The sequence below is a fragment of the Prorops nasuta genome, unplaced genomic scaffold, assembly GCF_024137725.1.
Source record: "Prorops nasuta isolate Cenicafe-Biocafe unplaced genomic scaffold, Cenicafe_Pnas_1.2 PNAS00012, whole genome shotgun sequence".
NCBI classification, from domain to species: Eukaryota; Metazoa; Arthropoda; class Insecta; order Hymenoptera; family Bethylidae; genus Prorops; species Prorops nasuta.
Window position 1 is genome coordinate 2,961,811 of NW_027116809.1, and position 576,716 is coordinate 3,538,526.

Below are 576,716 nucleotides of genomic sequence, written 5' to 3' on the forward strand. Positions count from 1 at the left end.
ACCAAGAACTATCTATACAATTTACCCTTTTCAGACATCTTTTTTTACATACGAGGAAATCCATCTGCGGTGCAAATAAGCCACCCGGGAGTTTCTCTTTTTTTATGACTATCTACGAAAACCCATCCTGCGATGCAAACATCCTGCTATCGCCAACTTTGTTTTTGGGAAAAATCTTCCTGTGACGTAAAAGAAGTACTTCCCGTCCAGAAAAAATATCCTTAGCCTTCCCTACTCGGTGTACCAAAAATTTCCTCAGCAAAGGAACAACATTCGCTAAACTGAAGATCTGATTGGTCCACAGGGTGGACGATGGACCCCTTCATTTTCTTCTCAAGGAGGGATAATTCATTAAAAGCCCTCGTTAGCCATTAGGCAATGTCTTTTTGTCTGTTTCGTCTTTGATCTTGTTTTTTAAGTTTTTGCTCTAAGCATATCAGCGAAAATCGATAATTATTTTAAATTAATTTCTTCATTTACTGATTTCTTTGGTGAAGTTTAGTGTAATTGTGTGAAAACATTTCTAAAAATAGTAAAAGTGATAAATAAAGCAAAATATAAGCTTTAAATTAAACTACATCATTCAACTACCATCTTCATTCCAATTACGTTTAGTGACACAGACGGTATCTCGAATATACAAATCATCAATAATAAAAATCTCTTTGTAATCCAAAGAAATACGGTTTATGGTTTAATCCCCAGATTAAAACCAGCTGTAGCGGTAAAGCAAAGTATCGTAAAACCGTCCTTTGTTCGAATTAAATAAGTGTTCGATTAGTGGATTATCAATAACATCTGTGAAATACATTTGAAGCATATATCAGTAAAATAGGGGTAAGTTTGTTACATAAAATCTCTCTTCGTCGCTTCTACTAACATTCTTTAATTTTTAAATTTGTAACAATTTCGTTGATATTTCTTTAAAGTATTTTGATAATGGAAGCTGAGCAAGAATTTTCAGTAAATGCCCTGTCTGAAATCAGGGGTCAAACGTATTGAAAGATTTGGGAAACGGATCCTGCTTTGAAAGATTGGCTTCAGCCTCACGCTTCCAACAAGAAAGCATTATGCTCTATGTGCGAATCTTCCATTTCGGCGCACTATCATACATTACGAAAACACACTCGAAGTAAGAAACATTTGGATTTGATGAGGCGTATAAGTAGCACAAATAGTTTGGACACCGTGGAAACTGCTTTAGAAATTCAAAAAAAAGTAACAAGAATTGAATTAATTTTGACAGGATTCTTTGCAGAACATAACATAGCGTATCGTATAGTAGATCATCTAATACCTCTATTAAAACATTGTTTTCAGGATGTAGATGTTTGCAAAATGTTACGTTTGGGAAGAACAAAATTAACCGCGATGACAGGTGTAATAGCATCTTCGTATAATAATAAATTATGTATTACTTTACAAAAACGCAAATTCAGTATAATGACAGACGAAAGTACAGACGTCTCCAATGTTAAAGTAATTTGCATTATTGTTAGATTTTTCGATGCAGAAATACAACGTATTCGTTGCGCCTTATGGGATTTAATTGAAATTTATAGAGATGAAGATAGCAATGAAACAGCAGAAAATTTATATAACAATATTATTAATTCATTCACTGTTTGCAACATTCCTTTAGAAAATATAACCGGATTTGGTTGAGATGGATGCAATAGTATGATGGGTTCACATAATTCAGTAGCGTCTAGATTTAGAAATGATTGTCCTAATATTACTATTTTGAAGTGCATATGTCATACTGCACATTGATGTGCGAATTATGCTTGTAAAACATTACCACGTGAATGTGAAGATTTAGGGCGCAATATTTATAATTTTTTTAAACTTAGTAGTAAGCGGCAACACCAATTTAAGGAATTTCACATTTTGTTGGATGCTGAAGTGCATAAAATGTTATATAGTGCTCAAACGCGATGGCTTTCATTAAAAGCAGTTGTAGATCGAATTTTAGAGCAATGGGAGCCTCTTCAAATGTATTTCACACAGTTGTGGGAAGAACAGCATTTACCAGCAGCAGATATAATTTACTCATCCATAACTCATCCATTCGTGAAATGTTATTATTTGTTCTTAAAATGGGTATTACCAAAATTTACAAAATTTAATTGACTATTTCAGTCTGAAAAAGTTATTATTCCATTACTTTACAATCAAGCAGCAGCATTATTTAAAGATATTCTAATTTGTTATATGGACAATAGCTATGTTCTCAGCACGAATGTGAAGGACATAGATCCTGATAACGAGCTTCCTTTTCTACCAATAAATGAAATTTATTTAGGTTTAAAGGTTAATACCGAATTGCAGAAACCCGAGATAATACAACAAGCGGAACATGTACAGAATTTTCGTCTGAATACGTTTAATTTTTTAAAAGAAGCAAGCAAAGAGTTATAAAAACGTTTTGATTTTAATGATTTACGTTTGAGAGATTTGGAATGTTTTATTCCTCACAAATCTATTGATCCCCAATTTCATGTAACGGTACCAACATTAACTTCTATTTTTGAAATGTTTCCTCGTAATTTAGATTCTTCCTGTTTCACCAGGCAATCAGTAGATGATGAATGGCGTCTACTACCTTTCGCACAGCTACCACTCGACATTACAAATGAAAAGTTAATAGATGTTTTTTGGGTTAAATTATTAAATTATGATGATATTATGGACCTACAAAAGTACACGAATTTATCTCAATTTGTTTTAAACTTGCTTTGCTTACCTCATTCAAACGCTGAGTGCGAACGACTTTTTAGTAAAGTTAATTTAACGAAAACGAAAAACAGGAACAAAATGAAGACAACTACATTAAAAAATAATTTGACTGCGTGGGAATGTGTTAAGAATAGTGGTACTTGTAAATTATTTGAACCATACGCAGATATGATAGATCATTGCAATCAAAGCATGTACATTTTAATACATCAAATACAGATAATGAAAATGAAGGTGTTTCCGATGAAGATTCAGAATACTTTATGCTGATGTAACGCCCGTTTCTCAAAATTGCGTAATTTACTGATATTTCAATTATTATCTTAAATTTAAAAAGAATATATAAATTTGTAACTTAATCTATAGTTTTTATTTGAATCTTCGATATTTGAAAATTCTTTAAATTTGTAAAAAAGTTATATGCTTTTAAATAAATAATGTTTATTCTTACAATGTTTTTCTTCATCTCATTTTCATTGCATAAAAATAATATTTTATTTATAAATATATAAAAACAAATAGCTAGATTTCATACAAAAATTATTAATATTATGAAGCACTGTTGAAAATTTAATCAAGATCGGTTGAATAATTTTTAAATGAGAGCTTATGTTACTTCCTAAACTTTGAAAAACTATACATCATATTATTATTTTATTGAGTTTCTGTTATATGCATCATCATATTAATGACGAAAATAGCAGCTAATACAGCCAACGAAGCTAGCCAAGACGCCAAAGACCGATCCTGTTAAAATGGAATTTCAGCTTATCAAAGTCTTAACAAAGATAAATTTTTCTCGATTGAAACTTCCATAAAAGACATTACTCTTCATCCTAAGTAATTAATAATATGATTTTATGTGTACTCAGTTAATTGGCATACGATTTTCGGCACAAATCATCAGTTTTGCAGGTACGGTAATCGAAATCTTTTAATTTGCAAGTGACTTTTCATGATTGGTCAACGTCCTTCCAAATTGACCAATCATATTTAGTCATTCATTCTCGAACGCATCTTAGGTATACTTCCAGTTGAAACTACAGTTTGTAGTCTAGACACTTGCTATACCACGTAGAGTAGTATATTTTGTTCTCGTCACTTACTATGCAGCGTAGTGTAATTCAAAATGGCGGACTTGGCAACGCTGTCCCAGACCCCAAGTGAGTTACCCTGTCCCTTAATAAGTACACCCTGTCCCCAAGTGAGTTACCCTGGTTCCATATAAGTACTCACAGACACCAAGTGAGTTACCCTAGTCCTTTATAAGTACTCCCTGACCCCAAGTGAGTTATCCTAGCCCGTTTATATGTACGCTCTGACCGTAAGTGAGTTATCCTAGCCGCTTTATATGTACTCCCAGACCCCAAGTGAGTTACCCTGTCCCTTAATAAGTACACCCTGGCCCCAAGTAAGTTACCCTGGTCCCATATAAGTACTCACAGACACCAAGTGAGTTACCCTAGTCCCATAGAAGTACTCCCTGACCCCAAGTGAGTTACCCTAGCCCCTATATAAGTATTCCCTGTCCCCAAGTGAGTTATCCTAGCCCCTTTATATGTACTCTCTGACCGCAAGTGAGTTACCCTAGTCCCATAGATGTACTCCCTGACCCCAAGTGAGTTACCATATCACCTTTATAAGTACAACACTGACCCCAAGTGAGTTATCCTAGCCCCTTTATATGTACTCCCAGACCCCAAGTGAGTTACCCAGTCCCTAATAATTACTCCCTGACCCCAAGTGAGTTACCCTAGCCCTTAATAAGTACTCCCTGGCCCCAAGTGAGTTACCCTGTTCCCATATAAGTACTCACAGACCCAAAGTGAGTTATCCTAACCCCTTTATATGTACTCTCTGACCGCAAGTGAGTTATCCTAGCCGCTTAATATGTACTCCCAGACCCCAAGTGAGTTACCCAGTCCCTAATAATTACTCCCTGACCCCAAGTGAGTTACCCTAGCCCTTAATAAGTACACCCTGGCCCCAAGTGAGTTACCCTGTTCCCATATAAGTACTCACAGACACCAAGTGAGTTACCCTAGTCCCATAGAAGTACTCCCTGACCCCAAGTGAGTTACACTAGCCCCTATATAAGTATTCCCTGATCCCAAGTAATTTATCAAAGCCCCTTTATATGTACTCTCTGACCGCAAGTGAGTTACCCTAGTCCCATAGATGTACTCCATGACCCCATGTGAGTTACCATAGCCCCTTTATAAGTACTCCCTGACCCCAAGTGAGTTATCCTAGCCCCTTTATATGTACTCTGACCGCAAGTGTGTTATCCTAGCCGCTTTATATGTACTCCCAGACCACAAGTGAGTTACCCTAGTCCCATAGAAGTACTCCCTGACTACAAGTGAGTTACCTTAGCCCCTTTATAAGTACTTCCTGACCCCAAGTGAGTTACCCTAGTCCCATATAAGTACTCCCAGACCCCAAGTGAGTTACCCTAGTCCCATAGAAGTACTCTCAGACCCCAAATGAGTTACCCTAGTCCCATAGAAGTACTCCCTGACCCCAAGTGATTTACCATAGCCCCTAAATAAGTACTCCCTGACCCCAAGTGAGTTATCCTAGCCCCTTTATATGTACTCTCTGACCGCAAGTGAGTTACCCTAGTCCCAAATAAGTACTCCCTGACCCCAACTGATTTACCCTAGTCCCATATAAGTGCTCCAAGGTCCCAAGTGAGTTACCCTAGTCCCATAGAAGTACTCCCTGACTACAAGTGAGTTACCATAAACCCTTTATAAGTACTCCCTGACCACAAGTGAGTTACTCTAGTCCCTTATAACTACTCCCTGATCCAAAGTGAGTTACCCTAGCCCGTTTATAAGTAATCCCTGACCCTGAGTGGGTTACCCTAGTCCCATATAAGTACTCCCAGACCACAACTGGGTTACCCTAGTCCCATATAAGTACTCCCAGACCCCAAGTGAGTTACCCTAGTCCCATAGAAGTACTCCCTGACCCCAAGTGAGTTACCCTAGCCCCTATATAAGTACTCCCTGACCCCAAGTAAGTTATCAAAGCCCCTTTATATGTACTCTCTGACCGCAAGTGAGTTACCCTAGTCCCATAGATGTACTCCATGACCACAACTGAGTTACCATAGCCTCTATATAATTACTCTCTAATCCCAATTGAGTTATCCTAGCCCCTTCATATGTACTTTCTGACCGCAAGTGAGTTACCCTAGTCCCATATAAGTACTCCCAGACCCCAAGTGAGTTACCCTAGTCCCATAGAAGTACTCTCAGACCCCAAGTGAGTTACCCTAGTCCCATAGAAGTACTCCCTGACCCCAAGTGAGTTACCCTAGCCCCTATATAAGTACTCCCTGACCCCAAGTAAGTTATCAAAGCCCCTTTATATGTACTCTCTGACCGCAAGTGAGTTACCCTAGTCCCATAGATGTACTCCATGACCACAACTGAGTTACCATAGCCTCTATATAATAACTCTCTAATCCCAATTGAGTTATCCTAGCCCCTTCATATGTACTTTCTGACAGCAAGTGAGTTACCCACTCCCTTATAAGTACTCCCTGACCCCAAGTGAGTTACCCTAGCACTTAATAAGTACTCCCTGACCCCAAGTGAGTTACTCTAGCCCCTTTATAAGTACTCCCTGACCCCAAGTGAGTTATCCTAGCCCCTTTATATGTACTTTCAGACCCCAAGTGAGTTACCCTAGTCCCTTATAACTACTCCCTGACCCTAAGTGATTTATCCTAGTCCCATAGAAGTACTCCCTGACCCCAAGTGAGTTACCCTAGCCTCTATATAATTACTCCCTATTCCCAATTGAGTTATCCTAGCCCCTTTATATGTACTTCCAGACCCCAAGAGAGTTACCCTAGTCCCTTATAAATACTCCCTGACCCCAAGTGAGTTATCCTAGCCCCTATATATGTACTTCCAGACCCCAAGTGAGTTACCCTAGTCCCTTATAACTACTCCCTGACCCTAAGTGATTTACCCTAGTCCCATAGAAGTACTCCCTGACCCCAAGTGAGTTACCCTAGCCTCTATATAATTACTCCCTATTCCCAATTGAGTTATCCTAGCCCGTCATATGAACTCTCTGACCGCAAGTGAGTTACCCTAGTCCCATAGAAGTACTCCCTGACCTCAAGTGAGTTACCCTAGTCCCATAGAAGTACTTCCTGACCCTAAGTGAGTTACCATAGCACTTAATAAGTACACCCTGGCCCCAAGTGAGTTACCATAGTCCCATATAAGTACTCCCAGACCAAAGTGAATTACCCTAGTCCCATAGAAGTACTCCCTGACCCCAAGTGAGTTACTCTAGCCCCTTTATAAGTACTCCCTGACCCCAAGTGAGTTATCCTAGCCCCTTTATATGTACTTTCAGACCCCAAGTGAGTTACCCTAGTCCCTTATAACTACTCCCTGACCCTAAGTGATTTATCCTAGTCCCATAGAAGTACTCCCTGACCCCAAGTGAGTTACCCTAGCCTCTATATAATTACTCCCTATTCCCAATTGAGTTATCCTAGCCCCTTTATATGTACTTCCAGATCCCAAGTGAGTTACCCTAGTCCCTTATAACTACTCCCTGACCCCAAGTGAGTTATCCTAGCCCCTTTATATGTACTACCAGACCCCAAGTGAGTTACCCTAGTCCCTTTTAAATACTCCCTGACCCTAAGTGGGTTACCCTAGTCCCATATAAGTACTCCCAGACCCCAAGTGAGTTACCCTAGTCCCATATAAGTACTCCCAGACCACAACTGGGTTACCCTATTCCCATAGAAGTACTCCCTGACCCCAAGTGAGGTATCCTTGCCCCTTTATATGTACTCCCTGACCCCTAGTTAGTTACCATAGCCCCTTTATAAGTACTCCCAGATCCCAAGTGAGTTACCCTAGTCCCTTGTAAATACTCCCTGACCCCAAGTGAGTTATCCTAGTACCATAAAAGTACACCCTGACCCCAAGTGAGTTACCCTAGTTCCACAGAAGTACTCCCTGAACCCAAGTGAGTAATGCTAGCCCCTTTATATGTACTCTCTGACCGCAAGTGAGTTACCCAATCCCATAGAAGTACTCCCTGACCCCAAGTGAGTTATCCTAGTACCATAAAAGTACACCCTGACCCCAAGTGGGTTACCCTAGTTCCATAGAAGTACTCCCTCAACCCAAGTGAGTTATGCTAGCCCCTTTATATGTACTCTCTGACCGCAAGTGAGTTACCCTAGTTCCATAGAAGTACTCCCTGACCCCAAGTGAGTTACCATAGCCCCTTTATAAGTACTCACTGACCCCAAGTGAGTTATCCAAGCCCCTTTATGTGTACTCTCTGACAGCAAGTGAGTTACCCTAGTCCCATAAAAGTACACCCTGACCCCAACTGATTTACCCTAGCCCCATATAAGTGCTCCAAGAACCCAAGTGAGTTACCCTAGTCCCATAGAAGTACACCCTGACCCCAAGTGAGTTACCATCGCCCCTTTATATGTACTCCCAGACCCCAAGTGAGTTACCCCAGTCCCTTATAACTACTCCCGGACCCCATGTGAGTTACCCTGGTCCCATATAAGTACTCCCAGACACCTAGTGAGTTAGCATAGTCCAATATAAGTACTCCCTGACCCGTAGTGCGTTACCCTAGCCCCTAAATAAGTACTCCCTTACCCCAAGCGAGTTATCCTAGCCCCTTTAAATGTACTCTCTGACAGCAAGTGAGTTACCCTAGTCCCATATAAGTACTCCCTATCCTCAACTGATTTACCCTAGCCCAATATATGTGCTCCAAGTACCCAAGTGAGTTACCCTAGTCCCATAGAAGTACTCCCTGACCCCAAGTGAGTTACCATATCACCTTTATAAGTACTCCCTGACCCCAAGTGAGTTACCCTAGCCCTTAATAAGTACACCCTGGCCCCAAGTGAGTTACCCTAGTCCCATAAAAGTACTCCTTGACCCAAAGTAAGTTACCCTAGCCCCTTTATATGTTCCCTGTCCCCAAATGAGATACCCTAGTCCCATAGAAGTACTCCCTGACACCAAGTGAGTTACCACAGCCCCTATATAAGTACTCCCTGACTCCATGTGAGTTACCCTAGTCCCATATAAGTACTCCCAGAACCCAAGTGAGTAACCCTAGTCCTATAGAAGTACTCCCTGACCCCAAGTGAGTTACCCTAGCCCCTAAATAAGTAGTCCCTGACCCCAAGTGAGTTACCCTAGTCCCATAGAAGTAATCCCTGACCTCAAGTTAGTTATCCTAGCCCCTTTGTATGTACTCTCTGACCGCAAGTGAGTTACCCTAGTCCCATAGAAGTACTACCTGACTCCAAGTGACTTACTCTAGTCCCTTATAACTACTCCTTGACCCAAAGTGAGTTACCCTAGCCCTTTTATAAGTACTCCCTGACCCCAAGTGTGTTATCCCAGCCCCTTTATATGTACTCTCTGACCGCAAGTGATTTACCCTAGTCCCATAGAAGTAATCCCTGACCCCAAGTGAGTTACCATAGCCCATTTATAAGTAATCCCTGACCCCAAGTGAGTTACCCTAGCCCTTAATAAGTACTCCCAGACCCCAAGTGAGTTACCCTAGTCCCATAGAAGTACTCCCTGACCCCAAGTGAGTTACCATTGCCCCTATATAAGTACTCCCTGACCCCAAGTGAGTTATCCTAGCCCCTGTATATGTACCCTCTGACCGCAAGTGAGTTACCCTAGTCCCATAGAAGTACTCCCTGACCCCAAGTGAGTTACCATTGCCCCTATATAAGTACTCCCTGACCCCAAGTGAGTTATCCTAGCCCCTGTATATGTACCCTCTGACCGCCAGTGAGTTACCCTAGTCCCATACAAGTACTCCCTGACCCCAAGTGAGTTACCCTAGCCCCTTTATAAGTAGTCCCTGACCCCAAGTGAGTTACCCTAGTCCCATAAAAGTACTCCCTGACCCCAAGTGAGTTACCCTAGTCCCATAGAAGTAATCCCTGACCCCAAGTAAGTTATCCTTTCCCCTTTATATGTACTCTCTGACCGCAAGTGAGATACCCTAGTGCCATAGAAGTAATCCCTGACCCCAAGTGAGTTATCATAGCCCCTTGATAAGTACTCCCTGACCCCAAGTGAGTTACCCTAGTCCCATAAAAGTACTCCTTGACCAAAAGTAAGTTACCCTAGCCCCTTTATATGTTCCCTGACCACAAATGAGATACCCTAGTCCCATATAAGTATTCCCAGACCCCAAGTGAGTTACCCTAGTCCCATAGAAGTACTCCCTGGCCCCAAGTGAATTACCATAGCTCCTATATAAGTACTTCCTGACCCTAAGTGAGTTATCCTAGCCCCTTTATATGTACTCCCAGAATCCAAGTGAGTTACCCTAGTCCCTTATAACTACTCCCTGACCCAAAGTGAGTTACCCTAGCCCCTTTATATGTTCCCTGACCACAAATGAGATACCCTAGTCCCATTTAAGTATTCCCAGACCCCAAGTGAGTTACCCTAGTCCCATAGAAGTACTCCCTGGCCCCAAGTGATTTACCATAGCTCCTATATAAGTACTTCCTGACCCTAAGTGAGTTATCCTAGCCCCTTTATATGTACTCCCAGAATCCAAGTGAGTTACCCTAGTCCCTTATAACTACTCCCTGACCCAAAGTGAGTTACCCTAGCCCCTTTATATGTTCCCTGACCACAAATGAGATACCCTAGTCCCATATAAGTACTCCCAGACCACAAGTGAGTAACCCTAGTCCCATAAAAGTACTCCCTGACCCCAAGTGAGTTACCCTAGTCCCATATAAGTACTCCCAGAACCCATGTCAGTAACCCTAGTCCCATAGAAGTACTCCCTGACCCCAAGTGAGTTACCCTAGCCCCTATATAAGTAGTCCCTGACCCCAAGTGAGTTACCCTAGTCCCAAAAAACTACTCCCTGGCCCCAAGTGAGTTACCCTAGTCCCATAGAAGTAATCCCTGACCCCAAGTAAGTTATCCTTGCCCCTTTATATGTACTCTCTGGCCGCAAGTGAGTTACCCTAGTCCCTTATAAGTACTCCCTGACCCCAAGTGAGTTACCCTAGCCCCTTAATAAGTACACCCTGTCCCCAAGTGAGTTACCCTAGCTCCTATATAAATACTCCCTGACCTCAAGTGTGTTATCCCAGCCCCTTTATATGTACTCTCTGACCGCAAGTGATTTACCCTAGTCCCATAGAAGTACTACCTGACCCCAAGTGAGTTACCATATCACTTTTATAAGCACTCCCTGACCCCAAGTGTGTTATCCTAGCACCTTTATATGTACTCTCTGACCGCAAGTGAGATACCCTAGTGCCATAGAAGTAATCCCTGACCCCAAGTGAGTTATCATAGCCCCTTTATAAGTACTCCCTGACCCCAAGTGAGTTACCCTAGCCCTTAATAAGTACACCCTGGCCCCAAGTGAGTTACCCTAGTCCCATAAAAGTACTCCTTGACCAAAAGTAAGTGTTCGAGATTGGGAGGAGCAGAAAATGTTGCGAAGTAGATTCCGCATTTCTCTGTTATATCTCCCATCTCTATTGCGCTCACAATAGACGGCTAGACCGACAGCGTCTAGTCGCTCTATCTGTCTCTCTCTCCGCGGCGCGCTTGCGCGTCTTCTGGCCCTGGCGCGTCGCGGCCGCGAAGCGACACTACTTGCGCGCTTGGCCACTAGGTGGCCAGCGCCCGCGGCAGCTCTCTCGCTGGCAAGATTAGTGTCGCGTAATTATATAGATGGGTCCTTGATAAGGACCCATCGCACCCTCGCATTGCTCGACAGCTGTGTAAGCAGCAGCAACCGCAGCAACGAAGCAGCCTTTTTCGCCTCAACGGCACCTCAGCAGCTTTTGACGCCTCATCGGCAGCGCCTCCACGGGCAACAAAGAGCGCCTCCACTGGCGAACTCATTGGGAGCATACTTTGGTAAGTATCACCCACCACCCACTGCCTACCAAGAGGGGACTACCCCTCTGCGGCACATTCCTCCCTCCTTAAGGGAGATTTCTCCGGGGACTGCCCGGGAGAAATTCAACCCTCTCCTTCCCCTCCACACTGCCTCCGAGGACTACCTCGGACCCAGTGTTCCGACCCCCAAGTCCAGGGCTCTCGACGAGTCGGGTAGTGGGAGGGGTAGAATTCACCCTAGGGGTGGGGTGGCTCGGAGCCACTAGAGCTCTTGGAGAAGGCGGCCGAAGGGCAAGGGGACTTCCCCTTCCCTAAAACCACTTCTCCAAATTCGCTTCCTCCCGGGGCTGGGGATTTTACTAGGGAATACCCTAGGGAAATTGTCCAGTCCGGGAGCTTATAAGTCCGCGCTCCTTTCTGGGGAATTCTAGTCTCTGGGGTTCTTGGGAAACTTCGTCTACCGAAATTCCCTAGAATTTGACGACGACAAATTCCCTAGGAAGACGAACATTTTTAACTTAGCGGTTCCTTTGTAAAAATATTGTAAACTTTTGTATATATTTATTTATTAAATAAAAAACTCTTTTACCACATAACCTGGCTTTGAATACTTTATTTTAGAATAAGGCCTTCCTTTCTGACCACAGGTTCGGAGCCAACTTGAGACACTGTTTCGCACAGTAAGTTACCCTAGCCCCTTTATATGTTCCCTGACCACAAATGAGATACCCTAGTCCCATATAAGTATTCCCAGACCCCAAGTGAGTTACCCTAGTCCCATAGAAGTACTCCCTGACCCCAAGTGATTTACCATAGCCCCTATATAAGTACTTCCTGACCCTAAGTGAGTTATCCTAGCCCCTTTATATGTACTCCCAGAATCCAAGTGAGTTACCCTAGTCCCTTATAACTACTCCCTGACCCAAAGTGAGTTACCCTAGTCCCTTTATAAGTACTCCCTGACCATAAGTGGGTTACGCTAGTCCCATATAAGTACTCCCAGACCACAAGTGAGTAACCCTAGTCCCATAAAAGTAATCCCTGACCCCAAGTGAGTTACCCTAGTCCCATAGAAGTAATCCCTGACCCCAACTTAGTTACCATAGCCCCTTTATAAGTACTCCCTGACCCCAAGTGAGTTTCACTAGCCCTTAATAAGTACACCCTGGCCCCAAGTGAGTTACCCTAGTCCCATAAAAGTACTCCTTGACCCAAAGTAAGTTACCCTAGCCCCTTTATATGTTCCCTGTCCCCAAATGAGATACCCTAGTCCCATATAAGTACTCCCAGAACCCAAGTGAGTAACCCTAGTCCTATAGAAGTACTCCCTGACCCCAAGTGTGTTATCCCAGCCCCTTTATATGTACCCTCTGACCGCAAGTGATTTACCCTAGTCCCATAGAAGTAATCCCTGACCGCAAGTGAGTTACCATAGCCCATTTATAAGTAATCCCTGACCCCAAGTGAGTTACCCTAGCCCTTAATAAGTACTCCCAGACCCCAAGTGAGTTACCATTGCCCCTATATAAGTACTCCCTGACCCCAAGTGATTTATCCTAGCCCCTGTATATGTACCCTCTGACCGCAAGTGAGTTACCCTAGTCCCATAGAAGTACTCCCTGACCCCAAGTGAGTTACCCTAGCCCCTATATAAGTAGTCCCTGACCCCAAGTGAGTTACCCTAGTCCCATAAAAGTACTCCCTGACCCCAAGTGAGTTACCCTAGTCCCATAGAAGTAATCCCTGACCCCAAGTAAGTTATCCTTTCCCCTTATATGTACTCTCTGACCGCAAGTGAGATACCCTAGTGCCATAGAAGTAATCCCTGACCCCAAGTGAGTTACCATTGCCCCTTTATATGTACTCTCTGGCCGCAAGTGAGTTACCCTAGTCCCTTATAAGTACTCCCTGACCCCAAGTGAGTTACCCTAGCCCCTTAATAAGTACACCCTGTCCCCAAGTGAGTTACCCTAGCTCCTATATAAATCCTCCCTGACCTCAAGTGTGTTATCCCAGCCCCTTTATATGTACTCTCTGACCGCAAGTGATTTACCCTAGTCCCATAGAAGTAATCCCTGACCCCAAGTGAGTTACCATATCACCTTTATAAGTACTCCCTGACCCCAAGTGAGTTATCCTAGCCCCTTTATTTGTACCCTCTGGCCGCAAGTGAGTTACCCTAGTCCCTTATAAGTACTCCCTGACCCCAACTGAGTTACCCTAACCCCTTAATAAGTACACCCTGACCCCAAGTGAGTTACCCTAGCCCTTAATAAGTACTCCCTGACCCCAAGTGAGTTACCCTAGTCCCATAGAAGTAATCCCTGACCCCAAGTGAGTTATCATATTCCCTTAATAAGTACTCCCAGACCCCAAGTGAGTTACCCTAGTCCCATAGAAGTACTCCCTGACCCCAAGTGAGTTACCATTGCCCCTTTATATGTACTCTCTGGCCGCAAGTGAGATACCCTAGTGCCATAGAAGTAATCCCTGACCCCAAGTGAGTTATCATATTCCCTTAATAAGTACTCCCAGACCCCAAGTGAGTTACCCTAGTCCCATAGAAGTACTCCCTGACCCCAAGTGAGTTACCATTGCCCCTTTATATGTACTCTCTGGCCGCAAGTGAGTTACCCTAGTCCCTTATAAGTACTCCCTGACCCCAAGTGAGTTACCCTAACCCCTTAATAAGTACACCCTGTCCCTAAGTGAGTTACCCTAGCCCCTATATAAATACTCCCTGACCCAAAGTGAGTTACCCTAGCCCCTAAATAAGTAGTCCCTGACCCCAAATGAGTTACCCTAGTCCCATAAAAGTACTCCCTGACCCCAAGTGAGTTACCCTAGCCCCATAGAAATAATCCCTGACCCCAAGTAAGTTATCCTTGCCCCTTTATATGTACTCTCTGGCCGCAAGTGAGTTACCCTAGTCCCTTATAAGTACTCCCTGACCCCAACTGAGTTACCCTAGCCCCTTAATAAGTACACCCTGTCCCCAAATGAGTTACCCTAGCCCCTATATAAATACTCCCTGACCCCAAGTTAGTTATCCTAGCCCCTTTATATCTACTCTCTGACCGCAAGTAAGTTACCCTAGTCCCATAGAAGTACTCCCTGACCCCAAGTGAGTTACCATTGCCCCTATATAAGTACTCCCTGACCCCAAGTGATTTATCCTAGCCCCTGTATATGTACCCTCTGACCGCAAGTGAGTTACCCTAGTCCCATAGAAGTACTCCCTGACCCCAAGTGAGTTACCCTAGCCCCTATATAAGTAGTCCCTGACCCCAAGTGAGTTACCCTAGTCCCATAAAAGTACTCCCTGACCCCAAGTGAGTTACCCTAGTCCCATAGAAGTAATCCCTGACCCCAAGTAAGTTATCCTTTCCCCTTATATGTACTCTCTGACCGCAAGTGAGATACCCTAGTGCCATAGAAGTAATCCCTGACCCCAAGTGAGTTACCATTGCCCCTTTATATGTACTCTCTGGCCGCAAGTGAGTTACCCTAGTCCCTTATAAGTACTCCCTGACCCCAAGTGAGTTACCCTAGCTCCTATATAAATACTCCCTGACCTCAAGTGTGTTATCCCAGCCCCTTTATATGTACTCTCTGACCGCAAGTGATTTACCCTAGTCCCATAGAAGTAATCCCTGACCCCAAGTGAGTTACCATATCACCTTTATAAGTACTCCCTGACCCCAAGTGAGTTATCCTAGCCCCTTTATTTGTACCCTCTGGCCGCAAGTGAGTTACCATAGTCCCTTATAAGTACTCCCTGACCCCAACTGAGTTACCCTAACCCCTTAATAAGTACACCCTGACCCCAAGTGAGTTACCCTAGCCCTTAATAAGTACTCCCTGACCCCAAGTGAGTTACCCTAGTCCCATAGAAGTAATCCCTGACCCCAAGTGAGTTATCATATTCCCTTAATAAGTACTCCCAGACCCCAAGTGAGTTACCCTAGTCCCATAGAAGTACTCCCTGACCCCAAGTGAGTTACCATTGCCCCTTTATATGTACTCTCTGGCCGCAAGTGAGATACCCTAGTGCCATAGAAGTAATCCCTGACCCCAAGTGAGTTATCATATTCCCTTAATAAGTACTCCCAGACCCCAAGTGAGTTACCCTAGTCCCATAGAAGTACTCCCTGACCCCAAGTGAGTTACCATTGCCCCTTTATATGTACTCTCTGGCCGCAAGTGAGTTACCCTAGTCCCTTATAAGTACTCCCTGACCCCAAGTGAGTTACCCTAACCCCTTAATAAGTACACCCTGTCCCTAAGTGAGTTACCCTAGCCCCTATATAAATACTCCCTGACCCAAAGTGAGTTACCCTAGCCCCTAAATAAGTAGTCCCTGACCCCAAATGAGTTACCCTAGTCCCATAAAAGTACTCCCTGACCCCAAGTGAGTTACCCTAGCCCCATAGAAATAATCCCTGACCCCAAGTAAGTTATCCTTGCCCCTTTATATGTACTCTCTGGCCGCAAGTGAGTTACCCTAGTCCCTTATAAGTACTCCCTGACCCCAACTGAGTTACCCTAGCCCCTTAATAAGTACACCCTGTCCCCAAATGAGTTACCCTAGCCCCTATATAAATACTCCCTGACCCCAAGTTAGTTATCCTAGCCCCTTTATATCTACTCTCTGACCGCAAGTAAGTTACCCTAGTCCCATAGAAGTACTACCTGACCCCAAGTGAGTTACCATATCACCTTTATAAGTACTCCCTGACCCCAAGTGTGTTATCCTAGCACCTTATAACTATTCCCTGACCCAAAGTGAGTTACCCTAGCCCCTTTATATGTTCCCTGACCACAAATGAGATACCCTAGTCCCATATAAGTACTCCCAGACCACAAGTGAGTAACCGTAGTCCCATAAAAGTTCTCCCTGACCCCAAGTGAGTTACCATAGCCCATTTATAAGTAATCCCTGACCCCAAGTGAGTTACCCTAGCCCTTAATAAGTACTCCCTGACCCCAAGTGAGTTACCATTGCCCCTTTATATGTACTCTCTGGCCGCAAGTGAGTTACCCTAGTCCCTTATAAGTACTCCCTGACCCCAAGTGAGTTACCCTAGCCCCTTAATAAGTACACCCTGTCCCCAAGTGAGTTACCCTAGCTACTATATAAATACTCCCTGACCTCAAGTGTGTTATCCCAGCCCCTTTATATGTACTCTCTGACCGCAAGTGATTTACCCTAGTCCCATAGAAGTAATCCCTGACCCCAAGTGAGTTACCATATCACCTTTATAAGTACTCCCTGACCCCAAGTGAGTTATCCTAGCCCCTTTATTTGTACCCTCTGGCCGCAAGTGAGTTACCCTAGTCCCTTATAAGTACTCCCTGACCCCAAGTGAGTTACCCTAGCCCCTATATAAGTAGTCCCTGACCCCAAGTGAGTTTCCCTAGTTCCATAGAAGTACTCCCTGACCCCAAGTGAGTTACCCTGGTTCCATATAAGCACTCCCAGACACCAAGTGAGTTAGCCTAGTCCAATATAAGTACTCCTTGACCCAAAGTGAGTTACCCTAGCACCTTTATAAGTACTCCTTGACCCCAAGTGAGTTACCCTAGTCCCAAATAAGTACTCCCTGACCCCAAGTGAGTTACCCTAGTCCCATAGAAGTACTCCCTGACCCCAAGTGAGTTATCCTAGCCCCTTTATATGTACTCTCTGACTGCAAGTGAGTTACCCTAGTTCCATAGAAGTACTCCCAGACCCCAAGTGAGTTACCCTAGTCCCATAGAAGTACTCCCTGACCCCAAGTGAGTTACCATATCACCTTTATAAGTACTCCCTGACCCCAAGTGAGTTACCCTAGCCCTTAATAAGTACACCCTGGCCCCAAGTGAGTTACCCTAGTCCCATAAAAGTACTCCTTGACCCAAAGTAAGTTACCCTAGCCCCTTTATATGTTCCCTGTCCCCAAATGAGATACCCTAGTCCCATATAAGTACTCCCAAACCCCAAGTAAGTTACCCCAGTCCCATAGAAGTACTCCCTGACACCAAGTGAGTTACCACAGCCCCTATATAAGTACTCCCTGACTCCATGTGAGTTACCCTAGTCCCATATAAGTACTCCCAGAACCCAAGTGAGTAACCCTAGTCCTATAGAAGTACTCCCTGACCCCAAGTGAGTTACCCTAGCCCCTAAATAAGTAGTCCCTGACCCCAAGTGAGTTACCCTAGTCCCATAGAAGTAATCCCTGACCTCAAGTTAGTTATCCTAGCCCCTTTGTATGTACTCTCTGACCGCAAGTGAGTTACCCTAGTCCCATAGAAGTACTACCTGACTCCAAGTGACTTACTCTAGTCCCTTATAACTACTCCTTGAACCCAAGTGAGTTACCATAGCCCATTTATAAGTAATCCCTGACCCCAAGTGAGTTACCCTAGCCCTTAATAAGTACTCCCAGACCCCAAGTGAGTTACCCTAGTCCCATAGAAGTACTCCCTGACCCCAAGTGAGTTACCATTGCCCCTATATAAGTACTCCCTGACCCCAAGTGAGTTATCCTAGCCCCTGTATATGTACCCTCTGACCGCAAGTGAGTTACCCTAGTCCCATAGAAGTACTCCCTGACCCCAAGTGAGTTACCATTGCCCCTATATAAGTACTCCCTGACCCCAAGTGAGTTATCCTAGCCCCTGTATATGTACCCTCTGACCGCCAGTGAGTTACCCTAGTCCCATACAAGTACTCCCTGACCCCAAGTGAGTTACCCTAGCCCCTTTATAAGTAGTCCCTGACCCCAAGTGAGTTACCCTAGTCCCATAAAAGTACTCCCTGACCCCAAGTGAGTTACCCTAGTCCCATAGAAGTAATCCCTGACCCCAAGTAAGTTATCCTTTCCCCTTTATATGTACTCTCTGACCGCAAGTGAGATACCCTAGTGCCATAGAAGTAATCCCTGACCCCAAGTGAGTTATCATAGCCCCTTTATAAGTACTCCCTGACCCCAAGTGAGTTACCCTAGTCCCATAAAAGTACTCCTTGACCAAAAGTAAGTTACCCTAGCCCCTTTATATGTTCCCTGACCACAAATGAGATACCCTAGTCCCATATAAGTATTCCCAGACCCCAAGTGAGTTACCCTAGTCCCATAGAAGTACTCCCTGGCCCCAAGTGAATTACCATAGCTCCTATATAAGTACTTCCTGACCCTAAGTGAGTTATCCTAGCCCCTTTATATGTACTCCCAGAATCCAAGTGAGTTACCCTAGTCCCTTATAACTACTCCCTGACCCAAAGTGAGTTACCCTAGCCCCTTTATATGTTCCCTGACCACAAATGAGATACCCTAGTCCCATATAAGTACTCCCAGACCACAAGTGAGTAACCCTAGTCCCATAAAAGTACTCCCTGACCCCAAGTGAGTTACCCTAGTCCCATATAAGTACTCCCAGAACCCATGTCAGTAACCCTAGTCCCATAGAAGTACTCCCTGACCCCAAGTGAGTTACCCTAGCCCCTATATAAGTAGTCCCTGACCCCAAGTGAGTTACCCTAGTCCCAAAAAACTACTCCCTGGCCCCAAGTGAGTTACCCTAGTCCCATAGAAGTAATCCCTGACCCCAAGTAAGTTATCCTTGCCCCTTTATATGTACTCTCTGGCCGCAAGTGAGTTACCCTAGTCCCTTATAAGTACTCCCTGACCCCAAGTGAGTTACCCTAGCCCCTTAATAAGTACACCCTGTCCCCAAGTGAGTTACCCTAGCTCCTATATAAATACTCCCTGACCTCAAGTGTGTTATCCCAGCCCCTTTATATGTACTCTCTGACCGCAAGTGATTTACCCTAGTCCCATAGAAGTACTACCTGACCCCAAGTGAGTTACCATATCACTTTTATAAGCACTCCCTGACCCCAAGTGTGTTATCCTAGCACCTTTATATGTACTCTCTGACCGCAAGTGAGATACCCTAGTGCCATAGAAGTAATCCCTGACCCCAAGTGAGTTATCATAGCCCCTTTATAAGTACTCCCTGACCCCAAGTGAGTTACCCTAGCCCTTAATAAGTACACCCTGGCCCCAAGTGAGTTACCCTAGTCCCATAAAAGTACTCCTTGACCAAAAGTAAGTGTTCGAGATTGGGAGGAGCAGAAAATGTTGCGAAGTAGATTCCGCATTTCTCTGTTATATCTCCCATCTCTATTGCGCTCACAATAGACGGCTAGACCGACAGCGTCTAGTCGCTCTATCTGTCTCTCTCTCCGCGGCGCGCTTGCGCGTCTTCTGGCCCTGGCGCGTCGCGGCCGCGAAGCGACACTACTTGCGCGCTTGGCCACTAGGTGGCCAGCGCCCGCGGCAGCTCTCTCGCTGGCAAGATTAGTGTCGCGTAATTATATAGATGGGTCCTTGATAAGGACCCATCGCACCCTCGCATTGCTCGACAGCTGTGTAAGCAGCAGCAACCGCAGCAACGAAGCAGCCTTTTTCGCCTCAACGGCACCTCAGCAGCTTTTGACGCCTCATCGGCAGCGCCTCCACGGGCAACAAAGAGCGCCTCCACTGGCGAACTCATTGGGAGCATACTTTGGTAAGTATCACCCACCACCCACTGCCTACCAAGAGGGGACTACCCCTCTGCGGCACATTCCTCCCTCCTTAAGGGAGATTTCTCCGGGGACTGCCCGGGAGAAATTCAACCCTCTCCTTCCCCTCCACACTGCCTCCGAGGACTACCTCGGACCCAGTGTTCCGACCCCCAAGTCCAGGGCTCTCGACGAGTCGGGTAGTGGGAGGGGTAGAATTCACCCTAGGGGTGGGGTGGCTCGGAGCCACTAGAGCTCTTGGAGAAGGCGGCCGAAGGGCAAGGGGACTTCCCCTTCCCTAAAACCACTTCTCCAAATTCGCTTCCTCCCGGGGCTGGGGATTTTACTAGGGAATACCCTAGGGAAATTGTCCAGTCCGGGAGCTTATAAGTCCGCGCTCCTTTCTGGGGAATTCTAGTCTCTGGGGTTCTTGGGAAACTTCGTCTACCGAAATTCCCTAGAATTTGACGACGACAAATTCCCTAGGAAGACGATCATTTTTAACTTAGCGGTTCCTTTGTAAAAATATTGTAAACTTTTGTATATATTTATTTATTAAATAAAAAACTCTTTTACCACATAACCTGGCTTTGAATACTTTATTTTAGAATAAGGCCTTCCTTTCTGACCACAGGTTCGGAGCCAACTTGAGACACTGTTTCGCACAGTAAGTTACCCTAGCCCCTTTATATGTTCCCTGACCACAAATGAGATACCCTAGTCCCATATAAGTATTCCCAGACCCCAAGTGAGTTACCCTAGTCCCATAGAAGTACTCCCTGACCCCAAGTGATTTACCATAGCCCCTATATAAGTACTTCCTGACCCTAAGTGAGTTATCCTAGCCCCTTTATATGTACTCCCAGAATCCAAGTGAGTTACCCTAGTCCCTTATAACTACTCCCTGACCCAAAGTGAGTTACCCTAGTCCCTTTATAAGTACTCCCTGACCATAAGTGGGTTACGCTAGTCCCATATAAGTACTCCCAAACCACAAGTGAGTAACCCTAGTCCCATAAAAGTAATCCCTGACCCCAAGTGAGTTACCCTAGTCCCATAGAAGTAATCCCTGACCCCAACTTAGTTACCATAGCCCCTTTATAAGTACTCCCTGACCCCAAGTGAGTTTCACTAGCCCTTAATAAGTACACCCTGGCCCCAAGTGAGTTACCCTAGTCCCATAAAAGTACTCCTTGACCCAAAGTAAGTTACCCTAGCCCCTTTATATGTTCCCTGTCCCCAAATGAGATACCCTAGTCCCATATAAGTACTCCCAGAACCCAAGTGAGTAACCCTAGTCCTATAGAAGTACTCCCTGACCCCAAGTGCGTTATCCCAGCCCCTTTATATGTACTCTCTGACCGCAAGTGATTTACCCTAGTCCCATAGAAGTAATCCCTGACCGCAAGTGAGTTACCATAGCCCATTTATAAGTAATCCCTGACCCCAAGTGAGTTACCCTAGCCCTTAATAAGTACTCCCAGACCCCAAGTGAGTTACCCTAGTCCCATAGAAGTACTCCCTGACCCCAAGTGAGTTACCATTGCCCCTATATAAGTACTCCCTGACCCCAAGTGATTTATCCTAGCCCCTGTATATGTACCCTCTGACCGCAAGTGAGTTACCCTAGTCCCATAGAAGTACTCCCTGACCCCAAGTGAGTTACCCTAGCCCCTATATAAGTAGTCCCTGACCCCAAGTGAGTTACCCTAGTCCCATAAAAGTACTCCCTGACCCCAAGTGAGTTACCCTAGTCCCATAGAAGTAATCCCTGACCCCAAGTAAGTTATCCTTTCCCCTTATATGTACTCTCTGACCGCAAGTGAGATACCCTAGTGCCATAGAAGTAATCCCTGACCCCAAGTGAGTTACCATTGCCCCTTTATATGTACTCTCTGGCCGCAAGTGAGTTACCCTAGTCCCTTATAAGTACTCCCTGACCCCAAGTGAGTTACCCTAGCCCCTTAATAAGTACACCCTGTCCCCAATTGAGTTACCCTAGCTCCTATATAAATACTCCCTGACCTCAAGTGTGTTATCCCAGCCCCTTTATATGTACTCTCGGACCGCAAGTGATTTACCCTAGTCCCATAGAAGTAATCCCTGACCCCAAGTGAGTTACCATATCACCTTTATAAGTACTCCCTGACCCCAAGTGAGTTATCCTAGCCCCTTTATTTGTACCCTCTGGCCGCAAGTGAGTTACCCTAGTCCCTTATAAGTACTCCCTGACCCCAACTGAGTTACCCTAACCCCTTAATAAGTACACCCTGACCCCAAGTGAGTTACCCTAGCCCTTAATAAGTACTCCCTGACCCCAAGTGAGTTACCCTAGTCCCATAGAAGTAATCCCTGACCCCAAGTAAGTTATCCTTTCCCCTTATATGTACTCTCTGACCGCAAGTGAGATACCCTAGTGCCATAGAAGTAATCCCTGACCCCAAGTGAGTTATCATATTCCCTTAATAAGTACTCCCAGACCCCAAGTGAGTTACCCTAGTCCCATAGAAGTACTCCCTGACCCCAAGTGAGTTACCATTGCCCCTTTATATGTACTCTCTGGCCGCAAGTGAGTTACCCTAGTCCCTTATAAGTACTCCCTGACCCCAAGTGAGTTACCCTAACCCCTTAATAAGTACACCCGGTCCCTAAGTGAGTTACCATAGCCCCTATATAAATACTCCCTGACCCAAAGTGAGTTACCCTAGCCCCTAAATAAGTAGTCCCTGACCCCAAATGAGTTACCCTAGTCCCATAAAAGTACTCCCTGACCCCAAGTGAGTTACCCTAGCCCCATAGAAATAATCCCTGACCCCAAGTAAGTTATCCTTGCCCCTTTATATGTACTCTCTGGCCGCAAGTGAGTTACCCTAGTCCCTTATAAGTACTCCCTGACCCCAACTGAGTTACCCTAGCCCCTTAATAAGTACACCCTGTCCCCAAGTGAGTTACCCTAGCCCCTATATAAATACTCCCTGACCCCAAGTTAGTTATCCTAGCCCCTTTATATCTACTCTCTGACCGCAAGTAAGTTACCCTAGTCCCATAGAAGCTACCTGACCCCAAGTGAGTTACCATATCACCTTTATAAGTACTCCCTGACCCCAAGTGTGTTATCCTAGCACCTTATAACTATTCCCTGACCCAAAGTGAGTTACCCTAGCCCCTTTATATGTTCCCTGACCACAAATGAGATACCCTAGTCCCATATAAGTACTCCCAGACCACAAGTGAGTAACCGTAGTCCCATAAAAGTTCTCCCTGACCCCAAGTGAGTTACCATAGCCCATTTATAAGTAATCCCTGACCCCAAGTGAGTTACCCTAGCCCTTAATAAGTACTCCCAGACCCCAAGTGAGTTACCCTAGTCCCATAGAAGTACTCCCTGACCCCAAGTGAGTTACCATTGCCCCTTTATATGTACTCTCTGGCCGCAAGTGAGTTACCCTAGTCCCTTATAAGTACTCCCTGACCCCAAGTGAGTTACCCTAGCCCCTTAATAAGTACACCCTGTCCCCAAGTGAGTTACCCTAGCTACTATATAAATACTCCCTGACCTCAAGTGTGTTATCCCAGCCCCTTTATATGTACTCTCTGACCGCAAGTGATTTACCCTAGTCCCATAGAAGTAATCCCTGACCCCAAGTGAGTTACCATATCACCTTTATAAGTACTCCCTGACCCCAAGTGAGTTATCCTAGCCCCTTTATTTGTACCCACTGGCCGCAAGTGAGTTACCCTAGTCCCTTATAAGTACTCCCTGACCCCAAGTGAGTTACCCTAGCCCCTATATAAGTAGTCCCTGACCCCAAGTGAGTTACCTTAGTCCCATAAAAGTACTCCCTGACCCCAAGTGAGTTACCCTAGTCCCATAGAAGTAATCCCTGACCCCAAGTAAGTTATCCTTTCCCCTTATATGTACTCTCTGACCGCAAGTGAGATACCCTAGTGCCATAGAAGTAATCCCTGACCCCAAGTGAGTTATCATAGCCCCTTAATAAGTACTCCCAGACCCCAAGTGAGTTACCCTAGTCCCATAGAAGTACTCCCTGACCCCAAGTGAGTTACCATTGCCCCTTTATATGTACTCTCTGGCCGCAAGTGAGTTACCCTAGTCCCTTATAAGTACTCCCTGACCCCAAGTGAGTTACCCTAACCCCTTAATAAGTACACCCTGTCCCTAAGTGAGTTACCCTAGCCCCTATATAAATACTCCCTGACCCAAAGTGAGTTACCCTAGCCCCTAAATAAGTAGTCCCTGACCCCAAATGAGTTACCCTAGTCCCATAAAAGTACTCCCTGACCCCAAGTGAGTTACCCTAGCCCCATAGAAATAATCCCTGACCCCAAGTAAGTTATCCTTGCCCCTTTATATGTACTCTCTGGCCGCAAGTGAGTTACCCTAGTCCCTTATAAGTACTCCCTGACCCCAACTGAGTTACCCTAGCTCCTTAATAAGTACACCCTGTCCCCAAGTGAGTTACCCTAGCCCCTATATAAATACTCCCTGACCCCAAGTTAGTTATCCTAGCCCCTTTATATCTACTCTCTGACCGCAAGTAAGTTACCCTAGTCCCATAGAAGTACTACCTGACCCCAAGTGAGTTACCATATCACCTTTATAAGTACTCCCTGACCCCAAGTGTGTTATCCTAGCACCTTATAACTATTCCCTGACCCAAAGTGAGTTACCCTAGCCCCTTTATATGTTCCCTGACCACAAATGAGATACCCTAGTCCCATATAAGTACTCCCAGACCACAAGTGAGTAACCGTAGTCCCATAAAAGTACTCCCTGACCCCAAGTGAGTTACCATAGCCCATTTATAAGTAATCCCTGACCCCAAGTGAGTTACCCTAGCCCTTAATAAGTACTCCCAGACCCCAAGTGAGTTACCCTAGTCCCATAGAAGTACTCCCTGACCCCAAGTGAGTTACCATTGCCCCTTTATATGTACTCTCTGGCCGCAAGTGAGTTACCCTAGTCCCTTATAAGTACTCCCTGACCCCAAGTGAGTTACCCTAGCCCCTTAATAAGTACACCCTGTCCCCAAGTGAGTTACCCTAGCTACTATATAAATACTCCCTGACCTCAAGTGTGTTATCCCAGTCCCTTTATATGTACTCTCTGACCGCAAGTGATTTACCCTAGTCCCATAGAAGTAATCCCTGACCCCAAGTGAGTTACCATATCACCTTTATAAGTACTCCCTGACCCCAAGTGAGTTATCCTAGCCCCTTTATTTGTACCCTCTGGCCGCAAGTGAGTTACCCTAGTCCCTTATAAGTACTCCCTGACCCCAAGTGAGTTACCCTAGCCCCTATATAAGTAGTCCCTGACCCCAAGTGAGTTACCCTAGTCCCATAAAAGTACTCCCTGACCCCAAGTGAGTTACCCTAGTCCCATAGAAGTAATCCCTGACCCCAAGTAAGTTATCCTTTCCCCTTATATGTACTCTCTGACCGCAAGTGAGATACCCTAGTGCCATAGAAGTAATCCCTGACCCCAAGTGAGTTATCATAGCCCCTTAATAAGTACTCCCAGACCCCAAGTGAGTTACCCTAGTCCCATAGAAGTACTCCCTGACACCAAGTGAGTTACCATTGCCCCTTTATATGTACTCTCTGGCCGCAAGTGAGTTACCCTAGTCCCTTATAAGTACTCCCTGACCCCAAGTGAGTTACCCTAACCCCTTAATAAGTACACCCTGTCCCTAAGTGAGTTACCCTAGCCCCTATATAAATACTCCCAGACCCAAAGTGAGTTACCCTAGCCCCTAAATAAGTAGTCCCTGACCCCAAATGAGTTACCCTAGTCCCATAAAAGTACTCCCAGACCCCAAGTGAGTTACCCTAGTCCCATAGAAGTACTCCCTGACACCAAGTGAGTTACCATTGCCCCTTTATATGTACTCTCTGGCCGCAAGTGAGTTACCCTAGTCCCTTATAAGTACTCCCTGACCCCAACTGAGTTACCCTAGCCCCTTAATAAGTACACCCTGTCCCCAAGTGAGTTACCCTAGCTCCTATATAAATACTCCCTGACCCCAAGTTAGTTATCCTAGCCCCTTTATATCTACTCTCTGACCGCAAGTAAGTTACCCTAGTCCCATAGAAGTACTACCTGACCCCAAGTGAGTTACCATATCACCTTTATAAGTACTCCCTGACCCCAAGTGTGTTATCCTAGCACCTTATAACTATTCCCTGATCCAAAGTGAGTTACCCTAGCCCCTTTATATGTTCCCTGACCACAAATGAGATACCCTAGTCCCATATAAGTACTCCCAGACCACAAGTGAGTAACCGTAGTCCCATAAAAGTACTCCCTGACCCCAAGTGAGTTACCCTAGTCCCATATAAGTACTCCCAGAACCCATGTGAGTAACCCCAGTCCCATAGAAGTACTCCCTGACCCCAATTGAGTAACCCTAGCCCCTATATAAGTAGTCCCTGACCCCAAGTAAGTTACCCTAGTCCCATAAAACTACTCCCTGGCCCCAAGTGAGTTACCCTAGTCCCATAGAAGTAATCCCTGACCCAAAGTAAGTTATCCTTGCCCCTTTATATGTACTCTCTGGCCGCAAGTGAGTTACCCTAGTCCCTTATAAGTACTCCCTGACCCCAAGTGAGTTAACCTAGCCCCTTAATAAGTACACCCTGTCCCCAAGTGAGTTACCCTAGCTCCTATATAAATACTCCCTGACCTCAAGTGTGTTATCCCAGCCCCTTTATATGTACTCTCTGACCGCAAGTGATTTACCCTAGTCCCATAGACGTAATCCCTGACCCCAAGTGAGTTACCCTAGCCCCTAAATAAGTAGTCCCTGACCCCAAGTGAGTTAACCTAGTCCCATAGAAGTAATCCCTGACCCCAAGTAAGTTATCCTTGCCCCTTTGTATGTACTCTCTGACCGCAAGTGAGTTACCCTAGTCCCATAGAAGTACTACCTGACACCAAGTGAGTTACTCTAGTCCCTTATAACTACTCCTTGACCCAAAGTGAGTTACCCTAGCCCTTTTATAAGTACTCCCTGACCTCAAGTGTGTTATCCCAGACCCTTTATATGTACTCTCTGACCGCAAGTAAGTTACCCTAGTCCCATAGAAGTACTACCTGACCCCAAGTGAGTTACCATATCACCTTTATAAGTACTCCCTGACCCCAAGTGTGTTATCCTAGCACCTTTATATGTACTCTCTGACCGCAAGTGATTTACCCTAGTCCCATAGAAGTAATCCCTGACCCCAAGTGAGTTACCCTAGCCCCTTAATAAGTACTCCCTGACCCCAAGTGAGTTACCCTAGCCCCTATATAAATACTCCCTGACCCCAAGTTAGTTATCCTAGCCCCTTTATATGTACTCTCTGACCGCAAGTAAGTTACCCTAGTCCCATATAAGTACTACCTGACCCCAAGTGAGTTACCATATCACCTTTATAAGTACTCCCTGACCCCAAGTGTGTTATCCTAGCACCTTTATATGTACTCTCTGACCGCAAGTGAAATACCCTAGTGCCATAGAAGTAATCCCTGACCCCAAGTGAGTTATCATAGCCACTTTATAAGTACTCCCTGACCCCAAGTGAGTAACCCTAGCCCTTAATAAGTACACCCTGGCCCCAAGTGAGTTACCCTAGTCCCATAAAAGTACTCCTTGACAAAAAGTAAGTTACCCTAGCCCCTTTATATGTTCCCTGACCACAAATGAGATACCCTAGTCCCATATAAGTATTCCCAGACCCCAAGTGAGTTACCCTAGTCCCATAGAAGTACTCCCTGACACCAAGTGATTTACCATATCCCCTATATAAGTACTTCCTGACCCTAAGTGAGTTATCCTAGCCCCTTTATATGTACTCCCAGAATCCAAGTGAGTTACCCTAGTCCCTTATAACTACTCCCTGACCCAAATTGAGTTACCCTAGTCCCTTTATAAGTACTCCCTGACCATAAGTGGGTTACGCTAGTCCCATATAAGTACTCCCAGACCACAAGTGAGTAACCCTAGTCCCATAAAAGTACTCCCTGACCCCAAGTGAGTTACCCTAGTCCCATAGAAGTATTCCCTGACCCCAAATTAGTTACCATAGCCCCTTTATAAGTACTCCCTGACCCCAAGTGAGTTACCCTAGTCCCATAAAAGTACTCCTTGACCCAAAGTAAGTTACCCTAGCCCCTTTATAAGTAGTCCCTGACCCCAAATGAGATACCCTATTTCCATATAAGTACTCCCAGACCCCAAGTAAGTTACCCTAGTCCCATAGAAGTAATCCCTGACCCCAAGTGAGTTACCACAGCCCCTATATAAGTACTCTTTGATCCCAAGTGAGTTATCCTAGCCCCTTTATATGTACCCTCTGACCGCAAGTGAGTTACCCTAGTCCCATAGAAGTACTACCTGACCCCAAGTGAGTTTCCTAGCCCCTTTATATGTACTCCCAGAATCCAAGTGAGTTACCCTAGTCCCTTATTACTACTCCCTGACCCAAATTGAGTTACCCTAGTCCCTTTATAAGTACTCCCTGTCCCTAAGTGGGTTACGCTAGTCCCATAGAAGTAATCCCTGACGCCAAGTAAGTTATCCTTGCCCCTTTATATGTACTCTCTGGCCGCAAGTGAGTTACCCTAGCCTTGATATAAATACTCCCTGACCCCAAGTTAGTTATCCTAGCCCCATTATAAGTACTCCCTGACCCCAAGTGAGTTACCCTAGTCCCATATAAGTACTCCCAGAACACAAGTGAGTTACCCTAGTCCCATAGAAGTAATCCCTGACCCCAAGTAAGTTATCCTTGCCCCTTTATATGTACTCTCTGGCCGGAAGTGAGTTACCCTAGTCCCTTATAAGTACTCCCTGACCCCAAGTGAGTTACCCTAGCCACTTAATAAGTACACCATGTCCCCAAGTGAGTTACCCTAGCCCATATATAAATACTCCCTGTCCCCAAGTTAGTTATCCTAGCCCCTTTAAATGTACTCTCTGACCGCAAGTAAGTTACCCTAGTCCCATAGAAGTACTACCTGACCCCAAGTGAGTTACCATATCACCTTTATAAGTACTCCCTGACCCCAAGTGTGTTATCCTAGCACCTTTATATGTACTCTCTGACCGCAAGTGAGTTACCCTAGTCCCATAGAAGTAATTCCTGACCCCAAGTGAGTTACCATAGCCCCTTTATAAGTACACCCTGGCCCCAAGTGAGTTACCCTAGTCGCATAAAAGTACTCCTTGACCCAAAGTAAGTTACCCTAGCCCCTTTATATGTTCCCTGACCCCAAATGAGATACCCTAGTCCCATATAAGTACTCCCAGAACCCAAGTGAGTAACCCTAGTCCTATAGAAGTACTCCCTGACCCCAAGTGAGTTACCCTAGCCCCTAAATAAGTAGTCCCTGACCCCAAGTGAGTTACCCTAGTCCCATAGAAGTAATCCCTGACCCCAAGTAAGTTATCCTTGCCCCATTATATGTACTCTCTGGCCGCAAGTGAGTTACCCTAGCCCCTTAATAAATACACCCTGTCCCCAAGTGAGTTACCCTAGCTCCTATATAAATACTCCCTGAGCCCAAGTTAGTTATCCTAGCCCCTTTATATGTACTCTCTGACCGCAAGTGAGTTACCCTAGTCCCATAGAAGTACTACCTGACCCCAAGTGAGTTACCATATCACCTTTATAAGAACTCCCTGACCCCAAGTGAGTTACCCTAGCCCTTAATAAGTACACCCTGGCCCCAAGTGAGTTACCCTAGTCCCTTAAAGGTACTCCTTGACCCAAAGTAAGTTACCCTAGCCCCTTTATAAGTAGTCCCTGACCCCAAATGAGATACCCTATTTCCATATAAGTACTCCCAAACCCCAAGTAAGTTACCCTAGTCCCATAGATGTAATCCCTGACGCCAAGTGAGTTACCACAGCCCCTATATAAGTACTCTCTGACCCCAAGTGAGTTATCCTAGCCCCTTTATATGTAGTCCCAGAATCCAAGTGAGTTACCCTAGTCCCTTATAACTACTCCCTGACCCAAAGTGAGTTACCCTAGTCCCTTTATAAGTACTCCCTGAACCTAAGTGGGTTACGCTAGTCCCATATAAGTACTCCCAGACCACAAGTGATTAACCCTAGTCCCATAAAGGACTCCTTGACACAAAGTAAGTTACCCTAGCCCCTTTATAAGTAGTCCCTGACCCCAAGAGAGATACCCTAGTCCCATATAAGTTCTCCCAGACCCCAAGTGAGTTACACTAGTCCCATAGAAGTACTCCCTGACCCCAAGTGAGTGACCATAGCCCCTATATAAGTACTCACTGACCCCAAGTGAGTTATCCTAGCCCCTTTATATGTACCCTCTGACCGCAAGTGAGTTACCCTAGTCCCATAGAAGTACTACCTGACCCCAAGTGAGTTTCCTAGCCCCTTTATATGTACTCCCAGAATCCAAGTGAGTTACCCTAGTCCCTTATAACTACTCCCTGACCCAAATTGAGGTACCCTAGTCCCTTTATAAGTACTCCCTGACCCTAAGTGGGTTACGCTAGTCCCATAGAAGTAATCCCTGACGCCAAGTAAGTTATCCTTGCCCCTTTATATGTACTCTCTGGCCGCAAGTGAGTTACCCTAGCCCCTTAAAAAGTACACCCTGTCCCCAAGTGAGTTACCCTAGCCTTTATATAAATACTCCCTGACCCCAAGTTAGTTATCCTAGCCTCTTTATAAGTACTCCCTGACCCCAAGTGAGTTACCCTGGTCCCATATAAGTACTCCCTGAACCTAAGTGGGTTACGCTAGTCCCATATAAGTACTCCCAGACCACAAGTGATTAACCCTAGTCCCATAAAGGACTCCTTGACACAAAGTAAGTTACCCTAGCCCCTTTATAAGTAGTCCCTGACCCCAAGAGAGATACCCTAGTCCCATATAAGTTCTCCCAGACCCCAAGTGAGTTACACTAGTCCCATAGAAGTACTCCCTGACCCCAAGTGAGTGACCATAGCCCCTATATAAGTACTCACTGACCCCAAGTGAGTTATCCTAGCCCCTTTATATGTACCCTCTGACCGCAAGTGAGTTACCCTAGTCCCATAGAAGTACTACCTGACCCCAAGTGAGTTTCCTAGCCCCTTTATATGTACTCCCAGAATCCAAGTGAGTTACCCTAGTCCCTTATAACTACTCCCTGACCCAAATTGAGTTACCCTAGTCCCTTTATAAGTACTCCCTGACCCTAAGTGGGTTACGCTAGTCCCATAGAAGTAATCCCTGACGCCAAGTAAGTTATCCTTGCCCCTTTATATGTACTCTCTGGCCGCAAGTGAGTTACCCTAGCCCCTTAAAAAGTACACCCTGTCCCCAAGTGAGTTACCCTAGCCTTTATATAAATACTCCCTGACCCCAAGTTAGTTATCCTAGCCTCTTTATAAGTACTCCCTGACCCCAAGTGAGTTACCCTGGTCCCATATAAGTACTCCCAGAACCCAAGTGAGTAACCCTAGTCCCATAGAAGTACTCCCTGACCCCAAGTGAGTTACCCTAGCCCCTATATAAGTAGTCCCTGACCCCAAGTGAGTTACCCTAGTCCCATAAAAGTACTCCCTGGCCCCAAGTGAGTTACCCTAGTCCCATAGAAGTAATCCGTGACCCCAAGTAAGTTATCCTTGCCCCTTTATATGTACTCTCTGGCCGCAAGTGAGTTACCCTAGCCCCTTAATAAGTACACCCTGTCCCCAAGTGAGTTACCCTAGCCCATATATAAATACTCCCTGTCCCCAAGTTAGTTATCCTAGCCCCTTTATATGTACTCTCTGACCGCAAGTAAGTTACCCTAGTCCCATAGAAGTACTACCTGACCCCAAGTGAGTTACCATATCACCTTTATAAGTACTCCCTGACCCCAAGTGTGTTATCCTAGCACCTTTATATGTACTCCCTGACCCCAACTGAGTTACCCTAACCCCTTAATAAGTACACCCTGTCCCTAAGTGAGTTACCCTAGCCCCTATATAAATACTCCCTGACCCAAAGTGAGTTACCCTAGCCCCTAAATAAGTAGTCCCTGACCCCAAATGAGTTACCCTAGTCCCATAAAAGTACTCCCTGACCCCAAGTGAGTTACCCTAGCCCCATAGAAGTAATCCCTGACCCCAAGTGAGTTACCCTAGCCCCTTAATAAGTACACCCTGTCCCCAAGTGAGTTACCCTAGCTCCTATATAAATACTCCCTGACCTCATGTGTGTTATCCCAGCCCCTTTATATGTACTCTCTGACCGCAAGTGATTTACCCTAGTCCCATAGAAGTAATCCCTGACCCCAAGTGAGTTACCCTAGCCCCTAAATAAGTAGTCCCTGACCCCAAGTGAGTTAACCTAGTCCCATAGAAGTAATCCCTGACCCCAAGTAAGTTATCCTTGCCCCTTTGTATGTACTCTCTGACCGCAAGTGAGTTACCCTAGTCCCATAGAAGTACTACCTGACACCAAGTGAGTTACTCTAGTCCCTTATAACTACTCCTTGACCCAAAGTGAGTTACCCTAGCCCTTTTATAAGTACTCCCTGACCCCAAGTGTGTTATCCCAGCCCCTTTATATGTACTCTCTGACCGCAAGTAAGTTACCCTAGTCCCATAGAAGTACTACCTGACCCCAAGTGAGTTACCATATCACCTTTATAAGTACTCCCTGACCCCAAGTGTGTTATCCTAGCACCTTTATATGTACTCTCTGACCGCAAGTGATTTACCCTAGTCCCATAGAAGTACTACCTGACACCAAGTGAGTTACTCTAGTCCCTTATAACTACTCCTTGACCCAAAGTGAGTTACCCTAGCCCTTTTATAAGTACTCCCTGACCCCAAGTGTGTTATCCCAGCCCCTTTATATGTACTCTCTGACCGCAAGTAAGTTACCCTAGTCCCATAGAAGTACTACCTGACCCCAAGTGAGTTACCATATCACCTTTATAAGTACTCCCTGACCCCAAGTGTGTTATCCTAGCACCTTTATATGTACTCCCTGACCCCAACTGAGTTACCCTAACCCCTTAATAAGTACACCCTGTCCCTAAGTGAGTTACCCTAGCCCCTATATAAATACTCCCTGACCCAAAGTGAGTTACCCTAGCCCCTAAATAAGTAGTCCCTGACCCCAAATGAGTTACCCTAGTCCCATAAAAGTACTCCCTGACCCCAAGTGAGTTACCCTAGCCCCATAGAAGTACTCCCTGACCCCAAGTGAGTTACCCTAGCCCCTATATAAATACTCCCTGACCCCAAGATAGTTGTCCTAGCCCCTTTATATGTACTCTCTGACCGCAAGTAAGTTACCCTAGTCCCATATAAGTACTACCTGACCCCAAGTGAGTTACCCTAGCTCCTATATAAATACTCCCTGACCTCATGTGTGTTATCCCAGCCCCTTTATATGTACTCTCTGACCGCAAGTGATTTACCCTAGTCCCATAGAAGTAATCCCTGACCCCAACTGAGTTACCCTAGCCCCTTAATAAGTACACCCTGTCCCCAAGTGAGTTACCCTAGCCCCTATATAAATACTCCCTGACCCCAAGTTAGTTATCCTAGCCCCTTTATATCTACTCTCTGACCGCAAGTAAGTTACCCTAGTCCCATAGAAGCTACCTGACCCCAAGTGAGTTACCATATCACCTTTATAAGTACTCCCTGACCCCAAGTGTGTTATCCTAGCACCTTATAACTATTCCCTGACCCAAAGTGAGTTACCCTAGCCCCTTTATATGTTCCCTGACCACAAATGAGATACCCTAGTCCCATATAAGTACTCCCAGACCACAAGTGAGTAACCGTAGTCCCATAAAAGTTCTCCCTGACCCCAAGTGAGTTACCATAGCCCATTTATAAGTAATCCCTGACCCCAAGTGAGTTACCCTAGCCCTTAATAAGTACTCCCAGACCCCAAGTGAGTTACCCTAGTCCCATAGAAGTACTCCCTGACCCCAAGTGAGTTACCATTGCCCCTTTATATGTACTCTCTGGCCGCAAGTGAGTTACCCTAGTCCCTTATAAGTACTCCCTGACCCCAAGTGAGTTACCCTAGCCCCTTAATAAGTACACCCTGTCCCCAAGTGAGTTACCCTAGCTACTATATAAATACTCCCTGACCTCAAGTGTGTTATCCCAGCCCCTTTATATGTACTCTCTGACCGCAAGTGATTTACCCTAGTCCCATAGAAGTAATCCCTGACCCCAAGTGAGTTACCATATCACCTTTATAAGTACTCCCTGACCCCAAGTGAGTTATCCTAGCCCCTTTATTTGTACCCACTGGCCGCAAGTGAGTTACCCTAGTCCCTTATAAGTACTCCCTGACCCCAAGTGAGTTACCCTAGCCCCTATATAAGTAGTCCCTGACCCCAAGTGAGTTACCTTAGTCCCATAAAAGTACTCCCTGACCCCAAGTGAGTTACCCTAGTCCCATAGAAGTAATCCCTGACCCCAAGTAAGTTATCCTTTCCCCTTATATGTACTCTCTGACCGCAAGTGAGATACCCTAGTGCCATAGAAGTAATCCCTGACCCCAAGTGAGTTATCATAGCCCCTTAATAAGTACTCCCAGACCCCAAGTGAGTTACCCTAGTCCCATAGAAGTACTCCCTGACCCCAAGTGAGTTACCATTGCCCCTTTATATGTACTCTCTGGCCGCAAGTGAGTTACCCTAGTCCCTTATAAGTACTCCCTGACCCCAAGTGAGTTACCCTAACCCCTTAATAAGTACACCCTGTCCCTAAGTGAGTTACCCTAGCCCCTATATAAATACTCCCTGACCCAAAGTGAGTTACCCTAGCCCCTAAATAAGTAGTCCCTGACCCCAAATGAGTTACCCTAGTCCCATAAAAGTACTCCCTGACCCCAAGTGAGTTACCCTAGCCCCATAGAAATAATCCCTGACCCCAAGTAAGTTATCCTTGCCCCTTTATATGTACTCTCTGGCCGCAAGTGAGTTACCCTAGTCCCTTATAAGTACTCCCTGACCCCAACTGAGTTACCCTAGCTCCTTAATAAGTACACCCTGTCCCCAAGTGAGTTACCCTAGCCCCTATATAAATACTCCCTGACCCCAAGTTAGTTATCCTAGCCCCTTTATATCTACTCTCTGACCGCAAGTAAGTTACCCTAGTCCCATAGAAGTACTACCTGACCCCAAGTGAGTTACCATATCACCTTTATAAGTACTCCCTGACCCCAAGTGTGTTATCCTAGCACCTTATAACTATTCCCTGACCCAAAGTGAGTTACCCTAGCCCCTTTATATGTTCCCTGACCACAAATGAGATACCCTAGTCCCATATAAGTACTCCCAGACCACAAGTGAGTAACCGTAGTCCCATAAAAGTACTCCCTGACCCCAAGTGAGTTACCATAGCCCATTTATAAGTAATCCCTGACCCCAAGTGAGTTACCCTAGCCCTTAATAAGTACTCCCAGACCCCAAGTGAGTTACCCTAGTCCCATAGAAGTACTCCCTGACCCCAAGTGAGTTACCATTGCCCCTTTATATGTACTCTCTGGCCGCAAGTGAGTTACCCTAGTCCCTTATAAGTACTCCCTGACCCCAAGTGAGTTACCCTAGCCCCTTAATAAGTACACCCTGTCCCCAAGTGAGTTACCCTAGCTACTATATAAATACTCCCTGACCTCAAGTGTGTTATCCCAGTCCCTTTATATGTACTCTCTGACCGCAAGTGATTTACCCTAGTCCCATAGAAGTAATCCCTGACCCCAAGTGAGTTACCATATCACCTTTATAAGTACTCCCTGACCCCAAGTGAGTTATCCTAGCCCCTTTATTTGTACCCTCTGGCCGCAAGTGAGTTACCCTAGTCCCTTATAAGTACTCCCTGACCCCAAGTGAGTTACCCTAGCCCCTATATAAGTAGTCCCTGACCCCAAGTGAGTTACCCTAGTCCCATAAAAGTACTCCCTGACCCCAAGTGAGTTACCCTAGTCCCATAGAAGTAATCCCTGACCCCAAGTAAGTTATCCTTTCCCCTTATATGTACTCTCTGACCGCAAGTGAGATACCCTAGTGCCATAGAAGTAATCCCTGACCCCAAGTGAGTTATCATAGCCCCTTAATAAGTACTCCCAGACCCCAAGTGAGTTACCCTAGTCCCATAGAAGTACTCCCTGACACCAAGTGAGTTACCATTGCCCCTTTATATGTACTCTCTGGCCGCAAGTGAGTTACCCTAGTCCCTTATAAGTACTCCCTGACCCCAAGTGAGTTACCCTAACCCCTTAATAAGTACACCCTGTCCCTAAGTGAGTTACCCTAGCCCCTATATAAATACTCCCAGACCCAAAGTGAGTTACCCTAGCCCCTAAATAAGTAGTCCCTGACCCCAAATGAGTTACCCTAGTCCCATAAAAGTACTCCCAGACCCCAAGTGAGTTACCCTAGTCCCATAGAAGTACTCCCTGACACCAAGTGAGTTACCATTGCCCCTTTATATGTACTCTCTGGCCGCAAGTGAGTTACCCTAGTCCCTTATAAGTACTCCCTGACCCCAACTGAGTTACCCTAGCCCCTTAATAAGTACACCCTGTCCCCAAGTGAGTTACCCTAGCTCCTATATAAATACTCCCTGACCCCAAGTTAGTTATCCTAGCCCCTTTATATCTACTCTCTGACCGCAAGTAAGTTACCCTAGTCCCATAGAAGTACTACCTGACCCCAAGTGAGTTACCATATCACCTTTATAAGTACTCCCTGACCCCAAGTGTGTTATCCTAGCACCTTATAACTATTCCCTGATCCAAAGTGAGTTACCCTAGCCCCTTTATATGTTCCCTGACCACAAATGAGATACCCTAGTCCCATATAAGTACTCCCAGACCACAAGTGAGTAACCGTAGTCCCATAAAAGTACTCCCTGACCCCAAGTGAGTTACCCTAGTCCCATATAAGTACTCCCAGAACCCATGTGAGTAACCCCAGTCCCATAGAAGTACTCCCTGACCCCAATTGAGTAACCCTAGCCCCTATATAAGTAGTCCCTGACCCCAAGTAAGTTACCCTAGTCCCATAAAACTACTCCCTGGCCCCAAGTGAGTTACCCTAGTCCCATAGAAGTAATCCCTGACCCAAAGTAAGTTATCCTTGCCCCTTTATATGTACTCTCTGGCCGCAAGTGAGTTACCCTAGTCCCTTATAAGTACTCCCTGACCCCAAGTGAGTTAACCTAGCCCCTTAATAAGTACACCCTGTCCCCAAGTGAGTTACCCTAGCTCCTATATAAATACTCCCTGACCTCAAGTGTGTTATCCCAGCCCCTTTATATGTACTCTCTGACCGCAAGTGATTTACCCTAGTCCCATAGACGTAATCCCTGACCCCAAGTGAGTTACCCTAGCCCCTAAATAAGTAGTCCCTGACCCCAAGTGAGTTAACCTAGTCCCATAGAAGTAATCCCTGACCCCAAGTAAGTTATCCTTGCCCCTTTGTATGTACTCTCTGACCGCAAGTGAGTTACCCTAGTCCCATAGAAGTACTACCTGACACCAAGTGAGTTACTCTAGTCCCTTATAACTACTCCTTGACCCAAAGTGAGTTACCCTAGCCCTTTTATAAGTACTCCCTGACCTCAAGTGTGTTATCCCAGACCCTTTATATGTACTCTCTGACCGCAAGTAAGTTACCCTAGTCCCATAGAAGTACTACCTGACCCCAAGTGAGTTACCATATCACCTTTATAAGTACTCCCTGACCCCAAGTGTGTTATCCTAGCACCTTTATATGTACTCTCTGACCGCAAGTGATTTACCCTAGTCCCATAGAAGTAATCCCTGACCCCAAGTGAGTTACCCTAGCCCCTTAATAAGTACTCCCTGACCCCAAGTGAGTTACCCTAGCCCCTATATAAATACTCCCTGACCCCAAGTTAGTTATCCTAGCCCCTTTATATGTACTCTCTGACCGCAAGTAAGTTACCCTAGTCCCATATAAGTACTACCTGACCCCAAGTGAGTTACCATATCACCTTTATAAGTACTCCCTGACCCCAAGTGTGTTATCCTAGCACCTTTATATGTACTCTCTGACCGCAAGTGAAATACCCTAGTGCCATAGAAGTAATCCCTGACCCCAAGTGAGTTATCATAGCCACTTTATAAGTACTCCCTGACCCCAAGTGAGTAACCCTAGCCCTTAATAAGTACACCCTGGCCCCAAGTGAGTTACCCTAGTCCCATAAAAGTACTCCTTGACAAAAAGTAAGTTACCCTAGCCCCTTTATATGTTCCCTGACCACAAATGAGATACCCTAGTCCCATATAAGTATTCCCAGACCCCAAGTGAGTTACCCTAGTCCCATAGAAGTACTCCCTGACACCAAGTGATTTACCATATCCCCTATATAAGTACTTCCTGACCCTAAGTGAGTTATCCTAGCCCCTTTATATGTACTCCCAGAATCCAAGTGAGTTACCCTAGTCCCTTATAACTACTCCCTGACCCAAATTGAGTTACCCTAGTCCCTTTATAAGTACTCCCTGACCATAAGTGGGTTACGCTAGTCCCATATAAGTACTCCCAGACCACAAGTGAGTAACCCTAGTCCCATAAAAGTACTCCCTGACCCCAAGTGAGTTACCCTAGTCCCATAGAAGTATTCCCTGACCCCAAATTAGTTACCATAGCCCCTTTATAAGTACTCCCTGACCCCAAGTGAGTTACCCTAGTCCCATAAAAGTACTCCTTGACCCAAAGTAAGTTACCCTAGCCCCTTTATAAGTAGTCCCTGACCCCAAATGAGATACCCTATTTCCATATAAGTACTCCCAGACCCCAAGTAAGTTACCCTAGTCCCATAGAAGTAATCCCTGACCCCAAGTGAGTTACCACAGCCCCTATATAAGTACTCTTTGATCCCAAGTGAGTTATCCTAGCCCCTTTATATGTACCCTCTGACCGCAAGTGAGTTACCCTAGTCCCATAGAAGTACTACCTGACCCCAAGTGAGTTTCCTAGCCCCTTTATATGTACTCCCAGAATCCAAGTGAGTTACCCTAGTCCCTTATTACTACTCCCTGACCCAAATTGAGTTACCCTAGTCCCTTTATAAGTACTCCCTGTCCCTAAGTGGGTTACGCTAGTCCCATAGAAGTAATCCCTGACGCCAAGTAAGTTATCCTTGCCCCTTTATATGTACTCTCTGGCCGCAAGTGAGTTACCCTAGCCTTGATATAAATACTCCCTGACCCCAAGTTAGTTATCCTAGCCCCATTATAAGTACTCCCTGACCCCAAGTGAGTTACCCTAGTCCCATATAAGTACTCCCAGAACACAAGTGAGTTACCCTAGTCCCATAGAAGTAATCCCTGACCCCAAGTAAGTTATCCTTGCCCCTTTATATGTACTCTCTGGCCGGAAGTGAGTTACCCTAGTCCCTTATAAGTACTCCCTGACCCCAAGTGAGTTACCCTAGCCACTTAATAAGTACACCATGTCCCCAAGTGAGTTACCCTAGCCCATATATAAATACTCCCTGTCCCCAAGTTAGTTATCCTAGCCCCTTTAAATGTACTCTCTGACCGCAAGTAAGTTACCCTAGTCCCATAGAAGTACTACCTGACCCCAAGTGAGTTACCATATCACCTTTATAAGTACTCCCTGACCCCAAGTGTGTTATCCTAGCACCTTTATATGTACTCTCTGACCGCAAGTGAGTTACCCTAGTCCCATAGAAGTAATTCCTGACCCCAAGTGAGTTACCATAGCCCCTTTATAAGTACACCCTGGCCCCAAGTGAGTTACCCTAGTCGCATAAAAGTACTCCTTGACCCAAAGTAAGTTACCCTAGCCCCTTTATATGTTCCCTGACCCCAAATGAGATACCCTAGTCCCATATAAGTACTCCCAGAACCCAAGTGAGTAACCCTAGTCCTATAGAAGTACTCCCTGACCCCAAGTGAGTTACCCTAGCCCCTAAATAAGTAGTCCCTGACCCCAAGTGAGTTACCCTAGTCCCATAGAAGTAATCCCTGACCCCAAGTAAGTTATCCTTGCCCCATTATATGTACTCTCTGGCCGCAAGTGAGTTACCCTAGCCCCTTAATAAATACACCCTGTCCCCAAGTGAGTTACCCTAGCTCCTATATAAATACTCCCTGAGCCCAAGTTAGTTATCCTAGCCCCTTTATATGTACTCTCTGACCGCAAGTGAGTTACCCTAGTCCCATAGAAGTACTACCTGACCCCAAGTGAGTTACCATATCACCTTTATAAGAACTCCCTGACCCCAAGTGAGTTACCCTAGCCCTTAATAAGTACACCCTGGCCCCAAGTGAGTTACCCTAGTCCCTTAAAGGTACTCCTTGACCCAAAGTAAGTTACCCTAGCCCCTTTATAAGTAGTCCCTGACCCCAAATGAGATACCCTATTTCCATATAAGTACTCCCAAACCCCAAGTAAGTTACCCTAGTCCCATAGATGTAATCCCTGACGCCAAGTGAGTTACCACAGCCCCTATATAAGTACTCTCTGACCCCAAGTGAGTTATCCTAGCCCCTTTATATGTAGTCCCAGAATCCAAGTGAGTTACCCTAGTCCCTTATAACTACTCCCTGACCCAAAGTGAGTTACCCTAGTCCCTTTATAAGTACTCCCTGAACCTAAGTGGGTTACGCTAGTCCCATATAAGTACTCCCAGACCACAAGTGATTAACCCTAGTCCCATAAAGGACTCCTTGACACAAAGTAAGTTACCCTAGCCCCTTTATAAGTAGTCCCTGACCCCAAGAGAGATACCCTAGTCCCATATAAGTTCTCCCAGACCCCAAGTGAGTTACACTAGTCCCATAGAAGTACTCCCTGACCCCAAGTGAGTGACCATAGCCCCTATATAAGTACTCACTGACCCCAAGTGAGTTATCCTAGCCCCTTTATATGTACCCTCTGACCGCAAGTGAGTTACCCTAGTCCCATAGAAGTACTACCTGACCCCAAGTGAGTTTCCTAGCCCCTTTATATGTACTCCCAGAATCCAAGTGAGTTACCCTAGTCCCTTATAACTACTCCCTGACCCAAATTGAGTTACCCTAGTCCCTTTATAAGTACTCCCTGACCCTAAGTGGGTTACGCTAGTCCCATAGAAGTAATCCCTGACGCCAAGTAAGTTATCCTTGCCCCTTTATATGTACTCTCTGGCCGCAAGTGAGTTACCCTAGCCCCTTAAAAAGTACACCCTGTCCCCAAGTGAGTTACCCTAGCCTTTATATAAATACTCCCTGACCCCAAGTTAGTTATCCTAGCCTCTTTATAAGTACTCCCTGACCCCAAGTGAGTTACCCTGGTCCCATATAAGTACTCCCTGAACCTAAGTGGGTTACGCTAGTCCCATATAAGTACTCCCAGACCACAAGTGATTAACCCTAGTCCCATAAAGGACTCCTTGACACAAAGTAAGTTACCCTAGCCCCTTTATAAGTAGTCCCTGACCCCAAGAGAGATACCCTAGTCCCATATAAGTTCTCCCAGACCCCAAGTGAGTTACACTAGTCCCATAGAAGTACTCCCTGACCCCAAGTGAGTGACCATAGCCCCTATATAAGTACTCACTGACCCCAAGTGAGTTATCCTAGCCCCTTTATATGTACCCTCTGACCGCAAGTGAGTTACCCTAGTCCCATAGAAGTACTACCTGACCCCAAGTGAGTTTCCTAGCCCCTTTATATGTACTCCCAGAATCCAAGTGAGTTACCCTAGTCCCTTATAACTACTCCCTGACCCAAATTGAGTTACCCTAGTCCCTTTATAAGTACTCCCTGACCCTAAGTGGGTTACGCTAGTCCCATAGAAGTAATCCCTGACGCCAAGTAAGTTATCCTTGCCCCTTTATATGTACTCTCTGGCCGCAAGTGAGTTACCCTAGCCCCTTAAAAAGTACACCCTGTCCCCAAGTGAGTTACCCTAGCCTTTATATAAATACTCCCTGACCCCAAGTTAGTTATCCTAGCCTCTTTATAAGTACTCCCTGACCCCAAGTGAGTTACCCTGGTCCCATATAAGTACTCCCAGAACCCAAGTGAGTAACCCTAGTCCCATAGAAGTACTCCCTGACCCCAAGTGAGTTACCCTAGCCCCTATATAAGTAGTCCCTGACCCCAAGTGAGTTACCCTAGTCCCATAAAAGTACTCCCTGGCCCCAAGTGAGTTACCCTAGTCCCATAGAAGTAATCCGTGACCCCAAGTAAGTTATCCTTGCCCCTTTATATGTACTCTCTGGCCGCAAGTGAGTTACCCTAGCCCCTTAATAAGTACACCCTGTCCCCAAGTGAGTTACCCTAGCCCATATATAAATACTCCCTGTCCCCAAGTTAGTTATCCTAGCCCCTTTATATGTACTCTCTGACCGCAAGTAAGTTACCCTAGTCCCATAGAAGTACTACCTGACCCCAAGTGAGTTACCATATCACCTTTATAAGTACTCCCTGACCCCAAGTGTGTTATCCTAGCACCTTTATATGTACTCCCTGACCCCAACTGAGTTACCCTAACCCCTTAATAAGTACACCCTGTCCCTAAGTGAGTTACCCTAGCCCCTATATAAATACTCCCTGACCCAAAGTGAGTTACCCTAGCCCCTAAATAAGTAGTCCCTGACCCCAAATGAGTTACCCTAGTCCCATAAAAGTACTCCCTGACCCCAAGTGAGTTACCCTAGCCCCATAGAAGTAATCCCTGACCCCAAGTGAGTTACCCTAGCCCCTTAATAAGTACACCCTGTCCCCAAGTGAGTTACCCTAGCTCCTATATAAATACTCCCTGACCTCATGTGTGTTATCCCAGCCCCTTTATATGTACTCTCTGACCGCAAGTGATTTACCCTAGTCCCATAGAAGTAATCCCTGACCCCAAGTGAGTTACCCTAGCCCCTAAATAAGTAGTCCCTGACCCCAAGTGAGTTAACCTAGTCCCATAGAAGTAATCCCTGACCCCAAGTAAGTTATCCTTGCCCCTTTGTATGTACTCTCTGACCGCAAGTGAGTTACCCTAGTCCCATAGAAGTACTACCTGACACCAAGTGAGTTACTCTAGTCCCTTATAACTACTCCTTGACCCAAAGTGAGTTACCCTAGCCCTTTTATAAGTACTCCCTGACCCCAAGTGTGTTATCCCAGCCCCTTTATATGTACTCTCTGACCGCAAGTAAGTTACCCTAGTCCCATAGAAGTACTACCTGACCCCAAGTGAGTTACCATATCACCTTTATAAGTACTCCCTGACCCCAAGTGTGTTATCCTAGCACCTTTATATGTACTCTCTGACCGCAAGTGATTTACCCTAGTCCCATAGAAGTACTACCTGACACCAAGTGAGTTACTCTAGTCCCTTATAACTACTCCTTGACCCAAAGTGAGTTACCCTAGCCCTTTTATAAGTACTCCCTGACCCCAAGTGTGTTATCCCAGCCCCTTTATATGTACTCTCTGACCGCAAGTAAGTTACCCTAGTCCCATAGAAGTACTACCTGACCCCAAGTGAGTTACCATATCACCTTTATAAGTACTCCCTGACCCCAAGTGTGTTATCCTAGCACCTTTATATGTACTCCCTGACCCCAACTGAGTTACCCTAACCCCTTAATAAGTACACCCTGTCCCTAAGTGAGTTACCCTAGCCCCTATATAAATACTCCCTGACCCAAAGTGAGTTACCCTAGCCCCTAAATAAGTAGTCCCTGACCCCAAATGAGTTACCCTAGTCCCATAAAAGTACTCCCTGACCCCAAGTGAGTTACCCTAGCCCCATAGAAGTACTCCCTGACCCCAAGTGAGTTACCCTAGCCCCTATATAAATACTCCCTGACCCCAAGATAGTTGTCCTAGCCCCTTTATATGTACTCTCTGACCGCAAGTAAGTTACCCTAGTCCCATATAAGTACTACCTGACCCCAAGTGAGTTACCATATCACCTTTATAAGTACTCCCTGACCCCAAGTGTGTTATCCTAGCACCTTTATATGTACTCTCTGACCGCAAGTGAGATACCCTAGTGCCATAGAAGTAATCCCAGACCCCAAGTGAGTTACCCTAGCCCCTTAATAAATACACCCTGTCCCCAAGTGAGTTACCCTAGCTCCTATATAAATACTCCCTGAGCCCAAGTTAGTTATCCTAGCCCCTTTATATGTACTCTCTGACCGCATGTGAGTTACCCTAGTCCCATAGAAGTACTACCTGACCCCAAGTGAGTTACCATATCACCTTTATAAGAACTCGCTGACCCCAAGTGAGTTACCCTAGCCCTTAATAAGTACACCCTGGCCCCAAGTGAGTTACCCTAGTCCCATAAAGGTACTCCTTGACCCAAAGTAAGTTACCCTAGCCCCTTTATAAGTAGTCCCTGACCCCAAATGAGATACCCTATTTCCATATAAGTACTCCCAAACCCCAAGTAAGTTACCCTAGTCCCATAGATGTAATCCCTGACGCCAAGTGAGTTACCACAGCCCCTATATAAGTACTCTCTGACCCCAAGTGAGTTAACCTAGCCCCTTTATATGTACTCCCAGAATCCAAGTGAGTTACCCTAGTCCCTTATAACTACTCCCTGACCCAAAGTGAGTTACCCTAGTCCCTTTATAAGTACTCCCTGAACCTAAGTGGGTTACGCTAGTCCCATATAAGTACTCCCAGACCACAAGTGATTAACCCTAGTCCCATAAAGGACTCCTTGACCCAAAGTGAGTTATCCTAGCCCCTTTATATGTACCCTCTGACCGCAAGTGAGTTACCCTAGTCCCATAGAAGTAATCCCTGACCCCAAGTGAGTTACCACAGCCCCTATATAAGTACTTCCTGACCCCAAGTGAATTACCCTAGCCCCTTACAAAGTACACCCTGTCCCCAAGTGAGTTACCCTAGTCCCTTATAACTACTCCCTGACCCAAAGTGAGTTACCCTAGTAGCTTTATATGTACTCCCTGACCCCAAGTGAGTTACCCTAGTCCCATATAAGTACTCCCAGAACCCAAGTGAGTAACCCTAGTCCCATAGAAGTACTCCCTGACCCCAAGTGAGTTACCCTAGCCCCTATATAAGTAGTCCCTGACCCCAAGTGAGTTACCCTAGTCCCATAAAAGTACTCCCTGGCCCCAAGTGAGTTACCCTAGTCCCATAGAAGTAATCCGTGACCCCAAGTAAGTTATCCTTGCCCCTTTATATGTACTCTCTGGCCGCAAGTGAGTTACCCTAGCCCCATAGAAGTACTACCTGACCCCAAGTGAGTTACCATATCACCTTTATAAGTACTCCCTGACCCCAAGTGTGTTATCCTAGCACCTTTATATGTACTCTCTGACCGCAAGTGAGTTACCCTAGTCCCATAGAAGTAATCCCTGACCCCAAGTGAGTTACCACAGCCCCTATATAAGTACTTCCTGACCCCAAGTGAATTACCCTAGCCCCTTTATATGTACTCCCAGAATCCAAGTGAATTACCCTACTCACTTATAACTACTCCCTGACCCAAAGTGAGTTACCCTAGTCCCTTTATAAGTACTCCCTGACCATAAGTGGGTTACGCTAGTCCCATATAAGTACTCCCAGACCACAAGTGAGTAACCCTAGTCCCATAGAAGTACTCCCTGAACCCAAGTGAGTTACCCTAACCCCTATATAAGTAGTCCCTGACCTCAAGTGAGTTACCCAAGTGCCATAAAAGTACTCCCTGACCCCAAGTGAGTTACCCTAGTCCCATAGAAGTAATCCCTGACCCCAAGTGAGTTACCATATCACCTTTATAAGTACTCCCTGACCCCAAGTGAGTTATCCTAGCCCCTTTATTTGTACCCTCTGACCCCAAGTGAGTTACCCTAGTTCTATAGAAGTACTCCCTGACCCCAAGTGAGTTACCATATCATCTTTATAAGTACTCTCTGACCCCAAGTGAGTTATCCTAGCCCCTTTACATGTACTCTCTGACCGCAAGTGAGTTACCCTAGCCCCTTTATAAGTACTCCCTGACCCCAAGTGAGTTATCATAGCCCCTTTATATGTACTCCCAGAATCCAAGTGAGTTTCCCTAGTCCCTTATAACTACTCCCTGACCCAAAGTGAGTTACCCTAGTCCATTTATAAGTACTCCCTGACCCTAAGTGGGTTACGCTAGTCGCATAGAAGTAATCCCTGACCCCAAGTAAGTTATCCTTGCCCCTATATATGTACTCTCTGGCCGCAAGTGAGTTACCATAGCCCCTTAATAAGTATACCCTGTCCCCAAGTGTGTTACCCTAGCCCCTATATAAATACTCCCTAACCCAAAGTGAGTTACCCTAGTCCCTTTATAAGTACTCCCTGACCCCAAGTGACTTACCCTAGTCCCATAGAAGTAATCCCTGACCCCAAGTGAGTTACCCTAGCCCCTATATAAGTAGTCCCTGACCCCAAGTGAGTTACCCTAGTCCCATAAAAGTACTCCCTGACCCCAAGTGAGTTACCTTAGTCCCATAGAAGTAATCCCTGACCCCAAGTAAGTTATCCTAGCCCCTTTATATGTACTCTCTGGCCGCAAGTGAGTTACCCTAGTCCTATAGAAGTACTACCTAACCCCAAATGAGTTACCATATCACCTTTATAAGTACTCCCTGACCCCAAGTGTGTTATCCTTGGCCCTTTATATGTACTCTCTGACCGCAAGTGAGTTACCCTAGTCCCATATAAGTACTACTTGACCCAAAGTGAGTTACCCTAGCCCCTTTATAAGTACTCCCTGACCCCAAGTGAGTTACCCTAGTCCCATATAAGTACTCCCAGACCCCAAGTGATTTACCCTAGTCCCTTATAACTACTCCCTGACCCAAAGTGAGTTACCCTAATCCCTTTATAAGTACTCCCTGACCCTAAGTGGATTACGCTAGTCCCATATAAGTACTCCCAGACCACAAGTGAGTAACCCTAGTCCAATAGAAGTACTCCCTGAACCCAAGTGAGATACCCTAGCCCCTATATATGTAGTCCCTGACATCAAGTGAGTTTCCCTAGTCCCATAAAAGTACTCCCTGACCCCAAGTGAGTTACCCTAGTCCCATAGAAGTAATCTCTGACCCCAAGTAAGTTATCCTTGCCCCTTTATATGTACTCTCAGGCCGCAAGTGAGTTAACCTAGTCCCTTATAAGTTCTCCCTGACCACAAGTGAGTTACCCTAGCCCCTTTAATATGTACACCCTGTCCCCAAGTGAGTTACCCTAGCCCCTTTATATGTACTCTCTGACCGCAAGTGAGTTACCCTAGTCCGATATAAGTACTCCTTGACCCAAAGTGAGTTACCCTAGCCCTTTTATAAGTACTCCCTGACCCCAAGTGGGTTACCCTAGTCCCATATAAGTACTCCCAGACGCCAAGTGAGTTAACTTATCACCTTTATAAGTACTCCCTGACCCCAAGTGAGTTACCCTAGCCCTTATATATATGTAGTCCCAGACACCAAGTGAGTTTCCCTAGTCCCATAAAAGTACTCCCTGACCCCAAGTGAGTTACCCTATCCCATAGAAGTAATCCCTGACCCCAAGTGAGTTACCCTAGTCCCATAGAAGTACTCCTTGACCCCAAGTGAGTTACCCTAGCCCCTATATAAATACTCCCTGACCCCAAGTGAGTTATCCTAACCCCTTTATATGTACTCTCTGACCGCAAGTGAGTTACCTTAACCCCTTTATAAGTACTCCCTGACCCCAAGTGAGTTACCCTAGTCCCATAGAAGTAATCCGTGACCCCAAGTAAGTTATCCTTGCCCCTTTATATGTACTCTCTGGCCGCAAGTGAGTTACCCTAGCCCCATAGAAGTACTACCTGACCCCAAGTGAGTTACCATATCACCTTTAAAGGTACTCCCTGACCCCAAGTGTGTTATCCTAGCACCTTTATATGTACTCTCTGACCGCAAGTGAGTTACCCTAGTCCCATAGAAGTAATCCCTGACCCCAAGTGAGTTACCACAGCCCCTATATAAGTACTTCCTGACCCCAAGTGAATTACCCTAGCCCCTTTATATGTACTCCCAGAATCCAAGTGAATTACCCTAGTCCCTTATAACTACTCCCTGACCCAAAGTGAGTTACCCTAGTCCCTTTATAAGTACTCCCTGACCATAAGTGGGTTACGCTAGTCCCATATAAGTACTCCCAGACCACAAGTGAGTAACCCTAGTCCCATAGAAGTACTCCCTGAACCCAAGTGAGTTACCCTAACCCCTATATAAGTAGTCCCTGACCCCAAGTGAGTTACCCTAGTGCCATAAAAGTACTCCCTGACCCCAAGTGAGTTACCCTAGTCCCATAGAAGTAATCCCTGACCGCAAGTGAGTTACCCTAGCCCCTTAATAAGTACTCCCTGACCCCAAGTGAGTTATCATAGCCCCTTTATATGTACTCCCAGAATCCAAGTGAGTTACCCTAGTCCCTTATAACTACTCCCTGACCCAAAGTGAGTTACCCTAGTCCCTTTATAAGTACTCCCTGACCCTAAGTGGGTTACGCTAGTCGCATAGAAGTAATCCCTGACCCCAAGTAAGTTATCCTTGCCCCTTTATATGTACTCTCTGGCCGCAAGTGAGTTACCATAGCCCCTTAATAAGTATACCCTGTCCCCAAGTGAGTTACCCTAGCCCCTATATAAATACTCCCTGACCCAAAGTGAGTTACCCTAGTCCCTTTATAAGTACTCCCTGACCCCAAGTGAGTTACCTTAGTCCCATAGAAGTAATCCCTGACCCCAAGTGAGTTACCATAGCCCCTATGTAAGTACTCCCTGACCCCAAGTGTGTTATCCTTGGCCCTTTATATGTACTCTCTGACCGCAAGTGAGTTACCCTAGTCCCATATAAGCACTCCTTGACCCAAAGTGAGTTACCCTAGCCCCTTTATAAGTACTCCCTGACCCCAAGTGAGTTACGCTAGTCCCATATAGGTACTCCCAGACCCCAATTGAGTTACCTTAGTCCCATAGAAGTACTCCCAGACCACAAGTGAGTAACCCTAGTCCAATAGAAGTACTCCCTGAACCAAAGTGAGTTACCCTAGCCCCTATATATGTAGTCCCTGACATCAAGTGAGTTTCCCTAGTCCCATAAAAGTACTCCCTGACCCCAAGTGAGTTACCCTAGTCCCATAGAAGTAATCCCTGACCCCAAGTAAGTCATCCTTGCCCCTTTATATGTACTCTCTGGCAGCAAGTGAGTTACCCTAGTCCCTTATAAGTTCTCCCTGACCACTAGTGAGTTACCCTAGTCCCATAGAAGTACTACTTGACCCAAAGTGAGTTACTCTAGCCCTTTTATAAGTATTCCCTGACCACAAGTGAGTTACCCTAGTCCCATAGAAGTACTCCTTGACCCCAAGTGAGTTACTCTAGCCCTTATATATATGTAGTCCCTGACACCAAGTGAGTTTCCCTAGTCCCATAAAAGTACTCCCTGACTCCAAGTGAGTTACCCTAGTCCCATAGAAGTAATCCCTGACCCAAAGTGAGTTACCCTAGTCCCATATAAGTACTCCCAGACCCCAAGTGAGTTACCCTAGTCCCATAGAATTACTCCTTGACCCCAAGTGAGTTACCCTAACCCCTATATAAGTACTCCCTGACCCCAAGTGAGTTATCCCAACCCCTTTATATGTACTCTCTGACCGCAAGTGAGTTACCCTAGCCCCTTTATAAGTACTCCCAGACCCCAAGTGAGTTACCATAGCCCCTTTATAAGTACTCCCTGACCCCAAGTGAGTTACCCTAGCCCTTAATAAGTACACCCTGGCCCCAAGTGAGTTACCCTAGTCGCATAAAAGTACTCCTTGACCCAAAGTAAGTTACCCTAGCCCCTTTACATGTTCCCTGACCCCAAATGAGATACCCTAGTCCCATATAAGTACTCCCAGAACCCAAGTGAGTAACCCTAGTCCTATAGAAGTACTCCCTGACCCCAAGTGAGTTACCCTAGCCCCTAAATAAGTAGTCCCAGAACCCAAGTGAGTAACCCTAGTCCTATAGAAGTACTCCCTGACCCCAAGTGAGTTACCCTAGCCCCTAAATAAGTAGTCCCTGACCCTAAGTGGGTTACGCTAGTCCCGTATAAGTACTCCCAGACCACAAGTGATTAACCCTAGTCCCATAAAGGACTCCTTGACCCAAAGTAAGTTACCCTAGCCCCTTTATAAGTAGTCCCTGACCCCAAGAGAGATACCCTAGTCCCATATAAGTACTCCCAGACCCCAAGTGAGTTACCCTAGTCCCATAGAAGTACTCCCTGACCCCAAGTGAGTGACCATAGCCCCTATATAAGTACTCACTGACCCCAAGTGAGTTATCCTAGCCCCTTTATATGTACCCTCTGACCGCAAATGAGTTACCCTAGTCCCATAGAAGTACTACCTGACCCCAAGTGAGTTTCCTAGCCCCTTTATATGTACTCCCAGAATCCAAGTGAGTTACCCTAGTCCCTTATAACTACTCCCTGACCCAAATTGAGTTACCCTAGTCCCTTTATAAGTACTCCCTGACCCTAAGTGGTTTACGCTAGTCCCATATAAGTACTCCCAGACCACAAGTGAGCAACCCTAGTCCAATAGAAGTACTCCCTGACCCCAAGTGAGTTACCCTAGCCCCTATATATGTAGTCCCTAACACCAAGTGAGTTTCCCTAGCCCCTATATATGTAGTCCCTGACACCAAGTGAGTATCCCTAGTCCCATAAAAGTACTCCCTGACCCCAAGTGAGTTACCCTAGTCCCATAGAAGTAATCCCTGACCACAAGTAAGTCATCCTTGCCCCTTTATATGTACTCTCTGGCCGCAAGTGAGTTACCCTAGTCCCTTATAAGTTCTCCCTGACCACTAGTGAGTTACCCTAGTCCCATAGAAGTACTACTTGACCCAAAGTGAGTTACTCTAGCCCTTTTATAAGTATTCCCTGACCACAAGTGAGTTACCCTAGTCCCATAGAAGTACTCCTTGACCCCAAGTGAGTTACTCTAGCCTTTATATATATGTAGTCCCTGACACCAAGTGAGTTTCCCTAGTCCCATAAAAGTACTCCCAGAATCCAAGTGAGTTACCCTAGTCCCTTATAAGTAGTCCCAGACCCCAAGTAAGTTACCCTAGTCCCATAGAAGTAATCCCTGACCCCAAGTGAGTTACCACAGCCCCTATATAAGTACTCTTTGACCCCAAGTGAGTTATCCTAGCCCCTTATTATGTACCCTCTGACCGCAAGTGAGTTACCCTAGTCCCATAGAAGTACTACCTGACCCCAAGTGAGTTTCCTAGCCCCTTTATATGTACTCCCAGAATCCAAGTGAGTTACCCTAGTCCCTTATATCTACTCCCTGACCCAAATTGAGTTACCCTAGTCCCTTTATAAGTACTCCCTGACCCTAAGTGGGTTACGCTAGTCCCATAGAAGTAATCCCTGACGCCAAGTAAGTTATCCTTGCCCCTTTATATGTACTCTCTGGCCGCAAGTGAGTTACCCTTGCCCCTTAAAAAGTACACCCTGTCCCCAAGTGAGTTACCCTAGCCTTGATATAAATACTCCCTGACCCCAAGTTAGTTATCCTAGCCCCATTATAAGTACTCCCTGACCCCAAGTGAGTTACCCTAGTCCCATAGAAGTAATCCCTGACCCCAAGTAAGTTATCCTTGCCCCTTTATATGTACTCTCTGGCCGGAAGTGAGTTACCCTAGTCCCTTATAAGTACTCCCTGACCCCAAGTGAGTTACCCTAGCCCCTTAATAAGTACACCATGTCCCCAAGTGAGTTACCCTAGCCCATATATAAATACTCCCTGTCCCCAAGTTAGTTATCCTAGCCCCTTTATATGTACTCTCTGACCGCAAGTAAGTTACCCTAGTCCCATAGAAGTACTACCTGACCCCATGTGAGTTACCATATCACCTATATAAGTACTCCCTGACCCCAAGTGTGTTATCCTAGCACCTTTATATGTACTCTCTGACCGCAAGTGAGTTACCCTAGTCCCATAGAAGTAATCCCTGACCCCAAGTTAGTTACCATAGCCCCTTTATATGTTCCCTGACCCCAAATGAGATACCCTAGTCCCATATAAGTACTCCCAGAACCCAAGTGAGTAACCCTAGTCCTATAGAAGTACTCCCTGACCCCAAGTGAGTTACCCTAGCCCCTAAATAAGTAATCCCTGACCCCAAGTAAGTTATCCTTGCCCCATTATATGTACTCTCTGGCCGCAAGTGAGTTACCCTAGCCCCTTAATAAATACACCCTGTCCCCAAGTGAGTTACCCTAGCTCCTATATAAATACTCCCTGAGCCCAAGTTAGTTATCCTAGCCCCTTTATATGTACTCTCTGACCGCAAGTGAGTTACCCTAGTCCCATAGAAGTACTACCTGACCCCAAGTGAGTTACCATATCATCTATATAAGAACTCCCTGACCCCAAGTGAGTTACCCTAGCCCTTAATAAGTACACCCTGGCCCCAAGTGAGTTACCCTAGTCCCATAAAGGTACTCCTTGACCCAAAGTAAGTTACCCTAGCCCCTTTATAAGTAGTCCCTGACCCCAAATGAGATACCCTATTTCCATATAAGTACTCCCAAACCCCAAGTAAGTTACCCTAGTCCCATAGATGTAATCCCTGACGCCAAGTGAGTTACCACAGCCCCTATATAAGTACTCTCTGACCCCAAGTGAGTTATCCTAGCCCCTTTATATGTACTCCCAGAATCCAAGTGAGTTACCCTAGTCCCTTATAACTACTCCCTGAACCTAAGTGGGTTACGCTAGTCCCATATAAGTACTCCCAGACCACAAGTGATTAACCCTAGTCCCATAAAGGACTCCTTGACCCAAAGTAAGTTACCCTAGCCCCTTTATAAGTAGTCCCTGACCCCAAGAGAGATGCCCTAATCCCATATAAGTACTCCCAGACCCCAAGTGAGTTACCCTAGCCACTAAATAAGTAGTCCCTGACCCCAAGTGAGTTACCCTAGTCCCATAGAAGTAATCCCTGACCCCAAGTAAGTTACCCTTGCCCCATTATATGTACTCTCTGGCCGCAAGTGAGTTACCCTAGCCCCTTAATAAATACACCCTGTCCCCAAGTGAGTTACCCTAGCTCCTATATAAATACTCCCTGAGCCCAAGTTAGTTATCCTAGCCCCTTTATATGTACTCTCTGACCGCAAGAGAGTTACCCTAGTCCCATAGAAGTACTACCTGACCCCAAGTGAGTTACCATATCACCTTTATAAGAACTCCCTGACCCCAAGTGAGTTTCCCTAGCCCTTAATAAGTACACCCTGGCCCCAAGTGAGTTACCCTAGTCCCATAAAGGTACTCCTTGACCCAAAGTAAGTTACCCTAGACCCTTTATAAGTAGTCCCTGACCCCAAATGAGATACCCTATTTCCATATAAGTACTCCCAAACCCCAAGTAAGTTACCCTAGTCCCAAAGATGTAATCCCTGACGCCAAGTGAGTTACCACAGCCCCTATATAAGTACTCTCTGACCCCAAGTGAGTTATCCTAGCCCCTTTATATGTACTCCCAGAATCCAAGTGAGTTACCCTAGTCCCTTATAACTACTCCCTGACCCAAAGTGAGTTACCCTAGTCCCTTTATAAGTACTCCCTGAACCTAAGTGGGTTACGCTAGTCCCATATAAGTACTCCCTGACCCCAAGTGAGTTATCCTAGTCCCATATAAGTACTCCCAGAACCCAAGTGAGTAACCCTAGTCCCATAGAAGTACTCCCTGACCCCAAGTGAGTTACCCTAGCCCCTATATAAGTAGTCCCTGACCCCAATTGAGTTACCCTAGTCCCATAGAAGTAATCCCTGACCTCAAGTGAGTTACCATAGCCCCTATGTAAGTACTCCCTGACCCCAAGTGTGTTATCCTTGGCCCTTTATATGTACTCTCTGACCGCAAGTGAGTTACCCTAGTCCCATATAAGCACTCCTTGACCCAAAGTGAGTTACCCTAGCCCCTTTATAAGTACTCCCTGACCCCAAGTGAGTTACGCTAGTCCCATATAGGTACTCCCAGACCCCAATTGAGTTACCTTAGTCCCATAGAAGTACTCCCTGACCCCAAGTGAGTTACCCTAGCCTATATATAATTACTCCCTGACGCCAAGTGAGTTATCCTAACCCCTTTATATGCACTCTCTGACCGCAAGTGAGTTACCCTAGTCCAATAGATGTACTCCATGACGCCAAGTGAGTTACCATAGCCCCTTTATAAGTACTTCCTGACCCCAAGCGATTTATCCTAGCCCCTTTATATGTACTCTCTGACCGCAACTGAGTTATCCTAGCTGCTTTATATGTACTCCCAGACCCCAAGTGAGTTACCCTGTCCCTTATAAGTACTCCCTGACCCCAATTGAGTTACCCTAGCCCTTAATAAGTACACCCTGGCCCCAAGTGAGTTACCCTGGTCCCATATAAGTACTCACAGACACCAAGTGAGTTACCCTATCCCTTTAAATGTACTCTCTGACCGCAAGTGAGTTAACCTAGCCCCTTTATAAGTACTCCCTGACCCCGAGTGAGTTATCCTAGCCCCTTTATATGTACTCCCAGAATCCAAGTGAGTTACCCTAGTCCCTTATAACTACTCCCTGACCCAAAGTGAGTTTTCCTAATCCCTTTATAAGTACTCCCTGGCCCTAAGTGGGTTACGCTAGTCCCATATAAGTACTCCCAGACCACAAGTGAGTAAACCTAGTCCCATAGAAGTACACCCTGACCCCAAGTGAGTTACCCTAGCCCCTATATAAGTAGTCCCTGACCCCAAGTGAGTTACCCTAGTCCCATAAAAGTACTCCCTGACCCCAAGTGAGTTAACTTAGTCCCATAGAAGTAATCCCTGACCCCAAGTAAGTTATCCTAGCCCCTTTATATGTACTCTCTGGCCGCAAGTGAGTTACCCTAGTCCCATAGAAGTACTACCTAACCCCAAATGAGTTACCATATCACCTTTATAAGTACTCCCTGACCTCAAGTGTGTTATCCTTGGCCCTTTATATGTACTCTCTGACCGCAAGTGAGTTACCCTAGTCCCATATAAGTACTACTTGACCCAAAGTGAGTTACCCTAGCCCCTTTATAAGTACTCCCTGACCCCATGTGAGTTACCCTAGTCCCATATAAGTACTCCCAGACCCCAAGTGATTTACCCTAGTCCCTTATAACTACTCCCTGACCCAAAGTGAGTTACCCTAATCCCTTTATAAGTACTCCCTGACCCCAAGTGAGTTACCCTAGCCCTTATATATATGTAGTCCCAGATACCAAGTGAGTTTCCCTAGTCCCATAAAAGTACTCCCTGACCCCAAGTGAGTTACCCTATCCCATAGAAGTAATCCCTGACCCCAAGTGAGTTACCCTAGTCCCATAGAAGTACTCCTTGACCCCAAGTGAGTTACCCTAGCCCCTATATAAATACTCCCTGACCCCAAGTGAGTTATCCTAACCCCTTTATATGTACTCTCTGACCGCAAGTGAGTTACCCTAACCCCTTTATAAGTACTCCCTGACCCCAAGTGAGTTATCCTAGCCCCTTTATATGTACTCCCAGAATCCAAGTGAGTTACCCTAGTCCCTTATAACTACTCCCTGACCCAAAGTGAGTTACCCTAGTCACTTTATAAGTACTCCCTGACCCTAAGTGGTTTACGCTAGTCCCATATAAGTACTCCCAGACCACAAGTGAGTAACCCTAGTCCAATAGAAGTACTCCCTGACCCCAAGTGAGTTACCCTAGCCCCTATATATGCAGTCCCTAACACCAAGTGAGTTTCCCTAGCCCCTATATATGTAGTCCCTGACACCAAGTGAGTATCCCTAGTCCCATAAAAGTACTCCCTGACCCCAAGTGAGTTACCCTAGTCCCATAGAAGTAATCCCTGACCCCAAGTAAGTCATCCTTGCCCCTTTATATGTACTCTCTGGCCGCAAGTGAGTTACCCTAGTCCCTTATAAGTTCTCCCTGACCATTAGTGAGTTACCCTAGTCCCATAGAAGTACTACTTGACCCAAAGTGAGTTACTCTAGTCCTTTTATAAGTATTCCCTGACCACAAGTGAGTTACCCTAGTCCCATAGAAGTACTCCTTGACCCCAAGTGAGTTACTCTAGCCCTTATATATATGTAGTCCCTGACACCAAGTGAGTTTCTCTAGTCCCATAAAAGTACTCCCAGAATCCAAGTAAGTTACCCTAGTCCCATAGAAGTAATCCCTGACCCCAAGTGAGTTACCACAGCCCCTATATAAGTACTCTTTGACCCCAAGTGAGTTATCCTAGCCCCTTATTATGTACCCTCTGACCGCAAGTGAGTTACCCTAGTCCCATAGAAGTACTACCTGACCCCAAGTGAGTTTCCTAGCCCCTTTATATGTACTCCCAGAATCCAAGTGAGTTACCCTAGTCCCTTATATCTACTCCCTGACCCAAATTGAGTTACCCTAGTCCCTTTATAAGTACTCCCTGACCCTAAGTGGGTTACGCTAGTCCCATAGAAGTAATCCCTGACGCCAAGTAAGTTATCCTTGCCCCTTTATATGTACTCTCTGGCCGCAAGTGAGTTACCCTTGCCCCTTAAAAAGTACACCCTGTCCCCAAGTGAGTTACCCTAGCCTTGATATAAATACTCCCTGACCCCAAGTTAGTTATCCTAGCCCCATTATAAGTACTCCCTGACCCAAAGTGAGTTACCATAGTCCCATATAAGTACTCCCAGAACCCAAGTGAGTTACCCTAGTCCCATAGAAGTAATCCCTGACCCCAAGTAAGTTATCCTTGCCCCTTTATATGTACTCTCTGGCCGGAAGTGAGTTACCCTAGTCCCTTATAAGTACTCCCTGACCCCAAGTGAGTTACCCTAGCCCCTTAATAAGTACACCATGTCCCCAAGTGAGTTACCCTAGCCCATATATAAATACTCCCTGTCCCCAAGTTAGTTATCCTAGCCCCTTTATATGTACTCTCTGACCGCAAGTAAGTTACCCTAGTCCCATAGAAGTACTACCTGACCCCATGTGAGTTACCATATCACCTTTATAAGTACTCCCTGACCCCAAGTGTGTTATCCTAGCACCTTTATATGTACTCTCTGACCGCAAGTGAGTTACCCTAGTCGCATAAAAGTACTCCTTGACCCAAAGTAAGTTACCCTAGCCCCTTTATATGTTCCCTGACCCCAAATGAGATACCCTAGTCCCATATAAGTACTCCCAGAACCCAAGTGAGTAACCCTAGTCCTATAGAAGTACTCCCTGACCCCAAGTGAGTTACCCTAGCCCCTAAATAAGTAATCACTGACCCCAAGTAAGTTATCCTTGCCCCATTATATGTACTCTCTGGCCGCAAGTGAGTTACCCTAGCCCCTTAATAAATACACCCTGTCCCCAAGTGAGTTACCCTAGCTCCTATATAAATACTCCCTGAGCCCAAGTTAGTTATCCTAGCCCCTTTATATGTACTCTCTGACCGCAAGTGAATTACCCTAGTCCCATAGAAGTACTACCTGACCCCAAGTGAGTTACCATATCATCTTTATAAGAACTCCCTGACCCCAAGTGAGTTACCCTAGCCCTTAATAAGTACACCATGGCCCCAAGTGAGTTACCCTAGTCCCATAAAGGTACTCCTTGACCCAAAGTAAGTTACCCTAGCCCCTTTATAAGTAGTCCCTGACCCCAAATGAGATACCCTATTTCCATATAAGTACTCCCAAACCCCAAGTAAGTTACCCTAGTCCCATAGATGTAATCCCTGACGCCAAGTGAGTTACCACAGCCCCTATATAAGTACTCTCTGACACCAAGTGAGTTATCCTAGCCCCTTTATATGTACTCCCAGAATCCAAGTGAGTTACCCTAGTCCCTTATAACTACTCCCTGAACCTAAGTGGGTTACGCTAGTCCCATATAAGTACTCCCAGACCACAAGTGATTAACCCTAGTCCCATAAAGGACTCCTTGACCCAAAGTAAGTTACCCTAGCCCCTTTATAAGTAGTCCCTGACCCCAAGAGAGATACCCTAGTCCCATATAAGTACTCCCAGACCCCAAGTGAGTTACCCTAGCCCCTAAATAAGTAGTCCCTGACCCCAAGTGAGTTACCCTAGTCCCATAGAAGTAATCCCTGACCCCAAGTAAGTTACCCTTGCCCCATTATATGTACTCTCTGGCCGCAAGTGAGTTACCCTAGCCCCTTAATAAATACACCCTGTCCCGAAGTGAGTTACCCTAGCTCCTATATAAATACTCCCTGAGCCCTAGTTAGTTATCCTAGCCCCTTTATATGTACTCTCTGACCGCAAGTGAGTTACCCTAGTCCCATAGAAGTACTACCTGACCCCAAGTGAGTTACCATATCACCTTTATAAGAACTCCCTGACCCCAAGTGAGTTACCCTAGCCCTTAATAAGTACACCCTGGCCCCAAGTGAGTTACCCTAGTCCCATAAAGGTACTCCTTGACCCAAAGTAAGTTACCCTAGCCCCTTTATAAGTAGTCCCTGACCCCAAATGAGATACCCTATTTCCATATAAGTACTCCCAAACCCCAAGTAAGTTACCCTAGTCCCATAGATGTAATCCCTGACGCCAAGTGAGTTACCACAGCCCCTATATAAGTACTCTCTGACCCCAAGTGAGTTATCCTAGCCCCTTTATATGTACTCCCAGAATCCAAGTGAGTTACCCTAGTCCCTTATAACTACTCCCTGACCCAAAGTGAGTTACCCTAGTCCCTTTATAAGTACTCCCTGAACCTAAGTGGGTTACGCTAGTCCCATATAAGTACTCCCAGACCACAAGTGATTAACCCTAGTCCCATAAAGGACTCCTTGACCCAAAGTAAGTTACCCTAGCCCCTTTATAAGTAGTCCCAGACCCCAAGTGAGTTACCCTAGTCCCATAGAAGTACTCCCTGACCCCAAGTGAGTGACCATAGCCCCTATATAAGTACTCACTGACCCCAAGTGAGTTATCCTAGCCCCTTTATATGTACCCTCTGCCCGCAAGTGAGTTACCCTAGTCCCTTAGAAGTACTACCTGACCCCAAGTGAGTTTCCTAGCCCCTTTATATGTACTCCCAGAATCCAAGTGAGTTACCCTAGTCCCTTATAACTACTCCCTGACCCAAATTGAGTTACCCTAGTCCCTTTATAAGTACTCCCAGACCCCAAGTGAGTTAACTTATCACCTTTATTAGTACTCCCTGACCCCAAGTGAGTTACCCTAGCCCTTATATATATGTAGTCCCAGACACCAAGTGAGTTTCCCTAGTCCCATAAAAGTACTCCCTGACCCCAAGTGAGTTACCCTATCCCATAGAAGTAATCCCTGACCCCAAGTGAGTTACCCTAGCCCCTATATATGTAGTCCCTAACACCAAGTGAGTTTCCCTAGCCCCTATATATGTAGTCCCTGACACCAAGTGAGTATCCCTAGTCCCATAAAAGTACTCCCTGACCCCAAGTGAGTTACCCTAGTCCCATAGAAGTAATCCCTGACCCCAAGTAAGTCATCCTTGCCCCTTTATATGTACTCTCTGGCCGCAAGTGAGTTACCCTAGTCCCTTAAAAGTTCTCCCTGACCACTAGTGAGTTACCCTAGTCCCATAGAAGTACTCCTTGACCCAAAGTGAATTACTCTAGCCCTTTTATAAGTATTCCCTGACCACAAGTGAGTTACCCTAGTCCCATAGAAGTACTCCTTGACCCCAAGTGAGTTACTCTAGCCCTTATATATATGTAGTCCCTGACACCAAGTGAGTTTCCCTAGTCGCATAAAAGTACTCCCTGACTCCAAGTGAGTTACCCTAGTCCCATAGAAGTAATCCCTGACCCAAAGTGAGTTACCCTAGTCCCATATAAGTACTCCCAGACCCCAAGTGAGTTACCCTAGTCCCATAGAATTACTCCTTGACCCCAAGTGAGTTACCCTAACACCTAAATAAGTACTCCCTGACCCCAAGTGAGTTATCCTTACCCCTTTATATGTACTCTCTGACCGCAAGTGAGTTACCCTAGCCCCTTTATAAGTACTCCCAGACCCCAAGTGAGTTATCCTAGCCCCTTTATATATACTCCAAGAATACAAGTGAGTTACCCTAGTCCCTTATAACTACTCCCTGACCCAAAGTGAGTTACCCTAGTCCCTTTATAAGTACTCCCTGACCCTAAGTGGGTTACGCTAGTCCCATATAAGTACTCCCAGATCACAAGTGAGTAACCCTAGTTCCATAGAAGTACTCCCTGACCCCAAGTGAGTTACCATAGCCCCTATGTAAGTAGTCCCTGACCACAAGTGAGTTTCCCTAGTCCCATAAAGGTACTCCCTGACCCCAAGTGAGTTAACCTAGTCCCACAGAAGTAATCCCTGACCCCAAGTAAGTTATGCTTGCCCCTTTACATGTACTCTCTGGCCGCAAGTGAGTTACCCTAGCCCCTTTATAAGTACTCCCTGACCCCAAGTGAGTTATCCTAGCCCCTTTATATGTACTCCCAGAATCCAAGTGAGTTACCCTAGTCCCTTATAACTACTCCCTAACCCAAAGTGAGTTACCCTAATCCCTTTATAAGTACTCCCTGACCCTAAGTGGGTTACGCTAGTCCCATATAAGTACTCCCAGACCACATGTGAGTAACCCTAGTCCCATAGAAGTACTCCCTGACCCCAAGTGAGTTACCCTAGCCCCTATATAAGTAGTCCCTGACCCCAAGTGAGTTACCCTAGTCCCTTTATAAGTACTCCCTGACCCTAAGTGGGTTACGCTAGTCCCATATAAGTACTCCCAGATCACAAGTGAGTAACCCTAGTCCCATAGAAGTACCCCCTGACCCCAAGTGAGTTACCCTAGCCCCTATATAAGTAGTCCCTGACCCCAAGTGAGTTACCCTAGTCCCATAAAAGTACTCCCTGACCCCAAGTAAGTTATCCTTGCCCCATTATATGTACTCTCTGGCCGCAAGTGAGTTACCCTAGTCCCATATAAGTACTCCTTGACCCAAAGTGAGTTACCCTAGCCCCTTTATAAGTACTCCCTGACCCCAAGTGTGTTATCCTTGGCCCTTTATATGTACTCTCTGACCGCAAATGAGTTACCCTAGTCCCATATAAGTACTCCTTGACCCAAAGTGAGTTACCCTAGCCCCTTTATAAGTACTCCCTGACCCCAAGTGAGTTACCCTAGTCCCATATAAGTACTCCCAGACCCCAAGTGAGTTACCCTAGTCCCATAGAAGTACTCCTTGACCCCAAGTGAGTTAACTTATCACCTTTATAAGTACTCCCTGACCCCAAGTGAGTTACCCTAGCCCTTATATATATGTAGTCCCAGACACCAAGTGAGTTTCCCTAGTCCCATATAAGTACTCCCTGACCCCATGTGAGTTACCCTAGTCCCATAGAAGTAATCCCTGACCCCAAGTGAGTTACCCTAGTCCCATAGAAGTACTCCTTGACCCCAAGTGAGTTACCCTAGCCCCTATATAAGTACTCCCTGACCACAAGTGAGTTATCCTAACCCCTTTATATGTACTCTCTGACCGCAAGTGAGTTACCCTAGTCCCATAGAAGTAACCCCTGACCCAACTAAGTTATCCTTGCCCCTTTATATGTACTCTCTGGCCGCAAGTGAGTTACCCTAGTCCCATATAAGTACTCCTTGACCCAAAGTAAGTTACCCTAGCCCTTTTATAAGTACTCCCTGACCCCAAGTGAGTTACCCTAGTCCCATAGAAGTAATCCCTGACCCCAAGTAAGTCATCCTTGCCCCTTTATATGTACTCTCTGGCCGCAAGTGAGTTACCCTAGTCCCTTATAAGTTCTCCCTGACCACTAGTGAGTTACCCTAGTCCCATAGAAGTACTCCTTGACCCAAAGTGAATTACTCTAGCCCTTTTATAAGTATTCCCTGACCACAAGTGAGTTACCCTAGTCCCATAGAAGTACTCCTTGACCCCAAGTGAGTTACTCTAGCCCTTATATATATGTAGTCCCTGACACCAAGTGAGTTTCCCTAGTCGCATAAAAGTACTCCCTGACTCCAAGTGAGTTACCCTAGTCCCATAGAAGTAATCCCTGACCCAAAGTGAGTTACCCTAGTCCCATATAAGTACTCCCAGACCCCAAGTGAGTTACCCTAGTCCCATAGAATTACTCCTTGACCCCAAGTGAGTTACCCTAACACCTAAATAAGTACTCCCTGACCCCAAGTGAGTTATCCTTACCCCTTTATATGTACTCTCTGACCGCAAGTGAGTTACCCTAGCCCCTTTATAAGTACTCCCAGACCCCAAGTGAGTTATCCTAGCCCCTTTATATATACTCCAAGAATACAAGTGAGTTACCCTAGTCCCTTATAACTACTCCCTGACCCAAAGTGAGTTACCCTAGTCCCTTTATAAGTACTCCCTGACCCTAAGTGGGTTACGCTAGTCCCATATAAGTACTCCCAGATCACAAGTGAGTAACCCTAGTTCCATAGAAGTACTCCCTGACCCCAAGTGAGTTACCATAGCCCCTATGTAAGTAGTCCCTGACCACAAGTGAGTTTCCCTAGTCCCATAAAGGTACTCCCTGACCCCAAGTGAGTTAACCTAGTCCCACAGAAGTAATCCCTGACCCCAAGTAAGTTATGCTTGCCCCTTTACATGTACTCTCTGGCCGCAAGTGAGTTACCCTAGCCCCTTTATAAGTACTCCCTGACCCCAAGTGAGTTATCCTAGCCCCTTTATATGTACTCCCAGAATCCAAGTGAGTTACCCTAGTCCCTTATAACTACTCCCTAACCCAAAGTGAGTTACCCTAATCCCTTTATAAGTACTCCCTGACCCTAAGTGGGTTACGCTAGTCCCATATAAGTACTCCCAGACCACATGTGAGTAACCCTAGTCCCATAGAAGTACTCCCTGACCCCAAGTGAGTTACCCTAGCCCCTATATAAGTAGTCCCTGACCCCAAGTGAGTTACCCTAGTCCCTTTATAAGTACTCCCTGACCCTAAGTGGGTTACGCTAGTCCCATATAAGTACTCCCAGATCACAAGTGAGTAACCCTAGTCCCATAGAAGTACCCCCTGACCCCAAGTGAGTTACCCTAGCCCCTATATAAGTAGTCCCTGACCCCAAGTGAGTTACCCTAGTCCCATAAAAGTACTCCCTGACCCCAAGTGTGTTATCCTTGGCCCTTTATATGTACTCTCTGGCCGCAAGTGAGTTACCCTAGTCCCATATAAGTACTCCTTGACCCAAAGTGAGTTACCCTAGCCCTTTTATAAGTACTCCCTGACCCCAAGTGAGTTACCCTAGTCCCATATAAGTACTCCCAGACCCCAAGTGAGTTACCCTAGTCCCATAGAAGTACTCCTTGACCCCAAGTGAGTTAACTTATCACCTTTATAAGTACTCCCTGACCCCAAGTGAGTTACCCTAGCCCTTATATATATGTAGTCCCAGACACCAAGTGAGTTTCCCTAGTCCCATAAAAGTACTCCCTGACCCCAAGTGAGTTACCCTAGTCCCATAGAAGTAATCCCTGACCCCAAGTGAGTAACCCTAGTCCCATAGAAGTACTCCTTGACCCCAAGTGAGTTACCCTAGCCCCTATATAAGTACTCCCTGACCCCAAGTGAGTTATCCTAACCCCTTTATATGTACTCTCTGACCGCAAGTGAGTTACCCTAGTCCCATAGAAGTAACCCCTGACCCCAAGTAAGTTATCCTTGCCCCTTTATATGTACTCTCTGGCCGCAAGTGAGTTACCCTAGTCCCTTATAAGTACTCCCTGACCCCAAGTGAGTTACCCTAGCCCCTTAATAAGTATACCCTGTCCCCAAGTGAGTTACCCTAGCCCCTATATAAATACTCCCTGACCCAAAGTGAGTTACCCTAGTCCCTTTATAAGTACTCCCTGACCCCAAGTGAGTTACCCTAGTCCCATAGAAGTAATCCCTGACCCCAAGTGAGTTACCATAGCCCCTATGTAAGTACTCCCTGACCCCAAGTGAGTTATCCTAACCCCTTTATATGTACTCTCTGGCCGCAAGTGAGTTACCCTAGTCCCTTATATCTACTCCCTGACCCAAATTGAGTTACCCTAGTCCCTTTATAAGTACTCCCTGACCCTAAGTGGGTTACGCTAGTCCCATAGAAGTAATCCCTAACGCCAAGTAAGTTATCCTTGCCCATTTATATGTACTCTCTGGCCGCAAGTGAGTTACCCTAGCCCCTTAAAAAGTACACCCTGTCCCCAAGTGAGTTACCCTAGCCTTGATATAAATACTCCCTGACCCCAAGTTAGTTATCCTAGCCCCATTATAAGTACTCCCTGACCCCAAGTGAGTTACCCTAGTCCCATATAAGTACTCCCAGAACCCAAGTGAGTTACCCTAGTCCCATAGAAGTAATCCCTGACCCCAAGTAAGTTATCCTTGCCCCTTTATATGTACTCTCTGGCCGGAAGTGAGTTACCCTAGTCCCTTATAAGTACTCCCTGACCCCAAGTGAGTTACCCTAGCCCCTTAATAAGTACACCATGTCCCCAAGTGAGTTACCCTAGCCCATATATAAATACTCCCTGTCCCCAAGTTAGTTATCCTAGCCCCTTTATATGTACTCTCTGACCGCAAGTAAGTTACCCTAGTCCCATAGAAGTACTACCTGACCCCAAGTGAGTTACCATATCACCTTTATAAGTACTCCCTGACCCCAAGTGTGTTATCCTAGCACCTTAATAAATACACCCTGTCCCCAATTGAGTTACCCTAGCTCCTATATAAATACTCCCTGAGCCCAAGTTAGTTATCCTAGCCCCTTTATATGTACTCTCTGACCGCAAGTGAGTTACCCTAGTCCCATAGAAGTACTACCTGACCCCAAGTGAGTTACCATATCACCTTTATAAGAACTCCCTGACCCCAAGTGAGTTACCCTAGCCCTTAATAAGTACACCCTGGCCCCAAGTGAGTTACCCTAGTCCCATAAAGGTACTCCTTGACCCAAAGTAAGTTACCCTAGCCCCTTTATAAGTAGTCCCTGACCCCAAATGAGATACCCTATTTCCATATAAGTACTCCCAAACCCCAAGTAAGTTACCCTAGTCCCATAGATGTAATCCCTTACGCCAAGTGAGTTACCACAGCCCCTATATAAGTACTCTCTGACCCCAAGTGAGTTATCCTAGCCCCTTTATATGTACTCCCAGAATCCAAGTGAGTTACCCTAATCCCTTATAACTACTCCCTGACCCAAAGTGAGTTACCCTAGTCCCTTTATAAGTACTCCCTGAACCTAAGTGGGTTACGCTAGTCCCATATAAGTACTCCCAGACCACAAGTGATTAACCCTAGTCCCATAAAGGACTCCTTGACCCAAAGTAAGTTACCCTAGCCCCTTTATAAGTAGTCCCAGACCCCATGTGAGTTACCCTAGTCCCATAGAAGTACTCCCTGACCCCAAGTGAGTGACCATAGCCCCTATATAAGTACTCACTGACCCCAAGTGAGTTATCCTAGCCCCTTTATATGTACCCTCTGCCCGCAAGTGAGTTACCCTAGTCCCTTAGAAGTACTACCTGACCCCAAGTGAGTTACCCTAGCTCCTATATAAATACTCCCTGAGCCCAAGTTAGTTATCCTAGCCCCTTTATATGTACTCTCTGACCGCAAGTGAGTTACCCTAGTCCCATAGAAGTACTACCTGACCCCAAGTGAGTTAACATATCACCTTTATAAGAACTCCCTGACCCCAAGTGAGTTACCCTAGCCCTTAATAAGTACACCCTGGCCCCAAGTGAGTTACCCTAGTCCCATAAAGGTACTCCTTGACCCAAAGTAAGTTACCCTATCCCATAGAAGTAATCCCTGACCCCAAGTGAGTTACCCTAGTCCCATAGAAGTACTCCTTGACCCCAAGTGAGTTACCCTAGCCCCTATATAAATACTCCCTGACCCCAAGTGAGTTATCCTAACCCCTTTATATGTACTCTCTGACCACAAGTGAGTTACCCTAACCCCTTTATAAGTACTCCCTGACCCCAAGTGAGTTATCCTAGCCCCTTTATATGTACTCCCAGAATCCAAGTGAGTTACCCTAGTCCCTTATAACTACTCCCTGACCCAAAGTGAGTTACCCTAGTCCCTTTATAAGTACTCCCTGACCCTAAGTGGGTTACGCTAGTCCCATATAAGTACTCCCAGACCACAAGTGAGTAACCCTAGTCCAATAGAAGTACTCCCTGACCCCAAGTGAGTTACCCTAGCCCCTATATATGTAGTCCCTAACACCAAGTGAGTTTCCCTAGCCCCTATATATGTAGTCCCTGACACCAAGTGAGTATCCCTAGTCCCATCAAAGTACTCCCTGACCCCAAGTGAGTTACCCTAGTCCCATAGAAGTAATCCCTGACCCCAAGTAAGTCATCCTTGCCCCTTTATATGTACTCTCTGGCCGCAAGTGAGTTACCCTAGTCCCTTATAAGTTCTCCCTGACCACTAGTGAGTTACCCTAGTCCCTTATAAGTTCTCCCTGACCACAAGTGAATTACCCTAGCCCCTTTAATATGTACACCCTGTCCCCAAGTGAGTTACCCTAGCCCCTTTATATGTACTCTCTGACCGCAAATGAGTTACCCTAGTCCGATATAAGTACTCCTTGACCCAAAGTGAGTTACCCTAGCCCTTTTATAAGTACTCCCTGACCCCAAGTGAGTTACCCTAGTCCCATATAAGTACTCCCAGACCCCAAGTGAGTTAACTTATCACCTTTATAAGTACTCCCTGACCCCAAGTGAGTTACCCTAGCCCTTATATATATGTAGTCCCAGACACCAAGTGAGTTTCCCTAGTCCCATAAAAGTACTCCCTGACTCCAAGTGAGTTACCCTAGTCCCATAGAAGTAATCCCTGACCCAAAGTGAGTTACCCTAGTCCCATATAAGTACTCCCAGACCCCAAGTGAGTTACCCTAGTCCCATAGAATTACTCCTTGACCCCAAGTGAGTTACCCTAACACCTAAATAAGTACTCCCTGACCCCAAGTGAGTTATCCTAACCCTTTTATATGTACTCTCTGACCGCAAGTGAGTTACCCTAGCCCCTTTATAAGTACTCCCAGACCCCAAGTGAGTTATCCTAGCCCCTTTATATATACTCCAAGAATACAAGTGAGTTACCCTAGTCCCTTATAACTACTCCCTGACCCAAAGTGAGTTACCCTAGTCCCTTTATAAGTACTCCCTGACCCTAAGTGGGTTACGCTAGTCCCATATAAGTACTCCCAGATCACAAGTGAGTAACCCTAGTTCCATAGAAGTACTCCCTGACCCCAAGTGAGTTACCATAGCCCCTATGTAAGTAGTCCCTGACCACAAGTGAGTTTCCCTAGTCCCATAAAGGTACTCCCTGACCCCAAGTGAGTTACCCTAGTCCCACAGAAGTAATCCCTGACCCCAAGTAAGTTATGCTTGCCCCTTTACATGTACTCTCTGACCGCAAGTGAGTTACCCTAGCCCCTTTATAAGTACTCCCTGACCCCAAGTGAGTTATCCTAGCCCCTTTATATGTACTCCCAGAATCCAAGTGAGTTACCCTAGTCCCTTATAACTACTCCCTAACCCAAAGTGAGTTACCCTAATCCCTTTATAAGTACTCCCTGACCCTAAGTGAGTTACCCTAGCCCCTATATAAGTAGTCCCTGACCCCAAGTGAGTTACCCTAGTCCCTTTATAAGTACTCCCTGACCCTAAGTGGGTTACGCTAGTCCCATATAAGTACTCCCAGACCACAAGTGAGTAACCCTAGTCCCATAGAAGTACCCCCTGACCCCAAGTGAGTTACCCTAGCCCCTATATAAGTAGTCCCTGACCCCAAGTGAGTTACCCTAGTCCCATAAAAGTACTCCCTGACCCCAAGTGAGTTACCCTAGTCCCATAGAAGTAATCCCTGACCCCAAGTAAGTTATCCTTGCCCCTTTATATGTACTCTCTGGCCGCAAGTGAGTTACCCTAGTCCCATATAAGTACTCCTTGACCCAAAGTGAGTTACCCTAGCCCCTTTATAAGTACTCCCTGACCCCAAGTGTGTTATCCTTGGCCCTTTATATGTACTCTCTGACCGCAAATGAGTTACCCTAGTCCCATATAAGTACTCCTTGACCCAAAGTGAGTTACCCTAGCCCTTTTATAAGTACTCCCTGACCCCAAGTGAGTTACCCAAGTCCCATATAAGTACTCCCAGACCCCAAGTGAGTTACCCTAGTCCCATAGAAGTACTCCTTGACCCCAAGTGAGTTAACTTATCACCTTTATAAGTACTCCCTGACCCCAAGTGAGTTACCCTAGCCCTTATATATATGTAGTCCCAGACACCAAGTGAGTTTCCCTAGTCCCATATAAGTACTCCCTGACCCCATGTGAGTTACCCTAGTCCCATAGAAGTAATCCCTGACCCCAAGTGAGTTACCCTAGTCCCATAGAAGTACACCTTGACCCCAAGTGAGTTACCCTAGCCCCTATATAAGTACTCCCTGACCACAAGTGAGTTATCCTAACCCCTTTATATGTACTCTCTGACCGCAAGTGAGTTACCCTAGTCCCATAGAAGTAACCCCTGACCCAACTAAGTTATCCTTGCCCCTTTATATGTACTCTCTGGCCGCAAGTGAGTTACCCTAGTCCCATATAAGTACTCCTTGACCCAAAGTGAGTTACCCTAGCCCTTTTATAAGTACTCCCTGACCCCAAGTGAGTTACCCTAGTCCCATATAAGTACTCCCAGACCCCAAGTGAGTTACCCTAGTCCCATAGAAGTACTCCTTGACCCCAAGTGAGTTAACTTATCACCTTTATAACTACTCCCTGACCCCAAGTGAGTTACCCTAGCCCTTATATATATGTAGTCCCAGACACCAAGTGAGTTTCCCTAGTCCCATAAAAGTACTCCCTGACCCCAAGTGAGTTACCCTAGTCCCATAGAAGTAATCCCTGACCCCAAGTGAGTTATCCTAACCCCTTTATATGTACTCTCTGACCGCAAGTGAGTTACCCTAGTCCCATAGAAGTAACCCCTGACCCCAAGTAAGTTATCCTTGCCCCTTTATATGTACTCTCTGGCCGCAAGTGAGTTACCCTAGTCCCTTATAAGTACTCCCTGACCCCAAGTGAGTTACCCTAGCCCCTTAATAAGTATAACCTGTCCCCAAGTGAGTTACCCTAGCCCCTATATAAATACTCCCTGACCCAAAGTGAGTTACCCTAGTCCCTTTATAAGTACTCTCTGACCCCAAGTGAGTTATCCTAGCCCCTTTACATGTACTCTCTGACCGCAAGTGAGTTACCCTAGCCCCTTTATAAGTACTCCCTGACCCCAAGTGAGTTATCATAGCCCCTTTATATGTTCTCCCAGAATCCAAGTGAGTTACCCTAGTCCCTTATAACTACTCCCTGACCCAAAGTGAGTTACCCTAGTCCCTTTATAAGTACTCCCTGATCCTAAGTGAGTTATCCTAGCCCCTTTATATGTACTCCCAGAATCCAAGTGAATTACCCTAGTCCCTTATAACTACTCCCTGACCCAAAGTGAGTTACCCTAGTCCCTTTATAAGTACTCCCTGACCATAAGTGGGTTACGCTAGTCCCATATAAGTACTCCCAGACCACAAGTGAGTAACCGTAGTCCCATAGAAGTACTCCCTGACCCCAAGTGAGTTACCCTAACCCCTATATAAGTAGTCCCTGACCCCAAGTGAGTTACCCTTTTTTTTTTTTTTTTTTTTTTTTTTTTTTTCCGACGCTTTGCGAGGTAGGGGGAAACTTCTTAAAGCCTTACGGCTTGTTAAGTACCTCCGGCGGCCGATGTTTTGGCCAGAGGTTATGTGGGATTCTAACCCACCAAAACCCCCTACCTGCCCCCCTACCCGGTACCAAGCATAGCTTATAACATCAGGTAGGAGGGTATACGCTCTACTCTACGACCGTATGCGGTCATCCCAAGACAAACAAAAACCCCAGACTCTACCCCACCCCAGAGGAGAGAGCAGCAGACTCCTCAACTCGGACTCTACTGTCCTTGGAGGTGAGGACCCTAACCGAGAAGCTGGAAAATGCATTCCAAGCTCTCGGCGTACTCGTAACATGGGACACAAGGGTCTCCACCTCCAACGAGGGCACACCTAAAGCATCACAGAGTCCTGCTCTTTCGCATTCCCACAGGGGACACCACAACAGCGTGTGCTCCGCCGTATCCGCGACCGGATTCGGGGAGCACCAGCAGTCGGGAGTCGCCCTGCGGCCCACCCTCGCGCGATGACTCATGAAACTACCATGCCCCAGGAGCATCTGGGAAACATGGTAGTTCAAGCTTCTACAATTAGCAGCCAGCCAGGACCGGATGTCCGGGATGAGGCGGTGGGTCCACCTACCCCGACCATCCGAGTCCCATGCTGCCTGCCATCTCTCTACTAAATTAGCCCTCGCCAATCTCCGCGCTTCGGCCACGCCAGCCGAGGAGCCACCCGCACGCGACGCATCGTACACCTCCCTGCGCTCCAAAGCTAAAAGATGGGCCGGTGGTATGCCCGAGATTACTAATAGCGCACAGGACGAAGCCGTACGACACGCGCGGGAAACCCTCAGCGCCATGACCCTCTGCGCGGAGATTAGGGACCTCGCAATGGTTGGGCGAGAGGCAGCCTCAGCCCAGCAAGGCGCCCCGTAAAGAAGAATGCTGTGCACTAAATTCGTGTACAACATCCTTCCCGAGACCCCCGACCCACCCACGTTCGGCAATAAATTACTCAACGCCCACCCAGCCTTTTTGGCTTTTCCCACCATGCAATCAATGTGAAACTTGAAGGAAAGACGACGATCCAACCACACACCGAGGTATTTCGCCCGCGGGGAGACGGAAACCGTCTCGCCCCCGACCGAAAACCGCGGAGCCCGATCAGACCGCCTCCTAGAGAAGAAAACAGCCTCCGATTTGGAGACGTTCACCTCCAGGTTCCTCCCCTCAAGCCACAGAACGATACGCGACAAAGCCCTGTTAGCCTTCAACTGCAAGGACCCGACGCTTCCCGCAGACACACACAATGCCGTATCGTCCGCGTAACAAGTCAACGTGCAGCCCTCCGGGAGACTCAACCGCAGCAGACCGTCGAAACAAATGTTCCACAGGAGAGGTCCTAAGACCGATCCCTGCGGAACACCCGCCCCAACGCGCCACTGCCGTCCAGCGCACTCAATGACCCGGTCCCCCAGGTAACTGCGGACTATATCCACAATCACCCCCGGGACCGCGCCATTGGCGGCCAGGGCCTCCAAGATGGCCGCATGCGACACAGAATTGAACGCGTTCTTAATGTCGAGAAGGATTACGGCCACGCGTTTGCTCCGGTACACAGACCCCCGAAGGGCGATCCGAATAAAATTCTGGACAGCCGATACGGCATCCATGGTACTTCTACCAGGACGGAACCCGTATTGACCGTCCGCGAGAGGTGCGACCCCCTCATAAACCTCCGTAAGACGAGCGACAACTACCCTCTCGAACAACTTCCCCACCACCGGTAGGAGAGATATGGGTCTGAAGCCCCCGATCCCTTTCGGGATTAGGACAACCCTCGCCCTCCTCCAGATAGCGGGAAAGTCGCCGAGTTCCAGGCAGCGGTTGAACAACCGGGCAAAATCAGCGGGGCAGCTCATTGCTGCAACCTTAACCACTTCCGGGAGAATGCCATCGACACCAGGGGCCCCCTTTGCAGGGGACCTCCCGGCAGCCATGACAATCTCTGCTTCCGTGATGAGATCAGACTCCAAGATCGGCCTGGTGTTACCGCGAAACACGAATGGAACGCCCCCAGGCCTCACTTGCGACGTCGAGAAAAGACTCTCAATCGCAACCACCGTCTCAGACTCCGTCAGACTAGCAGATGTCTGTCTCTTCAATCTCTTGTAGGCCACCCAGAAGGGGCGACCCCAAGGATCTGCCTCCACTTCATTCACCAGCGCCAACCATGCGGCCCGCTTCCTCTCGCGTATAGCGGAGGAGAAAGCGGTTCTCGCCGTCTTATAGGCTTCGCGCAAGTGAACTTCCGTATTGGCACCCCTCGACCTCGACCACCTCCTGCGGGCAGCATTCGCTGCCTTACGGAGACGGTCGAGGTCCTCACACCACCAATACGCTGCTTTCCAGCGCTTGGCAGTTCCGTGAGCCCTGGGCATAGAAGCGTCGGACGCCCCGACGAGTCTCCGGAGATAACCCTCCGGCGAGACGCCCGAGCCGTCACCGCCGACGTCCGCCCCGGCCCTCCCCCGCCCGGACGGAGGGGAAGCTGAGCTGCTCGAGGCTATTCCCCACGCAAATGCCAATTCGCATAAGAGTGGGTCGAACCTCGAGCGAACCCAGCGCACCCCCCGCTCCGGCGAGGCAGGGCCAGGACCCCCATCCGTGAGAATCCACTGGATGAAGCGGTGATCGCTCAGAGTCTCGTCATCGAGCACCTCCCAAGAGACTACTCTCGAGGCGATCGAAGTGAGTTACCCTAGTGCCATAAAAGTACTCCCTGACCCCAAGTGAGTTACCCTAGTCCCATAGAAGTAATCCCTGACCCCAAGTGAGTTACCATAGCCCCTATGTAAGTACTCCCTGACCCCAAGTGAGTTATCCTAGCCCCTTTATATGTACCCTCTGACCGCAAGTGAGTTACCCTAGTCCCATAGAAGTACTCCCTGACCCCAAGTGAGTTATCCTAGCCCCTTTATTTGTACCCTCTGACCCCAAGTGAGTTACCCTAGTTCTATAGAAGTACTCCCTGACCCCAAGTGAGTTACAATATCATATTTATAAGTACTCTCTGACCCCAAGTGAGTTATCCTAGCCCCTTTACATGTACTCTCTGACCGCAAGTGAGTTACCCTAGCCCCTTTATAAGTACTCCCTGACCCCAAGTGAGTTACCCTAGTCCCATATAAGTACTCCCAGACCCCAAGTGAGTTACCCTAGTCCCATAGAATTACTCCTTGACCCCAATTGAGTTACCCTAGCCCCTATATAAGTACTCCCTGACCCTAATTGGGTTACGTTAGTCCCATATAAGTACTCCCAGACCACAAGTGAGTAACCCTAGTCCAATAGAAGTACTCCCTGACCCCAAGTGAGTTACCCTAGCCCCTATATATGTAGTCCCTAACACCAAGTGAGTTTCCCTAGCCCCTATATATGTAGTCCCTGACACCAAGTGAGTATCCCTAGTCCCATAAAAGTACTCCCTGACCCCAAGTGAGTTACCCTAGTCCCATAGAAGTAATCCCTGACCCCAAGTAAGTCATCCTTGCCCCTTTATATGTACTCTCTGGCCGCAAGTGAGTTACCCTAGTCCCTTATAAGTTCTCCCTAACCTCTAGTGAGTTACTCTAGTCCCATAGAAGTACTCCTTGACTCAAAGTGAGTTACTCTAGCCCTTATATAATTATTCCCTGACCACAAGTGAGTTACCCTAGTCCCATAGAAGTACTCCTTGACCCCAAGTGAGTTACTCTAGCCCTTATATATATGTAGTCCCTGACACCAAGTGAGTTTCCCTAGTCCCATAAAAGTACTCCCTGACTCCAAGTGAGTTACCCTAGTCCCATAGAAGTAATCCCTGACCCAAAGTGAGTTACCCTAGTCCCATATAAGTACTCCCAGACCCCAAGTGAGTTACCCTAGTCCCATAGAATTACTTCTTGACCCCAATTGAGTTACCCTAGCCCCTATATAAGTACTCCCTGACTCCAAGTGAGTTATCCTAACCCCTTTATATGTACTCTCTGACCGCAAGTGAGTTACCCTAGCCCCTTTATAAGTACTCCCAGACCCCAAGTGAGTTATCCTAGCCCCTTTATATATACTCCCAGAATCCAAGTGAGTTACCCTAGTCCCTTATAACTACTCCCTGACCCAAAGTGAGTTACCCTAGTCCCTTTATAAGTACTCCCTGACCCTAAGTGGGTTACGCTAGTCCCATATAAGTACTCCCAGATCACAAGTGAGTAACCCTAGTCCCATAGAAGTACTCCCTGACCCCAAGTGAGTTACCATAGCCCCTATGTAAGTAGTCCCTGACCACAAGTGAGTTTCCCTAGTCCCATAAAAGTACTCCCTGACCCCAAGTGAGTTACCCTAGTCCCATAGAAGTAATCCCTGACCCCAAGTGAGTTACCATAGCCCCTATGTAAGTACTCCCTGACCCCAAGTGAGTTATCCTAGCCCCTTTATATGTACCCTCTGACCGCAAGTGAGTTACCCTAGTCCCATAGAAGTACTCCCTGACCCCAAGTGAGTTATCCTAGCCCCTTTATTTGTACCCTCTGACCCCAAGTGAGTTACCCTAGTTCTATAGAAGTACTCCCTGACCCCAAGTGAGTTACAATATCATCTTTATAAGTACTCTCTGACCCCAAGTGAGTTATCCTAGCCCCTTTACATGTACTCTCTGACCGCAAGTGAGTTACCCTAGCCCCTTTATTAGTACTCCCTGACCCCAAGTGAGTTATCATAGCCCCTTTATATGTACTCCCAGAATCCAAGTGAGTTACCCTAGTCCCTTATAACTACTCCCTGACCCAAAGTGAGTTACCCTAGTCCCTTTATAAGTACTCCCTGACCCTAAGTGGGTTACGCTAGTCGCATAGAAGTAATCCCTGACCCCTAGTAAGTTATCCTTGCCCCTTTATATGTACTCTCTGGCCGCAAGTGAGTTACCATAGCCCCTTAATAAGTATACCCTGTCCCCAAGTGAGTTACCCTAGCCCCTATATAAATACTCCCTGAACCAAAGTGAGTTACCCTAGTCCCTTTATAAGTACTCCCTGACCCCAAGTGAGTTACCCTAGTCCCATAGAAGTAATCCCTGACCCCAAGTGAGTTACCATAGCCCCTATATAAGTACTCCCTGACCCCAAGTGTGTTATCCTTGGCACTTTATATGTACTCTCTGACCGCAAGTGAGTTACCCTAGTCCCATATAAGCAATCCTTGACCCAAAGTGAGTTACCCTAGCCCCTTTATAAGTACTCCCTGACCCCAAGTGAGTTACGCTAGTCCCATATAGGTACTCCCAGACCCCAATTGAGTTACCTTAGTCCCATAGAAGTACTCCCTGACCCCAAGTGAGTTACCCTAGCTTATATATAATTACTCCCTGACGCCAAGTGAGTTATCCTAACCCCTTTATATGCACTCTCTGACCGCAAGTGAGTTACCCTAGTCCCATAGATGTACTCCATGACGCCAAGTGAGTTACCATAGCCCCTTTATAAGTACTCCCTGACCCCAAGCGATTTATCCTAGCCCCTTTATATGTACTCTCTGACCGCAACTGAGTTATCCTAGCTGCTTTATATGTACTCCCAGACCCCAAGTGAGTTACCCTGTCCCTTATAAGTACTCCCTGACCCCAATTGAGTTACCCTAGCCCTTAATAAGTACACCCTGGCCCCAAGTGAGTTACCCTGGTCCCATATAAGTACTCACAGACACCAAGTGAGTTACCCTAGCCCTTTATATGTACTCTCTGACCGCAAGTGAGTTAACCTAGCACCATTATAAGTATTCCCTGACCCCAAGTGAGTTATCCTAGCCCCTTTATATGTACTACCAGAATCCAAGTGAGTTACCCTAGTCCCTTATAACTACTCCCTGACCCAAAGTGAGTTTCCCTAATCCCTTTATAAGTACTCCCTAACCCTTAGTGGGTTACGCTAGTCCCATATAAGTACTCCCAGACCACAAGTGAGTAACCCTAGTCCCATAGAAGTACCCCCTGACCCCAAGTGAGTTACCCTAGCCCCTATATAAGTAGTCCCTGACCCCAAGTGAGTTACCCTAGTCCCATAAAAGTACTCCCTGACCCCAAGTAAGTTATCCTAGCCCCTTTATATGTACTCTCTGGCCGCAAGTGAGTTACCCTAGTCCCATATAAGTACTCCCAGACCCCAAGTGATTTACCCTAGTCCCTTATAACTACTCCCTGACACAAAGTGAGTTACCCTAATCCCTTTATAAGTACTCCCTGACCCTAAGTGGATTACGCTAGTCCCATATAAGTACTCCCAGACCACAAGTGAGTAACCCTAGTCCAATAGATGTACTTCCTGAACCCAAGTGAGTTACCCTAGCCCCTATATATGTAGTCCCTGACATCAAGTGAGTTTCCCTAGTCCCTTATAAGTTCTCCCTGACCACAAGTGAGTTACCCTAGCCCCTTTAATATGTACACCCTGTCCCCAAGTGAGTTACCCTAGCCCCTTTATATGTACTCTCTGACCGCAAGTGAGTTACCCTAGTCCGATATAAGTACTCCTTGACCCAAAGTGAGTTACCCTAGCCCTTTTATAAGTACTCCCTGACCCCAAGTGAGTTACCCTAGTCCCATATAAGTACTCCCAGATCCCAAGTGAGTTAACTTATCACCTTTATAAGTACTCCCTGACCCCAAGTGAGTTACCCTAGCCCTTATATATATGTAGTCCCAGACACCAAGTGACTTACCCTATCCCATAGAAGTAATCCCTGACCCCAAGTGAGTTACCCTAGTCCCATAGAAGTACTCTTTGATCCCAAGTGAGTTACCCTAGCCCCTATATAAATACTCCCTGACCCCAAGTGAGTTATCCTAACCCCTTTATATGTACTCTCTGACCGCAAGTGAGTTACCCTAACCCCTTTATAAGTACTCCCTGACCCCAAGTGAGTTATCCTAGCCCCTTTATATGTACTCCCAGAATCCAAGTGAATTACCCTAGTCCCTTATAACTACTCCCTGACCCAAAGTGAGTTACCCTAGTCCCTTTATAAGTACTCCCTGACCCCAAGTGAGTTACCCTGGCCCCTATATATGTAGTCCCTAACACCAAGTGAGTTTCCCTAGCCCCTATATATGTAGTCCCTGACACCAAGTGAGTATCCCTAGTCCCATAAAAGTACTCCCTGACCACAAGTGAGTTACCCTAGTCCCATAGAAGTAATCCCTGACCCCAAGTAAGTCATCCTTGCCCCTTTATATGTACTCTCTGGCCGCAAGTGAGTTACCCTAGTCCCTTATAAGTTCTCCCTGACCTCTAGTGAGTTACCCTAGTACCATAGAAGTACTCCTTGACCCAAAGTGAGTTACTCTAGCCCTTATATATATGTAGTCCCTGACACCAAGTGAGTTTCCCTAGTCCCATAAAAGTACTCCCTGACTCCAAGTGAGTTACCCTAGTCCCAGAGAAGTAATCCCTGACCCAAAGTGAGTTACCCTAGTCCCATATAAGTACTCCCAGACTCCAAGTGAGTTACCCTAGTCCCATAGAATTACTCCTTGACCCCAATTGAGTTACCCTACCCCCTATATAAGTACTCCCTGACCCTAAGTGGGTTACGCTAGTCCCATATAAGTACTCCCAGACCACAAGTGAGTAACCCTAGTCCAATAGAAGTACTCCCTGACTCCAAGTGAGTTACCCTAGCCCCTATATATGTAGTCCCTAACACCAAGTGAGTTTCCCTAGCCCCTATATATGTAGTCCCTGACACCAAGTGAGTATCCCTAGTCCCATAAAAGTACTCCCTGACCCCAAGTGAGTTACCCTAGTCCCATAGAAGTAATCCCTGACCCCAAGTAAGTCATCCTTGCCCCTTTATATGTACTCTCTGGCCGCAAGTGAGTTACCCTAGTCCCTTATAAGTTCTCCCTAACCTCTAGTGAGTTACTCTAGTCCCATAGAAGTACTCCTTGACTCAAAGTGAGTTACTCTAGCCCTTATATAAGTATTCCCTGACCACAAGTGAGTTACCCTAGTCCCATAGAAGTACTCCTTGACCCCAAGTGAGTTACTCTAGCCCTTATATATATGTAGTCCCTGACACCAAGTGAGTTTCCCTAGTCCCATAAAAGTACTCCCTGACTCCAAGTGAGTTACCCTAGTCCCATAGAAGTAATCCCTGACCCAAAGTGAGTTACCCTAGTCCCATATAAGTACTCCCAGACCCCAAGTGAGTTACCCTAGTCCCATAGAATTACTCCTTGACCCCAATTGAGTTACCCTAGCCCCTATATAAGTACTCCCTGACTCCAAGTGAGTTATCCTAACCCCTTTATATGTACTCTCTGACCGCAAGTGAGTTACCCTAGCCCCTTTATAAGTACTCCCAGACCCCAAGTGAGTTATCCTAGCCCCTTTATATATACTCCCAGAATCCAAGTGAGTTACCCTAGTCCCTTATAACTACTCCCTGACCCAAAGTGAGTTACCCTAGTCCCTTTATAAGTACTCCCTGACCCTAAGTGGGTTACGCTAGTCCCATATAAGTACTCCCAGATCACAAGTGAGTAACCCTAGTCCCATAGAAGTACTCCCTGACCCCAAGTGAGTTACCATAGCCCCTATGTAAGTAGTCCCTGACCACAAGTGAGTTTCCCTAGTCCCATAAAGGTACTCCCTGACCCCAAGTGAGTTACCCTAGTCCCATAGAAGTAATCCCTGACCCCAAGTAAGTTATGCTTGCCCCTTTACATGTACTCTCTGGCCGCAAGTGAGTTACCCTAGTCCCTTGTAAGTACACCCTGACCCCAAGTGAGTTACCCTAGCCCCTATATAAATACTCCCTGACCCCAAGTTAGTTATCCTAGCCCCTTTATATGTACTCTCTAACCGCAAGTGAGTTACCCTAGTCCCATAGAAGTACTACCTGACCCCAAGTGAGTTACCATATCACCTTTATAAGTACTCCCTGACCCCAAGTGTGTTATTCTTGGCCCTTTATATGTACTCTCTGACCGCAAGTGAGTTACCCTAGTCCCATATAAGTACTCCTTGACCCAAAGTGAGTTACCCTAGCCCTTTTATAAGTACTCCCTGACCCCAAGTGAGTTACCCTAGTCCCATATAAGTACTCCCAGACCCCAAGTGAGTTACCCTAGTCCCATAGAAGTACTCCTTGACCCCAAGTGAGTTAACTTATCACCTTTATAAGTACTCCCTGACCCCAAGTGAGTTACCCTAGCCCTTATATATATGTAGTCCCAGACACCAAGTGACTTTCCCTAGTCCCATATAAGTACTCCCTGACCCCAAGTGAGTTACCCTAGTCCCATAGAAGTAATCCCTGACCCCAAGTGAGTTACCCTAGTCCCATAGAAGTACTCCTTGACCCCAAGTGAGTTACCCTAGCCCCTATATAAGTACTCCCTGACCCCAAGTGAGTTATCCTAACCCCTTTATATGTACTCTCTGACCGCAAGTGAGTTACCCTAGTCCCATAGAAGTAACCTCTGACCCCAAGTAAGTTATCCTTGCCCCTTTATATGAACTCTCTGGGCGCAAGTGAGTTACCCTAGTCCCATATAAGTACTCCTTGACCCAAAGTGAGTTACCCTAGCCCTTTTATAAGTACTCCCTGACCCCAAGTGAGTTACCCTAGTCCCATAGAAGTAATCCCTGACCCCAAGTGAGTTACCCTAGTCCCATAGAAGTACTTCTTGACCCCAAGTGAGTTACCCTTGCCCCTATATAAGTACTCCCTGACCCCAAGTGAGTTATCCTAACCCCTTTATATGTACTCTCTGACCGCAAGTGAGTTACCCTAGTCCCATAGAAGTAACCCCTGACCCCAAGTAAGTTATCCTTGCCCCTTTATATGTACTCTCTGGCCGCAATTGAGTTACCCTAACCCCTTTATAAGTACTCCCTGACCCCAAGTGAGTTATCCTAGCCCCTTTATATGTACTCCCAGAATCCAAGTGAGTTACCCTAGTCCCTTATAACTACTCCCTGACCCAAAGTGAGTTACCCTAGTCCCTTTATAAGTACTCCCTGACCCCAAGTGAGTTACCCTAGCCCCTATATATGTAGTCCCTAACACCAAGTGAGTTTCCCTAGCCCCTATATATGTAGTCCCTGACACCAAGTGAGTATCCCTAGTCCCATAAAAGTACTCCCTGACCCCAAGTGAGTTACCCTAGTCCCATAGAAGTAATCCCTGACACCAAGTAAGTCATCCTTGCCCCTTTATATGTACTCTCTGGCCGCAAGTGAGTTACCCTAGTCCCTTATAAGTTCTCCCTGACCTCTAGTGAGTTACCCTAGTCCCATAGAAGTACTCCTTGACCCAAAGTGAGTTACTCTAGCCCTTATATAAGTATTCCCTGACCACAAGTGAGTTACCCTAGTCCCATAGAAGTACCCCTTGACCCCAAGTGAGTTACTCTAGTCCTTATATATATGTAGTCCCTGACACCAAGTGAGTTTCCCTAGTCCCATAAAAGTACTCCCTGACTCCAAGTGAGTTACCCTAGTCCCATAGAAGTAATCCCTGACCCAAAGTGAGTTACCCTAGTCCCATATAAGTACTCCCAGACCCCAAGTGAGTTACCCTAGTCCCATAGAATTACTCCTTGACCCCAATTGAGTTACCCTAGCCCCTATATAAGTACTCCCTGACCCCAAGTGAGTTATCCTAACCCCTTTATATGTACTCTCTGACCGCAAGTGAGTTACCCTAGCCCCTTTATAAGTACTCCCAGACCCCAAGTGAGTTATCCTAGCCCCTTTATATATACTCCCAGAATCCAAGTGAGTTACCCTAGTCCCTTATAACTACTCCCTGACCCAAAGTGAGTTACCCTAGTCCCTTTATTAGTACTCCCTGACCCTAAGTGGGTTACGCTAGTCCCATATAAGTACTCCCAGATCACAAGTGAGTAACCCTAGTCCCATAGAAGTACTCCCTGACCCCAAGTGAGTTACCATAGCCCCTATGTAAGTAGTCCCTGACCACAAGTGAGTTACCCTAGCCCCTATATAAATACTCCCTGACCCCAAGTTAGTTATCCTAGCCCCTTTATATGTACTCTCTGACCGCAAGTGAGTTACCCTAGTCCCATAGAAGTACTACCTGACCCCAAGTGAGTTACCATATCACCTTTATAAGTACTCCCTGACCCCAAGTGTGTTATTCTTGGCCCTTTATATGTACTCTCTGACCGCAAGTGAGTTACCCTAGTCCCTTATAAGTACTCCTTGACCCAAAGTGAGTTACCCTAGCCCCTTTATAAGTACTCCCTGACCCCAAGTGTGTTATCCTTGGCCCTTTATATGTACTCTCTGACCGCAAATGAGTTACCCTAGTCCCATATAAGTACTCCTTGACCCAAAGTGAGTTACCCTAGCCCTTTTATAAGTACTCCCTGACCCCAAGTGAGTTACCCTAGTCCCATATAAGTACTCCCAGACCCCAAGTGAGTTACCCTAGTCCCATAGAAGTACTCCTTGACCCCAAGTGAGTTACCCTAGCCCTTATATATATGTAGTCCCAGACACCAAGTGACTTTCCCTAGTCCCATATAAGTACTCCCTGACCCCAAGTGAGTTACCCTAGTCCCATAGAAGTAATCCCTGACCCCAAGTGAGTTACCCTAGTCCCATAGAAGTACTCCTTGACCCCAAGTGAGTTACCCTAGCCCCTATATAAGTACTCCCTGACCCCAAGCGAGTTATCCTAACCCCTTTATATGTACTCTCTGACCGCAAGTGAGTTACCCTAGTCCCATAGAAGTAACCCCTGACCCCAAGTAAGTTATCCTTGCCCCTTTATATGAACTCTCTGGGCGCAAGTGAGTTACCCTAGTCCCATATAAGTACTCCTTGACCCAAAGTGAGTTACCCTAGCCCTTTTATAAGTACTCCCTGACCCCAAGTGAGAAACCCTAGTCCCATAAAAGTACTCCCTGACCGCAAGTGAGTTACCCTAGTCCCATAGAAGTAATCCCTGACCCCAAGTGAGTTACCCTAGTCCCATAGAAGTACTCCCTGACCCCAAGTGAGTTATCCTAACCCCTTTATATGTACTCTCTGACCGCAAGTGAGTTACCCTAGTCCCATAGAAGTAATCCCTGACCCTAAGTGAGTTATCCTAGCCCCTTTATTTGTACCTTCTGACCCCAAGTGAGTTACCCTAGTTCCATAGAAGTACTCCCTGACCCCAAGTGAGTTACCATATCATCTTTATAAGTACTCTCTGACCCCAAGTGAGTTATCCTAGCCCCTTTACATGTACTCTCTGACCGCAAGTGAGTTACCCTAGCCCCTTTATAAGTACTCCCTGACCCCAAGTGAGTTACCCTAGTCCCATAGAAGTAATCCCTGACCCCAAGTGAGTTACCATAGCCCCTATGTAAGTACTCCCTGACCCCAAGTGAGTTATCCTAGCCCCTTTATATGTACCCTCTGACCCCAAGTGAGTTACCCTAGTCCCATAGAAGTACTCCCTGACCCTAAGTGAGTTATCCTAGCCCCTTTATTTGTACCTTCTGACCCCAAGTGAGTTACCCTAGTTCCATAGAAGTACTCCCTGACCCCAAGTGAGTTACCATATCATCTTTATAAGTACTCTCTGACCCCAAGTGAGTTATCCTAGCCCCTTTACATGTACTCTCTGACCGCAAGTGAGTTACCCTAGCCCCTTTATAAGTACTCCCTGACCCCAAGTGAGTTATCCTAGCCCCTTTATATGTACTCCCAGAATCTAAGTGAGTTACCCTAGTCCCTTATAACTACTCCCTGACCCAAAGTGAGTTACCCTAGTCCCTTTATAAGTACTCCCTGACCCCAAGTGAGTTACCCTGGCCCCTATATATGTAGTCCCTAACACCAAGTGAGTTACCCTAGTGCCATAAAAGTACTCCCTGACCCCAAGTGAGTTACCCTAGTCCCATAGAAGTAATCCCTGACCCCAAGTGAGTTACCATAGCCCCTATGTAAGTACTCCCTGACCCCAAGTGAGTTATCCTAGCCCCTTTATATGTACCCTCTGACCGCAAGTGAGTTACCCTAGTCCCATAGAAGTACTCCCTGACCCCAAGTGAGTTATCCTAGCCCCTTTATTTGTACCCTCAGACCCCAAGTGAGTTACCCTAGTTCTATAGAAGTACTCCCTGACCCCAAGTGAGTTACAATATCATCTTTATAAGTACTCTCTGACCCCAAGTGAGTTATCCTAGCCCCTTTACATGTACTCTCTGACCGCAAGTGAGTTACCCTAGCCCCTTTATAAGTACTCCCTGACCCCAAGTGAGTTACCCTAGTCCCATATAAGTACTCCCAGACCCCAAGTGAGTTACCCTAGTCCCATAGAATTACTCCTTGACCCCAATTGAGTTACCCTAGCCCCTATATAAGTACTCCCTGACCCTAAGTGGGTTACGCTAGTCCCATATAAGTACTCCCAGACCACAAGTGAGTAACCCTAGTCCAATAGAAGTACTCCCTGACCCCAAGTGAGTTACCCTAGCCCCTATATATGTAGTCCCTAACACCAAGTGAGTTTCCCTAGCCCCTATATATGTAGTCCCTGACACCAAGTGAGTATCCCTAGTCCCATAAAAGTACTCCCTGACCCCAAGTGAGTTACCCTAGTCCCATAGAAGTAATCCCTGACCCCAAGTAAGTCATCCTTGCCCCTTTATATGTACTCTCTGGCCGCAAGTGAGTTACCCTAGTCCCATAAAAGTACTCCCTGACCCCAAGTGAGTTACCCTAGTCCCATAGAAGTAATCCCTGACCCCAAGTGAGTTACCATAGCCCCTATGTAAGTACTCCCTGACCCCAAGTGAGTTATCCTAGCCCCTTTATATGTACCCTCTGACCGCAAGTGAGTTACCCTAGTCCCATAGAAGTACTCCCTGACCCCAAGTGAGTTATCCTAGCCCCTTTATTTGTACCCTCTGACCCCAAGTGAGTTACCCTAGTTCTATAGAAGTACTCCCTGACCCCAAGTGAGTTACAATATCATCTTTATAAGTACTCTCTGACCCCAAGTGAGTTATCCTAGCCCCTTTACATGTACTCTCTGACCGCAAGTGAGTTACCCTAGCCCCTTTATAAGTACTCCCTGACCCCAAGTGAGTTATCATAGCCCCTTTATATGTACTCCCAGAATCCAAGTGAGTTACCCTAGTCCCTTATAACTACTCCCTGACCCAAAGTGAGTTACCCTAGTCCCTTTATAAGTACTCCCTGACCCTAAGTGGGTTACGCTAGTCGCATAGAAGTAATCCCTGACCCCAAGTAAGTTATCCTTGCCCCTTTATATGTACTCTCTGGCCGCAAGTGAGTTACCATAGCCCCTTAATAAGTATACCCTGTCCCCAAGTGAGTTACCCTAGCCCCTATATAAATACTCCCTGAACCAAAGTGAGTTACCCTAGTCCCTTTATAAGTACTCCCTGACCCCAAGTGAGTTACCCTAGTCCCATAGAAGTAATCCCTGACCCCAAGTAAGTTATCCTTGCCCCTTTATATGTACTCTCTGGCCGGAAGTGAGTTACCCTAGTCCCTTATAAGTACTCCCTGACCCCAAGTGAGTTACCCTAGCCCCTTAATAAGTACACCATGTCCCCAAGTGAGTTACCCTAGCCCATATATAAATACTCCCTGTCCCCAAGTTAGTTATCCTAGCCCCTTTATATGTACTCTCTGACCGCAAGTAAGTTACCCTAGTCCCATAGAAGTACTACCTGACCCCAAGTGAGTTACCATATCACCTTTATAAGTACTCCCTGACCCCAAGTGTGTTATCCTAGCACCTTTATATGTACTCTCTGACCGCAAGTGAGTTACCCTAGTCCCATAGAAGTAATCCCTGACCCCAAGTTAGTTACCATAGCCCCTTTATAAGTACACCCTGGCCCCAAGTGAGTTACCCTAGTCGCATAAAAGTACTCCTTGACCCAAAGTAAGTTACCCTAGCCCCTTTATATGTTCCCTGACCCCAAATGAGATACCCTAGTCCCATATAAGTACTCCCAGAACCCAAGTGAGTAACCCTAGTCCTATAGAAGTACTCCCTGACCCCAAGTGAGTTACCCTAGCCCCTAAATAAGTAGTCCCTGACCCCAAGTGAGTTACCCTAGTCCCATAGAAGTAATCCCTGACCCCAAGTAAGTTATCCTTGCCCCATTATATGTACTCTCTGTCCGCAAGTGAGTTACCCTAGCCCCTTAATAAATACACCCTGTCCCCAATTGAGTTACCCTAGCTCCTATATAAATACTCCCTGAGCCCAAGTTAGTTATCCTAGCCCCTTTATATGTACTCTCTGACCGCAAGTGAGTTACCCTAGTCCCATAGAAGTACTACCTGACCCCAAGTGAGTTACCATATCACCTTTATAAGAACTCCCTGACCCCAAGTGAGTTACCCTAGCCCTTAATAAGTACACCCTGGCCCCAAGTGAGTTACCCTAGTCCCATAAAGGTACTCCTTGACCCAAAGTAAGTTACCCTAGCCCCTTTATAAGTAGTCCCTGACCCCAAATGAGATACCCTATTTCCATATAAGTACTCCCAAACCCCAAGTAAGTTACCCTAGTCCCATAGATGTAATCCCTTACGCCAAGTGAGTTACCACAGCCCCTATATAAGTACTCTCTGACCCCAAGTGAGTTATCCTAGCCCCTTTATATGTACTCCCAGAATCCAAGTGAGTTACCCTAGTCCCTTATAACTACTCCCTGACCCAAAGTGAGTTACCCTAGTCCCTTTATAAGTACTCCCTGAACCTAAGTGGGTTACGCTAGTCCCATATAAGTACTCCCAGACCACAAGTGATTAACCCTAGTCCCATAAAGGACTCCTTGACCCAAAGTAAGTTACCCTAGCCCCTTTATAAGTAGTCCCAGACCCCAAGTGAGTTACCCTAGTCCCATAGAAGTACTCCCTGACCCCAAGTGAGTGACCATAGCCCCTATATAAGTACTCACTGACCCCAAGTGAGTTATCCTAGCCCCTTTATATGTACCCTCTGCCCGCAAGTGAGTTACCCTAGTCCCTTAGAAGTACTACCTGACCCCAAGTGAGTTACCCTAGCTCCTATATAAATACTCCCTGAGCCCAAGTTAGTTATCCTAGCCCCTTTATATGTACTCTCTGACCGCAAGTGAGTTACCCTAGTCCCATAGAAGTACTACCTGACCCCAAGTGAGTTACCATATCACATTTATAAGAACTCCCTGACCCCAAGTGAGTTACCCTAGCCCTTAATAAGTACACCCTGGCCCCAAGTGAGTTACCCTAGTCCCATAAAGGTACTCCTTGACCCAAAGTAAGTTACCCTATCCCATAGAAGTAATCCCTGACCCCAAGTGAGTTACCCTAGTCCCATAGAAGTACTCCTTGACCCCAAGTGAGTTACCCTAGCCCCTATATAAATACTCCCTGACCCCAAGTGAGTTATCCTAACCCCTTTATATGTACTCTCTGACCGCAAGTGAGTTACCCTAACCCCTTTATAAGTACTCCCTGACCCCAAGTGAGTTATCCTAGCCCCTTTATATGTACTCCCAGAATCCAAGTGAGTTACCCTAGTCCCTTATAACTACTCCCTGACCCAAAGTGAGTTACCCTAGTCCCTTTATAAGTACTCCCTGACCCTAAGTGGGTTACGCTAGTCCCATATAAGTACTCCCAGACCACAAGTGAGTAACCCTAGTCCAATAGAAGTACTCCCTGACCCCAAGTGAGTTACCCTAGCCCCTATATATGTAGTCCCTAACACCAAGTGAGTTTCCCTAGCCCCTATATATGTAGTCCCTGACACCAAGTGAGTATCCCTAGTCCCATCAAAGTACTCCCTGACCCCAAGTGAGTTACCCTAGTCCCATAGAAGTAATCCCTGACCCCAAGTAAGTCATCCTTGCCCCTTTATATGTACTCTCTGGCCGCAAGTGAGTTACCCTAGTCCCTTATAAGTTCTCCCTGACCACTAGTGAGTTACCCTAGTCCCTTATAAGTTCTCCCTGACCACAAGTGAATTACCCTAGCCCCTTTAATATGTACACCCTGTCCCCAAGTGAGTTACCCTAGCCCCTTTATATGTACTCTCTGACCGCAAATGAGTTACCCTAGTCCGATATAAGTACTCCTTGACCCAAAGTGAGTTACCCTAGCCCTTTTATAAGTACTCCCTGACCCCAAGTGAGTTACCCTAGTCCCATATAAGTACTCCCAGACCCCAAGTGAGTTAACTTATCACCTTTATAAGTACTCCCTGACCCCAAGTGAGTTACCCTAGCCCTTATATATATGTAGTCCCAGACACCAAGTGAGTTTCCCTAGTCCCATAAAAGTACTCCCTGACTCCAAGTGAGTTACCCTAGTCCCATAGAAGTAATCCCTGACCCAAAGTGAGTTACCCTAGTCCCATATAAGTACTCCCAGACCCCAAGTGAGTTACCCTAGTCCCATAGAATTACTCCTTGACCCCAAGTGAGTTACCCTAACACCTAAATAAGTACTCCCTGACCCCAAGTGAGTTATCCTAACCCCTTTATATGTACTCTCTGACCGCAAGTGAGTTACCCTAGCCCCTTTATAAGTACTCCCAGACCCCAAGTGAGTTATCCTAGCCCCTTTATATATACTCCAAGAATACAAGTGAGTTACCCTAGTCCCTTATAACTACTCCCTGACCCAAAGTGAGTTACCCTAGTCCCTTTATAAGTACTCCCTGACCCTAAGTGGGTTACGCTAGTCCCATATAAGTACTCCCAGATCACAAGTGAGTAACCCTAGTTCCATAGAAGTACTCCCTGACCCCAAGTGAGTTACCATAGCCCCTATGTAAGTAGTCCCTGACCACAAGTGAGTTTCCCTAGTCCCATAAAGGTACTCCCTGACCCCAAGTGAGTTACCCTAGTCCCACAGAAGTAATCCCTGACCCCAAGTAAGTTATGCTTGCCCCTTTACATGTACTCTCTGGCCGCAAGTGAGTTACCCTAGCCCCTTTATAAGTACTCCCTGACCCCAAGTGAGTTATCCTAGCCCCTTTATATGTACTCCCAGAATCCAAGTGAGTTACCCTAGTCCCTTATAACTACTCCCTAACCCAAAGTGAGTTACCCTAATCCCTTTATAAGTACTCCCTGACCCTAAGTGGGTTACGCTAGTCCCATATAAGTACTCCCAGACCACATGTGAGTAACCCTAGTCCCATAGAAGTACTCCCTGACCCCAAGTGAGTTACCCTAGCCCCTATATAAGTAGTCCCTGACCCCAAGTGAGTTACCCTAGTCCCTTTATAAGTACTCCCTGACCCTAAGTGGGTTACGCTAGTCCCATATAAGTACTCCCAGACCACAAGTGAGTAACCCTAGTCCCATAGAAGTACCCCCTGACCCCAAGTGAGTTACCCTAGCCCCTATATAAGTAGTCCCTGACCCCAAGTGAGTTACCCTAGTCCCATAAAAGTACTCCCTGACCCCAAGTGAGTTACCCTAGTCCCATAGAAGTAATCCCTGACCCCAAGTAAGTTATCCTTGCCCCTTTATATGTACTCTCTGGCCGCAAGTGAGTTACCCTAGTCCCATATAAGTACTCCTTGACCCAAAGTGAGTTACCCTAGCCCCTTTATAAGTACTCCCTGACCCCAAGTGTGTTATCCTTGGCCCTTTATATGTACTCTCTGACCGCAAATGAGTTACCCTAGTCCCATATAAGTACTCCTTGACCCAAAGTGAGTTACCCTAGCCCTTTTATAAGTACTCCCTGACCCCAAGTGAGTTACCCTAGTCCCATATAAGTACTCCCAGACCCCAAGTGAGTTACCCTAGTCCCATAGAAGTACTCCTTGACCCCAAGTGAGTTAACTTATCACCTTTATAAGTACTCCCTGACCCCAAGTGAGTTACCCTAGCCCTTATATATATGTAGTCCCAGACACCAAGTGAGTTTCCCTAGTCCCATATAAGTACTCCCTGACCCCATGTGAGTTACCCTAGTCCCATAGAAGTAATCCCTGACCCCAAGTGAGTTACCCTAGTCCCATAGAAGTACACCTTGACCCCAAGTGAGTTACCCTAGCCCCTATATAAGTACTCCCTGACCACAAGTGAGTTATCCTAACCCCTTTATATGTACTCTCTGACCGCAAGTGAGTTACCCTAGTCCCATAGAAGTAACCCCTGACCCAACTAAGTTATCCTTGCCCCTTTATATGTACTCTCTGGCCGCAAGTGAGTTACCCTAGTCCCATATAAGTACTCCTTGACCCAAAGTGAGTTACCCTAGCCCTTTTATAAGTACTCCCTGACCCCAAGTGAGTTACCCTAGTCCCATATAAGTACTCCCAGACCCCAAGTGAGTTACCCTAGTCCCATAGAAGTACTCCTTGACCCCAAGTGAGTTAACTTATCACCTTTATAAGTACTCCCTGACCCCAAGTGAGTTACCCTAGCCCTTATATATATGTAGTCCCAGACACCAAGTGAGTTTCCCTAGTCCCATAAAAGTACTCCCTGACCCCAAGTGAGTTACCCTAGTCCCATAGAAGTAATCCCTGACCCCAAGTGAGTTATCCTAACCCCTTTATATGTACTCTCTGACCGCAAGTGAGTTACCCTAGTCCCATAGAAGTAACCCCTGACCCCAAGTAAGTTATCCTTGCCCCTTTATATGTACTCTCTGGCCGCAAGTGAGTTACCCTAGTCCCTTATAAGTACTCCCTGACCCCAAGTGAGTTACCCTAGCCCCTTAATAAGTATACCCTGTCCCCAAGTGAGTTACCCTAGCCCCTATATAAATACTCCCTGACCCAAAGTGAGTTACCCTAGTCCCTTTATAAGTACTCTCTGACCCCAAGTGAGTTATCCTAGCCCCTTTACATGTACTCTCTGACCGCAAGTGAGTTACCCTAGCCCCTTTATAAGTACTCCCTGACCCCAAGTGAGTTATCATAGCCCCTTTATATGTTCTCCCAGAATCCAAGTGAGTTACCCTAGTCCCTTATAACTACTCCCTGACCCAAAGTGAGTTACCCTAGTCCCTTTATAAGTACTCCCTGATCCTAAGTGAGTTATCCTAGCCCCTTTATATGTACTCCCAGAATCCAAGTGAATTACCCTAGTCCCTTATAACTACTCCCTGACCCATAGTGAGTTACCCTAGTCCCTTTATAAGTACTCCCTGACCATAAGTGGGTTACGCTAGTCCCATATAAGTACTCCCAGACCACAAGTGAGTAACCGTAGTCCCATAGAAGTACTCCCTGACCCCAAGTGAGTTACCCTAACCCCTATATAAGTAGTCCCTGACCCCAAGTGAGTTACCCTAGTGCCATAAAAGTACTCCCTGACCCCAAGTGAGTTACCCTAGTCCCATAGAAGTAATCCCTGACCCCAAGTGAGTTACCATAGCCCCTATGTAAGTACTCCCTGACCCCAAGTGAGTTATCCTAACCCCTTTATATGTACCCTCTGACCGCAAGTGAGTTACCCTAGTCCCATAGAAGTACTCCCTGACCCCAAGTGAGTTATCCTAGCCCCTTTATTTGTACCCTCTGACCCCAAGTGAGTTACCCTAGTTCTATAGAAGTACTCCCTGACCCCAAGTGAGTTACAATATCATCTTTATAAGTACTCTCTGACCCCAAGTGAGTTATCCTAGCCCCTTTACATGTACACTCTGACCGCAAGTGAGTTACCCTAGCCCCTTTATAAGTACTCCCTGACCCCAAGTGAGTTACCCTAGTCCCATATAAGTACTCCCAGACCCCAAGTGAGTTACCCTAGTCCCATAGAATTACTCCTTGACCCCAATTGAGTTACCCTAGCCCCTATATAAGTACTCCCTGACCCTAAGTGGGTTACGCTAGTCCCATATAAGTACTCCCAGACCACAAGTGAGTAACCCTAGTCCAATAGAAGTACTCCCTGACCACAAGTGAGTTACCCTAGCCCCTATATATGTAGTCCCTAACTCCAAGTGAGTTTCCCTAGCCCCTATATATGTAGTCCCTGGCACCAAGTGAGTATCCCTAGTCCCATAAAAGTACTCCCTGACCCCAAGTGAGTTACCCTAGTCCCATAGAAGTAATCCCTGACCCCAAGTAAGTCATCCTTGCCCCTTTATATGTACTCTCTGGCCGCAAGTGAGTTACCCTAGTCCCTTATAAGTTCTCCCTAACCTCTAGTGAGTTACTCTAGTCCCATAGAAGTACTCCTTGACTCAAAGTGAGTTACTCTAGCCCTTATATAAGTATTCCCTGACCACAAGTGAGTTACCCTAGTCCCATAGAAGTACTCCTTGACCCCAAGTGAGTTACTCTAGCCCTTATATATATGTAGTCCCTGACACCAAGTGAGTTTCCCTAGTCCCATAAAAGTACTCCCTGACTCCAAGTGAGTTACCCTAGTCCCATAGAAGTAATCCCTGACCCAAAGTGAGTTACCCTAGTCCCATATAAGTACTCCCAGACCCCAAGTGAGTTACCCTAGTCCCATAGAATTACTCCTTGACCCCAATTGAGTTACCCTAGCCCCTATATAAGTACTCCCTGACTCCAAGTGAGTTATCCTAACCCCTTTATATGTACTCTCTGACCGCAAGTGAGTTACCCTAGCCCCTTTATAAGTACTCCCAGACCCCAAGTGAGTTATCCTAGCCCCTTTATATATACTCCCAGAATCCAAGTGAGTTACCCTAGTCCCTTATAACTACTCCCTGACCCAAAGTGAGTTACCCTAGTCCCTTTATAAGTACTCCCTGACCCTAAGTGGGTTACGCTAGTCCCATATAAGTACTCCCAGATCACAAGTGAGTAACCCTAGTCCCATAGAAGTACTCCCTGACCCCAAGTGAGTTACCATAGCCCCTATGTAAGTAGTCCCTGACCACAAGTGAGTTTCCCTAGTCCCATAAAAGTACTCCCTGACCCCAAGTGAGTTACCCTAGTCCCATAGAAGTAATCCCTGACCCCAAGTGAGTTACCATAGCCCCTATGTAAGTACTCCCTGACCCCAAGTGAGTTATCCTAGCCCTTTTATATGTACCCTCTGACCGCAAGTGAGTTACCCTAGTCCCATAGAAGTACTCCCTGACCCCAAGTGAGTTATCCTAGCCCCTTTATTTGTACCCTCTGACCCCAAGTGAGTTACCCTAGTTCTATAGAAGTACTCCCTGACCCCAAGTGAGTTACAATATCATCTTTATAAGTACTCTCTGACCCCAAGTGAGTTATCCTAGCCCCTTTACATGTACTCTCTGACCGCAAGTGAGTTACCCTAGCCCCTTTATAAGTACTCCCTGACCCCAAGTGAGTTATCATAGCCCCTTTATATGTACTCCCAGAATCCAAGTGATTTACCCTAGTCCCTTATAACTACTCCCTGACCCAAAGTGAGTTACCCTAGTCCCTTTATAAGTACTCCCTGACCCTAAGTGGGTTACGCTAGTCGCATAGAAGTAATCCCTGACCCCAAGTAAGTTATCCTTGCCCCTTTATATGTACTCTCTGGCCGCAAGTGAGTTACCATAGCCCCTTAATAAGTATACCCTGTCCCCAAGTGAGTTACCCTAGCCCCTACATAAATACTCCCTGAACCAAAGTGAGTTACCCTAGTCCCTTTATAAGTACTCCCTGACCCCAAGTGAGTTACCCTAGTCCCATAGAAGTAATCCCTGACCCCAAGTGAGTTACCATAGCCCCTATATAAGTACTCCCTGACCCCAAGTGTGTTATCCTTGGCACTTTATATGTACTCTCTGACCGCAAGTGAGTTACCCTAGTCCCATATAAGCACTCCTTGACCCAAAGTGAGTTACCCTAGCCCCTTTATAAGTACTCCCTGACCCCAAGTGAGTTACGCTAGTCCCATATAGGTACTCCCAGACCCCAATTGAGTTACCTTAGTCCCATAGAAGTACTCCCTGACCCCAAGTGAGTTACCCTAGCTTATATATAATTACTCCCTGACGCCAAGTGAGTTATCCTAACCCCTTTATATGCACTCTCTGACCGCAAGTGAGTTACCCTAGTCCCATAGATGTACTCCATGACGCCAAGTGAGTTACCATAGCCCCTTTATAAGTACTCCCTGACCCCAAGCGATTTATCCTAGCCCCTTTATATGTACTCTCTGACCGCAACTGAGTTATCCTAGCTGCTTTATATGTACTCCCAGACCCCAAGTGAGTTACCCTGTCCCTTATAAGTACTCCCTGACCCCAATTGAGTTACCCTAGCCCTTAATAAGTACACCCTGGCCCCAAGTGAGTTACCCTGGTCCCATATAAGTACTCACAGACACCAAGTGAGTTACCCTAGCCCTTTATATGTACTCTCTGACCGCAAGTGAGTTAACCTAGCACCATTATAAGTATTCCCTGACCCCAAGTGAGTTATCCTAGCCCCTTTATATGTACTACCAGAATCCAAGTGAGTTACCCTAGTCCCTTATAACTACTCCCTGACCCAAAGTGAGTTTCCCTAATCCCTTTATAAGTACTCCCTGACCCTTAGTGGGTTACGCTAGTCCCATATAAGTACTCCCAGACCACAAGTGAGTAACCCTAGTCCCATAGAAGTACCCCCTGACCCCAAGTGAGTTACCCTAGCCCCTATATAAGTAGTCCCTGACCCCAAGTGAGTTACCCTAGTCCCATAAAAGTACTCCCTGACCCCAAGTAAGTTATCCTAGCCCCTTTATATGTACTCTCTGGCCGCAAGTGAGTTACCCTAGTCCCATATAAGTACTCCCAGACCCCAAGTGATTTACCCTAGTCCCTTATAACTACTCCCTGACACAAAGTGAGTTACCCTAATCCCTTTATAAGTACTCCCTGACCCTAAGTGGATTACGCTAGTCCCATATAAGTACTCCCAGACCACAAGTGAGTAACCCTAGTCCAATAGATGTACTTCCTGAACCCAAGTGAGTTACCCTAGCCCCTATATATGTAGTCCCTGACATCAAGTGAGTTTCCCTAGTCCCTTATAAGTTCTCCCTGACCACAAGTGAGTTACCCTAGCCCCTTTAATATGTACACCCTGTCCCCAAGTGAGTTACCCTAGCCCCTTTATATGTACTCTCTGACCGCAAGTGAGTTACCCTAGTCCGATATAAGTACTCCTTGACCCAAAGTGAGTTACCCTAGCCCTTTTATAAGTACTCCCTGACCCCAAGTGAGTTACCCTAGTCCCATATAAGTACTCCCAGATCCCAAGTGAGTTAACTTATCACCTTTATAAGTACTCCCTGACCCCAAGTGAGTTACCCTAGCCCTTATATATATGTAGTCCCAGACACCAAGTGAGTTACCCTATCCCATAGAAGTAATCCCTGACCCCAAGTGAGTTACCCTAGTCCCATAGAAGTACTCTTTGATCCCAAGTGAGTTACCCTAGCCCCTATATAAATACTCCCTGACCCCAAGTGAGTTATCCTAACCCCTTTATCTGTACTCTCTGCCGCAAGTGAGTTACCCTAACCCCTTTATAAGTACACCCTGACCCCAAGTGAGTTATCCTAGCCCCTTTATATGTACTCCCAGAATCCAAGTGAGTTACCCTAGTCCCTTATAACTACTCCCTGACCCAAAGTGAGTTACCCTAGTCCCTTTATAAGTACTCCCTGACCCCAAGTGAGTTACCCTGGCCCCTATATATGTAGTCCCTAACACCAAGTGAGTTTCCCTAGCCCCTATATATGTAGTCCCTGACACCAAGTGAGTATCCCTAGTCCCATAAAAGTACTCCCTGACCACAAGTGAGTTACCCTAGTCCCATAGAAGTAATCCCTGACCCCAAGTAAGTCATCCTTGCCCCTTTATATGTACTCTCTGGCCGCAAGTGAGTTACCCTAGTCCCTTATAAGTTCTCCCTGACCTCTAGTGAGTTACCCTAGTCCCATAGAAGTACTCCTTGACCCAAAGTGAGTTACTCTAGCCCTTATATATATGTAGTCCCTGACACCAAGTGAGTTTCCCTAGTCCCATAAAAGTACTCCCTGACTCCAAGTGAGTTACCCTAGTCCCAGAGAAGTAATCCCTGACCCAAAGTGAGTTACCCTAGTCCCATATAAGTACTCCCAGACTCCAAGTGAGTTACCCTAGTCCCATAGAATTACTCCTTGACCCCAATTGAGTTACCCTAGCCCCTATATAAGTACTCCCTGACCCTAAGTGGGTTACGCTAGTCCCATATAAGTACTCCCAGACCACAAGTGAGTAACCCTAGTCCAATAGAAGTACTCCCTGACCCCAAGTGAGTTACCCTAGCCCCTATATATGTAGTCCCTAACACCAAGTGAGTTTCCCTAGCCCCTATATATGTAGTCCCTGACACCAAGTGAGTATCCCTAGTCCCATAAAAGTACTCCCTGACCCCAAGTGAGTTACCCTAGTCCCATAGAAGTAATCCCTGACCCCAAGTAAGTCATCCTTGCCCCTTTATATGTACTCTCTGGCCGCAAGTGAGTTACCCTAGTCCCTTATAAGTTCTCCCTAACCTCTAGTGAGTTACTCTAGTCCCATAGAAGTACTCCTTGACTCAAAGTGAGTTACTCTAGCCCTTATATAAGTATTCCCTGACCACAAGTGAGTTACCCTAGTCCCATAGAAGTACTCCTTGACCCCAAGTGAGTTACTCTAGCCCTTATATATATGTAGTCCCTGACACCAAGTGAGTTTCCCTAGTCCCATAAAAGTACTCCCTGACTCCAAGTGAGTTACCCTAGTCCCATAGAAGTAATCCCTGACCCAAAGTGAGTTACCCTAGTCCCATATAAGTACTCCCAGACCCCAAGTGAGTTACCCTAGTCCCATAGAATTACTCCTTGACCCCAATTGAGTTACCCTAGCCCCTATATAAGTACTCCCTGACTCCAAGTGAGTTATCCTAACCCCTTTATATGTACTCTCTGACCGCAAGTGAGTTACCCTAGCCCCTTTATAAGTACTCCCAGACCCCAAGTGAGTTATCCTAGCCCCTTTATATATACTCCCAGAATCCAAGTGAGTTACCCTAGTCCCTTATAACTACTCCCTGACCCAAAGTGAGTTACCCTAGTCCCTTTATAAGTACTCCCTGACCCTAAGTGGGTTACGCTAGTCCCATATAAGTACTCCCAGATCACAAGTGAGTAACCCTAGTCCCATAGAAGTACTCCCTGACCCCAAGTGAGTTACCATAGCCCCTATGTAAGTAGTCCCTGACCACAAGTGAGTTTCCCTAGTCCCATAAAGGTACTCCCTGACCCCAAGTGAGTTACCCTAGTCCCATAGAAGTAATCCCTGACCCCAAGTAAGTTATGCTTTCCCCTTTACATGTACTCTCTGGCCGCAAGTGAGTTACCCTAGTCCCTTGTAAGTACACCCTGACCCCAAGTGAGTTACCCTAGCCCCTATATAAATACTCCCTGACCCCAAGTTAGTTATCCTAGCCCCTTTATATGTACTCTCTGACCGCAAGTGAGTTACCCTAGTCCCATAGAAGTACTACCTGACCCCAAGTGAGTTACCATATCACCTTTATAAGTACTCCTTGACCCCAAGTGTGTTATTCTTGGCCCTTTATATGTACTCTCTGACCGCAAGTGAGTTACCCTAGTCCCATATAAGTACTCCTTGACCCAAAGTGAGTTACCCTAGCCCTTTTATAAGTACTCCCTGACCCCAAGTGAGTTACCCTAGTCCCATATAAGTACTCCCAGACCCCAAGTGAGTTACCCTAGTCCCATAGAAGTACTCCTTGACCCCAAGTGAGTTAACTTATCACCTTTATAAGTACTCCCTGACCCCAAGTGAGTTACCCTAGCCCTTATATATATGTAGTCCCAGACACCAAGTGACTTTCCCTAGTCCCATATAAGTACTCCCTGACCCCAAGTGAGTTACCCTAGTCCCATAGAAGTAATCCCTGACCCCAAGTGAGTTACCCTAGTCCCATAGAAGTACTCCTTGACCCCAAGTGAGTTACCCTAGCCCCTATATAAGTACTCCCTGACCCCAAGTGAGTTATCCTAACCCCTTTATATGTACTCTCTGACCGCAAGTGAGTTACCCTAGTCCCATAGAAGTAACCTCTGACCCCAAGTAAGTTATCCTTGCCCCTTTATATGAACTCTCTGGGCGCAAGTGAGTTACCCTAGTCCCATATAAGTACTCCTTGACCCAAAGTGAGTTACCCTAGCCCTTTTATAAGTACTCCCTGACCCCAAGTGAGAAACCCTAGTCCCATAAATGTACTCCCTGACCCCAAGTGAGTTACCCTAGTCCCATAGAAGTAATCCCTGACCCCAAGTGAGTTACCCTAGTCCCATAGAAGTACTTCTTGACCCCAAGTGAGTTACCCTTGCCCCTATATAAGTACTCCCTGACCACAAGTGAGTTACCCTAGTCCCATAGAAGTACCCCTTGACCCCAAATGAGTTACTCTAGTCCTTATATATATGTAGTCCCTGACACCAAGTGAGTATCCCTAGTCCCATAAAAGTACTCCCTGACCCCAAGTGAGTTACCCTAGTCCCATAGAAGTAATCCCTGACCCCAAGTAAGTCATCCTTGCCCCTTTATATGTACTCTCTCGCCGCAAGTGAGTTACCCTAGTCCCTTATAAGTTCTCCCTGACCTCTAGTGAGTTACCCTAGTCCCATAGAAGTACTCCTTGACCCAAAGTGAGTTACTCTAGCCCTTATATAAGTATTCCCTGACCACAAGTGAGTTACCCTAGTCCCATAGAAGTACCCCTTGACCCCAAATGAGTTACTCTAGTCCTTATATATATGTAGTCCCTGACACCAAGTGAGTTTCCCTAGTCCCATAAAAGTACTCCCTGACTCCAAGTGAGTTACCCTAGTCCCATAGAAGTAATCCCTGACCCAAAGTGAGTTACCCTAGTCCCATATAAGTACTCCCAGACCCCAAGTGAGTTACCCTAGTCCCATAGAATTACTCCTTGACCCCAATTGAGTTACCCTAGCCCCTATATAAGTACTCCCTGACCCCAAGTGAGTTATCCTAACCCCTTTATATGTACTCTCTGACCGCAAGTGAGTTACCCTAGCCCCTTTATAAGTACTCCCAGACCCCAAGTGAGTTATCCTAGCCCCTTTATATATACTCCCAGAATCCAAGTGAGTTACCCTAGTCCCTTATAACTACTCCCTGACCCAAAGTGAGTTACCCTAGTCCCTTTATTAGTACTCCCTGACCCTAAGTGGGTTACGCTAGTCCCATATAAGTACTCCCAGATCACAAGTGAGTAACCCTAGTCCCATAGAAGTACTCCCTGACCCCAAGTGAGTTACCATAGCCCCTATGTAAGTAGTCCCTGACCACAAGTGAGTTACCCTAGCCCCTATATAAATACTCCCTGACCCCAAGTTAGTTATCCTAGCCCCTTTATATGTACTCTCTGACCGCAAGTGAGTTACCCTAGTCCCATAGAAGTACTACCTGACCCCAAGTGAGTTACCATATCACCTTTATAAGTACTCCCTGACCCCAAGTGTGTTATTCTTGGCCCTTTATATGTACTCTCTGACCGCAAGTGAGTTACCCTAGTCCCTTATAAGTACTCCTTGACCCAAAGTGAGTTACCCTAGCCCCTTTATAAGTACTCCCTGACCCCAAGTGTGTTATCCTTGGCCCTTTATATGTACTCTCTGACCGCAAATGAGTTACCCTAGTCCCATATAAGTACTCCTTGACCCAAAGTGAGTTACCCTAGCCCTTTTATAAGTACTCCCTGACCCCAAGTGAGTTACCCTAGTCCCATATAAGTACTCCCAGACCCCAAGTGAGTTACCCTAGTCCCATAGAAGTACTCCTTGACCCCAAGTGAGTTACCCTAGCCCTTATATATATGTAGTCCCAGACACCAAGTGACTTTCCCTAGTCCCATATAAGTACTCCCTGACCCCAAGTGAGTTACCCTAGTCCCATAGAAGTAATCCCTGACCCCAAGTGAGTTACCCTAGTCCCATAGAAGTACTCCTTGACCCCAAGTGAGTTACCCTAGCCCCTATATAAGTACTCCCTGACCCCAAGCGAGTTATCCTAACCCCTTTATATGTACTCTCTGACCGCAAGTGAGTTACCCTAGTCCCATAGAAGTAACCCCTGACCCCAAGTAAGTTATCCTTGCCCCTTTATATGAACTCTCTGGGCGCAAGTGAGTTACCCTAGTCCCATATAAGTACTCCTTGACCCAAAGTGAGTTACCCTAGCCCTTTTATAAGTACTCCCTGACCCCAAGTGAGAAACCCTAGTCCCATAAAAGTACTCCCTGACCCCAAGTGAGTTACCCTAGTCCCATAGAAGTAATCCCTGACCCCAAGTGAGTTACCCTAGTCCCATAGAAGTACTCCCTGACCCCAAGTGAGTTATCCTAACCCCTTTATATGTACTCTCTGACCGCAAGTGAGTTACCCTAGTCCCATAGAAGTAATCCCTGACCCTAAGTGAGTTATCCTAGCCCCTTTATTTGTACCTTCTGACCCCAAGTGAGTTACCCTAGTTCCATAGAAGTACTCCCTGACCCCAAGTGAGTTACCATATCATCTTTATAAGTACTCTCTGACCCCAAGTGAGTTATCCTAGCCCCTTTACATGTACTCTCTGACCGCAAGTGAGTTACCCTAGCCCCTTTATAAGTACTCCCTGACCCCAAGTGAGTTACCCTAGTCCCATAGAAGTAATCCCTGACCCCAAGTAAGTTATCATAGCCCCTATGTAAGTACTCCCTGACCCCAAGTGAGTTATCCTAGCCCCTTTATATGTACCCTCTGACCGCAAGTGAGTTACCCTAGTCCCATAGAAGTACTCCCTGACCCTAAGTGAGTTATCCTAGCCCCTTTATTTGTACCTTCTGACCCCAAGTGAGTTACCCTAGTTCCATAGAAGTACTCCCTGACCCCAAGTGAGTTACCATATCATCTTTATAAGTACTCTCTGACCCCAAGTGAGTTATCCTAGCCCCTTTACATGTACTCTCTGACCGCAAGTGAGTTACCCTAGCCCCTTTATAAGTACTCCCTGACCCCAAGTGAGTTATCATAGCCCCTTTATATGTTCTCCCAGAATCCAAGTGAGTTACCCTAGTCCCTTATAACTACTCCCTGACCCAAAGTGAGTTACCCTAGTCCCTTTATAAGTACTCCCTGATCCTAAGTGAGTTATCCTAGCCCCTTTATATGTACTCCCAGAATCCAAGTGAATTACCCTAGTCCCTTATAACTACTCCCTGACCCAAAGTGAGTTACCCTAGTCCCTTTATAAGTACTCCCTGACCATAAGTGGGTTACGCTAGTCCCATATAAGTACTCCCAGACCACAAGTGAGTAACCGTAGTCCCATAGAAGTACTCCCTGACCCCAAGTGAGTTACCCTAACCCCTATATAAGTAGTCCCTGACCCCAAGTGAGTTACCCTAGTGCCATAAAAGTACTCCCTGACCCCAAGTGAGTTACCCTAGTCCCATAGAAGTAATCCCTGACCCCAAGTGAGTTACCCTAGTCCCATAGAATTACTCCTTGACCCCAATTGAGTTACCCTAGCCCCTATATAAGTACTCCCTGACCCTAAGTGGGTTACGCTAGTCCCATATAAGTACTCCCAGACCACAAGTGAGTAACCCTAGTCCAATAGAAGTACTCCCTGACCCCAAGTGAGTTACCCTAGCCCCTATATATGTAGTCCCTAACACCAAGTGAGTTTCCCTAGCCCCTATATATGTAGTCCCTGACACCAAGTGAGTATCCCTAGTCCCATAAAAGTACTCCCTGACCCCAAGTGAGTTACCCTAGTCCCATAGAAGTAATCCCTGACCCCAAGTAAGTCATCCTTGCCCCTTTATATGTACTCTCTGGCCGCAAGTGAGTTACCCTAGTCCCTTATAAGTTCTCCCTAACCTCTAGTGAGTTACTCTAGTCCCATAGAAGTACTCCTTGACTCAAAGTGAGTTACTCTAGCCCTTATATAAGTATTCCCTGACCACAAGTGAGTTACCCTAGTCCCATAGAAGTACTCCTTGACCCCAAGTGAGTTACTCTAGCCCTTATATATATGTAGTCCCTGACACCAAGTGAGTTTCCCTAGTCCCATAAAAGTTCTCCCTGACTCCAAGTGAGTTACCCTAGTCCCATAGAAGTAATCCCTGACCCAAAGTGAGTTACCCTAGTCCCATATAAGTACTCCCAGACCCCAAGTGAGTTACCCTAGTCCCATAGAATTACTCCTTGACCCCAATTGAGTTACCCTAGCCCCTATATAAGTACTCCCTGACTCCAAGTGAGTTATCCTAACCCCTTTATATGTACTCTCTGACCGCAAGTGAGTTACCCTAGCCCCTTTATAAGTACTCCCAGACCCCAAGTGAGTTATCCTAGCCCCTTTATATATACTCCCAGAATCCAAGTGAGTTACCCTAGTCCCTTATAACTACTCCCTGACCCAAAGTGAGTTACCCTAGTCCCTTTATAAGTACTCCCTGACCCTAAGTGGGTTACGCTAGTCCCATATAAGTACTCCCAGATCACAAGTGAGTAACCCTAGTCCCATAGAAGTACTCCCTGACCCCAAGTGAGTTACCATAGCCCCTATGTAAGTAGTCCCTGACCACAAGTGAGTTTCCCTAGTCCCATAAAAGTACTCCCTGACCCCAAGTGAGTTACCCTAGTCCCATAGAAGTAATCCCTGACCCCAAGTTAGTTACCATAGCCCCTATGTAAGTACTCCCTGACCCCAAGTGAGTTATCCTAGCCCCTTTATATGTACCCTCTGACCGCAAGTGAGTTACCCTAGTCCCATAGAAGTACTCCCTGACCCCAAGTGAGTTATCCTAGCCCCTTTATTTGTACCCTCTGACCCCAAGTGAGTTACCCTAGTTCTATAGAAGTACTCCCTGACCCCAAGTGAGTTACAATATCATCTTTATAAGTACTCTCTGACCCCAAGTGAGTTATCCTAGCCCCTTTACATGTACTCTCTGACCGCAAGTGAGTTACCCTAGCCCCTTTATAAGTACTCCCTGACCCCAAGTGAGTTATCATAGCCCCTTTATATGTACTCCCAGAATCCAAGTGAGTTACCCTAGTCCCTTATAACTACTCCCTGACCCAAAGTGAGTTACCCTAGTCCCTTTATAAGTACTCCCTGACCCTAAGTGGGTTACGCTAGTCGCATAGAAGTAATCCCTGACCCCAAGTAAGTTATCCTTGCCCCTTTATATGTACTCTCTGGCCGCAAGTGAGTTACCATAGCCCCTTAATAAGTATACCCTGTCCCCAAGTGAGTTACCCTAGCCCCTATATAAATACTCCCTGAACCAAAGTGAGTTACCCTAGTCCCTTTATAAGTACTCCCTGACCCCAAGTGAGTTACCCAAGTCCCATAGAAGTAATCCCTGACCCCAAGTGAGTTACCATAGCCCCTATATAAGTACTCCCTGACCCCAAGTGTGTTATCCTTGGCACTTTATATGTACTCTCTGACCGCAAGTGAGTTACCCTAGTCCCATATAAGCACTCCTTGACCCAAAGTGAGTTACCCTAGCCCCTTTATAAGTACTCCCTGACCCCAAGTGAGTTACGCTAGTCCCATATAGGTACTCCCAGACCCCAATTGAGTTACCTTAGTCCCATAGAAGTACTCCCTGACCCCAAGTGAGTTACCCTAGCTTATATATAATTACTCCCTGACGCCAAGTGAGTTATCCTAACCCCTTTATATGCACTCTCTGACCGCAAGTGAGTTACCCTAGTCCCATAGAATTACTCCTTGACCCCAATTGAGTTACCCTAGCCCCTATATAAGTACTCCCTGACCCAAAGTGGGTTACGCTAGTCCCATATAAGTACTCCCAGACCACAAGTGAGTAACCCTAGTCCAATAGAAGTACTCCCTGACCCCAAGTGAGTTACCCTAGCCCCTATATATGTAGTCCCTAACACCAAGTGAGTTTCCCTAGCCCCTATATATGTAGTCCCTGACACCAAGTGAGTATCCCTAGTCCCATAAAAGTACTCCCTGACCCCAAGTGAGTTACCCTAGTCCCATAGAAGTAATCCCTGACCCCAAGTAAGTCATCCTTGCCCCTTTATATGTACTCTCTGGCCGCAAGTGAGTTACCCTAGTCCCTTATAAGTTCTCCCTAACCTCTAGTGAGTTACTCTAGTCCCATAGAAGTACTCCTTGACTCAAAGTGAGTTACTCTAGCCCTTATATAAGTATTCCCTGACCACAAGTGAGTTACCCTAGTCCCATAGAAGTACTCCTTGACCCCAAGTGAGTTACTCTAGCCCTTATATATATGTAGTCCCTGACACCAAGTGAGTTTCCCTAGTCCCATAAAAGTACTCCCTGACTCCAAGTGAGTTACCCTAGTCCCATAGAAGTAATCCCTGACCCAAAGTGAGTTACCCTATTCCCAAATAAGTACTCCCAGACCCCAAGTGAGTTACCCTAGTCCCATAGAATTACTCCTTGACCCCAATTGAGTTACCCTAGCCCCTATATAAGTACTCCCTGACTCCAAGTGAGTTATCCTAACCCCTTTATATGTACTCTCTGACCGCAAGTGAGTTACCCTAGCCCCTTTATAAGTACTCCCAGACCCCAAGTGAGTTATCCTAGCCCCTTTATATATACTCCCAGAATCCAAGTGAGTTACCCTAGTCCCTTATAACTACTCCCTGACACAAAGTGAGTTACCCTAATCCCTTTATAAGTACTCCCTGACCCTAAGTGGATTACGCTAGTCCCATATAAGTACTCCCAGACCACAAGTGAGTAACCCTAGTCCAATAGATGTACTTCCTGAACCCAAGTGAGTTACCCTAGCCCCTATATATGTAGTCCCTGACATCAAGTGAGTTTCCCTAGTCCCTTATAAGTTCTCCCTGACCACAAGTGAGTTACCCTAGCCCCTTTAATATGTACACCCTGTCCCCAAGTGAGTTACCCTAGCCCCTTTATATGTACTCTCTGACCGCAAGTGAGTTACCCTAGTCCGATATAAGTACTCCTTGACCCAAAGTGAGTTACCCTAGCCCTTTTATAAGTACTCCCTGACCCCAAGTGAGTTACCCTAGTCCCATATAAGTACTCCCAGATCCCAAGTGAGTTAACTTATCACCTTTATAAGTACTCCCTGACCCCAAGTGAGTTACCCTAGCCCTTATATATATGTAGTCCCAGACACCAAGTGAGTTACCCTATCCCATAGAAGTAATCCCTGACCCCAAGTGAGTTACCCTAGTCCCATAGAAGTACTCTTTGATCCCAAGTGAGTTACCCTAGCCCCTATATAAATACTCCCTGACCCCAAGTGAGTTATCCTAACCCCTTTATATGTACTCTCTGACCGCAAGTGAGTTACCCTAACCCCTTTATAAGTACTCCCTGACCCCAAGTGAGTTATCCTAGCCCCTTTATATGTACTCCCAGAATCCAAGTGAGTTACCCTAGTCCCTTATAACTACTCCCTGACCCAAAGTGAGTTACCCTAGTCCCTTTATAAGTACTCCCTGACCCCAAGTGAGTTACCCTGGCCCCTATATATGTAGTCCCTAACACCAAGTGAGTTTCCCTAGCCCCTATATATGTAGTCCCTGACACCAAGTGAGTATCCCTAGTCCCATAAAAGTACTCCCTGACCCCAAGTGAGTTACCCTAGTCCCATAGAAGTAATCCCTGACCCCAAGTAAGTCATCCTTGCCCCTTTATATGTACTCTCTGGCCGCAAGTGAGTTACCCTAGTCCCTTATAAGTTCTCCCTGACCTCTAGTGAGTTACCCTAGTCCCATAGAAGTACTCCTTGACCCAAAGTGAGTTACTCTAGCCCTTATATATATGTAGTCTCTGACACCAAGTGAGTTTCCCTAGTCCCATAAAAGTACTCCCTGACTCCAAGTGAGTTACCCTAGTCCCAGAGAATTAATCCCTGACCCAAAGTGAGTTACCCTAGTTTCATATAAGTACTCCCAGACTCCAAGTGAGTTACCCTAGTCCCATAGAATTACTCCTTGACCCCAATTGAGTTACCCTAGCCCCTATATAAGTACTCCCTGACCCAAAGTGGGTTACGCTAGTCCCATATAAGTACTCCCAGACCACAAGTGAGTAACCCTAGTCCAATAGAAGTACTCCCTGACCCCAAGTGAGTTACCCTAGCCCCTATATATGTAGTCCCTAACACCAAGTGAGTTTCCCTAGCCCCTATATATGTAGTCCCTGACACCAAGTGAGTATCCCTAGTCCCATAAAAGTACTCCCTGACCCCAAGTGAGTTACCCTAGTCCCATAGAAGTAATCCCTGACCCCAAGTAAGTCATCCTTGCCCCTTTATATGTACTCTCTGGCCGCAAGTGAGTTACCCTAGTCCCTTATAAGTTCTCCCTAACCTCTAGTGAGTTACTCTAGTCCCATAGAAGTACTCCTTGACTCAAAGTGAGTTACTCTAGCCCTTATATAAGTATTCCCTGACCACAAGTGAGTTACCCTAGTCCCATAGAAGTACTCCTTGACCCCAAGTGAGTTACTCTAGCCCTTATATATATGTAGTCCCTGACACCAAGTGAGTTTCCCTAGTCCCATAAAAGTACTCCCTGACTCCAAGTGAGTTACCCTAGTCCCATAGAAGTAATCCCTGACCCAAAGTGAGTTACCCTAGTCCCATATAAGTACTCCCAGACCCCAAGTGAGTTACCCTAGTCCCATAGAATTACTCCTTGACCCCAATTGAGTTACCCTAGCCCCTATATAAGTACTCCCTGACTCCAAGTGAGTTATCCTAACCCCTTTATATGTACTCTCTGACCGCAAGTGAGTTACCCTAGCCCCTTTATAAGTACTCCCAGACCCCAAGTGAGTTATCCTAGCCCCTTTATATATACTCCCAGAATCCAAGTGAGTTACCCTAGTCCCTTATAACTACTCCCTGACCCAAAGTGAGTTACCCTAGTCCCTTTATAAGTACTCCCTGACCCTAAGTGGGTTACGCTAGTCCCATATAAGTACTCCCAGATCACAAGTGTGTAACCCTAGTCCCATAGAAGTACTCCCTGACCCCAAGTGAGTTACCATAGCCCCTATGTAAGTAGTCCCTGACCACAAGTGAGTTTCCCTAGTCCCATAAAGGTACTCCCTGACCCCAAGTGAGTTACCCTAGTCCCATAGAAGTAATCCCTGACCCCAAGTAAGTTATGCTTGCCCCTTTACATGTACTCTCTGGCCGCAAGTGAGTTACCCTAGTCCCTTGTAAGTACACCCTGACCCCAAGTGAGTTACCCTAGCCCCTATATAAATACTCCCTGACCCCAAGTTAGTTATCCTAGCCCCTTTATATGTACTCTCTGACCGCAAGTGAGTTACCCTAGTCCCATAGAAGTACTACCTGACCCCAAGTGAGTTACCATATCACCTTTATAAGTACTCCCTGACCCCAAGTGTGTTATTCTTGGCCCTTTATATGTACTCTCTGACCGCAAGTGAGTTACCCTAGTCCCATATAAGTACTCCTTGACCCAAAGTGAGTTACCCTAGCCCTTTTATAAGTACTCCCTGACCCCAAGTGAGTTACCCTAGTCCCATATAAGTACTCCCAGACCCCAAGTGAGTTACCCTAGTCCCATAGAAGTACTCCTTGACCCCAAGTGAGTTAACTTATCACCTTTATAAGTACTCCCTGACCCCAAGTGAGTTACCCTAGCCCTTATATATATGTAGTCCCAGACACCAAGTGACTTTCCCTAGTCCCATATAAGTACTCCCTGACCCCAAGTGAGTTACCCTAGTGCCATAGAAGTAATCCCTGACCCCAAGTGAGTTACCCTAGTCCCATAGAAGTACTCCTTGACCCCAAGTGAGTTACCCTAGCCCCTATATAAGTACTCCCTGACCCCAAGTGAGTTATCCTAACCCCTTTATATGTACTCTCTGACCGCAAGTGAGTTACCCTAGTCCCATAGAAGTAACCTCTGACCCCAAGTAAGTTATCCTTGCCCCTTTATATGAACTCTCTGGGCGCAAGTGAGTTACCCTAGTCCCATATAAGTACTCCTTGACCCAAAGTGAGTTACCCTAGCCCTTTTATAAGTACTCCCTGACCCCAAGTGAGAAACCCTAGTCCCATAAAAGTACTCCCTGACCCCAAGTGAGTTACCCTAGTCCCATAGAAGTAATCCCTGACCCCAAGTGAGTTACCCTAGTCCCATAGAAGTACTTCTTGACCCCAAGTGAGTTACCCTTGCCCCTATATAAGTACTCCCTGACCCCAAGTGAGTTATCCTAACCCCTTTATATGTACTCTCTGACCGCAAGTGAGTTACCCTAGTCCCATAGAAGTAACCCCTGACCCCAAGTAAGTTATCCTTGCCCCTTTATATGTACTCTCTGGCCGCAAGTGAGTTACCCTAACCCCTTTATAAGTACTCCCTGACCCCAAGTGAGTTATCCTAGCCCCTTTATATGTACTCCCAGAATCCAAGTGAGTTACCCTAGTCCCTTATAACTACTCCCTGACCCAAAGTGAGTTACCCTAGTCCCTTTATAAGTACTCCCTGACCCCAAGTGAGTTACCCTAGCCCCTATATATGTAGTCCCTAACACCAAGTGAGTTTCCCTAGCCCCTATATATGTAGTCCCTGACACCAAGTGAGTATCCCTAGTCCCATAAAAGTACTCCCTGACCCCAAGTGAGTTACCCTAGTCCCATAGAAGTAATCCCTGACCCCAAGTAAGTCATCCTTGCCCCTTTATATGTACTCTCTGGCCGCAAGTGAGTTACCCTAGTCCCTTATAAGTTCTCCCTGACCTCTAGTGAGTTACCCTAATCCCATAGAAGTACTCCTTGACCCAAAGTGAGTTACTCTAGCCCTTATATAAGTATTCCCTGACCACAAGTGAGTTACCCTAGTCCCATAGAAGTACCCCTTGACCCCAAGTGAGTTACTCTAGTCCTTATATATATGTAGTCCCTGACACCAAGTGAGTTTCCCTAGTCCCATAAAAGTACTCCCTGACTCCAAGTGAGTTACCCTAGTCCCATAGAAGTAATCCCTGACCCAAAGTGAGTTACCCTAGTCCCATATAAGTACTCCCAGACCCCAAGTGAGTTACCCTAGTCCCATAGAATTACTCCTTGACCCCAATTGAGTTACCCTAGCCCCTATATAAGTACTCCCTGACCCCAAGTGAGTTACCCTAGCCCCTTTATAAGTACTCCCAGACCCCAAGTGAGTTATCCTAACCCCTTTATATGTACTCTCTGACCGCAAGTGAGTTACCCTAGTCCCATAGAAGTAACCCCTGACCCCAAGTAAGTTATCCTTGCCCCTTTATATGTACTCTCTGGCCGCAAGTGAGTTACCCTAGTCCCATATAAGTACTCCTTGACCCAAAGTGAGTTACCCTAGCCCTTTTATAAGTACTCCCTGACCCCAAGTGAGTTACCCTAGTCCCATAGAAGTAATCCCTGACCCCAAGTGAGTTACCCTAGTCCCATAGAAGTACTCCTTGACCCCAAGTGAGTTACCCTAGTCCCATAGAAGTAATCCCTGACCCCAAGTGAGTTACCCTAGTCCCATAGAAGTACTCCTTGACCCCAAGTGAGTTACCCTAGCCCCTATATAAGTACTCCCTGACCCCAAGTGTGTTATCCTAACCCCTTTATATGTACTCTCTGACCGCAAGTGAGTTACCCTAGTCCCATAGAAGTAACCCCTGACCCCAAGTAAGTTATCCTTGCCCCTTTATATGTACTCTCTGGGCGCAAGTGAGTTACCCTAGTCCCATATAAGTACTCCTTGACCCAAAGTGAGTTACCCTAGCCCTTTTATAAGTACTCCCTGACCCCAAGTAAGAAACCCTAGTCCCATAAAAGTACTCCCTGACCCCAAGTGAGTTACCCTAGTCCCATAGAAGTAATCCCTGACCCCAAGTGAGTTACCCTAGTCCCATAGAAGTACTCCTTGACCCCAAGTGAGTTACCCTATCCCCTATATAAGTACTCCCTGACCCCAAGTGAGTTATCCTAACCCCTTTATATGTACTCTCTGACCGCAAGTGAGTTACCCTAGTCCCATAGAAGTAACCCCTGACCCCAAGTGAGTTACCATAGCCCCTATGTAAGTACTCCCTGACCCCAAGTGAGTTATCCTAGCCCCTTTATATGTACCCTCTGACCGCAAGTGAGTTACCCTAGTCCCATAGAAGTACTCCCTGACCCCAAGTGAGTTACCATATCACCTTTATAAGTACTCCCTGACCCCAAGTGAGTTACCCTAGTCCCATAGAAGTAATCCCTGACCCCAAGTGAGTTACCATAGCCCCTATGTAAGTACTCCCTGACCCCAAGTGTGTTATCCTTGGCCCTTTATATGTACTCTCTGACCGCAAGTGAGTTACCCTAGTCCCATATAAGCACTCCTTGACCCAAAGTGAGTTACCCTAGCCCCTTTATAAGTACTCCCTGACCCCAAGTGAGTTACGCTAGTCCCATATAGGTACTCCCAGACCCCAATTGAGTTACCTTAGTCCCATAGAAGTACTCCCTGACCCCAAGTGAGTTACCCCAGCTTATATATAATTACTCCCTGACGCCAAGTGAGTTATCCTAACCCCTTTATATGCACTCTCTGACCGCAAGTGAGTTACCCTAGTCCCATAGATGTACTCCATGACGCCAAGTGAGTTATCCTAACCCCTTTATATGTACTCTCTGACCGCAAGTGAGTTACCCTAACCCCTTTATAAGTACTCCCTGACCCCAAGTGAGTTATCCTAGCCCCTTTATATGTACTCCCAGAATCCAAGTGAGTTACCCTAGTCCCTTATAACCACTCCCTGACCCAAAGTGAGTTACCCTAGTCCCTTTATAAGTACCCCCTGACCCTAAGTGGGTTACGCTAGTCTCATATAAGTACTCCCAGACCACAAGTGAGTAACCCTAGTCCAATAGAAGTACTCCCTGACCCCAAGTGAGTTACCCTAGCCCCTATATATGTAGTCCCTAACACCAAGTGAGTTTCCCTAGCCCCTATATATGTAGTCCCTGACACCAAGTGAGTATCCCTAGTCCCATAAAAGTACTCCCTGACCCCAAGTGAGTTACCCTGGCCCCTATATATGTAGTCCCTAACACCAAGTGAGTTTCCCTAGCCCCTATATATGTAGTCCCTGACACCAAGTGAGTATCCCTAGTCCCATAAAAGTACTCCCTGACCCCAAGTGAGTTACCCTAGTCCCATAGAAGTAATCCCTGACCCCAAGTAAGTCATCCTTGCCCCTTTATATGTACTCTCTGGCCGCAAGTGAGTTACCCTAGTCCCTTATAAGTTCTCCCTGACCACTAGTGAGTTACCCTAGTCCCATAGAAGTACTCCTTGACCCAAAGTGAGTTACTCTAGCCCTTTTATAAGTATTCCCTGACCACAAGTGAGTTACCCTAGTCCCATAGAAGTACTCCTTGACCCCAAGTGAGTTACTCTAGCCCTTATATATATGTATTCCCTGACAGCAAGTGAGTTTCCCTAGTCCCATAAAAGTACTCCCTGACTCCAAGTGAGTTACCCTAGTCCCATAGAAGTAATCCCTGACCCAAAGTGAGTTACCCTAGTCCCATATAAGTACTCCCAGACCCCAAGTGAGTTACCCTAGTCCCATAGAATTACTCCTTGACCCCAAGTGAGTTACCCTAACCCCTATATAAGTACTCCCTGACCCCAAGTGAGTTATCCTAACCCCTTTATATGTACTCTCTGACCGTAAGTGAGTTACCCTAGCCCCTTTATAAGTACTCCCAGACCCCAAGTGAGTTATCCTAGCCCCTTTATATATACTCCCAGAATACAAGTGAGTTACCCTAGTCCCTTATAACTACTCCCTGACCCAAAGTGAGTTACCCTAGTCCCTTTATAAGTACTCCCAGATCACAAGTGAGTAACCCTAGTTCCATAGAAGTACTCCCTGACCCCAAGTGAGTTACCATAGCCCCTATGTAAGTAGTCCCTGACCACAAGTGAGTTTCCCTAGTCCCATAAAGGTACTCTCTGACCCCAAGTGAGTTACCCTAGTCCCACAGAAGTAATCCCTGACCCCAAGTAAGTTATGCTTGCCCCTTTACATGTACTCTCTGGCCGCAAGTGAGTTACCCTAGTCCCTTGTAAGTACACCCTGACCCCAAGTGAGTTATCATATCACCTTTATAAGTACTCCCTGACCCCAAGTGTGTTATTCTTGGCCCTTTATATGTACTCTCTGACCGCAAGTGAGTTACCCTAGTCCCTTATAAATACTCCTTGACCCAAAGTGAGTTACCCTAGCCCCTTTATAAGTACTCCCTGACCCCAAGTGAGTTATCCTAGCCCCTTTATATATACTCCCAGAATCCAAGTGAGTTACCCTAGTCCCTTATAACTACTCCCTAACCCAAAGTGAGTTACCCTAATCCCTTTATAAGTAATCCCTGACCCTAAGTGGGTTACGCTAGTCCCATATAAGTACTCCCAGACCACATGTGAGTAACCCTAGTCCCATAGAAGTACTCCCTGACCCCAAGTGAGTTACCCTAGCCCCTATATAAGTAGTCCCTGACCCCAAGTGAGTTACCCTAGTCCCTTTGTAAGTACCCCCTGACCCTAAGTGGGTTACGCTAGTCCCATATAAGTATTCCCAGACCACAAGTGAGTAACCCTAGTCCCATAGAAGTACCCCCTGACCCCAAGTGAGTTACCCTAGCCCCTATATAAGTAGTCCCTGACCCCAAGTGAGTTACCCTAGTCCCATAAAAGTACTCCCTAACCCCAAGTGAATTACCCTAGTCCCATAGAAGTAATCCCTGACCCCAAGTAAGTTATCCTTGCCCCTTTATATGTACTCTCTGGCCGCAAGTGAGTTACCCTAACCCCTTTATAAGTACTCCCTGACCCCAAGTGAGTTATCCTAGCCCCTTTATATGTACTCCCAGAATCCAAGTGAGTTACCCTAGTCCCTTATAACTACTCCCTGACCCAAAGTGAGTTACCCTAGTCCCTTTATAAGTACTCCCTGACCCCAAGTGAGTTACCCTAGCCCCTATATATGTAGTCCCTAACACCAAGTGAGTTTCCCTAGCCCCTATATATGTAGTCCCTGACACCAAGTGAGTATCCCTAGTCCCATAAAAGTACTCCCTGACCCCAAGTGAGTTACCCTAGTCCCATAGAAGTAATCCCTGACCCCAAGTAAGTCATCCTTGCCCCTTTATATGTACTCTCTGGCCGCAAGTGAGTTACCCTAGTCCCTTATAAGTTCTCCCTGACCTCTAGTGAGTTACCCTAATCCCATAGAAGTACACCTTGACCCAAAGTGAGTTACTCTAGCCCTTATATAAGTATTCCCTGACCACAAGTGAGTTACCCTAGTCCCATAGAAGTACCCCTTGACCCCAAGTGAGTTACTCTAGTCCTTATATATATGTAGTCCCTGACACCAAGTGAGTTTCCCTAGTCCCATAAAAGTACTCCCTGACTCCAAGTGAGTTACCCTAGTCCCATAGAAGTAATCCCTGACCCAAAGTGAGTTACCCTAGTCCCATATAAGTACTCCCAGACCCCAAGTGAGTTACCCTAGTCCCATAGAATTACTCCTTGACCCCAATTGAGTTACCCTAGCCCCTATATAAGTACTCCCTGACCCCAAGTGAGTTATCCTAACCCCTTTATATGTACTCTCTGACCGTAAGTGAGTTACCCTAGCCCCTTTATAAGTACTCCCAGACCCCAAGTGAGTTATCCTAGCCCCTTTATATATACTCCCAGAATACAAGTGAGTTACCCTAGTCCCTTATAACTACTCCCTGACCCAAAGTGAGTTACCCTAGTCCCTTTATAAGTACTCCCAGATCACAAGTGAGTAACCCTAGTTCCATAGAAGTACTCCCTGACCCCAAGTGAGTTACCATAGCCCCTATGTAAGTAGTCCCTGACCACAAGTGAGTTTCCCTAGTCCCATAAAGGTACTCTCTGACCCCAAGTGAGTTACCCTAGTCCCACAGAAGTAATCCCTGACCCCAAGTAAGTTATGCTTGCCCCTTTACATGTACTCTCTGGCCGCAAGTGAGTTACCCTAGTCCCTTGTAAGTACACCCTGACCCCAAGTGAGTTATCATATCACCTTTATAAGTACTCCCTGACCCCAAGTGTGTTATTCTTGGCCCTTTATATGTACTCTCTGACCGCAAGTGAGTTACCCTAGTCCCTTATAAATACTCCTTGACCCAAAGTGAGTTACCCTAGCCCCTTTATAAGTACTCCCTGACCCCAAGTGAGTTATCCTAGCCCCTTTATATATACTCCCAGAATCCAAGTGAGTTACCCTAGTCCCTTATAACTACTCCCTAACCCAAAGTGAGTTACCCTAATCCCTTTATAAGTAATCCCTGACCCTAAGTGGGTTACGCTAGTCCCATATAAGTACTCCCAGACCACATGTGAGTAACCCTAGTCCCATAGAAGTACTCCCTGACCCCAAGTGAGTTACCCTAGCCCCTATATAAGTAGTCCCTGACCCCAAGTGAGTTACCCTAGTCCCTTTGTAAGTACCCCCTGACCCTAAGTGGGTTACGCTAGTCCCATATAAGTATTCCCAGACCACAAGTGAGTAACCCTAGTCCCATAGAAGTACCCCCTGACCCCAAGTGAGTTACCCTAGCCCCTATATAAGTAGTCCCTGACCCCAAGTGAGTTACCCTAGTCCCATAAAAGTACTCCCTAACCCCAAGTGAATTACCCTAGTCCCATAGAAGTAATCCCTGACCCCAAGTAAGTTATCCTTGCCCCTTTATATGTACTCTCTGGCCGCAAGTGAGTTACCCTAACCCCTTTATAAGTACTCCCTGACCCCAAGTGAGTTATCCTAGCCCCTTTATATGTACTCCCAGAATCCAAGTGAGTTACCCTAGTCCCTTATAACTACTCCCTGACCCAAAGTGAGTTACCCTAGTCCCTTTATAAGTACTCCCTGACCCCAAGTGAGTTACCCTAGCCCCTATATATGTAGTCCCTAACACCAAGTGAGTTTCCCTAGCCCCTATATATGTAGTCCCTGACACCAAGTGAGTATCCCTAGTCCCATAAAAGTACTCCCTGACCCCAAGTGAGTTACCCTAGTCCCATAGAAGTAATCCCTGACCCCAAGTAAGTCATCCTTGCCCCTTTATATGTACTCTCTGGCCGCAAGTGAGTTACCCTAGTCCCTTATAAGTTCTCCCTGACCTCTAGTGAGTTACCCTAATCCCATAGAAGTACACCTTGACCCAAAGTGAGTTACTCTAGCCCTTATATAAGTATTCCCTGACCACAAGTGAGTTACCCTAGTCCCATAGAAGTACCCCTTGACCCCAAGTGAGTTACTCTAGTCCTTATATATATGTAGTCCCTGACACCAAGTGAGTTTCCCTAGTCCCATAAAAGTACTCCCTGACTCCAAGTGAGTTACCCTAGTCCCATAGAAGTAATCCCTGACCCAAAGTGAGTTACCCTAGTCCCATATAAGTACTCCCAGACCCCAAGTGAGTTACCCTAGTCCCATAGAATTACTCCTTGACCCCAATTGAGTTACCCTAGCCCCTATATAAGTACTCCCTGACCCCAAGTGAGTTATCCTAACCCCTTTATATGTACTCTCTGACCGCAAGTGAGTTACCCTAGCCCCTTTATAAGTACTCCCAGACCCCAAGTGAGTTATCCTAGCCCCTTTATATATACTCCCAGAATCCAAGTGAGTTACCCTAGTCCCTTATAACTACTCCCTGACCCAAAGTGAGTTACCCTAGTCCCTTTATTAGTACTCCCTGACCCTAAGTGGGTTACGCTAGTCCCATATAAGTACTCCCAGATCACAAGTGAGTAACCCTAGTCCCATAGAAGTACTACCTGACCCCAAGTGAGTTACCATAGCCCCTATGTAAGTAGTCCCTGACCACAAGTGAGTTACCCTAGCCCCTATATAAATACTCCCTGACCCCAAGTCAGTTATCCTAGCCCCTTTATATGTACTCTCTGACCGCAAGTGAGTTACCCTAGTCCCATAGAAGTACTACCTGACCCCAAGTGAGTTACCATATCACCTTTATAAGTACTCCCTGACCCCAAGTGTGTTATTCTTGGCCCTTTATATGTACTCTCTGACCGCAAGTGAGTTACCCTAGTCCCTTATAAGTACTCCTTGACCCAAAGTGAGTTACCCTAGCCCCTTTATAAGTACTCCCTGACCCCAAGTGTGTTATCCTTGGCCCTTTATATGTACTCTCTGACCGCAAATGAGTTACCCTAGTCCCATATAAGTACTCCTTGACCCAAAGTGAGTTACCCTAGCCCTTTTATAAGTACTCCCTGACCCCAAGTGAGTTACCCTAGTCCCATATAAGTACTCCCAGACCCCAAGTGAGTTACCCTAGTCCCATAGAAGTACTCCTTGACCCCAAGTTAGTTAACTTATCACCTTTATAAGTACTCCCTGACCCCAAGTGAGTTACCCTAGCCCTTATATATATGTAGTCCCAGACACCAAGTGACTTTCCCTAGTCCCATATAAGTACTCCCTGACCCCAAGTGAGTTACCCTAGTCCCATAGAAGTACTCCCTGACCCCAAGTGAGTTACCATAGCCCCTATGTAAGTAGTCCCTGACCACAAGTGAGTTACCCTAGCCCCTATATAAATACTCCCTGACCCCAAGTTAGTTATCCTAGCCCCTTTATATGTACTCTCTGACCGCAAGTGAGTTACCCTAGTCCCATAGAAGTACTACCTGACCCCAAGTGAGTTACCATATCACCTTTATAAGTACTCCCTGACCCCAAGTGTGTTATTCTTGGCCCTTTATATGTACTCTCTGACCGCAAGTGAGTTACCCTAGTCCCTTATAAGTACTCCTTGACCCAAAGTGAGTTACCCTAGCCCCTTTATAAGTACTCCCTGACCCCAAGTGTGTTATCCTTGGCCCTTTATATGTACTCTCTGACCGCAAATGAGTTACCCTAGTCCCATATAAGTACTCCTTGACCCAAAGTGAGTTACCCTAGCCCTTTTATAAGTACTCCCTGACCCCAAGTGAGTTACCCTAGTCCCATATAAGTACTCCCAGACCCCAAGTGAGTTACCCTAGTCCCATAGAAGTACTCCTTGACCCCAAGTGAGTTAACTTATCACCTTCATAAGTACTCCCTGACCCCAAGTGAGTTACCCTAGCCCTTATATATATGTAGTCCCAGACACCAAGTGACTTTCCCTAGTCCATATAAGTACTCCCTGACCCCAAGTGAGTTACCATAGCCCCTATGTAAGTAGTCCCTGACCACAAGTGAGTTTCCCTAGTCCCATAAAAGTACTCCCTGACCCCAAGTGAGTTACCCTAGTCCCATAGAAGTAATCCCTGACCCCAAGTGAGTTACCATAGCCCCTATGTAAGTACTCCCTGACCCCAAGTGAGTTATCCTAGCCCCTTTATATGTACCCTCTGACCGCAAGTGAGTTACCCTAGTCCCATAGAAGTACTCCCTGACCCCAAGTGAGTTATCCTAGCCCCTTTATTTGTACCCTCTGACCCCAAGTGAGTTACCCTAGTTCTATAGAAGTACTCCCTGACCCCAAGTGAGTTACAATATCATCTTTATAAGTACTCTCTGACCCCAAGTGAGTTATCCTAGCCCCTTTACATGTACTCTCTGACCGCAAGTGAGTTACCCTAGCCCCTTTATAAGTACTCCCTGACCCCAAGTGAGTTATCATAGCCCCTTTATATGTACTCCCGGAATCCAAGTGAGTTACCCTAGTCCCTTATAACTACTCCCTGACCCAAAGTGAGTTACCCTAGTCCCTTTATAAGTACTCCCTGACCCTAAGTGGGTTACGCTAGTCGCATAGAAGTAATCCCTGACCCCAAGTAAGTTATCCTTGCCCCTTTATATGTACTCTCTGGCCGCAAGTGAGTTACCATAGCCCCTTAATAAGTATACCCTGTCCCCAAGTGAGTTACCCTAGCCCCTACATAAATACTCCCTGAACCAAAGTGAGTTACCCTAGTCCCTTTATAAGTACTCCCTGACCCCAAGTGAGTTACCCTAGTCCCATAGAAGTAATCCCTGACCCCAAGTGAGTTACCATAGCCCCTATATAAGTACTCCCTGACCCCAAGTGTGTTATCCTTGGCACTTTATATGTACTCTCTGACCGCAAGTGAGTTACCCTAGTCCCATATAAGCACTCCCTGACCCCAAGTGAGTTACGCTAGTCCCATATAGGTACTCCCAGACCCCAATTGAGTTACCTAAGTCCCATAGAAGTACTCCCTGACCCCAAGTGAGTTACCCTAGCTTATATATAATTACTCCCTGACGCCAAGTGAGTTATCCTAACCCCTTTATATGCACTCTCTGACCGCAAGTGAGTTACCCTAGTCCCATAGATGTACTCCATGACGCCAAGTGAGTTACCATAGCCCCTTTATAAGTACTCCCTGACCCCAAGCGATTTATCCTAGCCCCTTTATATGTACTCTCTGACCGCAACTGAGTTATCCTAGCTGCTTTATATGTACTCCCAGACCCCAAGTGAGTTACCCTGTCCCTTATAAGTACTCCCTGACCCCAATTGAGTTACCCTAGCCCTTAATAAGTACACCCTGGCCCCAAGTGAGTTACCCTGGTCCCATATAAGTACTCACAGACACCAAGTGAGTTACCCTAGCCCTTTATATGTACTCTCTGACCGCAAGTGAGTTAACCTAGCACCATTATAAGTATTCCCTGACCCCAAGTGAGTTATCCTAGCCCCTTTATATGTACTACCAGAATCCAAGTGAGTTACCCTAGTCCCTTATAACTACTCCCTGACCCAAAGTGAGTTTCCCTAATCCCTTTATAAGTACTCCCTGACCCTTAGTGGGTTACGCTAGTCCCATATAAGTACTCCCAGACCACAAGTGAGTAACCCTAGTCCCATAGAAGTACCCCCTGACCCCAAGTGAGTTACCCTAGCCCCTATATAAGTAGTCCCTGACCCCAAGTGAGTTACCCTAGTCCCATAAAAGTACTCCCTGACCCCAAGTAAGTTATCCTAGCCCCTTTATATGTACTCTCTGGCCGCAAGTGAGTTACCCTAGTCCCATATAAGTACTCCCAGACCCCAAGTGATTTACCCTAGTCCCTTATAACTACTCCCTGACACAAAGTGAGTTACCCTAATCCCTTTATAAGTACTCCCTGACCCTAAGTGGATTACGCTAGTCCCATATAAGTACTCCCAGACCACAAGTGAGTAACCCTAGTCCAATAGATGTACTTCCTGAACCCAAGTGAGTTACCCTAGCCCCTATATATGTAGTCCCTGACATCAAGTGAGTTTCCCTAGTCCCTTATAAGTTCTCCCTGACCACAAGTGAGTTACCCTAGCCCCTTTAATATGTACACCCTGTCCCCAAGTGAGTTAACCTAGCCCCTTTATATGTACTCTCTGACCGCAAGTGAGTTACCCTAGTCCGATATAAGTACTCCTTGACCCAAAGTGAGTTACCCTAGCCCTTTTATAAGTACTCCCTGACCCCAAGTGAGTTACCCTAGTCCCATATAAGTACTCCCAGATCCCAAGTGAGTTAACTTATCACCTTTATAAGTACTCCCTGACCCCAAGTGAGTTACCCTAGCCCTTATATATATGTAGTCCCAGACACCAAGTGAGTTACCCTATCCCATAGAAGTAATCCCTGACCCCAAGTGAGTTACCCTAGTCCCATAGAAGTACTCTTTGATCCCAAGTGAGTTACCCTAGCCCCTATATAAATACTCCCTGACCCCAAGTGAGTTATCCTAACCCCTTTATATGTACTCTCTGACCGCAAGTGAGTTACCCTAACCCCTTTATAAGTACACCCTGACCCCAAGTGAGTTATCCTAGCCCCTTTATATGTACTCCCAGAATCCAAGTGAGTTACCCTAGTCCCTTATAACTACTCCCTGACCCAAAGTGAGTTACCCTAGTCCCTTTATAAGTACTCCCTGACCCCAAGTGAGTTACCCTGGCCCCTATATATGTAGTCCCTAACACCAAGTGAGTTTCCCTAGCCCCTATATATGTAGTCCCTGACACCAAGTGAGTATCCCTAGTCCCATAAAAGTACTCCCTGACCACAAGTGAGTTACCCTAGTCCCATAGAAGTAATCCCTGACCCCAAGTAAGTCATCCTTGCCCCTTTATATGTACTCTCTGGCCGCAAGTGAGTTACCCTAGTCCCTTATAAGTTCTCCCTGACCTCTAGTGAGTTACCCTAGTCCCATAGAAGTACTCCTTGACCCAAAGTGAGTTACTCTAGCCCTTATATATATGTAGTCCCTGACACCAAGTGAGTTTCCCTAGTCCCATAAAAGTACTCCCTGACTCCAAGTGAGTTACCCTAGTCCCAGAGAAGTAATCCCTGACCCAAAGTGAGTTACCCTAGTCCCATATAAGTACTCCCAGACTCCAAGTGAGTTACCCTAGTCCCATAGAATTACTCCTTGACCCCAATTGAGTTACCCTAGCCCCTATATAAGTACTCCCTGACCCTAAGTGGGTTACGCTAGTCCCATATAAGTACTCCCAGACCACAAGTGAGTAACCCTAGTCCAATAGAAGTACTCCCTGACCCCAAGTGAGTTACCCTAGCCCCTATATATGTAGTCCCTAACACCAAGTGAGTTTCCCTAGCCCCTATATATGTAGTCCCTGACACCAAGTGAGTATCCCTAGTCCCATAAAAGTACTCCCTGACCCCAAGTGAGTTACCCTAGTCCCATAGAAGTAATCCCTGACCCCAAGTAAGTCATCCTTGCCCCTTTATATGTACTCTCTGGCCGCAAGTGAGTTACCCTAGTCCCTTATAAGTTCTCCCTAACCTCTAGTGAGTTACTCTAGTCCCATAGAAGTACTCCTTGACTCAAAGTGAGTTACTCTAGCCCTTATATAAGTATTCCCTGACCACAAGTGAGTTACCCTAGTCCCATAGAAGTACTCCTTGACCCCAAGTGAGTTACTCTAGCCCTTATATATATGTAGTCCCTGACACCAAGTGAGTTTCCCTAGTCCCATAAAAGTACTCCCTGACTCCAAGTGAGTTACCCTAGTCCCATAGAAGTAATCCCTGACCCAAAGTGAGTTACCCTAGTCCCATATAAGTACTCCCAGACCCCAAGTGAGTTACCCTAGTCCCATAGAATTACTCCTTGACCCCAATTGAGTTACCCTAGCCCCTATATAAGTACTCCCTGACTCCAAGTGAGTTATCCTAACCCCTTTATATGTACTCTCTGACCGCAAGTGAGTTACCCTAGCCCCTTTATAAGTACTCCCAGACCCCAAGTGAGTTATCCTAGCCCCTTTATATATACTCCCAGAATCCAAGTGAGTTACCCTAGTCCCTTATAACTACTCCCTGACCCAAAGTGAGTTACCCTAGTCCCTTTATAAGTACTCCCTGACCCTAAGTGGGTTACGCTAGTCCCATATAAGTACTCCCAGATCACAAGTGAGTAACCCTAGTCCCATAGAAGTACTCCCTGACCCCAAGTGAGTTACCATAGCCCCTATGTAAGTAGTCCCTGACCACAAGTGAGTTTCCCTAGTCCCATAAAGGTACTCCCTGACCCCAAGTGAGTTACCCTAGTCCCATAGAAGTAATCCCTGACCCCAAGTAAGTTATGCTTGCCCCTTTACATGTACTCTCTGGCCGCAAGTGAGTTACCCTAGTCCCTTGTAAGTACACCCTGACCCCAAGTGAGTTACCCTAGCCCCTATATAAATACTCCCTGACCCCAAGTTAGTTATCCTAGCCCCTTTATATGTACTCTCTGACCGCAAGTGAGTTACCCTAGTCCCATAGAAGTACTACCTGACCCCAAGTGAGTTACCATATCACCTTTATAAGTACTCCTTGACCCCAAGTGTGTTATTCTTGGCCCTTTATATGTACTCTCTGACCGCAAGTGAGTTACCCTAGTCCCATATAAGTACTCCTTGACCCAAAGTGAGTTACCCTAGCCCTTTTATAAGTACTCCCTGACCCCAAGTGAGTTACCCTAGTCCCATATAAGTACTCCCAGACCCCAAGTGAGTTACCCTAGTCCCATAGAAGTACTCCTTGACCCCAAGTGAGTTAACTTATCACCTTTATAAGTACTCCCTGACCCCAAGTGAGTTACCCTAGCCCTTATATATATGTAGTCCCAGACACCAAGTGACTTTCCCTAGTCCCATATAAGTACTCCCTGACCCCAAGTGAGTTACCCTAGTCCCATAGAAGTAATCCCTGACCCCAAGTGAGTTACCCTAGTCCCATAGAAGTACTCCTTGACCCCAAGTGAGTTACCCTAGCCCCTATATAAGTACTCCCTGACCCCAAGTGAGTTATCCTAACCCCTTTATATGTACTCTCTGACCGCAAGTGAGTTACCCTAGTCCCATAGAAGTAACCTCTGACCCCAAGTAAGTTATCCTTGCCCCTTTATATGAACTCTCTGGGCGCAAGTGAGTTACCCTAGTCCCATATAAGTACTCCTTGACCCAAAGTGAGTTACCCTAGCCCTTTTATAAGTACTCCCTGACCCCAAGTGAGAAACCCTAGTCCCATAAATGTACTCCCTGACCCCAAGTGAGTTACCCTAGTCCCATAGAAGTAATCCCTGACCCCAAGTGAGTTACCCTAGTCCCATAGAAGTACTTCTTGACCCCAAGTGAGTTACCCTTGCCCCTATATAAGTACTCCCTGACCCCAAGTGAGTTATCCTAACCCCTTTATATGTACTCTCTGACCGCAAGTGAGTTACCCTAGTCCCATAGAAGTAACCCCTGACCCCAAGTAAGTTATCCTTGCCCCTTTATATGTACTCTCTGGCCGCAAGTGAGTTACCCTAGCCCTTATATATATGTAGTCCCAGACACCAAGTGACTTTCCCTAGTCCCATATAAGTACTCCCTGACCTCAAGTGAGTTACCCTAGTCCCATAGAAGTAATCCCTGACCCCAAGTGAGTTACCCTAGTCCCATAGAAGTACTCCCTGACCCCAAGTGAGTTATCCTAGCCCCTTTATATGTACTCCCAGAATCCAAGTGAGTTACCCTAGTCCCTTATAACTACTCCCTGACCCAAAGTGAGTTACCCTAGTCCCTTTATAAGTACTCCCTGACCCCAAGTGAGTTACCCTAGCCCCTATATATGTAGTCCCTAACACCAAGTGAGTTTCCCTAGCCCCTATATATGTAGTCCCTGACACCAAGTGAGTATCCCTAGTACCATAAAAGTACTCCCTGACCCCAAGTGAGTTACCCTAGTCCCATAGAAGTAATCCCTGACCCCAAGTAAGTCATCCTTGCCCCTTTATATGTACTCTCTCGCCGCAAGTGAGTTACCCTAGTCCCTTATAAGTTCTCCCTGACCTCTAGTGAGTTACCCTAGTCCCATAGAAGTACTCCTTGACCCAAAGTGAGTTACTCTAGCCCTTATATAAGTATTCCCTGACCACAAGTGAGTTACCCTAGTCCCATAGAAGTACCCCTTGACCCCAAATGAGTTACTCTAGTCCTTATATATATGTAGTCCCTGACACCAAGTGAGTTTCCCTAGTCCCATAAAAGTACTCCCTGACTCCAAGTGAGTTACCCTAGTCCCATAGAAGTAATCCCTGACCCAAAGTGAGTTACCCTAGTCCCATATAAATACTCCCAGACCCCAAGTGAGTTACCCTAGTCCCATAGAATTACTCCTTGACCCCAATTGAGTTACCCTAGCCCCTATATAAGTACTCCCTGACCCCAAGTGAGTTATCCTAACCCCTTTATATGTACTCTCTGACCGCAAGTGAGTTACCCTAGCCCCTTTATAAGTACTCCCAGACCCCAAGTGAGTTATCCTAGCCCCTTTATATATACTCCCAGAATCCAAGTGAGTTACCCTAGTCCCTTATAACTACTCCCTGACCCAAAGTGAGTTACCCTAGTCCCTTTATTAGTACTCCCTGACCCTAAGTGGGTTACGCTAGTCCCATATAAGTACTCCCAGATCACAAGTGAGTAACCCTAGTCCCATAGAAGTGCTCCCTGACCCCAAGTGAGTTACCATAGCCCCTATGTAAGTAGTCCCTGACCACAAGTGAGTTACCCTAGCCCCTATATAAATACTCCCTGACCCCAAGTTAGTTATCCTAGCCCCTTTATATGTACTCTCTGACCGCAAGTGAGTTACCCTAGTCCCATAGAAGTACTACCTGACCCCAAGTGAGTTACCATATCACCTTTATAAGTACTCCCTGACCCCAAGTGTGTTATTCTTGGCCCTTTATATGTACTCTCTGACCGCAAGTGAGTTACCCTAGTCCCTTATAAGTACTCCTTGACCCAAAGTGAGTTACCCTAGCCCCTTTATAAGTACTCCCTGACCCCAAGTGAGTTATCCTAGCCCCTTTATATGTACTCCCAGAATCCAAGTGAGTTACCCTAGTCCCTTATAACTACTCCCTGACCCAAAGTGAGTTACCCTAGTCCCTTTATAAGTACTCCCTGACCCCAAGTGAGTTACCCTAGCCCCTATATATGTAGTCCCTAACACCAAGTGAGTTTCCCTAGCCCCTATATATGTAGTCCCTGACACCAAGTGAGTATCCCTAGTACCATAAAAGTACTCCCTGACCCCAAGTGAGTTACCCTAGTCCCATAGAAGTAATCCCTGACCCCAAGTAAGTCATCCTTGCCCCTTTATATGTACTCTCTCGCCGCAAGTGAGTTACCCTAGTCCCTTATAAGTTCTCCCTGACCTCTAGTGAGTTACCCTAGTCCCATAGAAGTACTCCTTGACCCAAAGTGAGTTACTCTAGCCCTTATATAAGTATTCCCTGACCACAAGTGAGTTACCCTAGTCCCATAGAAGTACCCCTTGACCCCAAATGAGTTACTCTAGTCCTTATATATATGTAGTCCCTGACACCAAGTGAGTTTCCCTAGTCCCATAAAAGTACTCCCTGACTCCAAGTGAGTTACCCTAGTCCCATAGAAGTAATCCCTGACCCAAAGTGAGTTACCCTAGTCCCATATAAGTACTCCCAGACCCCAAGTGAGTTACCCTAGTCCCATAGAATTACTCCTTGACCCCAATTGAGTTACCCTAGCCCCTATATAAGTACTCCCTGACCCCAAGTGAGTTATCCTAACCCCTTTATATGTACTCTCTGACCGCCAGTGAGTTACCCTAGCCCCTTTATAAGTACTCCCAGACCCCAAGTGAGTTATCCTAGCCCCTTTATATATACTCCCAGAATCCAAGTGAGTTACCCTAGTCCCTTATAACTACTCCCTGACCCAAAGTGAGTTACCCTAGTCCCTTTATTAGTACTCCCTGACCCTAAGTGGGTTACGCTAGTCCCATATAAGTACTCCCAGATCACAAGTGAGTAACCCTAGTCCCATAGAAGTACTCCCTGACCCCAAGTTAGTTATCCTAGCCCCTTTATATGTACTCTCTGACCGCAAGTGAGTTACCCTAGTCCCATAGAAGTACTACCTGACCCCAAGTGAGTTACCATATCACCTTTATAAGTACTCCCTGACCCCAAGTGTGTTATTCTTGGCCCTTTATATGTACTCTCTGACCGCAAGTGAGTTACCCTAGTCCCTTATAAGTACTCCTCGACCCAAAGTGAGTTACCCTAGCCCCTTTATAAGTACTCCCTGACCCCAAGTGTGTTATCCTTGGCCCTTTATATGTACTCTCTGACCGCAAATGAGTTACCCTAGTCCCATATAAGTACTCCTTGACCCAAAGTGAGTTACCCTAGCCCTTTTATAAGTACTCCCTGACCCCAAGTGAGTTACCCTAGTCCCATATAAGTACTCCCAGACCCCAAGTGAGTTACCCTAGTCCCATAGAAGTACTCCTTGACCCCAAGTGAGTTACCCTAGCCCTTATATATATGTAGTCCCAGACACCAAGTGACTTTCCCTAGTCCCATATAAGTACTCCCTGACCCCAAGTGAGTTACCCTAGTCCCATAGAAGTAATCCCTGACCCCAAGTGAGTTACCCTAGTCCCATAGAAGTACTCCTTGACCCCAAGTGAGTTACCCTAGCCCCTATATAAGTACTCCCTGACCCCAAGCGAGTTATCCTAACCCCTTTATATGTACTCTCTGACCGCAAGTGAGTTACCCTAGTCCCATAGAAGTAACCCCTGACCCCAAGTAAGTTATCCTTGCCCCTTTATATGAACTCTCTGGGCGCAAGTGAGTTACCCTAGTCCCATATAAGTACTCCTTGACCCAAAGTGAGTTACCCTAGCCCTTTTATAAGTACTCCCTGACCCCAAGTGAGAAACCCTAGTCCCATAAAAGTACTCCCTGACCCCAAGTGAGTTACCCTAGTCCCATAGAAGTAATCCCTGACCCCAAGTGAGTTACCCTAGTCCCATAGAAGTACTCCCTGACCCCAAGTGAGTTATCCTAACCCCTTTATATGTACTCTCTGACCGCAAGTGAGTTACCCTAGTCCCATAGAAGTAATCCCTGACCCTAAGTGAGTTATCCTAGCCCCTTTATTTGTACCTTCTGACCCCAAGTGAGTTACCCTAGTTCCATAGAAGTACTCCCTGACCCCAAGTGAGTTACCATATCATCTTTATAAGTACTCTCTGACCCCAAGTGAGTTATCCTAGCCCCTTTACATGTACTCTCTGACCGCAAGTGAGTTACCCTAGCCCCTTTATAAGTACTCCCTGACCCCAAGTGAGTTACCCTAGTCCCATAGAAGTAATCCCTGACCCCAAGTGAGTTACCATAGCCCCTATGTAAGTACTCCCTGACCCCAAGTGAGTTATCCTAGCCCCTTTATATGTACCCTCTGACCGCAAGTGAGTTACCCTAGTCCCATAGAAGTACTCCCTGACCCTAAGTGAGTTATCCTAGCCCCTTTATTTGTACCTTCTGACCCCAAGTGAGTTACCCTAGTTCCATAGAAGTACTCCCTGACCCCAAGTGAGTTACCATATCATCTTTATAAGTACTCTCTGACCCCAAGTGAGTTATCCTAGCCCCTTTACATGTACTCTCTGACCGCAAGTGAGTTACCCTAGCCCCTTTATAAGTACTCCCTGACCCCAAGTGAGTTATCATAGCCCCTTTATATGTTCTCCCAGAATCCAAGTGAGTTACCCTAGTCCCTTATAACTACTCCCTGACCCAAAGTGAGTTACCCTAGTCCCTTTATAAGTACTCCCTGATCCTAAGTGAGTTATCCTAGCCCCTTTATATGTACTCCCAGAATCCAAGTGAATTACCCTAGTCCCTTATAACTACTCCCTGACCCAAAGTGAGTTACCCTAGTCCCTTTATAAGTACTCCCTGACCATAAGTGGGTTACGCTAGTCCCATATAAGTACTCCCAGACCACAAGTGAGTAACCGTAGTCCCATAGAAGTACTCCCTGACCCCAAGTGAGTTACCCTAACCCCTATATAAGTAGTCCCTGACCCCAAGTGAGTTACCCTAGTGCCATAAAAGTACTCCCTGACCCCAAGTGAGTTACCCTAGTCCCATAGAAGTAATCCCTGACCCCAAGTGAGTTACCATAGCCCCTATGTAGGTACTCCCTGACCCCAAGTGAGTTATCCTAGCCCCTTTATATGTACCCTCTGACCGCAAGTGAGTTACCCTAGTCCCATAGAAGTACTCCCTGACCCCAAGTGAGTTATCCTAGCCCCTTTATTTGTACCCTCTGACCCCAAGTGAGTTACCCTAGTTCTATAGAAGTACTCCCTGACCCCAAGTGAGTTACAATATCATCTTTATAAGTACTCTCTGACCCCAAGTGAGTTATCCTAGCCCCTTTACATGTACTCTCTGACCGCAAGTGAGTTACCCTAGCCCCTTTATAAGTACTCCCTGACCCCAAGTGAGTTACCCTAGTCCCATATAAGTACTCCCAGACCCCAAGTGAGTTACCCTAGTCCCATAGAATTACTCCTTGACCCCAATTGAGTTACCCTAGCTCCTATATAAGTACTCCCTGACCCTAAGTGGGTTACGCTAGTCCCATATAAGTACTCCCAGACCACAAGTGAGTAACCCTAGTCCAATAGAAGTACTCCCTGACCCCAAGTGAGTTACCCTAGCCCCTATATATGTAGTCCCTAACACCAAGTGAGTTTCCCTAGCCCCTATATATGTAGTCCCTGACACCAAGTGAGTATCCCTAGTCCCATAAAAGTACTCCCTGACCCCAAGTGAGTTACCCTAGTCCCATAGAAGTAATCCCTGACCCCAAGTAAGTCATCCTTGCCCCTTTATATGTACTCTCTGGCCGCAAGTGAGTTACCCTAGTCCCTTATAAGTTCTCCCTAACCTCTAGTGAGTTACTCTAGTCCCATAGAAGTACTCCTTGACTCAAAGTGAGTTACTCTAGCCCTTATATAAGTATTCCCTGACCACAAGTGAGTTACCCTAGTCCCATAGAAGTACTCCTTGACCCCAAGTGAGTTACTCTAGCCCTTATATATATGTAGTCCCTGACACCAAGTGAGTTTCCCTAGTCCCATAAAAGTTCTCCCTGACTCCAAGTGAGTTACCCTAGTCCCATAGAAGTAATCCCTGACCCAAAGTGAGTTACCCTAGTCCCATATAAGTACTCCCAGACCCCAAGTGAGTTACCCTAGTCCCATAGAATTACTCCTTGACCCCAATTGAGTTACCCTAGCCCCTATATAAGTACTCCCTGACTCCAAGTGAGTTATCCTAACCCCTTTATATGTACTCTCTGACCGCAAGTGAGTTACCCTAGCCCCTTTATAAGTACTCCCAGACCCCAAGTGAGTTATCCTAGCCCCTTTATATATACTCCCAGAATCCAAGTGAGTTACCCTAGTCCCTTATAACTACTCCCTGACCCAAAGTGAGTTACCCTAGTCCCTTTATAAGTACTCCCTGACCCTAAGTGGGTTACGCTAGTCCCATATAAGTACTCCCAGATCACAAGTGAGTAACCCTAGTCCCATAGAAGTAATCCCTGACCCCAAGTTAGTTACCATAGCCCCTATGTAAGTACTCCCTGACCCCAAGTGAGTTATCCTAGCCCCTTTATATGTACCCTCTGACCGCAAGTGAGTTACCCTAGTCCCATAGAAGTACTCCCTGACCCCAAGTGAGTTATCCTAGCCCCTTTATTTGTACCCTCTGACCCCAAGTGAGTTACCCTAGTTCTATAGAAGTACTCCCTGACCCCAAGTGAGTTACAATATCATCTTTATAAGTACTCTCTGACCCCAAGTGAGTTATCCTAGCCCCTTTACATGTACTCTCTGACCGCAAGTGAGTTACCCTAGCCCCTTTATAAGTACTCCCTGACCCCAAGTGAGTTATCATAGCCCCTTTATATGTACTCCCAGAATCCAAGTGAGTTACCCTAGTCCCTTATAACTACTCCCTGACCCAAAGTGAGTTACCCTAGTCCCTTTATAAGTACTCCCTGACCCTAAGTGGGTTACGCTAGTCGCATAGAAGTAATCCCTGACCCCAAGTAAGTTATCCTTGCCCCTTTATATGTACTCTCTGGCCGCAAGTGAGTTACCATAGCCCCTTAATAAGTATACCCTGTCCCCAAGTGAGTTACCCTAGCCCCTATATAAATACTCCCTGAACCAAAGTGAGTTACCCTAGTCCCTTTATAAGTACTCCCTGACCCCAAGTGAGTTACCCTAGTCCCATAGAAGTAATCCCTGACCCCAAGTGAGTTACCATAGCCCCTATATAAGTACTCCCTGACCCCAAGTGTGTTATCCTTGGCACTTTATATGTACTCTCTGACCGCAAGTGAGTTACCCTAGTCCCATATAAGCACTCCTTGACCCAAAGTGAGTTACCCTAGCCCCTTTATAAGTACTCCCTGACCCCAAGTGAGTTACGCTAGTCCCATATAGGTACTCCCAGACCCCAATTGAGTTACCTTAGTCCCATAGAAGTACTCCCTGACCCCAAGTGAGTTACCCTAGCTTATATATAATTACTCCCTGACGCCAAGTGAGTTATCCTAACCCCTTTATATGCACTCTCTGACCGCAAGTGAGTTACCCTAGTCCCATAGATGTACTCCATGACGCCAAGTGAGTTACCATAGCCCCTTTATAAGTACTCCCTGACCCCAAGCGATTTATCCTAGCCCCTTTATATGTACTCTCTGACCGCAACTGAGTTATCCTAGCTGCTTTATATGTACTCCCAGACCCCAAGTGAGTTACCCTGTCCCTTATAAGTACTCCCTGACCCCAATTGAGTTACCCTAGCCCTTAATAAGTACACCCTGGCCCCAAGTGAGTTACCCTGGTCCCATATAAGTACTCACAGACACCAAGTGAGTTACCCTAGCCCTTTATATGTACTCTCTGACCGCAAGTGAGTTAACCTAGCACCATTATAAGTATTCCCTGACCCCAAGTGAGTTATCCTAGCCCCTTTATATGTACTACCAGAATCCAAGTGAGTTACCCTAGTCCCTTATAACTACTCCCTGACCCAAAGTGAGTTTCCCTAATCCCTTTATAAGTACTCCCTGACCCTTAGTGGGTTACGCTAGTCCCATATAAGTACTCCCAGACCACAAGTGAGTAACCCTAGTCCCATAGAAGTACCCCCTGACCCCAAGTGAGTTACCCTAGCCCCTATATAAGTAGACCCTGACCCCAAGTGAGTTACCCTAGTCCCATAAAAGTACTCCCTGACCCCAAGTAAGTTATCCTAGCCCCTTTATATGTACTCTCTGGCCGCAAGTGAGTTACCCTAGTCCCATATAAGTACTCCCAGACCCCAAGTGATTTACCCTAGTCCCTTATAACTACTCCCTGACACAAAGTGAGTTACCCTAATCCCTTTATAAGTACTCCCTGACCCTAAGTGGATTACGCTAGTCCCATATAAGTACTCCCAGACCACAAGTGAGTAACCCTAGTCCAATAGATGTACTTCCTGAACCCAAGTGAGTTACCCTAGCCCCTATATATGTAGTCCCTGACATCAAGTGAGTTTCCCTAGTCCCTTATAAGTTCTCCCTGACCACAAGTGAGTTACCCTAGCCCCTTTAATATGTACACCCTGTCCCCAAGTGAGTTACCCTAGCCCTTTTATAAGTACTCCCTGACCCCAAGTGAGTTACCCTAGTCCCATATAAGTACTCCCAGATCCCAAGTGAGTTAACTTATCACCTTTATAAGTACTCCCTGACCCCAAGTGAGTTACGCTAGCCCTTATATATATGTAGTCCCAGACACCAAGTGAGTTACCCTATCCCATAGAAGTAATCCCTGACCCCAAGTGAGTTACCCTAGTCCCATAGAAGTACTCTTTGATCCCAAGTGAGTTACCCTAGTCCCAGAGAATTAATCCCTGACCCAAAGTGAGTTACCCTAGTTTCATATAAGTACTCCCAGACTCCAAGTGAGTTACCCTAGTCCCATAGAATTACTCCTTGACCCCAATTGAGTTACCCTAGCCCCTATATAAGTACTCCCTGACCCAAAGTGGGTTACGCTAGTCCCATATAAGTACTCCCAGACCACAAGTGAGTAACCCTAGTCCAATAGAAGTACTCCCTGACCCCAAGTGAGTTACCCTAGCCCCTATATATGTAGTCCCTGACCCCAAGTGAGTTACCCTAGTGCCATAAAAGTACTCCCTGACCCCAAGTGAGTTACCCTAGTCCCATAGAAGTAATCCCTGACCCCAAGTGAGTTACCATAGCCCCTATGTAGGTACTCCCTGACCCCAAGTGAGTTATCCTAGCCCCTTTATATGTACCCTCTGACCGCAAGTGAGTTACCCTAGTCCCATAGAAGTACTCCCTGACCCCAAGTGAGTTATCCTAGCCCCTTTATTTGTACCCTCTGACCCCAAGTGAGTTACCCTAGTTCTATAGAAGTACTCCCTGACCCCAAGTGAGTTACAATATCATCTTTATAAGTACTCTCTGACCCCAAGTGAGTTATCCTAGCCCCTTTACATGTACTCTCTGACCGCAAGTGAGTTACCCTAGCCCCTTTATAAGTACTCCCTGACCCCAAGTGAGTTACCCTAGTCCCATATAAGTACTCCCAGACCCCAAGTGAGTTACCCTAGTCCCATAGAATTACTCCTTGACCCCAATTGAGTTACCCTAGTCCCTTTATAAGTACTCCCTGACCATAAGTGGGTTACGCTAGTCCCATATAAGTACTCCCAGACCACAAGTGAGTAACCGTAGTCCCATAGAAGTACTCCCTGACCCCAAGTGAGTTACCCTAACCCCTATATAAGTAGTCCCTGACCCCAAGTGAGTTACCCTAGTGCCATAAAAGTACTCCCTGACCCCAAGTGAGTTACCCTAGTCCCATAGAAGTAATCCCTGACCCCAAGTGAGTTACCATAGCCCCTATGTAGGTACTCCCTGACCCCAAGTGAGTTATCCTAGCCCCTTTATATGTACCCTCTGACCGCAAGTGAGTTACCCTAGTCCCATAGAAGTACTCCCTGACCCCAAGTGAGTTATCCTAGCCCCTTTATTTGTACCCTCTGACCCCAAGTGAGTTACCCTAGTTCTATAGAAGTACTCCCTGACCCCAAGTGAGTTACAATATCATCTTTATAAGTACTCTCTGACCCCAAGTGAGTTATCCTAGCCCCTTTACATGTACTCTCTGACCGCAAGTGAGTTACCCTAGCCCCTTTATAAGTACTCCCTGACCCCAAGTGAGTTACCCTAGCCCTTTTATAAGTACTCCCTGACCCCAAGTGAGTTACCCTAGTCCCATATAAGTACTCCCAGATCCCAAGTGAGTTAACTTATCACCTTTATAAGTACTCCCTGACCCCAAGTGAGTTACGCTAGCCCTTATATATATGTAGTCCCAGACACCAAGTGAGTTACCCTATCCCATAGAAGTAATCCCTGACCCCAAGTGAGTTACCCTAGTCCCATAGAAGTACTCTTTGATCCCAAGTGAGTTACCCTAGTCCCAGAGAATTAATCCCTGACCCAAAGTGAGTTACCCTAGTTTCATATAAGTACTCCCAGACTCCAAGTGAGTTACCCTAGTCCCATAGAATTACTCCTTGACCCCAATTGAGTTACCCTAGCCCCTATATAAGTACTCCCTGACCCAAAGTGGGTTACGCTAGTCCCATATAAGTACTCCCAGACCACAAGTGAGTAACCCTAGTCCAATAGAAGTACTCCCTGACCCCAAGTGAGTTACCCTAGCCCCTATATATGTAGTCCCTGACCCCAAGTGAGTTACCCTAGTGCCATAAAAGTACTCCCTGACCCCAAGTGAGTTACCCTAGTCCCATAGAAGTAATCCCTGACCCCAAGTGAGTTACCATAGCCCCTATGTAGGTACTCCCTGACCCCAAGTGAGTTATCCTAGCCCCTTTATATGTACCCTCTGACCGCAAGTGAGTTACCCTAGTCCCATAGAAGTACTCCCTGACCCCAAGTGAGTTATCCTAGCCCCTTTATTTGTACCCTCTGACCCCAAGTGAGTTACCCTAGTTCTATAGAAGTACTCCCTGACCCCAAGTGAGTTACAATATCATCTTTATAAGTACTCTCTGACCCCAAGTGAGTTATCCTAGCCCCTTTACATGTACTCTCTGACCGCAAGTGAGTTACCCTAGCCCCTTTATAAGTACTCCCTGACCCCAAGTGAGTTACCCTAGTCCCATATAAGTACTCCCAGACCCCAAGTGAGTTACCCTAGTCCCATAGAATTACTCCTTGACCCCAATTGAGTTACCCTAGTCCCTTTATAAGTACTCCCTGACCATAAGTGGGTTACGCTAGTCCCATATAAGTACTCCCAGACCACAAGTGAGTAACCGTAGTCCCATAGAAGTACTCCCTGACCCCAAGTGAGTTACCCTAACCCCTATATAAGTAGTCCCTGACCCCAAGTGAGTTACCCTAGTGCCATAAAAGTACTCCCTGACCCCAAGTGAGTTACCCTAGTCCCATAGAAGTAATCCCTGACCCCAAGTGAGTTACCATAGCCCCTATGTAGGTACTCCCTGACCCCAAGTGAGTTATCCTAGCCCCTTTATATGTACCCTCTGACCGCAAGTGAGTTACCCTAGTCCCATAGAAGTACTCCCTGACCCCAAGTGAGTTATCCTAGCCCCTTTATTTGTACCCTCTGACCCCAAGTGAGTTACCCTAGTTCTATAGAAGTACTCCCTGACCCCAAGTGAGTTACAATATCATCTTTATAAGTACTCTCTGACCCCAAGTGAGTTATCCTAGCCCCTTTACATGTACTCTCTGACCGCAAGTGAGTTACCCTAGCCCCTTTATAAGTACTCCCTGACCCCAAGTGAGTTACCCTAGTCCCATATAAGTACTCCCAGACCCCAAGTGAGTTACCCTAGTCCCATAGAATTACTCCTTGACCCCAATTGAGTTACCCTAGCCCCTATATAAGTACTCCCTGACCCTAAGTGGGTTACGCTAGTCCCATATAAGTACTCCCAGACCACAAGTGAGTAACCCTAGTCCAATAGAAGTACTCCCTGACCCCAAGTGAGTTACCCTAGCCCCTATATATGTAGTCCCTAACACCAAGTGAGTTTCCCTAGCCCCTATATATGTAGTCCCTGACACCAAGTGAGTATCCCTAGTCCCATAAAAGTACTCCCTGACCCCAAGTGAGTTACCCTAGTCCCATAGAAGTAATCCCTGACCCCAAGTAAGTCATCCTTGCCCCTTTATATGTACTCTCTGGCCGCAAGTGAGTTACCCTAGTCCCTTATAAGTTCTCCCTAACCTCTAGTGAGTTACTCTAGTCCCATAGAAGTACTCCTTGACTCAAAGTGAGTTACTCTAGCCCTTATATAAGTATTCCCTGACCACAAGTGAGTTACCCTAGTCCCATAGAAGTACTCCTTGACCCCAAGTGAGTTACTCTAGCCCTTATATATATGTAGTCCCTGACACCAAGTGAGTTTCCCTAGTCCCATAAAAGTTCTCCCTGACTCCAAGTGAGTTACCCTAGTCCCATAGAAGTAATCCCTGACCCAAAGTGAGTTACCCTAGTCCCATATAAGTACTCCCAGACCCCAAGTGAGTTACCCTAGTCCCATAGAATTACTCCTTGACCCCAATTGAGTTACCCTAGCCCCTATATAAGTACTCCCTGACTCCAAGTGAGTTATCCTAACCCCTTTATATGTACTCTCTGACCGCAAGTGAGTTACCCTAGCCCCTTTATAAGTACTCCCAGACCCCAAGTGAGTTATCCTAGCCCCTTTATATATACTCCCAGAATCCAAGTGAGTTACCCTAGTCCCTTATAACTACTCCCTGACCCAAAGTGAGTTACCCTAGTCCCTTTATAAGTACTCCCTGACCCTAAGTGGGTTACGCTAGTCCCATATAAGTACTCCCAGATCAAAAGTGAGTAACCCTAGTCCCATAGAAGTACTCCCTGACCCCAAGTGAGTTACCATAGCCCCTATGTAAGTAGTCCCTGACCACAAGTGAGTTTCCCTAGTCCCATAAAAGTACTCCCTGACCCCAAGTGAGTTACCCTAGTCCCATAGAAGTAATCCCTGACCCCAAGTTAGTTACCATAGCCCCTATGTAAGTACTCCCTGACCCCAAGTGAGTTATCCTAGCCCCTTTATATGTACCCTCTGACCGCAAGTGAGTTACCCTAGTCCCATAGAAGTACTCCCTGACCCCAAGTGAGTTATCCTAGCCCCTTTATTTGTACCCTCTGACCCCAAGTGAGTTACCCTAGTTCTATAGAAGTACTCCCTGACCCCAAGTGAGTTACAATATCATCTTTATAAGTACTCTCTGACCCCAAGTGAGTTATCCTAGCCCCTTTACATGTACTCTCTGACCGCAAGTGAGTTACCCTAGCCCCTTTATAAGTACTCCCTGACCCCAAGTGAGTTATCATAGCCCCTTTATATGTACTCCCAGAATCCAAGTGAGTTACCCTAGTCCCTTATAACTACTCCCTGACCCAAAGTGAGTTACCCTAGTCCCTTTATAAGTACTCCCTGACCCTAAGTGGGTTACGCTAGTCCCATATAAGTACTCCCAGACCACATGTGAGTAACCCTAGTCCCATAGAAGTACTCCCTGACCCCAAGTGAGTTACCCTAGCCCCTATATAAGTAGTCCCTGACCCCAAGTGAGTTACCCTAGTCCCTTTGTAAGTACCCCCTGACCCTAAGTGGGTTACGCTAGTCCCATATAAGTATTCCCAGACCACAAGTGAGTAACCCTAGTCCCATAGAAGTACCCCCTGACCCCAAGTGAGTTACCCTAGCCCCTATATAAGTAGTCCCTGACCCCAAGTGAGTTACCCTAGTCCCATAAAAGTACTCCCTAACCCCAAGTGAATTACCCTAGTCCCATAGAAGTAATCCCTGACCCCAAGTAAGTTATCCTTGCCCCTTTATATGTACTCTCTGGCCGCAAGTGAGTTACCCTAACCCCTTTATAAGTACTCCCTGACCCCAAGTGAGTTATCCTAGCCCCTTTATATGTACTCCCAGAATCCAAGTGAGTTACCCTAGTCCCTTATAACTACTCCCTGACCCAAAGTGAGTTACCCTAGTCCCTTTATAAGTACTCCCTGACCCCAAGTGAGTTACCCTAGCCCCTATATATGTAGTCCCTAACACCAAGTGAGTTTCCCTAGCCCCTATATATGTAGTCCCTGACACCAAGTGAGTATCCCTAGTCCCATAAAAGTACTCCCTGACCCCAAGTGAGTTACCCTAGTCCCATAGAAGTAATCCCTGACCCCAAGTAAGTCATCCTTGCCCCTTTATATGTACTCTCTGGCCGCAAGTGAGTTACCCTAGTCCCTTATAAGTTCTCCCTGACCTCTAGTGAGTTACCCTAATCCCATAGAAGTACACCTTGACCCAAAGTGAGTTACTCTAGCCCTTATATAAGTATTCCCTGACCACAAGTGAGTTACCCTAGTCCCATAGAAGTACCCCTTGACCCCAAGTGAGTTACTCTAGTCCTTATATATATGTAGTCCCTGACACCAAGTGAGTTTCCCTAGTCCCATAAAAGTACTCCCTGACTCCAAGTGAGTTACCCTAGTCCCATAGAAGTAATCCCTGACCCAAAGTGAGTTACCCTAGTCCCATATAAGTACTCCCAGACCCCAAGTGAGTTACCCTAGTCCCATAGAATTACTCCTTGACCCCAATTGAGTTACCCTAGCCCCTATATAAGTACTCCCTGACCCCAAGTGAGTTATCCTAACCCCTTTATATGTACTCTCTGACCGCAAGTGAGTTACCCTAGCCCCTTTATAAGTACTCCCAGACCCCAAGTGAGTTATCCTAGCCCCTTTATATATACTCCCAGAATCCAAGTGAGTTACCCTAGTCCCTTATAACTACTCCCTGACCCAAAGTGAGTTACCCTAGTCCCTTTATTAGTACTCCCTGACCCTAAGTGGGTTACGCTAGTCCCATATAAGTACTCCCAGATCACAAGTGAGTAACCCTAGTCCCATAGAAGTACTACCTGACCCCAAGTGAGTTACCATAGCCCCTATGTAAGTAGTCCCTGACCACAAGTGAGTTACCCTAGCCCCTATATAAATACTCCCTGACCCCAAGTCAGTTATCCTAGCCCCTTTATATGTACTCTCTGACCGCAAGTGAGTTACCCTAGTCCCATAGAAGTACTACCTGACCCCAAGTGAGTTACCATATCACCTTTATAAGTACTCCCTGACCCCAAGTGTGTTATTCTTGGCCCTTTATATGTACTCTCTGACCGCAAGTGAGTTACCCTAGTCCCTTATAAGTACTCCTTGACCCAAAGTGAGTTACCCTAGCCCCTTTATAAGTACTCCCTGACCCCAAGTGTGTTATCCTTGGCCCTTTATATGTACTCTCTGACCGCAAATGAGTTACCCTAGTCCCATATAAGTACTCCTTGACCCAAAGTGAGTTACCCTAGCCCTTTTATAAGTACTCCCTGACCCCAAGTGAGTTACCCTAGTCCCATATAAGTACTCCCAGACCCCAAGTGAGTTACCCTAGTCCCATAGAAGTACTCCTTGACCCCAAGTGAGTTAACTTATCACCTTTATAAGTACTCCCTGACCCCAAGTGAGTTACCCTAGCCCTTATATATATGTAGTCCCAGACACCAAGTGACTTTCCCTAGTCCCATATAAGTACTCCCTGACCCCAAGTGAGTTACCCTAGTCCCATAGAAGTACTCCCTGACCCCAAGTGAGTTACCATAGCCCCTATGTAAGTAGTCCCTGACCACAAGTGAGTTACCCTAGCCCCTATATAAATACTCCCTGACCCCAAGTTAGTTATCCTAGCCCCTTTATATGTACTCTCTGACCGCAAGTGAGTTACCCTAGTCCCATAGAAGTACTACCTGACCCCAAGTGAGTTACCATATCACCTTTATAAGTACTCCCTGACCCCAAGTGTGTTATTCTTGGCCCTTTATATGTACTCTCTGACCGCAAGTGAGTTACCCTAGTCCCTTATAAGTACTCCTTGACCCAAAGTGAGTTACCCTAGCCCCTTTATAAGTACTCCCTGACCCCAAGTGTGTTATCCTTGGCCCTTTATATGTACTCTCTGACCGCAAATGAGTTACCCTAGTCCCATATAAGTACTCCTTGACCCAAAGTGAGTTACCCTAGCCCTTTTATAAGTACTCCCTGACCCCAAGTGAGTTACCCTAGTCCCATATAAGTACTCCCAGACCCCAAGTGAGTTACCCTAGTCCCATAGAAGTACTCCTTGACCCCAAGTGAGTTAACTTATCACCTTTATAAGTACTCCCTGACCCCAAGTGAGTTACCCTAGCCCTTATATATATGTAGTCCCAGACACCAAGTGACTTTCCCTAGTCCATATAAGTACTCCCTGACCCCAAGTGAGTTACCATAGCCCCTATGTAAGTAGTCCCTGACCACAAGTGAGTTTCCCTAGTCCCATAAAAGTACTCCCTGACCCCAAGTGAGTTACCCTAGTCCCATAGAAGTAATCCCTGACCCCAAGTGAGTTACCATAGCCCCTATGTAAGTACTCCCTGACCCCAAGTGAGTTATCCTAGCCCCTTTATATGTACCCTCTGACCGCAAGTGAGTTACCCTAGTCCCATAGAAGTACTCCCTGACCCCAAGTGAGTTATCCTAGCCCCTTTATTTGTACCCTCTGACCCCAAGTGAGTTACCCTAGTTCTATAGAAGTACTCCCTGACCCCAAGTGAGTTACAATATCATCTTTATAAGTACTCTCTGACCCCAAGTGAGTTATCCTAGCCCCTTTACATGTACTCTCTGACCGCAAGTGAGTTACCCTAGCCCCTTTATAAGTACTCCCTGACCCCAAGTGAGTTATCATAGCCCCTTTATATGTACTCCCGGAATCCAAGTGAGTTACCCTAGTCCCTTATAACTACTCCCTGACCCAAAGTGAGTTACCCTAGTCCCTTTATAAGTACTCCCTGACCCTAAGTGGGTTACGCTAGTCGCATAGAAGTAATCCCTGACCCCAAGTAAGTTATCCTTGCCCCTTTATATGTACTCTCTGGCCGCAAGTGAGTTACCATAGCCCCTTAATAAGTATACCCTGTCCCCTAGTGAGTTACCCTAGCCCCTACATAAATACTCCCTGAACCAAAGTGAGTTACCCTAGTCCCTTTATAAGTACTCCCTGACCCCAAGTGAGTTACCCTAGTCCCATAGAAGTAATCCCTGACCCCAAGTGAGTTACCATAGCCCCTATATAAGTACTCCCTGACCCCAAGTGTGTTATCCTTGGCACTTTATATGTACTCTCTGACCGCAAGTGAGTTACCCTAGTCCCATATAAGCACTCCCTGACCCCAAGTGAGTTACGCTAGTCCCATATAGGTACTCCCAGACCCCAATTGAGTTACCTTAGTCCCATAGAAGTACTCCCTGACCCCAAGTGAGTTACCCTAGCTTATATATAATTACTCCCTGACGCCAAGTGAGTTATCCTAACCCCTTTATATGCACTCTCTGACCGCAAGTGAGTTACCCTAGTCCCATAGATGTACTCCATGACGCCAAGTGAGTTACCATAGCCCCTTTATAAGTACTCCCTGACCCCAAGCGATTTATCCTAGCCCCTTTATATGTACTCTCTGACCGCAACTGAGTTATCCTAGCTGCTTTATATGTACTCCCAGACCCCAAGTGAGTTACCCTGTCCCTTATAAGTACTCCCTGACCCCAATTGAGTTACCCTAGCCCTTAATAAGTACACCCTGGCCCCAAGTGAGTTACCCTGGTCCCATATAAGTACTCACAGACACCAAGTGAGTTACCCTAGCCCTTTATATGTACTCTCTGACCGCAAGTGAGTTAACCTAGCACCATTATAAGTATTCCCTGACCCCAAGTGAGTTATCCTAGCCCCTTTATATGTACTACCAGAATCCAAGTGAGTTACCCTAGTCCCTTATAACTACTCCCTGACCCAAAGTGAGTTTCCCTAATCCCTTTATAAGTACTCCCTGACCCTTAGTGGGTTACGCTAGTCCCATATAAGTACTCCCAGACCACAAGTGAGTAACCCTAGTCCCATAGAAGTACCCCCTGACCCCAAGTGAGTTACCCTAGCCCCTATATAAGTAGTCCCTGACCCCAAGTGAGTTACCCTAGTCCCATAAAAGTACTCCCTGACCCCAAGTAAGTTATCCTAGCCCCTTTATATGTACTCTCTGGCCGCAAGTGAGTTACCCTAGTCCCATATAAGTACTCCCAGACCCCAAGTGATTTACCCTAGTCCCTTATAACTACTCCCTGACACAAAGTGAGTTACCCTAATCCCTTTATAAGTACTCCCTGACCCTAAGTGGATTACGCTAGTCCCATATAAGTACTCCCAGACCACAAGTGAGTAACCCTAGTCCAATAGATGTACTTCCTGAACCCAAGTGAGTTACCCTAGCCCCTATATATGTAGTCCCTGACATCAAGTGAGTTTCCCTAGTCCCTTATAAGTTCTCCCTGACCACAAGTGAGTTACCCTAGCCCCTTTAATATGTACACCCTGTCCCCAAGTGAGTTAACCTAGCCCCTTTATATGTACTCTCTGACCGCAAGTGAGTTACCCTAGTCCGATATAAGTACTCCTTGACCCAAAGTGAGTTACCCTAGCCCTTTTATAAGTACTCCCTGACCCCAAGTGAGTTACCCTAGTCCCATATAAGTACTCCCAGATCCCAAGTGAGTTAACTTATCACCTTTATAAGTACTCCCTGACCCCAAGTGAGTTACCCTAGCCCTTATATATATGTAGTCCCAGACACCAAGTGAGTTACCCTATCCCATAGAAGTAATCCCTGACCCCAAGTGAGTTACCCTAGTCCCATAGAAGTACTCTTTGATCCCAAGTGAGTTACCCTAGCCCCTATATAAATACTCCCTGACCCCAAGTGAGTTATCCTAACCCCTTTATATGTACTCTCTGACCGCAAGTGAGTTACCCTAACCCCTTTATAAGTACACCCTGACCCCAAGTGAGTTATCCTAGCCCCTTTATATGTACTCCCAGAATCCAAGTGAGTTACCCTAGTCCCTTATAACTACTCCCTGACCCAAAGTGAGTTACCCTAGTCCCTTTATAAGTACTCCCTGACCCCAAGTGAGTTACCCTGGCCCCTATATATGTAGTCCCTAACACCAAGTGAGTTTCCCTAGCCCCTATATATGTAGTCCCTGACACCAAGTGAGTATCCCTAGTCCCATAAAAGTACTCCCTGACCACAAGTGAGTTACCCTAGTCCCATAGAAGTAATCCCTGACCCCAAGTAAGTCATCCTTGCCCCTTTATATGTACTCTCTGGCCGCAAGTGAGTTACCCTAGTCCCTTATAAGTTCTCCCTGACCTCTAGTGAGTTACCCTAGTCCCATAGAAGTACTCCTTGACCCAAAGTGAGTTACTCTAGCCCTTATATATATGTAGTCCCTGACACCAAGTGAGTTTCCCTAGTCCCATAAAAGTACTCCCTGACTCCAAGTGAGTTACCCTAGTCCCAGAGAAGTAATCCCTGACCCAAAGTGAGTTACCCTAGTCCCATATAAGTACTCCCAGACTCCAAGTGAGTTACCCTAGTCCCATAGAATTACTCCTTGACCCCAATTGAGTTACCCTAGCCCCTATATAAGTACTCCCTGACCCTAAGTGGGTTACGCTAGTCCCATATAAGTACTCCCAGACCACAAGTGAGTAACCCTAGTCCAATAGAAGTACTCCCTGACCCCAAGTGAGTTACCCTAGCCCCTATATATGTAGTCCCTAACACCAAGTGAGTTTCCCTAGCCCCTATATATGTAGTCCCTGACACCAAGTGAGTATCCCTAGTCCCATAAAAGTACTCCCTGACCCCAAGTGAGTTACCCTAGTCCCATAGAAGTAATCCCTGACCCCAAGTAAGTCATCCTTGCCCCTTTATATGTACTCTCTGGCCGCAAGTGAGTTACCCTAGTCCCTTATAAGTTCTCCCTAACCTCTAGTGAGTTACTCTAGTCCCATAGAAGTACTCCTTGACTCAAAGTGAGTTACTCTAGCCCTTATATAAGTATTCCCTGACCACAAGTGAGTTACCCTAGTCCCATAGAAGTACTCCTTGACCCCAAGTGAGTTACTCTAGCCCTTATATATATGTAGTCCCTGACACCAAGTGAGTTTCCCTAGTCCCATAAAAGTACTCCCTGACTCCAAGTGAGTTACCCTAGTCCCATAGAAGTAATCCCTGACCCAAAGTGAGTTACCCTAGTCCCATATAAGTACTCCCAGACCCCAAGTGAGTTACCCTAGTCCCATAGAATTACTCCTTGACCCCAATTGAGTTACCCTAGCCCCTATATAAGTACTCCCTGACTCCAAGTGAGTTATCCTAACCCCTTTATATGTACTCTCTGACCGCAAGTGAGTTACCCTAGCCCCTTTATAAGTACTCCCAGACCCCAAGTGAGTTATCCTAGCCCCTTTATATATACTCCCAGAATCCAAGTGAGTTACCCTAGTCCCTTATAACTACTCCCTGACCCAAAGTGAGTTACCCTAGTCCCTTTATAAGTACTCCCTGACCCTAAGTGGGTTACGCTAGTCCCATATAAGTACTCCCAGATCACAAGTGAGTAACCCTAGTCCCATAGAAGTACTCCCTGACCCCAAGTGAGTTACCCTAGTCCCATAGAAGTAATCCCTGACCCCAAGTAAGTCATCCTTGCCCCTTTATATGTACTCTCTGGCCGCAAGTGAGTTACCCTAGTCCCTTATAAGTTCTCCCTAACCTCTAGTGAGTTACTCTAGTCCCATAGAAGTACTCCTTGACTCAAAGTGAGTTACTCTAGCCCTTATATAAGTATTCCCTGACCACAAGTGAGTTACCCTAGTCCCATAGAAGTACTCCTTGACCCCAAGTGAGTTACTCTAGCCCTTATATATATGTAGTCCCTGACACCAAGTGAGTTTCCCTAGTCCCATAAAAGTACTCCCTGACTCCAAGTGAGTTACCCTAGTCCCATAGAAGTAATCCCTGACCCAAAGTGAGTTACCCTAGTCCCATATAAGTACTCCCAGACCCCAAGTGAGTTACCCTAGTCCCATATAAGTACTCCTTGACCCAAAGTGAGTTACCCTAGCCCTTTTATAAGTACTCCCTGACCCCAAGTGAGTTACCCTAGTCCCATATAAGTACTCCCAGACCCCAAGTGAGTTACCCTAGTCCCATAGAAGTACTCCTTGACCCCAAGTGAGTTAACTTATCACCTTTATAAGTACTCCCTGACCCCAAGTGAGTTACCCTAGCCCTTATATATATGTAGTCCCAGACACCAAGTGACTTTCCCTAGTCCCATATAAGTACTCCCTGACCCCAAGTGAGTTACCCTAGTCCCATAGAAGTAATCCCTGACCCCAAGTGAGTTACCCTAGTCCCATAGAAGTACTCCTTGACCCCAAGTGAGTTACCCTAGCCCCTATATAAGTACTCCCTGACCCCAAGTGAGTTATCCTAACCCCTTTATATGTACTCTCTGACCGCAAGTGAGTTACCCTAGTCCCATAGAAGTAACCTCTGACCCCAAGTAAGTTATCCTTGCCCCTTTATATGAACTCTCTGGGCGCAAGTGAGTTACCCTAGTCCCATATAAGTACTCCTTGACCCAAAGTGAGTTACCCTAGCCCTTTTATAAGTACTCCCTGACCCCAAGTGAGAAACCCTAGTCCCATAAATGTACTCCCTGACCCCAAGTGAGTTACCCTAGTCCCATAGAAGTAATCCCTGACCCCAAGTGAGTTACCCTAGTCCCATAGAAGTACTTCTTGACCCCAAGTGAGTTACCCTTGCCCCTATATAAGTACTCCCTGACCCCAAGTGAGTTATCCTAACCCCTTTATATGTACTCTCTGACCGCAAGTGAGTTACCCTAGTCCCATAGAAGTAACCCCTGACCCCAAGTAAGTTATCCTTGCCCCTTTATATGTACTCTCTGGCCGCAAGTGAGTTACCCTAGCCCTTATATATATGTAGTCCCAGACACCAAGTGACTTTCCCTAGTCCCATATAAGTACTCCCTGACCCCAAGTGAGTTACCCTAGTCCCATAGAAGTAATCCCTGACCCCAAGTGAGTTACCCTAGTCCCATAGAAGTACTCCCTGACCCCAAGTGAGTTATCCTAGCCCCTTTATATGTACTCCCAGAATCCAAGTGAGTTACCCTAGTCCCTTATAACTACTCCCTGACCCAAAGTGAGTTACCCTAGTCCCTTTATAAGTACTCCCTGACCCCAAGTGAGTTACCCTAGCCCCTATATATGTAGTCCCTAACACCAAGTGAGTTTCCCTAGCCCCTATATATGTAGTCCCTGACACCAAGTGAGTATCCCTAGTACCATAAAAGTACTCCCTGACCCCAAGTGAGTTACCCTAGTCCCATAGAAGTAATCCCTGACCCCAAGTAAGTCATCCTTGCCCCTTTATATGTACTCTCTCGCCGCAAGTGAGTTACCCTAGTCCCTTATAAGTTCTCCCTGACCTCTAGTGAGTTACCCTAGTCCCATAGAAGTACTCCTTGACCCAAAGTGAGTTACTCTAGCCCTTATATAAGTATTCCCTGACCACAAGTGAGTTACCCTAGTCCCATAGAAGTACCCCTTGACCCCAAATGAGTTACTCTAGTCCTTATATATATGTAGTCCCTGACACCAAGTGAGTTTCCCTAGTCCCATAAAAGTACTCCCTGACTCCAAGTGAGTTACCCTAGTCCCATAGAAGTAATCCCTGACCCAAAGTGAGTTACCCTAGTCCCATATAAGTACTCCCAGACCCCAAGTGAGTTACCCTAGTCCCATAGAATTACTCCTTGACCCCAATTGAGTTACCCTAGCCCCTATATAAGTACTCCCTGACCCCAAGTGAGTTATCCTAACCCCTTTATATGTACTCTCTGACCGCAAGTGAGTTACCCTAGCCCCTTTATAAGTACTCCCAGACCCCAAGTGAGTTATCCTAGCCCCTTTATATATACTCCCAGAATCCAAGTGAGTTACCCTAGTCCCTTATAACTACTCCCTGACCCAAAGTGAGTTACCCTAGTCCCTTTATTAGTACTCCCTGACCCTAAGTGGGTTACGCTAGTCCCATATAAGTACTCCCAGATCACAAGTGAGTAACCCTAGTCCCATAGAAGTGCTCCCTGACCCCAAGTGAGTTACCATAGCCCCTATGTAAGTAGTCCCTGACCACAAGTGAGTTACCCTAGCCCCTATATAAATACTCCCTGACCCCAAGTTAGTTATCCTAGCCCCTTTATATGTACTCTCTGACCGCAAGTGAGTTACCCTAGTCCCATAGAAGTACTACCTGACCCCAAGTGAGTTACCATATCACCTTTATAAGTACTCCCTGACCCCAAGTGTGTTATTCTTGGCCCTTTATATGTACTCTCTGACCGCAAGTGAGTTACCCTAGTCCCTTATAAGTACTCCTTGACCCAAAGTGAGTTACCCTAGCCCCTTTATAAGTACTCCCTGACCCCAAGTGAGTTATCCTAGCCCCTTTATATGTACTCCCAGAATCCAAGTGAGTTACCCTAGTCCCTTATAACTACTCCCTGACCCAAAGTGAGTTACCCTAGTCCCTTTATAAGTACTCCCTGACCCCAAGTGAGTTACCCTAGCCCCTATATATGTAGTCCCTAACACCAAGTGAGTTTCCCTAGCCCCTATATATGTAGTCCCTGACACCAAGTGAGTATCCCTAGTACCATAAAAGTACTCCCTGACCCCAAGTGAGTTACCCTAGTCCCATAGAAGTAATCCCTGACCCCAAGTAAGTCATCCTTGCCCCTTTATATGTACTCTCTCGCCGCAAGTGAGTTACCCTAGTCCCTTATAAGTTCTCCCTGACCTCTAGTGAGTTACCCTAGTCCCATAGAAGTACTCCTTGACCCAAAGTGAGTTACTCTAGCCCTTATATAAGTATTCCCTGACCACAAGTGAGTTACCCTAGTCCCATAGAAGTACCCCTTGACCCCAAATGAGTTACTCTAGTCCTTATATATATGTAGTCCCTGACACCAAGTGAGTTTCCCTAGTCCCATAAAAGTACTCCCTGACTCCAAGTGAGTTACCCTAGTCCCATAGAAGTAATCCCTGACCCAAAGTGAGTTACCCTAGTCCCATATAAGTACTCCCAGACCCCAAGTGAGTTACCCTAGTCCCATAGAATTACTCCTTGACCCCAATTGAGTTACCCTAGCCCCTATATAAGTACTCCCTGACCCCAAGTGAGTTATCCTAACCCCTTTATATGTACTCTCTGACCGCAAGTGAGTTACCCTAGCCCCTTTATAAGTACTCCCAGACCCCAAGTGAGTTATCCTAGCCCCTTTATATATACTCCCAGAATCCAAGTGAGTTACCCTAGTCCCTTATAACTACTCCCTGACCCAAAGTGAGTTACCCTAGTCCCTTTATTAGTACTCCCTGACCCTAAGTGGGTTACGCTAGTCCCATATAAGTACTCCCAGATCACAAGTGAGTAACCCTAGTCCCATAGAAGTACTCCCTGACCCCAAGTGAGTTACCATAGCCCCTATGTAAGTAGTCCCTGACCACAAGTGAGTTACCCTAGCCCCTATATAAATACTCCCTGACCCCAAGTTAGTTATCCTAGCCCCTTTATATGTACTCTCTGACCGCAAGTGAGTTACCCTAGTCCCATAGAAGTACTACCTGACCCCAAGTGAGTTACCATATCACCTTTATAAGTACTCCCTGACCCCAAGTGTGTTATTCTTGGCCCTTTATATGTACTCTCTGACCGCAAGTGAGTTACCCTAGTCCCTTATAAGTACTCCTTGACCCAAAGTGAGTTACCCTAGCCCCTTTATAAGTACTCCCTGACCCCAAGTGTGTTATCCTTGGCCCTTTATATGTACTCTCTGACCGCAAATGAGTTACCCTAGTCCCATATAAGTACTCCTTGACCCAAAGTGAGTTACCCTAGCCCTTTTATAAGTACTCCCTGACCCCAAGTGAGTTACCCTAGTCCCATATAAGTACTCCCAGACCCCAAGTGAGTTACCCTAGTCCCATAGAAGTACTCCTTGACCCCAAGTGAGTTACCCTAGCCCTTATATATATGTAGTCCCAGACACCAAGTGACTTTCCCTAGTCCCATATAAGTACTCCCTGACCCCAAGTGAGTTACCCTAGTCCCATAGAAGTAATCCCTGACCCCAAGTGAGTTACCCTAGTCCCATAGAAGTACTCCTTGACCCCAAGTGAGTTACCCTAGCCCCTATATAAGTACTCCCTGACCCCAAGCGAGTTATCCTAACCCCTTTATATGTACTCTCTGACCGCAAGTGAGTTACCCTAGTCCCATAGAAGTAACCCCTGACCCCAAGTAAGTTATCCTTGCCCCTTTATATGAACTCTCTGGGCGCAAGTGAGTTACCCTAGTCCCATATAAGTACTCCTTGACCCAAAGTGAGTTACCCTAGCCCTTTTATAAGTACTCCCTGACCCCAAGTGAGAAACCCTAGTCCCATAAAAGTACTCCCTGACCCCAAGTGAGTTACCCTAGTCCCATAGAAGTAATCCCTGACCCCAAGTGAGTTACCCTAGTCCCATAGAAGTACTCCCTGACCCCAAGTGAGTTATCCTAACCCCTTTATATGTACTCTCTGACCGCAAGTGAGTTACCCTAGTCCCATAGAAGTAATCCCTGACCCTAAGTGAGTTATCCTAGCCCCTTTATTTGTACCTTCTGACCCCAAGTGAGTTACCCTAGTTCCATAGAAGTACTCCCTGACCCCAAGTGAGTTACCATATCATCTTTATAAGTACTCTCTGACCCCAAGTGAGTTATCCTAGCCCCTTTACATGTACTCTCTGACCGCAAGTGAGTTACCCTAGCCCCTTTATAAGTACTCCCTGACCCCAAGTGAGTTACCCTAGTCCCATAGAAGTAATCCCTGACCCCAAGTGAGTTACCATAGCCCCTATGTAAGTACTCCCTGACCCCAAGTGAGTTATCCTAGCCCCTTTATATGTACCCTCTGACCGCAAGTGAGTTACCCTAGTCCCATAGAAGTACTCCCTGACCCTAAGTGAGTTATCCTAGCCCCTTTATTTGTACCTTCTGACCCCAAGTGAGTTACCCTAGTTCCATAGAAGTACTCCCTGACCCCAAGTGAGTTACCATATCATCTTTATAAGTACTCTCTGACCCCAAGTGAGTTAACCTAGCCCCTTTACATGTACTCTCTGACCGCAAGTGAGTTACCCTAGCCCCTTTATAAGTACTCCCTGACCCCAAGTGAGTTATCATAGCCCCTTTATATGTTCTCCCAGAATCCAAGTGAGTTACCCTAGTCCCTTATAACTACTCCCTGACCCAAAGTGAGTTACCCTAGTCCCTTTATAAGTACTCCCTGATCCTAAGTGAGTTATCCTAGCCCCTTTATATGTACTCCCAGAATCCAAGTGAATTACCCTAGTCCCTTATAACTACTCCCTGACCCAAAGTGAGTTACCCTAGTCCCTTTATAAGTACTCCCTGACCATAAGTGGGTTACGCTAGTCCCATATAAGTACTCCCAGACCACAAGTGAGTAACCGTAGTCCCATAGAAGTACTCCCTGACCCCAAGTGAGTTACCCTAACCCCTATATAAGTAGTCCCTGACCCCAAGTGAGTTACCCTAGTGCCATAAAAGTACTCCCTGACCCCAAGTGAGTTACCCTAGTCCCATAGAAGTAATCCCTGACCCCAAGTGAGTTACCATAGCCCCTATGTAGGTACTCCCTGACCCCAAGTGAGTTATCCTAGCCCCTTTATATGTACCCTCTGACCGCAAGTGAGTTACCCTAGTCCCATAGAAGTACTCCCTGACCCCAAGTGAGTTATCCTAGCCCCTTTATTTGTACCCTCTGACCCCAAGTGAGTTACCCTAGTTCTATAGAAGTACTCCCTGACCCCAAGTGAGTTACAATATCATCTTTATAAGTACTCTCTGACCCCAAGTGAGTTATCCTAGCCCCTTTACATGTACTCTCTGACCGCAAGTGAGTTACCCTAGCCCCTTTATAAGTACTCCCTGACCCCAAGTGAGTTACCCTAGTCCCATATAAGTACTCCCAGACCCCAAGTGAGTTACCCTAGTCCCATAGAATTACTCCTTGACCCCAATTGAGTTACCCTAGCCCCTATATAAGTACTCCCTGACCCTAAGTGGGTTACGCTAGTCCCATATAAGTACTCCCAGACCACAAGTGAGTAACCCTAGTCCAATAGAAGTACTCCCTGACCCCAAGTGAGTTACCCTAGCCCCTATATATGTAGTCCCTAACACCAAGTGAGTTTCCCTAGCCCCTATATATGTAGTCCCTGACACCAAGTGAGTATCCCTAGTCCCATAAAAGTACTCCCTGACCCCAAGTGAGTTACCCTAGTCCCATAGAAGTAATCCCTGACCCCAAGTAAGTCATCCTTGCCCCTTTATATGTACTCTCTGGCCGCAAGTGAGTTACCCTAGTCCCTTATAAGTTCTCCCTAACCTCTAGTGAGTTACTCTAGTCCCATAGAAGTACTCCTTGACTCAAAGTGAGTTACTCTAGCCCTTATATAAGTATTCCCTGACCACAAGTGAGTTACCCTAGTCCCATAGAAGTACTCCTTGACCCCAAGTGAGTTACTCTAGCCCTTATATATATGTAGTCCCTGACACCAAGTGAGTTTCCCTAGTCCCATAAAAGTTCTCCCTGACTCCAAGTGAGTTACCCTAGTCCCATAGAAGTAATCCCTGACCCAAAGTGAGTTACCCTAGTCCCATATAAGTACTCCCAGACCCCAAGTGAGTTACCCTAGTCCCATAGAATTACTCCTTGACCCCAATTGAGTTACCCTAGCCCCTATATAAGTACTCCCTGACTCCAAGTGAGTTATCCTAACCCCTTTATATGTACTCTCTGACCGCAAGTGAGTTACCCTAGCCCCTTTATAAGTACTCCCAGACCCCAAGTGAGTTATCCTAGCCCCTTTATATATACTCCCAGAATCCAAGTGAGTTACCCTAGTCCCTTATAACTACTCCCTGACCCAAAGTGAGTTACCCTAGTCCCTTTATAAGTACTCCCTGACCCTAAGTGGGTTACGCTAGTCCCATATAAGTACTCCCAGATCACAAGTGAGTAACCCTAGTCCCATAGAAGTACTCCCTGACCCCAAGTGAGTTACCATAGCCCCTATGTAAGTAGTCCCTGACCACAAGTGAGTTTCCCTAGTCCCATAAAAGTACTCCCTGACCCCAAGTGAGTTACCCTAGTCCCATAGAAGTAATCCCTGACCCCAAGTTAGTTACCATAGCCCCTATGTAAGTACTCCCTGACCCCAAGTGAGTTATCCTAGCCCCTTTATATGTACCCTCTGACCGCAAGTGAGTTACCCTAGTCCCATAGAAGTACTCCCTGACCCCAAGTGAGTTATCCTAGCCCCTTTATTTGTACCCTCTGACCCCAAGTGAGTTACCCTAGTTCTATAGAAGTACTCCCTGACCCCAAGTGAGTTACAATATCATCTTTATAAGTACTCTCTGACCCCAAGTGAGTTATCCTAGCCCCTTTACATGTACTCTCTGACCGCAAGTGAGTTACCCTAGCCCCTTTATAAGTACTCCCTGACCCCAAGTGAGTTATCATAGCCCCTTTATATGTACTCCCAGAATCCAAGTGAGTTACCCTAGTCCCTTATAACTACTCCCTGACCCAAAGTGAGTTACCCTAGTCCCTTTATAAGTACTCCCTGACCCTAAGTGGGTTACGCTAGTCGCATAGAAGTAATCCCTGACCCCAAGTAAGTTATCCTTGCCCCTTTATATGTACTCTCTGGCCGCAAGTGAGTTACCATAGCCCCTTAATAAGTATACCCTGTCCCCAAGTGAGTTACCCTAGCCCCTATATAAATACTCCCTGAACCAAAGTGAGTTACCCTAGTCCCTTTATAAGTACTCCCTGACCCCAAGTGAGTTACCCTAGTCCCATAGAAGTAATCCCTGACCCCAAGTGAGTTACCATAGCCCCTATATAAGTACTCCCTGACCCCAAGTGTGTTATCCTTGGCACTTTATATGTACTCTCTGACCGCAAGTGAGTTACCCTAGTCCCATATAAGCACTCCTTGACCCAAAGTGAGTTACCCTAGCCCCTTTATAAGTACTCCCTGACCCCAAGTGAGTTACGCTAGTCCCATATAGGTACTCCCAGACCCAAATTGAGTTACCTTAGTCCCATAGAAGTACTCCCTGACCCCAAGTGAGTTACCCTAGCTTATATATAATTACTCCCTGACGCCAAGTGAGTTATCCTAACCCCTTTATATGCACTCTCTGACCGCAAGTGAGTTACCCTAGTCCCATAGATGTACTCCATGACGCCAAGTGAGTTACCATAGCCCCTTTATAAGTACTCCCTGACCCCAAGCGATTTATCCTAGCCCCTTTATATGTACTCTCTGACCGCAACTGAGTTATCCTAGCTGCTTTATATGTACTCCCAGACCCCAAGTGAGTTACCCTGTCCCTTATAAGTACTCCCTGACCCCAATTGAGTTACCCTAGCCCTTAATAAGTACACCCTGGCCCCAAGTGAGTTACCCTGGTCCCATATAAGTACTCACAGACACCAAGTGAGTTACCCTAGCCCTTTATATGTACTCTCTGACCGCAAGTGAGTTAACCTAGCACCATTATAAGTATTCCCTGACCCCAAGTGAGTTATCCTAGCCCCTTTATATGTACTACCAGAATCCAAGTGAGTTACCCTAGTCCCTTATAACTACTCCCTGACCCAAAGTGAGTTTCCCTAATCCCTTTATAAGTACTCCCTGACCCTTAGTGGGTTACGCTAGTCCCATATAAGTACTCCCAGACCACAAGTGAGTAACCCTAGTCCCATAGAAGTACCCCCTGACCCCAAGTGAGTTACCCTAGCCCCTATATAAGTAGTCCCTGACCCCAAGTGAGTTACCCTAGTCCCATAAAAGTACTCCCTGACCCCAAGTAAGTTATCCTAGCCCCTTTATATGTACTCTCTGGCCGCAAGTGAGTTACCCTAGTCCCATATAAGTACTCCCAGACCCCAAGTGATTTACCCTAGTCCCTTATAACTACTCCCTGACACAAAGTGAGTTACCCTAATCCCTTTATAAGTACTCCCTGACCCTAAGTGGATTACGCTAGTCCCATATAAGTACTCCCAGACCACAAGTGAGTAACCCTAGTCCAATAGATGTACTTCCTGAACCCAAGTGAGTTACCCTAGCCCCTATATATGTAGTCCCTGACATCAAGTGAGTTTCCCTAGTCCCTTATAAGTTCTCCCTGACCACAAGTGAGTTACCCTAGCCCCTTTAATATGTACACCCTGTCCCCAAGTGAGTTACCCTAGCCCTTTTATAAGTACTCCCTGACCCCAAGTGAGTTACCCTAGTCCCATATAAGTACTCCCAGATCCCAAGTGAGTTAACTTATCACCTTTATAAGTACTCCCTGACCCCAAGTGAGTTACGCTAGCCCTTATATATATGTAGTCCCAGACACCAAGTGAGTTACCCTATCCCATAGAAGTAATCCCTGACCCCAAGTGAGTTACCCTAGTCCCATAGAAGTACTCTTTGATCCCAAGTGAGTTACCCTAGTCCCAGAGAATTAATCCCTGACCCAAAGTGAGTTACCCTAGTTTCATATAAGTACTCCCAGACTCCAAGTGAGTTACCCTAGTCCCATAGAATTACTCCTTGACCCCAATTGAGTTACCCTAGCCCCTATATAAGTACTCCCTGACCCAAAGTGGGTTACGCTAGTCCCATATAAGTACTCCCAGACCACAAGTGAGTAACCCTAGTCCAATAGAAGTACTCCCTGACCCCAAGTGAGTTACCCTAGCCCCTATATATGTAGTCCCTGACCCCAAGTGAGTTACCCTAGTGCCATAAAAGTACTCCCTGACCCCAAGTGAGTTACCCTAGTCCCATAGAAGTAATCCCTGACCCCAAGTGAGTTACCATAGCCCCTATGTAGGTACTCCCTGACCCCAAGTGAGTTATCCTAGCCCCTTTATATGTACCCTCTGACCGCAAGTGAGTTACCCTAGTCCCATAGAAGTACTCCCTGACCCCAAGTGAGTTATCCTAGCCCCTTTATTTGTACCCTCTGACCCCAAGTGAGTTACCCTAGTTCTATAGAAGTACTCCCTGACCCCAAGTGAGTTACAATATCATCTTTATAAGTACTCTCTGACCCCAAGTGAGTTATCCTAGCCCCTTTACATGTACTCTCTGACCGCAAGTGAGTTACCCTAGCCCCTTTATAAGTACTCCCTGACCCCAAGTGAGTTACCCTAGTCCCATATAAGTACTCCCAGACCCCAAGTGAGTTACCCTAGTCCCATAGAATTACTCCTTGACCCCAATTGAGTTACCCTAGTCCCTTTATAAGTACTCCCTGACCATAAGTGGGTTACGCTAGTCCCATATAAGTACTCCCAGACCACAAGTGAGTAACCGTAGTCCCATAGAAGTACTCCCTGACCCCAAGTGAGTTACCCTAACCCCTATATAAGTAGTCCCTGACCCCAAGTGAGTTACCCTAGTGCCATAAAAGTACTCCCTGACCCCAAGTGAGTTACCCTAGTCCCATAGAAGTAATCCCTGACCCCAAGTGAGTTACCATAGCCCCTATGTAGGAACTCCCTGACCCCAAGTGAGTTATCCTAGCCCCTTTATATGTACCCTCTGACCGCAAGTGAGTTACCCTAGTCCCATAGAAGTACTCCCTGACCCCAAGTGAGTTATCCTAGCCCCTTTATTTGTACCCTCTGACCCCAAGTGAGTTACCCTAGTTCTATAGAAGTACTCCCTGACCCCAAGTGAGTTACAATATCATCTTTATAAGTACTCTCTGACCCCAAGTGAGTTATCCTAGCCCCTTTACATGTACTCTCTGACCGCAAGTGAGTTACCCTAGCCCCTTTATAAGTACTCCCTGACCCCAAGTGAGTTACCCTAGCCCTTTTATAAGTACTCCCTGACCCCAAGTGAGTTACCCTAGTCCCATATAAGTACTCCCAGATCCCAAGTGAGTTAACTTATCACCTTTATAAGTACTCCCTGACCCCAAGTGAGTTACGCTAGCCCTTATATATATGTAGTCCCAGACACCAAGTGAGTTACCCTATCCCATAGAAGTAATCCCTGACCCCAAGTGAGTTACCCTAGTCCCATAGAAGTACTCTTTGATCCCAAGTGAGTTACCCTAGTCCCAGAGAATTAATCCCTGACCCAAAGTGAGTTACCCTAGTTTCATATAAGTACTCCCAGACTCCAAGTGAGTTACCCTAGTCCCATAGAATTACTCCTTGACCCCAATTGAGTTACCCTAGCCCCTATATAAGTACTCCCTGACCCAAAGTGGGTTACGCTAGTCCCATATAAGTACTCCCAGACCACAAGTGAGTAACCCTAGTCCAATAGAAGTACTCCCTGACCCCAAGTGAGTTACCCTAGCCCCTATATATGTAGTCCCTGACCCCAAGTGAGTTACCCTAGTGCCATAAAAGTACTCCCTGACCCCAAGTGAGTTACCCTAGTCCCATAGAAGTAATCCCTGACCCCAAGTGAGTTACCATAGCCCCTATGTAGGTACTCCCTGACCCCAAGTGAGTTATCCTAGCCCCTTTATATGTACCCTCTGACCGCAAGTGAGTTACCCTAGTCCCATAGAAGTACTCCCTGACCCCAAGTGAGTTATCCTAGCCCCTTTATTTGTACCCTCTGACCCCAAGTGAGTTACCCTAGTTCTATAGAAGTACTCCCTGACCCCAAGTGAGTTACAATATCATCTTTATAAGTACTCTCTGACCCCAAGTGAGTTATCCTAGCCCCTTTACATGTACTCTCTGACCGCAAGTGAGTTACCCTAGCCCCTTTATAAGTACTCCCTGACCCCAAGTGAGTTACCCTAGTCCCATATAAGTACTCCCAGACCCCAAGTGAGTTACCCTAGTCCCATAGAATTACTCCTTGACCCCAATTGAGTTACCCTAGTCCCTTTATAAGTACTCCCTGACCATAAGTGGGTTACGCTAGTCCCATATAAGTACTCCCAGACCACAAGTGAGTAACCGTAGTCCCATAGAAGTACTCCCTGACCCCAAGTGAGTTACCCTAACCCCTATATAAGTAGTCCCTGACCCCAAGTGAGTTACCCTAGTGCCATAAAAGTACTCCCTGACCCCAAGTGAGTTACCCTAGTCCCATAGAAGTAATCCCTGACCCCAAGTGAGTTACCATAGCCCCTATGTAGGTACTCCCTGACCCCAAGTGAGTTATCCTAGCCCCTTTATATGTACCCTCTGACCGCAAGTGAGTTACCCTAGTCCCATAGAAGTACTCCCTGACCCCAAGTGAGTTATCCTAGCCCCTTTATTTGTACCCTCTGACCCCAAGTGAGTTACCCTAGTTCTATAGAAGTACTCCCTGACCCCAAGTGAGTTACAATATCATCTTTATAAGTACTCTCTGACCCCAAGTGAGTTATCCTAGCCCCTTTACATGTACTCTCTGACCGCAAGTGAGTTACCCTAGCCCCTTTATAAGTACTCCCTGACCCCAAGTGAGTTACCCTAGTCCCATATAAGTACTCCCAGACCCCAAGTGAGTTACCCTAGTCCCATAGAATTACTCCTTGACCCCAATTGAGTTACCCTAGCCCCTATATAAGTACTCCCTGACCCTAAGTGGGTTACGCTAGTCCCATATAAGTACTCCCAGACCACAAGTGAGTAACCCTAGTCCAATAGAAGTACTCCCTGACCCCAAGTGAGTTACCCTAGCCCCTATATATGTAGTCCCTAACACCAAGTGAGTTTCCCTAGCCCCTATATATGTAGTCCCTGACACCAAGTGAGTATCCCTAGTCCCATAAAAGTACTCCCTGACCCCAAGTGAGTTACCCTAGTCCCATAGAAGTAATCCCTGACCCCAAGTAAGTCATCCTTGCCCCTTTATATGTACTCTCTGGCCGCAAGTGAGTTACCCTAGTCCCTTATAAGTTCTCCCTAACCTCTAGTGAGTTACTCTAGTCCCATAGAAGTACTCCTTGACTCAAAGTGAGTTACTCTAGCCCTTATATAAGTATTCCCTGACCACAAGTGAGTTACCCTAGTCCCATAGAAGTACTCCTTGACCCCAAGTGAGTTACTCTAGCCCTTATATATATGTAGTCCCTGACACCAAGTGAGTTTCCCTAGTCCCATAAAAGTTCTCCCTGACTCCAAGTGAGTTACCCTAGTCCCATAGAAGTAATCCCTGACCCAAAGTGAGTTACCCTAGTCCCATATAAGTACTCCCAGACCCCAAGTGAGTTACCCTAGTCCCATAGAATTACTCCTTGACCCCAATTGAGTTACCCTAGCCCCTATATAAGTACTCCCTGACTCCAAGTGAGTTATCCTAACCCCTTTATATGTACTCTCTGACCGCAAGTGAGTTACCCTAGCCCCTTTATAAGTACTCCCAGACCCCAAGTGAGTTATCCTAGCCCCTTTATATATACTCCCAGAATCCAAGTGAGTTACCCTAGTCCCTTATAACTACTCCCTGACCCAAAGTGAGTTACCCTAGTCCCTTTATAAGTACTCCCTGACCCTAAGTGGGTTACGCTAGTCCCATATAAGTACTCCCAGATCACAAGTGAGTAACCCTAGTCCCATAGAAGTACTCCCTGACCCCAAGTGAGTTACCATAGCCCCTATGTAAGTAGTCCCTGACCACAAGTGAGTTTCCCTAGTCCCATAAAAGTACTCCCTGACCCCAAGTGAGTTACCCTAGTCCCATAGAAGTAATCCCTGACCCCAAGTTAGTTACCATAGCCCCTATGTAAGTACTCCCTGACCCCAAGTGAGTTATCCTAGCCCCTTTATATGTACCCTCTGACCGCAAGTGAGTTACCCTAGTCCCATAGAAGTACTCCCTGACCCCAAGTGAGTTATCCTAGCCCCTTTATTTGTACCCTCTGACCCCAAGTGAGTTACCCTAGTTCTATAGAAGTACTCCCTGACCCCAAGTGAGTTACAATATCATCTTTATAAGTACTCTCTGACCCCAAGTGAGTTATCCTAGCCCCTTTACATGTACTCTCTGACCGCAAGTGAGTTACCCTAGCCCCTTTATAAGTACTCCCTGACCCCAAGTGAGTTATCATAGCCCCTTTATATGTACTCCCAGAATCCAAGTGAGTTACCCTAGTCCCTTATAACTACTCCCTGACCCAAAGTGAGTTACCCTAGTCCCTTTATAAGTACTCCCTGACCCTAAGTGGGTTACGCTAGTCGCATAGAAGTAATCCCTGACCCCAAGTAAGTTATCCTTGCCCCTTTATATGTACTCTCTGGCCGCAAGTGAGTTACCATAGCCCCTTAATAAGTATACCCTGTCCCCAAGTGAGTTACCCTAGCCCCTATATAAATACTCCCTGAACCAAAGTGAGTTACCCTAGTCCCTTTATAAGTACTCCCTGACCCCAAGTGAGTTACCCTAGTCCCATAGAAGTAATCCCTGACCCCAAGTGAGTTACCATAGCCCCTATATAAGTACTCCCTGACCCCAAGTGTGTTATCCTTGGCACTTTATATGTACTCTCTGACCGCAAGTGAGTTACCCTAGTCCCATATAAGCACTCCTTGACCCAAAGTGAGTTACCCTAGCCCCTTTATAAGTACTCCCTGACCCCAAGTGAGTTACGCTAGTCCCATATAGGTACTCCCAGACCCCAATTGAGTTACCTTAGTCCCATAGAAGTACTCCCTGACCCCAAGTGAGTTACCCTAGCTTATATATAATTACTCCCTGACGCCAAGTGAGTTATCCTAACCCCTTTATATGCACTCTCTGACCGCAAGTGAGTTACCCTAGTCCCATAGATGTACTCCATGACGCCAAGTGAGTTACCATAGCCCCTTTATAAGTACTCCCTGACCCCAAGCGATTTATCCTAGCCCCTTTATATGTACTCTCTGACCGCAACTGAGTTATCCTAGCTGCTTTATATGTACTCCCAGACCCCAAGTGAGTTACCCTGTCCCTTATAAGTACTCCCTGACCCCAATTGAGTTACCCTAGCCCTTAATAAGTACACCCTGGCCCCAAGTGAGTTACCCTGGTCCCATATAAGTACTCACAGACACCAAGTGAGTTACCCTAGCCCTTTATATGTACTCTCTGACCGCAAGTGAGTTAACCTAGCACCATTATAAGTATTCCCTGACCCCAAGTGAGTTATCCTAGCCCCTTTATATGTACTACCAGAATCCAAGTGAGTTACCCTAGTCCCTTATAACTACTCCCTGACCCAAAGTGAGTTTCCCTAATCCCTTTATAAGTACTCCCTGACCCTTAGTGGGTTACGCTAGTCCCATATAAGTACTCCCAGACCACAAGTGAGTAACCCTAGTCCCATAGAAGTACCCCCTGACCCCAAGTGAGTTACCCTAGCCCCTATATAAGTAGTCCCTGACCCCAAGTGAGTTACCCTAGTCCCATAAAAGTACTCCCTGACCCCAAGTAAGTTATCCTAGCCCCTTTATATGTACTCTCTGGCCGCAAGTGAGTTACCCTAGTCCCATATAAGTACTCCCAGACCCCAAGTGATTTACCCTAGTCCCTTATAACTACTCCCTGACACAAAGTGAGTTACCCTAATCCCTTTATAAGTACTCCCTGACCCTAAGTGGATTACGCTAGTCCCATATAAGTACTCCCAGACCACAAGTGAGTAACCCTAGTCCAATAGATGTACTTCCTGAACCCAAGTGAGTTACCCTAGCCCCTATATATGTAGTCCCTGACATCAAGTGAGTTTCCCTAGTCCCTTTATATGTACTCTCTGACCGCAAGTGAGTTACCCTAGTCCGATATAAGTACTCCTTGACCCAAAGTGAGTTACCCTAGCCCTTTTATAAGTACTCCCTGACCCCAAGTGAGTTACCCTAGTCCCATATAAGTACTCCCAGATCCCAAGTGAGTTAACTTATCACCTTTATAAGTACTCCCTGACCCCAAGTGAGTTACGCTAGCCCTTATATATATGTAGTCCCAGACACCAAGTGAGTTACCCTATCCCATAGAAGTAATCCCTGACCCCAAGTGAGTTACCCTAGTCCCATAGAAGTACTCTTTGATCCCAAGTGAGTTACCCTAGTCCCAGAGAATTAATCCCTGATCCAAAGTGAGTTACCCTAGTTTCATATAAGTACTCCCAGAATCCAAGTGAGTTACCCTAGTCCCATAGAAGTACTCCCTGACCCCAAGTGAGTTACCATAGCCCCTATGTAAGTAGTCCCTGACCACAAGTGAGTTACCCTAGCCCCTATATAAATACTCCCTGACCCCAAGTTAGTTATCCTAGCCCCTTTATATGTACTCTCTGACCGCAAGTGAGTTACCCTAGTCCCATAGAAGTACTACCTGACCCCAAGTGAGTTACCATATCACCTTTATAAGTACTCCCTGACCCCAAGTGTGTTATTCTTGGCCCTTTATATGTACTCTCTGACCGCAAGTGAGTTACCCTAGTCCCTTATAAGTACTCCTTGACCCAAAGTGAGTTACCCTAGCCCCTTTATAAGTACTCCCTGACCCCAAGTGAGTTATCCTAGCCCCTTTATATGTACTCCCAGAATCCAAGTGAGTTACCCTAGTCCCTTATAACTACTCCCTGACCCAAAGTGAGTTACCCTAGTCCCTTTATAAGTACTCCCTGACCCCAAGTGAGTTACCCTAGCCCCTATATATGTAGTCCCTAACACCAAGTGAGTTTCCCTAGCCCCTATATATGTAGTCCCTGACACCAAGTGAGTATCCCTAGTACCATAAAAGTACTCCCTGACCCCAAGTGAGTTACCCTAGTCCCATAGAAGTAATCCCTGACCCCAAGTAAGTCATCCTTGCCCCTTTATATGTACTCTCTCGCCGCAAGTGAGTTACCCTAGTCCCTTATAAGTTCTCCCTGACCTCTAGTGAGTTACCCTAGTCCCATAGAAGTACTCCTTGACCCAAAGTGAGTTACTCTAGCCCTTATATAAGTATTCCCTGACCACAAGTGAGTTACCCTAGTCCCATAGAAGTACCCCTTGACCCCAAATGAGTTACTCTAGTCCTTATATATATGTAGTCCCTGACACCAAGTGAGTTACCCTAGTCCCATAGAATTACTCCTTGACCCCAATTGAGTTACCCTAGCCCCTATATAAGTACTCCCTGACCCCAAGTGAGTTATCCTAACCCCTTTATATGTACTCTCTGACCGCAAGTGAGTTACCCTAGCCCCTTTATAAGTACTCCCAGACCCCAAGTGAGTTATCCTAGCCCCTTTATATATACTCCCAGAATCCAAGTGAGTTACCCTAGTCCCTTATAACTACTCCATGACCCAAAGTGAGTTACCCTAGTCCCTTTATTAGTACTCCCTGACCCTAAGTGGGTTACGCTAGTCCCATATAAGTACTCCCAGATCACAAGTGAGTAACCCTAGTCCCATAGAAGTACTCCCTGACCCCTAGTGAGTTACCATAGCCCCTATGTAAGTAGTCCCTGACCACAAGTGAGTTACCCTAGCCCCTATATAAATACTCCCTGACCCCAAGTTAGTTATCCTAGCCCCTTTATATGTACTCTCTGACCGCAAGTGAGTTACCCTAGTCCCATAGAAGTACTACCTGACCCCAAGTGAGTTACCATATCACCTTTATAAGTACTCCCTGACCCCAAGTGTGTTATTCTTGGCCCTTTATATGTACTCTCTGACCGCAAATGAGTTACCCTAGTCCCATATAAGTACTCCTTGACCCAAAGTGAGTTACCCTAGCCCTTTTATAAGTACTCCCTGACCCCAAGTGAGTTACCCTAGTCCCATATAAGTACTCCCAGACCCCAAGTGAGTTACCCTAGTCCCATAGAAGTACTCCTTGACCCCAAGTGAGTTACCCTAGCCCTTATATATATGTAGTCCCAGACACCAAGTGACTTTCCCTAGTCCCATATAAGTACTCCCTGACCCCAAGTGAGTTACCCTAGTCCCATAGAAGTAATCCCTGACCCCAAGTGAGTTACCCTAGTCCCATAGAAGTACTCCTTGACCCCAAGTGAGTTACCCTAGCCCCTATATAAGTACTCCCTGACCCCAAGCGAGTTATCCTAACCCCTTTATATGTACTCTCTGACCGCAAGTGAGTTACCCTAGTCCCATAGAAGTAACCCCTGACCCCAAGTAAGTTATCCTTGCCCCTTTATATGAACTCTCTGGGCGCAAGTGAGTTACCCTAGTCCCATATAAGTACTCCTTGACCCAAAGTGAGTTACCCTAGCCCTTTTATAAGTACTCCCTGACCCCAAGTGAGAAACCCTAGTCCCATAAAAGTACTCCCTGACCCCAAGTGAGTTACCCTAGTCCCATAGAAGTAATCCCTGACCCCAAGTGAGTTACCCTAGTCCCATAGAAGTACTCCCTGACCCCAAGTGAGTTATCCTAACCCCTTTATATGTACTCTCTGACCGCAAGTGAGTTACCCTAGTCCCATAGAAGTAATCCCTGACCCTAAGTGAGTTATCCTAGCCCCTTTATTTGTACCTTCTGACCCCAAGTGAGTTACCCTAGTTCCATAGAAGTACTCCCTGACCCCAAGTGAGTTACCATATCATCTTTATAAGTACTCTCTGACCCCAAGTGAGTTATCCTAGCCCCTTTACATGTACTCTCTGACCGCAAGTGAGTTACCCTAGCCCCTTTATAAGTACTCCCTGACCCCAAGTGAGTTACCCTAGTCCCATAGAAGTAATCCCTGACCCCAAGTGAGTTACCATAGCCCCTATGTAAGTACTCCCTGACCCCAAGTGAGTTATCCTAGCCCCTTTATATGTACCCTCTGACCGCAAGTGAGTTACCCTAGTCCCATAGAAGTACTCCCTGACCCTAAGTGAGTTATCCTAGCCCCTTTATTTGTACCTTCTGACCCCAAGTGAGTTACCCTAGTTCCATAGAAGTACTCCCTGACCCCAAGTGAGTTACCATATCATCTTTATAAGTACTCTCTGACCCCAAGTGAGTTATCCTAGCCCCTTTACATGTACTCTCTGACCGCAAGTGAGTTACCCTAGCCCCTTTATAAGTACTCCCTGACCCCAAGTGAGTTATCATAGCCCCTTTATATGTTCTCCCAGAATCCAAGTGAGTTACCCTAGTCCCTTATAACTACTCCCTGACCCAAAGTGAGTTACCCTAGTCCCTTTATAAGTACTCCCTGATCCTAAGTGAGTTATCCTAGCCCCTTTATATGTACTCCCAGAATCCAAGTGAATTACCCTAGTCCCTTATAACTACTCCCTGACCCAAAGTGAGTTACCCTAGTCCCTTTATAAGTACTCCCTGACCATAAGTGGGTTACGCTAGTCCCATATAAGTACTCCCAGACCACAAGTGAGTAACCGTAGTCCCATAGAAGTACTCCCTGACCCCAAGTGAGTTACCCTAGTGCCATAAAAGTACTCCCTGACCCCAAGTGAGTTACCCTAGTCCCATAGAAGTAATCCCTGACCCCAAGTGAGTTACCATAGCCCCTATGTAGGTACTCCCTGACCCCAAGTGAGTTATCCTAGCCCCTTTATATGTACCCTCTGACCGCAAGTGAGTTACCCTAGTCCCATAGAAGTACTCCCTGACCCCAAGTGAGTTATCCTAGCCCCTTTATTTGTACCCTCTGACCCCAAGTGAGTTACCCTAGTTCTATAGAAGTACTCCCTGACCCCAAGTGAGTTACAATATCATCTTTATAAGTACTCTCTGACCCCAAGTGAGTTATCCTAGCCCCTTTACATGTACTCTCTGACCGCAAGTGAGTTACCCTAGCCCCTTTATAAGTACTCCCTGACCCCAAGTGAGTTACCCTAGTCCCATATAAGTACTCCCAGACCCCAAGTGAGTTACCCTAGTCCCATAGAATTACTCCTTGACCCCAATTGAGTTACCCTAGCCCCTATATAAGTACTCCCTGACCCTAAGTGGGTTACGCTAGTCCCATATAAGTACTCCCAGACCACAAGTGAGTAACCCTAGTCCAATAGAAGTACTCCCTGACCCCAAGTGAGTTACCCTAGCCCCTATATATGTAGTCCCTAACACCAAGTGAGTTTCCCTAGCCCCTATATATGTAGTCCCTGACACCAAGTGAGTATCCCTAGTCCCATAAAAGTACTCCCTGACCCCAAGTGAGTTACCCTAGTCCCATAGAAGTAATCCCTGACCCCAAGTAAGTCATCCTTGCCCCTTTATATGTACTCTCTGGCCGCAAGTGAGTTACCCTAGTCCCTTATAAGTTCTCCCTAACCTCTAGTGAGTTACTCTAGTCCCATAGAAGTACTCCTTGACTCAAAGTGAGTTACTCTAGCCCTTATATAAGTATTCCCTGACCACAAGTGAGTTACCCTAGTCCCATAGAAGTACTCCTTGACCCCAAGTGAGTTACTCTAGCCCTTATATATATGTAGTCCCTGACACCAAGTGAGTTTCCCTAGTCCCATAAAAGTTCTCCCTGACTCCAAGTGAGTTACCCTAGTCCCATAGAAATAATCCCTGACCCAAAGTGAGTTACCCTAGTCCCATATAAGTACTCCCAGACCCCAAGTGAGTTACCCTAGTCCCATAGAATTACTCCTTGACCCCAATTGAGTTACCCTAGCCCCTATATAAGTACTCCCTGACTCCAAGTGAGTTATCCTAACCCCTTTATATGTACTCTCTGACCGCAAGTGAGTTACCCTAGCCCCTTTATAAGTACTCCCAGACCCCAAGTGAGTTATCCTAGCCCCTTTATATATACTCCCAGAATCCAAGTGAGTTACCCTAGTCCCTTATAACTACTCCCTGACCCAAAGTGAGTTACCCTAGTCCCTTTATAAGTACTCCCTGACCCTAAGTGGGTTACGCTAGTCCCATATAAGTACTCCCAGATCACAAGTGAGTAACCCTAGTCCCATAGAAGTACTCCCTGACCCCAAGTGAGTTACCATAGCCCCTATGTAAGTAGTCCCTGACCACAAGTGAGTTTCCCTAGTCCCATAAAAGTACTCCCTGACCCCAAGTGAGATACCCTAGTCCCATAGAAGTAATCCCTGACCCCAAGTTAGTTACCATAGCCCCTATGTAAGTACTCCCTGACCCCAAGTGAGTTATCCTAGCCCCTTTATATGTACCCTCTGACCGCAAGTGAGTTACCCTAGTCCCATAGAAGTACTCCCTGACCCCAAGTGAGTTATCCTAGCCCCTTTATTTGTACCCTCTGACCCCAAGTGAGTTACCCTAGTTCTATAGAAGTACTCCCTGACCCCAAGTGAGTTACAATATCATCTTTATAAGTACTCTCTGACCCCAAGTGAGTTATCCTAGCCCCTTTACATGTACTCTCTGACCGCAAGTGAGTTACCCTAGCCCCTTTATAAGTACTCCCTGACCCCAAGTGAGTTATCATAGCCCCTTTATATGTACTCCCAGAATCCAAGTGAGTTACCCTAGTCCCTTATAACTACTCCCTGACCCAAAGTGAGTTACCCTAGTCCCTTTATAAGTACTCCCTGACCCTAAGTGGGTTACGCTAGTCGCATAGAAGTAATCCCTGACCCCAAGTAAGTTATCCTTGCCCCTTTATATGTACTCTCTGGCCGCAAGTGAGTTACCATAGCCCCTTAATAAGTATACCCTGTCCCCAAGTGAGTTACCCTAGCCCCTATATAAATACTCCCTGAACCAAAGTGAGTTACCCTAGTCCCTTTATAAGTACTCCCTGACCCCAAGTGAGTTACCCTAGTCCCATAGAAGTAATCCCTGACCCCAAGTGAGTTACCATAGCCCCTATATAAGTACTCCCTGACCCCAAGTGTGTTATCCTTGGCACTTTATATGTACTCTCTGACCGCAAGTGAGTTACCCTAGTCCCATATAAGCACTCCTTGACCCAAAGTGAGTTACCCTAGCCCCTTTATAAGTACTCCCTGACCCCAAGTGAGTTACGCTAGTCCCATATAGGTACTCCCAGACCCCAATTGAGTTACCTTAGTCCCATAGAAGTACTCCCTGACCCCAAGTGAGTTACCCTAGCTTATATATAATTACTCCCTGACGCCAAGTGAGTTATCCTAACCCCTTTATATGCACTCTCTGACCGCAAGTGAGTTACCCTAGTCCCATAGATGTACTCCATGACGCCAAGTGAGTTACCATAGCCCCTTTATAAGTACTCCCTGACCCCAAGCGATTTATCCTAGCCCCTTTATATGTACTCTCTGACCGCAACTGAGTTATCCTAGCTGCTTTATATGTACTCCCAGACCCCAAGTGAGTTACCCTGTCCCTTATAAGTACTCCCTGACCCCAATTGAGTTACCCTAGCCCTTAATAAGTACACCCTGGCCCCAAGTGAGTTACCCTGGTCCCATATAAGTACTCACAGACACCAAGTGAGTTACCCTAGCCCTTTATATGTACTCTCTGACCGCAAGTGAGTTAACCTAGCACCATTATAAGTATTCCCTGACCCCAAGTGAGTTATCCTAGCCCCTTTATATGTACTACCAGAATCCAAGTGAGTTACCCTAGTCCCTTATAACTACTCCCTGACCCAAAGTGAGTTTCCCTAATCCCTTTATAAGTACTCCCTGACCCTTAGTGGGTTACGCTAGTCCCATATAAGTACTCCCAGACCACAAGTGAGTAACCCTAGTCCCATAGAAGTACCCCCTGACCCCAAGTGAGTTACCCTAGCCCCTATATAAGTAGTCCCTGACCCCAAGTGAGTTACCCTAGTCCCATAAAAGTACTCCCTGACCCCAAGTAAGTTATCCTAGCCCCTTTATATGTACTCTCTGGCCGCAAGTGAGTTACCCTAGTCCCATATAAGTACTCCCAGACTCCAAGTGATTTACCCTAGTCCCTTATAACTACTCCCTGACACAAAGTGAGTTACCCTAATCCCTTTATAAGTACTCCCTGACCCTAAGTGGATTACGCTAGTCCCATATAAGTACTCCCAGACCACAAGTGAGTAACCCTAGTCCAATAGATGTACTTCCTGAACCCAAGTGAGTTACCCTAGCCCCTATATATGTAGTCCCTGACATCAAGTGAGTTTCCCTAGTCCCTTATAAGTTCTCCCTGACCACAAGTGAGTTACCCTAGCCCCTTTAATATGTACACCCTGTCCCCAAGTGAGTTACCCTAGCCCCTTTATATGTACTCTCTGACCGCAAGTGAGTTACCCTAGTCCGATATAAGTACTCCTTGACCCAAAGTGAGTTACCCTAGCCCTTTTATAAGTACTCCCTGACCCCAAGTGAGTTACCCTAGTCCCATATAAGTACTCCCAGATCCCAAGTGAGTTAACTTATCACCTTTATAAGTACTCCCTGACCCCAAGTGAGTTACGCTAGCCCTTATATATATGTAGTCCCAGACACCAAGTGAGTTACCCTATCCCATAGAAGTAATCCCTGACCCCAAGTGAGTTACCCTAGTCCCATAGAAGTACTCTTTGATCCCAAGTGAGTTACCCTAGTCCCAGAGAATTAATCCCTGACCCAAAGTGAGTTACCCTAGTTTCATATAAGTACTCCCAGACTCCAAGTGAGTTACCCTAGTCCCATAGAATTACTCCTTGACCCCAATTGAGTTACCCTAGCCCCTATATAAGTACTCCCTGACCCAAAGTGGGTTACGCTAGTCCCATATAAGTACTCCCAGACCACAAGTGAGTAACCCTAGTCCAATAGAAGTACTCCCTGACCCCAAGTGAGTTACCCTAGCCCCTATATATGTAGTCCCTAACACCAAGTGAGTTTCCCTAGCCCCTATATATGTAGTCCCTGACACCAAGTGAGTATCCCTAGTCCCATAAAAGTACTCCCTGACCCCAAGTGAGTTACCCTAGTCCCATAGAAGTAATCCCTGACCCCAAGTAAGTCATCCTTGCCCCTTTATATGTACTCTCTGGCCGCAAGTGAGTTACCCTAGTCCCTTATAAGTTCTCCCTAACCTCTAGTGAGTTACTCTAGTCCCATAGAAGTACTCCTTGACTCAAAGTGAGTTACTCTAGCCCTTATATAAGTATTCCCTGACCACAAGTGAGTTACCCTAGTCCCATAGAAGTACTCCTTGACCCCAAGTGAGTTACTCTAGCCCTTATATATATGTAGTCCCTGACACGAAGTGAGTTTCCCTAGTCCCATAAAAGTACTCCCTGACTCCAAGTGAGTTACCCTAGTCCCATAGAAGTAATCCCTGACCCAAAGTGAGTTACCCTAGTCCCATATAAGTACTCCCAGACCCCAAGTGAGTTACCCTAGTCCCATAGAATTACTCCTTGACCCCAATTGAGTTACCCTAGCCCCTATATAAGTACTCCCTGACTCCAAGTGAGTTATCCTAACCCCTTTATATGTACTCTCTGACCGCAAGTGAGTTACCCTAGCCCCTTTATAAGTACTCCCAGACCCCAAGTGAGTTATCCTAGCCCCTTTATATATACTCCCAGAATCCAAGTGAGTTACCCTAGTCCCTTATAACTACTCCCTGACACAAAGTGAGTTACCCTAATCCCTTTATAAGTACTCCCTGACCCTAAGTGGATTACGCTAGTCCCATATAAGTACTCCCAGACCACAAGTGAGTAACCCTAGTCCAATAGATGTACTTCCTGAACCCAAGTGAGTTACCCTAGCCCCTATATATGTAGTCCCTGACATCAAGTGAGTTTCCCTAGTCCCTTATAAGTTCTCCCTGACCACAAGTGAGTTACCCTAGCCCCTTTAATATGTACACCCTGTCCCCAAGTGAGTTACCCTAGCCCCTTTATATGTACTCTCTGACCGCAAGTGAGTTACCCTAGTCCGATATAAGTACTCCTTGACCCAAAGTGAGTTACCCTAGCCCTTTTATAAGTACTCCCTGACCCCAAGTGAGTTACCCTAGTCCCATATAAGTACTCCCAGACCACAAGTGAGTAACCCTAGTCCAATAGAAGTACTCCCTGACCCCAAGTGAGTTACCCTAGCCCCTATATATGTAGTCCCTAACACCAAGTGAGTTTCCCTAGCCCCTATATATGTAGTCCCTGACACCAAGTGAGTATCCCTAGTCCCATAAAAGTACTCCCTGACCCCAAGTGAGTTACCCTAGTCCCATAGAAGTAATCCCTGACCCCAAGTAAGTCATCCTTGCCCCTTTATATGTACTCTCTGGCCGCAAGTGAGTTACCCTAGTCCCTTATAAGTTCTCCCTAACCTCTAGTGAGTTACTCTAGTCCCATAGAAGTACTCCTTGACTCAAAGTGAGTTACTCTAGCCCTTATATAAGTATTCCCTGACCACAAGTGAGTTACCCTAGTCCCATAGAAGTACTCCTTGACCCCAAGTGAGTTACTCTAGCCCTTATATATATGTAGTCCCTGACACGAAGTGAGTTTCCCTAGTCCCATAAAAGTACTCCCTGACTCCAAGTGAGTTACCCTAGTCCCATAGAAGTAATCCCTGACCCAAAGTGAGTTACCCTAGTCCCATATAAGTACTCCCAGACCCCAAGTGAGTTACCCTAGTCCCATAGAATTACTCCTTGACCCCAATTGAGTTACCCTAGCCCCTATATAAGTACTCCCTGACTCCAAGTGAGTTATCCTAACCCCTTTATATGTACTCTCTGACCGCAAGTGAGTTACCCTAGCCCCTTTATAAGTACTCCCAGACCCCAAGTGAGTTATCCTAGCCCCTTTATATATACTCCCAGAATCCAAGTGAGTTACCCTAGTCCCTTATAACTACTCCCTGACACAAAGTGAGTTACCCTAATCCCTTTATAAGTACTCCCTGACCCTAAGTGGATTACGCTAGTCCCATATAAGTACTCCCAGACCACAAGTGAGTAACCCTAGTCCAATAGATGTACTTCCTGAACCCAAGTGAGTTACCCTAGCCCCTATATATGTAGTCCCTGACATCAAGTGAGTTTCCCTAGTCCCTTATAAGTTCTCCCTGACCACAAGTGAGTTACCCTAGCCCCTTTAATATGTACACCCTGTCCCCAAGTGAGTTACCCTAGCCCCTTTATATGTACTCTCTGACCGCAAGTGAGTTACCCTAGTCCGATATAAGTACTCCTTGACCCAAAGTGAGTTACCCTAGCCCTTTTATAAGTACTCCCTGACCCCAAGTGAGTTACCCTAGTCCCATATAAGTACTCCCAGATCCCAAGTGAGTTAACTTATCACCTTTATAAGTACTCCCTGACCCCAAGTGAGTTACCCTAGCCCTTATATATATGTAGTCCCAGACACCAAGTGAGTTACCCTATCCCATAGAAGTAATCCCTGACCCCAAGTGAGTTACCCTAGTCCCATAGAAGTACTCTTTGATCCCAAGTGAGTTACCCTAGCCCCTATATAAATACTCCCTGACCCCAAGTGAGTTATCCTAACCCCTTTATATGTACTCTCTGACCGCAAGTGAGTTACCCTAACCCCTTTATAAGTACTCCCTGACCCCAAGTGAGTTATCCTAGCCCCTTTATATGTACTCCCAGAATCCAAGTGAGTTACCCTAGTCCCTTATAACTACTCCCTGACCCAAAGTGAGTTACCCTAGTCCCTTTATAAGTACTCCCTGACCCCAAGTGAGTTACCCTGGCCCCTATATATGTAGTCCCTAACACCAAGTGAGTTTCCCTAGCCCCTATATATGTAGTCCCTGACACCAAGTGAGTATCCCTAGTCCCATAAAAGTACTCCCTGACCCCAAGTGAGTTACCCTAGTCCCATAGAAGTAATCCCTGACCCCAAGTAAGTCATCCTTGCCCCTTTATATGTACTCTCTGGCCGCAAGTGAGTTACCCTAGTCCCTTATAAGTTCTCCCTGACCTCTAGTGAGTTACCCTAGTCCCATAGAAGTACTCCTTGACCCAAAGTGAGTTACTCTAGCCCTTATATATATGTAGTCCCTGACACCAAGTGAGTTTCCCTAGTCCCATAAAAGTACTCCCTGACTCCAAGTGAGTTACCCTAGTCCCAGAGAATTAATCCCTGACCCAAAGTGAGTTACCCTAGTTTCATATAAGTACTCCCAGACTCCAAGTGAGTTACCCTAGTCCCATAGAATTACTCCTTGACCCCAATTGAGTTACCCTAGCCCCTATATAAGTACTCCCTGACCCAAAGTGGGTTACGCTAGTCCCATATAAGTACTCCCAGACCACAAGTGAGTAACCCTAGTCCAATAGAAGTACTCCCTGACCCCAAGTGAGTTACCCTAGCCCCTATATATGTAGTCCCTAACACCAAGTGAGTTTCCCAAGCCCCTATATATGTAGTCCCTGACACCAAGTGAGTATCCCTAGTCCCATAAAAGTACTCCCTGACCCCAAGTGAGTTACCCTAGTCCCATAGAAGTAATCCCTGACCCCAAGTAAGTCATCCTTGCCCCTTTATATGTACTCTCTGGCCGCAAGTGAGTTACCCTAGTCCCTTATAAGTTCTCCCTAACCTCTAGTGAGTTACTCTAGTCCCATAGAAGTACTCCTTGACTCAAAGTGAGTTACTCTAGCCCTTATATAAGTATTCCCTGACCACAAGTGAGTTACCCTAGTCCCATAGAAGTACTCCTTGACCCCAAGTGAGTTACTCTAGCCCTTATATATATGTAGTCCCTGACACCAAGTGAGTTTCCCTAGTCCCATAAAAGTACTCCCTGACTCCAAGTGAGTTACCCTAGTCCCATAGAAGTAATCCCTGACCCAAAGTGAGTTACCCTAGTCCCATATAAGTACTCCCAGACCCCAAGTGAGTTACCCTAGTCCCATAGAATTACTCCTTGACCCCAATTGAGTTACCCTAGCCCCTATATAAGTACTCCCTGACTCCAAGTGAGTTATCCTAACCCCTTTATATGTACTCTCTGACCGCAAGTGAGTTACCCTAGCCCCTTTATAAGTACTCCCAGACCCCAAGTGAGTTATCCTAGCCCCTTTATATATACTCCCAGAATCCAAGTGAGTTACCCTAGTCCCTTATAACTACTCCCTGACCCAAAGTGAGTTACCCTAGTCCCTTTATTAGTACTCCCTGACCCTAAGTGGGTTACGCTAGTCCCATATAAGTACTCCCAGATCACAAGTGAGTAACCCTAGTCCCATAGAAGTACTACCTGACCCCAAGTGAGTTACCATAGCCCCTATGTAAGTAGTCCCTGACCACAAGTGAGTTACCCTAGCCCCTATATAAATACTCCCTGACCCCAAGTTAGTTATCCTAGCCCCTTTATATGTACTCTCTGACCGCAAGTGAGTTACCCTAGTCCCATAGAAGTACTACCTGACCCCAAGTGAGTTACCATATCACCTTTATAAGTACTCCCTGACCCCAAGTGTGTTATTCTTGGCCCTTTATATGTACTCTCTGACCGCAAGTGAGTTACCCTGGTCCCTTATAAGTGCTCCTTGACCCAAAGTGAGTTACCCTAGCCCCTTTATAAGTACTCCCTGACCCCAAGTGTGTTATCCTTGGCCCTTTATATGTACTCTCTGACCGCAAATGAGTTACCCTAGTCCCATATAAGTACTCCTTGACCCAAAGTGAGTTACCCTAGCCCTTTTATAAGTACTCCCTGACCCCAAGTGAGTTACCCTAGTCCCATATAAGTACTCTCAGACCCCAAGTGAGTTACCCTAGTCCCATAGAAGTACTCCTTGACCCCAAGTGAGTTAACTTATCACCTTTATAAGTACTCCCTGACCCCAAGTGAGTTACCCTAGCCCTTATATATATGTAGTCCCAGACACCAAGTGACTTTCCCTAGTCCATATAAGTACTCCCTGACCCCAAGTGAGTAACCCTAGTCCCATAGAAGTAATCCCTGACCCCAAGTGAGTTACCCTAGTCCCATAGAAGTACTCCTTGACCCCAAGTGAGTTACCCTAGCCCCTATATAAGTACTCCCTGACCCCAAGCGAGTTATCCTAACCCCTTTATATGTACTCTCTGACCGCAAGTGAGTTACCCTAGTCCCATAGAAGTAACCCCTGACCCCAAGTAAGTTATCCTTGCCCCTTTATATGAACTCTCTGGGCGCAAGTGAGTTACCCTAGTCCCATATAAGTACTCCTTGACCCAAAGTGAGTTACCCTAGCCCTTTTATAAGTACTCCCTGACCCCAAGTGAGAAACCCTAGTCCCATAAAAGTACTCCCTGACCCCAAGTGAGTTACCCTAGTTTCATAGAAGTACTCCTTGACCCCAAGTGAGTTAACTTATCACCTTTATAAGTACTCCCTGACCCCAAGTGAGTTACCCTAGCCCTTATATATATGTAGTCCCAGACACCAAGTGAGTTTCCCTAGTCCCATAAAAGTACTCCCTGACCCCAAGTGAGTTACCCAAGTCCCATAGAAGTAATCCCTGACCCCAAGTGAGTAACCCTAGTCCCATAGAAGTACTCCTTGACCCCAAGTGAGTTACCCTAGCCCCTATATAAGTACTCCCTGACCCCAAGTGAGTTATCCTAACCCCTTTATATGTACTCTCTGACCGCAAGTGAGTTACCCTAGTCCCATAGAAGTAACCCCTGACCCCAAGTAAGTTATCCTTGCCCCTTTATATGTACTCTCTGGCCGCAAGTGAGTTACCCTAGTCCCTTATAACTACTCCCTGACCCAAAGTGAGTTACCCTAGTCCCTTTATAAGTACTCCCTGACCATAAGTGGGTTACGCTAGTCCCATATAAGTACTCCCAGACCACAAGTAAGATTCCCTAGTCCCATAGAAGTACTCCCTGACCCCAAGTGAGTTACCACAGCCCCTATATAAGTACTTCCTGACCCCAAGTGAGTTACCCTAGCCCCTTTATGTGTACTCCCAGAATCCAAGTGAATTACCCTAGTCCCTTATAACTACTCCCTGACCCAAAGTGAGTTACCCTAGTCCCTTTATAAGTACTCCCTGACCATAAGTGGGTTACGCTAGTCCCATATAAGTACTCCCAGACCACAAGTGAGTAACCGTAGTCCCATAGAAGTACTCCCTGACCCCAAGTGAGTTACCCTAACCCCTATATAAGTAGTCCCTGACCCCAAGTGAGTTACCCTAGTCCCATAGAAGTAATTCCTGACCCCAAGTTAGTTACCATAGCCCCTTTATAAGTATTCCCTGACCCCAAGTGAGTTACCCTAGCCCTTAATAAGTACACCCTGGCCCCAAGTGAGTTTCCCTAGTCCCATAAAAGTACTCCTTGACCCAAAGTAAGTTACCCTAGCCCCTTTATATGTTCCCTGACCCCAAATGAGATACCCTAGTCCCATATAAATACTCCCAGACCCCAAGTAAGATTCCCTAGTCCCATAGAAGTACTCCCTGACCCCAAGTGAGTTACCACAGCCCCTATATAAGTACTTCCTGACCCCAAGTGAGTTACCCTAGCCCCTTTATATGTACTCCCAGAATCCAAGTGAATTACCCTAGTCCCTTATAACTACTCCCTGACCCAAAGTGAGTTACCCTAGTCCCTTTATAAGTACTCCCTGACCATAAGTGGGTTACGCTAGTCCCATATAAGTACTCCCAGACCACAAGTGTGTAACCGTAGTCCCATAGAAGTACTCCCTGACCCCAAGTGAGTTACCCTAACCCCTATATAAGTAGTCCCTGACCCCAAGTGAGTTACCCTAGTCCCATAGAAGTAATCCCTGACCCCAAGTGAGTTACCATAGCCCCTATGTAAGTACTCCCTGACCCCAAGTGAGTTATCCTAGCCCCTTTATATGTACCCTCTGACCGCAAGTGAGTTACCCTAGTCCCATAGAAGTACTCCCTGACCCCAAGTGAGTTATCCTAGCCCCTTTATTTGTACCCTCTGACCCCAAGTGAGTTACCCTAGTTCTATAGAAGTACTCCCTGACCCCAAGTGAGTTACAATATCATCTTTATAAGTACTCTCTGACCCCAAGTGAGTTATCCTAGCCCCTTTACATGTACTCTCTGACCGCAAGTGAGTTACCCTAGCCCCTTTATAAGTACTCCCTGACCCCAAGTGAGTTATCATAGCCCCTTTATATGTACTCCCAGAATCCAAGTGAGTTACCCTAGTCCCTTATAACTACTCCCTGACCCAAAGTGAGTTACCCTAGTCCCTTTATAAGTACTCCCTGACCCTAAGTGGGTTACGCTAGTCGCATAGAAGTAATCCCTGACCCCAAGTGAGTTACCATAGCCCCTATGTAAGTACTCCCTGACCCCAAGTGTGTTATCCTTGGCCCTTTATATGTACTCTCTGACCGCAAGTGAGTTACCCTAGTCCCATATAAGCACTCCTTGACCCAAAGTGAGTTACCCTAGCCCCTTTATAAGTACTCCCTGACCCCAAGTGAGTTACGCTAGTCCCATATAGGTACTCCCAGACCCCAATTGAGTTACCTTAGTCCCATAGAAGTACTCCCTGACCCCAAGTGAGTTACCCTAGCTTATATATAATTACCCCCTGACGCCAAGTGAGTTACCCTAGTCCCATAGATGTACTCCATGACGCCAAGTGAGTTACCATAGCCCCTTTTAAGTACTCCCTGACCCCAAGCGATTTATCCTAGCCCCTTTATATGTACTCTCTGACCGCAACTGAGTTATCCTAGCTGCTTTATATGTACTCCCAGACCCCAAGTGAGTTACCCTGTCCCTTATAAGTACTCCCTGACCCCAATTGAGTTACCCTAGCCCTTAATAAGTACACCCTGGCCCCAAGTGAGTTACCCTGGTCCCATAAAAGTACTCACAGACACCAAGTGAGTTACCCTAGCCCTTTATATGTACTCTCTGACCGCAAGTGAGTTACCCTAGTACCATTATAAGTACTCCCTGACCCCAAGTGAGTTACCCTAGCCCCTTTATAAGTACTCCCTGACCCCAAGTGTGTTATCCTTGGCCCTTTATATGTACTCTCTGACCGCAAATGAGTTACCCTAGTCCCATATAAGTACTCCTTGACCCAAAGTGAGTTACCCTAGCCCTTTTATAAGTACTCCCTGACCCCAAGTGAGTTACCCTAGTCCCATATAAGTACTCCCAGACCCCAAGTGAGTTACCCTAGTCCCATAGAAGTACTCCTTGACCCCAAGTGAGTTAACTTATCACCATTATAAGTACTCCCTGACCCCAAGTGAGTTACCCTAGCCCTTATATATATGTAGTCCCAGACACCAAGTGACTTTCCCTAGTCCCATATAAGTACTCCCTGACCCCAAGTGAGTTACCCTAGTCCCATAGAAGTACTCCCTGACCCCAAGTGAGTTACCATAGCCCCTATGTAAGTAGTCCCTGACCACAAGTGAGTTACCCTAGCCCCTATATAAATACTCCCTGACCCCAAGTTAGTTATCCTAGCCCCTTTATATGTACTCTCTGACCGCAAGTGAGTTACCCTAGTCCCATAGAAGTACTACCTGACCCCAAGTGAGTTACCATATCACCTTTATAAGTACTCCCTGACCCCAAGTGTGTTATTCTTGGCCCTTTATATGTACTCTCTGACCGCAAGTGAGTTACCCTAGTCCCTTATAAGTGCTCCTTGACCCAAAGTGAGTTACCCTAGCCCCTTTATAAGTACTCCCTGACCCCAAGTAAGTTATCCTTGCCCCTTTATATGTACTCTCTGGCCGCAAGTGAGTTACCCTAGTCCCATATAAGTACTCCTTGACCCAAAGTGAGTTACCCTAGCCCTTTTATAAGTACTCCCTGACCCCAAGTGAGTTACCCTAGTCCCATAGAAGTAATCCCTGACCCCAAGTGAGTTACCCTAGTCCCATAGAAGTACTCCTTGACCCCAAGTGAGTTACCCTAGTCCCATAGAAGTAATCCCTGACCCCAAGTGAGTTACCCTAGTCCCATAGAAGTACTCCTTGACCCCAAGTGAGTTACCCTAGCCCCTATATAAGTACTCCCTGACCCCAAGTGAGTTATCCTAACCCCTTTATATGTACTCTCTGACCGCAAGTGAGTTACCCTAGTCCCATAGAAGTAACCCCTGACCCCAAGTAAGTTATCCTTGCCCCTTTATATGTACTCTCTGGGCGCAAGTGAGTTACCCTAGTCCCATATAAGTACTCCTTGACCCAAAGTGAGTTACCCTAGCCCTTTTATAAGTACTCCCTGACCCCAAGTGAGAAACCCTAGTCCCATAAAAGTACTCCCTGACCCCAAGTGAGTTACCCTAGTCCCATAGAAGTAATCCCTGACCCCAAGTGAGTTACCCTAGTCCCATAGAAGTACTCCTTGACCCCAAGTGAGTTACCCTATCCCCTATATAAGTACTCCCTGACCCCAAGTGAGTTATCCTAACCCCTTTATATGTACTCTCTGACCGCAAGTGAGTTACCCTAGTCCCATAGAAGTAACCCCTGACCCCAAGTGAGTTACCATAGCCCCTATGTAAGTACTCCCTGACCCCAAGTGAGTTATCCTAGCCCCTTTATATGTACCCTCTGACCGCAAGTGAGTTACCCTAGTCCCATAGAAGTACTCCCTGACCCCAAGTGAGTTACCATATCACCTTTATAAGTACTCCCTGACCCCAAGTTTGTTACCCTAGTCCCATAGAAGTAATCCCTGACCCCAAGTGAGTTACCATAGCCCCTATGTAAGTACTCCCTGACCCCAAGTGTGTTATCCTTGGCCCTTTATATGTACTCTCTGACCGCAAGTGAGTTACCCTAGTCCCATATAAGCACTCCTTGACCCAAAGTGAGTTACCCTAGCCCCTTTATAAGTACTCCCTGACCCCAAGTGAGTTACGCTAGTCCCATATAGGTACTCCCAGACCCCAATTGAGTTACCTTAGTCCCATAGAAGTACTCCCTGACCCCAAGTGAGTTACCCTAGCTTATATATAATTACTCCCTGACGCCAAGTGAGTTATCCTAACCCCTTTATATGCACTCTCTGACCGCAAGTGAGTTACCCTAGTCCCATAGATGTACTCCATGACGCCAAGTGAGTTATCCTAACCCCTTTATATGTACTCTCTGACCGCAAGTGAGTTACCCTAACCCCTTTATAAGTACTCCCTGACCCCAAGTGAGTTATCCTAGCCCCTTTATATGTACTCCCAGAATCCAAGTGAGTTACCCTAGTCCCTTATAACTACTCCCTGACCCAAAGTGAGTTACCCTAGTCCCTTTATAAGTACCCCCTGACCCTAAGTGGGTTACGCTAGTCTCATATAAGTACTCCCAGACCACAAGTGAGTAACCCTAGTCCAATAGAAGTACTCCCTGACCCCAAGTGAGTTACCCTAGCCCCTATATATGTAGTCCCTAACACCAAGTGAGTTTCCCTAGCCCCTATATATGTAGTCCCTGACATCAAGTGAGTATCCCTAGTCCCATAAAAGTACTCCCTGACCCCAAGTGAGTTACCCTAGTCCCATAGAAGTAATCCCTGACCCCAAGTAAGTCATCCTTGCCCCTTTATATGTACTCTCTGGCCGCAAGTGAGTTACCCTAGTCCCTTATAAGTTCTCCCTGACCACTAGTGAGTTACCCTAGTCCCATAGAAGTACTCCTTGACCCAAAGTGAGTTACTCTAGCCCTTTTATAAGTATTCCCTGACCACAAGTGAGTTACCCTAGTCCCATAGAAGTACTCCTTGACCCCAAGTGAGTTACTCTAGCCCTTATATATATGTATTCCCTGACACCAAGTGAGTTTCCCTAGTCCCATAAAAGTACTCCCTGACTCCAAGTGAGTTACCCTAGTCCCATAGAAGTAATCCCTGACCCCAAGTGAGTTACCCTAGTCCCATAGAATTACTCCTTGACCCCAAGTGAGTTACCCTAACCCCTATATAAGTACTCCCTGACCCCAAGTGAGTTATCCTAACCCCTTTATATGTACTCTCTGACCGTAAGTGAGTTACCCTAGCCCCTTTATAAGTACTCCCAGACCCCAAGTGAGTTATCCTAGCCCCTTTATATATACTCCCAGAATACAAGTGAGTTACCCTAGTCCCTTATAACTACTCCCTGACCCAAAGTGAGTTACCCTAGTCCCTTTATAAGTACTGCCAGATCACAAGTGAGTAACCCTAGTTCCATAGAAGTACTCCCTGACCCCAAGTGAGTTACCATAGCCCCTATGTAAGTAGTCCCTGACCACAAGTGAGTTTCCCTAGTCCCATAAAGGTACTCTCTGACCCCAAGTGAGTTACCCTAGTCCCACAGAAGTAATCCCTGACCCCAAGTAAGTTATGCTTGCCCCTTTACATGTACTCTCTGGCCGCAAGTGAGTTACCCTAGTCCCTTGTAAGTACACCCTGACCCCAAGTGAGTTACCATATCACCTTTATAAGTACTCCCTGACCCCAAGTGTGTTATTCTTGGCCCTTTATATGTACTCTCTGACCGCAAGTGAGTTACCCTAGTCCCTTATAAATACTCCTTGACCCAAAGTGAGTTACCCTAGCCCCTTTATAAGTACTCCCTGACCCCAAGTGAGTTATCCTAGCCCCTTTATATATACTCCCAGAATCCAAGTGAGTTACCCTAGTCCCTTATAACTACTCCCTAACCCAAAGTGAGTTACCCTAATCCCTTTATAAGTACTCCCTGACCCTAAGTGGGTTACGCTAGTCCCATATAAGTACTCCCAGACCACATGTGAGTAACCCTAGTCCCATAGAAGTACTCCCTGACCCCAAGTGAGTTACCCTAGCCCCTATATAAGTAGTCCCTGACCCCAAGTGAGTTACCCTAGTCCCTTTATAAGTACTCCCTGACCCTAAGTGGGTTACGCTAGTCCCATATAAGTACTCCCAGACCACATGTGAGTAACCCTAGTCCCATAGAAGTACTCCCTGACCCCAAGTGAGTTACCCTAGCCCCTATATAAGTAGTCCCTGACCCCAAGTGAGTTACCCTAGTCCCTTTGTAAGTACCCCCTGACCCTAAGTGGGTTACGCTAGTCCCATATAAGTATTCCCAGACCACAAGTGAGTAACCCTAGTCCCATAGAAGTACCCCCTGACCCCAAGTGAGTTACCCTAGCCCCTATATAAGTAGTCCCTGACCCCAAGTGAGTTACCCTAGTCCCATAAAAGTACTCCCTAACCCCAAGTGAATTACCCTAGTCCCATAGAAGTAATCCCTGACCCCAAGTAAGTTATCCTTGCCCCTTTATATGTACTCTCTAGCCGCAAGTGAGTTACCCTAGTCCCATATAAGTACTCCTTGACCCAAAGTGAGTTACCCTAGCCCCTTTATAAGTACTCCCTGACCCCAAGTGAGTTACCCTAGTCCCATAGAAGTTATCCCTGACCCCAAGTGAGTTACCCTAGTCCCATAGAAGTACTCCTTGACCCCAAGTGAGTTACCCTAGCCCCTATATAAGTACTCCCTGACCACAAGTGAGTTATCCTAACCCCTTTATATGTACTCTCTGACCGCAAGTGAGTTACCCTAGTCCCATAGAAGTAACCCCTGACCCAAGTAAGTTATCCTTGCCCCTTTATATGTACTCTCTGGCCGCAAGTGAGTTACCCTAGTCCCATATAAGTACTCCTTGACCCAAAGTGAGTTACCCTAGCCCTTTTATAAGTACTCCCTGACTCCAAGTGAGTTACCCTAGTCCCATATAAGTACTCCCAGACCCCAAGTGAGTTACCCTAGTTTCATAGAAGTACTCCTTGACCCCAAGTGAGTTAACTTATCACCTTTATAAGTACTCCCTGACCCCAAGTGAGTTACCCTAGCCCTTATATATATGTAGTCCCAGACACAAGTGAGTTTCCCTAGTCCCATAAAAGTACTCCCTGACCCCAAGTGAGTTACCCAAGTCCCATAGAAGTAATCCCTGACCCCAAGTGAGTAACCCTAGTCCCATAGAAGTACTCCTTGACCCCAAGTGAGTTACCCTAGCCCCTATATAAGTACTCCCTGACCCCAAGTGAGTTATCCTAACCCCTTTATATGTACTCTCTGACCGCAAGTGAGTTACCCTAGTCCCATAGAAGTAACCCCTGACCCCAAGTAAGTTATCCTTGCCCCTTTATATGTACTCTCTGGCCGCAAGTGAGTTACCCTAGTCCCTTATAACTACTCCCTGACCCAAAGTGAGTTACCCTAGTCCCTTTATAAGTACTCCCTGACCATAAGTGGGTTACGCTAGTCCCATATAAGTACTCCCAGACCACAAGTAAGATTCCCTAGTCCCATAGAAGTACTCCCTGACCCCAAGTGAGTTACCACAGCCCCTATATAAGTACTTCCTGACCCCAAGTGAGTTACCCTAGCCCCTTTATGTGTACTCCCAGAATCCAAGTGAATTACCCTAGTCCCTTATAACTACTCCCTGACCCAAAGTGAGTTACCCTAGTCCCTTTATAAGTACTCCCTGACCATAAGTGGGTTACGCTAGTCCCATATAAGTACTCCCAGACCACAAGTGAGTAACCGTAGTCCCATAGAAGTACTCCCTGACCCCAAGTGAGTTACCCTAACCCCTATATAAGTAGTCCCTGACCCCAAGTGAGTTACCCTAGTCCCATAGAAGTAATTCCTGACCCCAAGTTAGTTACCATAGCCCCTTTATAAGTACTCCCTGACCCCAAGTGAGTTACCCTAGCCCTTAATAAGTACACCCTGGCCCCAAGTGAGTTTCCCTAGTCCCATAAAAGTACTCCTTGACCCAAAGTAAGTTACCCTAGCCCCTTTATATGTTCCCTGACCCCAAATGAGATACCCTAGTCCCATATAAATACTCCCAGACCCCAAGTAAGATTCCCTAGTCCCATAGAAGTACTCCCTGACCCCAAGTGAGTTACCACAGCCCCTATATAAGTACTTCCTGACCCCAAGTGAGTTACCCTAGCCCCTTTATATGTACTCCCAGAATCCAAGTGAATTACCCTAGTCCCTTATAACTACTCCCTGACCCAAAGTGAGTTACCCTAGTCCCTTTATAAGTACTCCCTGACCATAAGTGGGTTACGCTAGTCCCATATAAGTACTCCCAGACCACAAGTGTGTAACCGTAGTCCCATAGAAGTACTCCCTGACCCCAAGTGAGTTACCCTAACCCCTATATAAGTAGTCCCTGACCCCAAGTGAGTTACCCTAGTCCCATAGAAGTAATCCCTGACCCCAAGTGAGTTACCATAGCCCCTATGTAAGTACTCCCTGACCCCAAGTGAGTTATCCTAGCCCCTTTATATGTACCCTCTGACCGCAAGTCAGTTACCCTAGTCCCATAGAAGTACTCCCTGACCCCAAGTGAGTTATCCTAGCCCCTTTATTTGTACCCTCTGACCCCAAGTGAGTTACCCTAGTTCTATAGAAGTACTCCCTGACCCCAAGTGAGTTACAATATCATCTTTATAAGTACTCTCTGACCCCAAGTGAGTTATCCTAGCCCCTTTACATGTACTCTCTGACCGCAAGTGAGTTACCCTAGCCCCTTTATAAGTACTCCCTGACCCCAAGTGAGTTATCATAGCCCCTTTATATGTACTCCCAGAATCCAAGTGAGTTACCCTAGTCCCTTATAACTACTCCCTGACCCAAAGTGAGTTACCCTAGTCCCTTTATAAGTACTCCCTGACCCTAAGTGGGTTACGCTAGTCGCATAGAAGTAATCCCTGACCCCAAGTGAGTTACCATAGCCCCTATGTAAGTACTCCCTGACCCCAAGTGTGTTATCCTTGGCCCTTTATATGTACTCTCTGACCGCAAGTGAGTTACCCTAGTCCCATATAAGCACTCCTTGACCCAAAGTGAGTTACCCTAGCCCCTTTATAAGTACTCCCTGACCCCAAGTGAGTTACGCTAGTCCCATATAGGTACTCCCAGACCCCAATTGAGTTACCTTAGTCCCATAGAAGTACTCCCTGACCCCAAGTGAGTTACCCTAGCTTATATATAATTACCCCCTGACGCCAAGTGAGTTACCCTAGTCCCATAGATGTACTCCATGACGCCAAGTGAGTTACCATAGCCCCTTTTAAGTACTCCCTGACCCCAAGCGATTTATCCTAGCCCCTTTATATGTACTCTCTGACCGCAACTGAGTTATCCTAGCTGCTTTATATGTACTCCCAGACCCCAAGTGAGTTACCCTGTCCCTTATAAGTACTCCCTGACCCCAATTGAGTTACCCTAGCCCTTAATAAGTACACCCTGGCCCCAAGTGAGTTACCCTGGTCCCATAAAAGTACTCACAGACACCAAGTGAGTTACCCTAGCCCTTTATATGTACTCTCTGACAGCAAGTGAGTTAACCTAGTACCATTATAAGTACTCCCTGACCCCAAGTGAGTTACCCTAGCCCCTTTAATATGTACACCCTGTCCCCAAGTGAGTTACCCTAGCCCCTCTATATGTACTCTCTGACCGCAAGTGAGTTACCCTAGTCCGATATAAGTACTCCTTGACCCAAAGTGAGTTACCCTAGCCCTTTTATAAGTACTCCCTGACCCCAAGTGAGTTACCCTAGTCCCATATAAGTACTCCCAGACCCCAAGTGAGTTAACTTATCACCTTTATAAGTACTCCCTGACCCCAAGTGAGGTACCCTAGCCCTTATATATATGTAGTCCCAGACACCAAGTGAGTTACCCTATCCCATAGAAGTAATCCCTGACTCCAAGTGAGTTACCCTAGTCCCATAGAAGTACTCCTTGACCCCAAGTGAGTTACCCTATCCCCTATATAAGTACTCCCTGACCCCAAGTGAGTTATCCTAACCCCTTTATATGTACTCTCTGACCGCAAGTGAGTTACCCTAGTCCCATAGAAGTAACCCCTGACCCCAAGTGAGTTACCATAGCCCCTATGTAAGTACTCCCTGACCCCAAGTGAGTTATCCTAGCCCCTTTATATGTACCCTCTGACCGCAAGTGAGTTACCCTAGTCCCATAGAAGTACTCCCTGACCCCAAGTGAGTTACCATATCACCTTTATAAGTACTCCCTGACCCCAAGTGAGTTACCCTAGTCCCATAGAAGTAATCCCTGACCCCAAGTGAGTTACCATAGCCCCTATGTAAGTACGCCCTGACCCCAAGTGTGTTATCCTTGGCCCTTTATATGTACTCTCTGACCGCAAGTGAGTTACCCTAGTCCCATATAAGCACTCCTTGACCCAAAGTGAGTTACCCTAGCCCCTTTATAAGTACTCCCTGACCCCAAGTGAGTTACGCTAGTCCCATATAGGTACTCCCTGACCCCAAGTGAGTTACCCTAGTCCCATATAAGTACTCCCAGACCCCAAGAGAGTTAACTTATCACCTTTATAAGTACTCCCTGACCCCAAGTGAGTTACCCTAGCCCTTATATATATGTAGTCCCAGACACCAAGTGAGTTACCCTAGTCCCATAAAAGTACTCCCTGACCCCAAGTGAGTTACTCTAGTCCCATAGAAGTACTCCTTGACCCCAAGTGAGTTACCCTATCCCCTATATAAGTACTCCCTGACCCCAAGTGAGTTATCCTAACCCCTTTATATGCACTCTCTGACCGCAAGTGAGTTACCCTAGTCCCATAGATGTACTCCATGACGCCAAGTGAGTTATCCTAACCCCTTTATATGTACTCTCTGACCGCAAGTGAGTTACCCTAACCCCTTTATAAGTACTCCCTGACCCCAATTGAGTTATCCTAGCCCCTTTATATGTACTCCCAGAATCCAAGTGAGTTACCCTAGTCCCTTATAACTACTCCCTGACCCAAAGTGAGTTACCCTAGTCCCTTTATAAGTACTCCCTGACCCTAAGTGGGTTACGCTAGTCTCATATAAGTACTCCCAGACCACAAGTGAGTAACCCTAGTCCAATAGAAGTACTCCCTGACCCCAAGTGAGTTACCCTAGCCCCTATATATGTAGTCCCTAACACCAAGTGAGTTTCCCTAGCCCCTATATATGTAGTCCCTGACACCAAGTGAGTATCCCTAGTCCCATAAAAGTACTCCCTGACCCCAAGTGAGTTACCCTAGTCCCATAGAAGTAATCCCTGACCCCAAGTAAGTCATCCTTGCCCCTTTATATGTACTCTCTGGCCGCAAGTGAGTTACCCTAGTCCCTTATAAATACTCCTTGACCCAAAGTGAGTTACCCTAGCCCCTTTATAAGTACTCCCTGACCCCAAGTGAGTTATCCTAGCCCATTTATATATACTCCCAGAATCCAAGTGAGTTACCCTAGTCCCTTATAACTACTCCCTAACCCAAAGTGAGTTACCCTAATCCCTTTATAAGTACTCCCTGACCCTAAGTGGGTTACGCTAGTCCCATATAAGTACTCCCAGACCACATGTGAGTAACCCTAGTCCCATAGAAGTACTCCCTGACCCCAAGTGAGTTACCCTAGCCCCTATATAAGTAGTCCCTGACCCCAAGTGAGTTACCCTAGTCCCTTTATAAGTACTCCCTGACCCTAAGTGGGTTACGCTAGTCCCATATAAGTATTCCCAGACCACAAGTGAGTAACCCTAGTCCCATAGAAGTACCCCCTGACCCCAAGTGAGTTACCCTAGCCCCTATATAAGTAGTCCCTGACCTCAAGTGAGTTACCCTAGTCCCATAAAAGTACTCCCTAACCCCAAATGAATTACCCTAGTCCCATAGAAGTAATCCCTGACCCCAAGTAAGTTATCCTTGCCCCTTTATATGTACTCTCTAGCCGCAAGTGAGTTACCCTAGTCCCATATAAGTACTCCTTGACCCAAAGTGAGTTACCCTAGCCCCTTTATAAGTACTCCCTGACCCCAAGTGTGTTATCCTTGGCCCTTTATATGTACTCTCTGACCGCAAATGAGTTACCCTAGTCCCATATAAGTACTCCTTGACCCAAAGTGAGTTACCCTAGCCCTTGTATAAGTACTCCCTGACCCCAAGTGAGTTACCCTAGTCCCATATAAGTACTCCCAGACCCCAAGTGAGTTACCCTAGTCCCATAGAAGTACTCCTTGACCCCAAGTGAGTTAACTTATCACCTTTATAAGTACTCCCTGACCCCAAGTGAGTTACCCTAGCCCTTATATATATGTAGACCCAGACACCAAGTGAGTTTCCCTAGTCCCATATAAGTACTCCCTGACCCCAAGTGAGTTACCCTAGTCCCATAGAAGTAATCCCTGACCCCAAGTGAGTTACCCTAGTCCCATAGAAGTACTCCTTGACCCCAAGTGAGTTACCCTAGCCCCTATATAAGTACTCCCTGACCACAAGTGAGTTATCCTAACCCCTTTATATGTACTCTCTGACCGCAAGTGAGTTACCCTAGTCCCATAGAAGTAACCCCTGACCCAAGTAAGTTATCCTTGCCCCTTTATATGTACTCTCTGGCCGCAAGTGAGTTACCCTAGTCCCATATAAGTACTCCTTGACCCAAAGTGAGTTACCCTAGCCCTTTTATAAGTACTCCCTGACTCCAAGTGAGTTACCCTAGTCCCATATAAGTACTCCCAGACCCCAAGTGAGTTACCCTAGTCCCATAGAAGTACTCCTTGACCCCAAGTGAGTTAACTTATCACCTTTATAAGTACTCCCTGACCCCAAGTGAGTTACCCTAGCCCTTATATATATGTAGTCCCAGACACCAAGTGAGTTTCCCTAGTCCCATAAAAGTACTCCCTGACCCCAAGTGAGTTACCCAAGTCCCATAGAAGTAATCCCTGACCCCAAGTGAGTAACCCTAGTCCCATATAAGTACTCCTTGACCCCAAGTGAGTTACCCTAGCCCCTATATAAGTACTCCCTGACCCCAAGTGAGTTATCCTAACCCCTTTATATGTACTCTCTGACCGCAAGTGAGTTACCCTAGTCCCATAGAAGTAACCCCTGACCCCAAGTAAGTTATCCTTGCCCCTTTATATGTACTCTCTGGCCGCAAGTGAGTTACCCTAGTCCCTTATAAGTACTCCCTGACCCCAAGTGAGTTACCCTAGCCCCTTAATAAGTATACCCTGTCCCCAAGTGAGTTACCCAAGCCCCTATATAAATACTCCCTGACCCAAAGTGAGTTACCCTAGTCCCTTTATAAGTACTCCCTGACCCCAAGTGAGTTACCCTAGTCCCATAGAAGTAATCCCTGACCCCAAGTGAGTTACCATAGCCCCTATGTAAGTACTCCCTGACCCCAAGTGAGTTATCCTAGCCCCTTTATATGTACCCTCTGACCGCAAGTGAGTTACCCTAGTTCCATAGAAGTACTCCCTGACCCCAAGTGAGTAACCATATCATCTTTATAAGTACTCTCTGACCCCAAGTGAGTTATCCTAGCCCCTTTACATGTACTCTCTGACCGCAAGTGAGTTACCCTAGCCCCTTTATAAGTACTCCCTGACCCCAAGTGAGTTATCATAGCCCCTTTATATGTTCTCCCAGAATCCAAGTGAGTTACCCTAGTCCCTTATAACTACTCCCTGACCCAAAGTGAGTTACCCTAGTCCCTTTATAAGTACTACCTGATCCTAAGTGAGTTATCCTAGCCCCTTTATATGTACTCCCAGAATCCAAGTGAATTACCCTAGTCCCTTATAACTACTCCCTGACCCAAAGTGAGTTACCCTAGTCCCTTTATAAGTACTCCCTGACCATAAGTGGGTTACGCTAGTCCCATATAAGTACTCCCAGACCACAAGTGAGTAACCGTAGTCCCATAGAAGTACTCCCTGACCCCAAGTGAGTTACCCTAACCCCTATATAAGTAGTCCCTGACCCCAAGTGAGTTACCCTAGTCCCATAGAAGTAATTCCTGACCCCAAGTTAGTTACCATAGCCCCTTTATAAGTACTCCCTGACCCCAAGTGAGTTACCCTAGCCCTTAATAAGTACACCCTGGCCCCAAGTGAGTTTCCCTAGTCCCATAAAAGTACTCCTTGACCCAAAGTAAGTTACCCTAGCCCCTTTATATGTTCCCTGACCCCAAATGAGATACCCTAGTCCCATATAAATACTCCCAGACCCCAAGTAAGATTCCCTAGTCCCATAGAAGTACTCCCTGACCCCAAGTGAGTTACCCTAGCCCCTTTATATGTACTCCCAGAATCCAAGTGAATTACCCTAGTCCCTTATAACTACTCCCTGACCCAAAGTGAGTTACCCTAGTCCCTTTATAAGTACTCCCTGACCATAAGTGGGTTACGCTAGTCCCATATAAGTACTCCCAGACCACAAGTGAGTAACCGTAGTCCCATAGAAGTACTCCCTGACCCCAAGTGAGTTACCCTAACCCCTATATAAGTAGTCCCTGACCCCAAGTGAGTTACCCTAGTCCTATAGAAGTAATTCCTGACCCCAAGTTAGTTACCATAGCCCCTTTATAAGTACTCCCTGACCCCAAGTGAGTTACCCTAGCCCTTAATAAGTACACCCTGGCCCCAAGTGAGTTTCCCTAGTCCCATAAAAGTACTCCTTGACCCAAAGTAAGTTACCCTAGCCCCTTTATATGTTCCCTGACCCCAAATGAGATACCCTAGTCCCATATAAATACTCCCAGACCCCAAGTAAGATTCCCTAGTCCCATAGAAGTACTCCCTGACCCCAAGTGAGTTACCACAGCCCCTATATAAGTACTTCCTGACCCCAAGTGAGTTACCCTAGCCCCTTTATATGTACTCCCAGAATCCAAGTGAATTACCCTAGTCCCTTATAACTACTCCCTGACCCAAAGTGAGTTACCCTAGTCCCTTTATAAGTACTCCCTGACCATAAGTGGGTTACGCTAGTCCCATATAAGTACTCCCAGACCACAAGTGTGTAACCGTAGTCCCATAGAAGTACTCCCTGACCCCAAGTGAGTTACCCTAACCCCTATATAAGTAGTCTCTGACCCCAAGTGAGTTACCCTAGTCCCATAGAAGTAATCCCTGACCCCAAGTGAGTTACCATAGCCCCTATGTAAGTACTCCCTGACCCCAAGTGAGTTATCCTAGCCCCTTTATATGTACCCTCTGACCGCAAGTGAGTTACCCTAGTCCCATAGAAGTACTCCCTGACCCCAAGTGAGTTACCATATCACCTTTATAAGTACTCCCTGACCCCAAGTGAGTTATCCTAGCCCCTTTATTTGTACCCTCTGACCCCAAGTGAGTTACCCTAGTTCTATAGAAGTACTCCCTGACCCCAAGTGAGTTACAATATCATCTTTATAAGTACTCTCTGACCCCAAGTGAGTTATCCTAGCCCCTTTACATGTACTCTCTGACCGCAAGTGAGTTACCCTAGCCCCTTTATAAGTACTCCCTGACCCCAAGTGAGTTATCATAGCCCCTTTATATGTACTCCCAGAATCCAAGTGAGTTACCCTAGTCCCTTATAACTACTCCCTGACCCAAAGTGAGTTACCCTAGTCCCTTTATAAGTACTCCCTGACCCTAAGTGGGTTACGCTAGTCGCATAGAAGTAATCCCTGACCCCAAGTGAGTTACCATAGCCCCTATGTAAGTACTCCCTGACCCCAAGTGTGTTATCCTTGGCCCTTTATATGTACTCTCTGACCGCAAGTGAGTTACCCTAGTCCCATATAAGCACTCCTTGACCCAAAGTGAGTTACCCTAGCCCCTTTATAAGTACTCCCTGACCCCAAGTGAGTTACGCTAGTCCCATATAGGTACTCCCAGACCCCAATTGAGTTACCTTAGTCCCATAGAAGTACTCCCTGACCCCAAGTGAGTTACCCTAGCTTATATATAATTACCCCCTGACGCCAAGTGAGTTATCCTAACCCCTTTATATGCACTCTCTGACCGCAAGTGAGTTACCCTATTCCCATAGATGTACTCCATGACGCCAAGTGAGTTACCATAGCCCCTTTATAAGTACTCCCTGACCCCAAGCGATTTATCCTAGCCCCTTTATATGTACTCTCTGACCGCAACTGAGTTATCCTAGCTGCTTTATATGTACTCCCAGACCCCAAGTGAGTTACCCTGTCCCTTATAAGTACTCCCTGACCCCAATTGAGTTACCCTAGCCCTTTATATGTACTCTCTGACCGCAAGTGAGTTAACCTAGCACCATTATAAGTACTCCCTGACCCCAAGTGAGTTATCCTAGCCCCTTTATATGTACTCCCAGAATCCAAGTGAGTAACCCTAGTCCCTTATAACTACTCCCTGACCCTAAGTGGGTTACGCTAGTCCCATATAAGTACTCCCAGACCACAAGTGAGTGACCCTAGTCCAATAGAAGTACTCCCTGACCCCAAGTGAGTTACCCTAGCCCCTATATATATAGTCCCTAACACCAAGTGAGTTTCCCTAGCCCCTATATATGTAGTCCCTGACACCAAGTGAGTATCCCTAGTCCCATAAAAGTACTCCCTGACCCCAAGTGAGTTACCCTAGTCCCATAGAAGTAATCCCTGACCCCAAGTAAGTCATCCTTGCCCCTTTATATGTACTCTCTGGCCGCAAGTGAGTTACCCTAGTCCCTTATAAGTTCTCCCTGACCTCTAGTGAGTTACCCTAGTCCCATAGAAGTACTCCTTGACCCAAAGTGAGTTACTCTAGCCCTTATATATATGTAGTCCCTGACACCAAGTGAGTTTCCCTAGTCCCATAAAAGTACTCCCTGACTCCAAGTGAGTTACCCTAGTCCCAGAGAAGTAATCCCTGACCCCAAGTGAGTTACCATAGCCCCTATGTAAGTACCCTCTGACCGCAAGTGAGTTACCCTAGTCCCATAGAAGTACTCCCTGACCCCAAGTGAGTTACCATATCACCTTTATAAGTACTCCCTGACCCCAAGTGAGTTATCATAGCCCCTTTATATGTACTCCCAGAATCCAAGTGAGTTACCCTAGTCCCTTATAACTACTCCCTGACCCAAAGTGAGTTACCCTAGTCCCTTTATAAGTACTCCCTGACCCTAAGTGGGTTACGCTAGTCGCATAGAAGTAATCCCTGACCCCAAGTGAGTTACCATAGCCCCTATGTAAGTACTCCCTGACCCCAAGTGTGTTATCCTTGGCCCTTTATATGTACTCTCTGACCGCAAGTGAGTTACCCTAGTCCCATATAAGCACTCCTTGACCCAAAGTGAGTTACCCTAGCCCCTTTATAAGTACTCCCTGACCCCAAGTGAGTTACGCTAGTCCCATATAGGTACTCCCAGACCCCAATTGAGTTACCTTAGTCCCATAGAAGTACTCCCTGACCCCAAGTGAGTTACCCTAGCTTATATATAATTACCCCCTGACGCCAAGTGAGTTATCCTAACCCCTTTATATGCACTCTCTGACCGCAAGTGAGTTACCCTAGTCCCATAGATGTACTCCATGACGCCAAGTGAGTTACCATAGCCCCTTTTAAGTACTCCCTGACCCCAAGCGATTTATCCTAGCCCCTTTATATGTACTCTCTGACCGCAACTGAGTTATCCTAGCTGCTTTATATGTACTCCCAGACCCCAAGTGAGTTACCCTGTCCCTTATAAGTACTCCCTGACCTCAATTGAGTTACCCTAGCCCTTAATAAGTACACCCTGGCCCCAAGTGAGTTACCCTGGTCCCATAAAAGTACTCACAGACACCAAGTGAGTTACCCTAGCCCTTTATATGTACTCTCTGACAGCAAGTGAGTTAACCTAGTACCATTATAAGTACTCCCTGACCCCAAGTGAGTTACCCTAGCCCCTTTAATATGTACACCCTGTCCCCAAGTGAGTTACCCTAGCCCCTTTATATGTACTCTCTGACCGCAAGTGAGTTACCCTAGTCCGATATAAGTACTCCTTGACCCAAAGTGAGTTACCCTAGCCCTTTTATAAGTACTCCCTGACCCCAAGTGAGTTACCCTAGTCCCATATAAGTACTCCCAGACCCCAAGTGAGTTAACTTATCACCTTTATAAGTACTCCCTGACCCCAAGTGAGTTACCCTAGCCCTTATATATATGTAGTCCCAGACACCAAGTGAGTTACCCTATCCCATAGAAGTAATCCCTGACTCCAAGTGAGTTACCCTAGTCCCATAGAAGTACTCCTTGATCCCATGTGAGTTACCCTAGCCCCTATATAAATACTCCCTGACCCCAAGTGAGTTATCCTAACCCCTTTATATGTACTCTCTGACCGCAAGTGAGTTACCCTAACCCCTTTATAAGTACTCCCTGACCCCAAGTGAGTTATCCTAGCCCCTTTATATGTACTCCCAGAATCCAAGTGAGTTACCCTAGTCCCTTATAACTACTCCCTGACCCAAAGTGAGTTACCCTAGTCCCTTTATAAGTACTCCCTGACCCTAAGTGGGTTACGCTAGTCCCATATAAGTACTCCCAGACCACAAGTGAGTGACCCTAGTCCAATAGAAGTACTCCCTGACCCCAAGTGAGTTACCCTAGCCCCTATATATGTAGTCCCTAACACCAAGTGAGTTTCCCTAGCCCCTATATATGTAGTCCCTGACACCAAGTGAGTATCCCTAGTCCCATAAAAGTACTCCCTGACCCCAAGTGAGTTACCCTAGTCCCATAGAAGTAATCCCTGACCCCAAGTAAGTCATCCTTGCCCCTTTATATGTACTCTCTGGCCGCAAGTGAGTTACCCTAGTCCCTTATAAGTTCTCCCTGACCTCTAGTGAGTTACCCTAGTCCCATAGAAGTACTCCTTGACCCAAAGTGAGTTACTCTAGCCCTTATATATATGTAGTCCCTGACACCAAGTGAGTTTCCCTAGTCCCATAAAAGTACTCCCTGACTCCAAATGAGTTACCCTAGTCCCAGAGAAGTAATCCCTGACCCCAAGTGAGTTACCATAGCCCCTATGTAATTACTCCCTGACCCCAAGTGAGTTATCCTAGTCCCATAGAAGTACTCCCTGACCCCAAGTGAGTTACCATATCACCTTTATAAGTACTCCCTGACCCCAAGTGAGTTATCCTAGCCCCTTTATTTGTACCCTCTGACCCCAAGTGAGTTACCCTAGTTCTATAGAAGTATTCCCTGACCCCAAGTGAGTTACAATATCATCTTTATAAGTACTCTCTGACCCCAAGTGAGTTATCCTAGCCCCTTTACATGTACTCTCTGACCGCAAGTGAGTTACCCTAGCCCCTTTATAAGTACTCCCTGACCCCAAGTGAGTTATCATAGCCCCTTTATATGTACTCCCAGAATCCAAGTGAGTTACCCTAGTCCCTTATATCTACTCCCTGACCCAAAGTGAGTTACCCTAGTCCCTTTATAAGTACTCCCTGACCCTAAGTGGGTTACGCTAGTCGCATAGAAGTAATCCCTGACCCCAAGTGAGGTACCATAGCCCCTATGTAAGTACTCCCTGACCCCAAGTGTGTTATCCTTGGCCCTTTATATGTACTCTCTGACCGCAAGTGAGTTACCCTAGTCCCATATAAGCACTCCTTGACCCAAAGTGAGTTACCCTAGCCCCTTTATAAGTACTCCCTGACCCCAAGTGAGTTACGCTAGTCCCATATAGGTACTCCCAGACCCCAATTGAGTTACCTTAGTCCCATAGAAGTACTCCCTGACCCCAAGTGAGTTACCCTAGCTTATATATAATTACCCCCTGACGCCAAGTGAGTTATCCTAACCCCTTTATATGCACTCTCTGACCGCAAGTGAGTTACCCTAGTCCCATAGATGTACTCCATGACGCCAAGTGAGTTACCATAGCCCCTTTATAAGTACTCCCTGACCCCAAGCGATTTATCCTAGCCCCTTTATATGTACTCTCTGACCGCAACTGAGTTATCCTAGCTGCTTTATATGTACTCCCAGACCCCAAGTGAGTTACCCTGTCCCTTATAAGTACTCCCTGACCCCAATTGAGTTACCCTAGCCCTTTATATGTACTCTCTGACCGCAAGTGAGTTAACCTAGCACCATTATAAGTACTCCCTGACCCCAAGTGAGTTATCCTAGCCCCTTTATATGTACTCCCAGAATCCAAGTGAGTAACCCTAGTCCCTTATAACTACTCCCTGACCCAAAGTGAGTTACCCTAGTCCCTTTATAAGTACTCCCTGACCCTAAGTGGGTTACGCTAGTCGCATAGAAGTAATCCCTGACCCCAAGTGAGGTACCATAGCCCCTATGTAAGTACTCCCTGACCCCAAGTGTGTTATCCTTGGCCCTTTATATGTACACTCTGACCGCAAGTGAGTTACCCTAGTCCCATATAAGCACTCCTTGACCCAAAGTGAGTTACCCTAGCCCCTTTATAAGTACTCCCTGACCCCAAGTGAGTTACGCTAGTCCCATATAGGTACTCCCAGACCCCAATTGAGTTACCTTAGTCCCATAGAAGTACTCCCTGACCCCAAGTGAGTTACCCTAGCTTATATATAATTACCCCCTGACGCCAAGTGAGTTATCCTAACCCCTTTATATGCACTCTCTGACCGCAAGTGAGTTACCCTAGTCCCATAGATGTACTCCATGACGCCAAGTGAGTTACCATAGCCCCTTTATAAGTACTCCCTGACCCCAAGCGATTTATCCTAGCCCCTTTATATGTACTCTCTGACCGCAACTGAGTTATCCTAGCTGCTTTATATGTACTCCCAGACCCCAAGTGAGTTACCCTGTCCCTTATAAGTACTCCCTGACCCCAATTGAGTTACCCTAGCCCTTTATATGTACTCTCTGACCGCAAGTGAGTTAACCTAGCACCATTATAATTACTCCCTGACCCCAAGTGAGTTATCCTAGCCCCTTTATATGTACTCCCAGAATCCAAGTGAGTAACCCTAGTCCCTTATAACTACTCCCTGACCCAAAGTGAGTTTCCCTAATCCCTTTATAAGTACTCCCTGACCCTTAGTGGGTTACGCTAGTCCCATATAAGTACTCCCAGACCACAAGTGAGTAACCCTAGTCCCATAGAAGTACCCCCTGACCCCAAGTGAGTTACCCTAGCCCCTATATAAGTAGTCCCTGACCCCAAGTGAGTTACCGTAGTCCCATAAAAGTACTCCCTGACCCCAAGTAAGTTATCCTAGCCCCTTTATATGTACTCTCTGACCGCAAGTGAGTTACCCTAGTCCCATATAAGTACTCCCAGACCCCAAGTGATTTACCCTAGTCCCTTATAACTACTCCCTGACCCAAAGTGAGTTTCCCTAATCCCTTTATAAGTACTCCCTGACCCTTAGTGGGTTACGCTAGTCCCATATAAGTACTCCCAGACCACAAGTGAGTAACCCTAGTCCAATAGATGTACTCCCTGAACCCAAGTGAGTTACCCTAGCCCCTATATATGTAGTCCCTGACATCAAGTGAGTTTCCCTAGTCCCTTAAAAGTACTCCCTGACCCCAAGTGAGTTACCCTAGTCCCATAGAAGTAATCTCTGACCCCAAGTAAGTCATCCTTGCCCCTTTATATGTACTCTCTGGCCGCAAGTGAGTTACCCTAGTCCCTTATAAGTTCTCCCTGACCTCTAGTGAGTTACCCTAGTCCCATAGAAGTACTCCTTGACCCAAAGTGAGTTACTCTAGCCCTTATATATATGTAGTCCCTGACACCAAGTGAGTTTCCCTAGTCCCATAAAAGTACTCCCTGACTCCAAGTGAGTTACCCTAGTCCCAGAGAAGTAATCCCTGACCCAAAGTGAGTTACCCTAGTCCCATATAAGTACTCCCAGACTCCAAGTGAGTTACCCTAGTCCCATAGAATTACTCCTTGACCCCAATTGAGTTACCCTAGCCCCTATATAAGTACTCCCTGACCCCAAGTGAGTTATCCTAACACCTTTATATGTACTCTCTGACCGCAAGTGAGTTACCCTATCCCCTTTATAAGTACTCCCAGATCCCAAGTGAGTTATCCTAGCCCCTTTATATATACTCCCAGAATCCAAGTGAGTTACCCTAGTCCCTTATAACTACTCCCTGACCCAAAGTGAGTTACCATAGTCCTTTTATAAGTACTCCCTGACCCTAAGTGGGTTACGCTAGTCCCATATAAGTACTCCCTGACCCCAAGTGAGTTATCCTAACCCCTTTATATGTACTCTCTGACCGCAAGTGAGTTACCCTAACCCCTTTATAAGTACTCCCTGACCCCAAGTGAGTTATCCTAGCCCCTTTATATGTACTCCCAGAATCCAAGTGAGTTACCCTAGTCCCTTATAACTACTCCCTGACCCAAAGTGAGTTACCCTAGTCCCTTTATAAGTACTCCCTGACCCTAAGTGGGTTACGCTAGTCCCATATAAGTACTCCCAGACCACAAGTGAGTAACCCTAGTCCAATAGAAGTACTCCCTGACCCCAAGTGAGTTACCCTAGCCCCTATATATGTAGTCCCTAACACCAAGTGAGTTACCCTAGCCCCTATATATGTAGTCCCTAACACCAAGTGAGTTTCCCTAGCCCCTATATATGTAGTCCCTGACACCAAGTGAGTATCCCTAGTCCCATAAAAGTACTCCCTGACCCCAAGTGAGTTACCCTAGTCCCATAGAAGTAATCCCTGACCCCAAGTAAGTCATCCTCGCCCCTTTATATGTACTCTCTGGCCGCAAGTGAGTTACCCTAGTCCCTTATAAGTTCTCCCTGACCTCTAGTGAGTTACCCTAGTCCCATAGAAGTACTCCTTGACCCAAAGTGAGTTACTCTAGCCCTTATATAAGTATTCCCTGACCACAAGTGAGTTACCCTAGTCCCATAGAAGTACTCCTTGACCCCAAGTGAGTTACTCTAGCCCTTATATATATGTAGTCCCTGACACCAAGTGAGTTTCCCTAGTCCCATAAAAGTACTCCCTGACTCCAAGTGAGTTACCCTAGTCCCATAGAAGTAATCCCTGACCCAAAGTGAGTTACCCTAGTCCCATATAAGTACTCCCAGACCCCAAATGAGTTACCCTAGTCCCATAGAATTACTCCTTGACCCCAATTGAGTTACCCTAGCCCCTATATAAGTACTCCCTGACCCCAAGTGAGTTATCCTAACCCCTTTATATGTACTCTCTGACCGCAAGTGAGTTACCCTAGCCCCTTTATAAGTACTCCCAGACCCCAAGTGAGTTATCCTAGCCCCTTTATATATACTCCCAGAATCCAAGTGAGTTACCCTAGTCCTTTATAACTACTCCCTGACCCAAAGTGAGTTACCCTAGTCCCTTTATAAGTACTCCCTGACCCTAAGTGGTTTACGCTAGTCCCATATAAGTACTCCCAGATCACAAGTGAGTAACCCTAGTCACATAGAAGTACTCCCTGACCCCAAGTGAGTTACCATAGCCCCTATGTAAGTAGTCCCTGACCACAAGTGAGTTTCCCTAGTCCCATAAAGGTACTCCCTGACCCCAAGTGAGTTACCCTAGTCCCATAGAAGTACTACCTGACCTCAAGTGTGTTACCATATCACCTTTATAAGTACTCCCTGACCCCAAGTGTGTTATTCTTGGCCCTTTATATGTACTCTCTGACCGCAAGTGAGTTACCCTAGTCCCTTATAAGTACTCCTTGACCCAAAGTGAGTTACCCTAGCCCCTTTATAAGTACTCCCTGACCCCAAGTGTGTTATCCTTGGCCCTTTATATGTACTCTCTGACCGCAAATGAGTTACCCTAGTCCCATATAAGTACTCCTTGACCCAAAGTGAGTTACCCTAGCCCTTTTATAAGTACTCCCTGACCCCAAGTGAGTTACCCTAGTCCCATATAAGTACTCCCAGACCCCAAGTGAGTTACCCTAGTCCCATAGAAGTACTCCTTGACCCCAAGTGAGTTAACTTATCACCTTTATAAGTACTCCCTGACCCCAAGTGAGTTACCCTAGCCCTTATATATATGTAGTCCCAGACACCAAGTGAGTTTCCCTAGTCCCATATAAGTACTCCCTGACCCCAAGTGAGTTACCCTAGTCCCATAGAAGTAATCCCTGACCCCAAGTGAGTTACCCTAGTCCCATAGAAGTACTCCTTGACCCCAAGTGAGTTACCCTAGCCCCTATATAAGTACTCCCTGACCCCAAGTGAGTTATCCTAACCCCTTTACATGTACTCTCTGACCGCAAGTGAGTTACCCTAGCCCCTTTATAAGTACTCCCTGACCCCAAGTGAGTTATCATAGCCCCTTTATATGTACTCCCAGAATCCAAGTGAGTTACCCTAGTCCCTTATAACTACTCCCTGACCCAAAGTGAGTTACCCTAGTCCCTTTATAAGTAATCCCTGACCCAAAGTGAGTTACCCTAGTCCCATATAAGTACTCCCAGACCCCAAATGAGTTACCCTAGTCCCATAGAATTACTCCTTGACCCCAATTGAGTTACCCTAGCCCCTATATAAGTACTCCCTGACCCCAAGTGAGTTATCCTAACCCCTTTATATGTACTCTCTGACCGCAAGTGAGTTACCCTAGCCCCTTTATAAGTACTCCCAGACCCCAAGTGAATTATCCTAGCCCCTTTATATATACTCCCAGAATCCAAGTGAGTTACCCTAGTCCCTTATAACTACTCCATGACCCAAAGTGAGTTACCCTAGTCCCTTTATAAGTACTCCCTGACCCTAAGTGGGTTACGCTAGTCCCATATAAGTACTCCCAGATCACAAGTGAGTAACCCTAGTCCCATAGAAGTACTCCCTGACCCCAAGTGAGTTACCATAGCCCCTATGTAAGTAGTCCCTGACCACAAGTGAGTTTCCCTAGTCCCATAAAGGTACTCCCTGACCCCAAGTGAGTTACCCTAGTCCCATAGAAGTACTACCTGACCTCAAGTGAGTTACCATATCACCTTTATAAGTACTCCCTGACCCCAAGTGTGTTATTCTTGGCCCTTTATATGTACTCTCTGACCGCAAGTGAGTTACCCTAGTCCCTTATAAGTACTCCTTGACCCAAAGTGAGTTACCCTAGCCCCTTTATAAGTACTCCCTGACCCCAAGTGTGTTATCCTTGGCCCTTTATATGTACTCTCTGACCGCAAATGAGTTACCCTAGTCCCATATAAGTACTCCTTGACCCAAAGTGAGTTACCCTAGCCCTTTTATAAGTACTCCCTGACCCCATGTGAGTTACCCTAGTCCCATATAAGTACTCCCAGACCCCAAGTGAGTTACCCTAGTCCCATAGAAGTACTCTTTGACCCCAAGTGAGTTAACTTATCACCTTTATAAGTACTCCCTGACCCCAAGTGAGTTACCCTAGTCCCATAGAAGTAATCCCTGACCCCAAGTGAGTTACCCTAGTCCCATAGAAGTACTCCTTGACCCCAAGTGAGTTACCCTAGCCCCTATATAAGTACTCCCTGACCCCAAGTGAGTTATCCTAACCCCTTTACATGTACTCTCTGACCGCAAGTGAGTTACCCTAGCCCCTTTATAAGTACTCCCTGACCCCAAGTGAGTTATCATAGCCCCTTTATATGTACTCCCAGAATCCAAGTGAGTTACCCTAGTCCCTTTATAAGTACTCCCTGACCCTAAGTGGGTTACGCTAGTCGCATAGAAGTAATCCCTGACCCCAAGTAAGTTATCCTTGCCCCTTTATATGTACTCTCTGGGCGCAAGTGAGTTACCATAGCCCCTTAATAAGTATACCCTGTCCCCAAGTGAGTTACCCTAGTCCCATAGAAGTAATCCCTGACCCCAAGTGAGTTACCATAGCCCCTATGTAAGTACTCCCTGACCCCAAGTGTGTTATCTTTGGCCCTTTATATGTACTCTCTGACCGCAAGTGAGTTACCCTAGTCCAATATAAGCACTCCTTGACCCAAAGTGAGTTACCCTAGCCCCTTTATAAGTACTCCCTGACCCCAAGTGAGTTACGCTAGTCCCATATAGGTACTCCCAGACCCCAATTGAGTTACCTTAGTCCCATAGAAGTACTCCCTGACCCCAAGTGAGTTACCCTAGCTTATATATAATTACTCCCTGACGCCAAGTGAGTTATCCTAACCCCTTTATATGCACTCTCTGACCGCAAGTGAGTTACCCTAGTCCCATAGATGTACTCCATGACGCCAAGTGTGTTATCCTAACCCCTTTATATGTACTCTCTGACCGCAAGTGAGTTACCCTAACCCCTTTATAAGTACTCCCTGACCCCAAGTGAGTTATCCTAGCCCCTTTATATGTACTCCCAGAATCCAAGTGAGTTACCCTAGTCCCTTATAACTACTCCCTGACCCAAAGTGAGTTACCCTAGTCCCTTTATAAGTACTCCCTGACCCTAAGTGGGTTACGCTAGTCTCATATAAGTACTCCCAGACCACAAGTGAGTAACCCTAGTCCAATAGAAGTACTCCCTGACCCCAAGTGAGTTACCCTAGCCCCTATATATGTAGTCCCTAACACCAAGTGAGTTTCCCTAGCCCCTATATATGTAGTCCCTGACACCAAGTGAGTATCCCTAGTCCCATAAAATTACTCCCTGACCCCAAGTGAGTTACCCTAGTCCCATAGAAGTAATCCCTGACCCCAAGTAAGTCATCCTCGCCCCTTTATATGTACTCTCTGGCCGCAAGTGAGTTACCCTAGTCCCTTATAAGTTCTCCCTGACCACTAGTGAGTTACCCTAGTCCCATAGAAGTACTCCTTGACCCAAAGTGAGTTACTCTAGCCCTTATATAAGTATTCCCTGACCACAAGTGAGTTACCCTAGTCCCATAGAAGTACTCCTTGACCCCAAGTGAGTTACTCTAGCCCTTATATATATGTAGTCCCTGACACCAAGTGAGTTTCCCTAGTCCCATAAAAGTACTCCCTGACTCCAAGTGAGTTACCCTAGTCCCATAGAAGTAATCCCTGACCCAAAGTGAGTTACCCTAGTCCCATATAAGTACTCCCAGACCCCAAATGAGTTACCCTAGTCCCATAGAATTACTCCTTGACCCCAATTGAGTTACCCTAGCCCCTATATAAGTACTCCCTGACCCCAAGTGAGTTATCCTAACCCCTTTATATGTACTCTCTGACCGCAAGTGAGTTACCCTAGCCCCTTTATAAGTACTCCCAGACCCCAAGTGAGTTATCCTAGCCCCTTTATATATACTCCCAGAATCCAAGTGAGTTACCCTAGTCCCTTATAACTACTCCCTGACCCAAAGTGAGTTACCCTAGTCCCTTTATAAGTACTCCCTGACCCTAAGTGGTTTACGCTAGTCCCATATAAGTACTCCCAGATCACAAGTGAGTAACCCTAGTCACATAGAAGTACTCCCTGACCCCAAGTGAGTTACCATAGCCCCTATGTAAGTAGTCCCTGACCACAAGTGAGTTTCCCTAGTCCCATAAAGGTACTCCCTGACCCCAAGTGAGTTACCCTAGTCCCATAGAAGTACTACCTGACCTCAAGTGTGTTACCATATCACCTTTATAAGTACTCCCTGACCCCAAGTGTGTTATTCTTGGCCCTTTATATGTACTCTCTGACCGCAAGTGAGTTACCCTAGTCCCTTATAAGTACTCCTTGACCCAAAGTGAGTTACCCTAGCCCCTTTATAAGTACTCCCTGACCCCAAGTGTGTTATCCTTGGCCCTTTATATGTACTCTCTGACCGCAAATGAGTTACCCTAGTCCCATATAAGTACTCCTTGACCCAAAGTGAGTTACCCTAGCCCTTTTATAAGTACTCCCTGACCCCAAGTGAGTTACCCTAGTCCCATATAAGTACTCCCAGACCCCAAGTGAGTTACCCTAGTCCCATAGAAGTACTCCTTGACCCCAAGTGAGTTAACTTATCACCTTTATAAGTACTCCCTGACCCCAAGTGAGTTACCCTAGCCCTTATATATATGTAGTCCCAGACACCAAGTGAGTTTCCCTAGTCCCATATAAGTACTCCCTGACCCCAAGTGAGTTACCCTAGTCCCATAGAAGTAATCCCTGACCCCAAGTGAGTTACCCTAGTCCCATAGAAGTACTCCTTGACCCCAAGTGAGTTACCCTAGCCCCTATATAAGTACTCCCTGACCCCAAGTGAGTTATCCTAACCCCTTTACATGTACTCTCTGACCGCAAGTGAGTTACCCTAGCCCCTTTATAAGTACTCCCTGACCCCAAGTGAGTTATCATAGCCCCTTTATATGTACTCCCAGAATCCAAGTGAGTTACCCTAGTCCCTTATAACTACTCCCTGACCCAAAGTGAGTTACCCTAGTCCCTTTATAAGTAATCCCTGACCCAAAGTGAGTTACCCTAGTCCCATATAAGTACTCCCAGACCCCAAATGAGTTACCCTAGTCCCATAGAATTACTCCTTGACCCCAATTGAGTTACCCTAGCCCCTATATAAGTACTCCCTGACCCCAAGTGAGTTATCCTAACCCCTTTATATGTACTCTCTGACCGCAAGTGAGTTACCCTAGCCCCTTTATAAGTACTCCCAGACCCCAAGTGAATTATCCTAGCCCCTTTATATATACTCCCAGAATCCAAGTGAGTTACCCTAGTCCCTTATAACTACTCCCTGACCCAAAGTGAGTTACCCTAGTCCCTTTATAAGTACTCCCTGACCCTAAGTGGGTTACGCTAGTCCCATATAAGTACTCCCAGATCACAAGTGAGTAACCCTAGTCCCATAGAAGTACTCCCTGACCCCAAGTGAGTTACCATAGCCCCTATGTAAGTAGTCCCTGACCACAAGTGAGTTTCCCTAGTCCCATAAAGGTACTCCCTGACCCCAAGTGAGTTACCCTAGTCCCATAGAAGTACTACCTGACCTCAAGTGAGTTACCATATCACCTTTATAAGTACTCCCTGACCCCAAGTGTGTTATTCTTGGCCCTTTATATGTACTCTCTGACCGCAAGTGAGTTACCCTAGTCCCTTATAAGTACTCCTTGACCCAAAGTGAGTTACCCTAGCCCCTTTATAAGTACTCCCTGACCCCAAGTGTGTTATCCTTGGCCCTTTATATGTACTCTCTGACCGCAAATGAGTTACCCTAGTCCCATATAAGTACTCCTTGACCCAAAGTGAGTTACCCTAGCCCTTTTATAAGTACTCCCTGACCCCATGTGAGTTACCCTAGTCCCATATAAGTACTCCCAGACCCCAAGTGAGTTACCCTAGTCCCATAGAAGTACTCTTTGACCCCAAGTGAGTTAACTTATCACCTTTATAAGTACTCCCTGACCCCAAGTGAGTTACCCTAGTCCCATAGAAGTAATCCCTGACCCCAAGTGAGTTACCCTAGTCCCATAGAAGTACTCCTTGACCCCAAGTGAGTTACCCTAGCCCCTATATAAGTACTCCCTGACCCCAAGTGAGTTATCCTAACCCCTTTACATGTACTCTCTGACCGCAAGTGAGTTACCCTAGCCCCTTTATAAGTACTCCCTGACCCCAAGTGAGTTATCATAGCCCCTTTATATGTACTCCCAGAATCCAAGTGAGTTACCCTAGTCCCTTATAACTACTCCCTGACCCAAAGTGAGTTACCCTAGTCCCTTTATAAGTACTCCCTGACCCTAAGTGGGTTACGCTAGTCGCATAGAAGTAATCCCTGACCCCAAGTAAGTTATCCTTGCCCCTTTATATGTACTTTCTGGGCGCAAGTGAGTTACCATAGCCCCTTAATAAGTATACCCTGTCCCCAAGTGAGTTACCCTAGTCCCATAGAAGTAATCCCTGACCCCAAGTGAGTTACCATAGCCCCTATGTAAGTACTCCCTGACCCCAAGTGTGTTATCCTTGGCCCTTTATATGTACTCTCTGACCGCAAGTGAGTTACCCTAGTCCCATATAAGCACTCCTTGACCCAAAGTGAGTTACCCTATCCCCTTTATAAGTACTCCCTGACCCCAAGTGAGTTACGCTAGTCCCATATAGGTACTCCCAGACCCCAATTGAGTTACCTTAGTCCCATAGAAGTACTCCCTGACCCCAAGTGAGTTACCCTAGCTTATATATAATTACTCCCTGACGCCAAGTGAGTTATCCTAACCCCTTTATATGCACTCTCTGACCGCAAGTGAGTTACCCTAGTCCCATAGAAGTAATTCCTGACCCCAAGTTAGTTACCATAGCCCCTTTATAAGTACTCCCTGACCCCAAGTGAGTTACCCTAGCCCTTAATAAGTACACCCTGGCCCCAAGTGAGTTTCCCTAGTCCCATAAAAGTACTCCTTGACCCAAAGTAAGTTACCCTAGCCCCTTTATATGTTCCCTGACCCCAAATGAGATACCCTAGTCCCATATAAATACTCCCAGACCCCAAGTAAGTTTCCCTAGTCCCATAGAAGTACTCCCTGACCCCAAGTGAGTTACCACAGCCCCTATATAAGTACTTCCTGACCCCAAGTGAGTTACCCTAGCCCCTTTATATGTACTCCCAGAATCCATGTGAATTACCCTAGTCCCTTATAACTACTCCCTGACCCAAAGTGAGTTACCCTAGTCCCTTTATAAGTACTCCCTGACCATAAGTGGGTTACGCTAGTCCCATATAAGTACTCCCAGACCACAAGTGAGTAACCGTAGTCCCATAGAAGTACTCCCTGACCCCAAGTGAGTTACCCTAACCCCTATATAAGTAGTCCCTGACCCCAAGTGAGTTACCCTAGTGCCATAAAAGTACTCCCTGACCCCAAGTGAGTTACCCTAGTCCCATAGAAGTAATCCCTGACCCCAAGTGAGTTACCATAGCCCCTATGTAAGTACTCCCTGACCCCAAGTGAGTTATCCTAGCCCCTTTATATGTACCCTCTGACCGCAAGTGAGTTACCCTAGTCCCATAGAAGTACTCCCTGACCCCAAGTGAGTTACCATATCACCTTTATAAGTACTCCCTGACCCCAAGTGAGTTATCCTAGCCCCTTTATTTGTACCCTCTGACCCCAAGTGAGTTACCCTAGTTCTATAGAAGTACTCCCTGACCCCAAGTGAGTTACTCTAGCCCTTTTATAAGTATTCCCTGACCCCAAGTGAGTTACGCTAGTCCCATATAGGTACTCCCAGACCCCAATTGAGTTACCTTAGTCCCATAGAAGTACTCCCTGACCCCAAGTGAGTTACCCTAGCTTATATATAATTACTCCCTGACGCCAAGTGAGTTATCCTAACCCCTTTATATGCACTCTCTGACCGCAAGTGAGTTACCCTAGTCCCATAGAAGTATTCCCTGACCCCAAGTGAGTTACCATAGCCCCTATGTAAGTACTCCCTGACCCCAAGTGAGTTATCCTAGCCCCTTTATATGTACCCTCTGACCGCAAGTGAGTTACCCTAGTCCCATAGAAGTACTCCCTGACCCCAAGTGAGTTACCATATCACCTTTATAAGTACTCCCTGACCCCAAGTGAGTTATCCTAGCCCCTTTATTTGTACCCTCTGACCCCAAGTGAGTTACCCTAGTTCTATAGAAGTACTCCTTGACCCAAAGTGAGTTACTCTAGCCCTTTTATAAGTATTCCCTGACCACAAGTGAGTTACCCTAGTCCCATAGAAGTATTCCTTGACCCCAAGTGAGTTACTCTAGCCCTTATATATATGTAGTCCCTGACACCAAGTGAGTTACCCTAGCCCCTTAATAAGTATACCCTGTCCCCAAGTGAGTTACCCTAGCCCCTATATAAATACTCCCTGACCCAAAGTGAGTTACCCTAGTCCCTTTATAAGTACTCCCTGACCCCAAGTGAGTTACCCTAGTCCCATAGAAGTAATCCCTGACCCCAAGTGAGTTACCATAGCCCCTATGTAAGTACTCCCTGACCCCAAGTGAGTTATCCTAGCCCCTTTATATGTACCCTCTGACCGCAAGTGAGTTACCCTAGTCCCATAGAAGTACTCCCTGACCCCAAGCGAGTTATCCTAGCCCCTTTATTTGTACCCTCTGACCCCAAGTGAGTTACCCTAGTTCCATAGAAGTACTCCCTGACCCCAAGTGAGTTACCATATCATCTTTATAAGTACTCTCTGACCCCAAGTGAGTTATCCTAGCCCCTTTACATGTACTCTCTGACCGCAAGTGAGTTACCCTAGCCCCTTTATAAGTACTCCCTGACCCCAAGTGAGTTATCATAGCCCCTTTATATGTTCTCCCAGAATCCAAGTGAGTTACCCTAGTCCCTTATAACTACTCCCTGACCCAAAGTGAGTTACCCTAGTCCCTTTATAAGTACTCCCTGACCATAAGTGGATTACGCTAGTCCCATATAAGTACTCCCAGACCACAAGTGAGTAACCGTAGTCCCATAGAAGTACTCCCTGACCCCAAGTGAGTTACCCTAGTCCCATAGAAGTAATTCCTGACCCCAAGTTAGTTACCATAGCCCCTTTATAAGTACTCCCTGACCCCAAGTGAGTTACCCTAGCCCTTAATAAGTACACCCTGGCCCCAAGTGAGTTTCCCTAGTCCCATAAAAGTACTCCTTGACCCAAAGTAAGTTACCCTAGCCCCTTTATATGTTCCCTGACCCCAAATGAGATACCCTAGTCCCATATAAATACTCCCAGACCCCAAGTAAGTTTCCCTAGTCCCATAGAAGTACTCCCTGACCCCAAGTGAGTTACCACAGCCCCTATATAAGTACTTCCTGACCCCAAGTGAGTTACCCTAGCCCCTTTATAAGTACTCCCAGACTCCAAGTGAGTTACCCTAGACCCATAGAATTACTCCTTGACCCCAATTGAGTTACCCTAGCCCCTATATAAGTACTCCCTGACCCCAAGTGAGTTATCCTAACCCCTTTATATGTACTCTCTGACCGCAAGTGAGTTACCCTATCCCCTTTATAAGTACTCCCAGATCCCAAGTGAGTTATCCTAGCCCCTTTATATATACTCCCAGAATCCAAGTGAGTTACCCTAGTCCCTTATAACTACTCCCTGACCCAAAGTGAGTTACCCTAGTCCCTTTATAAGTACTCCCTGACCCTAAGTGGGTTACGCTAGTCCCATATAAGTACTCCCTAACCCCAAGTGAGTTATCCTAACCCCTTTATATGTACTCTCTGACCGCAAGTGAGTTACCCTAACCCCTTTATAAGTAGTCCCTGACCCCAAGTGAGTTATCCTAGCCCCTTTATATGTACTCCCAGAATCCAAGTGAGTTACCCTAGTCCCTTATAACTACTCCCTGACCCAAAGTGAGTTACCCTAGTCCCTTTATAAGTACTCCCTGACCCTAAGTGGGTTACGCTAGTCCCATATAAGTACTCCCAGACCACAAGTGAGTAACCCTAGTCCAATAGAAGTACTCCCTGACCCCAAGTGAGTTACCCTAGCCCCTATATATGTAGTCCCTAACACCAAGTGAGTTTCCCTAGCCCCTATATATGTAGTCCCTGACACCAAGTGAGTATCCCTAGTCCCATAAAAGTACTCCCTGACCCCAAGTGAGTTACCCTAGTCCCATAGAAGTAATCCCTGACCCCAAGTAAGTCATCCTTGCCCCTTTATATGTACTCTCTGGCCGCAAGTGAGTTACCCTAGTCCCTTATAAGTTCTCCCTGACCTCTAGTGAGTTACCCTAGTCCCATAGAAGTACTCCTTGACCCAAAGTGAGTTACTCTAGCCCTTATATAAGTATTCCCTGACCACAAGTGAGTTACCCTAGTCCCATAGAAGTACTCCTTGACCCCTAGTGAGTTACTCTAGCCCTTATATATATGTAGTCCCTGACACCAAGTGAGTTTCCCTAGTCCCATAAAAGTACTCCCTGACTCCAAGTGAGTTACCCTAGTCCCATAGAAGTAATCCCTGACCCAAAGTGAGTTACCCTAGTCCCATATAAGTACTCCCAGACCCCAAATGAGTTACCCTAGTCCCATAGAATTACTCCTTGACCCCAATTGAGTTACCCTAGCCCCTATATAAGTACTCCCTGACCCCAAGTGAGTTATCCTAACCCCTTTATATGTACTCTCTGACCGCAAGTGAGTTACCCTAGCCCCTTTATAAGTACTCCCAGACCCCAAGTGAGTTATCCTAGCCCCTTTATATATACTCCCAGAATCCAAGTGAGTTACCCTAGTCCCTTATAACTACTCCCTGACCCAAAGTGAGTTACCCTAGTCCCTTTATAAGTACTCCCTGACCCTAAGTGGGTTACGCTAGCCCCATATAAGTACTCCCAGATCACAAGTGAGTAACCCTAGTCACATAGAAGTACTCCCTGACCCCAAGTGAGTTACCATAGCCCCTATGTAAGTAGTCCCTGACCACAAGTGAGTTTCCCTAGTCCCATAAAGGTACTCCCTGACCCCAAGTGAGTTACCCTAGTCCCATAGAAGTACTACCTGACCTCAAGTGAGTTACCATATCACCTTTATAAGTACTCCCTGACCCCAAGTGTGTTATTCTTGGCCCTTTATATGTACTCTCTGACCGCAAGTGAGTTACCCTAGTCCCTTATAAGTACTCCTTGATCCAAAGTGAGTTACCCTAGCCCCTTTATAAGTACTCCCTGACCCCAAGTGTGTTATCCTTGGCCCTTTATATGTACTCTCTGACCGCAAATGAGTTACCCTAGTCCCATATAAGTACTCCTTGACCCAAAGTGAGTTACCCTAGCCCTTTTATAAGTACTCCCTGACCCCAAGTGAGTTACCCTAGTCCCATATAAGTACTCCCAGACCCCAAGTGAGTTACCCTAGTCCCATAGAAGTACTCCTTGACCCCAAGTGAGTTAACTTATCACCTTTATAAGTACTCCCTGACCCCAAGTGAGTTACCCTAGCCCTTATATATATGTAGTCCCAGACACCAAGTGAGTTTCCCTAGTCCCATATAAGTACTCCCTGACCCCAAGTGAGTTACCCTAGTCCCATAGAAGTAATCCCTGACCCCAAGTGAGTTACCCTAGTCCCATAGAAGTACTCCTTGACCCCAAGTGAGTTACCCTAGCCCCTATATAAGTACTCCCTGACCCCAAGTGAGTTATCCTAACCCCTTTACATGTACTCTCTGACCGCAAGTGAGTTACCCTAGCCCCTTTATAAGTACTCCCTGACCCCAAGTGAGTTATCATAGCCCCTTTATATGTACTCCCAGAATCCAAGTGAGTTACCCTAGTCCCTTATAACTACTCCCTGACCCAAAGTGAGTTACCCTAGTCCCTTTATAAGTACTCCCTGACCCTAAGTGGGTTACGCTAGTCCCATATAAGTACTCCCAGATCACAAGTGAGTAACCCTAGTCCCATAGAAGTACTCCCTGACCCCAAGTGAGTTACCATAGCCCCTATGTAAGTAGTCCCTGACCACAAGTGAGTTTCCCTAGTCCCATAAAGGTACTCCCTGACCCCAAGTGAGTTACCCTAGTCCCATAGAAGTACTACCTGACCTCAAGTGAGTTACCCTAGTCCCATAGAAGTACTCCTTGACCCCAAGTGAGTTACCCTAGCCCCTATATAAGTACTCCCTGACCCCAAGTGAGTTATCCTAACCCCTTTACATGTACTCTCTGACCGCAAGTGAGTTACCCTAGCCCCTTTATAAGTACTCCCTGACCCCAAGTGAGTTATCATAGCCCCTTTATATGTACTCCCAGAATCCAAGTGAGTTACCCTAGTCCCTTATAACTACTCCCTGACCCAAAGTGAGTTACCCTAGTCCCTTTATAAGTAATCCCTGACCCAAAGTGAGTTACCCTAGTCCCATATAAGTACTCCCAGACCCCAAATGAGTTACCCTAGTCCCATAGAATTACTCCTTGACCCCAATTGAGTTACCCTAGCCCCTATATAAGTACTCCCTGACCCCAAGTGAGTTATCCTAACCCCTTTATATGTACTCTCTGACCGCAAGTGAGTTACCCTAGCCCCTTTATAAGTATTCCCAGACCCCAAGTGAGTTATCCTAGCCCCTTTATATATACTCCCAGAATCCAAGTGAGTTACCCTAGTCCCTTATAACTACTCCCTGACCCAAAGTGAGTTACCCTAGTCCCTTTATAAGTACTCCCTGACCCTAAGTGGGTTACGCTAGTCCCATATAAGTACTCCCAGATCACAAGTGAGTAACCCTAGTCCCATAGAAGTACTCCCTGACCCCAAGTGAGTTACCATAGCCCCTATGTAAGTAGTCCCTGACCACAAGTGAGTTTCCCTAGTCCCATAAAGGTACTCCCTGACCCCAAGTGAGTTACCCTAGTCCCATAGAAGTACTACCTGACCTCAAGTGAGTTACCATATCACCTTTATAAGTACTCCCTGACCCCAAGTGTGTTATTCTTGGCCCTTTATATGTACTCTCTGACCGCAAGTGAGTTACCCTAGTCCCTTATAAGTACTCCTTGACCCAAAGTGAGTTACCCTAGCCCCTTTATAAGTACTCCCTGACCCCAAGTGTGTTATCCTTGGCCCTTTATATGTACTCTCTGACCGCAAATGAGTTACCCTAGTCCCATGTAAGTACTCCTTGACCCAAAGTGAGTTACCCTAGCCCTTTTATAAGTACTCCCTGACCCCATGTGAGTTACCCTAGTCCCATATAAGTACTCCCAGACCCCAAGTGAGTTACCCTAGTCCCATAGAAGTACTCCTTGACCCCAAGTGAGTTAACTTATCACCTTTATAAGTACTCCCTGACCCCAAGTGAGTTACCCTAGTCCCATAGAAGTAATCCCTGACCCCAAGTGAGTTACCCTAGTCCCATAGAAGTACTCCTTGACCCCAAGTGAGTTACCCTAGCCCCTATATAAGTACTCCCTGACCCCAAGTGAGTTATCCTAACCCCTTTACATATACTCTCTGACCGCAAGTGAGTTACCCTAGCCCCTTTATAAGTACTCCCTGACCCCAAGTGAGTTATCATAGCCCCTTTATATGTACTCCCAGAATCCAAGTGAGTTACCCTAGTCCCTTATAACTACTCCCTGACCCAAAGTGAGTTACCCTAGTCCCTTTATAAGTACTCCCTGACCCTAAGTGGGTTACGCTAGTCTCATATAAGTACTCCCAGACCACAAGTGAGTAACCCTAGTCCAATAGAAGTACTCCCTGACCCCAAGTGAGTTACCCTAGCCCCTATATATGTAGTCCCTAACACCAAGTGAGTTTCCCTAGCCCCTATATATGTAGTCCCTGACACCAAGTGAGTATCCCTAGTCCCATAAAAGTACTCCCTGACCCCAAGTGAGTTACCCTAGTCCCATAGAAGTAATCCCTGACCCCAAGTAAGTCATCCTTGCCCCTTTATATGTACTCTCTGGCCGCAAGTGAGTTACCCTAGTCCCTTATAAGTTCTCCCTGACCACTAGTGAGTTACCCTAGTCCCATAGAAGTACTCCTTGACCCAAAGTGAGTTACTCTAGCCCTTTTATAAGTATTCCCTGACCACAAGTGAGTTACCCTAGTCCCATAGAAGTATTCCTTGACCCCAAGTGAGTTACTCTAGCCCTTATATATATGTAGTCCCTGACACCAAGTGAGTTACCCTAGCCCCTTAATAAGTATACCCTGTCCCCAAGTGAGTTACCCTAGCCCCTATATAAATACTCCCTGACCCAAAGTGAGTTACCCTAGTCCCTTTATAAGTACTCCCTGACCCCAAGTGAGTTACCCTAGTCCCATAGAAGTAATCCCTGACCCCAAGTGAGTTACCATAGCCCCTATGTAAGTACTCCCTGACCCCAAGTGAGTTATCCTAGCCCCTTTATATGTACCCTCTGACCGCAAGTGAGTTACCCTAGTCCCATAGAAGTACTCCCTGACCCCAAGTGAGTTATCCTAGCCCCTTTATTTGTACCCTCTGACCCCAAGTGAGTTACCCTAGTTCCATAGAAGTACTCCCTGACCCCAAGTGAGTTACCATATCATCTTTATAAGTACTCTCTGACCCCAAGTGAGTTATCCTAGCCCCTTTACATGTACTCTCTGACCGCAAGTGAGTTACCCTAGCCCCTTTATAAGTACTCCCTGACCCCAAGTGAGTTATCATAGCCCCTTTATATGTTCTCCCAGAATCCAAGTGAGTTACCCTAGTCCCTTATAACTACTCCCTGACCCAAAGTGAGTTACCCTAGTCCCTTTATAAGTACTCCCTGACCATAAGTGGGTTACGCTAGTCCCATATAAGTACTCCCAGACCACAAGTGAGTAACCGTAGTCCCATAGAAGTACTCCCTGACCCCAAGTGAGTTACCCTAACCCCTATATAAGTAGTCCCTGACCCCAAGTGAGTTACCCTAGTCCCATAGAAGTAATTCCTGACCCCAAGTTAGTTACCATAGCCCCTTTATAAGTACTCCCTGACCCCAAGTGAGTTACCCTAGCCCTTAATAAGTACACCCTGGCCCCAAGTGAGTTTCCCTAGTCCCATAAAAGTACTCCTTGACCCAAAGTAAGTTACCCTAGCCCCTTTATATGTTCCCTGACCCCAAATGAGATACCCTAGTCCCATATAAATACTCCCAGACCCCAAGTAAGTTTCCCTAGTCCCATAGAAGTACTCCCTGACCCCAAGTGAGTTACCACAGCCCCTATATAAGTACTTCCTGACCCCAAGTGAGTTACCCTAGCCCCTTTATATGTACTCCCAGAATCCATGTGAATTACCCTAGTCCCTTATAACTACTCCCTGACCCAAAGTGAGTTACCCTAGTCCCTTTATAAGTACTCCCTGACCATAAGTGGGTTACGCTAGTCCCATATAAGTACTCCCAGACCACAAGTGAGTAACCGTAGTCCCATAGAAGTACTCCCTGACCCCAAGTGAGTTACCCTAACCCCTATATAAGTAGTCCCTGACCCCAAGTGAGTTACCCTAGTGCCATAAAAGTACTCCCTGACCCCAAGTGAGTTACCCTAGTCCCATAGAAGTAATCCCTGACCCCAAGTGAGTTACCATAGCCCCTATGTAAGTACTCCCTGACCCCAAGTGAGTTATCCTAGCCCCTTTATATGTACCCTCTGACCGCAAGTGAGTTACCCTAGTCCCATAGAAGTACTCCCTGACCCCAAGTGAGTTACCATATCACCTTTATAAGTACTCCCTGACCCCAAGTGAGTTATCCTAGCCCCTTTATTTGTACCCTCTGACCCCAAGTGAGTTACCCTAGTTCTATAGAAGTACTCCCTGACCCCAAGTGAGTTACTCTAGCCCTTTTATAAGTATTCCCTGACCACAAGTGAGTTACCCTAGTCCCATAGAAGTATTCCCTGACCCCAAGTGAGTTACCATAGCCCCTATGTAAGTACTCCCTGACCCCAAGTGACTTATCCTAGCCCCTTTATATGTACCCTCTGACCGCAAGTGAGTTACCCTAGTTCCATAGAAGTACTCCCTGACCCCAAGTGAGTTACCATATCACCTTTATAAGTACTCCCTGACCCCAAGTGAGTTATCCTAGCCCCTTTATTTGTACCCTCTGACCCCAAGTGAGTTACCCTAGTTCTATAGAAGTACTCCTTGACCCAAAGTGAGTTACTCTAGCCCTTTTATAAGTATTCCCTGACCACAAGTGAGTTACCCTAGTCCCATAGAAGTATTCCTTGACCCCAAGTGAGTTACTCTAGCCCTTATATATATGTAGTCCCTGACACCAAGTGAGTTACCCTAGCCCCTTAATAAGTATACCCTGTCCCCAAGTGAGTTACCCTAGCCCCTATATAAATACTCCCTGACCCAAAGTGAGTTACCCTAGTCCCTTTATAAGTACTCCCTGACCCCAAGTGAGTTACCCTAGTCCCATAGAAGTAATCCCTGACCCCAAGTGAGTTACCATAGCCCCTATGTAAGTACTCCCTGACCCCAAGTGAGTTATCCTAGCCCCTTTATATGTACCCTCTGACCGCAAGTGAGTTACCCTAGTCCCATAGAAGTACTCCCTGACCCCAAGTGAGTTATCCTAGCCCCTTTATTTGTACCCTCTGACCCCAAGTGAGTTACCCTAGTTCCATAGAAGTACTCCCTGACCCCAAGTGAGTTACCATATCATCTTTATAAGTACTCTCTGACCCCAAGTGAGTTATCCTAGCCCCTTTACATGTACTCTCTGACCGCAAGTGAGTTACCCTAGCCCCTTTATAACTACTCCCTGACCCAAAGTGAGTTACCCTAGTCCCTTTATAAGTACTCCCTGACCATAAGTGGATTACGCTAGTCCCATATAAGTACTCCCAGACCACAAGTGAGTAACCGTAGTCCCATAGAAGTACTCCCTGACCCCAAGTGAGTTACCCTAGTCCCATAGAAGTAATTCCTGACCCCAAGTTAGTTACCATAGCCCCTTTATAAGTACTCCCTGACCCCAAGTGAGTTACCCTAGTCCCATAAAAGTACTCCTTGACCCAAAGTAAGTTACCCTAGCCCCTTTATATGTTCCCTGACCCCAAATGAGATACCCTAGTCCCATATAAATACTCCCAGACCCCAAGTAAGTTTCCCTAGTCCCATAGAAGTACTCCCTGACCCCAAGTGAGTTACCACAGCCCCTATATAAGTACTTCCTGACCCCAAGTGAGTTACCCTAGCCCCTTTATATGTACTCCCAGAATCCATGTGAATTACCCTAGTCCCTTATAACTACTCCCTGACTCCAAGTGAGTTACCCTAGTCCCAGAGAAGTAATCCCTGACCCAAAGTGAGTTACCCTAGTCCCATATAAGTACTCCCAGACTCCAAGTGAGTTACCCTAGACCCATAGAATTACTCCTTGACCCCAATTGAGTTACCCTAGCCCCTATATAAGTACTCCCTGACCCCAAGTGAGTTATCCTAACCCCTTTATATGTACTCTCTGACCGCAAGTGAGTTACCCTATCCCCTTTATAAGTACTCCCAGATCCCAAGTGAGTTATCCTAGCCCCTTTATAACTACTCCCTGACCCAAAGTGAGTTACCCTAGTCCCTTTATAAGTACTCCCTGACCCTAAGTGGGTTACGCTAGTCCCATATAAGTACTCCCTGACCCCAAGTGAGTAACCCTAGTCCAATAGAAGTACTCCCTGACCTCAAGTGAGTTACCCTAGCCCCTATATATGTAGTCCCTAACACCAAGTGAGTTTCCCTAGCCCCTATATATGTAGTCCCTGACACCAAGTGAGTATCCCTAGTCCCATAAAAGTACTCCCTGACCCCAAGTGAGTTACCCTAGTCCCATAGAAGTAATCCCTGACCCCAAGTAAGTCATCCTTGCCCCTTTATATGTACTCTCTGGCCGCAAGTGAGTTACCCTAGTCCCTTATAAGTTCTCCCTGACCTCTAGTGAGTTACCCTAGTCCCATAGAAGTACTCCTTGACCCAAAGCGAGTTACTCTAGCCCTTATATATATGTAGTCCCTGACACCAAGTGAGTTTCCCTAGTCCCATAAAAGTACTCCCTGACTCCAAGTGAGTTACCCTAGTCCCAGAGAAGTAATCCCTGACCCAAAGTGAGTTACCCTAGTCCCATATAAGTACTCCCAGACTCCAAGTGAGTTACCCTAGTCCCATAGAATTACTCCTTGACCCCAATTGAGTTACCCTAGCCCCTACATAAGTACTCCCTGACCCCAAGTGAGTTATCCTAACCCCTTTATATGTACTCTCTGACCGCAAGTGAGTTACCCTAGCCCCTTTATAAGTACTCCCAGACCCCAAGTGAGTTATCCTAGCCCCTTTATATATACTCCCAGAATCCAAGTGAGTTACCCTAGTCCCTTATAACTACTCCCTGACCCAAAGTGAGTTACCCTAGTCCCTTTATAAGTACTCCCTGACCCTAAGTGGGTTACGCTAGTCCCATATAAGTACTCCCAGATCACAAGTGAGTAACCCTAGTCCCATAGAAGTACTCCCTGACCCCAAGTGAGTTACCATAGCCCCTATGTAAGTAGTCCCTGACCACAAGTGAGTTTCCCTAGTCCCATAAAGGTACTCCCTGACCCCAAGTGAGTTACCCTAGTCCCATAGAAGTAATCCCTGACCCCAAGTAATTTATGCTTGCCCCTTTACATGTACTCTCTGACCCCAAGTGAGTTACCCTAGTCCCATATAAGTACTCCCAGACCCCAAGTGAGTTACCCTAGTCCCATAGAAGTACTCCTTGACCCCAAGTGAGTTAACTTATCACCTTTATAAGTACTCCCTGACCCCAAGTGAGTTACCCTAGCCCTTATATATATGTAGTCCCAGACACCAAGTGAGTTTCCCTAGTCCCTAATAAGTACTCCCTGACCCCAAGTGAGTTACCCTAGTCCCATAGAAGTAATCCCTGACCCCAAGTGAGTTACCCTAGTCCCATAGAAGTACTCCTTGACCCCAAGTGAGTTACCCTAGCCCCTATATAAGTACTCCCTGACCCCAAGTGAGTTATCCTAGTCCCATATAAGTACTCCCAGACTCCAAGTGAGTTACCCTAGTCCCATAGAATTACTCCTTGACCCCAAGTGAGTTATCCTAACCCCTTTATATGTACTCTCTGACCGCAAGTGAGTTACCCTAGCCCCTTTATAAGTACTCCCAGACCCCAAGTGAGTTATCCTAGCCCCTTTATATATACTCCCAGAATCCAAGTGAGTTACCCTAGTCCCTTATAACTACTCCCTGACCCAAAGTGAGTTACCCTAGTCCCTTTATAAGTACTCCCTGACCCTAAGTGGGTTACGCTAGTCCCATATAAGTACTCCCAGATCACAAGTGAGTAACCCTAGTCCCATAGAAGTACTCCCTGACCCCAAGTGAGTTACCATAGCCCCTATGTAAGTAGTCCCTGACCACAAGTGAGTTTCCCTAGTCCCATAAAGGTACTCCCTGACCCCAAGTGAGTTACCCTAGTCCCATAGAAGTAATCCCTGACCCCAAGTAAGTTATGCTTGCCCCTTTACATGTACTCTCTGACCCCAAGTGAGTTACCCTAGTCACATATAAGTACTCCCAGACCCCAAGTGAGTTACCCTAGTCCCATAGAAGTACTCCTTGACCCCAAGTGAGTTAACTTATCACCTTTATAAGTACTCCCTGACCCCAAGTGAGTTACCCTAGCCCTTATATATATGTAGTCCCAGACACAAAGTGAGTTTCCCTAGTCCCATATAAGTACTCCCTGACCCCAAGTGAGTTACCCTAGTCCCATAGAAGTAATCCCTGACCCCAAGTGAGTTACCCTAGTCCCATAGAAGTACTCCTTGACCCCAAGTGAGTTACCCTAGCCCCTATATAAGTACTCCCTCACCCCAAGTGAGTTATCCTAACCCCTTTATATGTACTCTCTGACCGCAAGTGAGTTACCCTAGTCCCATAGAAGTAACCCCTGACCCCAAGTAAGTTATCCTTGCCCCTTTATATGTACTCTCTGGGCGCAAGTGAGTTACCCTAGTCCCATATAAGTACTCCTTGACCCAAAGTGAGTTACCCTAGCCCTTTTATAAGTACTCCCTGACCCCAAGTGAAAAACCCTAGTACCATAAATGTACTCCCTGACCCCAAGTGAGTTACCCTAATCCCATAGAAGTAATCCCTGACCCCAAGTGAGTTACCCTAGTCCCATAGAAGTACTCGTTGACCCCAAGTGAGTTACCCTAGCCCCTATATAAGTACTCCCTGACCCCAAGTGAGTTATCCTAACCCCTTTATATGTACTCTCTGACCGCAAGTGAGTTACCCTAGTCCCATAGAAGTAACCCCTGACCCCAAGTAAGTTATCCTTGCCCCTTTATATGTACTCTCTGGCCGCAAGTGAGTTACCCTAGTCCCATATAAGTACTCCTTGACCCAAAGTGAGTTACCCTAGCCCCTTTATAAGTACTCCCTGACCCCAAGTGTGTTATCCTTGACCCTTTATATGTACTCTCTGACTGCAAATGAGTTACCCTAGCCCCTATATAAATACTCCCTGACCCAAAGTGAGTTACCCTAGTCCCTTTATAAGTACTCCCTGACCCCAAGTGAGTTACCCTAGTCCCATAGAAGTAATCCCTGACCCCAAGTGAGTTACCATAGCCCCTATGTAAGTACTCCCTGACCCCAAGTGTGTTATCCTTGGCCCTTTATATGTACTCTCTGACCGCAAGTGAGTTACCCTAGTCCCATATAAGCACTCCTTGACCCAAAGTGAGTTACCCTAGCCCCTTTATAAGTACTCCCTGACCCCAAGTGAGTTACGCTAGTCCCATATAGGTACTCCCAGACCCCAATTGAGTTACCTTAGTCCCATAGAAGTACTCCCTGACCCCAAGTGAGTTACCCTAGCTTATATATAATTACTCCCTGACGCCAAGTGAGTTATCCTAACCCCTTTATATGCACTCTCTGACCGCAAGTGAGTTACCCTAGTCCCATAGATGTACTCCATGATGCCAAGTGAGTTATCCTAACCCCTTTATATGTACTCTCTGACCGCAAGTGAGTTACCCTAACCCCTTTATAAGTACTCCCTGACCCCAAGTGAGTTATCCTAGCCCCTTTATATGTACTCCCAGAATCCAAGTGAGTTACCCTAGTCCCTTATAACTACTCCCTGACCCAAAGTGAGTTACCCTAGTCCCTTTATAAGTACTCCCTGACCCTAAGTGGGTTACACTAGTCTCATATAAGTACTCCCAGACCACAAGTGAGTAACCCTAGTCCAATAGAAGTACTCCCTGACCCCAAGTGAGTTATCCTAGCCCCTATATATGTAGTCCCTAACACCAAGTGAGTTTCCCTAGCCCCTATATATGTAGTCCCTGACACCAAGTGAGTATCCCTAGTCCCATAAAAGTACTCCCTGACCCCAAGTGAGTTACCCTAGTCCCATAGAAGTAATCCCTGACCCCAAGTAAGTCATCCTTGCCCCTTTATATGTACTCTCTGGCCGCAAGTGAGTTACCCTAGTCCCTTATGCGTTCTCCCTGACCACTAGTGAGTTACCCTATTCCCATAGAAGTACTCCTTGACCCAAAGTGAGTTACTCTAGCCCTTTTATAAGTATTCCCTGACCACAAGTGAGTTACCCTAGTCCCATAGAAGTATTCCTTGACCCCAAGTGAGTTACTCTAGCCCTTATATATATGTAGTCCCTGACACCAAGTGAGTTACCCTAGCCCCTTAATAAGTATACCCTGTCCCCAAGTGAGTTACCCTAGCCCCTATATAAATACTCCCTGACCCAAAGTGAGTTACCCTAGTCCCATAGAAGTAATCCCTGACCCCAAGTGAGTTACCCTAGTCCCATAGAAGTACTCCTTGACCCCAAGTGAGTTACCCTAGCCCCTATATAAGTACTCCCTGACCCCAAGTGAGTTATCCTAACCCCTTTATATGTACTCTCTGACCGCAAGTGAGTTACCCTAGTCCCATAAAAGTAACCCCTGACCCCAAGTAAGTTATCCTTGCCCCTTTATATGTACTCTCTGGGCGCAAGTGAGTTACCCTAGTCCCATATAAGTACTCCTTGACCCAAAGTGAGTTACCCTAGCCCTTTTATAAGTACTCCCTGACCCCAAGTGAGAAACCCTAGTCCCATAAAAGTACTCCCTGACCCCAAGTGAGTTAGTCTAATCCCATAGAAGTAATCCCTGACCCCAAGTGAGTTACCCTAGTCCCATAGAAGTACTCCTTGACCCCAAGTGAGTTACCCTAGCCCCTATATAAGTACTCCCTGACCCCAAGTGAGTTATCCTAACCCCTTTATATGTACTCTCTGACCGCAAGTGAGTTACCCTAGCCCCTATATAAGTACTCCCTGACCCCAAGTGAGTTATCCTAACCCCTTTATATGTACTCTCTGGCCGCAAGTGAGTTACCCTAGTCCCATATAAGTACTCCTTGACCCAAAGTGAGTTACCCTAGCCCCTTTATAAGTACTCCCTGACCCCAAGTGTGTTATCCTTGACCCTTTATATGTACTCTCTGACCGCAAATGAGTTACCCTAGTCCCATATAAGTACTCCTTGACCCAAAGTGAGTTACCCTAGCCCTTTTATAAGTACTCCCTGACCCCAAGTGAGTTACCCTAGTCCCATATAAGTACTCCCAGACACCAAGTGAGTTACCCTAGTCCCATAGAAGTACTCCTTGACCCCAAGTGAGTTAACTTATCACCTTTATAAGTACTCCCTGACCCCAAGTGAGTTACCCTAGCCCTTATATATATGTAGTCCCAGACACCAAGTGAGTTTCCCTAGTCCCATATAAGTACTCCCTGACCCCAAGTGAGTTACCCTAGTCCCATAGAAGTAATCCCTGACCCCAAGTGAGTTACCCTAGCCCCTAAATAAGTACTCCCTGACCCCAAGTGAGTAATCCTAACCCCTTTATATGTACTCTCTGACCGCAAGTGAGTTACCCTAGTCCCATAGAAGTAACCCCTGACCCCAAGTAAGTTATCCTTGCCCCTTTATATGTACTCTCTGGCCGCAAGTGAGTTACCCTAGTCCCATATAAGTACTCCTTGACCCAAAGTGAGTTACCCTAGCCCTTTTATAAGTACTCCCTGACCCCAAGTGAGTTATCCTAGTCCCATAAAAGTACTCCCTGACCCCAAGTGAGTTACCCTAGTCCCATAGAAGTAATCCCTGACCCCAAGTGAGTTACCCTAGTCCCATAGAAGTACTCCTTGACCCCAAGTGAGTTACCCTAGCCCCTATATAAGGGGAGCGCCCCACTTGCGCACAAATTTATTTGCCCACATACCCAATTGTGCGCACACCCTTTTGGACACCGCAAGTTTTACTAAACCGATTGCACACATACCCTCTTGCGCGCATACCCATTAGATTACAGACCCAATTGTGCACATACCCATTTATTCACATAACCGTTTGCCCACTTACCCATTTGCCCACATAGCCGTTTGCACACATAGCCGTTTGCACACATACCCAACTACGAACATAACCATTTGCGCACATACCCATTTACACACATAACCGTTTGCCCACAAACCCATTTAAACACATCACAAATTTTAGATTGAGACCCGCCTGCACACAAATTTATTTTTTCGCACATACCCAATTGTGCGCATACCCGTTTGCACACCAGGAGTTTAGTAACCCGATTGCACACAAACCCTCTTGCGCACATACACATTTACACACATAACCGTTTGCCCACATACCTATTTGCGCACATACCCATTTACATACATAACCGTTTGCCCACTTTCCCATTTGAACGCATCGCAAATTTTGAATTGAGACCCGCCTGCACACAAATTTATTTTTTCGCGCATACCCAATTGTGCGCATACGCGTTCGAACACCGGGAGTTTACTAACCCGATTGTACACATACCCTCTGGCGCACATACCCATATAATCACACACCTAATTGCACACATACCCATTTGCGCACATACCCATTTACACTCATAACCGCTTGTCCACATACCCATTTGAACGCATCGCAAATTTTGTATTGAAACCCACTTTCACACAAACCCGTTTGCGCACAGATAATTATATCTTATTATCTAAGAGCATTTATCTTTAATGATATGTTGATCTTTTCAAACGCTTATGTTTCCTTGCTGACCTACCGGGGATTGCACACAACCCATTCGTGCACATACCTATCTGCACACATTCCCACTTACGCACATATCCGTTTACGCAAACACCCGTTTACGCACATACCCGTTTACGTACATACCCGTTTACGCACATACCCGTTTACTCACAGACCCGTTTACTCACAGACCCAATTGCGGACGAAGCAGTTTACACACATATCTATATTATCATAAACCCATTTGAAACATACCCAGTGATGCCAGAATGTAGCCCTCAGCAACGAAAATGAAATTAGTCGTTAGTCAGCAGCACTATCGAGAATTTGAAGGAAAGGGGTACAAACACAGTTATGCCTGGTCAGCATATATAGGTGTTATTTGGACTTCGGGCAACTTCGGCTTTAGAAGAACAGCGACTACCGCTAATCAACACATTTTTATGTGTCATCCGTGTGAAGTGATGCAGCGTTTACCTAAAAACTCTCGAAGGAAATCAAAATCCTTTTCCTAAATTAGTTTTTAATTTTTATAAAATGCTTGTATGTCGCCATTAATTAATTGGATTTGGTAATAACTACAAGAAATGCGTTCTTAATATAACAAATAATGAGTTGAGGTATAATAAAAACTATGTTTCTATATTGACATGCTAACAAATGCATTTTCTTATTTACTATTGCGTCCAATAAGTTAATGGCTATTAAAAAAAAAAATCCCTTGCAATGAAAAAAAATGAAAAAATTTTAAACTCCGTCAAGAATCAAACCCGAGCCCGCCGTGTGACAAAACGGCAACCTTACCGTCTACGCTACATAATATTCTTTTCTACCAATAAAGAAACACGGGTTACTCGACGGCAAGTATATAGAAGCAAGGACGGTATACTCTTTTACAATAAATTTCGCCATTACAATCTAAAAATTATGTCATACATTATTAGAATGCATTAATGCTATCCTGAGATTATTTAGCATCAATTTATCATTTTTCAAATGTTTATGCTAATTATTTTTCTCTGTATTATTTTACCATACATCTCGTATGTCTCAATCTGAAGTTAGTTAAGGACCAATATAAGTCACCAAAGCCGAAGTAAGGACCGTTGTGTAAAGTGGAAAGCAGCATCCCCAACAAAAAAAAAGTAAACCTGAAAAAGGTCAATTTGAGTTGGCAGCTCTGCGAAATAGGTACGCTGCAAGTTCTGCTTGCTGATTACGGCTGACTTGTGTGATTAAGTAGTAAAAGGTTTATTTAAATACAAATTTGACAGGTCAACTGGATGGTTATGTTCAAATCAGTTTCAGATAAGTAAAAATTTATCTTTATGTAAAAAAAGCATTGGAACGCGATGCTTTGTGAATAATATCATTTGTTACAGATACTTTGGTTTAATTTGGTTGGTCCGCGAAGTCAAGATGAAGAGTATATGCAAAGTAAAATTTGTTGGCTAGCAGATTAGGTACTTCTTAGCAAGCACATGATGGCTGGGATGACAAATCGTCAGATTCAAGGATTGCAATGGATATACCAAGAAAGTATATTTACTCTCATCTATTAAGTTACAACCAGTTGAGTGTATCCTCCGCTCTGCTGATCTGCAAAGATGCAGAAACATCAATGTACATATCACATTATTTAGACTCAGGTAATCTTCAAAAATTTGGTGAAAAGAGACTCGGCAAGTGTTTTTGTAAAATGTTTTCTACAGCCTTGACATTTCTTATGATTCAGGTAATATTGGATTATACTATTATGCAGATAATTCATAACTGCAAAAAGGAATGGTAGACACGTCATTGAATACAAGTGAACTCAATGATGATATTGGTACGTTAAATTCTCTCCAAGTGACTTCAAACTAGCAGCAGTGTTAAGAGACACGGCTATTATGATTTTTTATGATGATCCAGCTAACCACCTTTATCAAATTGCAGCCATTCAAAGTGTCCTTTTCCTTTTGGCCTAATGTCAAATTTGTTTCTCTAACATAGGAAACGCAAAAACCGTTTAGCCCTTGCAGCTTGGAATTACAGAATGTAGTCATTTGGTAGTTTTTGCTCCAAAAATTGTCCATGACCCATTATACGCAAAATACGGATGGCAATGTCTCCTATTCATAGGAAGAAGTATGCGTAAAGTGTCTGGGACGTAAAAACAATTGTAAATTTATTTCAGATCCATATTCTCATCATAAAACTGAGTATACCATTGAATTTGAACATCGTCTGAGAATATAACCATTCCATTTCTTAAATTTTCTTTTGTTGATAAATTACCCAATTTCCATTGACCTTTCAGATTGTAAGAATATCAACGATCAATGTCATTCATTATTTACAAAGCTGTCGAACTAGTTTTATTAAATGTAGCAATTCAAGCCAATGACTTATGGGACTTGCAAATGTAATACGTAATAAGATTTTGAGATGTTACTTAAGGACGCTGCACAGTTTACTGCTGCTTTAGGAGCATCAATCAGTATTTGGCACTACTATAGTAACAAAGGTATAGCTCGCTTTGGGAATGTTTTAAATATTAAAATAGATCCATGAATTTATTCATATTCTTTATGACTTCTTTATTAAATATTTCATTTTTTTAGGTAACAATATGTATGTGTTGCGCAAATGAGTGGACTACCAGCACAGCAGTTTTAAGAGGATACAGGAGAAATATAAATTGTTTTGCATGGAATCTTGTGTATCGTCAAACGATGGCAGCAGTATTAGATGATAAAACAATTAAAATATGCTAAATGACTACGATAATTTAATTTAAAAAGAGGTCATTTAGGATATTTGCTATGATAATACCTGGCACCGACGAATACGGAATATAATTACCAAAATGTAACTGTTATACTAGCATAACGAGTCTCATAAAGTTGTGAATGCGGTAAAATAATAATGTGAAATTAAGTTATATACACGAAGAGACTGTTGTACAGGAAATCTCAAGTCTCATGTAGTTTTAACTAATCATATAAATTGAGATTTCTGAACAACAAATATTTTATTCTAAAATCAATATAGGAATATAGATCTTATAGTTTTTCTACATACTTTGAGTCTAATATTTATACTTGGTAAGAAGGATTAAATCAAATTATATAAAGAAATGAGTTTAACAAATTCTTAAAATTTATATGTTTTATTAATGTTTATATACTATATATATATATATGTAGTAGGACTTATATAAGGAAACACGTTAATACTTTTCTAAATGGATATCCCTTAATTTTCTTTGACGTATAGCACGTACAGCGTTACCGGGATTTTTTTTATATTAATCTGGAAAAAAATGAATTTTAATCTATCATAAAATTAGTTTGTAGTGACGAAATTTTGATTGATGCCCCCAAAGCAGCAGTAAATTGCGAAGGGTCCTTAAGTCACATCTCATAATCTTATTACGTGTTACCTTTGCAAGTCCCATAGGTCACTGCCATGAATTGCTACATTTAATAAAACCAGTTCAACAGCTTTGTAAATTATGAATGACATTGATCGTTGATATTCTTACAATCTGAAAGGTCAATGGAAATTGAGTAATTTATCAACAAAAGAAAATTTAAGAAATGGAATGATTATATTCTCAGACGATGCTCAAATTCAATGGTATACTCAGATTTGTGATGAGAATATAGAGCTGAAATGGATTTTCAATCGTTTTTACGTCCCAGACACTTTACGCATACTTCTTCCTAGGAATAGGAGACATTGCCATCCATATTTTGCGTATAATGGGTCATGGACAATTTTTGGAGCAAAAACTACCAAATGACTACGTTCTGTAATTCCAAGCTGCAAGGGCTAAACGGTTTTTGCGTTTCCTATGTTAGAGAAACAAATTTGACATTAGGCCAAAAAGAAAAGGACACTTTGAATGGCTGCAATTTGATAAAGGTGGTTAGCTGGATCAACATCAAAAGTCATAATAGCCGTGTCTCTTAACACTGCTGCTAGTTTGAAGTCACTTGGAGAGAATTTAACGTACCAATATCATCATTGAGTTCACTTGTATTCAATGACGTGTCTACCATTCCTTTTTGCAGTTATGAATTATCTGCATAATAGTATAATCCAATATTACCTGAATCATAAGAAATGTCAAGGCTGTAGAAAACATTTTACAAAAACACTTGCCGAGTCTCTTTTCACCAAATTTTTGAAGATTACCTGAGTCTAAATAATGTGATATGTACATTGATGTTTCTGCATCATTGCAGATCAGCAGAGCGGAGGATACACTCAACTGGTTGTAGCTTAATAGATGAGGGTAAATATACTTTCTTGGTATATCCATTGCAATCCTTAAATCTGACGATTTGTCATCCCAGCCATGATGAGCTTGCTAAGAATTACCTAATCTGCTAGCCAAAACATTTTACTTTGCATTTACTCTTCATATTGACTTTGCGTACCAACCAAATTTAACCAAAGTATCTGTAACAAATGATATTATTCACAAAGCATCGCGTTCCAATGCTTTTGTTAGATAAAGATAAATTTTTACTTATCTGAAACAGATTTAAACATAACCATCCAGTTGACCTGTCAAATTTCTATCTACATAACCCTTTTACTACTCAGGCCCGATTCCACAAGACTTGTTTAAACTGGATTAAGTTAATTATGCTATATTCTATGTGACATAAAATATAGCAAAATTAACTTAATCCAGTTTAAACAAGGCTTGTGGAACCGGGCCTTAATCACACAAGTCAGCCGTAATCAGCAAGCAGAACTTACAGCGTATGTATGTACATACTTACTTCGCAGAGCTGCCAACTCATATTGGCCTTTTTCAGGTTTATTTTGTTTTTGTTGGGAATGCTGCTTTCCACTTTGCAACGACAACGACCCTGAAAAATACGTATACGACGACTCTGCCATCTTACAGTCATAGACTATGGAGCGTAACCGAATTCTCAGCCTAACCCTAACGCAAACTGACAGATGATAATTGAGGATAACGTCAAAAGAAGAGAGAGAGAGAAGCAAACAACAAACATTCAGATATATATGTAATAATTTTATAGAATTTTTAATGAGATGAAAGGAAATATGATTTGTGGAAATTAAACTGTTTACATGTACAAGGTTTCGATGGATTGACTCTCTATCGTTGTGGAAAAGGATGTTATGGATTAATTATTTATGGTACAAAAGAAGAGAAGGATCCTTTTTTTTATAGGTAAAGCCTATCTTTTTAAATACATTAATATATAATTATCAATCAACCAATAACTGATACAAATTTACAGGTACTCCTAGAATTTTATCATCTTACGTATTTGGAATGGTTTAAGCAGGATTTGCTATGGTCACCGTAGCTTAGTACACTGCCAACTTAGCTGCCCTCCTCGCGTTGGAACGTCTAAAGACCAAGTTGACTGGTATCAACTAAGCTAGGGTAAATAAGCACGGTCTCTATCCCTTCAGATCAAGCTTAATCGTGCCACTCTACAGCTCAGGAATACTATGGAAAATTTGATTTGTACTATTGTGAAAGTTTCTGTGGTTGATATGTTCTTCAAGAGACAAGTGGAATTATCAAATATGTATCAAACAATGGAAGCTTACAATGATGCGAAAGATGCAATTCATGACATAAAAATAGGTTAAGTGATTGATTTGCATTAGTATATTCGATGATTGAAAAAAATTCATTGAAGCACTAACCGATTAAGTCTTTTCAGAAAACTAATGGCATTTGTCTGACTTAGTTCTTGTTTGGAATTCAAAGTAGTACAAGATTGTAAATTGATGACGTCTGGTGAACTTTTTCCCTCATGTGGAACTATATTGTATTCCGCTTTTAGACTAAATAAAATAATTTTTATGCTGGGATCTTCGTAATCCTGGAATAGCTTTACATTCTTTTAACGGATGTAAGTCTTATATAAATCAGCGAATAGAATTTTTCATATTAGTTGTTGGTAATGAAATAATATCAGGTAAATTAGCAATGGTATTACTCAACTACTTTGATTTTAATTGTTTAAATAATTATAATAACTATATTTCCAATTTAGGAGGTACTGATGGTATTCCTAATGTTTTACAAATATTTCATTTTATCAACTATGAAGATAAAGTACAAAGTACAAAATGCACTTGTCAAAAAAGACTGCGTAAATGGTATAAGGTTTGAAAAAAACATTACCAATTTTAGTTACCAGTATGGGCCAAAGAATTTCACCTATTCAGCTTGAGAATTAAATATACCTGGAATTACCGTAGCAACAAAGGAGATTATTAATTGAATTAGTTCTGTTTTCTTGTTGTAACAAAATTTATTGCACAATTTTTATTAATATGGTTATAATCACAATTATTTTTCTTTTGTAGCTAAACTTTATATAATATTTTCAATATATACTGTAAGAAAAATTAAAATTCTTAAAAATTATAATTCTGCATAATATATAATAAAATAAAAACTGTTATTTTGCTATCAATTGTTTTAATTTTGATGAACTTCATTCATGAAATCTTACTTTATTGGGCGCTGAAGATTTAAACAAATTATAATCGGCTAATCTAAATGTAGTACAAACTTCGCTATAAGAAATATTATTTTCTCAAATACAACATCATTAGAAAATCTTTATCTTTTAAATCTTACTCTAGACTTGAAAATCCCTTTCTCTTCTCTACTATATAATTACAGAAATGTATTACAAGCGAACACTATCCATTTTCACCAAGGAAACTATTGGTTGACCAACATTGTAGTCTAAATGTGCAGTTTTTTCAATAGTTAATACTTTCTTTTGCACTGTCGAAATATTTCCATTGCTGAAAGTAATGAAATTTATAATATTTTACGAATAACTGACTTTAAAATGTTACCAACTGTTATCGCATTAAATTTATTACTTCTTAATTCGCATCGACTTTCTTTCGGAAGCATACACGTTTTCCTTGATATCATCAACTGTATTTGATTTAAATTTCTTCACTTTATAATGCTGGGCTGTAATTATAAATTTTGAATATTATTAAGCAGTAATATTATTGAAACCAATACTAAAACAACCATGAGGATTATAAAATAATGGCAGCATTTGATTATACTAATATAAACAATTGCTGAAACATTTAAATGGTTTATTCCTCAAGGCAATTGCATTTACGTATGAAACACATAAAGAATAATTTTCACATACATAGATCCATAAATAAATTTGATTTAATGCGTGGCACGTTGTCATTTCTAACTGATGATTTATGTTCGCATTTAACATTTTCTTTAATAACTTTAATTTGGCCATTATTAAAGAATGTCTTAGAATTTTTTAATTTTTTCATTGCCTTCGATCGTGACCTTAATTGCGATTTTTCATTCTTGCATATACGCGGACGCGCGCGATCACATTTATGCTTATTCCAATTAGTCTTCAGTTGACTGCTCTGTATTTTATCCAGAAGTATATCTGCAAAAAGTATTGGATAACAAATTAACAGAAACATTTAAATAGTTAATTGATATAAATAAATCTTTATGAATACTGTAATAAACACATTACCACCATTTATGTTCTCTAACAAATTATACTCTTTGTTATATGTAGGCAGTTGATTGGTTTTTAACCCATCATTACTCTTTTGTACAAGTATAATGTTATTATTATCACGCGATTTACCAACATCTTGTTGATTAAAATTGAAATCCTTCAGCGAATTATTCTTTCTGCTACATGCAGATGGTAGATTGCTAAAAGTAGCTTCTAAACAGTCATCCATTTTTTGTACAGAAATAATATTGTTATTTTCATTTGATGTACAGATAGCTTTTTGATAAAAACTGATGTTTTCTGACAATTCAGATTTATTATTATTTGAAGATAATGGACTGTAATCTTTGTCGATTTTTGTACCAAGCTCATTTATTTGACAATCTTCTCTTTCTGTTATAGAGTCTTCTTTAATATTACCTAGAGTGTGACAGATTTAAAACATATTATATACATATTAAATATTAAATTACACACAAAATTATTTTAAAAAATGTATAAGGTTAAAAGTGGATAAAATTTAAAAAATACAAATGTTTGATTTAATACAGCTTAAGACAATCTTGTAAAATCGAATATTTAAACATAATTAATGAGAATTTAACCTTTTTCGAAGTGATAAACTAAAGGAGTAATTTCATATATACATTAATTAAAGCAACTAATGCAAAGAGTAATAATTCTTACTAATCCATACAATATTCGCCTGATAATTTTACTTTTTTTAATGCATTAGTATTTACTCAAACCCACGCATTTCAACACTATTCAACATTATTTCAACTATATTCTAATATTAAAAATTATAAACTACCAAAGGAAAACAAAGCACTTTTTGAAACCAAATCACTATAAAATTTTTAGGAAGAACTAAAAAAACTGACCCTTAGATATAAGTTTAAATTCGAATTGCTGTTGATTATAAAAGCTATTGAACATCATTAAAAATTGTCTCAAAGGTAAAATTCCTGTTCGCAGCTCTTCCTCTGCTTTCTTAATCAAATTTGATCTTTCTTTGTTCATTCGTCGACGTGGTCTACGTATACATTGCCCTAGCATAAGTCGACTATGATCAATTTCTTCAGACAGGATTAATTTGGTCAATTTATCTGTATAAAGCATATATAAATAGCTGAATACCAGGTATGTAAAAAAATCAATTTAAGAAATGCAAGATAAAAATGTAGTAAAACTCACTTAAAAACGTCCAGAGGTTTGGATGATTCTGGCCCAATTTTAAACCTATTTTACTATTAAAGCTTTCGACAATATTGTTTGTTCTTGTCACGCATCCATGTACGCTTACATTAAGTGCTTTTGAAATCCAAGTTTTTTCTACATATTTTAAGAACCTTGATATTTGTGGATCATCTCCCATTTGATTTGCACTTTCTTTTAAAATATCAAAAGCATTTGGAAACAAATTCGCAGGTACTAAAGGTATAGTCATCACCATAAATAAACAGCTATTATAAGTTTCCTTTACATTTAATTGTTTCCACATTCTTGAAACAGCCTAGAAGAAGCATAAAAGAACAATTTAATGAAAAATCAGAAATTATAATTAAAATCTATTTTTAAAACATTTGTATTACTCACATTATTATAGTGAATCCAGCACCCATGAATCTGTGCGTTCGGAAAGTGATCTCTAGCTGCTTTAATGGCCGCCTTTTCATAATCACACATGATATTTTTTAGATTATTCCGCAAATTTGGTACTAATTCATTAATTTTCATCCACATTGCATTGTAAAGTGTTGCGGTTCTTGATTGGCACAAAACATACACTGTAGCTATTCCCTGTAATAATATATTAAACCGTATATAATACAAAAATGTACTTTTACATAATTGATGGATAATTTAAGTTTATACACATGTGTGCTTAGTATCTTTTTGATTTCGAATATAAAGTAATTACACGAGATCAAAAATTACTACTTTACGTACTAATAATAAAAATTTTGATTTTACCGTATCAAGATATCGTATATGAATTGTATAGAGTTGAGCAATTGCAGGTTTTTTTGGTGTAACCTGAAACGTTAAAAAATACTGAAATTGCTTTAAAGCTATTGCCAATCAAAATTTGGATAAACATTATTTACAGAAAAAGTTCCGTCCATGTATATTTCCTCTGCATTGGATAAAGCATTTAAAAGGGCACCGGTACTGAAGATGAAAGCAAGCTCTCCTATTTCGGATTCAGCACAACCTTTATATACATCTTTGGTAGGTGCATAAGATTGTAATTGCTCACGAAATATCTGAAATGTTTCGGGTAACTTAGGCGTGTGCTTAAGTTTTTCTCGTTGAAGAGGAGACCTGACCTCATTGTAAGACATGTAGATTGCAGCATTTGGATTTTGTCTACATTTCTCGTCGAAAATTTCTTTATTAGATAGTACCGATCCCTTTCTACACTCTTGTTTCATCTCATGTTTCATCTTTAAAATGTCTCCTTTATAAAGTTCGACTGGATGATTGTGTTCTGCAGTTAATACGAGTTTATCATACTTTTCAGAAATTACTCCTCTGCAAAAATCAGTCCGTCTTTTCGTACACCGAAAAATATTCTCGCATCGTTTATCTTTATGATAATAGTATCCATTATACATATACACAAATGTTCCCTCTCTTATTCCCGGCAATGTTATCATGCCTGAATCCATCTTGAATGAGTTTAAAAAGTGTTAAGAAATTTTTATATGTTAATAGGAAGTATTGCAAGGAAAGTCTAAAGCTATATATAAATTTCATAAAAAAAAAGTAAAAAAGCCGTCAATACCGTAAATTTATATTAAACCGAGTTAGTTAAATTTTTGGTTCCTCCAAGGTTATGTAAATAAAATATCGAACGATGATTTTCAATCAATGCTTTTTCGTGTTAATAATATATATATATACATATACATATATAATATAATATATATGTATGTATCATATATAATATTGGGATAAATATAAATTTATAATTTTTATAGTTATAAATTTTAACCACGTTCACTATTATTATAGATAAAGGTGAGAGCGCGAAGACCAGAGGGTTTACCCTTACTATAACCCCTCCAGTACATTAGTAGCTGAGTTTTCATGTAGAATTAAAACGGAGTTAGGTTAGAGTTGTGTTAAAGAAAGTTATAGAAGGCTTCTGATTGGCTACAAATAACTTTAATTAACCCGATTCTAACCCTGTTTTAACTTGCATGGAAACAGCCTGTGACACCGGACCTGTATAAGTAATCGTGAATTCGGAGACCTGCATCGGTGCATACTGAGTGTATCTCTATTTTTTTTTTTTGTTTTTTTGTCTATCTGGGTTCGGGAACAAGTATTCCCATTTGCCCACGTTGGTAGTACTGTGTGTGTGTCTATGCTATAGTAAGTGCATATTTCGTTTGGACAAGGTTGTTAGGAGTTGGGTATAGATCATGTGGGATGTGAGAGACTTTCCTGGTGAATCCTAATCGTATATGATTTCATTGTATTTGAAAAATAACATATATCTCATATCCAGCCTGTAGTATTCTTTACAAAATTCGTCATGGCTTTTAAAATTTCTTGATCCGCAGAAAAACTAAGATGTTGAGCATTGGGAAAACTTTGTTTTTGTATAATACCTTTCCTTGATAATAAGTCTAATAGTTCCTTCCTCTGAGCGTTCTATTTACTGCACCACCAGAAAAAGTGGTTGATATCAAATCTACTGTTATTATTGCATTCACAGATAGACGATGTAATAAGATTTATTTTGTGCATATGGGATGCGCATGCGTGTAGGATGGATTGGATGAACGGAGGGTTGAGAACACAGGGGTTTTTTGAATAATAGAGAGCGAGTAACGGTCGTGAAGAGCAGCTGAAGTAAGGACATTGTAGGAGCAAGCTAAAAAGTAAAAATAAAGAAAAGGTGCTGCACAACTGAGTTTCGAATATCACCAATCGCAACACAAAAACTCCTGATATCTTTCAACAAATTTTAATTCGACTTGTAGTACATACACAGTCGAAAATTGAATCGTATGTGGTTCGGCTAGCTTCTCTCTGTAATTTAACATGGAAAATGATATATTACACTAATATAGTTGATACGATTCAATTTCCCACTGTGTATATATGTATGTATGTACAGCTCGAATAATTAAAATTTGTATTGCAAAAGATGGTTGCTGCCAACATATATCTCCTGTTTGGTTGGCAACAATTAAAATAGCCGCACTGGGTTTGTGAAATCCGACCTTACTAATACAGGTCCGGTGTCACAGGCTGTTTCCATGCAAGTTAAAACAGGGTTAGAATCGGGTTAATTAAAGTTATTTGTAGCCAATCAGAAGCCTTCTATTACTTTCTTTAACACAACTCTAACCTAACTCCGTTTTAATTCTACATGAAAACTCAGCTACTAATGTACTGGAGGGGTTATAGTAAGGGTAAACCCTCTGGTCTTCGCGCTCTCACCTTTATCTATAATAATAGTGAACGTGGTTAAAATTTATAACTATAAAAATTATAAATTTATATTTATCCCAATATTATATATGATACATACATATATATTATAGTATATATGTATATGTATATATATATATTATTAACACGAAAAAGCATTGATTGAAAATCATCGTTCGATATTTTATTTACATAACCTTGGAGGAACCAAAAATTTAACTAACTCGGTTTAATATAAATTTAAGGTATTGACGGCTTTTTTACTTTTTTTTTATGAAATTTATATATAGCTTTAGACTTTCCTTGCAATACTTCCTATTAACATATAAAAATTTCTTAACACTTTTTAAACTCATTCAAGATGGATTCAGGCATGATAACATTGCCGGGAATAAGAGAGGGAACATTTGTGTATATGTATAATGGATATTATTATCATAAAGATAAACGATGCGAGAATATTTTTCGGTGTACGAAAAGACGGACTGATTTTTGCAGAGGAGTGATTTCTGAAAAGTATGATAAACTCGTATTAACTGCAGAACACAATCATCCAGTCGAACTTTATAAAGGAGACATTTTAAAGATGAAACATGAGATGAAACAAGAGTGTAGAAAGGGATCGGTACTATCTAATAAAGAAATTTTCGACGAGAAATGTAGACAAAATCCAAATGCTGCAATCTACATGTCTTACAATGAGGTCAGGTCTCCTCTTCAACGAGAAAAACTTAAGCACACGCCTAAGTTACCCGAAACATTTCAGATATTTCGTGAGCAATTACAATCTTATGCACCTACCAAAGATGTATATAAAGGTTGTGCTGAATCCGAAATAGGAGAGCTTGCTTTCATCTTCAGTACCGGTGCCCTTTTAAATGCTTTATCCAATGCAGAGGAAATATACATGGACGGAACTTTTTCTGTAAATAATGTTTATCCAAATTTTGATTGGCAATAGATTTAAAGCAATTTTAGTATTATTTTACGTTTCAGGTTCTACCAAAAAGACCTGCAATTGCTCAACTCTATACAATTCATATACGATATCTTGATACGGTAAAATCAAAATTTTTATTATTAGTACGTAAAGTAGTAATTTTTGATCTCGTGTAATTACTTTATATTCGAAATCAAAAAGATACTAAGCACACATGTGTATAAACTTAAATCATCCATCAATTGTGTAAAAGTACATTTTTGTATTATATACGGTTTAATATGTTATTACAGGGAATAGCTACAGTGTATGTTTTGTGCCAATCAAGAACCGCAACACTCTACAATGCAATGTGGAAGAGAATTACTGAATTAGTACCACAATTACGGAATAATCTAAAATATATCATGTGTGATTATGAAAAGGCGGCTATTAAAGCAGCTAGTGATCATTTTCCAAATGCGCAACTTCATGGGTGCTGGTTTCACTATAATCAGGTAAAATGTTTATTTATGTTATGTAATGATTTAAGAATTAATTTTAAAAAACACATACGTAACAGTTCAAAAATTCATGTATTGCATTATTTTCTAGGCTGTTATTAAACGCTGGAGAAAGTTAAATCTAACTAAAGCACCACGAGATTTGCTGAACGTAGCGATGACTTTACCTCTACTGCCCGTAGAATTATTTTCGCAAGCTTTTTGCATAATGGATGAAATTGCTCGGTCTATATGTTTTGATCATGTAGATATCCCAATATTTATGACTTACATGCGTTCTGTATGGTTAGCAATTGCTTCGAAAGTCTCAGTCCATGATTGTCCAGCCAGAACAAATAATATAGTAGAAAGCTTTCATACTATAGCTGTTAATAGGTTGGGAAAACATTCAAATTTATGGATATTTTTAGGTAAAAGTTTTTCAGTATATTTTTAATGCATAATGTATACATTACGTACTTTTAACGATTTGTTGTTTTTATAGAAAAATTGTCAAAGTTAATGTTAAACCAAGAGTTTGATCTCGGTCGCTTAAAAGAGGGGTTGAAAGCACGACGAACACGTACTCGCTCTAATAAAGACCGTTTTGATCGGATTGAAAAAGCTCAAAAGGACTTATCTGCTAAAAGGATAACTTTGAAACAGTTTCTGACAATGTTTTCTAGAGTTCATCGAATACAACAATATCAAAATGAATTATTACCTGTAGGTGAGTTTATTCAAAAAACAAGTAAAGTAATAAATTAAAGTATTAAAAATGTTTAATTTAATATATATATTTTAAAAAGAATTAAATTCTAAACAACTTTATCTTTGTTATGGAATAATTGATTTACTTTCTATGCATTTATACAGATGATCAATATAGCGATTTCAGTGTGGATGGTATCTTACTTTCAGAAGCAAAGAGATTCAATAATAGAAGTATGAAAATATTATTAGTATATACCACTTTCTTTATAATTCAATTTAATCTCGATATTTTTCAGTTTCAAACACAAATTATGAAGTACATAATGAGTTATCAAATGAAACATTAATAGAATCTTGTGAGTAAAATTTATAATTTAAATAGAAACATTAAGTGTCTTTAAAAGGATAATGTAACACAATTTATTACTTTAGTACAGACTTCTGTAGAATCATTATCAATACATGGAAACACAGACAGCAGTAATAATCTTGAAAATCTTGAAAATCAAGAGGGACAAAATAGAAGTGAAAATAGCAATAGTCAACAAAATAACAACAATTCAAGATCAATAGACGGTGAGTAATTGTTTTTTTAATTAACTATTATTAATTTAATTTATATTATGTAATTGTTTTAGACAATGCTTATTTCAATGCAACTTCTGAGACAAATGATTTATTTAATTCAGGTATAAAATGTCTTTTAATCTCTAACACTTCTATTTAATATTTATAAATAATATTATATTTGTAGATATCTATGAAATTCCTGAGGATGATTATGGATTTGTAAATGAGTCAATTAATAGTGATGAGTTGCCATTTTATCCAGTGAAAACAAGTTCACCAACTAGCAACATAAGACGTAAAAATGGAGCTTGTTGCGTTTGCTTACTAAAGGATGTTGATTATGTTTTTTTACCTTGTGGTCATATGTGCTGCTGTAAAGATTGTATTGAAGAATTATATAAAAAGGTATGCCCTATGTGCAATAAAAAATTCACATCTTATCATAAAGTCTATACTACTTAATACAGTTTATAATAATAAGTATAAATATTATACTAAAAAAAATTAATTTAAATTCTTTTTACAAATAAAAAAGCTCTATTTTTCGTTACAAAGATTATATATAGAGAAACACAAAATTCTCTTATTTTTCCTACAAATAAATATTATATTTCTACTTTTAAAAGATAAAGATTTTCTAATGATGTTGTATTTGAGAAAATAATATTTCTTATAGCGAAGTTTGTACTACATTTAGATTAGCCGATTATAATTTGTTTAAATCTTCAGCGCCCAATAAAGTAAGATTTCATGAATGAAGTTCATCAAAATTAAAACAATTGATAGCAAAATAACAGTTTTTTATTTTATTATATATTATGCAGAATTATAATTTTTAAGAATTTTAATTTTTCTTACAGTATATATTGAAAATATTATATAAAGTTTAGCTACAAAAGAAAAATAATTGTGATTATAACCATATTAATAAAAATTGTGCAATAAATTTTGTTACAACAAGAAAACAGAACTAATTCAATTAATAATCTCCTTTGTTGCTACGGTAATTCCAGGTATATTTAATTCTCAAGCTGAATAGGTGAAATTCTTTGGTCCATACTGGTAACTAAAATTGGTAATGTTTTTTTCAAACCTTATACCATTTACGCAGTCTTTTTTGACAAGTGCATTTTGTACTTTGTACTTTATCTTCATAGTTGATAAAATGAAATATTTGTAAAACATTAGGAATACCATCAGTACCTCCTAAATTGGAAATATAGTTATTATAATTATTTAAACAATTAAAATCAAAGTAGTTGAGTAATACCATTGCTAATTTACCTGATATTATTTCATTACCAACAACTAATATGAAAAATTCTATTCGCTGATTTATATAAGACTTACATCCGTTAAAAGAATGTAAAGCTATTCCAGGATTACGAAGATCCCAGCATAAAAATTATTTTATTTAGTCTAAAAGCGGAATACAATATAGTTCCACATGAGGGAAAAAGTTCACCAGACGTCATCAATTTACAATCTTGTACTACTTTGAATTCCAAACAAGAACTAAGTCAGACAAATGCCATTAGTTTTCTGAAAAGACTTAATCGGTTAGTGCTTCAATGAATTTTTTTCAATCATCGAATATACTAATGCAAATCAATCACTTAACCTATTTTTATGTCATGAATTGCATCTTTCGCATCATTGTAAGCTTCCATTGTTTGATACATATTTGATAATTCCACTTGTCTCTTGAAGAACATATCAACCACAGAAACTTTCACAATAGTACAAATCAAATTTTCCATAGTATTCCTGAGCTGTAGAGTGGCACGATTAAGCTTGATCTGAAGGGATAGAGACCGTGCTTATTTACCCTAGCTTAGTTGATACCAGTCAACTTGGTCTTTAGACGTTCCAACGCGAGGAGGGCAGCTAAGTTGGCAGTGTACTAAGCTACGGTGACCATAGCAAATCCTGCTTAAACCATTCCAAATACGTAAGATGATAAAATTCTAGGAGTACCTGTAAATTTGTATCAGTTATTGGTTGATTGATAATTATATATTAATGTATTTAAAAAGATAGGCTTTACCTATAAAAAAAAGGATCCTTCTCTTCTTTTGTACCATAAATAATTAATCCATAACATCCTTTTCCACAACGATAGAGAGTCAATCCATCGAAACCTTGTACATGTAAACAGTTTAATTTCCACAAATCATATTTCCTTTCATCTCATTAAAAATTCTATAAAATTATTACATATATATCTGAATGTTTGTTGTTTGCTTCTCTCTCTCTCTTCTTTTGACGTTATCCTCAATTATCATCTGTCAGTTTGCGTTAGGGTTAGGCTGAGAATTCGGTTACGCTCCATAGTCTATGACTGTAAGATGGCAGAGTCGTCGTATACGTATTTTTCAGGGTCGTTGTCGTTGCAAAGTGGAAAGCAGCATTCCCAACAAAAACAAAATAAACCTGAAAAAGGCCAATATGAGTTGGCAGCTCTGCGAAGTAAGTATGTACATACATACGCTGTAAGTTCTGCTTGCTGATTACGGCTGACTTGTGTGATTAAGTCCCGGTTCCACAAGCCTTGTTTAAACTGGATTAAGTTAATTTTGCTATATTTTATGTCACATAGAATATAGCATAATTAACTTAATCCAGTTTAAACAAGTCTTGTGGAATCGGGCCTGAGTAGTAAAAGGGTTATGTAGATAGAAATTTGACAGGTCAACTGGATGGTTATGTTTAAATCTGTTTCAGATAAGTAAAAATTTATCTTTATCTAACAAAAGCATTGGAACGCGATGCTTTGTGAATAATATCATTTGTTACAGATACTTTGGTTAAATTTGGTTGGTACGCAAAGTCAATATGAAGAGTAAATGCAAAGTAAAATGTTTTGGCTAGCAGATTAGGTAATTCTTAGCAAGCTCATCATGGCTGGGATGACAAATCGTCAGATTTAAGGATTGCAATGGATATACCAAGAAAGTATATTTACCCTCATCTATTAAGCTACAACCAGTTGAGTGTATCCTCCGCTCTGCTGATCTGCAATGATGCAGAAACATCAATGTACATATCACATTATTTAGACTCAGGTAATCTTCAAAAATTTGGTGAAAAGAGACTCGGCAAGTGTTTTTGTAAAATGTTTTCTACAGCCTTGACATTTCTTATGATTCAGGTAATATTGGATTATACTATTATGCAGATAATTCATAACTGCAAAAAGGAATGGTAGACACGTCATTGAATACAAGTGAACTCAATGATGATATTGGTACGTTAAATTCTCTCCAAGTGACTTCAAACTAGCAGCAGTGTTAAGAGACACGGCTATTATGACTTTTGATGTTGAACCAGCTAACCACCTTTATCAAATTGCAGCCATTCAAAGTGTCCTTTTCTTTTTGGCCTAATGTCAAATTTGTTTCTCTAACATAGGAAACGCAAAAACCGTTTAGCCCTTGCAGCTTGGAATTACAGAACGTAGTCATTTGGTAGTTTTTGCTCCAAAAATTGTCTATGACCCATTATACGCAAAATATGGATGGCAATGTCTCCTATTCCTAGGAAGAAGTATGCGTAAAGTGTCTGGGACGTAAAAACGATTGAAAATCCATTTCAGCTCTATATTCTCATCACAAATCTGAGTATACCATTGAATTTGAGCATCGTCTGAGAATATAATCATTCCATTTCTTAAATTTTCTTTTGTTGATAAATTACTCAATTTCCATTGACCTTTCAGATTGTAAGAATATCAACGATCAATGTCATTCATAATTTACAAAGCTGTTGAACTGGTTTTATTAAATGTAGCAATTCATGGCAGTGACCTATGGGACTTGCAAAGGTAACACGTAATAAGATTATGAGATGTGACTTAAGGACCCTTCGCAATTTACTGCTGCTTTGGGGGCATCAATCAAAATTTCGTCACTACAAACTAATTTTATGATAGATTAAAATTCATTTTTTTCCAGATTAATATAAAAAAAATCCCGGTAACGCTGTACGTGCTATACGTCAAAGAAAATTAAGGGATATCCATTTAGAAAAGTATTAACGTGTTTCCTTATATAAGTCCTACTACATATATATATATATATATAGTATATAAACATTAATAAAACATATAAATTTTAAGAATTTGTTAAACTCATTTCTTTATATAATTTGATTTAATCCTTCTTACCAAGTATAAATATTAGACTCAAAGTATGTAGAAAAACTATAAGATCTATATTCCTATATTGATTTTAGAATAAAATATTTGTTGTTCAGAAATCTCAATTTATATGATTAGTTAAAACTACATGAGACTTGAGATTTCCTGTACAACAGTCTCTTCGTGTATATAACTTAATTTCACATTATTATTTTACCGCATTCACAACCTTATGAGACTCGTTATGCTAGTATAATAACAGTTACATTTTGGTAATTATATTCCGTATTCGTCGGTGCCAGGTATTATCATAGCAAATATCCTAAATGACCTCTTTTTAAATTAAATTATCGTAGTCATTTAGCATATTTTAATTGTTTTATCATCTAATACTGCTGCCATCGTTTGACGATACACAAGATTCCATGCAAAACAATTTATATTTCTCCTGTATCCTCTTAAAACTGCTGTGCTGGTAGTCCACTCATTTGCGCAACACATACATATTGTTACCTAAAAAAATGAAATATTTAATAAAGAAGTCATAAAGAATATGAATAAATTCATGGATCTATTTTAATATTTAAAACATTCCCAAAGCAAGCTATACCTTTGTTACTATAGTAGTGCCAAATAATGATTGATGCTCCTAAAGCAGCAGTAAACTGTGCAGCGTCCTTAAGTAACATCTCAAAATCTTATTACGTATTACATTTGCAAGTCCCATAAGTCATTGGCTTGAATTGCTACATTTAATAAAACTAGTTCGACAGCTTTGTAAATAATGAATTACATTGATCGTTGATATTCTTACAATCTGAAAGGTCAATGGAAATTGGGTAATTTATCAACAAAAGAAAATTTAAGAAATGGAATGGTTATATTCTCAGACGATGTTCAAATTCAATGGTATACTCAGTTTTATGATGAGAATATGGATCTGAAATAAATTTACAATTGTTTTTACGTCCCAGACACTTTACGCATACTTCTTCCTAGGAATAGGAGACATTGCCATCCGTATTTTGCGTATAATGGGTCATGGACAATTTTTGGAGCAAAAACTACCAAATGACTACATTCTGTAATTCCAAGCTGCAAGGGCTAAACGGTTTTTGCGTTTCCTATGTTAGAGAAACAAATTTGACATTAGGCCAAAAGGAAAAGGACACTTTGAATGGCTGCAATTTGATAAAGGTGGTTAGCTGGATCATCATAAAAAATCATAATAGCCGTGTCTCTTAACACTGCTGCTAGTTTGAAGTCACTTGGAGAGAATTTAACGTACCAATATCATCATTGAGTTCACTTGTATTCAATGACGTGTCTACCATTCCTTTTTGCAGTTATGAATTATCTGCATAATAGTATAATCCAATATTACCTGAATCATAAGAAATGTCAAGGCTGTAGAAAACATTTTACAAAAACACTTGCCGAGTCTCTTTTCACCAAATTTTTGAAGATTACCTGAGTCTAAATAATGTGATATGTACATTGATGTTTCTGCATCTTTGCAGATCAGCAGAGCGGAGGATACACTCAACTGGTTGTAACTTAATAGATGAGAGTAAATATACTTTCTTGGTATATCCATTGCAATCCTTGAATCTGACGATTTGTCATCCCAGCCATCATGTGCTTGCTAAGAAGTACCTAATCTGCTAGCCAACAAATTTTACTTTGCATATACTCTTCATCTTGACTTCGCGGACCAACCAAATTAAACCAAAGTATCTGTAACAAATGATATTATTCACAAAGCATCGCGTTCCAATGCTTTTTTTACATAAAGATAAATTTTTACTTATCTGAAACTGATTTGAACATAACCATCCAGTTGACCTGTCAAATTTGTATTTAAATAAACCTTTTACTACTTAATCACACAAGTCAGCCGTAATCAGCAAGCAGAACTTGCAGCGTACCTATTTCGCAGAGCTGCCAACTCAAATTGACCTTTTTCAGGTTTACTTTTTTTTTGTTGGGGATGCTGCTTTCCACTTTACACAACGGTCCTTACTTCGGCTTTGGTGACTTATATTGGTCCTTAACTAACTTCAGATTGAGACATACGAGATGTATGGTAAAATAATACAGAGAAAAATAATTAGCATAAACATTTGAAAAATGATAAATTGATGCTAAATAATCTCAGGATAGCATTAATGCATTCTAATAATGTATGACATAATTTTTAGATTGTAATGGCGAAATTTATTGTAAAAGAGTATACCGTCCTTGCTTCTATATACTTGCCGTCGAGTAACCCGTGTTTCTTTATTGGTAGAAAAGAATATTATGTAGCGTAGACGGTAAGGTTGCCGTTTTGTCACACGGCGGGCTCGGGTTTGATTCTTGACGGAGTTTAAAATTTTTTCATTTTTTTTCATTGCAAGGGATTTTTTTTTTTAATAGCCATTAACTTATTGGACGCAATAGTAAATAAGAAAATGCATTTGTTAGCATGTCAATATAGAAACATAGTTTTTATTATACCTCAACTCATTATTTGTTATATTAAGAACGCATTTCTTGTAGTTATTACCAAATCCAATTAATTAATGGCGACATACAAGCATTTTATAAAAATTAAAAACTAATTTAGGAAAAGGATTTTGATTTCCTTCGAGAGTTTTTAGGTAAACGCTGCATCACTTCACACGGATGACACATAAAAATGTGTTGATTAGCGGTAGTCGCTGTTCTTCTAAAGCCGAAGTTGCCCGAAGTCCAAATAACACCTATATATGCTGACCAGGCATAACTGTGTTTGTACCCCTTTCCTTCAAATTCTCGATAGTGCTGCTGACTAACGACTAATTTCATTTTCGTTGCTGAGGGCTACATTCTGGCATCACTGGGTATGTTTCAAATGGGTTTATGATAATATAGATATGTGTGTAAACTGCTTCGTCCGCAATTGGGTCTGTGAGTAAACGGGTCTGTGAGTAAACGGGTATGTGCGTAAACGGGTATGTACGTAAACGGGTATGTGCGTAAACGGGTGTTTGCGTAAACGGATATGTGCGTAAGTGGGAATGTGTGCAGATAGGTATGTGCACGAATGGGTTGTGTGCAATCCCCGGTAGGTCAGCAAGGAAACATAAGCGTTTGAAAAGATCAACATATCATTAAAGATAAATGCTCTTAGATAATAAGATATAATTATCTGTGCGCAAACGGGTTTGTGTGAAAGTGGGTTTCAATACAAAATTTGCGATGCGTTCAAATGGGTATGTGGACAAGCGGTTAAGAATGTAAATGGGTATGTGCGCAAATGGGTATGTGTGCAATTAGGTGTGTGATTATATGGGTATGTGCGCCAGAGGGTATGTGTACAATCGGGTTAGTAAACTCCCGGTGTTCGAACGCGTATGCGCACAATTGGGTATGCGCGAAAAAATAAATTTGTGTGCAGGCGGGTCTCAATTCAAAATTTGCGATGCGTTCAAATGGGAAAGTGGGCAAACGGTTATGTATGTAAATGGGTATGTGCGCAAATAGGTATGTGGGCAAACGGTTATGTGTGTAAATGTGTATGTGCGCAAGAGGGTTTGTGTGCAATCGGGTTACTAAACTCCTGGTGTGCAAACGGGTATGCGCACAATTGGGTATGTGCGAAAAAATAAATTTGTGTGCAGGCGGGTCTCAATCTAAAATTTGTGATGTGTTTAAATGGGTTTGTGGGCAAACGGTTATGTGTGTAAATGGGTATGTGCGCAAATGGTTATGTTCGTAGTTGGGTATGTGTGCAAACGGCTATGTGTGCAAACGGCTATGTGGGCAAATGGGTAAGTGGGCAAACGGTTATGTGAATAAATGGGTATGTGCACAATTGGGTCTGTAATCTAATGGGTATGCGCGCAAGAGGGTATGTGTGCAATCGGTTTAGTAAAACTTGCGGTGTCCAAAAGGGTGTGCGCACAATTGGGTATGTGGGCAAATAAATTTGTGCGCAAGTGGGTGCCACTCCTATATAAGTACTCCCTGACCCCAAGTGAGTTATCCTAACCCCTTTATATGTACTCTCTGACCGCAAGTGAGTTACCCTAGTCCCATAGAAGTAACCGCTGACCCCAAGTAAGTTATCCTTGCCCCTTTATAAGTACTCTCTGGCCGCAAGTGAGTTACCCTAGTCCCTTATAAATACTCCCTGACCCCAAGTGAGTTACCCTAGCCCCTTAATAAGTATACCCTGTCCCCAAGTGAGTTACCCTAGCCCCTATATAAATACTCCCTGACCCAAAGTGAGTTACCCTAGTCCCTTTATAAGTACTCCCTGACCCCAAGTGAGTTACCCTAGTCCCATAGAAGTAATCCCTGACCCCAAGTGAGTTACCATAGCCCCTATGTAAGTACTCCCTGACCCCAAGTGTGTTATCCTTGGCCCTTTATATGTAATCTCTGGCCGCAAGTGAGTTACCCTAGTCCCTTATAAGTACTCCCTGACCCCAAGTGAGTTACCCTAGCCCCTTAATAAGTACACCCTGTCCCCAAGTAAGTTACCCTACCCCCTATATAAATACTCTCTGACCCCAAGTTAGTTATCCTAGCCCCTTTATATGTACTCTCTGACCGCAAGTGAGTTACCCTAGTCCCATAGAAGTACTACCTAACCCCAAGTGAGTTACCATATCACCTTTATAAGTCCTCCCTGACCCCAAGTGTGTTATCCTTGGCCCTTTATATGTACTCTCTGACCGCAAGTGAGTTACCCTAGTCCCATATAAGTACTCCTTGACCCAAAGTGAGTTACCCTAGCCCCTTTATAAGTACTCCCTGACCTCAAGTGAGTTACCATAGTCCCATATAAGTACTCCCAGACCCCAAGTGATTTACCCTAGTCCCTTATAACTACACCCTGACCCAAAGTAAGTTACCCTAATCCCTTTATAAGTACTCCCTAACCCTAAGTGGATTACGCTAGTCCCATATAAGTACTCCCAGACCACAAGTGAGTAACCCTAGTCCAATAGAAGTACTCCCTGAACCCAAGTGAGTTACCCTAGCCCCTATATATGTAGTCCCTGACATCAAGTGAGTTTCCCTAGTCCCATAAAAGTACTCCCTGACCCCAAGTGAGTTACCCTAGTCCCATAGAAGTAATCTCTGGCCCCAAGTAAGTTATCCTTGCCCCTTTATATGTACTCTCAGGCCGCAAGTGAGTTAACCTAGTCCCTTATAAGTTCTCCCTGACCACAAGTGAGTTACCCTAGCCCCTTTAATATGTACACCTTGTCCCCAAGTGAGTTACCCTAGCCCCTTTATATGTACTCTCTGACCGCAAGTGAGTTACCCTAGTCCGATATAAGTACTCCTTGACCCAAAGTGAGTTACCCTAGCCCTTTTATAAGTACTCCCTGACCCCAAGTGAGTTACCCTAGCCCTTATATATATGTAGTCCCAGACACCAAGTGAGTTTCCCTAGTCCCATAAAAGTACTCCCTGACCCCAAGTGAGTTACCCTATCCCATAGAAGTAATCCCTGACCCCAAGTGAGTTACACTAGTCCCATAGAAGTACTCCTTGACCCCAAGTGAGTTACACTAGCCCCTATATAAGTACTCCCTGACCCCAAGTGAGTTATCCTAACCCCTTTATATGTACTCTCTGACCGCAAGTGAGTTACCCTAACCCCTTTATAAGTACTCCCTGACCCCAAGTGAGTTATCCTAGCCCCTTTATATGTACTCCCAGAATCCAAGTGAGTTACCCTAGTCCCTTATAACTACTCCCTGACCCAAAGTGAGTTACCCTAGTCCCATATAAGTACTCCTTGACCCCAAGTGAGTTACCCTAGCCCCTATATAAGTACTCCCTGACCCCAAGTGAGTTATCCTAACCCCTTTATATGTACTCTCTGACCGCAAGTGAGTTACCCTAGTCCCATAGAAGTAACCCCTGACCCCAAGTAAGTTATCCTTGCCCCTTTATATGTACTCTCTGGCCGCAAGTGAGTTACCCTAGTCCCTTATAAGTACTCCCTGACCCCAAGTGAGTTACCCTAGCCCCTTAATAAGTATACCCTGTCCCCAAGTGAGTTACCCTAGCCCCTATATAAATACTCCCTGACAAAATGTGAGTTACCCTAGTCCCTTTATAAGTACTCCCTGAGCCCAAGTGAGTTACCCTAGTCCCAAAGAAGTAATCCCTGACCCCAAGTGAGTTACCCTAGCCCCTATATAAGTACTCCCTGACCCCAAGTGAGTTATCCTAACCCCTTTATATGTACTCTCTGACCGGAAGTGAGTTACCCTAGTCCCATAGAAGTAACCCCTGACCCCAAGTAAGTTATCCTTGCCCCTTTATATGTACCCTCTGGGCGCAAGTGAGTTACCCTAGTCCCATATAAGTACTCCTTGACCCAAAGTGAGTTACCCTAGCCCTTTTATAAGTACTCCCTGACCCCAAGTGAGAAACCCTAGTCCCATAAAAGTACTCCCTGACCCCAAGTGAGTTACCCTAGTCCCATAGAAGTAATCCCTGACCCCAAGTGAGTTACCCTAGTCCCATAGAAGTACTCCTTGACCCCAAGTGAGTTACCCTAGCCCCTATATAAGTACTCCCTGACCCCAAGTGAGTTATCCTAACCCCTTTATATGTACTCTCTGACCGCAAGTGAGTTACCCTAGTCCCATAGAAGTAACCCCTGACCCCAAGTAAGTTATCCTTGCCCCTTTATATGTACTCTCTGGCCGCAAGTGAGTTACCCTAGTCCCATATAAGTACTCCTTGACCCAAAGTGAGTTAACCTAGCCCCTTTATAAGTACTCCCTGACCCCAAGTGTGTTATCCTTGGCCCTTTATATGTACTCTCTGACCGCAAATGAGTTACCCTAGTCCCATATAAGTACTCCTTGACCCAAAGTGAGTTACCCTAGCCCTTTTATAAGTACTCCCTGACCCCAAGTGAGTTACCCTAGTCCCATATAAGTACTCCCAGACCCCAAGTGAGTTAACTTATCACCTTTATAAGTATTCCCTGACCCCAAGTGAGTTACCCTAGTCCCATAGAAGTACTCCTTGATCCCAAGTGAGTTACCCTAGCCCCTATATAAATTCTCCCTGACCCCAAGTGAGTTATCCTAACCCCTTTATATGTACTCTCTGACCGCAAGTGAGTTACCCTAACCCCTTTATAAGTACTCCCTGACCCCAAGTGAGTTATCCTAGCCCCTTTATATGTACTCCCAGAATCCAAGTGAGTTACCCTAGTCCCTTATAACTACTCCCTGACCCAAAGTGAGTTACCCTAGTCCCTTTATAAGTACTCCCTGACCCTAAGTGGGTTACGCTAGTCCCATATAAGTACTCCCAGACCACAAGTGAGTAACCCTAGTCCAATAGAAGTACTCCCTGACCCCAAGTGAGTTACCCTAGCCCCTATATATGTAGTCCCTAACACCAAGTGAGTTTCCCTAGCCCCTATATATGTAGTCCCTGACACCAAGTGAGTATCCCTAGTCCCATAAAAGTACTCCCTGACCCCAAGTGAGTTACCCTAGTCCCATAGAAGTAATCCCTGACCCCAAGTAAGTCATCCTTGCCCCTTTAGATGTACTCTCTGGCCGCAAGTGAGTTACCCTAGTCCCATAGAAGTACTCCTAGACCCAAAGTAAGTTACTCTAGCCATTTTATAAGTATTCCCTGACCACAAGTGAGTTACCCTAGTCCCAGAGAAGTACTCCTTGACCCCAAGTGAGTTACTCTAGCCCTTATCTATATGTAGTCCCTGACACCAAGTGAGTTTCCCTAGTCCCATAAAAGTACTCCCTGACCCCAAGTGAGTTACCCTAGTCCCATAGAAGTAATCCCTGACCCAAAGTGAGTTACCCTAGTCCCATATAAGTACTCCCAGACCCCAAGTGAGTTACCCTAGTCCCATAGAATTACTCCTTGACCCCAAGTGATTTACACTAGCCCCTATATAAGTACTCCCTGACCCCAAGTGAGTTATCCTAACCCCTTTATATGTACTCCCTGACCCTAAGTGGGTTACGCTAGTCCCATATAAGTACTCCCAGACCACAAGTGAGTAACCCTAGTCCAATAGAAGTACTCCCTGACCCCAAGTGAGTTACCCTAGCCCCTATATATGTAGTCCCTAACACCAAGTGAGTTTCCCTAGCCCCTATATATGTAGTCCCTGACACCAAGTGAATATCCCTAGTCCCATAAAAGTACTCCCTGACCCCAAGTGAGTTACCCTAGTCCCATAGAAGTAATCCCTGACCCCAAGTAAATCATCCTTGCCCCTTTACATGTACTCTCTGGCCGCAAGTGAGTTACCCTAGTCCCTTGTAAGTACACCCTGACCCCAAGTGAGTTACCCTAGCCCCTATATAAATACTCCCTGACCCCAAGTTAGTTATCCTAGCCCCTTTATATGTACTCTCTGACCGCGAGTGAGTTACCCTAGTCCCATAGAAGTACTACCTGACCCCAAGTGAGTTACCATATCACCTTTATAAGTACTCCCTGACCCCAAGTGTGTTATTCTTGGCCCTTTATATGTACTCTCTGACTGCAAGTGAGTTACCCTAGTCCCTTATAAGTACTCCTTGACCCAAAGTGAGTTATCCTAGCCCCTTTATATGTACTCCCAGAATCCAAGTGAGTTACCCTAGTCCCTTATAACTACTCCCTAACCCAAAGTGAGTTACCCTAATTCCTATATAAGTACTCCCTGACCCCAAGTAAGTTATCCTTGCCCCTTTATATGTACTCTCTGGCCGCAAGTGAGTTACCCTAGTCCCATATAAGTACTCCTTGACCCAAAGTGAGTTACCCTAGCCCCTTTATAAGTACTCCCTGACCCCAAGTGTGTTATCCTTGGCCCTTTATATGTACTCTCTGACCGCAAATGAGTTACCCTAGTCCCATATAAGTACTCCTTGAACCAAAGTGAGTTACCCTAGTCCCATATAAGTACTCCCAGACCCCAAGTGACTTACCCTAGTCCCATAGAAGTACTCCTTGACCCCAAGTGAGTTAACTTATCACCTTTATAAGTACTCCCTGACCCCAAGTGAGTTACCCTAGCCCTTATATATATGTAGTCCCAGACACCAAGTGAGTTTCCCTAGCCCCTATATATGTAGTCCCTGACACCAAGTGAATATCCCTAGTCCCATAAAAGTACTCCCTGACCCCAAGTGAGTTACCCTAGTCCCATAGAAGTAATCCCTGACCCCAAGTAAATCATCCTTGCCCCTTTACATCTACTCTCTGGCCGCAAGTGAGTTACCCTAGTCCCTTGTAAGTACACCCTGACCCCAAGTGAGTTACCCTAGCCCCTATATAAATACTCCCTGACCCCAAGTTAGTTATCCTAGCCCCTTTATATGTACTCTCTGACCGCGAGTGAGTTACCCTAGTCCCATAGAAGTACTACCTGACCCCAAGTGAGTTTCCATATCACCTTTATAAGTACTCCCTGACCCCAAGTGTGTTATTCTTGGCCCTTTATATGTACTCTCTGACTGCAAGTGAGTTACCCTAGTCCCTTATAAGTACTCCTTGACCCAAAGTGAGTTACCCTAGCCCTTTTATAAGTACTCCCTGACCCCAAGTGAGTTATCCTAGCCCCTTTATATGTATTCCCAGAATCCAAGTGAGTTACCCTAGTCCCTTATAACTACTCCCTAACCCAAAGTGAGTTACCCTAATTCCTATATAAGTACTCCCTGACCCCAAGTGAGTTACCCTAGTCCCATAAAAGTACTCCCTGACCCCAAGTAAGTTATCCTTGCCCCTTTATATGTACTCTCTGGCCGCAAGTGAGTTACCCTAGTCCCATATAAGTACTCCTTGACCCAAAGTGAGTTACCCTAGCCCCTTTATAAGTACTCCCTGACCCTAAGTGTGTTATCCTTGGCCCTTTATATGTACTCTCTGACCGCAAATGAGTTACCCTAGTCCCATATAAGTACTCCTTGAACCAAAGTGAGTTACCCTAGTCCCATATAAGTACTCCCAGACCCCAAGTGACTTACCCTAGTCCCATAGAAATACTCCTTGACCCCAAGTGAGTTAACTTATCACCTTTATAAGTACTCCCTGACCCCAAGTGAGTTACCCTAGCCCTTATATATATGTAGTCCCAGACACCAAGTGAGTTTCCCTAGTCCCATATAAGTACTCCCTGACCCCAAGTGAGTTACCCTAGTCCCATAGAAGTAATCCCTGACCCCAAGTGAGTTACCCTAGTCCCATAGAAGTACTCCTTGACCCCAAGTGAGTTACCCTAGCCCCTATATAAGTACTCTCTGACCCCAAGTGAGTTATCCTAACCCCTTTATATGTACTCTCTGAACGCAAGTGAGTTACCCTAGTCCCATAGAAGTACTCCTTGATCCCAAGTGAGTTACCCTAGCCCCTATATAAGTACTCCCTGACCCCAAGTGAGTTATCCTAACCCCTTTATATGTACTCTCTGGCCGCAAGTGAGTTACCCTAGTCCCATATAAGTACTCCTTGACCCAAAGTGAGTTACCCTAGCCCTTTTATAAGTACTCCCTGACCCCAAGTGAGTTACCCTAGTCCCATAGAAGTAATCCCTGACCCCAAGTGAGTTACCCTAGTCCCATAGAAGTACTCCTTGACCCCAAGTGAGTTACCCTAGCCCCTATATAAGTACTCCCTGACCCCAAGTGAGTTATCCTAACCCCTTTATATGTACTCTCTGACCGCAAGTGAGTTACCCTAGTCCCATAGAAGTAACCCCTGACCCCAAGTAAGTTATCCTTGCCCCTTTATATGTACTCTCTGGCCGCAAGTGAGTTACCCTAGTCCCTTATAAGTACTCCCTGACCCCAAATGAGTTACCCTTGCCCCTTAATAAGTATACCCTGTCCCCAAGTGAGTTACCCTAGCCCCTATATAAATACTCCCTGACCCAAAGTGAGTTACCCTAGTCCCTTTATAAGTACTCCCTGACCCCAAGTGAGTTACCCTAGTCCCATAGAAGTAATCCCTGACCCCAAGTGAGTTACCATAGCCCCTATGTAAGTACTCCCTGACCCCAAGTGTGTTATCCTTGGCCCTTTATATGTAATCTCTGGCCGCAAGTGAGTTACCCTAGTCCCTTATAAGTACTCCCTGACCCCAAGTGAGTTACCCTAGCCCCTTAATAAGTACACCCTGTCCCCAAGTAAGTTACCCTAGCCCCTATATAAATACTCTCTGACCCCAAGTTAGTTATCCTAGCCCCTTTATATGTACTCTCTGACCGCAAGTGAGTTACCCTAGTCCCATAGAAGTACTACCTAACCCCAAGTGAGTTACCATATCACCTTTATAAGTCCTCCCTGACCCCAAGTGTGTTATCCTTGGCCCTTTATATGTACTCTCTGACCGCAAGTGAGTTACCCTAGTCCCATATAAGTACTCCTTGACCCAAAGTGAGTTACCCTAGCCCCTTTATAAGTACTCCCTGACCTCAAGTGAGTTACCATAGTCCCATATAAGTACTCCCAGACCCCAAGTGATTTACCCTAGTCCCTTATAACTACACCCTGACCCAAAGTAAGTTACCCTAATCCCTTTATAAGTACTCCCTAACCCTAAGTGGATTACGCTAGTCCCATATAAGTACTCCCAGACCACAATTGAGTAACCCTAGTCCAATAGAAGTACTCCCTGAACCCAAGTGAGTTACCCTAGCCCCTATATATGTAGTCCCTGACATCAAGTGAGTTTCCCTAGCCCCTTTATAAGTACTCCCTGACCCCAAGTGTGTTATCCTTGGCCCTTTATATGTACTCTCTGACCGCAAATGAGTTACCCTAGTCCCATATAAGTACTCCTTGACCCAAAGTGAGTTACCCTAGCCCTTTTATAAGTACTCCCTGACCCCAAGTGAGTTACCCTAGTCCCATATAAGTACTCCCAGACCCCAAGTGAGTTAACTTATCACCTTTATAAGTACTCCCTGACCCCAAGTGAGTTACCCTAGTCCCATAGAAGTACTCCTTGATCCCAAGTGAGTTACCCTAGCCCCTATATAAATTCTCCCTGACCCCAAGTGAGTTATCCTAACCCCTTTATATGTACTCTCTGACCGCAAGTGAGTTACCCTAACCCCTTTATAAGTACTCCCTGACCCCAAGTGAGTTATCCTAGCCCCTTTATATGTACTCCCAGAATCCAAGTGAGTTACCCTAGTCCCTTATAACTACTCCCTGACCCAAAGTGAGTTACCCTAGTCCCTTTATAAGTACTCCCTGACCCTAAGTGGGTTACGCTAGTCCCATATAAGTACTCCCAGACCACAAGTGAGTAACCCTAGTCCAATAGAAGTACTCCCTGACCCCAAGTGAGTTACCCTAGCCCCTATATATGTAGTCCCTAACACCAAGTGAGTTTCCCTAGCCCTTATATATGTAGTCCCTGACACCAAGTGAGTATCCCTAGTCCCATAAAAGTACTCCCTGACCCCAAGTGAGTTACCCTAGTCCCATAGAAGTAATCCCTGACCCCAAGTAAGTCATCCTTGCCCCTTTATATGTACTCTCTGGCCGCAAGTGAGTTACCCTAGTCCCTTATAAGTTCTCCCTGACCACTAGTGAGTTACCCTAGTCCCATAGAAGTACTCCTAGACCCAAAGTAAGTTACTCTAGCCATTTTATAAGTATTCCCTGACCACAAGTGAGTTACCATATCACCTTTATAAGTACTCCCTGACCCCAAGTGTGTTATTCTTGGCCCTTTATATGTACTCTCTGACTGCAAGTGAGTTACCCTAGTCCCTTATAAGTACTCCTTGACCCAAAGTGAGTTACCCTAGCCCCTTTATAAGTACTCCCTGACCCCAAGTGAGTTATCCTAGCCCCTTTATATGTACTCCCAGAATCCAAGTGAGTTACCCTAGTCCCTTATAACTACTCCCTAACCCAATGTGAGTTACCCTAATTCCTATATAAGTACTCCCTGACCCCAAGTGAGTTACCCTAGTCCCATAAAAGTACTCCCTGACCCCAAGTAAGTTATCCTTGCCCCTTTATATGTACTCTCTGGCCGCAAGTGAGTTACCCTAGTCCCATATAAGTACTCCTTGACCCAAAGTGAGTTACCCTAGTCCCATAGAATTACTCCTTGACCCCAAGTGATTTATACTAGCCCCTATATAAGTACTCCCTGACCCCAAGTGAGTTACCCTAGTCCCATAAAAGTACTCCCTGACCCCAAGTAAGTTATCCTTGCCCCTTTATATGTACTCTCTGGCCGCAAGTGAGTTACCCTAGTCCCATATAAGTACTCCCTGACCACAAGTGAGTTACCCTAGTCCCATAGAAGTACTCCTTGACCCCAAGTGAGTTACTCTAGCCTTATCTATATGTAGTCCCTGACACCAAGTGAGTTTCCCTAGTCCCATAAAAGTACTCCCAGACCCCAAGTGAGTTACCCTAGTCCCATAGAATTACTCCTTGACCCCAAGTGATTTATACTAGCCCCTATATAAGTACTCCCTGACCCCAAGTGAGTTATCCTAACCCCTTTATATGTACTCTCTGACCGAAAGTGAGTTACCCTAGCCCCTTTATAAGTACTCCCAGACCCCAAGTGAGTTATCATAGCCCCTTTATATGTACTCCCAGAATCCAAGTGAGTTACCCTAGTCCCTTATAACTACTCCCTGACCCAAAGTGAGTTACCCTAGTCCCTTTATAAGTACTCCCTGACCCTAAGTGGGTTACGCTAGTCCCATATAAGTACTCCCAGACCACAAGTGAGTAACCCTAGTCCAATAGAAGTACTCCCTGACCCCAAGTGAGTTACCCTAGCCCCTATATATGTAGTCCCTAACACCAAGTGAGTTTCCCTAGCCCCTATATATGTAGTCCCTGACAACAAGTGAGTATCCCTAGTCCCATAAAAGTACTCCCTGACCCCAAGTGAGTTACCCTAGTCCCATAGAAGTAATCCCTGACCCCAAGTAAGTCATCCTTGCCCCTTTATATGTACTCTCTGGCCGCAAGTGAGTTACCCTAGTCCCTTATAAGTTCTCCCTGACCACTAGTGAGTTACCCTAGTCCCATAGAAGTACTCCTAGACCCAAAGTAAGTTACTCTAGCCATTTTATAAGTATTCCCTGACCACAAGTGAGTTACCCTAGTCCCATAGAAGTACTCCTTGACCCCAAGTGAGTTACTCTAGCCCTTATCTATATGTAGTCCCTGACACCAAGTGAGTTTCCCTAGTCCCATAAAAGTACTCCCTGACCCCAAGTGAGTTACCCTAGTCCCATAGAAGTAATCCCTGACCCAAAGTGAGTTACCCTAGTCCCATATAAGTACTCCCAGACCCCAAGTGAGTTACCCTAGTCCCATAGAATTACTCCTTGACCCCAAGTGATTTACACTAGCCCCTATATAAGTACTCCCTGACCCCAAGTGAGTTATCCTAACCCCTTTATATGTACTCTCTGACCGAAAGTGAGTTACCCTAGCCCCTTTATAAGTACTCCCAGACCCCAAGTGAGTTATCCTAGCCCCTTTATATATACTCCCAGAATCCAAGTGAGTTACCCTAGTCCCTTATAACTACTCCCTGACCCGAAGTGAGTTACCCTAGTCCCTTTATAAGTACTCCCTGACCCTAAGTGGGTTACGCTAGTCCCATATAAGTACTCCCAGATCACAAGTGAGTAACCCTAGTCCCATAGAAGTACTCCCTGACCCCAAGTGAGTTACCATAGCCCCTATATAAGTAGTCCCTGACCCCAAGTGAGTTACCCTAGTCCCATAAAAGTACTCCCTGACCCCAAGTGAGTTACCCTAGTCCCATAGAAGTAATCCCTGACCCCAAGTAAGTTATGCTTGCCCCTTTACATGTACTCTCTGGCCGCAAGTGAGTTACCCTAGTCCCTTGTAAGTACACCCTGACCCCAAGTGAGTTACCCTAGCCCCTATATAAATACTCCCTGACCCCAAGTTAGTTATCCTAGCCCCTTTATATGTACTCTCTGACCGCAAGTGAGTTACCCTAGTCCGATATAAGTACTCCTTGACCCAAAGTAAGTTACCCTAGCCCTTTTATAAGTACTCCCTGACCCCAAGTGAGTTACCCTAGTCCCATATAAGTACTCCCAGACCCCAAGTGAGTTACCCTAGTCCCTTTATAAGTACTCCCTGACCCCAAGTGTGTTATCCTTGGCCCTTTATATGTACTCTCTGACCGCAAATGAGTTTCCCTAGTCCCATATAAGTACTCCTTGAACCAAAGTGAGTTACCCTAGTCCCATATAAGTACTCCCAGACCCCAAGTGAGTTACCCTAGTCCCATAGAAGTACTCCTTGACCCCAAGTGAGTTACCCTAGCCCTTATATATATGTAGTCCCAGACACCAAGTGAGTTTCCCTAGTCCCATATAAGTACTCCCTGACCCCAAGTGAGTTACCCTAGTCCCATAGAAGTAATCCCTGACCCCAAGTGAGTTACCCTAGTCCCATAGAAGTACTCCTTGACCCCAAGTGAGTTACCCTAGCCCCTATATAAGTACTCCCTGACCCCAAGTGAGTTATCCTAACCCCTTTATATGTACTCTCTGAACGCAAGTGAGTTACCCTAGTCCCATAGAAGTACTCCTTGATCCCAAGTGAGTTACCCTAGCCCCTATATAAGTACTCCCTGACCCCAAGTGAGTTATCCTAACCCCTTTATATGTACTCTCTGACCGCAAGTGAGTTACCCTAGTCCCATAGAAGTAACCCCTGACCCCAAGTAAGTTATCCTTGCCCCTTTATATGTACTCTCTGGCCGCAAGTGAGTTACCCTAGTCCCATATAAGTACTCCTTGACCCAAAGTGAGTTACCCTAGCCCTTTTATAAGTACTCCCTGACCCCAAGTGAGTTACCCTAGTCCCATAAAAGTACTCCCTGACCCCAAGTGAGTTACCCTAGTCCCATAGAAGTAATCCCTGATCCCAAGTGAGTTACCCTAGTCCCATAGAAGTACTCCTTGACCCCAAGTGAGTTACCCTAGCCCCTATATAAGTACTCGCTGACCCCAAGTGAGTTATCCTAACCACTTTATATGTACTCTCTGACCGCAAGTGAGTTACCCTAGTCCCATAGAAGTAACCCCTGACCCCAAGTAAGTTATCCTTGCCCCTTTATATGTACTCTCTGGCCGCAAGTGAGTTACCCTAGTCCCTTATAAGTACTCCCTGACCCCAAGTGAGTTACCCTAGCCCCTTAATAAGTATACCCTGTCCCCAAGTGAGTTACCCTAGCCCCTATATAAATACTCCCTGACCCAAAGTGAGTTACCCTAGTCCCTTTATAAGTACTCCCTGACCCCAAGTGAGTTACCCTAGTCCCATAGAAGTAATCCCTGACCCCAAGTGAGTTACCATAGCCCCTATGTAAGTACTCCCTGACCCCAAGTGTGTTATCCTTGGCCCTTTATATGTAATCTCTGGCCGCAAGTGAGTTACCCTAGTCCCTTATAAGTACTCCCTGACCCCAAGTGAGTTACCCTAGCCCCTTAATAAGTACACCCTGTCCCCAAGTAAGTTACCCTAGCCCCTATATAAATACTCTCTGACCCCAAGTTAGTTATTCTAGCCCCTTTATATGTACTCTCTGACCGCAAGTGAGTTACCCTAGTCCCATAGAAGTACTACCTAACCCCAAGTGAGTTACCATATCACCTTTATAAGTACTCCCTGACCCCAAGTGTGTTATCCTTGGCCCTTTATATGTAATCTCTGACCGCAAGTGAGTTACCCTAGTCCCATATAAGTACTCCTTGACCCAAAGTGAGTTACCCTAGCCCCTTTATAAGTACTCCCTGACCTCAAGTGAGTTACCATAGTCCCATATAAGTACTCCCAGACCCCAAGTGATTTACCCTAGTCCCTTATAACTACTCCCTGACCCAAAGTGAGTTACCCTAATCCCTTTATAAGTACTCCCTAACCCAAAGTGGATTACGCTAGTCCCATATAAGTACTCCCAGACCACAAGTGAGTAACCCTAGTCCAATAGAAGTACTCCCTGAACCCAAGTGAGTTACCCTAGCCCCTATATATGTAGTCCCTGACATCAAGTGAGTTTCCCTAGTCCCATAAAAGTACTCCCTGACCCCAAGTAAGTTATCCTTGCCCCCTTATATGTACTCTCAGGCCGCAAGTGAGTTAACCTAGTCCCTTATAAGTTCTCCCTGACCACAAGTGAGTTACCCTAGCCCCTTTAATATGTACACCCTGTCCCCAAGTGAGTTACCCTAGCCCCTTTATATGTACTCTCTGACCGCAAGTGAGTTACCCTAGTCCGATATAAGTACTCCTTGACCCAAAGTGAGTTACCCTAGCCCTTTTATAAGTACTCCCTGACCCCAAGTGAGTTACCCTAGCCCTTATATATATGTAGTCCCAGACACCAAGTGAGTTTCCCTAGTCCCATAAAAGTACTCCCTGACCCCAAGTGAGTTACCCTATCCCATAGAAGTAATCCCTGACCCCAAGTGAGTTACCCTAGTCCCATAGAAGTACTCCTTGACCCCAAGTGAGTTACCCTAGCCCCTATATAAGTACTCCCTGACCCCAAGTGAGTTATCCTAACCCCTTTATATGTACTCTCTGGCTGCAAGTGAGTTACCCTAGTCCCATATAAGTACTCCTTGACCCAAAGTGAGTTACCCTAGCCCTTTTATAAGTACTCCCTGACCCCAAGTGAGTTACCCTAGTCCCATAAAAGTACTCCCTGACCCCAAGTGAGTTACCCTAGTCCCATAGAAGTACTCCTTGACCCCAAGTGAGTTACCCTAGCCCCTATATAAATACTCGCTGAACCCAAGTGAGTTATCCTAACCACTTTATATGTACTCTCTGACCGCAAGTGAGTTACCCTAGTCCCATAGAAGTAACCCCTGACCCCAAGTAAGTTATCCTTGCCCCTTTATATGTACTCTCTGGCCGCAAGTGAGTTACCCTAGTCCCTTATAAGTACTCCCTGACCCCAAGTGAGTTACCCTAGCCCCTTAATAAGTATACCCTGTCCCCAAGTGAGTTACCCTAGCCCCTATATAAATACTCCCTGACCCAAAGTGAGTTACCCTAGTCCCTTTATAAGTACTCCCTGACCCCAAGTGAGTTACCCTAGTCCCATAGAAGTAATCCCTGACCCCAAGTGAGTTACCATAGCCCCTATGTAAGTACTCCCTGACCCCAAGTGGTTATCCTTGGCCCTTTATATGTAATCTCTGGCCGCAAGTGAGTTACCCTAGTCCCTTATAAGTACTCCCTGATCCCAAGTGAGTTACCCTAGCCCCTTAATAAGTACACCCTGTCCCCAAGTAAGTTACCCTAGCCCCTATATAAATACTCTCTGACCCCAAGTTAGTTATCCTAGCCCCTTTATATGTACTCTCTGACCGCAAGTGAGTTACCCTAGTCCCATAGAAGTACTACCTAACCCCAAGTGAGTTACCATATCACCTTTATAAGTACTCCCTGACCAAAAGTGTTTGTCCTTGGCCCTTTATATGTAATCTCTGACCGCAAGTGAGTTACCCTAGTCCCATATAAGTACTCCTTGACCCAAAGTGAGTTACCCTAGCCCCTTTATAAGTACTCCCTGACCTCAAGTGAGTTACCATAGTCCCATATAAGTACTCCCAGACCCCAAGTGATTTACCCTAGTCCCTAATAACTACTCCCTGACCCAAAGTGAGTTACCCTAATCCCTTTATAAGTACTCCCTAACCCAAAGTGGATTACGCTAGTCCCATATAAGTACTCCCAGACCACAAGTGAGTAACCCTAGTCCAATAGAAGTACTCCCTGAACCCAAGTGAGTTACCCTAGCCCCTATATATGTAGTCCCTGACATCAAGTGAGTTTCCCTAGTCCCATAAAAGTACTCCCCGACCCCAAGTAAGTTATCCTTGCCCCTTTATATGTACTCTCAGGCCGCAAGTGAGTTAACCTAGTCCCTTATAAGTTCTCCCTGACCACAAGTGAGTTACCCTAGCCCCTTTAATATGTACACCCTGTCCCCAAGTGAGTTACCCTAGCCCCTTTATATGTACTCTCTGACCGCAAGTGAGTTACCCTAGTCCGATATAAGTACTCCTTGACCCAAAGTGAGTTACCCTAGCCCTTTTATAAGTACTCCCTGACCCCAAGTGAGTTACCCTAGCCCTTATATATATGTAGTCCCAGACACCAAGTGAGTTTCCCTAGTCTCATAAAAGTACTCCCTGACCCCAAGTGACTTACCCTATCCCATAGAAGTAATCCCTGACCCCAAGTGAGTTACCCTAGTCCCATAGAAGTACTCCTTGACCCCAAGTGAGTTACCCTAGCCCCTATATAAGTACTCCCTGACCCCAAGTGAGTTATCCTAACCCCTTTATATGTACTCTCTGACCGCAAGTGAGTTACCCTAACCCCTTTATAAGTACTCCCTGACCCCAAGTGAGTTATCCTAGCCCCTTTATATGTACTCCCAGAATCCAAGTGAGTTACCCTAGTCCCTTATAACTACTCCCTGACCCAAAGTGAGTTACCCTAGTCCCTTTATAAGTACTCCCTGACCCCAAGTGAGTTACTCTAGCCCTTATCTATATGTAGTCCCTGACACCAAGTGAGTTTCCCTAGTCCCATAAAAGTACTCCCTGACCCCAAGTGAGTTACCCTAGTCCCATAGAAGTAATCCCTGACCCAAAGTGAGTTACCCTAGTCCCATATAAGTACTCCCAGACCCCAAGTGAGTTACCCTAGTCCCATAGAATTACTCCTTGACCCCAAGTGATTTACACTAGCCCCTATATAAGTACTCCCTGACCCCAAGTGAGTTATCCTAACCCCTTTATATGTACTCTCTGACCGCAAGTGAGTTACCCTAGCCCCTTTATAAGTACTCCCAGACCCCAAGTGAGTTATCCTAGCCCCTTTATATATACTCCCAGAATCCAAGTGAGTTACCCTAGTCCCTTATAACTACTCCCTGACCCGAAGTGAGTTACCCTAGTCCCTTTATAAGTACTCCCTGACCCTAAGTGGGATACGCTAGTCCCATATAAGTACTCCCAGATCACAAGTGAGTAACCCTAGTCCCATAGAAGTACTCCCTGACCCCAAGTGAGTTACCATAGCCCCTATGTAAGTAGTCCCTGACCACAAGTGAGTTTCCCTAGTCCCATAAAGGAACTCCCTGACCCCAAGTGAGTTACCCTAGTCCCATAGAAGTAATCCCTGACCCCAAGTAAGTTATGCTTGCCCCTTTACATGTACTCTCTGGCCGCAAGTGAGTTACCCTAGTCCCTTGTAAGTACACCCTGACCCCAAGTGAGTTACCCTAGCCCCTATATAAATACTCCCTGACCCCAAGTTAGTTATCCTAGCCCCTTTATATGTACTCTCTGACCGCAAGTGAGTTACCCTAGTCCGATATAAGTACTCCTTGACCCAAAGTGAGTTACCCTAGCCCTTTTATAAGTACTCCCTGACCCCAAGTGAGTTACCCTAGCCCTTATATATATGTAGTCCCAGACACCAAGTGAGTTTCCCTAGTCCCATAAAAGTACTCCCTGACCCCAAGTGAGTTACCCTAGTCCCATAGAAGTACTCCTTGACCCCAAGTGAGTTACCCTAGCCCCTATATAAGTACTCCCTGACCCCAAGTGAGTTATCCTAACCCCTTTATATGTACTCTCTGACCGCAAGTGAGTTACCCTAGTCCGATATAAGTACTCCTTGACCCAAAGTGAGTTACCCTAGCCCTTTTATAAGTACTCCCTGACCCCAAGTGAGTTACCCTAGCCCTTATATATATGTAGTCCCAGACACCAAGTGAGTTTCCCTAGTCCCATAAAAGTACTCCCTGACCCCAAGTGAGTTACCCTATCCCATAGAAGTAATCCCTGACCCCAAGTGAGTTACCCTAGTCCCATAGAAGTACTCCTTGACCCCAAGTGAGTTACCCTAGCCCCTATATAAGTACTCCCTGACCCCAAGTGAGTTATCCTAACCCCTTTATATGTACTCTCTGACCGCAAGTGAGTTACCCTAACCCCTTTATAAGTACTCCCTGACCCCAAGTGAGTTATCCTAGCCCCTTTATATGAACTCCCAGAATCCAAGTGAGTTACCCTAGTCCCTTATAACTACTCCCTGACCCAAAGTGAGTTACCCTAGTCCCTTTATAAGTATTCCCTGACCCTAAGTGGGTTACGCTAGTCCCATATAAGTACTCCCAGACCACAAGTGAGTAACCCTAGTCCAATAGAAGTACTCCCTGACCCCAAGTGAGTTACCCTAGCCCCTATATATGTAGTCCCTGACACCAAGTGAATATCCCTAGTCCCATAAAAGTACTACCTGACCCCAAGTGAGTTACCCTAGTCCCATAGAAGTAATCCCTGACCCCAAGTAAATCATCCTTGCCCCTTTATATGTACTCTCTGGCCGCAAGTGAGTTACCCTAGTCCCTTTTAAGTTCTCCCTGACCACTAGTGAGTTACCCTAGTCCCATAGAAGTACTCCTAGACCCAAAGTAAGTTACTCTAGCCCTTTTATAAGTATTCCCTGACCACAAGTGAGTTACCCTAGTCCCATAGAAGTACTCCTTGACCCCAAGTGAGTTACTCTAGCCCTTATATATATGTAGTCCCTGACACCAAGTGAGTTTCCCTAGTCCCATAAAAGTACTCCCAGACCCCAAGTGAGTTACCCTAGCCCCATAGAAGTAATCCCTGACCCAAAGTGAGTTACCCTAGTCCCATATAAGTACTCCCAGACCCCAAGTGAGTTACCCTAGTCCCATAGAATTACTCCTTGACCCCAAGTGATTTACACTAGCCACTATATAAGTACTCCCTGACCCCAAGTGAGTTATCCTAACCCCTTTATATGTACTCTCTGACCGCAAGTGAGTTACCCTAGCCCCTTTATAAGTACTCCCAGACCCCAAGTGAGTTATCCTAGCCCCTTTATATATACTCCCAGAATCCAAGTGAGTTACCCTAGTCCCTTATAACTACTCCCTGACCCGAAGTGAGTTACCCTAGTCCCTTTATAAGTACTCCCTGACCCTAAGTGGGTTACGCTAGTCCCATATAAGTACTCCCAGATCACAAGTGAGTAACCCTAGTCCCATAGAAGTACTCCCTGACCCCAAGTGAGTTACCATAGCCCCTATGTAAGTAGTCCCTGACCACAAGTGAGTTTGCCTAGTCCCATAAAGGTACTCCCTGACCCCAAGTGAGTTACCCTAGTCCCATAGAAGTAATCCCTGACCCCAAGTAAGTTATGCTTGCCCCTTTACATGTACTCTCTGGCCGCAAGTGAATTACCCTAGTCCCTTGTAAGTACACCCTGACCCCAAGTGAGTTACCCTAGCCCCTATATAAATACTCCCTGACCCCAAGTTAGTTATCCTAGCCCCTTTATATGTACTCTCTGACCGCAAGTGAGTTACCCTAGTCCCATAGAAGTACTACCTGACCCCAAGTGAGTTACCATATCACCTTTATAAGTACTCCCTGACCCCAAGTGAGTTATCCTAGCCCCTTTATATGTACTCCCAGAATCCAAGTGAGTTACCCTAGTCCCTTATAACTACTCCCTAACCCAAAGTGAGTTACCCTAATTCCTATATAAGTACTCCCTGACTCCAAGTGAGTTACCCTAGTCCCATAAAAGTACTCCCTGACCCCAAGTGAGTTACCCTAGTCCCATAGAAGTAATCCCTGACCCCAAGTAAGTTATCCTTGCCCCTTTATATGTACTCTCTGGCCGCAAGTGAGTTACCCTAGTCCCATATAAGTACTCCTTGACCCAAAGTGAGTTACCCTAGCCCCTTTATAAGTACTCCCTGACCCCAAGTTTGTTATCCTTGGCCCTTTATATGTACTCTCTGACCGCAAATGAGTTACCCTAGTCCCATATAAGTACTCCTTGACCCAAAGTGAGTTACCCTAGCCCTTTTATAAGTACTCCCTGACCCCAAGTGAGTTACCCTAGTCCCATATAAGTACTCCCAGACCCCAAGTGAGTTACCCTAGTCCCATAGATGTACTCCTTGACCCCAAGTGAGTTAACTTATCACCTTTATAAGTACTCCCTGACCCCAAGTGAGTTATCCTAGCCCTTATATATATGTAGTCCCAGACACCAAGTGAGTTTCCCTAGTCCCATAAAAGTTCTCCCTGACCCCAAGTGAGTTACCCTAGTCCCATAGAAGTAATCCCTGACCCCAAGTGAGTTACCCTAGTCCCATAGAAGTACTCCTTGACCCCAAGTGAGTTACCCTAGCCCCTATATAAGTACTCCCTGACACCAAGTGAGTTATCCTAACCCCTTAATAAGTATACCCTGTCCCCAAGTGAGTTACCCTAGTCCCTTTATAAGTACTCCCTGACCCCAAGTGAGTTACCATAGCCCCTATGTAAGTACTCCCTGACCCCAAGTGTGTTATCCTTGGCCCTTTATATGTACTCTCTCACCGCAAGTGAGTTACCCTAGTCCCATATAAGCACTCCTTGACCCAAAGTGAGTTACCCTAGCCCCTTTATAAGTACTCCCTGACCCAAAGTGAGTTACCCTAGTCCCTTTATAAGTACTCCCTGAACCTAAGTGGGTTACGCTAGTCCCATATAAGTACTCCCAGATCACAAGTGAGTAACCCTGGTCCCATAGAAGTACTCCCTGACCCCAAGTGAGTTACCATAGCCCCTATGTAAGTTGTCCCTGACCACAAGTGAGTTTCCCTAGTCCCATAAAGGTACTCCCTGACCCCAAGTGAGTTACCCTAGTCCCATAGAAGTAATCCCTGACCCCAAGTAAGTTATGCTTGCCCCTTTACATGTACTCTCTGGCCGCAAGTGAGTTACCCTAGTCCCTTGTAAGTACACCATGACCCCAAGTGAGTTACCCTAGCCCCTATATAAATACTCCCTTACCCCAAGTTAGTTATCCTAGCCCCTTTATATGTACTCTCTGACCGCAAGTGAGTTACCCTAGTCCCATAGAAGTACTACCTGACCCCAAGTGAGTTACCATATCACCTTTATAAGTACTCCCTGACCCCAAGTGTGTTATTCTTGGCCCTTTATATGTACTCTCTGACCGCAAGTGAGTTACCCTAGTCCCTTATAAGTACTCCTTGACCCAAAGTGAGTTACACTAGCCCCTTTATAAGTACTCCCTGACCCCAAGTGAGTTATCCTAGCCCCTTTATATGTACTCCCAGAATCCAAGTGAGTTACCCTAGTCCCTTATAACTACTCCCTAACCCAAAGTGAGTTACCCTAATCCCTTTATAAGTACTCCCTGACCCTAAGTGGGTTACGCTAGTCCCATATAAGTACTCCCAGACCACAAGTGAGTAACCCTAGTCCCATAGAAGTACTCCCTGACCCCAAGTGAGTTACCCTAGCCCCTATATAAGTAGTCCCTGACCCCAAGGGAGTTACCCTAGTCCCTTTATAAGTACTCCCTGACCCTAAGTGGGTTACGCTAGTCCCATATAAGTACTCCCAGACCACAAGTGAGTAACCCTAGTCCAATAGAAGTACTCCCTGACCCCAAGTGAGTTACCCTAGCCCCTATATATGTAGTCCCTAACACCAAGTGAGTTTCCCTAGCCCCTATATATGTAGTCCCTGACCCCAAGTGAGTTATCCTAACCCCTTTATATGTACTCTCTGACCGCAAGTGAGTACCCTAACCCCTTTATAAGTACTCCCTGACCCCAAGTGAGTTATCCTAGCCCCTTTATATGTACTCCCAGAATCCAAGTGAGTTACCCTAGTCCCTTATAACTACTCCCTGACCCAAAGCGAGTTACCCTAGTCCCTTTATAAGTACTCCCTGACCCTAAGTGGGTTACGCTAGTCCCATATAAGTACTCCCAGACCACAAGTGAGTTACCCTAGTCCCATAGAAGTAATCCCTGACCCCAAGTAAGTCATCCTTGCCCCTTTATATGTACTCTCTGGCCGCAAGTGAGTTACCCTAGTCCCTTATAAGTTCTCCCTGACCACTAGTGAGTTACCCTAGTCCCATAGAAGTACTCCTTGACCCAAAGTGAGTTACTCTAGCCCTTTTATAAGTATTCCCTAACCACAAGTGAGTTACCCTAGTCCCATAGAAGTACTCCATGACCCCAAGTGAGTTACTCTAGCCCTTATATATATGTAGTCCCTGACACCAAGTGAGTTTCCCTAGTCCCATAAAAGTACTCCCTGACCCCAAGTGAGTTACCCTAGTCCCATAGAAGTAATCCCTGACCCAAAGTGAGTTACCCTAGTCCCATATAAGTACTCCCAGACCCCAAGTGAGTTACCCTAGTCCCATAGAATTACTCCTTGACCCCAAGTGATTTACACTAGCCCCTATATAAGTACTCCCTGACCCCAAGTGAGTTATCCTAACCCCTTTATATGTACTCTCTGACCGCAAGTGAGTTACCCTAGCCCCTTTATAAGTACTCCCAGACCCCAAGTGAGTTATCCTAGCCCCTTTATATATACTCCCAGAATCCAAGTGAGTTACCCTAGTCCCTTATAACTACTCCCTGACCCGAAGTGAGTTACCCTAGTCCCTTTATAAGTACTCCCTGACCCTAAGTGGGTTACGCTAGTCCCATATAAGTACTCCCAGATCACAAGTGAGTAACCCTAGTCCCATAGAAGTACTCCCTGACCCCAAGTGAGTTACCATAGCCCCTATGTAAGTAGTCCCTGACCACAAGTGAGTTTGCCTAGTCCCATAAAGGTACTCCCTGACCCCAAGTGAGTTACCCTAGTCCCATAGAAGTAATCCCTGACCCCAAGTAAGTTATGCTTGCCCCTTTACATGTACTCTCTGGCCGCAAGTGAATTACCCTAGTCCCTTGTAAGTACACCCTGACCCCAAGTGAGTTACCCTAGCCCCTATATAAATACTCCCTGACCCCAAGTTAGTTATCCTAGCCCCTTTATATGTACTCTCTGACCGCAAGTGAGTTACCCTAGTCCCATAGAAGTACTACCTGACCCCAAGTGAGTTACCATATCACCTTTATAAGTACTCCCTGACCCCAAGTGAGTTATCCTAGCCCCTTTATATGTACTCCCAGAATCCAAGTGAGTTACCCTAGTCCCTTATAACTACTCCCTAACCCAAAGTGAGTTACCCTAATTCCTATATAAGTACTCCCTGACTCCAAGTGAGTTACCCTAGTCCCATAAAAGTACTCCCTGACCCCAAGTGAGTTACCCTAGTCCCATAGAAGTAATCCCTGACCCCAAGTAAGTTATCCTTGCCCCTTTATATGTACTCTCTGGCCGCAAGTGAGTTACCCTAGTCCCATATAAGTACTCCTTGACCCAAAGTGAGTTACCCTAGCCCCTTTATAAGTACTCCCTGACCCCAAGTTTGTTATCCTTGGCCCTTTATATGTACTCTCTGACCGCAAATGAGTTACCCTAGTCCCATATAAGTACTCCTTGACCCAAAGTGAGTTACCCTAGCCCTTTTATAAGTACTCCCTGACCCCAAGTGAGTTACCCTAGTCCCATATAAGTACTCCCAGACCCCAAGTGAGTTACCCTAGTCCCATAGAAGTACTCCTTGACCCCAAGTGAGTTAACTTATCACCTTTATAAGTACTCCCTGACCCCAAGTGAGTTATCCTAGCCCTTATATATATGTAGTCCCAGACACCAAGTGAGTTTCCCTAGTCCCATAAAAGTTCTCCCTGACCCCAAGTGAGTTACCCTAGTCCCATAGAAGTAATCCCTGACCCCAAGTGAGTTACCCTAGTCCCATAGAAGTACTCCTTGACCCCAAGTGAGTTACCCTAGCCCCTATATAAGTACTCCCTGACCCCAAGTGAGTTATCCTAACCCCTTAATAAGTATACCCTGTCCCCAAGTGAGTTACCCTAGTCCCTTTATAAGTACTCCCTGACCCCAAGTGAGTTACCATAGCCCCTATGTAAGTACTCCCTGACCCCAAGTGTGTTATCCTTGGCCCTTTATATGTACTCTCTCACCGCAAGTGAGTTACCCTAGTCCCATATAAGCACTCCTTGACCCAAAGTGAGTTACCCTAGCCCCTTTATAAGTACTCCCTGACCCAAAGTGAGTTACCCTAGTCCCTTTATAAGTACTCCCTGAACCTAAGTGGGTTACGCTAGTCCCATATAAGTACTCCCAGATCACAAGTGAGTAACCCTGGTCCCATAGAAGTACTCCCTGACCCCAAGTGAGTTACCATAGCCCCTATGTAAGTTGTCCCTGACCACAAGTGAGTTTCCCTAGTCCCATAAAGGTACTCCCTGACCCCAAGTGAGTTACCCTAGTCCCATAGAAGTAATCCCTGACCCCAAGTAAGTTATGCTTGCCCCTTTACATGTACTCTCTGGCCGCAAGTGAGTTACCCTAGTCCCTTGTAAGTACACCATGACCCCAAGTGAGTTACCCTAGCCCCTATATAAATACTCCCTTACCCCAAGTTAGTTATCCTAGCCCCTTTATATGTACTCTCTGACCGCAAGTGAGTTACCCTAGTCCCATAGAAGTACTACCTGACCCCAAGTGAGTTACCATATCACCTTTATAAGTACTCCCTGACCCCAAGTGTGTTATTCTTGGCCCTTTATATGTACTCTCTGACCGCAAGTGAGTTACCCTAGTCCCTTATAAGTACTCCTTGACCCAAAGTGAGTTACACTAGCCCCTTTATAAGTACTCCCTGACCCCAAGTGAGTTATCCTAGCCCCTTTATATGTACTCCCAGAATCCAAGTGAGTTACCCTAGTCCCTTATAACTACTCCCTAACCCAAAGTGAGTTACCCTAATCCCTTTATAAGTACTCCCTGACCCTAAGTGGGTTACGCTAGTCCCATATAAGTACTCCCAGACCACAAGTGAGTAACCCTAGTCCCATAGAAGTACTCCCTGACCCCAAGTGAGTTACCCTAGCCCCTATATAAGTAGTCCCTGACCCCAAGGGAGTTACCCTAGTCCCTTTATAAGTACTCCCTGACCCTAAGTGGGTTACGCTAGTCCCATATAAGTACTCCCAGACCACAAGTGAGTAACCCTAGTCCAATAGAAGTACTCCCTGACCCCAAGTGAGTTACCCTAGCCCCTATATATGTAGTCCCTAACACCAAGTGAGTTTCCCTAGCCCCTATATATGTAGTCCCTGACCCCAAGTGAGTTATCCTAACCCCTTTATATGTACTCTCTGACCGCAAGTGAGTACCCTAACCCCTTTATAAGTACTCCCTGACCCCAAGTGAGTTATCCTAGCCCCTTTATATGTACTCCCAGAATCCAAGTGAGTTACCCTAGTCCCTTATAACTACTCCCTGACCCAAAGCGAGTTACCCTAGTCCCTTTATAAGTACTCCCTGACCCTAAGTGGGTTACGCTAGTCCCATATAAGTACTCCCAGACCACAAGTGAGTTACCCTAGTCCCATAGAAGTAATCCCTGACCCCAAGTAAGTCATCCTTGCCCCTTTATATGTACTCTCTGGCCGCAAGTGAGTTACCCTAGTCCCTTATAAGTTCTCCCTGACCACTAGTGAGTTACCCTAGTCCCATAGAAGTACTCCTTGACCCAAAGTGAGTTACTCTAGCCCTTTTATAAGTATTCCCTAACCACAAGTGAGTTACCCTAGTCCCATAGAAGTACTCCATGACCCCAAGTGAGTTACTCTAGCCCTTATATATATGTAGTCCCTGACACCAAGTGAGTTTCCCTAGTCCCATAAAAGTACTCCCTGACCCCAAGTGAGTTACCCTAGTCCCATAGAAGTAATCCCTGACCCAAAGTGAGTTACCCTAGTCCCATATAAGTACTCCCAGACCCCAAGTGAGTTACCCTAGTCCCATAGAATTACTCCTTGACCCCAAGTGAGTTACCCTAACCCCTATATAAGTACTCCCTGACCCCAAGTGAGTTATCGTAACCCCTTTATATGTACTCTCTGACCGCAAGTGAGTTACCCTAGCCCCTTTATAAGTACTCCCAGACCCCAAGTGAGTTATCCTAGCCCCTTTATATATACTCCCAGGATCCAAGTGAGTTACCCTAGTCCCTTATAACTACTCCCTGACCCAAAGTGAGTTACCCTAGTCCCTTTATAAGTACTCCCTGACCCTAAGTGGGTTACGCTAGTCCCATATAAGTACTCCCAGATCACAAGTGAGTAACCCTAGTCCCATAGAAGTACTCCCTGACCCCAAGTGAGTTACCATAGCCCCTATGTAAGTAGTCCCTGACCACAAGTGAGTTTCCCTAGTCCCATAAAGGTACTCCCTGACCCCAAGTGAGTTACCCTAGTCCCATAGAAGTAATCCCTGACCGCAAGTAAGTTATGCTTGCCCCTTTACATGTACTCTCTGGCCGCAAGTGAGTTACCCTAGTCCCTTGTAAGTACACCATGACCTCAAGTGAGTTACCCTAGCCCCTATATAAATACTCCCTGACCCCAAGTTAGTTATCCTAGCCCCTTTATATGAACTCTCTGACCGCAAGTGAGTTACCCTAGTCCCATAGAAGTACTACCTGACCCCAAGTGAGTTACCATATCACCTTTATAAGTACTCCCTGACCCCAAGTGTGTTATTCTTGTCCCTTTATATGTACTCTCTGACCGCAAGTGAGTTACCCTAGCCCCTATATATGTAGTCCCTGACATCAAGTGAGTTTCCCTAGTCCCATAAAAGTACTCCCTGACCCCAAGTGAGTTACCCTAGTCCCATAGAAGTACTCCCTGACCCCAAGTGAGTTACCCTAGCCCCTATGTAAGTAGTCCCTGACCACAAGTGAGTTTCCCTAGTCCCATAAAAGTACTCCCTGACCCCAAATGTGTTACCCTAGTCCCATAGAAGTAATCCCTGACCCCAAGTGTGTTACCCTAGTCCCATAGAAGTAATCCCTGACCCCAAGTGAGTTACACTAGTCCCATACAAGTACTCCCTGACCCCAAGTGAGTTACCGTAGCCTCTATGTAAGTAGTCCCTGACCACAAGTGAGTTTCCCTAGTCCCATAAAAGTACTCCCTGACCCCAAGTGTGTTACCCTAGTCCCATAGAAGTAATCCCTGACCCCAAGTAAGTTATCCTTGCCCCTTTACATGTACTCTCTGGCCGCAAGTGAGTTACCCTAGTCCCTTATAAGTACTCCTTGACCCCAAGTGAGTTACCCTAGCCCCTATATAAATACTCCATGACCCCAAGTTAGTTATCCTAGCCCCTTTATATGTACTCCCAGAATCCAAGTGAGTTACCCTAGTCCCTTATAACTACTCCCTGACCCAAAGTGAGTTACCCTAGTCCCTTTATAAGTACTCCCTCACCCTAAATGGGTTACGCTAGTCCCATATAAGTACTCCCAGACCACAAGTGAGTAACCCTAGTCGCATAGAAGTACTCCCTGACCCAAAGTGAGTTACCCTAGCCCCTTTATAAGTACTCCCTGACCCCAAGTGTGTTATCCTTGGCCCATTATATGTACTCTCTGACCGCAAGTGAGTTACCCTAGTCCCATATAAGTACTCCTTGACCCAAAGTGAGTTACCCTAGCCCCTTTATAAGTACTCCCTGACCCCAAGTGAGTTACCCTAGCCCCTATATAAGTAGTCCCTGACCACTAGTGAGTTACCCTAGTCCCATAGAAGTACTCCTTGACCCAAAGTGAGTTACTCTAGCCCTTTTATAAGTATTCCCTAACCACAAGTGAGTTACCCTAGTCCCATAGAAGTACTCCATGACCCCAAGTGAGTTACTCTAGCCCTTATATATATGTAGTCCCTGACACCAAGTGAGTTTCCCTAGTCCCATAAAAGTACTCCCTGACCCCAAGTGAGTTACCCTAGTCCCATATAAGTACTCCCAGACCACAAGTGAGTAACCCTAGTCGCATAGATGTACTCCCTGACCCAAAGCGAGTTACCCTAGTCCCTTTATAAGTACTCCCTGACCCTAAGTGGGTTACGCTAGTCCCATATAAGTACTCCCAGACCACAAGTGAGTTACCCTAGTCCCATAGAAGTAATCCCTGACCCCAAGTAAGTCATCCTTGCCCCTTTATATGTACTCCCTGACCACTAGTGAGTTACCCTAGTCCCATAGAAGTACTCCTTGACCCAAAGTGAGTTACTCTAGCCCTTTTATAAGTATTCCCTAACCACAAGTGAGTTACCCTAGTCCCATAGAAGTACTCCATGACCCCAAGTGAGTTACTCTAGCCCTTATATATATGTAGTCCCTGACACCAAGTGAGTTTCCCTAGTCCCATAAAAGTACTCCCTGACCCCAAGTGAGTTACCCTAGTCCCATAGAAGTAATCCCTGACCCAAAGTGAGTTACCCTAGTCCCATATAAGTACTCCCAGACCCCAAGTGAGTTACCCTAGTCCCATAGAATTACTCCTTGACCCCAAGTGAGTTACCCTAGCCCCTATATAAGTACTCCCTGACCCCAAGTGAGTTATCCTAACCCCTTTATATGTACTCTCTGACCGCAAGTGAGTTACCCTAGCCCCTTTATAAGTACTCCCAGACCCCAAGTGAGTTATCCTAGCCCCTTTATATATACTCCCAGGATCCAAGTGAGTTACCCTAGTCCCTTATAACTACTCCCTGACACAAAGTGAGTTACCCTAGTCCCTTTATAAGTACTCCCTGACCCTAAGTGGGTTACGCTAGTCCCATATAAGTACTCCCAGATCACAAGTGAGTAACCCTAGTCCCATAGAAGTACTCCCTGACCCCAAGTGAGTTACCATAGCCCCTATGTAAGTAGTCCCTGACCACAAGTGAGTTTCCCTAGTCCCATAAAGGTACTCCCTGACCCCAAGTGAGTTACCCTAGTCCCATAGAAGTAATCCCTGACCCCAAGTAAGTTATGCTTGCCCCTTTACATGTACTCTCTGGCCGCAAGTGAGTTACCCTAGTCCCTTGTAAGTACACCATGACCTCAAGTGAGTTACCCTAGCCCCTATATAAATACTCCCTGACCCCAAGTTAGTTATCCTAGCCCCTTTATATGAACTCTGACCGCAAGTGAGTTACCCTAGTCCCATAGAAGTACTACCTGACCCCAAGTGAGTTACCATATCACCTTTATAAGTACTCCCTGACCCCAAGTGTGTTATTCTTGTCCCTTTATATGTACTCTCTGACCGCAAGTGAGTTACCCTAGCCCCTATATATGTAGTCCCTGACATCAAGTGAGTTTCCCTAGTCCCATAAAAGTACTCCCTGACCCCAAGTGAGTTACCCTAGTCCCATAGAAGTACTCCCTGACCCCAAGTGAGTTACCCTAGCCCCTATGTAAGTAGTCCCTGACCACAAGTGAGTTTCCCTAGTCCCATAAAAGTACTCCCTGACCCCAAATGTGTTACCCTAGTCCCATAGAAGTAATCCCTGACCCCAAGTGTGTTACCCTAGTCCCATAGAAGTAATCCCTGACCCCAAGTGAGTTACACTAGTCCCATACAAGTACTCCTTGACCCCAAGTGAGTTACCCTAGCCCCTATATAAATACTCCATGACCCCAAGTTAGTTATCCTAGCCCCTTTATATGTACTCCCAGAATCCAAGTGAGTTACCCTAGTCCCTTATAACTACTCCCTGACCCAAAGTGAGTTACCCTAGTCCCTTTATAAGTACTCCCTCACCCTAAATGGGTTACGCTAGTCCCATATAAGTACTCCCAGACCACAAGTGAGTAACCCTAGTCGCATAGAAGTACTCCCTGACCCAAAGTGAGTTACCCTAGCCCCTTTATAAGTACTCCCTGACCCCAAGTGTGTTATCCTTGGCCCATTATATGTACTCTCTGACCGCAAGTGAGTTACCCTAGTCCCATATAAGTACTCCTTGACCCAAAGTGAGTTACCCTAGCCCCTTTATAAGTACTCCCTGACCCCAAGTGAGTTACCCTAGCCCCTATATAAGTAGTCCCTGACCCCAAGTGAGTTACCCTAGTCCCATAAAAGTACTCTCTGACCCCAAGTGAGTTACCCTAGTCCCATAGAAGTGATCCCTGACATCAAGTAAGTTATCCTTGCCCCTTTATATGTACTCTTTGGCCGCAAGTGAGTTACCCTAGTCCCTTATAAGTACTCCCTGACCCCAAGTGAGTTACCCTAGCCCCTATATAAATACTCCCTGACCCCAAGCTAGTTATCCTAGCCCCTTTATATGTACTCTCTGACCGCAAGTGAGTTACCCTAGTCCCTTTATAAGTACACCCTGACCCCAAGTGAGTTATCCTAGCCCCTTTATATGTACTCCCAGAATCCAAGTGAGTTACCCTAGTCCCTTATAACTACTCCCTCACCCAAAGTGAGTTACCCGAATCCCTTTATAAGTACTCCCTGACCCCAAGTGAGTTACCCTAGTCCCATATAAGTACTCCCTGACCCCAAGTGAGTTACCCTAGCCCCTATATAAATACTCCCTGACCCCAAGCTAGTTATCCTAGCCCCTTTATATGTACTCTCTGACCGCAAGTGAGTTACCCTAGTCCCTCTATAAGTACACCCTGACCCCAAGTGAGTTATCCTAGCCCCTTTATATGTACTCCCAGAATCCAAGTGAGTTACCCTAGTCCCTTATAACTACTCCCTCACCCAAAGTGAGTTACCCTAATCCCTTTATAAGTACTCCCTGACCGCAAGTGAGTTACCCTAGCTCCTTTATAAGTACTCCCTGACCCCAAGTGAGTTATCCTAGCCCCTTTATAAGTACTCCCTGACCCTAAGTGGATTAACCTAGTCCCATTTATGTACTCCTTGACCCAAAGAGAGTTATCCTAGCCCCTATATATGTACGCTCTGACCGTAAGTGAGTCATCCTAGCCGCTTTATATGTACTCCCAGACCCCAATTGAGTTACCCCGTCCCTTATAAGTACTCCCTGACCACAAGTGAGTTACCCTAGCCCCTTTATAAGTACTCCCTGACCCCAAGTGAGTTACCTTAGTCCCATATAAGTACTCCCAGACCCCAAGTGAGTTACCCTAGTCCCAAATAAGTACTCCCTGATCCCAAGTGAGTTAACAAAGACCCTATATAAGTACTCCCTGACTACAAGTGAGTTACCCTAGTCCCTTATAACTACTCCCTGACCCATAGTGAGTTACCCTAGTCCCTTTATAAGTACACCTTGGCCCCAAGTGAGTTACCCTGGTCCCATAAAAATACTCACAGACACCAAGTGAGTTACCCTTGTCCTATATAAGTACTCCTTGACCCAAAGTGAGTTACCCTAGCTCCTATATAAGTACTCCCTGACCCCAAGTGAGTTATCCTAGCCCTTAATAAGTACACCTTGGCCCCAAGTGAGTTACCCTGGTCCCATATAAGTACTCACAGACACCAAGTGAGTTACCCTAGTACCATATAAGTACTCCTTGACCCAAAGTGAGTTATCCTAGCCCCTTTATATTTACTCCCAGACCCCAAATGAGTTACCCTAGTCCCTTATAAGTACTCCCTGACCACAAGTGAGTTACACTAGCCCTTAATAAGTACATCCTGACCCCAAGTGAGTTACCATGGCCCAAATAAGTACTCCCTGACCCTAAGTGAGTTACCGTAGTCCCATATAAGTACTCCCTGACTCCAAGTGAGTTACCATAGCCCCTTTATAAGTACTCCCTGACCCCAAGTGAGTAATCCTAGTCCCTTATAACTACTCCCTGACCCCAAGTGAGTTACCCTAGCCCCTTTATAAGTACACCCTGGCCCCAAGTGAGTTACCCTAGTCCCTTATAAGTACTCCTTGACCCCAAGTGAGTTACCCTAGTCCCATAGAAGTAATCCCTGACCCCAAGTAAGTCATCCTTGCCCCTTTATATGTACTCTCTGGCCGCAAGTGAGTTACCCTAGTCCCTTATAAGTTCTCCCTGACCACTAGTGAGTTACCCTAGTCCCATAGAAGTACTCCTTGACCCCAAGTGAGTTACTCTAGCCCTTATATATATGTAGTCCCTGACACCAAGTGAGTTTCCCTAGTCCCATAAAAGTACTCCCTGACCCCAAGTGAGTTACCCTAGTCCCATAGAAGTAATCCCTGACCCAAAGTGAGTTACCCTAGTCCCATATAAGTACTCCCAGACCCCAAGTGAGTTACCCTAGTCCCATAGAATTACTCCTTGACCCCAAGTGAGTTACCCTAGCCCCTATATAAGTACTCCCTGACCCCAAGTGAGTTATCCTAACCCCTTTATATGTACTCTCTGACCGCAAGTGAGTTACCCTAGCCCCTTTATAAGTACTCCCAGACCCCAAGTGAGTTATCCTAGCCCCTTTATATATACTCCCAGAATCCAAGTGAGTTACCCTAGTCCCTTATAACTACTCCCAGACCCAAAGTGAGTTACCCTAGTCCCTTTATAAGTACTCCCTGACCCTAAGTGGGTTACGCTAGTCCCATATAAGTACTCCCAGATCACAAGTGAGTAACCCTAGTCCCATAGAAGTACTCCCTGACCCCAAGTGAGTTACCATAGCCCCTATGTAAGTAGTCCCTGACCACAAGTGAGTTTCCCTAGTCCCATAAAGGTACTCCCTGACCCCAAGTGAGTTACCCTAGTCCCATAGAAGTAATCCCTGACCCCAAGTAAGTTATGCTTGCCCCTTTACATGTAATCTCTGGCCGCAAGTGAGTTACCCTAGTCCCTTGTAAGTACACCATGACCTCAAGTGAGTTACCCTAGCCCCTATATAAATACTCCCTGACCCCAAGTTAGTTATCCTAGCCCCTTTATATGAACTCTCTGACCGCAAGTGAGTTACCCTAGTCCCATAGAAGTACTACCTGACCCCAAGTGAGTTACCATATCACCTTTATAAGTACTCCCTGACCCCAAGTTTGTTATTCTTGGCCCTTTATATGTACTCTCTGACCGCAAGTGAGTTACCCTAGCCCCTATATATGTAGTCCCTGACATCAAGTGAGTTTCCCTAGTTCCATAAAAGTACTCCCTGACCCCAAGTGAGTTACCCTAGTCCCATAGAAGTACTCCCTGACCCCAAGTGAGTTACCCTAGCCCCTATGTAAGTAGTCCCTGACCACAAGTGAGTTTCCCTAGTCCCATAAAAGTACTCCCTGACCCCAAATGTGTTACCCTAGTCCCATAGAAGTAATCCCTGACCCCAAGTGTGTTACCCTAGTCCCATAGAAGTAATCCCTGACCCCAAGTGAGTTACACTAGTCCCATACAAGTACTCCCTGACCCCAAGTGAGTTACCGTAGCCTCTATGTAAGTAGTCCCTGACCACAAGTGAGTTTCCCTAGTCCCATAAAAGTACTCCCTGACCCCAAGTGTGTTACCCTAGTCCCATAGAAGTAATCCCTGACCCCATGTAAGTTATCCTTGCCCCTTTACATGTACTCTCTGGCCGCAAGTGAGTTACCCTAGTCCCTTATAAGTACTCCTTGACCCCAAGTGAGTTACCCTAGCCCCTATATAAATACTCCCTGACCCCAAGTTAGTTATCCTAGCCCCTTTATATGTACTCCCAGAATCCAAGTGAGTTACCCTAGTCCCTTATAACTACTCCCTGACCCAAAGTGAGTTACCCTAGTCCCTTTATAAGTACTCCCTCACCCTAAATGGGTTACGCTAGTCCCATATAAGTACTCCCAGACCACAAGTGAGTAACCCTAGTCGCATAGAAGTACTCCCTGACCCAAAGTGAGTTACCCTAGCCCCTTTATAAGTACTCCCTGACCCCAAGTGTGTTATCCTTGGCCCATTATATGTACTCTCTGACCGCAAGTGAGTTACCCTAGTCCCATATAAGTACTCCTTGACCCAAAGTGAGTTACCCTAGCCCCTTTATAAGTACACCCTGGCCCCAAGTGAGTTACCCTAGTCCCTTATAAGTACTCCTTGACCCCAAGTGAGTTACCCTAGTCCCATAGAAGTAATCCCTGACCCCAAGTAAGTCATCCTTGCCCCTTTATATGTACTCTCTGGCCGCAAGTGAGTTACCCTAGTCCCTTATAAGTTCTCCCTGACCACTAGTGAGTTACCCTAGTCCCATAGAAGTACTCCTTGACCCCAAGTGAGTTACTCTAGCCCTTATATATATGTAGTCCCTGACCCCAAGTGAGTTTCCCTAGTCCCATAAAAGTACTCCCTGACCCCAAGTGAGTTACCCTAGTCCCATAGAAGTAATCCCTGACCCAAAGTGAGTTACCCTAGTCCCATATAAGTACTCCCAGACCCCAAGTGAGTTACCCTAGTCCCATAGAATTACTCCTTGACCCCAAGTGAGTTACCCTAGCCCCTATATAAGTACTCCCTGACCCCAAGTGAGTTATCCTAACCCCTTTATATGTACTCTCTGACCGCAAGTGAGTTACCCTAGCCCCTTTATAAGTACTCCCAGACCCCAAGTGAGTTATCCTAGCCCCTTTATATATACTCCCAGAATCCAAGTGAGTTACCCTAGTCCCTTATAACTACTCCCAGACCCAAAGTGAGTTACCCTAGTCCCTTTATAAGTACTCCCTGACCCTAAGTGGGTTACGCTAGTCCCATATAAGTACTCCCAGATCACAAGTGAGTAACCCTAGTCCCATAGAAGTACTCCCTGACCCCAAGTGAGTTACCATAGCCCCTATGTAAGTAGTCCCTGACCACAAGTGAGTTTCCCTAGTCCCATAAAGGTACTCCCTGACCCCAAGTGAGTTACCCTAGTCCCATAGAAGTAATCCCTGACCCCAAGTAAGTTATGCTTGCCCCTTTACATGTAATCTCTGGCCGCAAGTGAGTTACCCTAGTCCCTTGTAAGTACACCATGACCTCAAGTGAGTTACCCTAGCCCCTATTCAAATACTCCCTGACCCCAAGTTAGTTATCCTAGCCCCTTTATATGAACTCTCTGACCGCAAGTGAGTTACCCTAGTCCCATAGAAGTACTACCTGACCCCAAGTGAGTTACCATATCACCTTTATAAGTACTCCCTGACCCCAAGTTTGTTATTCTTGGCCCTTTATATGTACTCTCTGACCGCAAGTGAGTTACCCTAGCCCCTATATATGTAGTCCCTGACATCAAGTGAGTTTCCCTAGTTCCATAAAAGTACTCCCTGACCCCAAGTGAGTTACCCTAGTCCCATAGAAGTACTCCCTGACCCCAAGTGAGTTACCCTAGCCCCTATGTAAGTAGTCCCTGACCACAAGTGAGTTTCCCTAGTCCCATAAAAGTACTCCCTGACCCCAAATGTGTTACCCTAGTCCCATAGAAGTAATCCCTGACCCCAAGTGTGTTACCCTAGTCCCATAGAAGTAATCCCTGACCCCAAGTGAGTTACACTAGTCCCATACAAGTACTCCCTGACCCCAAGTGAGTTACCGTAGCCTCTATGTAAGTAGTCCCTGACCACAAGTGAGTTTCCCTAGTCCCATAAAAGTACTCCCTGACCCCAAGTGTGTTACCCTAGTCCCATAGAAGTAATCCCTGACCCCATGTAAGTTATCCTTGCCCCTTTACATGTACTCTCTGGCCGCAAGTGAGTTACCCTAGTCCCTTATAAGTACTCCTTGACCCCAAGTGAGTTACCCTAGCCCCTATATAAATACTCCCTGACCCCAAGTTAGTTATCCTAGCCCCTTTATATGTACTCCCAGAATCCAAGTGAGTTACCCTAGTCCCTTATAACTACTCCCTGACCCAAAGTGAGTTACCCTAGTCCCTTTATAAGTACTCCCTCACCCTAAATGGGTTACGCTAGTCCCATATAAGTACTCCCAGACCACAAGTGAGTAACCCTAGTCGCATAGAAGTACTCCCTGACCCAAAGTGAGTTACCCTAGCCCCTTTATAAGTACTCCCTGACCCCAAGTGTGTTATCCTTGGCCCATTATATGTACTCTCTGACCGCAAGTGAGTTACCCTAGTCCCATATAAGTACTCCTTGACCCAAAGTGAGTTACCCTAGCCCCTTTATAAGTACTCCCTGACCCCAAGTGAGTTACCCTAGCCCCTATATAAGTAGTCCCTGACCCCAAGTGAGTTGCCCTAGTCCCATAAAAGTACTCTCTGACCCCAAGTGAGTTACCCTAGTCCCATAGAAGTGATCCCTGACATCAAGTAAGTTATCCTTGCCCCTTTATATGTACTCTTTGGCCGCAAGTGAGTTACCCTAGTCCCTTATAAGTACTCCCTGACCCCAAGTGAGTTACCCTAGCCCCTATATAAATACTCCCTGACCCCAAGCTAGTTATCCTAGCCCCTTTATATGTACTCTCTGACCGCAAGTGAGTTACCCTAGTCCCTTTATAAGTACACCCTGACCCGAAGTGAGTTATCCTAGCCCCTTTATATGTACTCCCAGAATCCAAGTGAGTTACCCTAGTCCCTTATAACTACTCTCTCACCCAAAGTGAGTTACCCTAATCCCTTTATAAGTACTCCCTGACCCTAAGTGGGTTACCCTAGTCCCATTTATGTACTCCTTGACCCAAAGTGAGTTATCCTAGCCCCTATATATGTACGCTCTGACCGTAAGTGAGTTATCCTAGCCGCTTTATATGTACTCCCAGACCCCAAGTGAGTTAGCCCGTCCCTTATAAGTACTCCCTGACCACAAGTGAGTTACCCTAGCCCCTTTATAAGTACTCCCTGACCCCAAGTGAGTTACCTTAGTCCCATATAAGTACTCCCAGACCCCAAGTGAGTTACCCTAGTCCCAAATAAGTACTCCCTGATCCCAAGTGAGTTAACAAAGACCCTATATAAGTACTCCCTGACAACAAGTGAGTTACCCTAGTCCCTTATAACTACTCCCTGACCCATAGTGAGTTACCCTAGTCCCTTTATAAGTACACCTTGGCCCAAAGTGAGTTACCCTGGTCCCATAAAAATACTCACAGACACCAAGTGAGTTACCCTTGTCCCATATAAGTACTCCTTGACCCAAAGTGAGTTACCCTAGCTCCTATATAAGTACTCCCTGACCCCAAGTGAGTTATCCTAGCCCTTAATAAGTACACCTTGGCCCCAAGTGAGTTACCCTGGTCCCATATAAGTACTCACAGACACCAAGTGAGTTACCCTAGTACCATATAAGTACTCCTTGACCCAAAGTGAGTTATCCTAGCCCCTTTATATTTACTCCCAGACCCCAAATGAGTTACCCTAGTCCCTTATAAATACTCCCTGACCACAAGTGAGTTACCCTAGCGCTTAATAAGTACACCCTGACCCCAAGTGAGTTACCATGGCCCAAATAAGTACTCCCTGACCCTAAGTGAGTTACCGTAGTCCCATATAAGTACTCCCTGACTCCAAGTGAGTTACCATAGCCCCTTTATAAGTACTCCCTGACCCCAAGTGAGTAATCCTAGTCCCTTATAACTACTCCCTGACCCCAAGTGAGTTACCCTAGCCCCTTTATAAGTACACCCTGGCCCCAAGTGAGTTACCCTGGTCCCATATAAGTACTCCCAGACACCAAGTGAGTTACCCTAGTCTCATATAAGTACTCCCAAACCCCATGTGAGTTATCCTAGCCCGTTTATATGTACTCCCAGAGTTCAAGTGAGTTACTCAAGTCCCATATAACTACTCCCTGACCCAAAGTGAGTTACCCTAGTCCCATATAAGTACTCCTTGACCCCAAGTGAGTTAACTTATCACCTTTATAAGTACTCCCTGACCCCAAGTGTGTTACCCTAGTCCCATAGAAGTAATCCCTGACCCCAAGTAAGTTATCCTTGCCCCTTTACATGTACTCTCTGGCCGCAAGTGAGTTACCCTAGTCCCTTATAAGTACTCATTGACCCCAAGTGAGTTACCCTAGCCCCTATATAAATACTCCCTGACCCCAAGTTAGTTATCCTAGCCCCTTTATAGGTACTCCCAGAATCCAATTGAGTAACCCTAGTCCCTTATAACTACTCCCTGACCCAAAGTGAGTTACCCTAGTCCCTTTATAAGTACTCCCCCACCCTAAGTGGGTTACGCTAGTCCCATATAAGTACTCCACGACCACAAGTGAGTAACCCTAGTCGCATAGAAGTACTCCCTGACCCAATGTGAGTTACACTAGCCCCTTTATAAGTACTCCCTGACCCCAAGTGTGTTATCCTTGGCCCTTTATATTTACTCTCTGACCGCAAGTGAGTTACTCTAGTCCCATATAAGTACTCCTTGACCCAAAGTGAGTTACCCTAGCCCCTTTATAAGTACTCCCTGACCACAAGTGAGTTCCCCTAGCCCCTATATAAGTAGTCCCTGACCCCAAGTGAGTTACCCTAGTCCCATAAAAGTACTCTCTGACCCCAAGTGAGTTACCCTAGTCCCATAGAAGTAATCCCTGACATCAAGTAAGTTATCCTTGCCCCTTTATATGTACTCTTTGGCCGCAAGTGAGTTACCCTAGTCCCTTATAAGTACTCCCTGACCCCAAGTGAGTTACCCTAGCCCCTATATAAATACTCCCTGACCCCAAGTTAGTTATCCTAGCCCCTTTATATGTACTCTCTTACCGCAAGTGAGTTACCCTAGTCCCTTTATAAGTACACCCTGACCCCAAGTGGGTTATCCTAGCCCCTTTATATGTACTCCCAGAATCCAAGTGAGTTACCCTAGTCCCTTATAACTACTCCCTCACCCAAAGTGAGTTACCCTAATCCCTTTATAAGTACTCCCTGACCCCAAGTGAGTTACCCTAGTCCCATATAAGTACTCCCAGACCCCAAGTGAGTTACCCTAGTCCCATAGAAGTACTCCTTGACCCCAAGTGAGTTACCCTAGCCTCTATATAAGTAATCCCTCACTCCAAGTGAGTTACCCTAGTCCCATAGAAGTAATCCCTGACATTAAGTAAGTTATCCTTGCCCCTTTATATGTACTCTTTGGCCGCAAGTGAGTTACCCTAGTCCCTTATAAGTACTCCCTGACCCCAAGTGAGTTACCCTAGCCCCTATATAAATACTCCCTGACCCCAAGTTAGTTATCCTAGCCCCTTTATATGTACTCTCTTACCGCAAGTGAGTTACCCTAGTCCCTTTATAAGTACACCCTGACCCCAAGTGGGTTATCCTAGCCCCTTTATATGTACTCCCAGAATCCAAGTGAGTTACCCTAGTCCCTTATAACTACTCCCTCACCCAAAGTGAGTTACCCTAATCCCTTTATAAGTACTCCCTGACCCCAAGTGAGTTACCCTAGTCCCATATAAGTACTCCCAGACCCCAAGTGAGTTACCCTAGTCCCATAGAAGTACTCCTTGACCCCAAGTGAGTTACCCTAGCCTCTATATAAGTAATCCCTCACTCCAAGTGAGTTATCCTAACCCCTTTATATGTACTCTCTGACCGCAAGTGAGTTACCCTAGCCCCTTTATAAGTACTCCCTGGCCCCAAGTGAGTTATCCTAGCCCCTTTATAAGTACTCCCTGACCCTAAGTGGGTTACCCTAGTCCCATTTATGTACTCCTTGACCCAAAGAGAGTTATCCTAGCCCCTATATATGTACGCTCTGACCGTAAGTGAGTTATCCTAGCCGCTTTATATGTACTCCCAGATCCCAAGTGAGTTACCCAGTCCCTTATAAGTACTCCCTGACCACAAGTGAGTTACCCTACCCCCTATATAAGTACTCCCTGACCCCAAGTGAGTTACCTTAGTCCCATATAAGTACTCCCAGACCCCAAGTGAGTTACCCTAGTCCCAAATAAGTACTCCCTGATCCCAAGTGAGTTAACAAAGACCCTATATAAGTACTCCCTGACTACAAGTGAGTTACCCTAGTCCCTTATAACTACTCCCTGACCCTAAGTGAGTTACCGTAGTCCCATATAAGGACTCCCTGACTCCAAGTGAGTTACCATAGCCCCTTTATAAGTACTCCCTGACCCCAAGTGAGTAATCCTAGTCCCTTATAACTACTCCCTGACCCCAAGTGAGTTACCCTAGCCCCTTTATAAGTACTCATTGACCCCAAGTGAGTTACCCTAGCCCCTATATAAATACTCCCTGACCCCAAGTTAGTTATCCTAGCCCCTTTATAGGTACTCCCAGAATCCAATTGAGTAACCCTAGTCCCTTATAACTACTCCCTGACCCAAAGTGAGTTACCCTAGTCCCTTTATAAGTACTCCCCCACCCTAAGTGGGTTACGCTAGTCCCATATAAGTACTCCACGACCACAAGTGAGTAACCCTAGTCGCATAGAAGTACTCCCTGACCCAATGTGAGTTACACTAGCCCCTTTATAAGTACTCCCTGACCCCAAGTGTGTTATCCTTGGCCCTTTATATTTACTCTCTGACCGCAAGTGAGTTACTCTAGTCCCATATAAGTACTCCTTGACCCAAAGTGAGTTACCCTAGCCCCTTTATAAGTACTCCCTGACCACAAGTGAGTTCCCCTAGCCCCTATATAAGTAGTCCCTGACCCCAAGTGAGTTACCCTAGTCCCATAAAAGTACTCTCTGACCCCAAGTGAGTTACCCTAGTCCCATAGAAGTAATCCCTGACATCAAGTAAGTTATCCTTGCCCCTTTATATGTACTCTTTGGCCGCAAGTGAGTTACCCTAGTCCCTTATAAGTACTCCCTGACCCCAAGTGAGTTACCCTAGCCCCTATATAAATACTCCCTGACCCCAAGTTAGTTATCCTAGCCCCTTTATATGTACTCTCTTACCGCAAGTGAGTTACCCTAGTCCCTTTATAAGTACACCCTGACCCCAAGTGGGTTATCCTAGCCCCTTTATATGTACTCCCAGAATCCAAGTGAGTTACCCTAGTCCCTTATAACTACTCCCTCACCCAAAGTGAGTTACCCTAATCCCTTTATAAGTACTCCCTGACCCCAAGTGAGTTACCCTAGTCCCATATAAGTACTCCCAGACCCCAAGTGAGTTACCCTAGTCCCATAGAAGTACTCCTTGACCCCAAGTGAGTTACCCTAGCCTCTATATAAGTAATCCCTCACTCCAAGTGAGTTACCCTAGTCCCATAGAAGTAATCCCTGACATTAAGTAAGTTATCCTTGCCCCTTTATATGTACTCTTTGGCCGCAAGTGAGTTACCCTAGTCCCTTATAAGTACTCCCTGACCCCAAGTGAGTTACCCTAGCCCCTATATAAATACTCCCTGACCCCAAGTTAGTTATCCTAGCCCCTTTATATGTACTCTCTTACCGCAAGTGAGTTACCCTAGTCCCTTTATAAGTACACCCTGACCCCAAGTGGGTTATCCTAGCCCCTTTATATGTACTCCCAGAATCCAAGTGAGTTACCCTAGTCCCTTATAACTACTCCCTCACCCAAAGTGAGTTACCCTAATCCCTTTATAAGTACTCCCTGACCCCAAGTGAGTTACCCTAGTCCCATATAAGTACTCCCAGACCCCAAGTGAGTTACCCTAGTCCCATAGAAGTACTCCTTGACCCCAAGTGAGTTACCCTAGCCTCTATATAAGTAATCCCTCACTCCAAGTGAGTTATCCTAACCCCTTTATATGTACTCTCTGACCGCAAGTGAGTTACCCTAGCCCCTTTATAAGTACTCCCTGGCCCCAAGTGAGTTATCCTAGCCCCTTTATAAGTACTCCCTGACCCTAAGTGGGTTACCCTAGTCCCATTTATGTACTCCTTGACCCAAAGAGAGTTATCCTAGCCCCTATATATGTACGCTCTGACCGTAAGTGAGTTATCCTAGCCGCTTTATATGTACTCCCAGATCCCAAGTGAGTTACCCAGTCCCTTATAAGTACTCCCTGACCACAAGTGAGTTACCCTACCCCCTATATAAGTACTCCCTGACCCCAAGTGAGTTACCTTAGTCCCATATAAGTACTCCCAGACCCCAAGTGAGTTACCCTAGTCCCAAATAAGTACTCCCTGATCCCAAGTGAGTTAACAAAGACCCTATATAAGTACTCCCTGACTACAAGTGAGTTACCCTAGTCCCTTATAACTACTCCCTGACCCTAAGTGAGTTACCGTAGTCCCATATAAGGACTCCCTGACTCCAAGTGAGTTACCATAGCCCCTTTATAAGTACTCCCTGACCCCAAGTGAGTAATCCTAGTCCCTTATAACTACTCCCTGACCCCAAGTGAGTTACCCTAGCCCCTTTATAAGTACACCCTGGCCCCAAGTGAGTTACCCTGGTCCCATATAAGTACTCCAAGACACCAAGTGAGTTACCCTAGTCTCATATAAGTACTCCCAAACCCCATGTGAGTTATCCTAGCCCGTTTATATGTACTCCCAGAGTTCAAGTGAGTTACTCAAGTCCCATATAACTACTCCCTGACCCCAAGTGAGTTATCCTAACCCCTTTATATGTACTCTCTGACCGCAAGTGAGTTACCCTAGCCCCTTTATAAGTACTCCCTGGCCCCAAGTGAGTTATCCTAGCCCCTTTATAAGTACTCCCTGACCCTAAGTGGGTTACCCTAGTCCCATTTATGTACTCCTTGACCCAAAGTGAGTTATCCTAGCCCCTATATATGTACGCTCTGACCGTAAGTGAGTTATCCTAGCCGCTTTATATGTACTCCCAGACCATATGAGTTACCCAGTCCCTTATAAGTACTCCCTGACCCCAAGTGAGTTACCCTAGTCCCATAGAAGTACTCCTTGACCCCAAGTGAGTTACCCTAGCCCCTATATAAGTACTCCCTGACCCCAAGTGAGTTATCCTAACCCCTTTATATGTACTCTCTGACCGCAAGTGAGTTACCCTAGTCCCATAGAAGTAACCCCTGACCCCAAGTAAGTTATCCTTGCCCCTTTATATGTACTCTCTGGCCGCAAGTGAGTTACCCTAGTCCCTTATAAGTACTCCTTGACCCCAAGTGAGTTACCCTAGCCCCTATATATGTACTCCCTGACCCCAAGTGAGTTATCCTAACCCCTTTATATGTACTCTCTGACCGCAAGTGAGTTACCCTAGCCCCTTTATAAGTACTCACTGGCCCCAAGTGAGTTATCCTAGCCCCTTTATAAGTACTCCCTGACCCTAAGTGGGTTACCCTAGTCCCATTTATGTACTCCTTGACCCAAAGTGAGTTATCCTAGCCCCTATATATGTACGCTCTGACCGTAAGTGAGTTATCCTAGCCGCTTAATATGTACTCCCAGACCCCAAGTGAGTTACCCCAGTCCCATATAAGTACTCCCTGACTCCAAGTGAGTTACCATAGCCCCTTTATAAGTACTCCCTGACCCCAAGTGAGTAATCCTAGTCCCTTATAACTACTCCCCGACCCCAAGTGAGTTACCCTAGCCCCTTTATAAGTACACCCTGGCCCCAAGTGAGTTACCCTGGTCCCATATAAGTACTCCCAGACACCAAGTGAGTTACCCTAGTCTCATATAAGTACTCCCAAACCCCATGTGAGTTATCCTAGCCCGTTTATATGTACTCCCAGAGTTCAAGTGAGTTACTCAAGTCCCATATAACTACTCCCTGACCCATAGTGAGTTACCCTACCCCTTTTATAAGTACTCCTTGACCCTAAGTGGGTTACCCTAGTCCCATATAAGTACTCCTAGACGCCAAGTGAGATATGCTAGTCCCATAGAAGTACTCCTTGACCCCAAGTGAGTTACCATATCACCTTTATAAGTACTCCCTGACCCCAAGTGTGTTATCCTTGGCCCTTTATATGTACTCTCTGACCGCAAGTGAGTTACCCTAGTCCCATATAAGTACTCCTTGACACAAAGTGAGTTACCCTAGCCCCTTTATAAGTACTCCCAGACCCCAAGTGAGTTATCCTAACCCCTTTATATGTACTCTCTGACCGCAAGTGAGTTACCCTAGTCCCATAGAAGTAACCCCTGACCCCAAGTAAGTTATCCTTGCCCCTTTATATGTACTCTCTGGCCGCAAGTGAGTTACCCTAGTCCCTTATAAGTACTCCTTGACCCCAAGTGAGTTACCCTAGCCCCTATATATGTACTCCCTGACCCCAAGTGAGTTATCCTAACCCCTTTATATGTACTCTCTGACCGCAAGTGAGTTACCCTAGCCCCTTTATAAGTACTCACTGGCCCCAAGTGAGTTATCCTAGCCCCTTTATAAGTACTCCCTGACCCTAAGTGGGTTACCCTAGTCCCATTTATGTACTCCTTGACCCAAAGTGAGTTATCCTAGCCCCTATATATGTACGCTCTGACCGTAAGTGAGTTATCCTAGCCGCTTTATATGTACTCCCAGACCCCAAGTGAGTTACCCCAGTCCCATATAAGTACTCCTTGACCCAAAGTGAGTTACCCTATCCCCTATATAAGTACTCCCTGACCCCAAGTGAGTTACCCTAGTCCCATATAAGTACTCCCTGACCCTAAGTGAGTTACCGTAGTCCCTTATAAGTACTCCCTGACTCCAAGTGAGTTACCATAGCCCCTTTATAAGTACTCCCTGACCCCAAGTGAGTAATCCTAGTCCCTTATAACTACTCCCTGACCCCAAGTGAGTTACCCTAGCCCCTTTATAAGTACACCCTGGCCCCAAGTGAGTTACCCTGGTCCCATATAAGTACTCCCAGACACCAAGTGAGTTACCCTAGTCTCATATAAGTACTCCCAAACCCCATGTGAGTTATCCTAGCCCGTTTATATGTACTCCCAGAGTTCAAGTGAGTTACTCAAGTCCCATATAACTACTCCCTGACCCATAGTGAGTTACCCTACCCCCTTTATAAGTACTCCTTGACCCTAAGTGGGTTACCCTAGTCCCATATAAGTACTCCTAGACCCCAAGTGAGATATGCTAGTCCCATAGAAGTACTCCTTGACCCCAAGTGAGTTACCATATCACCTTTATAAGTACTCCCTGACCCCAAGTGTGTTATCCTTGGCCCTTTATATGTACTCTCTGACCGCAAGTGAGTTACCCTAGTCCCATATAAGTACTCCTTGACACAAAGTGAGTTACCCTAGCCCCTTTATAAGTACTCCCAGACCCCAAGTGAGTTATCCTAACCCCCTTATATGTACTCTCTGACCGCAAGTGAGTTACCCTAACCCCTTTATAAGTACTCCCTGACCCCAAGTGAGTTATCCTAGCCCCTTTATATGTACTCCCAGAATCCAAGTGAGTTACCCTAGTCCCTTATAACTACTCTCTGACCCAAAGTGAGTTACCCTAGTCCCTTTATAAGTACTCCCTGACCCTAAGTGGGTTACGCTAGTCCCATATAAGTACTCCCAGACCACAAGTGAGTAACCCTAGTCCAATAGAAGTACTCCCTGACCCCAAGTGAGTTACCCTAGCCCCTATATATGTAGTCCCTAACACCAAGTGAGTTTCCCTAGTCCCATAAAAGTACTCCCTGACGCCAAGTGAGTTACCCTAACCCCTATATAAGTACTCCCTGACCCCAAGTGAGTTATCCTACCCCCTTTATATGTACTCTCTGACCGCAAGTGAGTTACCCTAACCCCTTTATAAGTACTCCCTGACCCCAAGTGAGTTATCCTAGCCCCTTTATATGTACTCCCAGAATCCAAGTGAGTTACCCTAGTCCCTTATAACTACTCCCTGACCCAAAGTGAGTTACCCTAGTCCCTTTATAAGTACTCCCTGACCCTAAGTGGGTTACGCTAGTCCCATATAAGTACTCCCAGACCACAAGTGAGTAACCCTAGTCCAATAGAAGTACTCCCTGACCCCAAGTGAGTTACCCTAGCCCCTATATATGTAGTCCCTAACACCAATTGAGTTTCCCTAGCCCCTATATATGTAGTCTCTGACACCAAGTGAGTATCCCTAGTCCCATAAAAGTACTCCCTGACCCCAAGTGAGTTACCCTAGTCCCATAGAAGTAATCCCAGACCCCAAGTGAGTTACCCTAGTCTCATAGAAGTACTCCCTGACCCCAAGTGAGTTACCCTAGCCCCTATATATGTAGTCCCTAACACCAAGTGAGTTTCCCTAGTCCCATAAAAGTACTCCCTGACCCCAAGTGAGTTACCCTAACCCCTATATAAGTACTCCCTGACCCCAAGTGAGTTATCCTACCCCCTTTATATGTACTCTCTGACCGGAAGTGAGTTACCCTAGCCCCTTTATAAGTACTCCCAGCCCCCAAGTGAGTTATCCTGGCCCCATTATATATACTCCCAGAATATAAGTGAGTTACCCTAGTCCCTTATAACTACTCCCTGACCCAAAGTGAGTTACCCTAGTCCCTTTATAAGTACTCCCTGACCCTAAGTGGGTTACGCTAGTCCCATATAAGTACTCCCAGATCACAAGTGAGTAACCCTAGTCCCATAGAAGTACTCCCTGACCCCAAGTGAGTTACCATAGCCCCTATGTAAGTAGTCCCTGACCACAAGTGAGTTTCCCTAGTCCCATAAAGGTACTCCCTGACCCCAAGTGAGTTACCCTAGTCCCATAGAAGTAATCCCTGACCCCAAGTAAGTTATGCTTGCCCCTTTACATGTACTCTCTGGCCGCAAGTGAGTTACCCTAGTCCCTTGTAAGTACACCCTGACCCCAAGTGAGTTACCCTAGCCCCTATATAAATACTCCCTGACCCCAAGTTAGTTATCCTAGCCCCTTTATATGTACTCTCTGACCGCAAGTGAGTTACCCTAGTCCCATAGAAGTACTACCTGACCCCAAGTGAGTTACCATATCACCTTTATAAGTACTCCCTGACCCCAAGTGTGTTATTCTTGGCCCTTTATATGTACTCTCTGACCGAAAGTGAGTTACCCTAGCCCCTTATAAGTACTCCTTGACCCAAAGTGAGTTACCCTAGCCCCTTTATAAGTACTCCCTGACCCCAAGTGAGTTATCCTAGCCCCTTTATATGTACTCCCAGAATCCAAGTGAGTTACCCTAGTCCCTTATAACTACTCCCTAACCCAAAGTGAGTTACCCTAATCCCTTTATAAGTACTCCCTGACCCTTCGTGGGTTACGCTAGTCCCATATAAGTACTCCCAGACCACAAGTGAGTAACCCTAGTCCCATAGAAGTACTCCCTGACCCCAAGTGAGTTACCCTAGCCCCTATATAATTAGTCCCTGACCCCAAGTGAGTTACCCTAGTCCCTTTATAAGTACTCCCTGACCCTAAGTGGGTAACGCTAGTCCCATATAAGTACTCCCAGACCACAAGTGAGTAACCCTAGTCCCATAAAAGTACTCCCTGACCCCAAGTGAGTTACCCTAGTCCCATATAAGTACTCCTTGACCCCAAGTGAGTTACCATATCACCTTTATAAGTACTCCCTGACCCCAAGTGTGTTATCCTTGGCCCTTTATATGTACTCTCTGACCGCAAGTGAGTTACCCTAGTCCCATATAAGTACTCCTTGACCCAAAGTGAGTTACCCTAGCCCTTTTATAAGTACTCCCTGACCCCAAGTGAGTTACCCTAGTCCCATATAAGTACTCCCAGACCCCAAGTGAGTTACCCTAGTCCCATAGAAGTACTCCTTGACCCCAAGTGAGTTAACTTATCACCTTTATAAGTACTCCCTGACCCCAAGTGAGTTACCCTAGCCCTTATATATATGTAGTCCCAGACACCAAGTGAGTTTCCCTAGTCCCATAAAAGTACTCCCTGACCCCAAGTGAGTTTCCCTAGTCCCATAGAAGTAATCCCTGACCCCAAGTGAGTTACCCTAGTCCCATAGAAGTACTCCTTGACCCCAAGTGAGTTACCCTAGCCCCTATATAAGTACTCCCTGACCCCAAGTGAGTTATCCTAACCCCTTTATATGTACTCTCTGACCGCAAGTGAGTTACCCTAGTCCCATAGAAGTAACCCCTGACCCCAAGTAAGTTATCCTTGCCCCTTTATATGTACTCTCTGGCCGCAAGTGAGTTACCCTAGCCCCTTAATAAGTACACCCTGTCCCCAAGTGAGTTACCCTAGCCCCTATATAAATACTCCCTGACCCCAAGTTAGTTATCCTAGCCCCTTTATATGTACTCTCTGACCGCAAGTGAGTTACCCTAGTCCCATAGAAGTACTCCCTGACCCCAAGTGAGTTACCCTAGCCCCTATGTAAGTAGTCCCTGACCACAAGTGAGTTTCCCTAGTCCCATAAAAGTACTCCCTGACCCCAAGTGTGTTACCCTAGTCCCATAGAAGTAATCCCTGACCCCAAGTGTGTTACCCTAGTCCCATAGAAGTAATCCCTGACCCCAAGTGAGTTACACTAGTCCCATACAAGTACTCCCTGACCCCAAGTGAGTTACCCTAGCCCCTATGTAAGTAGTCCCTGACCACAAGTGAGTTTCCCTAGTCCCATAAAAGTACTCCCTGACCCCAAGTGTGTTACCCTAGTCCCATAGAAGTAATCCCTGACCCCAAGTAAGTTATCCTTGCCCCTTTACATGTACTCTCTGGCCGCAAGTGAGTTACCCTAGTCCCTTATAAGTACTCCCTGACCCCAAGTGAGTTACCCAAGCCCCTATATAAATACTCCCTGACCCCAAGTTAGTTATCCTAGCCCCCTTATATGTACTCCCAGAATCCAAGTGAGTTACCCTAGTCCCTTATAACTACTCCCTGACCCAAAGTGAGTTACCCTAGTTCCTTTATAAGTACTCCCTCACCCTAAGTGGGTTACGCTAGTCCCATATAAGTACTCCCAGACCACAAGTGAGTAACCCTAGTCGCATAGAAGTACTCCCTGACCCAAAGTGAGTTACCCTAGCCCCTTTATAAGTACTCCCTGACCCCAAGTGTGTTATCCTTGGCCCTTTATATGTACTCTCTGATCGCAAGTGAGTTACCCTAGTCCCATATAAGTACTCCTTGACCCAAAGTGAGTTACCCTAACCCCTTTATAAGTACTCCCTGAACCCAAGTGAGTACCCTATCCCCTATATAAGTAGTCCCTGACCCCAAGTGAGTTACCCTAGTCCCATAAAAGTACTCTCTGACCCCAAGTGAGTTACCCTAGTCCCATAGAAGTAATCCCTGACATCAAGTAAGTTATCCTTGCCCCTTTATATGTACTCTTTGGCCGCAAGTGAGTTACCCTAGTCCCTTATAAGTACTCCCTGACCCCAAGTGAGTTACCCTAGCCCCTATATAAATACTCCCTGACCCCAAGTTAGTTATCCTAGCCCCTTTATATGTACTCTCTGACCGCAAGTGAGTTACCCTAGTCCCTTTATAAGTACACCCTGACCCCAAGTGAGTTATCCTAGCCCCTTTATATGTACTCCCACAATCCAAGTGAGTTACCCTAGTCCCTTATAACTACTCCCTCACCCAAAGTGAGTTACCCTAATCCCTTTATAAGTACTCCCTGACCCCAAGTGAGTTACCCTAGTCCCATATAAGTACTCCCAGACCCCAAGTGAGTTACCCTAGTCCCATAGAAGTACTCCTTGACCCCAAGTGAGTTACCCTAGCCTCTATATAAGTAATCCCTGACCCCAAGTGAGTTATCCTAACCCCTTTATATGTACTCTCTGACCGCAAGTGAGTTACCCTAGCCCCTTTATAAGTACTCCCTGGCCCCAAGTGAGTTATCCTAGCCCCTTTATAAGTACTCCCTGACCCTAAGTGGGTTACCCTAGTCCCATTTATGTACTCCTTGACCCAAAGTGAGTTATCCTAGCCCCTATATATGTACGCTCTGACCGTAAGTGAGTTATCCTAGCCGCTTTATATGTACTCCCAGACCCCAAGTGAGTTACCCTAGTCCCAAATAAGTACTCCCTGATCCCAAGTGAGTTAACAAAGACCCTATATAAGTACTCCCTGACTACAAGTGAGTTACCCTAGCCCTTTTATAAGTACTCCCTGACCCCAAGTGAGTTTCCCTAGTCCCATATAAGTACTCCCAGACCCCAAGTGAGTTACCCTAGTCCCATAGAAGTACTCCTTGACCCCAAGTGAGTTAACTTATCACTTTTATAAGTACTCCCTGACCCCAAGTGAGTTACCCTAGCCCTTATATATATGTAGTCCCAGACACCAAGTGAGTTTCCCTAGTCCCATAAAAGTACTCCCTGACCCCAAGTGAATTACCCTAGTCCCATAGATGTAATCCCTGACCCCAAGTGAGTTACCCTAGTCCCATAGAAATACTCCTTGACCCCAAGTGAGTTACCGTAGCCCCTATATAAGTACTCCCTGACCCCAAGTGAGTTATCCTAACCCCTTTATATGTACTCTCTGACCGCAAGTGAGTTACCCTAGTCCCATAGAAGTAACCCCTGACCCCAAGTAAGTTATCCTTGCCCCTTTATATGTACTCTCTGGCCGCAAGTGAGTTACCCTAGTCCCTTATAAGTACTCCTTGACCCCAAGTGAGTTACCCTAGCCCCTATATAAGTACTCCCTGACCCCAAGTGAGTTATCCTAACCCCTTTATATGTACTCTCTGACCGCAAGTGAGTTACCCTAGCCCCTTTATAAGTACTCACTGGCCCCAAGTGAGTTATCCTAGTCCCTTTATAAGTACTCCCTGACCCTAAGTGGGTTACCCTAGTCCCATTTATGTACTCCTTGACCCAAAGTGAGTTATCCTAGCCCCTATATATGTACGCTCTGACCGTAAGTGAGTTATCCTAGCCGCTTTATATGTACTCCCAGACCCCAAGTGAGTTACCCCAGTCCCATATAAGTACTCCTTGACCCAAAGTGAGTTACCCTATCCCCTATATAAGTACTCCCTGACCCCAAGTGAGTTACCCTAGTCCCATATAAGTACTCCCTGACCCTAAGTGAGTTACCGTAGTCCCATATAAGTACTCCCTGACTCCAAGTGAGTTACCATAGCCCCTTTATTAGTACTCCCTGACCCCAAGTGAGTAATCCTAGTCCCTTATAACTACTCCCTGACCCCAAGTGAGTTACCCTAGCCCCTTTATAAGTACACCCTGGCCCCAAGTGAGTTACCCTGGTCCCATATAAGTACTCCCAGACACCAAGTGAGTTACCCTAGTCTCATATAAGTACTCCCAAACCCCATGTGAGTTATCCTAGCCCGTTTATATGTACTCCCAGAGTTCAAGTGAGTTACTCAAGTCCCATATAACTACTCCCTGACCCATAGTGAGTTACCCTACCCCCTTTATAAGTACTCCTTGACCCTAAGTGGGTTACCCTAGTCCCATATAAGTACTCCTAGACCCCAAGTGAGGTACGCTAGTCCCATAGAAGTACTCCTTGACCCCAAGTGAGTTACCATATCACCTTTATAAGTACTCCCTGACCCCAAGTGTGTTATCCTTGGCCCTTTATATGTACTCTCTGACCGCAAGTGAGTTACCCTAGTCCCATATAAGTACTCCTTGACACAAAGTGAGTTACCCTAGCCCCTTTATAAGTACTCCCAGACCCCAAGTGAGTTATCCTAACCCCCTTATATGTACTCTCTGACCGCAAGTGAGTTACCCTAACCCCTTTATAAGTACTCCCTGACCCCAAGTGAGTTATCCTAGCCCCTTTATATGTACTCCCAGAATCCAAGTGAGTTACCCTAGTCCCTTATAACTACTCTCTGACCCAAAGTGAGTTACCCTAGTCCCTTTATAAGTACTCCCTGACCCTAAGTGGGTAACGCTAGTCCCATATAAGTACTCCCAGACCACAAGTGAATAACCCTAGTCCAATAGAAGTACTCCCTGACCCCAAGTGAGTTACCCTAGCCCCTATATATGTAGTCCCTAACACCAAGTGAGTTTCCCTAGTCCCATAAAAGTACTCCCTGACCCCAAGTGAGTTACCCTAGCCCCTATATAAGTACTCCCTGACCCCAAGTGAGTTATCCTAACCCCTTTATATGTACTCTCTGACCGCAAGTGAGTTACCCTAACCCCTTTATAAGTACTCCCTGACCCCAAGTGAGTTATCCTAGCCCCTTTATATGTACTCCCAGAATCCAAGTGAGTTACCCTAGTCCCTTATAACTACTCCCTGACCCAAAGTGAGTTACCCTAGTCCCTTTATAAGTACTCCCTGACCCTAAGTGGGTTACGCTAGTCCCATATAAGTACTCCCAGACCACAAGTGGGTAACCCTAGTCCAATAGAAGTACTCCCTGACCCCATGTGAGTTACCCTAGCCCCTATATATGTAGTCCCTAACACCAAGTGAGTTTCCCTAGTCCCATAAAAGTACTCCCTGACCCCAAGTGAGTTACCCTAGTCCCATAGAAGTAATCCCAGACCCCAAGTGAGTTACCCTAGTCCCATAGAAGTACTCCTTGACCCAAAGTGAGTTACTCTAGCCCTTTTATAAGTATTCCCTGACCACAAGTGAGTTACCCTAGTCCCATAGAAGTACTCCTTGACCCCAAGTGAGTTACTCTAGCCCTTATATATATGTAGTCCCTGACTCCAAGTGAGTTTCCCTAGTCCCATAAAAGTACTCCCTGACCCCAAGTGAGATACCCTAGTCCCATATAAGTACTCCCAGACCCCAAGTGAGTTACCCTAGTCCCATAGAATTACTCCTTGACCCCAAGTGAGTTACCCTAGCCCCTATATAAGTACTCCCTGACCCCAAGTGAGTTATCCTAACCCCTTTATATGTATTCTCTGACCGGAAGTGAGTTACCCTAGCCCCTTTATAAGTACTCCCAGACCCCAAGTGAGTTATCCTGGCCCCTTTATATATACTCCCAGAATCCAAGTGAGTTACCCTAGTCCCTTATAACTACTCCCTGACACAAAGTGAGTTACCCTAGTCCCTTTATAAGTACTCCCTGACCCTAAGTGGGTTACGCTAGTCCCATATAAGTACTCCCAGATCACAAGTGAGTAACCCTAGTCCCATAGAAGTACTCCCTGACCCCAAGTGAGTTACCATAGCCCCTATGTAAGTAGTCCCTGACCACAAGTGAGTTTCCCTAGTCCCATAAAGGTACTCCCTGACCCCAAGTGAGTTACCCTAGTCCCATAGAAGTAATCCCTGACCCCAAGTAAGTTATGCTTGCCCCTTTACATGTACTCTCTGGCCGCAAGTGAGTTACCCTAGTCCCTTGTAAGTACACCCTGACCCCAAGTGAGTTACCCTAGCCCCTATATAAATACTCCCTGACCCCAAGTTAGTTATCCTAGCCCCTTTATATGTACTCTCTGACCGCAAGTGAGTTACCCTAGTCCCTTATAAGTACTCCTTGACCCAAAGTGAGTTATCCTAGCCCCTTTATAAGTACTCCCTGACCCCAAGTGAGTTATCCTAGCCCCTTTATATGTACTCCCAGAATCCAAGTGAGTTACCCTAGTCCCTTATAACTACTCCCTAACCCAAAGTGAGTTACCCTAGTCCCTTTATAAGTACTCCCTGACCCTTCGTGGGTTACGCTAGTCCCATATAAGTACTCCCAGACCACAAGTGAGTAACCCTAGTCCCATAGAAGTACTCCCTGACCCCAAGTGAGTTACCCTAGCCCCTATATAAGTAGTCCCTGACCCCAAGTGAGTTACCCTAGTCCCTTTATAAGTACTCCCTGACCCTAAGTGGGTAACGCTAGTCCCATATAAGTACTCCCAGACCACAAGTGAGTAACCCTAGTCCCATAGAAGTACCCCCTGACCCCAAGTGAGTTACCCTAGCCCCTATATAAGTAGTCCCTGACCCCAAGTGAGTTACCCTAGTCCCATAAAAGTACTCCCTGACCCCAAGTGAGTTACCCTAGTCCCATATAAGTACTCCTTGACCCAAAGTGAGTTATCCTAGCCCCTTTATAAGTACTCCCTGACCCCAAGTGAATTACCCTAGCCCCTATATAAATACTCCCTGACCCCAAGTTAGTTATCCTAGCCCCTTTATATGTACTCTCTGACCGCAAGTGAGTTACCCTAGTCCCTTTATAAGTACTCACTGACCCCAAGTGAGTTATCCTAGCCCCTTTATATGTACTCCCAGAATCCAAGTGAGTTACCCTAGTCCCTTATAACTACTCCCTGACCCAAAGTGAGTTACCCTAATCCCTTTATAAGTACTCCCTGACCCTAAGTGGATTACGCTAGTCCCATATAAGTACTCCCAGACCATAAGTGAGTAACTCTAGTCCAATGGAAGTACTCCCTGACCCCAAGTGAGTTACCCTAGCCCCTATATATGTAGTCCCTGACACCAAGTGCGTTTCCCTAGCCCCTATATAAGTACTTCCTGACCCCAAGTGAGTTATCCTAGCCCCTTTATATGTACTCCCAGAATCGAAGTGAGTTAACGTAGTCCCTTATAACTACTCCCTGACCCAAAGTGATTTACCCTAGTACTTTTATAATTACTCCCTGACCCTAAGTGGGTTACGCTAGTCCCATATAAGTACTCCCAGACCACAAGTGTGTAACCCTAGTCCCATAGAAGTACTCCCTGACCCCAAGTGAGTTATCCTAGCCCCTTTATATGTACTTCCAGAATCCAAGTGAGTTACCCTAGTCCCTTATAACTACTCCCTGACCCAAAGTGAGTTACCCTAATCCCTTTATATGTACTCTCTGAACGCAAGTGAGTTACCCTAGTCCCATATAAGTACTCCCAGACCCCAAGTGAGTTACCCTAGTCCCATAGAAGTACTCCTTGACCCCAAGTGAGTTACCCTAGCCCCTATATAAGTAATCCCTGACCCCAAGTGAGTTATCCTAACCCCTTTATATGTACTCTCTGACAGCAAGTGAGTTACCCTAGCCCCTTTATAAGTACTCCCTGGCCCCAAGTGAGTTATCCTACCCCCTTTATAAGTACTCCCTGACCCTAAGTGGGTTACCCTAGTCCCATATAAGTACTCCTAGACCCCAAGTGAGATACCCTAGTCCCATAGAAGTACTCCTTGATCCCAAGTGAGTTACCATATCACCTTTATAAGTACTTCCTGACCCCAAGTGAGCTATCCTAGCCCCTTTATATGTACTCTCTGACAGCAAGTGAGTTACCCTAGTCCCTTATAACTACTCCCTGAGCCAAAGTGAGTTACCCTAATCCCTTTATAAGTACTCCCTGACCCTAAGTGGATTACGCTAGTCCCATATAAGTACTCCCAGACCACAAGTGAGTAACCCTAGTCCAATGGAAGTACTCCCTGACCCCAAGTGAGTTACTCTAGCCCCTATATATGTAGTCCCTGACACCAAGTGCGTTTCCCTAGCCCCTATATAAGTACTTCCTGACCCCAAGTGAGTTATCCTAGCCCCTTTATATGTACTCTCAGAATCCAAGTGAGTTACCCTAGTCCCTTATAACTACTCCCTGACCCAAAGTGAGTTACCCTAGTCCCTTTATAAGTACTCCCTGACCCTAAGTGGGTTACGCTAGTCTCATATAAGTACTCCCAGACCACAAGTGAGTAACCCTAGTCCCAAAGAAGTACTCCCTGACCCCAAGTGAGTTACCCTAGTCCCTATATAAGTAGTCCCTGACCCCAAGTGAGTTACACTAGTCCCATAGAAGTAATCCCTGACCCCAAGTAAGTTATCCTTACCCCTTTATATGTACTCTCTGGCCGCAACTGAGTTACCCTAGTCCCTTATAAGTACTCCCTGACCCCAAGTGAGTTACCCTAGCCCCTTAATAAGTACACCCTGTCCCCAAGTTAGTTACCCTAACCCCTTTATATGTACTCTCTGACCGCAAGTGAGTTACCCTAGTCCCTTTATAAGTACTCCCAGACCCCAAGTGAGTTATCCTGGCCCCTTTATATATACTCCCAGAATCCAAGTGAGTTACCCTAGTCCCTTATAACTACTCCCTGACCCAAAGTGAGTTACCCTAGTCCCTTTATAAGTACTCCCTGACCCTAAGTGGGTTACGCTAGTCCCATATAAGTACTCCCAGATCACAAGTGAGTAACCCTAGTCCCATAGAAGTACTCCCTGACCCCAAGTGAGTTACCATAGCCCCTATGTAAGTAGTCCCTGACCACAAGTGAGTTTCCCTAGTCCCATAAAGGTACTCCCTGACCCCAAGTGAGTTACCCTAGTCCCATAGAAGTAATCCCTGACCCCAAGTAAGTTATGCTTGCCCCTTTACATGTACTCTCTGGCCGCAAGTGAGTTACCCTAGTCCCTTGTAAGTACACCCTGACCCCAAGTGAGTTACCCTAGCCCCTATATAAATACTCCCTGACCCCAAGTTAATTATCCTAGCCCCTTTATATGTACTCTCTGACCGCAAGTGAGTTACCCTAGTCCCATAGAAGTACTACCTGACCCCAAGTGAGTTACCATATCACCTTTATAAGTACTCCCTGACCCCAAGTGTGTTATTCTTGGCCCTTTATATGTACTCTCTGACCGCACGTGAGTTACCCTAGCCCCTTATAAGTACTCCTTGACCCAAAGTGAGTTATCCTAGCCCCTTTATAAGTACTCCCTGACCCCAAGTGAGTTATCCTAGCCCATTTATATGTACTCCCAGAATCCAAGTGAGTTATCCTAGCCCCTTTATATGTACTCCTAGAATCGAAGTGAGTTAACGTAGTCCCTTATAACTACTCCCTGACCCAAAGTGATTTACCCTAGTCCTTTTATAATTACTCCCTGACCCTAAGTGGGTTACGCTAGTCCCATATAAGTACTCCCAGACCACAAGTGAGTAACCCTAGTCCCATAGAAGTACTCCCTGACCCCAAGTGAGTTATCCTAGCCCCTTTATATGTACTTCCAGAATCCAAGTGAGTTACCCTAGTCCCTTATAACTACTCCCTGACCCAAAGTGAGTTACCCTAATCCCTTTATATGTACTCTCTGAACGCAAGTGAGTTACCCTAGTCCCATATAAGTACTCCCAGACCCCAAGTGAGTTACCCTAGTCCCATAGAAGTACTCCTTGACCCCAAGTGAGTTACCCTAGCCCCTATATAAGTAATCCCTGACCCCAAGTGAGTTATCCTAACCCCTTTATATGTACTCTCTGACAGCAAGTGAGTTACCCTAGCCCCTTTATAAGTACTCCCTGGCCCCAAGTGAGTTATCCTACCCCCTTTATAAGTACTCCCTGACCCTAAGTGGGTTACCCTAGTCCCATATAAGTACTCCTAGACCCCAAGTGAGATACCCTAGTCCCATAGAAGTACTCCTTGATCCCAAGTGAGTTACCATATCACCTTTATAAGTACTTCCTGACCCCAAGTGAGCTATCCTAGCCCCTTTATATGTACTCTCTGACAGCAAGTGAGTTACCCTAGTCCCTTATAACTACTCCCTGACCCAAAGTGAGTTACCCTAATCCCTTTATAAGTACTCCCTGACCCTTAGTGGATTACGCTAGTCCCATATAAGTACTCCCAGACCACAAGTGAGTAACCCTAGTCCAATGGAAGTACTCCCTGACCCCAAGTGAGTTACTCTAGCCCCTATATATGTAGTCCCTGACACCAAGTGCGTTTCCCTAGCCCCTATATAAGTACTTCCTGACCCCAAGTGAGTTATCCTAGCCCCTTTATATGTACTCTCAGAATCCAAGTGAGTTACCCTAGTCCCTTATAACTACTCCCTGACCCAAAGTGAGTTACCCTAGTCCCTTTATAAGTACTCCCTGCACCCTGTGGGTTACGCTAGTCTCATATAAGTACTCCCAGACCACAAGTGAGTAACCCTAGTCCCAAAGAAGTACTCCCTGACCCCAAGTGAGTTACCCTAGTCCCTATATAAGTAGTCCCTGACCCCAAGTGAGTTACCCTAGTCCCATAAAAGTACTCCCTGACATTAAGTGGGTTACCCTAGTCCCATAGAAGTAATCCCTGACCCCAAGTAAGTTATCCTTACCCCTTTATATGTACTCTCTGGCCGCAACTGAGTTACCCTAGTCCCTTATAAGTACTCCCTGACCCCAAGTGAGTTACCCTAGCCCCTTAATAAGTGCACCCTGTCCCCAAGTTAGTTACCCTAACCCCTTTATATGTACTCTCTGACCGCAAGTGAGTTACCCTAGTCCCATATAAGTACTCCTTGACCCAAAGTGATTTACCCTAGCCCTTTTATAAGTACTCCCTTACCCCAAGTGAGTTACCCTAGTCCCATATAAGTAATCCCAGACACCAAGTGAGTTACCCTAGTCCCATAGAAGTACTCCTTGACCCCAAGTGAGTTACAATATCACCTTTATAAGTACTCCCTGACCCCAAGTGAGTTACCCTAGCCCTTATATATATGTAGTCCCTGACACCAAGTGAGTTACCCTAGTCCCATATAAGTACTCCCAGACCCCAAGTGAGTTACCCTAGTCCCATAGAAGTACTCCTTGACCCCAAGTGAGTTACCCTAGCCCCTATATAATTACTCCCTGACCCAAAGTGAGTTATCCTAACCCCTTTATATGTACTCTCTGACCGCAAGTGAGTTACCCTAGCCCCATTATAAGTACTCCCTGACCCCAAGTGAGTTATCCTAGCCCCTTTATATGTACTCCCAGAATCGAAGTGAGTTAACATAGTCCCTTATAACTACTCCCTGACCCCAAGTGAGTTACCCTAGCCCCTATGTAAGTAGTCCCTGACCACAAGTGAGTTTCCCTAGTCCCATAAAAGTACTCCCTGACCCTAAGTGTGTTACCCTAGTCCCATAGAAGTAATCCCTGACCCCAAGTAAGTTATCCTTGCCCCTTTAATTGTACTCCCTGACCCCAAGTGAGTTACACTAGCCCCTATATAAATACTCCTGACCCCAAGTTAGTTATCCTAGCCCCTTTATATGTACTCTCTGACCGCAAGTGAGTTACCCTAGTCCCTTTATAAGTACTCCCTGACGCCAAGTGAGTTATCCTAGCCCCATTATATGTACTCCCAGAATCCAAGTCGGTTACCCTAGTCCCTTATAACTACTCCCTGACCCAAAGTGAGTTACCCTAATCCCTTTATAAGTACTCCCTGAACCCAAGTGAGTTACCCTAGTCCCATATAAGTACTCCCAGACCCCAAGTGAGTTACCCTAGTCCCATAGAATTACTCCTTGACCCCAAGTGAGTTACCCTAGCCCCTATATAAGTAATCCCTGACCCCAAGTGAGTTATCCTAACCCCTTTATATGTACTCTCTGACCGCAAGTGAGTTACACTAGCCCCTTTATAAGTACTCCCTGGCCCCAAGTGAGTTATCCTAGCCCCTTTATAAGTACTCCCTGACAGCAAGTGAGTTACCCTAGTCCCTTATAACTACTCCCTGACCCAAAGTGAGTTACCCTAATCCCTTTATAAGTACTCCCTGACCCTAAGTGGATTACGCTAGTCCCATATAAGTACTCCCAGACCACAAGTGAGTAACCCTAGTCCAATGGAAGTACTCCCTGACCCCAAGTGAGTTACTCTAGCCCCTATATATGTAGTCCCTGACACCAAGTGCGTTTCCCTAGCCCCTATATAAGTACTTCCTGACCCCAAGTGAGTTATCCTAGCCCCTTTATATGTACTCTCAGAATCCAAGTGAGTTACCCTAGTCCCTTATAACTACTCCCTGACCCAAAGTGAGTTACCCTAGTCCCTTTATAAGTACTCCCTGCACCCTGTGGGTTACGCTAGTCTCATATAAGTACTCCCAGACCACAAGTGAGTAACCCTAGTCCCAAAGAAGTACTCCCTGACCCCAAGTGAGTTACCCTAGTCCCTATATAAGTAGTCCCTGACCCCAAGTGAGTTACCCTAGTCCCATAAAAGTACTCCCTGACACCAAGTGGGTTACCCTAGTCCCATAGAAGTAATCCCTGACCCCAAGTAAGTTATCCTTACCCCTTTATATGTACTCTCTGGCCGCAACTGAGTTACCCTAGTCCCTTATAAGTACTCCCTGACCCCAAGTGAGTTACCCTAGCCCCTTAATAAGTACACCCTGTCCCCAAGTTAGTTACCCTAACCCCTTTATATGTACTCTCTGACCGCAAGTGAGTTACCCTAGTCCCATATAAGTACTCCTTGACCCAAAGTGATTTACCCTAGCCCTTTTATAAGTACTCCCTTACCCCAAGTGAGTTACCCTAGTCCCATATAAGTAATCCCAGACCCCAAGTGACTTACCCTAGTCCCATAGAAGTACTCCTTGACCCCAAGTGAGTTACAATATCACCTTTATAAGTACTCCCTGACCCCAAGTGAGTTACCCTAGCCCTTATATATATGTAGTCCCTGACACCAAGTGAGTTACCCTAGTCCCATATAAGTACTCCCAGACCCCAAGTGAGTTACCCTAGTCCCATAGAAGTACTCCTTGACCCCAAGTGAGTTACCCTAGCCCCTATATAAGTACTCCCTGACCCAAAGTGAGTTATCCTAACCCCTTTATATGTACTCTCTGACCGCAAGTGAGTTACCCTAGCCCCATTATAAGTACTCCCTGACCCCAAGTGAGTTATCCTAGCCCCTTTATATGTACTCCCAGAATCGAAGTGAGTTAACCTAGTCCCTTATAACTACTCCCTGACCCCAAGTGAGTTACCCTAGCCCCTATGTAAGTAGTCCCTGACCACAAGTGAGTTTCCCTAGTCCCATAAAAGTACTCCCTGACCCTAAGTGTGTTACCCTAGTCCCATAGAAGTAATCCCTGACCCCAAGTAAGTTATCCTTGCCCCTTTAATTGTACTCCCTGACCCCAAGTGAGTTGCACTAGCCCCTATATAAATACTCCTGACCCCAAGTTAGTTATCCTAGCCCCTTTATATGTACTCTCTGACCGCAAGTGAGTTACCCTAGTCCCTTTATAAGTACTCCCTGACGCCAAGTGAGTTATCCTAGCCCCATTATATGTACTCCCAGAATCCAAGTCGGTTACCCTAGTCCCTTATAACTACTCCCTGACCCAAAGTGAGTTACCCTAATCCCTTTATAAGTACTCCCTGAACCCAAGTGAGTTACCCTAGTCCCATATAAGTACTCCCAGACCCCAAGTGAGTTACCCTAGTCCCATAGAATTACTCCTTGACCCCAAGTGAGTTACCCTAGCCCCTATATAAGTAATCCCTGACCCCAAGTGAGTTATCCTAACCCCTTTATATGTACTCTCTGACCGCAAGTGAGTTACACTAGCCCCTTTATAAGTACTCCCTGGCCCCAAGTGAGTTATCCTAGCCCCTTTATAAGTACTCCCTGACCCTAAGTGGGTTACCCTAGTCCCATTTATGTACTCCTTGACCCAAAGTGAGTTATCCTAGCCCCTATATATGTATGCTCTGACCGAAAGTGAGTTATCCTAGCCGCTTTATATGTACTCCCAGACCCCAAGTGAGTTACCCAGTCCCTTATAAGTACTCCCTGACCACAAGTGAGTTACCCTAGCCCTTAATAAGTACACCCTGATCCCAAGTGAGTTACCCTGGCCCATATAAGTACTCATAGACACCAAGTGAGTTACCCCAGTCCCATATAAGTACTCCTTGACCCTAAGTGAGTTACCATAGCCCCTTTATAAGTACTCCCTGACCCCAAGTGAGTTACCTTAGTCCCATATAAGTACTCCCAGACCCCAAGTGAGTTACCCTAGTCCCAAATAAGTACTCCCTGATCCCAAGTGAGTTAACAAAGACCCTATATAAGTACTCCCTGACCCCAAGTGAGTTATCCTAGCCCCTTATATGTACTCCCAGACTACAAGTGAGTTACCCTAGTCCCTTATAACTACTCCCTGACCCAAAGTGAGTTACCCTAGTCCCTTTATAAGTACACCTTGGCCCCAAGTGAGTTACCCTGGTCCCATATAAATACTCACAGACACCAAGTGAGTTACCCTTGTCCCATATGAGTACTCCTTGACCCAAAGTGAGTTAGCCTATCCCCTATATAAGTACTCCCTGACCCGAAGTGAGTTACCCTAGTCCCATATAAGTACTCCCTGACCCTAAGTGAGTTACCGTAGTCCCATATAAGTACTCCCTGACTCCAAGTGAGTTACCCTAGTCCCATATAAGTACTCCCTGACCCCAAGTGAGATACCCTAGTCCCATAGAAGTACTCCTTGACCCCAAGTGAGTTACCATATCACTTTTATAAGTACTTCCTGACCCCAAATGAGCTATCCTAGCCCCTTTATATGTACTCTCTGACAGCAAGTGAGTTACCCTAGTCCCTTATAACTACTCGCTGACCCAAAGTGAGTTACCCTAATCCCTTTATAAGTACTCCCTGACCCTAAGTGGATTACGCTAGTCCCATATAAGTACTCCCAGACCACAAGTGAGTAACCCTAGTCCAATGGAAGTACTCCCTGACCCCAAGTGAGTTACCCTAGCCCCTATATATGTAGTCCCTGACAACAAGTGCGTTTCCCTAGCCCCTATATAAGTACTTCCTGACCCCAAGTGAGTTATCCTAGCCCCTTTATATGTACTCCCAGAATCGAAGTGAGTTAACGTAGTCCCTTATAACTACTCCCTGACCCAAAGTGATTTACCCTAGTCCCATTTATGTACTCCTTGACCCAAAGTGAGTTACCCTAGCCCCTATATAAGTAATCCCTGACCCCAAGTGAGTTATCCTAACCCCTTTATATGTACTCTCTGACCGCAAGTGAGTTACTCTAGCCCCTTTATAAGTACTCCCTGGCCCCAAGTGAGTTATCCTAACCCCTTTATATGTACTCTCTGACCGCAAGTGAGTTACCCTAGCCCCTTTATAAGTACTCCCTGGCCCCAAGTGAGTTATCCTATCCCCTTTGTAAGTACTCCCTGACCCTAAGTGGGTTACCCTAGTCCCATATAAGTACTCCTAGACCCCAAGTGAGATACCCTAGTCCCATAGAAGTACTCCTTGACCCCAAGTGAGTTACCATATCACCTTTATAAGTACTTCCTGACCCCAAGTGAGCTATCCTAGCCCCTTTATAAGTACTCCCTGACCCTAAGTGGGTTACCCTAGTCCCATATAAGTACTCCTAGACCCCAAGTGAGATACCCTAGTCCCATAGAAGTACTCCTTGACCCCAAGTGAGTTACCATATCACCTTTATAAGTACTTCCTGACCCCAAATGAGCTATCCTAGCCCCTTTATATGTACTCTCTGACAGCAAGTGAGTTACCCTAGTCCCTTATAACTACTCGCTGACCCAAAGTGAGTTACCCTAATCCCTTTATAAGTACTCCCTGACCCTAAGTGGATTACGCTAGTCCCATATAAGTACTCCCTGACACCAAGTGAGTTACCCTAGCCCCTATATAAATACTCCTTGACCCCAAGTGAGTTACCCTAGCCCCTATATAAGTAATCCCTGACCCCAAGTGAGTTATCCTAACCCCTTTATATGTACTCTCTGACCGCAAGTGAGCTACCCTAGCCCCTTTATAAGTACTCCCTGGCCCCAAGTGAGTTATCCTAGCCCCTTTATAAGTACTCCCTGACCCTAAGTGGGTTACCCTAGTCCCATTTATGTACTCCTTGACCCAAAGTGAGTTATCCTAGCCCCTATATATGTACGCTCTGACCGTAAGTGAGTTATCCTAGCCGCTTTATATGTACTCCCAGACCCCAAGTGAGTTACCCAGTCCCTTATAAGTACTCCCTGACCACAAGTGAGTTACCCTAGCCCTTAATAAGTACACCCTGACCCCAAGTGAGATACCCTGGCCCATATAAGTACTCATAGACACCAAGTGAGTTACCCCATTCCCATATAAGTACTCCTTGACCCTAAGTGAGTTACCATAGCCCCTTTATAAGTACTCCCTGACCCCAAGTGAGTTACCTTAGTCCCATATAAGTACTCCCAGACCCCAAGTGAGTTACCCTAGTCCCAAATAAGTACTCCCTGATCCCAAGTGAGTTAACAAAGACCCTATATAAGTACTCCCTGACCCCAAGTGAGTTATCCTAGCCCCTTTATATGTACTCCCAGAATCGAAGTGAGTTAACCTAGTCCCTTATAACTACTCCCTGACCCAAAGTGAGTTACCCTAGTCCTTTTATAAGTACTCCCTGACCCTAAGTGGGTTACGCTAGTCCCATATAAGTACTCATAGACCACAAGTGAGTAACCCTAGTCCCATAGAAGTACTCCCTGACCCCAAGTGAGTTACCCTAGCCCCTATGTAAGTAGTCCCTGACCACAAGTGAGTTTCCCTAGTCCCATAAAAGTACTCCCTGACCCCAAGTGGGTTACCCTAGTCCCATAGAAGTAATCCCTGACCCCAAGTAAGTTATCCTTGCCCCTTTACATGTACTCTCTGGCCGCAAGTGAGTTACCCTAGTCCCTTATAAGTACTCCCTGACACCAAGAGAGTTACCCTAGCCCCTATATAAATACTCCCTGACCCCAAGTTGGTTATCCTAGCCCCTTTATATGTACTCTCTGACCGCAAGTGAGTTACCCTAGTCTCTTTATAAGTACTCCCTGACCCCAAGTGAGTTATCCTAGCCCCTTTATATGTACTCCCAGAATCCAAGTGAGTTACCCTAGTCCCTTATAACTACTCCCTGACCCAAAGTGAGTTACCCTAATCCCTTTATAAGTACTCTCTGAACGCAAGTGAGTTACCCTAGTCCCATAGAAGTACTCCTTGACCGCAAGTGAGTTACCCTAGCCCCTATATAAGTAATCCCTGACCCCAAGTGAGTTATCCTAACCCCTTTATATGTACTCTCTGACCGCAAGTGAGTTACCCTAGCCCCTTTATAAGTACTCCCTGGCCCCAAGTGAGTTATCCTATCCCCTTTATAAGTACTCCCTGACCCTAAGTGGTTTACCCTAGTCCCATTTATGTACTCCTTGACCCAAAGTGAGTTACCCTAGCCCCTATATAAGTAATCCCTGACCCCAAGTAAGTTATCCTAACCCCTTTATATGTACTCTCTGACCGCAAGTGAGTTACTCTAGCCCCTTTATAAGTACTCCCTGGCCCCAAGTGAGTTATCCTAACCCCTTTATATGTACTCTCTGACCGCAAGTGAGTTACCCTAGCCCCTTTATAAGTACTCCCTGGCCCCAAGTGAGTTATCCTATCCCCTTTATAAGTACTCCCTGACCCTAAGTGGGTTACCCTAGTCCCATATAAGTACTCCTAGACCCCAAGTGAGATACCCTAGTCCCATAGAAGTACTCCTTGACCCCAAGTGAGTTACCATATCACCTTTATAAGTACTTCCTGACCCCAAGTGAGCTATCCTAGCCCCTTTATAAGTACTCCCTGACCCTAAGTGGGTTACCCTAGTCCCATATAAGTACTCCTAGACCCCAAGTGAGATACCCTAGTCCCATAGAAGTACTCCTTGACCCCAAGTGAGTTACCATATCACCTTTATAAGTACTTCCTGACCCCAAATGAGATATCCTAGCCCCTTTATATGTACTCTCTGACAGCAAGTGAGTTACCCTAGTCCCTTATAACTACTCGCTGACCCAAAGTGAGTTACCCTAATCCCTTTATAAGTACTCCCTGACCCTAAGTGGATTACGCTAGTCCCATATAAGTACTCCCTGACACCAAGTGAGTTACCCTAGCCCCTATATAAGTAATCCCTGACCCCAAGTGAGTTATCCTAACCCCTTTATATGTACTCTCTGACCGCAAGTGAGCTACCCTAGCCCCTTTATAAGTACTCCCTGGCCCCAAGTGAGTTATCCTAGCCCCTTTATAAGTACTCCCTGACCCTAAGTGGGTTACCCTAGTCCCATTTATGTACTCCTTGACACAAAGTGAGTTATCCTAGCCCCTATATATGTACGCTCTGACCGTAAGTGAGTTATCCTAGCCGCTTTATATGTACTCCCAGACCCCAAGTGAGTTACCCAGTCCCTTATAAGTACTCCCTGACCACAAGTGAGTTACCCTAGCCCTTAATAAGTACACCCTGACCCCAAGTGAGATACCCTGGCCCATATAAGTACTCATAGACACCAAGTGAGTTACCCCAGTCCCATATAAGTACTCCTTGACCCTAAGTGAGTTACCATAGCCCCTTTATAAGTACTCCCTGACCCCAAGTGAGTTACCTTAGTCCCATATAAGTACTCCCAGACCCCAAGTGAGTTACCCTAGTCCCAAATAAGTACTCCCTGATCCCAAGTGAGTTAACAAAGACCCTATATAAGTACTCCCTGACCCCAAGTGAGTTTCCCTAGTCCCATAAAAGTACTCCCTGACCCCAAGTGGGTTACCCTAGTCCCATAGAAGTAATCCCTGACCCCAAGTAAGTTATCCTTGCCCCTTTACATGTACTCTCTGGCCGCAAGTGAGTAACCCTAGTCCCTTATAAGTACTCCCTGACCCCAAGTGAGTTACCCTAGCCCCTATATAAATACTCCCTGACCCCAAGTTAGTTATCCTAGCCCCTTTATATGTACTCTCTGACCGTAAGTGAGTTACCCTAGTCCCTTTATAAGTACTCCCTGACCCCAAGTGAGTTATCCTAGCCCCTTTATATGTACTCCCAGAATCCAAGTGAGTTACCCTAGTCCCTTATAACTACTCCCTGACCCAAAGTGAGTTACTCTAATCCCTTTATAAGTACTCCCTGAAACCAAGTGAGTTACCCTAGTCCCATATAAGTACTCCCAGACCCCAAGTGAGTTACCCTAGTCCCATAGAAGTACTCCTTGACCCCAAGTGAGTTACCCTAGCCCCTATATAAGTAATCCCTGACCCCAAGTGAGTTATCCTAACCCCTTTATATGTACTCTCTGACCGCAAGTGAGTTACCCTAGCCCCTTTATAAGTACTCCCTGGCCCCAAGTGAGTTACCCAGTCCCTTATAAGTACTCCCTGACCACAAGTGAGTTACCCTAGCCCTTAATAAGTACACCCTGACCCCAAGTGAGTTACCCTGGCCCATATAAGTACTCATAGACACCAAGTGAGTTACCCCAGTCCCATATAAGTACTCCTTGACCCTAAGTGAGTTACCATAGCCCCTTTATAAGTACTCCCTGACCCCAAGTGAGTTACCTTAGTCCCATATAAGTACTCCCAGACCCCAAGTGAGTTACCCTAGTCCCAAATAAGTACTCCCTGATCCCAAGTAAGTTAACAAAGGCCCTATGTAGGTACTCCCTGACCCCAAGTGAGTTATCCTAGCCCCTTTATATGTACTGCCAGACTACAAGTGAGTTACCCTAGTCCCTTATAACTACTCCCTGACCCAAAGTGAGTTACCCTAGTCCCTTTATAAGTACTCCCTGAACCCAAGTGAGTTACCCTAGTCCCATATTAGTACTCCCAGACCCCAAGTGAGTGACCCTAGTCCCATAGAAGTACTCCCTGACCCTAAGTGGGTTATCCTAGTCCCATTTATGTACTCCTTGACCCAAAGTGAGTTATCCTAGCCCCTATATATGTACGCTCTGACCGTAAGTGAGTTATCCTAGCCGCTTTATATGTACTCCCAGACGCCAAGTGAGTTACCCAGTCCCTTATAAGTACTCCCTGACCACAAGTGAGTTACCCTAGCCCTTAATAAGTACACCCTGACCCCAAGTGAGTTACCCTGGCCCATATAAGTACTCATAGACACAAAGTGAGTTACCCCAGTCCCATATAAGTACTCCTTGACCCTAAGTGAGTTACCATAGCCCCTTTATAAGTACTCCCTGACCCCAAGTTAGTTACCTTAGTCCCATATAAGTACTCCCAGACCCCAAGTGAGTTACCCTAGTCCCAAATAAGTACTCCCTGATCCCAAGTGAGTTAACGAAGACCCTATATAAGTACTCCCTGACCCCAAGTGAGTTATCCTAGCCCCTTTATATGTACTTCCAGAATCGAAGTGAGTTAACCTAGTCCCTTATAACTACTCCCTGACCCAAAGTGAGTTACCCTAGTCCTTTTATAAGTACTCCCTGACCCTAAGTGGGTTACGCTAGTCCCATATAAGTACTCCCAGACCACAAGTGAGTAACCCTAGTCCCATAGAAGTACTCCCTGACCCCAAGTGAGTTACCCTAGCCCCTATGTAAGTAGTCCCTGACCACAAGTGAGTTTCCCTAGTCCCATAAAAGTACTCCCTGACCCCAAGTGGGTTACCCTAGTCCCATAGAAGTAATCCCTGACCCCAAGTAAGTTATCCTTGCCCCTTTACATGTACTCTCTGGCCGCAAGTGAGTAACCCTAGTCCCTTATAAGTACTCCCTGACCCCAAGTGAGTTACCCTAGCCCCTATATAAATACTCCCTGACCCCAAGTTAGTTATCCTAGCCCCTTTATATGTACTCTCTGACCGCAAGTGAGTTACCCTAGTCCCTTTATAAGTACTCCCTGACCCCAAGTGAGTTATCCTAGCCCCTTTATATGTACTCCCAGAATCCAAGTGAGTTACCCTAGTCCCTTATAACTACTCCCTGACCCAAAGTGAGTTACCCTAATCCCTTTATAAGTACTCCCTGAAACCAAGTGAGTTACCCTAGTCCCAAATAAGTACTCCCAGACCCCAAGTGAGTTACCCTAGTCCCATAGAAGTACTCCTTGACCCCAAGTGAGTTACCCTAGCCCCTATATAAGTAATCCCTGACCCCAAGTGAGTTATCCTAACCCCTTTATATGTACTCTCTGACCGCAAGTGAGTTACCCTAGCCCCTTTATAAGTACTCCCTGGCCCCAAGTGAGTTACCCAGTCCCTTATAAATACTCCCTGACCACAAGTGAGTTACCCTAGCCCTTAATAAGTACACCCTGACCCCAAATGAGTTACCCTGGCCCATATGAGTACTCATAGACACCAAGTGAGTTACCCCAGTCCCATATAAGTACTCCTTGACCCTAAGTGAGTTACCATAGCCCCTTTATAAGTACTCCCTGACCCCAAGTGAGTTACCTTAGTCCCATATAAGAGTAGAGTAGCTAGGATGGTTCTGGGACCGCGTGGCGAGGGGGTCGGAGTCCCGCGGGGGCAAGGGAAGTAGGGGAATTGCCCCCTCTCCTCGTGCGCGGTTGTGCGCATGCGCATCGTCCTCCCCCGACGTTAAACTCGTAGGGTACACACGTGACCTCCCCCCCTCTAATGTTAAGCAGTGGACGCCTGAGAGAGAGAGAGAGAGAGAGAGAGAGAGAGAGATTCCAGCAGAATAAACTCGTAGGGTACACACGTGGTCCCCCTTACGTTTATCCGTACAAGAGAGAGAGAGCCCCCCATCCCCCTTACGTTAAGCCATACAAGAGAGAGTAGTGCGATGATGCGACCTCCCCCCTCTTACGTTAAGCAGTGTACGTCTAAGAGAGAGAGAGAGAGAGAATACTCGTAGAGAGCGATCCAGTGATCGCTCCCCCATATTTTTTTTTTTTTTTTTTCGTAAGTTAGAAAAAAGGGAATCTTTTTTTTTTTTTTTTTTTTTTAATTATAATTTATTGAAGTATTAAAAAGGTTTTATTTACAATGCTTTTTTTTAGAAATTTTTTTTACATTCAATTGCATGATGTATATATTTATGACAAATGCTACACCACTCTGGTAGTGAACAATTGATGCGTAGGTGACCATATTTTGTACAATTTGTACACCAGTAATGTGGTGTGAGATCTATCTGAGGCTCCATTTGCGTAGCCTCAGTTCTTGTAGCAATGGACTCCGTTTGTGTGGCCATATTTTTCACCTGGGACATATTTGAGAAACATTTTGTTATTTTTTTTTTTCTTTTTTTGATATTGTAATAACTATTTTAACAAAGCAAATATACTTACAAAAATCACAAACTCTTCTTCTTCTTCTTCTTCTTCTTCTTCTTCCTCTTCTTCCACCATCTCCTCTTCTTCCACCATCTCCTCTTCTTCCTCCCTCTCCTCTAAAGCAATGGCTGGTAAAAAATAAAAGAAAAAAATTTTTTTTTCGTAATTCTTCGTTTTGAATAATAATAAAAAAAAAAATTGGTCAAATAGTGGGATTGTTAACAGTTTTCAAATATATGTGTCGTAAAATTCTTTTATGATTCTATTTATTGAAATAAACAATCTGTATGGATGGGTAGGGTTTTTTTTCTTTAAAAGAAATTAAAATAAGTACTTACAGTTCATGTGCATATTATGATGAAGCATTGCTTCATATTCTTCAAAATAACGATTATGAGAATCGTTAATTCTTTTGATGTAATCAGACATCGATTCTGCTTGATTTTTATCCTCCTCCTCCTCTACTAGATTTATTGTCACTAAACAACGTTCACTTTCCATTTCTTTAATTTTCTACTTTACTATCCGCACTGATGAACGTTCGAGGACTGAATGCAGCCTCTGAAGAAATCCCGTCGAGAGAGAGAGAGAGAGAGTCTTTATCGTTTGTTTTCAATATGAAATTACATTAGAAGTCCATTCTTTCTTTCTTAAAGGATACACTATACCCTCCCCGTATATAGAGATATCCATAGATATTTTTCCCTATTGTGTTATACTGTGATAAACCTACAGGTCAATCACAATGGAAATTTATCGCAAATAAAAAAAAAAAAAAAATTACCCCTTCCATTATTTCTTTCTTAATTAAGAAGGATACACTATACCCTCTGAATAATCCCCGTATAGTGATATCCATAGATATTTTTTCCTATTGTGTTATACTGTGATAAACCTATAGATCAATCACAATGGAAATTCATCGCAAGTAAAAAAGAAAAAAATAAACAAAAATTACCCCTTCCAAACATTGCATACGCTTAATATATGACAATATCGTTCATATAAAAAGTCAGTCTGTTAAACGAGAGCTGCATAGTCGTACCACGCGTGCTTAAACTATTAAGAAAAAATAAGTTTGTGTGTGTGTTTGAACGCATTAAAAAGAAACTTGTTTGTTACATAAAAAAGGTAAGGATATTTTTTTTTTTCATTCGATTAGTACATGCATTATTTAATTGAGTTTTTAACTTTAATGAGACTAATCATTTTTTTTTTTTTTTTTTTCATAGAGATAAAAATGAATTTCAATAAAATCAATGAATTGGGAAGCGTCATTCCAAAAAATTTTGTGAAATTAAATAGCTTGACGGAAAATCAAGAGTACGATATTTCCGAAGTGGACAAAATTATGACAAAATATGGAATGAAAATCATTGTAAAGCTGTCAACAACCGATTGGGTATTCTTGCCAGGGAGAATGGCAAAATTGGCGGAAGATACGGAGCAGTTGCAGCACCTACAAAAGGCTGCAGCATCCAATAATTTAATAATGTTATATAAAGGAGGAAAATATCACAACGTGGAATTTAAGTCTAAAGTTTGATAGGTATTTTGTATCAAAAAATAATGAATAAATTTGTTGTTTATTATATATTTATTTAATAAAAATTGTTTTCTTATTTTTTTAACTTACATTTCTAACAATATTCGTAAGAGGATTATATTGTACAATTTTATCGTGTATGATTAAACAATAGGCTGTAGTATTATCCGGAATGATTTCCATACACTCGATCTCGAGTTTAACGTTGACCGTGCCGGTTTTTATGGACTCGTTCTGATGCGAGCAGTCGATGACGAAGAGCGGCCCGTACGTCAAAAAGTCCGTATAGTCGAGCATGGGTCTCCCGAGTTTCTCACCAGCGTAATAGGAGGTGAAAAACTTTACATACATGTCGTAGAGGACGGAGTAGCGGGATTTCGTGAAATCAGTGTCGAGACGATCGTACGGATAGGATTCGGAATTCAGATAGAGTTTGACATCGAGGACTTTGCAATGATTAAATCTCAGCACATCCTCGTGCTGATTACTCTTCTTGTTCGTTCTGAACGCCAGAATGACGTATCGCGGCTTCTCCAATTGCGTGGACGCTTTCACGGACCACGTGTGTCGCTGCGACTTGGGCAGAAGGGGATACTCGTAAAGTTCCCAGGCGCGAAAAGCGAGTGACAGACTCTTGTCCTGCTCGACGATACCGAGAAATTGGAGTTTCGTAATTTCGTTCAGAGTCACATGGGGTATTCTCCATTGCACTCGTAGCAGCTTGATCGACGAATCGGTGATTTTCACCGCCGAGTAAATGGCGTTTGTATCGTCGCGGCGCGAATGAGAACGAGCTCGTGACGCGCGTTAACGACGACTCGCCGATAATCCTCGCAGAATCCCAGCAGCATTTTCAGGGGCACGCAAAAGCTGAAATTCTTAACAGCCGCCTCCTTTTTGAGCCGGTCTCTGGCCGTAGCGACGAACCATCCGGAATGACGTAGACTGGCGCTCTCCTCGGTGCTCAGGGAAACGAGATTCTTCAGAGTGCTGGTAATACCGACGTTTCTGCATCGGTCGATCTCGATACCGTTCAATTCATAACGAATCTCGTCGAAGAGGAAAGCCGCGGAATTGCAGTCGAGCGTAACTGTATCATCGTTGGTGGCGCTCGCGTCACGCGTACCCTCCACCAGCTGGCCCTCGACGTAGAGATAACTCTCGCACGGCAGGAGTATCAAATCTTGCTGCTGTATGGGAATGCGAATCTCGTCGCTGTTCGCCAACGAGGCGTTCGCATACGGATTGTAGGCATGCATCTCCATTTTCGTGATGCGATTGTCGTAGGTCAGCGGTGCGGTGACGTTCAAGGGATCTGCCATTGTTCCACTATGTACTACCTTCGCCCAATCTCTTCACGGTGAATCCCAATGATTGTAAAAATTCGATATTTCTTCTCGTTAGCAGGAAGCTCCTCTTGTCGCGATTTTCACTCCGAGCCGGTGTATTCGACTCCACGTAGGACGAACGACTAGCGAACGTTTCATCCAGTTTCACCGCTTTATAATCCTCGCTACTACTTTTGTAAATTAACATTTCTTAATGTGTAATCTTATGGTAATTTCTTCACGTCCAAAGTCTACGAGACGATCGTCCTGATCGAGGATACGTAACGTGAGACGGTCGATTACTCTGACGATGACCGGTAGATAAATGACGGTTTTCGGTGCCTCCGAGATTTTATAGCCCGGTGGTACGCTGGGAAAGAACTCGTGAATAATGTGTCGTGGTCTACCGTTGGTGTACGCACCACCCGCAATGTTGCACTCGATGCGTAGAATATTTGTTTTCACAATGTCCACGGTATCGTCGGATTCAGCATGGACGTTCGGCTCGATCACGCGATTCGATGAGAAGCCCAGTAGCGAGCCAATGTTATTCGGTTTTCCAAAGTCAATCGAATATTTGCAGAATATTTCACTCTTCAGTGTATTGTTATTCGCTCGTAGAAGAATAACGCTGTCAATGTCGTCTTGAATTTCGTGTCTCGCAGAAATTTGAGACTGCAAATACTCATTTATCGCACTCAATTCGTAACAGCCTCTGGGTATCGTCAGTACCTTATCGTTGTCGTAGTAGAACTTATTATTCGTCTCGTCCACATTGGCTATCGAGTTGTACGTTTGCATGTCCACGAGACCGATCTCGTACCGATCGTCTTGCAGATTGATGGGGGGAAAGAAATCTGAATTTAATACTGATTTACGATCCGATAATGTCACGGTGAAAGACATTTTTTTTTTTTTTTTCAAAGTATCTGTTCTCGCAGGAATTTCACGCACAACTGACCGCAATTGCTTTTATCGTACGATTGATATCGATCATGATTGTAGTAGATTGTAACGTTAGGGCCAAAGTAACGCACACATTCTTTCGGCGGTTTCAAATTTCCGAAGGAATCAAAGTATAGGACGATGTCGTTACGCTTGACGTAGGCTACCCAGTGGGTACCAGGACCGCATTGATCGTCGAGATTCACGATCGCGCACTCGTTGCACCGCGGCCCGTCTAGCGGCAGAGATGTGCGCATAAAGACTCCACGGAAGTATGGTATGCGTCGGCAGATGAGTGCCAATTGTACGTTACTAGTAGGACCTGAATCCGGGAGAGCATCGCCACGACGAAATTTTCCCTCATTCATTTTCTTCCTCGACCGTTTTTTTGTCGTTTTTTTTTTGTTTTTTTTTTTTCCACGGATACCCTCTCCGACGACTCGCTTGTACGGTTTCAGATAAAGACCTCTACCTCTCTCGCGCGACGCTTCCATCGCGCGATTGTGACGTTGCATTTCCCGCAATCCTTCTCTCTCAGCTTTTGCACGGTTTACAGCACTCGCTATACCCGATGCCCCACCTGCAAGTGCTCCGACTGCACCTAGTAGTGGAAGTATAGGTATTATACCACCCCGTTTCCTCGGCACTCGAATTCTTCTCTTCCTCGTAATACCAATTTTTTTTTTCTTGTTGTTCTTTTTTTTAGCCGCTACTGCTTTCTTCATCGCAACAATATTATGTAATCCCAAGCCAAGTTTACGCTTAGCATTCATCGATGCCCATACGGCTGCGGCGACCGCGCGTTCACCCAAGGTCGCGTCTCTTGCGGTAATACGTTCACGCGCTCTCCTCGCTAGCACTTTATCGGCCTGATGACGCTCCGGTAGATCCTCGTTGTGCCAATATGCTAAGTCGTGATCGAGGCAGGCATCGTCCAGCGGATTTATACCACGATCGCCGCGCTCCAATCTTTCGCGAAGTCGAGTGCCGGGCCCGCAATAATTGTAACCGGGCACGTGCAGCTCAAATGGCAATTTTTTCAAGACTTTATTGAAGAACGATCCAGACATTTAAAGCAACTGCTTCTCTTGCTGACAAACGTAACAGTCTTTTATCCGTCTCGGTGGTCCGTCGTGGTGAGTGGTATCAGGTAGATTGTAGTGTTGCAAACAATATTGATATTGCTGCACATCCGAGTCCGCGCGAATGTGCCGAGGTAATCTTTCCCACACACTCGCGATACTGTCTGGAAAGTACTCGAGCAATACGATCTTCGGTATGTGTTCGAGCTGATGATTCGTCAAGTTCTGCAGGGAATCGACGACGACTAGCATGAACGACATCGTAATGGCAACTGACCGAATAGTTCCGTGAATCGCGAAATATAAATGAACGATACGGCTGTTGCCGAAGGTCAATAGCGAGAATGCATTTCGTGAAGCACGTGCCGACTATTCGCGTGACAAATTTGGATGCTCACAATGCTACCGCGCAAATAAGAAAACGTCACGGATCGCTATTACCATCTACGATACGCTGCATAGTTTGCGGTCCGTCGAATTGCGGTAAGACAAAAGTGCTGCTGAGCCTCATAGAGAGTCCGCACGGTGTGAGATTCGAGAACCTGTACGTCTACTCGAAGTCGCTGCAGCAACCGAAGTATCGATATCTGGAGCAGCTTCTGCAGGAAACGGAGGAAATTGGTTACTTTCAATTTTCCAACAATTGCGAGGTTGTGAATGTCGCGGATGCAAAGCCGAATTCCATTTTCATATTCGACGATGTGGCCAACGACAAGCAGGACAATATAAGGGACTACTTTTGCATGGGTAGACTTTCCAACATCGATTGTTTCTACCTCTGTCAGACTTATGCGAAAATACCGAAGCATCTGATACGAGATAACGCAAACTTGCTAATAATATTTAAGCAGGATGGAACTAATCTGAAGCATATTTTCAACGATCATGTCAACAGTGATATGTCGTATGAGAAATTTCTCACATTGTGTTCGACCTGTTGGAGTCGCGATTACGGTTTCTTGGTAATAGACAAGGATAGCACTCTGAGGAACGGCCGTTATCGCAAAGGTTTCAACGAGTACGCCACGATCGAGTGAACAGGCCGGTAAGGTTTCACGATCACGGCCTTGAGTGTCAGTTTGATACTGGAGCGCAGGCTGTTCGGATCGTCAGGTCGGTTAAAACCCGTGTCGGTTCGGGGAAAGCTGTTGTATACAGCATCGCAACAGGTCGGTTAAAAACCGTTCATTTCGGGGGATAGCTGTTTTATACAGCATCGCGATGGATGAAAAATCGCTTCTGAAGAGGATCGCCAAGACGAGCGAGGTCATTCGCGACAAGCATCGTGCCTTGAAATCAGAGAAGGCGATAATGGAGAGCAGTTTGAATGAGACATTCAAGCCGATAGTCGAACCATTGAAGAAACTCGTTTCGCAAACGGAGGATAACACAAATAGTTCATTTGTCAAATACAACGATAAATTGAAGAGGGGAGCCTACTTCACATCGACACCGCATAAACGAGCAAAGAATCTTAGTAGTAGTAATATTAGTGAAACTATTACGAATCCATTGGATTTCATGACCGACGACGACGACGAGTCTTCTATAACCGATCAACCATCGCCCGATTCAAAAAAAAGTTTGCTAGAAAAATTAAATGTTGATGAAAAACAGGAACCAGGCTTGTTTCAACATGTCTTTCAACATATTAAATTACATCCGATCCCTGGCAAGTATATTAAATTACTTCTGACTGATAGGGAGAACTTGATTGATCATGCTTTTGGACCTCGTTATGAAGATGATCAACTGACGCTTGGTAAATGTAAATTTGAAATAAGTCATGAGGGAGATATTATTCTCGATAAGAAGTTATACACCGGTACAAGAGGTACTTATGAACTAATTTTCATGAGAGAACCCAATCGAGCCATTATAGAACCCGACGATTTGGAACGATACAAGAGTATTCTCAATCAAACTAAAGCGCATAAACTGTTAAACGATAGTCTAAAACAAATCAAAGGTAATAGAGGTGCAAAATATACAGAAATTATGAAACCATTGCTATTGGGAAAACCTATTTTACCGCCTTATCGGTTACCATCAACATCACGCGCAAGAAAATCGTCAACTTCTGACGCGTCAACATCGGGCGCAAGTAAACCGTCTAGCGCAAGTAAACCGTCGGGCGCAAGTAAACCGTCAGGCGCAGCATCAACAGCATCGAAAAAAAGGGGTAAAGGACTAATGCGTGTCACCGAGGGACCAATCAACTACGTACATTGGAACGATCCGAATGAATTGATCGAACGTTTGAGACTTTTGATCGCGTCGGTGGCTGCCGGTAATACGAGTCATCACAACGAGATACAGTCGATAATCGAGGAGTTGCGCGAGGAGGATCTCATCGTATAAAGAAAGTTGCACGTTACACTCTTACCTCAGTGTAATATCAACGTCTTTCGGTAGTACGAGGTAAAAAAAAAAAAAATTAAATGTCTGATTCCTGCTGTTGTGAAATTTGCATTTGTTTAACATACATCGTAGAATGTTTACTCTCGACATTACGAGCCATCAAAAAGAGGAATAATAGCGAGGAAAAAGAGACTGATTTTTGAAATACAAAGTAGTGCATTTGAAATGTCGATAAATAAATTTGGAATTGGACTGGATGGTGAGAGTAGGAAACACGAACCCAATTTAGAGCATTTACTGCTTGAATTCAAGCAATATCTGACAATGGCATTGAATACACATAATGAACAATTTGAGAAAAAGATGAACCAAATTTTTCAAACAATTTGCGAAAAATTGGATGATAAAGTGAGTAAAAGAGATCTGGAAAGAGCAATACTTAGCAACACTTTTCATTAGGAATTTCGAAAAAAAAAAAAAAAAAAAAAATTAGCAAAGAAAAGATACAGTTGGTGGAGGAGCTCCACGCACCGGCGAGGATAAATTTTCCACGCAGAAGAGTCATCGTGCGCGGCTTCGACGATCTCTGGCAGGCCGATCTTGTTGATATGCGCAATTACGTCGATGCGGGTCACCAGTACATTCTCACTATAATCGATACCCTCTCGAAATACGCTTGGGCGGTGGCATTGAAGACCAAGAGCGGCGGAGAAGTGACGACGGCAATGACGAGAATCCTACTGAAGAACGGCGGTAGATGTCCGAAAAATTTACAGACCGACAACGGCAAGGAGTTTTACAACAGTGACTTTCGGGCGTTGATGAGGAAACGCGGGATAAATCACTACTCGACCTACAGCGTGATGAAAGCGTCGATAGTCGAGCGCTGGAATCGTACGTTGAAGACGGAAATGTGGAAACGATTTACGCTGAACGGCAATTACAAGTGGCGCGCTATGCTGCAAGAGTTGGTGGATGCGTACAATGCGCGAAAGCATCGTACCACGGGAATGCGTCCCGTGGATGTGAAACCCGAGCATGCAGATAAGCTACTCAAGACAGTATACAGTCACATCAAGGTCGCAGGTCGTGCCAAGTTCAAAGTCGGCGATTTCGTACGAATCAGTAAATACAAGCAGATGTTCGCCAAAGGCTACACGCCAAATTGGACGACCGAAATATTCGAGGTGGCGAAAGTGCAGAGTACCAATCCCGCTACGTATCTCCTCAAGGATTCCAGGGGCACGCAACTGTTGGGTGGATTTTACGAATACGAGCTTTCGAAAACCATCAATCCCGATGTGTATCTGGTGGAGAGAGTATTGCGCAGAAAGGGTGAAAAAGTGTTCGTTAAGTGGCTGGGATTCGACAGTACGCACAATTCCTGGATAAATAAGAGCAATGTTTTATAAAAACTTTTATTAAGATGTATCAAAATATAGAATAAATACATAAATAACTAAATAAAGCGAATAAATAAAAACAATAAATAAATTATAATTTTAGACTATAATGTCCCCAGGGTAGAGTCGCCGCGGTGTCGGGTGTAACGAAACGCTTGTCGTCGTACGGACTGAGGGCGACCTTCCGCTGACTGATCGAGAAAACTCGGTGCAGCTTCGATCTTATTAAATTTTGACTGCGAGACTGTACGGTGAAATTGTTCAAACAATCCTTGTAGTCGTCAAATGTTATATTTCTATCGATAACGTAACCTTTGACACCTTTGGCTTTTTTGGTAATTCTCGCACAGTCCTGCACCTTGAAAGTATACATTTTTGCCCTCAGTCCTACGAACTCGGTCATGATACGACCATTGTTCTCGTCCTTCATCAGACCGGGTATCTTTTTGTTGACGCGTGGCAAGTCATACCGATTATCGTCAGGATAATCGCTGGTGTCGAATCGCGCGAGATCGCGTTTCATGACCGAGTAAACGTCGTCGCACTCGACACTGTATATCAGACTGTCCGTGTCGGTATACATCGCTCTACATTTACCGCCGAATGTAGGAAGCATATAGTCATAGTGAAATTCATACAAGCAAATTTTTGAAATATCTAAAATACTCATTCCCACGTAAATGGGTTTATCAAATTTCGCGGATAATTTCGATAATTGAATCGCGACCAAATTCTCGTTGAAAATCGCGAGACTGTGAAAATTCGGTTTGGAAATCAGGCTTTCCGCCCCGTATCTTCCCTCCCACTTGGTTGCGAGCCTCACGTCAACTCTATTCCTCACGTTCTCCATTGTTTTACCGAAAACCGCGTTGTTCATCAGCTTGAAGAGATTCTTCTCAAATTCATTGGTGGACGCGGTGCGCAAACGCGTGTTCAGCTCGATGTAATCGCGAAGCCAGGTGGACTGCTGAAACTTTAAACCGCGATGTATACGCTTCAGTAAGAGTCCATTACGCATACATTGTTGCAGAGCGCGATAATGTATTACGTAACGGGTCTTATCGTTTAAAGTGGCCAGCAGCTTCTCCTGGCTCGCGCCCGGCGGCTTCTCGCGCACCATGCAGAACGGTAGGTCCGCGTGTTTGTCGTGAAGCTCGCGCGGATACTCCAAATCGACCTCCAAAATATAACCCTCGGAATGATCCGAGGGTATAGCGGAGACATCGAGATTGGCAGCGTCCTCGATCCATTGGAATCCATGGGTGGGCAGCGGCTGACACATTGCCCACCCATACAGATTGTTTACGTCGTAATACATGAGATATTTCGACGGTTCCGCCGGATCGTAGTCCCGCATGTACCGATTGTTGGCCCTCTCGTAACGATGGGAGCACTGACTCAAACCACCGCGTATACCGCGCTCCACGAACAGCGACATATCCACGTCCGTGAAAAGCTCCAGCCTGATTCCCGTATGCTTCAACATTGCGTCCCAGGTGAAGCCCGGTAGCGTATAATAATGGGCTGGATCCAACTCATAATTTAGCATGCAACTATCGCGAAAACTTTCGAAAACATCGGTCAACAATAGGACATCGGTTTTCAGGTACAGGTCACTGTACTCCCCAAGTGTGCGCATGTGGAATTTGGTCCATACCTCTACGGCATGATTGTATGCTTCCTCGCTGATATCGCTGTCGGACAGTCTGTTGTGAAACGACTGCCGCGGTGGTAAAGCCGTCTCTTCCAATCTAGCCGCACTATCTACATAGTCGTAAGGAAAAATACCTTTCCTCGTAAGCAAGTCGAAGTGCTCGACGCTCAATTCCGAAAATTGTGACCTCAAATTTGTCAGCTGAGATTCCGCCAAGTACGAGCTCAATTTGTCCAAACTGGAGGCCATGAATTTGAACGAATCGATAAATCTCAGCCGTATATTATAATTTCGCAGATATTTGGTGAATGAAATGTATTTTTCCTTATGCACAGGCAGCAGATATACCGATCCCTCGTACAAATTAGCGATCGTCTCGAAAATGAAATGTGAATCATAGCCGAAAAATTGTGGAAAATTACTGGAATGACATGCGAATCTTTGAAATTTAAATTACAATTATTGTGAGCCGGTCCTCTGTATCTGCCGGTCAGATGATCGTGATCGCGAATTCGTAGTTGATTCGGAAGAAACGGCTTTTTGCATATATGACAATTGGGGTCATTATAGTGACGCGATCGTTCGCTAATACTAAGATTATGCATGGGCACGACAGTCCCCAGTTTCTCGCTCGCGATGCGCGCAATGACCTCGAGCTCGCGTACGAACCATTCGATGCAGTCGGCACCCCGATGAGCATCGTATTTCGAGAGTGACGCATCGCGAGCACTTTTTAAATAATAGCCTACACTAATAGGTTCATGCTTCTGATAAATATCACTACTGTTCGATTGTTCAACTTTTGATAATATGCACTCCAGATCCGCGTATACGACGAATGGTACTCGTTCCCCATTTTTGATGTTCTTGAAGGAAACCCAGCGATCCTCGGCTTTGCTCGGCAACATCAAGCGGAGGTTATCGTTGAGCTGCGCGCAATCCTGCTCGTGCGACTCGAGCCTCTCCACTGTGCGGAAGTAGTGGAGACATCTAAAAAAAAAAAAAAAATAAATAAAACATATGCAGTTATACAAAAAAATAAAACATATGCAGTTATATTTGTATCATTATTAATACATACCGATCGCATACATAATGAGCATTTTCTCTCTTGGTGAATTGGCTTCGCACCAGTCTCGAGAGATTCCTTATGCACATAAAATGTGCAGCTCCCTGTTCATCGTTGACGAGAAGAAGAAGATTAGCATGCCTCGATCTCTTCTTCTTCGTCACCTGAAGAGGCACAATTTTTGCGTCGCTATTTTGCTCTTCATTCTCCAAGGTGAAGATGTTCACCGACACGTCGTTATCCACCTCGAATTTCGGGATCTGTTTTAGCGTAGTCGGAAAGGTTAGGCTACCGACGTCTAAAACCGTCCGAAAATGTGGATAAGAGGACGTACGATTTGGATGAGCCGTAGGTTTCGCTGGATAGAGTGCCGCCGTCACGGACCACGCGAAACATGCATTATCACTGGTTTCTAAATTTATCAGAGCTTTCCTACTCGTGATAGCGGATGGCAGATTAATTTTACAACCCGCGTGCAACGGGTTAAAACGATTAATGTTAACTATTAAATAATGAATTTTGTGCAAAGTCCATCCACTATCACGCTCTTGAAATTCACTTAATTTTTTCATAATAACGTCTAAAATGTTTTTCCTATACCAATCACTAAAATTATCAGTCTTGTACAATGTAGCATTAGTCGTACTAATGTTTTTATCATCACTCTGGTCCTTAGAGATGAATTGTCCGTTAAATACACAATTAACCTTAACACTATTTGCACTAACAAATACCTTATCTATACGCGTACGCACTAATACTTCCGCGTCTACTAAAAAATCCTTAGGCTCTATATAATTACTATTAACTACCATGCCGCTGCATATTCGACTTCGAAACGCCGAATCAAGCTCCTCCCAGGTAAGTCCTTGTACGTCATTGCTACAACCAGCACCCGATTTAATATAATTCAATTCCCTCTGCGCTCGTAGCAACAGACACTTTATACACGCGATTTCGGCGAAATTCTTTTGACGCGTTCCAACGGGTAAAGCTCGATCCGCGTTGCTCAATCGTCGAATATGCTCGCGACATTCCAGTACCCACGCATCGTACTCATTCGCACTATTAATTGTAAAAAATTTTCTTCGCAATTCCGTCAACATTTTGGTGTTTTTCTTAAATTAATAATTGCGAATGCGTCTCTCGCGAAGAGTAACGCTTATATATATCGAATAGAGAATGGAAGTAGGGGTATCTACACATCCCATTGTTTCGTCTGAGATGCATACTGACATTGATATACATTGTTTTTTTTTTTTTTTTTTTTTTTCAGAAGTCATTTATTCCTTTATATATTGATCATATACAGATTTCATATAGTAGACATTTTGCAGTGAACATATACCATAATGATTCATACACTTGGGTAACGGTGGTTCGAAATTTTTACTCCATCCAAGACAAAATTTACCCCACTCACACTCCTTCGCATTGTATATATTTTCTAAGTTGCAAATTTTTCTCAACCAATCATATTTCTCCCGTCCTTTCACGAAAATCCAATCTTCATCGTACGACGTTACATACTTTCTTATTACATCTTTATGCTTGTAATAAGGTGAATGACCGTCGGTCCAATTGAATCCATGTCGATTAAAATAAAGCCAACTTTAAAAAAGAAAAAAAATTATATACAAAACATTACATTTAAAAAAAAAAATACTTACTCATTCTGTTCTCTCTCGAGATCGCTCAACCAAGCTTCTTGAAATGGTGGTGAAAATACATTGTGATACACTTCATTATCACGCAACACCGCAAATTCTTTAACTATAAAACTCTTGTCGGTCAATACAAAACCTTGAAAATCAACGAATGTCGGTGTCATTATCGTCAGTCGCTCGATGCAATACTGAACGATCTTTTTTTTTTTTTTTTGTTACATTTAAGAAAGTTTAATGTTTTTTTTTTAGGAGGGGATATTTTCTAAGAATTTTTTTCCCATTGTTAGTTTCTTCGGAAAAAAATATCTTCCAGAGATTAAGACTCCTTATCGAATGTATTTTTTTCCCATTGTTAGTTTCTTCGGAAAAAAAAAAAATATCTTCCAGAGATTAAGAAACAATGGACTCCTTATCGAATGTAACTTTATATTTTTAAAAAATCTTTCTCTCTCTACGGAGATATTTCTTCGGAGATGCTTCATTTCAGTTTTTATCTTCGTCGAGAATAGCGCAACAATGCATAGAATAACTCACATAATGGATATAGAAGGTTTCTTAGTTTATAAAAAAGAACTTAAATATAAAGATATAGCTATAATTGATTTAAAAAGTAATCAAATTTCTTACGCATCTTTTCGTTTGCGTGACAGTATGAAAAACCTTAGTGAAAAAGACAAAAAAACTGTGTGGTTTTTGCTAAATATGGTGCATGGTATAAAATACAGTGATACGGGATTCGAGAAATACGAGCAGGAGGATGTGGAAGATTTTATTAGAGGTTGCCTAACGTGCGAGAATCCCGTAGTAGCCTACAAGGGAGGGAACATTGAAAAAAATCTATTGAATAGGATGAATGTGGATAATATTAATTTAGAAGTGTATGGTTGCCCTAAGTTTAAGGATTTAATTGAATTATATGATTTTGAAAAAACACCGTGCAATTTACACGTTCGAGAGAAGAACTTGAACAATGAACGTATCCACTGCCCGTACGAGGAGGTGTCAGTTTTTGCCAAGTGGATACAATCAAAAATGTGACTCTTTAAAATTCATCGGAGGAATAAAGAGGGGAAAACAAGTCCTCGCAGCCTCATTCAATGTTACAACATCGTCGGTGACAGTAAGAAAAAATGAGCTGCGAAAAGTGTAAATTAATCATGATTCAAGAGGATATTGTTCCTCTTTCACCCACTCTTCCCAGAGAATTGACAGAGGAATACGTCAATCGAATTAACGATTTCTTCAATCGTTACTTCGAAGAGTATGAACGGAAACTTCACCATTATTTGCATAAAAACTGTAAGTATTTATTTAATATTTTTATATTTATTATTTGTTTGTATTTTTTTTTCTTCAAAAAATAAAGTGAAGAAAGACGAAGAGACTGAGGAAAAAGATATTGAGTCAAAGGAGACGAAGAAGGAAGAAGATAAAGAGGAGAAAAAAATAGAGGAGGAGGAAAAAGATATTGAGTCGAAGAAGGAAGAAGAAGAAGATAAAGAGGAGAAAAAAATAGAGGAGGAGGAAGAATGTAAGTATTAACTTTATCTTTTTTACCTTTTCATAATTATTACCTGTTTGTATTTTTAAATTAAAGTGAAGAAAGACGAAGAGACCGGGGAAGATATTGAGTCAAAGGAGATGAAGAAGGAAGAAGAAAAAAATAAAGTGAAGAAAGACGAAGAGACTGAGGAAAAAGATATTGAGTCAAAGGAGACGAAGAAGGAAGAAGATAAAGAGGAGAAAAAAATAGAGGAGGAGGAGGAAAAAGATATTGAGTCGAAGCAGACGAAGAAGGAAGAAGAAGATAAAGAGGAGAAAAAAATAGAGGAGGAAGAATGTAAGTATTAACTTTATCTTTTTTACCTTTTCATAATTATTACCTGTTTGTATTTTTAAATTAAAGTGAAGAAAGACGAAGAGAAACAGACCGGGGAAGATATTGAGTCAAAGGAGATGAAGAAGGAAGAGGAGAAAAAAATAGAGGAGGAGGAAAAAGATAATGTGTCAAAGCAGACTAAGAAGGAAGATGAATCACCAAATTTCTTTTTCTTTTATTATTAAATTTTTATAGAATAGTTTAAAAATTATTGTAGAAATATTATTAAAAATATATATTAATTTTATTTAAAAAACTACAACGATTGTTCAACTAGCAAACCCCTGCTCCTCAACCTTGAATTCACGTGAAAAACGTTATCATCCAAAGTATGGACGAGGTAGTAGAAGAGGAGGAGGCTGTTAATAGCTATTGTGAAGTGGAGAAATCTAATACGTATTGATAGAGAAAATAATAATAATTATACATTTCGTATTGAGCTTACATCTCTACCATTCTCAGTCTACCGAGTTTGCTTGACGTGATAGTTTCAACAAGAAAAAAAAAAATGGGTGCAATTAAATTGTACAGATTAACTACTGAACAAAATATTGAACAAAATATTGAAAACATTCAGAATATGGATGAATTTGTGGAGGAAGAAGAAGAAGAAGTAGATTTGGAAGGAGATTGGGGTGAAGTGAATAACAACGCGTTGACCGCGATTGTCAGAATGTTGAGGAAGAAGCTTCAGCGGCAAAAATCAACATCAAATATTGATGATGATGATGATGATGATGATGATGAGGCTAATCTATTAGATTATAGTAGTGAAGTAGAGTGGGAGCCAGAAATTTGGGAGCAATAAATTTCTCCAGAAAATATAATACGGTTCGACGAGGATAATGACGTTCTCCAGCTACTGTCGAATTCATTTACGGAAACCTCCAACAATCGGTAAGAATCGATGAAAAAAAAAAAACTATCAAGTGCTTGGATAAGTAGTATAATTTTTCCTAATTTTTTTTTCTCGTAGATGATACCGCTCCTACTACTGCTACTCTCACTACCACTTCATTTTTATAATATTTTATTATTAAATTCAATTATAACTTTTTTTTATGTATGTTATTAAAAATATATTTATAAATTTTAATTAAAAAAACAAAAAAATATCGTTCATTTCACAACCTTAAAATTCTATTTCTCCTTCTCCTTCTATTATTATTATTATTAACGTTCGTCGTATCAGGTCTCTATTGAAATTCTCTTTGACTGCGTTCCGCTTCTCGGATAGGAGGCTAATATGTTTTGATAAAGAGTTAACTAATATGTATTGATAAAGAAAGGTATCTGACTAACTAAAATGTACGTGCGTAATCGGTCAGTTCATATTTCATTGGGAGATCGTTTTGCATCTGAGCGACTAGTGACGAAAAATCTTGAGATCATTTTAACGCTAGCAACGACAGTGACAATGTTCCGTGCTACATCTAAAAAACGAGACATTTTTAAGGATAATCCTGATTTTGATGCCTTGATTGAAGTGCTTGTGGGGATAATAAGTGAAATAGAGGAACAAATAGAGGAAGAGGACGAAGATTTGTTGAGGAATCCGGAGGATATTCCTGAATTTAGCGCCTTGGTTGAAGAACTTGTGGAGATAATGGGTGAAATGGAGGAAGCAGTGCAAGAGGAAGAAGATTTGATAGTAATTGTTGAAAAACTAGTGGAGCTCAGAAATCGAATACAAGAAGGGCTAGAGCAAGCGGAGCAAGAGCAGGAGGAGGAAGATGAGGAGGAGGAAAACGAAGAACAACATTAATTCAAATATGTTTTTGAAGAGAGAAATTTTGGAGGCTGCGCAATCTGAGACTTTCGTCACGGGGGAACACAAGTTACGAGCCTGAGGTACAACTTACTTCGTCACGGTGGAAGCAAGCAAATACATATATATCATCAGTCAATAATGTATTTCAATAAAGAGGGTTTTTTATGCCGAAAGGCTTTTTCCCTTCAATTTTTTTTTTTTTTTATTTAATTACCTCTCCATCAATCCATAACAATTTCCCTTTTTATTGAATAATAACAAAATGGGAATTATATCGCTCAAATACCTATAAAATTTTTATTAAGAAAAATATTTACATTTTAAAAATTCTTTATCCATAAGGTTTTTTTTTTTTTTTTAAAAAAATAACGGTACTCGCAAGCCAGCAACCATTTTCCAGTTATATTGCCTTGAGAGCCATTTTCACACCAATAGAACCCTTGAACACTGCTCCTAAATCTTTTCAAGTGTTTCAAATACGTCCCAACCACTTCTCTTTAGGTAAGGTCACGTAGGCTCCGCTCTTATTACAGAGCGGATGATAAGTATCTACGACGATGGACTATTCGCCTTAAAAGAAGTCGATCGCGAAACCTAATACGTATTGATAATTGAATATAAACTTCTCTCCGCATTGACAATGAGATGTAAACTTGATCTGAAGTGGAGAGAAGGCTAATATGTATTGTTAAAGATGTATAAACTTCATCTGGAGTATAGAGAGAGAGAGAGAGAGAAAGAGAAAATTTGAACACGTAGAGGAGAGCATTCTTCAAATCAGTCTTCAGTGAACCATCATGAGTTCCACAAGGAAAGTTAGTTTACCGGACAAGAAAGTGACGCTGGAGGATCTAAAACATTCCTCCAAACCAGTGGCAATAGTGAGGCCAATTGTGAGGCAGCAGCAGCAGTCAGTGCGAAGAGGGTATCGCACGATACCCGAACAGCAGCAGCCACTGCGGCGGCCACATTCGCTGCCCATAGCCCTGCGGATGCTGCATGCAGCGGAGCAGCCTGCAGCGGAGCAGTCTGCAGCGGAGCAACCTGCAGTCTCGCGTAGGCTGTAATTAATATTACGTTTACCTAATATGTAGCCTATGTGAGCTGCTAGGTTGTGTGTGTGTGACAGGCAGTCCCCACCAAATCGGTAAGAGTTAATACAAAAAAATAATAATAATAAATATTAATAATAAATATAAATAATTTTTCTTTTTAATTATAGATGCTGTTGCTGTTTTTATTGCGGTACCTATATATATATATATATTTCATATGTATTTCAATAAAGAGGGTTTTTTATGCCGAAAGGCTTTTTCCCTTAAATTTATGTTTTTTTTTCTATTACATTACCTCTCCACCAATCCACTGTATCCCGTACTAGAAATATTGCAAAGAATCAGCTACAGAGGAACAAAGATGGAATCTCTCTCTCTCTCTCTCTCTTAGACGTACACTGCTTAACGTAAGAGGGGGGAGGTCGCATCATCGCACTACTCTCTCTTGTATGGCTTAACGTAAGGGGGATGGGGGGCTCTCTCTCTCTTGTACGGATAAACGTAAGGGGGACCACGTATGTACCCTACGAGTTTATTCTGCTGGAATCTCTCTCTCTCTCTCTCTCTCTCTCTCTCTCTCAGGCGTCCACTGCTTAACATTAGAGGGGGGGAGGTCACGTGTGTACCCTACGAGTTTAACGTCGGGGGAGGACGATGCGCATGCGCACAACCGCGCACGAGGAGAGGGGGCAATTCCCCTACTTCCCTTGCCCCCGCGGGACCCCGACCCCCTCGCCACGCGGTCCCAGAACCATCCTAGCTACTCTACTCCTAGTCCCTTATAACTACTCCCAGACCCCAAGTGAGTTACCCTAGTCCCATAGAAGTACTCCCTGACCCCAAGGGAGTTACCATATCACCTTTATAAGTACTCCCTGACCCCAAGTGAGTTATCCTAGCACCTTTATATGTACTCTCTGACTGCAAGTGAGTTACCCTAGTCCCATAGATGTACTCCCCGACCCCAAGTGAGTTACCATAGCCCCTTTATAAGTACTCCCTGACCCCAAGTGAGTTATCCTAGTCCCTTATAAGTACTCCCTGACCCCTAGTGAGTTACCCTATCCCCTTTATAAGTACTCCCTGACCCCATGTAAGTTATCCTAGCCCCTTTATATGTACTCCCAGAGTCCAAGTGACTTACCCTAGTCACTTATAACTACTCCCCGACCCAAAGTGAGTTATCCTAGTCCATATAAGTACTCCCTGACCCCAAGTGAGTTACCCTAGCCCCTTAATAAGTACACCCTGGCCCCAAGTGAGTTACCCTGGTCACATATAAGTGCTCACAGAAAGCAAGTGAGTTACCGTAGTCCCATATAAGTACTCTCTGACCCCAAGTGAGTTATCCTAGCCCCTTTATATGTACTCTCTGACCGCAAGTGAGTTACCCTAGTCCCTTATAAGAATTCCCTGACCCCAATTGATTTACCCTAGTCCCATATAAGTACTCCCTGACCCCAAGTGAGTTACCCTAGCTCCTTTATATGTACTCCCAGACCCCAAGTGAGTTACCCTAGTCCCATAGAACTACTCCCTGACCCCAAGTGAGTTACCCTAACCCCTATATAATTACTCCCTAACCCCAAGTGAGTTATCCGAGCCCATTATATGTACTCTCTGACCGCAAGTGAGGTACCCTAGTCCCATATAAGTACTCCCTTACCCCAAGTGAGTTACCATAGCCCCTTTATAAGTACTCCCTGACACCAAGTGAGTTATCCTAGCTCCTTTATATGTACTCCCAGACCCCAAGTGAGTTACCCTAGTCCCTTATAACTACTCCCAGACCCAGATGAGTTACCCTAGTCCCATAGAAGTACTCCCTGACCCCAAGTGAGTTACCATATCACCTTTATAAGTACTCCCTGACCCCAAGTGAGTTATCCTAGCACCTTTATATGTACTCTCTGACTGCAAGTGAGTTACCCTAGTCCCATAGATGTACTCCCCGACCCCAAGTGAGTTATTCTAGCCCCTTTATATGTACTCCCAGACCCCAAGTGAGTTACCCTAGTCCCCTATAACTACTCCGAGACCCCAAGTGAGTTACCCTAATCCCATAGAAGTACTCCCTGACACCAAGTGAGTTACCCTAGCCCCTATATTAGTACTCCCTGACCCCAAGTGAGTTACCCTAGTCCCATATAAGTACTCCTTGACCCAAAGTGAGTTACCCTAGCCCCATTATATGTACTCCCAGACCCCAAGTGAGTTACCCTAGTCCCATATAAGTACTCCCTGACCCCAAGTGAGTTACCATATCACCTTTATAAGTACTCCCTGACCCCAAGTGAGTTACCCTAGCCCCTATATAAGTACTCCCTGACCCCAAGTGAGTCATCCTAGCCCCATATAAGTACTCCCTGACCCCAAGTGAGTTACCCTAGCCCCTTTATATGTACTCCCTGACCACAAGTCAGTTACCATATCACCTTTATAAGTACACCCTGACCCCAAGTGAGTTATCCTAGCCCCTTTATATGTACTCTCTTACCGCAAGTGAGTTACCTTAGTCCCATATAAGTACTCCCTGACCCCAAGTGAGTTACCCTAGTCCCATAGAAGTACTCCCAGACCCCAAGTGAGTTACACTAGTCCCATAGAACTACTCCCTGACCCCAAGTGAGTTACCCTAGCCCCTATATAATTACTCCCTAACCCCAAGTGAGTTATCCGAGCCCATTATATGTACTCTCTGACCGCAAGTGAGGTACCCTAGTCCCATATAAGTACTCCCTGACCCCAAGTGAGTTACCATAGCCCCTTTATAAGTACTCCCTGACCCCAAGTGAGTTATCCTAGCCCCTTTATATGTACTCTCTGACCGCAAGTGAGTTACCCTATTCCCATAGAAGTACTCCCTGACCACAAGTCAGTTACCATATCACCTTTATAAGTACACCCTGACCCCAAGTGAGTTATCCTAGCCCCTTTATATGTACTCTCTGACCGCAAGTGAGTTACCTTAGTCCCATATAAGTACTCCCTGACCCCAAGTGATTTACCATAGCCCCTTTATAAGTACTCCCAGACCCCAAGTGAGTTACCCTAGCCCCTTTATAAGTACTCCTTGACCCAAAGTAAGTTACCCTAGCCCCTTTATAAGTACTCCCTGACCCCAAGTGAGATACCCTAGTCCCATATAAGTTCTCCCAGACCCCAAGTGAGTTACCCTAGTCCCTTATAAGTACTCCCTGACCCCAAGTAGTTACCCTATCCCCTTTGTAAGTACTCCCTGACCCCATGTAAGTTATCCTAGCCCCTTTATATGTACTCCCAGAGTCCAAGTGACTTACCCTAGTCCCTTATAACTACTCCCCGACCCAAAGTGAGTTATCCTATTCCATATAAGTACTCTCTGACCCCAAGTGAGTTATCCTTGTCCCTTATAAGTACTCCCTGACCCCAACTGATTTACCCTAGTCCCATATAAGTACTCCTTGACCCCAAGTGAGTTACCATATCCCCTTTATAAGTACTCCCTGACACCAAGTGAGTTATCATGGCCCCTTTATATGTACTCCCAGACCCCAAGTGAGTTATCCTAGCCCCTTTATAAGTACTCCCTGACCCCAAGTGAGATACCCTAGTCCCCTATAAGTACTCCCAGACCCCAAGTGAGTTACCCTAGTCCCATATAAGTACTCCCTGAAACCAAGTGAGTTACCATAACCCCTTTATAATTACTCCCTGACCACTAGTGAGTTATCCGAGCCTAATATATGTACTCTCTGACCGCAAGTGAGGTACCCTAGTCCCATATAAGTACTCCCAGACCCCAAGTGAGTTACCCTAGTCCCATAGAACTACTCCCTGACCCCAAGTGAGTTACCCTAGCCCCTATATAATTACTCCCTAACCCCAAGTGAGTTATCCGAGCCGATTATATGTACTCTCTGACCGCAAGTGAGTTACCCTATTCCCATAGAAGTACTCCCTGACCACAAGTCAGTTACCATATCACCTTTATAAGTACACCCTGACCCCAAGTGAATTACCCTAGCCCTTTATAAGTACTCCCTGACCCCAAGTGAGATACCCTAGTCCCATATAAGTACTCCCAGACCCCAAGTGAGTTACCCTAGTCCCATATAAGTACTCCCTGAACCCAAGTGAGTTATCATAACCCCTTTATAAGTACTCCCTGACCACTAGTGAGTTAGCCTAGCCCCTATATTAGTACTCCCTGACCCCAAGTGAGTTATCCGAGCCCCATTATATGTACTCTCTGACCGCAAGTGACGTACCCTAGTCCCATATAAGTACTCCCAGACCCCAAGTGAGTTACCCTAGTCCCATGGAAGTACTCCCTGACCCCAAGTGAGTTACCATATCACCTTTATAAGTACCCCCTGACCCCAAGTGAGTTATCCTAGCACCTTTATATGTACTCTCTGACTGCAAGTGAGTTACCCTAGTCCCATAGATGTACTCCCCGACCGCAAGTGAGTTACCATATCCCCTTTATAAGTACTCCCTGACCCCAAGTGAGTTATTCTAGCCCCTTTATATGTACTCCCAGACCCCAAGTGAGTTACCCTAGTCCCCTATAACTACTCCGAGACCCCAAGTGAGTTACCCTAGTCCCATAGAAGTACTCCCTGACACCAAGTGAGTTACCCTAGCCCCTATATAAGTACTCCCTGACCCCAAGTGAGTTATCCTAGCCCCATTATATGTACTCCCAGATCCCAAGTGAGTTACCCTAGTCCCATATAAGTACTCCCTGACCCCAAGTGAGTTACCATATCACCTTTATAAGTACTCCCTGGCCGCAAGTGAGTTACCCTAGCCCCTATATAGGTACTCCCTGACCCCAAGTGAGTCATCCTAGCCCCATTATATGTACTCCCTGACCCCAAGTGAGTTACCCTAGCTCCTTTATATGTACTCCCAGACCCCAAGTGAGTTACCCTAGTCCCATAGAACTACTCCCTGACCCCAAGTGAGTTACCCTAGCCCCTATATAATTACTCCCTAACCCCAAGTGAGTTATCCGAGCCCATTATATGTACTCTCTGATCGCAAGTGAGGTACCCTAGTCCCATATAAGTACTCCCTGACCCCAAGTGAGTTACCATAGCCCCTTTATAAGTACTCCCTGACACCAAGTGAGTTATCCTAGCTCCTTTATATGTACTCCCAGACCCCAAGTGAGTTACCCTAGTCCCTTATAATTACTCCCAGACCCAGATGAGTTACCCTAGTCCCATAGAAGTACTCCCTGACCCCAAGTGAGTTACCATATCACCTTTATAAGTACTCCCTGACCCCAAGTGAGTTATCCTAGCACCTTTATATGTACTCTCTGACTGCAAGTGAGTTACCCTAGTCCCATAGATGTACTCCCCGACCCCAAGTGAGTTACCATAGCCCATTTATAAGTACTCCCTGACCCCAAGTGAGTTATTCTAGCCCCTTTATATGTACTCCCAGACCCCAAGTGAGTTACCCTAGTCCCCTATAACTACTCCGAGACCCCAAGTGAGTTACCCTAGTCCCATAGAAGTACTCCCTGACACCAAGTGAGTTACCCTAGCCCCTATATTAGTACTCCCTGACCCCAAGTGAGTTACCCTAGTCCCATATAAGTACTCCTTGACTCAAAGTGAGTTACCCTAGCCCCTATATAAGTACTCCCTGACCCCAAGTGAGTTATCCTAGCCCCATTATATGTACTCCCAGACCTCAAGTGAGTTACCCTAGTCCCATATAAGTACTCCCTGACCCCAAGTGAGTTACCATATCACCTTTATAAGTACTCCCTGACCCCAAGTGAGTTACCCTAGCCCCTATATAAGTACTCCCTGATCCCAAGTGAGTTATCCTAGCACCTTTATATGTACTCTCTGACTGCAAGTGAGTTACCCTAGTCCCATAGATGTACTCCCCGACCCCAAGTGAGTTACCATAGCCCCTTTATAAGTACTCCCTGACCCCAAGTTAGTTATCCTAGCCCCTTTATAAGTACTCCCTGACCCCAAGTGAGATACCCTAGTCCCCTATAAGTACTCCCAGACCCCAAGTGAGTTACCCTAGTCCCATATAAGTACTCCCTGAACCCAAGTGAGTTACCATAACCCCTTTATAAGTACTCCCTGACCACTAGTGAGTTAGCCTAGCCCCTATATTAGTACTCCCTGACCCCAAGTGAGTTACCATATCACCTTTATAAGTACTCCCTGACCCCAAGTGAGTTACCCTAGCCCCTATATAAGTACTCCCTGACCCCAAGTGAGTTATCCTAGCACCTTTATATGTACTCTCTGACTGCAAGTGAGTTACCCTAGTCCCATATAAGTACTCTCTGACCCCAAGTGAGTTATCCTAGCCCCTTTATTTGTACTCTCTGACCGCAAGTGAGTTACCCTAGTCCCTTATAAGTGCTTCAAGAACCCAAGTGAGTTACCCTAGCCCCTATATAATTACTACCTAACCGCAAGTTTGTTATCCGAGCCCATTATATGTACACTCTGGGAAATCGAATCGTTCCAAAATGTAAACACAATTTAAAGGTGCATTAGTTAGCTGGTGGACAAGACTTTTCCACATTGTTCAGCCTACCAGGCTTAGCACCGAGTCCCAAGCAATAAAAAGAGAGGCAATAAACCGACCGAAAATGACTAACCCTTATATACCTGTACTCGAATGATCAATCAAAAATTCTAATTTTAATATTATTAATTAAACATTTTTAAAACTGTTATCAATACATTGCTTTTATTTTTAAGATGAGAATGAGCCCAAACACGAAGCTAATCGGACGATTATTTCTATATTAAATTTATCATGCAGTTCTCAAATTATTTAATTTTAATAAAACTTTTCTTTTGAATCATTTAGATAGGAATTTAAAGTATTTACACATATCTTTAATTACATATATATTTAAATGAAATAAATATTTATTCATCATTTAATAATATTTTTATACATAATTTATTTTTCGCCCTTTCTTAAAGGTTGCAAAAATTCCTATTTTCTTAGACATCGTATTAACTCCGATAACTGTTAATCGATCCTGTGCGAAACAGTGCCTCAAGTTGGCTCCGAACCTGTGGTCAGAAAGGAAGGCCTTATTCTAAAATAAAGTATTCAAAGCCAGGTTATGTGGTAAAAGAGTTTTTATTTAATAAATAAAATATATACAAAAGTTTACAATAATTTTACAAAAGAACCGCTAAGTTAAAAGAATCGACTTCCTAGGGAATTTGTCGTCGTCAAATTCTAGGGAATTTCGGTAAACGAAGTTTCCCAAGAACCCCAGAGACTAGAATTCCCCAGAAAGGAGCGCGGACTTATAAGCTCCCGGACTGGACAATTTCCCTAGGGTATTCCCTAGTAAAATCCCCAGCCCCGGGAGGAAGCGAAGTTGGAGAAGTGGTTTTAGGGAAGGGGAAGTCCCCTTGCCCTTCGGCCGCCTTCTCCAAGAGCTCTAGTGGCTCCGAGCCACCCCAACCCCTAGGGTGAATTCTACCCCTCCCACTACCCGACTCGTCGAGAGCCCTGGACTTGGGGGTCGGAACACTGGGTCCGAGGTAGTCCTCGGAGGCAGTGTGGAGGGGAAGGAGAGGGTTGAATTTCTCCCGGGCAGTCCCCGGAGAAATCTCCCTTAAGGAGGGAGGAATGTGCCGCAGAGGGGTAGTCCCCTCTTGGTAGGCAGTGGGTGGTGGGTGATACTTACCAAAGTATGCTCCCAATGAGTTCGCCGGTGGAGGCGCTCTTGCTGGCCAATAGGAGGCGCTGCCGTTGAGGCGTCAAAAAAAGGAAGAAGCCGTGGAGGCGTAAAGATGCTGCTGTTGCTGCGGTCAAGCAGCTGTCGAGCTAGTTTGGGGTGCGATGGGTCCTTATCAAGGACCCATCTATATAATTCCGCGGCACGAAACTTGCCAGCGAGAGAGCTGCTCGTGGCGCTGGCCACCTAGTGGCCAGGCGCGCAAGCTGTGCCGCGGCCGCGACGCGCCAGGGCCAGTAGACGCGCAAGCGCGCCGCGGTGAGAGATAGAGTGAGATAGAGGTAGCGGCTATACGCTGTTGGTATAGCCGTCCCCTGTGAACGCAATAGAGATAGGGAGATATCGCAGAAAATGTGGAATCTACTTCTCAGCATTTTTGCTCCTCCCGATCTCGAACAAACTCCCCCCGTTGACGCGATGGCGTCAAAACAAGGAAGAAAGAGTGTAATCCGTTTAAAACAATTTTATTTACAAAAAAAAACAAAAAAAAATAAAATAAAAGATATAAAAACAGATAAGGACGAGACGACTATTTTTTCAGCTTCATATGGAGCTTCGCTGAATGAAGCTCCAAGGCCGGCGACCACCGCAGGGTTATTTTGCCCTGCGGGGCCCAGGCCTTCCATCGGCGCAACTTCAGGGCCGTATAGAGGGGCACCTCTATCTCCTGCCCGAATGCCCGGACTCGGATTTTTTGAGCATTGCGCTCGAGCTCCCTGGCGCTGGGATCGTCGAGGACTTTCCCAGACCAGTTCGCCGAGGCAATGCTCTTCTTTGAGGCGATGACGGGCCTCTGCCGTCTCGTCCGCGGTCTTGCTGCGGGGTTTGGAGGTGGTGGCGGTGCCGGCTCCTCATTCGGCCCCGCCGGGAGGACATGGCTGAACAGCCGCCGAAATTCACTTTCCTCCCGGGGGGCATGTAATTCTAGGACGTCGTCCCCCTCGTCCTCATATCCTACGCCCAGTAGGTGGGCCCATGGATAATCCGCCATGCTCAAATATCGCTGCACCAAAAAAGGCAAATGATGAGTACGAAGACTCAGTAAGTATTGTTGGAGTTTTGGAAGAAAAGACATGGCGGAATCATAGGTGTTCCGAAGGTTTGGAACAGGAAACAGGACGACCTGAAGAGTCCCAGGACGCCCGAGAGGGGAGGTGGTAACCTGAAGAGTCCCAGGAAACCCAGAAGGAGAAAGTTAAGCGACCTGAAGAGTCCCAGGAAGCTTGAAAAGGAAAGATGACAACCTGAAGAGTCCCAGGATGCCGGAAAGCAGGGTAAAGATAGACCCTGATACGACCCAAAGCGAGGGTTAAGAAGGGAGTTTACAGAGTTGCGAGAGACTCCGTTGAATCTCTTTTCTCGCGGTTTTAACTATCGCTACGCGAGCTACCCCGTCTACTCCAGGAACTAGTTTGAGAATCCGCCCCAAGGTCCACATGCGCGGGGGATTGTTAGGTACTTTAACAAGAACTAGATCTCCTTCACCAAATTCCGAGTTAGAATTTTGCCATTTCGGCCTATGCTGCAGAGTATGTAAGTATTCGGAAGACCATTTCTTCCAAAATGTCTCGGTGATTCGATTCACGGTTTGCCAACGGTTTAATGATGATTCGCGTAAATCCAAGGTGGAAAGTTCAGGGGGGGAATTTAACGCCCGTCCTGACAAGAAATGCCCCGGAGTGAGTACGTCCAAAGACTCTGGATCATCATGTAACCGCGATATAGGTCGTGAATTTAGGCAGGCCTCAATCTTAGTCAGTAGTGTGGTCATTTCCTCGAAATTAGGCACGAAAACTCCAAGGGAGCGCTTCAGGTGGTGTTTCATACTTTTTACAGCACTTTCCCAAAGACCGCCCCAGTGGGGAGTAGCGACCGGAATGAATTTCCACTCGATTTCACGGATGGACTCGGTGGGTTGAGCGCGGGCGGCTTCTAAGGCACATCGGTAGGCGCGTTTTAGTTCCGCGTCCGCTCCTTGAAAATTAAGGCCGTTGTCTGAGTACATAACGGCGGGTTTTCCACGACGAGAAATGAATCGAGACAGCGCAGCGAGGAAGGCCTCGGTATCCAATCGAGAAACGAGTTCCAAGTGAACAGCACGGGTGGATAGACATACGAACACTGCCACGTAACATTTCATGGATTTTGCGTTACGACCGTGATGCAATTTAACTAAGAAAGGCCCAGCATAGTCTACTCCGGTGTGTTCAAAAGTGAAGCTTCGCGAAACCCTAGCGGCAGGGAGTGATCCCATAAGCTGGTTACCGAGTTTAGCGCGTTCGCGAACACACGTGACGCATTTGTGAACGCATGATTTTACTAGATTTCGCGCATTCACGACCCAAAACTTTTGTCGCAACGTGGACAAAGTTAGTTGGAGCCCCCCGTGAAGTGTATCTAGGTGCGTTTGCCTAATGAGTATGGCCGTTAAGTGGCAATCCGGAAGAATAATGGGGTGTTTCATGTGTTCAGAAATTTCGGCATTCCGAAGCCGCCCCCCTATTCTTAAAATTCCTTGTGAATCAATGACCGGATGTAAGGAAAGAAGCTTTGACCGCGACGGTAAACGTAACCCATGATTCAAGGCTGAGATTTCGCTCGCGAAGTGTGTTCGTTGAACAACCTTTATCAAGGCTTCAATCGAACTGCGAATTTCCGATGCAGACAGGAGGAAGTCCTCCCATTGGCCGGTTTTCCTGGTCCGCTGGACAAATCGAAGAACATAAGCCATAACTCGGACCAGTTTAGACCAAGACGAAAACTGATCAAAAAACCAACACTCAGTTGTGTCGAATTGAGCGGTTAACGCTACCTTCCGACTTTCTTCCGCGGTTTCAAAGACCTGAACGGGATTTGCGGTGTGCTCACGGAGAAAAGCAGGCCCATGCCACCAAAGTGAGTCCTCTGATAACTGTTGAGCACTGGTTCCTCTTGAGCACAAGTCTGCAGGATTCAACTTAGTGGGTACATAATGCCAGCTGGCTTCCGATAAATGCGTTTGGATATATGAAACGCGATTAGCCACAAACGTCTTCCAATGCACAGGTTGCTTTGCTATCCAGGCTAAAGCGACTTGCGAATCCGAATAGCAACGAATCGCATCACAACTCCCGACCAAGCTTCCCTTGACGTGAACCAATAACTTGACTAGAAGGGCAGCTGCGACCAACTCCAGACGAGGGATTGAAGTGGTCTTGATCGGAGCGACCTTTGTTTTGGACATCACTAAATGTACCGAGAGGTTACCGTCCTCATCAGTGAGGCGTTCATAAACGACTGCGCCGTACGCAAGTTCTGAGGCGTCACAAAATCCAATTAATTCGCGTTTTCCAGTAGTAAGTGATTGTCCGGTCCACCGTGGAATCCGTAAAGTCTGTAAGTCTCGGAGATGCTCATAGCACTTGAGCCATTTTGACTGAATAGGCTCAGGAATTTCTTCGTCCCAAGAGAGTTTAAGCAACCAGGTGGATTGCATTAACTGCTTTAGAGTGATGACTATTGGAGAAATCCATCCCAATGGATCGAAGATCTTAGCATTCTCTGATAAGAGGATGCGTTTGGTTAGTACACCAATGTGTGAAGGAGAAACACGGAAGCGGAAGCTATCATCCCCGTGATCCCAATATATGCCCAAGACTTTACTTGATCCAGCAGGATCCTCAAAGAAAGAATGCAGCTCGGTAGGTTCAAGCGGGGAAGACCCCGGTTGATTGAATGCCCATTTGCTTAAGGAGAAGCCCCCTTTTGCCAGTAGAGCGATGAGTTGTTCCCTGACCGAACTAAGTTGCTGTAAGTCATGGGCCCCAAAAAGTATATCGTCTACATAAGTAGAATTTAAAAGCACATCCTGCGCGAGAGGGAAGTTAGCTCCGTCCGTGTAAGCTAATTCGCGCAAAACTCGCGAGGATAGGAACGGTGCCGGTCCAGTACCGTAGGTCACCGTGTTGAGTTCGAAGGCCTGAAGCTTCACCGGAATCAGACTTCCATAAAATGTTCTGATACTTGCGGTCCTCAAAACGCACAAGAATCTGTCGGAACATTTTAACAATGTCAGTGACGCCTACATAACGAAAGGAACGCCAATTCATCAGGATCCGCGTGATGTCCTGTTGGAGTTTGGGTCCAATGAATAGCGTATCATTAAGCGAGACGCCAGTAGAGGTTTTAGAAGATGCGTTGAATACAACGCGAATCTTTGTTTTCTGGTTCTCGGTCTTAAAAACTGCATGATGAGGCAGAAAGACGCGAAAATCAGAGTTCAAAGGAACAGGAGACATATGTCCTAACACTTGATACTCCTGTAAGAATTGAGAATAACTTTCAGCTTGTTCTGGAGAGGTTTCCAATCGCCGAAGTATTCGTTTTAAGGTTTTCTCTGCTACCCGAGAGGAAGAACCTAAGCTGTGCTTCTCGATGTCAGATCGAAAAGGTAAAGCAACGACAAAACGACCTGAAGAGGTGCGTGATACCGTATTCACAAAATGTTGTTCACAGAGGGAGTCCTCTGTGGACATGGGTTTGACTTCCGGAACTTCTTCCAGTTCCCAGAAGTCGCGAAGAGTTTTTTCTACCTCAAAGCAATGATGCACCGTGACACTATGAGAGCGACCAGCCTTGGGTACGACCCCCGAAACGATTCACCCGAAAATAGTCCGCTGAGCAAGCAACGTATGATCAGGAGAATGCATGTACGGGCCTTCCATCAATGCTGCAAGATAGTCTGCACCAATGAGCACATCAATTGGAGCCCTGGTTGAAGCGAAGTTATCAGCCAGATCAATTTCGCTAAGTGCTGGAAAGGACGACGGAGAATAAGTCGGAGGCATATACTGAGTAATCCTGGGTAAGATCAATGCAGTTACGTCCAACGAGACACCGTGTCGTGATAGAGAATGAAGCGTAATCTGTACCTCTGCTCGAACGTTTTGAGCCGAATTCAGAGAGACGCCATGAATGGTCGCGTTGACACGTTTTCGTGATACCCGTAGCTGCTGAGCTAGATTTTCCGAAATAAAGGAAGTTTCGGAGCCTGTGTCAACTAAACCGCGGACTATAATACGAGAACCGTCATGAGCGTCGATTCTGGCAGAGAAAGTGGCCAAAAGCACTGATCGGGTGTCGGAAACACTAAGATGTGTTGTAGTATTCGAGCTAGAGGGTTCTGGCTCGGAAAAGGAGTTGACCGCGGGGGTAGACCCCCGTGCCTTGCTCCCCCCGGTGCCAGATTTGTCAAAATGTAATAAAGTATGATGCATTTTACTACATTTCCTGCATCGTGACGAAGAAGAGCAATTGGAGCAACTATGCCCGGGCCTCAGACAGTTGATGCAAAGATTCTGTGAAAATGCGAACTTTGAACGGGCCTGAGGGGTCAATGCAAGGTAGTCCTTGCACTGATACAAGAAATGGTTACTACCACAGTGAGCGCAACCGGTACTATTCACGCTAGTAGCGTGTGACTTCAAGGATCTCCCCGATTCCTTTTTGGAAGTTTTAGGTTTGTTACCTAATGATTGCAAAGAGTTAATGTGACGCGTTAGAAACTCCGAAAATTGAAGAAAGGTGGGATAATCCTTGCTGCTTCCCAGATACATCTCCCAGGCCAAGCGGAGGGTGTCATCCAGTTTGTTCTTCAGTGAATGTACAATGATGGGATCCCAATGATCGACGCCGTAACCCATAGTTTTGAGGGCGTTGAGCGCAACCGTGACCGAGTCCCTAACTTCCTTGAGAACTTTAAAATTGTCACCCCGAAGCGTGGGTACTTGCGAGATCTGGTCCAAGAACGTATCCGTGATCATTCGTCTGTCAGTATACCTAGCTACTAGAGTGTCCCATGCTATCTCATAGTTCTCGGAGGTGATCGCTAGAGATTTAATAACCGTAGCCGCTTCACCTTGCAAGCAAGATTTTAGGTAGTGGAACTTGTCTCGTCCGGAGACATATGCCTTTTCATGAACAATGGAACTGAATGTTTCATAAAAGTTGTTCCATTCTAAATAATCCCCGGAAAACTTCGGCAAATCGATAATTGGAAGCCTAATGTGGTTTATTTCGCCTGAAGGCGCCGTGGGACCTGATGCTGGCATCACCTGATTGGAGCGAAGTTCATCTAAATGTCCTAGGATGTATTCTTCCGCGTCACTATGGGCATCAAGGGCCGCTTCATACCAGCTTTCGGTTACGTAATCCATTTTAGCTAATTCAGCCGGTTTAGTATGAGTAGTGATCTTAACGTGAGTTTTATGCAACACCTTAAGCCACTTCTCGACGGCCGCAAGCCTATCCTCCAAGAAAGGGAGGGTGAAGTTGCGTACTCCACGTTTCTTAATGTTAACGACCAACCGAACGAATTCATCCCGAATCATGGGCACGTAATTGATCGCTTCTAGTAATTCCCCTGAGCTAGGCGTAGTCATCTTGAATCTCTATTCCAGAACAAACCACAATCTTAACCCAGTCAGAATCTCCAACTTAAAAACACTGATGCACTTCGAACGTTTTTTGCCGGAAATCCGGCTCGAAGGACCAAAATTTTGTGCGAAACAGTGCCTCAAGTTGGCTCCGAACCTGTGGTCAGAAAGGAAGGCCTTATTCTAAAATAAAGTATTCAAAGCCAGGTTATGTGGTAAAAGAGTTTTTATTTAATAAATAAAATATATACAAAAGTTTACAATAATTTTACAAAAGAACCGCTAAGTTAAAAGAATCGACTTCCTAGGGAATTTGTCGTCGTCAAATTCTAGGGAATTTCGGTAAACGAAGTTTCCCAAGAACCCCAGAGACTAGAATTCCCCAGAAAGGAGCGCGGACTTATAAGCTCCCGGACTGGACAATTTCCCTAGGGTATTCCCTAGTAAAATCCCCAGCCCCGGGAGGAAGCGAAGTTGGAGAAGTGGTTTTAGGGAAGGGGAAGTCCCCTTGCCCTTCGGCCGCCTTCTCCAAGAGCTCTAGTGGCTCCGAGCCACCCCAACCCCTAGGGTGAATTCTACCCCTCCCACTACCCGACTCGTCGAGAGCCCTGGACTTGGGGGTCGGAACACTGGGTCCGAGGTAGTCCTCGGAGGCAGTGTGGAGGGGAAGGAGAGGGTTGAATTTCTCCCGGGCAGTCCCCGGAGAAATCTCCCTTAAGGAGGGAGGAATGTGCCGCAGAGGGGTAGTCCCCTCTTGGTAGGCAGTGGGTGGTGGGTGATAGTTACCAAAGTATGCTCCCAATGAGTTCGCCGGTGGAGGCGCTCTTGCTGGCCAATAGGAGGCGCTGCCGTTGAGGCGTCAAAAAAAGGAAGAAGCCGTGGAGGCGTAAAGATGCTGCTGTTGCTGCGGTCAAGCAGCTGTCGAGCTAGTTTGGGGTGCGATGGGTCCTTATCAAGGACCCATCTATATAATTCCGCGGCACGAAACTTGCCAGCGAGAGAGCTGCTCGTGGCGCTGGCCACCTAGTGGCCAGGCGCGCAAGCTGTGCCGCGGCCGCGACGCGCCAGGGCCAGTAGACGCGCAAGCGCGCCGCGGTGAGAGATAGAGTGAGATAGAGGTAGCGGCTATACGCTGTTGGTATAGCCGTCCCCTGTGAACGCAATAGAGATAGGGAGATATCGCAGAAAATGTGGAATCTACTTCTCAGCATTTTTGCTCCTCCCGATCTCGAACAGATCCTTTCTGCTATATTGTTTTATATATATATATATATATATTTAAATTTATCAAATTACAGATATACAAAATAAAATATAGTTTCATTAGAATTTAATAAAATATGAACTACAGGATACACATAATACAGAAATAATCGTCCGATTAACCTCGTGATTGGGCTCATTCTCATCTTAAAAATAAAAGCAATGTATTGATAACAGTTTTAAGAATGTTTAATTAATAATATTAAAATTAGAATTTTTGATTAATCATTCGAGTACAAGTATGTAAGGGTTAGTCATTTTCGGTCGGTTTATTGCCCTCTGTTTATTGCTTGGGACTCGGTACTAGGCCAGGTAGGCTGCGCAATGTAGAAAAGTCTTGTCCACTAGCTAACTAAGACACATTTAAATTGTGTTTACATTTTGGAACGATTCGATTTCCCAGAGTGTACTCCCAGTGTCCAAGTGAGTTACCCTAGTCCCTTATAACTACTCCCCGACCCAAAGTGAGTTATCCTAGTCCCATATATGTACTCTCTGACCCCAAGTGAGTTATCCTAGCCCCTTTATATGTACTCTCTGACCGCAAGTGAGGTCCCCTAGTCCCATATAAGTACTCCCTGACCCCAAGTGAGTTACCATAGCCTCTTTATAAGTACTCCCTGAACCCAAGTGAGTTATCCTAATCCCTTTATATGTACTCTCTGACCGCAAGTGAGGTCCCCTAGTCCCATATAAGTACTCCCTGACCCCAAGTGAGTTACCATAGCCTCTTTATAAGTACTCCCTGAACCCAAGTGAGTTATCCTAGTCCCATATAAGTACACCGTGGCCCCAAGTGAGTTACCATATCACCTTTATAAGTTCTCCCTGACCCAAGTGAGTTATCCTAGCCGCTTTATATGTACTCCCATACCCCAATTGAGTTACCCAGTACCTTATAAGTACTCCCTGACCCACAGTGAGTTACCCTAGCCCTTAATAAGTACACCCTAACCCCAAGTGAGTTACCCTAGTCCCATATAAGTACATCCTGGCCCCAAGTGAGTTACCCTGGTCACATATAAGTGCTCACATACAACAAGTGAGTTACCCTAGTCCCATATAAGTACTCCTTGACCCAAAGTAAGTTACCCTAGACCTTAATAAGTACACCCTGGCCCCAAATGAGTTACCCTGGTCCCTTATAAGTACTCTTTGACCCCAAGTGAGTTACCCTATCCCCTTTATAAGTACTGCCTGACCCCAAGTAAGTTATCCAAGTCCCTTTATAAGTACTTCCTGACCACAAGTGAGTTACCCTAGTCCCTATATAAGTACTCCCTGACCCCAATTGAGTTATCATAGCCCCTTTATAAGTACTCCCTGGCCCCAAATGAGTTACTCTGGTCCCTTATAAGTACTCTTTGACCCCAAGTGAGTTACCATATCACCTTTATAAGTTCTCCCTGACCCCAAGTAAGTTATCATAGCCCCTTTATATGTACTCTCTGACCGCAAGTGAGTTAACCTAGTCGCATAGAAGTACTCCCTGACCCCAAGTGAGTTACCATAGCCCCTTTTTAAGTACTTCCTGACCCCAAGTGAGTTATCCTAGCCCCTTTTTATGTACTCCCTGACCCCAAATGAGTTACCCTAGCCCCTATATAAGTACTCCCTGACCCCAAGTGAGTTATCCTAGCCCCATTATATGTACTCTCTGACCGCAAGTGAGTTACCCTAGTCCCATATAAGTACTCCCTGACCCCAACTGATTTACCCTAGTCCCATATAAGTACTCCCAGACCCCAAGTGAGTTACTCTAGTCCCATATAAGTACTCCCTGACCCCAACTGATTTACACTAGCCCCTATATAAGTACTCCCTGACCCCAAGTGAGTTATCCTAGCCTCTTTATAAGTAATCCCTGACCCCAAGTAAGTTATCCTAGCCATTTTGTATGTACTCTTTGACCCCAAGTGAGTTACCATATCACCTATATAAGTTCTCCCTGACCCCAAGTGAGTTATCATAGCCCCTTTATATGTACTCTCTGACCGCAAGTGAGTTGCCCTATTCCCATAGAAGTACTCCCTGACCCCAAGTGAGTTACCCTAGCCCTTATATTAGAACTCCCTGACCCCAAGTGAGTTATCCTAGCCCCTTTATAAGTACTCCCTGACACCAAGTGAGTTACCCTAGCCCCTATATTAGTACTCCCTGACCCTAAGTGAGTTACCCTTTTTTTTTTTTTTTTCCGGCGCTTTGCGAGGTAGGGGGGAACTTCTTAAAGCCTTACGGCTTGTTAAGTACCTCTGGCGGCCGATGTTTTGGCCAGAGGTTATGTGGGATTCTAACCCACCAAAACCCCCTACCTGCCCCCTACCCGGTACCAAGCATAGCTTATAACATCAGGTAGGAGGGTATACGCTCTACTCTACGACCGTATGCGGTCATCCCTAGACAAACAAAAACCCCAGACTCTACCCCACCCCAGAGGAGAGAGCAGCAGACTCCTCAGCTCGGACTCTACTGTCCTTGGAGGTGAGGACCCTAACCGAGAAGCTGGAAAATGCATTCCAAGCTCTCGGCGTACTCGTAACATGGGACACAAGGGTCTCCACCTCCAACGAGGGCACACCTAAAGCATCACAGAGTTCTGCTCTTTCGCATTCCCACAGGGGACACCACAACAGCGTGTGCTCCGCCGTATCCGCGACCGGATTCGTGGAGCACCAGCAGTCGGGAGTCGCCCTGCGGCCCACCCTCGCGCGATGACTCATGAAACTACCATGCCCCAGGAGCATCTGGGAAACATGGTAGTTCAAGCTTCTACAATTAGCAGCCAGCCAGGACCGGATGTCCGGGATGAGGCGGTGGGTCCACCTACCCCGACCATCCGAGTCCCATGCTGCCTGCCATCTCTCTACTAAATTAGCCCTCGCCAATCTCCGCGCTTCGGCCACGCCAGCCGAGGAGCCACCCGCACGCGACGCATCGTACACCTCCCTGCGCTCCAAAGCTAAAAGATGGGCCGGTGGTATGCCCGAGATTACTAATAGCGCACAGGACGAAGCCGTACGACACGCGCGGGAAACCCTCAGCGCCATGACCCTCTGCGCGGAGATTAGGGACCTCGCAATGGTTGGGCGAGAGGCAGCCTCAGCCCAGCAAGGCGCCCCGTAAAGAAGAATGCTGTGCACTAAATTCGTGTACAACATCCTTCCCGAGACCCCCGACCCACCCACGTTCGGCAATAAGCTACTCAACGCCCACCCAGCCTTTTTGGCTTTTCCCACCATGCAATCAATGTGAAACTTGAAGGAAAGACGACGATCCAACCACACACCCAGGTATTTCGCCCGCGGGGAGACGGAAACCGTCTCGCCCCCGACCGAAAACCGCGGAGCCCGATCAGACCGCCTCCTAGAGAAGAAAACAGCCTCCGATTTGGAGACGTTCACCTCCAGGTTCCTCCCCTCAAGCCACAGAACGATACGCGACAAAGCCCTGTTAGCCTTCAACTGCAAGGACCCGACGCTTCCCGCAGACACACACAATGCCGTATCGTCCGCGTAACAAGTCAACGTGCAGCCCTCCGGGAGACTCAACCGCAGCAGACCGTCGAAACAAATGTTCCACAGGAGAGGTCCTAAGACCGATCCCTGCGGAACACCCGCCCCAACGCGCCACTGCCGTCCAGCGCACTCAATGACCCGGTCCCCCAGGTAACTGCGGACTATATCCACAATCACCCCCGGGACCGCGCCATTGGCGGCCAGGGCCTCCAAGATGGCCGCATGCGACACAGAATTGAACGCGTTCTTAATGTCGAGAAGGATTACGGCCACGCGTTTGCTCCGGTACACAGACCCCCGAAGGGCGATCCGAATAAAATTCTGGACAGCCGATACGGCATCCATGGTACTTCTACCAGGACGGAACCCGTATTGACCGTCCGCGAGAGGTGTGACCCCCTCATAAACCTCCGTAAGACGAGCGACAACTACCCTCTCGAACAACTTCCCCACCACCGGTAGGAGAGATATGGGTCTGAAGCCCCCGATCCCTTTCGGGATTAGGACAACCCTCGCCCTCATCCAGATAACGGGAAAGTCGCCGAATTCCAGGCAGCGGTTGAACAACCGGGCAAAATCAGCGGCGCAGCTCATTGCTGCAACCTTAACCACTTCCGGGAGAATGCCATCGACACCAGGGGCCCCCTTTGCAGGGGACCTCCCGGCAGCCATGACAATCTCTGCTTCCGTGATGAGATCAGACTCCAAGATCGGCCTGGTGTTACCGCGAATCACGAATGGAACGCCCCAGGCCTCACTTGCGACGTCGAGAAAAGACTCTCAATCGCAACCACCGTCTCAGACTCCGTCAGACTAGCAGATGTCTGTCTCTTCAATCTCTTGTAGGCCACCCACAAGGGGCGACCTCAAGGATCTGCCTCCACTTCATTCACCAGCGCCAACCATGCGGACCGCTTCCTCTCACGTATAGCGGAGGAGAAAGCGGTTCTCGCCGTCTTATAGGCTTCGCGCAAGTGAACTTCCGTATTGGCACCCCTCGACCTCGACCACCTCCTGCGGGCAGCATTCGCTGCCTTACGGAGACGGTCGAGGTCCTCACACCACCAATACGCTGCTTTCCAGCGCTTGGCAGTTCCGTGAGCCCTGGGCATAGAAGCGTCGGACGCCCCGACGAGTCTCCGGAGATAACCCTCCGGCGAGATGCCCGAGCCGTCACCGCCGACGTCCGCCCCGGCCCTTCCCCTCCCGGACGGAGGGGAAGCCGAGCTGCTCGAGGCTATTCCCCACGCAAATGCCAATTCGCATAAGAGTGGGTCGAACCTCGAGCGAACCCAGCGCACCCCCCGCTCCGGCGAGGCAGGGCCAGGACCCCCATCCGTGAGAATCCACTGGATGAAGCGGTGATCGCTCAGAGTCTCGTCATCGAGCACCTCCCAAGAGACTACTCTCGAGGCGATCGACGACGATACCCAGGTGAGATCTATTATGCTACCACAGTCGCCTGAGACGAAGGTCGGAGAACGACCTCGGTTGAGCAATGTCAACCCGAGCTGACCGCCCCATTCCTCAACAAGCTCTCCACGTCGGTTAGTGCAACCGGATCCCCATGATGTCGACCACGAGTTGAAGTCTCCACCAATGAGGACCGGCACCCCATGCTCCCTGACACTCCCCGCCAAGTCCTCCAGGAAAGCCTCGAACTCCACGATGGGGGCATTAGGGGTAAAGTAAACACTGTACACCCTAATGTCCCCAACGAGAGACGAACAGAACCCCCGACCGGACGAGACGGATGCCAGTTTGCACGAAGCACCGGGCAGCATAGCCGAATCCCCCCCGACATCCTCCAAGCCGGTGCTTGGGAAATTACTATTCCTATGCTGCTCTGAGACAAGGCAGACCGTGTACTCGCCAGAGTACGTGCAATGTACGGCCAAGTCCTGAGCAGATCGCGAACGATTGACATTGATCTGGAGACCCTTCATGTACGTCTCGATCCTCTCCACACCCCGATCGATCCGCACGCTGAAGAGCCCCCAGCGTGATCATGCGCAAGCCCCGAGTCCCTACAGGCGAGACAACAAGGAGAACCCCTACAACTGGCAGAGGCATGACCCCCCTCCCCGCATCTCCAACACAGCCCCGATCGGTCTGTGCTGAATTTGCAGCTACCCGAGGTGTGACCGAAGTGGTGACACCTCTTGCACCGCACGATACTGGTCGCAGGGCGAACCCTGCAGACCACCCACCCAACGCGAACGCGCCCAAGCCGCAACAACTTGCCAGCCACCTCGGGTGGCATGGAAGCGCCGACGGCCCAGGAGCCCCCACCAGTTCTTCGCGGCGCGGAGACTCTAACCCCGGCTGCCTCCTCGCCCAGTGCGGCCAGAAGGGCCGCACGCACATCCTCCCCGGACGAAACCCCATCGAGGTCCCGGATCTCCACCCTCTCCATCGGAGAGAGAGCAGAGACCGGAATCCCGTTACCCAACGCCTCCGCGACCGCCCCCGCGAGCGTGGACGCGGAGCCCCCTCCCTTATTCAGCTCAATCAGGAGGTCTTCCCTGCGAGTCCTCCTGATCGACCTGACCTCAACCCCGACCTTACCGGGGTCCACCCTTTCCTTCAGCAACCTCATCGCCCCCCCATACCCTTCCGACCCGCACGCTACGAGCACGGCCTGGGCACGAGGGCGACGAGGAGGTACTCCAACCCTACCCGAATGAGGAGGTCGGGATATCGGGGCCGGCCCCAAATCCCTCCTTCCCTTTCCCTTCCGCCCAGCCACGACCGACCATTGCACCCCCTCCTCCCGCGGAGGAGATGCCGTAGTCACTGGTGTCGGGCCAGCTGCCCCAGAGGCCCCCTCCTTCGGCGGAGAAGGCGTCCCCAGGGCAGCTCCCCTTTTCGCGCCCCTTTCCCTATTGCCGCTTCCACCCGACTTAATCGAAACCCCCCTCCCCCCTTTAGAAGTCGGTGGAAGCGGAAGCTCCGTCATTGCTACTGACATACGCTGGATGAGCGTATGCAGTTCCTGCGCACTTCTGTCACGGGCCTCCAGGCGCAGCCGCACCTCCTCCAAGTCCATGGCTCTGGAGCCCGATCCTGCGCTAACGCCGTTACCTGTAGGGGAAGAATAAGAAGAAGTTTGGTTTTCCATAAATTAATAAATAATCACCAGCATGCAGAGCGTCTCCGAACGCGCCGCCTCAGGAAGTGGAGGGGTGATCACCATGATGCCTACCTCCATCAGACACCATGGCTTGGGGCTCAAACCCGGGGACAAACATCCAGGCCGCCTTACACCTTCTTCCATCAATGGCATTCCGCATACCTCCGTGGGAGGACGGTGCGTAGACACCGGGATCCGACACGAGCACGAACTTACTGGAATCATCCACACATCCCTTTCGGGCAGTGTCAACACAGAGGCCGTACCCGTGTCCCCTGAAATGGGTGAAATGATAAAAGTGATGTTATGGGGCCCTCGTCCGGAATCCGTACGACGGCAGATGACACGTGAGAATGAAATGAGGCGAGGGTGAGAATACCATTTTGGTTCGCGACTGCTTATTCGTCCGTATGAAACGGCTTATTTCGCAGCTAACCGGCATATCTGCCGGCCGTGCCCCTATCCACCACCCGGGGACGCGCCTGGTAGCGTGGTAAACCGCCCCAGGAAATGAGTTACCCTAGCCCTTAATAAGTAAACCCTGGCCCCAAGTGAGTTACCCTAGTCTTATATAAGTACTCCCTGAACCCAAGTGAGTTACCATAACCCATTTATAAGTACTCCCTGACCACAAGTGAGTTACCCTAGCCCCTATATAATTACTCCCTAACCCCAAGTGAGTTATCCGAGCCCCATTATATGTACTATCTGACCGCAAGTGAGGTACCCTAGTCCCATATAAGTACTCCCTGACCCTAAGTGAGTTACCATAGCCCCTTTATAAGTACTCCCTGAAACCAAGTGAGTTACCCTAGCCCCTTTATAAGTACTCCCTGACACCAAGTGAGTTACGCTGTTCCCTAATAAGTACTCAAAGACACCAAGTGTGTTACCCTAGTCCCTTATATGTACTCCTTGAGCCAAAGTGAGTTACCCTAGCCCCTATATATGTACGCTCTGACCGCAAGTGAGTTATCCTAGCCGCTTTATATGTACTCCCAGACCCCAAGTGAGTTTCCCAGTCCCTTATAAGTACTCCCTGACCACAAGTTAGTTACCCTAGCCTTTAATAAGTACACTCTGGCCCTAAGTGAGTTACCCTAGTCCCATATAAGTACTCACAGACACCAAGTGAGTTACCCCAGTCCCATATAATTACTCCTTGACCCAAAGTGAGTTACCCTAGCCCCTTTATAAGTACTCCCTGACCCCAAGTGAGTTACCCTATCCCCTTTATAAGTACTCCCTGACCCCAAGTGAGTTATCCTAGTCCTTTTATAAGTACTCCCAGGCCACAAGTGAGTTACCCTAGCCCCTATATAAGTACTCCCTAACACCAATTGAGTTACCCTAGTCCCATATAAGTACTCCCAGACCCCAAGTGAGTTACCCTAGTCCCATAGAAGTACTCCCTGACCCCAAGTGAGTTACTCTAGCCCCTATATAATTACTCCCTAACCCCAAATGAGATATCCGAGCCCCTTTATATGTACTCTCTGATCGCAAGTGAGTTATCCTAGCCGCTTAATATGTACTCTCTGACCGCAAGTGAGTTACCATATCACCTTTATAAGTACTATCTGACCCCAAGTGAGTTATCCTAGCCCCTTTATATGTACTCTCTGATCGCAAGTGAGTTATCCTAGCCGCTTAATATGTACTCCCAGACCCCAAGTGAGTTACCCAGTCCCATATAAGTACTCGTTGAACCAAAGTGAGTTACCCTCGCCCCTTTATAAGTACTCCCTGACCCCAAGTGAGTTACCCTAGTCCCATATAAGTACTCCCAGACCCCAAGTGAGTTACCCTAGTCCAACAGAAGTACTCCCTGACCCCAAGTGAGTTACCCTAGCCCCTATATAAGTACTCCCTGACCCCAAGTAAGTTATCAAAGCCCCTTTCTATGTACTCTCTGACCGCAAGTGAGTTACCCTAGTCCCATAGATGTACTCCATGACCCTATGTGAGTTACCATAGCCCCTTTATAAGTACTCCCTGACCCCAAGTGAGTTATCCTAGCCCCTTTATATGTACTCTGACCGCAAGTGAGTTAACCTAGCCTCTTTATATGTACTCCCAGACCACAAGTGAGTTACCCAGTCCCTCATGAGTACTCCCTGACCCCAAGTGAGTTACCCTAGCCCCTTTATAAGTACTCCCTGACCCCAAGTGACTTATCCTAGTCCCTTTATAAGTACTTCCTGACCACAAGTGAGTTACCCTAGCCCCTATATAAGTACTCCCTGACCCCAATTGAGTTACCCTAGTCCCATATAAGTACTCCCAGACCCCAAGTGAGTTACCCTAGTCCCATAGAAGAACTCCCTGACCCCAAGTGAGTTACTCTAGCCCCTATATAATTACTCCCTAACCCCAAGTGAGTTATCCGAGCCCCTTTATATGTACTCTCTGATCGCAAGTGAGTTATCCTAGCCGCTTAATATGTACTCTCTGACCGCAAGTGAGTTACCTTTGTCCCATAGATGTACTCCCTGACCCCAAGTGAGTTACCATATCACCTTTATAAGTACTATCTGACCCCAAGTGAGTTATCCTAGCCCCTTTATATGTACTCTCTGACCGCAAGTGAGTTATCCTAGCCGCTTAATATGTACTCCCAGACCCCAAGTGAGTTACCCAGTCCCATATAAGTACTCCTTGAACCAAAGTGAGTTACCCTAGCCCCTTTATATGTACTTCCAGACCCCAAGTGAGTCACCCTAGTCCCTTATAACTACACCCTGACCCTAAGTGAATTACTCAAGTCCCATATAAGTACTACCTGACTACAAGTGAGTTACCCTAGCCCCTATATAAGTACTCCATGACCCCAAGTGAGTTATCCTAGCCCCTTTATATGTACTCTCTGACCACAAGTGTGTTACCCTAGTCCCATAGATATAATCCATGACCCCATGTGAGTTACCATAGCCCCTTTATAAGTACTCCATGACCCCAAGTGAGTTATCCTAGCCCCTTTATATGTACTCTCTGACCACAAGTGAGTTACCCAGTCCCTTATAAGTACTCCCTGACCCCAAGTGAGTTACCCTAGCCCTTAATAAGTACACCCTGGCCCCAAGTGAGTTACCCTAGTCCCATAGAAGTACTCCCTGACCCCAAATGAGTTACCCTAGCCCCTATATAAGTACTCCCTGACCCGAAGTGAGTTACCCTAGTCCCATATAAGTACTCCCTGACCCCAAGTGAGTTATCCTAGCCCTTTTATATGTACTCTCTGACCGCAAGTGAGTTACCCTAATCCCATATATGTACTCCCTGACCCAAAGTGAGTTACCATAGCCCCTTTATAAGTACTCCCAGACCCCAAGTGAGTTGCCCTAGTCCCTTATAAGTACTCCCTTACCGCAAGTGAGTTACCCTATCCCCTATATAACTACTCCCTGACCCCAAGTGAGTTATCCTAGCCCCTTTATATGTACTCCCAGAGTCCAAGTGAGTTACCCTAGCCCCTAAATAAGTACTCCCTGACCCCATGTGAGTTATCCTAGCCCCTTTATATGTACTCTCTGACCACAAGTTTGTTACCCTAGTCCCATAGATATACCCCATGACCCCATGTGAGTTACCATAGCCCCTTTATAAGTACTCCCTGACCCCAAGTGAGTTATCCTAGCCCCTTTATATGTACTCTGACCGCAAGTGAGTTATCCTAGCAGCTTTATATGTACTCCCAGACCACAAGTGAGTTACCCAGTCCCTTATAAGTACTCCCTGACCCCAAGTGAGTTACCCTAGCCCTTAATATGTACACCCTGGCCCCAAGTGAGTTACCCTAGCCCCTTTATAAGTACTCCCTGACCCCAAGTGAGTTACCCTAGCCCCAATATTAGTACACCCTGACCCCAAGTGAGTTACCCTAGTCCCATATAAGTACTCCCTGACCTCACGTGAGTTACCATATCCCCTTTATAAGTACTCCCAGACCCCAAGTGAGTTATTCTAGTCCCTTATAAGTACTCCCTGACCCCATGTGAGTTACCTTATCCCCTTTACAAATACTCCCTGACCCCAAGTAAGTTATCCTAACCCCTTTATATGTACTCCCAGAGTCCAAGTGAGTTACCCTAGTCCCTTATTACTACTCCCCGACCCAGAGTGAGTTACCCTAGACTCTTTATAAGTACTCCCTGACTCTAAGTGGGTTTCGCTAGTCCTATATAAGTACTTACAGACCACAAGTGAATTACCCTAGTTCCATAGAGGTACTCCCTGACCCCAAATTAGTCACCCTAGCCACTTTATATGAACTCTCTGACCGCAAGTGAGTTATCCTAGCCCCTATATATGTACTCCCTGACTCAAAGTGAGTTACCATAGCCCCTTTATAAGTACTCCATGACCCCAAGTGAGTTATCCTAGCTCGTTTATATGTACGCTCTGACCGTAAGTGAGTTACCCTATCCCCTTTATAAGTACTCCCAGACCCCAAATGAGTTACCCTAGTCCCATAGAAGTACTCCCTGACACCAAGTGAGTTACCCTAGTCCCATAGAAGTACTCCCTGTCCCCTAGTGAGTTACCCTAGCCCTATATAAGTACTCCCAGACCCCAAGTGAGTTACCCAGTCCCATATAAGTACTCCTTGAACCAAAGTGAGTTACCCTAGCCCCTTTATAAGTACTCCCTGACCCCAAGTGAGTTACCCTAGTCCCATATAAGTACTCCCAGACCCCAAGTGAGTTACCCTAGTCCAACAGAAGTACTCCCTGACCCCAAGTGAGTTACCCTAGCCCCTATATAAGTACTCCCTGACCCCAAGTAAGTTATCAAAGCCCCTTTCTATGTACTCTCTGACCGCAAGTGAGTTACCCTAGTCCCATAGATGTACTCCATGACCCTATGTGAGTTACCATAGCCCCTTTATAAGTACTCCCTGACCCCAAGTGAGTTATCCTAGCCCCTTTATATGTACTCTGACCGCAAGTGAGTTAACCTAGCCTCTTTATATGTACTCCCAGACCACAAGTGAGTTACCCAGTCCCTTTTGAGTACTCCCTGACCCCAAGTGAGTTACCTAGTCCCCTATAACTACTCCCAGACCCCAAGTGAGTTACCCTAGTCCCATAGATGTACTCCCTGACCCCAAGTGAGTTACCATATCACCTTTATAAGTACTGACCCCAAGTGAGTTATCCTAGCCCCTTTATATGTACTCTCTGACCGCAAGTGAGTTATCCTAGCCGCTTAATATGTACTCCCAGACCCCAAGTGAGTTACCCAGTCCCATATAAGTACTCCTTGAACCAAAGTGAGTTACCCTAGCCCCTTTATAAGTACTCCCTGACCCCAAGTGAGTTACCCTAGTCCCATATAAGTACTCCCAGACCCCAAGTGAGTTACCCTAGTCCAACAGAAGTACTCCCTGACCCCAAGTGAGTTACCCTAGCCCCTATATAAGTACTCCCTGACCCCAAGTAAGTTATCAAAGCCCCTTTCTATGTACTCTCTGACCGCAAGTGAGTTACCCTAGTCCCATAGATGTACTCCATGACCCTATGTGAGTTACCATAGCCCCTTTATAAGTACTCCCTGACCCCAAGTGAGTTATCCTAGCCCCTTTATATGTACTCTGACCGCAAGTGAGTTAACCTAGCCTCTTTATATGTACTCCCAGACCACAAGTGAGTTACCCAGTCCCTTATGAGTACTCCCTGACCCCAAGTGAGTTACCTAGTCCCCTATAACTACTCCCAGACCCCAAATGAGTTACCCTAGTCCCATAGAAGTACTCCCTGACCCCAAGTGAGTTACCCTATCCCCTTTATTAGTACTCCCTGACCCCAAGTGAGTTACCCTAGTCCCATAGAAGTACTCCATGACCCTAAGTGAGTTACACTAGCCCCTATATAATTACTCCCTAACCCCAAGTGAGTTATCCTAGCCCCTTTATATGTACTCTCTGACCGCAAGTGAGTTATCCTAGCCGCTTAATATGTACTCCCAGACCCCAAGTGAGTTACCCAGTCCCATATAAGTACTCCTTGAACCAAAGTGAGTTACCCTAGCCCCTTTATATGTAGTCCCTGACCCCAAGTGAGTTACCCTAGCCCCTAAATAAGTACTCCCTGATCCCAAGTGAGTTATCCTAGCCCCAGTATATGTACTCCCTGACCCCAAGTGAGTTACCCTAGCCCCTATATTAGTACTTCCTGTCCACAAGTGAGTTATTCTAGCCCCTTTATATGTACTCCCTGACCCCAAGTGAGTTACCCTATCCCCTTTATAAGTACTCCCTGACCCCAAGTGAGTTACCCTAGTCCCATATAAGTACTTCCTGACCCTAAGTGAGTTATCCTAGCCGCTTTATATGTACTCCCATACCCCAAGTGAGTTACCCAGTACCTTATAAGTACTTTTTTTTTTTTTTTTTCCGACGCTTTGCGAGGTAGGGGGAAACTTCTTAAAGCCTTACGGCTTGTTAAGTACCTCTGGCGGCCGATGTTTTGGCCAGAGGTTATGTGGGATTCTAACCCACCAAAACCCCCTACCTGCCCCCCTATTCGGTACCAAGCATAGCTTATAACATCAGGTAGGAGGGTATACGCTCTACTCTACGACCGTATGCGGTCATCCCCAGAAAAACAAAAACCCCAGACTCTATCCCACCCCAGAGGAGAGAGCAGCAGACTCCTCAGCTCGGACTCTACTGTCCTTGGAGGTGAGGACCCTAACCGAGAAGCTGGAAAATGCATTCCAAGCTCTCGGCGTACTCGTAACATGGGACACAAGGGTCTCCACCTCCAACGAGGGCACACCTAAAGCATCACAGAGTTCTGCTCTTTCGCATTCCCACAGGTGACACCACAACAGCGTGTGCTCCGCCGTATCCGCGACCAGATTCGGGGAGCACTAGCAGTCGGGAGTCGCCCTGCGGCCCACCCTCGCGCGATGACTCATGAAACTACCATGCCCCAGGAGCATCTGGGAAACATGGTAGTTCAAGCTTCTACAATTAGCAGCCAGCCAGGACCGGATGTCCGGGATGAGGCGGTGGGTCCAACTACCCCGACCATCCGAGTCCCATGCTGCCTGCCATCTCTCTACTAAATTAGCCCTCGCCAATCTCCGCGCTTCGGCCACGCCAGCCGAGGAGCCACCCGCACGCGACGCATCGTACACCTCCCTGCGCTCCAAAGCTAAAAGATGGGCCGGTGGTATGCACGAGATTACTAATAGCGCACAGGACGAAGCCGTACGACACGCGCGGGAAACCCTCAGCGCGATTACCCTCTGCGCGGAGATTAGGGACCTCGCAATGGTTGGGCGAGAGGCAGCCTCAGCCCAGCAAGGCGCCCAGTAAAGAAGAATGCTGTGCACTAAGTTCGTGTACAACATACTTCCCGAGACCCCCGACCCACCCACATTCGGCAATAAGCTACTCAACGCCCACCCAGCCTTTTTGGCTTTTCCCACCATGCAATCAATGTGAAACTTGAAGGAAAGACGACGATCCAACCACACACCGAGGCATTTCGCCCGCGGGGAGGCGGAAACCGTCTCGCCCCCGACCGAAAACCGCGGAGCCCGATCAGACCGCCTCCTAGAGAAGAAAGCAGCCTCCGATTTGGAGACGTTCACCTCCAGGTTCCTCCCCCCAAGCCACAGAACGATACGCGACAAAGCCCTGTTAGCCTTCAACTGCAAGGACCCGACGCTTCCCGCAGACACACACAATGCCGTATCGTCCGCGTAACAAGCCAACGTGCAGCCCTCCGGGAGACTCAACCGCAATAGACCGTCGAAACAAATGTTCCACAGGAGAGGTCCTAAGACCGATCCCTGCGGAACACCCGCCCCAACGCGCCACTGCCGTCCAGCGCACTCAATGACCCGGTCCCCCAGGTAACTGCGGACTATATCCACAATCACCCCCGGGACCGCGCCATTGGCGGCCAGGGCCTCCAAGATGGCCGCATGCGACACAGAATTGAACGCGTTCTTAATGTGAAGAAGGATTACGGAGCTTATAAGTACTACCTGACCCCAAGTGAGTTACCCTAGCCCTTAATAAGTACACCCTGGAATCAAGTGAGTTACCCTAGCCCCTATATAAGTATTCCCTGACCCCAAGTAAGTTATCCTAGCCCCTTTATATGAACTCCCAGACCCCAAGTGAGTTACCTAGTCCCCCATAACTATTCCCAGACCCCAAATGAGTTACCCTAGTCCCATAGAAGTACTCCCTGACACCAAGTGAATTACCCTAGTCCCATAGAAGTACTCCCTGTCCCCTAGTGAGTTACCCTAGCCCTATATTAGTACTCCCTGACCCCAAGTGAGTTATTCTAGCACCTTTATATGTACTCCCAGACCCCAAGTGAGTTACTCTAGTCCCCTATAACTACTCCCAGACCCCAAGTGAGTTACCCTAGTCCCATAGAAATACTCCCTGACACCAAGTGAGTTACCCTAGCCCCTATATTAGTACTCCCTGACCCCAAGTGAGTTACCCTAGTCCCATAGATGTACTCCATGACCCCATGTGAGTAACCATAGCCCCTTTATAAGTACTCCCTGACCCCAAGTGAGTTATCCTACCCCCTTTATATGTACTCTGACCGCAAGTGAGTTATCCTAGTCCCATAGATGTACTCCCTAACCCCAAGTGAGTTACCATATCACCTTTATAAGTACTAACTGACCCCAAGTGAGTTATCCTAGCCCCTTTATATGTACTCTCTGACCGCAAGTGAGTTATCCTAGCCGCTTAATATGTACTCCTAGACCCCAAGTGAGTTACCATAGCCCCTTTATAAGTACTCCCTGACCCCAAGTGAGTTATCCTAGCCCGTTTATATGTACGCTCTGACCGTAAGTGAGTTACCCTAGTCCCATATAAGTACTCCCTGACCCCAAGTGAGTTATCCTAGCCCTTTTATATGTACTCTCTGACCGCAAGTGAGTTACCCTAATCCCATATATGTACTCCCTGACCCAAAGTGAGTTACCATAGCCCCTTTATAAGTACTCCCAGACCCCAAGTGAGTTGCCCTAGTCCCTTATAAGTACTCCCTTACCGCAAGTGAGTTACCCTATCCCCTATATAACTACTCCCTGACCCCAAGTGAGTTATCCTAGCCCCTTTATATGTACTCCCAGAGTCCAAGTGAGTTACCCTAGCCCCTAAATAAGTACTCCCTGACCCCATGTGAGTTATCCTAGCCCCTTTATATGTACTCTGACCGCAAGTGAGTTATCCTAGAAGCTTTATATGTACTCCCAGACCACAAGTGAGTTACCCAGTCCCTTATAAGTACTCCCTGACCCCAAGTGAGTTACCCTAGCCGTTAATATGTACACCCTGGCCCCAAGTGAGCTACCCTAGTCCCATATAAGTACTCCCTGACCTCACGTGAGTTACCATATCCCCTTTATAAGTACTCCCAGACCCCAAGTGAGTTATTCTAGTCCCTTATAAGTACTCCCTGACCCCTTGTGAGTTACCCTATCCCCTTTACAAATACTCCCTGACCCCAAGTAAGTTATCCTAACCCCTTTATATGTACTCCCAGAGTCCAAGTGAGTTACCCTAGTCCCTTATTACTACTCCCCGACCCATAGTGAGTTACCCTAGACTCTTTATAAGTACTCCCTGACCCTAAGTGGGTTTCGCTAGTCCTATATAAGTACTCACAGACCACAAGTGAATTACCCTAGTTCCATAGAGGTACTCCCTGACCCCAAATTAGTCACCCTAGCCACTTTATATGAACTCTCTGACCGCAAGTGAGTTATCCTAGCCCCTTTATATGTACTCCCTGACTCCAAGTGAGTTACCATAGCCCCTTTATAAGTACTCCATGACCCCAAGTGAGTTATCCTAGCCCGTTTATATGTACGCTCTGACCGTAAGTGAGTTACCCTATCCCCTTTATAAGTACTCCCAGACCCCAAATGAGTTACCCTAGTCCCATAGAAGTACTCCCTGACACCAAGTGAGTTACCCTAGTCCCATAGAAGTACTCCCTGTCCCCTAGTGAGTTACCCTAGCCCTATATAAGTACTCCCTGACCCCAAGTGAGTTATCCTAGCCCCTTTATATGTACTCTGACCGCAAGTGAGTTAACCTAGCCTCTTTATATGTACTCCCAGACCACAAGTGAGTTACCCAGTCCCTTATGAGTACTCCCTGACCCCAAGTGAGTTACCCTAGCCCTTAATAAGTTAACCCTGGCCCCAAGTGAGTTACCCTAGCCCCTTTATAAGTACTCCCTGACCCCAAGTGAGTTACTCTAGTCCCCTATAACTACTCCCAGACCCCAAGTGAGTTACCATATCACCTTTATAAGTACTAACTGACCCCAAGTGAGTTATCCTAGCCCCTTTATATGTACTCTCTGACCGCAAGTGAGGACCCCTAGCCGCTTAATATGTACTCCCAGACCCCAAGTGAGTTACCATAGCCCCTTTATAAGTACTCCCTGACCCCAAGTGAGTTATCCTAGCCCGTTTATATGTACGCTCTGACCGTAAGTGAGTTACCCTAGTCCCATAGAAGTACTCCCTGACCCCAAGTGAGTTACCATATCACCTTTATAAGTACTGCCTGACCCCAAGTGAGTTATCCTAGCCCCTTAACCCATTAACGTCCAAAATGTCAAAATTTCTTGCACGTTTTCAAAGTGATTTTTTCCTATGTAATTGGCGCTGAAAAAATTCTTGAACCACATATTCTGATGTAAAATTGCATGCTCTTTCAGAATCCGTTGCCAGAATCATGATAAAACTCACAGGAAAAGAGATATGCTCGATTAAAACATAAAAAACACCTAAATTTTCGAAAAAAAAAAAATTTTAGGATTTTTTTTCGAAGTGTTACGGTGAAGATATCACCTTGCGACCGTGATCAAAGGTGATCGTGGGAGTTGAAGTTTAACAGGGAATTTTTTTGTTGACCTTGAACCATCGCTTCTTTACAAAATGGCGGAAAAAACGAATTTTTTTTTTCAATCTTCATCAACTTTTTTCTCGAAATCTATGGTCCTTAGAAAAAAATTCATAAAAACTAAAATGCCTTAGAATCGCTCGAGGAACATTCTCAAATTTTTTCAGAATTTTTTGAGACAATTTTTGATTTTCCGGGAAACTTGTGAAAAGGAATTTTCAAAAATGTCTCCAAAAATTCTGAAAAAATTTTAGGATGTTTCTCGAGTGCTTCTAAGACATTTTTGTTCTTATGAATTTTTTTCTAAAGTCCATAGATTTCGAGAAAAAAATTGATAAATTTGAAAAAATAAAAATTCGTTTCGGCCGCTATGTTCTAAATACCTATTGGTAAAAAACGTTCTTTCTACGAAAACTCGGAAAAAATTTTACAATATTGCTCGAATGATTCTAACTTATTTTCATTCTTTTTTCAAAGACTTATAGTTTCCGACAAAAATTTCATCCTTTATTTCCATTTCATTTCGGCAGATAAGCGTAATTTTTGGTCTCATGTATTCATGAATATTCGTCTTTTTTTGTTCTCTTCTTTCGTATTTTTGTACATACGGATGAGTGATAAATAAACGAAATCATTAATTTCATACATTATGTCGCGGAAACGTGTAAGATCTTCTGAATATGAATCAGATTCTTCAGATAGTGATTCAGAACGCAACGTATTGATTCCGGATCCTGACTATTCAGGTTCCGATGATTCTGGTTCCGATTTTGATTCAGATTGCGAACATGAAATACCCAATATCACTTAGAATAAAGCTCGTGCAAATTATTCTGAAAAACAGGATAAACTTGAAAAAGGTCATGAATTCACTTGGATTGAGGGTGAAAAGTTACACCCTGATTCTTGTGAAGATAAAGTATTATTGTCCGAATCGCAAAAAAAGAAAATACGTAGGAGCGAACCTTTTCAATTGTTTGAAACCTTTTTTTCTATTGAAATGAAAAAATATATTATTGATGCGTGTAAAGACAAAGGTTATGATCTGAAATTGAAAGATCTTGATACTTTTATTGGAATAGTTATTTTTTCTACATTCAATCCTAGAAAATCACAGAGAGATTACTGGTCATCTGATCCGTATTTATCTAATGAAGTAGCTTCTTCTGCAATGTCTCGCCAACAATTTGAAATCACAAAATCTAAATTGAAGTTTTTAAAAAACAAAGACAAAGATTCAAATGATCGAGGATGGCGCGTTCGTTCTCTACTGAAACTTTTTCAAAATAACATCATGAAATTCGGAATATGGAGAACTGCTCTATCCGTTGATGAGATGATGGCCAAATCCTATGCAAAAACTGTTTTGAAACAATTTATTCGAGGAAAACCGATAAGATTTGGTTTGAAATTTTGGGGCTTATGTACTTCGGACGGCTATCTACTGAATTTGGATCTTTATTGCGGCAAGAATTCTAAAATTGGAGATAAGTTATCTACATGTGCTTTAGGTTCACGAGTAGTATTATATTTATTACAACTATTTTTTCAAATAATAAGTTATAACAAAATTTCTCAATTTCATCTGTACTTTGACAACTTCTTCACGAACATGGATTTGGTATTACATTTGAAGAAATTGCGTTTGAAATGCACTGGTACTATCAGAGATAAACGAGTCAAAGAAAAAAATGTGCTTGATAAGAAAGCTCCAAGAGGGACATATGTGGTGAAGCACGACGTAAACAGTGGCATAAATTTCATTACTATCATGGATTCGAAGCCCGTCTCAATAGCTTCAACTGCAGCAGGTGTCAATCCTCTATCTATTTCAAAAAGATACAGCGCAGAGGCTAAATCTAAAATTGAAATACCTTTTCCGCAAGCATTTCACCTATATAACAAATTCATGGGAGGTGTTGACCTGCATGACGGACATTGCAATGACATACTCCCAAGTATACGATCAAAAAAATGGACATGGGTAGTTTTTATGAGACTTATACAGGCGTCTATTACTAATTCTCTTGTAATTTTCAATGCTGCTAACGATGGAAAGAAAAAAGTTGGAATAAAAGAGTTCACTATTTCGATTGCCAAATACTACTTACAAAAAAGTAGTCGCAAAAGTAAAGCACATGGACGAACTAATAGTGACAAATTGAGGATTTGTTCGAATGGAAACTGTCCAATAAGAACAAGAATTTTCTGCAAAACATGTAATTTAAATATTTGCAATAAATGCTGGCTAAAAAAGCACACCTAAAAGTAAGAATAAGTGAGAGGCAAGGGGACTCACGGAAAACAAGCACCCCGAGACGTGAGAGGCAAGGGGACTCACGGGAAAAAAGCACCCCAAAAGAGACAGAATTTTATCACGTCCACGCCGTAGTCTCTGGGTAACGCTAAGTGTAAAAAAATCTTCCTAAAATTTGCACAGAAATCGTTTTTTACCAATAGGTTTTTAGAACATAGCGGCCGAAACGAATTTTTATTTTTTCAACTTTATCAATTTTTTTCTCGAAATCTGTGGACTTTAGAAAAAAATTCATAAGAACAAAAATGTCTTAGAAGCACTCGTGAAACATCCTAAAATTTTTTCAGAATTTTTGGAGACATTTTTGAAAATTCCATTTCACAAGTTTCCCGGAAAATAAAAAATTGTCTCAAAAAATTCTGAAAAAATTTGAGAATGTTTCTCGAGCGATTCTAAGGCATTTTTGTTTTTATGAATTTTTTTCTAAGGACCATAGATTTCGAGAAAAAAGTTGATGAAGATTGAAAAAAAAAATTCGTTTTTTCCGCCATTATGTAAAGAAGCGATGGTTCAAGGTCAACAAAAAAATTCCCTGTTAAACTTCAACTCCCATGATCACCTTTGATCACGGTCGCAAGGTGATATCTTCACCGTAACACTTCGAAAAAAAATCCTAAAAATTTTTTTTTTCGAAAATTTAGGTGTTTTTTATGTTTCAATCGAGCATATCTCTATTCCTGTGAGTTTTATCATTATTCTGGCAACGGATTCTGAAAGAGCATGCAATTTTACATCAGAATATGTGGTTCAAGAATTTTTTCAGCGCCAATTACATAGGAAAAAACCACTTTGAAAACGTGCAAGAAATTTTGACATTTTGGACGTTAATGGGTTAAGGGGCTAGGATAACTCACTTGGGGTCAGGGAGTACTTACAAAGGGGCTGGGGTAACTTACTTTGGGTCAAGGAGTACTTAAATGGGACTAGGGTAACTCACTTGGTATCTGTGAGCACTTATATGGGACCAGGGTAACCCATTTAGGGTCAGGGAGTACATATAAAGAGGCTAGGGTAACCCACTTTGGGTTAGGGAGTGGTTATAGGGGACTAGGGTAACTCACTTGGAGTCTGGGAGTACATATAAAGGGGCTAGGATAACTCACGTGGGGTAAGGGAGTACTTCTATGGGACTAGGGTAACCAACTTAGGGTCAGGGTGTACTTATTAAGGGGCTAGGGTAACTCACGTGGGGTAAGGGAGTACTTCTATGGGACTAGGGTAATCCATTTAGGGTCAGGGAGTACTTATAAAGGGGCTAGGGTAACCCACTTTGGGTCAGGGAGTAGTTATTGGGGACCAGGGTAACTCAATTGGGGTCAGTATATGGGACTAGGGTAACTCAATTGGGGTCAGGGAGTACTTATAAGAAGGCTAGGTTAACTTACTTTAGGTCAAGTAGTACTTATATGGGACTAGGGTAACTCACTTGGTGTTGTGAGCACTTATATGGGACCAGGGTAACTCACTTGGGGTCAGGGAGTACTTATAAAGGGGCTAGGGTAACTCACTTGGGGTCAGGTAGTACTTATAACCTGGGGCGGTTTACCACGCTACCGGGCGCGTCCCCGGGTGGTGGATAGGGGGACGGCCGGCAGATATGCCGGTTAGCTGCGAAATAAGCCGTTTCATACGGACGAATAAGCAGTCGCGAACCAAAATAGTATTCTCACCCTCGCCTCATTTCATTCTCATGTGTCATCTGCCGTCGTACGGATTCCGGACGAGGGCCCAATAACATCACTTTTCTCATTTCACCCATTTCAGGGGACACGGGTACGGCCTCTGTGTTGACACTGCCCGAAAGGGATGTGTGGATGATTCCAGTAAGGTCGTGCTCGTGTCGGATCCCGGTGTCTACGCACCGTCCTCCCACGGAGGTATGCGGAATGCCAGTGATGGAAGAAGGTGTAAGGCGGCCTGGATGTTTGTCCCCGGGTTTGAGCCCCAAGCCATGGTGTCTGATGGAGGTAGGCAACATGGTGATCACCCCTCCACTTCCTGAGGCGGCGCGTTCGGAGACGCTCTGCATGCTGGTGATTATTTATTAATTTATGGAAAACCAAACTTCTTCTTATTCTTCCCCTACAGGTAACGGCGTTAGCGCAGGATCGGGCTCCAGAGCCATGGACTTGGAGGAGGTGCGGCTGCGCCTGGAGGCCCGTGACAGAATTGCGCAGGAACTGCATACGCTCATCCAGCGTATGTCAGTAGCAATGACGGAGCTTCTTGGACTCACGGACGGGAGAAAGGGCGTCAAGAGGAGCATCCAGGGAAAAGTGAGGGACCTGCGGGATCTCGTCGTCTCCGCTGTGCAGGAGGTGCAGGGAGCTGCGACCCAGGATTTTGGGTCACTTCTCCCTGTGCTTCTTGAGACGAGGGAGCGGGACGAAGCGCGAGAAGAGGTGCAACGGCCAGCGCTGAAGAATAAGGGTACGCAGACGTCGCTTCCGCTTCCACCGACTTCTAAAGGGGGGAGGGGGGTTTCGATTAAGTCGGGTGGAAGCGGCAATAGGGAAAGGGGCGCGAAAAGGGGAGCTGCCCTGGGGACGCCTTCTCCGCCGAAGAAGGGGGCCTCTGAGGCAGCTGGCCCGACACCAGTGGCTACGGCATCTCCTCCGACGGGAGGAGGGGTTGCAATGGTCGGTCGTGGCTAAGCGGAAGGGAAAGGGGAGGAGGGATTTGGGGCCGGCCCCGATATCCCGACCTCCTCATTCGGGTAGGGTTGGGGGACCTCCTCTTCGCCCTCGTGCCCAGGCCGTGCTCGTAGCGTGCGGGTCGGAGGGGTATGGGGGGGCGATGAGGTTGCTGAAGGAAAGGGTGGACCCCGGTAAGGTCGGGGTTGAGGTCAGGTCGATCAGGAGGACTCGCAGGGGAGACCTCCTGATTGAGCTGAATAAGGGAGGGGGCTCCGCGTCCACGCTCGCGGGGGCGGTCGCAAAGGCGGTCGCGGAGGCGTTGGGTAACGGGATTCCGGTCTCTGCTCTCTCTCCGATGGAGAGGGTGGAGATCCGGGACCTCGATGGGGTTTCGTCCGGGGAGGATGTGCGTGCGGCCCTTCTGGCCGCACTGGGCGAGGAGGCAGCCGGGGTTAGAGTCTCCGCGCCGCGAAGAACTGGTGGGGGCTCCTGGGCCGTCGGCGCTTCCATGCCACCCGAGGTGGCTGGCAAGTTGTTGCGGCTTGGGCGCGTTCGCGTTGGGTGGGTGGTCTGCAGGGTTCGTCCTGCGACCAGTATCGTGCGGTGCAAGAGATGTCACCACTTCGGTCACACCTCGGGTAGATGCAAATTCAGCACAGACCGATCGGGGCTGTGTTGGAGATGCGGGGAGGGGGGTCATGCCTCTGCCAGTTGTAGGGGTTCTCCTTGTTGTCTCGCCTGTAGGGACTCGGGGCTTGCGCATGATCACGCTGGAGGCTATTCAGCGTGCGGATCGATCGGGGTGTGGAGAGGATCGAGACGTACATGAAGGGTCTCCAGAACAATGTCAATCGTTCGCGATCTGCTCAGGACTTGGCCGTCCATTGCACGTACTCTGGCGAGTACACGGTCTGCCTTGTCTCAGAGCAGCATAGGAATAGTAATTTCCCAAGCACCGGCTTGGAGGATGTCGGGGGGGATTCGGCTATGCTGCCCGGTGCTTCGTGCAAACTGGCATCCGTCTCGTCCGGTCGGGGGTTTTGTTCGTCTCTCGTTGGGGACATTAGGGTGTACAGTGTTTACTTTACCCCTAATGCCCCATCGGGGAGTTCGAGGCTTTCCTGGAGGACTTGGCAGGGAGTGTCAGGGAGCATGGGGTGCCGGTCCTCATTGGTGGAGATTTCAACTCGTGGTCGACATCATGGGGATCCGGTTGCACTAACCGACGTGGAGAGCTTGTTGAGGAATGGGGCGGTCAGCTCGGGTTGACATTGCTCAACCGAGGTCGTTCTCCGACCTTCGTCTCAGGCGACCGTGGTAGTATAATAGATCTCACCTGGGTATCGTCGTCGATCGCCTCGAGAGTAGTCTCCTGGGAGGTGCTCGATGACGAGACTCTGAGCGATCACCGCTTCATCCAGTGGATTCTCACGGATGGGGGTCCTGGCCCTGTCTCGCCGGAGCGGGGGGTGCGCTGGGTTCGCTCGAGGTTCGACCCACTCTTATGCGAATTGGCATTTGCGTGGGGAATAGCCTCGAGCAGCTCGGCTTCCCCTCCGTCCGGGCGGGGGAGGGCCGGGGCGGACGTCGGCGGTGACGGCTCGGGCGTCTCGCCGGAGGGTTATCTCCGGAGACTCGTCGGAGCGTCCGACGCTTCTATGTCCAGGGCTCACGGAACTGCCAAGCGCTGGAAAGCAGCGTATTGGTGGTGTGAGGACCTCGACCGTCTCCGTAAGGCAGCGAATGCTGCCCGCAGGAGGTGGTCGAGGTCGAGGGGTGCCAATACGGAAGTTCACTTGCGCGAAGCCTATAAGACGGCGAGAACCGCTTTCTCCTCCGCTATACGCGAGAGGAAGCGGGCCGCATGGTTGGCGCTGGTGAATGAAGTGGAGGCAGATCCTTGGGGTCGCCCCTTCTGGGTGGCCTACAAGAGATTGAAGAGACAGACATCTGCTAGTCTGACGGAGTCTGAGACGGTGGTTGCGATTGAGAGTCTTTTCTCGACGTCGCAAGTGAGGCCTGGGGGCGTTCCATTCGTGGTTCGCGGTAACACTAGGCCGATCTTGGAGTCTGTTCTCATCACGGAAGCAGAGATTGTCATGGCTGCCGGGAGGTCCCCTGCAAAGGGGGCCCCTGGTGTCTATGGCATTCTCCCGGAAGTGGTTAAGGTTGCAGCAATGAGCTGCCCCGCTGATTTTGCCCGGTTATTCAACCGCTGCCTGGAACTCGGCGACTTTCCCGCTATCTGGAGGAGGGCGAGGGTTGTCCTAATCCCGAAGGGGATCGGGGGCTTCAGACCCATATCTCTCCTACCGGTGGTGGGGAAGTTGTTCGAGAGGGTAGTTGTCGCTCGTCTTACGGAGGTTTATGAGGGGGTCGCACCTCTCGCGGACGGTCAATACGGGTTCCGTCCTGGTAGAAGTACCATGGATGCCGTATCGGCTGTCCAGAATTTTATTCGGATCGCCCTTCGGGGGTCTGTGTACCGGAGCAAACGCGTGGCCGTAAATTCTGTGTCGCATGCGGCCATCTTGGAGGCCCTAGCCGCCAATGGCGCGGTCCCGGGGGTGATTGTGGATATAGTCCGCAGTTACCTGGGGGACCGGGTCATTGAGTGCGCTGGACGGCAGTGGCGCGTTGGGGCGGGTGTTCCGCAGGGATCGGTCTTAGGACCTCTCCTGTGGAACATTTGTTTCGACGGTCTGCTGCGGTTGAGTCTCCCGGAGGGCTGCACGTTGACTTGTTACGCGGACGATACGGCATTGTGTGTGTCTGCGGGAAGCGTCGGGTCCTTGCAGTTGAAGGCTAACAGGGCTTTGTCGCGTATCGTTCTGTGGCTTGAGGGGAGGAACCTGGAGGTGAACGTCTCCAAATCGGAGGCTGTTTTCTTCTCTAGGAGGCGGTCTGATCGGGCTCCGCGGTTTCCGGTCGGGGGCGAGACGGTTTCCGTCTCCCCGCGGGCGAAATACCTCGGTGTGTGGTTGGATCGTCGTCTTTCCTTCAAGTTTCACATTGATTGCATGGTGGGAAAAGCCAAAAAGGCTGGGTGGGCGTTGAGTAGCTTATTGCCGAACGTGGGTGGGTCGGGGGTCTCGGGAAGGATGTTGTACACGAACTTAGTGCATAGCATTCTTCTTTACGGGGCGCCTTGCTGGGCTGAGGCTGCCTCTCGCCCAACCATTGCGAGGTCCCTAATCTTCACGCAGAGGGTCATGGCGCTGAGGGTTTCCCGCGCGTGTCGTACGGCTTCGTCCTGTGCGCTATTAGTAATCTCGGGCATACCACCGGCCTATCTTTTAGCTTTGGAGCGCAGGGAGATGTACGATGCGTCGCGTGCGGGTGGCTCCTCGGCTGGCGTGGCCGAAGCGCGGAGATTGGCGAGGGCTAATTTAGTAGAGAGATGGCAGGCAGCATGGGACTCAGATGGTCGGGGTAGGTGAACCCACCGCCTCATCCCGGACATCCGGTCCTGGCTGGCTGCTAATTGTACAAGCTTGAACTACCATGTTTCCCAGATGCTCCTGGGGCATGGTAGTTTCATGAGTCATCCCGCGAGGGTGGGCCGCAGGGCGACTCCCGACTGCTGGTGCTCCCCGAATCCGGTCGCGGATACGGCGGAGCACACGCTGTTGTGGTGTCCCCTGTGGGAATGCGAAAGAGCAGAACTCTGTGATGCTTTAGGTGTGCCCTCGTTGGAGGTGGAGACCCTTGTGTCCCATGTTACGAGTACGCCGAGAGCTTGGAATGCATTTTCCAGCTTCTCGGTTAGGGTCCTCACCTCCAAGGACAGTAGAGTCCGAGCTGAGGAGTCTGCTGCTCTCTCCTCTGGGGTGGGGTAGAGTCTGGGGTTTTTGTTTGTCTGGGGATGACCGCATGCGGTCGTAGAGTAGAGCGTATACCCTCCTACCTGATGTTATAAGCTATGCTTGGTACCGGGTAGGGGGACAGGTAGGGGGTTTTGGTGGGTTAGAATCCCACATAACCTCTGGCCACAACATCGGCCGCCAGAGGTACTTAACAAGCCGTAAGGCTTTAAGAAGTTTCCCCCTACCTCGCAAAGCGTCGGAAAAAAAAAAAAAAAAAAAAAAAAAAGGGTAACTCACTTTGGGTAGGGGAGTACTTCTATGGGACTAGGGTAACTCACTTGGGGTCTAGGAGTACTTATGTGGGACTAGGGTAACCCACTTAGGGTCAGGGAGTACTTATAAAGGGGCTAGGGTAACTCACATGGGTCAGGGAGTACTTATAAAGGGGCTAGGTTAACTTACTTTAGGTCAAGGAGTACTTATATGGGACTAGGATAACTCACTTGGGGTCAGGGAGTACTTATATGGGACTAGGGTAACTCACTTTGGGTAGGGGAGTAGTTATAAGGGACTAGGGTGACTCACTTGGACTCTGGGAGTACATATAAAGGGGCTAGGATAACTCACTTGGGGTCAGGGAGTACTTATATGGGACTAGGGTAGCTCACTTGCGTTCAGAGAGTACATATAAAGGGGCTAGGATAACTCACTTGGGGTCAGGGATTACTTATAAAGGGGCTATAGTAACTCACTTGGTGTCAGGGAGTACTTCTATGGGACTAGAAAACTCGCTTGGGGTCTGGGAGTACTTATTTGGGACTAGGGTAACTCACTTGGGGTCAGGGAATACTTATAAAGGGGCTAGGGTAACTCACTTTGGGTCGGGGAGTAGTTATAAGGGACTAGGGTAACCCACTTGGGGTGAGGGAGTATTTATAAGGGACTAGGGTAACTCACTTGGGGCCAGGGAGTACTTATAAAGGGGCTAGGGTAACCCACTTTGGTTCAGGGAGTAGTTATAGGGGACTACGGTAACTAACTTGGGTTCTGGGAGTACTTATATGGGACTAGGGTAACCCACTTAGGGTCAGGGAGTAATTATAGGGGACTAGGGTAACTCACTTGGAGTCAGAGAGTACATATAAAGGGGCTAGGATAACTCACTTGCGGTCAGAGAGTACATATAAAGGGGCTAGGATAACTCAATTGGGGTCAGGGAGTACTTCTATGGGACTAGGGTAACTCACTTGGGGTCTGGGAGTACTTATGTGGGACTAGGGTAACCCACTTAGGGTCAGGGAGTACTTATAAAGGGGCTAGGTTAACTCACTTGCGGTCAGAGAGTACATATAAAGGGGTTAGGGTGACTAATTTGGGGTCAGGGAGTACTTCTATGGGACTAGGGTATCTCGCTTGGGGTCTGGGAGTACTTCTATGGGACTAGGGTATCTCGCTTGGGGTCTGGGAGTACTTATATGGGACTAGGGTAACTCACTTGGGGTCAGGGAGTACTTATATGGGACTAGGGTAACTCACATGGGTCAGGGAATACTTATAAAGGGGCTAGGTTAACTTACTTTGGGTCAAGGAGTACTTATATGGGACTAGGGTAACTCACTTAGGGCCAGGGTGTACTTATTAAGGGGCTAGGGTAACTCACTTGGTGTCAGGGAGTACTTCTATGGGACTAGGGTAACTCACTTGGGATCTGGGAGTACTTATGTGGGACTAGGGTAACCCACTTAGGGTCAGGGAGTTGTTACGTACTGGGTAGTCGTGGCCGCCTATCGGTCGTGTTTCGCGCTGACTCGACACTACAGTCTGGGTCAGTAGAAACGCCGATTGAGCTTTGCGACTCACAGTACAATGAACTAAAGTATTACACTCCGAGCGGTAAGAATGTAATGAATTGGCAGGATTCGGGGTGAATGATAGTGTGTATAAACACACGTTGGAACAGCAGATTTGACACAATGCTATGTATTTTCAGATTTTACAAATGTACTTACAGTAAACACTAAATATGCTTATCAGCATTCGCAGGATTATTTACTAGTCGTCACAACTATTGGAGAGACTAGACTCTCCAATGGTTGTGGATTACTCGCACTTAATTAATTATGATCAGTTCGTAGTAGTTGTTGGTATCTTTCAGAACGGTACGTGTTAGGCACGACTGAAAGATGGACACTCGCGACAATTTCTACACGACTTGTTTCGGATTGAAGTATACTAGACTTAACTACCAGTACACGGCGACTGGGCAAGAGATTTTAGTTAGAATACGGTGGAGTACTCTGCTCCCGTGGAACGAACACTAGAGTTACGACCTTGGAACGCGGAAGATGCGGCAGCGGCTAAGCTTGCACAGAATAAGACTCGACTTGAGGGTCGCGGAACTCGCATATATGTAGGAGGCTTAATAGGTCATGTGTCGTCAGTAGCGCCATGATCTTTCGACACATGACGACCAAAAAGTCTCCACATCCACGGCCGACGCCCAAGGTTTGACGCATTTCCGGATAAGAATTCCGGGTGTCAGCAATGTGCAATACCACCGGTATTGCACACGGACGCGTGCGATCTACTTTGGTTCGGCGAGGTGGCTGACCCCTACGTTACACCTCCCCCCTTAGATGAAACATTGTCCTGTGGAGGTCAATGTTTCCAGGATGAGAAGTATGGGTCAAGCTAACTGCCGACAGTTTCTAAGGGAATTCGGTACTTATTAACTAAAGGGTAGCGAGTCCCGTGGCATCGCTATTGGTTCCAGGTACGGCATACTCTGCACATGTCGAATAGGTTGTTGAAATGGCATGCTGACGGTGCGTACCGGAAGCATTGGCATGCTTTCGGCTGCTATCGTTGGAGTGCTTTGAACTCTTATAGAGGTGGTTGACGTCGGGCTGGTATGCGCAGGTGTCGGATTTCGTTTAAACCACAGGGCCGCAGCGATTAATATAATGAAGATAAAAAGAGATCCAGATGAAGCATATGAGATGATGGATGCTCTAAGGGTAGTGGAATCTTGTTTCTGTAGGTGCTTTGCTTCTCGGGCTATGTCCTTGAGGGCTACGCTGTTTTTGGATAGATTCCAGTCCTCCAATGGTTTACTCTTAATAGGCTGTATTTTTATTAATTTTTGTAAAGCTGGTATGTGACCTTCGGGTAGAAGTTCAGGGAGAGACATCGGCTCTAGGGCTTCGAAGTGAGTAACATCGGACACCATCAGGGTTTGCAGTAATCGTAGCTGAGTAGATGTAGTGTCCGCGAAGCATCCTGCTTCTAATTGGATAATTCCATCTCCAAGGATGGTTTCAGTTCCCCGTACGTTTCCTTGGTAGATGAGGGTGATTTGTTCCGGTTTTGGGAGAGAGTATAGCCAGGTTCGGGGTTGAACCAAAGGGGTCCAGAAGGGACCGGTGAAAGAGGCAACCCTGATGTCGCAACCAGTCCATTGGGTAGTGTCATGGTGCTGGAGGATGGATAACTCGCATTCTTGATTATACGCGATCTTATGAAGAGGTGCGCCAGGAGCGCAGTAGTATGTTTTCAGGTGATGGAGGCAATGGGATAGGGACTCGGAAGGGATGGGGGTGTAGAAGCGTTGGGAAGAGAAGACTGCTAGATAGGGATGGGCGGGTTGAATAAAGGTGGTGATAGTTTGGTTATCGGGACGATTATGGTGGGTTGGGTAAGGATAAGTTTTATACAGATGGTATTTTTCCTGGTTGAGTAAAGGTATTTCGATCACGACCACCAATTGTCCCTTGTAATAATTGACGTGTAAGTGAGAGAGTTCTTGAATGTCTTCCATCAGTACTTCCTCTTCGTCGAAAGGCAATGAAAATCCGGTCCTGAGGGTGGCTTCCTGCAAGGCCTGTTGTAGCCGTGTAGGCGTGAGTATCATGGGGTGCAAAATTCCACGACGAGCAAAAAGAACAGCATCCACAAGGAATAGAATACTGGTCCTGTATTGATCGGAATACATTTCCATTTGTCGGATGTAATCTCGATGTATCCTTGCGTGTTTTTCCTGTTCAAGGGCATCATCGGTGAGAGCGATAGCGTCGACCAAAGCCTTGGTATGTTCTTGAAGCTCTTGGGTATGGTTGTTTAAGTTAGTGATAGAAAGGTGCAGGGCGGAGAATTCCGATTGTACCACATGCGTCTGTTTTTCCAATAGATGAGCGGTGAGTGCTCCTTTCTCTTGTAGCTTTAAGATTTCGCTGGTGTAGTATTCGCCATCTTCATCGGTCAAGGTACCAAAAAGGGTTTTAGAGAGTCCTCCTACGAATCCTAGGGGAGCGCTTCTACGGTTCCGATTAAGGTCCGTAGGATGTACGCCTCGGCGAAGGATTGAAGCAAAACGTTCGGTGTCAACAATTTTGCGTCCGATCTCCTCGAGTTTGCTGGTGTGGATGCAAGAGTTGTTACCCTTGCATACATAGAAGATAGTTTCGTAGAACTTTCCAAGATTAGGGGCTTGACTAGTTAGATTGGCGATGTCGATGGTTGTGGCGACCTTCCATAGTACAGGATAATACTGTAAAGTGGCGATCTTCTCGAAGAAGATGCCAGGATTATGTTTTAGATGAGTGATGTTATACGCATGGGTCCAGGAGATCTGCGTGATGCTGAACATCATTATAAATAATATATTTATAATGGTAATCATGGCGAGTTCAGTCGTGTGGTGCAGTGAAACTCGTGCGTCACGAAGTGGTGTTGCAATCGTGAGCGGAGTGGGAAATTTTGGTATAAAAGTGAAGTTTGGGTGAGGAACGATATTGTGCCCTGATTACCGTAACGGCGAAAACAGTGTTGACAGTAGTTGTGGATGATTAAAAGTCAAGAGGAAAAGGAAAAAAAAAAGGAAAAGAAGAGATATGGCAAGAAGACGATTCCCCAGCCTGTTGAGTTTTGGCGGAAGGAGGTTCTCAGGACGGGTGTCCGTGCGCACTCGTTCCGGTAAGTAGTGTGGATAAGTGAAATTATGCCTCAGGTAGAAGCTCGAGATGTTTATAATTCGTTTCTTCTCCTCTGTTACAGTGGTGGTCCTTGACCTAGAGGAGATCCGGGGAATTCGAGAGGAGAGGAAGTCGGATCGGCGGGTGAACTCGTGGCTCGCGGAGAGGGAGATGGAGACGTGGTCCTTCCGCGAAGATTTTGACTGGTGGGGCCTGCGTTGGCTCCAGGACAGCCGCTGGGAAAGAGTGAATCTTCAGGTGGAGGACCCTTGAAGTGGCTGGGAGCCCTCCTTGACAGAACAGGAGGTGCTTGAATGGCACGGATTGGCGTAGTCTTAAGTTAGGAAATAAGAAATGTTTATGTATATATACACAAAAAAAAAGGCTGTAACAATATATTAACAGTAAAAGGAAATCGAGTAGTTGATCTTAAACAATCCCTTTCTTTCCTATCCCATCAAGATTCTAGTTAATTGAGAATGAGACCGGCAAAAGCCAAGTTAGGTAGTGAAGGACGGCCTGGGGGTCCTACAGGGATCACGAGCAGAGTAGGCGGCCTCGGAGGTCTCGATGGGTCAGGCAGGTTTCGGGATGACGGTTCGAGTTGGCTGTTCCAGTTGAACTGACCGAGGAAATAGGAGATTGAGTAGTCTCTAGAATAATCCCTAGTAAATTCAAATCTTCACCAGCAGTCACTAGTAAACGAGCAAACGCTACTCATAGCCCAGAGTAGCTCAGTAAAAGAGTAGACAAATAAACGAGTAAATCCTACTAAGGCCGCAGGAGTTGTTCTATAAAAGAAAGGCGTACATGCGTTAGCTTTCGTGGTTAGTAGAGTTGGTGGTAGGAAAGGGGGGTGTAAATGCAGGTTTTAGTTTATCTAGGTGCTTGGTGATGGGAACTCCGGCGTCGGTGAGGATGGTGGCGTTATGCTTATCGTTGATCGAATCTATGATATATGGCCCTGTATACTGGGAGTCTAGTTTATGTTTTCTAGGTTCTCGTAGGACATAGACCAGATCTCCAGGAGAATAAGAAACAACAGCGGCATTCCGATCGTAGTATTCCTTAGATTTTTCTTTAGCTTGGATTTCACATTCTCGGGCTAAAGCGTGAAGCCGGGTTAACTGCTGAGCCAGCTCCTGTGCGTATGCGTCGTAGGTTAATAACTCCTCGATCGCATAGGCGGAGACAGGGGACTGAGCCTTTCGCCCATAAATTAATTCATATGGCGTAAACCCTGTAGCTTCATGCACGGAAGTGTTATAGGAGAACATCGCGAAGGGGATGAATAAATCCCAGTCCGAATACTGGTTGATATTATGTTTTAGGTATTCGGTGAGCACTAGATGACTTCTCTCTAGGGATCCATTGGTCTGGGGTCGATAACCGGAGGTGGTCAAGTGGTTGATTTTAAAAAGAGAGGTTACGCCTTTGAGCAATTTTCCCAAAAAGCTGGTGCCCCGATCAGTGAGAATGGCACGCGGAAGTCCGAATTGCGCAACGAAATGCCTTGAAAATGCGTCAGCGATGGTAGCGGCGCGAATGTTAGGTATTGCGACAGCAACGCAAAATTTAATCAAATTACATTGCATAGTTAAAACATGTAAATTTCCGGAGGGAGTAATAGGGAAAGGGCCTACGGTATCTAGTGCTACCTTATCAAAGGGGGCACAGGGGGTGTCGGTTATGAGCATTGGTAGTTTCGGTTTGACGCGAACCAGTTTTTGCCGTTGGCAACTGTCGCAGGAACGTATAATGCTCTGGACGTCCTTATGGAGACCGGGCCAATTATAATGTTCCCTAATTCTATGATAGGTCTTGGTCACTCCCTTATGACCTCCAACTAAGCCTCCATGATACTCCAAGATGATGTGTCTTCTCATCTGAGATGGGGGAGTCACTACTTCTCCAGTGCAGATAGTGATTTCGACATCGTCATCGTGGAATGCACGGGAAAAGACGGAGCTCAAATATCGCGACGTCAGCCGGGTGGTTCCGAGTTTATACGGACCGATGCTGAACTTTGTAATGCTATTCTTATGGACAAATTCTTTTAACTTTTTCAGAGAATTAAGAATTTCTTCGTCGCTGGCGGGGATTAACTCGCTGAGATGGGTAATGACTAAGATGATCTTGATGGTTTTGTAGGAAAAGTCATGGATGGACCCAATAGGAAAAGGACGACTTTTTATGGTTTTCAGGTCGAGCTTTCCAGTCTCTATGAGCATTTGGCTAATGGGGTCTTGAAAGGAACAGTCAGATGCGACCAGATGGACAATGTTGTTAGGACGATGGCATAGAACATAATCAGAGGTTTCTATGTTACATCGCATAGGGTTAGGGGAAGAGCTAGACTGGAATATTTTGGAGATAGGATTGGGTTCGATACGGATGAGACCAGGATCTAGAGATGGATCGTATTGAGAAGGCGGCATGGTTTTGTTTTGGGTGGCATCCACTACGGTGATATCCGATTCGGCGTCGGAGCCAGAAAGTTCTTCTTCGGGTTTTTCGAAATCACTGGGTATCCACGTGGATCGTCCTATGGGTTTTATCTTATCAGGAGATGGAAGAGTAAAGTTTAGAGGTTCGGAGGTTGCGGTGGGTGTGATGCAAGAGTCGGAGTCGGTTTCCTCATCGGAATCGGTGTCTTCGTCCGATGATTGTTCGTTGTGGAGGGACGTCAAAAGTTTATGAATTTCTTCTTGGCTAGAGCTCAAGTCGCTAATAATAGAACATTGCTCGGTGGTCAGAGGGCTACATTCGGCTTCAAAAGAATCTCCGAGTACACTGGGTTCATCAGGGACGTCTTCCAGAGGATTTTCCTGGTTGGTGTCGTCAGGGAGAGACGTTTCTTCTAGCAGGGTTGGTAACATGCTAGTTGGGGGCCGGGAGTCGATATTGGTTGAAGGGTGACCTTCGGTGGAGGTCTCGAGCTCGGCAGAAGAGTCTAATTCGGCGTAATTAATAGGAGGAGCGGCGGTCTCGCGGCGACGACTACTCAGACGTGCACCAATTGATTGTGAGTCTACCGGAAGTTGTTTTTGATGGGGAAGGTAACTGGGATCATCGCGGAACACAGGCAGAGCAATCGGCACCGGATTTCGCGATAAAGCGTCAGCGTTGCAGTTAGTTGTTCCTTTCTTATAGATGATTTCGTAATCGAACTCCTCTAAACAGAGTTTCCATCTTTGGATGCGGTTGGTGGGGTCGGTTGCCTTGCTGAGCCAGACGAGAGGTTGATGGTCGGTGATGAGCGTGAATTTTCTTCCGTACACGTAATGACGGAATTGCTTGATAGCATATACAGCAGCCAGTCCTTCTTTCTCAGAAGTGGAATATCGAGTTTCCGGGTCGGTAAGCGTACGAGAGGCGTAGGCTATGGGTCGATCGTGTCCAAGCTTTCCTTGGCTGAGGATGGCTCCTATGGCAAATACCGAAGCGTCGCAGGTGATGATGAACGGGATCTGGAAGTCTGGATAGGCCAGAACTGGAGCTTCGCACAGGCAGGCTCGTAAGTCTTCAAAGCTAGCTTGGGCTTCCTTGTTCCAAGTAAAGGTGATACCTTTCTTGAGCAGTTGAGTCAGGGGTTTGGCTCTTTGAGCAAAATTTGGAATAAAACGTCGGTAATAAGCGGCTAATCCTAAGAACTGTTTGATGTTCTTGGGGTTGGTAGGTACTGGAAATTTTCGTACAGCCTCCACCTTAGAGGGAAGGGGCTGGACGCCAGTCGGGTTGATAAGGTGACCTAAATAAGTGAGTTGTTGTCTTAGGAAGGCACACTTTTCCGATTGTAGCTTGAGACCGTATTGTCGAATTCTGCTGAATAAGCGCTTGCATTTTTCAATGTGTTCAGGGAGTGTGGCAGAAAATACAATAATATCGTCAAGATATACAAGAAGTTCTTGTCCTTGGAGTCCTTGTAAGACTCGATCCATAAGGCGCTGGAAGGTAGCAGGGGCATTCTTGAGTCCAAAGGGCATCCGGGTATACTCGTAATGTCCGAAGGGAGTAGAGAATGCTGTTTTATGCCTATCCTTAGGATGGAGGTGAATTTGGTGGAATCCACTGGCCAAGTCGAAAATAGAAAAATACTTAGATCCTCCTAGTTTGTCCAGGATGTCCACTATGATAGGTAGAGGGTAGGAATCTCCTACGGTTTGTTCGTTTAATCGACGGAAATCGGTAACTAGGCGCCACCGTTTCTTTCCTTGAGAGTCGGGCGCCTTTGGTACTATCCATAGAGGAGAATTGTAGGGCGACGAGGAAGGGACTACTATGCCATTCTCTAAAAGTACATTGACCTGGCTCTGTACTTCGGAATGTAGTGTTTCTTCAATTCGGTACTGTCGGATCTTGAAAGCGGCTCCTCCGGGGGTATCGATTTCATGGTAAAGATCGGCCTTGTTCTCCGTGTCGGGTCGATCTCCCGTCAAATAGAATATGTCAGAATACTCATGAATTAGTGATTTAATCACGGTTTGAGCTTCTGGATCTTCCGGAGGGGTTTTGAGGAACAGTGCTTCTAAGGCTATAGTTCTTTCCTGCGGTTTTAAAGGTTCAATTCCGTGGGCATCGTCTTCGTAGGGCAACTCTCGTCTAGGGTCTTCGCCTAGGTAGGGAAGAGTGATTGGAGCGTCTTCCTCCGGAGGTGATGTTGCCGGCGGCCTTATGGTAACATTAAGGGACTGAGGAGGGTGATGAGAGGCGTTGGCCTTAGTACACCCTTCTCTGATACTTAGGAGCTCGTCACTATTTTTGAATGGTAGAGGCCTCACTGGTTTACTAGAGGTAACCAGGGACTGATGTAACAAGGATATCTGTGCCTCGGTTTGGTTGAGGAAGGGCATCCCCAAAACTCCGGTGTAAGGGAGGTCGAAGTCTTCTATGACTTGGAATCGATGAGGTTCCTCATCGATAGTAAGGGTTACCGATCCTACTACTTCCAGTTGTCCTCTGAGACCTCGGAGGGCCGGGAAGTCGGGGTATTCGAGGCCAATATCTTCTCGAAGGGCATTATACACTATGATGTTAATGTGGGAGCCTGTATCCACCAAAAATTCTCCGTCCAAGTAGCTCAGTTGGGGAACTTTCTTGAGTACTAAGGTCGCGTGAGGAGAATAGCTCAAAATGGCGGGTACAGGTGGCGGGTTTTTACTCTTTTTCTCGGGTGGAGTTAAAATTTGAACGGACGCGGTTTCTATGATGGATTCGTCGACGCGTCGTCCGGGGAACCTGATCGTAGTTTAAATCACCGGTCTCTTCGACAACCTCTATTACCGCAGTTGTGGGAACATGGGCGTTGGAAGGATAGGCAGGTGAAGCTCTACAGCTGGATGCTCTATGCCCAATCCTTCGACACCGTCCACAGGTGAGCTCTGGATCGTAGGGTTCTGACTGTGGAGGTCTAGGGGGTCGAGACCGATAGTGTTGATAGGAAGGAAGTGGATAACCATTAGGTCCGGGTGCAGTCGGAGGTTGAGGATAGCGAGGGTAAGGAGAGTATTGGGAAGGATGAAGGGAAGGATATGATGAATAGTACGGGGAAGGTTGAGAGGCACTTGGATTCTGGGAATAAGGAGAATAATTGGAGTGATCGAAGGCTTCTCTTCTCTCTATACCGAACTCCCGTAAGCGCGCGTAGTCGCAAGCCTCTTGTAGATTGCGGGGGTTTCTGGAATACACGGGGGTGTAATATTCGGGAGCTAGTCCATCCATGAATACTTCCAGGAACTCCCGATCGTTGGGCTCCTGTATCAAATCGAGAGATTCTGACCCGTATTTATTTTCATAGGCGGCATCGAGGTCAGCTTTTAAGCGTTCAGCTCGGTCTATATACGAACCTAAGGCTTCGTTCGGGCGCATAGCTAATTTTTCACATTGCGTGACTAAATCTATGAAAGTCCGGGGAGGTTGAAATTTTCGTCGTAAGTGAGTGATCAAGTCCTTGATGGTAGGGAACGGTTTACCAGTAACGCTCACACGAGCAGAACCGATCAACTTGGCCAATACCAAGGGAACAAATTCCAAACGTGCGGCGTCAGACAGGGTAGAGTAAATATTTTCTAAATTTTCTATAAAAGGTCCCAGATCGTCTCGGGAGCCATTGTAAGATGGTACTGTTTGGAGTTGGATTAATACCTCTCCGCGGGGAGAGCAAATTCCGTTGGAAACATTTAAATAACCGGACGTATTTCCGCGGTGGCTACCGTTAGCGGGTGGAAGAGGTGGAGGTCCGGGTGGTGATCGTGTAGGGGTGAAAGGCATTTTATATCGGAAGTTAGTAGAAAATTTTGAATAAAACTGTGTCAAACAAGCTGTTCACACCCTGAGGAAATTCTATAGAAACGGAATTTCTTGCTAGATCCCACCGCTGTCACCAGATTTGTTACGTACTGGGTAGTCGTGGCCGCCTATCGGTCGTGTTTCGCGCTGACTCGACACTACAGTCTGGGTCAGTAGAAACGCCGATTGAGCTTTGCGACTCACAGTACAATGAACTAAAGTATTACACTCCGAGCGGTAAGAATGTAATGAATTGGCAGGATTCGGGGTGAATGATAGTGTGTATAAACACACGTTGGAACAGCAGATTTGACACAATGCTATGTATTTTCAGATTTTACAAATGTACTTACAGTAAACACTAAATATGCTGTATCAGCATTCGCAGGATTATTTACTAGTCGTCACAACTATTGGAGAGACTAGACTCTCCAATGGTTGTGGATTACTCGCACTTAATTAATTATGATCAGTTCGTAGTAGTTGTTGGTATCTTTCAGAACGGTACGTGTTAGGCACGACTGAAAGATGGACACTCGCGACAATTTCTACACGACTTGTTTCGGATTGAAGTATACTAGACTTAACTACCAGTACACGGCGACTGGGCAAGAGATTTTAGTTAGAATACGGTGGAGTACTCTGCTCCCGTGGAACGAACACTAGACTTACGACCTTGGAACGCGGAAGATGCGGCAGCGGCTAAGCTTGCATAGAATAAGACTCGACTTGAGGGTCGCGGAACTCGCATATATGTAGGAGGCTTAATAGGTCATGTGTCGTCAGTAGCGCCATGATCTTTCGACACATGACGACCAAAAAGTCTCCACATCCACGGCCGACGCCCAAGGTTTGACGCATTTCCGGAAAAGAATTCCGGGTGTCAGCAATGTGCAATACCACCGGTATTGCACACGGACGCGTGCGATCTACTTTGGTTCGGCGAGGTGGCTGACCCCTACGTTACAGAGTACTTATAAAGGGGCTAGGGTAACTCACTTTGGGTCGGGGAGTAGTTATAAGGGACTAGGGTAACTCACTTGCACTCTGGGAGTACATATAAAGGGGCTAGGATAACTCACTTGGGGTCAGGGAGCACTTATAAACGGGATAGGGTAACTCAGTTGGGGTCAGGGAGTACTTATAAGGGACTAGGGTAACTCACTTGGGGTCTGGGAGTAATTATAAAGGAGCTAGGGTAGCTCACTTGGGGTTAGGGAGTACTTATATGGGACTAGGGTATCTCACTTGCGTTCAGAGAGTACATATAAAGGGGCTAGGATAACTCACTTGGGGTCAGGGAGTACTTATAAAGGGGCTATGGTAACTCACTTGGTGTCAGGAGTATTTCTATGGGACAAGGGTAACTCACTTGGGGTCTGGGAGTACTTATATGGGACTAGGGTAACTCACTTGGTGTTGTGAGCACTTATATGGGACCAGGGTAACTCACTTGGGGCCAAGGTGTACTTATTAAGGGGCTAGGGTAACTCACTTGGGGTCAGGGAGTACTTCTATGGGACTAGGGTAACTCACTTGCGTTCAGAGAGTACATATAAAGGGGCTAGGATAACTCACTTGGGGTCAGGGAGTACTTATAAAGGGGCTATGGTAACTCACTTGGGGTCAGGAGTACTTCTATGGGACTAGGTTAACTCACTTGGGGTCTGGGAGTACTTATATGGGACTAGGGCAACTCACTTGTTGTTGTGAGCACTTATATGGGACCAGAGTAACTCACTTGGAGCCAAGGTGTACTTATTAAGGGGCAAGGGTAACTCACTTGGGGTCAGGGAGTACTTCTATGGGACTAGGGTAACTCACTTGCGTACAGAGAGTACATATAAAGGGGCTAGGGTAACTCACTTGGGGACTGGGAGTACTAATAAATGGGCTATGGTAACTCACTTGGGTTCAGGTAGTACTTATATGGGACTTGGGCAGCTCACTTGCGTTCAGAGAGTACATATAATGGGGCTAGGATAACTCACTTTGGGTCAGGGAGTACTTATAAAGGGGGTAGGGTAACTCGCTTGGACTCTGGGAGTACATATAAAGGGGCTAGGATAACTCACTTGGAGTCAGGGAGTACTTATAAGGGACTAGGGTAACTCACTTGGGGTCTGGGAGTACTTATGTGGGACTAGGGTAACCCACTTAGGGTCAGGGAGTACTTATAAAGGGGTTAGGGTAATACACTTGGGGTCAGGGAGTACTTCTATGGGACTAGGGTAACTCACTTGGGGTCTGGGAGTACTTATGTGGGACTAGGGTAACCCACTTAGGGTCAGGGAGTACTTATAAAGGGGCTAGGGTAACCCCCTTTGGGTCGGGGAGTAGTTATAAGGGACTAGGGTAACTCACTTGGACTCTGGGAGTACCTATAAAGGGGCTAGGATAACTCACTTGGGGTCAGGCAGTACTTATAAAGGGGGTAGGGTAACTCGCTTGGACTCTGGGAGTACATATAAAGGGGCTAGGATAACTCACTTGGAGTCAGGGAGTACTTATAAGGGACTAGGGTAACTCACTTGGGGTCTGGGAGTACTTATGTGGGACTAGGGTAACCCACTTAGGGTCAGGGAGTACTTATAAAGGGGTTAGGGTAATACACTTGGGGTCAGGGAGTACTTATATGGTACTAGGGTAACTCACTTGCGTTCAGAGAGTACATATAAAGGGGCTAGGATAACTCACTTGGTGTCAGGGAGTACTTCTATGGGACTAGGGTAACTCACTTGGGGTCTGGGAGTACTTATGTGGGACTAGGGTAACCCACTTAGGGTCAGGGAGTACTTATAAAGGGGCTAGGGTAACTCACTTTGGGTCAGGGAGTAGTTATAAGGGACTAGGGTAACTCACTTGGACTCTGGGAGTACCTATAAAGGGGCTAGGATAACTCACTTGGGGTCAGGGAGTACTTATAAAGGGGGTAGGGTTACTCACTTGGGGTCAGGGAGTACTTATAAGGGACTAGGGTAACTCACTTGGGGCCAGGGAGTACTTATAAAGGGGCTAGGGTAACCCACTTTGGTTCAGGGAGTAGTTATAAGGAACTAGGGTAACTCACTTGGGTTCTGGGAGTACTTATATGGAACTAGGGTAACCCACTTAGGGTCAGGGAGTAGTTATAGGGGACTAGGGTAACTCGCTTGGAGTCAGAAAGTACATATAAAGAGGCTAGGATAACTCACTTGAGGTCAGAGAGTACTTCTATGGGACTAGGGTAACTCACTTGGGGTCAGGGAGTACTTATAAGGGACTAGGGTAACTCACTTGGGGTCTGGGAGTACTTATAAAGGGGCTATGGTAAGTCACTTGGTCTCAGGGAGTACTTATATGGGACTAGGGTAGCTCACTTGCGTTCAGAGAGTACATATAAAGGGGCTAGGATAACTCTTTTGGGGTCAGGGAGTACTTCTATGGGACTAGGGTAACTCACTTGGGGTCTAGGAGTACTTATGTGGGACTAGGGTAACCCACTTAGGGTCAGGGAGTACTTATAAAGGGGCTAGGGTAACTCACTTTGGGTCGGGGAGTAGTTATAAGGGACTAGGGTAACTCACTTGGACTCTGGGAGTACATATAAAGGGGCTAGGATAACTCACTTGGGGTCAGGGAGTACTTCTATGGGACTAGGGTAACTCACTTGGGGTCAGGGAGTACTTATATAGGGGCTAGGGTAACACACTTGGGGTCAGGGAGTACTTATATGGGACTAGGGTAGCTCATTTGCGTTCAGAGAGTACATATAAAGGGGCTAGGGTAACTTACTTGGGGTCAGGGAGTACTTCTATGGGACTAGGGTAATTCACTTTGGTCTGGGAGTACTTATATGGGACTAGGGTAACTCACTTGGCGACTGTGAGCACTTATATGTGACCAGGGTAACTCACTTGGGGCCAGGGTGTATTTATTAAGGGTGTAGGGTAACTCACTTTGGGTCAGAGAGTACTTATAAAGGAGCTATAGTAACTCACTTGGGGTCAGGGAGTACTTATATGGGACTAGGGTAACTCACTTGGGGTCAGGGAGTACTTATATAGGGGCTAGGGTAATACACTTAGGGTCAGGGAGTACTTATATGGGACTAGGGTAGGTCACTTGCGTTCAGAGAGTACATATAAAGGGGCTAGGATAACTCACTTGGGGTCAGGGAGTACTTCTATGGGACTAGGGTAACTCACTTGGGGTCTGGGAGTACTTATGTGGGACTAGGGTAACCCACTTAGGGTCAGGGAGTAGTTATAGGGGACTAGGGTAACTCACTAGGAGTCAGAGAGTACATATAAAAGGGCTAGGATAACTCACTTGCGGTTCAGAGAGTACATATAAAGGGGCTAGGATAACTCAATTGGGGTCAGGGAGTACTTCTATGGGACTAGGGTAACTCACTTGAGGTCTGGGAGTACATATGTGGGACTAGGGTAACCCACTTAGGGTCAGGGAGTACTTATAAAGGGGCTAGGGTAACTCACTTTGGGTCGGGGAGTAGTTATAAGGGACTAGGGTAACTCGCTTGGACTCTGGGAGTACATATAAAGGGGCTAGGATAACTCACTTGGGGTCAGGGAGTACTTATAAAGGGGATAGGGTAACTCACTTGGACTCTGGGAGTACATATAATGGGGCTAGGTTAACTTATCTTGGGTCAAGGAGTACTTATATGGGACTAGGGTAACTCACTTAGGGCCAGGGTGTACTTATTAAGGGGCTAGGGTAACTCACTTGGGGTCAGGGAGTACTTCTATGGGACTAGGGTAACTCACTTGGGGTCAGGGAGTACTTATATAGGGTCTAGGGTAACACACTTGGGGTCAGGGAGTACTTATAAAGGGGCTAGGATAACTCACTTTGGGTCGGGGAGTAGTTTAAGGGACTAGGGTAACTCACTTGGACTCTGGGAGTACATATAAAGGGGCTAGGATAACTCACTTGGGGTCAGGGAGTACTTATAAAGGGGATAGGGTAACTCACTTGGGGTCAGGGAGTACTTATAAGGGACTAGGGTAACTCACTTGGGGCCAGGGAGTACTTATAAAGGGGCTATAGTAACCCACTTTGGTTCAGGGAGTAGTTATAGGGGACTAGGGTAACTCACTTGGGTTCTGGGAGTACTTATATTGGACTAGGGTAACCCACTTAGGGTCAGGGAGTAGTTATAGGGGACTAGGGTAACTCACTTGGAGTCAGAGAGTACATATAAAGGTGCTAGGATAACTCACTTGCGGTCAGAGAGTACATATAAAGGGTCTAGGATAACTCAATTGGGGTCAGGGGGTACTTCTATGGGACTAGGGTAACTCACTTGGGGTCTGGGAGTACTTATATGGGACTAGGGTAACTCACTTGGGGTCAGGGAGTACTTATATGGGACTAGGGTAACTCACATGGGTCAGGGAGTACTTATAATGGGGCTAGGGTAACTCACTTTGGGTCGGGGAGTAGTTACAAGGGACTAGGGTAACTCACTTGGACTCTGGGAGTACATATAATGGGGCTACGATAACTCACTTGGGGTCAGGGAGTACTTCTATGAGACTAGGGTAACTCACTTGGTGTCAGGGAGTATTTATATAGGGGCTAGGGTAACACACTTGGGGTCAGGGAGTACTTATAAAGGGGCTAGGATAACTCACTTTGGGTCGGGGAGTAGTTTAAGGGACTAGGGTAACTCACTTGGAGTCAGAGAGTACATATAAAGGGGCTAGGATAACTCACTTGCGGTCAGAGAGTACATATAAAGGGGCTAGGATAACTCAATTGGGGTCAGGGAGTACTTCTATGGGACTAGGGTAACTCACTTGGGGTCTGGGAGTACTTATAAATGGGTTATGGTAACTCACTTGGTGTCAGGGAGTACTAATATGGGACTAGGGTAACTCACTTTGACTCTGGGAGTACATATAAAGGGGCTAGGATAACTCACTTGGGGTCTGGGAGTACTTATGTGGGACTAGGGTAACCCACTTAGGGTCAGGGAGTACTTATAAAGGGGCTAGGGTAACACACTTGGGGTCAGGGAGTACTTATAAAGGGGCTAGGGTAACTCACTTTGGGTCGGGGAGTAGTTATAAGGGACTAGGGTAACTCACTGGGACTCTGGGAGGACATATAAAGGGGCTAGGATAACTCATTTGGGTCAGGGAGTACTTCTATGGGACTAGGGTAACTCACTTGGTGTCAGGGAGTACTTATATAGGGGCTAGGGTAACACACTTGGGGTCAGGGAGTACTTATAAAGGGGCTAGGATAACTCACTTTGGGTCGGGGAGTAGTTTAAGGGACTAGGGTAAATCACTTGGATTCTGGGAGTACATATAAAGGGGCTAGGATAACTCACTTGGGGTCAGGGAGTACTTCTATGGGACTAGGGTAACTCACTTGGGGTCTGGGAGTACTTATGTGGGACTAGGGTAACCCACTTAGGGTCAGGGAGTACTTATAAAGGGGCTAGGGTAACACACTTGGGGTCAGGGAGTACTTATAAAGGGGCTAGGGTAACTCACTTTGGGTCGGGGAGTAGTTATAAGGGACTAGGGTAACTCACTTGGACTCTGGGAGTACATATAAAAGGGCTAGGATAACTCACTTGCGGTCAGAGAGTACATATAAAGGGGCTAGGATAACTCACTTGGGGTCAGGGAGTACTTCTATGGGACTAGGGTAACTCACTTGGACTCTGGGAGTACATATAAAGGGGCTAGGATAACTCACTTGGGGTCAGGGAGTACTTATAAAGGGGATAGGGTAACTCACTTGGGGTCAGGGAGTACTTATAAGGGACTAGGGTAACTCACTTGGACACTGGGAGTACATATAAAGGGGCTAGGATAACTCATTTGGGGTCAGGGAGTACTTCTATGGGACTAGGGTAACTCACTTGGTGTCAGGGAGTACTTATATAGGGGCTAGGGTAACACACTTGGGGTCAGGGAGTACTTTTAAAGGGGCTAGGATAACTCAATTTGGGTCGGGGAGTAGTTTAAGGGACTAGGGTAACTCACTTGGACTCTGGGAGTACATATAAAGGGGCTAGGATAACTCACTTGGGGTCAGGGAGTACTTCTATGGGACTAGGGTAACTCACTTGGGGTCTGGGAGTACTTATGTGGGACTAGGGTAACCCACTTAGGGTCAGGGAGTACTTATAAAGGGGCTAGGGTAACACACTTGGGGTCAGGGAGTACTTATAAAGGGGCTAGGGTAACTCACTTTGGGTCGGGGAGTAGTTATAAGGGACTAGGATAACTCACTTGGACTCTGGGAGTACATATAAAAGGGCTAGGATAACTCACTTGCGGTCAGAGAGTACATATAAAGGGGCTAGGATAACTCACTTGGGGTCAGGGAGTACTTCTATGGGACTAGGGTAACTCACTTGGACTCTGGGAGTACATATAAAGGGGCTAGGATAACTCACTTGGGGTCAGGGAGTACTTATAAAGGGGATAGGGTAACTCACTTGGGGTCAGGGAGTACTTATAAGGGACTAGGGTAACTCACTTGGACACTGGGAGTACATATAAAGGGGCTAGGATAACTCATTTGGGGTCAGGGAGTACTTCTATGGGACTAGGGTAACTCACTTGGTGTCAGGGAGTACTTATATAGGGGCTAGGGTAACACACTTGGGGTCAGGGAGTACTTTTAAAGGGGCTAGGATAACTCAATTTGGGTCGGGGAGTAGTTTAAGGGACTAGGGTAACTCACTTGGACTCTGGGAGTACATATAAAGGGGCTAGGATAACTCACTTGGGGTCAGGCAGTACTTCTATGGGACTAGGGTAACTCACTTGGATTCTGGGAGTACATATAAAGGGGTTAGGATAACTCACTTGGGGTCAGGGAGTACTTATAAAGGGGATAGGGTAACTCACTTGGGGTCAGGGAGTACTTATAAAGGGGCTAGTGTAACACACTTTGGTTCAGGGAGTAGTTATAGGGGACTAGGGTAACTCACTTGGGTTCTGGGAGTACTTATATGGGACTAGGCTAACCCACTTAGGGTCAGGGAGTAGTTATAGGGGACTAGGGTAACTCACTTGGGTTCTGGGAGTACTTATATGGGACTACGGTAACCCACTTAGGGTCAGGGAGTAGTTATAGGGGACTAGTGTAACTCACTTGGAGTCAGAGAGTACATATAAAGGGGCTAGGATAACTCACTTGCGGTCAGAGAGTACATATAAAGGGGCTAGGATAACTCACTTGGGGTCAGGGAGTACTTTTATGGGACTAGGGTAACTCACTTGGGGTCTGGGAGTACTTATGTGGGACTAGAGTAACCCACTTAGGGTCAGGGAGTACTTATAAAGGGGCTATAGTAACTCACTTGGGGTCAGGGAGTACTTATAAAGGGGCTAGTGTAACACACTTTGGTTCAGGGAGTAGTTATAGGGGACTAGGGTAACTCACTTGGGTTCTGGGAGTACTTATATGGGACTAGGCTAACCCACTTAGGGTCAGGGAGTAGTTATAGGGGACTAGGGTAACTCACTTGGGTTCTGGGAGTACTTATATGGGACTACGGTAACCCACTTAGGGTCAGGGAGTAGTTATAGGGGACTAGTGTAACTCACTTGGAGTCAGAGAGTACATATAAAAGGGCTAGGATAACTCACTTGCGGTTCAGAGAGTACATATAAAGGGGCTAGGATAACTCAATTGGGGTCAGGGAGTACTTCTATGGGACTAGGGTAACTCACTTGGGGTCTGGGAGTACATATGTGGGACTAGGGTAACCCACTTAGGGTCAGGGAGTACTTATAAAGGGGCTAGGGTAACTCACTTTGGGTCGGGGAGTAGTTATAAGGGACTAGGGTAACTCACTTGGAGTCAGAGAGTACATATAAAGGGGCTAGGATAACTCACTTGCGGTCAGAGAGTACATATAAAGGGGCTAGGATAACTCAATTGGGGTCAGGGAGTACTTTTATGGGACTAGGGTAACTCACTTGGGGTCTGGGAGTACTTATAAATGGGTTATGGTAACTCACTTGGTGTCAGGGAGTACTAATATGGGACTAGGGTAACTCACTTTGACTCTGGGAGTACATATAAAGGGGCTAGGATAACTCAATTGGGGTCAGGGAGTACATATAAAGGGGCTAGGGTAACTCACTTGGGGTCTGGGAGTACTTATATGGGACTAGGGTAACTCACTTGGGGTCAGGGAGTACTAATATGGGACTAGGGTAACTCACTTTGACTCTGGGAGTACATATAAAGGGGCTAGGATAACTCAATTGGGGTCAGGGAGTACTTCTATGGGACTAGGGTAACTCACTTGGGGTCGGGGAGTAGTTATAAGGGACTAGGGTAACTCACTTGGACTCTGGGAGTACATATATTGGGGCTACGATAACTCACTTGGGGTCAGGGAGTACTTCTATGGGACTAGGGTAACTCACTTAAGGCCAGGGTGTACTTATTAAGGGGCTAGGGTAACTCACTTGGGGTCAGGGAGTACTTCTATGGGACTAGGGTAACTCACTTGGGGTCTGGGAGTACTTATATGGGACTAGGGTAACTCATTTGGTGTCAGGGAGTACTTATATGGGACTAGGGTAACTCACATGGGTCAGGGAGTACTTATAAAGGGGCTAGGGTAACTCACTTTGGGTCGGGGAGTAGTTATAAGGGACTAGGGTAACTCTCTTGGACTCTGGGAGTACATATAATGGGGCTAGGTTAACTTACTTTGGGTCAAGGAGTACTTATATGGGACTAGGGTAACTCACTTAGGGCCAGGGTGTACTTATTAAGGGGCTAGGGTAACTCACTTGGGGTCAGGGAGTACTTCTATGGGACTAGGGTAACTCACTTGGGGTCAGGGAGTACTTATATAGGGTCTAGGGTAACACACTTGGGGTCAGGGAGTACTTATAAAGGGGCTAGGATAACTCACTTTGGGTCGGGGAGTAGTTTAAGGGACTAGGGTAACTCACTTGGACTCTGGGAGTACATATAGAGGGGCTAGGATAACTCACTTGGGGTCAAGGAGTACTTATAAAGGGGATAGGGTAACTCACTTGGGGTCAGGGAGTACTTATAAGGGACTAGGGTAACTCACTTGGGGCCAGGGAGTACTTATAAAGGGGCTATGGTAACCCACTTTGGTTCAGGGAGTAGTTATAGGGGACTAGGGTAACTCACTTGGGTTCTGGGAGTACTTATATGGGACTAGGGTAACCCACTTAGGGTCAGGGAGTAGTTATAGGGGACTAGGGTAACTCACTTGGAGTCAGAGAGTACATATAAAGGGGCTAGGATAACTCACTTGCGGTCAGAGAGTACATATAAAGGGGCTAGGATAACTCAATTGGGGTCAGGGGGTACTTCTATGGGACTAGGGTAACTCACTTGGGGTCTGGGAGTACTTATATGGGACTAGGGTAACTCACTTGGGGTCAGGGAGTACTTATATGGGACTAGGGTAACACACATGGGTCAGGGAGTACTTATAATGGGGCTAGGGTAACTCACTTTGGGTCGGGGAGTAGTTATAAGGGACTAGGGTAACTCACTTGGACTCTGGGAGTACATATAATGGGGCTACGATAACTCACTTGGGGTCAGGGAGTACTTCTATGTGACTAGGGTAACTCACTTGGTGTCAGGCAGTATTTATATAGGGGCTAGGGTAACACACTTGGGGTCAGGGAGTACTTATAAAGGGGCTAGGATAACTCACTTTGGGTCGGGGAGTAGTTTAAGGGACTAGGGTAACTCACTTGGAGTCAGAGAGTACATATAAAGGGGCTAGGATAACTCACTTGCGGTCAGAGAGTACATATAAAGGGGCTAGGATAACTCAATTGGGGTCAGGGAGTACTTCTATGGGACTAGGGTAACTCACTTGGGGTCTGGGAGTACTTATAAATGGGTTATGGTAACTCACTTGGTGTCAGGGAGTACTAATATGGGACTAGGGTAACTCACTTTGACTCTGGGAGTACATATAAAGGGGCTAGGATAACTCACTTGGGGTCTGGGAGTACTTATGTGGGACTAGGGTAACCCACTTAGGGTCAGGGAGTACTTATAAAGGGGCTAGGGTAACACACTTGGGGTCAGGGAGTACTTATAAAGGGGCTAGGGTAACTCACTTTGGGTCGGGGAGTAGTTATAAGGGACTAGGGTAACTCACTGGGACTCTGGGAGGACATATAAAGGGGCTAGGATAACTCATTTGGGTCAGGGAGTACTTCTATGGGACTAGGGTAACTCACTTGGTTTCAGGGAGTACTTATATAGGGGCTAGGGTAACACACTTGGGGTCAGGGAGTACTTATAAAGGGGCTAGGATAACTCACTTTGGGTCGGGGAGTAGTTTAAGGGACTAGGGTAAATCACTTGGATTCTGGGAGTACATATAAAGGGGCTAGGATAACTCACTTGGGGTCAGGGAGTACTTCTATGGGACTAGGGTAACTCACTTGGGGTCTGGGAGTACTTATGTGGGACTAGGGTAACCCACTTAGGGTCAGGGAGTACTTATAAAGGGGCTAGGGTAACACACTTGGGGTCAGGGAGTACTTATAAAGGGGCTAGGGTAACTCACTTTGGGTCGGGGAGTAGTTATAAGGGACTAGGGTAACTCACTTGGACTCTGGGAGTACATATAAAAGGGCTAGGATAACTCACTTGCGGTCAGAGAGTACATATAAAGGGGCTAGGATAACTCACTTGGGGTCAGGGAGTACTTCTATGGGACTAGGGTAACACACTTGGACTCTGGGAGTACATATAAAGGGGCTAGGATAACTCACTTGGGGTCAGGGAGTACATATAAAGGGGCTAGGATAACTCACTTGGGGTCAGGGAGTACTTCTATGGGACTAGGGTAACTCACTTGGACTCTGGGAGTACATATAAAGGGGCTAGGATAACTTACTTGGGGTCAGAGAGTACATATAAAGGGGCTAGGATAACTCACTTGGGGTCAGGGAGTACATATAAAGGGGCTAGGATAACTCACTTGGGGTCAGGGAGTACTTCTATGGGACTAGGGTAACTCACTTGGACTCTGGGAGTACATATAAAGGGGCTAGGATAACTCACTTGGGGTCAGGGAGTACTTCTATGGGACTAGGGTAACTCACTTGGATTCTGGGAGTACATATAAAGGGGCTAGGATAACTCACTTGGGGTCAGGGAGTACTTATAAAGGGGATAGGGTAACTCACTTGGGGTCAGGGAGTACTTATAAAGGGGCTAGTGTAACACACTTTGGTTCAGGGAGTAGTTATAGGGGACTAGGGTAACTCACTTGGGTTCTGGGAGTACTTATATGGGACTAGGCTAACCCACTTAGGGTCAGGGAGTAGTTATAGGGGACTAGGGTAACTTACTTGGGTTCTGGGAGTACTTATATGGGACTACGGTAACCCACTTAGGGTCAGGGAGTAGTTATATGGGACTAGTGTAACTCACTTGGAGTCAGAGAGTACATATAAAGGGGCTAGGATAACTCACTTGCGGTCAGAGAGTACATATAAAGGGGCTAGGATAACTCACTTGGGGTCAGGGAGTACTTTTATGGGACTAGGGTAACTCACTTGGGGTCTGGGAGTACTTATGTGGGACTAGAGTAACCCACTTAGGGTCAGGGAGTACTTATAAAGGGGCTATAGTAACTCACTTGGGGTCAGGGAGTACTTATATGGGACTAGGGTAACTCACTTGGGGTCAGGGAGTATTTATATAGGGGCTAGGGTAATACACTTAGGGTCAGGGAGTACTTATATGGGACTAGGGTAAGTCACTTGCGTTCAGAGAGTACATATAAAGGGGCTAGGATAACTCACTTGGGGTCAGGGAGTACTTCTATGGGACTAGGGTAACTCACTTGGGGTCTGGGAGTACTTATGTGGGACTAGGGTAACCCACTTAGGGTCAGGGAGTAGTTATAGGGGACTAGGGTAACTCACTTGGAGTCAGAGAGTACATATAAAAGGGCTAGGATAACTCACTTTGGGTCGGGGAGTAGTTATAAGGGACTAGGGTAACTCACTTGGAGTCAGAGAGTACATATAAAGGGGCTAGGATAACTCACTTGCGGTCAGAGAGTACATATAAAGGGGCTAGGATAACTCAATTGGGGTCAGGGAGTACTTTTATGGGACTAGGGTAACTCACTTGGGGTCTGGGAATACTTATAAATGGGTTATGGTAACTCACTTGGTGTCAGGGAGTACTAATATGGGACTAGGGTAACCCACTTAGGGTCAGGGAGTAGTTATAGGGGACTAGGGTAACTCACTTGGGGTCAGGGAGTACTTATAAAGGGGATAGGGTAACTCACTTGGGGTCAGGGAGTACTTATAAGGGACTAGGGTAACTCACTTGGACACTGGGAGTACATATAAAGGGGCTAGGGTAACCCACTTTGGTTCAGGGAGTAGTTATAGGGGACTAGGGTAACTCACTTGGGTTCTGGGAGTACTTATATGGGACTAGGGTAACTCACATGGGTCAGGGAGTACTTATAAAGGGGCTAGATTAAGTTAGTTTGGGTCAAGGAGTACTTAAATGGGACTAGGGTAACTCACTTAGGGCCAGGGTGTACTAATTAAGGGGCTAGGGTAACTCACTTGGGGTCAGGGAGTACTTCTATGGGACTAGGGTAACTCACTTGGGATCTGGGAGTACTTATGTGGGACTAGGGTAACCCACTTAGGGTCAGGGAGTACTTATAAAGGGGCTAGGTTAACTTACTTTAGGTCAAGGAGTACTTATATGGGACTAGGGTAACTCACTTAGGGCCAGGGTGTACTTATTAAGGGGCTAGGGTAACTCACTTGGGGTCAGGGAGTACTTCTATGGGACTAGGGTAACTCACTTGGGTTCTGGGAGTACTTATATGGGACTAGGGTAACCCACTTAGGGTCAGGGAGTAGTTATAGGGGACTAGGGTAACTCACTTGGACTCTGGGAGTACATATAAAGGGGCTAGGGTAACTCACTTGGGGTCAGGGAGTACTTATAAGGGACTAGGGTAACTCACTTGGGGCCAGGGAGTACTTATAAAGGGGCTAGGGTAACCCACTTTGGTTGAGGGAGTAGTTATAGGGAACTAGGGTAACTCACTTGGGTTCTGGGAGTACTTATATGGGACTAGGGTAACCCACTTAGGGTCAGGGAGTAGTTATAGCGGACTAGGGTAACTCGCTTGGAGTCAGAGAGTACATATAAAGGGGCTAGGATAACTCACTTGCGGTCAGAGAGTACTTCTATGGGACTAGGGTAACTCACATGGGGTCTGGGAGTACTTATGTGGGACTAGGGTAACCCACTTAGGGTCAGGGAGTACTTATAAAGGGGCTAGGGTAACTCACTTTGGGTCGGAGAGTAGTTATAAGGGACTAGGGTAACTCACTTGGACTCTGGGAGTACATATAAAGGGGCTACGATAACTCACTTGCGGTCAGAGAGTACTTCTATGGGACTAGGGTAACTCACTTGGGGTCTGGGAGTACTTATGTGGGACTAGGGTAACCCACTTAGGGTCAGGGAGTACTTATAAAGGGGCTAGGGTAACTCACTTTGGGTCGGGGAGTAGTTATAAGGGACTAGGGTAACTCACTTGGACTCTGGGAGTACATATAAAGGGGCTACGATAACTCACTTGGGGTCAGGGAGTACTTCTATGGGACTAGGGTAACTCACTTGGTGCCAGGGAGTACTTATATAGGGGCTAGGGTAACACACTTGGGGTCAGGGAGTACTTATAAAGGGGCTAGGATAACTCACTTTGGGTCGGGGAGTAGTTTAAGGGACTAGGGTAACTCACTTGGAGTCAGAGAGTACATATAAAGGGGCTAGGATAACTCACTTGCGGTCAGAGAGTACATATAAAGGGGCTAGGATAACACACTTGGGGTCAGGCAGTACTTATAAAGGGGATAGGGTAACTCACTTGGGGTCAGGGAGTACTTATAAAGGGGCTAGGGTAACCCACTTTGGTTCAGGGAGTAGTTATAGGGGACTAGGGTAACTCACTTGGGTTCTGGGAGTACTTATATGGGACTAGGGTAACCCACTTAGGGTCAGGGAGTAGTTATAGGGGACTAGTGTAACTCACTTGGAGTCAGAGAGTACATATAAAGGGGCTAGGATAACTCACTTGCGGTCAGAGAGTACATATAAAGGGGCTAGGATAACTCACTTGGGGTCAGGGAGTACTTCTATGGGACTAGGGTAACTCACTTGGGGTCTGGGAGTACTTATAAAGGGGCTAGGATAACTCACTTTGGGTCGGGGAGTAGTTTAAGGGACTAGGGTAACTCACTTGGACTCTGGGAGTACATATAAAAGGGCTAGGATAACTCACTTGCGGTCAGAGAGTACATATAAAGGGGCTAGGATAACTCACTTGCGGTCAGAGAGTACATATAAAGGGGCTAGGATAACACACTTGGGGTCAGGCAGTACTTATAAAGGGGATAGGGTAACTCACTTGGGGTCAGGGAGTACTTATAAAGGGGCTAGGGTAACCCACTTTGGTTCAGGGAGTAGTTATAGGGGACTAGGGTAACTCACTTGGGTTCTGGGAGTACTTATATGGGACTAGGGTAACCAACTTAGGGTCAGGGAGTAGTTATAGGGGACTAGTGTAACTCACTTGGAGTCAGAGAGTACATATAAAGGGGCTAGGATAACTCACTTGCGGTCAGAGAGTACATATAAAGGGGCTAGGATAACTCACTTGGGGTCAGGGAGTACTTTTATGGGACTAGGGTAACTCACTTGGGGTCTGGGAATACTTATGTGGGACTAGAGTAACCCACTTAGGGTCAGGGAGTACTTATAAAGGGGCTATGGTAACCCACTTTGGTTCAGGGAGTAGTTATAGGGGACTAGGGTAACTCACTTGGGTTCTGGGAGTACTTATATGGGACTAGGGTAACCCACTTAGGGTCAGGGAGTAGTTATAGGGGACTAGGGTAACTCACTTGGAGTCAGAGAGTACATATAAAGGGGCTAGGATAACTCACTTGCGGTCAGAGAGTACATATAAAGGGGCTAGGATAACTCAATTGGGGTCAGGGGGTACTTCTATGGGACTAGGGTAACTCACTTGGGGTCTGGGAGTACTTATATGGGGCTAGGTTAACTCACTTGGGGTCAGAGAGTACTTATATGGGACTAGGGTAACTCACATGGGTCAGGGAGTACTTATAAAGGGGCTAGGGTAACTCACTTTGGGTCGGAGAGTAGTTATAAGGGACTAGGGTAACTCACTTGGACTCTGGGAGTACATATAAAGGGGCTACGATAACTCACTTGCGGTCAGAGAGTACTTCTATGGGACTAGGGTAACTCACTTGGGGTCTGGGAGTACTTATGTGGGACTAGGGTAACCCACTTAGGGTCAGGGAGTACTTATAAAGGGGCTAGGGTAACTCACTTTGGGTCGGGGAGTAGTTATAAGGGACTAGGGTAACTCACTTGGACTCTGGGAGTACATATAAAGGGGCTACGATAACTCACTTGGGGTCAGGGAGTACTTCTATGGGACTAGGGTAACTCACTTGGTGCCAGGGAGTACTTATATAGGGGCTAGGGTAACACACTTGGGGTCAGGGAGTACTTATAAAGGGGCTAGGATAACTCACTTTGGGTCGGGGAGTAGTTTAAGGGACTAGGGTAACTCACTTGGAGTCAGAGAGTACATATAAAGGGGCTAGGATAACTCACTTGCGGTCAGAGAGTACATATAAAGGGGCTAGGATAACACACTTGGGGTCAGGCAGTACTTATAAAGGGGATAGGGTAACTCACTTGGGGTCAGGGAGTACTTATAAAGGGGCTAGGGTAACCCACTTTGGTTCAGGGAGTAGTTATAGGGGACTAGGGTAACTCACTTGGGTTCTGGGAGTACTTATATGGGACTAGGGTAACCCACTTAGGGTCAGGGAGTAGTTATAGGGGACTAGTGTAACTCACTTGGAGTCAGAGAGTACATATAAAGGGGCTAGGATAACTCACTTGCGGTCAGAGAGTACATATAAAGGGGCTAGGATAACTCACTTGGGGTCAGGGAGTACTTCTATGGGACTAGGGTAACTCACTTGGGGTCTGGGAGTACATATGTGGGACTAGGGTAACCCACTTAGGGTCAGGGAGTACTTATAAAGGGGCTAGGGTAACTCACTTTGGGTCGGGGAGTAGTTATAAGGGACTAGGGTAACTCACTTGGAGTCAGAGAGTACATATAAAGGGGCTAGGATAACTCACTTGCGGTCAGAGAGTACATATAAAGGGGCTAGGATAACTCAATTGGGGTCAGGGAGTACTTTTATGGGACTAGGGTAACTCACTTGGGGTCTGGGAGTACTTATAAATGGGTTATGGTAACTCACTTGGTGTCAGGGAGTACTAATATGGGACTAGGGTAACTCACTTTGACTCTGGGAGTACATATAAAGGGGCTAGGATAACTCAATTGGGGTCAGGGAGTACATATAAAGGGGCTAGGGTAACTCACTTGGGGTCTGGGAGTACTTATATGGGACTAGGGTAACTCACTTGGGGTCAGGGAGTACTAATATGGGACTAGGGTAACTCACTTTGACTCTGGGAGTACATATAAAGGGGCTAGGATAACTCAATTGGGGTCAGGGAGTATTTCTATGGGACTAGGGTAACTCACTTGGGGTCGGGGAGTAGTTATAAGGGACTAGGGTAACTCACTTGGACTCTGGGAGTACATATATTGGGGCTACGATAACTCACTTGGGGTCAGGGAGTACTTCTATGGGACTAGGGTAACTCACTTAAGGCCAGGGTGTACTTATTAAGGGGCTAGGGTAACTCACTTGGGGTCAGGGAGTACTTCTATGGGACTAGGGTAACTCACTTGGGGTCTGGGAGTACTTATATGGGACTAGGGTAACTCATTTGGTGTCAGGGAGTACTTATATGGGACTAGGGTAACTCACATGGGTCAGGGAGTACTTATAAAGGGGCTAGGGTAACTCACTTTGGGTCGGGGAGTAGTTATAAGGGACTAGGGTAACTCTCTTGGACTCTGGGAGTACATATAATGGGGCTAGGTTAACTTACTTTGGGTCAAGGAGTACTTATATGGGACTAGGGTAACTCACTTAGGGCCAGGGTGTACTTATTAAGGGGCTAGGGTAACTCACTTGGGGTCAGGGAGTACTTCTATGGGACTAGGGTAACTCACTTGGGGTCAGGGAGTACTTATATAGGGTCTAGGGTAACACACTTGGGGTCAGGGAGTACTTATAAAGGGGCTAGGATAACTCACTTTGGGTCGGGGAGTAGTTTAAGGGACTAGGGTAACTCACTTGGACTCTGGGAGTACATATAGAGGGGCTAGGATAACTCACTTGGGGTCAAGGAGTACTTATAAAGGGGACAGGGTAACTCACTTGGGGTCAGGGAGTACTTATAAGGGACTAGGGTAACTCACTTGGGGCCAGGGAGTACTTATAAAGGGGCTATGGTAACCCACTTTGGTTCAGGGAGTAGTTATAGGGGACTAGGGTAACTCACTTGGGTTCTGGGAGTACTTATATGGGACTAGGGTAACCCACTTAGGGTCAGGGAGTAGTTATAGGGGACTAGGGTAACTCACTTGGAGTCAGAGAGTACATATAAAGGGGCTAGGATAACTCACTTGCGGTCAGAGAGTACATATAAAGGGGCTAGGATAACTCAATTGGGGTCAGGGGGTACTTCTATGGGACTAGGGTAACTCACTTGGGGTCTGGGAGTACTTATATGGGACTAGGGTAACTCACTTGGGGTCAGGGAGTACTTATATGGGACTAGGGTAACCCACTTTGGTTCAGGGAGTAGTTATAGGGGACTAGGGTAACTCACTTGGGTTCTGGGAGTACTTATATGGGACTAGGGTAACCCACTTAGGGTCAGGGAGTAGTTATAGGGGACTAGTGTAACTCACTTGGAGTCAGAGAGTACATATAAAGGGGCTAGGATAACTCACTTGCGGTCAGAGAGTACATATAAAGGGGCTAGGATAACTCACTTGGGGTCAGGGAGTACTTCTATGGGACTAGGGTAACTCACTTGGGGTCTGGGAGTACATATGTGGGACTAGGGTAACCCACTTAGGGTCAGGGAGTACTTATAAAGGGGCTAGGGTAACTCACTTGGAGTCAGAGAGTACATATAAAGGGGCTAGGATAACTCACTTGCGGTCAGAGAGTACATATAAATTGGCTAGGATAACTCAATTGGGGTCAGGGAGTACTTTTATGGGACTAGGGTAACTCACTTGGGGTCTGGGAGTACTTATAAATGGGTTATGGTAACTCACTTGGTGTCAGGGAGTACTAATATGGGACTAGGGTAACTCACTTTGACTCTGGGAGTACATATAAAGGGGCTAGGATAACTCAATTGGGGTCAGGGAGTACATATAAAGGGGCTAGGGTAACTCACTTGGGGTCTGGGAGTACTTATATGGGACTAGGGTAACTCACTTGGGGTCAGGGAGTACTAATATGGGACTAGGGTAACTCACTTTGACTCTGGGAGTACATATAAAGGGGCTAGGATAACTCAATTGGGGTCAGGGAGTACTTCTATGGGACTAGGGTAACTCACTTGGGGTCGGGGAGTAGTTATAAGGGACTAGGGTAACTCACTTGGACTCTGGGAGTACATATATTGGGGCTACGATAACTCACTTGGGGTCAGGGAGTACTTCTATGGGACTAGGGTAACTCACTTAAGGCCAGGGTGTACTTATTAAGGGGCTAGGGTAACTCACTTGGGGTCAGGGAGTACTTCTATGGGACTAGGGTAACTCACTTGGGGTCTGGGAGTACTTATATGGGACTAGGGTAACTCATTTGGTGTCAGGGAGTACTTATATGGGACTAGGGTAACTCACATGGGTCAGGGAGTACTTATAAAGGGGCTAGGGTAACTCACTTTGGGTCGGGGAGTAGTTATAAGGGACTAGGGTAACTCTCTTGGACTCTGGGAGTACATATAATGGGGCTAGGTTAACTTACTTTGGGTCAAGGAGTACTTATATGGGACTAGGGTAACTCACTTAGGGCCAGGGTGTACTTATTAAGGGGCTAGGGTAACTCACTTGGGGTCAGGGAGTACTTCTATGGGACTAGGGTAACTCACTTGGGGTCAGGGAGTACTTATATAGGGTCTAGGGTAACACACTTGGGGTCAGGGAGTACTTATAAAGGGGCTAGGATAACTCACTTTGGGTCGGGGAGTAGTTTAAGGGACTAGGGTAACTCACTTGGACTCTGGGAGTACATATAGAGGGGCTAGGATAACTCACTTGGGGTCAAGGAGTACTTATAAAGGGGATAGGGTAACTCACTTGGGGTCAGGGAGTACTTATAAGGGACTAGGGTAACTCACTTGGGGCCAGGGAGTACTTATAAAGGGGCTATGGTAACCCACTTTGGTTCAGGGAGTAGTTATAGGGGACTAGGGTAACTCACTTGGGTTCTGGGAGTACTTATATGGGACTAGGGTAACCCACTTAGGGTCAGGGAGTAGTTATAGGGGACTAGGGTAACTCACTTGGAGTCAGAGAGTACATATAAAGGGGCTAGGATAACTCACTTGCGGTCAGAGAGTACATATAAAGGGGCTAGGATAACTCAATTGGGGTCAGGGGGTACTTCTATGGGACTAGGGTAACTCACTTGGGGTCTGGGAGTACTTATATGGGACTAGGGTAACTCACTTGGGGTCAGGGAGTACTTATATGGGACTAGGGTAACACACATGGGTCAGGGAGTACTTATAATGGGGCTAGGGTAACTCACTTTGGGTCGGGGAGTAGTTATAAGGGACTAGAGTAACTCACTTGGACTCTGGGAGTACATATAATGGGGCTACGATAACTCACTTGGGGTCAGGGAGTACTTCTATGTGACTAGGGTAACTCACTTGGTGTCAGGCAGTATTTATATAGGGGCTAGGGTAACACACTTGGGGTCAGGGAGTACTTATAAAGGGGCTAGGATAACTCACTTTGGGTCGGGGAGTAGTTTAAGGGACTAGGGTAACTCACTTGGAGTCAGAGAGTACATATAAAGGGGCTAGGATAACTCACTTGCGGTCAGAGAGTACATATAAAGGGGCTAGGATAACTCAATTGGGGTCAGGGAGTACTTCTATGGGACTAGGGTAACTCACTTGGGGTCTGGGAGTACTTATAAATGGGTTATGGTAACTCACTTGGTGTCAGGGAGTACTAATATGGGACTAGGGTAACTCACTTTGACTCTGGGAGTACATATAAAGGGGCTAGGATAACTCACTTGGGGTCTGGGAGTACTTATGTGGGACTAGGGTAACCCACTTAGGGTCAGGGAGTACTTATAAAGGGGCTAGGGTAACACACTTGGGGTCAGGGAGTACTTATAAAGGGGCTAGGGTAACTCACTTTGGGTCGGGGAGTAGTTATAAGGGACTAGGGTAACTCACTGGGACTCTGGGAGGACATATAAAGGGGCTAGGATAACTCATTTGGGTCAGGGAGTACTTCTATGGGACTAGGGTAACTCACTTGGTGTCAGGGAGTACTTATATAGGGGCTAGGGTAACACACTTGGGGTCAGGGAGTACTTATAAAGGGGCTAGGATAACTCACTTTGGGTCGGGGAGTAGTTTAAGGGACTAGGGTAAATCACTTGGATTCTGGGAGTACATATAAAGGGGCTAGGATAACTCACTTGGGGTCAGGGAGTACTTCTATGGGACTAGGGTAACTCACTTGGGGTCTGGGAGTACTTATGTGGGACTAGGGTAACCCACTTAGGGTCAGGGAGTACTTATAAAGGGGCTAGGGTAACACACTTGGGGTCAGGGAGTACTTATAAAGGGGATAGGGTAACTCACTTTGGGTCGGGGAGTAGTTATAAGGGACTAGGGTAACTCACTTGGACTCTGGGAGTACATATAAAGGGGCTAGGATAACTCACTTGCGGTCAGAGAGTACATATAAAGGGGCTAGGATAACTCACTTGGGGTCAGGGAGTACTTCTATGGGACTAGGGTAACTCACTTGGACTCTGGGAGTACATATAAAGGGGCAAGGATAACTCACTTGGGGTCAGGGAGTACATATAAAGGGGCTAGGATAACTCACTTGGGGTCAGGGAGTACTTCTATGGGACTAGGGTAACTCACTTGGACTCTGGGAGTACATATAAAGGGGCTAGGATAACTTACTTGGGGTCAGAGAGTACATATAAAGGGGCTAGGATAACTCACTTGGGGTCAGGGAGTACTTCTATGGGACTAGGGTAACTCACTTGGACTCTGGGAGTACATATAAAGGGGCTAGGATAACTCACTTGGGGTCAGGGAGTACTTATAAAGGGGCTAGGATAACTCATTTGGGGTCAGGGAGTACTTCTATGGGACTAGGGTAACTCACTTGGTGTCAGGGAGTACTTATATAGGGGCTAGGGTAACACACTTGGGGTCAGGGAGTACTTTTAAAGGGGCTAGGATAACTCAATTTGGGTCGGGGAGTAGTTTAAGGGACTAGGGTAACTCACTTGGACTCTGGGAGTACATATAAAGGGGCTAGGATAACTCACTTGGGGTCAGGGAGTACTTCTATGGGACTAGGGTAACTCACTTGGATTCTGGGAGTACATATAAAGGGGCTAGGATAACTCACTTGGGGTCAGGGAGTACTTATAAAGGGGATAGGGTAACTCACTTGGGGTCAGGGAGTACTTATAAAGGGGCTAGTGTAACACACTTTGGTTCAGGGAGTAGTTATAGGGGACTAGGGTAACTCACTTGGGTTCTGGGAGTACTTATATGGGACTAGGCTAACCCACTTAGGGTCAGGGAGTAGTTATAGGGGACTAGGGTAACTCACTTGGGTTCTGGGAGTACTTATATGGGACTACGGTAACCCACTTAGGGTCAGGGAGTAGTTATAGGGGACTAGTGTAACTCACTTGGAGTCAGAGAGTACATATAAAGGGGCTAGGATAACTCACTTGCGGTCAGAGAGTACATATAAAGGGGCTAGGATAACTCACTTGGGGTCAGGGAGTACTTTTATGGGACTAGGGTAACTCACTTGGGGTCTGGGAGTACTTATGTGGGACTAGAGTAACCCACTTAGGGTCAGGGAGTACTTATAAAGGGGCTATAGTAACTCACTTGGGGTCAGGGAGTACTTATATGGGACTAGGGTAACTCACTTGGGGTCAGGGAGTATTTATATAGGGGCTAGGGTAATACACTTAGGGTCAGGGAGTACTTATATGGGACTAGGGTAGGTCACTTGCGTTCAGAGAGTACATATAAAGGGGCTAGGATAACTCACTTGGGGTCAGGGAGTACTTCTATGGGACTAGGGTAACTCACTTGGGGTCTGGGAGTACTTATGTGGGACTAGGGTAACCCACTTAGGGTCAGGGAGTAGTTATAGGGGACTAGGGTAACTCACTTGGAGTCAGAGAGTACATATAAAAGGGCTAGGATAACTCACTTTGGGTCGGGGAGTAGTTATAAGGGACTAGGGTAACTCACTTGGAGTCAGAGAGTACATATAAAGGGGCTAGGATAACTCACTTGCGGTCAGAGAGTACATATAAAGGGGCTAGGATAACTCAATTGGGGTCAGGGAGTACTTTTATGGGACTAGGGTAACTCACTTGGGGTCTGGGAATACTTATAAATGGGTTATGGTAACTCACTTGGTGTCAGGGAGTACTAATATGGGACTAGGGTAACCCACTTAGGGTCAGGGAGTAGTTATAGGGGACTAGGGTAACTCACTTGGGGTCAGGGAGTACTTATAAAGGGGATAGGGTAACTCACTTGGGGTCAGGTAGTACTTATAAGGGACTAGGGTAACTCACTTGGGGCCAGGGAGTACTTATAAAGGGGCTAGGGTAACCCACTTTGGTTGAGGGAGTAGTTATAGGGAACTAGGGTAACTCACTTGGGTTCTGGGAGTACTTATATGGGACTAGGGTAACCCACTTAGGGTCAGGGAGTAGTTATAGGGGACTAGGGTAACTCACTTGGACTCTGGGAGTACATATAAAGGGGCTAGGGTAACTCACTTGGGGTCAGGTAGTACTTATAAGGGACTAGGGTAACTCACTTGGGGCCAGGGAGTACTTATAAAGGGGCTAGGGTAACCCACTTTGGTTGAGGGAGTAGTTATAGGGAACTAGGGTAACTCACTTGGGTTCTGGGAGTACTTATATGGGACTAGGGTAACCCACTTAGGGTCAGGGAGTAGTTATAGCGGACTAGGGTAACTCGCTTGGAGTCAGAGAGTACATATAAAGGGGCTAGGATAACTCACTTGCGGTCAGAGAGTACTTCTATGGGACTAGGGTAACTCACATGGGGTCTGGGAGTACTTATGTGGGACTAGGGTAACCCACTTAGGGTCAGGGAGTACTTATAAAGGGGCTAGGGTAACTCACTTTGGGTCGGAGAGTAGTTATAAGGGACTAGGGTAACTCACTTGGACTCTGGGAGTACATATAAAGGGGCTACGATAACTCACTTGCGGTCAGAGAGTACTTCTATGGGACTAGGGTAACTCACTTGGGGTCTGGGAGTACTTATGTGGGACTAGGGTAACCCACTTAGGGTCAGGGAGTACTTATAAAGGGGCTAGGGTAACTCACTTTGGGTCGGGGAGTAGTTATAAGGGACTAGGGTAACTCACTTGGACTCTGGGAGTACATATAAAGGGGCTACGATAACTCACTTGGGGTCAGGGAGTACTTCTATGGGACTAGGGTAACTCACTTGGTGCCAGGGAGTACTTATATAGGGGCTAGGGTAACACACTTGGGGTCAGGGAGTACTTATAAAGGGGCTAGGATAACTCACTTTGGGTCGGGGAGTAGTTTAAGGGACTAGGGTAACTCACTTGGAGTCAGAGAGTACATATAAAGGGGCTAGGATAACTCACTTGCGGTCAGAGAGTACATATAAAGGGGCTAGGATAACACACTTGGGGTCAGGCAGTACTTATAAAGGGGATAGGGTAACTCACTTGGGGTCAGGGAGTACTTATAAAGGGGCTAGGGTAACCCACTTTGGTTCAGGGAGTAGATATAGGGGACTAGGGTAACTCACTTGGGTTCTGGGAGTACTTATATGGGACTAGGGTAACCCACTTAGGGTCAGGGAGTAGTTATAGGGGACTAGTGTAACTCACTTGGAGTCAGAGAGTACATATAAAGGGGCTAGGATAACTCACTTGCGGTCAGAGAGTACATATAAAGGGGCTAGGATAACTCACTTGGGGTCAGGGAGTACTTCTATGGGACTAGGGTAACTCACTTGGGGTCTGGGAGTACTTATAAAGGGGCTAGGATAACTCACTTTGGGTCGGGGAGTAGTTTAAGGGACTAGGGTAACTCACTTGGACTCTGGGAGTACATATAAAAGGGCTAGGATAACTCACTTGCGGTCAGAGAGTACATATAAAGGGGCTAGGATAACTCACTTGCGGTCAGAGAGTACATATAAAGGGGCTAGGATAACACACTTGGGGTCAGGCAGTACTTATAAAGGGGATAGGGTAACTCACTTGGGGTCAGGGAGTACTTATAAAGGGGCTAGGGTAACCCACTTTGGTTCAGGGAGTAGTTATAGGGGACTAGGGTAACTCACTTGGGTTCTGGGAGTACTTATATGGGACTAGGGTAACCAACTTAGGGTCAGGGAGTAGTTATAGGGGACTAGTGTAACTCACTTGGAGTCAGAGAGTACATATAAAGGGGCTAGGATAACTCACTTGCGGTCAGAGAGTACATATAAAGGGGCTAGGATAACTCACTTGGGGTCAGGGAGTACTTTTATGGGACTAGGGTAACTCACTTGGGGTCTGGGAATACTTATGTGGGACTAGAGTAACCCACTTAGGGTCAGGGAGTACTTATAAAGGGGCTATGGTAACCCACTTTGGTTCAGGGAGTAGTTATAGGGGACTAGGGTAACTCACTTGGGTTCTGGGAGTACTTATATGGGACTAGGGTAACCCACTTAGGGTCAGGGAGTAGTTATAGGGGACTAGGGTAACTCACTTGGAGTCAGAGAGTACATATAAAGGGGCTAGGATAACTCACTTGCGGTCAGAGAGTACATATAAAGGGGCTAGGATAACTCAATTGGGGTCAGGGGGTACTTCTATGGGACTAGGGTAACTCACTTGGGGTCTGGGAGTACTTATATGGGGCTAGGTTAACTCACTTGGGGTCAGAGAGTACTTATATGGGACTAGTGTAACTCACTTGGAGTCAGAGAGTACATATAAAGGGGCTAGGATAACTCACTTGCAGTCAGAGAGTACATATAAAGGGGCTAGGATAACTCACTTGGGGTCAGGGAGTACTTTTATGGGACTAGGGTAACTCACTTGGGGTCTGGGAGTACTTATGTGGGACTAGAGTAACCCACTTAGGGTCAGGGAGTACTTATAAAGGGGCTATAGTAACTCACTTGGGGTCAGGGAGTACTTATATGGGACTAGGGTAACTCACTTGGGGTCAGGGAGTATTTATATAGGGGCTAGGGTAATACACTTAGGGTCAGGGAGTACTTATATGGGACTAGGGTAGGTCACTTGCGTTCAGAGAGTACATATAAAGGGGCTAGGATAACTCACTTGGGGTCAGGGAGTACTTCTATGGGACTAGGGTAACTCACTTGGGGTCTGGGAGTACTTATGTGGGACTAGGGTAACCCACTTAGGGTCAGGGAGTAGTTATAGGGGACTAGGGTAACTCACTTGGAGTCAGAGAGTACATATAAAAGGGCTAGGATAACTCACTTTGGGTCGGGGAGTAGTTATAAGGGACTAGGGTAACTCACTTGGAGTCAGAGAGTACATATAAAGGGGCTAGGATAACTCACTTGCGGTCAGAGAGTACATATAAAGGGGCTAGGATAACTCAATTGGGGTCAGGGAGTACTTTTATGGGACTAGGGTAACTCACTTGGGGTCTGGGAGTAGTTATAAGGGACTAGGGTAACTCACTTGGACTCTGGGAGTACATATAAAGGGGCTACGATAACTCACTTGGGGTCAGGGAGTACTTCTATGGGACTAGGGTAACTCACTTGGTGCCAGGGAGTACTTATATAGGGGCTAGGGTAACACACTTGGGGTCAGGGAGTACTTATAAAGGGGCTAGGATAACTCACTTTGGGTCGGGGAGTAGTTTAAGGGACTAGGGTAACTCACTTGGAGTCAGAGAGTACATATAAAGGGGCTAGGATAACTCACTTGCGGTCAGAGAGTACATATAAAGGGGCTAGGATAACACACTTGGGGTCAGGCAGTACTTATAAAGGGGATAGGGTAACTCACTTGGGGTCAGGGAGTACTTATAAAGGGGCTAGGGTAACCCACTTTGGTTCAGGGAGTAGTTATAGGGGACTAGGGTAACTCACTTGGGTTCTGGGAGTACTTATATGGGACTAGGGTAACCCACTTAGGGTCAGGGAGTAGTTATAGGGGACTAGTGTAACTCACTTGGAGTCAGAGAGTACATATAAAGGGGCTAGGATAACTCACTTGCGGTCAGAGAGTACATATAAAGGGGCTAGGATAACTCACTTGGGGTCAGGGAGTACTTCTATGGGACTAGGGTAACTCACTTGGGGTCTGGGAGTACTTATAAAGGGGCTAGGATAACTCACTTTGGGTCGGGGAGTAGTTTAAGGGACTAGGGTAACTCACTTGGACTCTGGGAGTACATATAAAAGGGCTAGGATAACTCACTTGCGGTCAGAGAGTACATATAAAGGGGCTAGGATAACTCACTTGCGGTCAGAGAGTACATATAAAGGGGCTTTGATAACACACTTGGGGTCAGGCAGTACTTATAAAGGGGATAGGGTAACTCACTTGGGGTCAGGGAGTACTTATAAAGGGGCTAGGGTAACCCACTTTGGTTCAGGGAGTAGTTATAGGGGACTAGGGTAACTCACTTGGGTTCTGGGAGTACTTATATGGGACTAGGGTAACCAACTTAGGGTCAGGGAGTAGTTATAGGGGACTAGTGTAACTCACTTGGAGTCAGAGAGTACATATAAAGGGGCTAGGATAACTCACTTGCGGTCAGAGAGTACATATAAAGGGGCTAGGATAACTCACTTGGGGTCAGGGAGTACTTTTATGGGACTAGGGTAACTCACTTGGGGTCTGGGAATACTTATGTGGGACTAGAGTAACCCACTTAGGGTCAGGGAGTACTTATAAAGGGGCTATGGTAACCCACTTTGGTTCAGGGAGTAGTTATAGGGGACTAGGGTAACTCACTTGGGTTCTGGGAGTACTTATATGGGACTAGGGTAACCCACTTAGGGTCAGGGAGTAGTTATAGGGGACTAGGGTAACTCACTTGGAGTCAGAGAGTACATATAAAGGGGCTAGGATAACTCACTTGCGGTCAGAGAGTACATATAAAGGGGCTAGGATAACTCAATTGGGGTCAGGGGGTACTTCTATGGGACTAGGGTAACTCACTTGGGGTCTGGGAGTACTTATATGGGGCTAGGTTAACTCACTTGGGGTCAGAGAGTACTTATATGGGACTAGGGTAACTCACATGGGTCAGGGAGTACTTATAAAGGGGCTAGGGTAACTCACTTTGGGTCGGAGAGTAGTTATAAGGGACTAGGGTAACTCACTTGGACTCTGGGAGTACATATAAAGGGGCTACGATAACTCACTTGCGGTCAGAGAGTACTTCTATGGGACTAGGGTAACTCACTTGGGGTCTGGGAGTACTTATGTGGGACTAGGGTAACCCACTTAGGGTCAGGGAGTACTTATAAAGGGGCTAGGGTAACTCACTTTGGGTCGGGGAGTAGTTATAAGGGACTAGGGTAACTCACTTGGACTCTGGGAGTACATATAAAGGGGCTACGATAACTCACTTGGGGTCAGGGAGTACTTCTATGGGACTAGGGTAACTCACTTGGTGCCAGGGAGTACTTATATAGGGGCTAGGGTAACACACTTGGGGTCAGGGAGTACTTATAAAGGGGCTAGGATAACTCACTTTGGGTCGGGGAGTAGTTTAAGGGACTAGGGTAACTCACTTGGAGTCAGAGAGTACATATAAAGGGGCTAGGATAACTCACTTGCGGTCAGAGAGTACATATAAAGGGGCTAGGATAACACACTTGGGGTCAGGCAGTACTTATAAAGGGGATAGGGTAACTCACTTGGGGTCAAGGAGTACTTATAAAGGGGCTAGGGTAACCCACTTTGGTTCAGGGAGTAGTTATAGGGGACTAGGGTAACTCACTTGGGTTCTGGGAGTACTTATATGGGACTAGGGTAACCAACTTAGGGTCAGGGAGTAGTTATAGGGGACTAGTGTAACTCACTTGGAGTCAGAGAGTACATATAAAGGGGCTAGGATAACTCACTTGCGGTCAGAGAGTACATATAAAGGGGCTAGGATAACTCACTTGGGGTCAGGGAGTACTTTTATGGGACTAGGGTAACTCACTTGGGGTCTGGGAATACTTATGTGGGACTAGAGTAACCCACTTAGGGTCAGGGAGTACTTATAAAGGGGCTATGGTAACCCACTTTGGTTCAGGGAGTAGTTATAGGGGACTAGGGTAACTCACTTGGGTTCTGGGAGTACTTATATGGGACTAGGGTAACCCACTTAGGGTCAGGGAGTAGTTATAGGGGACTAGGGTAACTCACTTGGAGTCAGAGAGTACATATAAAGGGGCTAGGATAACTCACTTGCGGTCAGAGAGTACATATAAAGGGGCTAGGATAACTCAATTGGGGTCAGGGGGTACTTCTATGGGACTAGGGTAACTCACTTGGGGTCTGGGAGTACTTATATGGGGCTAGGTTAACTCACTTGGGGTCAGAGAGTACTTATATGGGACTAGGGTAACTCACATGGGTCAGGGAGTACTTATAATGGGGCTAGGGTAACTCACTTTGGGTCGGGGAGTAGTTATAAGGGACTAGGGTAACTCACTTGGACTCTGGGAGTACATATAATGGGGCTACGATAACTCACTTGGGGTCAGGGAGTACTTCTATGGGACTAGGGTAACTCACTTGGTGTCAGGGAGTATTTATATAGGGGCTAGGGTAACACACTTGGGGTCAGGGAGTACTTATAAAGGGGCTAGGATAACTCACTTTGGGTTGGGGAGTAGTTTAAGGGACTAGGGTAACTCACTTGGAGTCAGAGAGTACATATAAAGGGGCTAGGATAACTCACTTGCGGTCAGAGAGTACTTATAAAGGGGCTAGGGTAACTCACTTGGACTCTGGGAGTACATATAATGGGGCTAGGTTAACTTACTTTGGGTCAAGGAGTACTTATATGGGACTAGGGTAACTCACTTAGGGCCAGGGTGTACTTATTAAGGGGCTAGGGTAACTCACTTGGGGTCAGGGAGTACTTCTATGGGACTAGGGTAACTCACTTAGGGTCAGGGAGTACTTCTATGGGACTAGGGTAACTCACTTGGACTCTGGGAGTACATATGAAGGGGCTAGGGTAACTCACTTGGGGTCAGGGAGTACTTATAAGGGACTAGGGTAACTCACTTGGGGCCAGGGAGTACTTATAAAGGGGCTAGGGTAACCCACTTTGGTTGAGGGAGTAGTTAAAGGGAACTAGGGTAACTCACTTGGGTTCTGGGAGTACTTATATGGGACTAGGGTAACCCACTTAGGGTCAGGGAGTAGTTATAGCGGACTAGGGTAACTCGCTTGGAGTCAGAGAGTACATATAAAGGGGCTAGGATAACTCACTTGCGGTCAGAGAGTACTTCTATGGGACTAGGGTAACTCACATGGGGTCTGGGAGTACTTATGTGGGACTAGGGTAACCCACTTAGGGTCAGGGAGTACTTATAAAGGGGCTAGGGTAACTCACTTTGGGTCGGAGAGTAGTTATAAGGGACTAGGGTAACTCACTTGGACTCTGGGAGTACATATAAAGGGGCTACGATAACTCACTTGCGGTCAGAGAGTACTTCTATGGGACTAGGGTAACTCACTTGGGGTCTGGGAGTACTTATGTGGGACTAGGGTAACCCACTTAGGGTCAGGGAGTACTTATAAAGGGGCTAGGGTAACTCACTTTGGGTCGGGGAGTAGTTATAAGGGACTAGGGTAACTCACTTGGACTCTGGGAGTACATATAAAGGGGCTACGATAACTCACTTGGGGTCAGGGAGTACTTCTATGGGACTAGGGTAACTCACTTGGTGCCAGGGAGTACTTATATAGGGGCTAGGGTAACACACTTGGGGTCAGGGAGTACTTATAAAGGGGCTAGGATAACTCACTTTGGGTCGGGGAGTAGTTTAAGGGACTAGGGTAACTCACTTGGAGTCAGAGAGTACATATAAAGGGGCTAGGATAACTCACTTGGGGTCAGGCAGTACTTATAAAGGGGATAGGGTAACTCACTTGGGGTCAGGGAGTACTTATAAAGGGGCTAGGGTAACTCACTTGGGGTCAGGGAGTACTTATAAAGGGGCTAGGGTAACCCACTTTGGTTCAGGGAGTAGTTATAGGGGACTAGGGTAACTCACTTGGGTTCTGGGAGTACTTATATGGGACTAGGGTAACCCACTTAGGGTCAGGGAGTAGTTATAGGGGACTAGTGTAACACACTGGGAGTCAGAGAGTACATATAAAGGGGCTAGGATAACTCACTTGCGGTCAGAGAGTACATATAAAGGGGCTAGGATAACTCACTTGGGGTCAGGGAGTACTTCTATGGGACTAGGGTAACTCACTTGGGGTCTGGGAGTACTTATAAAGGGGCTAGGATAACTCACTTTGGGTCGGGGAGTAGTTTAAGGGACTAGGGTAACTCACTTGGAGTCAGAGAGTACATATAAAGGGGCTAGGATAACGCACTTGCGGTGAGAGAGTACATATAAAGGGGCTAGGATAACACACTTGGGGTCAGGCAGTACTTATAAAGGGGATAGGGTAACTCACTTGGGGTCAGGGAGTACTTAAAAAGGGGCTAGGGTAACCCACTTTGGTTCAGGGAGTAGTTATAGGGGACTAGGGTAACTCACTTGGGTTCTGGGAGTACTTATATGGGACTAGGGTAACCCACTTAGGGTCAGGGAGTAGTTATAGGGGACTAGTGTAACACACTTGGAGTCAGAGAGTACATATAAAGGGGCTAGGATAACTCACTTGCGGTCAGAGAGTACATATAAAGGGGCTAGGATAACTCACTTCGGGTCAGGGAGTACTTCTATGGGACTAGGGTAACTCACTTGGGGTCTGGGAGTACTTATAAAGGGGCTAGGATAACTCACTTTGGGTCGGGGAGTAGTTTAAGGGACTAGGGTAACTCACTTGGAGTCAGAGAGTACATATAAAGGGGCTAGGATAACGCACTTGCGGTGAGAGAGTACATATAAAGGGGCTAGGATAACACACTTGGGGTCAGGCAGTACTTATAAAGGGGATAGGGTAACTCACTTGGGGTCAGGGAGTACTTATAAAAAGGCTAGGGTAACCCACTTTGGTTCAGGGAGTAGTTATAGGGGACTAGGGTAACTCACTTGGGTTCTGGGAGTACTTATATGGGACTAGGGTAACCCACTTAGGGTCAGGGAGTAGTTATAGGGGACTAGTGTAACTCACTTGGAGTCAGAGAGTACATATAAAGGGGCTAGGATAACTCACTTGCGGTCAGAGAGTACATATAAAGGGGCTGGGATAACTCACTTGCGGTCAGAGAGTACATATAAAGGGGCTAGGATAACACACTTGGGGTCAGGCAGTACTTATAAAGGGGATAGGGTAACTCACTTGGGGTCAGGGAGTACTTATAAAGGGGCTAGGGTAACCCACTTTGGTTCAGGGAGTAGTTATAGGGGACTAGGGTAACTCACTTGGGTTCTGGGAGTACTTATATGGGACTAGGGTAACCAACTTAGGGTCAGGGAGTAGTTATAGGGGACTAGTGTAACTCACTTGTAGTCAGAGAGTACATATAAAGGGGCTAGGATAACTCACTTGCGGTCAGAGAGTACATATAAAGGGGCTAGGATAACTCACTTGGGGTCAGGGAGTACTTTTATGGGACTAGGGTAACTCACTTGGGGTCTGGGAATACTTATGTGGGACTAGAGTAACCCACTTAGGGTCAGGGAGTACTTATAAAGGGGCTATGGTAATCCACTTTGGTTCAGGGAGTAGTTATAGGGGACTAGGGTAACTCACTTGGACTCTGGGAGTACATATAAAGGGGCTACGATAACTCACTTGGGGTCAGGGAGTACTTCTATGGGACTAGGGTAACTCACTTGGTGCCAGGGAGTACTTATATAGGGGCTAGGGTAACACACTTGGGGTCAGGGAGTACTTATAAAGGGGCTAGGATAACTCACTTTGGGTCGGGGAGTAGTTTAAGGGACTAGGGTAACTCACTTGGAGTCAGAGAGTACATATAAAGGGGCTAGGATAACTCACTTGCGGTCAGAGAGTACATATAAAGGGGCTAGGATAACACACTTGGGGTCAGGCAGTACTTATAAAGGGGATAGGGTAACTCACTTGGGGTCAGGGAGTACTTATAAAGGGGCTAGGGTAACCCACTTTGGTTCAGGGAGTAGTTATAGGGGACTAGGGTAACTCACTTGGGTTCTGGGAGTACTTATATGGGACTAGGGTAACCCACTTAGGGTCAGGGAGTAGTTATAGGGGACTAGTGTAACACACTTGGAGTCAGAGAGTACATATAAAGGGGCTAGGATAACTCACTTGCGGTCAGAGAGTACATATAAAGGGGCTAGGATAACTCACTTCGGGTCAGGGAGTACTTCTATGGGACTAGGGTAACTCACTTGGGGTCTGGGAGTACTTATAAAGGGGCTAGGATAACTCACTTTGGGTCGGGGAGTAGTTTAAGGGACTAGGGTAACTCACTTGGAGTCAGAGAGTACATATAAAGGGGCTAGGATAACGCACTTGCGGTGAGAGAGTACATATAAAGGGGCTAGGATAACACACTTGGGGTCAGGCAGTACTTATAAAGGGGATAGGGTAACTCACTTGGGGTCAGGGAGTACTTATAAAAAGGCTAGGGTAACCCACTTTGGTTCAGGGAGTAGTTATAGGGGACTAGGGTAACTCACTTGGGTTCTGGGAGTACTTATATGGGACTAGGGTAACCCACTTAGGGTCAGGGAGTAGTTATAGGGGACTAGTGTAACTCACTTGGAGTCAGAGAGTACATATAAAGGGGCTAGGATAACTCACTTGCGGTCAGAGAGTACATATAAAGGGGCTAGGATAACTCACTTGCGGTCAGAGAGTACATATAAAGGGGCTAGGATAACACACTTGGGGTCAGGCAGTACTTATAAAGGGGATAGGGTAACTCACTTGGGGTCAGGGAGTACTTATAAAGGGGCTAGGGTAACCCACTTTGGTTCAGGGAGTAGTTATAGGGGACTAGGGTAACTCACTTGGGTTCTGGGAGTACTTATATGGGACTAGGGTAACCAACTTAGGGTCAGGGAGTAGTTATAGGGGACTAGTGTAACTCACTTGGAGTCAGAGAGTACATATAAAGGGGCTAGGATAACTCACTTGCGGTCAGAGAGTACATATAAAGGGGCTAGGATAACTCACTTGCGGTCAGAGAGTACATATAAAGGGGCTAGGATAACACACTTGAGGTCAGGCAGTACTTATAAAGGGGATAGGGTAACTCACTTGGGGTCAGGGAGTACTTATAAAGGGGCTAGGGTAACCCACTTTGGTTCAGGGAGTAGTTATAGGGGACTAGGGTAACTCACTTGGGTTCTGGGAGTACTTATATGGGACTAGGGTAACCAACTTAGGGTCAGGGAGTAGTTATAGGGGACTAGTGTAACTCACTTGTAGTCAGAGAGTACATATAAAGGGGCTAGGATAACTCACTTGCGGTCAGAGAGTACATATAAAGGGGCTAGGATAACTCACTTGGGGTCAGGGAGTACTTTTATGGGACTAGGGTAACTCACTTGGGGTCTGGGAATACTTATGTGGGACTAGAGTAACCCACTTAGGGTCAGGGAGTACTTATAAAGGGGCTATGGTAATCCACTTTGGTTCAGGGAGTAGTTATAGGGGACTAGGGTAACTCACTTGGACTCTGGGAGTACATATAAAGGGGCTACGATAACTCACTTGGGGTCAGGGAGTACTTCTATGGGACTAGGGTAACTCACTTGGTGCCAGGGAGTACTTATATAGGGGCTAGGGTAACACACTTGGGGTCAGGGAGTACTTATAAAGGGGCTAGGATAACTCACTTTGGGTCGGGGAGTAGTTTAAGGGACTAGGGTAACTCACTTGGAGTCAGAGAGTACATATAAAGGGGCTAGGATAACTCACTTGCGGTCAGAGAGTACATATAAAGGGGCTAGGATAACACACTTGGGGTCAGGCAGTACTTATAAAGGGGATAGGGTAACTCACTTGGGGTCAGGGAGTACTTATAAAGGGGCTAGGGTAACCCACTTTGGTTCAGGGAGTAGTTATAGGGGACTAGGGTAACTCACTTGGGTTCTGGGAGTACTTATATGGGACTAGGGTAACCAACTTAGGGTCAGGGAGTAGTTATAGGGGACTAGTGTAACTCACTTGTAGTCAGAGAGTACATATAAAGGGGCTAGGATAACTCACTTGCGGTCAGAGAGTACATATAAAGGGGCTAGGATAACTCACTTGGGGTCAGGGAGTACTTTTATGGGACTAGGGTAACTCACTTGGGGTCTGGGAATACTTATGTGGGACTAGAGTAACCCACTTAGGGTCAGGGAGTACTTATAAAGGGGCTATGGTAATCCACTTTGGTTCAGGGAGTAGTTATAGGGGACTAGGGTAACTCACTTGGACTCTGGGAGTACATATAAAGGGGCTACGATAACTCACTTGGGGTCAGGGAGTACTTCTATGGGACTAGGGTAACTCACTTGGTGCCAGGGAGTACTTATATAGGGGCTAGGGTAACACACTTGGGGTCAGGGAGTACTTATAAAGGGGCTAGGATAACTCACTTTGGGTCGGGGAGTAGTTTAAGGGACTAGGGTAACTCACTTGGAGTCAGAGAGTACATATAAAGGGGCTAGGATAACTCACTTGCGGTCAGAGAGTACATATAAAGGGGCTAGGATAACACACTTGGGGTCAGGCAGTACTTATAAAGGGGATAGGGTAACTCACTTGGGGTCAGGGAGTACTTATAAAGGGGCTAGGGTAACCCACTTTGGTTCAGGGAGTAGTTATAGGGGACTAGGGTAACTCACTTGGGTTCTGGGAGTACTTATATGGGACTAGGGTAACCCACTTAGGGTCAGGGAGTAGTTATAGGGGACTAGTGTAACACACTTGGAGTCAGAGAGTACATATAAAGGGGCTAGGATAACTCACTTGCGGTCAGAGAGTACATATAAAGGGGCTAGGATAACTCACTTCGGGTCAGGGAGTACTTCTATGGGACTAGGGTAACTCACTTGGGGTCTGGGAGTACTTATAAAGGGGCTAGGATAACTCACTTTGGGTCGGGGAGTAGTTTAAGGGACTAGGGTAACTCACTTGGAGTCAGAGAGTACATATAAAGGGGCTAGGATAACGCACTTGCGGTGAGAGAGTACATATAAAGGGGCTAGGATAACACACTTGGGGTCAGGCAGTACTTATAAAGGGGATAGGGTAACTCACTTGGGGTCAGGGAGTACTTATAAAAAGGCTAGGGTAACCCACTTTGGTTCAGGGAGTAGTTATAGGGGACTAGGGTAACTCACTTGGGTTCTGGGAGTACTTATATGGGACTAGGGTAACCCACTTAGGGTCAGGGAGTAGTTATAGGGGACTAGTGTAACTCACTTGGAGTCAGAGAGTACATATAAAGGGGCTAGGATAACTCACTTGCGGTCAGAGAGTACATATAAAGGGGCTAGGATAACTCACTTGCGGTCAGAGAGTACATATAAAGGGGCTAGGATAACACACTTGGGGTCAGGCAGTACTTATAAAGGGGATAGGGTAACTCACTTGGGGTCAGGGAGTACTTATAAAGGGGCTAGGGTAACCCACTTTGGTTCAGGGAGTAGTTATAGGGGACTAGGGTAACTCACTTGGGTTCTGGGAGTACTTATATGGGACTAGGGTAACCAACTTAGGGTCAGGGAGTAGTTATAGGGGACTAGTGTAACTCACTTGGAGTCAGAGAGTACATATAAAGGGGCTAGGATAACTCACTTGCGGTCAGAGAGTACATATAAAGGGGCTAGGATAACTCACTTGCGGTCAGAGAGTACATATAAAGGGGCTAGGATAACACACTTGAGGTCAGGCAGTACTTATAAAGGGGATAGGGTAACTCACTTGGGGTCAGGGAGTACTTATAAAGGGGCTAGGGTAACCCACTTTGGTTCAGGGAGTAGTTATAGGGGACTAGGGTAACTCACTTGGGTTCTGGGAGTACTTATATGGGACTAGGGTAACCAACTTAGGGTCAGGGAGTAGTTATAGGGGACTAGTGTAACTCACTTGTAGTCAGAGAGTACATATAAAGGGGCTAGGATAACTCACTTGCGGTCAGAGAGTACATATAAAGGGGCTAGGATAACTCACTTGGGGTCAGGGAGTACTTTTATGGGACTAGGGTAACTCACTTGGGGTCTGGGAATACTTATGTGGGACTAGAGTAACCCACTTAGGGTCAGGGAGTACTTATAAAGGGGCTATGGTAATCCACTTTGGTTCAGGGAGTAGTTATAGGGGACTAGGGTAACTCACTTGGACTCTGGGAGTACATATAAAGGGGCTACGATAACTCACTTGGGGTCAGGGAGTACTTCTATGGGACTAGGGTAACTCACTTGGTGCCAGGGAGTACTTATATAGGGGCTAGGGTAACACACTTGGGGTCAGGGAGTACTTATAAAGGGGCTAGGATAACTCACTTTGGGTCGGGGAGTAGTTTAAGGGACTAGGGTAACTCACTTGGAGTCAGAGAGTACATATAAAGGGGCTAGGATAACTCACTTGCGGTCAGAGAGTACATATAAAGGGGCTAGGATAACACACTTGGGGTCAGGCAGTACTTATAAAGGGGATAGGGTAACTCACTTGGGGTCAGGGAGTACTTATAAAGGGGCTAGGGTAACCCACTTTGGTTCAGGGAGTAGTTATAGGGGACTAGGGTAACTCACTTGGGTTCTGGGAGTACTTATATGGGACTAGGGTAACCCACTTAGGGTCAGGGAGTAGTTATAGGGGACTAGTGTAACACACTTGGAGTCAGAGAGTACATATAAAGGGGCTAGGATAACTCACTTGCGGTCAGAGAGTACATATAAAGGGGCTAGGATAACTCACTTCGGGTCAGGGAGTACTTCTATGGGACTAGGGTAACTCACTTGGGGTCTGGGAGTACTTATAAAGGGGCTAGGATAACTCACTTTGGGTCGGGGAGTAGTTTAAGGGACTAGGGTAACTCACTTGGAGTCAGAGAGTACATATAAAGGGGCTAGGATAACGCACTTGCGGTGAGAGAGTACATATAAAGGGGCTAGGATAACACACTTGGGGTCAGGCAGTACTTATAAAGGGGATAGGGTAACTCACTTGGGGTCAGGGAGTACTTATAAAAAGGCTAGGGTAACCCACTTTGGTTCAGGGAGTAGTTATAGGGGACTAGGGTAACTCACTTGGGTTCTGGGAGTACTTATATGGGACTAGGGTAACCCACTTAGGGTCAGGGAGTAGTTATAGGGGACTAGTGTAACTCACTTGGAGTCAGAGAGTACATATAAAGGGGCTAGGATAACTCACTTGCGGTCAGAGAGTACATATAAAGGGGCTAGGATAACTCACTTGCGGTCAGAGAGTACATATAAAGGGGCTAGGATAACACACTTGGGGTCAGGCAGTACTTATAAAGGGGATAGGGTAACTCACTTGGGGTCAGGGAGTACTTATAAAGGGGCTAGGGTAACCCACTTTGGTTCAGGGAGTAGTTATAGGGGACTAGGGTAACTCACTTGGGTTCTGGGAGTACTTATATGGGACTAGGGTAACCAACTTAGGGTCAGGGAGTAGTTATAGGGGACTAGTGTAACTCACTTGGAGTCAGAGAGTACATATAAAGGGGCTAGGATAACTCACTTGCGGTCAGAGAGTACATATAAAGGGGCTAGGATAACTCACTTGCGGTCAGAGAGTACATATAAAGGGGCTAGGATAACACACTTGGGGTCAGGCAGTACTTATAAAGGGGATAGGGTAACTCACTTGGGGTCAGGGAGTACTTATAAAGGGGCTAGGGTAACCCACTTTGGTTCAGGGAGTAGTTATAGGGGACTAGGGTAACTCACTTGGGTTCTGGGAGTACTTATATGGGACTAGGGTAACCAACTTAGGGTCAGGGAGTAGTTATAGGGGACTAGTGTAACTCACTTGTAGTCAGAGAGTACATATAAAGGGGCTAGGATAACTCACTTGCGGTCAGAGAGTACATATAAAGGGGCTAGGATAACTCACTTGGGGTCAGGGAGTACTTTTATGGGACTAGGGTAACTCACTTGGGGTCTGGGAATACTTATGTGGGACTAGAGTAACCCACTTAGGGTCAGGGAGTACTTATAAAGGGGCTATGGTAACCCACTTTGGTTCAGGGAGTAGTTATAGGGGACTAGGGTAACTCACTTGGGTTCTGGGAGTACTTATATGGGACTAGGGTAACCCACTTAGGGTCAGGGAGTAGTTATAGGGGACTAGGGTAACTCACTTGGAGTCAGAGAGTACATATAAAGGGGCTAGGATAACTCACTTGCGGTCAGAGAGTACATATAAAGGGGCTAGGATAACTCAATTGGGGTCAGGGGGTACTTCTATGGGACTAGGGTAACTCACTTGGGGTCTGGGAGTACTTATATGGGGCTAGGTTAACTCACTTGGGGTCAGAGAGTACTTATATGGGACTAGGGTAACTCACATGGGTCAGGGAGTACTTATAATGGGGCTAGGGTAACTCACTTTGGGTCGGGGAGTAGTTATAAGGGACTAGGGTAACTCACTTGGACTCTGGGAGTACATATAATGGGGCTACGATAACTCACTTGGGGTCAGGGAGTACTTCTATGGGACTAGGGTAACTCACTTGGTGTCAGGGAGTATTTATATAGGGGCTAGGGTAACACACTTGGGGTCAGGGAGTACTTATAAAGGGGCTAGGATAACTCACTTTGGGTCGGGGAGTAGTTTAAGGGACTAGGGTAACTCACTTGGAGTCAGAGAGTACATATAAAGGGGCTAGGATAACTCACTTGCGGTCAGAGAGTACTTATAAAGGGGCTAGGGTAACTCACTTGGACTCTGGGAGTACATATAATGGGGCTAGGTTAACTTACTTTGGGTCAAGGAGTACTTATATGGGACTAGGGTAACTCACTTAGGGCCAGGGTGTACTTATTAAGGGGCTAGGGTAACTCACTTGGGGTCAGGGAGTACTTCTATGGGACTAGGGTAACTCACTTAGGGTCAGGGAATACTTCTATGGGACTAGGGTAACTCACTTGGACTCTGGGAGTACATATGAAGGGGCTAGGGTAACTCACTTGGGGTCAGGGAGTACTTATAAGGGACTAGGGTAACTCACTTGGGGCCAGGGAGTACTTATAAAGGGGCTAGGGTAACCCACTTTGGTTGAGGGAGTAGTTAAAGGGAACTAGGGTAACTCACTTGGGTTCTGGGAGTACTTATATGGGACTAGGGTAACCCACTTAGGGTCAGGGAGTAGTTATAGCGGACTAGGGTAACTCGCTTGGAGTCAGAGAGTACATATAAAGGGGCTAGGATAACTCACTTGCGGTCAGAGAGTACTTCTATGGGACTAGGGTAACTTACATGGGGTCTGGGAGTACTTATGTGGGACTAGGGTAACCCACTTAGGGTCAGGGAGTACTTATAAAGGGGCTAGGGTAACCCACTTTGGTTCAGGGAGTAGTTATAGGGGACTAGGGTAACTCACTTGGGTTCTGGGAGTACTTATATGGGACTAGGGTAACCCACTTAGGGTCAGGGAGTAGTTATAGGGGACTAGTGTAACACACTTGGAGTCAGAGAGTACATATAAAGGGGCTAGGATAACTCACTTGCGGTCAGAGAGTACATATAAAGGGGCTAGGATAACTCACTTGGGGTCAGGGAGTACTTCTATGGGACTAGGGTAACTCACTTGGGGTCTGGGAGTACTTATAAAGGGGCTAGGATAACTCACTTTGGGTCGGGGAGTAGTTTAAGGGACTAGGGTAACTCACTTGGAGTCAGAGAGTACATATAAAGGGGCTAGGATAACGCACTTGCGGTGAGAGAGTACATATAAAGGGGCTAGGATAACACACTTGGGGTCAGGCAGTACTTATAAAGGGGATAGGGTAACTCACTTGGGGTCAGGGAGTACTTAAAAAGGGGCTAGGGTAACCCACTTTGGTTCAGGGAGTAGTTATAGGGGACTAGGGTAACTCACTTGGGTTCTGGGAGTACTTATATGGGACTAGGGTAACCCACTTAGGGTCAGGGAGTAGTTATAGGGGACTAGTGTAACTCACTTGGAGTCAGAGAGTACATATAAAGGGGCTAGGATAACTCACTTGCGGTCAGAGAGTACATATAAAGGGGCTAGGATAACTCACTTGCGGTCAGAGAGTACATATAAAGGGGCTAGGATAACACACTTGGGGTCAGGCAGTACTTATAAAGGGGATAGGGTAACTCACTTGGGGTCAGGGAGTACTTATAAAGGGGCTAGGGTAACCCACTTTGGTTCAGGGAGTAGTTATAGGGGACTAGGGTAACTCACTTGGGTTCTGGGAGTACTTATATGGGACTAGGGTAACCAACTTAGGGTCAGGGAGTAGTTATAGGGGACTAGTGTAACTCACTTGGAGTCAGAGAGTACATATAAAGGGGCTAGGATAACTCACTTGCGGTCAGAGAGTACATATAAAGGGGCTGGGATAACTCACTTGCGGTCAGAGAGTACATATAAAGGGGCTAGGATAACACACTTGGGGTCAGGCAGTACTTATAAAGGGGATAGGGTAACTCACTTGGGGTCAGGGAGTACTTATAAAGGGGCTAGGGTAACCCACTTTGGTTCAGGGAGTAGTTATAGGGGACTAGGGTAACTCACTTGGGTTCTGGGAGTACTTATATGGGACTAGGGTAACCAACTTAGGGTCAGGGAGTAGTTATAGGGGACTAGTGTAACTCACTTGTAGTCAGAGAGTACATATAAAGGGGCTAGGATAACTCACTTGCGGTCAGAGAGTACATATAAAGGGGCTAGGATAACTCACTTGGGGTCAGGGAGTACTTTTATGGGACTAGGGTAACTCACTTGGGGTCTGGGAATACTTATGTGGGACTAGAGTAACCCACTTAGGGTCAGGGAGTACTTATAAAGGGGCTATGGTAATCCACTTTGGTTCAGGGAGTAGTTATAGGGGACTAGGGTAACTCACTTGGACTCTGGGAGTACATATAAAGGGGCTACGATAACTCACTTGGGGTCAGGGAGTACTTCTATGGGACTAGGGTAACTCACTTGGTGCCAGGGAGTACTTATATAGGGGCTAGGGTAACACACTTGGGGTCAGGGAGTACTTATAAAGGGGCTAGGATAACTCACTTTGGGTCGGGGAGTAGTTTAAGGGACTAGGGTAACTCACTTGGAGTCAGAGAGTACATATAAAGGGGCTAGGATAACTCACTTGCGGTCAGAGAGTACATATAAAGGGGCTAGGATAACACACTTGGGGTCAGGCAGTACTTATAAAGGGGATAGGGTAACTCACTTGGGGTCAGGGAGTACTTATAAAGGGGCTAGGGTAACCCACTTTGGTTCAGGGAGTAGTTATAGGGGACTAGGGTAACTCACTTGGGTTCTGGGAGTACTTATATGGGACTAGGGTAACCCACTTAGGGTCAGGGAGTAGTTATAGGGGACTAGTGTAACACACTTGGAGTCAGAGAGTACATATAAAGGGGCTAGGATAACTCACTTGCGGTCAGAGAGTACATATAAAGGGGCTAGGATAACTCACTTGGGGTCAGGGAGTACTTCTATGGGACTAGGGTAACTCACTTGGGGTCTGGGAGTACTTATAAAGGGGCTAGGATAACTCACTTTGGGTCGGGGAGTAGTTTAAGGGACTAGGGTAACTCACTTGGAGTCAGAGAGTACATATAAAGGGGCTAGGATAACGCACTTGCGGTGAGAGAGTACATATAAAGGGGCTAGGATAACACACTTGGGGTCAGGCAGTACTTATAAAGGGGATAGGGTAACTCACTTGGGGTCAGGGAGTACTTATAAAAAGGCTAGGGTAACCCACTTTGGTTCAGGGAGTAGTTATAGGGGACTAGGGTAACTCACTTGGGTTCTGGGAGTACTTATATGGGACTAGGGTAACCCACTTAGGGTCAGGGAGTAGTTATAGGGGACTAGTGTAACTCACTTGGAGTCAGAGAGTACATATAAAGGGGCTAGGATAACTCACTTGCGGTCAGAGAGTACATATAAAGGGGCTAGGATAACTCACTTGCGGTCAGAGAGTACATATAAAGGGGCTAGGATAACACACTTGGGGTCAGGCAGTACTTATAAAGGGGATAGGGTAACTCACTTGGGGTCAGGGAGTACTTATAAAGGGGCTAGGGTAACCCACTTTGGTTCAGGGAGTAGTTATAGGGGACTAGGGTAACTCACTTGGGTTCTGGGAGTACTTATATGGGACTAGGGTAACCAACTTAGGGTCAGGGAGTAGTTATAGGGGACTAGTGTAACTCACTTGGAGTCAGAGAGTACATATAAAGGGGCTAGGATAACTCACTTGCGGTCAGAGAGTACATATAAAGGGGCTAGGATAACTCACTTGCGGTCAGAGAGTACATATAAAGGGGCTAGGATAACACACTTGGGGTCAGGCAGTACTTATAAAGGGGATAGGGTAACTCACTTGGGGTCAGGGAGTACTTATAAAGGGGCTAGGGTAACCCACTTTGGTTCAGGGAGTAGTTATAGGGGACTAGGGTAACTCACTTGGGTTCTGGGAGTACTTATATGGGACTAGGGTAACCAACTTAGGGTCAGGGAGTAGTTATAGGGGACTAGTGTAACTCACTTGTAGTCAGAGAGTACATATAAAGGGGCTAGGATAACTCACTTGCGGTCAGAGAGTACATATAAAGGGGCTAGGATAACTCACTTGGGGTCAGGGAGTACTTTTATGGGACTAGGGTAACTCACTTGGGGTCTGGGAATACTTATGTGGGACTAGAGTAACCCACTTAGGGTCAGGGAGTACTTATAAAGGGGCTATGGTAACCCACTTTGGTTCAGGGAGTAGTTATAGGGGACTAGGGTAACTCACTTGGGTTCTGGGAGTACTTATATGGGACTAGGGTAACCCACTTAGGGTCAGGGAGTAGTTATAGGGGACTAGGGTAACTCACTTGGAGTCAGAGAGTACATATAAAGGGGCTAGGATAACTCACTTGCGGTCAGAGAGTACATATAAAGGGGCTAGGATAACTCAATTGGGGTCAGGGGGTACTTCTATGGGACTAGGGTAACTCACTTGGGGTCTGGGAGTACTTATATGGGGCTAGGTTAACTCACTTGGGGTCAGAGAGTACTTATATGGGACTAGGGTAACTCACATGGGTCAGGGAGTACTTATAATGGGGCTAGGGTAACTCACTTTGGGTCGGGGAGTAGTTATAAGGGACTAGGGTAACTCACTTGGACTCTGGGAGTACATATAATGGGGCTACGATAACTCACTTGGGGTCAGGGAGTACTTCTATGGGACTAGGGTAACTCACTTGGTGTCAGGGAGTATTTATATAGGGGCTAGGGTAACACACTTGGGGTCAGGGAGTACTTATAAAGGGGCTAGGATAACTCACTTTGGGTCGGGGAGTAGTTTAAGGGACTAGGGTAACTCACTTGGAGTCAGAGAGTACATATAAAGGGGCTAGGATAACTCACTTGCGGTCAGAGAGTACTTATAAAGGGGCTAGGGTAACTCACTTGGACTCTGGGAGTACATATAATGGGGCTAGGTTAACTTACTTTGGGTCAAGGAGTACTTATATGGGACTAGGGTAACTCACTTAGGGCCAGGGTGTACTTATTAAGGGGCTAGGGTAACTCACTTGGGGTCAGGGAGTACTTCTATGGGACTAGGGTAACTCACTTAGGGTCAGGGAATACTTCTATGGGACTAGGGTAACTCACTTGGACTCTGGGAGTACATATGAAGGGGCTAGGGTAACTCACTTGGGGTCAGGGAGTACTTATAAGGGACTAGGGTAACTCACTTGGGGCCAGGGAGTACTTATAAAGGGGCTAGGGTAACCCACTTTGGTTGAGGGAGTAGTTAAAGGGAACTAGGGTAACTCACTTGGGTTCTGGGAGTACTTATATGGGACTAGGGTAACCCACTTAGGGTCAGGGAGTAGTTATAGCGGACTAGGGTAACTCGCTTGGAGTCAGAGAGTACATATAAAGGGGCTAGGATAACTCACTTGCGGTCAGAGAGTACTTCTATGGGACTAGGGTAACTTACATGGGGTCTGGGAGTACTTATGTGGGACTAGGGTAACCCACTTAGGGTCAGGGAGTACTTATAAAGGGGCTAGGGTAACTCACTTTGGGTCGGGGAGTAGTTATAAGGGACTAGGGTAACTCACTTGGACTCTGGGAGTACATATAAAGGGGCTACGATAACTCACTTGGGGTCAGGGAGTACTTCTATGGGACTAGGGTAACTCACTTGGTGCCAGGGAGTACTTATATAGGGGCTAGGGTAACACACTTGGGGTCAGGGAGTACTTATAAAGGGGCTAGGATAACTCACTTTGTGTCGGGGAGTAGTTTAAGGGACTAGGGTAACTCACTTGGAGTCAGAGAGTACATATAAAGGGGCTAGGATAACTCACTTGCGGTCAGAGAGTACATATAAAGGGGCTAGGATAACACACTTGGGGTCAGGCAGTACTTATAAAGGGGATAGGGTAACTCACTTGGGGTCAGGGAGTACTTATAAAGGGGCTAGGGTAACCCACTTTGGTTCAGGGAGTAGTTATAGGGGACTAGGGTAACTCACTTGGGTTCTGGGAGTACTTATATGGGACTAGGGTAACCCACTTAGGGTCAGGGAGTAGTTATAGGGGACTAGTGTAACACACTTGGAGTCAGAGAGTACATATAAAGGGGCTAGGATAACTCACTTGCGGTCAGAGAGTACATATAAAGGGGCTAGGATAACTCACTTGGGGTCAGGGAGTACTTCTCTGGGACTAGGGTAACTCACTTGGGGTCTGGGAGTACTTATAAAGGGGCTAGGATAACTCACTTTGGGTCGGGGAGTAGTTTAAGGGACTAGGGTAACTCACTTGGAGTCAGAGAGTACATATAAAGGGGCTAGGATAACGCACTTGCGGTGAGAGAGTACATATAAAGGGGCTAGGATAACACACTTGGGGTCAGGCAGTACTTATAAAGGGGATAGGGTAACTCACTTGGGGTCAGGGAGTACTTATAAAGGGGCTAGGGTAACCCACTTTGGTTCAGGGAGTAGTTATAGGGGACTAGGGTAACTCACTTGGGTTCTGGGAGTACTTATATGGGACTAGGGTAACCCACTTAGGGTCAGGGAGTAGTTATAGGGGACTAGTGTAACTCACTTGGAGTCAGAGAGTACATATAAAGGGGCTAGGATAACTCACTTGCGGTCAGAGAGTACATATAAAGGGGCTAGGATAACTCACTTGCGGTCAGAGAGTACATATAAAGGGGCTAGGATAACACACTTGGGGTCAGGCAGTACTTATAAAGGGGATAGGGTAACTCACTTGGGGTCAGGGAGTACTTATAAAGGGGCTAGGGTAACCCACTTTGGTTCAGGGAGTAGTTATAGGGGACTAGGGTAACTCACTTGGGTTCTGGGAGTACTTATATGGGACTAGGGTAACCAACTTAGGGTCAGGGAGTAGTTATAGGGGACTAGTGTAACTCACTTGGAGTCAGAGAGTACATATAAAGGGGCTAGGATAACTCACTTGCGGTCAGAGAGTACATATAAAGGGGCTAGGATAACTCACTTGGGGTCAGGGAGTACTTTTATGGGACTAGGGTAACTCACTTGGGGTCTGGGAATACTTATGTGGGACTAGAGTAACCCACTTAGGGTCAGGGAGTACTTATAAAGGGGCTATGGTAACCCACTTTGGTTCAGGGAGTAGTTATAGGGGACTAGGGTAACTCACTTGGGTTCTGGGAGTACTTATATGGGACTAGGGTAACCCACTTAGGGTCAGGGAGTAGTTATAGGGGACTAGGGTGACTCACTTGGAGTCAGAGAGTACATATAAAGGGACTAGGATAACTCACTTGCGGTCAGAGAGTACATATAAAGGGGCTAGGATAACTCAATTGGGGTCAGGGGGTACTTCTATGGGACTAGGGTAACTCACTTGGGGTCTGGGAGTACTTCTATGGGACTAGGGTAACTCACTTGGATTCTGGGAGTACATATAAAGGGGCTAGGATAACTCACTTGGGGTCAGGGAGTACTTTTAAAGGGGATAGGGTAACTCACTTGGGGTCAGGGAGTACTTATAAAGGGGCTAGTGTAACACACTTTGGTTCAGGGAGTAGTTATAGGGGACTAGGGTAACTCACTTGGGTTCTGGGAGTACTTATGTGGGACTAGGCTAACCCACTTAGGGTCAGGGAGTAGTTATAGGGTACTAGGGTAACTCACTTGGGTTCTGGGAGTACTTATATGGGACTACGATAACCCACTTAGGGTCAGGGAGTAGTTATAGGGGACTAGTGTAACTCACTTGGAGTCAGAGAGTACATATAAAGGGGCTAGGATAACTCACTTGCGGTCAGGGAGTACATATATGGGACTAGGGTAACTCACTTGGTGTCAGGGAGTACTTATATAGGGGCTAGGGTAACCCACTTTGGTTCAGGGAGTAGTTATAGGGGACAAGGGTAACTCACTTGGGTTCTGGGAGTACTTATATGGGACTAGGGTAACTCACTTAGGGTCAGGGAGTACTTATAAAGGGGCTAGGGTAACTCACTTGGGGTCTGGGAGTACTTATAAATGGGCTATGGTAACTCATTTGGTGTCAGGGAGTACTTATATGGGACTAGGGTAGCTCACTTGCGTTCAGAGAGTACATATAAAGGGGCTAGGATAACTCACTTGCGGTCAGGGAGTACATATATGGGACTAGGGTAACTCACTTGGTGTCAGGGAGTACTTATATAGGGGCTAGGGTAACCCACTTTGGTTCAGGGAGTAGTTATAGGGGACAAGGGTAACTCACTTGGGTTCTGGGAGTACTTATATGGGACTAGGGTAACTCACATGGGTCAGGGAGTACTTATAAAGGGGCTAGATTAAGTTAGTTTGGGTCAAGGAGTACTTATATGGGACTAGGGTAACTCACTTAGGGCCAGGGTGTACTAATTAAGGGGCTAGGGTAACTCACTTGGGGTCAGGGAGTACTTCTATGGGACTAGGGTAACTCACTTGGGATCTGGGAGTACTTATGTGGGACTAGGGTAACCCACTTAGGGTCAGGGAGTACTTATAAAGAGGATAGGGTAACTCACTTTGGGTCGGGGAGTAGTTATAAGGGATTAGGGTAACTCACTTGGACTCTGGGAGTACATATACAGGGGCTAGGATAACTCACTTGGGGTCAGGGAGTACTTCTATGGGACTAGGGTAACTCACTTGGTGTCAGGGAGTACTTATATAGGTGCTAGGGTAACCCACTTTGGTTCAGGGAGTAGTTATAGGGGACTAGGGTAACTCACTTGGGTTCTGGGAGTACTTATATGGGACTAGGGTAACCCACTTAGGGTCAGGGAGTACTTATAAAGGGGCTAGGTTAACTTACTTTAGGTCAAGGAGTACTTATATGGGACTAGGGTAACTCACTTGCGGTCAGAGAGTACATATAAAGGGGCTAGGATAACTCACTTGCGGTCAGAGAGTACATATAAAGGGGCTAGGATAACACACTTGGGGTCAGGCAGTACTTATAAAGGGTATAGGGTAACTCACTTGGGGTCAGGGAGTACTTATAAAGGGGCTAGGGTAACCCACTTTGGTTCAGGGAGTAGTTATAGGGGACTAGGGTAACTCACTTGGGTTCTGGGAGTACTTATATGGGACTAGGGTAACCAACTTAGGGTCAGGGAGTAGTTATAGGGGACTAGTGTAACTCACTTGGAGTCAGAGAGTACATATAAAGGGGCTAGGATAACTCACTTGCGGTCAGAGAGTACATATAAAGGGGCTAGGATAACTCACTTGGGGTCAGGGAGTACTTCTATGGGACTAGGGTAACTCACTTGGGGTCTGGGAGTACTTATGTGGGACTAGAGTAACCCACTTAGGGTCAGAGAGTACATATAAAGGGGCTAGGATAACTCACTTGCGGTCAGAGAGTACATATAAAGGGGCTAGGATAACTCACTTGGGGTCAGAGAGTACTTATAAAGGTGATATGGTAACTCACTTGGGGTCAGGGAGTACTTCTATGGGACTAGGGTAACTCACTTGGGGTCTGGGAGTACATATAAAGGGGCTTGGATAACTCACTTGGTGTCAGGGTGTACGTATAAAGGGGCTAGGGTAACTCACTTTGGGTCGGGGAGTAGTTATAAGGGACTAGTGTAACTCACTTGGAGTCAGAGAGTACATATAAAGGGGCTAGGATAACTCACTTGCGGTCAGAGAGTACATATAAAGGGGCTAGGATAACTCACTTGGGGTCAGGGAGTACTTTTATGGGACTAGGGTAACTCACTTGGGGTCTGGGAATACTTATGTGGGACTAGAGTAACCCACTTAGGGTCAGGGAGTACTTATAAAGGGGCTAGGGTAACTCACTTGGGGTCTGGGAGTACTTATAAATGGGCTATGGTAACTCATTTGGTGTCAGGGAGTACTTATATGGGACTAGGGTAGCTCACTTGCGTTCAGAGAGTACATATAAAGGGGCTAGGATAACTCACTTGCGGTCAGGGAGTACATATATGGGACTAGGGTAACTCACTTGGTGTCAGGGAGTACTTATATAGGGGCTAGGGTAACCCACTTTGGTTCAGGGAGTAGTTATAGGGGACAAGGGTAACTCACTTGGGTTCTGGGAGTACTTATATGGGACTAGGGTAACTCACATGGGTCAGGGAGTACTTATAAAGGGGCTAGATTAAGTTAGTTTGGGTCAAGGAGTACTTATATGGGACTAGGGTAACTCACTTAGGGCCAGGGTGTACTAATTAAGGGGCTAGGGTAACTCACTTGGGGTCAGGGAGTACTTCTATGGGACTAGGGTAACTCACTTGGGATCTGGGAGTACTTATGTGGGACTAGGGTAACCCACTTAGGGTCAGGGAGTACTTATAAAGAGGATAGGGTAACTCACTTTGGGTCGGGGAGTAGTTATAAGGGATTAGGGTAACTCACTTGGACTCTGGGAGTACATATACAGGGGCTAGGATAACTCACTTGGGGTCAGGGAGTACTTCTATGGGACTAGGGTAACTCACTTGGTGTCAGGGAGTACTTATATAGGTGCTAGGGTAACCCACTTTGGTTCAGGGAGTAGTTATAGGGGACTAGGGTAACTCACTTGGGTTCTGGGAGTACTTATATGGGACTAGGGTAACCCACTTAGGGTCAGGGAGTACTTATAAAGGGGCTAGGTTAACTTACTTTAGGTCAAGGAGTACTTATATGGGACTAGGGTAACTCACTTAGGGCCAGGGTGTACTTATTCAGGGGCTAGGGTAACTCACTTGGGGTCAGGGAGTACTTCTATGGGACTAGGGTAACTCACTTGGGTTCTGGGAGTACTTATATGGGACTAGGGTAACCCACTTAGGGTCAGGGAGTAGTTATAGGGGACTAGGGTAACTCACTTGGAGTCAGAGAGTACATATAAAGGGGCTAGGATAACTCACTTGCGGTCAGAGATTACATATAAAGGGGCTAGGATAACTCAATTGGGGTCAGGTAGTACTTCTATGGGACTAGGTTAACTCACTTGGGGTCGGGGAGTAGTTATAAGGGACTAGGGTAACTCACTTGGACTCTGGGAGTACATATAATGGGGCTACGATAACTCACTTGGGGTCAGGGAATACTTCTATGGACTAGGGTAACTCACTTAGGGCCAGGGTGTACTTATTAAGGGGCTAGGGTAACTCACTTGGGGTCAGGGAGTACTTCTATGGGACTAGGGTAACTCACTTGGGGTCTGGGAGTACTTATATGGGACTAGGGTAACTCATTTGGTGTCAGGGAGTACTTATATGGGACTAGGGTAACTCACATGGGTCAGGGAGTACTTATAAAGGGGCTAGGGTAACTCACTTTGGGTCGGGGAGTAGTTATAAGGGACTAGGGTAACTCTCTTGGACTCTGGGAGTACATATAATGGGGCTAGGTTAACTTACTTTGGGTAAAGGAGTACTTATATGGGACTAGGGTAACTCACTTAGGGCCAGGGTGTACTTATTAAGGGGCTAGGGTAACTCACCTGGGGTCAGGGAGTACTTCTATGGGACTAGGGTAACTCACTTGGGGTCAGGGAGTACTTATATAGGGTCTAGGGTAACACACTTGGGGTCAGGGAGTACTTATAAAGGGGCTAGGATAACTCACTAAGGGTCTGGGAGTACTTATATGGGACTAGGGTAACTCACTTGGGGTCAGGGAGTACTTATATGGGACTAGGGTAACTCACATGGGTCAGGGAGTACTTATAATGGGGCTAGGGTAACTCACTTTGGGTCGGGGAGTAGTTATAAGGGACTAGGGTAACTCACTTGGACTCTGGGAGTACATATAATGGGGCTACGATAACTCACTTGGGGTCAGGGAGTACTTCTATGGGACTAGGGTAACTCACTTGGTGTCAGGGAGTATTTATATAGGGGCTAGGGTAACACACTTGGGGTCAGGGAGTACTTATAAAGGGGCTAGGATAACTCACTTTGGGTCGGGGAGTAGTTTAAGGGACTAGGGTAACTCACTTGGATTCAGAGAGTACATATAAAGGGGCTAGGATAACTCACTTGCGGTCAGAGAGTACTTATAAAGGGGCTAGGGTAACTCACTTTGGGTCGGGGAGTAGTTATAAGGGACTAGGGTAACTCACTTGGACTCTGGGAGTACATATAATGGGGCTAGGTTAACTTACTTTTGGTCAAGGAGTACTTATATGGGACTAGGGTAACTCACTTAGGGCCAGGGTGTACTTATTAAGGGGCTAGGGTAACTCACTTGGGGTCAGGGAGTACTTCTATGGGACTGGGGTAACTGACTTGGGGTCAGGGAGTACTTCTATGGGACTAGGGTAACTCACTTGGACTCTGGGAGTACATATAAAGGGGCTAGGGTAACTCACTTGGGGTCAGGGAGTACTTATAAGGGACTAGGGTAACTCACTTGGGGCCAGGGAGTACTTATAAAGGGGCTAGGGTAACCCACTTTGGTTGAGGGAGTAGTTATAGGGAACTAGGGTAACTCACTTGGGTTCTGGGAGTACTTATATGGTACTAGGGTAACCCACTTAGGGTCAGGGAGTAGTTATAGCGGACTAGGGTAACTCGCTTGGAGTCAGAGAGTACATATAAAGGGGCTAGGATAACTCACTTGCGGTCAGAGAGTACATATAAAGGGGCTAGGATAACTCACTTGGGGTCAGGGAGTACTTCTATGGGACTAGGGTAACTCACTTGGGGTCTGGGAGTACTTATAAAGGGGCTAGGATAACTCACTTTGGTTCGGGGAGTAGTTTAAGGGACTAGGGTAACTCACTTGGAGTCAGAGAGTACATATAAAGGGGCTAGGATAACTCACTTGCGGTGAGAGAGTACATATAAAGGGGCTAGGATAACACACTTGGGGTCAGGCAGTACTTATAAAGGGGATAGGGTAACTCACTTGGGGTCTGGGAGTACTTATAAAGGGGCTAGGGTAACCCACTTTGGTTCAGGGAGTAGTTATAGGGGACTAGGGTAACTCACTTGGGTTCTGGGAGTACTTATATGGGACTAGGGTAACCCACTTAGGGTCAGGGAGTAGTTATAGGGGACTAGTGTAACTCACTTGGAGTCAGAGAGTACATATAAAGGGGCTAGGATAACTCACTTGCGGTCAGAGAGTACATATAAAGGGGCTAGGATAACTCACTTGCGGTCAGAGAGTACATATAAAGGGGCTAGGATAACACACTTGGGGTAAGGCAGTACTTATAAAGGGGATAGGGTAACTCACTTGGGGTCAGGGAGTACTTATAAAGGGGCTAGGGTAACCCACTTTGGTTCAGGGAGTAGTTATAGGGGACTAGGGTAACTCACTTGGGTTCTGGGAGTACTTTAATGGGACTAGGGTAACCAACTTAGGGTCAAGGAGTAGTTATAGGGGACTAGTGTAACTCACTTGGAGTCAGAGAGTACATATAAAGGGGCTAGGATAACTCACTTGCGGTCAGAGAGTACATATAAAGGGGCTAGGATAACTCACTTGGGGTCAGGGAGTACTTCTATGGGACTAGGGTAACTCACTTGGGGTCTGGGAGTACTTATGTGGGACTAGAGTAACCCACTTAGGGTCAGAGAGTACATATAAAGGGGCTAGGATAACTCACTTGCGGTCAGAGAGTACATATAAAGGGGCTAGGATAACTCACTTGGGGTCAGAGAGTACTTATAAAGGTGATATGGTAACTTACTTGGGGTCAGGGAGTACTTCTATGGGACTAGGGTAACTCACTTGGGGTCTGGGAGTACATATAAAGGGGCTTGGATAACTCACTTGGTGTCAGGGTGTACGTATAAAGGGGCTAGGGTAACTCACTTTGGGTCGGGGAGTAGTTATAAGGGACTAGGGTAACTCTCTTGGACTCTGGGAGTACATATAATGGGGCTAGGTTAACTTACTTTGGGTAAAGGAGTACTTATATGGGACTAGGGTAACTCACTTAGGGCCAGGGTGTACTTATTAAGGGGCTAGGGTAACTCACCTGGGGTCAGGGAGTACTTCTATGGGACTAGGGTAACTCACTTGGGGTCAGGGAGTACTTATATAGGGTATAGGGTAACACACTTGGGGTCAGGGAGTACTTATAAAGGGGCTAGGATAACTCACTTGGGGTCTGGGAGTACTTATATGGGACTAGGGTAACTCACTTGGGGTCAGGGAGTACTTATATGGGACTAGGGTAACTCACATGGGTCAGGGAGTACTTATAATGGGGCTAGGGTAACTCACTTTGGGTCGGGGAGTAGTTATAAGGGACTAGGGTAACTCACTTGGACTCTGGGAGTACATATAATGGGGCTACGATAACTCACTTGGGGTCAGGGAGTACTTCTATGGGACTAGGGTAACTCACTTGGTGTCAGGGAGTATTTATATAGGGGCTAGCGTAACACACTTGGGGTCAGGGAGTACTTATAAAGGGGCTAGGATAACTCACTTTGGGTCGGGGAGTAGTTTAAGGGACTAGGGTAACTCACTTGGATTCAGAGAGTACATATAAAGGGGCTAGGATAACTCACTTGCGGTCAGAGAGTACTTATAAAGGGGCTAGGGTAACTCACTTTGGGTCGGGGAGTAGTTATAAGGGACTAGGGTAACTCACTTGGACTCTGGGAGTACATATAATGGGGCTAGGTTAACTTACTTTTGGTCAAGGAGTACTTATATGGGACTAGGGTAACTCACTTAGGGCCAGGGTGTACTTATTAAAGGGCTAGGGTAACTCACTTGGGGTCAGGGAGTACTTCTATGGGACTGGGGTAACTCACTTGGGGTCAGGGAGTACTTCTATGAGACTAGGGTAACTCACTTGGACTCTGGGAGTACATATAAAGGGGCTAGGGTAACTCACTTGGGGTCAGGGAGTACTTATAAGGGACTAGGGTAACTCACTTGGGGCCAGGGAGTACTTATAAAGGGGCTAGGGTAACCCACTTTGGTTGAGGGAGTAGTTATAGGGAACTAGGGTAACTCACTTGGGTTCTGGGAGTACTTATATGGTACTAGGGTAACCCACTTAGGGTCAGGGAGTAGTTATAGCGGACTAGGGTAACTCGCTTGGAGTCAGAGAGTACATATAAAGGGGCTAGGATAACTCACTTGCGGTCAGAGAGTACATATAAAGGGGCTAGGATAACTCACTTGGGGTCAGGGAGTACTTCTATGGGACTAGGGTAACTCACTTGGGGTCTGGGAGTACTTATAAAGGGGCTAGGATAACTCACTTTGGTTCGGGGAGTAGTTTAAGGGACTAGGGTAACTCACTTGGAGTCAGAGAGTACATATAAAGGGGCTAGGATAACTCACTTGCGGTGAGAGAGTACATATAAAGGGGCTAGGATAACACACTTGGGGTCAGGCAGTACTTATAAAGGGGATAGGGTAACTCACTTGGGGTCTGGGAGTACTTATAAAGGGGCTAGGGTAACCCACTTTGGTTCAGGGAGTAGTTATAGGGGACTAGGGTAACTCACTTGGGTTCTGGGAGTACTTATATGGGACTAGGGTAACCCACTTAGGGTCAGGGAGTAGTTATAGGGGACTAGTGTAACTCACTTGGAGTCAGAGAGTACATATAAAGGGGCTAGGATAACTCACTTGCGGTCAGAGAGTACATATAAAGGGGCTAGGATAACTCACTTGCGGTCAGAGAGTACATATAAAGGGGCTAGGATAACACACTTGGGGTCAGGCAGTACTTATAAAGGGGATAGGGTAACTCACTTGGGGTCAGGGAGTACTTATAAAGGGGCTAGGGTAACCCACTTTGGTTCAGGGAGTAGTTATAGGGGACTAGGGTAACTCACTTGGGTTCTGGGAGTACTTATATGGGACTAGGGTAACCAACTTAGGGTCAGGGAGTAGTTATAGGGGACTAGTGTAACTCACTTGGAGTCAGAGAGTACATATAAAGGGGCTAGGATAACTCACTTGCGGTCAGAGAGTACATATAAAGGGGCTAGGATAACTCACTTGGGGTCAGGGAGTACTTCTATGGGACTAGGGTAACTCACTTGGGGTCTGGGAGTACTTATGTGGGACTAGAGTAACCCACTTAGGGTCAGAGAGTACATATAAAGGGGCTAGGATAACTCACTTGCGGTCAGAGAGTACATATAAAGGGGCTAGGATAACTCACTTGGGGTCAGAGAGTACTTATAAAGGTGATATGGTAACTCACTTGGGGTCAGGGAGTACTTCTATGGGACTAGGGTAACTCACTTGGGGTCTGGGAGTACATATAAAGGGGCTTGGATAACTCACTTGGTGTCAGGGTGTACGTATAAAGGGGCTAGGGTAACGCACTTGGGGTCAGGGAGTACTTATATGGGACTAGGGTAACTCACTTAGGGCCAGGGTGTACTTATTAAAGGCTAGGGTAATTCACTTGGGGTCAGGGAGTATTTATAAGGTACTGGGTAACTCACTTGGGGTCTGGGGGTACTTATAAAGGGGTTAGGATAACTCACATGGGGTCAAGGAGTACTTATAAAGGTGATATGGTAACTCACTGGGGGTCAGGGAGTACTTCTATGGGATTAGGGTAACTCACTTGCGGTCAGAGAGTACATATAAAGGGGCTAGGATAACTCACTTGGGGTCAGGGAGAACTTATATAGGGGCTAGGGTATCTCACTTGGGGTCAGGGAGTACTTATAGATGGGCTAGGGTAACTTACTTTGGGTCAAGGAGTACTTATATGGGACTAGGGTAACTCACTTGGTGTCTGTGAGCACTTATATGTGACCAGGGTAACTCACTTGGGGCCAGGGTGTACTTATTAAGGGGCTAGGGTAACTCACTTGGGGTCAGGGAGTACTTCTATGGGACTAGGGTAACTCACTTGGGGTCTGGGAGTACTTATATGGGACTAGGGTAACCCACTTAGGGTCAGGGAGTACTTATAAAGGGGCTAGGGTAACTCACTTTGGGTCGGGGTGTAGTTATAAGGGACTAAGGTAACTCACTTGGACTCTGGGAGTACATATAAAGGGGCTAGGATAACTCACTTGGGGTCAGGGAGTACTTATAAGGGAGTAGGGTAACTCACTTGGACTCTGGGAGTACATATGAAGGGGCTAGGATATCTCACTTGGGATCAGGGAGTACTTATAAAGGGGATAGGATAGCTCACTTGGGGCCAGGGAGTACTTATAAGGGACTAGGGTAACACACTTGGGGTCTGGGAGTACTCATAAAGGGGCTATGGTAAATCACTTGGGGTCAGGGAGTACTTATATAGGACTAAGGTAACTCACTTGCGGTCAGAGAGTACATATAAAGGGGCTAGGATAACTCACTTGGGGTCTGGGAGTACTTATAAAGGGGCTATGGTAAATCACTTGGGGTCAGGGAGTACTTATATGGGACTAAGGTAACTCACTTGCGGTCAGAGAGTACATATAAAGGGGCTAGGATAACTCACTTGGAGTCAGGGTGTACTTATAAAGGTGATATGGTAACTGACTTGTGGTCAGGGATTACTTCTATGGGAGTAGGGTAACTCACTTGCGGTCAGAGAGTACATATAAAGGGGCTAGGATAACCCACTTAGGGTCAGGGTGTAGTTATAGCGGACTAGGGTAACTCGCTTGGAGTCAGAGAGTACATATAAAGGGGCTAGGATAACTCACTTGCGGTCAGAGAGTACATATAAAGGTTCTAGGATAACTCATTTGGGGTCAGGGAGTACTTCTATGGGACTAGGGTAACTCACTTGGGGTCTGGGAGTACTTATAAAGGGGCTAGGATAACTCACTTTGGTTCGGGGAGTAGTTTAAGGGACTAGGGTAACTCACTTGGAGTCAGAGAGTACATATAAAGGGGCTAGGATAACTCACTTGCGGTGAGAGAGTACATATAAAGGGGCTAGGATAACACACTTGGGGTCAGGCAGTACATATAAAGGGGCTAGGATAACACACTTGGGGTCAGGCAGTACTTATAAAGGGGATAGGGTAACTCACTTAGGGTCAGGGAGTACTTATAAAGGGGCTAGGGTAACCCACTTTGGTTCAGGGAGTAGTTATAGGGGACTAGGGTAACTCACTTGGGTTCTGGGAGTACTTATATGGGACTAGGGTTACCAACTTAGGGTCAGAGAGTAGTTATAGGGGACTAGTGTAACTCACTTGGAGTCAGAGAGTACATATAAAGGGGCTAGGATAACTCACTTGCGGTCAGAGAGTACATATAAAGGGGCTAGGATAACTCACTTGCGGTCAGAGAGTACATATAAAGGGGCTAGGATAACACACTTGGGGTCAGGCAGTACTTATAAAGGGGATAGGGTAACTCACTTAGGGTCAGGGAGTACTTATAAAGGGGCTAGGGTAACCCACTTTGGTTCAGGGAGTAGTTATAGGGGACTAGGGTAACTCACTTGGGTTCTGGGAGTACTTATATGGGACTAGGGTTACCAACTTAGGGTCAGAGAGTAGTTATAGGGGACTAGTGTAACTCACTTGGAGTCAGAGAGTACATATAAAGGGGCTAGGATAACTCACTTGCGGTCAGAGAGTACATATAAAGGGGCTAGGATAACTCACTTGGGGTCAGGGAGTACTTCTATGGGACTAGGGTAACTCACTTGGGGTCTGGGAGTACTTATGTGGGACTAGAGTAACCCACTTAGGGTCAGAGAGTACATATAAAGGAGCTAGGATAACTCACTTGCGGTCAGAGAGTACATATAAAGGGGCTAGGATAACTCACTTGGGGTCAGAGAGTACTTATAAAGGTGATATGGTAACTCACTTGGGGTCAGGGAGTACTTCTATGGGACTAGGGTAACTCACTTGGGGTCTGGGAGTACATATAAAGGGGCTTGGATAACTCACTTGGTGTCAGGGTGTACGTATAAAGGGGCTAGGGTAACGCACTTGGGGTCAGGGAGTACTTCTATGGGACTAGGGTAACTCACTTGGGGTCTGGGAGTACTTATATGGGACTAGGGTAACCAACTTAGGGTCAGGGAGTACTTATAAAGGGGCTAGGGTAACACACTTTGGGTCGGGGTGTAGTTATAAGGGACTAGGGTAACTCACTTGGACTCTGGGAGTACATATAAAGGGGCTAGGATAACTCACTTGGGGTCAGGGAGTACTTATAAGGGAGTAGGGTAACTCACTTGGACTCTGGGAGTACATATGAAGGGGCTAGGATATCTCACTTGGGGTCAGGGAGTACTTATAAAGGGGATAGGATAGCTCACTTGGGGCCAGGGAGTACTTATAAGGGACTAGGGTAACACACTTGGGGTCTGGGAGTACTCATAAAGGGGCTATGGTAAATCACTTGGGGTCAGGGAGTACTTATATAGGACTAAGGTAACTCACTTGCGGTCAGAGAGTACATATAAAGGGGCTAGGATAACTCACTTGGGGTCTGGGAGTACTTATAAAGGGGCTATGGTAAATCACTTGGGGTCAGGGAGTACTTATATGGGACTAAGGTAACTCACTTGCGGTCAGAGAGTACATATAAAGGGGCTAGGATAACTCACTTGGAGTCAGGGTGTACTTATAAAGGTGATATGGTAACTGACTTGTGGTCAGGGATTACTTCTATGGGAGTAGGGTAACTCACTTGCGGTCAGGGAGTACATATAAAGGGGCTAGGATAACTCACTTGGGATCAGGGAGTACTTATAAGGGACTAGGATAACTCACTTGGACTCTGGGAGTACATATGAAGGGGCTAGGATAACTCACTTGGGGTCAGGGAGTACTTATAAAGGGGATAGGGTAGCTCACTTGGGGCCAGGGAGTACTTATAAGGGACTAGGGTAACTCACTTGGGGTCTGGGAGTACTCTTAAAGGGGCATTGGTAAATCACTTGGGGTCAGGGAGTACTTATATGGGACTAAGGTAACTCACTTGCGGTCAGAGAGTACATATAAAGGGGCTAGGATAACTCACTTGGGGTCAGGGAGTACTTATAAAGGGGATAGGGTAGCTCACTTGGGGACAGGGAGTACTTATAAGGGACTAGGGTAACTCACTTGGGGTCTGGGAGTACTCATAAAGGGGCTATGGTAAATCACTTGGGGTCAGGGAGTACTTATATGGGACTAAGGTAACTCACTTGCGGTCAGAGAGTACATATAAAGGGGCTAGGATAACTCACTTGGAGTCAGGGTGTACTTATAAAGGTGATATGGTAACTGACTTGTGGTCAGGGATTACTTCTATGGGAGTAGGGTAACTCACTTGGGGTCTGGGAGTACTCATAAAGGGGCTATGGTAAATCACTTGGGGTCAGGGAGTACTTATATGGGACTAAGGTAACTCACTTGCGGTCAGAGAGTACATATAAAGGGGCTAGGATAACTCACTTGGGGTCAGGGAGTACTTATAAAGGGGATAGGGTAGCTCACTTGGGGACAGGGAGTACTTATAAAGGACTAGGGTAACTCACTTGGGGTCTGGGAGTACTCATAAAGGGGCTATGGTAAATCACTTGGGGTCAGGGAGTACTTATATGGGACTAAGGTAACTCACTTGCGGTCAGACAGTACATATAAAGGGGCTAGGATAACTCACTTGGGGTCAGGGAGTACTTATAAAGGGGATATGGTAGCTAACTTGGGGCCAGGGAGTACTTATAAGGGACTAGGGTAACTCACATGGGGTCTGGGAGTACTCATAAAGGGGCTATGGTAAATCACTTGGGGTCAGGGAGTACTTATATGGGACTAAGGTAACACACTTGGGGTCTGGCAGTACTTATATGGGACTAGGGTACCTCACTTGCGGTCAGAGATTACATATATTGGGGCTCGGATAATTCACTTGGGTTCAGGGAGTACTTATATGGGACTAGGGTAACTCACTTGGGGTCTGGGAGTACTTATATGGGACTAGGGTAACACGCTTGGGGTCTGGGAGTACTTATTTGGGACTAAGGTAACTCACTTGGGGTCAGGGAGTACTTATAAAGGGGCTATGGTAAATCACTTGGGGTCAGGGAGTACTTATATGGGACTAAGGTAACTCACTTGCGGTCAGAGAGTACATATAAAGGGGCTAGGATAACTCACTTGGTGTCAGGGTGTACGTATAAAGGGGCTAGGGTAACGCACTTGGGGTCAGGGAGTACTTATATGGGACTAGGGTAACTCACTTAGGGCCAGGGTGTACTTATTAAAGGCTAGGGTAATTCACTTGGGGTCAGGGAGTATTTATAAGGTACTGGGTAACTCACTTGGGGTCTGGGGGTACTTATAAAGGGGTTAGGATAACTCACATGGGGTCAAGGAGTACTTATAAAGGTGATATGGTAACTCACTTGGGGTCAGGGAGTACTTATAGAAGGGCTAGGGTAACTTACATTGGGTCAAGGAGTACTTATATGGGACTAGGGTAACTCACTTGGTGTCTGTGAGCACTTATATGTGACCAGGGTAACTCACTTGGGGCCAGGGTGTACTTATTAAGGGGCTAGGGTAACTCACTTGGGGTCAGGGAGTACTTCTATGGGACTAGGGTAACTCACTTGGGGTCTGGGAGTAATTATATGGGACTAGGGTAACCCACTTAGGGTCAGGGAGTACTTATAAAGGGGCTAGGGTAACTCACTTTGGGTCGGGGTGTAGTTATAAGGGACTAGGGTAACTCACTTGGACTCTGGGAGTACATATAAAGGGGCTAGGATAACTCACTTGGGGTCAGGGAGTACTTATAAGGGAGTAGGGTAACTCACTTGGACTCTGGGAGTACATATGAAGGGGCTAGGATATCTCACTTGGGGTCAGGGAGTACTTATAAAGGGGATAGGATAGCTCACTTGGGGCCAGGGAGTACTTATAAGGGACTAGGGTAACACACTTGGGGTCTGGCAGTACTTATATGGGACTAGGGTACCTCACTTGCGGTCAGGGATTACATATATTGGGGCTCGGATAATTCACTTGGGTTCAGGGAGTACATATATGGGACTAGGGTAACTCACTTGGGGTCTGGGAGTACTTATATGGGACTAGGGTAACACGCTTGGGGTCTGGGAGTACTTATTTGGGACTAAGGTAACTCACTTGCGGTCAGAGAGTACATATAAAGGGGCTAGGATAACTCACTTGGAGTCAGGGTGTACTTATAAAGGTGATATGGTAACTGACTTGTGGTCAGGGATTACTTCTATGGGAGTAGGGTAACTCACTTGCGGTCAGAGAGTACATATAAAGGGGCTAGGATAACTCACTTGGGGTCAGGGAGTACTTATAAGGGACTAGGATAACTCACTTGGACTCTGGGAGTACATATGAAGGGGCTAGGATAACTCACTTGGGGTCAGGGAGTACTTATAAAGGGGATAGGGTAGCTCACTTGGGGCCAGGGAGTACTTATAAGGGACTAGGGTAACTCACTTGGGGTCTGGGAGTACTCTTAAAGGGGCATTGGTAAATCACTTGGGGTCAGGGAGTACTTATATGGGACTAAGGTAACTCACTTGCGGTCAGAGAGTACATATAAAGGGGCTAGGATAACTCACTTGGGGTCAGGGACTACTTATAAAGAGGATAGGGTAGCTCACTTGGGGCAAGGGAGTACTTATAAGGGACTAGGGTAACTCACTTGGGGTCTGGGAGTACTCATAAAGGGGCTATGATAAATCACTTGGGGTCAGGGAGTACTTATATGGGTCTAAGGTAACTCACTTGCGGTCAGAGAGTACATATAAAGGGGCTAGGATAACTCACTTGGGGTCAGGGAGTACTTATAAAGGGGATAGGGTAGCTCACTTGGGGACAGGGAGTACTTATAAGGGACTAGGGTAACTCACTTGGGGTCTGGGAGTACTCATAAAGGGGCTATGGTAAATCACTTGGGGTCAGGGAGTACTTATATGGGACTAAGGTAACTCACTTGCGGTCAGAGAGTACATATAAAGGGGCTAGGATAACTCACTTGGGGTCAGGGAGTACTTATAAAGGGGATATGGTAGCTCACTTGGGGCCAGGGAGTACTTATAAGGGACTAGGGTAACTCACATGGGGTCTGGGAGTACTCATAAAGGGGCTATGGTAAATCACTTGGGGTCAGGGAGTACTTATATGGGACTAAGGTAACTCACTTGCGGTCAGAGAGTACATATAAAGGGGCTAGGATAACTCACTTGGGGTCAGGGAGTACTTATAAAGGGGATATGGTAGCTCACTTGGGGCCAGGGAGTACTTATAAGGGACTAGGGTAACTCACATGGGGTCTGGGAGTACTCATAAAGGGGCTATGGTAAATCACTTGGGGTCAGGGAGTACTTATATGGGACTAAGGTAACACACTTGGGGTCTGGCAGTACTTATATGGGACTAGGGTACCTCACTTGCGGTCAGAGATTACATATATTGGGGCTCGGATAATTCACTTGGGTTCAGGGAGTACATATATGGGACTAGGGTAACTCACTTGGGGTCTGGGAGTACTTATATGGGACTAGGGTAACACGCTTGGGGTCTGGGAGTACTTATTTGGGACTAAGGTAACTCACTTGCGGTCAGAGAGTACATATAAAGGGGCTAGGATAACTCACTTGGAGTCAGGGTGTACTTATAAAGGTGATATGGTAACTGACTTGTGGTCAGGGATTACTTCTATGGGAGTAGGGTAACTCACTTGCGGTCAGAGAGTACATATAAAGGGGCTAGGATAACTCACTTGGGGTCAGGGAGTACATATAAAGGGGCTAGGATAACTCACTTGGGGTCAGGGTGTACTTATAAAGGTGATATGGTAACTGACTTGTGGTCAGGGATTACTTCTATGGGAGTAGGGTAACTAACTTGCGGTCAGAGAGTACATATAAAGGGGCTAGGATAACTCATTTGGGGTCAGGGAGTACTTATAAAGGGGCTATGGTAACTCAATGGGGGGGAGGGAGTACTTATATGGGACTAGGGTAACACACTTGGGGTCTGGCAGTACTTATATGGGACTAGGGTACCTCACTTGCGGTCAGAGATTACATATATTGGGGCTCGGATAATTCACTTGGGTTCAGGGAGTACTTATATGGGACTAGGGTAACTCACTTGGGGTCTGGGAGTACTTATATGGGACTAGGGTATCTCACTTGGGGTCAGGGAGTACTTATATGGGACTAGGGTAACTCACTTGGTGTCTGTGAGTACTTATATGGGACCAGGCTAACTCACTTGGGGCCAGGGCGTACTTATTAAGGGCTAGGGTACCTCACTTGGGGTCAGGGAGTTCTTATATGGGACTGGGTAACTTACTTGGGGTCTGGGAGAAAATATAAAGCGGATAGGATAACTCACTTTCGGTCAGAGAGTACATATAAAGGGGCCAGGATAAGTCACTTAGGGTCAGGTATTACTTATAAAGGTGATATGGTAACTCACTTGAGGTCAGGGAGTACTTATAAAGGGGCTAGGGTAACTCACTTGGTGTCAGGGAGTACTTATAAAGGACTAGGGTAACTCACTTGGGGTTTGGGAGTACTAATAAAGGGGCTATGGTAACTCACTAAGGGTCAGGGAGTACTTATATAGGGGCTAGGGTAACGCACTTGGGGTCAGGGAGTACTTCTATGGGACTAGGATAACTCACTTGGAGTCTGGGAGTACTTATTTGGGACTAGGGTAACTCACTTGGTGTCTGTGAGTACTTATATGGGACCAGGCTAACTCACTTGGGGCCAGGGCGTACTTATTAAGGGCTAGGGTACCTCACTTGGGGTCAGGGAGTTCTTATATGGGACTGGGTAACTCACTTGGGGTCTGGGAGAAAATATAAAGCGGATAGGATAACTCACTTGCGGTCAGAGAGTACATATAAAGGGGCCAGGATAAATCACTTAGGGTCAGGTATTACTTATAAAGGTGATATGGTAACTCACTTGAGGTCAGGGAGTACTTATATAGGGGCTATGGTAATTTACTTGGGATCAGGGAGTACTTATATGGGACTAGGGTAACACGCTTGGGGTCTGGGAGTACTTATTTGGGACTAAGGTAACTCACTTGGGGTCAGGGAGTACTTAAAAAGGGGCTAGGGTAAGTCACTTTGGGTCAAAGAGTACTTATATGGGACTGGGGTAACTCACTTTGTGTGTATGAGTACTTATTTGGGACCAGGGTAACTCACTTGGGGACAGGGTGTACTTATTAAGGGCTAGGGTAACTCACTTGTGGTCAGGGAGTACATATAAAGGGGCTAGGATAACTCACTTGGGGTCAGAGCGTACATATATAAGGGCTAGGATAACTCACTTGGTGTCAGGGAGTACTTATAAAGGGGCTATGGTAACTCACTTGGGGCCATGGATTACTTATAAAGGGGCTATGGTAACTCACTTGGGGCCAGGGATTACTTATAAAGGGGATAGGATAACTCACTTGGGTTCAGGGAGTACATATATGAGACTAGGGTAACACACTTGGGTTCAGGGATTACTTTTATGGAACTAGGGTAACTCACTTGGGGTCAGGGAATACTAATATGAAACTAGGGTAACACACTTGGGTTCAGGGAGTACTTATAAAGGGGTTTGAATAACCCACTTGCGGTCAGAGAGTACATATAAAGGGGCTAGGATAATTCACTTGGGGCAGGGAGTTCTTCTATGGGACTGGGGTAACTCACTTGGGGTCTGGGAGTACTTATATGGGACTAGGGTATCTCACTTGGGGTCAGGGAGTACTTATATAGGGGCTAGGGTAACTCACTTGTGGTCAGGGAGTACTAATATGAAACTAGGGTAACACACTTGCGGTCAGAGAGTACATATAAAGGGGCTAGGATAATTCACTTGGGGTCAGGGAGTTCTTCTATGGGACTAGAGTAACTCACTTGGGGTCTGGGAGTACTTATATGGGACTAGGGTATCTCACTTGGGGTCAGGGAGTACTTATATGGGACTAAGGTAACTCACTTGCGGTCAGAGAGTACATATAAAGGGGCTATGACAACACATTTGGGGTCAGGAAGTACTTATATGGGACTAGGGTAACACACTTGGGGTCAGGGATTACTTTTATGGAAGTAGGGTAACTCACTTGGGGTCAGGGAGTACTAATATGAAACTAGGGTAACACACTTGCGGTCAGAGAGTACATATAAAGGGGCTAGGATAACTCACTTTGGGTCAGGGAGTACTTATATGGGACTAGGGTACCTCACTTGCGGTCTGGGAGTACATATATGGGACTAGGGTACCTCACTTGCGGTCAGAGAGTACATATAATGGGGCTAGGGTAACTCACTTGTGGACAGGGAGTACTTATAAAGGGGTTCTGGTAACTCACTTGGGTTCAAGGAGTACTTATATGGGACTAGGGTAACTTACTTGGGGTCTGGGAGTACTTATATGGGACTAGGGTATCTCATGTGGGGTCAGGGAGTACTTATATGCGACTAAGGTAACTCAATTGCGGTCAGAGAGTACATATAAAGGGGCTAGGATAACTCACTTGGGGTCAAGGTGTACTTAACAAGGTGATATGGTAACTGACTTGTGGTCAGGGAGTACTTCTATGGGAGTAGGGTAACTAACTTGCGGTCAGAGAGTACATAAAATGGGGCTCGGATAACTTATTTGGGGTTAGGGAGTAATTATATAGGGGCTAGGGTAACTCACTTGGGGTCAGGGAGTAGTTCTATGGGACTAGGGTAACTCACTTGGGGTCTGGGAGTACTTATATGGGACTAGGGTACCTCACTTGCGGTCAGAGAGTACATATAATGGGACTCGGATAACTCACTTGGGGTCCGGGAGTACTTATATAGGGGCTAGGGTAACTCACATGTGGTCAAGGAGTACTTATAAAGGGGCTAGGGTAACTTACTTTGGTTCAAGGAGTACTTATATGGGACTAGGGTAACTCACTTGGTGTCTGTCAGCACTTATATGTGACCAGGGTAACTCACTTGGGGTCTGGGAGTACTTATATGGGACTAGGGTATCTCACTTGGGGTCAGGGGGTACTTATAAAGGGGCTAGGGTAACTTACTTTGGGTCAAGGAGTACTTATATGGGACTAGGGTAACTCACTCGGTGTCTGTCAGCACTTATATGTGACCAAGGTAACTCACTTGGGGCCAGGGTGTACTTATTAAGGGGCTAGGGTAACTCACTTGGGGTCATGGAGTACTTCTATGGGAATAAGGTAACTCACTTGGGGTCAGGGAGTACTTATATGGGACTAGGGTAACTCACTTGGGGTCAGGGAGTACTAATATAGGGACTATGGTAACTCACTTGGTGTCAGGGAGTACTTCTATGGGACTAGGGTAACTCACTTGGGGTCTGGGAGTACATATATAGGGGCTAGGGTAACTCACTAGGGGTCAGGGAGTACTTATAAAGGGGCTAGAATAACTCACTTGGGGTCAGGGAGTACAAATATAGGGGCTAGGGTAACTCACTAGGGGTCAGGGAGTACAAATAAAGCGGCTAGGATAACTCACTTGCGGTCAGAGAGTACATATAAAGGGGCTATTATAACTCACTTGGGGTCAGGGAGTACTTATAAAGGGGCTATGGTAACTCACTTGGGGTCGGGGAGTACATCTATGGGACTAGGGTAACTCACTTGCAGTCAGAGAGTACATATAAATGGGCTAGGATAACTCACTTGGGGTCAGAGAGTACTTATAAAGGTGATATGGTAACTGACTTGGGGTCAGGGAGTACTTCTATGGGACTAGGGTAACTCACTTGGGGTCTGGGAGTACATATAAAGGGGCTTGGATAACTCACTTGGTGTCAGGTTGTACTTATAAAGGGGCTATGGTAACTCACTTGGGGTCAGGGAGTACTTATATGGGACTAGGGTAATTCACTTAGGGCCAGGGTGTACTTATTAAAGGCTAGGGTAATTCACTTGGGGTCAGGGAGTATTTATAAGGTACTGGGTAACTCACTTGGGGTCTGGGGGTACTTATAAAGGGGTTAGGATAACTCACATGGGGTCAAGGAGTACTTATAAAGGTGATATGGTAACTCACTGGGGGTCAGGGTGTACTTCTATGGGATTAGCGTATCTCACTTGGGGTCAGGGAGTACTTATAGAAGGGCTAGGGTAACTTACTTTGGGTCAAGGAGTACTTATATGGGACTAGGGTAACTCACTTGGGGTCAGGGAGTACTTCTATGGGACTAGGGTAACTCACTTGGGGTCTGGGAGTACTTATATGGGACTAGCGTATCTCACTTGGGGTCAGGGAGTACTTATAGAAGGGCTAGGGTAACTTACTTTGGGTCAAGGAGTACTTATATGGGACTGGGGTAACTCACTTGGTGTCTGTGAGTACTTATATGGGACCAGGGTAACTCACTTAGGGCCAGGGTGTACTTATTAAAGGCTAGGGTAATTCACTTGGTGTCAGGGAGTACTTATAAGGTACTGGGTAACTCACTTGGGGTCTGGGGGTACTTATAAAGGGATTAGGATAACTCACATGGGGTCAGGGAGTACTTATAAAGGTGATATGGTAACTCACTGGGGGTCAGGGAGTACTTCTATGGGATTAGGGTAACTCACTTGCGGTCAGAGAGTACATATAAAGGGGCTAGGATAACTCACTTGGGGTCGGGGAGTACATCTATGGGACTAGGGTAACCCACTTGCAGTCAGAGAGTACATATAAATGAGCTAGGATAACTCACTTGGGGTCAGAGAGTACTTATAAAGGTGATATGGTAACTGACTTGGGGTCAGGGAGTACTTCTATGGGACTAGGGTAACTCACTTGGGGTCTGGGAGTAGTTATAAGGGACTAGGGTAACTCACTTGGGGTCTGGGAGTACATATAAAGGGGCTTGGATAACTCACTTGGTGTCAGGTTGTACTTATAAAGGGGCTATGGTAACTCACTTGGGGTCAGGGAGTACTTATATGGGACCAGCGTAACTCACTTGGGGCCAGGGTGTACTTATTAAGGGGCTAGGGTAACTCACTTGCGGTCAGGGAGTACTTCTATGGGACTAGGGTAACTCACTTGGGGTCTGGGAGTACTTATATGGGACTAGGGTAACCCACTTAGGGTCAGGGAGTACTTATAAAGGGGCTAGGGTAACTCGCTTTGGGTCGGGGTGTAGTTATAAGGGACTAGGGTAACTCACTTGGACTCTGGGAGTACATATAAAGGGGCTAGGATAACTCACTTGGGGTCAGGGAGTACTTATAAAGGGGATAGGGTAACTCACTTGGGGCCAGGGAGTACTTATAAGGGACTAGGGTAACTCACTTGGACTCTGGGAGTACATATGAAGGGGCTAGGATAACTCACTAGGGGTCAAGGGTACTTATAAAGGGGATAGGGTAGCTCACTTGGGGCCAGGGAGTACTTATAAGGGACTAGGGTAACTCACTTGGGGTCTGGGAGTACTCATAAAGGGGCTATGGTAAATCACTTGGGGTCAAGGAGTACTTATATGGGACTAAGGTAACTCACTTGCGGTCAGAGAGTACATATAAAGGGGCTAGGATAACTCACTTGGGGTCTGGGAGTACTTATAAAGGGGCTATGGTAAATCACTTGGGGTCAGGGAGTACTTATATGGGACTAAGGTAACTCACTTGCGGTCAGAGAGTACATATAAAGGGGCTAGGATAACTCACTTGGAGTCAGGGTGTACTTATAAAGGTGATATGGTAACTGACTTGTGGTCAGGGAGTACTTCTATGGGACTAGGGTAACTCACTTGCGGTCAGAGAGTACATATAAAGGAACTAGGATAAGTCACATGCGGTCAGGCAGTACTTATATAAGGGGCTAGGGTAACTCACTTGGTGTCAGGGAGTACTTCTATGGGACTAGGGTAACTCACTTGGGGTCTGGGAGTACTTATATGGGCTAGGATAACTCACTTGGGGTCAGGGAGTACTTATATAGGGGCTAGGGTAACTCACTTGTGGTCAGGGAGTACTTATATGGGACTAGGGTAACTCACTTAGGGTCAGGGAGTACTTATATGGGACTAGGGTAACTCAGTTGTGGTCAGGGAGTACTTATATAGGGGCTAGGGTAACTCACTTGGGGTCAGGGAGTACTTCTATGGGACTAGGGTAACTCACTTGGGGTCTGGGAATATTTATATGGGATTAGGGTAACTCACTTTGGGTCAGGGAGTACTTATAAAGGGGCTAGGGTAAATCACTTGCGGTCAGAGAGTACATATAAAGGGGCTAGGATAACTCACTTGTGGTCAGGGAGTACTTATATGGGACTAGGGTAACTCACTTAGGGTCAGGGAGTACTTACATGGGACTAGGGTAACTCACTTGGGGTGGGAGTACTTATATAGGGGCTAGGGTAACTCACTTGGGGTCAGGGAGTACTTCTACGGGACTAGGGTAACTCACTTGGGGTCTGGGAGTACATATTGTTATGTACATAGAATAAACATACTGCTACACTACAAAAATTTTGGCTGACCCTGAGATATTCGTAAGCTTTAACTAAATCAAAATCTGTAACGTAAGTTGGGCGCCAGGTTCCCAAAAGAACCACTGTACTGTAGTGACTGCAAAATACTGTATTCGTCAAACTAAAATGCCAACTAGCTCAGTGAATATAAGAGTAGGATTGCGGAAGCGGAGAGTGGGTGAGTTCCTGAAACGTGAAATGCAAAAGGATTTGGCAGTTCGGGTCAAATCACTACATACTATATTCGATAATAAAGTGTCTATATTTCCAAAAAGACATTGCTGTATTTGTCAGACTTCATAGCGCATAGATCGTTATTCGTATTCTACAAAACTATAACTCGAAATGGCGTAGAAAACGGTTTTCCGGAGTGCTCGGGATCAATCCAACGAATTTCTTCACTAAACAACTAACTAATCAAATAAAGGCCTACCCAAGGCAGGTGTTTCTCCTGCGACCTTTTAACTAAACGAAACTATACTCTCGCGAAGAGAACCGAACGGAGTAGCTCTTTCTGGGAGAATACACCTCCGGGGTTCCTTCTGACGAGAAAACGAACTGTATTACCACGAGGTGATCGAACGAGGTACCTCCTTTCGGGGAGAATTCGACCTCGGGATGCACCCCTGGTTAAACGCGACGAACTGTACGAAACGTAACTGAAATTCGAAACTGAACGAATATCCCGGTCACTCATTATACCCGAATTCGACCCACAACTATACTGTAAGCGCATAACCAATTTCTCGGAAAATACAATACTTTAATACGACATTATATACACGGTAATCGATAAAAGGACTTAACGTAAGTTATAGATAAAAATTATGTACATTTCATATCCGAAAACCCAAAGACGACGGTGTCCTTGAATTACTAGCGAATCTCAAAGTTTCTCGATATTAGACCATTGTTCCAATTTCTCATTTAGGTCCCCAATTCCCAATCCACGCACTTTGGGAGTATGTTTAACTCGTAATTCGTGGTTTTTGACGATTTCACGGTTATTAAGCGCGTTTTCCGAAGTTTACTCGTGATATAAGGATTTCTAGGAGCTGGGACTCCCGCTAACCTTTTCCGTTGGAGCTGGAGAACGACGGCTGAGTAGAATAAAGCAGAGCAGAGCAGAGCGGAGCGGCGTCGAGCAGGGCAGAGCGGCGTCGAGCAGAGCTGAGCAGAGCAGATCGGAGCAGAGCAGAGCAGATCGGAGCAGAGCAGATCGGAGCAGAGCAGAGCAGAGCAGGGTAGAGCAGAGCAGAGCAGGACGGAGCAGAGATGAGCAGAACAGCGCAGAGCAGCGTCGAGCAGAGCAGAGCAGGACAGAGCAGCGTCGAGCAGGGCAGAGCAGATCGGAGCTGAGCAGCGTCAAGCAGCGTGGAGCCGAGATGAGCAGAGCAGAGCAAAGCAGCGAGGAGCAGAGCAGAGCAGCTTCCACAGTTATTCACTACGTCTTTTCCGAATAATGAGTTGCCGACAATCACGTCCGATCTTCTTCCGAACTAAGTAACGAGTTGCCGAAAATACGTCTGATCCTTTTCAGAACTAAGATACGAGTGTCGCAAAAATCGGGAGACACCAGCAACGAGCTGTTGGTCCCTTATCCCTAACTCTTCGTAACTCTAAATCTAATTGGCGGAGCCGATTAAGCTATTGGTACTACCAATCAGATCCAAGGTCTGACTTCTTCCGAAAATTCAACTTGAATATTCGGGAGCCGCGGAAGGCCGTAGTTCGTTAGACCCATTTAACATATGACTTATGGGCCACGATCGTTACTCTACTTTATGACCTATCAATCACCGAACGTTATACGGTATTTCCGGCGATAGGTAGGCCAAGCGTATAGGACATGATATTATGGCCTTGATAATATGACCATAATATGTCTCAATGTTCTATAGATAGATATATATATATATCTTTTTAGTGAACATGTACTATCTTAAAATAGTACATGGTCACAATAAATAACTCATTGTTACAATAAGCATTATATAATTAATATAATTAATATATTTAATATTATTTTCATTTGAAGACATAATTAATAAATCTAAATTATCATAGTTATACTAAAATACCAATAGCCTCATTGTAAAGGAGAAATACTCCTAATAGCGACAAATTCCTGAGTGTAATACGAAGCGCCAGACGCAGCTCGTTCACACTGTCGCCAAGGCTAAGTCCCGACACGTGGCAAATGCACTTCGACGGCAGTCGAATGTTCTAGAACAATGACGCATTTGACCATTGGGACCCGCAAATGTTACCATATAAGGTAATGTTTGACGCTGCACTTTGAGGGTAAGAGCCCCAAACGTGCAGTCCCAAAAATCAGTTCGAGTCAAAAGCTAGAAGGAACAAGTCGAGTCTCCTAGGACCTTCAGTCCTCTTATCTCTTAATCTTATCCAGGCAATCCTTTGTCTCTTAAAACTATAATTATCTAGCTCATAGCTCTGGTTATCAACTTGTATAAAGAAGAAACATTGTAAATCAAAAATCAATAAACCTTATTATACAAGAGAATTTCAAGTTTGTCGTGAATCAGCGATTGAACCACAACAAACTGGTGGCTGCGGTGGGATCCGTTGACTGGTGAAGATCAAACCTACATAAATCTTCATCCCAAGGAAAATCAAGAAAATTTTATTTCTTCGTTCGACTAACCTCTACAAGGACGAACCGACGTGGACAATCATCGATACTCAACGAGACATCCGCCAACTTCGCCTTTCTCAGCAACGGAGCGACAAACCCACAACTTCGAGGTTCACCCCGCATACTACCTCACGACTACAAGAAATCAACGACTGGAAACCAGCAGAACTTGCAGCCAGCCAACCAGTGAAAATGAGCTTTTTGTGAGTACGGTACCAATCATATCAGTAGCAATTTTATTTGTGAACATTGTAACCGCGAGCCCATAGCGTTCGTCGTACTAAATTTCTTCCATCTACCGTAATCCCGATAATTTAGACCGAACTCAATCTGAACCTAGTTTAACTCCCGCGTTACATAGTGTACCTCGACCAAATCGTGTTTCAATCACCCGAGAGATAGATAGTTGCATCTCTCATTTAGGGAATAGAACCTTACGTACTCTTAGGGAAACAGACGAAGGAACCCCATTTCGAAACGTAAATACGCGAAGACGGAATAGACTAACTATGGCTCACCGTGGCAACGCGAACAACGACGCCCCAGATTTAGACCATAGTTACACCGCAGAACGTCTGCCTATCAGAATAGAAGACGCACCAACAAACACGATTCCTCATGACGAAACCGTCCCTCCTAACGCCATAGATGCTGAAATTAGAAGGTTACACAACAGCATAAAGCCCCGCGAAATTAGCGCAATTGAAGAAGAAAACGCGAGACTGAGAGACGAACTCTCCAGACTACGCCAAGATTTTAATAGGCTCCCCGCGAGGACCTCCACGGCAAGACCGGCACAACGAACATCGTATGTGACTCCCTGCGAAAGACCTCGATACGTGCCAAATTTTGACGATGAGGAAGAAGAAGAACCTCATCACGGATATGCTTCCCTACATGTAACTCTCGGAAGAATTCTAAAGTATAAAGGAGACCCAGACGAGCTAGAACCGTTTGTGAATTCTATAGTTATGGCAAATCAAAATCTACACCCGTTAGATAGAGACGAATTTCTACGGCAGGTTAGATTTACAATACTAAGAGGCAAAGCTTATACTGAAACTAAGCACAAAGTAATCGAAAATATCGAGCAACTAATACGAGAATTAGAAGAAGCATTCAAACCCCGACGGTCTACCGCGACCCTCCAAAATAGTTAAATCGATGCCGACAAGGAAAAGACGAATCGGTACGATCCTATGCTTCTCGACTAGAAGACATATTATCAGGTTTGAAAGAAAGATGCATCATGCCAGCAAATGACCCGGCTAAAAACGAAGCCATAGAAGAATTGTTAACGCAACAAGCGAAACATCAATTCATAAAAGGATTGAATTTTAAACTCCAAGTTATGGTAGCATCTTGCGAACGAGCAACTCTAAGAGAATCAATTGCTATCGCAATTGATCGTGAATCCTTGACTCGCTCCGACGAAGAGTACAGAACTCAACAGGGCTCGACCCATGGCAGACGCGATAACCAAGGACAACAACGACCCTCCGGACAACGGAATAATTCGCACCTCCATTACAAACGCTGCGATAGGAAAGGACATGTAGCCGAAAAATGCTACGCGCGACTTAGCAACGCAAAACGGACTCAGAGTCACTCATCTTCCGTTAACAAAGTATCCACCTCTTGCAATTATTGCAAAAAACCAGAACACACCGTCCAAGAGTGCCGCACCCTAAAAGCAAAGCGAGAAAGAGAAGCTCAACAGAATGCAAATAACTCAGAACAACCAATTAACGAAAACTTGAATCGACCAACACCTGTAGGAAGTCTAACCGCTAATATGGTATTACATACTCCTATAAAAAATTTGATCGAAGTACAAGCCGCTGAATTCATTCGACCGGCAACCTTACTCTTCGACACTGGAGCCGATGTCTCCATAATTAAAATAAGAGTCCTGCGCAAAGAAACAATAGCTGAAAAAACTCCAATTACGCTAACAGGAATAAGTGGAACACCCGTGAAGACACTAGGGTCAGTTTACCTACACATAAAAGTCGGAAAATACACTATAACCCATAAATTTCAAATAGTACCAGACACCTTTTCGCTAATAGCCGACGGACTAATCGGCATGGATTTCTGGAAAAGAAACAGCTTCCATTATGAAAAGGATGTGTCCTTGACGATGCTGGGACACACCTGGCCAATGAAACAAGTAGTATCACGTACGGTGTCACTAAAACCGAGATCACAAACATTAGTAGCCGCGTTAACTGATAGTAAACAAGACGGTATTGTATACGGACACCAAATACTACCTGGAGTGTATATAGGTAACTGTGCCACTAGGCCAACCAACTCTACCTCCTGCGTCAGCATTTTGAACATCACGGAGAAAGAACTCGAGATACCCTTGCCTACAGTTGTGTTAGAAGATATGCCGAGTCCACCGACTCAGGGCGACGACCCTTCTGTACCCATAACCGTATACGCTGTAAATAATTGCGCCAGCGATCGACTCGCCCGGCTAAAGTCTCAATTAGAACTAAATCATTTAAATCAGGAAGAATTGCGCACTCTAACAGAACTCTGTGAGGAATACAATGATATATTTCACTTAGAAGGTGACAAACTCCTCACCACTGAAGCGGTAAAACATACCATTACTTTGGTAGAAAATACCAAACCTATCTTTAAAAAACCCTATAGGTTACCTGAAAAGCATAAACAGGAAATTGATAAACAAATTTCTCAGCTAGAAGCTGACGGAATAGTACGGCCGAGCCGAAGCCAGTGGAACGCGCCACTGCTCGTGGTACCCAAGAAACCCGATGCACAAGGAAATATAAAAATGCGCATCGTCGTAGATTTTCGCAAGCTAAACGAAGCTACTATAGGTGATGCCTATCCATTGCCAAACATCACCGAAATATTGGACCAACTAGGCCACTCGAAATATTTCACCACCCTTGACCTAGCCTCTGGATTTCACCAGATAGGCATGGCCGAAGAAGACAAGGAAAAAACAGCCTTCTCCACACCCCTAGGGCACTACGAATACAACCGCATGCCCTTTGGATTGAAAAACGCGCCAGCTACGTTTCAACGTTTAATGAACACCGAATTATCCGGACTCCAAGGGATCCAATGTTTCGTTTACCTTGACGACAAAGTAATTCACGCCCCTACTCTAATAGAACACAATAAAAGACTGAAACAAGTGTTCATTCGACTGCGTGAAAATACTCTAAAGCTGCAACCGGAAAAATGCCGTTTCCTTCGCAAGGAAACTTGCTACCTGGGTCATATAATTACAGACAAAGGCATCTCTCCAGACCTAACTAAAATAGAAGCTGTAAAAAATTTTCCAGCACCCAAGAGCGTAAAGGACGTACAATCCTTTTTAGGCCTAGCAGGCTATTACCGAAGGTTCATTGACCATTTTGCTGACCTGTCGAAACCCATGACGAACCTATTAAAGAAAGGAGTGAAGTTCAACTGGACCTCCCTAGAACAATCATCATTTGAAAATCTAAAGGAAAGATTGACTACTGCACCACTTTTACAGTATCCAGACTTTCATCTTCCTTTCATTCTGACCACGGACGCCTCCAACAAAGCAATAGGAGCCGTGTTATCGCAAGGCGAGGTAGGCAAAGACCTCCCCGTTGCTTACGCCAGCAGAACGCTTAACAAGGCCGAAGTAAACTACAGCACCACGGAAAAAGAATTAGCAGCTATAGTTTGGGCTGTACAAAATTTTCGACCTTACTTATATGGTACTAGATTTACCATCATCACCGATTATCAACCACTCACTTGGCTTTTCAATGTAGAAAACCCAGGCTCCAGATTGATGCGTTGGAGATTAAAGTTATCCGAGTACGATTACGAAATTAGATACAAACCAGGTACTCAGAATACAAACGCAGATGCGCTAAGTCGTATATACGTGACCACGCGCTCAAGAGCACGGCAAGCCGCCCCAAGGCCAACCGACTCAAACGAAGATGCAACCTCAGCTAACTCCGACGCCGAGGAAGAAACAGCTGATGAGAAATCATCGACCTATACTCCCGCAATGATAAATCAAATCCTTTACGAGTATCACGATACTCCCTTCGGAGGACATGAAGGCGTAAATAGAACTCTGCAAAGAATTAAAATTAAACACGTCTGGCCAAATATGAAAAAGGACATTGAAGAATACATAAAAAAATGTTACAAGTGCCAGCGCAATAAAACAGGCAACGTGAAACGTGCACCAATGCAGATAACAGACACGCCAGTAGAACCCTTCGAAAAGGTCGCCCTAGATATAATAGGACCATACCCTGCGACCAAACAAGGAAACAAGTATGCCTTAACCTTCCAAGACCTTTTTACAAGATACAGCATAGCCTTACCAATTCAAGACCAGTCAGCCTCTACTGTGGCACGACTATTCGTTGAAAGGATCATTTTTTCTTACGGGTTACCCCAAAAGGTTTTAACTGACCAGGGTACTAACTTTCTAAGTAACCTCTTTAAGGACGTCTGTAAGCTATTAAAAATTGACAAAATACAGACCACGGCATACCACCCACAGTCGAATGGTGCGCTAGAAAGGTCGCACCGAACATTGGCGTCGTACTTAAAAAACTTTGTCAACGAAGATTTAGATAACTGGGACGAATGGTTACCCTACACCATGTTCACCTATAACACTACGCCACACACAGCTACAGGCCGAACGCCTTTTTCATTGCTATTCGGACGCGAGGTTGAATTACCGACCACGCTCAAATATCCGCCGCAACCTACATATACATTCGAAGATTACTATAACGAGCTTCGCGAAAGAATTCGTTCAATAGGTAACATAATGAAAGACCAATTAATACGGGAAAAGGAAAAATCGAAGATCTATTACGATCACAATACACAAGAATCAAATTACGAAGTAGGAGACCAAGTATTGTTAAAGCGAGAAATGATTCGCGCTGGAAGACCGAAGAAATTGGAACCCCTATACGACGGTCCCTATACCATAACCGCAAAACTAAGCGAATTAAATTACGAATTAGCAGTGGGTAAAAAGAAGATTGTAACCCACGTCAATAGGCTAAAGCCTTATCACGTGTAGTTACCGACTCGACCACACACACATACCATCCTCTCTCCTACACTTTCCCCTTCACCCTAATTTACTTCTTACTACAATTTTTTTTTATAATTACCACAAAAATTTAATAATCACTATATACTAAAACTAGTTAACTATAATAATGAATTCTTCTCCGAGTAATCAACCTTACCATATTTTTATATATCAAAATCAACTCTTAAATATTTTCATTACAATTAATAAGTAAAGCTCGATTAAAAAAAAAAAAGAGAAAAGAGATATATATACATAATTTTAATTCCTAAGATATTTTTATAACTTTTCCCCTCCCTTATTATTATTAGAATTTCTCTAATTTCTCCCTCCTTCCTCTTGCCCTAACTATCTCTAAAACTTAACTAACAGGGAAAGGTACTAAAATTAGAAATTAGACATACATTTTAAATAAATTGAAATTTATTCAAGAACAAAGGAATCACCTCACCGCCTCTGACAATTGTTAAACAAAAAAAAAATTTTTTAAATATAAATACATTTGTTTAAATTTTTAAAGATACAAAAAAAAAATTTTTTTTTTGCTAAATTAAGCCATGGTATCGGAGGACATCATTTTCCTCCAAGGGTGGACCCGTCCACCCCTCAACCTGCTGGTTGGGGTACCCCCAACCGCGGTAGGGCTCCACCCCGGTGTACTGGAGCCACCTTATCCCAAACAGGTCGAAGACGACCCAGAAGCTATCCTCCAGGCAGTCATAATCCCACTCATGGTACCTCTGGATGCGGTCCGACTTTCGGCACATCCTTCGGAACTGCACCGCACCCACGTTGAAAATTATGACTAAATAAACAAAAGAAAAGGGATAGAAAAAACGAAATTAAAATTAAATAGAAACAAAAACTAAAACAAAAAAAAAAGAGAGAGACACTCACCATTATCTAGCCTTAAGAAAAGGCGACGCCCCTGGCCGTCAATCTCCCCTCGGTCATACATATTCTTCCGCTTATAAACTTGTACAGCCATGTCACTATCGGTTTCCAGAACTTTGAGAATCGAAATGAAATTCCCCGTACGGAAACCACTAATATATAGTCCATTCCCCACTTCGCGCAAATTCACGCAAAAACGCTGACCCAAAGTCTACGAACCAGACGCACCTTCGCGACCGACTAAAATAACTCCCAGTAAAAAATAAAACTTGTTAAAATTTTTCACATTAAAACTCCACAATTAACCACACTTACCCTTTATTATAGGTGCATGCTGACCCTTATGGTCATAACGATCCACGGAAGCTCCCAGCAAGTCCAAAACATTCCCATCAAAGGTCAACCGGGTCTATTTTATGAAAAATTCGGCACGGTCAATTTTTATAAAGAAAAATGGAAATTAGTAATAATCACCGACATAGTAGAATATCGCCAAAGACTCGCGCAACTAGACAAATTCCTATATGATCAAACCCTTTGCTACAAACAAGAAGGAAGAAACATCTGTAAACACCCCGTCCTTGATACCGTCTACAAGCTAGAGACAGCCGAAAAGTACCTAGATGAAATAGATGAAATAACATTACACCAAGAGAGAAACAAACGAGGACTAGCAAACGGAGTAGGATCAATCGGAAAAATTTTATTCGGAATAATGGACAGTAACGACGAAGAAGAAATAAATAAACATCTACAAAGTATAGATCAAACAGTAGAGACCAACAAAATAGCACTCCTGAAACAAATACAAATTATCGACCAAACTATAGAAACTTATAATAACACGATACAAAAAATAGATGCGAACGAAAAAATGCTGATGAAAGCAGTACGTGATCTAGAAGCCCAAGCGGACGAGCGAGAAGCTCTATATAACATTGGTAACCGGACATTTGGCCGAAAAAATTTGAAGGTTGGAGTATACTTTCTACATGTTGCATGAATATGACTATAGTTCGCGCATCTCTCTAGCTCCATTAGCGGAGAAAAATGTAAATAATTCCCTAAACATGTGACATTTGACAGATTGTTCATTTGTGTTGGTGATATATGTCAGATAAGTAAAAATTAAATTGTTTAAGTATTATAAAATATCAATGATACTTTGTGTAATATTTGTTGCAGGTTTCTGCTAAATTGGCAACGAATTTTGTTACATTTAAAACAAATAGATAACCTGCAATGTGAGGAAATAAGTATTTTGCTTAATAATTGATGTGAGGCATTTATGCTTTGAATACCTTGCAGTGAAGAATACATAGTATTAATAATACTCAAATCATACAATGTGTTAGAGTTGTTCATTGCTTCGCATTATTGCCTTTGCACTTTGCAGCATCGTTTACAACAATTAAAGCTAATAGAATAATCAACTTCTATACAAGAGTTCTGGATAGTGGTAATGGTATGTTTTAATCTGCAATTTTATTTATACAATATAATATAAATTAACTTTAGTTTTTCAGACAAATGGTACAGTAATAAAAATCTATATCATATCTATACGTACCCTTTAATGAATGTAATATTACCTATTTTATTAAATGTTTGCATATGACCTGAACAATTAATGGAGACTGCAAGTGTAATCAAGGAAAATGTATATATATATATATCCAAATATATTAAAGGACTTTGTCAAACATTATAGCGATTCTTTTAAACTAAGAAAACATGAAAAGACATCAGCCCTGTTAAACATGGGAACTATTTGGACTTGCACGAAAATCTCTTAGGTAAGGAAAATGTGCATTTATGTATGTGTTTTGATATAATTTACTTTGCTGATAGAATCTGATATATAGTTAATTATTTTATGTCTTAGGTATACCGATGAAGCACTTCCAATTCGTTATCCTGTATTTTGGAGGACAATATGAAAGTCACATATTAAAGAAGGCCTTACATACTACATATGTTTCTTAAATGGCAAGTATATATTACTATATTTCATCATGACATTTATATAATAGAGTCTAACCAATGATTACTTTAATTTACCCATTGTTTGTTAGGTTTCACAATTTTTAAAGTGGGAAAGAAATAGAAACAGGATTTCTGTATCCAAAGGAATATATGAAACTCGGATTGTAAATTCTTCTGTAAATGTTGTAACACACATCACAGGACCTTCAACATCACTTATACCAATACTGAAAGTTGGACGTAGTGATCATTTTGCGAAGCAAAGCAAATTAATATCTTTGTTGATACGTGGATTTTTATAAATAACTTCTACGCAAAAGGTATATATATGTATACATGTATAAGTTAAAACTGGAATTAACAAAAAGTTTTTAGATTGGCAGAAAAAATTATTATCAAAATATTTTTAACTCAGGTTATTGAAAATGCTACTGACAACACAGAAATATACAATTACCCAGGACATATACAATTAATGGTTTCTTTGGAGCTACTTTTGTAGATTTAAATCCACGTTTACACCTAAGATTGCATTGAAATGCATTAAAAATTATTATGTATTATATTACCGAATGCTACATGAAAAGGAGAAGAGAGCACCCATGAGATAGATTAGCAGAAATAAATCTATAATTAATAGGGAAAGTATTTAAAATGGGACTTTAATGCTGAGCTTTATCGTTACCATGGAATACAAATTATTTTGGAAAAATTTAATGTTACGTACATTTCTGTTTTGTGGAAAATTGTAGGAGAAAAGAGCAAAACCATAATTGCTATTATGTATTATTATTTAGTCTTTTCAGGGATATTAAATGAACATTAGTAGCTTATTTTATTTATAGCACAATGAGAATCTATTTTATAAAAGCGTTTAAAATTATTCGTTTGATCATTGCAAATCTTGCTTCACTTTTATGTCGATTTCCTCAAATGTCTACTACTGATTACATACTATATATACACAGTGAAGCCAGATCGTGGACAGAATATTCTCCTCACCATGCCGTCCTCTGCGCACGCAGCTCTCACACATAGAAAGCTGCTGCTATGTCCGTGAGATGCTTCACCAATCGTAGCACGCACACTTTTCCTCCGGTACATACGTGTATCGGTCTTCTTCGACAAGCTTCGGTAGATCTCGGGAGTGAGAAGGAACGATGTCGATTCTCGGACCTCTCTCGGCTCTCTCTTACTCTATAATACGATTACCAAACGCAACTCGCAAAGCAAAACAAAATCCTTTTCCTAATGCTTCGGTAGAAGTTAAATTACCGAAGGTCCCAGCCCGAAATTAAAACTTTCCTAAAATAGTTTTCAATTATTATAAAATGCTTATATGTAGCCATTAACTTCTTAGATTTGATAATAAATACAAAAAATGCGTTCTTATAATTTCAAATGAGTTGAGGTATAATAAACTCAATGTTTATGTATTAATCTGATAACAAATGCATTTTTATATTTATTATTGACTTCAATAAGTTAATGGTTATTAAAAAAAATCCTTGTAATTAAAAAAAAATGAAAAATTTTTAAACTTCGCAAAGACTCGAACCCGAGCTCGCCGCGTGAGAAACGGAAACCTTACCGTCTGCGCTACAGCGTTCATTTGGTGGACCAAAGGCAAATCGGCCTTTTAAAGACTGACTACAATTCTCTCATTAACTAGTCATAAACGATCAAGAATTAGCTGTAATAATAAATACATTTATCTACGCAGAATTATTGCACTAAATTTATTATGTTTTCAATTTAAAGCATACATTTTGCACGAAGATACGATAGTTTAAGGGTATATCCATGCAGTACTCTAAATACAAAACTATTCATATTCTCCATTGTTATAAATTAATTAAGTAATATTATAATATATGTTACGTGTGTCGTAGTCGAATAATTTATGACAATGGAGAATATGAATAGTTTTGTATTTAGAGTACTGCATGGATATACCCTTAAACTATCGTATCTTCGTGCAAAATGTATGCTTTAAATTGAAAACATAATAAATTTAGTGCAATAATTCTGCGTAGATAAATGTATTTATTATTACAGCTAATTCTTGATCGTTTATGACTAGTTAATGAGAGAATTGTAGTCAGTCTTTAAAAGGCCGATTTGCCTTTGGTCCACCAAATGAACGCTGTAGCGCAGACGGTAAGGTTTCCGTTTCTCACGCGGCGAGCTCGGGTTCGAGTCTTTGCGAAGTTTAAAAATTTTTCATTTTTTTTTAATTACAAGGATTTTTTTTAATAACCATTAACTTATTGAAGTCAATAATAAATATAAAAATGCATTTGTTATCAGATTAATACATAAACATTGAGTTTATTATACCTCAACTCATTTGAAATTATAAGAACGCATTTTTTGTATTTATTATCAAATCTAAGAAGTTAATGGCTACATATAAGCATTTTATAATAATTGAAAACTATTTTAGGAAAGTTTTAATTTCGGGCTGGGACCTTCGGTAATTTAACTTCTACCGAAGCATTAGGAAAAGGATTTTGTTTTGCTTTGCGAGTTGCGTTTGGTAATCGTATTATAGAGTAAGAGAGAGCCGAGAGAGGTCCGAGAATCGACATCGTTCCTTCTCACTCCCGAGATCTACCGAAGCTTGTCGAAGAAGACCGATACACGTATGTACCGGAGGAAAAGTGTGCGTGCTACGATTGGTGAAGCATCTCACGGACATAGCAGCAGCTTTCTATGTGTGAGAGCTGCGTGCGCAGAGGACGGCATGGTGAGGAGAATATTCTGTCCACGATCTGGCTTCACTGTGTATATATTGTATGTAATCAGTAGTAGACATTTGAGGAAATCGACATAAAAGTGAAGCAAGATTTGCAATGATCAAACGAATAATTTTAAACGCTTTTATAAAATAGATTCTCATTGTGCTATAAATAAAATAAGCTACTAATGTTCATTTAATATCCCTGAAAAGACTAAATAATAATACATAATAGCAATTATGGTTTTGCTCTTTTCTCCTACAATTTTCCACAAAACAGAAATGTAGGTAACATTAAATTTTTCCAAAATAATTTGTATTCCATGGTAACGATAAAGCTCAGCATTAAAGTCCCATTTTAAATACTTTCCCTATTAATTATAGATTTATTTCTGCTAATCTATCTCATGGGTGCTCTCTTCTCCTTTTCATGTAGCATTCGGTAATATAATACATAATAATTTTTAATGCATTTCAATGCAATCTTAGGTGTAAACGTGGATTTAAATCTACAAAAGTAGCTCCAAAGAAACCATTAATTGTATATGTCCTGGGTAATTGTATATTTCTGTGTTGTCAGTAGCATTTTCAATAACCTGAGTTAAAAATATTTTGATAATAATTTTTTCTGCCAATCTAAAAACTTTTTGTTAATTCCAGTTTTAACTTATACATGTATACATATATATACCTTTTGCGTAGAAGTTATTTATAAAAATCCACGTATCAACAAAGATATTAATTTGCTTTGCTTCGCAAAATGATCACTACGTCCAACTTTCAGTATTGGTATAAGTGATGTTGAAGGTCCTGTGATGTGTGTTACAACATTTACAGAAGAATTTACAATCCGAGTTTCATATATTCCTTTGGATACAGAAATCCTGTTTCTATTTCTTTCCCACTTTAAAAATTGTGAAACCTAACAAACAATGGGTAAATTAAAGTAATCATTGGTTAGACTCTATTATATAAATGTCATGATGAAATATAGTAATATATACTTGCCATTTAAGAAACATATGTAGTATGTAAGGCCTTCTTTAATATGTGACTTTCATATTGTCCTCCAAAATACAGGATAACGAATTGGAAGTGCTTCATCGGTATACCTAAGACATAAAATAATTAACTATATATCAGATTCTATCAGCAAAGTAAATTATATCAAAACACATACATAAATGCACATTTTCCTTACCTAAGAGATTTTCGTGCAAGTCCAAATAGTTCCCATGTTTAACAGGGCTGATGTCTTTTCATGTTTTCTTAGTTTAAAAGAATCGCTATAATGTTTGACAAAGTCCTTTAATATATTTGGATATATATATATATACATTTTCCTTGATTACACTTGCAGTCTCCATTAATTGTTCAGGTCATATGCAAACATTTAATAAAATAGGTAATATTACATTCATTAAAGGGTACGTATAGATATGATATAGATTTTTATTACTGTACCATTTGTCTGAAAAACTAAAGTTAATTTATATTATATTGTATAAATAAAATTGCAGATTAAAACATACCATTACCACTATCCAGAACTCTTGTATAGAAGTTGATTATTCTATTAGCTTTAATTGTTGTAAACGATGCTGCAAAGTGCAAAGGCAATAATGCGAAGCAATGAACAACTCTAACACATTGTATGATTTGAGTATTATTAATACTATGTATTCTTCACTGCAAGGTATTCAAAGCATAAATGCCTCACATCAATTATTAAGCAAAATACTTATTTCCTCACATTGCAGGTTATCTATTTGTTTTAAATGTAACAAAATTCGTTGCCAATTTAACAGAAACCTGCAACAAATATTACACAAAGTATCATTGATATTTTATAATACTTAAACAATTTAATTTTTACTTATCTGACATATATCACCAACACAAATGAACAATCTGTCAAATGTCACATGTTTAGGGAATTATTTACATTTATCTCCGCTAATGGAGCTAGAGAGATGCGCGAACTATAGTCATATTCATGCAACATGTAGAAAGTATACTCCAACCTTCAAATTTTTTCGGCCAAATGTCCGGTTACCATAACATTAATCTTACATCCGAAGAATTAATGATAGACACGGAACACTTACTAAATTTCGTAATACAGGCGAGCCAAGGAGTAATAAATCCGAAAATTATACGATATACAAAAATTCTCGAATACCTTAAGGATGCGATCCCTCACATCCCTCCTGGCACGCAATTCCCTTTTCCATTAGAAACACTAAATATACATTTAATTTCAAAACTAATGAAACCCACAATTTATTCCAAAACCAACAAACTAATTGTAGTATTTCATATACCTCTAATAACGCCCAAAGAATTCGATCTTTTGCAAATATATCCAATTCCAATCCCTATTCAGAATTCTACAACACTACACTCCATAATAGATTTAAAACAGGAATACATAGCAATAGACAGCATTGCTGAACATTATACAGAGTATACCGAAGACGAACTACAAAAATGTTATACGATAAAAGATAATTATTTCTGCCCGACGGATATACCATCCAACAAAATAAAAGCAGTTAATCCATGCGAAATTGCATTATACTTAAAATACATAGATATAAATACGTGCGAGCATAAACTTATACATTTAGTGCAACCGATGCTAATTCCCATGAAAAACCAAGCCTCGTGGATATACTCCACACCGCGATTAGAAATTGTAGAAGTAATCTGCAAACAAAAACCTACCTATAATATAGAATTAATGGGCTCCGGAGTAATTAATATATATAAAAATTGTATCCTAACAGCTACTGATTTTGTTTTGGAACCCGTACAAACCTCCAAGCCCAACAAACATAAACACTATATCCCGCACTATAATTTCTCTTTGAGAGCCATTGATCCTGAAAACTACGTAGCAGCAATCAACACAACCAAAATTCCCAGGCTGCATAACATCCTGAACAAGGTCAACGACCTCAACACGCTCAGCAGCCAGCTAAAACAGCTGAAAAGGGATGTACAAAACGAAGACCTAGGACAACACCACACCTATCAACATATGGCCATCTCATATTCTACTACAACGTTAATCATCATAGGATTAACCATCTACATAATCTGGCGATATCTTCACAGAAGACCAAAACCTAAGCCAAGGCTCAGGTCAATACAGGCATTGCCATCCAATGCCATCGTAACAGACGACGCCGCCGCCCCAGCAACGGACGACGCTGCCCCGACGCACTTGATTATCGTCACACCTGAGCAAGCAGCAAATCTTCAATACGACCCCGACTATTAGCCACCCACCCTCTTTTTCCAGGGGGGGGGGGGAGGGGTGTTAAGTAGAGTAGCTGTAAGGATTCTGGGACCGGGTGGCGAGGGGGTCGGGGTCCCGCGGGGGTAGGGGAAGTAGGGGAATTGCCCTCTCTCCTCGTGTGGTTGTGCGCATGCGGTTGTGCGCATTATCGCGTTCCCCCGACGTTAAACTCGTAGGGTACACAAGTGGCCTCCCCCCCCCCCCCCTCTTACGTTAAGCAGTGAACGCAGAGAAAGAGAGAAGGAGAGAAGGAGAGAAGGAGAGAAAGAGAAAGAGAGAAAGAGAAGGAGAAATAGAATTTTGAGGTTATGAAATGAACGATATTTGGAATTTTTAATAAAAATTTATAAATATATTTTTAATAATATACACATAAAAATTATAATAATTAAATATTAAAAAAATTAATAATATATTTATCGCTCCTAATTGGGGGCCACCCTTCCTCATCATCAGGGTCTTCGTGTTGGAGGTTGGGTGACCCCCAAACTCCTTCCTGCATCCAACGGATTCCGTAGAAATCGAAATCCTCCTGGAAATTTAAATTTCGTGTCACCTCTTCTTCCCATTGAGCATTCCTGAATTTAATTCCCTCACGTATATATTTTTTGTGCTCCTTCTCAATAATTTTATCCCTTAAAACTGTAAGCGGATAATTCAAAAATAAATATATATATATATATATATATATATATATGTCAAAGGGCAGTTTTCGGGACACCAAAAGATGTGCATTTTTTTAAATGGAATATTGTAAAACAAGCTTTAAACAGACTGTGTGTTCTTTCCTAGCTAACAGAACCAAATAGTTTAGAAGATATATTGATTTTTGTATGCATAGGCAGTTTTCGGGACTTTACTTATTATCAAAGCCTTAAGAGTTAATTCTTAGTTAATTTTCATTCGAATACCTTAAAAGTTATAAAACTAATTATTATTAATCATTGTGACTATTGATAGAGGTCATTTCTTTGAAAATAACGCATTTTTCTACAGGACCTCAAACCTGCCAATTGATATGTTATCATATATATGTAAAGAGGTATGTTTCAGGACGGCTTATTTCAGTAGGATAATAACTAAAATCTTTTTAATTTTGCATATGTAAACGTCATTAACGTTTGCCAGACATATCAACGAATGTTATTTGAGAGTAGTAATACTCATGATAAAATGAAAGTCATATTTTCTGTTTAAAGTATGCGCGTCCTGAAAACTACCGTAAGACATATATATTATTCATTCTATGGGCATAATTCAGAACATACATTTATATAGAGATAATTCTCTGTATTTTGAATTGATTTAACTTATTATTAATGGGAAGCAGTAAATTTAATTGATTTTAATTACTTAACAATAATACAAACACAATAACTTCAAATGTATATGATTTTAATGTATATGTCCTGTAAACTACCGCAAGACATATATATTATTCATTCTATAGGCATATTTCAGGACATATATTTACTTGACGATAAATCACTTTATTTTGAACAATATTAATTTATTATTAAGAAAAAACCGTATGTCTTTCAAAGAGTTTAATAATTTAATATTAATGTAATTACTATGAAATATAGCAAATATACTTATTTAATGTGTGTCCTGAAACCTGCCATTGAGCGAAAATAAAAATTTATCAATGGGTATATATCAGGATATATATTATCATATCAGGTAATCAAAATAATCATACAGCTGATTTAAATACTACGATCAATAGATATAGAGACAACAGCTGATTCACGGAAACTTAAAAGTGTGTGAATTTATAAAATATTCATAAAATGTATTTATTAGTAAATCATTCTAACCAGCTAACTATATTTGATTAAATACTATAGAGATAGATAATTTAGCGAACTTGTAATTCACCATGTAAAGAACACAACCAAATAATTTTAACAAAAATTATAGCATTTACATTCTCACTCGTATAAGAGAGCACTGCTAAAAAATTAATAATTACTAAATTAAACAAAGTTGATATTTAAACAAATTACTTATATTAAAGTAATTTACGTTTCTATTCGAATAAATAAAAATATTGAATTATTTACTGTTATTTCTTTTAGATATTATTAAGGCAGAGATGATTTAAAATTATTAATTAGTAAAACTCAGACGTTTAAAGATTTAAATAATTATCATATTAAATAATTGCAGATTTCGTCAGCAGTGGTAATTGTTGCCAGTGACACTTGGCGGACCTTTATCAATTTGCATATTCGATACTACTTATTAAAATTTAGAACATAGTTTCAGGGGTTTAATACAGCTAAACAATCGCTTATTCATTAAACACTAAACAGAGGGAAGCACAATCAAGTTACTAGACACTACATCACCACTTCCTTTCTTTAACTCGCTCTCTTCCTTCTCGGGTATCATGTTAGGATACATTCAGCAGTAGTTAAAGTGGTCTACTATTCAATCAAAAATAACTGCGCTATTAATTGTTTACTTCACATGAGCTCCACGCTTAGAGTAAACATAAAGCTGTTAACTGAGCAGTATTTCTTGCGCAATATTGAAACGTTACGTGATTGATTATAACCTCCATTTTCTCGGGACTGGACTAAGAAGTTTACCTTTTATCATTCCTATGGATGAACATTCACGCGTTTAGTAATAGCGGCCTTGTAGCCAAGAATAATTAGAGGATGCAATGAGTATGGTTTTTTGTTTCCCAGAACTGAGTTCCACGCGAACAAAAAGCATGTCGTTGCCTTTTGTGGCTTATAATATTACTTTTAATAGAGCATGTTGCATCAAATCTCCATAGACCAGGTAAATACTCCTCATATATCAACCAAATTTTAAAGACTTAAAAAGTATCTTCTTTCCCTCATTCTTGCTTTAATCTGCATTGCTTGTTACTTTATTTAATACTATTTATATTAATCAAATGAAATAAGTGAAACAATCAAATCAAAGACCATAGATATAAATAAAACATTAGAACAATTTAAAGGTCAGTATGTTTAATAATGGAACTACTGCATCAAGCTGTCCTTAATTTTTCTAAAGACAAACTGGATATATGTTGAACAATGTAATAATTTCCTAGTAACCTCATTAGTTTTAAATTGTTAATAAATTTGCATTGGCGTGCATGTAATGAGATAAGGGTTTAGGTTTGCTTAAGAGGATGATGCACTCAGAAAGTTATCGGAGCATCCAAATATTTCAAATTGATGGTTTACGTAATAATCTTAGACAAATTTTGATTATTCTTTTTGAATTTAATGTCCTTACGAAAACAAAAACCCTTTAGCTAATGAATTTATTATAACAGCTTTATTTAAGTAACATTAATGGATGCTTAAATAATTATGAGTAAATTAAACCATCTTAGAGAAAATATTACTGCTCTGCTGGCTTATGTTATACAAATTTCATTCCAATATAAAATGAATACAGCCAATTGCAATATTACTAGATAACCAAAAAGTAAAACGAGCATAACTTAAATATATAAAATAGCATCAGCCTCAAATACGCTGACATGGAATGATATTATTTCATTAGCTAATACGGGTGGTAAAAGAGTTCATAGAATGAAAGAATATACATAATTTGCTTTCCTTCGAAAGGTAAATAATTTCTAAAAATGATCACTAGTGATCACATGAAAATTGTTGTACATCTCAAAAATTTCTTTTGCACTAGAAATAATCATTGAAATTTTCAGCAATATTTTAAAATGCTCTAATTGATATTTATTAGAAAATAATAAATATCTATTGTACCTTACTTCCTAATAAGAGGAATAAGAGATACGCTTTGCAAAAAAGACAATTTCCTTAGCAATAGATATAAACAGTCTAACACTGTAGAAATTGTTTATCGTAGAGCATTAAAGGTGAAAAGTATGAATTCATCGTATAGCATTTTTTGTCCATTTCATTACTTTTCCTAGCTGATCTATCTTTCACCCAAAAAGTATAATTTGGGTCATTATTTCTCGGTCTGTTCTGATAAAGGTAGTGAGATGGGTAAAAAGTCTTGTCAGAAAAGTTAAAACAAGAATCCATAATACCGAATCAATAAACGGTATTAACGGAAAAGTAACAGTCCAATTGGTGGAATATTTATAGTAACTGGATCTGCGGTCGATTACGCGGTTCGTGGAAACAAAGCTTAATTGCCATAGATACAGCGAAACTTAAGGAAGATTTTAACAATAAAATGAAAATTGACCAATCGTAATAAAGAATTGCGACAGTGGCTTTACTGTGACTAATCCATTTTATCTAAATGCTCCAGTTCGCTTAAGTTTTTTGTATTCTGTGGCTCAATTTTTATTTCTAAGGGATTATTCTAAGCACTTTGGCTACAACGTCGTTAGTTCCATACACACTCAACAGAGGGCAACAATAGCAATTTAGTAGCCGCGACATCATAAGTTTCCCGCGTCCTCTTTCTTCTAGGACTTCGACCAGGACGAATGTAGCAGTAGCTAAAGTGGTGGAATATTTAATATGGAATAACTGCGCAATTAATCATACCCTTCACGTAAGCTACCGCATTTAAAAACGACCTAATACTTTTTATTAGACATTATCTTATGCGCAACGTTGAAATGTTACGTAATTGATAGTAACCTCCTTTCTATTGAAATTCGAATAAGATGCTTGGCATTTACCATTTTCCAGGACGGAGATCCACGTATCTGGTAATGCAGGCCTCGTAGTTGAAAATAGTTTAGGGATGCAACGTGCATGGTTTTTTGTTCCTCAGGACGAAGATCCACGCGAATAAAAATCATGTCGTTGTCCTACTTGGTTACATTTATGTACGATTTTCAACATTAATTGCAAACCATACATTTTAACTTTAGCATGCTGCATCCAATCTTCATAAACCAGGTAAATGATCCTTACATATGAACGAAATTTGAAATATTTAAAGAAATTCTTATTTCACCTATATCTTTTTCTCTGTACATTATCTCTTTTTTTTTATTACTACATCATTAATCGAATGAAATAAGTGGGCTACTCTTATCAAAGACTGTAGATATAACTGAAACACTAGAAAGACTTAAAGGGCTAGAAAGATTAAAGATGGAATTACAGGATATAAGCTGTCATTCAATATTCTAAGCACAAATTAAAAGTTAATTGAACAATATATTAATTTCATAGTAAGTACAATATATTTAAATTATTAATAAATTTGTATCGGCTTGCTTGTAATATAATAAGGATTTAGTTTTGTTTAGCTAGATTATGCTCTCTGAAAGTTATCGGAGCAACCAAATGTTTCAATTTGAATGTTTACGTTAACCCTAGCCAACATTTGCATACTGCTTATGCATTTACTTTCCTTCGAAACCAAAGTTCTTTATACCTTATGAATCTTATATACCTCTTTTATTTAAATAACTATAATGGGTGCTCAGTAAACTATAAATATATTGATATTTATTAGAGAATATATTTTACTATTCCGCTGGCTTATGTTATACAAATTTTATTCTATTACAAACTGAATTCAGCAAACTGCAATATTACTAGATAATCAAAAAGTGCAACCAAGTGAATTAATTATAAAAGTGCTTCAGGCTCAAATACGCTGACATGAATAATATTACTTTATTAGCTAATACGGGTGGTAAAAGAGTTCATAAAATGAAAGTATGTATATAATTTGCTATCCTTCGAAAGGTAAATAATTTCTAAAAATAATAACAAGTGGTCATATGAAAATTGTTTTACATCTCAAATATACTTTTCGCACCAAAAATAATGGTCTAAATTTCCAACAACATTTTAAAATGCTTTTATTCATATTTATTAGCAAATAATAATCATCAATTGTATCTTTTTTTCCATAAAGAGGAATAAGAGATACGCTTTGCAAAAAAGACAATTTCCTTAGCAATACATATAAACAGTCTAACATTGTAGAAATTGTTTATCGTAGAGCATTAAAGGGGAAAGTATGAATTCATCGTATAGCATTTTTTGTCCATTTCATTACTTTTCCTAACTTGTTACGGCTTTAATACAAAAAGTAACTTGTAAGACATCATTTCGCAGTCTGTTCTGATAAAAAGGTTATTAAGTGGGTAAAAAGGCTTCGCTGAAAATTTAAAACTTGAATGCATAAATAGTAAATCATTATACGGTTTTAATTGATAAGTAGCAATCCATTTGCTTGCTTATTTCTTGGAATTAAAACAGATTGATTTCTCGGATTGTAGGCACAGAGCCTAAAGGGCATAGTCCGCAGCAAAACTAGTGCAAAATTTAAGCTGCAAGCTAAAAAAGAACAAATTATAGCAGAAAATTTTGGCAACAGTCATACCGTAATTAGTGTTTCATTATCTAAATCTTTTAGTTTTGATATTTGTTTTATCCCATAGTCTATTATTATTGCAGTGAGGGTATTGTAGGCAAGTTGGATTGTTAGTTTCATAGAAATTCACAAGAGGGAAACACTATAAATTTAATAGACGCTAAAAATCTGTAGTTCCAATCCTTTATTTATTTTCTTCTTTCTCGAACATCAATCAAAACAAATGAAAAGTAGCTAAAGTGGTCGAAAATTTAATACGGAATAACTGCGCAATTAATCATACCCTTCACGTGAACTACCACGCTTAGAGACGACATAATGCGTTTTATTCGACAATATCTCTTGCTAAACATTGAAATATTACGTAATTGATAGTAACTTCCTTTTTATCAAGACTCAATCAAGACGTTTGGCATTTTTATTTCCTAGAGATGGAGATCCACACGTTTGGTAATACCGGCCTCCTGGTTCAGAATAATAAAGATATGTAACATACATAACTTTTTGTTTCCCAGGACGGTGATCGACGAGGACAAAAAGCATATCTTTGTTCTTTGTGGCTACAATTATGTACGATTAAATTGAATAGCGAATCAATTTTATATTCTTACTCTTATGACACAGGATTGTTACAAAAATTATAATGAGCAAATTAAATAAAGTCAAAATATAAAAATGAATGCTAAGTAGTACAAATATTAAAGTTTATTTTTAAATTAATAATTAATATACACAATATAACTTACAGTTGTTTTACGTATGATTAATGCAGAGAGATAATTTATAATTATTAATTAGTTATAATAGCAACCACTTAAAAGATTAAAGAAAAACAACAAAATAATTGCAAATAAGAAAGGTGTATAGAGCTATGCAGAGTATATCGATTATATTTACACATACAGGGTTTATCTCTACGGCGGCATATAGGAGATTCGTGTTAGTTGACTATAGCGCTCAGGATGATGGTTTCTGAGAGCGCTGATTGGTCAATATCATGCAGTGCCAACATGAAATGGTCCGTTACCAATAGATGAATACGAAAAATGAGACCCTTCCGCCATTTTGGAGTGGAGAAGTGTTTACATGCTAACTGTAGCAGAAAGAGGTGTGAAATGGAAAAATGTCAAATAGTGAGGTTACTAACGTAAAAATGGAAAATAATGAATGGAAAGTAAGAATATTCGAACTTTCCATTCATTATTTTCCATTTTTACGTTAGTAACCTCACTATTTGACATTTTTCCATTTCACACCTCTTTCTGCTACAGTTAGCATGTAAACACTTCTCCACTCCAAAATGGCGGAAGGGTCTCATTTTTCGTATTCATCTATTGGTAACGGACCATTTCATGTTGGCACTGCATGATATTGACCAATCAGCGCTCTCAGAAACCATCATCCTGAGCGCTATAGTCAACTAACACGAATCTCCTATATGCCGCCGTTAGAGATAAACCGTATGTATATTTGTTTTTGAATGTTGGTTATCTGAGTTCAGGAAAAAGATTCTCATTGGCCTACGTTAGCTTATTTATACTTATATGTCAGCTTTGTTCGTGTTGCTTGCACTTTCGGTACTTTTTGTTACACGTGTATACTTCATATGACGTATGATATACATTTTTAATGAAAAGTATAGAAAGCGCAAGCAACACGAACAAACCTATCATTTATAGTGGTGAATATTGCCAGCGCCATCTGGCGATTTTTTTTTAATTTGCATTCACGCTCTTACACACGTTAAAGCATATGTAGTGCATGTTCAAAATTTACTGCCAGTTGCTGCCTTTACTGCGAACGTAATTGCTTTACAGTTAGCCAGAAAATAATTATTGATAGGAGTTACGCTGTTTAACAACATCACCTATTCCTTAAATAGGTAACCCGATTAAATATTCTTCATACGTTGCAGTGAGGAGCCAAGTCATTAATTGTACAAAGAATGACGACAGGCTAATAACCATATCTTTGGACCAGTTTCGACGATCAGCATCAAATTTACGACTGCGTTACTTGCGCAACGTTTAAGATTGCAGTAATTATTGATAACCACCAGATAAATAATAATAGCTTTTTGTTTGCATGTATTTTAAACGTGAAATAGCTTTTTTGGTGAGATATATGTTTTCAGAGGGTAACGTATTTGAATATTTTTTTGCCATCTTAGTTTTTAGCATCAATGTTTGCGTGAAAAATCGTTTAAGTAGAGTAAACAGTTTTCGAAATTGTCGAACCATAACAAACAGAACCACAAAAATTCTTTGTTTTGCTTATTACACAACATCATATAGATTTTTTTCCTAACGAATTAAATTACAAGTGAGGTTTATGATTTCCAGCTTCATTGTAACTCGATTAAGACAATTGGTATTTGCTATTCTCCAAGACAGAGACCCACGTGGTTAGCAATACTGGCGTCATGAATGGCAACATTTTTGGGAAACAACAACAGGTCTTTTCCATTTCACAGGACGAAGTTATATGTCAGCAAAAGCCCTGTCGTTGCTCTTAATAGTTTCTATATAGTTTGACCATCGCAATTAACTGCATACAACATACTTTAAGTTTGAACTTATTACATCGCTTATACAAATCAGGTAATTAATTTCTTTTTTCTAAATACAATTATATATGTGCAATAGTATTCTGTATGTAATGGTATATTTGTTAGCATTGAAATAGTTTTGTATACCTTAATAGCATAAGCTATCTGATACTCATGATTACAACTTTTTTATGAGTTTACTTTTATATATTATATATTGAAATTCATATACTTCCACTCTAGAAATTCGTATTCCCTTGCTGGTAGTTGAATCAGATCTTTTGATTGATGAGGTCAAACTATTATTCACGATAGTGGTAATTGGACAAGATTTACATATAGTCCATAGGTAATAAAATGGCCAAACATGTATCAATTGCTGTAGAATGCAACATTATTAAGTAATGCCTATTTATTAACATATTTTTATATATAAAATAGGAATGGAGAAAGTAAAGGAAATTAGGGCGCAACTGGCAAATTACAAGGAAGCATCAACGAGTGAAGAGGTGCGAGCCGACTGCTTCATAGCGGACATAGCGCTTGAATCTTTTGAAGAGTTCCTTAAGAAAAGACTCCATTACAGGGAAATACACGTAGAAATGTGCAGAAATCGTAACTCTGCCAGCTATCCAGTTCTGCAAGGGGTTCAAGTACCACAGCTGTTCCACAATAATATTCCAGTTCGAAAACTTTTTTTACGAAATATTAAGTATCGAATAAATAAGGTGATTTTGTTTGAGTGCCTTTCGAACCAAGATTGTAGAGATTTTGAAGTAATTAACGTAAAAGCAATTAGAAAGGGCTCCGTGGCAGTTATTAAATGTGCAACCATTGCCTCAGCGTGCGAAATACAAGTTAAAGCATGCAAAAAGGAATTGATATTCACAGATCCTAACGGCATTGTGTCCATTATTCGAGTTAGACCAGACCAGTTTACGACCCAGAACGCACTGCAACCCGCGCAAACTTCCATAAACGTCCTGAAGGATGTTCCTAATCACTTAGCCTCTTTCTTGAACAATAGTATACCAACTTCCATCTTGTTCGAATATTTAAGTTCGAATGATATTTTTAACTTCTATTCCGCATGCTACGAAGACTCTAGATTTTTGCATTTAAAAGTTCCCTTCGATGCAAACTGCGACAGATACAAGAACGCGAATGGCTTGAATCTCTTATTAATGGATGCGAGAACATTCAAATTTCGGAGCATATCTTTTGGCTTAGGTTGCGGCAGGTTTCAGACACCTTTTGTAAATAAATTTTTATTAACTTGTAGTATACATGCGTCGGGCCCTCGTAATAAAATGAAAATGGATTATATAGATCTAACAGGAATATTAGCTTCATTTAGAACAATCGAGTTACTTTCAGAGTCCTTTGAAACGGAAAAGCTTACCCTCGGACAAACTCCAGGAGGTTGTGATCAAAGTCTTGATTTGAAAAACTTGGTTTCGATAAGTCTGCGAAACAATGATCAATTATCTCTCAAATTTCTTGAAAAACAATGCTTTGCACACCTAGTTTCGCTGCAAATAATAGACTGTAACGAGGTGCCCATAGAAAAGCTGTGTAATTACGTAGCATCAAATCAAAGCCTGAGAAAGTTGGTTTTTATTGATAGTCAAAGCAAAATCGGACATACAGTTCAACTTAGTGAGGCTGCATTATCGGGAAAAAATATCCTTGAAATCTTTAAATTCAGCTACACGGCAGTTAAACTTTTTCGGACGGAATTGATACCGCAATTGTCTTGGATCAACTCGGACAAAATACGTGAAATTAACTTAACAAATAATGATTATTTCACTGAGTATGTCTCGGAAATATTGTTCAAACTACCCAACCTACGCATTGGAAATATTCAAGGTCTAGATTTATTTCGCATAGTTAACTTTACATTAGATTTAAGTAATTTGAAACTATTAAATGTTTTAAAAATTAGCTATTTTCCGAATATTAACATATTATTACACAGCCTTATGTCGACTCAAGTAAAATCCATCTTCATTGTTAATAAGTTAGGCAAAAAAAAAACTAGAGCAATAGACTCTTGCGCTATTCGTAATCTTTTTGTATCTAGAGAGCAGTTCTTAATAAGTCTCACCAAATGCAAGATCTCAATAGACAAACGTATGCAAGTCTCTCTGAATATCAAGATTAAACAGCTAAATGATACAGTTACTTTTTATAAGAGATGCAAGGTGTAAATGGTTTTACTATGTATTATGTGGTATATATCAGCATAATTTGTTGTGTAAATGCAATTGGCCGTACACAATTTTAACGATAACTTCTAGACCAACTTTATAAATACTTATTCGTCACAAGACACTCTTCAATATTTTAATATTTATAATACTTTTCTCATATTCAAACCGTTTGTAACTGTTGTTTATAAACGTATATATATATATATAAACGTTTTTTGTTTGACGGAGGAGTTACTCTGATCGCTAATAATGGTATTATAACCTTGAATAGTTTATTTCATGTCTTTCCTAGAAACATAAAATCGATAATAAGTTAACTTTTTCTAACGAAAAACGACGCCAGTATGCTATTAATATATATTTAATGGAAAATAAAATGAAACGAAATCTGATTTGTATATCCAACCGTTTACACTATACCGTCCGGCAAAATAACATTAATGTCGTGCAAAAACAAACGGGCGAATGCTGGTGATATAATGCTGAAATCATGTGCAAATCTAGCGGGGAAATGCCGGTGGCAGACGAAATTAATTAAACCAGTTTTACCGGCACGAAACGAAAGAAATGTAATTAGATTTGCAGAGAGCATATTGTTAACAGAACACCCTGTATAAATATTTCCGAGAACGAATAAAAGTTGATTGAAAAAATGGACAAAATGTCAAATTTTCAGCGAAGACTTAAACTTGACAAAAAAATCAAGGTATCGTTTATTTTTCGGATCGTGGAGATAGAGACATAGACACAGCGAAAATTAAGCAAGACGTTAGCAGTGAGATGAAACTTAACCAATCGTAATAGAGAATTACGACAGTGGCTTTACTGTGACTAATCCATTTTATCTAAATGCTCCAGTTCGCTTAAGTTTTTTGTATTCTGTGGCTCAATTTTTATTTCTAAGGGATTATTCTAAGCACTTTGGCTACAACGTCGTTAGTTCCATACACACTCAACAGAGGGCAACAATAGCAATTTAGTAGCCGCGACATCATAAGTTTCCCGCGTCCTCTTTCTTCTAGGACTTCGACCAGGACGAATGTAGCAGTAGCTAAAGTGGTGGAATATTTAATATGGAATAACTGCGCAATTAATCATACCCTTCACGTAAGCTACCGCATTTAAAAACGACCTAATACTTTTTATTAGACATTATCTTATGCGCAACGTTGAAATGTTACGTAATTGATAGTAACCTCCTTTCTATTGAAATTCGAATAAGATGCTTGGCATTTACCATTTTCCAGGACGGAGATCCACGTATCTGGTAATGCAGGCCTCGTAGTTGAAAATAGTTTAGGGATGCAACGTGCATGGTTTTTTGTTCCTCAGGACGAAGATCCACGCGAATAAAAATCATGTCGTTGTCCTACTTGGTTACATTTATGTACGATTTTCAACATTAATTGCAAACCATACATTTTAACTTTAGCATGCTGCATCCAATCTTCATAAACCAGGTAAATGATCCTTACATATGAACGAAATTTGAAATATTTAAAGAAATTCTTATTTCACCTATATCTTTTTCTCTGTACATTATCTCTTTTTTTTTATTACTACATCATTAATCGAATGAAATAAGTGGGCTACTCTTATCAAAGACTGTAGATATAACTGAAACACTAGAAAGACTTAAAGGGCTAGAAAGATTAAAGATGGAATTACAGGATATAAGCTGTCATTCAATATTCTAAGCACAAATTAAAAGTTAATTGAACAATATATTAATTTCATAGTAAGTACAATATATTTAAATTATTAATAAATTTGTATCGGCTTGCTTGTAATATAATAAGGATTTAGTTTTGTTTAGCTAGATTATGCTCTCTGAAAGTTATCGGAGCAACCAAATGTTTCAATTTGAATGTTTACGTTAACCCTAGCCAACATTTGCATACTGCTTATGCATTTACTTTCCTTCGAAACCAAAGTTCTTTATACCTTATGAATCTTATATACCTCTTTTATTTAAATAACTATAATGGGTGCTCAGTAAACTATAAATATATTGATATTTATTAGAGAATATATTTTACTATTCCGCTGGCTTATGTTATACAAATTTTATTCTATTACAAACTGAATTCAGCAAACTGCAATATTACTAGATAATCAAAAAGTGCAACCAAGTGAATTAATTATAAAAGTGCTTCAGGCTCAAATACGCTGACATGAATAATATTACTTTATTAGCTAATACGGGTGGTAAAAGAGTTCATAAAATGAAAGTATGTATATAATTTGCTATCCTTCGAAAGGTAAATAATTTCTAAAAATAATAACAAGTGGTCATATGAAAATTGTTTTACATCTCAAATATACTTTTCGCACCAAAAATAATGGTCTAAATTTCCAACAACATTTTAAAATGCTTTTATTCATATTTATTAGCAAATAATAATCATCAATTGTATCTTTTTTTCCAAAAAGAGAAATAAGAGATACGCTTTGCAAAAAAGACAATTTCCTTAGCAATACATATAAACAGTCTAACATTGTAGAAATTGTTTATCGTAGAGCATTAAAGGGGAAAGTATGAATTCATCGTATAGCATTTTTGTCCATTTCATTACTTTTCCTAGCTGTTCTATCTTTCACCCAAAAAGTATAATTTGGGTCATTATTTCTCGGTCTGTTCTGATAAAGGTAGTGAGATGGGTAAAAAGTCTTGTCAGTAAAGTTAAAACAAGAATCCACTAATACAGAATCAATAAACGGTATTAACGGAAAAGTAACAGTCCAATTGGTGGAATATTTATCGTAACTGGATCTGCGGTCGATTACGCGGTTCGTGGAAACAAAGCTTAATTGCCATAGATACAGCGAAACATAAGCATGATTTTAACAGGAAAATGACAATCAATCAATCGTAATAGAAAATTAAGACAGTGGCTTTACTGTGATTAATCCATTTTTAACTAAATGCTTCAGCTTTGCTTAAGGTTTTTTGTATTCTATGGCTCAATTTTTATTTCTAATGAAGTATTGTACGAATCTTGGCTACAACGTCGTTAATTCCACAGATAGTAACCAGAGGGCATGATAATCAAGTTACTAGACGCTACTTCATCACTTCCTTTCTTTAACTCGCTCTCTTCCTTCTCGGACTTCAACCAGGACGTATGCAGTAGCAGCTAAAGTGGTCGAAAATTTAATACGGAATAACTATGCAATTAATCACATATTTCACGCGATATACCACACTTAGATATGACTTAATACGTTTTATTGATTAGTATCTTTTGTGCAACGTTGAAATGTTACGTAATTGATAGTAACCTCCTTTCTATTGAAACTCGAATAAGATGCTTGGCATTTACCATTTCCCAGGACGGAGATCCACGTATTTGGTAATGTAGGCCTCGTAGTCGAAAATAGTCTAAGGATGCAACGTGCATGGTTTTTTGTTCCTCAGGACGAAGATCCACGCGAAAAAAAATCATGTCGTTGTCCTATTTGGTTACATTTATGTACGATTTTCAACATTAATTGCAAACACCATACATTTTAACTTTAGCATGCTGCATCCAATCTCCGTACACCAGGTAAATGATCTTTACATATCAACGAAATTTGAAATATTTAAAGAAATTCTTATTTCACCTATATCTTTTTCTCTGTACATTATCTCTCTATTTTTTTTTATTACTGCATCATTAATTGAATGAAATAAGTAGGCTAATCATATCAAAGACTATATATATAACTGAAACACTAGAATGATTTAAAGTGCGAGCAAGATTAAAGTTGTAATTACAAGATATAAGCTGTCTTTCAATATTCTAAGCACTAATTAAATATTTATTAAACAATATATTAATTTTATAGAAACTTCTATATTTTTAAATTTTTAATAAATTTGCGTCGACTTGCTGGTAATGTAATAAGGATTTAGTTTTGTTTAACTAGATTATACTCTTAGAAAGTTATCGGAGTATCTGAATGTTTCAAATTGACTGTTTATGTAATAAATCTTAGGCAACCTTTGCCTTTTCTTTTTGTATTTATTTTCTTTTGAAACCAAAGTTCTTTATAACTTATGAATTTCATATACCTGTTTTATTTAAGTAACATTAATGGATACTTAACAAATTATTAATAAATTGATTTGTATAGAGAATATATTACTGCTCTGCTTGCTCATGTTATATAAATTTTATTCCAAAATTAAATGAATACAACAAACTACTAAATTTCTAGCTAACCAAAAAGCTTAAACAAGCATAACTTAAATATATGAAATTACATCATCTTCATATAAGATATATGGCACTAAAAGATATTATTCTATTAGCTATTAAAGGTTAAAATAGAGGTCATAAAAATGAATAGAGAGTAAAATGATTTGATTTTCTTTAAAAGGTAAATAATTTCTGTAAATGATAAGAAATGGTATTATGAAAATTATTATAGATCTCAAATATTCTTTTCACGACAGATACAGAATGGTTGGTACTTCCAGCAAAGCTTAAAAATTATATCAATCACATTTATTAACAAATAATATTTATGTATTGTATATACTTTATCCAAAGAAGACGAATGATATATACGTTTTGCAAAAAAAAGGCAATTTCCTTCGTAATATCGGTAAACGGCATAGCATGGAGAAATATATAATAATACGTAGCAGACCATTAAAGGTGAAGAATTTGAAGTCGTGTCTGATTTCATTACTTTTTCTAGCTATTACGTTTGTTATACAAAGAAAAATTTATGATGTCATTTCTCGGTCTGTTCTGATAAAATAGTAGTTAAAGAGGTAATAGTTTGTGGCAGAAAAGTTGAAGTATGAATAAATACATTTGCTTTAGAAATGGATACAAAATGTAAATATTACTATTATCAAAGAGGACGATGTTATAAGTTGCATTCGATATTATAAATTAATAATTTTTTCGTGAAAATAGACTATGCCACAAATTCAGTAACCTGAGTTATTATCACATGATCCCAGCAGATGTAAAATTGCTAGGCTGATTCTCGATAGCTGTTAGAAAATATAATGTTAACGTGACAAATTTTATTTCTATATATATAAGTTTCCAGTATGCAATGTCTGTTTTTTTAGAATGCACGAGGTTGCTCGTTTTAACCATAAAACAAATCAATTCGTTTCACTGTCGGTAGCAACTCATACAGGAACTTTGTTAAAAAAAGTTGGAAATCATCTATATATAGAGCTGATGAAGAAATATTGCAATATGGGTGGTGAGAATGTTACGAAGCTTTTAAAATTGTTAGACCAAGATTATAGTACGCCTATTAACAAGACTGTTACGCATAATAAGCGATGACAGTAGGTTGATTTAACATTTACAAATGATATTGCAAAACTATATAATTTTATAGAGAAAGAGCAGAATATTTTAGTCAATAATTTGACAAAATCATTTGCAATAAATTCTTGGACAGAACAGTAAAAGTAACATTAGTTTCGATACCAATTGTTTATAAAAGAAGAATTGGTGAATCCAAAAAAAATCTAATTGAAGATTATAAGTGTTTGAAAAGCGTAATCCGTGAGACAAACCCAGAAGTATATAACCATATAACACTGTTGGAAAAACAAGTAAATTATTTATTAAATCTATACTCTTCTTTCACTGATTTCAAATTTTTTATTGTGAATTTTCAGGCTGTGGAAAAATTTGTCACGTTTGATATTCGCGAAAAATTGGAATGAAATGTACCTTTCTTATTAAGTAAGAAGTTACGTTGTTGTATCGATCTATTATTGGATTACAGATCATGTGCAAAAGTTAATGAATCGAAGCCTTATTTATTTGGTATATATGGTACGAACAAACATCGTCATGCAATTCTTGGAGGATGTGGGCTACTGAGGGAATATTCCAAGAAGTGTGGTGCTAGTAAACCCTGGACTTTGAGAGTCACTAAATTAAGAAAACGTGTTGCTACGTTATGCATCTGGTTTTGCTTAAGTGAAATCTAAGTGGCATCTTTAGCTACTTTCATGGGCCATGATAAAGCGATTCATCGATCACATTATCGCCAATCGGTACCAGAAATTGATATTCCTCTATTTGCATGTTTATTAAATGTTGCAATCTATAACGATGCTGAAGATGAAGAAAATGTGGTAACTACATCTAACACGAGGAACATCTCTCGAAATTCTATTGATGTAGACATTGAGAACGATAGTGATGAATTATATACACACCAAAATGAGTAACAATGGGGAAAAAAACTTGCTTAAGTAAGTCATTAAAACTTTTTTTTTAATTTTTGCAGAAGTGTTTAATTGATAATATTATCTATGAAATATTTTTATAGTATCGTCAAATTGTGCAACTGGAGGGAGTCAGAGGACGCTTTTGAACAAAAAAACTAGTACTAGAACCATTTTACGACAATATCCATGAATCATTCCTACCTTAACTTAAAGAATTTAGCAGTTGAAGAGTAAATCTTTTTGTTTAAGAAATAAGCCGCAGCACTCATTAGATTAAATACTGGCTATACAGCTTTATTTCTATAATTTAAAGCGATGTAAATCAAACGTATTTAGCATATGTTTCTATCATGATTTTCATGATATATCATCACATTGGAGTATTTATGGATATTTTGGGCACATCTACATAACCTCCAAACAATTAACCCTGACCTCAACAACGTGGTCATTACATTCAACAGCATCGTAGAGGATCGGAAATGTAGTAAGGAATCACTGCACAATTAACCATTTTTGACAGGGTCTTCATCACTCAGCAACAGCACAATTATAGTTATTCAGTAGCATCAATTATGTAATTGACAGTAAACGTTATCTCTTTTTTTTTCTCTTGTACAAGATGGTTGGTGTTTGTCATTCTCCAGGACGGCGATCCATGCGTTTGGCAACACTAGCGTCGTGAACAAGAACAATTTAGGAGCGAATCGTAGTACATGTCTTTTTTGTTTCCCATGACGGAGATCCACGTGAGCATGAAACTCTGTTGTTGCTCTGAATAGATAGAATAAATTTTAATCGTTCCAAGTAAATGCGACAAATATATACTTTAGCCTGAACCTTTTATCTCATTTCTAAACAAGCCAGATAATTGAGCTCTACGTAGTAACCAAATTTGAGAGGTTTATGAAACCTCTTATTTTATCCACTTGTCCTATTTAATAAATACTAATTATTTCATTTTAGGAATTAATGATGTACTTTGACTGTATTGACTCAACCAGATAAGATAATGTATTTAGCTATCTCATTAAAACGTCCTTTAGTACTTAGTCTTTACACTATAACTGTCATTCAGCAGGATTTTTTGCACAATGCTCTCATGATATATGGTGCATGGTAGTCAATTTTATTATTATTTGGACAAGGTGATTGATATTAGCTATTTCTCAGGACGGACTTCCACGTACGTGGCCAAACTAATGTCATGGACGAGAGCAATTTGGGACCCAACATACAGAAGTTTTTTGTTTCCCAGGACGGAGATCCACGTGAGCAAGAAACGTTACTGTTGTTGTGAGTGGTTACAGTAAATTGTGGCCTTTCCAAAAAGTTGCGACGAACTTACTTTTGCCTGAAAGTATTATATCATTTGTACATATATCAGGTAAATAAGTTTTATATATAAGCAAAATATGAAGTTTTAAAAAACCTCTTATTAAATTTATTTCTGTTTTAATGAATATTTTTGTTTGTTATTTAATTAATACTTTTGAATTTATTTTAGGATTGAATTAAATGAGTTAGTTATGCCTATTATCATGATTATAAGTGAAACGCAAGGCAAATTTAAAATGACAGTGGCTTTAATTTTAAAACTATCGAATCAAGCTGTCACCTACTTTTGTGAGTAGAAGTATTGGATATTTGTTGAAAAATTATTATTTTTATATGAATTTCATTAGATATATTAAACTTGTTAGTTTATTTGTTTTTGATTTTCATCATGTAATGGGGGTAAAGATTTTATGACGGGGTTATGCTATTAAAATGTTAGCGAAGAACCAAAATATTTGCATGTGATTGGTTACGTAACAACAATCCTGGGTTGCTATCTTTTCTTTATTAGCCAAAAGTAAATTATTTTTCATCAAATTATATAAATAAATTATAGTCGATAAGCATTCAATGGGGGTTTGCAAATCATGCCTAGATATAGATTTTGCTGGGCTAGGTTTTTTCTTTTCTCTTTAGCATATGCTATTTAATACCTTTAATAAACTGTTTTTATTATAAATACAATAATGATTATAAACAGTAAAAGTTAAGTAATTGATATTTTCCTATATTAATTTTTATTGTAATAGGGAAACAAATTTTGGAAACTGTAGATTTGTATAGCAGTGTGCAATTAAAATTTTAGTTTGATTACATTAGATGAAATTGACAGTTTTTATGAAAATAAAAATTGTATATTTTCAAACTCAATGATCCAATATTATTGATTTTATGTAAAAATCGGTTGTTTACAAAAATCGTTTGTTAATTAAGTCCTCAAAATATGCATCTTATGCACTTAAAGAAATATTTCCTTTTGAAATCTTTTTGATTTTTAATAAATTGAGACTTCTAAAATCTAGTTACTTTATCTGATTCTGCACATTTAAGTTTTCATGAAATAAAATTTCATTATTAATATATTTATTAAATAGAAGTGTACGATGCATTTCTATAAATGTATCAAATTCTCATTTATCTGGTACTCCTTAAAAACCGAATATCACCTATCTTTTCCACGTTTCATTTTATTTCACCAATACTAATTTAAATCCCCTCATTTCTCTTCCAAAAGCACTGAAAATATTGTAAAGAGTTTACTTTCAAAGTGTTTCATCAATTTCTGTATGAGACAAAATGGAATTTTGTTTTAATAGAAATTGGTATGTGAAATATTTTTTCTGTTATTCAAAGTACATAAATTCATATTTTTTAGAACATTCTGTCTTTACATACCATGGTATTTCAATGGTATGTTTTATTTCCTCATTTTAAACGCATTTGTTTTGTAATGTATTCACTAACCTTTGGGCTTAAATATTCTACATTATTTGTTCTTTACACTGATTTTTGGGATTATTCTTGTAGAGGTGCTATTTTAACTTTTTAAGGGTGTTCAATTGTTACTGTCAAATATGCATTTTTTTTTAATATTTCGATGTATACTAATATTGAGATAGAGAGTAAAAATTTTATCCCTCTTAAGACATTGCATTAAAACAATGGTACAGCAGTAAAAAACTTATTTTAAAATACACATTTGGACAAACAAATTAATGGAAATATTAGAAAGCGTGACTGCTACATTCAAATACTAGGATAAATGCTCGATCGATATGCGACTTTTATAATTGGATGCACCCAATGCTTACATTCAGCGGATTCGTCAATTCAGTAAGCGAGCAGTGATCGACTTATCATCTGATTGGATTCATCTTAAGCTTTGACCAATCACATGATAAAGTCACAAATCGTACACTTATAACTATTGTACCCCCTGAACCCAACCAATCACACTATTGCCGGTAAGGAGGCTATATATATTCGTTTAAAATTGCGCAGGTTTCTTGTTTACGTTCTTCCTATCGCTTCTGTATTCGAAGCAGTTTGCAGACCCTTCCATTAGTGTTCTTTGTTCCGCAGTCCTGGCAAGTTGCAGTCATTGGATTAAATTATTCTCGCATTATAATGTATTCTTTATCATTAAACGGAGAACGTACTTATTGTGTTAGTAGCATTGCGAACAGAAATAAGAGTGACATAATTGTATCTCATGGTACGTACCTATATTTTTCTGTTTAAAAAAAATACTTCAATAAGTAAATGATAATTTAAATTTTATAGTCCTTTTTAAAATGATGTATCATGGTATTGTCCAATTAAACTGCTCTCAATAATTTTTCTAAATTTACACTGCGATAAGAATTCTATTAATGTCGGTACGCATTGTCTTTTTCATATTGAATATACAGTAGATTGATTCTCTCACAATGAGCTTTTACAGCCAGAGAGTTAATTATCAAACTTTCTGTTGGAATTACCTAGTTTTAAAAGATTTATGGTTTAGAGATTTTTCGATTTAATTTAATTGTGACATTATAAAATTTTATATTCTACTAATAAAGAGAGAAAAATAATTTTGAAAAACTTAAATGAAGATTTTTCGATTAAGTTGCCTTTTTTGGTACAGATTGGACGATCAATGTATGGTATTCTATAAAATAAGTGATCTTATTTTGCGCTATAAAAATTGGTAGAACGCACATTGTAATTGAGCATACAGCATAAATCCGGTTTTAGATTCCAACAGTTTACAAAGTCGTTTGTACATGAAAAGGCGAAGGCAACAGTGGTCAACGTGTTATTGTTTTTTTCTCGCTTAGGCACTTTTTTTTTAAAAAAAGTTTCTTTCGATATTCGTGAATAACGGTAAAAAGAAGTTTAGTGCATATAATATCTCTACTTCTATATATGTATAATTCTTACATATTTTTGGTGTAAAATAATTTCCTAACAAATTTGACTAACACGATTTCTAATAATGTTCGACATTATTTTTCACTGTAATTAAAGCTTTTCTCAAATATCTGCATAAGATTTAAAAGAATAATATTTTTCAGTTTTTTATTTAATTTGAATCTACATTTTTTTATTTAACACGTAGACAAATAATTTCATTTCTCCTCTTACAAATAGTAAATGTAAATCTTAATGATAAGAGGCATTTAGTGTACAAATATAAAAAAGGGTAAATAACATTTTCAATTTGTATTGACTATTACATTACATTCATCTGTATATTTATTATAATTTTTATATATTTTAAAAATCATAGAACATAATTTATTATTTCTCCATCAATGCACTTATAGTATATATGTTTCGATAGTGTGTTTATTATTTTCAATTCTTTAGAAACATGTATGTCATAAGGTTAGATTAATTGTTGCCCCAATGACTAAATTAAAGTAATATCTATTAACATTTAGAGGGTTGAACAAATTATTAGGAAGAGAAAGAGTGTAGCCATCACCTCTGTATTTAATTGTATTACTTGGATGAAATGCTTTTATTATTAATGAAACTCTACAGTAATAGAAGATGGGATAAATTCTTTTTGCTTGTCTTTTTCTGTAAAATCTCTATTAATGCATTAATCATTAAAGATCTCGGCTATGAGTATTGTAATATTTATATTTAAACTTTTATTTAATGTGAGGGTTAAAAATTGATTATATTTTCACTTTTTATATTATTAATCACTTTCGTTAATATAATAAGGAATGTGCAAATTCTAAATGCTGCTTGTTAAAGAAATTTATAACAGAAATAAAGCATTCACACAAGAATCCCAAACTATATACATTTAATTATTTGCCTTGTACACATTTTAAGTAATAATATTTCTTTACAGTTAACAAAGATATTTTGGATGATGTAGCCAAAAATTTGAACAAGAATGTACCTGTAGTGGCGCTTCTAAAATTATTGCCTAATAATGGTAAGAAATAAAAATAAATTATGTCACAAAAATCTTGAATTTTTATAAAACATTATAATGATTCGTGTTAATCCATCTTGCATGAAATGTGATTCTAATGATCAACAATTTTTATAGATATTCCAGGAACACTACTAAATTTAAAAGCAATAAATTTAAATAAAACAGATGTACAAACGGTTGTAGAATTGAGCAATCACAGAAATGTACCGGTCGATGATTGTTTTCCTACAATATCTCCTGTTATTGAGGTTGATAGTCAAGAATCTTCTAAAGCGTCAGGTATCTTTCTTTAAATTTTTCATTTTATTTTTTTAAATGCGCTTATTAAATAAAATACATATTAAACATCTCAGTTTTCATTATTGAAGAGATAAATTAAATTTTAATAAATTAAGAAAATCGGAAGTAAAAAACTGACACAACTATATAATTATAATACCATACTTAAGACTACATGCAAATTTCACATGCTGTATTTGCAAGAACCAACGAGAATACTACATTCAATTTGGAGGTGCAATTTCCTTGGTACTTGTAAATTCAGCAAGCCGAACCACTACGAAATCCACAATATAGTGTAATTTCTGCTGTATTTTTTAAGTTCCTTATATCATTTGTAGTAAAGTTTTATTTTCTATTGAATTATTTTCTAATACACACTTAAACTTCTAGGTAGCCAAGAAACTGTACTACTAAGTTTACTTCAAAATAACGAAAGTGTACCAAGTTTAGATGTATTGGCACTTAATGGTCAAAGCATATTGACTTATAGTACTGGTGATTTAGAGTTAAATGAGCAGAAATCATTGGATACACCAGGTAATTCTTATTTAAACTCTAATAATATTTTGTATTTGCCCTCTCTGTGAAAAATTCCTTAACTACACTTTCATCATTTTTAAATTTTACAAATAAATATTCCATATATTTTTTTTATAATCTTAGAAGAAATAATTCTTATATATGGATTATTATGTTTCTAGATATTCAAGACGAAATTATAAACTCAAGCGCAATCACTCCTTATTCAATACATACAGACGACTTGTTGGAATCAAGTAATTACTTAAATTTATCGAATAACGATGTTTTTAATATAGAAATTAATGAATTGGCTTCTTCAACTGCATTAGGTATTTTTTTAATCTGTGTTTGATGAAAATTTATTTTCTATTTATTTTCCATAAATAAGTATTTTAATTTTTTGTAGCCAATAATTCAGTTTGTGTTACAAGTCTAAATGTAGAGAAAGAAGGCGAAGAAGAAGGCGCAGGTAATTAATGTTTTATTTAGGAATATGTGCATATAACGATGTAAAGAAGTTATACGATTATATAAAATTCATACGAGATGCTGCATTGATTTATATATTATTACTATTTTACAATATTTTTACTTTACTCGCATCGTTATTATTTAAATTATATAATTTATGCTTTTGTTACTTATAATATTAAACTTTAATACGCAATCTTATGTGATGTAGGAAAATTGACAAATTTATAAAACATATTTCAAATTGATTACGCGTTTAAAGTGTATGTAATGTATATCACCAAATAGTTTTTTGTATATTGAAGTCCATAAAGTAGAATCTTTAAATATTCTACTTACTTTTTATCTTTATTGTGACTACTGTATTGTATTTATATAGAAAATGATCATTTAATTTAGTAGTAAGCGTTTGGCAAAAAAGAATCATTTTCAACATTTTTAAGAATAATTTAAGCAACATGTATATGATAGAACGGAGATTTTCATATTACTGCAGCTTAATGTTACCAACTATGTTTCAAGAACTTTTAAAAAATGTAAGATGTTCGTTCTTAAATACATTAGCTATCCAAGAAATTACGGCTTTGACTATGTTTACATTGTATAATTTTTAACACTACTGAATGTTTTGTGAATTATGAAATCTTAATTAAATCTATTACTACATTTCAGAGGATGATGGCGATACCGATAATGGCTCGAACTATATTCCTGACGAGAGTTTATCAGAATTTTCGGATAATGAGTTACCAGTTGCTTCTAAGAGCACTAACAATAGTACTAATACCAGTAACATTGTTAATACTACGATTGACTCGTTAAATACTTCAACTAATACCGTCGGGTGTAGTTTAAAAAATATAAATGTAAGATCGTCAGAAGCGAAAGGTGCAAACAAAAAGCATTTTTGTTTCTACTGTAAAACACTTCAAACTAAAATCGCCAGACACTTGGAAACAGTACACAAAAATGAACAGGAAGTCAAAAAATTTATTTTTCTTCCTAAAGGTGAATTATTTTTAAATGTGATTCCTAATAGAATTTTGAAATTTTCTTACAAATCCCGACCAATCTTTACATATTCGAATAATAAGGTTGACATTTTCAAGAAAGTTTCAAAATGTTACTCTTTTAATGGTACCACAAACTTACAAATAAATTTTAGTCACGTTTCTGAAACATTGTAAATATATTGGCATTATTGCTGAAGTGTATCTCTAACATTATTATTTTTAAAATAGAAATATATATTTGTAAATAATTTGTATGTATTCTAGGTTGTTCAGAAAGAAGAAAAATAATAGATACGCTTCGTAAGAATGGTGATTTCCTTCATAATAAAGAAGAACAGTATAATACAGGAGAAATTATTGTATGTCGTAGACCGGCACCGAACAAAAACAAGAAAGCAACTGATTTCATCACATGTCCTAATTGTTATGGCTGTTATAAAAAAAATAACTTACGACACCATTTCTCTGTTTGTTCCGATAAAAAAGTAGGCAGACAAGTGAAAATTCTTGGAAGAAAAGTGGAAGCTCGAATACATAAATGCGCTTCGGAAATGATGCGAAATGTAATTATTCCTGTCATGAGAGAAGATGAAGTTACCAGCTGTATTCGACATGATGAATTAATAATTCTTCGTGGGAACAGACTATGCCTCAAATTCAAGAACCAACGTTATCACGACATGATCAGAGCAGAATTAAGGTTACTAGGCCGATTCTTGATATCTGTTAGAAAATTTAATGTTAACGCGACAGATTTCACTTCTATATACAAACTTCCAATTTATGATGCCTGTTTATCTGCAGTGCACGAGATAGCTCGTTTTAACACTGAAACATATCAATTCGGTGCTCCTTCTGTAGCAACTCGTATTGGAACTTTGTTAAAAAAAGTTGGAAATCTTTTATATATAGAAATGATGAAAAAAGATGACACTATAGGTGGGGAGGATGTTACCAAGTTTTTAAAACTGTTAGACCAAGATTATGGTGAGTCTATTAACAAGACTGCCGAGGAGACTGTTACGCAAAATAAGCGATTACAGCAGGTTGATTTACCATCCACAAAGGATATTGCAAAACTATATAATTTTATAGAGAAAGAACAGAATATTTTAGTTAATAATTTGAAAGAGTCATTTACAATAAAATCTTGGACAGAGCTGTTAAAAGTAACATTAGTCTCGATACTAATTTTTAATAGAAGGCGGACTGGTGAAACTGAAAAAATTCTAATTGAAGATTATAAGTGCTTGAAAAGTGTAAGCCGTGATACAAACCCAGAAGTATACGACTCTATGACGCCGTTAGAAAAACAAGTATATTATTTATTAAACCAATACTTTCCATTTACTAGTTACAAACATATTTTTTGTAAATTTTCAGGCTGTTGAAAAATTTGTCACGTTTGATATTCGTGGAAAATTGGGACGTAATGTACCTGTCTTATTGAGTAAAAAACTACGTTTTTGTATAGATCTATTATTAGACTACAGATCACACGCGAAAGTGAAAGAATCAAACCCCTATTTATTTGGTATATATGGTACGGACAAACATCGTCATGCGTTTCTTCGAGGGTGTAGGTTGCTGAGGGAATATTCCGAGAAGTGTGGTGCTAGTAAACCCTTGACTTTGAGAGGCACTAAATTAAGAAAACATATAGCTACGTTATGCATCAGGTTTAACTTGAGTGAAAACGAAGTGGCATCTTTAGCTACATTCATGGGACATGATAAAGCGATTCATCGATCACATTATCGTCAATCGGTACCAGAAATTGATATTCCTCGATTTGCACGTTTATTAAATGTTGCAATCTATAATGATGCTGAAGATTAAGAAAATGTGGTACCTACATCTAACACGAGGAACATCTCTCGAAATTCTCATGATTTGGACAGCGAGAACGATAGTGATGCATTAGATACACCAAAAACTCCGGCTGCAGAAAAAAAAAGAAAGCGTAGTAGTAAGTTTTTTTTTGTTTTTAAATATCGACAATGCAGAAATTAATTATTATACAGAGAGGATTCTCATTCTCTGGACTTAAAAAGAAACTCAGAAGTCGAGCGTTTTCAACAAAAATATTTCATACAGATGCGTTAGTATTAAAGAGTTCGATTCACTGACGTTAACAATTGAACCTTGAAGTACACCACAAACGTGAACGCAAGGTCGCCATTACCTTTTTCTAAAATGTAATATTATACTTTCTTTGATTTATGCTTATAGCTTATTTCCAGCACTTCCTAAAACATTATATGAATTCATCATTTCATGTAGTTATTCACTAAATATTTCGAATTGAGATTGTATGTATTATAAGTTTACCTAAAGTAATAGTTAGCGCTATCGCCTTGCATTCTCCGTTCAACCATTTGCCTATATGCAATTTCAACTCAAAATATCTATTGGACTACAGTAGAGTAGCTAAGGGGATTCTATGACCGGGTGACGAGGGGGTCGGGGTCCCGCGGGGGCAAGGGAAGTAGGGGAATTGCCCCCTCTCCTCGAGCGGTTGTGCGCATGCGCATCCTCCTCCCCCGACGTTAAACTCGTAGGGTACACACGTGGGCCCACTCTTACGTTAAGCAGTGGCCGCAGAGAAAGAGAGAAAGAGAGAGAGAGAGAGAGAGAGAGATTCCATCGATGATTGTCGGTATCGCTAACTACCGATAGTTGTCGCGTGTATCCCCCCTCTTACTCCTTTGGTGGGGGGGGGGGGTACAAATGTGGCCTCCCCCTTTTACCTTAAATTCCTTAAAGAGCGGTGCCCAAGCGAATCTTGACGCTCCTGGGATGAGAGTTGGGGGGTGCCCAACCGAGTCTTTACGCTCCTGGGTGCCCGCGCGACCGACTTCTTTTAAGGCGAATAGTGTAGACGCTTTGGAGAAAGAGAGAGAGAGAGAGAGAATACTCGTAGAGAGCGATCCAGTGATCGCTCCCCCATATTTTTTTTTCGTAAGTTAGAAAAAAGGGAATCTTTTTTTTTTTTTTTTTTTTTAATTATAATTTATTGAAGTATTAAAAAGGTTTTATTTACAATGCTTTTTTTTAGAAATTTTTTTTACATTCAATTGCATGATGTATATATTTATGACAAATGCTACACCACTCTGGTAGTGAACAATTGATGCGTAGGTGACCATATTTTGTACAATTTGTACACCAGTAATGTGGTGTGAGATCTATCTGAGGCTCCATTTGCGTAGCCTCAGTTCTTGTAGCAATGGACTCCGTTTGTGTGGCCATATTTTTCACCTGGGACATATTTGAAAAACATTTTGTTATTTTTTTTTTTTTTTTTTGATATTGGAATAACTATTTTAACAAAGCAAATATACTTACAAAAATCACAAACTCTTCTTCTTCTTCCTCTTCTTCCACCATCTCCTCTTCTTCCACCATCTCCTCTTCTTCCTCCCTCTCCTCTAAAGCAATGGCTGGTAAAAAATAAAAGAAAAAAATTTTTTTTTCGTAATTCTTCGTTTTGAATAATAATAAAAAAAAAAAAAAAAAAAAAATTGGTCAAATAGTGGGATTGTTAACAGTTTTCAAATATATGTGTCGTAAAATTCTTTTATGATTCTATTTATTGAAATAAACAATCTGTATGGATGGGTAGGGTTTTTTTTTCTTTAAAAGAAATTAAAATAAGTACTTACAGTTCATGTGCATATTATGATGAAGCATTGCTTCATATTCTTCAAAATAACGATTATGAGAATCGTTAATTCTTTTGATGTAATCAGACATCGATTCTGCTTGATTTTTATCCTCCTCCTCCTCTACTAGATTTATTGTCACTAAACAACGTTCACTTTCCATTTCTTTAATTTTCTACTTTACTATCCGCACTGATGAACGTTCGAGGACTGAATGCAGCCTCTGAAGAAATCCCGTCGAGAGAGAGAGAGAGTCTTTATCGTTTGTTTTCAATATGAAATTACATTAGAAGTCCATTCTTTCTTTCTTAAAGGATACACTATACCCTCCCCGTATATAGAGATATCCATAGATATTTTTCCCTATTGTGTTATACTGTGATAAACCTACAGGTCAATCACAATGGAAATTTATCGCAAGTAAGAAAGAAAAAAAAACAAAAATTACCCCTTCCAAACATTGCATACGCTTAATATATGATAATATCGTTCATATAAAAAGTCAGTCTGTTAAACGAGAGCTGCATAGTCGTACCACGCGTGCTTGAACTATTCAGAAAAAAATAAGTTTGTGTGTGTGTTTGAACGCATTAAAAATAAACTTGATTCTTACATAAATAAAAAAAGGTAAGGATTTTCTTTTTCATTCGATTAGTAAATGCATTATTTAATTGATTTTTTTTTTACTCTAATGAGACTAATTTTTTCATAGAGATAAAAATGAACTTCAATAAGATCAATGAATTGGGAAGTGTCATTCCAAAAAAATTCGTTAAATTAGATAGCTTAACGGAAAATGACGAATACGAAATATCTGAAGTTGAAATAATTAAGACAAAATATGGCATAAAAATTATTGTAAAGCTGCCAACAGCCGATTGGGTATTCCTGCCAGGGAGAATGGCAAAATTGGCGGAGGATACGGAGCAGTTGCAGCAGCTGCAAAAGGCTGCAACAGCCAAAAATTTAATAATGCTATACAAAGGAGGAAAATACCACAACGTGGAATTTAAGTGTAAAGTTTGATAGATATTTTGTATTAAAAATAAAAAATTAATTGATGCTTATAATTATTAATATTTATTTATTCCCTACGTTTAATCTCCCATAATGTAGAATTTAGGAATAAAACATTAAGAACTTTAAGAAAGTATTTTATTTATTTATTTTTTTTTTATAAACTTATATTTCTAACAATAATTTTTTAACTTACATTTCTAACAATATTCGTAAGAGGATTATATTGTACAATTTTATCGTGTATGATTAAACAATAGGCTGTAGTATTATCCGGAATGATTTCCATACACTCGATCTCGAGTTTAACGTCGACCGTGCCGGTTTTTATGGACTCGTTCTGATGCGAGCAGTCGATGACGAAGAGCGGCCCGTACGTCAAAAAGTCCGTATAGTCGAGCATGGGTCTCCCGAGTTTCTCACCAGCGTAATAGGAGGTGAAAAACTTTACATACATGTCGTAGAGGACGGAGTAGCGGGATTTCGTGAAATCAGTGTCGAGACGATCGTACGGATAGGATTCGGAATTCAGATAGAGTTTGACATCGAGGACTTTGCAATGATTAAATCTCAGCACATCCTCGTGCTGATTACTCTTCTTGTTCGTTCTGAACGCCAGAATGACGTATCGCGGCTTCTCCAATTGCGTGGACGCTTTCACGGACCACGTGTGTCGCTGCGACTTGGGCAGAAGGGGATACTCGTAAAGTTCCCAGGCGCGAAAAGCGAGTGACAGACTCTTGTCCTGCTCGACGATACCGAGAAATTGGAGTTTCGTAATTTCGTTCAGGGTCACATGGGGTATTCTCCATTGCACTCGTAGCAGCTTGATCGACGAATCGGTGATTTTCACCGCCGAGTAAATGGCGTTTGTATCGTCGCGCGCGCGAATGAGAACGAGCTCGTGACGCGCGTTAACGACGACTCGCCGATAATCCTCGCAGAATCCCAGCAGCATTTTCAGGGGCACGCAAAAGCTGAAATTCTTAACAGCCTCCTCCTTTTTGAGCCGGTCTCTGGCCGTAACGACGAACCATCTGGAATGACGTAGACTGGCGCTCTCCTCGGTGCTCAGGGAAACGAGATTCTTCAGAGTGCTGGTAATACCGACGTTTCTGCATCGGTCGATCTCGATACCGTTCAATTCATAACGAATCTCGTCGAAGAGGAAAACCGCGGAATTGCAGTCGAGCGTAACTGTATCATCGTTGGTGGCGCTCGCGTCACGCGTACCCTCTACCAGCTGGCCCTCGACGTAGAGATAACTCTCGCACGGCAGGAGTATCAAATCTTGCTGCTGTATGGGAATGCGAATCTCGTCGCTGTTCGCCAACGAGGCGTTCGCATACGGATTGTAGGCATGCATCTCCATTTTCGTGATGCGATTGTCGTAGGTCAGCGGTGCGGTGACGTTCAAGGGATCTGCCATTGTTCCACTATGTACTACCTTCGCCCAATCTCTTCACGGTGAATCCCAATGATTGTAAAAATTCGATATTTCTTCTCGTTAGCAGGAAGCTCCTCTTGTCGCGATTTTCACTCCGAGCCGGTGTATTCGACTCCACGTAGGACGAACGACTAGCGAACGTTTCATCCAGTTTCACCGCTTTATAATCCTCGCTACTACTTTTGTAAATTAACATTTCTTAATGTGTAATCTTATGGTAATTTCTTCACGTCCAAAGTCTACGAGACGATCGTCCTGATCGAGGATACGTAACGTGAGACGGTCGATTACTCTGACGATGACCGGTAGATAAATGACGGTTTTCGGTGCCTCCGAGATTTTATAGCCCGGTGGTACGCTGGGAAAGAACTCGTGAATAATGTGTCGTGGTCTACCGTTGGTGTACGCACCACCCGCAATGTTGCACTCGATGCGTAGAATATTTGTTTTCACAATGTCCACGGTATCGTCGGATTCAGCCTGGACGTTCGGCTCGATCACGCGATTCGACGAGAAGCCCAGTAGCGAGCCAATGTTATTCGGTTTTCCAAAGTCAATCGAATATTTACAGAATATTTCACTCTTCAGTGTATTGTTATTCGCTCGTAGAAGAATGACGCTGTCAATGTTGTCTTTAATTTCATGTCTCGCAGAAATTTCAGACTGGAAAAATTCATTTATGGCACTCAACTCGTAACAGCCTCTGGGTATCGTCAGTACCTTATCGTTATCGTAGTAAAACTTATTATTCGTCTCGTCCACATTGGCTATCGAGTTGAACGTTTGCATGTCCACGAGACCGATCTCGTAGCGATCGTCTTGCAGATTGATGGGGGGAAAGAAATCTGAATTTAATACTGATTTACGATCCGATAATGTCACGGTGAAAGACATTTTTTTTTTTTTTTCAAAGTATCTGTTCTCGCAGGAATTTCACGCACAACTGACCGCAATTGCTTTTATCGTACGATTGATATCGATCATGATTGTAGTAGATTGTAACGTTAGGACCAAAGTAACGCACACATTCTTTCGGCGGTTTCAAATTTCCGAAGGAATCAAAATATAGGACGATGTCGTTACGCTTGACGTAGGCTACCCAGTGGGTACCAGGACCGCATTGATCGTCGAGATTCACGATCGCGCACTCGTTGCACCGCGGTCCGTCTAGCGGCAGAGATGTGCGCATAAAGACTCCACGGAAGTATGGTATGCGTCGGCAGATGAGTGCCAATTGTACGTTACTAGTAGGACCTGAATCCGGGAGAGCATCGCGACGACGACGAAATTTTCCCTCATTCATTTTCTTCCTCGACCGTTTTTTTTTTGTTTTTTTTTTTCCACGGATACCCTCTCCGACGACTCGCTTGTACGGTTTCAGATAAAGACCTCGGCCTCTCTCGCGCGACGCTTCCATCGCGCGATTGTGACGTTGCATTTCCCGCAATCGTTCTCTCTCAGCTTTTGCACGGTTTACAGCACTCGCTATACCCGATGCTCCACCTGCCAATGCTCCGACTGCACCTAGTAGTGGAAGTATAGGTATTATACCACCCCGTTTCCTCGGCATTCGAATTCTTCTCTTCCTCGTAATACCAATTTTTTTCTTGTTGTTGTTCTTTTTTTTAGCCGCTACTGCTTTCTTCATCGCAACAATATTATTATTATGTAATCCAAACCAAGTTTACGCTTAGCATTCATCGATGCCCATACGGCTGCGGCGACCGCGCGTTCACCCAAGGTCGCGTCTCTTGCGTTAATACGTTCACGCGCTCTCCTCGCTAGCACTTTATCGGCCTGATGACGCTCCGGTAGATCCTCGTTGTGCCAATATGCTAAGTCGTGATCGAGGCAGGCCTCGTCCAGCGGATTTATACCACGATCGCCGCGCTCCAATCTTTCGCGAAGTCGAGTGCCGGGTCCGCAATAATTGTAACCGGGCACGTGCAGCTCAAATGGCAATTTTTTCAAGACTTTATTGAAGAACGATCCAGACATTTAGAGCAACTGCTTCTCTTGCTGACAAACGTAACAGTCTTTTATCCGTCTCGGTGGTCCGTCGTGGTGAGTGGTATCAGGTAGATTGTAGTGTTGCAAACAATATTGATATTGCTGCACATCCGAGTCCGCGCGAATGTGCCGAGGTAATCTTTCCCACACACTCGCGATACTGTCTGGAAAGTACTCGAGCAATACGATCTTCGGTATGTGTTCGAGCTGATGATTCGTCAAGTTATGCAGAGAATCGACGACGACTAGCATGAACGCCATCGTAATGGCAACTGACCGAATAGTTCCGTAATTCGCGAAATATAAATGAACGATACGGCTGTTCCCGAAGGTTAATAGCGAGGATGCATTTCGTGAAGCACGTGCCGACTATTCGCGTGACAAATTTGGATGCTCACAATGCTACCGCGCAAATAAAAAAAAAACGTCACGGATCGCTATTACCATCTACGATACGCTGCATAGTTTGCGGTCCGTCGAATTGCGGTAAGACAAACGTGCTGCTGAGCCTCATAGAGAGTCCGCACGGTGTGAGATTCGAGAACCTGTACGTCTACTCGAAATCGCTGCAGCAACCGAAGTATCGATATCTGGAGCAGCTTCTGCAGGAAACGGAGGAAATTGGTTACTTTCAATTTTCCAACAATTGCGAGGTTGTGAACGTCGCGGATGCAAAGCCGAATTCCATTTTCATATTCGACGATGTGGCCAACGACAAGCAGGCCAATATAAGGGACTACTTTTGCATGGGTAGACATTCCAACATCGATTGTTTCTACCTCTGTCAGACTTATGCGAAAATACCGAAGCATCTGATACGAGATAACGCAAACTTGCTAATAATATTTAAGCAGGATGGAACTAATCTGAAGCATATTTTCAACGATCACGTCAACAGTGATATGTCGTATGAGAAATTTCTCACATTGTGTTCGACCTGTTGGAGTCGCGATTACGGTTTCCTAGTAATAGACAAGGATAGCTCTCTGAGGAACGGTCGTTATCGCAAAGGTTTCAACGAGTACGCCACGATCGAGTGAACGGCCTTGTCAGGCCGGTAAGGTTTCGGCCTTGTGAATGTCGATAATCATGCCGGTAAGGTTTCACGATCACGGCCTTGAGTGTCAGTTTGATACTGGAGCGCAGGCTGTTCGGATCACCGTGTCAGGTCGGTTAAAACCCGTGTCGGTTCGGGGAGAATACAGCATCGCAACAGGTCGGTTAAAAACCGTTCAATTCGGGGGAAAGCTGTTTTATACAGCATCGCGATGGATGAAAAATCGCTTCTGAAGAGGATCGCCAAGACGAGCGAGGTCATTCGCGACAAGCATCGTGCCTTGAAATCGGAGAAGGCGATAATGGAGAGCAGTTTGAATGAGACATTCAAGCCGATAGTCGAATCATTGAAGAAACTCGTTTCGCAAACGGAGGATAACACAAATAATAATAATAGTTCGTTTGTCAAATACAACGATAAATTGAAGAGGGGAGCCTATTTCACATCGACACCGCATAAACGAGCAAAGAATCTTAGTAGTAGTAATATTAGTGAAACTATTACGAATCCATTGGATTTCATGACCGACGACGACGACGACGAGTCTTCTATAACCGATCAACCGTCGCCCGATTCAAAAAAAAGTTTGCTAGAAAAATTAAATGTTGATGAAAAACAGGAACCAGGCTTGTTTCAACATGTCTTTCAACATATTCAATTACATCCGATCCCTGGCAAGTATATTAAATTACTTCTGACTGATAGGGATAACTTGATTGATCGTGCTTTTGGACCTCGTTATGAAGATGATCAACTGACGCTTGGTAAATGTAAATTTGAAATAAGTCATGAGGGAGATATTATTCTCGATAAGACGTTATACACCGGTACAATGGGTACTTATGAACTAATTTTCATGAGAGAACCCAATCGAGCCATTATAAAACCCGACGATTTGGAACAATACAAGAGTATTCTCAATCAAACTAAAGCGCATAAACTGTTAAACGATAGTCTAAAACAAATCAAAGGTAATAGAGGTGCAAAATATACAGAAATTATGAAACCATTGCTATTGGGAAAACCTATTTTACCGCCTTATCGGTTACCATCAACATCACGCGCAAGAAAATCGTCAACTTCTGACGCGTCAACATCGGGCGCAAGTAAACCGTCGGGCGCAAGTAAACCGTCGAGCGCAAGTAAACCGTCATCAGCATCATCGAAAAAAAAAGGTAAAGGTCTTATGCGTGTCACCGAGGGACCAATCAACTACGTACATTGGAACGATCCGAATGAATTGATCGAACGTTTGAGACTTTTGATCGCGTCGGTGGCTGCCGGTAATACGAGTCATCACAACGAGATACAGTCGATAATCGAGGAGTTGCGCGACGAGGATCTCATCGTATAAAGAAAGTTGCACGTTACACTCTTACCTCAGTGTAATATCAACGTCTTTCGGTAGTACGAGGTAAATAAATGTCTGACTCCTGCTGCTGTGAAATTTGCATTTGTTTAACATACATCGTAGACTGTATACTCTCGACATTACGAGCCATCAAAAAGAGGAATAATAATAACGAGGAACAGGAGACTGATTTTTGAAATGTCGATAAATAAATTTGGAATTGGACTGGATGGTGAGAGTAGGAAACACGAACCAAATTTAGAACATTTACTGCATGAATTCAAACAATATCTGACAATGACATTGAATAAACATAATGAACAATTTGAGAAAAAGATGGACCAAATTTTTCAAACAATTTGTGAAAAATTGGATGATAAAGTGAGTAAAAGAGATCTGGAAAGAGCAATACTTAGCAACACTTTCCATTAGGAATTTCGAAGAATCTGTCTATTTTTGAAAAAATGAGCAAAGAAAAGATACAGTTGGTGGAGGAGCTCCACGCACCGGCGAGGATAAATTTTCCACGCAGAAGAGTCATCGTGCGCGGCTTCGACGATCTCTGGCAGGCCGATCTTGTTGATATGCGCAATTACGTCGATGCGGGTCACCAGTACATTCTCACTGTAATCGATACCCTCTCGAAATACGTTTGGGCGGTGGCATTGAAGACCAAGAGCGGCGGAGAAGTGACGACGGCAATGACGAGAATCCTACTGAAGGACGGCAGATGTCCGAAAAATTTACAGACCGACAACGGCAAGGAGTTTTACAACAGTGACTTTCGGGCGTTGATGAAGAAACGCGGGATAAATCACTACTCGACCTACAGCGTGATGAAAGCGTCGATAGTCGAGCGCTGGAATCGTACGTTGAAGACGGAAATGTGGAAACGATTTACGCTGAACGGCAATTACAAGTGGCGCGCTATGCTGCAAGAGTTGGTGGACGCGTACAATGCGCGAAAGCATCGTACCACGGGAATGCGTCCCGTGGATGTGAAACCCGAGCATGCAGATAAGCTACTCAAGACAGTATACAGTCACATCAAGGTCGCAGGTCGTGCCAAGTTCAAAGTCGGCGATTTCGTACGAATCAGTAAATACAAGCAGATGTTCGCCAAAGGCTACACGCCAAATTGGACGACCGAAATATTCGAGGTGGCGAAAGTGCAGAGGACCAATCCCGCTACGTATCTCCTCAAGGATTCCAGGGGTACGGAACTGTTGGGTGGATTTTACGAATACGAGCTTTCGAAAACCATCAATCCCGATGTGTATCTGGTGGAGAGAGTATTGCGTAGAAAGGGCGATAAAGTGTTCGTTAAGTGGCTGGGATTCGACAGGACGCACAATTCCTGGATAAATAAGAGCAATGTTTTATAATAACTTTTATTAAGATGTATCAAAATATAGAATAAATAAATAAATAAATAAATAAATAAACAAATTATTTTAGACTATAATGTCCCCAGGGTAGAGTCGCCGCGGTACCGGGTGTAACGAAACGCTTGTCGTCGTACGGACTGAGGGCGACCTTTCTCTGACTGATCGAGAAAACCTGGTGCAGCCTCGATCGAATCAAATTTTGACTGCGAGACTGTACGGTGAAATTATCCAAGCAATCCTTGTAGTCGTCAAATGTTATATTTCTATCGATAACGTAACCTTTGACACCTTTGGCTTTTTTGGTAATTCTCGCACAGTCCTGCACCTTGAAAGTATACATTTTTGCCCTCAGTCCTACGAACTCGGTCATGACACGACCATTGTTCTCGTCCTTCATCAGACCGGGTATCTTTTTGTTGACGCGTGGCAAGTCATACCGATTATCGTCAGGATAATCGCTGGTGTCGAATCGCGCGAGATCGCGTTTCATGACCGAGTAAACGTCGTCGCACTCGACACTGTATATCAGACTGTCCGTGTCGGTATACATCGCTCTACATTTACCGCCGAATGTAGGAAGCATATAGTCATAGTGGAATTCATACAAGCAAATTTTTGAAATATCTAAAATACTCATTCCCACGTAAATGGGTTTATCAAATTTCGCGGACAATTTCGACAATTGAATCGCGACCAAATTCTCGTTGAAAATCGCGAGACTGTGAAAATTCGGTTTGGAAATCAGGCTTTCCGCCCCGTATCTTCCCTCCCACTTGGTTGCGAGCCTCACGTCAACTCTATTCCTCACGTTCTCCATTGTTTTACCGAAAACCGCGTTGTTCATCAACTTGAAGAGATTCCTCTCAAATTCGTTGGTGGACGCGGTGCGCAAACGCGTGTTCAGCTCGATGTAATCGCGTAGCCAGGTGGACTGCTGAAACTTTAAACCGCGATGTATACGCTTCAGTACGAGTCCATTACGCATACATTGTTGCAGAGCGCGATAATATATTACGTAACGGGTCTTATCGTTTAAAGTGGCCAGCAGCTTCTCCTGGCTCGCGCCCGGCGGCTTCTCGCGCACCATGCAGAACGGTAGGTCCGCGTGTTTGTCGTGAAGCTCGCGCGGATACTCCAAATCGACCTCCAAAATATAACCCTCGGGATGATCCGTGGGTATAGCGGAGACATCGAGATTGGCAGCGTCCTCGATCCATTGGAATCCATGGGTGGGCAGCGGCTGACACATTGCCCACCCATACAGATTGTTTACGTCGTAATACATGAGATATTTCGACGGTTCCGCCGGATCGTAGTCCCGCATATACCGATTGTTGGCCCTCTCGTAACGATGGGAGCACTGACTCAAACCACCGCGTATACCGCGCTCCACGAACAGCAACATATCCACGTCCGTGAAAAGCTCCAGCCTGATTCCCGTATGCTTCAACATCGCGTCCCAGGTGAAGCCCGGTAGCGTATAATAATGGGCTGGATCCAACTCATAATTTAGCATGCAACTATCGCGAAAACTTTCGAAAACATCGGTCAACAATAGGACATCGGTCTTCAGGTACAGGTCACTGTACTCCCCAAGTGTGCGCATGTGGAATTTGGTCCATACCTCTACGGCATGATTGTATGCTTCCTCGCTGATATCGCTGTCGGTCAGTCTGTTGCGAAACGACTGTCGCGGTGGTAAAGCCGTCTCTTCCAATCTAGCCGCGCTATCTATATAGTCGTAAGGAAAAATACCTTTCCTCGTAAGCAAATTCAACTGTTCGACGCTCAATTCCGAAAATTGTGACCTCAAATTTGTCAGCTGAGATTCCGCCAAGTACGAGCTCAATTTGTCCAAACTGGAGGCCATGAATTTGAACGAATCGATAAATCTCAGCCGTATATTATAATTTCGCAGATATTTGGTGAATGAAATGTATTTTTCCTTATGCACAGGCAGCAGATATACCGATCCCTCGTACAAATTAGCGATCGTCTCGAAAATGAAATGTGAATCATAGCCGGAAAAATTGTGGAAAATGACTGGAATGACATGCGAATCTTTGAAATTTAAATTACAATTATTGTGAGCCGGTCCTCTGTATCTGCCGGTCAGATGATCGTGATCGCGAATTCGTAGTTGATTCGGAAGAAACGGTTTTTTGCATATATGACAATTGGGATCATTATAGTGACGCGATCGTTCGCTAATACTAAGATTATGCATGGGCACGACAGTCCCCAGTTTCTCGCTCGCGATGCGCGCAATGACCTCGAGCTCGCGTACGAACCATTCGATGCAGTCGGCACCCCGATGAGCATCGTATTTCGAGAGTGACGCATCGCGAGCACTTTTTAAATAATAGCCTACACTCATAGGTTCATGCTTCTGATAAATATCACTACTGTTCGATTGTTCAACTTTTGATAATATGCACTCCAGATCCGCGTATACGACGAATGGCACTCGTTCCCCATTTTTGATGTTCTTGAAGGAAACCCAGCGATCCTCGGACTCTCTCGGTAACATCAATCGGAGATTATCGTTGAGCTGCGAGCAATCCTGCTCATGCGACTCCAGCCTCTCCACTGTGCGAAAGTAGTGGAGACATCTAAAAAAAAAAAAAATAAATAAATAAATAAAACATATGCAGTTATATTTGTATCATTATTAATACATACCGATCGCATATATAATGCGCATTTTTGCTCTTGGTGAATTGACTTCGCACCAATCTCGACAGATTCCTTATGCACATGAAATGTCCTGCCCCCTGTTCATCGTTGACGAGAAGAAGATTAGCATGCCTCGATCTCTTCTTCTTCGTCACCTGAAGCGGTACGATTTTTGCGTCGATATTTGGCTCTTCATTCTCCAAGGTAAAGATGTTAACCGACACGTCATTATCCGTCTCGAATTTCGGAATCTGTTTTAGCGTAGTCGGAAAGGTTAGGCTACCGACGTCTAAAACCGTCCGAAAATGTGGATAAGAGGACGTGCGCTTTGGATTAGCCGTAGGTTTTGCCGGATAGAGTGCCGCCGTCACGGACCACGCGAAACATGCATTATCACTGGTTTCTAAATTTATCAGAGCTTTCCTACTCGTGATAGCGGATGGTAAATTAATTCTACAACCCGCGTGCAACGGGTTAAAACGATTAATGTTAACTATTAAATAATGAATTTTGTGCAAAGCCCATCCACTATCACGCTCTTGAAATTCACTTAATTTTTTCATTATAACGTCTAAAATGTTTTTCCTATACCAATCACTAAAATTATCAGTCTTATACAATGTAGCATTAGTCGTACTAATGTTTTTATCATCACTCTGGTCCTTAGAGATGAATTGTCCGTTAAATACACAATTAACCTTAACACTATTTGCACTAACAAATACCTTATCTATACGCGTACGCACTAATACTTCCGCGTCTACTAAAAAATCCTTAGGCTCTATATAATTACTATTAACTACCATGCCGCTGCATATTCGACTTCGAAACGCCGAATCAAGCTCCTCCCAGGTAAGTCCTTGTACGTCATTGCTACAACCAGCCCCTGATTTAATATAATTCAATTCCCTCTGCGCTCGTAGCAACAGACACTTTATACACGCGATTTCGGCAAAATTCTTCTGACGCGTTCCAACGGGTAAAGCTCGATCCGCGTTGCTCAATCGTCGAATATGCTCGCGACATTCCAGTACCCACGCATCGTACTCATTCGCACTATTAATTGTAAAAAATTTTCTTCGCAATTCAGTCGACATTTTGTGTGTTTCTTAAAGAAATGACTCTGTCATACGGTGAACAACAACAATAAATTAATAATTGCGAATGCGTCTCTCGCGAAGAGTAACGCTTATATATATATCGAATAGAGAATGGAAGTAGGGGTATCTACACATCCCATTGTTTCGTCCGAGATGCATACTGACATTGATATACATTGTTTTTTTTTTTCAGAAGTCTTTTATTCCTTTATATATTGATCATATACAGATTTCATAAAGTAAACATTTTGCAGTGAACATATACCATAATGATTCATACACTTGGGTAACGGTGGTTCGAAATTTTTACTCCATCCAAGACTAAATTTACCCCACTCACACTCCTTCGCATTGTATATATTTTCTAAGTTGCAAATTTTTCTCAACCAATCATATTTCTCCCGTCCTTTCACGAAAATCCAATCTTCATCGTACGACGTTACATACTTTCTTATTACATCTTTATGCTTGTAATAAGGTGAATGACCGTCGGTCCAATTGAATCCATGTCGATTAAAATAAAGCCAACTTTAAAAAAAAAATAAAATTATATACAAAACATTACATTTTAAAAAAAAAAAAATACTTACTCATTCTGTTCTCTCTCGAGATCGCTCAACCAAGCTTCTTGAAATGGTGGTGAAAATACATTGTGATACACTTCATTATCACGCAACACCGCAAATTCTTTAACTATAGAACTCTTGTCGGTCAATACAAAACCTTGAAAATCAACGAATGTCGGTGTCATTATCGTCGTCGTCGTCGTCAATCGCTCGATGCAAGAATGAACGATCTTTTTTTTGTCGCATTTAAGAAAATATTAAAATTTAATGTTTTTTTTTAGGAGGGGATATTTTCTAAGAATTTTTTCCCATTGTTAGTTTCTTCGGAAAAAAAATATCTTCCAGAGATTAAGAAAGAATGGACTCCTTATCGAATGTAACTTTATATTTTTAAAAAATCTTTCTCTCTCTACGGAGATATTTCTTCGGAGATGCTTCATTTCAGTTTTTATCTTCGTCGAGAATAGCGCAACAATGCATAGAATAACTCACATAATGGATATAGAAGGTTTCTTAGTTTATAAAAAAGAACTTAAATATAAAGATATAGCTATAATTGATTTAAAAAGTAACCAAATTTCTTACGCATCTTTTCGTTTGCGTGACAGTATGAAAAACCTTAGTGAAAAAGACAAAAAAACTGTGTGGTTTTTGCTAAATATGGTGCATGGTATAAAATACAGTGATACGGGATTCGAGAAATACGAGCAGGAGGATGTGGAAGATTTTATTAGAGGTTGCCTAACGTGCGAGAATCCCGTAGTAGCCTACAAAGGAGGGAACATTGAAAAAAATCTATTGAATAGGATGAATGTGGATAATATTAATTTAGAAGTGTATGGTTGCCCTAAGTTTAAGGATTTAATTGAATTATATGATTTTGAAAAAACACCGTGCAATTTACACGTTCGAGAGAAGAACTTGAACAATGAACGTATCCACTGTCCGTACGAGGAGGTATCAGTTTTTGCCAAATGGATAAAAGCAAAAATGTGATTCTTTAAAAATCATAGAGAAATAAAGAGGGGAAAACAAGTCCTCGCAGCCTCATTCAATGTTACAACATCGTCGGTGACAGTAAGAAAAAATGAGCTGCGAAAAGTGTAAATTAATCATGATTCAAGAGGATATTGTTCCTCTTTCACCCACTCCTCCCAGAGAATTGACAGAGGAATACGTGAATCGAATTAACGATTTCTTCAATCGTTACTTCGAAGAGTATGAACGGAAACTGCATCATTATTTGCATAAAAACTGTAAGTATTTATTTTATAATATTTTTACATTTCCATAATTATTATTTGTTTGTAAAATTTTTTTCTTCAAAAAAATAAAGTGAAGAAAGACGAAGAGACTGAGGAAAAAGATATTGAGTCAAAGGAGACGAAGAAGGAAGAAGATAAAGAGGAGAAAAAAATAGAGGAGAAGGAGGAGGAGGAGGAGGAGGAGGAGGAGGAGAAAATAGAGGAGGAAGAATGTAAGTATTTACTTTATTTTTTTACCTTCTCATAATTATTACCTATTTGTATTTTTAAATTAAAGTGAAGAAAGACGAAGAGAAACAGACCGGGGAAGATATTGAGCCAAAGGAGATGAAGAAGGAAGAAGAAGAAGAGAAAAAAATAGAGGAGGGGGAGGAGGAGGAAAAAGATAATGCGTCAAAGCAGACTAAGAAGGAAGATGAATCACCACATTTCTTTTTCTTTTATTATTAAATTTTTATAGAATAGTTTAAAAATTATTGTAGAAATATTATTGTAAATATTCCCCTTCCTATTTCATCAGGGGTAAACGGAAAGAAATCTAATACGTTTTGATTAAGAGATGTAACTCAATCTAGAGTAGAGATAGATAAGGATTATTCGTACTGGAGAGCAATGTCGACTTCAGTAGTGTTTCTGACAGTAGACAAAATGAATTCGAACCAAAAAAAAAAAATCAGTTTACCAGACAAAAAAATGACATTGTTGGATTATCAACAAACAGGAAAGCCTGTAGCTATAGTAAAGCCAACACCGCGGTTAGTAGTAGGACGAAATACATGGAGGCTTCTGCAGCAGCAGCATCAACCACTTCGAAGACCTGCACCGCTTCAGCCTAATGCTGCTGCTGCTGCTGCTGCTGGTGCTGGTGATTCTGATAATGTCAATAATCAACCTATACCACGTCTTTAGCCACCAATCGGTAAGAAAAGTTTTAACTCTTCTAACATTAAGTACTTCATGAAATTAAAATTTAAGACTAATAATAATAATAAATCATTTTCAATTTTTTAATCGCAGATTCTGCTGCTGCTGCTGCTGCTGCTCCAGTTTAAGACCAATATTATCATTTCTATTATTGTTATTGTGTGTATATAATATTATTATTAAAAATATATATTAAAAACTACAACGATTGTTCAACTAGCAAACCCCTGCTCCTCAATCTTGAATTCACGTGAAAAATGATAAAACGATATCATCCAAAGTATGGACGAGGTAGTAGAAGAGGAGGATAATAACCTGTTAATAGTTATTGTGAAGTGGAGAAATCTAATACGTATTGATAGAGAAAATAATAATAATTATACATTTCGTATTGAGCTTACATCTCTACCATTCTCAGTCTACCGAGTTTGCTTGACGTGATAGTTTCTACAAAAAAAAATGGGTGTAATTAAATTGTACAGATTATCTACTGAACAAAATATTGAAAACATTCTAAATATGGATGAATTAGTGGAGGAAGAAGAAGAAGAAGTAGATTTGGAAGGAGATTGGGGTGAAATAGAAGACGTGAATAACAACGCGTTGACCGCGATTGTGAGAATGTTGAGGAAGAAGCTTCAGCGACAACAATCCACATCAAATATCCAGTCTGATGGGGATAATGACGATGATGATGATGATGATGATGATGATGAGGTTCATCTATCAGATTTTAGTAGTGAAATGGAGTGGGAGGGTATTGATATGGAGCAAGAAATTTCTCCAGAAAATATATTACGGTTCGATGAGGATAATGACGTTCTCCAGCTACTGGAAACCATCAACAATCGGTAAGAATCAATGAAAAAAAAAAAAAAAAAAAAAAAAAAATTTTATCAAGTGCTTGGATAAGTAGTATAATAAATATTTTTTCTCGTAGATGATACCGCTCCTACTGCTACTCTCACTACCACTTCATTTTTATAATATTTTATTATTAAATTCAATTATAACTTTTTTTTTTATGTGTGTTATTAAAAATATATTTATAAATTTTAATTAAAAAAACAAAAAAAAAATATCGTTCATTTCACAACCTCAAAATTCTATTTCTCCTTCTCCTTCTCTTTGACTGCGTTCCGCTTCTCGGATAGGAGGCTAATACGTTTTGATAAAGAGTAGACTAATATGTATGTATTGATAAAGAAGAAAGAAAGGTATCAGATTAACTACAAAATACGTGTCTAATCAGTAAGTTCATATTTCATTGGAAGATCGTTTTGCATCTGAGCGACTAGTGACGAAAAATCTTGAGATCATTTTAACGCTAGCAACGACAGTGACAATGTTCTGTGATACACCTAAAAAACGAGACATTTTTGAGAATAATCCTGATTTTGATGCCTTGATTGAAGACCTTGTGGGGATAATAAGTGAAATAGAGGAACAAATAGAGGAAGAGGACGAAGATTTGTTGAGGAATCCGGAGGATAATCCTGAATTTAGCGCCTTGGTTAAAGAACTTGTGGAAATAATGGGTAAAATGGAGGAAGAAGTGCAAGAGGACGAAGATTTGTTGGGTGACGATCCTGATTTGATAGTACTAGTTGAAAAACTAGTGGAGCTCAGAAATCGAATACAAGAAGGGCTACAGCAAGCGGAGCAAGAGCAGGTGGAATAAGAGGAAGAAGAAGAAGAAGAAGAGCATGAGGAGGAGGAGGAGGAGGAGGAGGAGGAAAACGAAGGAGAAGCAGCGAAAGCCTAAAAATCTTTTTGTGATTTTTGTAAGTATATTTGCTTTGTTAAAATAGTTATTACAATATCAAAAAAAAAAAAAAAAAAAATAACAAAATGTTTTTCAAATATGTCCCAGGTGAAAAATATGGCCACACAAACGGAGTCCATTGCTACAAGAACTGAGGCTACGCAAATGGAGCCTCAGATAGATCTCACACCACATTACTGGTGTACAAATTGTACAAAATATGGTCACCTACGCATCAATTGTTCACTACCAGAGTGGTGTAGCATTTGTCATAAATATATACATCATGCAATTGAATGTAAAAAAAATTTCTAAAAAAAAGCATTGTAAATAAAACCTTTTTAATACTTCAATAAATTATAATTAAAAAAAAAAAAAAAAAAAAGATTCCCTTTTTTCAAACTTACGAAAAAAAAAAAAAAAAAAAAAAAAAAAAAATATGGGGGAGCGATCACTGGATCGCTCTCTACGAGTATTCTCTCTCTCTCTCTCTCTTTCTCCAAAGCGTCTACACTATTCGCCTTAAAAGAAGTCGGTCGCGCGGGCACCCAGGAGCGTAAAGACTCGGTTGGGCACCCCCCAACTCTCATCCCAGGAGCGTCAAGATTCGCTTGGGCACCGCTCTTTAAGGAATTTAAGGTAAAAGGGGGAGGCCACATTTGTACCCCCCCCCCCCCCCCCCACCAAAGGAGTAAGAGGGGGGATACACGCGACAACTATCGGTAGTTAGCGATACCGACAATCATCGATGGAATCTCTCTCTCTCTCTCTCTCTCTCTCTCTTTCTCTCTTTCTCTGCGTCCACTGCTTAACGTAAGAGTGGGCCCACGTGTGTACCCTACGAGTTTAACGTCGGGGGAGGAGGATGCGCATGCGCACAACCGCTCAAGGAGAGGGGGCAATTCCCCTACTTCCCTTGCCCCCGCGGGACCCCGACCCCCTCGTCAACCGGTCATAGAATCCCCTTAGCTACTCTACTGACTACTACAGGAAATAATACATTCTTATCGTATTTTAGAAAGCTTTGAAAACAAGCTACATGAATTATCCCAAAGAAAGTATACAATCCCATTTAGAAAAACAATGGCGGCCTATAATTCACTTATGTTATCTATTTCAAGGTCAAGCTATCATTATCTATAAACAGATCTTTTAAATGATATAACTTTTGTATGAAATATTTTTTTTATATGCTTCTTTATTGAGTTACTTAAGGGGTCCTGATTTTTAGGAAATTTTGCATATGCCTATATATGTTTATACATTTTTATAGCATCACCATATGGACAAACTAAACGGAAACGCTGGACAGATACCGAGAAGAAAATAGTACGGGAAGCTTTTCATAAAGAAATCTCCGAATCCCGTTTACCAACATTAAGAAAAATACTGGACTTAAAAGATAAAATACCTCAATTGAAAAGTAGATCCTCACCTCAGATTAAAACATGGCTACATAACTTAATTTCTGGAAAAACTAAGAGGCAATAATCAATGAATATTTTGTTGCTTACATTTTTAGCAAATTGCTAAAATTATGCTAAATTTTTTTCAGGTTATTTATGTTATTTAAATTTAATAGGTTTATATGAGTCCTCTTCATTTCTTCAACAGAATACTATGTTGTTTTCTATGATACTATGATGTACACATCTTACTTTGAGAAACTTAATTTAATGTTGTTCCAAAAGACCAAACAACGATGTTATGACTCAATTTTCTTTGCAAAAATTGCATATTTCGAAATGTTTATATTTTTTTTTCTTTGAAGAATGAAGGGACAATAGACTAAAGAATAGAAATTATGAAGAAGTATTTTATTGGTAGAAAATATTCTATACTTTTTCAATAATTCAGTTGTTAGATAATATATATTACAAACCAAAATTATATTTATGGTTTTTTTTTTGTTCATTTTATATGAAATCTCTATTTCTCTAAGGAATTGATAGTAATGTATTCATAAATATTTCTATTTGCTTTGATGGATGCAAGTTATATTGAAAGTTTATAATTTACCTAAGGTAAAAATATATATCTGTCTATTTATAATTAATTGAACAGAATGGGACGGGAACCTAAATATATATGTTTTCTAAACTATAATTTTCATACCCACCTTTTTAAAATAATAAAAAACTTGTATAGATACTTTTCCCATCCCTTGCCAGCTATATGATTTTCTATATGTTTAGGTATTCTCATTAATATTTCGAATTCGGTTCAGTTAATGAAGAAAATTGTAAGAAAAACTGAATACAGATATATAAGATTAACAAGAAGGACCAATATTAAAAATATTGTGTAATTATATTTAGTGGTTTGTAACATGATTTCAAAACATATTCTTTCAACGTACTATTATAATTAATATACGGTGCTGGGAGCTGTTGTGGTTGTGTAAAATAGACCAAGCAATTCCTTATACAATTATAAATAAATTTAATTTGTTTTAGTTACCATCCCCTACTTTAAGATTTCAGATGCTCAAATACTTTTAGTCTGTTACCGGCTTGATACAGAGTACCTATGTTGGTAGTAGTCAGCAGCTTTAGCAGTTTTTGACTATATTCAACTTATTAATTCTCTATAAAACATTTACCGTTAATTCCTAAGATTTTGTGTTATAGTTTACTCAATAATATTAATATCATATAATTGGATGACTGCTTTATTGTTTTGACGTTAGCTGCTTCCTTCATTTTAAGAGGTAGGATATTCATAAATAATGGTAACAGTCTGAGTTTATAATGTTCCTCTTTGTCGTCATGCATCTTTAGATGTGTAAAAATCTTCAATAGTTTAGAAATTGATATCTATAATAAAAAGTAAACTACAAAGGATTTTAATTTATGTTATTCTATTACGTATAATAAGTAAATAATACTTATATTAATAGTGCTGTTTCATCCCAATAACCTCTATAACTTAACAAAATAATAACTGAAAATGGAGAAACCCGATGAATTGATGGGAAAGAAATAAATACAAAATAACATCATATACTTAAAAATTTATTTTTAACTATATTTATGAACAGCTGTCATGGCGGGCACAGTTCTATTATCCCCTCCAATTTATTTTAGCTTTTTACAGGAAAAGAGAGGCCTTATATTCGCTCCAGGTTTTGTTTTTCTTCTATTCGTAAACGAGCGCATTCAGAAACAAAGCTTCTCATTTACTCACTATATGCGCTCCCTTTAGTATTTTTTACTTGCATGCATCCAATAGTTTTCTGTGATCGATGCGGTTATTGTCATGCTGTATTGGTAACTGCTGCTATTTATTTCAAATGGATTTTACGTATTTTTTTATTTCCATTGTCGGAGCGTTTCTATTAATTACTTACTGCTTTAGCTAATCGAGTTACATGAAATAATTAGTGCTATCACATTTAGTGAACTAATAAATTTTATCAATTAACTAAAATTGCAAAAATTCATATGTCTGCAATAAAGCGTCGTAGAGAGGCGTGCGACATCTCGTTTTACTCGGTTTGAGCTCTACTATTCGATTTTGTATAAAAAATTTGGGTGATTTTTTATCCTGAAATCGGATGGCGTTAGTCGGCACGATTCCAACGAGACTAGGCACACATCGATCGGCTGTTTAGAAGCAGAGTAATCCATTTTTCAATTTTGACATTCTTTAACTAACGAAAGTTGCAAAAATTCATATGTCTGCAATAAAGCGTCGTAGAGAGGCATGCGACCTCTCGTTTTACTCGGCTTGAGCTCTACTTTTCGATTTTGCATAAAAAATTTGGGTGATTTTTTATCCTGAAATCGGATGGCGTTAGTCGGGCACGATTCCAACGAGACTAGGCACACATTGATCGGCTGTTTAGAAGCAGAGTAATCCATTTTTCAATCTGGACATTGTTTAACTATCTAATGCAGCAAAAATTCATAGACCACTTATAGTGTTATAAACTTTTTATTTTTATTTTTAAGTGATTTATACTATTTGCATATAAAAATTATTGATTTATTGGTATATTTCAGGACAATGCAGGATAAAACTATCATAAAAACTGTATATTTAGAGTATATATGGCTTTTCACGTGTCTTTTAATTTATCGAACCTGATGAGCCCACTTATGGTGCTATATACTCTTTATTTTTAGTTCAATATGATTTATACTATTTGCATATAAAAATTATTGATTTATTGGTATATTTCAGGACAATGCAGGATAAAACTATCATAAAAACTGTATATTTAGAGTATATATGGCTTCTCACGTGTCTTTTAATTTATCGAAACTAATGAGCCCACTTATGGTGCTATATATTCTTTATTTTTAGTTTAAAGTGATTTATACTATTTGCATATAAATATTATCGAATTAATGGCATATTTCAGGACAATATATAAAATTAAGTATATTGGTAGTTTTCAGGTCAGTCCTCAAACCTACCCTTAGACTGATACGGTTTTCGGAACGGACCTGAAATCTGCCAGAAGTCCCGAAAGCTGCCAATGCATACCAAAAAATGTCCCGAAACCTGCCCTTTGACATATATATTATTTTTTATAACCAAAAAAAAAATATTATTTAATTTGTTGTAACTTACGGTCTCTAATTTGCTCCAAAAGTTTCTTATCCGGATTTATCCGTTTAAGATACCAAATAAAATCGTACATATGTGCGTAAATATCTTCGTACATTTTGTTGTTTTTTTAAAAATAATAGTAAGAATCCTTGATAGTTTTCGGTTCAAATGCACAAACTAGAATGAACGCACCCATCCGCAGATCCACTACAGGAATTTCATGTAAGAGGGGAGACGTCACATGGGTACACAAGTGGCCTCCCCCCTCTTACGTTAAGCAGTGAACGCCTTAGAGAGAGAGAGAAGGAGAGAAACCGCCATGCGCGAGCCAAGAGAAGCAGTTGGTTACTTTAAACGATAAGACGCGTTACTTAATACATTATCGCGTTCTGCAACAATGTATGCGTAATGGACTCGTACTGGAAAGAGAAAGAGAGAAAGAACATTCGTAGAGAGCGATGCAGTGATCGCTCCCCCTTATTTATGTTAAAGTATCTTTGACGATCGTCATATTCATTTGTATATCCATCGTCGCAGATACTTACCATCAGCTCTGTAATAAGAGCGGAGCCTACGTGACCTTAACTTCAGAAAAGTGGTTGGGACGTATGTGAAAAACACGACAACATTCAGAACAGTTATCAAGCTGTAGATCCCCCTGGAATATTTCAGTCGAAGCATCCTCCGATGTCGGTTGAATGGAAATCTTCAAGGGTTTTATGTTATGATTTACATTTTTTTTTTCTTTTTTATTTGCAATACTTATATTACGAGGTACAGTGGATTGGTGGAGAGGTAATTGAAGAAACACCAATGTAAGGGAAAAAGCCTTTCGGCATAAAAAACCCTCTTTATTGAAATACAAATTTACTTATAAAAATATATAAATAAACCAGGAATTGTACGTCCTGTAGAATTCCAATAAAAACAGCAACAGCATCTATAATTAAAAAAAAAAAAATTATTTAAGTAGCTTCTATGCTACATTAAAAGCACTCTATGTCGAACAAAAGTAGTACTACGATTTAATAAATCGCTGCGAGAGAAAAAGTGAATGCGAGATTCCTTCGCTATTAAGCCATTTTTTTATATTTTTTATTGGTCTTTGACTTTTATTAACTCTTACCGATTTGGTGGTGGTGACTGTCTGTCATACAACCCACAAGCTCACATAGGCTGCATATTACGTAACCGTAATAACAATTGCCTCCTACGCGAGACTGCAGGTTGCTCCCCTGCAGGTTGCTCCCCTGCAGGTTGCTCCGCTGCAGGTTGGTCCGCTGCAGGTTGCACCGCTGCGGGCAGCATCTGCAGGGCTACGGGCAGCGAATGTGGTCGCCGCAGTGGCTGCTGCTGCTGCTGCTGTTCAAGTATCAAGCGATACCCTCTTAGCACTGACTGCTGCTGCTGCTGCTACTCTTCATTATGCCGAAATGGCCTTACTATTGCCACTGGTTTGCAATATTTTTTTTCTAAGTCTTTTAATGTAAGTTTCTTCTCTGTTAAACTTATTGGTCGTGTGGAGCTCATGATGTCTCACTGAAGACTGAAGTGAAGAGTGCTCTCCTCTACGTATTCCAGATGAAGTTTACATATCTTTATCAATACATATTAGCTTTCTCTCTCCACTTCGGATGAAGTTTACATCTCATTATCAATGCGGAGAGAAGTTTATATCCATTTCTCAATACGTATTAGGTTTCTTTCCGTTAACTTCAGATGAATTAGTAAAAGGTATATTTACAATAAAATTTTTAATTTATTTGATAAAAGAAATAGTAGAGGTTAATTTACAATGATATTTTTTCAATTTGTTGGATAAAATAATTTAATAGTAAAAGAAAAAAAAATGTGGTGGTTCCTCTTCTTCTCTCTTAGTCTGCTTTGAAGCAATATCTTTTTCCTCCTCCTTCTCCACTACTTTTTTCTCCTCTTCCTTCTTCGTTTGCTTTGACTCAATATCTTTCTCCTCCTCCTCCACCTCCATTTTTTTCTCCCCTTCTTCCTTCTTCATATCCTTTGATTCAATATCTTCCCTAGTCTCTTTCTCTTCGTCTTTCTTCACTTTATTTTAAAAATACAAACAGGTAATAATAATTATGAAAAGGTAAAAAAAAAAGATAAAATAAATACTAACATTCTTCCTCCTCTACTTTTTTCTCCTCTTCCTTCTTCGTCTGCTTTGACTCAATATCTTTTTCCTCCTCCTCCTCCTCTTCCTTCTTCGTCTCCTTTGACTCAATATCTTTTTCCTCAGCCTGTTTCTCTTCGTCTTTCTTCACTTTATTTTAAAAAAAACAAAGAAACAAATAATAATTATGAAAAAAATGTAAAAAATAAATACTTACAGTTTTTATGCAAATAAAGATGCAGTTTCCGTTCATACTCTTCGAAGTAACGATTGAAAAAATCGTTAATTCGATTGACGTATTCCTCTGTCAATTCTCTGGGAAGAGTGGGTGAAAGAGGAACAATATCCTCTTGAATCATGATTAATTTACAATTTTCGCAGCTCATTTTTTTTTCCTGTGTGCAGCACCGACAACGGTATAAGATTGAATGAAGATTTGAGGACTTGTGTTCTCCTCTTTATTTCTCTAAATAGTTTTCAAAGAATCACATATTTGCTTTTATCCACTTGGCAAAAACTGACACCTCCTCGTAAGGACAGTGGATACGTTCATTGTCCAAGTTCTTCTCTCGAACGTGTAAATTGCACGGAGTTTTTTCAAAATCATATAATTTAATTAAATCCTTAAACTTAGGACAACCATACACTTCTAAATTAATATTATCCACATTCATCCTATTCAATAGATTTTTTTCAATGTTCCCTCCCTTGTAGGCTACTACGGGATTCTCGCACGTTAGGCAACCTCTAACAAAATCTTCCACATCCTCCTGCTCGTATTTCTCGAATCCCGTATCACTATATTTTATACCATGAACCATATTGAGCAAATACCACACAGTTTTTTTGTCTTTCTCACTAAGATTTTTCATACTGTCACGCAAACGAAACGATGCGTAAGAAATTTGGTTACTTTTTAAATCAATTATAGCTATATCTTTATATTTAAATTCTTTTTTATAAACTAAGAAACCTTCTATATCCATTATGTGAGTTATTCTATGCATTGTTGCGCTCGTGCTATTCTCGATGAAGAAAAAAACTGAAATGAAACATTCGAAGAAATATCTCCGTAGAGAGAAAGATTTTATCGTTTCTTTAAAATATAAAGTTACCTTTGATAAGAAGTCCTTTCTTTCTTAATCTCTAGAAGATATTTTTTTTCCTATTGTATTATACTGTGAAGAAACTATAGGTAACAATGGGGAAAAAAATTTCTTAGAAATTATCCCCTCCTTTTAAAAACATTAAATTTTAATACGTTATTTGTTCCCCTGTTGGGGGGGGGGGGGGGAAATTTTCTTAAATGCGACAAAAAAAAAGATCGTTCATTCTTGCATCGAGCGATTGACGACGACGACGACGATAATGACACCGACATTCGTTGATTTTCAAGGTTTTGTATTGACCGACAAAAGTTTTATAGTTAAAGAATTTGCGGTGTTGCGTGATAATGAAGTGTATCACAATGTATTTTCACCACCATTTCAAGAAGCTTGGTTGAGCGATCTCGAGAGAGAACAGAATGAGTAAGTATTATTTTATTTTTTTACATGTAATGTTGTATATATGATTTTTTTCTTTTTAAAGTTGGCTTTATTTTAATCGACATGGATTCAATTGGACCGACGGTCATTCACCTTATTACAAGCATAAAGATGTAATAAGAAAGTATGTAACGTCATACGATGAAGATTGGATTTTCGTGAAAGGACGGGAGAAATATGATTGGTTAAGAAAAATTTGCAACTTAGAAAATATATACAATGCGAAGGAGTGTGAGTAGGGTAAATTTAGTCTTGGATGGAGTAAAAATTTCGAACCACCGTTACCCAAATGTATGACTCATTATGGTATATGTTCACTGCAAAATGTCTACTATTTGAAATCTGTATATGATCAATATATAAAGGAATAAAAGACATCTGAAAAAAAAACAATGTATATCAATGTCAGTATGCATTTCGGATGAAACAATGGGATGTGTAGATACCCCTACTTCCATTCTCTATTCGATATATATAAGCGTTACTCTTCGCGAGAGACGCATTCGCAATTATTAATTTATTGTTGTTCACCGTATGACAGAGTCATTTCTTTAAGAAACACACACAAAATGTCGACTGAATTACGAAGAAAATTTTTTACAATTAATAGTGTGAATGAGTACGATGCGTGGGTACTGGATTGTCGCGAGCATATTCGACGATTGAGCAACGCGGATCGAGCTTTGCCCGTTGGAACGCGTCAAAAGAATTTCGCTGAAATCGCGTGTATAAAGTGTCTGTTGCTACGAGCGCAGAGAGAATTGAATTATATTAAATCAGGGGCTGGTTGTAGCAATGACGTACAAGGACTTACCTGGGAGGAGCTTGATTCGGCGTTTCGAAGTCGAATATGCAGCGGCATGGTAGTTAATAGTAATTATATAGAGCCTAAGGATTTTTTAGTAGACGCGGAAGTATTAGTGCGTACGCGTATAGATAAGGTATTTGTTAGTGCAAATAGTGTTAAGGTTAATTGTGTATTTAACGGACAATTCATCTCTAAGGACCAGAGTGATGATAAAAACATTAGTACGACTAATGCTACATTGTATAAGACTGATAATTTTAGTGATTGGTATAGGAAAAACATTTTAGACGTTATAATGAAAAAATTAAGTGAATTTCAAGAGCGTGATAGTGGATGGGCTTTGCACAAAATTCATTATTTAATAGTTAACATTAATCGTTTTAACCCGTTGCACGCGGGTTGTAAAATTAATCTGCCATTCGCTATCACAAGTAGGAAAGCTCTGATAAATTTAGAAACTTGTGATAATGCATGTTTCGCGTGGTCCGTGACGGCGGCACTCTATCCGGCAAAACCTACGGCTCATCCAAATCGTACGTCCTCTTATCCACATTTTCGGACGGTTTTAGACGTCGGTAGCCTAACCTTTCCGACTACGCTAAAACAGATCCCGAAATTCGAGACGGATAATGACGTGTCGGTCAACATCTTTACCTTGGAGAATGATATCGATGCAAAAATCGTACCTCTTCAGATGACGAAGAAGAAGAGATCGAGGCATGCCAATCTTCTTCTTGTCAACGATGAACAGGGAGCAGGACATTTCATGTGCATAAGGAATCTCTCGAGATTGGTACGAAGCCAATTCACCAAGAACAAAATTGCACATTATATATGCGATCGGTATGTATTAATAATGATACAAATATAACTGCATATGTTTTATTTTTTTTTTTTTTTTTTTTAGATGTCTTCACTACTTTCGCACAGTGGAGAGGCTGGAGTCGCATGAGCAGGATTGCTCGCGGCTCAACGATAATCTCCGATTGATGTTACCGAGAGAGTCCGAGGATCGCTGGATTTCCTTCAAGAACATCAAAAATGGGGAACGAGTGCCATTCGTCGTATACGCGGATCTCGAGTGCATTTTATCGAAAGTTGAACAATCGAACAATAGTGATATTTATCAGAAGCATGAACCTATAAGTGTAGGCTATTATTTAAAAAGTGCTCGCGATGCGTCACTCTCGAGATTCGATGCTCATCGGGGTGCCGATTGCATCGAATGGTTCGTACGCGAGCTCGAAGTGATTGCGCGCATCGCGAGCGAGAAACTGGACACTATCGTACCCATGCGTGATCTTAGTCTTACCGAACGATCGCGTCACTATAATGACCCCAATTGTCATATATGAAAAAAGCCGTTTCTTCCGAATCAACTACGAATTCGCGATCACGATCATCTGACCGGCAGATACAGAGGACCGGCTCACAATAATTGTAATTTAAATTTCAAAGACTCGCATGTAATTCCAGTGATTTTCCACAATTTTTCCGGCTATGATTCACATTTCATTTTCGAGACGATCGCTAATTTGTACGAGGGATCGGTATATTTGCTGCCTGTACATAAGGAAAAATACATTTAATTCACCAAATATCTGCGAAATTATAATATACGGCTGAGATTTATCGATTCGTTCAGATTTATGGCCTCCAGTCTGGACAAATTGAGCTCGTACTTGGCGGAATCTCAGCTGACAAATTTGAGGTCACAATTTTCGGACTTAAGCGTCGAGCAGTTTAACTTGCTTAAGAGAAAAGGTATTTTTCCTTACGACTATATAGATAGCGCGGCTAGATTGGAAGAGACGGCTTTACCACCGCGCCAGTCGTTTCGCAACAGACTGACCGACAGCGATATCAGCGAGGAAGCATACAATCATGCCGTAGAGGTATGGACCAAATTCCAGATGCGCATACTTGGGGAGTACAGTGACCTGTACCTGAAGACCGATGTACTATTGTTGGCCGACGTTTTCGAAAGTTTTCGCGATAGTTGCATGCTAAATTATGAGTTGGATCCAGCCCATTATTATACGCTACCGGGCTTCACCTGGGACGCGATGTTGAAGCATACGGGAATCAGGCTGGAGCTTTTCACGGACGTGGATATGTTGCTGTTCGTGGAGAGCGGTATACGCGGTGGTTTGAGTCAGTGCTCCCATCGTTACGAGAGGGCCAACAATCGGTACATGCGGGATTACGATCCGGCGGAACCGTCGAAATATCTCATGTATTACGACGTAAACAATCTGTATGGGTGGGCAATGTGTCAGCCGCTGAACACCCATGGATTACAATGGATGGAGGACGCTGCCAATCTCGATGTCTCCGCTATACCCACGGATCATCCCGAGGGTTATATTTTGGAGGTCGATTTGGAGTATCCGCGCGAGCTTCACGACAAACACGCGGACCTACCGTTCTGCATGGTGCGCGAGAAGCCGCCGGGCGCGAGCCAGGAGAAGCTGCTGGCCACTTTAAACGATAAGACTCGTTACGTAATACATTATCGCGCTCTGCAACAATGTATGCGTAATGGACTCGTACTGAAGCGTATACATCGCGGTTTAAAGTTTCAGCAGTCCACCTGGCTACGCGATTACATCGAGCTGAACACGCGTTTGCGCACCGCGTCCACTGACGAATTTGAGAGGAATCTCTTCAAGTTGATGAACAACGCGGTTTTCGGTAAAACAATGGAGAACGTGAGGAATAGAGTTAACGTGAGGCTCGCAACCAAGTGGGAGGGAAGATACGGGGCGGAAAGCCTGATTTCCAAACCGAATTTTCACAGTCTCGCGATTTTCAACGAGAATTTGGTCGCGATTCAATTGTCGAAATTGTCCGCGAAATTTGATAAACCCATTTACGTGGGAATGAGTATTTTAGATATTTCAAAAATTTGCTTGTATGAATTTCACTATGACTATATGCTTCCTACATTCGGCGGTAAATTTAGAGCGATGTATACCGACACGGACAGTCTGATATACAGCGTGGAATGCGACGACGTTTACTCGTACATGAAACGCGATCTCGAGCGATTCGACACCAGCGATTATCCCGACGACAATCGGTATGACTTGCCGCGCGTCAACAAAAAGATACCTGGTTTGATGAAGGACGAGAACAATGGTCGTATCATGACCGAGTTCGTAGGACTGAGGGCAAAAATGTATAATTTCAAGGTGCAGGACTGTCCGAGAATTACCAAAAAAGCCAAAGGTGTCGAAGGTTACGTTATCGATAGAAATATAACATTTGACGACTACAAGGATTGTTTGGACAATTTCACCGTACAGTCTCGCAGTCAAAATTTAATTAGATCGAAGCTGCACCGAGTTTTCTCGATCAGTCAGAGAAAGGTCGCCCTCAGTCCGTACGACGACAAGCGTTTCGTTACACCAGGCACCGCGGCGACTCTACCCTGGGGACATTATAGTCTAAAATTATAATTTATTTATTGTTTTTATTTAGTCGCTTTATTATTTTTTTTTATTTCAACGATACATCTTAATAAAAGTTCTTATAAAACATTGCTCTTATTTATCCAGGAATTGTGCGTACCGTCGAATCCCAGCCACTTAACGAACACTTTATCGCCCTTTCTGCGCAATACTCTCTCCACCAGATACACATCGGGATTGATGGTTTTCGAAAGCTCGTATTCGTAAAATCCACCCAACAGTTCCGTGCCCCTGGAATCCTTGAGGAGATACGTAGCGGGATTGGTCCTCTGCACTTTCGCCACCTCGAATATTTCGGTCGTCCAATTTGGCGTGTAGCCTTTGGCGAACATCTGCTTGTATTTACTGATTCGTACGAAATCGCCGACTTTGAACTTGGTACGACCTGCGACCTTGATGTGACTGTATACTGTCTTGAGTAGCTTATCTGCATGATCGGGTTTCACATCCACGGGACGCATTCCCGTGGTACGATGCTTTCGCGCATTGTACGCATCCACCAACTCTTGCAGCATAGCGCGCCACTTGTAATTGCCGTTCAGCGTAAATCGTTTCCACATTTCCGTCTTCAACGTACGATTCCAGCGCTCGACTATCGACGCTTTCATCACGCTGTAGGTCGAGTAGTGATTTATCCCGCGTTTCCTCATCAACGCCTGAAAATCACCGTTGTAAAACTCCTTGCCGTTGTCGGTCTGTAAATTTTTCGGACATCTGCCGGTCTTTAAGATTCTCGTCATTGCCGTCGTCACTTCTCTGCCGCTCTTGGTCTTTAATGCCACCGACCAAGCGTATTTCGAGAGGGTATCGATTACAGTGAGAATATACTGGTGACCCGCATCGACGTAATTGCGCATATCAACAAGATCGGCCTGCCAGAGATCGTCGAAGCCACGCACGATGACTCTTCTGCGTGGAAAATTTATCCTCGCCGGTGCATGGAGCTCCTCCACCAACTGTATCTTTTCTTTGCTCATTTTTTTTTTTTCAAATATTGACAGATTTCTATAATTTATAAATATTGCTAAGTGTTTCACGTATCAGATCTTCCTTACTCACTTTATCATCCAATTTTTCACAAATTGTTTGCAAAATTTGGTGCATCTTTTTCTCAAATTGTTCATTATGTTTATTCAATGTTATTGTCAAATATTGTTTAAATTCGAGCAGTAAATGTTCTAAATTTGGTTCGTGAAAGTGTTTCCTACTCTCACCATCCAGTCCAATTCCAAATTTATTTATCGACATTTCAAATGCACTACTGTCACTTTTTTTTTTCAAAATTCAGTCTCTTGTTGTTGCTCGTTATTCCTCTTTTTGATGGCTCGTAATGTCGAGAGTATACATTCTACGATGTATGTTAAACAAATGTAAATTTTACAACAGCAGGAATCAGACATTTAATTTTTTTTTTTTTACCTCGTACTACCGAAAGACGTTGATATTACACTGAGGTAAGAATGTAACGTGCAACTTTCTTTATACGATAAGATCCTCGTCGCGCAACTCCTCGATTATCGACTGTATCTCGTTGTGATGACTCGTATTACCGGCAGCCACCGATGCGATCAAAAGTCTCAAACGTTCGATCAATTCATTCGGATCGTTCCAATGTACGTAGTTGATTGGTCCCTCGGTGACACGCATAAGACCTTTACCCCTTTTTTTTTTGATGATGTTGACGCTTTACTGACGCCTGATGTTGACGCGTCAGACGTTGACGATTTTCTTGCGCCTGATGTTGATGGTAACCGATCAGGCGGTAACATAGGTTTTCCCAATAGCAATGGTTTCATAATTTCTTTATATTTTGCACCTTTATTACCCTTGGTTTGTTTTAGACTATCGTTTAACAGTTCATGCGCTTTAGTTTGATTGAGAATATTCTTGTATTGTTCCAAATCGTTGGGTTTTATAATGGCTCGATTGGGTTCTCTCATGAAAATTAGTTCATAAGTACCTATTGTACCGGTGTATAACGTCTTATCGAGTATGATATCTCCTTCATGACTTATTTCAATTTTACATCTACCAAGCGTCAGTTGATCATTTTTATAAAGAGGTCCAAAAGCACGATCAATCAAGTTATCCCTATCGGTCAGAAGTAATTTAATATACTTGCCAGGGATCGGATGAAATCGAATATGTTGAAAGACATGTTCAAACAAGCCTGGTTCATTTTTTTCATGAATATTTAATTTTTCTAGCAAACTTTTTTTCGAATCGGGCGACGTTTGATCGGTTATAGAAGACTCGTCGTCGTCGTCGTCGGTCATGAAATCCAATGGATTCGTAATAGTTTCACTACTACTACTACTAAGATTCTTTGCTCGTTTATACGGTGTCGATGTGAAGTAGGCTCCCCTCTTCAATTTATCGTTGACAAACGAATTATTATTATTATTTGTGTTATCCTCCGTTTGAGAAACGAGTTTCTTCAATGGATCGACTATCGGCTTGAATGTCTCGTTCAAACTGCTCTCCATATCGCCTTCTCCGATTTCAAGGCACGATGCTTGTCGCGAATGACCTCGCTCGTCTTGACGATCCTCTTCAGAAGCGATTTTTCATCCTTCGCGATGCTGTATACAACAGCTTTCCTCGAATTTAACGGTTTTTAACTGACCTGTTGCGATGCTGTATACAACAGCTTTCCCCGAACCGACACGGGTTTTAACCGACCTGACACGGTGATCCGAACGGCCTGCACTCCACTATCAAACTGACACTCAATGCCGTGATCGTGAAACCTTACCGGCCTGACACTCGCAAGGCCGTTCACTCGATCGTGGCGTACTCGTTGAAACCTTTGCGATATCGACCGTTCTTCAGAGAGCTATCCTTGTCTATTACTAAGAAACCGTAATCACGACTCCAACAGGTCGAACACAATGTGAGAAATTTCTCATACGACATATCACTGTTGACGTGATCGTTGAAAATATGCTTCAGATTAGTTCCATCCTGCTTAAATATTATTAGCAAGTTTGCGTTATCTCGTATCAGATGCTTTGGTATTTTCGCATAAGTCTGACAGAGGTAGAAGCAATCGATGTTGGAATGTCTACCCATGCAAAAGTAGTCCCTTATATTGTCCTGCTTGTCGTTGGCCACATCGTCGAATATGAAAATGGAGTTCGGCTTTGCATCCGCGACGTTCACAACCTCGCAATTGTTTGAAAATGGAAAGTAACCAATTTCCTCCGTGTCCTAGAGAAGCTGCTCCAGATATCGATACTTCGGTTGCTGCAGCGACTTCGAGTAGACGTACAGGTTCTCGAATCTCACACCGTGCGGACTCTCTATGAGGCTCAGCAACACGTTTGTCTTACCGCAATTCGACGGTCCGCAAACTATGCAGCGTATCGTAGATGGTAATAGCGATCCGTGGCGTTTTCTTATTTGCGTGGTAGCATCGTGAGCATCCAAATTTGTCACGCGAATAGTCGGCACGTGCTTCACGAAATGCATCCTCGCTATTAACCTTCGGGAACAGCTGTATCGTTCATTTATATTTCGCGATTTACGGAACTATTCGGTCAGTTGCCATTACGATGGCGTTCATGCTAGTCGTCGTCGATTCCCTGCAGAACTTGACGAATCATCAGCTCGAACATATACCGAAGATCGTATTGCTGGAGTACTTTCCAGACAGTATCGCGAGTGTTTGGGAAAGATTACCTCGGCACATTCGCGCGGACTCTGATGTGCAGCAATATCAATATTGCTTGCAACACTACAATCTACCTAATACCACTCACCACGACGGACCACCGAGACAAATGAAAGACTGTTACGTTTGTCATCAAGAGAAGCAGTTGCACTAAATGTCTGGATCGTTCTTCAATAAAGTCTTGAAAAAATTGCCATTTGAGCTGCACGTGCCCGGTTACAATTATTGCGGGCCCGGCACTCGACTTCGCGAAAGATTGGAGCGCGGCGATCGTGGTATAAATCCGCTGGACGAGGCCTGCCTCGATCACGACTTAGCATATTGGCACAACGAGGATCTACCGGAGCGTCATCAGGCAGATAAGGTGCTAACGAGGAGAGCGCGTGAACGTATTACCGCAAGAGACGCGACCTTGGGTGAACGCGCGGTCGCCGCAGCCGTATGGGTATCGATGAATGCTAAGCGTAAACTTGGCTTGGGATTACATAATATTGTCGCGATGAAGAAAGCAGTAGCGACTAAAAAAAAGAACAACAACAACAAGAAAAAAATTGGTACTACTACGAGGAAGAGAAGAATTCGAGTGCCGAGGAAACGGGGCGGTATAATACCTATACTCCCACTGCTAGGTGCAGTCGGAGCACTGGCAGGTGGAGCATCGGGTATAGCGACGGCTGTAAACCATGCAAAAGCTGAGAGAGAACGATTGCGGGAAATGCAACGTCACAATCGCGCGATGGAAGCGTCGCGCGAGAGAGGCCGAGGTCTTTATCTGAGACCGTACAAGCGAATCGTCGGAGAGGGAAACCGTGGAGGTGGAAAAAAAAAACAACAAAAAAAAAAACGGTCGAATAAGAGGAAGAAAATGAATGAGGGAAAATTTCGTCGCAATATAGAAGCTCTCCTTCCGGATTCTGGTGCTACTAGTAACATACAATTGGCACGCATCTGCCGACGCATACCATACTTCCGTGGAGTCTTTATGCGCACATCTCTGCCGCTCGACGGGCCGCGGTGCAACGAGTGCGCGATCGTGAATCTCGACGATCAATGCGGCCCTGGTACCCACTGGGTAGCCTACGTCAAGCGTAACGACATCGTCGTATATTTCGATTCCTTTGGAAATTTGAAACCGCCGAAAGAATGTGTGCGTTACTTTGGTCCTAACGTTACAATCTACTACAATCATGATCGATATCAATCGTACGATAAAAGCAATTGCGGACAGTTGTGCGTGAAATTCCTGCGAGAACAGATACTTTGACAAAAAAAAAAAAAAAAATGTCTTTCACCGTGACATTATCGGATCGTAAATCAGTATTAAATTCAGATTTCTTTCCCCCGATCAATCTGCAAGACGATCGGTACGAGATCGGTCTCGTGGACATGTAAACGTACAACTCGATAGCCAATGTGGACGAGACGAATAATAAGTTCTACTACGATAACGATAAGGTACTGACGATACCCAGAGGCTGTTACGAATTGAGTGCGATAAATGAGTATTTGCAGGCTCTAATTTCTGCGAGACACGAAATTCAAGACGACATTGACAGCGTTATTCTTCTACGAGCAAATAACAATACACTGAAGAGTGAAATATTCTGTAAATATTCGATTGACTTTGGAAAACCGAATAACATTGGCTCACTACTGGGCTTCTCGTCGAATCGCGTGATCGAACCGAACGCCCAGGCTGAATCCGACGAAACCGTGAACATTGTGAAAACAAATATTCTACGCATCGAGTGCAACATTGCGGGTGGTGCGTACACCAACGGTAGACCCCGACACATTATTCACGAGTTCTTTCCCAGCGTACCACCGGGCTATAAAATCTCGGAGACACCGAAAACCGTCATTTATCTACCGGTCATCGTCAGAGTAATCGACCGTCTCACGTTACGTATCCTCGATCAGGACGATCGTCTCGTAGACTTTGGACGTGAAGAAATTACCATAAGATTGCACATTAAGAAAAATGTTAATTTACAAAAGTAACGAGGATTATAAAGCGGTGAAACTGGATGAAACGTTCGCTAGTCGTTCGTCCTACGTGGAGTCGAATACACCGGTTCATCGGAGTGAAAATCGCGACAAGAGGAGCTTCTTGCTAACGAGAAGAAATATAGAATTTTTACAATCATTGGGATTCACCGTGAAGAGATTGGGCGAAGGTAGTACATAGTGGAACAATGGCAGATCCCTTGAACGTCACCGCACCGCTGACCTACGACAATCGCATCACCAAAATGGAGATGCATGCCTACAATCCGTATGCGAACGCCTCGTTGGCGAACAGTGACGAGATTCGCATTCCCATACAGCAGCAAGATTTGATACTCCTGCCGTGCGAGAGTTATCTCTACGTCGTGGGTCAGCTGGTGGAGGGCACGCGTGACGCGAGCGCCAACAACGAGGATATAGTTACGCTCGACTGCAATTCCGCGGCTTTTCTCTTCGACGAGATCCGTTATGAATTGAACGGTATCGAGATCGACCGATGCAGAAACGTCAGTATTACCAGCACTCTGAAGAATCTGGTTTCCCTGAGCACCGAGGAGAGCGCCAGTCTACGTCATTCCGGATGGTTCGTCGCAACGGGCAAAGACCGGCTGAAAAAGGAGGCGGCTGTTAAGAATTTCAGCTTTTGCATGCCCCTGAAAATGCTGCTGGGATTCTGCGAGGATTATCGGCGAGTCGTCGTTAACGCGCGTCACGAGCTCGTTCTCATTCGCGCGCGCGACGATACAAACGCCATTTACTCATCGGTGAAAATCACCGATTCGTCGATCAAGCTGCTACGAGTGCAATGGAGAATACCCCATGTGACCCTGAACGAAATTACGAAACTTCAATTTCTCAGTATCGTCGAGCAGGACAAGAGTCTGTCACTCGCTTTTCGCGCCTGGGAACTTTACGAGTATCCGCTTCTGCCCAAGTCGCAGCGACACACGTGGTCCGTGAAAGCGTCCACGCAATTGGAGAAGCCGCGATACGTCATTCTGGCGTTCAGAACGAACAAGAAGAGTAATCAGCACGAGGATGTGCTCAAATTCAGTGATTGCAAAGTACTCGATGTCAAACTCTATCTGAATTCCGAATCTTATCCGTACGATCGTCTCGACACTGATTTCACGAAATCCCGCTACTCCGTCCTCTACGACATGTATGTAAAGTTTTTCACCTCCTATTACGCTGGTGAGAAACTCGGGAGACCCATGCTCGACTATACGGACTTTTTGACGTACGGGCCGCTCTTCGTCATCGACTGCTCGCATCAGAACGAGTCCATAAAAACCGGCACGGTCGACGTCAAACTCGAGATCGAGTGTATGGAAATCATTCCGGATAATACTACAGCCTATTGTCTAATTATACACGATAAAATTGTACAATATAATCCTCTTACGAATATTGTTAGAAATGTAAGTTAAAAAATAAGAAAACAATTTTTATTAAATAAATATATAATAAACAACAAATTTATTCATTATTTTTTTGATACAAAATACCTATCTAACTTTAGACTTAAATTCCACGTTGTGATATTTTCCTCCTTTATATAACATTATTAAATTATTGGCTGCTGCAGCCTTTTGTAGGTGCTGCAACTGCTCCGTATCTTCCGTCAATTTTGCCATTCTCCCTGGCAAGAATACCCAATCGGTTGTTGACAGCTTTACAATGATTTTCATTCCATATTTTGTCATAATTTTGTCCACTTCGGAAATATCGTACTCTTGATTTTCCGTCAAGCTATTTAATTTCACAAAATTTTTTGGAATGACGCTTCCCAATTCATTGATTTTATTGAAATTCATTTTTATCTCTATGAAAAAAAAAAAAAAAAAATGATTAGTCTCATTAAAGTTAAAAACTCAATTAAATAATGCATTTACTAATCGAATGAAAAAAAAAATATCCTTACCTTTTTTTATGTAACAAACAAGTTTCTTTTTAATGTGTTTAATCACACACTTATTTTTTCTTAATAGTTCAAGCACGCGTGGTACGACTATGCAGCTCTCGTTTAACAGACTGACTTTTTATATGAACGATATTATCGTATATTAAGCGTATTTAATTGCAATATTTGGAAGGGGTAATTTTTGTTTTTTCTTACTTGCCATGAATTTCCATTGTGATTGACCTATAGGTTTATCACAATATAACACAATAGGAAAAAATATCACAATACGGTGATTATTCAGAGGGTATAGTGTATCCCTTCTCGATGAAGAAAGAATGGACTCCTAAGTGTTATCAAATGTAATGTAACTTTATATTTAAAAATTGAACGACAAAGAGTTTCTCTTGACGAAATTTCTTCAGAGGCTTCATTCAGTCTTCGAACCTCCATCAGTACAGATTGTACAATAGAAAATTAAAAAAAAAAAAAATGGAAAGTGAACGGGGTTTTGTGAAAAAAAATCTAGTAGAGGAGGATGAAAATCCTGCAGAATCGATGCAGGAATACATCAAAAGAATTAACGATTCTCATAATCGTTATTTTGAAGAATATGAAGAGATGCTTCATCATAATATGCACTTGAACCGTAAGTAATTATTTTTATTTCTTTTAAAGAAAAAAACCCAGAGATAATGTCAATAAATAGAATCATAAAAGAATTTTACGGCACATATTTTTGAAAACTTCTAACTATCTCACTATTTGACAAATTGTTTTTTATTCAAAACGAAGAATAACGAAAAAAAAGTTATTTTTTTATTTTATTTTATACCAGCCATTGATTTAGAGGAGAGAGAGAAAGAAGAGGAGAGGGAGGAGGAAGAAGAAGAAGAAGAAGAGGAGATGGAGGAGGAGGAAGAAGAAGAAGAGGAGGTGATTTTTGTAAGTATACTTGCTTTGTAAAATAGTTATTACAATATAAAAAAATAACAAAATGTTTTCAAATATGTCCCAGGTGAAAAATAGTGGTACACAAACGGAACCTATTTCCGTAATAACAGAGGCTACGCAAATGGAACCTGCGATAGATCTAACGCCACATTATTGGTGTACAAATTGCAAAAATTATGGTCACCTACACATTAATTGTCCACTTCCAGAGTGGTGTTCAATCTGCAAAACATACATTCATCATGCTATAGAATGTATGAAAAACTTTTAAAAAAAGCAAAAAATATATATTATTATATTCAATTTAATTTTTATGTGTATATTATTAAAAATATATTTATAAATTTTTATTAAAAATTCCAAATATCGTTCATTTAATAACCTCAAAATACTATTTCTCCTTCTCTTTCTCTTTCTCTTTCTCTTTCTCTTTCTCTTTCTCTCCTTCTCTCCTTCTCTGCGTTCACTGCTTAACGTAAGAGGGGGGGGGGGGGGAGGCCACTTGTGTACTCTACGAGTTTAACGTCGGGGGAACGCGATAATGCGCACAACCGCATGCGCACAACCACACGAGGAGAGGGGGCAATTCCCCTACTTCCCCTACCCCCGCGGGACCCCGACCCCCTCGCCATCCCCGGTCCCAGAATCCTTACAGCTACTCTACTGTGTTATGTACATAGAATAAACATACATAACTCATTGTTACAATAAGCATTATATAATTAATATATTTAATATTATTTTCATTTGAAGACATAATTAATAAATCTAAATTATCATAGTTATACTAAAATACCAATAGCCTCATCGTAAAGGAGAAATACTCCTAATAGCGAAAAATTCCTGAGTGTAATACGAAGCGCCAGACGCAGCTCGTTCACACTGTCGCCAAGGCTAAGTCCCGACACGTGGCAAATGCACTTCGACGGCAGTCGAATGTTCTAGAACAATGACGCATTTGATCATTGGGACCCGCAAATGTTACCATATAAGGTAATGTTTGACGCTCCACTTTGAGGGTAAGAGCCCCAAACGTGCAGCCCCAAAAATCAGTTCGAGTCAAAAGCTAGAAGGAACAAGTCGAGTCTCCTAGGACCTTCAGTCCTCTTATCTCTTAATCTTATCCAGGCAATCCTTTGTCTCTTAAAACTGTAATTATCTAGCTCATAGCTCTGGTTATCAACTTGTATAAAGAAGCAACATTGTAAATCAAAAATCAATAAACCATATTATACAAAAGAATTTCAAGTTTGTCGTGAATCAGCGATTGCACCACTAAAATATAAAGGGGCTAGGATAATTCACTTGGGGTCAGGGAGTATTTATAAAGGGCCGATGGTAACTCACTTGGGGTCAGGGAGTACATATAAAAGGGCTAGGATAACTCGCTTGGGGTCAGGGAGTACTTATATGGGACTAGGGTAAATCAGTTGGGGTCAGGGAGTACTTATATGGGACTAGGGTAACTCACTTGGGATCAGGGAGTACTTATAAAGGGGCTAGGGTAACTCACTTTGGGTCAAGGAGTACTTATATGGGACTAGGGTAACTCACTTGGGGCCAAGGTGTACTTATTAAGGGCTAGGGTAACTCACTTGTGGTCAGGGAGTATTTATAAGGGACTGGGTAACTCACTTGGGGTCTGGGAGTACATATAAAGTGGCTAGGATAACTCACTTGGGGTCAGGGAGTACTTATATTGATCTAGGGTAACTCACTTGGGGTCAGGGAGTACTTTTATGGGACTAGGGTAACTCACTTGCGGTCAGAGAGTACACACAAAGGAGCTAGGATAACTCACTTGGGGTCAGGTAGTACTTATAAGGGACTAGGGTAACTCCCTTGGGGCCTGGGAGAACTTATAAAGGGGCTATGGTAACTCACTTGGGGTCGGGGAATACTTCTATGGGACAAGGGTAACTCACTTGCGGTCAGAGCGTACATATAAACGGGCTAGGGTAACTCACTTGGTGTCTGGGAGTACTTATATGGGACCAGGGTAACTCACTTGGGGCCAGGGTGTACTTATAAAGGGGCTAGGGTAACTCACTTGGGGTCAGGAAGTAGTTATAAGGGACTAGGATTACCCACTTGGGGTCACGGAGTACTTATAAAGGGGCTATGGTAACTCACTTGGAGTCAGGGAGTACTTAAATGGGACTAGGGTAACCCACTTAGGGTCAGGGAGTACATATAAAGGGGCTAGGATTACTCACTTGGAGTCAGGGAGTACTTGTAAAGGGCCGATTGTAACCCACTTGGGGTCAGGGAGTACTTATATGGGACTAGGGTAACTCACTTGGTGTCAGGGAGTACTTATAAAGGGGCTAGGGTAACTCACTTTGGGTCAAGGAGTACTTATATGGGACTAGGGTAACTCACTTGGTGTCTGTGAGTATTTATATGGGACCAGGGTAACTCACTTGGGGCCAGGGAGTAGTTATAAGGGACTAGTATTACCCACTTGGGGTCTGGGAGTAGTTATAAGGGACTAGGGTAACTCATTTGCGGTCAGAGAGTACATACAAAGGAGCTAGGATAACTCACTTGGGGTCAGGGAGTACTTCTATGGGACAAGGGTAACTCACTTGGGGCCAAGGTGTACTTATTAAGGGCTAGGGTAACTCACTTGTGGTCAGGGAGTCCTTATAAGGGACTGGGTAACTCACTTGAGCTCTGGGAGTACATATAAAGCGGCTAGGATAACTCACATGGGGTCAGCGAGTACTTATATAGGGGCTAGGGTAACTCACTTGGGGTCAGGGATTTCTTCTATGGGACTAGGGTAACTCACTTGCGGTCAGAGAGTTCATATACAGGGGCTAGAATAACTCACTTGGGGTCAGGGAGTACTTCTATGGGACTAGGGTAACTCACTTGGGGCCAGGGTGTACTTATAAAGGGGCTAGGGTAACTCACTTGGGGTCAGGGAGTACTTCTATGGGACTAGGGTAACTCACTTGCGGTCAGAGAGTACATATAAAGGGGCTAGGATAACTCACTTGTGGTCAGGGAGTACTTATATGGGACTAGGGTAACTCACTTGGGGTCAGGGAGTACTTATATAGGGGCTAGGGTAACTCACTTGGGGTCACGGAGTACTTATATTGGACTAGGGTAACTCACTTGGGGTCAGGGAGTACTTATAAAGGGGCTAGGGTAATTCACTTTGGGTCAAGGAGTACATATAAAGGGGCTAGGGTAACTCACTTGGTGTCTGTGAGTACTTATATGGGACCAGGGTAACTCACTTGGGGCAAGGTGTACTTATTAAGGGCTAGGGTAACTCTCTTGTGGTCAGGGAGTACTTATAAGGGATTGGGTAACCCACATGGGGTCTGGGAATACATATAAAGCGGCTAGGATAACTCACTTGGGATCAGGGAGTACTTATATAGGGGCTAGGGTAACACACTTGGGGTCTGGGAGTAGTTATAAGGGACTAGGGTAACTCATTTGGGGTCTGGGAGTAAATATAAAGGGGCTAGGATAACTCACTTGGGGTCAGGGAGTACTTATAAGGGACTAGGGTAACTCCCTTGGGGCCTGGGAGAACTTATAAAGGGGCTATGGTAACTCACTAGGGGTCGGGGAATACTTCTATGGGACAAGGGTAACTCACTTGCGGTCAGAGCGTACATATAAACGGGCTAGGGTAACTCACTTGGTGTCTGGGAGTACTTATATGGGACCAGGGTAACTCACTTGGGGCCAGGGTGTACTTATAAAGGGGCTAGGATTACCCACTTGGGGTCACGGAGTACTTATAAAGGGGCTATGGTAACTCACTTGGAGTCAGGGAGTACTTATATGGGACTAGGGTAACCCACTTAGGGTCAGGGAGTACATATAAAGGGGCTAGGATTACTCACTGGGGGTCAGGGAGTACATGTAAAGGGCCGATTGTAACCCACTTGGGATCAGGGAATACTTATATGGGACTAGGGTAAATCAGTTGGGGTCAGGGAGTACTTATATGGGACTAGGGTAACTCACTTGGGGTCAGGGAGTACTTATAAAGAGGCTAGGGTAACTCACTTTGGGTCAAGGAGTACTTATATGGGACTAGGGTAACTCACTTGGTGTCTGTGAGTATTTATATGGGACCAGGGTAACTCACTTGGGGCCAGGGAGTAGTTATAAGGGACTAGTATTACCCACTTGGGGTCTGGGAGTAGTTATAAGGGACTAGGGTAACTCACTTGGGGTCTGGGAGTACATATAAAGGGGCTAGGATAACTCACTTGGGGTCAGGGAGTACTTATATGGGACTAGGGTAAATCAGTTGGGGTCAGGGAGTACTTATATGGGACTAGGGTAACTCACTTGGGATCAGGGAGTACTTATAAAGGGGCTAGGGTAACTCACTTTGGGTCAAGGAGTACTTATATGGAACTAGGGTAACTCACTTGGGGCCAAGGTGTATTTATTAAGGGCTAGGGTAACTCACTTGCTCCCGCGCGTGTCGTACGGCTTCGTCCTGTGCGCTATTAGTAATCTCGGGCATACCATCGGCCCATCTTTTAGCTTTGGAGCGCAGGGAGGTGTACGTTGCGTCGCGTGCGGGTGGCTCCTCGGCTGGCGTGGCCGAAGCGCGGAGATTGGCGAGGGCTAATTTAGTAGAGAGATGGCAGGCAGCATGGGACTCGGATGGTCGGGGTAGGTGGACCCACCGCCTCATCCCGGACATCCGGTCCTGGCTGGCTGCTAATTGTAGAAGCTTGAACTACCATGTTTCCCAGATGCTCCTGGGGCACTGTAGTTTCATGAGTCATCGCGCGAGGGTGGACCGCAGGGCGACTCCCGACTGCTGGTGCTCCCCGAATCCGGTCGCAGATACGGCGGAGCACACGCTGTTGTGGTGTCCCCTGTGGGAATGCGAAAGAGCAGAACTCTGTGATGCTTTAGGTGTGCCCTCGTTGGAGGTGGAGACCCTTGTGTCCCATGTTACGAGTACGCCGAGAGCTTGGAATGCATTTTCGAGCTTCTCAGTTAGGGTCCTCACCTCCAAGGACAGTAGAGTCCGAGCTGAGGAGTCTGCTCCTCTCTCCTCTGGGGTGGAGTAGAGTCTGGGGTTTTTGTTTGTCTGGGGATGACCGCATACGGTCGTAGAGTAGAGCTTATACCCTCCTACCTGATGTTATAAGCTATGCTTGGTACCGGGTAGGGGGGCAGGTAGGGGGTTTTGGTGGGTTAGAATCCCACATAACCTCTGGCCAAAACATCGGCCCCCGGAGGGACTTAACAAGCCGTAAGGCTTTAAGAAGTTTCCCCCTACCTCGCAAAGCGTCGGGGAAAAAAAAAAAGGGTAACTCACTTGTGGTCAGGGAGTACTTCTATGGGACTAGGTTAACTCACTTGCGGTCAGAGAGTACATACAAAGGAGCTAGGATAACTCACTTGGGGTCAGGGAGTACTTCTATGGGACAAGGGTAACTCACTTGCTGTCAGAGCGTAAATATAAACGGGCTAGGGTAACTCACTTGGTGTCAGGGAGTACTTCTATGGGACTAGGGTAACACACTTGCGTTCAGAGAGTACATACAAAGGGGCTAGGATAACTCACTTGGGGTCAGGTAGTACTTATAAAGGTGATATGGTAACTCACTTGGGGTCAGGGAGTACTTCTATGGGACAAGGGTAACTCACTTGCGGTCAGAGCGTACAAATAAACGGGCTAGGGTAACTCACTTGGTGTCTGGGAGTACTTATATGGGATCAGGGTAACTCACTTGGGGCCAGGGTGTACTTATAAAGGGGCTAGGGTAACACACTTGGGGCCAGGGAGTAGTTATAAGGGACTAGGATTACCCATTTGGGGTCAGGGAGTACTTATAAAGGGGCTATGGTAACTCACTTGGAGTCAGGGAGTACTTATATGGGACTAGGTTAACTCACTTGGGTCCTTGGAGCACTTATATGGGACTAGAGTAAATCAGTTGGGGTCAGGGAGTACTTATATGGGACTAGGGTAACTCACTTGCGGTCAGAGAGTACATATAAAGGGGCTAAGATAACTCACTTGTGGTCAGGGAGTACTTATATGGGATTAGGGTAACTCACTTGGGGTCAGGGAGTACTTATATAGGGGCTAGGGTAACTCACTTGGGGTCAGGGAGTACTTCTATGGGACTAGGGTAACTCACTTGGTGTCTGGGAGTACATATAAAGGGGCAAGGATAACTCACTTGGGGTCAGGGAGTACTTATAAAGGGCCGATGGTAACTCACTTGGGGTCAGGGAGTACTTATATGGGACTAGGGTAACTCACTTGGGGTCAGGGAGTACTTATAAAGGGGCTAGGGTAACTCACTTTGGGTCAAGGAGTACTTATATGGGACTAGGGTAACTCACTTGGTGTCTGTGAGTACTTATACGGGACCAGGGTAACTCACTTGGGGCCAAGGTGTACTTATTAAGGGGCTAGGATAACTCACTTGGGGTCAGGGAGTACTTATATAGGGGCTAGGGTAACTAACTTAGGGTCAGGGAGTTCTTCTATGGGACTAGGGTAACTCACTTGCGGTCAGAGAGTACATATAAAGGGGCTAGGATAACTCACTTGGGGTCAGGTAGTACTTATAAAGGTGATATGGTAACTCACTTGGGGTCAGGGAATACTACTAAGGGACAAGGGTAACTCACTTGCGGTCAGAGCGTACATAAAAAACGGGCTAGGGTAACTCACACTCACTTGGTGTCTGGGAGTACTTATATGGGACCAGGGTAACTCACTTGGGGCCAGGGTGTACTTATAAAGGGGCTAGGGTAACTCACTTGGGGTCAGGGAGTACTTAAATGGGACTAGGGTAACTCACTTGTGGTCAGGGAGTACTTATATAGGGGATAGGGTAACTCACTTGGGGTCAGGGAGTACTTCTACGGGACTAGGGTAACCCACTTGGGTCCTTGGAGCACTTATACGGGACTAGGGTATATCAGTTGGGGTCAGGGAGTACTTATATGGGACTAAGGTAACTCACTTGCGGTCAGAGAGTACATATAAAGGGGCTAGGATAACTCACTTGGGGTCAGGGAGTACTTATATAGGGGCTAGGGTAACTCATTTGTGGTCAGGGAGTACTTATATGGGACTAGGGTAACTCACTTAGGGTCAAGGAGTAATTATGTGGGACTAGGGTAACTCACTTGGGGTCAGGGAGTACTTCTATGGGACTAGGGTAACTCACTTGGGGTCTGGGAGTAGTTATAAGGGACTAGGGTAACTCACTTGGGGTCTGGGAGTACATATAAAAGGGGCTAGGGTAACTCACTTGGGGTCAGGGAGTACTTAAATGGGACTAGGGTAACTCACTTGGGGTCAGGGAGTACTTCTACGGGACTAGGGTAACCCACTTGGGTCCTTGGAGCACTTATACGGGACTAGGGTATATCAGTTGGGGTCAGGGAGTACTTATATGGGACTAAGGTAACTCACTTGCGGTCAGAGAGTACATATAAAGGGGCTAGGATAACTCACTTTGGGTCAGGGAGTACTTATATAGGGGCTAGGGTAACTCATTTGTGGTCAGGGAGTACTTATATGAAACTAGGGTAACTCACTTAGGGTCAAGGAGTAATTATGTGGGACTAGGGTAACTCACTTGGGGTCAGGGAGTACTTCTATGGGACTAGGGTAACTCACTTGGGGTCTGGGAGTAGTTATAAGGGACTAGGGTAACTCACTTGGGGTCTGGGAGTACATATAAAGGGGCTAGGATAACTCACTTGGGGTCAGGGAGTAGTTATATGGGACTAGGGTAAATCAGTTGGGGTCAGGGAGTACTTATATGGGACTAGGGTAACTCACTTGGGGTCTGGGAGTACTTATATGGGATCAGGGTAACTCACTTGGGGCCTGGGTGTACTTATAAAGGGGCTAGGGTAACTCACTTGGGGCCAGGGAGTAGTTATAAGGGACTAGGATTACCCACTTGGGGTCAGGGAGTACTTATAAAGGGGCTATGGTAACTCACTTGGAGTCAGGGAGTACTTATATGGGACTAGGGTAACTCACTTGGGGTCAAGGAGTACTTATATAGGGGATAGGGTACCTCATTTGGGGTCAGGGAGTACTTCTATGGGACTAGGGTAACTCACTTGGGTCCTTAGAGCACTTATATGGGACTAGGGTAAATCAGTTGGGGTCAGGTAGTACTTATATGGGACTAGGGTAACTCACTTGCGGTCAGAGAGTACATATAAAGGGGCTAGGATAACTCACTTGTGGTCAGGGAGTACTTATATGGGACTAGGGTAACTCACTTGGGGTCAGGGACTACTTATATAGGGGCTAGGGTAACTCACTTGGGGTCAGGGAGTACTTCTATGAGACTAGGGTATCTCACTTGCGGTCAGAGAGTACTTATAAAGGGGATAGGGTAACTCACTTTGGGTCAGGGAGTACTTAAATGGGACTAGGGTAACTCACTTGGGGTCAGGGAGTACTTCTACGGGACTAGGGTAACCCACTTGGGTCCTTGGAGCACTTATACGGGACTAGGGTATATCAGTTGGGGTCAGGGAGTACTTATATGGGACTAAGGTAACTCACTTGCGGTCAGAGAGTACATATAAAGGGGCTAGGATAACTCACTTTGGGTCAGGGAGTACTTATATAGGGGCTAGGGTAACTCATTTGTGGTCAGGGAGTACTTATATGAAACTAGGGTAACTCACTTAGGGTCAAGGAGTAATTATGTGGGACTAGGGTAACTCACTTGGGGTCAGGGAGTACTTCTATGGGACTAGGGTAACTCACTTGGGGTCTGGGAGTAGTTATAAGGGACTAGGGTAACTCACTTGGGGTCTGGGAGTACATATAAAGGGGCTAGGATAACTCACTTGGGGTCAGGGAGTAGTTATATGGGACTAGGGTAAATCAGTTGGGGTCAGGGAGTACTTATATGGGACTAGGGTAACTCACTTGGGGTCTGGGAGTACTTATATGGGATCAGGGTAACTCACTTGGGGCCTGGGTGTACTTATAAAGGGGCTAGGGTAACTCACTTGGGGCCAGGGAGTAGTTATAAGGGACTAGGATTACCCACTTGGGGTCAGGGAGTACTTATAAAGGGGCTATGGTAACTCACTTGGAGTCAGGGAGTACTTATATGGGACTAGGGTAACTCACTTGGGGTCAAGGAGTACTTATATAGGGGATAGGGTACCTCATTTGGGGTCAGGGAGTACTTCTATGGGACTAGGGTAACTCACTTGGGTCCTTAGAGCACTTATATGGGACTAGGGTAAATCAGTTGGGGTCAGGTAGTACTTATATGGGACTAGGGTAACTCACTTGCGGTCAGAGAGTACATATAAAGGGGCTAGGATAACTCACTTGTGGTCAGGGAGTACTTATATGGGACTAGGGTAACTCACTTGGGGTCAGGGACTACTTATATAGGGGCTAGGGTAACTCACTTGGGGTCAGGGAGTACTTCTATGAGACTAGGGTATCTCACTTGCGGTCAGAGAGTACTTATAAAGGGGATAGGGTAACTCACTTTGGGTCAAGGAGTACTTATATGGGACTGGGGTAACTCACTTGGTGTCTGTGAGTATTTATATGGGAGCAGGGTAACTCACTTGGGGCCAAGGTGTACTTATTAAGGGCTAGGGTAACTCACTTGTGGTCAGGGAGTCCTTACAAGGGACTGGGTAACTCACTTGGGGTCTGGGAGTACATATAAAGCCGCTAGGATAACTCACTTGGGGTCAGGGAGTACTTATATAGGGGCTAGGGTAACTCACTTGGATCAGGGAGTTCTTCTATGAGACTAGGGTAACTCACTTGCGGTCAGAGAGTACATATAAAGTGGCTAGGATAACTCACTTGGGGTCAGGTAGTACTTATAAAGGTGATATGGTAACTCACTTGGGGTCAGGGAGTACTTCTATGGGACAAGGATTACCCACTTGGGGTCACGGAGTACTTATAAAGGGGCTATGGTAAATCACTTGGAGTCAGGGAGTACTTATATGGGACTAGGGTAACTCACTTAGGGTCAGGGAGTACATATAAAGAAGCTAGGATTACTCACTTAGGGTCAGGGAGTACTTGTAAAGGGCCGATGGTAACTCACTTGGTGTCAGGGAGTCCTTACAAGGGACTGGGTAACTCACTTGGGGTCTGGGAGTACATATAAAGCCGCTAGGATAACTCACTTGGGGTCAGGGAGTACTTATATAGGGGCTAGGGTAACTCACTTGGGTCAGGGAGTTCTTCTATGGGACTAGGGTAACTCACTTGCGGTCAGAGAGTACATATAAAGGGGCTAGGATAACTCACTTGGGGTCAGGGAGTACTTCTATGAGACTAGGGTAACTCACTTGCGGTCAGAGAGTACATATAAAGGGGCTAGGATAACTCACTTGGGGTCAGGTAGTACTTATAAAGGTGATATGGTAACTCACTTGGGGTCAGGGAGTACTTCTATGGGACAAGGATTACCCACTTGGGGTCACGGAGTACTTATAAAGGGGCTATGGTAAATCACTTGGAGTCAGGGAGTACTTATATGGGACTAGGGTAACTCACTTAGGGTCAGGGAGTACATATAAAGGGGCTAGGATTACTCACTTAGGGTCAGGGAGTACTTGTAAAGGGCCGATGGTAACTCACTTGGGGTCAGGGAGTACTTATATGGGACTAGGGTAACTCACTTGGGATCAGGGAGTACTTATAAAGGGGCTAGGGTAACTTACTTTGGGTCAAGGAGTACTTATATGGGACTAGGGTAACTCACTTGGGGCCTAGGTGTACTTATTAAGGGCTAGGGTAACTTACTTGTGGTCAGGGATTATTTATAAGGGACTGGGTAACTCACTTGGGGTATGGGAGTACATATAAAGCGGCTAGGATAACTCACTTGGGGTCAGGTAGTACTTATAAAGGTGATATGGTAACTCACTTGGGGTCAGGGAGTACTTCTATGGGACAAGGGTAACTCACTTGCGGTCATAGCGTACAAATAAACGGTCTAGGGTAACTCACTTGGTGTCTGGGAGTACTTATATGGGATCAGGGTAACTCACTTGGGGCCAGGGTGTACTTATAAAGGGGCTAGGGTAACTCACTTGGGGCCAGGGAGTAGTTATAAGGGACTAGGATTACCCACTTGTGGTCAGGGAGTACTTATAAAGGGGCTATGGTAACTCACTTGGAGTCAGGGAGTACTTATATGGGACTAGGTTAATTCACTTGGTTCCTTGGAGCACTTATATGGGACTAGAGTAAATCAGTTGGGGTCAGGGAGTACTTATATGGGACTAGGGTTACTCACTTGCGGTCAGAGAGTACATATAAAGGGGCTAAGATAACTCACTTGTGGTCAGGGAGTACTTATATGGGATTAGGGTAACTCACTTGGGGTCAGGGAGTACTTATATAGGGGCTAGGGTAACTCACTTGGGGTCAGGGAGTACTTCTATGGGACTAGGGTAACTCACTTGGGGTCTGGGAGTACATATAAAGGGGCAAGGATAACTCACTTGGGGTCAGGGAGTACTTATAAAGGGCCGATGGTAACTCACTTGGGGTGTGGGAGTACTTATATGGGACTAGGGTAACTCACTTGGGGTCAGGGAGTACTTATAAAGGGGCTAGGGTAACTCACTTTGGGTCAAGGAGTACTTATATGGGACTAGGGTAACTCACTTGGTGTCTGTGAGTACTTATATATGACCAGGGTAACTCACTTGGGCCCTAGGTGTACTTATTAAGGGCTAGGGTAACTCACTTGGGGTGTGGGAGTAAATATAATGCGGCTAGGATAACTCACTTGCGGTCAGAGAGTAAATATAAAGGGGCCAGGATAAGTCACTTAGGGTCCGTAGTACTTATAAAGGTGATATGGTAACTCACTTGGGGTCAGGGAGTACTTCTATGGGACTAGGGTAACTCACTTGCGGTCAGAGCGTACATATAAACGGGCTAGGATAACTCACTAGGGGTCAGGGAGTACTTTTAAAGGGGCTAGGGTAACACACTTGGTGTCAGGGAGTACTTATAAAGGACTAGGGTAACTCACTTGTGGTCTGGGAGTACTTATATGGGACCAGTGTAACCCACTTAGGGTCAGGGAGTACTTATAAAGGGACTAGGGTAACTCACTTGCGGTCAGAGAGTACATATAAAGGGGCTAGGATAACTCACTTGAGGTCAGGTAGTACTTATAAAGGTGATATGGTAACTCACTTGGGGTCAGGGAGTACTTCTATGGGACAAGGATTACCCACTTGGGGTCACGGAGTACTTATAAAGGGGCTATGGTAAATCACTTGGGGTCAGGGAGTACTTATATGGGACTAGGGTAACTCACTTAGGGTCAGGGAGTACATATAATGGGGCTAGGATTACTCACTTAGGGTCAGGGAGTACTTGTAAAGGGCCGATGGTAACTCACTTGGTGTCAGGGAGTCCTTACAAGGGACTGGGTAACTCACTTGGGGTCTGGGAGTACATATAAAGCCGCTAGGATAACTCACTTGGGGTCAGGGAGTTCTTCTATGGGACTAGGGTAACTCACTTGCGGTCAGAGAGTACATATAAAGGGGCTAGGATAACTCACTTGGGGTCAGGGAGTACTTCTATGAGACTAGGGTAACTCACTTGCGGTCAGAGAGTACATATAAAGGGGCTAGGATAACTCACTTGGGGTCAGGTAGTACTTATAAAGGTGATATGGTAACTCACTTGGGGTCAGGGAGTACTTCTATGGGACAAGGATTACCCACTTGGGGTCACGGAGTACTTATAAAGGGGCTATGGTAAATCACTTGGAGTCAGGGAGTACTTATATGGGACTAGGGTAACTCACTTAGGGTCAGGGAGTACATATAAAGGGGCTAGGATTACTCACTTAGGGTCAGGGAGTACTTGTAAAGGGCCGATGGTAACTCACTTGGGGTCAGGGAGTACTTATATGGGACTAGGGTAAATCAGTTGGGGTCAGGGAGTACTTATATGGGACTAGGGTAACTCACTTGGGGTCAGGGAGTACTTATAAAGGGGCTAGGGTAACTCACTTTGGGTCAAGGAGTACTTATATGGGACTAGGGTAACTCACTTGGTGTCTGAGAGTACTTATATGGGACCAGGGTAACTCACTTAGGGCAAGGGAGTAGTTATAAGGGACTAGTATTACCCATTTGGGGTCAGACAGTACCTATAAGGGGGCTATGGTAACTCACTTGGAGTCAGGGAGTACTTCTATGGGACTAGGGTAACTCACTTGGTGCCTGGGAGTAGTTATAAGGGACTAGGGAAACTCACTTGGGGTCTGGGAGTACATATAAAGGGGCTAGGATAACTCACTTGGGGTCAGGGAGTACTTATATGGGACTAGGGTAAATCAGTTGGGGTCAGGGAGTACTTATATGGGACTAGGGTAACTCACTTGCGATCAGGGAGTTCTTCTGTGGGACTAGGGTAACTCACTTGCGGTCAGAGAGTACATATAAAGGGGCTAGGATAACTCACTTGGGGTCAGGGAGTACTTCTATGAGACTAGGTTAACTCACTTGCGGTCAGAGAGTACATATAAAGGGGCTAGGATAACTCACTTGGGGTCAGGTAGTACTTATAAAGGTGATATGGTAACTCACTTGGGGTCAGGGAGTACTTCTATGGGACAAGGATTACCCACTTGGGGTCACGGAGTACTTATAAAGGGGCTATGGTAAATCACTTGGAGTCAGGGAGTACTTATATGGGACTAGGGTAATTCACTTAGGGTCAGGGAGTACATATAAAGGGGCTAGAATTACTCACTTGGGGTCAGGGAGTACTTTTAAAGGGGCTAGGGTAACTCACTTGGGGTCAGGGAGTACTTCTATGGGACTAGAGTAACTCACTTGGGGTCTGTGAGTACTTATATGGGACCAGGGTAACTCACTTGGGGCCAGGGAGTAGTTATAAGGGACTAGTATTACCCACTTGGGGTCAGACAGTACCTATAAGGGGGCTATGGTAACTCACTTGGAGTCAGGGAGTACTTATATGGGACTAGGGTAACTCACTTAGGGTCAGGGAGTACATATAAAGGGGCTAGGATTACTCACTTAGGGTCAGGGAGTACTTGTAAAGGGCCGATGGTAACTCACTTGGGGTCAGGGAGTCCTTACAAGGAACTGGGTAACTCAATTGGGGTCTGGGAGTACATATAAAGCCGCTAGGATAACTCACTTGGGGTCAGGCAGTACTTATATAGGGGCTAGGGTAACTCACTTGGGTCAGGGAGTTCTTCTATGGGACTAGGGTAACTCACTTGCGGTCAGAGAGTACATATAAAGGGGCTAGGATAACTCACTTGGGGTCAGGGAGTACTTCTATGAGACTAGGGTAACTCACTTGCGGTCAGAGAGTACATATAAAGGGGCTAGGATAACTCACTTGGGGTCAGGTAGTACTTATAAAGGTGATATGGTAACTCACTTGAGGTCAGGGAGTACTTCTATGGGACAAGGATTACCCACTTGGGGTCACGGAGTACTTATAAAGGGGCTATGGTAAATCACTTGGTGTCAGGGAGTACTTATATGGGACTAGGGTAACTCACTTAGGGTCAGGGAGTACATATAAAGGGGCTAGGATTACTCACTTAGGGTCAGGGAGTACTTGTAAAGGGCCGATGGTAACTCACTTGGGATCAGGGAGTACTAATATGGGACTAGGGTAAATCAGTTGGGGTCAGGGAGTACTTATATGGGACTAGGGTAACTCACTTGGGGTCAGGGAGTACTTATAAAGGGGCTAGGGTAACTCACTTGGGGTCAGGGAGTACTTCTATGGGACTAGGGTAACTCACTTGGGGTCTCTGAGTACTTATATGGGACCAGGGTAACTCATTTGGTGCCAGGGAGTAGTTATAAGGGACTAGTATTACCCACTTGGGGTCAGACAGTACCTATAAGGGGGCTATGGTAACTCACTTGGAGTCAGGGAGTAGTTATAAGGGACTAGGGAAATTCACTTGGGGTCTGGGAGTTCATATAAAGGTGCTAGGATAACTCACTTGGGGTCAGGGAGTACATATATGGGACTAGGGTAAATCAGTTGGGGTCAGGGAGTACTTATATGGGAATAGGGTTACTCACTTGGGATCAGGGAGTACTTATAAAGGGGCTAGGGTAACTCACTTTGGGTCAAGGAGTACTTATATGGGACTAGGGTAACTCACTTGGGGCCAAGGTGTACTTATTGAGGGCTAGGGTAACTTACTTGTGGTCAGGGGTATTTATAAGGGACTGGGTAACTCACTTGGGGTATGGGAGTTCATATAAAGGTGCTAGGATAACTCACTTGGGGTCAGGGAGTACATATATGGGACTAGGGTAAATCAGTTGGGGTCAGGGAGTACTTATATGGGAATAGGGTTACTCACTTGGGATCAGGGAGTACTTATAAAGGGGCTAGGGTAACTCACTTTGGGTCAAGGAGTACTTATATGGGACTAGGGTAACTCACTTGGGGCCTAGGTGTACTTATTGAGGGCTAGGGTAACTTACTTGTGGTCAGGGGTATTTATAAGGGACTGGGTAACTCACTTGGGGTATGGGAGTACATATAAAGCGGCTAGGATAACTCACTTGGGGTCAGGGAGTACTTATATTGGGCTAGGGTAACTCACTTGGGGTCAGGGAGTACTTCTATGGGACTAGGGTAACTCACTTGCGGTCAGAGAGTACATACAAAGGGGCTAGGATAACTCACTTGGGGTCAGGTAGTACTTATAAAGGTGATATGGTAACTCACTTGGGGTCAGGGAGTACTTCTATGGGACAAGGGTAACTCACTTGCGGTCAGAGCGTACAAATAAACGGGTTAGGGTAACTCACTTGGTGTCTGGGAGTACTTATATGGGATCAGGGTAACTCACTTGGGGCCAGGGTGTACTTATAAAGGGGCTAGGGTAACTCACTTGGGGCCAGGGAGTAGTTATAAGGGACTAGGATTACCCACTTGGGGTCAGGGAGTACTTATAAAGGGGCTATGGTAACTCACTTGGAGTCAGGGAGTACTTATATGGGACTAGTGTAAATCAGTTGGGGTCAGGGAGTAGTTATAAGGGACTAGGATTACCCACTTGGGGTCAGGGAGTGCTTATAAAGGGGCTATGGTAACTCACTTGGAGTCAGGGAGTACTTATATGGGACTAGGGTAACTCACTTCGGGTCAAGGAGTAATTATATGGGACCAGGGTAATTCACTTGGGGCCAAGGTGTACTTATTAAGGGCTAGGGTAACTCACTTGTGGTCAGGGAGTCCTTATAAGAGACTGGGTAACTCACTTGAGCTCTGGGAGTACATATAAAGCGGCTAGGATAACTCACTTGGGGTCAGGGAGTACTTATATAGGGGCTAGGGTAACTCACTTGGGGTCAGGGATTTCTTCTATGGGACTAGGGTAACTCACTTGCGGTCAAAGAGTACATATAAAGGGGCTAGGATAACTCACTTGGGGTCAGGGAGTACTTCTATGGGACTAGGGTAACTCACTTGGGGCCAGGGTGTACTTATAAAGGGGCTAGGGTAACTCACTTGGAGTCAGGGAGTACTTATATGGGACTAGGGTAAATCAGTTGGGGTCAGGGAGTAGTTATAAGGGACTAGGATTACCCACTTGGGGTCAGGGAGTACTTATAAAGGGGCTATGGTAACTCACTTGGAGTCAGGGAGTACTTATATGGGACTAGGGTAACTCACTTGGGTCAAGGAGTACTTATATGGGACCAGGGTAATTCACTTGGGGCCAAGGTGTACTTATTAAGGGCTAGGGTAACTCACTTGTGGTCAGGGAGTCCTTATAAGGGACTGGGTAACTCACTTGAGCTCTGGGAGTACATATAAAGCGGCTAGGATAACTCACTTTGGGTCAGGGAGTACTTATATAGGGGCTAGGGTAACTCACTTGGGGTCAGGGAGTACTTCTATGGGACTAGGGTAACTCACTTGGGGCCAGGGTGTACTTATAAAGGGGCTAGGGTAACTCACTTGGGACCAGGGAGTAGTTATAAGGGACTAGGATTACCCACTTGGGGTCAGGGAGTACTTATAAAGGGGCTATGGTAACTCACTTGGAGTCAGGGAGTACTTATATGGGACTAGGGTAACTCACTTGGGGTCAAGGAGTACTTATATAGGGGATAGGGTACCTCACTTGGGGTCAGGGAGTACTTCTATGGGACTAGGGTAACTCACTTGCGGTCAGAGAGTACATATAAAGGGGCTAGGATAACTCACTTGTGGTCAGGGAGTACTTATATGGGACTAGGGTAACTCACTTGGGGTCAGGGAGTACTTATATAGGGGCTAGGGTAACTCACTTGGGGTCAGGGAGTACTTCTATGGGACTAGGGTAACTCACTTGGGGTCTGGGAGTACATATAAAGGGGCTAGGATAACTCACTTGGGGTCAGGGAGTACTTATAAAGGGCCGATGGTAACTCACTTGGGGAACAGGGAGTACTTATATGGGATTAGGGTAAATCAGTTGGGGTCACGGAGTACTTATATTGGACTAGGGTAACTCACTTGGGGTCAGGGAGTACTTATAAAGGGGCTAGGGTAATTCACTTTGGGTCAAGGAGTACATATAAAGGGGCTAGGGTAACTCACTTGGTGTCTGTGAGTACTTATATGGGACTAGGGTAACTCACTTGGGGCCAAGGTGTACTTATTAAGGGCTAGGGTAACTCTCTTGTGGTCAGGGAGTACTTATAAGGGACTGGGTAACCCACTTGGGTTCTGGGAATACATATAAAGCGGCTAGGATAACTCACTTGGGATCAGGGAGTACTTATATAGGGGCTAGGGTAACACACTTGGGGTCTGGGAGTAGTTATAAGGGACTAGGGTAACTCATTTGGCGTCTGGGAGTAAATATAAAGGGGCTAGGGTAACTCACTTGATGTCTGTGAGTACTTATATAGGACCAGGGTAACTCACTTGGGGCCAAGGTGTACTTATTAAGGGCTAGAGTAACTCTCTTGTGGTCAGGGAGTACTTATAAAGGACTGGGTAACCCACTTGGGGTCTGGGAATACATATAAAACGGCTAGGATAACTCACTTGGGGTCAGGGAGTACCTATATAGGGGCTAGGGTAACTCACTTGGGGTCTGGGAGTAGTTATAAGGGACTAGGGTAACTCATTTGGGGGTCTGGGAGTAAATATAAAGGGGCTAGGATAACTCACTTGGGGTCAGGGAGTACTTATAAGGGACTAGGGTAACTCCCTTGGGGCCTGGGAGAACTTAGAAAGGGGCTATGGTAACTCACTTGGGGTCGGGGAATACTTCTATGGGACAAGGGTAACTCACTTGCGGTCAGAGCGTACATATAAACGGGCTAGGGTAACTCACTTGGTGTCTGGGAGTACTTATATGGGACCAGGGTAACTCACTTGGGGTCAGGAAGTAGTTATAAGGGACTAGGATTACCCACTTGGGGTCACGGAGTACTTATAAAGGGGCTATGGTAACTCACTTGGAGTCAGGGAGTACTTCTATGGGACAAGGGTAACTCACTTGCGGTCAGAGCGTACAAATAAACGGGCTAGGGTAACTCACTTGGTGTCTGGGAGTACTTATATGGGATCAGGGTAACTCACTTGGGGCCAGGGTGTACTTATAAAGGGGCTAGGGTAACTCACTTGGGGCCAGGGAGTAGTTATAAGGGACTAGGATTACCCACTTGGGGTCAGGGAGTACTTATAAAGGGGCTATGGTAACTCACTTGGAGTCAGGGAGTACTTATATGGGACTAGGGTAAATCAGTTGGGGTCAGGGAGTAGTTATAAGGGACTAGGATTACACACTTGGGGTCAGGGAGTGCTTATAAAGGGGCTATGGTAACTCACTTGGAGTCAGGGAGTACTTATATGGGACTAGGGTAACTCACTTCGGGTCAAGGAGTACTTATATGGGACCAGGGTAATTCACTTGGGGCCAAGGTGTACTTATTAAGGGCTAGGGTAACTCACTTGTGGTCAGGGAGTCCTTATAAGAGACTGGGTAACTCACTTGAGCTCTGGGAGTACATATAAAGCGGCTAGGATAACTCACTTGGGGTCAGGGAGTACTTATATAGGGGCTAGGGTAACTCACTTGGGGTCAGGGATTTCTTCTATGGGACTAGGGTAACTCACTTGCGGTCAGAGAGTACATATAAAGGGGCTAGGATAACTCACTTGGGGTCAAGGAGTACTTCTATGGGACTAGGGTAACTCACTTGGGGCCAGGGTGTACTTATAAAGGGGCTAGGGTAACTCACTTGGAGTCAGGGAGTACTTATATGGGACTAGGGTAAATCAGTTGGGGTCAGGGAGTAGTTATAAGGGACTAGGATTACCCACTTGGGGTCAGGGAGTACTTATAAAGGGGCTATGGTAACTCACTTGGAGTCAGGGAGTACTTATATGGGACTAGGGTAACTCACTTGGGGTCAAGGAGTACTTATATGGGACCAGGGTAATTCACTTGGGGCCAAGGTGTACTTATTAAGGGCTAGGGTAACTCACTTGTGGTCAGGGAGTCCTTATAAGAGACTGGGTAACTCACTTGAGCTCTGGGAGTACATATAAAGCGGCTAGGATAACTCACTTGGGGTCAGGGAGTACTTATATAGGGGCTAGGGTAACTCACTTGGGGTCAGGGATTTCTTCTATGGGACTAGGGTAACTCACTTGCGGTCAGAGAGTACATATAAAGGGGCTAGGATAACTCACTTGGGGTCAGGGAGTACTTCTATGGGACTAGGGTAACTCACTTGGGGCCAGGGTGTACTTATAAAGGGGCTAGGGTAACTCACTTGGAGTCAGGGAGTACTTATATGGGACTAGGGTAAATCAGTTGGGGTCAGGGAGTAGTTATAAGGGACTAGGATTACCCACTTGGGGTCAGGGAGTACTTATAAAGGGGCTATGGTAACTCACTTGGAGTCAGGGAGTACTTATATGGGACTAGGGTAACTCACTTGGGGTCAAGGAGTACTTATATGGGACCAGGGTAATTCACTTGGGGCCAAGGTGTACTTATTAAGGGCTAGGGTAACTCACTTGTGGTCAGGGAGTCCTTATAAGAGACTGGGTAACTCACTTGAGCTCTGGGAGTACATATAAAGCGGCTAGGATAACTCACTTTGGGTCAGGGAGTACTTATATAGGGGCTAGGGTAACTCACTTGGGGTCAGGGAGTACTTCTATGGGACTAGGGTAACTCACTTGGGGCCAGGGTGTACTTATAAAGGGGCTAGGGTAACTCACTTGGGACCATGGAGTAGTTATAAGGGACTAGGATTACCCACTTGGGGTCAGGGAGTACTTATAAAGGGGCTATGGTAACTCACTTGGAGTCAGGGAGTACTTATATGGGACTAGGGTAACTCACTTGGGGTCAAGGAGTACTTATATGGGACCAGGGTAATTCACTTGGGGCCAAGGTGTACTTATTAAGGGCTAGGGTAACTCACTTGTGGTCAGGGAGTCCTTATAAGAGACTGGGTAACTCACTTGAGCTCTGGGAGTACATATAAAGCGGCTAGGATAACTCACTTTGGGTCAGGGAGTACTTATATAGGGGCTAGGGTAACTCACTTGGGGTCAGGGAGTACTTCTATGGGACTAGGGTAACTCACTTGGGGCCAGGGTGTACTTATAAAGGGGCTAGGGTAACTCACTTGGGACCATGGAGTAGTTATAAGGGACTAGGATTACCCACTTGGGGTCAGGGAGTACTTATAAAGGGGCTATGGTAACTCACTTGGAGTCAGGGAGTACTTATATGGGACTAGGGTAACTCACTTGGGGTCAAGGAGTACTTATATAGGGGATAGGGTACCTCACTTGGGGTCAGGGAGTACTTCTATGGGACTAGGGTAACTCACTTGCGGTCAGAGAGTACATATAAAGGGGCTAGGATAACTCACTTGTGGTCAGGGAGTACTTATATGGGACTAGGGTAACTCACTTGGGGTCAGGGAGTACTTATATAGGGGCTAGGGTAACTCACTTGGGGTCAGGGAGTACTTCTATGGGACTAGGGTAACTCACTTGGGGTCTGGGAGTACATATAAAGGGGCTAGGATAACTCACTTGGGGTCAGGGAGTACTTATAAAGGGCCGATGGTAACTCACTTGGGGAACAGGGAGTACTTATATGGGATTAGGGTAAATCAGTTGGGGTCACGGAGTACTTATATTGGACTAGGGTAACTCACTTGGGGTCAGGGAGTACTTATAAAGGGGCTAGGGTAATTCACTTTGGGTCAAGGAGTACATATAAAGTGGCTAGGGTAACTCACTTGGTTTCTGTGAGTACTTATATGGGACCAGGGTAACTCACTTGGGGCCAAGGTGTACTTATTAAGGGCTAGGGTAACTCTCTTGTGGTCAGGGAGTACTTATAAGGGACTGGGTAACCCACTTGGGTTCTGGGAATACATATAAAGCGGCTAGGATAACTCACTTGGGATCAGGGAGTACTTATATAGGGGCTAGGGTAACACACTTGGGGTCTGGGAGTAGTTATAAGGGACTAGGGTAACTCATTTGGCGTCTGGGAGTAAATATAAAGGGGCTAGGGTAACTCACTTGATGTCTGTGAGTACTTATATAGGACCAGGGTAACTCACTTGGGGCCAAGGTGTACTTATTAAGGGCTAGAGTAACTCTCTTGTGGTCAGGGAGTACTTATAAAGGACTGGGTAACCCACTTGGGGTCTGGGAATACATATAAAACGGCTAGGATAACTCACTTGGGGTCAGGGAGTACCTATATAGGGGCTAGGGTAACTCACTTGGGGTCTGGGAGTAGTTATAAGGGACTAGGGTAACTCATTTGGGGGTCTGGGAGTAAATATAAAGGGGCTAGGATAACTCACTTGGGGTCAGGGAGTACTTATAAGGGACTAGGGTAACTCCCTGGGGGCCTGGGAGAACTTAGAAAGGGGCTATGGTAACTCACTTGGGGTCGGGGAATACTTCTATGGGACAAGGGTAACTCACTTGCGGTCAGAGCGTACATATAAACGGGCTAGGGTAACTCACTTGGTGTCTGGGAGTACTTATATGGGACCAGGGTAACTCACTTGGGGCCAGGGTGTACTTATAAAGGGGCTAGGGTAACTCACTTGGGGTCAGGAAGTAGTTATAAGGGACTAGGATTACCCACTTGGGGTCACGGAGTACTTATAAAGGGGCTATGGTAACTCACTTGGAGTCAGGGAGTACTTCTATGGGACAAGGGTAACTCACTTGCGGTCAGAGCGTACAAATAAACGGGCTAGGGTAACTCACTTGGTGTCTGGGAGTACTTATATGGGATCAGGGTAACTAACTTGGGGCCAGGGTGTACTTATAAAGGGGCTAGGGTAACTCACTTGGGGCCAGGGAGTAGTTATAAGGGACTAGGATTACCCACTTGGGGTCAGGGAGTACTTATAAAGGGGCTATGGTAACTCACTTGGAGTCAGGGAGTACTTATATGGGACTAGGGTAAATCAGTTGGGGTCAGGGAGTAGTTATAAGGGACTAGGATTACCCACTTGGGGTCAGGGAGTGCTTATAAAGGGGCTATGGTAACTCACTTGGAGTCAGGGAGTACTTATATGGGACTAGGGTAACTCACTTCGGGTCAAGGAGTACTTATATGGGACCAGGGTAATTCACTTGGGGCCAAGGTGTACTTATTAAGGGCTAGGGTAACTCACTTGTGGTCAGGGAGTCCTTATAAGAGACTGGGTAACTCACTTGAGCTCTGGGAGTACATATAAAGCGGCTAGGATAACTCACTTGGGGTCAGGGAGTACTTATATAGGGGCTAGGGTAACTCACTTGGGGTCAGGGATTTCTTCTATGGGACTAGGGTAACTCACTTGCGGTCAGAGAGTACATATAAAGGGGCTAGGATAACTCACTTGGGGTCAGGGAGTACTTCTATGGGACTAGGGTAACTCACTTGGGGCCGGGGTGTACCTATAAAGGGGCTAGGGTAACTCACTTGGAGTCAGGGAGTACTTATATGGGACTAGGGTAAATCAGTTGGGGTCAGGGAGTAGTTATAAGGGACTAGGATTACCCACTTGGGGTCAGGGAGTACTTATAAAGGGGCTATGGTAACTCACTTGGAGTCAGGGAGTACTTATATGGGACCAGGGTAATTCACTTGGGGCCAAGGTGTACTTATTAAGGGCTAGGGTAACTCATTTGTGGTCAGGGAGTCCTTATAAGGGACTGGGTAACTCACTTGAGCTCTGGGAGTACATATAAAGCGGCTAGGATAACTCACTTTGGGTCAGGGAGTACTTATATAGGGGCTAGGGTAACTCACTTGGGGTCAGGGAGTACTTCTATGGGACTAGGGTAACTCACTTGGGGCCAGGGTGTACTTATAAAGGGGCTAGGGTAACTCACTTGGGACCAGGGAGTAGTTATAAGGGACCAGGATTACCCACTTGGGGTCAGGGAGTACTTATAAAGGGGCTATGGTAACTCACTTGGAGTCAGGGAGTACTTATATGGGACTAGGGTAACTCACTTGGGGTCAAGGAGTACTTATATAGGGGATAGGGTACCTCACTTGGGGTCAGGGAGTACTTCTATGGGACTAGGGTAACTCACTTGCGGTCAGAGAGTACATATAAAGGGGCTAGGATAACTCACTTGTGGTCAGGGAGTACTTATATGGGACTAGGGTAACTCACTTGGGGTCAGGGAGTACTTCTATGGGACTAGGGTAACTCACTTGGGGTCTGGGAGTACATATAAAGGGGCTAGGATAACTCACTTGGGGTCAGGGAGTACTTATAAAGGGCCGATGGTAACTCACTTGGGGAACAGGGAGTACTTATATGGGATTAGGGTAAATCAGTTGGGGTCACGGAGTACTTATATTGGACTAGGGTAACTCACTTGGGGTCAGGGAGTACTTATAAAGGGGCTAGGGTAATTCACTTTGGGTCAAGGAGTACATATAAAGGGGCTAGGGTAACTCACTTGGTGTCTGTGAGTACTTATATGGGACCAGGGTAACTCACTTGGGGCCAAGGTGTACTTATTAAGGGCTAGGGTAACTCTCTTGTGGTCAGGGAGTACTTATAAGGGACTGGGTAACCCACTTGGGGTCTGGGAATACATATAAAGCGGCTAGGATAACTCACTTGGGATCAGGGAGTACTTATATAGGGGCTAGGGTAACACACTTGGGGTCTGGGAGTAGTTATAAGGGACTAGGGTAACTCATTTGGGGTCTGGGAGTAAATATAAAGGGGCTAGGGTAACTCACTTGATGTCTGTGAGTACTTATATGGGACCAGGGTAACTCACTTGGGGCCAAGGTGTACTTATTAAGGGCTAGAGTAACTCTCTTGTGGTCAGGGAGTACTTATAAAGGACTGGGTAACCCACTTGGGGTCTGGGAATACATATAAAACGGCTAGGATAACTCACTTGGGGTCAGGGAGTACCTATATAGGGGCTAGGGTAACTCACTTGGGGTCTGGGAGTAGTTATAAGGGACTAGGGTAACTCATTTGGGGGTCTGGGAGTAAATATAAAGGGGCTAGGATAACTCACTTGGGGTCAGGGAGTACTTATAAGGGACTAGGGTAACTCCCTTGGGGCCTGGGAGAACTTATAAAGGGGCTATGGTAACTCACTTGGGGTCGGGGAATACTTCTATGGGCCAAGGGTAACTCACTTGCGGTCAGAGCGTACATATAAACGGGCTAGGATAACTCACTTGGGGTCAGGGAGTACTTATAAGGGACTAGGGTAACTCCCTTGGGGCTTGGGAGAACTTATAAAGGGGCTATGGTAACTCACTTGGAGTCAGGGAGTACTTATATGGGACTAGGGTAACCCACTTAGGGTCAGGGAGTACATATAAAGGGGCTAGGATTGCTCATTTGGGGTCAGGGAGTACTTGTAAAGGGCCGATTGTAACCCACTTGGGGTCAGGGAGTACTTATATGGGACTAGGGTAAATCAGTTGGTGTCAGGGAGTACTTATATGGGACTAGGGTAACTCACTTGGGGTCAGGGAGTACTTATAAAGGGGCTACGGTAACTCACTTTGGGTCAAGTAGTACTTATATGGGACTAGGGTAACTCACTTGGTGTCTGTGAGTATTTATATGGGACCAGGGTAACTCACTTGGGGCCAGGGAGTAATTATAAAGGACTAGTATTACCCACTTGGGGTCTGGGAGTAGTTATAAGGGACTAGGGTAACTCACTTGGGGTCTGGGAGTACATATAAAGGGGCTAGGATAACTCACTTGGGGTCAGGGAGTACTTATATGGGACTAGGGTAAATCAGTTGGGGTCAGGGAGTACTTATATGGGACTAGGGTAACTCACTTGGGATCAGGGAGTACTTATAAAGGGGCTAGGGTAACTCACTTTGGGTCAAGGAGTACTTATATGGAACTAGGGTAACTCACTTGGGGCCAAGTTGTACTTATTAAGGGCTAGGGTAACTCACTTGCTCCCGCGCGTGTCGTACGGCTTCGTCCTGTGCGCTATTAGTAATCTCGGGCATACCACCGGCCCATCTTTTAGCTTTGGAGCGCAGGGAGGTGTACGATGCGTCGCGTGCGGGTGGCTCCTCGGCTGGCGTGGCCGAAGCGCGGAGATTGGCGAGGGCTAATTTAGTAGAGAGATGGCAGGCAGCATGGGACTCGGATGGTCGGGGTAGGTGGACCCCCCGCCTCATCCCGGACATCCGGTCCTGGCTGGCTGCTAATTGTAAAAGCTTGAACTACCATGTTTCCCAGATGCTCCTGGGGCATGGTAGTATCATGAGTCATCGCGCGAGGGTGGACCGCAGGGCGACTCCCGACTGCTGGTGCTCCCCGAATCCGGTCGCAGATACGGCGGAGCACACGCTGTTGTGGTGTCCCCTGTGGGAATGCGAAAGGGCAGAACTCTGTGATGCTTTAGGTGTGCCCTCGTTGGAGGTGGAGACCCTTGTTTCCCATGTTACGAGTACGCCGAGAGCTTGGAATGCATTTTCCAGCTTCTCGGTTAGGGTCCTCACCTCCAAGGACAGTAGAGTCCGAGCTGAGGAGTCTGCTGCTCTCTCCTCTGCGGTGGAGTAGAGTCTGGGGTTTTTGTTTGTCTGGGGATGACCGCATACGGTCGTAGAGTAGAGCGTATACCCTCCTACCTGATGTTATAAGCTATGCTTGGTACAGGGTAGGGGGGCAGGTAGGGGGTTTTGGTGGGTTAGAATCCCACATAACCTCTGGCCAAAACATCGGCCGCCGGAGGTACTTAACAAGCCGTAAGGCTTTAAGAAGTTTCCCCCTACCTCGCAAATCGTCGGGGAAAAAAAAAAGGGTAACTCTCTTGTGGTCAGGGAGTACTTCTATGGGACTAGGGTAACTCACTTGCGGTCAGAGAGTACATACAAAGGAGCTAGGATAACTCACTTGGGGTCAGAGAGTACTTCTATGGGACAAGGGTAACTCACTTGCTGTCAGAGCGTACATATAAACGGGCTAGGGTAACTCACTTGGTGTCAGGGAGTACTTATATGGTATCAGGGTAACTCACTTGGGGCCTGGGTGTACTTATAAAGGGGCTAGGGTAACTCACTTGGGGCCAGGGAGTAGTTATAAGGGACTAGGATTACCCACTTGGGGTCAGGGAGTACTTATAAAGGGGCTATGGTAACTCACTTGGAGTCAGGGAGTACTTATATGGGACTAGGGTAACTCACTTGGGGTCAAGGAGTACTTATATAGGGGATAGGATTACTCACTGGGGGTCAGGGAGTACTTGTAAAGGGCCGATTGTAACCCACTTTGGGTCAGGGAGTACTTATATGGGACTAGGGTAACTCACTTGGGGTCAGGGAGTACTTATAAAGGGGCTAGGTTAACTCACTTTGGGTCAAGGAGTACTTATATGGGACTAGGGTAACTCACTTGGTGTCTGTGAGTATTTATATGGGACCAGGGTAACTCACTTGGGGCCAGGGAGTAGTTATAAGGGACTAGTATTACCCACTTGGGGTCTGGGAGTAGTTATAAGGGACTAGTGTAACTCACTTGGGGTCTGGGAGTACTTATATGGGACTAGGGTAACTCACTTGGGATCAGGGAGTACTTATAAAGGGGCTAGGGTAACTCAATTTGGGTCAAGGAGTACTTATATGGGACTAGGGTAACTCACTTGGGGCCTAGGTGTACTTATTAAGGGCTAGGGTAACTTACTTGTGGTCAGGGATTATTTATAAGGGACTGGGTAACTCACTTGGGGTATGGGAGTACATATAAAGCGGCTAGGATAACTCACTTGGGGTCAGGTAGTACTTATAAAGGTGATATGGTAACTCACTTGGGGTCAGGGAGTACTTCTATGGGACAAGGGTAACTCACTTGCGGTCATAGCGTACAAATAAACGGTCTAGGGTAACTCACTTGGTGTCTGGGAGTACTTATATGGGATCAGGGTAACTCACTTGGGGCCAGGGTGTACTTATACAGGGGCTAGGGTAACTCACTTGGGGCCAGGGAGTAGTTATAAGGGACTAGGATTACCCACTTGTGGTCAGGGAGTACTTATAAAGGGGCTATGGTAACTCACTTGGAGTCAGGGAGTACTTATATGGGACTAGGTTAACTCACTTGGTTCCTTGGAGCACTTATATGGGACTAGAGTAAATCAGTTGGGGTCAGGGAGTACTTATATGGGACTAGGGTAACTCACTTGCGGTCAGAGAGTACATATAAAGGGGCTAAGATAACTCACTTGTGGTCAGGGAGTACTTATATGGGATTAGGGTAACTCACTTGGGGTCAGGGAGTACTTATATAGGGGCTAGGGTAACTCACTTGGGGTCAGGGAGTACTTCTATGGGACTAGGGTAACTCACTTGGGGTCTGGGAGTACATATAAAGGGGCAAGGATAACTCACTTGGGGTCAGGGAGTACTTATAAAGGGCCGATGGTAACTCACTTGGTGTGTGGGAGTACTTATATGGGACTAGGGTAACTCACTTGGGGTCAGGGAGTACTTATAAAGGGGCTAGGGTAACTCACTTTGGGTCAAGGAGTACTTATATGGGACTAGGGTAACTCACTTGGTGTCTGTGAGTACTTATATATGACCAGGGTAACTCACTTGGGCCCAAGGTGTACTTATTAAGGGCTAGGGTAACTCACTTGGGGTGTGGGAGTAAATATAATGCGGCTAGGATAACTCACTTGCGGTCAGAGAGTAAATATAAAGGGGCCAGGATAAGTCACTTAGGGTCCGTAGTACTTATAAAGGTGATATGGTAACTCACTTGGGGTCAGGGAGTACTTCTATGGGACTAGGGTAACTCACTTGCGGTCAGAGCGTACATATAAACGGGCTAGGATAACTCACTAGGGGTCAGGGAGTACTTATAAAGGGGCTAGGGTAACACACTTGGTGTCAGGGAGTACTTATAAAGGACTAGGGTAACTCACTTGTGGTCTGGGAGTACTTATATGGGACCAGTGTAACCCACTTAGGGTCAGGGAGTACTTATAAAGGGACTAGGGTAACTCACTTGCGGTCAGAGAGTACATATAAAGGGGCTAGGATAACTCACTTGAGGTCAGGTAGTACTTATAAAGGTGATATGGTAACTCACTTGGGGTCAGGGAGTACTTCTATGGGACAAGGATTACCCACTTGGGGTCACGGAGTACTTATAAAGGGGCTATGGTAAATCACTTGGAGTCAGGGAATACTTATATGGGATTAGGGTAACTCACTTAGGGTCAGGGAGTACATATAAAGGGGCTAGGATTACTCACTTAGGGTCAGGGAGTACTTGTAAAGGGCCGATGGTAACTCACTTGGGGTCAGCGAGTACTTATATGGGACTAGGGTAACTCACTTGGGGTCAGGGAGTACTTATAAAGGGGCTAGGGTAACTCACTTTGGGTCAAGCAGTACTTATATGGGACTAGGGTAACTCACTTGGTGTCTGAGAGTACTTATATGGGACCAGGGTAACTCACTTAGGGCAAGGGAGTAGTTATAAGGGATTAGTATTACCCATTTGGGGTCAGACAGTACCTATAAGGGGGCTATGGTAACTCACTTGGGGTCAGGGAGTACTTCTATGGGACAAGGATTAACCACTTGGGGTCACGGAGTACTTATAAAGGGGCTATGGTAAATCACTTGGAGTCAGGGAGTACTTATATGGGACTAGGGTAACTCACTTAGGGTCAGGGAGTACATATAAAGGGGCTAGCATTACTCACTTGGGGTCAGGGAGTACTTGTAAAGGGCCGATGGTAACTCACTTGGGGTCAGGGAGTACTTATAAAGGGGCTAGGTTAACTCACTTGGGGTCAGGGAGTACTTCTATGGGACTAGGGTAACTCACTTGGGGTCTGTGAGTACTTATATGGGACCAGGGTAACTCACTTGGGGCCAGGGAGTAGTTATAAGGGACTAGTATTACCCACTTGGGGTCAGACAGTACCTATAAGGGGGCTATGGTAACTCACTTGGAGTCAGGGAGTACTTCTATGGGACTAGGGTAACTCACTTGGTGTCTGGGAGTAGTTATAAGGGACTAGGGAAATTCACTTGGGGTCTGGGAGTACATATAAAGGTGCTAGGATAACTCACTTGGGGTCAGGGAGTACTTATATGGGACTAGGGTAAATCAGTTGGGGTCAGGGAGTACTTATATGGGAATAGGGTAACTCACTTGGGATCAGGGAGTACTTATAAAGGGGCTAGGGTAACACACTTTGGGTCAAGGAGTACTTATATGGGACTAGGGTAACTCACTTGGGGCATAGGTGTACTTATTAAGGGCTAGGGTAACTTACTTGTGGTCAGGGGTATTTATAAGGGACTGGGTAACTCACTTGGGATATGGGAGTACATATAAAGCGGCTAGGATAACTCACTTGGGGTCAGGGAGTACTTATATTGGGCTAGGGTAACTCACTTGGGGTCAGGGAGTACTTCTATGGGACTAGGGTAACTCACTTGCGGTCAGAGAGTACATACAAAGGGGCTATGGTAACTCACTTGGAGTCAGGGAGTACTTATATGGGACTAGGGTAAATCAGTTGGGGTCAGGGAGTAGTTATAAGGGGCTAGGATAACTCACTTGGGGTCAGAGAGTACTTCTATGGGACTAGGGTAACTCACTTGCGGTCAGAGAGTACATATAAAGGGGCTAGGATAACTCACTTGTGGTCAGGGAGTACTTATATGGTACTAGGGTAACTCACTTGGGGTCAGGGAGTACTTATATAGGGGCTAGGGTAACTCACTTGGGGTCAGGGAGTACTTCTATGGGACTAGGGTAACTCACTTGGGGTCTGGGAGTACATATAAAGGGGCTAGGATAACTCACTTGGGGTCAGGGAGTACTTATAAAGGGCCGATGGTAACTTACTTGGGGAACAGGGAGTACTTATATTGGATTAGGGTAAATCAGTTGGGGTCACGGAGTACTTATATTGGACTAGGGTAACTCACTTGGGGTCAGGGAGTACTTATAAAGGGGTTAGGGTAATTCACTTTGGGTCAAGGAGTACATATAAGGGGCTAGGGTAACTCACTTGGTGTCTGTGAGTACTTATATGGGACCTGGGTAACTCACTTGGGGCCAAGGTGTACTTATTAAGGGCTAGGGTAACTCTCTTGTGGTCAGGGAGTACTTATAAGGGACTGGGTAACCCACTTGGGGTCTGGGAATACATATAAAGCGGCTAGGATAACTCACTTGGGATCAGGGAGTACTTATATAGGGGCTAGGGTAACACACTTGGGGTCTGGGAGTAGTTATAAGGGACTAGGGTAACTCATTTGGGGTCTGGGAGTAAATATAAAGGGGCTAGGATAACTCACTTGGGGTCAGGGAGTACTTATAAGGGACTAGGGTAACTCCCTTAGGGCCTGGGAGAACTTCTAAAGGGGCTATGGTAACTCACTTGGGGTCGGGGAATACTTCTATGGGACAAGGGAAACTCACTTGCGGTCAGAGCGTACATATAAACGGGCTAGGGTAACTCACTTGGTGTCTGGGAGTACTTATATGGGACCAGGGTAACTCACTTGGGGCCAGGGTGTACTTATAAAGGGGCTAGGGTAACTCACTTGGGGTCAGGATGTAGTTATAAGGGACTAGGATTACCCACTTGGGGTCACGGAGTACTTATAAAGGGGCTATGGTAACTCACTTGGAGTCAGGGAGTACTTATATGGGACTAGGGTAACTCACTTCGGGTCAAGGAGTACTTATATGGGACCAGGGTAATTCACTTGGGGCCAAGGTGTACTTATTAAGGGCTAGGGTAACTCACTTGTGGTCAGGGAGTCCTTATAAGAGACTGGGTAACTCACTTGAGCTCTGGGAGTACATATAAAGCGGCTAGGATAACTCACTTGGGGTCAGGGAGTACTTATATAGGGGCTAGGGTAACTCACTTGGGGTCAGGGATTTCTTCTATGGGACTAGGGTAACTCACTTGCGGTCAGAGAGTACATATAAAGGGGCTAGGATAACTCACTTGGTGTCAGGGAGTACTTCTATGGGACTAGGGTAACTCACTTGGGGCCAGGGTGTACCTATAAAGGGGCTAGGGTAACTCACTTGGAGTCAGGGAGTACTTATATGGGACTAGGGTAAATCAGTTGGGGTCAGGGAGTAGTTATAAGGGACTAGGATTACCCACTTGGGGTCAGGGAGTACTTATAAAGGGGCTATGGTAACTCACTTGGAGTCAGGGAGTACTTATATGGGACTAGGGTAACTCACTTGGGGTCAAGGAGTACTTATATGGGACCAGGGTAATTCACTTGGGGCCAAGGTGTACTTATTAAGGGCTAGGGTAACTCACTTGTGGTCAGGGGTATTTATAAGGGACTGGGTAACTCACTTGGGATATGGGAGTACATATAAAGCGGCTAGGATAACTCACTTGGGGTCAGGGAGTACTTATATTGGGCTAGGGTAACTCACTTGGGGTCAGGGAGTACTTCTATGGGACTAGGGTAACTCACTTGCGGTCAGAGAGTACATACAAAGGGGCTATGGTAACTCACTTGGAGTCAGGGAGTACTTATATGGGACTAGGGTAAATCAGTTGGGGTCAGGGAGTAGTTATAAGGGGCTAGGATAACTCACTTGGGGTCAGAGAGTACTTCTATGGGACTAGGGTAACTCACTTGCGGTCAGAGAGTACATATAAAGGGGCTAGGATAACTCACTTGTGGTCAGGGAGTACTTATATGGTACTAGGGTAACTCACTTGGGGTCAGGGAGTACTTATATAGGGGCTAGGGTAACTCACTTGGGGTCAGGGAGTACTTCTATGGGACTAGGGTAACTCACTTGGGGTCTGGGAGTACATATAAAGGGGCTAGGATAACTCACTTGGGGTCAGGGAGTACTTATAAAGGGCCGATGGTAACTTACTTGGGGAACAGGGAGTACTTATATTGGATTAGGGTAAATCAGTTGGGGTCACGGAGTACTTATATTGGACTAGGGTAACTCACTTGGGGTCAGGGAGTACTTATAAAGGGGTTAGGGTAATTCACTTTGGGTCAAGGAGTACATATAAGGGGCTAGGGTAACTCACTTGGTGTCTGTGAGTACTTATATGGGACCTGGGTAACTCACTTGGGGCCAAGGTGTACTTATTAAGGGCTAGGGTAACTCTCTTGTGGTCAGGGAGTACTTATAAGGGACTGGGTAACCCACTTGGGGTCTGGGAATACATATAAAGCGGCTAGGATAACTCACTTGGGATCAGGGAGTACTTATATAGGGGCTAGGGTAACACACTTGGGGTCTGGGAGTAGTTATAAGGGACTAGGGTAACTCATTTGGGGTCTGGGAGTAAATATAAAGGGGCTAGGATAACTCACTTGGGGTCAGGGAGTACTTATAAGGGACTAGGGTAACTCCCTTAGGGCCTGGGAGAACTTCTAAAGGGGCTATGGTAACTCACTTGGGGTCGGGGAATACTTCTATGGGACAAGGGAAACTCACTTGCGGTCAGAGCGTACATATAAACGGGCTAGGGTAACTCACTTGGTGTCTGGGAGTACTTATATGGGACCAGGGTAACTCACTTGGGGCCAGGGTGTACTTATAAAGGGGCTAGGGTAACTCACTTGGGGTCAGGATGTAGTTATAAGGGACTAGGATTACCCACTTGGGGTCACGGAGTACTTATAAAGGGGCTATGGTAACTCACTTGGAGTCAGGGAGTACTTATATGGGACTAGGGTAACTCACTTCGGGTCAAGGAGTACTTATATGGGACCAGGGTAATTCACTTGGGGCCAAGGTGTACTTATTAAGGGCTAGGGTAACTCACTTGTGGTCAGGGAGTCCTTATAAGAGACTGGGTAACTCACTTGAGCTCTGGGAGTACATATAAAGCGGCTAGGATAACTCACTTGGGGTCAGGGAGTACTTATATAGGGGCTAGGGTAACTCACTTGGGGTCAGGGATTTCTTCTATGGGACTAGGGTAACTCACTTGCGGTCAGAGAGTACATATAAAGGGGCTAGGATAACTCACTTGGTGTCAGGGAGTACTTCTATGGGACTAGGGTAACTCACTTGGGGCCAGGGTGTACCTATAAAGGGGCTAGGGTAACTCACTTGGAGTCAGGGAGTACTTATATGGGACTAGGGTAAATCAGTTGGGGTCAGGGAGTAGTTATAAGGGACTAGGATTACCCACTTGGGGTCAGGGAGTACTTATAAAGGGGCTATGGTAACTCACTTGGAGTCAGGGAGTACTTATATGGGACTAGGGTAACTCACTTGGGGTCAAGGAGTACTTATATGGGACCAGGGTAATTCACTTGGGGCCAAGGTGTACTTATTAAGGGCTAGGGTAACTCACTTGTGGTCAGGGAGTCCTTATAAGGGACTGGGTAACTCACTTGAGCTCTGGGAGTACATATAAAGCGGCTAGGATAACTCACTTTGGGTCAGGGAGTACTTATATAGGGGCTAGGGTAACTCACATGGGGTCAGGGAGTACTTCTATGGGACTAGGGTAACTCACTTGGGGCCAGGGTGTACTTATAAAGGGGCTAGGGTAACTCACTTGGGACCAGGGAGTAGTTATAAGGGACTAGGATTACCCACTTGGGGTCAGGGAGTACTTATAAAGGGGCTATGGTAACTCACTTGGAGTCAGGGAGTACTTATATGGGACTAGGGTAACTCACTTGGGGTCAAGGAGTACTTATATAGGGGATAGGGTACCTCACTTGGGGTCAGGGAGTACTTCTATGGGACTAGGGTAACTCACTTGCGGTCAGAGAGTACATATAAAGGGGCTAGGATAACTCACTTGTGGTCAGGGAGTACTTATATGGGACTAGGGTAACTCACTTGGGGTCAGGGATTTCTTCTATGGGACTAGGGTAACTCACTTGCGGTCAGAGAGTACATATAAAGGGGCTAGGATAACTCACTTGGGGTCAGGGAGTACTTCTATGGGACTAGGGTAACTCACTTGCGGTCAGAGAGTACATATAAAGGGGCTAGGATAACTCACTTGTGGTCAGGGAGTACTTATATGGGACTAGGGTAACTCACTTGGGGTCAGGGAGTACTTATATAGGGGCTAGGGTAACTCACTTGGGGTCAGGGAGTACTTCTATGGGACTAGGGTAACTCACTTGGGGTCTGGGAGTACATATAAAGGGGCTAGGATAACTCACTTGGGGTCAGGGAGTACTTATAAAGGGCCGATGGTAACTCACTTGGGGTGTGGGAGTACTTATATGGGACTAGGGTAACTCACTAGGGGTCAGCGAGTACTTATAAAGGGGCTAGGGTAACTCACTTTGGGTCAAGGAGTACTTATATGGGACTAGGGTAACTCACTTGGTGTCTGTGAGTACTTATATATGACCAGGGTAACTCACTTGGGGCAAGGGAGTAGTTATAAGGGATTAGTATTACCCATTTGGGGTCAGACAGTACCTATAAGGGGGCTATGGTAACTCACTTGGGGTCAGGGAGTACTTCTATGGGACAAGGATTAACCACTTGGGGTCACGGAGTACTTATAAAGGGGCTATGGTAAATCACTTGGAGTCAGGGAGTACTTATATGGGACTAGGGTAACTCACTTAGGGTCAGGGAGTACATATAAAGGGGCTAGCATTACTCACTTGGGGTCAGGGAGTACTTGTAAAGGGCCGATGGTAACTCACTTGGGGTCAGGGAGTACTTATAAAGGGGCTAGGGTAACTCACTTGGGGTCAGGGAGTACTTCTATGGGACTAGGGTAACTCACTTGGGGTCTGTGAGTACTTATATGGGACCAGGGTAACTCACTTGGGGCCAGGGAGTAGTTATAAGGGACTAGTATTACCCACTTGGGGTCAGACAGTACCTATAAGGGGGCTATGGTAACTCACTTGGAGTCAGGGAGTACTTCTATGGGACTAGGGTAACTCACTTGGTGTCTGGGAGTAGTTATATGGGACTAGGGAAATTCACTTGGGGTCTGGGAGTACATATAAAGGTGCTAGGATAACTCACTTGGGGTCAGGGAGTACTTATATGGGACTAGGGTAAATCAGTTGGGGTCAGGGAGTACTTATATGGGAATAGGGTAACTCACTTGGGATCAGGGAGTACTTATAAAGGGGCTAGGGTAACTCACTTTGGGTCAAGGAGTACTTATATGGGACTAGGGTAACTCACTTGGGGCATAGGTGTACTTATTAAGGGCTAGGGTAACTTACTTGTGGTCAGGGGTATTTATAAGGGACTGGGTAACTCACTTGGGATATGGGAGTACATATAAAGCGGCTAGGATAACTCACTTGGGGTCAGGGAGTACTTATATTGGGCTAGGGTAACTCACTTGGGGTCAGGGAGTACTTCTATGGGACTAGGGTAACTCACTTGCGGTCAGAGAGTACATACAAAGGGGCTATGGTAACTCACTTGGAGTCAGGGAGTACTTATATGGGACTAGGGTAAATCAGTTGGGGTCAGGGAGTAGTTATAAGGGGCTAGGATAACTCACTTGGGGTCAGAGAGTACTTCTATGGGACTAGGGTAACTCACTTGCGGTCAGAGAGTACATATAAAGGGGCTAGGATAACTCACTTGTGGTCAGGGAGTACTTATATGGTACTAGGGTAACTCACTTGGGGTCAGGGAGTACTTATATAGGGGCTAGGGTAACTCACTTGTGGTCAGGGAGTACTTATATGGTACTAGGGTAACTCACTTGGGGTCAGGGAGTACTTATATAGGGGCTAGGGTAACTCACTTGGGGTCAGGGAGTACTTCTATGGGACTAGGGTAACTCACTTGGGGTCTGGGAGTACATATAAAGGGGCTAGGATAACTCACTTGGGGTCAGGGAGTACTTATAAAGGGCCGATGGTAACTTACTTGGGGAACAGGGAGTACTTATATGGGATTAGGGTAAATCAGTTGGGGTCACGGAGTACTTATATTGGACTAGGGTAACTCACTTGGGGTCATGGAGTACTTATAAAGGGCATAGGGTAATTCACTTTGGGTCAAGGAGTACATATAAGGGGCTAGGGTAACTCACTTGGTGTCTGTGAGTACTTATATGGGACCTGGGTAACTCACTTGGGGCCAAGGTGTACTTATTAAGGGCTAGGGTAACTCTCTTGTGGTCAGGGAGTACTTATAAGGGACTGGGTAACCCACTTGGGGTCTGGGAATACATATAAAGCGGCTAGGATAACTCACTTGGGATCAGGGAGTACTTATATAGGGGCTAGGGTAACACACTTGGGGTCTGGGAGTAGTTATAGGGGACTAGGGTAACTCATTTGGGGTCTGGGAGTAAATATAAAGGGGCTAGGATAACTCACTTGGGGTCAGGGAGTACTTATAAGGGACTAGGGTAACTCCCTTAGGGCCTGGGAGAACTTCTAAAGGGGCTATGGTAACTCACTTGGGGTCGGGGAATACTTCTATGGGACAAGGGAAACTCACTTGCGGTCAGAGCGTACATATAAACGGGCTAGGGTAACTCACTTGGTGTCTGGGAGTACTTATATGGGACCAGAGTAACTCACTTGGGGCCAGGGTGTACTTATAAAGGGGCTAGGGTAACTCACTTGGGGTCAGGATGTAGTTATAAGGGACTAGGATTACCCACTTGGGGTCACGGAGTACTTATAAAGGGGCTATGGTAACTCACTTGGAGTCAGGGAGTACTTATATGGGACTAGGGTAACTCACTTCGGGTCAAGGAGTACTTATATGGGACCAGGGTAATTCACTTGGGGCCAAGGTGTACTTATTAAGGGCTAGGGTAACTCACTTGTGGTCAGGGAGTCCTTATAAGAGACTGGGTAACTCACTTGAGCTCTGGGAGTACATATAAAGCGGCTAGGATAACTCACTTGGGGTCAGGGAGTACTTATATAGGGGCTAGGGTAACTCACTTGGGGTCAGGGATTTCTTCTATGGGACTAGGGTAACTCACTTGCGGTCAGAGAGTACATATAAAGGGGCTAGGATAACTCACTTGGGGTCAGGGAGTACTTCTATGGGACTAGGGTAACTCACTTGGGGCCAGGGTGTACTTATAAAGGGGCTAGGGTAACTCACTTGGAGTCAGGGAGTACTTATATGGGACTAGGGTAAATCAGTTGGGGTCAGGGAGTAGTTATAAGGGACTAGGATTACCCACTTGGGGTCAGGGAGTACTTATAAAGGGGCTATGGTAACTCACTTGGAGTCAGGGAGTACTTATATGGGACTAGGGTAACTCACTTGGGGTCAAGGAGTACTTATATGGGACCAGGGTAATTCACTTGGGGCCAAGGTGTACTTATTAAGGGCTAGGGTAACTCACTTGTGGTCAGGGAGTCCTTATAAGGGACTGGGTAACTCACTTGAGCTCTGGGAGTACATATAAAGCGGCTAGGATAACTCACTTTGGGTCAGGGAGTACTTATATAGGGGCTAGGGTAACTCACTTGGGGTCAGGGAGTACTTCTATGGGACTAGGGTAACTCACTTGGGGCCAGGGTGTACTTATAAAGGGGCTAGGGTAACTCACTTGGGACCAGGGAGTAGTTATAAGGGACTAGGATTACCCACTTGGGGTCAGGGAGTACTTATAAAGGGGCTATGGTAACTCACTTGGAGTCAGGGAGTACTTATATGGGACTAGGGTAACTCACTTGGGGTCAAGGAGTACTTATATAGGGGATAGGGTACCACACTTGGGGTCAGGGAGTACTTCTATGGGACTAGGGTAACTCACTTGCGGTCAGAGAGTACATATAAAGGGGCTAGGATAACTCACTTGTGGTCAGGGAGTACTTATATGGGACTAGGGTAACTCACTTGGGGTCAGGGATTTCTTCTATGGGACTAGGGTAACTCACTTGCGGTCAGAGAGTACATATAAAGGGGCTAGGATAACTCACTTGGGGTCAGGGAGTACTTCTATGGGACTAGGGTAACTCACTTGCGGTCAGAGAGTACATATAAAGGGGCTAGGATAACTCACTTGTGGTCAGGGAGTACTTATATGGGACTAGGGTAACTCACTTGGGGTCAGGGAGTACTTATGTAGGGGCTAGGGTAACTCACTTGGGGTCAGGGAGTACTTCTATGGGACTAGGGTAACTCACTTGGGGTCTGGGAGTACATATAAAGGGGCTAGGATAACTCACTTGGGGTCAGGGAGTACTTATAAAGGGCCGATGGTAACTCACTTGGGGTGTGGGAGTACTTATATGGGACTAGGGTAACTCACTAGGGGTCAGCGAGTACTAATAAAGGGGCTAGGGTAACTCACTTTGGGTCAAGGAGTACTTATATGGGACTAGGGTAACTCACTTGGTGTCTGTGAGTACTTATATATGACCAGGGTAACTCACTTGGGGCCAAGGTGTACTTATTAAGGGCTAGGGTAACTCACTTGGGGTGTGGGAGTAAATATAATGCGGCTAGGATAACTCACTTGCGGTCAGAGAGTAAATATAAAGGGGCCAGGATAAGTCACTTAGGGTCCGTAGTACTTATAAAGGTGATATGAAACTCACTTGGGGTCAGGGAGTACTTCTATGGGACTAGGGTAACTCACTTGCGGTCAGAGCGTACATATAAACGGGCTAGGATAACTCACTAGGGGTCAGGGAGTACTTATAAAGGGGCTAGGGTAACACACTTGGTGTCAGGGAGTACTTATAAAGGACTAGGGTAACTCACTTGTGATCTGGGAGTACTTATATGGGACCAGTGTAACCCACTTAGGGTCAGGGAGTACTTATAAAGGGACTAGGGTAACTCACTTGTAGTCTGGGAGAACATATAAAGGGGCTATGATAACTCACTTGGGGTCAGGAAGTACTTATAAAGGGGCTAGTGTAACTCACTTGCGGTCAGAGAGTACATATAAAGGGGCTAGGGTAACTCACTTGGTGTCTGTGAGTATTTATATGGGACCAGGGTAACTCACTTGGGGCCAGGGAGTAGTTATAAGGAACTAGTATTACCCACTTGGGGTCTGGGAGTAGTTATAAGGGACTAGGGTAACTCACTTGGGGTCTGGGAGTACTTATATGGGACTAGGGTAACTCACTTGGGATCAGGGAGTACTTATAAAGGGGCTAGGGTAACTCACTTTGGGTCAAGGAGTACTTATATGGGACTAGGGTAACTCACTTGGGGCCTAGGTGTACTTATTAAGGAGTAGGGTAACTTACTTGTGGTCAGGGATTATTTATAAGGGACTGGGTAACTCACTTGGGGTATGGGAGTACATATAAAGCGGCTAGGATAACTCACTTGGGGTCAGGTAGTACTTATAAAGGTGATATGGTAACTCACTTGGGGTCAGGGAGTACTTCTATGGGACAAGGGTAACTCACTTGCGGTCATAGCGTACAAATAAACGGTCTAGGGTAACTCACTTGGTGTCTGGGAGTACTTATATGGGATCAGGGTAACTCACTTGGGGCCAGGGTGTACTTATAAAGGGGCTAGGGTAACTCACTTGGGGCCAGGGAGTAGTTATAAGGGACTAGGATTACCCACTTGTGGTCAGGGAGTACTTATAAAGGGGCTATGGTAACTCACTTGGAGTCAGGGAGTACTTATATGGGACTAGGTTAACTCACTTGGTTCCTTGGAGCACTTATATGGGACTAGAGTAAATCAGTTGGGGTCAGGGAGTACTTATATGGGACTAGGGTAACTCACTTGCGGTCAGAGAGTACATATAAAGGGGCTAAGATAACTCACTTGTGGTCAGGGAGTACTTATATGGGATTAGGGTAACTCACTTGGGGTCAGGGAGTACTTATATAGGGGCTAGGGTAACTCACTTGGGGTCAGGGAGTACTTCTATGGGACTAGGGTAACTCACTTGGGGTCTGGGAGTACATATAAAGGGGCAAGGATAACTCACTTGGGGTCAGGGAGTACTTATAAAGGGCCGATGGTAACTCACTTGGTGTGTGGGAGTACTTATATGGGACTAGGGTAACTCACTTGGGGTCAGGGAGTACTTATAAAGGGGCTAGGGTAACTCACTTTGGGTCAAGGAGTACTTATATGGGACTAGGGTAACTCACTTGGTGTCTGTGAGTACTTATATATAACCAGGGTAACTCACTTGGGCCCAAGGTGTACTTATTAAGGGCTAGGGTAACTCACTTGGGGTGTGGGAGTAAATATAATGCGGCTAGGATAACTCACTTGCGGTCAGAGAGTAAATATAAAGGGGCCAGGATAAGTCACTTAGGGTCCGTAGTACTTATAAAGGTGATATGGGAACTCACTTGGGGTCAGGGAGTACTTCTATGGGACTAGGGTAACTCACTTGCGGTCAGAGCGTACATATAAACGGGCTAGGATAACTCACTAGGGGTCAGGGAGTACTTATAAAGGGGCTAGGGTAACACACTTGGTGTCAGGGAGTACTTATAAAGGACTAGGGTAACTCACTTGTGGTCTGGGAGTACTTATATGGGACCAGTGTAACCCACTTAGGGTCAGGGAGTACTTATAAAGGGACTAGGGTAACTCACTTGCGGTCAGAGAGTACATATAAAGGGGCTAGGATAACTCACTTGAGGTCAGGTAGTACTTATAAAGGTGATATGGTAACTCACTTGGGGTCAGGGAGTACTTCTATGGGACAAGGATTACCCACTTGGGGTCACGGAGTACTTATAAAGGGGCTATGGTAAATCACTTGGAGTCAGGGAGTACTTATATGGGATTAGGGTAACTCACTTAGGGTCAGGGAGTACATATAAAGGGGCTAGGATTACTCACTTAGGGTCAGGGAGTACTTGTAAAGGGCCGATGGTAACTCACTTGGGGTCAGCGAGTACTTATATGGGACTAGGGTAACT

At 44.5% G+C, this 576,716-nt stretch overlaps 1 protein-coding gene across 1 annotated transcript; it reads left to right on the forward strand.

The window, feature by feature from the left end:
* Positions 1-478,516: 478,516 nt before the first annotated feature.
* LOC136777816 (uncharacterized) lies at positions 478,517-480,286 on the forward strand. Its single transcript, XM_066734406.1, has one exon. The coding sequence runs from the start codon at positions 478,517-478,519 to the stop codon at positions 480,284-480,286; it is 1,770 nt and encodes a 589-aa protein (XP_066590503.1).
* Positions 480,287-576,716: the final 96,430 nt, after the last annotated feature.

What these genes read in the sequence shown, in the direction of transcription:
- LOC136777816 (XM_066734406.1), top strand. Translation starts at nt 478,517, where the DNA reads ATGGAGAAAGTAAAGGAAATTAGGGCGCAACTGGCAAATTACAAGGAA.